The 492,741-nt window shown below is 42.4% G+C and overlaps 2 protein-coding genes across 14 annotated transcripts; both read right to left on the bottom strand.

The window, feature by feature from the left end:
- Nucleotides 1-16,150: 16,150 nt before the first annotated feature.
- On the bottom strand, nt 16,151-45,993 carry MELTF (melanotransferrin). The gene is made up of 16 exons (XM_059687470.1): nt 45,859-45,993; nt 44,220-44,374; nt 42,728-42,827; nt 39,999-40,181; nt 37,581-37,737; nt 36,231-36,298; nt 28,591-28,778; nt 27,762-27,942; nt 26,872-27,023; nt 25,112-25,208; nt 24,003-24,197; nt 23,030-23,186; nt 22,874-22,941; nt 20,401-20,588; nt 18,598-18,796; nt 16,151-18,110 (listed from the first exon to the last, which is right to left on the bottom strand). Exons 1-16 carry the CDS (start codon nt 45,905-45,907, stop codon nt 18,028-18,030), a joined length of 2,220 nt encoding a protein of 739 aa, XP_059543453.1. The 5' UTR covers nt 45,908-45,993; the 3' UTR covers nt 16,151-18,027.
- Nucleotides 45,994-55,817: 9,824 nt separating this feature from the next.
- Nucleotides 55,818-364,619, bottom strand: DLG1 (discs large MAGUK scaffold protein 1). 13 transcript variants are annotated; one of them, XM_059687457.1, is made up of 26 exons: nt 364,480-364,619; nt 362,512-362,561; nt 361,704-361,835; nt 347,163-347,329; nt 255,579-255,743; nt 218,022-218,120; nt 206,757-206,810; nt 193,641-193,691; nt 189,572-189,696; nt 187,545-187,714; nt 186,463-186,599; nt 173,721-173,865; nt 148,327-148,447; nt 139,007-139,163; nt 129,329-129,431; nt 108,221-108,335; nt 104,441-104,617; nt 97,390-97,459; nt 92,721-92,820; nt 85,449-85,490; nt 82,702-82,752; nt 81,499-81,600; nt 81,073-81,245; nt 72,344-72,453; nt 58,589-58,680; nt 55,818-57,641 (listed from the first exon to the last, which is right to left on the bottom strand). In XM_059687457.1, the coding sequence occupies exons 2-26, from the start codon at nt 362,528-362,530 to the stop codon at nt 57,535-57,537; spliced, it is 2,784 nt and encodes a 927-aa protein (XP_059543440.1). In that variant the 5' UTR covers nt 362,531-362,561; nt 364,480-364,619; the 3' UTR covers nt 55,818-57,534. The 13 variants fall into 13 exon arrangements, with proteins under 13 accessions (XP_059543440.1, XP_059543439.1, XP_059543442.1 ...); XM_059687456.1 differs by lacking the exon at nt 364,480-364,619 and adding an exon at nt 363,047-363,470; XM_059687459.1 differs by lacking the exon at nt 364,480-364,619 and adding an exon at nt 363,047-363,470 and having other exon boundaries at nt 92,721-92,817.
- Between the last annotated feature and the right edge of the window lie 128,122 nt (nt 364,620-492,741).

Raw genomic sequence — 492,741 nt, 5'->3', positions numbered from 1 at the left:
GAAGGGGTGTGGGAGATGTGGGAAGAGACTGGACAAAAATCGTGCACCTATGGATGAGGACAGTGGGTGGGGAGTGAGGGCGGAGGGTGGGGCGGGAACTGGGAGGAGGGGAGTTATGGGGGGGAAAAAGAGGAACAAATGTAATAATCTGAACAATAAAGATTTAATTAAAAAAAAAGAAGAAAAAAAATAATCTTAAGAGTGAAGGTGCTTCAAGCAATAAGGCACCTGGTGTCAGTCTCCCAGAGGTGAAAGACGGGATGGGATCCTTTATGAATTAGATACACCGATGGAAAATGGATTTTAAAAATATATAGCATCCAGCGAACGGCAAAGTGAGAAGGAGATTTATTAGCCCAGGACAATGCACATTAGTTAAAGAAACATATGCATGAAAACATGCACGCTATACAAAGATGTGAGGATATACTAGTACTTCAAGCACATTAGAGCAGATGTCAGTGGTGGGTGAGGTGCGGGAGGTGGGGGCAGGAATTGGGCCCAGAGATAAAGGGGGCCGATAAAGAAAAGAACCGGGAGAAGGGCCTTGTGGGCTGATGGTGTTGATAAACTCTGACCCGAGTAGGATGATAAGCTCTGAACCTTCGGCCACAAGCCTGATTGCAATCTCTCCTATCAGCAGAAAGGCCCGTGCATGCGTGTGCTCAATGACTCTAGCTGTCATGTGGCCTGTGGAGAGAAGATCCTCCTGGAAAATGGCAATCAGCTGGGGGCCTGAAGACAGCTCTGGAGGCGGGCACTGCCCATTCCTGGCGCCGGGCACTAGGTCAGCTGCTCTCCCAGCTCAGGCAAAACTCCCTCAAAACTGGCATCTCGCTAACCTGTGGGAGCCGCATGTACCGGAGCCATCCAGAAACTGGCTGCCGCTCAACTCGAGCTTCTGATGTCTCAAGCAAGAGGGTTGAAATCCTGCGAGCTAAGATCTCAGGCCGGGTTTCAAGCTGGGCGAGATTCTCTTTGCGGCTCCCTCTCCACCCACATCTGTTCCCACAGGAATGTCTGAGTTGGGAGCAGGTTCAGCCCTGAAACGGGCCACAAGAAATCTCAGAAAGAAACGATCTCAAGTGACAACTTTCACAGTATCAAGAAGGGAGTATTTTTATAAAAAATGTGAAGTTGCCTAAGGACTTCTCCAGAGAAAGTATACAAATGGCCCGGAAGCACATAAAAAGATGCCTGACAGCACTAATTCTTAGGGAATTGCAAATCAAAATCGCAATGAGATGCCACTTCACACCCCTTAGGATGGCTATTACTAGAAGAAAAAGAAAGTAAGTGTTAGCGAAGATGTGGAGAGATTGGAACTCTTGTTCACTGCTGGTGAGAATGTAAAATGGTGGAAAACAGTATGGAGATTCTTCAAGTAATTAAACAGAATTACCATATGATCCAGCAATTCATTTCTGGGTACAGTGGGGCCTTGACTTAACGAGTTTAATTCGTTCCGAGACCGAGCTCGTTAAGGAGCTCGTTAACTCAAATTACCCTGTCAACTCAATGCAAAAAATCGGTGGAGAGGCAGCTGGTATCTCAAAAAACTCGTTAGTCGGGACACTCGCAAGTCAAGGCCCCACTGTATATAGACAAAGGAATTGAAAGCAGTATCTCAGAGATATCTGTACTCCCATGTTATAGCAGCTTTATCCATCATAGCTACAATGTGGACGCAACCCAAGTGTCCACAGACGACTGAATGGTTGGGGAAAATGTGGTGTATATATACCATGGAATCGTACTCGGCCTTACAATGTAAATAAATTCTGTAATATGCTGCAATATGTATGAATCTCAAAGACATTATGCCAAGTGAAATAACCCAGTCACAGTAAGACAAATACTATATGACTCCAACTATATGAGGTACCTAGAATAGTCAAAAATCATAGAGACAGAAAGTAGAATGGTGCCTGGCTGCTTTTGCTCAGTGATTGAGTGTCGACCTATGAATCAGGGGGTCACGGTTCGATTCCCGGTCAGGGCACATGCCCAGGTTGTGCAGGAGGCAGCCGATCAATGATTCTCTCTCATCATTGGTGTGTCTATCTCTCCCTCTCCCTTCCTCTCTGAAATCAATCGCCATTCTCTAAAACAGTGGTTCTCAACCTTCTGGCCCTTTAAATTCAGTTCCTCATGTTGTGACCCAACCATAAAATTATTTTCGTTGCTACTTCATAACTGTAATGTTGCTACTGTTATGAATCGTAATGTAAATATCTGATATGCAGGATGGTCTTAGGCGACCCCTGTGAAAGGGTCGTTTGACCGCCAAAGGGGTCGTGACCCACAGGTTGAGAACTGCTGCTCTAACAGTAGAATGGTGGTTGCCAGCAGTTGGGGGCAGGGGGGAAGGGAGAGCTAGTGTTTAATGAAGAAAGACTTTCAGTTGGGGAAGTTCTGGAGGTGGATGGTGGTGATGTACTTATTGCCACAGGACATTCCCCTTAAACGTAGTTAAAATGGCCCAGCCGGCGCGGCTCAGTGGTTGAGTGTCCTGTGAACCAGGAGGTCACAGTTCAATTCCTGGTCAGGGCACATGCCTCGGTTGTGGGCTCGATTCCCAGTGTGGGATGTGCAGGAGGCAGCAGATCAATGATTCTCTCTCATGTTTCTATTTCTCTCTCTCTCTCTCTACCCTTTCCTCTCTGAAATCAATAAAAATACATTTTTTAAAAAAGGTTAAAATGGTAAATTTTTATGTTATGTGTATTTTACCAAAAGAAAAGAAATAACGCTGCCTAAGAGGAGACTGTGCAAAGCAGAAGCATTTCAATGTGAACCCTACCCCGGCCCTTGGGGGTCCTCCTCAGTCTCAAAGAAACCCAAGGTTGGGGTAGGAGGAAAGAGGCCTGGCTTTAAAAAGTTCTTTGGCCTCTGATGGAAATGGAAATGGAAGAGGAAAAAAGAACAGAGTCTTCAGAAGTTTGGAGTCCTGCCCTGGCTGGTGTGTGCAGAGGTTAGAGCAGCGGCTGGAACACCGAAGGGTTGTGGGTTCAATTCCCGGTCAAGGGCACGTACCTGAGTTGCAGGTTCCATTCCCTCCCGCCTCCCTGCTCCCACTGGCATGCATGTGGGAGGCAACCAATAGATGTGTCTCTCTCATATGGATGTTTCTCTCTCTCTCCCCTTCCCTTTCTCCTTTCCACTTTCTCTAAAAATCAATGGGAAAAATATCTCTGGGTGAGGATTAATACCAACAACAAAAATGTTTAGAGCCCTGAGCCGCCTCTGGGTGAGGACATGTGTCATCCTCTGCTGAGCAGGAGCCAGCTCCTCTGTCCTTTGCAGGAGGAAAGGCCTGGAACAGCTGTGCACGCTTACACTCGTGTACACACCTCATCATGCACACCGGTACATGCACACGCACTCCCCGGGATTGGTGTCTCTTACAGAAAGAAATAAGTTAATCAAACCATCCCGCTGGCCACCGTAGGTGGGGCAGGTGGCCCTCGTCAGCCTGCATGTCCTCTTCCCTGACCATATCCTCTCTCTGCTGTGGGGCGGAGACCCCCTCAGGGGGACTGACGGCAGAGCAGATGTGCAGGCAGAAACCCCTCTCTGCTCTTGGTGCCCCTGCAAGAGGAGGAAGGTTCTTCATGCCCTGGTAGGGGCGCCTCTGGGCAGCCAGCGGGCTGAAAAAGCCTTGCTGAGGACTTCCTCTCAGAGATGAGCTCAGTTCCCAGGCCGTCTCTAACACTGGCCTCTCAGAGGTAGGCTAATTCCCCGGGCCGTCTCTAACATCAGCAGGGCCAGCACTTCTGTTATCAGCTATGAACCCAAGCTCGACAAAGGCTGACCCAGGCCTCCTCAGCAGTCAGGCCCACCTGACCGGCCCTGAGATGGTTATGGAGATGTGGAGCACAGGAGATAAGGGCAATTGCTCCTGGACTTTGGTTCCCGTGTCCTGGAAGCTGTGGGCAGGCAGCCCAGCCAGCCATGTGGCAGCTTCTGAGTGTGGCCTGGGACAGACTTGCCACCACCATGTCCACATCCCAGCTGTGCCTGTGTTCCCATCCCAGCAGCCCCGTGGTTCTCACAGCCTCACCTACCTGTTCAGTAGAATGGGGGGTATGCGAACAGGCCCCTGCGGGTGTGTTGGGAGAGAGATGAGGTAACAATGACTGTGGGTCATTGACAGCACAAAAAGCAGCTCCTGGGAAATGCCACTGCCCATTTGCTTCCTTTCCAGCTCATGATCGTTTCCAACAACCAGTAGCTGATGCTCTAGGAGCTGAGAAGGAGAGAAGGAGGTGGAGGAGAGAACGGGAGGGTGAGGGAATTGGGGCTGGGGCTTGAGCACGCCCAGGGGCACCAAGTCTGGGGTGTAGAAGGCAGTACTGGGCAGCCAGCTGCTCTCCCTCCCGGATGTGCCAAAGCCACGGAACCAGAGAGAGGTCCTCTGGGGCAGTCTGTACGCAGGTCAGAACCGGCTGTACTTGCTCCTTTGCTCTTTGCCGAGGGAAGGTAAGTGGGGGGTTGAAGCACATCTAGGAGCTGCTGTCCTGATGGTCTGATCTTCTCTCAGGGTTGGTCTCTCACCCAAACATCATCAGCATTGGTGGTGGTGGGGGGCAGGGGGGCAGAGGAACTGTGAGGCGTTCTGTGCCCAACCCTGACCAACAGAACAAGAGCAAACTGTTATGGTTGATCGTGTCCCCCAGACTCATAGGCTGAAGCCCTAACCCCCAGCACCTGAGACTGTGACCGTGTCTGGAGACAGGGTTGTGGCAGGTGCAGTGAGTTGGGATTAAGTCATTAGGGTGGGCCTTCATCCAACTGCCTGGTGTCCTTATAGAAAACGGAACCTTGGGCAGAGACACGTGCCTACTTGGGCATGCCATCTGAAGATACAGGCAGAGATGGGGGTCGCCTACAAGCCAGGAGCCAACTCTGCTGACACCTTGATTTTGGACCTCTGGCCTCCAGAACCGAGACAATAAATTTCTGGTGTTTCAATTCACCATAGCTAAGATTTGGAAACAGCCTAAGTGCCCATCAGCAGATGAGTGGATTAGAAAACTGTGGTACATCTACACAATGGAATACTATGCTGCGGTAAAAAAAAAAGGAACTCTTGCCTTTTGCAACAGCATGGATGGAACTGGAGAGCATTATGCTAAGTGAAATAAGCCAGTCAGAGAAAGATAAATACCACATGATCTCACTCATTTGTGGATTATAGAGAACAACATAGACTGATGAAAAGGGACAGACCCAAAGACTGAGAAACAGCGATCAGGCTATCAATCCCCAGAAGGAAAGTAGGGGAGGGCGGGGGTAAGGGGAAGAGATCAACAGAAGGACTTGTGTACATGTATATAAGCCAAACCAATAGACATGGACAACGGGGGGATGGGAGCATGAGTTTGTGTGTGGGGGGGAGGTTGGGGGTTAATGGGGGGGATGAGGACACATTTGTAATACCTTAACTAATAATAATAAAAAATAAATAAAAAAAAATTTCTGGTGTTTAAGCCCCCCCAGGTTGTGGTACTTGGTTCTGGCAGCCCCAGCAAATGAACACATGTACCCTGGGGAAGGGATCAGCCTTGGCACCAGGGAGAGACACTGGCCAGCCTGGTGCCAACAGGAAGCTTTTTAAAAAATTAGCTCCAGTCTGAAAGTTGCCAGGAAGGACCTGGCCACTCAGCGCTCTTAGAACTCCCCTGGGAGCATCCAACTTCCAGAATGCAAAGCTAACATCTTATTTCTCTCTCTCTCTCCCTCCCTCTCTCTCTCTTTCATTCGTTCATCCATTCAGCAAACACCTTATTGCAGTGGTTCTCAACCTTCTGGCCCTTTAAATACAGTTCCTCATGTTGTGACCCAACCATAACATTATTTTCGTTGCTACTTCATAACTGTAATGTTGCTACTGTTATTAATCGTACTGTAAATATCTGATATGCAGGATGGTCTTAGGCGACCCCTGTGAAAGGGTCGTTCGACCGCCAAAGGGATCGCGACCCACAGGTTGAGAACCGCTGCCTTATTGGGTCCCAGCTGTGTTTCAGGTGGAGGTTGGCCCTGGGCGTGCAGTGGGTGAGGGCAGGCTTAGTCTGCCCTGAGAGTCCTGGTGGGAAAGGCAGACCTTCCCAAATAGAGGCCCCTCATCAAGTGGGACACAGGGGTCCAGTGACAGCCTGGCCAGGGACCTCTGGTCCGTTCCTCGGTGTCAGCCCTCCCCATGCAGCTGCCAGGCTCTGGGGCCTGAGGATCAGGTTGCCGGGACAGCCTGTCACAGGTGGAGAGGGTCCCAGCCCAGGGAGGAAACATGCTACTTCTGAGGAATGTGGGGTAGCTGGCTGTCAAAGGTCAACTTCTGTTGGGGCTGGTGACACTGCAGAACACATCCGGCACCAGTTTTGCAATATGTTTTGTAATCATTTTCACAGCAGTCCTCAAAGAGGCCTGGTGGAGCAATGCGATGGTGATAATGAGGATGACCCCTTGTTTACAGCCCTGTAAACTAAGGCTCCCGGAGTCCCAGCCAGGGCTCTGCAGGGGGTGGGGCGGGGCGGGATGGGGCCAATGCCAGCATCAGCTGCTCCAAGCAGACTTGGCCTTGAGCAGGGGTGAGGCATGGGACTTCCCCAGCCAGGCTGCTCTCCCAGAGCTCGGGGGCTCTAAGGGCTTAGAGCAGGGAGCCTGCAGGCAGCGCACACCCAGGCAGGCTCGGCCTCCGGCAGACCAATGGTCAGCCTGCGGAGGTCAGGGCTCACCACGCTTTCTTCTTACTCCAAAAAAACAGTGTAAAAAATACATGTTATCTACAAGCTACTAGGCAAGGTTCTAATTTGTCAGTGTGGCCTTATCACATAGTGGCTCTAGGATTCAACTGCCTGGCTCAAATCCTAGCTCATTAGTTCAGGGACCTTGGACAAGTTCAGTGGTCGGCAAATTGCGGCTCAGCAAACCAAGGCTCGCAAGCCACATGTGGCTCTTTGGTCCCTCGAGCGTGGCTCTTCCACAAAATGCCAACTTCTGTGCATGGGCCACGAAGTTTCAATCGCACTGTACGTGTGCGCTTGCACGTGGTATTTTGTGGAAGAGCCACACTCAAGGGGCCAAAGAGCCGCATGTGGCTCGCGAGCCGCGGTTTGCCGACCACGGGCCAAGTTACTTATCGGCTCCAAGCCGCAGGTTCTTCATCAGTCAAATGTGGCTACGATACTAATACCTTCTTCTGAGGTAAATGACATATTTTGCAGTTAGTGTGGTACAATGCCCAGGGCATTACTGAGCACACCCTTTAAAGCACTAGACATGCATGTGATTATTGGGATCCAGGTGTGGGCCTTGGTCATTGGATTTGAATTTAGAGCGGTCAGGTACCGGTTGTGTGATCTCGGGCAAGTGGCTGCCTCTCTTTGTGGGGGACGCTGTGGTCCCCGCCCAGATCCCCATCAGGACCGAGGCTCCCACTGCCCCGTTGCTGGGAGTGTTGGCAGTTGATGGGTTCACGCTGGGTTTCTCTCTGGGCCTTGCCTTCCACTGAAGAGAGCCACCTTGCTCAAGGTAAGCCTGCCCTGACCTGCATCTGCTGGGGGCAGTGGTAGGGGTACCAGGCCCTCGTGTCTCAAGGCAGGATAACCCTGGAGGGACAGCAGAGTGTCCGTGGGATCATCCCGAGCCTCCCTGGCTATAGCACTGCATTCAGCTCCCCCTCTGCCCACCCCAGGAGTCCTCATCCCCTTGCAGGGGTTTCTGAGTTCACGTCCCGAGAAACCTGCACACAAATCTCCTTCCCAGGGCGTGCTTTCCAGGGAACCTAACCTGTGCCAGTGGAGCCAGGAGAATCCTAGTGATCGGCTCTAAACTGGAATTTTGGCACCAGTTCATCGGGGGGCCAGCTGGCAACGAGGACCTCAGGCAGAGGCTGTGGTCTAATTGTTAACGTTTCCCGGGCGGTGAACTGGGTCGGGATACTGGTAGACGGGATCTCACCGGTGCGAGCTGGTCACTGTACATTACGTCGTGTGCTTACTGTGCTAGTTTGAGCCGGGAGCTAAGTCGCCCCTTAGGCCTTGGTTTCCTGAAAGATGAGGGGGCGGAGCCAACCAATTGGACAAGCTGATTCGCTGAGGCCCTTCCAGCTCCAGCATCTTGAACTAGTGATGGGGGTTTAGGTGGGATGGGAGTGCCCTGAAGCCAAGACAGTGCAAAAAGGAGGGGGGGAGGCCTGAAGGAGATTTTCCGTGTCCCCACCTTGCCTGAAGCAGAGCTATGATCCTTGGCTCAGTGCTCTGTTATGGGCCCCCCCATCTCCTCCCCTAGCCCTCCCCTGGGCTGCTGGGCTCTGGTGCTAGTGTAACTGTGGACTAGCTCAAACTGGTCCTATTCTGCTTAAGACCTGCAGCCAAAGTTTAAACCTTGCATGCACCACTAGTGAGTAACACTTGTGAACCCTTAACTGCTATCCCTTAAAACCCTGCCCCGAATCCTGGGTCAGGAAGACAGACTAAAAAAAGATACATATTTTTACTTATTTAAGAGAGGAAGGGAGAGAGAGATAGAAACATCAATGATGAGAGAGAATCATTGATCAACTGCCTCTTGCACACCCCCTAGCCTGCAAACCCCGCATTGAATCATGACCTCCTGGTTCATAGGTTGACACTCAATCACTGAGCCACACTGGCTGGGCAGTTTTGAGCCTTGTGTCCTGTCTCCTTGCCAGTCAACTTGCAAATAAAGCTCCTTTCTTATCAAAAATGGGTGTTGAATTTTGTCAAATGCTTTTTCTGCATCAATTGATATGACCATGTGGTTTTTTTCTTTCAATTTGTTTATGTGATGTATCACGTTTATTGATTTGCGGATATTGTACCATCCTTGCATCCCTGGGATAAATCCTACTTGGTCATGGTGTATGATCTTTCTGATGTACTGCTGGATCCGATTTGCTAAGATTTTGTTGAGGATTTTGGCATCTATGTTCATGAGGGATATTGGCCTGTAATTCTCTTTCATTGTGTTGTCTTTACCTGGTTTTGGTATTAGGGTGATGCTGGCTTCATAGAATGAGCTTGGAAGTGTTCCTTCCTCTTGAATTTTTTGTAGTAGTCTGAGGAGGACAGGTTTTAGTTCTTCCTTGAATGTTTGGTAAAACTCCCCTGTGAAGCCGTCTGGTCCTGGGCTTTTGTTTGATGGAAGCTTTTTGATGACTGCTTCAATTTCTTCCATAGTTATTGGCCTGTTGAGATTTTTAGATTCTTCCTGATTGAGTTTTGGAATGTTGTATTTTTCTAGGAATTTGTCCATTTCCTCCAGGTTGTCTAGTTTGTTGGAGTAGAGCTGTCCATAGTAATTTTTAACAATCATTTGTATTTCTGTGGGGTCTGTTGTTATTTCGCCTCTATCGTTTCTGATTTTATTTATTTGGGTCCTCTCTCTCTGCTTCTTGGTGAGTCTGGCTAGAGGTTTGTCAATCTTGTTTATCCTTTCAAAGAACCAGCTCTTGGTTTCATTGATTTTCTGTATTGTTTTTTTGGTCTCTATGTCATTTATTTCTGCTCTAATCTTTATTATCTCCTTCCTTCTGCTCACTCTGGGGTTTTCTTGTTGCTCTCTTTCTAATTCTTTGAGTTGTAGAGTTAGATGATTTACTACCATTTTTTCTTGTTTTTTGAGATAGGCCTGTAGAGCTATAAACTTCCCTCTCAGGACTGCTTTCATTGTGTCCCATAGGTTTTGGATTGTTGTGTTTTCATTGTCATTAGTTTCCAGGATGTTTTTAATTTCTTCTTTGATCTCATTGGTAACCCAATCAATATTTAATAACATGCTATTCAGCTTCCAGGTGTTTGAGTATTTTCGGTTGTTTTTATTGTAGTTTATTTCTAATATTATGCCATCGTGGTCTGCGAAGATGCTTTTTATGATTTCAATCTTCTTGAATTTGGGGATACTTTGCTTGTGACCCAATATGTGGTCTATTTTTGAAGATGTACCATGAAAGCTCCTTTCTTTTCTCAAAAGCTGGTGCCATAGCATCAACTCTAGTGTGCAGTGGGCAGGGAACCTTCATTCAGTAACATTTGGGCTCCTGTAGCTGACCCAGCTGAGCTTGGGTTTTTGTCCACTTTCCTCAGGATAACCTTGGCCTCATAGACTTCCCTCCCTTCCTCCCAGGTCTCCCCGCACCCTGACAGGAAGCTGTGGCTCAGGATCACAGGCTGTTGCAGAAGTTGGAGAAGACAGAGCCCCCTGGGCAAGCAGGGGCCTCCCTCTATCCCCTCAAGATGACGGTGTGGGCACCTGACTCACCTGTAATTCACGCCTCAGCCAGCCCATGAGCAGACACTCAGGGAAGAAATGGAAGCTTTGAAGGGCTGAGTGGCTTCTTGAAGGTCCCACAACTCGGGGCAGAGCCACACCCACATCCGGGCCGGAGTGCTCCAGGCCTGGCTCTGCAGCCCGGCTCTTCCTCCTGGTTGGGGCCCGCTCAGAACTTCTTGACAAGATACGAGGGGACGTGAGACATTGGGGCTGTGATCAGAACACTGGAAGGTTTTATTTTTTGTTTGCTTGTTTATTTATTCATTTCCAAGTGGAAATGATGAATAATTCAGAATACTTTAAAATTCAGAATATGGAATATGAAGAACAAAGTAAAAATTACCCTTAAATTCCACCAACTGGAGATAGTTACTGCTAACAGTTTGGTGAACAGATTTCCAGACAGCTCTGAGTGCGTGTGCGTGTGCGATTTTATGATAATGGGATCATACACTGTCTCATAATCTGTTCTTTTTACTCAACAATATGTCATGGAAATCTTTCCATATCAGTAAATATAGCTCTAAATCCTGCAGACTACCCACTGTATTTCATTGCCAATGATAGTCTGCCCCAGCTTTTATTTATCAAAGCCAATACTGCTGGGCATGTGGATTGTTGCCCGTATTTCACTGCCATAAACACTCCAGAGTGAACATTATGGCCATTGGTCCACCTGCCGTCTTAGGGCACATTTGGGCAGGCTGATCTTAAAGAAATGTCCCCAAGCCCATGGCCTTGCTCGGCCGCCTCACTTGAGTCCCAGATTCCTCCTGGGGCTCAGAGGCCCCGGCCCAGGTGCCCTCGCAGCAGGTCAGCAGACACACACTCAGGGAGGCAGCTTTTCCTCCTTGGGCAGTGCTGGGTAAGGGACAGCAAAGAGCCCTTGCCCCCAAGCTGTGACATTCCTGAGTCTGAAGACCCACCAATGCACAGAATCGGTCCTGCCCCCGTCCGGTGGGGCTTGTAACTGCGAGGGGCTTGGCTTTGCCCTCGGGAGGCCAACGGGCCAGCGGAGACTGAAGCAACTTGGGCTAAGGCTGCCAGTGGGCCAGAGGGCATCCCTGCCAGATGGGCGCCTGCACTTGATGCTCCACTGACTGACTGGTGCTGTATTAATTCTTCTTTTCAGGAAGCCAGGTCTGAGGTAGGGGCTGAGCATGTGAAACTGAAGAAGACAGAGCTCCCAGTTGGTAGGGGAGAGGCCGCTCCACCCCAATGCTCAGCTCTGCCCACCGTGCCCTTTCCTGTGCCGCTGCCTCACATAGCAAGATGCTCCCTTTTCCAGCCATTGTGTCTGCTTTCTGGGCCGGAGAAGGGGAAAGAGCTATGTTAGCGCAGTTTGTCCTTTTAAAATGCCTTGCTGACACCCATGCCCTCTAACTTCCCCATATATTTCATTGGCCAGAACTGGGTTGCGTGCGCACCCATATTTTTAGCTGGGTTCATTGCGATCCCAAACCAAATTGGGGTCTGCTAGAAAGGAAAAAGGGGAGAAGGGTATTGGGTGCCATGAAGTTGACTGGATTGGAATTTTTGGCTAAGAATGTCCTACTTGGTGAGTCACCAGTCCCTTTGCTTCATCCCAAAGTTGGCCACAGTAGAGAATATAGAGTGGAATTCTGCCTAGTTGGGGGTTTCTGCGGATATCAGAAGCTAGGGAGAGGAAGAGGGGTATTCCGGCCACACACCTTCCGCATGCTAATCCTTGAGTCCTCCCCTCTACCTGAAAGCCCTACTCGGAAATGCAGGGTGGGTGCAGGGGCGCAGGACCAGTGGGAGCAGGCAGTTTTGCTAGGCAGGGGAGTGAAGTCCGAAAGCTACCCCAGAACCTCAGCACCTTCCGGGAACCGGGGCTGGGGGCTTAGGTATTGTCCTGCACATCCCATCCTCCCCATGGACAGCATGGTGGCCATGGTCACAGGCCTCTCTCCCTTCCTCCAGGCTCGGCCCAGCTTCCTCCCTGAGGACCACTCACCCTTCCCACCCAAGCCGTCCACCTCGCTGGGGCAGGATCTGTCCTGCTATTGTGGGGCTCACACTTTCTTTCTTTTTTTTTTTAAAAAAAAATATTTTTTATTGATTTCGGAGAGGAAGGGAGAGAGAGAGATCGAAACATCAGTGATGAGAGAGAATCATTGATCGGCTGCCTCCTGCATGCCCCACACTGGGGATCGAGCTCGCAACCCGGGCATGTGCCCTTGACTGGATTTAACCCAGGACGCTTCAGTCCTCAGGCCAACACTCTATCTACTGAGCCAAACCAGTGAGGGCAAGCTCACACTTTCTTAAACGACAGTCTTTGAAGTGCGATAGCCTGATCAGTAGCATCAGCATCACCGGAGGCTTTGTCAGAAATGCACATTCTTGGGCCCACCCGGCCCCTGAGACTCTGGGGGTGGAGCCCAGCCCTCTGTTTCCAGCCCTCCAGGTGATTCTGATGCCCGCTCGCTGGCTGACCACTGACGTAGAGGGCTCAAAGGCTCTGAAACAGCGTCTGGGCTGTGGGTGGCACCCCAAAGGCAGCTGGGAAGGGCAGCACTCTAAAAAGGAGTCCACCTGGCCCTCTACGCTCCAGCACAGGCCAGACCAGGCGATAACGCTGTGAAGACTGAGATTTGGAGTCTAAGAATAACTGTTTAGAGCTAGAAACTGATATAATTTTATAGATTTGGGCACTGAGGCTGAGACAGTAGAAAATATTTGCCTAAACTGAGTAGCAAAAGTGGAACTAGAATTCAAGTTTCCTGAATCCTAAGTGAGAGACCCAATTTTTTTCCAAATGGAAACATCTTTTAAAAAAGGTACTATTTATACCTATTGGGAGAATCTTTTAAAAGAATGTGCTTCTAGCCAAAACCGGTTTGGCTCAGTGGATAGAGCGTCGCCCTGCGGACTGGAGGGTCCCGGGTTCGATCCCGGTCAAGGGCATGTGCCTAGGTTGTGGGCACATCCCCAGTGGGAGATGTGCAGGAGGCAGCTGATCGATGTTTCTAACTATCTCTCTCCCTTCCTCTCTGTAAAAAATCAATAAAATATATTTAAAAAAAAAAAAAAAGAATGTGGTTCTAAGGAGCCATCCTTAAGTGAAGAAAGCCCTGGGGAGGACTCTGAGGTGGGTGAAGCCCTGTCTGCCATGTGCTGTGTGGGCCAGGAGGACCTGCCTGTCCTCACGGTTGTCACTCCCCTTCTCACTGCCCTTCTTCCACCAGCACAGAGGCCTCTCCAGATGAGACCAAGGTCAGGGGCAGTGGGCCTCAAGCTTACTGTGTCTTCAGGGCCCTGAGAACAGGATTGCAGAGCTGGGCAGCTGTGCACACAGCAGGCCAGCCCACCCCAACCACTGGTGGGGCCCAGGGCAAGAGTCCCCACGGAGGCCTACCTACCATGTGGCTACAAATGTAAAAGTTACAAACCAAATAACAAACTTAAATAAAAAGTGTTTTGTCTTCCCCTTTAACAAATGAACCTTTATAAAGACTCGGCAGGCTGGAATATGAGGTGCGGAGAGAACAGGCTCCCACCCCATAGCCCACCCCTCCTCTTCCCGTCCAGGCTGCATCCCAGACTTGGAGGGGCCTGTGCATGTCAAGTGGACACCTCGGCCTGTTCATCTCCTGCAAAGAGCCACCTGTGACCACCGTTGGGAGGCAGGACCTGGAGAAGGGAGAGGCCTGCCCAGACCTGGAGGCTGGCTCAGGACTGCTCAGGAGCATCGACCTATGAACCAGGAGGTCATGGTTCGATTCCCAGTCAGGGCACATGCCCGGGTGCAGCTCGATCTCCAGTGTGGGATCTCTCATCATTGATATTTCTCTCTCTCTCTCTCCCTCTCCCTTCCTCGCTGAAATCAGTAAAAACATTAAAAAAAAAAAAAAGATGGGGTGTGGGCTCTGGGCGAACGCAGCATCCCTTTTCCTGTGACTTCTCCTGCGGCTGGAGGGGTGCTGTCAGAGAAGGACTTGAGCAGACGCCCCTGAGGGCTGCTCCTCCCAGTGTGGGCACCACCTGGGAGCTGTGTAGAGCTCTACTCTCAGCCACGCTCCAGATCAGCCACAATCAGCATCCTAGCAAGGTTTGGGATTTGTGTGCACACCCAAGTTAGGAAAGCACTGCTCTAACGCACACAACCCAGGCCCAGGGTCTCTCTTGTCCAGGTTTGGGGGTACTAGCAGTAGGTATCAATAAGTATTTGCTCAATGAATGCCAAATGTCACCTGGAACAGGCCTGGTAGCCACCAGTTGGGGTGGCTGCCTGGCTCACAGCGCTTTCATTTCCTTTTTCTCTGCGGCCTCAGTGGCTGTTTTCACTGTGCCCCGGCATGAGCTGATTGGTCCCATAGGAGTCACCTGGCCCATAATGGGCCAATCAGATGATTTCGTTCAGAAATTTGAAACTTAAGCCCAAAAAACAAGCTCCCGGAGTAAGCATGGTGCTGAGTTTTATGTGCAGTATAATCCGGTCTTCACAACAACTTCAGCAAGTGGGTGTTGTTGTTCTGCTTATTTTTCAAAGAGGAGACAGGGCTCCCAAAGCTCAAGGGGGCCGGGGCAGCACCGGGAGGGCTGAGGGATGGGCTGACACTGAGCATGTGGTGTGGGGTTGGGTGGGGTGGTGTGGGGTGGTGTGGGGTGGGGTTGGGTGGGGTGGGGTGGTGTGGGGTGGGGTGGTGTGGGGTGGGGTGGTGTGGGGTGGGGTGGGGTGGTGTGGGGTGGGGTGGGGTGGTGTGGGGTGGGGTGGTGTGGGGTGGGGTGGGGTGGGGTGGTGTGGGGTGGGGTGGGGTGGGGTGGGGTGGTGTGGGGTGGGGTTGGGTGGTGTGGGGTGGTGTGGGGTGGGGTGGGGTGGTGTGGGGTGGTGTGGGGTGGGGTGGGGTGGTGTGGGGTGGTGTGGTGTGGGGTGGGGTGGTGTGGGGTGGGGTGGTGTGGGGTGGGGTGGGGTGGTGTGGGGTGGGGTGGGGTGGTGTGGGGTGGGGTGGTGTGGGGTGGGGTGGTGTGGGGTGGGGTGGTGTGGGGTGGTGTGGGGTGGGGTGGTGTGGGGTGGTGTGGGGTGGTGTGGTGTGGTGTGGGGTTGGGTGGGGTGGTGTGGGGTGGGGTGGTGTGGGGTGGTGTGGGGTGGGGTGGTGTGGGGTGGTGTGGGGTGGTCTGGGGTGGGGTGGGGTGGGGTGGTGTAGGATGGGACACCGTCGTCTGCTGCCAGGTCTCCAGCCCCAGGATGACTGGGCCAACCCCCCAGGAATGGCTGTGTGCAGGGGAGTGACCCGGCTCTGGGAGATGGCTGTGGCCGGGGAGGATGGGTGGCCGGGGGACCGAGGAAGGGCAGGAGATGTGGGGGAGGGGAGCATAGAGAACCTCCATTCCCCAAGCAAGAGCAGGGCGCTGGCCAAGACCAGCCGGGCCATCATGCTCCAGGACAGGCCCGCGAGCTCCCACTGTGAGGACTGCCGGAGGTGAGCCCCCCTTCCTCCCTCCAGTGAGTTAGCAGCTAACTTGCCGGAGGAAAGGTGTGGGCGGCAGATTGTGGGGGCACAGGGGAGGGGCAGGGACGTGTGCATCTTCTGTTCACCCCAAGAGGCTGAGGGGCAGAGGCAGCTGGGCTGCACCAGGATGACGGAGGCCCTGTGAGGCCTGAGGACCGGCCCGTAGGGGAGAGGGCAGCGGGGGCCTCACGGGCTGGAGGCCAGGCTGGACCCTGATTCCGGGTCTCGGGGAACAGGGCTCTGAGGGGAAACTGCCACCTGGGCAGGGATGTGGCCTGGATCTGGGCAGGGGTGTGGCCTGGGGCAGGTCGGCCTCCCACCATCTCAGAAGACAAACCAATCGGCAGGACGTTCTATCAGAACCCACGTTTGGCTTTATTGAAAACACACCATCTCCTCTGGGCACTAACACAGTGGGGGCCCTGCCGTCGCCTCACGTCACACCGCACGCACTCAGGCCACACCTCGGGCGCTCTCCACGCAGGGGCCACACGCTGGCGGCTTTCTAACCCAGGGCAGCCATACTGAGGTACACGTCTCACTGCACGGATCTCGCTTTAAAAAATCAAACATCATCAGTCAGAGAAGAATCCTTTGCTGCCCCAGTGCAGAGGCTCCAAAGCCTGAGAGCAGAGGGGGTCCTCCTGGCCCCTCATGGTGGGGGGGGGGGGCTTGCCCAGCATGGTGGCCAGGACCCTCAGGACGGTGTGGCGATGGCCAGGATGCTGCCAGGGGCCTCCTTTGCGGCTGAGGGATGGCAGGGACCCCACGCCCACAGGTGGGGGCGCAGCACTGGGAGCCCTGCTTGCCGTCAGTGTCTCTGAGACCCCGCAGACTGAGCTGGAAATAGCTCCCGGCCCTCGTGGCTCCCGGGCTGCCGCCGCCGAGGGGCCTGCTCCTGTTTCTTCTCTCTCTTTGGTTTCTCAGGGAGCAACATTCAGGATGAGAGCTCACAGTGCTGGAAGGGTCTTCTGCTCTTCAGACAGCTGTGGCAATAATGGGGCAGAGAGAGGACCCTCTCCAGGCACTTCCGCCGACTCACAGGGACAGGAAGAGGGGCCCTTCCTCTGGGAAAGTGGCTTCAGGTCACCCAGGGCCCTGGCTCTTCTGACAAAGAGAACGGCACCTCCCACTCCCAGGGCCTCAGAGGCCCTCGAGGTCCGGCCGCCCCTACTCCAGGCCCCGAGCTCCGAGGGGGGGTGGGAGGGAGTGTCGCTCGGCTGGTGGAGAAGGGGGTGGTATGAGATGGAGCCGAAGAGGAGGAAACGCAGGAGGAGGGACTCCGGCTGACTGGGCTTCACCCCCGGGCAGAGGCTGGTGCAGCCGAATTCACCGAATGGCAGGGCAACAGCCTGTCTAGCTCTGAGCCTCCCTCCTTACAGCAGACAGATGTTCAGGCAGAACGTTAGACCCTGACCCTGCCTCGGGCCCCAGGCCTCTTAAAAAATCTTACTAAGGAGCATTTCCTTGGTCTGAGGAGCCCTGGAGGGTGTCGTCCCAGTGGCCCAGCCCCAGCCACACCAGCCCAGCAGTCGGGGGCCGGTGGTCCCGGCCACACCGAGCCACACAAGACGAGAACATGGGGCTGCCGTTGGCTCCGTGGAGGGCCTGGCTGCAGCTCATCTGGTGGATGCCGTGGTGGACAGACACAGAGTCCTCAGGAGGGAGGCTGGGACCGAGTCTTGAGGACAGATGGGGGGGCGGGGGCTGATGGAGGGCAGGGCCCTTCTCCAGAGGGGAAGTGGGAACCAGCAGGGAGGGCCCGCAGGCCCTGTCATCTCTCAGCCCCTGGGCGGCTCCAGCAGAGGGGCCCTGTGGGAAGCCCGGCTCAGCCTGTTTCCTTGGTAACTGGCCTTTTCCAAGCCCAAGCCTGCGCGGCCCCCGGTGGCGGGAGCTGCAGGTTTGGGGGGCGGCAGTGCCAGAGGCGGGTGGGCCGCGCCTGGGAGGCGCCGGCTGCCTCAGGTGCAGAGGGACAGGTGGTGCGGGGAGGCAGAGGCTGGGTTCCAGCAGGAGAGACCTGCTCGCCCAGCGCGAGGCGGGGGACTTTTCTTGCACATCCATCTTTTCCCACTTGGAAGCCAGCACAGGCTCTTCAGTGTCGGGTCACAGCTCCGTGGTGTCTCACATTTCCTCTCCCATCACACGCTTCTCGCCGAGTGTCCGCTGGGTTGACTGAGGAGAACGGCCTTATTTATAGAGGTTTCTGGGTCGGTTTCCATTCCGAGGGAGGGGGAGGCTGCCCAGGGCCGCTTCAGAGGGAGAGCTGGAGGCGGCCGGCCGCCAGGGCCAGCGGGAGCAGCAGCGGCAGCGGGGAGGCGCTGGAGGCAGCGAGGCCTGGGGATGAAGCACAGGCGTTAGGCCCCAGGCACCTCGGCTGGACCTGATGGCGCACATTTCCTCGCGCTCAGCTCACCGGCCGCCTCTTTCTATGCTGCTACAATTTTTCTTTCCCGTTTTTTGTTTTTTACATATGCATTCCTTTCAAAATTATAGCGCCTGTATATTTATGTAGTCGCCTCATCCTTTCTGAAGGTTATTTTTAGCCTTTCTATTCATTATCCAGGTCTGTCTGGGCGACACAGCCCATTTCTGCTGCAACTCTCTGCAGCTGCCTGTTCAGATCCCCCCCCCCCCACACACACACACACTCACTTCACCTTGATCATCTGTAGCGACCTAGCGCGCCCTTGAGTTCACTTAAGGCTCGGGTGACAGGCTTGGGAAGATGCAGGGCAACATGGCAGGACGCCTGCTCTTCCTCTGTGGGCTGTGCACCTGCCTGTCCAGGGCTTTCCCAGCTGCCCCGCAGCCCCGGCCCTACCTGCACGGGAGCACTGCTGCGCCAGCATCCCTTCCAGAGCCGCCACGTAGTCGGGGCCCAGCCACTCGAGGTAGGTGGTTCTCTCCCCCACAGGCTCCGCCCGGATGGTGGCGTCCTTGAAAAGCAGATCTTGGCCATGATAGTCGGAGGAGTCGAACATTTTGAACCCGTTCTTATTGTGGTCATCTCCAAACAGGCCCTGGAAGCGCCACATGCAGGCCAGCTTTTTATCTGGGCCCACAACGGGCCGCCCAGGGGCCGCTGCTGTCACTGCCCCCCGGGAGGCGAGCCAGGGAGCAGGGCTTGCAGGGCACCAGACCTTGGCCTGGAATCACAGGCTGGCAGCTCCCCCACCACGGTCATCAGAAGGGATTGGAGTGAGGTGTGAGGAAGCTGCCACAGGGAGGAGTGGAGTGGCTATCAATCTTTTTTGGGGGACTCAAGGAGCCTCTTGAGCAGTGGTTCTCGACCTTCCTAATGCCACGACCCTTTAATACAGTTCCTCATGTTGTGGTGACCCCCCATTTCATTGTTACAAATTGAACATAATTAAACATAGTGATTAATCACAAAAACAATATGTAATTATATATGTGTTTTCCCATGGTCTTAGGCGACCCCTGTGAAAGGGTCGTTCGACCCCCAAAGGGGTTGCGACCCACAGGTTGAGAACCGCTGCTTTACCGGATCTGATGAAAGCGCTCAGCCTTGTTCCCAGAATAATGAACATCCAAACAGGGCCGTCCGCCAGGGCATGTCAGAGAGTTTGGGGGGAAGAGGATGAGGGGGGGTGGGAAGGGGTTTAGGACCAGGACCCTGTTGTCAGACAGCCTGGGTGAAATTCTAGATGTGTTCTGAAAGTGCAGCCACCAGGACTTGCTGGTGGGTTGGATGCAGAGCATGACAGGAAGGCTGGAGTCCAAGATGACTCCCGAGGAAACGGAGAGGCTCAGGTGGGAAGACGAGGGAAGGGCGTCCAGCCTCGGACTTGTTGGAAACACCAGTTGAAATGTCAAGTAGGCAGTTGCTAGATGCCAGTCTGAGGCGGAAGGGTGGGCGGCAGCGGACGGAAGATGCACACTGGGGAGCCATCGGTGTATCGACGGAAGTTAACGGCCTAGGACTGGGCAAGGGCCACAGGGGTGCAGGGGCAGCAGAGGGAGGTTTAGGATTGAACCCTGGGGCACTCCTGCAGTCACAGGCCTGGGAGGCGAGGAGGGACCGGAGGCTGGCAGGAGGGGCAGCCAGGCAGGCAGGTGTGGGCCAGGGCCCGGGGGAGGCTCCAGGACGAGGGAGCTGCGCCCAGTGCTGTGGAGAGGTCAGGGAGATGAGGCTGCGAAACGGCCACTGGACGTAGCCACCTGGGTCCCTGTGCCCTCGACCAGGGTGGTTCTGGGCCGGGTGGGGGCTGGTGTGGAGCCGTCTCCAACCTTAAGGGAGCCCAGAAGGGGAGGACTGGTGGCTCCAGAGCAGAGACAACTCTTTGAAGGAGTTTTGCTGTAAAGGGCAGTGGGATTATGGCTACAAAGGGATGTGAGACCAAGAGAGGTTTTTTTGTTTCTTTTTAAAGATGGGAGAAATAGCAGCGTGAGAGTGGTCCAGCTGAGAAGGGCAAATCAATAATGCAGGAGACAGAGGGGAGAGTGGTTGGAGGGAGGTCCTAGGCTGAGTGAAAAATCACTGAACCCCCGCCCCCCGCAGCCTCAGTGCCTCCTGAGGTCTGCTCCAGGCAGACTGAGGAGTGCGGGGGCTTGGCTCCCCTCCCAGCCACCCCCACAATGACGTGGGCCCTGCCTGGCTCACCTGGGCCTTGTCCAGCAGTCCATACACGGCAAAGATGTTGGTGTCTGGCCGCACCATGACGGCGTGGGCCGGCATCTGTGCCAGGTTGCAGTCTTTGAACTGAAACACCTCGGCCCGGGCCCCATTGGGACACAGCAGCTCATAGTCCTCCGACCGGAGCTCAGCAGCCCAGGGCTCCGGATTGTGGCCTGAGGGGAGGGAGGGGAGAGGCTGCTGTCCTCCTGGACCCCCAAATCCCTGAGTGGGAAGAGGTGGCAGTGTCTGCCCCGCTCCCAGAACCCCCCATTCTCCAATTGGTCTCCCTATTGCCAGGATGAGAGAGCCCGCGGGGTGCAGTGTTGGTAGGAGCCACAGGTCGCAGGAAGTAGGGAGTGCCTACTCAGCGACAGGCGTTTCTCAAGCACTGCTCTGTCCTCACGAGAGTAACGAGGCAGGCAGCCCCCCTCCCATTCTGGGGGTGCAGAACGGAGGCTCTGATCACTCTCAGGGAAAGCACCCCATCGGGTCTCCCAGGGTGCAGGCCTGAGGGTGGGATGCGTGTCTAAAGGTGGAGGTTGACCTCCTCCCCTGACAGCTGACGTTCTCAAACCAGATGGGGTAGAGCATCCTGTGTGGACCGATGAGAGGCTGTTCCAAGGGCCCCACCTGCAGAGAGTCTCCCTCGTTTGGTATGTCTGGGGGGCCAGGACCCTGGGCTTTAGAGCAGCCCCCGTGATTCTGAAGCAGGTTGGCCCAAAGGCTTCCGAGAAACAGTGCCCTTGGGGGTCATCACTTCTGTGTCTGCATGTCTTCACTTGGCACCCACCCTCGCCCCACTTCCCGAAGGAACGTCAGGTGGGCCCATGAGAAGAGACAAAAAAGAAAAAGGAAAAAGGGAGCCCTGGCCAGGGTTGCTAAGGGGCTAGAGCACCAGCCTGCACACCGAAGGGTCGCAGGTTCAGTTCCTGATCAAGGGCACGTACCGGGTTGCAGGGTTAATCCCCGGTTAAGGGCGCGTGAGGGAGGCAACCAATGGATGTGTCTCTCTGACATCGATGTTTCTCTCTCTCTCTCTCTCTCTCTCTCTCTCTCTCTCTCAAATGAGAGAAAAACAGTATCTTTGGGGTCATCACTTCTGTAGTGACTGCACCCCTCCTCCTGGGATGAGTCCCAGGCTCAAATGAGAGAGAGAGAGAGAGAGAGAGAGAGAGAGAGAGAGAGAGAGAGAGATTCTTTCCCCTCTATCTAAAATCAATGGAAAAATATCATCTGGTGAAGAGCAACCAACCGAAAAAATACACAAAAACAACAACAGAAAAGGGAAATGAGCAGCCCTGGAAGGCGGGTGTTCACTGCAGGTGGTTCTGGGAAGGCCTCCCTGACCCCAGAGGGCAGGGGCCAGGACCAGGCAGGTTCCCAGGCGCCTGTAGGACACTCCACCCACCCTCCCGGGATGAGCCCCAGGCTCTTGGTGGAGGTTGGCAGGGGAGAGGGGCTGCGGCAACAGGGCCTGGAGCCCTTCTCAGCTCGGTTGGGAAAACTGGTCTGCAGCCGCGGTGACCTTCACAGGCAGGGGGTCTGAGTTCTGAAATATGAACTGCTGTTCTCCCTGCATGTCTTGCTTTCCCTCCACCCACCTCCGCCTCCCCTTCAGGACTCATCATGCCTTTTCTACACTGAGTTTCCGTGCAGAGATGTGTCAGGAGGGAGTGGGAGTGTGTGGGGTCCAAAGCCTGGGTGTAGCAGGGTCTACAGACAGTGCAAACGAGGGGTGTTGGAGGGAAGTGGCCTCCAGTTTTCAGACGAAAAGATTCCCTGCCGGAGGGAGCGCAGGAAGGGGAGGGGCGTGGTGCATGTGAGGGGCCCTGCACCCTGACAGGACCCCGGTGGCCTCAGGGGTCCTAGAGCACAGAGGTCCTGAGCTCTTTTCCCCAGAAGGAACCCAGAAAGGTGACTCTGGAGGAAAAGCCGCCATGAGCCCTGAACGGGGTGTGCCCTGAACGGGGTGTGCCCTGAATGGGGTGTGCCCTGCCTCTCGGGCTGGGGCTGCAGCATGGCTCCCCTGCACCCGGCATTGACCTGCTCGGGACTAAAGACCAGAAGCTGCTGTGAACTGATGCCCCTGGAGAGAGGCCCCTGCCACCCCACCCCACCCCACTCCACCCCTTGGCACCACACAGATACCCCAGTCACTCCACCCTGGGAGATTCCTGGTCCCTGAGTGAGACTGAGTATCTACCATTTTGGTGGAACATGGATTTGGACTCTGGACCCGTAAGGACTGCCGTGTGCCCTGTGTCCCGGATGTGTGGCCAGAGGTCTGTTCTAACCATGAGGCTCTCAGGGCCCCGGGATCCCCAAGGGCCAGAGACTTCTCAACTCCGTCTCTCCTGTTGCTGCTTGGCCCCCAATCCCAGCAACACCTGGTGCCTGGATTGTGCTGGGGATGGGGAACAGCCCCCCAAATCGAGCCTTCCCAGTCCCCAGCATGTACCATCTGTGTTGTCAAAGACGGTTGTGTGCTTGACAAAGGCGACGTCCCCCGCGTCCTCAGCCAGGCACCTGCCACGCAAGAGGCCAAAGCGGGTGTCAGCAGGAGGGTGCCAGCCCTGTGCCCGGCCCCAGGCCCCTGCCAGGCCCCCCAGAGTACCTGAAGGCGCCGCTGTAGCCGAAGTACCTCTCCTGGCTGTTGCCCACACACTTGTGGCGGCCCTGCTCGTCCCCCACGCAGAGCGCACACAGCGAGGACGGGTAGCGCCCGGGGTTGTTCACGGGCACGCAGCTGGCGCTGAAGAACTCGCTCACGGCTGGGGAGCAGGGGAAGGGTGGGGCTCAGGGGCCTGCGCAGAAAAGGCCTCCAGGAGGGAGAGGGGAGGGCTGCTCCCCACAGGTTTGCCCACCCTGCCTGGCCTTATGGCTCAAGCCACCCATCTGCCCACCCAGCTCAGAGTAGCAAGGCCCCTGTGGGGAGAAAGCAGAGGCTGTCTAGATACAGGAATCCCACAGAAAACCTGGTGAGTGGCCACCCAGTCTTCCCTGGAACTCCCTCAGGGATGGGGAACTCACTACCTCATCAGCTAGTCGGTGCCAGTCAGAGCACCTGCCCAGCTGTCTGGGAGTGGAGGCAGCCAACCCCAGCACCCTCTGTGTGCTTGTGGAGGTGACTAGAAACAAGAGCGGTGCCAGCCAGGGCAGAGGTGGGCGCGCATCAGCCCAAGGATCGTGCCAGCTGCCTCCTGCCCTCCTCGAATGTCCATGATTTAACACGTGGGGGCCCACAGATGGCACGTGGGGGTGCGTAGTAAGGTGTCTTCTTTAGCACTTACACAGATGGAAGCCACTAGCCAACCCCCCAGGGCTGCTGGTGGTGGGAGCAGGCCCCCTGCACACCCCGCTCCCCATACTCCTGGAGCCGGTTCCACTCTGGGTGGTAAGTGGGGAGGGACACCATGGCACCCTCCACAGACCCACCAGGCACCCCGACAGTCACCAGAGTATTTCCCACCCTCCCCTGTCACGGAGGAAGAGGAAACCTCTCTGGCTGCCTTCTGTGGGTCCTGGGGGAGAGGGCCCTCGACCCCCGCCAACCCCAAGGAGGCTCTGCGTCCCGCGGAGGGTGGCACCTGTGAGCACGTCGCAGTCCCTGGGCTGGATGAAGCCCCTCCGCACGAGGGCGCCCACGGGGATGTCCCAGCCGGCGGGGCTGCCCAGGGCCGATTGGCAGGAGCGCTTGCCCCGCAGCTCGCTCAGGCTGAAGGCGGCGGAGCTGTTCCTCTTCACCACGGCCACCACGAAGTACGAGTTGCTCCTGTCCTCCGCTGGGCGGGCGAAGGGGACGCCCGTGAGGCCCCTTACCCGTGCCTTCCTGGCCTCAGCTGGGCGAGTGCGGGGGGGCACATCCCGGGACCCTTCTCCCCGCCGCCCTCCTGCCGCTCTGCGCCAGGGGTGCCCTGCCCGGTCACAGGCTCAGCGTGCCCAGGCCTGCGGGCTGGTGGGGGTGCAGGAGCACATCCCAGGGGTCCCCCCTGTCCCCCCGTCATGGAGAAGCAGCTCAGTTCTTTCTCCCACCCCCGCCCCTGCCGACACTCGTCACCAGAGGGATTTCTTTCTTTCCTTACACCCGGGTGGCATTTTCCTCGCCTCCTGGGAGAGAGGTGGAGGCTCAGCCACGGCTGCAGAAGCATTTTTTCTAAGCCCAGAGACTTTTCACAACTGGGTGGAAGGGACCGGAGGTCGTGGCTGAAGAGGACAGAGCACCAAGGCCTCAGCCCAGGCCCTTCCAAGGGGCGAAGGTGCCATGAGCCGGCAGGGAGGGGGGTCGCCTCTGTGAGCCGCATGGTCAGGCTGGACGGGGCCGAGGAGGCCTCTAGTCCAAGGTCGGTAAACTCATCGCCTGTCTTGTACGGCCAGGGTGACAAGCTAAGAATGGCTTTGATATCTCTAAAGGTTTGTTAAAAAACGAAGACGCGTATGCAGCAGGGGAAGAGAGTGTGGGCTGCAAACCTGAAGCGCTGACCCTTCACAGACCTTTGCTGACTCAGCCAGACTTTCAGTAACAAATGGGAACACAGGCCTGGGGCCGGAGAGCTCGCCTGTGACAGCCACAGCCCGCCCAGGCCAGAGGCACTGAGGGAGAGCTGGAGCTTTCGGAACAGCCGAGAGGGGAAGTTTCTACACGTGTCAATATCAACCACCTCCCAGCCAAAGCCAGCAGCCTGGCCCCTGCACTCACGGGCGTACTGCTCGCCAGCCGCCGGAACCAGGCCGTACGCCTTCCCCGCGGTGTAAATGTCCTCACCCCTCAAGGTCACAGCGTCGATCTGCCCAGCCTGCGGGGGGACAGAAGGGGTGGCCAGGATGGGGTGGGCTTCAGGATGGCTCTGGGTGTCGGGATCTGATGGCGGTACCAGGGCCAGGTCTCTTGTGGGCTTTGGCTCAGACTCCCTTCCCCTGTGACCCCATCCTGCCCCATCAGCATGTGAAGATGCGTGGGCAAGGGGGGGGGGCACCTGGAGGACCAGAGGCCTGGGGCCAACCCCCACCAGCACTCCCGTTCATGGGTGTCTTTCATTCTTCCAGCAAATGTTTTCTGAGGGTATTCTGCTGCCAGGAGAGGGTCCCTGGCTGTGAGGGTCTGCTGAGCAGAACCTAGCATGAACCCTGCCCTCTTGCTTGGTATGGGTTCTCCCCACGGAATGCCCGCCCTCAGAGGCCTGGGCGGGACACTGTATCTCTAGCCCCTGGCCAAGGATGGGCACACAGCACGGGTGTAAGACGTATTTGTGGAATGTGAGTGCAAGTGGGCGAATTAGAAGGAAACAGTCTGCGGGCCTGTGAAGGAGGCTACAGGGCTGAGGGCTGAAGCCCTTCCCGACGAGGCAGGTGGACACCCTGAAAAGAGCTCCTCACCATCCGGTCCCACCTACTTGCTCTGAAAAAATAGGAGGGATCTGGCCAGTGTGGCTCAGTGGTTGAGCATCGACCTATGAACCAAGAGGTCACGGTTCGATTCCCAGTCAGGACACATGTCCGGGTTGCAGTCTTGATCCCCAGAGTGGGGTGTACCAGAGGCAGCTGATCAATGGTTCTCTCTCATCATCGATGTTTCTATATCTTTCTCCCTCTCCTCTCCTCTCTGAAATGAATAAAAACTACATGTTTTTAAAAAAAACAAAACAGGAGGGGAGGAGTCCAGGAACCCAGGAGCTGCGGGGACATCTGTGGCCATGGTGGGAATTCATCCCTGACTGCAGGGCCTCACGCCACCACCGAACCCTAGCCTCTGTCTCCAGTCAGAGCAGCAGGACAGGGCGGAATGGGCCTCTGAGACCAGGACCAGTGCTGCTGGCTGTGGGTGGCGGGCATCGTAGTGGATATCACCACGTCACTGTCATGGGCCATGACAAGCGTTAAAGCAACAACAAAAGCCCCTAGAAGGTAATAGAACAGGAACGATCAGCATACAGTGTACTTAGTAAGGGGAATACTGGTTTCTTTCATGTCACGCTATATAAAGAATTTTTAACTTATATATCTGAAAGAGTTTTGTGTACTAGACTGTGACCTATGTAAAAGGTATTTCTGAGTATAGGTCGCTGTCAAAATGTTGAACAAACAATGACCCAAGCCCACCCCCATTATGCACAAGGCGACACTGAGACGCAGAAGGGAGAAGGGCTTGCCCAAGGCTGCAGGGTCAGCGAGGGCCGAGCTGGGCAGGTCTCACACTCCTACTCCCGGCCACCGACCGCTCAGTGAGGAGGAGTCCCTGTGATCCCCGAGGGAAACAGCCCCCCTCTGCCTGCTCCCTGGGGTGGGGTGGCGGGTCCCTGTGGGTCCTTTCTCCTCCCCTTTCCCTGTGGAGTTGTCACAGGAGACCTCCTCCTCCCCAGGCAGCTCTGTGGGGCAGGGGGAGGGCAGGTAAGGACCATCCCAGGCACTGCCACCGCTCTCCCGCAGGTCCCGTTCTGCCCCTCTGGTCACGGCCCCCACCTGGATCCGTTCCATGCAGTGCTGGGGGGACTCGGCCGACACACACTGGATCTCCGGCCTGAGCGTCTGCCGGCTGAAGGCCACAGCCATGTCCCCACACTTCTGGATCTCAGGAGTGGACAGCACACACCAGTGCAGGTAGCGGGGCAGCCCTGTGTGAGTGTGGGCATGTGTCACCGCATACTCGCCTGCCGCAGGGGCCGCCCTGAGCATGGCCTGTGGGGTCGGGGCCGTGGGGGCTAGTACCTCAGCAAGAAGAGCTTGGAGTCAGACCCCAGGGAAATGCTGGCTTTTCCTGGTTAGCAATAAGGGGTAAGGTTTTTAACCGTCTGATCCTGTGTCTACATACAGATCAGGATAATGCCCTCTTTCTTGGGGCTGCGGGGAAGCTTGAGGCAGACCATGGCTGCCAAGGATCTAACACAGTGGCACACCATTTCCCTGGTGGTAGGTGGAGGAGGCCTGGGGATGGGCTGGAGGCAGGAAGCCCGTGTGTAGACTACCGCAGAGTCCAGGCTCTCGAGACAACGCCCGAGCCAGGGCCGTGGCCATGGTGGAGAGGAGGAGGAGTGAGGCATGGAGGGAGAACAGGATTTGATGACTTCAGTGCTGAGGGGTAAGGCACCTTTCCCCAGACAGACCCTGATGGCCTGGATCCCACCCCTGAGAGGCGGGGCTTCCAGGGAGCCCACCACCCATGCAACTCTAGAGATACTTCCTCCCCACACCCCAGAAGCAGGACAGTGGAAGTGACAGGTCCAACCCCCCTCCCCCGCCACCCCCGCCTCCCGGGGTGGTGTCCTCCCTGGCCACCCCTCCAGGAAGCCCTGCCATGCTTGCAGGCAGTCAGGCTGGGCTGGAACCGGAGGGGAAGAGACAGCTGGACTTACGGTTGGAGTCACAGAGGAGACCCTTCATGGTGCGCAGGTACTCAGGGCCCAGCCATGCCTCGTAGGTCTGTGTGGCGATGGGCACCAGCTCAGAGGTGGCGTCTTTGAAGAGCAGGTTCTTCTGGCCATAGGCCTCAGAGCTGAACATCTGGAAACTACTGTTCTCATGGCTGAACAGACGCTGTGTGTCAAGGGGGGCTGGTGAGGTGCTGCAGGGGTGCATCTCTTCCTCCCAGATCAGCCACCACCTCCTTCCTCCTGTGTCCTCGGGTCAGGAGCTCACTCTGAGGACGGGGTGAGGTGCCACCTGCCCCCTTCTGCTGTGTTCCCCAGTGTGTTCTGCCTTGTCACACTCAGCTGACTAGACATAGGACTCAGGGCCCAGCTGAGGGATGGTACCAAGGACCAGCAATGGGTGTGGCCGTGGTGGCATGAACAGGGCAAAATTAAGCTGGTGGGCCCAGCAGTCAGTAACTTGTCGCTCTTGTAAGCAGTGGTTTAGCAAAACATTAGTCACCATATGTAATTACGGGTGTACTCGGACATTTATTGGTTTTGCCATTTTGTTTGTTGGCCCCTATGTTCCGGTTTTGCTTTTCAGAGTTAGCTAGCACAGTCAGTGCCTCCTACACTGACCTGGCCTGAGGTTGGACACCACAGAGGCCTGGGTCCCCAGCTGGGGTGTGTCTCAGGGGAGGGCCTCTGGGGCCTGCCCCTCCAGCTCTGGCCGGCCCAGCTTCAGTGTGGCTCTAGCCTTGAGCTCCCACCCTGGTGAGAAACAAGAAGCCCAGCACCGCTCAGGAAGCGGAGTGGGACGCCTGGAACTCACCTGGCCTTCGTTGAGCAGCCGGAAGATGAGGCCTCCGTCGGTGTCAGCCCGGACGACCACGGCGTGAGCGGGCACCCGGGCCAGGTGACAGCGTCTCCATTCCGTGACGTCGGCCCGGCTGCCATCCAGGCAGAGCAGCTGAAAGTCCTGTGACAGCAGCTCCTGGCCCCAGGAGGGCAGGGTTTTTCCTGGGAAATTGGGAAGCCTCTGGTGAGCGGACGGGGAGGATGGTGGTGTGTGTCTCTTCGGAGGGCCTCAGGGATAGCCCATGAGAGGGAGCCTGGGGAGAAGTTAGGGCAGCGGTTCTCAACCTGTGGGTCGCAACCCCTTTGGCGATCGAACGACCCTTTCACAGGGGTCGCCTAAGACCATCCTGCATATCAGATATTTACATTACAATTCATAACAGTAGCAACATTACAGTTATGAAGTAGCAACGAAAATAATTTTATGGTTGGGTCACAACATGAGGAACTGTATTTAAAGGGCCAGAAGGTTGAGAACCACTGAGTTAGGGTGTCATGGGCCACAGCCCTAAAGTGAAAAGAAACTCTTTCAGGGGGTTAGAACCCAGAACTTCAGCAGGGGGTAAGAACCAGAATCACACCAGGAAGTAAGGAACCTAGAACTTTACCTGAAGCTAAGAACCCAGAACTTGACCAAGAGGTGAGACCAGAACTTGACCAGGAGGTGAGACCAGAACTACACCAGGAGGTGAGACCAAAACTTTATCACAAGGTGAGACTAGAACTTCACCAGGAGGTGAGACCAGAACTCTGAATGGAGAGAAACTTGGTGGCTGTACAAGACCAGGTGTCTTTTTAAAAAATATATATTTTATTGATTTTTTACAGAGAGGAAGAGAGAGGGATAGAGAGTTAGAAACATCGATGAGAGAGAAACATCGATCAGCTGCTTCCTGCACATCTCCTACTGGGGATATGCCCGCAACCAAGGTACATGCCCTTGACCGGAATCGAACCTGGGACCTTTCAGTCTGCAGGCCGACGCTCTATCCACTGAGCCAAACCAGTTGCAGCAGTTCTCAACCTGTGGGTTGCGACCCCTGAAAATACATCCTGCATGTCAGATATTTACATTACGATTCATAACAGTAGCAAAATTACAGTTATGAAGTAGCAACGAAAAAATTGTATGGTTGGGGGTTACCACAACGTGAGGAACTGTATTCAAGGGGCGCGGCGTTAGGAAGGTTGAGAACCGCTGGGGCAAGACCAGGTGTCTTTTTTTTTTTTTTTTTAATTGCTTAAAGTATTACAAAGGGTATTACATATGTATCCATTTTATCCCCCCGCCCTAGACAGTCCCCTAGCCTCCCCTATCACCCAGTGTCTTATGTCCATTGGTTATGCTTATATGCATGCATACAAGTCCTTTAGTTGATGTCTTACCCGCCTACCTCCTGCCCCCCACAGGTGTCTTGATAGACTGTGTCTACTTCCTTAAATTTTCTACCTCACCAATTTCTACAAAGATGGATTTGAGGTTACAATACAACACGTATTAAGAATGCTATTTATTAAGGATAAAAAGAGTAAGAGAAACGTAAGGTGAGAGAGAAGTGCCAGGAGCTCATTGCTGCCATCAGGCATGAAATCGGCTCTGAGCAGAGGGCAGTGGGCAGGACGCCATCTGGAAACAAACTCTGACAGAATCCGTCCAGAACCACGTCCCAGAGAGAAAAGGGTAACTCTTCGAAGCTCCCCCCCACATATTAATCCAATATTAATCCATCTACTTATATTATGGTATATTTCCTTCACCTCCAAATCCTTTTTCTATTCTAGTTTCTAACCATTTTAAATATGATTAAGGGCATACTTGATAGCAAATCTTAGGAAATCTTATATCTTACATTTTTTCACTTGTCATTTTAAAGTAATTTTCCACATTGTTGTAAACTTTCCATAAAACTCATTTATAATAGAAAACAAATTTACTGGAGAGAGTGAATATTGACACCAAATAGGAAAATTAAGAAGACTAATTTTAAAATGAGGATAAGCATCTACTAGTAAATGGAAGGGAAAAGATTATTTGTGGGATCATGAAAATTCTGTTCACCCCAAAGCTATTTAAAAACAAAAATCCACCATCAAGAGGGTAATAGTTTGGAAAACTCCATAAAGGTCATTTTTAATGACTGCATAATAATTTATAGCACTCTCAACAATAATTATTTTGTGTCATTCTCTCCTGCTCCCCAACTTTCCTCTATTTTTAAACTGTTGCAAAACCCTTGTATAAAACTCCGGGGGATCATTGGCCTTCCTGTGAGACAAATGCACCACGCAGGTATTTTGACCTGCCATTCCTGTTTCTATGCTAGGGGCAATTAGAGTCATATTACTCCACTACTTTAGACATTTGTGTCAGTTCCACTCTTTTGCTCTTACAAACTGTTTTGATGAATACCTTTTAAAAAATTACTACCATATGACCCAGCAATCCCTCTTCTGGGTATCTACCGGAAAACTTTGAAAACATCTGTTTGCAAAGATACATGTACCCCTATGCTCACTGCAGCATTATTCACAGTAGTTAAGACATGGAAACAACTGAAGTCCTTCAATAGATGATTGTTTAAAGAAGAGGTGGTATAAATATACTATGGAATACTAACCAGCCATAAGAAAAGATGAAATACTGCCACATGCAACAAGATGGATGAGTCTTAAGCGTATCCTGCTAAGCAAAGTAAGTCAGATGGAAAAGGACAAATCCTTTCTTTAATTCTAGTTTCTAACCATTTTAAATATGATTAAGGGCATACTTGATAGGCAATCTTGACTTCACTAATATGTAAAATATAAAATAGAAAGCAACAAGTAAACACACAAAACAAATAAAAACTCATAGACACAGACAACAGAAAGGTGGTTACCAGAGGAGAAGGGAAGGAGGGGAGAATGAAGAGGGTAAAGGGGTCAAATATATGGTGATGGAAACTAGACTTTGGGTGGTGAGCACCTAATGCAATATACAGGTGATGTACTATAGAATTGTACACTTGAAAGTTATATAATCTTATTAACCAATGTCACCCCAAACTATATATATAAAAGGCTAATATGCAAAGTGTCCCCTCGGGAGTTCGACCAGGAGACCGGGAGTTTGATCGCTCACTATGACATGCACTGACCACCAGGGGGTGGCACAGAATGAAGGAAGGCAGCCAGAAGGCCCTGACTGGCCCTGATCGCTGGCCAGGCCTAGGGACCCTACCCATACATGAATTTCGTGCACTGGCCTTTAATAGATTTCATAAAAAGATGGGCATTATAGGATTTGCCTTGTCTACCTCACAAAGTTGTAGTAAAACTCTAAAGAAATCATTTAAAAAAATGACTTTCTTAGATTTCCTTAGAATACAATCGAAATTCTAGAACAGCCAATTTTAACCAAATACATCCCTATTCTTTCTCCACCTTCCACATTCTCCTTTGCTTGGCTCATGTTGGGGCCCAAATCCCTGCTGCCTGTTTTCCTTGGAACATCCTGCTCTAGAGACAAGCCCACGCGCTTCCTCTTTCTTTCGAGCACTTTTTTCTTTGTCAAATCTGGCTCCTATTGCTCTCCTTCATGAATGTCAGACTACATGATGGACCTTCTGATTTAAAAGGCAAAGATTAACAAAAAAAGGAAATGATTTCAAAAAATGGACAATGCTCTGACATTCTGGAACAGGCAAAACTATAGAGACAAAGATTGGTGGATGCCAAGGGGGCGGGGTGGCGGTGACTAGAAGAAACTTTTGGAGTGAAGGGTCCATCACAATCACCATCTTGATTGTGGTGGTGGTTAAACAACTGTTAGTTCTGGGCAAAACTCATAGAACTATACTTCAAAAAGGATGCATTTTTGCTGTATATAAATTATATACCTCAATTAAAAAATGATCCTTAGGCAAATCCAAATTAAGAGACATTCTAGAGAAACCAAGATGGCGGCATAGGTTAACGCCGGAGATTGCTGCCTCGAACAACCACTTCAAAAAACAACTACACAACGGAATGGACATCATCCAGAACCACAGGAAGGCTGGCTGAGTGGAAATTCTACAAGTAGGAGGAAAGAGAATATCATACCCAGACTCAGAGGAGGGGCAGCGCTGAAGTGAAATACTCAGGTGCGGAGTGCGAGCGGAGCGGGCTGGCGGCGGAGGGCGCGGTTGTTGTTTTCAATCGGGAGGGAGTTTCAGACTCTGAGCTCCAGATCCGGGCGAGTCTCTAGGGACCCAGACTCAAACGGGAGAAGTGGGACTGTCTGGCTTCGGTCGGAACTCGAAGGCAGCGTTCTCTCTGAGGTTTGCAGCGGTTGCTGGGACTCTGTGAGGCAGAGCCCCTAGGGACGGAACTGAGAGCAGCCATAACTGCCCCCTCCGGCCCGCCGTGTAGATCCCCGGGTACCTGCCCCGCCCAAGCCCTGCCCAAGGCCATTTGCCAGATAGCCTCAGGCAAATGCTAGATTAGCACCACCCTAGAGATCCAGCACAGAAGCTCTCCCACTGCAGACACAGCGGACTCTCATAGCCAGTTAGCCTGGAGGTCAAATCACCCCCGGTATTGCCTACAACAATCAAGGCTTAACTACAACAAGACTGCGCACAAAGACCACCAGGGGGTGCACCAAGAAAGCATAAAAAATGCGGAGACAAAGAAACAGGACAAAACTGTCAATGGAGGATATTGAGTTCAGAACCACACTTTTAAGGTTTCTTAAGAACTGTCTAGAATCCGCCGATAAATGTAGTGAGATCCTCAAGAAATCTAATGAGACCCTCGATGTTATGATAAAGAACCAACTAGAAATTAAGCATACATGGACTGAAATAACGAATACTATACAGACTCCCAACAGCAGACCAGAGGAGCGCAAGAATCAAGTCAAAGATTTGAAATGCGAAGAAGCAAAATACACGCAACCAGAAAAGCAAAATGAAAAAAGAATCCGAAAATACGAAGATAGTGTAAGGAGCCTCTGGGACAGCTTCAAGTGTACCAACATCAGAATTATAGGGGTGCCAGGAGATGAGAGAGAGCAAGATATTGAAAACCTATTTGAAGAAATAATGACAGAAAACTTCCCCCACCTGGTGAAAGAAATAGACTTACAGGTCCAGGAAGTGCAGAGAACCCCAAACAAAAGGAATCCAAAGAGGATCACACCAAGACACATCATAATTAAAATGCCAAGAGCAAAAGACAAAGAGAGAATCTTAAGAGCAGCAAGAGAAAGAAACTCAGTTACCTACAAGGGAATACTCATACGACTGTCAGCTGATTTCTCAGCAGAAACTTTGCTGGCCAGAAGGGAATGGCAAGAAATATTCAAAGTGATGAATACCAAGAACCTACAACCAAGATTACTTTATCCAGCAAAGCTATCATTCAGAACTGAAGGTCAGATAAAGAGCTTCACAGATAAGGAAAAGCTAAACGAGTTCATCGCCACCAAACCAGTATTATATGAAATGCTGAAAGGTATCCTTTAAGAAGAGGAAGAAGAAGAAAAAGGTAAAGATACAAATTATGAACAACAAACATGCATCTATCAACAAGTGAATCTAAGAATCAAGTGAAGAGAACTAGCCCGACTCTTCAAAAATACCAGTGTCACACACACACACACACACACACACACACACACACACACCATAAAAAATTCAAGAAACTGTTCAAAGTTAAAGAAAACTGAAAAGACCTAATAACTAAACACCATTTGTGATTTTACATTAGGTCCTGGCCTGAAAACAATTGCTGCAAGGAACAGAATTGGGACAATTAGTGAATCTAAAACATGGATTGTAGATTAGATAACAGTATTGATATTGCTGTAATTAACCTAGTTATGAGTAACTGGAAAGGAACAAAGGGAAGGCCAAATATATATTTTTATTAAATCTTTTGCTTATTTTTATTTCTTAAATTAAATCTTTATTGTTGAAAATATTACATATGCCCCCCACCCCTTTGTCCCCCATTGACCCCGTTTAGCCCACCCGTTCCCCACCCCAGGCCTTCACCACTCTGTTGTCTGTGTCCGTGGGTTGTGCATCTCTGCACACGGTGCTTTGGTTGATCTCTTCCCACCCACTCATCCTCACCAGGAGGCCAAATACTATGGGCACGCCACTTGTGCAGCTTCCCAGGAAGCTGCAGTCTAGACGCATGCGCAGTGAAGTCTGGGTGGAATAGGGGAGGTACTCGTCTGTCAGTCACACCTGGGAACAGGTCACTGGTCAGAGTCAGTGTGGCCCCTGTAAGTGCAGCATGATAAGGCGGGCAAAATCATTTGGTCTGGCCTTGCCAAGCTATTAGGGGTGAGTTAATTAAATGTTTGACCAAATATAGCAGGCTAATTTTTTTAAAATATTTTTTTTTATTATTGATTTCAGAGAGGAAGGGAGGAGAGAGAGAGAGAAGCATCAATGATGAGAATTATGGATCAGCTGCCTCCTGCCTATCTCCTACTGGGGATTGAGCCCACAACCCAGACATGTGCCCTTGACTGGAATTGAACCCGGGACCCTTCAGTCCGCAGGCTGACGCTATATTCACTGAGCCAAACCAGCCAGGTAGCAGGCTAATTTTTAAGTTGATAATTTTGTGTGGCCCTTGAATAATGTTATAGTATCCAGATGGCTATTGGCAGAAAAAAGTTTCCCCACCCCTGTGAAAGGAATCAGCTCTTTCGGTTCATGTGCACACTTGCTCTTAGTTGACTCTTGGCTTGCGGGGCCCTCATGCTTCTGCATTTGCCCACATGGCCCACAGCCATGTGGACCCCACACACAACGGACTAGGGAACTGCACCGCTTAATGCCACACCACACCCAGCTCCACCAGGGAACGGACACTCCGGACACTGGCCTTGCTCCTAGCTCTGCTGAAGGCCCAGCTGCACATCTCCCAGGACTGGGTCAAGGGAAATGGGACTCTGGGAATCCAGAGATGTAATCCCACTCAAATGAAAATCACCCATCCTCCTGTGCAAACCTCAGCAAACTCTTTTACTCAAGATATAGTAAGGACCCCACTCCCACTCGCTACAAAGAAAGACCATCCACGCATTTCTTGGGTAATAGTACTGTGCCGATGTTACATTTCCTGAGTTTGATAACTGTGCCGTGGCGAGGGCCACATCTCCCGGGTCTGAGGAGGCACGATCTGAAGTATGGAGGGGGTATGACAGGCAGACATGCTGTCAAATGGTTCAGAAAGAACACAAACATATGGAAAGAACAATACGTCAGCATGGCAAATGGAGGGGAGTTCTTTGAATTACTCTTGCAATTTTTCTAAAGTTCAGTTATTTCAAATTTTTTTAAAAATTTAAATGGCAACGATGTCTTGGATCAACACACAACCCCTCGTCCAGGGATAAAGGGCTGACTTCTTTAGAGAAGAGGAAGATGCCAGGAAGATGAGAGTGCAGAGGTTTGCAACCCTTTTTTGGAAAAGCAGAACCCAATCTTCAAGTGGAAACAGAACCTAATGCCATCATCAAACCTGGGCGGGTCAGAGCTGCTCGCCCGGCCCCCTCGCCCGCGGAGCAGTTTGAGCTCCATTGCTGAGACCACCTCGGCCCACTCCTGGGCCGGCCGCCCTCCCACTCACCGTCCGTGTTCTCCAGCACCGTGCTGTGCTTCACAAAGGCCACGTCCCCGGCTCCTTCCGCCAGGCACCTGCAAGGAGAACGCTGTGAGCCTGGCTGGCGCCGAGCTCCCCGAGCCCTCCGCCCTGCCCAGCCTCCACCTCTGGAGGCCTGGCCTGGATGTGGGGTGGCCACGGTGGGCCTGGGCTGCCAGCTCTCTGTGTGGGAGCCTTCCTAGCCTCATCACCTGTGAAGTGAGGGTGGAAAGGTGGCTCCTGTGGGGAGAGATCCTGTGTGACCCGTATAGGTCCTGCACATCCGGGGCCTCCAAGGAGCGGAGCTCCTGTGGCAGCCGCCTCCTGCGCAGGTTTGGAGAGGACTCTGCCCTGAGGCCGGGGATGGACTAGCCCAGTGATGGCGAACCTACGACACGCGTGTCAGAGGTGACACGCGAACTCATTTTTTTGGTTGATTTTTCTTTGTTAAATGGCATTTAAATATATAAAATAAATATCAAAAATATAAGTCTTTGTTTTACTATGGTTGCAAATATCAAAAAACTTCTATATGTGACACGGCACCAGAGTTAAGTTAGGGATTTTCAAAATGCTGACACGCCGAGCTCAGAAGGTTCGCCATCCCTGACCTAGACCTCTCGCCATAACAAAAACTCGGAGTGCGAGGGACCAGGACTGTTATGCATCCTCCGTATGTCGCAGCCCAGGCAGGGAGGCGGGGCAGCGGGCTGCCTGGTCCAGGGGGAGCACACAGGAGAGTGGGTGGGCGAGCCTCTGGCTTGGAGGACTGAGGACTGTTTTTCTCTCTGTGCTAAACACCACACTGACCCAGATCCCGGCCTGGAGCGTGCCCCCCGCCCGAGGTTCGAGGGGCTCGATGAGCTTCCATGCCAGTCCCCGCGGAGCACGGCTCCTCTTTTAAGGACAGACAGATGTGCACCACAGCTGTTAGGCTGTCTCCTGGATCCACACAGGCTCCTCTAAAATGCCAGCCTGAACGCGAGATCCCTGGCAAGCTCCCCGCCCCCATCGCCCTCCCTGCAGCTCTGAGACACGGCATGGGCCCAGGGAGTGGCAAAAGGTTGTTTTGTCATTTTCTTCTCTCTGAGCCCTCACCTCTCTAAATATAGCAAACATGTTGATTTATGAGCAATTCCAGCCTGGCGTGTTCCGGTGTGTTGTTTTTAAGTCAGCCAGGGCACATGAACTACATAAAGGGCGCTTTGATGTGATGCAGCGACATGGCCACTCCCCCAGCCCTCCCTGCCTGAGTGTTTTCCCAGCTCTCGCAGCCCCAAGGCCTCACCCCTGACTCAGCTCGCCGCCCCCCTGAGCGCCAGCCCCCCAGGCACTCACCGGAAGGCCCCGCTGTAGTCGTAGTATCTCTCCAGGGGGCTCTTGTCACACACGCCCTCCCCAGCCGCGTTGCCCCGGCAGAGGCGACAGAGGGACTTGGAGTAACTGGTCTCTCCTGCCCCCGGGACGCAGCTGCCCCCAAAATACTCGCTGACAGCTGCGGGAGGAGAAGAGGGCGGTCAGGGTCAGCCAGCTGTGCAGCGGGGCCAGGCCTGTCCCTGTCCCCGAGGGCCCTGTCCCCAGGGCCGGCGCAGGCCACTCAGGCTGGAGGGGAGGGCTGGCTCCCCAGGGACAGGGCTGGACCCTTCAGGCTTCAGTTTGAGCAAAACTGGGGAGCTGGATCCCATCGGTGATTCCCAAACTGGGGCCACAAAAGTGTGGGCATTGGGGAGGGGCCCTTGTTCTTCAAAAAATGGCTCAGGAAAGAAACCACTTACCCCCAAAGGCCGCATGGAACAATTAAGTGTCAACTAGATACTGTTCTCATTGAGGCTTTCACGTCAACATCAGTATGGCTCATCCACGAAAGCAGGGAAAGACAGCAAGTGTGACTTAAGGAGTATCATTAGTTTGATAGACAGGCTTCTCAGAACAGGGAGGGGGGCACGGAGGAGAGGGAGGCGTTGTGGGCAGAGGTCGGACTCGTGGTTCCAGGCCCTGCCAGCCCGGAGGCCCATGCCCACCCTCTTGACAAATATTTGTCCTGTGCTGAGGACAGCGCCGTGCGGGGAGCAGGGAGCCAGTCACAGGGTGCTCATCACCAGACAGACGTACCTTTTCCAGGACGGGCCCTTCTGGGTCTCTTTCTGCATCCCCCCAGGGGAGGGGCAGGTACTAACTGTGCCCAGTGACTGATCAACCACCCACACCAGCGCCGTCTGAGAGGACATGGCTTCCGGGCTTTTGTGGGTCGTGCTGGTTTACCCCGTGGTGGGGGCAGTATGGGGAGCCGTGTACACATGGGTACATGTGTGTGCACTGTGGGTTTGTGCATGTGTGTACATGATGCATGTGTGTGCACAACAGTGAGGTGCCCACGGAGAGGTGTGGAAGTTGAACTCATCATAATGACAGCTCCGTGAGGTGAGCACATACCCCGCCCTGTGCATCCTGCGAAGACAGTGTGTGAATCATCTCAGTCCTCCCAACCCCACGGAGCTCTCCTCGCCTCATCCCTGCTGGTCCCCTGGCAGGGCAGCCTCCCACCAGGAGCTGTCATTAATTTTCCATTTCACACGATGAGGAAACTGCAGTTCAAGGAGCTAGAGTAACCCCCTGAGGGCAGACCATCTGTCTGACAGCAAACTCAGGGCTTTAAAAGACCATTGTTTCTCCTGCAAAATCCTGTATCCTGAACCCCCAAGAAGCACTGGTCAGCGAACCAGGAGGCAGCACACTGTGGACAAGGGGTTTGGGGACACCACAAACTCTACTGAGGTGGGGGTGATCCCAGGAGGACAGTTTGAGAACATGGTGGCCACGTATCAGGGGCCACCTCAGCTCTGTATTGTGTCCACTGTGGAGAGAGTGACAGCCAGGTGGCCAGGAAAAGAAGCCCACAGCATGAGAAGCAGGCTCCCGCTCTTAGCCGGACCCTCAGGCCTTCACGGACACCCCCATGCATTGCATTCTCAGCCACCCCATTCAGCTTACCCTCAGCTCCCTTCTGCAGAACTTCCTGTCTGCACGACAGCCCTATTCCCTGTCAAATGGACCAGTCAGGGAGCAGCAAGTCTCTGACTCGCTACATGTGAACTTTCTGGGTACAAATCAGCAGCTTGTTTGGGTCCTGAAGAAAGAGAGTTTCTAGCCCTGACTGGTTTGGCTCTGTGGGTAGAGTGTCAGCCTGCAGACTCAAGGGCCCCAGGTTCGATTCCGGTCAATGGCATGTACCTTGGTTGCGGGCACATCCCCAGTAGGGGGTGTGCAAGGGGCAGCTGATCGATGTTTCTCTCTCATCGATGTTTCTCTCTCATCGGTGTTTCTGACTCTCTATCCCTCTCCCTTCCTCTCTGTAAAAAAATCAATAAAATATATTTTTTTTAAAAAAGAGAGAGTTTCTAATTCTATGAAGTTGAGGACACGTTTCTGGAAATAGCGACCTACACCAGGTCTATACCAGGTGAGAGCTGCTCTCTGGTGAGTCACCAGGTCCCAGTGGGTGAGTGAGAGCTGAGTGCTCTGGGGGGCCTCCCCAGAAACTAAAACAGCAGCAACAGTGGGCGGCCCAGCATGAAGATAGGAGGGGCCGAAACACCCAGTAGGTGTCTGGAGGCCCCTGGAGAGGGCGGACTGTGCGGCTCCCTAAAGGAGATGCAAGATGAAGGCGAGCCTGGAGGGAGGCTGCCCTGCGAGGGGATCAGCGCGGAGAGGGGAACCCAGAGGCCCAGGAGAAGTGGCTGCCGTGGAAGCCCTCACCTCTGAGCACGTCGCAGCCCATCACCGAGAGGCTGCCGCTCTCCACCAGGTAGCCCACGGGCACGTTCCAGCCCACCGTCCTGTTGATGCCCGTGTGGCAGGACTTCACGCCCTTCAGGGTGTTGATGGTCAGGTTGGAGCTCCTCTTGACCACGGCTACCGCATAGTAGGAGGTACCAACCTCTGGACAGAAGAGAGGGGAGGAGTGAGGGCAGCAAGGGAGAAGCCACGAGAGAGGCCGGGGCCCTGCCCGAGAAGGCTGTGGGGAGCGGGTGTGTGTGTGCCACGCAAACTCGCACATGAATGCGTGTGTGTGTGGATGTACACGCATATGTGTGCTTGGGGTTCTCATTACTGAGAGAGCCAGTGAGTGCAAGCCATGTGTCTTATTACAGACCCCGCCCTCCTCCACCCTCACGTGGTAGATATTAGTTCATTAGTTAATTTTCACCTTTCCTTCCTGAGTCAGCTGGCACATAGCTGGATCTATGTCTATGTCAGGGGAGCTCTGCAGCTGGACCAATAGCAGGAGTGGCCTGCGAGTTTTGTTTTCCAAAAGGGAAGCCCTTCGGAGAACTTAGGAGGATTGAGGGAATGGTATTGTGGTTATGGGAAAAGCGAGGGAATGGTATTGTGGTTATGGGGAAAGTGAGGGAATGGTGTTTTGGTTATGGGAAAAGCGAGGGAATGGTGTTGTGGTTATGGGAAAAGCGAGGGAATGGTGTTGTGGTTATGGGAAAAGCGAGGGAATGGTGTTGTGGTTATGGGAAAAGCGAGGGAATGGTGTTGTGGTTATGGGAAAAGCGAGGGAATGGTGTTGTGGTTATGGGAAAAGCGAGGGAATGGTGTTGTGGTTATGGGAAAAGCATGGTTGAGAGGAGCAGGGCAGTGGCTTCCTCCGGGTTAGAAAAAGTGATTTCCTAGTGCTGAGGGGAAAGGAGAGATAGATAGGTAGATGGATAGATAGATAGATAGATAGATAGATAGGTGATAGACAATAGGTAGGTAGATAGATAGATAGAATAGATAGGTGATAGACAATAGGTAGATAGATAGGTAGGATAGATAGGTAGGTAGGTAGGTAGATAGATAGAACGAACCATGTGGTCTCACATCACTCAAGATCCTGACCAGGGTGCATGTGGGTGGGCAGGAGTCTGTTTGGCAACAGATTCCCCTGGGCCAAATACGGCGGAGAAGGTGCCATTCACACAAGAGAGGAAGAACTCATCTCTGGGGACGGATGACCAGAGGACACCCTATAGGTTAGCACGAGTGTGCACAACTTGACTGCCCCGTGTGGTGGGCCCGCGATCAGAATGAAGCTGAATTCTAGAAAACAAGCCAGTGTTGTTTCTTGCACACCTGCACCTGGCCCCTGGCACCCTAAGTGGCCTTTCGGGCCACCCTCTGACTTGCCCACTGTGCCTTTCTCTTTAGTTCCTTGAGCACACCAGCTCTTTGCCGCCCGGGACTCTGCTCCGGGCTCCACTTACTGTCACTCCCCAGATAAGCCCTCCTGTCCTGTCTGCTCTGTTTCCACAGGCCCCCCCCCACTCCCCCCCCACCCCCCGCTTCCACACGCCTTATTTTCTCCCTCATGGCCTTTACTTTTTCACGCACGCACCACATCTGTAACTACATTTTTTTGGTGTTTATTTGTTTCCTATCTGACTCCTGCCCTCTGGGGGCAGAAACTGGCTCTCTTTTGCTTACTACTCTATGCTCATGACGGGCATGCAGTAGGTGCTTAATAAATGTGTTGAATTAAAGAGGAAGAGCTGTTTCTGGCCGCTGAGTGAAAGGCTGGCTGGTTGCAGGGCTGGACTGTGTCCTGTGTCATCAAGTAGCCAAGTAACCAAGAGGGACCCTGTGCTGGGCACCGAAGACGAGGACCAGGGCCTCCTCAGGGGACCGCTGGGGTGACAAGGAAAACGAGACCGGAGGGGCCACGAGCTGAGCAGAGTGAGTCAGCGCTCTGGGAAGCAGGAGGCAGAGGCCTTTGCAGGGGCGGGAAGACCCAGGGGAGCTCCTTGGAAATGACAACCGAGCTGGGCTGTGACGAGGCTAGGCCTTGGACCAGGGGACGTGGTGGGAGAGGTAAGGGCAGGCTGAGCCCGAGGTGTGTCTGGTCTGAGGTGCAGGGATGGGGGCAAAGGGACTCACATTTCCAACCACACATGCTCCCACATGGGCTCAGTGAGTCTGTGTGACAGGGCAGGGATCACTGTCCCCATTTTACCGTCAAGGAGGTGGAGGTTGCCCGAGGTCACAGGAGGTCACAGGAAGCGGCAGAGCCGGGAGTCATGCTTGGCGTGTGGGCTCTGCAGCTCCCGTCACCACCTCTTGCCTGGCCCCACCCCCACTCCTGCAGCTTCTGACAGATGCCACTCAAATGTGAGGCAGCTGAGCTCTACCACGCCTCGACCACCCCAGGCGATCACGCCCAACACTACGCCAGGCTCGGGCAGCCCCTCCGTAAGAGTTTGTGGGTGCGAGTTAGGGGGCTGCTGGGATCCCTGTGAGGAAGAACAGATGCGGGTCAGCCCTCTGCATCTCTGCATCCCCCTCGCAGAGATTTAGGGGGGCCTCTGAAGGTTTGTGTGGCCAGGACTCCAGGGCTGCTCTGAGGACAGGGCGACTGATCAGCTCCAGGGAGTCAGGGCAGGGCCAGGCCCAGCGAGGACACTTCCGCTCTCCCCCCACCTCCTCCCACTGGGCCCTCTGACCTTGATCATACACTTCACCCACCACGGGCTTCAGGCCGTGCTCCTTCCCCGCCTCATAAATGGCTCCTCCGTCCAGAGTGATGGCATCTGCCTCCCCAGCCTGCTGGGACACATGAGTCAGCACCCTCACCCCTGCTCCCCAGCCTTCCCCACCCCTGCGCCCCAGCCTTCCCCACCCCTGCACCCCAGCCTTCCCCACCCCCCTGCTCCCCAGCCTTCCCCACCCTCCTGCTCCCCAGCCTTCCCCACCCCTCTGCTCCCCAGCCTTCCCCACCCCCCTGCGCCCCAGCCTTCCCCACCCCTGCACCCCAGCCTTCCCCACCCCCCTGCTCCCCAGCCTTCCCCACCCCCCTGCTCCCCAGCCTTCCCCACCCCCCTGCTCCTCAGCCTTCCCCACCCCTGCTCCCCAGCCTTCCACACCCCTGCTCCTCAGCCTTCCCCACCGCACCCACTCAGGGACACCCACTCAGGGCCCCGTGAAAAGCCCCGGAGGTCCACCCTGTCCTGGGTCAGCCTTGCAGGCCCCTCCCCCACCAGGGCCCAGGGGACAGCTCTCCTAGGCTACCCGCTCACCTTGTTTTTCTAATTATGTTATTTGAAAAATATTACTTTTAAAGGACTTATAATGGATGTACATGGAAACAAATCAGATAGTACAAAATGGTGCGGAGTGAAAAGTGAGTCTCCCTCGCTCTCCGGTTTCCCAGCCCCCTGCTAACCTGCTCCTCAGCTTTCCCTCTGCGATGCAGACTGACTCGCATGCGTGCATGCCCGCGCCCATTCCCCCTTTTTCTTTAAACACAAACGGCACCATACTGTCATATGTCATGGCGTCCATGAACAGAATTACAGTTCCACAGAGTTGGTTTGCGCCCTCAGAGTGGACCTGGCCGGGCGCTGGGCCCAGGTGGGACTGGGTGGGGCCTGGGGGCCTGTCAAAGGCTGAGGGGACCGAAAACCCAGCGCCCCCGAGGCTCCCCCCCCCCCCCGCACCTGTCCTGCCCCTCAAGTCCTGCCTCTGAGTTAGCAGGTCTCCTGCCTCTCAGCGCTGCTTTCCCACCCCCCACTCACCACCCAGGACCTCCGTCCCCGGCCCTCCTTCCCCAGAAACCCACAAGCCCCGATCTGGAAAACTCCGCGGCGCAGTGAGGGCCCCTCCACCGAGGAGTCTGCTGGGGGCTCCCCTCAGCGGGGTGGGCAGTCCCCAGTCCCGCAGGGGCCTGGCGGGAGGAAAGCTCTGCCTCGGACACCTTTCCCGCTGTGCGGGCGCCCCTCTGAGCAGGGGCCTCTCCTAGGCCTCCTGGCGCCTGGCTGGGGCCGGGCAGGAAACAGACGGCCCTGGTTACCTGGGAAACTCAGGAGATCCGATCGCCCAGCCCTGGCGGGGGACACCCGTGCCCTTCCCAGTGAATGAGGCTGTTGTGTGCTCCTCCTGAGTCAGACGCCTCTTGTCCGGCGGGCGGGGGTGGCAGAGCGGACGGAGGGCACTCACCGTGATGAGCTGGATGCAGTGGTCGGCGGAGGCGCCCTGGACGCACCGCAGGGCGGGCTGGATCCCAGCTCTCCGGAAGGCGCTGCTCATGTCGCTGCACTTCTGCTGCTCCGGGTCTGAGGTGGAGCACCACCGCGCCTCCATCCCGCTGAGCGCTGGGGGCAGGGGACAGTGAGGCCCTCCGAGGAGGGGGGCTCCAGCCTGCTGAGCACAGCCCCCCCACTCCCCGGGGGACACTGAGGCACAAAGAGGTGCCCCTGACGGGCAGGGCCGTGTGTGGGGCCATGCTGTCCCCGTGCTCAGGGTAGATGGGTGGCTGGAGCCTGGCCTGGCCCATAACAGAGGCAAGGGCGTGCCTCCAGGTATCAGCTGGCTACCCTGGCCCTCGGGCCATCCTGGGAGGCCTGCGGCTCTGTGATAGGCCAGCTCCTGCCCCTCTTGGGGTCTCTGGGCCTCCTCACGACTGAGCAAGGAGGCAGGGAAGTGGTCGTGGCTGCCCTTGAGGAGCCTTGCGCCCTCGTGGAGCATCTGTGATCGTGCTCGGGGGGCGCAGTGCCAGGCCCCTGACAAGGGGAGGCCGGGGAGACAGCAGCCTCGCTCCAGTTCCTGCTGCTCCAGCTGGTGACTTCAGACAACGGGCTTGACCTCTCTGATCCCGTTTCAGACGAGCAGCCCAGCTCTGTGTTGTGAGTAAACCTAAGCTGAGCCAGGACACGGTCCTCAGTGGCCGCCAGCGTAAGCCCCTCCCTCTGGGGGGACCCTGTCGGGGCCCTGATCTGACCAGGCCAGAGTCCGGAGCGCTGCACCTCGGGACCCAGAAGAGCGGTGCCAGGGCTCCCCGGTTCCCGAGGCCGATGCCTGTGCAGACCCAGCTCCCCTGCACCCGCCCTGCCCAGCCAGGCTGCCGGGACCCCTGCGCGCCCCCGGCAGCCAGCGCTTCCCACCCCCACGCCAAGGGTCAAGGCTGCGGGTGTCCTCATCCTCCCTTCCACTACCCTCCGCCTCCCCAGCCAGGGCGGCGCCCCGGAATGTGGAGCCCCCCGCCCCGACCCCCAGTGCTCCAGGACTGCACCCTGGAGGGTGGCGACCGCAGATCCGACAGGGGTGGCCGGTCAGAGCGGTGCCTGAACCCGCCTGGCAGCAGGCTCCGCCCGAGACCCCTGCAAGCAGCTACCGAGGTCCCGCCCCCGTCCCACAGTCCCGGCCCTGACTCCCTTGGGAGGGGGCGGTGCGGGGCCCCGTAGGGGCCCCCTTCTCCACTCCTGCGCCCTGCTGTCTCCCCCTCTCCCCTCCCTCCCCGGACTCTTCTCCTGTCTCCGTCCCGAGGGGCCGCCGGAGAAGTGGAGCCGCTCTGGCCCCCAAACCTCCTCTAGCTTCCGCCCCCTCCACGGCCTCCCGACACCCGGCTCTCTCCTCCCCGCCTCTGCCCGCGCATCCGCAGGTCCGCTTTCTCCAGGCCCAGCTCCATGCCGCTTCCTCCGCGAAGCTCTCCAGACTTCCCAGTCCGCCCGGCTCAGCGCTAGTTCCCCTAACCGTCCTCGTCCGCTAGACGCGGGTTCAGGACACACGTCCCAGCCCCCGGGTCCTGCTCAGGGGCGGTGGAGAGCTCCGGGGCCCCGCCCCGGCTCCTGCTCCTCACCAGTGCGCAGAGCCAGGAAGAGCCACAGGGCCACAGTCAGGCCCCGCATGGCGGGCGCCGTCTAGAGCCGGGTTGGGTCTAGGTCTGGGTCCGAGTGGGTCAGCAGGAGCCGGAGCTCTGTCCCTCCTTCCTCCCCGCCCGGGCTCTCAAGCTAGTTAAGTGTGTCTGGGGCGTGCCTTGGCGGTGTCCACGCCCCTAGGGCGCACCCGCCCACCCAGACTGGACACCTGGGATGACCAGACTGGCCGTGACCTTCTCTCTGGCGCCCCTTGCTGGAGCCTCGGCCGGTGCAGGGGCGCGAGCTTCACCGCTGGGCTGTGTGGATGCCCGTGCTCACCTGGGCACCACACTCAGCTGTCCCTGGGAGCCAGGTATCTGCTCTCCGAGGTCTGATTCCCTCAACTCAAGGGCTCTGTCTCAAGATCGCTGGCCTGCGGGAGCATCTTCACTTCCTCGCCTAGACCCCATGTTCAACTGGAGAGGGAAAAGCTCAGATTTGGAAGGAAGAAGAGGTGAGCGTCTGGGCTGGAAGGACGCTCAAAGGCCATCGAGTTCACTCACCAGCCTCTCTTCAAGCACACATCGCACCAGGGATGTGGGGTTACAGAGACAAACCCTGATGGACACAGTCCTGGCTAGCAAGGAGCTGGGGGGCGGGGTGTGTGTGGGGGATTTCTCATTCTAGGCAACTGCCTCTCCTGGGACCTACTGAGGGAAGTGAGTTGCCCAGGTCACTCATTTGTCAGTGACAGAGCTGGGACTAGAACCCAGGTGGCCAGCAGAGCCTGGCTCACTCCATTAGCTTTGGAAGGTGGGAAGAAGACCCAAGAGGGGGGAGAGGGAGGAAGCAGAAAAGGACCAAGCAGAGGAGAGGAGGAAGCGAGTGAAGAGGCGAGGGAGGAAAGGATGGGTTGCTGTTTCTCTAGGCCACTGGTTTTCAAAGTGTGGTTCCCAGACCAGCAGCAGCATAACCTGGAACTTGTTAGATACACAAATTGTCAGGCCTCTCTGGCCCAATGAGTCAGAAACTCTGGGGGTAGGGCCAACACTCTATGTTTTTTCTTTTTCTTTCTTTTAAGTATATTTTTATTGATTTCAGAGAGGAAGGGAAAGAGACAGAGAGATAGAAACATCAGTGATGAGAGAGAATTACTGATCGGTTGCCTCCTGCACTCTCCCCTCTGGGGACCGAGCCCAAAACCTAGGCATGTGCCCTTGACCAGAACCAAACCCAGGACCCTTCTGTCCACAAGCCAACGCTCTACCCACCGAGCCAAACTGGCTAAGGCAACACTATGTTTTTTACCCTGGTGCACAGCAGTTTGAGAACCACTGTTCTACGTAGACCAGGACTACAGCTCACCATGTGTGGTGGGGACGCAGAAATTGTTACTCAGTCATCCGCCTCCATTTATGTCCTTCTCTTTTATCACCCCCTCATGAGCACCCAGGACTGCGACCCTGCCTGCCTCAGGCAGAGGACGTGTGTAATAAGAATGCTGAGCGAGAGAGAGGACCCCTGGGTCTGAGTTTGTCAGTCCTCCAGCCTGTTCTGCTCCCTGGGAAAGGAGGCCCTGGCTCCTGTGATTGGGCGGTGAAGCTGCTGCGTCTCACACATGGACATGATCATGGGGGCGGGGCTTCAGGAGACCTGAGCTCTACTCTTACCACGGTGTGACCTCCATATGGATGTCAAAGGTAGATCATGTTTGCTCTGATGCACCGTTCTTCTTCCCCTAACACAGCGGTTCTCAACCTTCCTAATGCCGCGACCCTTTAATACAGTTCCTCACGTTGTGGTGACCCCCAACCATAAAATTAGTTTCGTTGCTACTTCATAACTGTAATTTTGCTACTGTTATGAATCGTAATGTAAATATCTGATATGCAGGATGTATTTTCATTGTTACAAATTGGACATAATTAAAGCATAGAGATTAATCACAAAAACAATATGTAATTATATATGTGTTTTCCGATGGTCTTAGGAGACCCCTCTGAAAGGGTTGTTCGACCCCCAAAAGGGTCACGACCCACAGGTTGAGAACCGCTGCCGTAATAGCTGTCTGCTCTGAAGAATTTGAGGGGGCATGTGTGGTGCAAGCTGTGTGTCCATCCCCAGCGGGAGTCACCAAAAGGAGGAGGCACCTCTTTCTAACTCGCACAAGTGGACTGGGAGGTGGCCCTGGCAGAGGGGCTATGGCCTCTCCTATGGGCATGGAATACATAAAGTGTCCTTAGCAAGCCCTATCCTCCTGACTGAGGATGAAAAGGCTCATTTTTGCAACTCTGAGAGCAGCCAGAGGTATTGGCCGGGTTTGTGTTAAGTTGGTCCGTTAGCAAGGTTCCCAGTGACACTGATAAGGTGTCAGACAGCTGCAGCCTAAGAGCTTGCTGAGCTTCACAGCAGGGCCCTTTCCTCAACTCTCAGGCCACTCCCCCACTGTCTCACCAGGGAATTTGCTGTCTCTGGACTCCAGGGGCTTCTCGATCAGGCCCACTGCCTGGCTCTAACATGCACATAGCTTGTGTGTCATGGGGAACCCTGCTTCAGCTTGAGCCTGGATCCTGCCATTTCTGGGATGCAGGCATACCCAGGTGGTCAGAGGATTGGGGGATGCAATGCAGGCATAATGAGCTAGCAATTTTACCAAAGAACAGCCGTATAGAGAAGCAGAAGCACTAAGGTTAACTGGATCCCCATTCCGGACTCATTGAGGTGAGAGTCTAAAAAATACAAGGACTGGTTTCACTGACGCTTCTGTAAGATGCTGGGGCCTAAGCAACACCGCTTTGGGACCCCCGACCCTATTTCATGATATGAAAGACAAAGAGCTCTTCTTCACTCTGCCAAGGCCACAGCTCTGGCATGGAGCTTGCTGGGCAGGGAACTGGAACACAGTAAAGGCCGCCTCTGGGGACTCAGAAAGAAGAGGGAAGGTCCTTGGACAGAGGCAGAGAACCGGTACTGGTGGGGTGAGAGGGCTAATGAGCCAGCAAAGTGTGGATGAACAAGTCTTCTGCCCAGAACATTAGGACAATTAATGGCTTTTCATTTTAACAAGTCATACTTTATATTTTTCTATGTCTAGGGGCTGTAATGTCTTTGACTAAGAACATGTCCAAACAATTTTTTATTCTGGGGACATTTGGATGAGCTGTTGTGCACAGAGAAAATTAGGAATGCAGCAGTAAATATGTTATCAAAGAATATCACCCTCTTACAGTAAGCCTCAATGTCATTGATAGGTTCTCAGAAACTGTAACTTTTAAGGGAAATGATGTATAACAAAACCAGTTTACCATAGGCTAATTGGTAAAACAAGCGTTAAGTTCCTATGGCATATTTCCAGTCACAAAAATGTTTCCAAATCCCTGAATAAAGACCCAAACACTGCTTTTTAAAAATTTTTATTTTCTTTATTCATTAAGGTATTACATATGTCCTTACCCCCCCCATTGCCCCCCACCCCCTGCTCATGCCCTCACCCTCAAACACTTCTAATATTGAACTTTGAAATAAATGTGAACTATACAGACATTTAAGAAAGATCAGTAAAAACAAGTAAGATCATTGTTTTCCAACCTGCTTATTTCAGTTCAGGGTCTCAGTGGCCAGAACCTACCCTGGCACCACCCCCGGACTGGCTGTGCATGTAGGGCACATCCGGACACCCCACTCACTCAGACGGAGGCAACGCAGACACCCCCCTTCCCCAGCCCCCCGCCCCGTTCACCTCATGTGCACATTTTGGGGATGTGGGAGGAAACCAGGCGATCCGAAGAAAACCCACACCGATATGAGGAGGACGTGCAAACTCCACAGACAGTGGCACCAGCAGGGAATAGGTTTTTTCTTCTCAACATTATAATGAAATGATGTTATTTGAGGACATGCTGTACTCCTGACATCATTCACCATGAATTTGCTGACTGGTCAATACATCTGAATTTGTATATTGAGATCAATGGTAGACATATTGAGGGTTTTGGGAACAAAAGTGTGTGCCACTTTACAAGTATTTTCCCTATGAAGCTGGACTTGGGGAAGCCTGCTCAGAGATTTGACTTTGGGTGGTAGGCACATGGTGCTATATACAGATTTTTTAAAAACAGGTATGGAAGCAGGACTTTCATTCTTTCTTTTTTAAAAAATATGTTTTTATTAATTTCAGAGAAGGGAGAGGGATAGAGAGATAGAAACATCAATGATGAGAAAGAATCATATAGATCGGCTGCCTCCTGCATGCCCCATACTGGGGATGAAGCCCACAGCCCGGGCATGTGCCCTGACTGGGAATCGAATTTTGACCCCTGTTTCATAGGTTGGCGCTCAACCACTGAGCAACACTGGCCGGGGCTATATACAGATTTTGTAACTTAGAAATCCCCACATGAAACCCATGTGGTCATGTTGACCAATGTTACCCAATAACACTTAATTTTAAGTATGAAAAAAAGAAGCATTAAGATTAAAATGTGGGTGATGGAGAGGATATCCTATTAAGCACAACTGTTACTAACAAGATGAAGAAAAATAGTTAAAAGCTTTTTCCTAGTGAGACTGAGGAATGTCAGATAAACTAGACCTGAACTAAGTACCGAACTTTCAGAGAAAAGAAAGAAATCTGCCATCAAAAGATATCGTTTCTAGTTTTAAATACCACTAGGAAAGTAGACATTTTTGATCCACTAACTCACAAGATTTAGAAAACTTTTTTATAGAGCTTCATAGTGTGGAACATATGGGACTTTCATCGTCTTTAGCACTCCCATCTGTGAGTTAAATGAAACTAATTTTAGACATTCTAAAGAAAGATTACATCACTCGCTCTAAACTTTTCTTCCAGAAAATTCACTGTATCTTGTTTCACATGCTAATTGCTTTGTACAGACTTCCACATAGTTAAACATCCATTCTACTGTTAAACATTGTCCAGATGAAATGGGTCATTGACACTGGATTAGAGAAAATAGGGATGAATATATGCTCAATTTGAGCAGTTTATTCCCACTTAGGGCAAACACCAGTAACGCCTAAGGTATAGTCTAGAGCCATTTGAAAGGAGTGACCTGATATTTTTGAAAACACACATGTGAGAAATCAAGTCATATTGTGGTAAGAATGAAAAAGACCGACAAGGTCACGTGTGCTCAGCATGCAAAAGGGTTGAGTGTCAAATCAATCAATCAGAGACCAGCTCTGGCTCAAGGATCCCCTAAGTACGCTGCACTAGAATTAGATTTCTGTTAATCACAGAATATTAGTAATATTTAAGATGCAGAGAGGTTACCACCTAAAGAATATTGGTAGTTAATAATTTTAAAAAGACAGACTACTATCCTTTGGGGCTCAACGAAGGTTTTCTTAAGAGAGTAAGGCTGTCTTGGACTATTTTCTAAATTGTTACCTTATTAGACAATCTCACTTTTAACAAATGGCTGGTTTCATTTGTTGCTCAGACCGTTTTCTCCTCATTTACTACTGCCCTAAATAGACGACTTATTTCCCCTAGGACACCAGCAAGGAGAACGTGGTACCAGTCATGGGCACATCTAGCTATTGGATCATCTGAATGTTATTCCTGGGAATTTGAAATTCTAAAAACTTTGCTTATTCTTGCCGTCTCCATCTTTAGGAACAAATTTGTTCTGTATCCAGGCCCCTGGGATCTGTCATTCTTCACTTAGAGTTTGTTTTAGGATGACAGGCTCCTGTGCCACTGCCACAAAGTGTGGATGCGCGCAGTAGAGATAGAGGTGGAGTGGGGGAAGGCCTGTCATGGCTGTGAGATCAGAAACCCATTTCTGGTTCTGCTTCTTGTTCCTGCAGGTCAAGTGTTGCAAAGGAGTACACAAATATAGCAGGATAAACTGGAAACAAGTCAAACATCCACTTAGTGAGGGGCTAAAAAAAATTGGAGTGTATTTATAAGTGGAATACTACCCAGCAACGAAAAGGAACGAACTATTGACGCATGAGCAACATGGATGAGTCTCAGATGCATTTTACTAAGGGAAAGAAGCTACATCCAAAATGCTACATATGATATTCCATTTATATGATACTTTGGGAAAAGCAAAACTATAGGCACTGATAAAAAATCAGTGGTTGTCAGAAGTTGGGGGTGGGAGAAGGTATTGATTACAGAGGGGCAAGCATGAGAGAAATGTTGGGATAATGGAACTGTTTTGTATTCTGGATTGTGGGGGTGGTTACATGACTCTATGCATGTGTCAAAACTCAGAATTGTACACCATAAAGAATTTTACAGTACATAAATTAAAAAATACAGTAAGAAAGTTAGGAGAGTGGCTTCCCTTGGAGTAGGAGTAATGACTTGGAGAAAGCTGATGGGGGAGTGGGGCGGGGGGGGGGGGCATGTCCAGGGTGCTGGTCATGTTCTGTTGTTTGAGCTTCATGCTGGTTGTTACATGGTCACCCATGTGATGTTTGTTCCTTGAGGTATATGTACACTTATGATATTAATACATTTTATCTATGTATACTTCAATAAAAAGTAAGCAAGAGAAGAGTGGGAGAATTCCAGCCTTCACTGTCCTCTGGTCTCCTTCCCCTAATTCTCTCCATGTGTGTTTTACTACTATAGGGAATAGAAACTGCTAGAAAAATTGTAGTGTGATACTTGCCCTGGTCAGGTTTGGTATCTGTTTCTTAAAGCCTCAAATACCAGGTTACCCGGCCACCACGTCTGTTCACAGTGTGGTTTAGCAGACCAGGATTTGTATTGCCAGCTCTCAGGTAACCATATTTGGGGGTGGAAAGGAGAAAGAGCTATCAGTGAAGTCAGTGAGAAAGTAGTAAATTGTGACTCTTCTGGTCCTAGTCAAATTGAAGGAAAAAATGTACCTTATCTGGGTCATTTAAGTAATCTTCTCCAGGCATTTATAGACTCAATAATCAATGCTCTGGAGAATTGCTATGGACTGTTGGGTCTAGCACTACGCAGGGATGTGGGAACAGCTTAGGAAATCATGTCTTCCAGTTCCATGTTGAGTTAGGGCAGTAGGTCTAAGTCACAGGCATCTCTGACAGAGTACGGGTCCTTAAAGGAAGATACGAGTAAACAAGAAGATAGGAACTGAAATGTAAATAATTCCTTAACTAAAAGTCTAAGATTTCTCTACATAGGATGACCATATTGTCCTGTCTTCTGCTACCCACCATAAATAGTACAGAGCAGGAGGAAGAACAGGAAGTATTGAGAGTCAAGTATCAGATGCTGTGATTGGTATTTTGCACACACTAGTTTATTTAACTCTTATAACAGTCCTGCAAGTTACTCATTCAAGTCCCATTTAAAATATGGCAAAATGAAGGCCCAGGTTAATCTCTACAAGGGGAATTGGAACCATGCCAGACTTCTGATGCCAAGGAAAAAGGGCATTAACTCAGAGAGTGTACTATGTGCTAAGATTGATTTGTAATTTTACTGTTTCTCAAAACATGTCCATGTGGCAGATAAGTAATAAGAACGAGGAACTGTACGACTGGCCCAAGCTTAGTTACATAACCAGCAGGAGGCACGCTGGCATTCAGATCAGGCTCTGAGTCCACAGCCCACATTCTTCACAGTACAGCACTCGGCTGCTACAGCTCAGGACAGCTGCGTTATGCAATTCTTCAGGGAGATCAATGGAATCAACATTCAGCTAAAATACCAGGTAATCTAAACTGGGTCAGAAAAGTAACATTCCTGTGTTTCCTAGGTTATCTTTCAAATTCAAACACAGCAATAACAATCTCTTATTTATTGACATTTACTTTCTTTTAATTAGTAATTCAAATCTCGAGGGACACATCACCCATTAAATTCAGCTCACAGCATGGGAGGAAAAGAACTGGTAGAGTAGAGAGACCACTGTCCAGGAGTTAAAGCTTCCGATCTGGCTCTCTTCCTGGTCTGCACTGTAACTTTGGTTAAGACATGGGGACCTCTGAGCTTCTGTTTCACCACATGTAAATTGAAAGTATCCAAAAGAGAGAATCTTGGAAGAGAACTGTTTATGTCTTTAGAAAACAAATTTTCCTTGTAAGTGAGGCCCCCGAATTGTCATCTTTGGAGTGTAAGTACTATATACTGGTTTAGCCTGTATTTGTTAACCAGAGCAGTTCCTCCATGGACACCACAACCCAGGGATGCTCAAGGCCCTTATTGAAAATGGAACGAGCTCTCCAAGTTTGCTTCATTGTTTTTTGAAGAGCCCTGGGCAGATGTGGAAAAGGAAAGCAACTTAAGATGTGTATTCGCATTTAAGAGGCTTTAAAAATTTTCGCCTTAAGGATATTAAGAAGCATTTACAAATAAGAAATAGAAGTCGTTCAAATAGTTTTAGCCTCTGTGAGTTAGAATAGTGGATACTGTTCCATTTTGGTTCTCAGGAGGTTCTTCCTTTGTATGTCACTGTGACAGTGTTAGTGTGGCTTGTTTCCCACAAACAGTTGTTTCAGCTGTAATGGGAATGATTTGTTCTATGTGTCTGTTCCCTACTTATCGTGTGATTCTGGGCAAGTGCCTTCATCTAAGTCAGTGGTTCTCAACCTGTGGGTGACGACCCCTTTGGGGGCCGAACAACCCTTTCACAGGGGTCGCCTAAGATCACTGGAAAACACATAATTACATGTTGTTTTTGTGATTAATCACTATGCTTTAATTATGTTCAATTTGTACCAATGAAAATACATCCTGCATATCAGATATTTACATTACGATTCAAAACAGTAGCAAAATTACAGTTATGAAGTAGCAACGAAACTAACATTATGGTCGGGGGTCACCACAGCATGAGGAACTGTATTAAAGGGTCGCGGCATTAGGAAGGTTGAGAACCACTGATCTAAGTCTTTATCTGTAAAGGGACACCAAAATAACATAATTGAAGTCATAGTGCCTTACATAGTAGGGGCTGAAAAGAAGGCAGCATAGTATATTAGAAAGAACTTGGGACAGAGAGTCTTGGATACAAACATCAAACCCTGCTCCTTACTAGCTAAGTCATCTTGGGCAAGTGATTTCACTTAAGCCTTATAGTGGGCTTACTAACTCTTATCTTCTTTATATTAATTAAATAAGAATATACTAAAGTGGCTGTTGCAGAGTTGTACTAAACAATTAGTACTTTTATTAATAATTCTATACAATCTGGAAAGATGCACAAAAGTTAGTACAGTTGACCCTTGAAGAACATGAGGGCTAGTTAAGAGGGGCCAATCCCTGTGCAGTTGGAAACCTGCATATAACTTTTGACTCCCCCCAAACTTAAGTTGTCGCTCGCTCGGTTTTGGAGGACCACCCACAGAGACCAAAATCCATGGATGCGCAAGTCCCTTATATAAAATGGTGTAAAACAATGCAGTCAGCCCTCTGCGTCCGTGGATTCCCTATCCACGGTTGGCTGACTGCGTAAATGGGAAACCCGGGGATACAGAGGGCCGACTATATATTTATTGGGAAAAAACACACACACCAAAAAAACCACATGTAAGTAAACCCGTGCAGTCGAAACCCATGTTTTTACAGGGTCAAGTGTATTTTCTTACAAAAAAATCAACTTACATAGTAGGGGCTGAATATATATATTTTAATACATAAGTGGCATAATTTATAACCTCTCGATATTTTACAACATTTGACCAGTAAATACTTCAAAAAGTCTTATGCTGGGATCTTGTTGTATGGTAATTTTGGGAGCGCTTGAATGATTTTACAATACTTTTTTTTAGTATATTTGGTTTGGTACCAATCTACAGTATTTAGTATAACAGCTACAGTATTGTTTTAACATACTTAATACCAAACCTACAAAAGAAATTTTGATTAACTTGCCTAATAGCTCTTGAATTGTTTATAAATTATGTGATGCCCAAAACTGTTCTAAGAAAATGTTAGCTTGCAAAATAATATTTTTCTTTCAAAATTCAAGACACATTTGACATATGGATTTCACAATAAAGTTTATTAGCTGTTCTCCTCTTTCTCATAAATGGAATGGATAATGTTGATAATTCTTTACAAACCAGTACTCATTGTTTAAGAAACTGTAAGGTGGAGGTTGTCAAAAACACATATTTAATAAACAACACCAAAAAAAGCAATGGGAAGCTAAACAATATTATTAATATAAAAGACCAGAGAAACTGATTTCTGAAATCATATCTACCTTTCACTACAATTTCTTGAAATTGTTCACCATGAAGATCTGTGCAACCCTAGTGAAAAGCAGCCATGAGGTGAAAGGTGTTCAGTCTGAGGGGAAAACACACACACACACAAGGTTTTTTGCCTGTTTTCCTATTAATGAAAGGAAAACTGGAAGGAGAGGCATACAACCAAATTCAAACCCAATGACAAGAATAACAGTAACAAAAACAAAATCAAACCAACCAGGAACCATTTGAAAACTTTTATAGAAAAGAGGAGAACATGCATACTTTTACATGTAATCTAATTTCCCTAAAGATTTCTTTCCATAACCACCATACCCCTGTTTTCAGTTCACATGATTAAGGAAGATAAAGTCTAATCAATTAATATTTAATTAAAAAACAAACAAAAAGTTAAGAGTAGGTGACAAAAGAAAAAAATATATTTTAAATATATATATGTTTGTGTGTGCAACTATGTAAAGAAAATAATTCCCATAGTTACAGAGTTTAGTTAAAGAAAGTTATATATATATTTATATATATATATATATTTATTATAACAAAATAGGCAGTTATTGTGGGTAAAATATTCATTAAAATCTGACCCCTAAGGATATATTTAAAGTTTAGACTATGAATTGGACTCCTTTTCCATGGTCATGGTTACTATATCACCACTATAATGTTGGTTTTGTCTGTACTTTTGTCTACGAAATTTTCTCAACCTTATCTGTAAAAGGTGAGCTCCCCCTAGCACCTAAACATGGCCTCATTTCAGAAATGTGATGCTTATTACATATGGACAACTTTTGTAAGAATAGTGTTGCACAAGTATGTTAAAAATATTTAAACATTGTTATCCCTAGCAGATGTATTGGAAAGAAAAACACAGAGCCCTTAAACAATAATAGACTTTAAGAACTCTTATGAAAAATGAATATCCCTTGGGAAATTAAGTTAATCCAGACATTAATTTTGAAATTAAAAAACATACATTTTCTTATTTGCCTATAATGAAATATTTGTTGAGATAAGACAGATCAATTGAGAAAAGGATTTGAGAACTAGTATATTGGCCAAACCATGCTATTAAAGTTAAGCGTGCACTGTTGCTCCAAGTTTACTAAATCATTGATTAAAACCACTTTTCTTTCATTTATATTGAAATTTGAAAAAATGTATATAAAGCTTTTCTGAAAATCTTTTAAAGTTACTTTCCCTTAAACATTAAGGAATTTTACCACAATTTCCCCATCTTCCCAAATTCTTAATAGCTGGTCAGGCCATTCCATTTCCAGTTCTGAAAAATGGCCACAAACCAGTAGTGATATAAAATAATACAGATGCTACAACTTGAAGGAGACACTAGGTTGCAAAAACAAGTGCGATTTGCAGACCATGATGAGTGGGATAAGATTCAACATGGAAGGAGTATTAAAGACAGACTCCAGAGGAAAGGGAAAAGAAATGTCAAAGAAAATGAGACTGGAACAGAAAAACATCAGTCCTCATAACTTTTCTTTCGCTGGAATCCAGATGTAAGGACCAGACTGTTCTTCTATGATTTGCTTCACTTGGTTGTAAATGTCTTCCAGCGTATCGCCCTGTACAATTGCTGTAATGAAATCAGAAACTTCCATTAAATTGTCTATCTTCACCATTATAATTATTGGTGAAATAGTAGATGCCAAATCTTAGAAATAGTTATTCATTCAGGAAGGGATACCATTTATGTATTGTTTGTTTAGTTAAATTGCTCATTTAATTAGTTTTCCCATTTGTAAAATATAAAAACTTTTATTTTAAAAACTGATCAAAAAGTGGGATTTGGTAATTTTTACTTTCTTTTATGTATTTGGGAAATACACAATGAAGTATTTAAAGCCAAAAGAGCATCTGTCTGCAACCTACTATTAAATGTTTCAGAAAAAAATTATAAATGTGGTAAATGTTAATTAACATTTGGGGAATAAGGAGTAAGAGTATATACGAATTGCTGGTACTTCTCTTACAATTTTTCTGTAAGTCTGAAATTATTACATATATAAAAAAGCAAATGGGTCACAACATCATGGCACTTAATGGTACTTAGTGTGACTACCAAATATACACTTACCATTATTTCAAACAAACAAATAACAATAATGACAAAAAATTGTTCAAAGATACCTAAGGGGTAATTTAAAGGACAAAATGAATTAGAAAGATTATTTGGAAATTGCTACTCATTCTTTTCTTTTTAAACAAGTAATATCTTAAAATGGATCAAGATTTATAAAGGATGAAAGTCAATTTCATAGAAGAAATAAAATCTGAGTCTATTTTTCTCCAGTCATGTGTGAGTTATTCTTATACATGCTATCCTAATCAATAACCCAAGAAATACTAAATTTCAAGAGTCCTCATCATCACTGCCTAGGTTAGATGTATTATTTTGAAAATGATAATACCAATTACTACTGGTAGATGTGGGCATAGTTCAAAATCCTTTTCAATGGGTCACTTCATATGGCTCCAAAGCAAAATTCTATCATAAAGGGCACTGCCACATATGATGCCAACCTGTGAAATGCTCAGTAAATTCTTGTTCCAGTTTCATAGCTCTCTCAAATGTTTTTCTGGCTTGTTCTTCTGTTAGTCGCTTATTCATTTCCCTATGCAAATAAATTTAGAAATTGGTAATTACTACATTATAATACTTTCTGAAGAAAGATGACAAAGGAAAGAAGACATAAAAACATAAAATCATGAGTATTGTCAAATGCTGTTGAGCTCTGTTGAGACAATGAATGTCATTAAAAACTAGATTCAGTCACTGAATACGTAGCTTTATACTTGGAATGACAGAAGGGTTTAGCACATCTTTGCACTGGCACAAGGCAGCCAAAAAAACTAAGATTCGACAGTTTAGATTTTGATAAAAACTTCATATCTAAATATGACGTACAGATCTCCTACCAATTCATAGATGATAAAGGGGACATAAACATTAAACAACACTATGATAAGGCAATTAGAAAAATATAGTCTGGGGAAAACTACAGAATAATTTAGTTTCTTCAATGAATAAATAGGAAAAAAAGGAGATATGTTTGAATCAAGTTCCAAGTAAGGTCTATTCATGACAATTTGGAACTTGATTCAAACAAACTGAAAAACATACACAAAACTTACAAAACAATCAGGAAAATTTGAACTGATGATATTTAACGAGTTATTAAGTGTGACATAATGACGTTTTTAAATAGGAAATTCCTATCTTTCAAATACATACTGAAATATATGGATGAAATCATATAATGTCTGGTGGGGGGCAGTGAAAAAAGACTCATCATAAATGATAATTACTGTTGCAGCTGAATGATGGGTACATGGGAGTTGGTTTCCTATTTAAGAGTGAAAACTTTCAATATTTCACCATTAAATATGATGTTTGCTTTTGTAGATGGCCTTTATGAGATTAAGAAAATTCCCTTCTATTCAGTTTTTAAAATGATTTTGTCATGAATGGATGATAATTTTATGGAATGTTTTTTATGTTTATTAAAATGATCATATACTTTTATACCTAAAATTGCTAATGTGGTATACGACAGTGATTAAAAAAAGCAAGTAATTAAAAATTGTGGCCTGGCCAGTGTTTCTCAGTGGTTGAGCATCAATCTATGAACCAGGAGGTCAGGGTTGATTCTTGGTCAGTGCACATGCCTGGGTTGCAGGCTCGATCCCTTGTATGGGGCGTGCAGGAAGCAACTGATTGATGTTTCTCTCTCTTCACTGATGATTCTCTCTCCCCCTTTCCCTTCCTCTCTGAAATTAATAAAAAAATATTTTAAAAAATTGTTGTAAAATATACATGACATAAAAGCTACTATTTAAACCATTTTTACACGTATAGCTCAGGAGTATTAATACCTTCCTTCATGTTGTTGGAACCATCACCATCATCCATCCCTAGAATTCTTTTCATCTTGTAAAACCAAAATACAAGACGTATTAAAAATAACTATTCTTTCCTCCTCCTAGCCCCTGGCAACCGCCATTATACTTTCTGTCTCTATGATTTTGACAACTCTAAGTACTTCATATAAGTGGAATTTGTCTTTTTTGTGACTGGCTTATTTTACTTAGCATGTCTGCAAGGTTCATCCATGTTGTACCATATTGCAGAATTTCCTTCCTTTGTATGTATATTCCACATTTGCTTATCCATTCATCCCTCGATGAACACTTGAGCTTCTTCCACATATTAGCTATTGTGAATAATGCTACTGTGAACATGGGTATACAAATATCTTTCAAGACACTGATTTCAATTCTTGTATGTATATATCCACCAGTGGAATTGTTGCATCATATGGCATTTCTGTTTTTCTTTTTTGAAGAACTGCCATACTATTTTTCATAGTGGCTGCACCATTTTACATTCCTACAACAGTGTGCAGGAGCTCCAATTTTTCCACATCCTTGCCAGCACTTGTTTTTTTGTTTTTTTGTGTGTGTGATTTTGATAGTAGCTATCCTAGTACGTGTGAGGTGGTATCTCACTGCAGTTTTGATTTGTATTTCCCTAACAGTGATGCTAAGCATCTTTTCATATGCTATTATTGTTCATTTGTGTATCTTCTTTGGAGAAATGTTTATTCAAGCACTTTACCCATTTTTGAATTGGGTTGTTTTCCTATTAAGTTTTAGTTCTCTATATATTCTGGATATTAAGCCTTTATCAGATATATGATTTGCAAACAGTTTCTCCCATTCTGTGGGTTATCTTTTTACTTTGTATATTGTGCCTTTTGATACAAAAAAACTTTAGATATTTATGAAGTATAATTAAACAAAAAAAAAATCCTCCTCACCCAAGGATATGTTTTCATTGATTATTGGAGAGAGAGAGAGAGAGAGAGACAAGAGAAGAGAAAAGAGGGGGGGAGACACACACACACACACACACACACACACACACACACACACACACACACGTCAGTTGCCTCCTCTATGTGCCCTGACCAGGGATTAAACACGAAACCCAGGTATGTGACCTGGAAGTCGAACCTGTGACCTCCTGGTGTATGGGATGACACTCCAACCAAGTGAGCCACCCGGCCAGGGAAAGCCTATTTTTTTTTTTTTTTAAATATTAAGGGCTCCGATTTCTTTTTTCTTTACTTTTATTTTTTTAATTAAATCTTTATTATTCAGATTACATTTGTTCCTCTTCCCCCCCCCATAACTCCCCTCCTCCCAGTTCCCACCCCACCCTCCGCCCTCACTCCCCACCCACTGTCCTCATCCATAGGTGCACGATTTTTGTCCAGTTCTCTTCCCAGATCTCCCACACCCCTTTCCCCGCCCAAGAATAGTCAGTCCATTCCCTTTCTATGTCCCTGATTCTATTATAATCACCAGTTCATTCTGTTCATCAGATTATTTATTCACTTGATTCTTAGATTCACTTGTTGATAGATGCATATTTGTTGTTCATAATTTGTATCTTTACCTTTTTCTTCTTCTTCCTCTTCTTAAAGGATACCTTTCAGCATTTCATATAATACTGGTTTGGTGGTGATGAACTCCTTTAGCTTTTCCTTATCTGTGAAGCTCTTTATCTGACCTTCAATTCTGAATGGTAGCTTTGCTGGATAAAATAATCTTGGTTGTAGGTTCTTGGTATTCATCACTTTGAATATTTCTTGCCACTCCCTTCTGGCTTGCAAAGTTTCTGTTGAGAATCAGCTGACAGTCGTATGGGTATTCCCTTGTAGGTAACTGAGTTTCTTTCTCTTGCTGCTTTTAAGATTCTCTCTTTGTCTTTTGCTCTTGGCATTTTAATTATGATGTGTCTTGGTGTGGTCCTCTTTGGATTCCTTTTGTTTGGAGTTCTCTGTGCTTCCTGGACTTGTAAGTCTATTTCTTTCACCAGGTAGGGGAAGTTTTCTGTCATTATTTCTTCAAATAGGTTTTCAATATCTTGCTCTCTCTCATCTTCTGGCACCCCTATAATTCTGATGTTGGTACGCCTGAAGCTGTCCCAGAGGCTCCTTACACTATCTTCGTATTTTCAGATTCCTTTTTCATTTTGCTTTTCCAGTTGGGTGTTTTTTGCTTCTTCGCATTTCAAATCTTTGACTTGATTCTTGCGCTCCTCTGGTCTGCTGTTGGGTGTCTATATAATATTCTTTATTTCAGTCAGTGTATGCTTAATTTCTAGTTGGTTCTTTATTCCAACATCGAGGGTCTCATTAGATTTCTTGAGGATCTCACTATATTTATCGGTGGTCTCACCAGTCTTTTCGAAGGCCTTACTAAGTTTATTGGCGGCTTCTAGACAATTCTTGAGAGACCTTAAAAGTGTGGTTTTGAACTCTATATCCTCCATTTCTGTCATTTTTGTCCTGTTTGTCTCCGCATTTTTTATGCTTTCTTGGTGCACCCCCTTGTGGTCTTTGTGTGTAGTCTTGTTGTAGTTAAGCCTTGATTGTTGTAGGTAACACGGGGGGGGGGGGTTTGACCTCTAGGCCAACTGGGTGTGAGAATCAGCTGTGTCTGCAGTGGGAGAACTTCTGTCCTCTAGGGAGGTGCTAATCTAGCCTTTGCCTAAGGCTATCCCGCAAATGCCTCTGTGCAAGGCTTGGGCAGGGCGGGTCCCAGGGGATCAACAGGGCGGGCGGAGCGAGCAGTTATGGCTGCTCTCAGTCCTGTCCCCAGAGGCTCTGCCTCTCAGAGTCCCAGCAACCACTGCAAACCTCGGAGAGAAAGCTGCCCTCGAGTTCCGACCGATGCCAGACAGTCCTACTTCTCCTGTTTGAGTTTGGGTCTTCAGAGACAAGCCTGGAACTGGAGCTCAGAGCCTGAGACTCCCTCCCGATTGAAACAGACAACCGCGCCCTCAGCCGCCAGCCCACTCCGCACGCACCTCTGCACCTTAGTATTTTCCGCACTGCGCCTCCTCTGAGTCTTGGTATGCTTTTCTCTTTCCTTCTAGTTGTAGAATTTCCCCTCAGCCAGCCTTCCTGTGGTTCTGGGTGATGTCCGTTCCATTTTTTAGTTGTATTTTTGAAGTTGTTGTGCGAGGCAGCAACCTCCGGTGTTTACCTATGCTGCCATCTTGGTTTCTCTCCAAGTCTATTTTTTTGATTCTTTCGTTATCTACGCCTTTAGAGTCATAACTAAGAAATCATTGCCAAATCCACTACTGTGAAGCTTTTGTCCTATTTCTTTTTCCCAGGTTTTATTGACTTACATTTAGGTCCTTGATCCATTTTGAGTTTTTGTGGAAGGCGCCTTAGGTAAAGGTCCAACTTCATTCTTTTGCATGTGGGTATTGCTTTTTCAGCACCAGTTGTTGAAAAAGGCTGTTTTTTTCCCCTTCCTCCTTTGAATGATCTTGCATCCTTGTTAAAAAGCAGTTGATTATATACGAGGGTTCATTTCTGAGCTTTCTATTCCATTCCATTGGTCTATATGTCTGTCTTTCGGTCAATACCACACTGTGATGATTACTATAGCTTTGTAGTAAATTTTGATATCAGGAAGTGTGAGTCTCCAAGTTTTTCTGTTCTTCTGAAAGACTGTTTTGGTTATTTGGGTGTCTGTTGAGAATCCGTATGAATTTTATTATGGTTCATCTACTTCTGCAAAAAAGTCATTGGGATTTTGATAGGGATTGCACTGCATTGCACCTGTAGATTGCTTTGAAAAGTTTTGACATTTTAACAATGTCTTCTTCCTAATCCATGCACATGGAATGTGTTTCAATTTACTTATGTCTTCTTTAACTTCTTTAGTGTTTCATGGTTTCATTGTACAGATCTTTCACCTTGGTTAATTTTAGGCATTTTAATCTTCTTGATGCTATTATAAATGAAATTGTTTTTATAATTTTATTCTCAGATTGTTCACTGTGGAGAAATGATTTTGTTGACTTTGAATGCTACTTTGCTGAATTTATTAGTTCTAGTAGCTTTTATGTGGCATCTTTAGAGCTTTCTATAGATAAAATAATATAATCTGAAAACAGAGATAATTTTACTTCTTCCTTTCCAATCTGGATGTCTTTCATTTTTTTTCCTCACTTGGTGCCGGGAGCTGGTCTATGCTTGCTGTTTCAAGGGACCTGGCATATATGGCATACTGTTCTTAATATGTTTGCTCACCTTCTCGGCACTATGTGTTTTAACCAAGGTCTCTGAGAAAGGTTGTTTCCCCAGGTAGGGATTTTCCCCTGAAGTTAGGGAGGGAATAAAACCCCTTAACTAAGTGCCAGGCAGGTGATTAATCACTTTAACTACAAACAATCATGCTTAAGCTGCATAATCTTTACTCCCTGGAATGGAGATAAGAAACGCCCTAACCTTTGTAATAGAGATTGATAGGATTGAATCGGCTGATATAAATACAGATGTAACAAGACAGAGAGAGACAGAACTTAGAAGAGAACCAAGAAGACAGAACCTACACAGAACCTACAGACAGAAGAACTTTGCTGGAGAGAACATGGCAAAAGATCCTGGACTGAACCTGACTACAGAAATTGGCAAGAGAACCTGACTAGAACCTGGTGACTGAACCTGGCTGGAGAACCTGGACAGAACCTGGCTGGAGATCCTAACCAGAACCTGGCTAGAGATCCTGGCTAGGCTGCTGATCAACGGAACGCTGTCTCCGTGTCATTCCCTCTTCGCCAACTCCGTCCACACCTTTGGGGACCCCTGGACCTGCTGGGGATGGACCCCGGCAACCTGGGACAGTTTTTTCTTTGATCTGGCCAGAACTGCCAGTACTATGTTAAATAGAAATGGTGAAAAGCAGGCATCCTTGCTTTGTTCCTAACCTTAGAGAAAAAGCTCTCACTCTTTTACTGTGTGATGTTTAGTGTGGATTTTTTATTCATGGCTTTTATACTAAAGTAGTTTCCTTCTCTTCCTATTTTGAGTGTTTTTATCATGAAAGAATATTGTCAAATGCTGTACCTGCATTAGTTGAGATGATTGTATGGATTTTCCCTTTCATTTTGCTGATGAGGTTTATTATGTTTGATTTTCATGTCAAATCATCCTTATATTCCAGAAATAAATTCTACTTGGTCATGGAGTATAATCCTTTTAATATACTGCTGAATCCGGTTGTTGAGGATCTTTGCATCAATGCAGTTTTTTTCCCCCTTATAGTGTCTTTGTATCAGGGTAATACTGACTTCATAGAATGAGTTAGGATATATTTTCTCTTCAATTTTTTGGAAAAGTTTGAAGACTTGCATTAGACCTTTTAAAAATATTTGGTAAAATTCACCAGTGAAGACATCTGGTTCAGGACGCTCCTTTGTTGGGAGTTTTTAATTACTGACTCAGTTTCCTTACTAGTTATAGGTCGATTTAGATTTTCTATTTCTTTGTGAGTTAGTCTTGGTAGGTTTTATGTTTCTAGAAATTTGTCCATTTCTTTTGGTGCTCAATTGTTCATAGTACTCTACTTATAGTCATTTTATTTCTGTAGAATCAGTAGTAATGTCCCCCATTTCATTTCATATTCTAATAATTTGAGTCTTCTCTTTTCCCCCTTAATCCATCTAGCTAAAGGTTTGTCATTTTTTGCCCATCTTTTTGAAGAATCAACTGTTGGTTTCACTGATTTTTTCTCTACTGTTTTCTATTTTGTTGATCTCTGCTCTAATCTTTATTCACTTCCTTCTGTTAGTTTTGGGTTTAGTTTGTTCTTATTTTTTTAGTTCCTTAAGTTACAGTTAGGTTGTTAATTTGACACCTTTCTTGACTTTTTTTTTTTGAGAATATTTTTTCCATTGCTTTTCAAAGAGACTGGAAGAAAGAGGAGAGTGGGAGGGTAAGAGAGAGAGAAACATTGATATGAGAAGGACACATCGACTGGCTGCCTCCTGTATGTGCCCCAACTGGTAACAGGGAGTGAATCTACAACCTAGGTACATGCCATTGACTGGGAATCAAACCTGAGATCCTTAGGTGTGAGGACTGATGCTCTAACCACTGAAGACCACCGGCTAGTGCTTTCTTGCTTTTTAATGTAAGCATCTATAGCTATAAATTACCCTGTTAGCACTGCTTTTGCTGTGTACCATACATTTTTATGTTGTTACTGTTTTCATTCATCTCTTAAATATTTTCTAATTTATCATGTGATTTCTTCTTTGATCCACTGCTTGTTAATTTCCAGTTTTGTCAAATTTCCAGTCTTACTTTTGATATCTAAATTCAACCTACTGTAATCAGAGAAGATACTTATCTTTTAAAATCTATTTAGGCATTTTGCCACCTATGGTCTTTCCTGGAAAATGTCCCATGTGCAAGTGAGAATGTATATAGGATGGGGCAAAAGTAGGTTATAGTTGTGAGTACACAAAACAGTTATTCTTGTATTATTTTCCATACAAAGAACTATAAACCTACCTTGGCTCCATCCTGTAATGTGTTGTTGTTGGGTGGAGTGTTCTGTATGTGTCTGTTAGTTCTAGCTGATTTATTGTGTGGTTTAAGTCCTCCATTTCTTATTTTCTGTCTGGTTGTTCTATCCATTACTGTGAGTGGGGAATTGAAGTCGCCGACTATTATTGTAAAACTTTCTCCCTTTATAATCTCATGATAAAGTGAATGGATGAGGAGGTGCTTTATATGGGTGGACAAAGAAAGTGATTTATTGAGATGGAATCTACTCCTGAAAACACTGTAAAGATTGTTGAAATGACAACAAAGGATTTAGAATATACATAAACTTAGTTAATAAAGTAGCAGTTTACTCTAATTTTTTAAAAACCTTTTCTTTTTATTTATTAATTTTAAAAAAAGTGCCCTAACCGGTTTGGCTCAGTGGATAGAGCATCAGCTTGTGGACTCAAGGGTCCCAGGTTCGATTCCCGTCAAGGGCATGTACCTTGGTTGCGGGCACATCCCCAGTAGGGAGTGTGCAGGAGGCAGCTGATCAATGTTTTTCTCTCATTGATGTTTCTAACTCTCTATCCCTCTCCCTTCCTCTCTGTAAAAAAATCAATAAAATATATATATTTTAAAAAAGTGTTGTTTTCCACTTAGCAGGATATTCTTTTTTAAAAAAATATATATCTTTATTGATTTCAGAGAGGAAGGGAGAGGGAGAGACAGAAATATCAATGATGAGAGAGAATCATTGATTGGCTGCCTCCTACATGTCCCCTACTGGGGATCGAGCCTGCAAACTAGGCCTATGCCCCTTGACCAGAATCAACCCTGTGACCCTTCAGTCCACAGGCCCACTCTCTATCCACTGAGCCAAGCCAGCTAGGGTAGTTTACTCTTATTTTGAAAGAAGTTCTACTATGGGCAAAATCCTATTAAACAGCATTGCAGGTTACAAGAGAAGCCATTCAGGAAAGAAAGAGTCAATCGATATGGGAGACTTCACTGTTGTTTTAATAAATTGCCACAGCCAACCCAGCCTTCAACAACCAGCACCCTGGTCATTCAGCGTCACATCCAGGCAAGACACTTCACTGTCAAAAAGATTATGACTTGCTGAAGGCTTCAATGATGGTTAGCATTTTTAACAATAAAGTGTTTTTTAATTAAGGTATGTACATTGTTTTATTAGACATAATGCTACTGCACACTTAATAGACTATAGTATAGTGTAAACATTAACTTTTGTATGTACTGGGAGACTAAAAACTTGTGATTTGCTTTATTGTAATACTAGAGGCCTGGTGCATGAAATTCGTGCACTTGGGGGGGGGGTGGTTCCCTAAGCCGGGCCTCTGCCCTCTCACAGTCTGAGAGCCCTCAGGGGATGTCTGACTGACGGCTTAGGCCCGCTCCCCACGGGAAGCAAGCCTAAACCGTCAGTCGGACATCCTTAGTGCTTTTGCGGAGGCAGGAGAGACTCCTGCCACCGCTGCTACGCTCGCCAGCTGTGAGCCAGGCTTCTGAGCGGTGCTCCCCCTGTGGGAGTGCCCTGACCACCAGGGGGCAGCTCCTGCATTGAGCATCTGCCCCCTGGTGGTAAGTGCATGTCATAACAACCAGTCATTTGCTATTTGGTTGATTTGCATATTAGCCTTTTATTATATAGGATTTGCTTTATTGTGTTGGTCTGGAACTGAACCTACAATATCACTGAGGTACGGATATACTTTTGTGTGTAGTGGAGACTGCTCATTATCATTAATGTAGAACAGAAATGTTCAACCTGTATGCCGCAAGGATTTTTAAAACATGCAATACCTGATTATTTAGTCAAGGGTACTGACCTCTTTTCCCTTAGTGTTAAATAAAAAACAGTGACAACAGCCAGCACAATAGTCATTTGGTGTAAATGAATCAAAATTATGCCTATTTTTTTTTTGTCAGATCAGCAAAGATTTATTTTTGGGTGTGCTGCAGAATTTTAGTAATTAGTTTATGTGTTCCATGAGATGAAACAAGTTGAAAATCAGTGCTGCAGAATATTTCATTGTGTGACTATGTCATAATTTATGTATTCACTGATGGGCATTTGGATAGTTTCAATGTTTTGGTTATTTTGAATAGTATTTCTGTCAACAACCCAGTACATACATGTCTTTGGTAAACATCTATAAACATTTCTATTGAGTATATATCTAGGAATGAGACTTCTAGTTCTTAAGTTATGTGTATGTCCAGCTTTAGGAAATACTATGAACAGTTTACAAATGTGGAAGTATCAACTTACACTCTTATCAGTGTTAAGAGTTTCAGTTGCTCTATATCCTTGCCAACATTTGACATTTTCTTTCAGCATGTGGGTGATAGAGTTTGACACTGTGGTTTTAACTTACATTTCCATGATTAATTGATCACCATATCTCATGTTTACTGACTATTTGGATATCCCCTTTTGTGAAGTGTCCAAGTCCTTTGCTCATTGATTGCTTGTGCTAACCTTTTTAATGTCTATTGAATATGTAATGATATTCCCACTTTAATTCCTCGTATTATTTATGCCTTTATTTTCTTTCCTTAATCTTTCTTATTAACATTTTATAGTATTTTCAAAGACAATTATTTTTGGTTTTGTTGATCCTCTCTCCCATAATTTTGTTTTCTATTTCATTAAGTCCTACCTTCTTTGAGTTTAATTGACTGGTGTTTTTCTAATTTCTCAAGATCTTAGATTTTCAACATTTATTCCTAATATTTGACTTCCAGCATTCTTTCCTAATACTTACGGTTGTGGCTTTCCATCAGCAAGGCTGCTAGATCCTCCAAATTTATTTACTTGATAATTTCATTAGCATTTCAAAATACTTATTTAGGCTGATTTCTCATTTAGTTAAAAACATTTATTAATTTAGGCCGATTTCTTTTTTGACCCATTCAGAAGTAACCCCCAAATATATGGGAATTTTCTAGTGATCTTCTCATTATTGATTTGTTTTAATTTCATAATGACCACAGAATATTTGCTTTCAATCATTTGTATTCTGTAGCTTAGCATATTAGTTTTGTTAATTTTATGCACGCTTCAAATAACAAATGTGTAAATTTTGTTGATGTCAAGTGTAGTGTTCTACATATGTAAGGTAAAGTTTGAAATATGTGCTGTTCTATATCCTTACTGATTTTTTGTTTGTTTTCTTATTCTATTACTTTCTGACTGATGTGTTAAGTTCTCCCACTATGATTGTGGGATTTCTCTTTTCCTGTACAGTTGTATATTTGTGCTTTATATATTTTGAAACTGGGCTATTAAGTGCAAAAAAATGTCTAAATAGATCTTCCTGATAGAGTGAAACTTTTACTTTTGTAAAACTGCTCTTTTATATCTCGATTAATACTTCTTGCTTTAAATTATACTTTGATATAGTAATATAAACCAGCTTTCCTATGAATAATTTTTGCATGGTATATCTTTTTTCTATCCTCTTACTTTTGGTCTGTCCATAGCCTAATACTTAAGGTGTGCCTTATGAAAGCAACATATAGTTGAGAGGTTTCATACACACTATCCCAAAATATGGTATCTTGGCATACTGCATATATTAAGATAAAGGAATTTGAAAAATGGCAGGTGCAGGAAAAACTCTGACCTACCCCTGAAGTAGGTCATAAGATCTTCATGTGAGAGATGACCTCCCTATACCTGGGGAAAAGAAGCATTCCTGGAGGGATGCTAAGAGGAATTTGAATGAACAGGCCTTGGTAAGTTTCTTCTAGTTTACTACTCTTAACTCATATCCTATGGTCCTATCACATTTTCCCATGACTTTCTACTCTTTGTCAAACCTATAGTATAAAAGTGCTCAGGTTTAACCATTTCTTTGGATCTTCATTTCCTTATGAAGGCTTCTATGTCATGAAAAAATTAAATCTGTAAGCTTTTCTCTTGTTACTCTGTCTTTTGTTACAGGTTAGACCTAGAAGAGTAGAAGGAAAATATTTGTTCCTCTTCTACAAAAGCAACATACAATTGTTTTTTCTTCATCCATCTGATGATCTTTGTTCTTTAACTGGACTATTTAGTTTATCATTTAATTGATGAAATATTTGAGTTCATTTATACTATATTATTATCTGTATTCTTTTTGCCCCACCTATAATATGTTTTTATTTGCCCTTTTCTTCTTTTAGTTTTTATTTAAATTGTATTTCTTGGCCTCTATTATATAACATTTTATTTCTTAACTAGAGGCCCGGTGCACAAAAATTTGTGCACTGGGGGGGGGGGTGTCCCTCAGCCCGGCGTGTGCCCTCTTGCAGTCTGGGACCCCTTGGTGGATAACCACCTGCTGGCTTAGGCCTGTTCCCGGGTGGCAGAGGGCAGGCCCAATCCCTAGGTGCAGCCCCTGGTCGGGGTCAGAGCAGGGCTGATTGGGGATTTGGGGCACTGCCCCCTGTCATGCACAGAGCAGGGTGGATCGGGAGGTTGCGATGCCACCCTCAGTCATGCTCAGGGTAGGGCCGATTGGGAGGTTGGGGCACCGCCCCTGTCACACTCAAGGCAGGGTCGATGGGGAGGTTGCGGCGCCACCCCCTATCACACACAGAACAGGGCCAATCAGGGGGGTTGGGGCTCCGTACCCTGTCATGCACAGAGCAGGGTCAATCAGGGGGTTGGGGCACCGCCACTCTCACACTCAGGGCAGGGCCGATGGGGAGGTTATGGCTCTACCCTGTCACACACAGAGCAGGGCCCGTGGGGGAGGGGGGGGTGGGGCACCGCACCCTGTCACACACAGAGCCGCAGTCAGATCAGGGGGTTGGGGAGCTCCCCCCATCAGGCACAGAGCAGGGCTGATCAGGGGGATGGGGCGCCTTCCCCTGTCACGAACAGAGCAGGGCGGATAGGGAGATTGTGGCCCCGCCCCCTGTCACACACAGAGCCGCAGGGCGATCAGGGGGTTTGGGCGCTGCCTCCTGTCACACTGATCCCGGTGCCGGGAGGCCTCTCAGCTCCGCTGATCCCGGTGCTGGGAGGCATATTACCCTTTTACTATATAGGATAGAGGCCTGGTGCCTGGGTGAGGTGATGATGGCTGTTTGCAGCTGGTCACACACCCTTCAGGGTGGGGGTCCCCACTGGGGTGCCTGGCCAGTCTGGATGAGGGGCTGAGGGCTGTTTTCAAGCTGGCAGGTGACTGAAGTTCCCAACTGCTCCTTTTTCTCTTTCTTTTTTTTTTATTCTGGGCTGCACACTCCAGCTCTTAGGCCTCGGCTGCTGAAAGCAGGTATCTGGTTTGTTTGGGTTCTAAAATAGAAACACTGTATCAACTCCAGCTCTGAGATCCTGGCTGGCTGAAAGTAGGTGTCTGGGGTTTTATTTAGCGACTATATTTGTAACAATGTTTCAAACTGCAAGCTCAGAGGCTGGCAAGGCAGGCGGGGAACGTTGGTTTCCTCCATCACTGAAGCAAGCAAGCCTCATGTTAGCTTCAAGCTGCCTGGCTGCCGGCCGCCATCTTGGCTGGCAGTTAATTTGCATATCTCGCTGATTAGCCAATGGGAAGGGTAGCGGACGTATGCTAATTACCATGTTTCTCTTTTATTAGATAGGATGGTTACTCAGAGCTATGCTGCTGCTCCATTCAGTAGGTATTAGCCAAATGTGACTGTTTAAATTTAAAATTCTAATATATATTCCCTTATACTTAAGTATATTAAAATTGGTGATGATGATAGTTAATATCACAGAGTGCTTACTTAATCTTCACAACAATCCTAAGAGGTGGGTATACTATTAATTTCTCCATTTTACAGATAAAAGAAACTGAGATACAGGGAGGTTAAGTAAATTACCTAATCTAATGAGTGATAGAGGCTGAATCTCTACTTTGAGCCTGTCTCTTATTTCACTTACATGATATTTTCCACGGATTTGGGCTTAATAAAAATGGAGATTGGGTAAAGTTGTGCAATCTGTAATCTCTTTATGGCATTTCCAGACACATCGAGGATACAGTGTTTGCCCTAAAATAGAGAGAACAAAGAAGAAAAACAAGTGAAAACAAATATTTTCAATTATATTAAAAATATATTTTCTATAGGTACAGAATCAGAATTATGATATGTTTGGATCCTGTTCACTTTAACAAACTTGTTATTTTATTTTATTTTTTTAAAATATATTTTATTGATTTTTCACAGAGAGAAAGGGAGAGGGATAGAGAGTTAGAAACATCATGAGAGAGAAACACTGATCAGCTGCCTCCTGCACACTCCTTACTGGGGATGTGTCCACAACCAAGGTACATGCCCCTGACTGGAATCAAACCCGGGACCCTTGAGTCCGCAGGCTGACGCTCTATCCACTGAGCCAAACTGGTTAGGGCGAAACTTGTTATTTTTGTTAGCAAATTAAATAAAGACAATGAATAATGACTATGAATAATTAATTTTCCATTCTCAAATATTACATTTAAAAAGGAATGAAAATACATTAAGAAACCTGGCTCTCATTATTGTCAATATATTAATTTGCTCAACTCTAGAATATAAATTAGTTTCACAATTGTTAGCTCATACCACTCTGAAAAACAAAAGAAGAGTGCAATATTTGTTCACAGATATTTTTGTATTTAACCTGTGGTTCAGGATTATTGGAATTAAGACTCTCCTCTCTTCCCCTCCCCTCTTTAATGCAGTGATTTGTTTGAAATATAGTTAATTTAGTTCCTTTTTGTATATCATTTTTCATTTCCCTCACCTTTCCTTTTTATTTTTAAAAAATATATAAAATGCTAACATAATTCTAAAGTCAAAATTATATAAAAAGGTATACTTGAAGAAATGTCACACTTTCATCCTTTCTACCTCATTTCCATCTCCCATCCTTTTCCACCCCTTCCTCTGTAGCTAACCAATCTCATTAGTTTCTAATTTATTATTTCTACACCTTACTTTTGTATGAATTTGTGTGAATTCATATCTTTTTGTCTGTTATTTTATTAGGTTTTTGGTCTCTATTTCCTTCATTTTTAAGTTCTTTATATATTTGGAATATCAGCCCCTTGCTTGCAATTTTTTTCTGTCAGTTGCTTTTTGACTTTGGTAACAGTGTTTTCCACCTAGTTTTTGGAAAAGTTTTTTTTTGCCAAGTAAAAACCATTTTTATTTTTAATGTGGTTAAATTTATTAGTCTTTCATTGGATCCGAATTTTAATTCATAGTTAAAAACTTGCACTATGACTAGGTTACATTTTCTTCTGTCAATTGTATTACAGCCAACGTTTGTGTATAGTGTGGTTTTAAATTAATTAGTTAATTAACTTTTTTCTAGTCGCCCCAGCACTATTTACGAAAACTCTTTTATTAAAAGCCCTGGTGACTGGAGATTGCACCTTCATCATCCTATAATAAAACCCTAATATGCAATCTACTGAATGGCAGAACAACCGGTTGCTATGATGTGCACTGACCACCAGGGGGGCAGATGCTCAACGTAGGAGTTGCCCCCTGGTGGCCAGTGCACTCCCATGGGGGAGTGCCGCTCAGCCAGAAGCCTGGCTCACGGCTGGCGAGTGCAGTGGTGGTGGTGGAAGCCTCTCCGCCTCTACGGCAGTGCTAAGGAGCAGCGAGCAGGGGGGTGGTAAGGAGCGAGGGGTCCCGGATTGTGAGAGGGATCCTGGACTGCGAGGGGGATGTTCGCCTGCCAGTGAGAGGGTGCAGGCCAGGCTGAGGGACCCCCCCCTCCGGTGTATGAATTTCATGCACCAGGCCTCTAGTATACTATATTTTCATATATATCTAGGTCTTGCCTGGATTCTCTTTTCTATTCTACTGGTCTGTTTGTCTATTCATGTGACAGTACTATACTAGGTTTTAATTAAGAAGACTTTATAGTACGTTTTAATAAGATAGGGCTGGAATCCCTTGTAGCTTTTTTGTATTGTACTTGCTTCTCATATAAACTTCAATTTGACTTACCAGGTCCCATAATAAAGGTGGTATTTTTTATTGGGATTGTGTTCATATATAAATTAGCTTAGACAGAACTGACAGCTCTGCAATATTGAGTCTTCAATCCATGAACATGGTGTATCTCTCCATTTATTTAGGTCTTTAATTCTCTGAGCAATGCTTTGGAGTTTTCAGTATATTGGTCTCAATATCTTTTGTCAGCTTTATCTCTAAGTATTTAATATTTTTTGATGCCACAGTGAATAATATTGTTTTTAAAATTTCAATTTATAATTGGTCTGGTATATAGAAATACAACTAATTTCTATATCCTTAAATCTTGCTAAACTTATTAGTTCTAGTAGCTTAAAATAATGTTCATTTTTTATTTTTTTTTATTTTGGCCAAATTACTGGGGGGTGGGGGGGAGATAGAGATAGAGAGAGAATGAGAGAAACATTGATCAGTTGCCTCCTGTATGCACCCAACCAGGCATCAAAACCACAACCTTTCAGTGTATGGCAGTGATGGCGAACCTTTTGAGCTCGGCGTGTCAGAATTTTGAAAAACCCTAACTTAACTCTGGTGCCGTGTCACATATAGAAATTTTTTGATATTTGCAACCATAGTAAAACAAAGATTTATATTTTTGATATTTATTTTATACTAGGGGCCCGGTGCACGAAATTCGTGCACTGGGTGTGTGTGTCTGTGTGTGTGTGTGTGTGGGGGGGGAGTGTCCCTCAGCCCAGCCTGCCCCCTCTCACATACTGGGAGCCCTCAGGTGTTGACCCCCATCACCCTCCAATCGCAGGATCGGCCCCTTGCCCAGGCCTGACGCCTCTGACAGAGGTATCAGGCCTGGGCAGGGGACCCTCATTTCCCCCCATCACTGGTTCTGCCCCCAGCCCAGGCCTGATGCCTCTGGCCCAGGCATCAGGCCTGAGCAGGGGACCCCTCTGATTGCTGGCTCTGCGCCTTGCCCAGGCCTGATGCCTCAGCTAGAGGCGTAGACCCCCATCACCCTCTGATCACCTGATTGGCCCCTTGCCCAGGCCTGACGCCTCCGCCAGAGGTGTCAGGCTTGGAAAGGGGACCCCCATCTCCCCCCGATCACTGGCTCTGGCCCCCGCCCAGGCCTGAGGCCTCTGGCCCAGGAATCATGCCTGGGCAGGGGACCCTCATCTCCCTCTGATCGCCTGCTCCACCCCCCGCCCAAGCCTGATGCCTCTGACCCAGGCTTCAGGCCTGGGCAAGGGGACCATCATATCCCCCCAATCCCTGGCTCAGCCCCCCGCCCAGGCCTGATGCCTCGGCCAGAGGAGTTGACCCTCATCACCCTCCGATCACCAATCACCGGATCGGCCCCTTGACCAGGCCTGAGGCCTCCGGCAGAGGTGTCAGGCCTGGGCAGGGGACCCCCAGCTCCCCGCGGTTGCAGGCTCCGCCCCTGCCTAGGCCTAACGCCTCTGGCTGAGGCGTCCGGCCCGGGCAGTGGGGACCCGCAGCTGCAGCGGCCCCGTGATCGTGGGCTCCGCTTTAGGCCCAGGCAAGGGACCCCTAGCTCCCGGGACTGCCAGCTTCGACCGTGTCCAGCTCCCATCGCTGGCTCCACCCCTACTTCCTGCTATCACTGGCCAGGGCGGCAAAGGCACCTGATTCTCCGATCATGGCCGCCTTTGCCCTGCCCCCCAGCTCTTAGCTCCCCCCTGGGTTTCCGATCACTGTCAGTGGCAGGGGGCTTCTTCCTGCTTTCCCTTTTGCCTCCCTGCATTGTGCCTACATATGCAAATTAGCCGCCATCTTGTTGGCAGTTAACTGCCAATCTTAGTTGGCAGTTAATTTGCATATAGCCCTGATTAGCCAATGAAAAGGGTATCGTCGTACGCCAATTACCATTTTTCTCTTTTATTAGTGTACTAGAGGCCCGGTGCACAAAAATTTGTGCACTCGGGGGGGAGGGGGGTCCCTCAGCCTGGCCTGTGCCCTCTCGCAGTCTGGGACCCCTCGGGAGATAAGGACCTGCTGGCTTAGGACTGCTCCCGGGTGGCAGAGGGCAGGCCCAATCCCTAGGTGCAGCCGCTGGTCAGGCTCAGAGCAGGGCCAATTGGGGAGTTGGGGTGCCGCCCCCTGTCATGCACAGAGCAGGGCAGATTGGGAGGTTGCGATGCCACCCTCAGGGTAGGACCAATTGGGGGGTTGGGGCACCGTCCCCTGTCACACTCAAGGCAGGGTCGATGGGGAGGTTGCGGCGCCACCCCGTCACGCACAGAGCAGGGCCAATCAGGGGGTTGGGGCACCGCCCTCTATCACCCACAGAGCAGGGCCGATCAGGGGGTTGGGGCGCCGCCACTCTCACACTCAGGGCAGGGCCGATGGGGAGGTTATGGCTCTACCCCATCACACACAGAGCAGGGCCCATGGGGGGGGGTGTTGGGGAGCTCCCCCCTATCAGGCACAGAGCAGGGCTATTCAGGGGGTTGGGGCCCCGCCCCCTCTCACACACAGAGCTACAGGGCGATCAGGGGGTTTGGGCGCTGCCCCCTGTCATGCTGATCCCGGTGCCGGGAGGCATATTTCCCTTTTAATATAAAGGGTAGAGGCCTGGTGCATGGGTGGGGCCGGCTGGTTTGCCCTGAAGGGTGTCCTGGATCAGGGTGGGGGTCCCCACTGGGGTGCCTGGCCAGTCTGGGTGAGGGGCTGAGGGCTGTTTTCAGGCTGGGAGTGACTGAAGTTCCCAACCGCTCCTTTTTTTATTTTTATTTTTATTTTTATTCCGGGCCAGCTTTACCTTGAGGCTTGGCTCCAGCTCTTAGGCCTCCGTGGCTGAAAGTGGGTTTCTGGCCTTTGCTTACAATGTTGCGAATCTGCTGGATGAAGTCTGATGGTATTTGTTACAACGTTTCTTAAACTGCCCGCTCAGAGGCCTGCAGCCGCAGGCGGGGAACGTTGGTTTCCTCCAATGATCCTCCATCATTGAGGAAATCAAGCCTCATGTTAGTTTCAAGCTGCCTGGCTGCCGGCCACCATCTTGGCTGACAGTTAATTTGCATATCTCGCTGATTAGCCAATGAAAAGGGTAGCGGTCGTACGCCAATTACCATGTTTCTCTTTTATTAGTGTAGATTTAAATGCCATTTAACAAAGAAAAATCAACCAAAAAAAATGAGTTCGCGTGTCACCTCTGACATGTGTGTCATAGGTTCGCCATCACTGGTGTATGGGATAATATGGGATAATGCTCCAACCAACTGAGCCATACCAGCAAAGGCTCTAGTAGCTTTCTTTCTTTTTTTGGTAGATTCTATCAGATTTTTTATATAGACCATCATGTCATTCGCAAATACAGACAATTTTACTTCTTCCTTTACAATCTGCATGAATTTTCTCTCTTTCTTTTGCCTTATTGTATTGGCTAGAACCTCTAGTATAATGTTAAAAATAAGTGGTGCCCTAGCCGGTTTGGCTCAGTGGATAGGGGGTGGCCTGTGGACTGAAGGGTCTTGGGTTCAATTCTAGTCAAGGGTGCATACCTCGGTTGCAGGCTCAATACCCGGCCCCAAGTTGGAGTGCGTAAGGGAGGCAACCAACAGATGTGTCTCTCTGTCTCTCCCCTTCCCTTTCACTCTCTCTAAAAATCAATGGAAAAATATCCTCGTGGAATATTGTTTATCAATTTGAGAAGGTTATCTTCTATTCTTGGTTTGTGGAGAGTTTTAATCAATAATTGATGCTGATTTTGTCAAATGCTCTTCCTGAACTAAGCAAGTGATCACATGGTTTTCCTCTTTTAGTTACATTGACTGATTTTCTAATATTTAAATGTATCTTGCATTCTTTGGATAAACACTACTTGGTCATGACATATTACCTTTTTATATATTGTTAGACTCAATTTGCTAACATTTTGTTTAGAATTTCTGCATTTATATTCATGAGGGATATCAGTCTGCAGTTTTTTGTAATGTGTTGTCAAGTTTTGAAATCTAGGTAATGCTGGATTCTCAGGGTGTGTTGGGAACTGTTCCCACCTTTTAAATTTTATGTAGAAAATGGTATTATTTCTTCCTTAAATGTTTGGTAGAATTTATTAGTGAAGCCATCTGGATCTGGGGTTTTCTTTGTGGGAAGGTTTTTAAGTAAAAATCAATTTTATTAAAGATATAGGGCTATTCAAATGATCTACTTCTACTTGAGTGAGCTTTACTTCTTCCTAGGAATTTATCCATTTCATCTAAATTACTTAGTGGTAAAAAGTTGTTTCTAACAGCCTCTAATTTTTTTTCTTTTAACATTTGTAAATTCTGTCATTTCTCTCATTCCTGATATTGGTAATTTGTATCTGTTTAAAGTTTTATCAATAACACTGATCTTATAGGAAAACCAAATTTTATCTATTGTTTTTCTGTTTTCTTTTTACTAGTTTCTTCTCTGACCTTATTATTTCTCAGCATACCACATAATCTGCACTTTTATTTATACTATGTGACTTGGGATTTAGTTTATTTATTCATTCTTTTCTTGTTTGAAAAACTTTAAGGTAGTAAATTTTCCTTTAATCATGGTTTTAAATGTATCCTATGAATTCTGATATGTACTATTTCATTATTATTTTTAAGAAATTCTGTATTTTCTCTTTCATTTAAGAGATAACAGGTGGTTTTAAAATTTCCAGTTGTCTGGGCCTTTTTGTTTTTAATTTTCTAACAACCTATAGATTTTTCTTGCATTGTGATCTGAGTATTAATTGTAATATTTCTACTTTGTGGAACTTCCAATTATTTTCTTCTCCACAAGGTTTGCACAAGAAATAGCTTGCTGTGATTTGTTGTTTACTTTTCAATTGACTAATTTGAAGTTTGGTTATTATCAGTTTTTCAGTTAGGCTGAGCATATAGTTATTTTAATTAAAAAAATATTTTTTATTGACTTCAGAAAGGAAGGGAGCGTGAGAGATTGAAACATCAACAATGACAGAGTATCACTAATCAACTGCCTCCTGCATGCCCCACATTGGGGATCGAGCCCAGAACTCAGGCATGTGCCCTGACCTAGAACTGAACCATGACCTCCTGGTTCATAGGTCGACACTCAACCTCTGAGCCACTCCGGCTGGGCTGAATTTTTTTTTTTTTTAAATATATTTTATTGATTTTTTACAGAGAGGAAGGGAGAGGGATAGAAAGTTAGAAACATCGATGAGAGAGAAACATCGATCAGCTGCTTTCTGCACATCCCCTACTGGGTATATGCCCGCAACAAAGGTACATGCCCTTGACAGGAATCGAACCTGGGACCCTTGAGTCTGCAGGCTGACGCTCTATCCACTGAGCCAAACCAGTTAGGGCCGGCTGGGCTGAATTTTTAATAAATTTGAAAGAAATACAACATTACAAATAAAATTAAAGCTATAATTTCTTGCCCATTCTTCCCAAAGGAAAACCACTGGATATTGGCTGCATTTACTCCTGAAGCAGATGTATCATTCCCATGCATGTTTTTACGTTTACTAAATATGTATTAACTATACAGGCTGTTTTATGTTATTAAAAGTTTACATACATAGTATCATACTGCATATATCCTTTGCAATTTCACTCATTCATTGTAATTTTGAGATTTATTAATGTGGATACACTTTAGTACTTATATTAGTTTATTCATTCTAGCTGCTATCCCACTGCATGAATAAATAATAGTTAATTATTCATTTCCCTTTGTTGATTCTAATTTTTCACTATTATGAAGCGGTTGGTACTATGAACATTCTTATAAAGGATCTTCATGTGTGAATCTCTACCAAGATACCAAGAAGTAGAATATCTGAGTCATAAGATATGTGTATTTAGTAGATATTGCCAAACTGTTCTTAGAAGTTCTATTAATTTCTATCTCCACTAGATTTCCTATTTTCTCACATTCTTGCCATCACTGACATTTTCATTTTTTCAATTTTTAAAACTAATCAGAATTAACCAAACCTTTTATAGAAAAAGTAGTATTTACAGATGGAAAACTGAGATGCTGAATTACTGCTTTACATTTGTTGGTATATTATGACTGAATTTTAAACAACTAGTTTTGAAGGTATAAAATAACTTGATGGTTATTTTCTAGACCCAAGTAGTGTTTTAAGCATAGTACCACGTCTGGGACACACTTTGGCTTCACTTTAAAACTGTTTTACTACAATGTCAATAAGTCATCATACTATCCTGAAGGATGCTTTCAGATAATCTCTTGCAGTTACAGTATTGTTGAATATTTTTTACATGGTCTTTTATTAATTGACTCTTTAGGAGATATTTCTGTCTAGTTTCAGTACCAGCAGCAACTAAACTTATCTTGAACATCTGGTTCATTTTTACTGATTGACATTGCTGATCTGAGCTCCTTAATTATGCTAGATGTTGGAAACACAAGGTCTATCTCTAGCAAGTGGATAGAACCTTAAAATAATCTCCCTTCTTAGAGAGATTCGAGTTATCGTTTCTATCTCATTTTATCAATCTTCTTTATCTTGTATGTATTTTCCCAAGCCATCTAATATTATTTACTTGAATGAATTAGTAACATTAATCAATTCTTCAACATCTGTATTTTTTCAAAAATATGAATTAAAAATTTCTATCCTACTGTCAAAGGCATATCTAATTAGAAACTATATTCTGGGATCATTTTGATGCTTACCTTTTCTGCTACTTCTCGCACAGACTGAACACTTGTTCCATACAGATGGTTGTTATACTGGCCGGCTTCAATGAATTTATGTTCCTGGATATCTTTTTCCATCTGTTCTCTTGAAGTCACAAAATGATAATCTCTTCCATCTACCTCATAATCTCTTTTTGGTCTAGTTGTATCTTTAATAGAAAGAATTTTAAGTGTTTAGTATTAAAAATACAACAAATCCATTTTATACTTAAATACCTATTTTATAAAGTTCAATGCAACAGAGGTTAATTTAAATTTGAAAAAGGACAATAATATGAGGGATAGAAGAATAACTGATAAAATAATTATATAAACCACTAAAAATGATAATATTTACTTTATCACACACAGTGACAAAATGTTAAGAATGATAATTAAGATTTTTTTATGTGGGTTACTCACGAGGAACACACGATCCAAATTTGTCCGGAAATTCTGAGATCAAGTCATCATTTATCCTGTCTTTCATAGGTCCCAATATAATCACTGGTCGAGTGTAATTAACTATCAAGATAAGTATACTGCATGTTAAAAGGAATAAACACTAAACAAACATCAATGTGTTTTATTTCACCAAAGAACAAAGTATCCTTAATAGATAGCAAGATTTTTTTTTCTTTTTCCACCAATGATGCCTAACTTGCTAGTTTATTAGCATTCACTAAGATCTTAAGCTTAAGTCAACCCCCTGTTGGAAGAATTGATAATTCAACCAAGTTAAATCCAGCATTTTAGCAGATAATGTTTATGTACATTGCTAAGATCATCTCATTACAAATGAGAAAACACAGTACTGTATTTTACTGATCATTTAAAAAATGTTTTTATTAATTTAGAGAGAAAGGAAGGGAGAGGGAGAGATAGAAACACTGATGCACCAACATCTATTGCTGCCTCCTGCATACCCCTTGCTGGGGATTGAGCCCAAAACCCGGGCATGAGCCCTTACTGGGAATCAAACTGGTGATCTCTTGGTGCATGCATGGGTTGACACTCAACCACAAAGCCACATTGGGCTACTGATGATTTTTGAAGTAGAAATTGTAAGAAAGCAGGTCAAAGAAAAACAAAAAGAAACTGAGTATTAAGAAGTGATTTAATCACAGTAGTAATCTAGAAAGATAATCTACTAGAAGTATATACACTGGATTTTAAGGGATCATGCTGGAAAACATCGGTAGTGACAGTCGGAATTAACATTGTGGTAGGAGGCATGACAAGGAGGTGATAAATAAGAAAGATATGATAGAAGAATAATAGTTCCTAGAAACTGATTGGACAAGGTAGATAAGGAACAAAGAAAGATCAAAGATGCTTCCAAGACTTTGAACAAGGGTCAGTGGAAGGAGAGTAATACTTTTATGAACTTTGGAAAGACATTATTACTTAGGAAATAAGACACCAATACAAAACCACTAGATTCTATTATACTCTGGGCTAAAACCCGTATTTCATAAAATACATATAGTAAAGTTCCACATTTATACATATACTAAAAAAATAGTAAGATTCTAAAAACATTTTTTTGAGGTATGATTTAGAGCTATTTCCCAAATTTAAAAGTATATTTTTCTAGATTATAAAACATCAACAGGCTTCACAAACCTTCTTGTTGGTTCACTGGTTCATAAGACAAGACATATTCTTCTTGACCACCTATTAGAAGATTAAAATACAGATAAGAAAATCTGTAAAGATAACTAATGCTAATTTAATTCTTCATACATAACAAAAATTACTAGGACGTTACTAAGGAAATAGCAAAGACGTAGAAAAAGGTACTTTATAAATTATTTCTGGCAAGTTTTAGTAAAAAAGTGGCAAATCACAAAGCTATAAAGATAAGTTTGATAAATGTAAAAACAAAATGTAAATGTGCTATGTATTTCATAAGTATCTTTCTATTATCTGTGCTTACAGATTATCATTAGATTTATTTAAAATTTTCATTTGTGATGTCAAGTATGGCCCATTAATCTAAGAACTATTAAATTTTAGAAAGGTTAATACTTTTATGAGCAGTTCTACATATGTGTATATTAGGTAATTTCCAGCTATTAAGAATATGCAGCTATTTTAGTCCCGTCAGGTATAACATTTAATAGAACACATGCATATTTTTATAATTACAACTATTTTACAATAAAAATTTTAAAAAACATTTCATTGATTTTTTTTACAGAGAGGAAGGGAGAGGGATAGAGAGTGAGAAACATCGATGAGAGAGGAACATCAATCAGCTGCCTCCTGCACACTCCCTACTGGGGATGTGCCTGCAACCAAGGTACATGCCCTTGACCAGAATCAAACCTGGGACCCTTCAGTCCACAGGCTGACGCTCTAATCAGAGCCAAACCGGTTAAGGAACAATAAAAATTTTTTAATGCAGAGGTAAAACTACTGTCACTATTTCACTGATAAAAATTCATTTATTCTAATAATTCATTTATTCAATTTTTTAAAAATTACATGTAAAGTAAGCTAAAAAAAGCTTAACATAAAACTAAATCCATTCCTTCAAACAAAATAAATCACACTGTAAAGGAGATAAAATATATTTTGCTTTTATCTTATAAGTTAAATCCTCTAACATTAATTAAAGGTTTAGAGCTTTAAAAAGCTTAGAAATCAAAGCTCAATGAAAAGAACTAAAAAAAGAGTTAACAATTTCAGGAGTTCTTAACACAGACACACACACGAAAACAAATAGGAAGGGCTGTTAATTCAAGTGGTTCCATGAAAGCAACCAATATTGGATAATGTATTTAAAGATTTTTTCCTGGATTAGCACAATTCTTTAACAACCTTTTCACTAAATTTGTCAATGGTTTATATTATATGTATGCAGCTGTAGATCTTTTAAATTTACATATTGTCATAAATATTCTTTTCTACTTTAAAAGTGTATTTCATAGTTCTAAGTTTATTACCATAATATATAAAATACACATTTACAAGCTGCTTTTTAAAGTACTGTATGCAAAACATGGTTTACATATTAGCAAAAACATGCAATTTTAATATTCCACACCTAATAATTCATGCAAATGATGAGACAGTATATACTTTCATTACCTCTTGTTAGTCTAGAAAGCTACTCAACTACTCTATGGTGAATTATGATTATAATAAAATGCTAAAATATATAAAATCACATTCCCATACCAAAAAAGGAAAATTATTAAGTAATTATTATGCAAAAAAAATAACCAAATGAGTGAGGATTAAAAGTATATATTGTCAATATGAGAAATAGTAGGAACTGATATTAACAGGATGGACCTTTTGAGCAGCCATACTCATCTGTAATCAAGATTACTTTCATATTAGAGAGCAGTAAAAAAAAAAAAAAGTTAGAAAAGCAATTTAATTATTAAGGTGCTAGAACTGACAATATTCATGTATTCTCCCCTCCTCCCATGCCCAAATCTGTTTAAAAACTTCACATGCTTGTAGAGTTCACTTAATAATGTACAGTAAAAAAAAAATGTACAGTAGATCCTTGAACAATTTGGGGGTTAGGGATGCTGAGTACCTACACAGCTGAAAATCTGCAAATAACTTTTGATTCCTAGTAGCCTACTGTTTACTGGAAGCCTTACCGATAACATAAAGTTGATTAGCACATATTTTGTATGTGTATTATATACTGTAAGAATACTTACAGTAAAGTACCTAGAGAAAAGAAAATGTTAAGAAAATCTTTAAAAAATACATTTACGGTATTTATTGAAAAAAATCTACATATAAGTGAACCCGTGCAGTTCAAACCCATGCTGTTCAAGGGTCAACTGTAATACCCAGAATGTAACACAAAACACCAAAAATAAAATCAGTATTATAGTCTGAGCAACTGTTGAAAAGTTTTCCTCCATAATTTCTATATTCACCAAAGGCTGGTGATAAAGAATAATTTGACCCAGACCAATATTGGTGACACGATAAAAAAGGAAATAAAGCCAATTATAATTTAGCATTACTGAAAAATAATTTTAATGCTCATATTAAAACAAAATAAGTACTAAAGAAAATGGCAAAATGTAAGTTTACCCCTCATTTAACTATATATTTACTTCATTTAAAGATATACACACATATATGTACTATGTTCACAAATAGCACTCTTTGTAAAAAAGATTCCAGTATTTTATTAAAATTTTGGAAAGTAACTTCTATACATAATTTTTTTCTGTAATTTTTTCAAATTTTTTGAATTTTAGTTGTCTTTCCCTGATTTTAAAAGATTAAGTATTTAATTTTCAGTTTTTAGAACACATCACTAAAGGGAAAAAAATTCCAAAGAATATATATTACTTGAGATTACAAAAGAACAAGTAACTTAAAACACTTACGGTAACTACTTTCACTATCGCTGGCATTAGAAGTTACATGCTCTGAAATTGCAGGATAATGAAAAAAATAAAGAAAACATAGTGTCATGAGTTTTAAAAAAGTAAATTATAAATATAAACATAAGGTGACATTACAAAATATTGATATACACCACATACTTAATAAAAGTTTAAAAAGCATTTCTGATTTTCTTTGAAAAGTTTTATTTTTTCAAATAAATAAATATGAATTAGCAAGGAAAAGAACTCCTTAAGGACAATGCCCATTTTTGTATAATACAGTTTATGAACAAAGAGGTCAGAGTGATTCTAAATTAGTTCAACTGTAGACATAAAACCCCCAAAGAGAAAATGGCACTAATTAATTTAGTTTATGAAACAGTAATGACTGACAAAGGAGACAAGTTATATTTGAGCAAACAGATGCCCATTTTAATGGAGATGTCTCAAAAAATAAATGATCTTGCTTTTAGTTCAGTTTTCTTGTTCCTGAAAAAAAAAATGTTAAAGTCCATGATCCTGAGATCATACAGATGAAGCATTTTAGATGTCATAGATTCAGATGCTCCAATAAAAGTCAAGTGGAAGGGAATTCTAGAAGATGGGACTGTTTTCGAAAATAGATTAATATTTCTGTGAAACTCTGCTTTGATGAAATTGACAATGCCTGCTTAAAACAAAAAGGATAAAAGCAAATACGCTTTCATCAGTTGCATATTGCCAGGCCTCTCCTGAAAGTGACCCCATTCCATAACTTGATTGTTCAGTAAACACCAGGTACTCTTCTTATGTAAATGTAATCTCAGATGTCCTCTCAATAAATATTTCCCTTGAATAAAAAAGTAATTTTATTTCTAAAAACTAAAACCCAAAATTTCCCCAGGCAAAACAGTAGATAAAGAAAAAATTTCAGGAGAAATTATCTGCTGTACCATACCACCCACAGAGTCTCCTAAAGTCAAGTAGCACTACTGAAAACTTCAGAGAATGACAGAACTTAAAATTTTGGATAAAGATAACAGTTTTTGAATTGTTATAGTAAAAAATAAGTATGTTATTCTAACCTGCAAAGATAAAACTTTCTTAATTGTGATTATGTATATTTTAAATAAAGCAAAAACATTAAAAAATAATTTATAACAAGAACATGTAGAACCGTGGTTTTTAAAAGTTTATACTTAAAAATTTCTTCCCATATTACCACATGAACTTCAAAACAATTATTCTCAATCATCATCATCATATATAATAAAAGGCTAATATGCAAATCGACCAAACAGCAGAATGACCAGTCGCTATGATGTGCACTGACCACCAGGAGGCAGATGCTCAATGCAGGAGCTCAGCCAGAAGCCGGGCTCACGGCTGGTGAGTGCAGTTGCAGGAGCCTCTCCCTCCTCTGTGGCAGCGCTAAGGATGTCCAACTGATATCCACAGGGAGTGGGCCTAAGCAGTCGGACATTCCCCAAGGGCTCCTGGACTGTGAGAGGGCGCAGGCCAGGCTGAGGGACCCCTCTTCTCTAAGTGCATGATTTTTGTGCACTGGGCCTCTGGTTCTTGTATAATATTGTATTGGACTGATCAGTCATGATTTACTTTACTACGTATTACTTAGACATTTTAGTTTGCTTTAAACTGTTTTTCATAAACATCAATAATTATTATAAATGCCTCCATTTATATAGCCTTTTATCTTTTGTCCTATTTCCTTAACATTCATTCCCAGAAGTAGGAATGCAAAAAAAAAAGTTCTCAAATTTATATTAGGATTGATATTACACTCTGCAATCTCTAATATGTAAAGAAACAGTTACTGCAATGGAATAAAAGGAGGGGGAGAGTAAGTAGGAGTATAGAAGAAATAATACTAATCATGAGTTGATAATAACAGAAGCCGGATGAAAAAGAATACTCTGGGTTTATTTTATTATTATTCTACTATTGAATATGTCTGACATGTTAAATAATAAAAAGTTAAAGTTACTACAATCTTCTTTCTATCTTTTCTGGGGATTTCTCCTATTCATCTTGAGTTAGTTTTCTAAGATTACCAATATCCTGTTACTCAAAGTCTGGCCCATGGAAAAGCATAATCATCATTGCTTGAAGTTTATCAAAAATATAAAATGCTTTTTTCCCTGGTAATTAAAACTAATCTTTTTCAAGGCACTTCATCAAAGATGTTCAAATATCCAATAAACATATATAAATTTTTACTTAACAGGGAAATGCAAATTAAACCACAATGAATACCTTTACCATCCACCAGAATGGCTAAAAACAAAAACAAAAACAAAACAGGCCCAGCATGGAGAAGGCTATGCAGCAACTGGGACTCACATACTACGGGTGGGTATATTGGTACAGCCACTTTGGAAAGCTACTTGGCAGTGCCTACTAAAGCTGAACATACATAGCTATGACCTAGCAATTTCTTTCCTAGTTATTTCCCCACCTGAAAAACACACATATATATGCTCACCATGAGACATGTATAAAGCAACAATATTCAAAGTAGCCCTAAAAATGGTTTTTAAGTCTGAGACTATAGTTCTGTATTTTACTTTTTTCACTTACATTGTGAAAAATTTTCCATGTCATTGTTTTTTTTTAAAAAATTAATTCTTGATTGTTGAAAGTACTACATATCCCCCATTTCCCCCCATTGACTCCTTCTAGCCCACCCCCCCTTGCAGGGCTTCACCACCCTATTGTCTGTGTTCATGGGTTACACATATATGCATACAACTCTGGTTGATCTCTTCCCATCCACCCACCTTCCCCCACCTTCCCTCTGTGATCTGACAGTTGGTTCCATGCTTCTGTGTCTCTGGATCTATTTTGCTCATCAGTTTATTTTGTTCATTAGATTCCACATGTGAGTGAGATCATATAATACTTGTCTTTCTCTGACTGGCTTATTTCACTTAGCATAATACTCTCCAGGTCCCTCCATGTTGTCTCAAAGGGTAAGAGATCCCCCCCCCCTTTTTTTTTACTGTTGCATAATATTCCATGGTGTAAATGTACCACAGCTTTTTTATGCACTCATCTACTGATGGGCACTTGAGCTATTTCCAGATCTTAGCTATTCATGTCATTATGTCTTAATATGATTTTCAATGGCTATATAATATCATAAAGTATGGATAACTTCATTAACCACTCCTTAATTGTAAGACATTCTAGGATGATTTCAATTTTTGAGTGCCATAATTTCTAAATAATATTAAGCACCCTGACATATAAACCTTTATCTCCATCTCTGATTACATTCTTAGGATAAATTCCTTGAAGGGGAATTATTAGTAGGTCAAAAGATATGCTTTTCCAGAAAGGTTGTACCAATTTACACTCCCAATAATAATATGTTAAAAGTAGTCATTCTATAGAACCCTCAACAGCACTGAGTTGTCCTTTAAAAGAAAAGTTTACCAAGGTAATCAGTAACATGTCATTTTGTTTATTCCTTACTAGAAACACTAAACATTTTTATATGCTCATTTCATTTATCTTTTGAGCACTCTTCTCATATCTTTTGTCCAGTTTTCTAATGGAGAGTTAGTCTGTTTCTTTTCATGTTAGAAATGTATAGTTAAGGATATTATCCCTTTGACATACATGGTATAAATATATTCTTCAAGTTTTTATTTTTGTTTATGGTATTTGATGAGCATAATAATTTCAAATCTCTTTAACCAAGTCTCACCTTTCTATCAAATATTTCTTCCTAAGAATGTATAATGTGTTTTCTCTTTGTGCTCTTGAAATACTACACAACACCAATCTCAAGGAATTCTAGTACTATTATACTTATTCCAAGCACAAATGAAAATAAGTCTGTTTTTGGCATCTAAGAACTCTGCACAAATCTGCTTAATAAGTCTTTAAAATGAGAAGAAAGGAAAGATATAATCGAAAACTTGTGTGCCTAACAGAGGAAGTCTTTGAGGTGTTCCACAAAATAAAAAGCTATAAAAATTGAGCTGTGTACAAGAGATAGGTACAAACCTTGTCTGAAATGGCATGTCATAACTACACTTCTGAGCACCTTTTATAGTCCCTCCTGAACTACATTTCTTTTGGTCACTGTTAAAGGAAATCTTACCCAGTTTTTTTCCCTCCTGAACTTTTTCAAAATTGCCTTCTTAAAGCATAAAATCTGCACAAGTTTCTATTTCTAGCTCTCCACAAGCTATGATGACTTAGTTGCATTCTCTCAGATTTCCATCATTCTCTAGTTCTGTGAGTCAAAATTAGGTTCTGAAAGACAGTTTCTCTCATTATTTCATATTCTACTGCCAATAGGGCAAATCAATAATTTATTTGATTTTCTTCTTCATAGAATCACTAAATTCATGTGTATGAAAAGTATTCTAGGGTTCACTTTTGTTTCTCTCCCTGCTCTTCAATTAAATACCCTCAAATTTTCCAGAGGCTGTGTGAAGTTACATGCAAATGTACATATTCCTTGATGTTCAGTGCTATTTCACACCTCTTCAATGGGACTGTTTCTTTGGAATAATTTATCCTTCTATTCTTAGTCCCTTTGTGAGTCCTGTTACAACAAGACTTCATGAGTACCTAATATGAGGTCACATTTATTTTCTTATATTAAAATCTCACAGGATTTTTCTTAGTTTATTTCCTGTTATAAATGTCCTTGATACATCCCCTTTCCTAGCATTTTCTACTGCATAATAATAGGCAACTTGCCAACTGCTAGTCATCTGTTTTATGTAATAACCTCCATCATATCCAGTATTAGAATCTTACTGATATGTTTCTATTTCCTTCAACATTTTCCAAATAAAATCTTGATCTGATCATTAAATTACTGGGTGGATAATTTCTTTCAGTTTCTGGGAGATGAAGCACAGAAACCTACCATTCAAAGGATCTTAAGTCATTGTCCAGAAAAATTTAAATTCTTTTCTAAATCACATTGTCTGGTATTCAGTTACCATTTTTTATTTGTTGCCCTTCCCAAGTACCAATCCTCGATTAAAATGAAAGATAAAATTATGATTTGGTTAAGATGTAATTATCATCCACCATAACAATATCAATATGGGAACTAAATTCTTCCTTAAATTCCTTTTTAAATGAATTTTCCTTAGGTCTCCAATGACTCAACAGATAATAAAAATCTGTGGGTACATATCCTGATTCATACCATCTCTAAAACATGTTATCATTCTCAAAATAAATTCTGTACCATTAAAAAACTGTGGAGCCCAGGGCACATACCTAGGTTGCAGGTTTGATCCCTAGCCCTGGTTGGGGCATGTGCAAGAGGCAACCAATTGATATTTCTCTCTCTCTCAAAAAAATTTATGGAAATATTTTCCACTTTTGAAGATTTTCACAGGGTACCATAGTGATAGTAAATTCGTGGGTTCTTGCCAAATCCTAAAGAGGCACATGCAAAAATAATAGAGAAGAAGAGAAGGGGCAAAACAAAGGGATGTCTATTGTCTGTGTGTCTAATAAAAATAATTACATATAAAGCATACTGCCTTCAGTCTAATACAAACTTTTAATTATTAAGGTTGAAATAAAAGTCAAGTTCCTATAGTTTAAAATACCAGTATAGTTAGGGTAAATCAGGAAAAATTATGAAATTTAATGATTATTAATATAGAGCTTAGAAAGTTGAAAGATACTTGTTATATCCTTAATAATCAATGAATTATAAAAAAAGTTTTTAAAATGCTTAGTGACTCAAAGGAAGAGAATTATCTAGAAAAAAACTTTAGCCTAAAAGGTTACTTCTATGAGTCACTGTCACCTAAAATAACTTAGTAATATTTGATAAAATTTCACATTTAATCAATTTGAAAACACCCACATTTAAAATTGATTGCTTAAATGATGTCTTGTTTCATTCATTTATTCCAACATTTACTGAATGACTCCTATATACCATACTCTGTACCAAGCTTTATATGAAGACTAAGTTCTAGCTAGAAAATTAAACAAGAAAAACAAACAGCAGAGACAACATCATGGTTAAATGAAAAAAACAAAAAATAATATTTCTTATAATTCTTTTCATAAATTACAACCTCCTTAAAAAAGATATGTAAATTTCCCTCTACAAAGACTGCTATTTAAACTTGAGGTCCACAATTCTTCTCTAACATTTATCTATTGTGTTTTATAGTTTCACATTATAGCAAAGCTTTTCTAAAATCAAAGTGATTTTAAGTTGTTTTTTTAAAAAAAGGGTGATATAAAACTGTAAAGAAGATTATTTTCTATATTCTAATAATGAGGGCAGATAGTACTATTTTTAAAAACGTTAAAAAGTTTTTATATTTAAAAATGTAAATATTGAGCAGAGTTTTTCAAATGACTGAAAAATGGAGCATTAGAAAAACAAAAGATGTGTGTTATAGAAATAAAAATCCCAAGCATTTTATTAACATGAACGCCTAGAAGCAATCTAAATCATACACCTCCTCATGCCAGAAAGGCACTACCATGATTCTCAAAATGTATCTGAAAAAGGTAGGTCTGTAGATGGAGGTTAAAAAATAACTTGGGAGTATTTTGATCACTTACTCAGGCCTTTTGATCCCATGTCGTCAGGGATCTCCTGTAGAGAGTAGTTCCCAGAGAGCAAGCAATAAAAAGATAATCAAAGAAAATAGTTGTCAGTAATGCATAAAATTGGTGCTACAATAAGAGACAGTTCCAAGACCATTACAGGTGCATATCTAAAGAGCATTTTTGTAGATTTCTGAAAGCTTGAAATAAGCTAGCAGTTAAATGTAATCTACTAAAAGAATGTAAGTTCTATCTTAGAGCAGCAAAGTTTGAGACTATTACTTACTATTTTAAAAGTAAAATCCAGGCTGTCTACATATGAAGAAGAAATAGGATAAAATGGAATAATTTCAGAAGATCTATTTGTCAAAGATTGGCAATACCATACTTAGAAGTCACTAAGTAGCTTCCAGGTATCCATATTTTTCCTCTAAAACATTCTTTGAGAGTATATTATTTATTTTAAGAATCCTTACATCAAATAATACTATGTTAAATGTACAGCTTAAAAATACTGTTTACTTTAAATTAAGAATTCCTAAGGTACCAGAAAAGTTAAGATTGGTATACAAATTAATTTATGCCTGTTAAATTGCCCCTGGTTAAGACAATTAGTAACCTGTTGCAGCTCTTGAAACTGTCTCCATGGTAACAACCAACTGCAGGGCAGTAGGTCCCTCTACATTTATTTTCAGTTGACCACTGGATCCACATACTTACGGTCAGCATCACTTGTTTCCTGCTCACTCTGGTCCTTGTTCTTGTAGAAGGGGAATTTTCGGGAAAAGAGGTTCTTTTTACGCTTGTCATTGAATGACTGCTGAAGAAGAGAAGGAGGGGCAAAACAAAGGGATGTCTACTGTCTGTGTGTACAAAGGCCCAGCCAGCCTAGCAGCTCTGTGGAAGCTGACTCTTGTGACCACAGTGTGCAGTTTATATATGAATTTTACTTAATTCACATATAAAGTGAATTTCTAATTTTGTATTAACTCCTCTAATTCTAATGTTTTATAACAGGAAATATTAAAAAATTTAAAGAGTGTAATTCAGTAATAGCTAAAAATAAGGAATATATGCTACTTGATAAAATTGAAAAGAGTAAATCAGGTTAGGTACTACTATGGTACAGACCAAGCTAACATCTATTCATATCAATAAATATTTTTATAGATTGCCAGGAGCTAGATATTCTATAGTAAAAGTTATTTTAAATGATTCCTCTAGCTGTTCAAATATTTTTTATGCATTAGGTAATAACCTTCATTTTCCTTTTGCTTAAGCACATTTCCCCTCTCCTTCCTTCCTTCCTTCCTTCCTCCCTTCCTTCCTTCCTTCCTTCCTTCCTTCCTTCCTTCCTTCCTTCCTTCCTTCCTTCCTTCCTTCCTTCCTTCCTTCCTTCCTTCCTTCCTTCCTTCCTTCCTTCCTTCCTTCCTTCCTTCCTTCCTTCCTTCCTTCCTTCCGTGTGGCTCCAACAAACTAACAAAGAACTCTATTGGAAAAAAAACCCCAAACAATTGAGAAATTGCCAGTGTGGAATATTTAAAAAATAGTTCGTTCTTTCTATCTATCTATCTATCTATCTATCTATCTATCTATCTATCTATCTATCTATCTATCTATCTATCCATCCATCCATCCTTGAGGAGAAAAAAGATAACCAAATGCTTTTGGCATGAGTCAGAAAATAGGAAGAACACTAAGAGGGCTCTATCAAGGCCAAAGAGTCCAGCAAAAGACTTATCAATGCTATCTAACCAAGGAAGAAGAGTTAGGACTGTTTTAGCCAACATGAGTGCTATCATAACTGATTCCTTTGTCTTTAAGCTTTACTATACATATCTATTTTAAAAAGTATATATAAATAATATAGAACCAGATTCAACTCACCAGCACCATCAGTCCTGAATAGAGAATAAAAAGTTTGGTGCCAGTAAGAGCCAAATAGACAGTTGAGATTTGAATAGTTTATACATAATTGCTATAAGGAAGATGTTCCTTATTGCACAGATATTGAAAATTTTTTTTTCCATTCTTGAATGTCCCATTTGTGCATTCATAAATTAAAAAAATTATTATTTTTATTGATTTCAGAGAGGAAGGGAGAGGGAGAGAGAGAGAGAAAGAAACATCAATGATGATAGAGAATCATCAATCGGTTACTTCCTGTACGCACTCTACTGGGGATTGAGCTAGCAATCCTGGCATGTGCCCTGACCAGGAATCGAACCAGGACCTCCTGTCCTGGTTCATGTGTCAGTGCTCAATCACTGAGTCACACCAGCTGGGCTGTGCATTCATAGATTTAAAAAAAACATTCAGCACAAGGAAAGATGAGCCTATTAAAGAGGAATAGTTTATTTTGTAATTTCTGTCATAGGCACATGTCTTGAAGAAAATGACCTTACATACAATTGACACTCGAAATTATTATTCTACTTTTTGAGGTGGGATCAATATTAAGAAAATTTTGTTCTGATTTTTCTTGAGTTTATTCACATTAAAAGATGCTATCATTATTTCAAAGTGTATTGATACCAGGCAGTATGTTTTCAGCATGCCCATATTTTAAAGCATAAAAAGCCAGGTGATTATGGCTCTGAAATAGATTAAAGTGACTTTTAGCTCAAATTCTATTACTTCAAAGACTTCATTTTGATAAGAATCTTTACAAAAACAAGGTTAAACTTTCATTTTTACCTTTTCATATCAATAATTCAGGATTAAAAGTTCATAGTTCACAGTCAAGCAGATTGTCTTGATTTCAATCTTAAAATTTGAAGGCTCTAATACCTCTAAGTGGAAGTTGAAAATTAAGTTGAATAAAAAATAATTGAAGAACTCTGGGGCTTATAATTATTTTATAAACTGCCAAGTAGCATTATTTGAATAAAAATCTTTGAATCCAAATTTTAGAAAAGAGAACGAGAGAAAAACAAGTTTCAATAGAGAAAGATTTATGGTAATGTAATATCAGGGAAGGACTCAATCTTTTTGTTCATGACAATCATTGCTTTTGAATTTAGTAATCATTTTTATACCTGATAAAACTAATCCTCCTACTGCATCTATAGTGGTCAGAGTCAGTTTCACAGCAAACAACCGAAAGAAACATGAAGTTTAAAATGTTTTGATTTTTGATATCTTTGCTGTTAGCCAGAATGAGATATCATAAAGATATCATAATATGGGACAGAAAGAAATGCATGTTAGTTAAGAAATGGATTAATTGTATTGCATTTAACATCCTCCAGGTGAAAAATATATTAAAGTAAAAATAGCACAAGCAAACAACAGAAAAATGTGAAGGGAAAACACAAAGCTAGAGAAACCATACTACTTCCAGTTTCTCTATATTTCCTATACAAAATACTGTTTAATTACTTACTATTATTATTAGTGCTACATTGCAAGAGAGACAGAGTGTAATAAATATTAGAACTGAAAAATATCACACATTCATGATACATATATTATCTCCATATAGTATTTCAAAATAGTTCAATGAATGTTAAGAATATTAATGAGAAACTGAAATGTTATAAGTCTGTAGTGGAAATAAAAGTCCATAAACCATGTAAGGAAAGCAAAAGAAGAATGGGAAATGGTGTTACGGAAAGAAATGCAGTTCTGTATCAATGGCAAGCGTATTTTTACCCCACTCAGTATCATGCATACTTTTGGTGCTGTGTTAGAACACAGTGACTGCATAAAGTTGGTTACAGTCAACAAACAAGACTAAGATTTAAATATGTCGTTAATTCAGTTAACTTCTTACAGTATAAAAGAAAAGTTACAACATGCAACCTCTTTTTAAATACATTGACAGTGTATTTTACTAAATTATTTTAAAAAACATATATAAAATAAGCACAAAAAACACTGTATAGATTTCAAATCCTGAGTATTTACTTGAAATTTTTTTCCTCCAAAAAATTCTATTTTAAATATTGCGTCAGGTCACACTATATAATTTTGTATTTTCTGAAAACTACAAGTTAATTTTAATGGAATTTATCATTCCTAAAATAATTGAATACATTATGCAACTTACTCAGATTTAATTTCTTTAGTCAAAGATCATTATTTCTTTTAAATTTTAAAGCTTTAGGTTTGAGTGCTTAGTTATATCAGAGATGTACAGAAAATAGGGTTAATTTATTTGCTGAATTTTACATTCCTTTGAAATATGATCACAAGATGTATAAAACTTTAGCTTTAGATTAAAAAACCCTACAAAACAGAAAACATTGCTACAAATAGTATTTTCAACACATTTTGAAATTCAGCTCTTTCATCAGCCTTTTTGCTAAAATATTCTATTGAAGTAATTATAAACATAGTACAGGACAAAGCCTGTAAGATCTTTTTCATCTACTGACAGCCATTTGAAGCAACACTTAAAGTAAATAAAAAAAACACACGTCCAAAACAGGGGTCCCTCTGGGGGGCTGAGGAGGCCAGGGGATTGTCAAGGGTGGGGGAAAAAAAGGAAACATATGTAATACCCTTTGTAATACTTTAAGCAATAAAACTAAAATAAATAAATAAATAAATAAATAAATAAATAAATAAATAAATAAATAAATAAATAAAACAAAAATAAAACAGGGGTCCTCAAACTATGGCCTGTGGGCCACATGCAAATACAAATATTGTATTTGTTCCCATTTTGTTTTCTAACTTCAAAATAAGATATGTGCAGTGTGCATAGGAATTTGTTCATAGTTTTTTTTGAAACTATAGTCTGGCCCTCCAACAGTCTGAGGGACAGTGAACTGGCCCCCTGTTTAAAAAGTTTGAGGACCCCTGGTCTAAAATATGTATAAAAGAATTTTGATATATTTTTTGACCATCTACCAACTCCTCCTCTTGACTGTCTCTTTATTTTTTCAAACTAAAAATTCATATTGACTCAAACATCTAAACATGGATTTTCCTAATAAATATTAGGTATAGAGAGAAGAACAAGAAAATTTCCTTGAATTTACTCAAAATCCCCCCAAAAACAGACATGATGATTTCATTAATAATTTTTTGGAGGCCTATTAATAATTTTTCAGATTTATTAACTATCATGATTAATTTTGGTAACACAAGTTTCTAAGTGAACATGTGAATGAAGACTAAATTAATTTCACTTGTAAAAATAACCTTGACCAAAAGTATGTTAAGAAAAAATCAAATCACAGTTTTAATTTGAAAAGGTCTGTGAAATGGGTGCTTTAATTTAATTAAATATCTACTATTGTGAAGCAACATTGCCAGAGTTGTTGATAGTAATTTTCATGGCAAAATCCACACTTTAATAATGTAGCTCAAATAAGAATGATAAAAAGTTCTATTACCCTCAACTATTAATTTCTAGAAATAAGAGATTGCATATACTCACCCCTTTGTCTCCTCTTGTTTTAGAATTGAATTTCACTGTTTTTAATCGGGCTCGTTCTTTCTTCTCAACCCTGTCGAAGTAGCCAATATTATTTTTTAGGTAGACCAAATACATCTAAGGTTCTAACTACAATTCATCAGAACTGATATCTCAATACAGGGCATCTTTATATTCTAAAACCTTAGGAAGCCATCTAGGTTTGCATCCCAAAATTAATTAGAATTTCTAAAAAATAAAATACAAGACTTATTTTATTATTTAAAAAATATTTGTGAAGTATAAAAATACAGTATATATATATGTGTGTACTTATATATGCACTCAATTCCATTAATTATACTGAAGACAAAACTTCAAAGTTTAGCAATTTTCCAGGTTTTATCCTTTTTTCTTTTTGTTTAAACATTAGCTTAGCATGGAACACATATGCTAAAAATTAAGCATGTGAAGAGGAGGGGAATGAGGTGGACTGGACAAAATTAACCAAAGAACATATTTACATAGCCCATGGACACAGACTATAATGTGATGAAGACCTGAGTAGAGGAAGGGCAAAAGGGAGGAAAATAGGGGACATCTGTAATAGGGTCAACAATAAAAAATATTAAGCATGAAAAAGAGAAAGCAAATGGGGCAAAATGTCAATAATTGATGAAAGTAGGTGAAGGATATGTGGGTGTTCCTTGTACTATTCTTGCATTTCTCTTGTGCTTATTTCTCTGTAGCTCTGAAAATTTTAAAAATAAGGTGAGAAATAGAAAAACTAAGTTTAACTCCAATGACATTTTTGTGTAAATACATAAATTAACCAAGTATAATGTACAAAACAGTTTTGAAGTATCTCTGGAAGGATATATAAGAACTAGTAACCTTAGCTATTCTTATGAAAGTGAAATGGCCGCCTGGGGTTAAGAGGGAGTTGGTATAGCTTTTAGATCTTTTGAATTTTGTACTTTGTTAAAGTGTTACCTATTCAAAAGAAGCAAGCAAACAAAAATATAACAAATGTTTTAAGTAGATTGTAATACCAATATGCATTTTGCAAAATTTCATGTAAATTAACCTTTTATAAATCCTTGATATCAACATAGCAATTATGTTTGTATATAACAGAAAAACTTACCCAAAACAGTCTATGAATAAATGCATTTTCTACATTTTTTCTATATTACGCAATATAGTTTTTACTGTGGGATAGTAAAAGAACCTTAGTAGTCACAGATTTTTTAAAAAATGCTCATCCGAGGATGTTTTTATTAATTTTTAGAGAGAGAGAGGAGGAGGAGGAGGAGAGAGAGATAGATTGGTTGCCTTCTACCAATGCTCCAATCAACTGAACACCTGGCCACAGCAGCAGTCATAGATTTAAAACTTATGTTTTATACTATTCCAGAACAATCCTGAGGATTCGTGACATGAATAATAAATTTATAATTTTTGTCTCGACACTTACTGAGTGCACTGCAAACTAACATTTAGTGAGTGAACATTTACAAGTCAAAATGGCTTTGTCTTCTAATCATTATCTTGTTCACTCAATAGTTGAAGGACTTAAATTTTGTTTATTTGTAAATACTGTTCCTGAAAGAAAGCTATTTGTAGAGATCTCAAGATATGTCTTATATCGCTTTTGGCTTTAAAAATAAACCTTATAGAATTTTTATACAAAATGAAAAAAAATCTCTTTCCAACAGTCAGCTGTGTTACTCACTTCTTTCAGTAAAGCCTTATGAGATATGAAGAGCCAAGGGATAAAACAATTTTTCTGAACTCTGACCTTAATATATAAGATGTGAGGTTTCTTATTGACCTAATAAGGCACAGAGTAAGCATTTCTGAATTTAAAGGAGACTATTATATTTCACGTAAAAAATTATGCTCAGGGCTACACTGCTAAAAGAGGAGTTGCCACCAAATATAAGATCTAACTAAATAGTTGGATCTTGCTAACTATATAGCCAACAACAGTCATAAATCCTGGAACTATAACTATGTATCTCTGTAATATAATATTTCTACTCTTCAATGTCTAAACACACACACACACACACACACCACACACACACATAGAAATCTAAAATAGGTATATGATTTGGCATATTTATCAATTATAGAGACTCAACAAAATAAGTATAAACCCAACTTATTAATAAGAAAAATACAATTTGTTACATCATAAGCCTGACCTGAAGTGAATGAACTATCTTATCTAATAACAGAAAAACATGGTAATTAACTGTAACTTCACTACCCTTCCCACTGGTTAATCAGCGAGATATGCAAATTAATCACCAGCCAAGATGGCGGTTAACCACCAACAAAGATGGTGGCTAATTTGCATACTGCAGGCAGGGTGGGACAGTGCCATCCTGCCTGCCCCACTGCCAGCCGGGCCTACTATTTGCGACCCGGGTGGCAGGCGGCCCATATGGGAACAGACCCAGGGCTGGCGGTGGAACCCCAGCGATCGGCCACCGGCCACGCCCACAAACGGCCCTCCAGCGGGGATCCCTGGACAGGTGCTAATGCACCGATCTGTCACTGGCCACGCCCACAAACAGCCCTCCAGCGGGGATCCCTGGCTGAACGGTACTAATGCACTGATCTGCCACCGGCCACGCCCACAAACGGCCCTCCAGGGGACTCCCTGGCTGAACGGTACTAATGCACTGATTTGCCAAAATGCACACCCGGGCAGCCTTTGCCCTGCACGAACTATGCAGCCGGGAGAGGGGAGTGGGGCCGCTGGGAGCAGGGTGGGAACTTCCTGGGGCTTGTGTCAGGAAGCTCAGAGCAGAGTGCGAACTATCCCCACTGGTAGCTGCTTGCTCATTCACTCACTCGCTCATTCATTCACTCATTCACTCACTCATTCACTCACTCAGCAAACCCTCTCAGGTCCATGGCACCGGGCCAGGCACTGAAGTTGAAGCAGGATAAGACAGAGCTATGTCCTCAAGATGTTAGTAATTCAGTATGCAGCCAGGAGAGGGGCACCAGGACGCTGGGAGCAGGGCGGGAACTTTCCCAGGGTGGACTTCAGGGAGCCGGGAGTGGGGCCGGAACTTCTGCCATGTTGCCATGGCAATGAGTTCCCGCCCCTTAGCTGCTTGCTCATTCCTTACTCGCTCATTCATTCACTCATTCTCCACTCACTCAGCAAACCCTCTCAGGTCCATGGCACCAGGCCAGGCACTGAAGTTGAAGCAGGATAAGACAGAGCTATGTCTTCAAGATGTTAGTAATTCAATAGGGCGAAGCAGGCACATGAACGAGGCAGTTGTATGCACAGATGCAGTGTACTGGGTTCTGTGAGGGCTGTAACTAATGCTGACATTGTTCTCTTGATAAATTGGGGCCTCGGGAGCCAGGCTGCCCAAGCCTGTAGGCCTGTGCCTAGGCCAGGAGTGGCTGAGGTCCTGGAACATGACAGAGGGTGCAGGTCGGGCTGAGGGGTCTGGCCCCACTCCTCACCCCGGAGAGCACAAATTTTTGTGCACCGGGCTACTAGTCCTATCTAATAAAAGAGAAACATGCAAATTGACCATAACCCCGACACCCTTCCCACTGGCTAATCAGCAGGATATGCAAATTAACTGCCAACCAAGACGTCCAGCAGCCACGCAGCTGAAGTGAACAGGAGGCTTGCTTGCTCCAGTGATGGAGGAAGCCAAGGTTCCCTGCCTGCCACAGCCTGGCTCTGAGCTGCACTCAAAGCAACTATGTTGCAATTATAGAAGCTAAACAGGCTCCAGAGACCTGCTTTCAGCCAGCTTTGGCTTCAGAGCTTAGAGCTGCAGTGATGGCAACAAAGTTTCAATTATAGAAGCCAAACAAACCTAGAAACCTGCTTTCAGCCAGCTTTGGCCTCAGAGCTTAGAGCTGCTGTGATGGCAACAGAGTTTCAATTATAGAAGCCAAACAGACCCAGAAACCTGCTTTCAGCCCTCAGAGCTGGAGCTGGCTCTCAGCTCCAGTGACAGCTATAGAAGGTAAATAAACCCCAGAATGAAAAAAAAGAAAAAAAGGAGAGGCTGGGGGCTTAAGTTGCCCTCCAGCCTGAAAATGGCTCTCAGACCCTCACCCAGACTGGCCAGGCACCCCAGTGGGGACCCCCACCTTGAAGGGGGTGTGACCAGCTGCAAACAGCCATCAGCTCATCATCCAGGCTGGCCAGGCACCCAAGCGGGACCCCCACCCTGATCTGGGACACTTTCAGGGCAAACCAGCCGGCCCTCACCCGTGCACCAGGCCTCTATCCTATATAATAAAAGGGTAATATGCAAACTGACCCTAAAGCAGAACAACTGGTCACTTTGACCACACTGACCACCAGGGGGCAGACGCTCAATGCAGGAGCTGCTCCCTGGTGGTCAGTGCGCTCCCACAGGGAGAGCTCTGCTCAGTCACAAGCCAGGCTGATGGCTGCCAGCACAGTGGTGGTGGTGGGAGCCTCTTCCGCCTCCTCAGAAGCACCAGGATGTCCAACTGCAGCTTAGTCCTGCTCCCCGCTGGTAAGTGGACATCGCCCAAGGGCTCCCGGGCTGCCAGAGGGATGTCTGACTGCCATCTTAGGCCCAATCCCCCCGGGGAGCAGGCCTAAGCCAGCAGGTGGACATCCCTCGAGGGGTCCCAGACTGCAAGAGGGCAGAGGCCGAGCTGAGGGACCCCCCTGAGTGCACAAATTTTTGTGCACCGGGCCTCTAATCTATATATATAAAGAGCCAGCGACCATAATGCCGTAACTACCATAACGACTAGTCGCTATGATGCCCACTGTGGCGAGCGAACTGGCCCGATCAGGTACATAGGTCTCCTTTTTTCCACATTGACCCAAGAGCTCTCTATATGGTTTGCTGAGGCTGATCCCTGGCCAGCATTGCAGCTTTACTTATTCCTCTGCTCAAACCTGCTTTTTTTTCATTCTTCCCAGTTACTATTCTCAAAAGTATCCTATATAATAAAGAGGTAATATGCAAATTGACCTTCACTCCCTCACACAAGATGGCCGCCCCCATGGGTCACAAGGTGGCTGCCACAAGATGGCCAGCAGGGGAGGGCAGTTGCGGGTGACCAGGCCGGCTGGGGAGGGCAGTTCGGGGGGACCAGGCCTGCAGGGGACGGCAGTTGGAGTTGACCAGGCCTACAGGGGAGGGCAGTTAGGGGCAACCCGGCCTGCAGGGGAGGGCAGTTAAGGGGGACCAGGCCTGCAGGGGAGGGCAGTTAGGGGTGACCAGACCTGCAAGAAAGGGCAGTTGGGAGTGATCAGGCCTGCAGGGGAGGGCAGTTAGGGGCAACCAGGCCTGCAAGGGAGGGCAGTTGGGGGTGACTGGGCCGGCAGGGAAGGGCAGTTAGGGGTGATCAGGCCTTCAGGGGAGGGAAGTTGGGGGCGACAAGGCCGCAGGGTAGGGCAATTAGGGGCGATCAGGCCAGCAGAGGAGGGCAGTTAGGGGCAATTGGGCTGGCAGGGGAGGGAAGTTGGGGGGTGATCGGGCTGGCAGGGGAGCAGTTTGGTGTCGATCAGGCTGGCAGGCAGAAGTGGTTAGGGGCAATCAGGCAGGCAAGCAGGTGAGCAGTTGGCAGCCAGCAGTACCAGATTGTGAGAGGGATGTCCGACTGCCGGTTTAGGCCTGATCTCACAGGGATTGGGCCTAAACCAGCAGGTGGACATCCCCTGAGGGGTCCCAGATTGGAGAGGGTACAGGCTGGCTGAGGGACACCCCCCCACCCCAGTGTATGAATTTCGTGCACTGGGCCTCTACTCCTTTAATAAGTACTGACCACTACTGATCAAGGGCGAGGCTGGCTGGCCAAATGCCCCAACCACTTTCCCCCGGCCAACTCCATCCCCGATTGGCCCACCCCACCATGATAGGTCCGCAGCCCCTCCCCCCAGCTGTCCCTGTCCCTGATTGCCACCCCCACCCCAATAGGGGGCAGCACTGGCTGGCCAACCACCCATGACTCCACCCCCAGGCCGCTGGCCCCCGATCGGCATCCCCCCCACCCCATTTTGGGGTGGGGCCTGCCAGCCCCCCCCCCCCCCATGGCCGGCCACGCTCCCAATCAGCCCCCCAACCCCAATCGGGGGCGGGGCCCACCGGCCAATTGCCTGCAGCTCCTCCGCCCAGCTGGCCTGGCCCTGATTGGCCCCAATCAGGGTGGGCTGGCCGGCCAACCTCCTGCCATCTCCTCCTCCTGACAGGCCCTGCCCCGATCCGCCTTGATTGGGGCTGGACCAGCTGGACCCCACCCGTGCATGAATTCATGCACTGGGCCTCTAGTCTATAATAAACATTAATGTCACATAATTAATTTTTACTGGCTATCTTAAAACTTAAAAAAGAACTTTTAGGCAAAGATTTGGATGAATTGGATCTCATAAGTAACTACTTTAGGGGAATTATGAACTGCTATTTAATACCTTTCCTACAAAAGGAGAGACATTTCATAGATCTTAGAGGAGGTTGTCTAAGGTGGAAACATTCTTTCCAAGACAATTTGCACTTAACCACTTTTGCCACTAGCTGGTAAGTATCCACTAAAGAAATATTATCATAAATGGTTAAATGCAAAGAGGAAAGGCGTGATTGCACGAATACTTCTAAATTAAGCAAGCAAGAAAAGATGTGAAACATATCACCAGATATTTCTAAACATTTTGCATTTATTTACAAGGATTTCATTTTTTTTACGTCTAAAACAATCAGAAACCCTGAAAATTTAGGTTTAACAGTACCTTAATGGGAAAACTATAGAGGCTTTTAATTCTCTTTCCCTCTACTGGCATAGATACATGGCATAGTGTCTTAAAAAATACTTTCTTTTTTAGCAACTAGTAGGAGCTTTAGAAAAATTCCTGTTTGGGGGCATCATATTCTCTAGTTATGTTATTGGTTACAATATAGGTAAATAAAATGGTTGTAAAACACAATATGGAAAACCAAGAATAAAATCATCACCTCTAAAAAAATAAATTTAAAAGAACAGCATTTATTTGTTTATGTTGCCCAACTTGCAAGTGATAAGACTGTAATGGACTTATATTTACCTGCGTTTACTGGGAATCACTCCAACTTCATCACTCTCACCATCTGGTGTCACCTGTCTGGCTTGCCACCATTCATCATCAGAAGCATTAATAACATGGAGGATATCTCCAAATTTGAAGTTCAATCCTTGACTGGGAAGGCCACTGTCTTTAGTTTTGTCATAATCAAAAAGGGCTCTAGGGTAAGAAGAAAAAGTTCACAATTACTTGTTATAATGATGTTATTAACAGTAAATAAACATAGGATTCTGAAAATGTTTATAATTTGTGTAATAATTAAACAATATATCATTGCAGGCAAAATAATGCCAACCTCAATTTTGTACTATATATATAAGATGAGGCAAAAAAGGGAAAAAAAAGCAAAATTAACTTGTTATGGCAATAGTTTGTTATTGGGTATAACTCTCTTATTTCTTTCAGTGTTGTATAAGAAATTTAAAAAATACCTTTAGTACAATCCAATGGCAATCTATATTTAATTCTAAATTGAAGACAAATCTAGAGAGTTTTTTACAATCAATAAACAAAAGTAAATATTAAGAGATACTCTTTTCTTCTCTTTATTTTGACTGGACATACTTGGGAAAACAAATTCTCTGATAGATTTGACTCATTTATTGTGAACTGTAAGACTATATCAACAGATTAATTATTTTGCCAGTTAATTATTCCTTTCATTTGTTCATAAAACTAGAGTTAACAGGGTTTTCAGAATCAGTAACAATTTTGAAAAATAACTACAGATGGTTAATAGCTACCAAATTATTTTGGAAAAATAATGTATTAATTTAATATAGTAACTGGAAATGTTAATAGTATTTTTAGTTTCATAAAAAGAAAATATTGTGTCCTATGACTTGATTAATTAATGTACAATATTTAACCATTTTCAGTCCAACGTCCAGGCTGACTCGACAGACCAGGCGCTAGGAGCAGGTCCAACGTGGAGCTGAGGTCGACACCGCAAACGGCTGCGATTATATGCATTGTCAGTAAGGTGCTGGGTTGCATGTGGGGAAATGTTTCAAAAGATACCACACTATGAAATGTTTTAAAGAATAAACTCTTTGATTGAACATACTTAATAATATAACCAGTGAATTCTTGGTTTAAACTTTAAAATAAGAACATTAAAAAGTTCAACATTCAATCCCATCAATTAATTTAGACCAGACTGTTTGAATTCCAAAAATAAAACTGACCGCAAAAGGTTAAAATAATGAACTTCTTAGAAAAGGATCCCAGCAATTACAGGCTGGCAGGGGGGGAGGGGCCATGGGTGATTGGCCAGTGAGCACCGCCCCCGATAGGGGTGGAGGGGCTGACTGGGAGTCAGGCTGGCCCCACCCCCAAATAGGGTGGAGGGGCTGATTTGGGGTCAGCGGCTAGGGGAGGGGCCGTGGAAGGTTGGCCAGCTGGCTCCGCCCCAACTGGTATGCAGGGGGGCCGATCAGGGGCAGGGCCAGCTGCGGAAGGGGCTGTGGGCGGTAGCCACCAGCCTTACCCCTGATCGGAGTGGGGGGGCCGATTGGGGGTGGAGCTGGATGGGGGAGGGGCCGCAGGAGGTTGGCCAGATGGCCCCACCCCCTATTTGGGTAGGGGGGCGATTAGAGGCGGGGCCGGCTGGGGTGAGGGGCTGCAGGCCAATCAGGGTTGGATGGGCCAATCGGGGGAGGGGCTGGCTGGGGGGAAGGGCTGCGAGGGGGTTGGACAGACAGCCCCACCCCTGATCAGGCCAGGTTCTCTGGCCGCAATGGGCGTCATAGGGACCGGTGGTTCTGGTCATTATGTTCTGGTTGCTGGCTTTTTATATATATAGATTTGGAGGTAAAGGCAAGGGAGTTTGTTAGGAAAACAGAGAATGACTGTTTTAGGGAATGAAATTCTAGGGATTGCTGGGAGGTTGCAGTTATTTTTCTTTTTCTTTTTTTTTAAAAAAATATATTTTATTGATTTTTTACAGAGAGGAAGGGAGAGGGATAGAGTGTTAGAAACATCAATGAGAGAGAAACATCAACCAGCTGCCTCCTGCACACTTCCTACTGGGGATGTGCCCACAACCAAGGTACATGCCCTTGACTAGAATTGAACCTGGGACCTTTCAGTCCACAGGCCGACGTTCTATCCACTGAGCCAAACCAGTTAGGGCAGTTGCAGTTATTTTTCAATATAAATCTGACATAATTAATAAAAATAAAGTATTCTCTAAAAGTAAAAATTAATAAATAGTGAAGATGACTCATTAATGTACTTAAAACAAATATAACCTAATGTTTTGAATTTTATGTTTTTATTAAATCAGATATTAAAGGTAACACCTGTTAATTACATTAAACTTAGAAAATATAGATAAGCAAGAAAAAGAAAGAAGAATATAAACACAAATCTATATTTTTACATTTTTTGTGGGTATCTACATATAAAATACTTTTAACAATTTTGGATCAGAAAAGTTTAATAAGTACTGCTAGAATTAGTGGAAAGAGAGAACAATTTGATACATTTAGGAATTCCAGATCATTGGCAGGGTAGAAGGAATGAAAGGGGTAGGAATAGAACATGAGAAGAAAGTGAAAAAAGCTTCCTTTTATTATGTATCATAGAATAAAATTCTTTGAGACAGTAAGTCATATCATATATAAACAAGTATAGGGTACCTGCTTGTTTGTATTGATATATTTATACATACCCAAACATATACAGGATACATGTATATTTTATGTTATATATCTCATTTCTCATCAGAAGAATAAAACATATTAGCAATAGGCTCCCCAATATAACCAAAAGAAATGAGAGAATAATTATAAAGAATAATACAGACTACTTGTAGTAATTATCTAAAGTTAAAACAATTCCTATATAATAAAAGGCTAATATGAAAATTGACCGAATGGTAGAACTACTGGTCGCTATGATGCACACTGACCACCAGGGGGAAGACACACAATGCAGGAGCTGCCCCCTGGTGGTCAGTGTGCTACCACAGGGGGAGCACTGCTTAGCTAGAAGCCAGGCTCATGGCTGGCGAGCGCAGCGATGGTGGCAGGAGCCTTTCCTGCCTCTGCGGCAGCACTAAGGATGTCCGACTGCTGGCTTAGGTAGTATAATAAAGTACTAAGTAAAGGCTATACTAAAAAAGGATACAAAATACAAATAAACAGGATATCTGTATTTGTTGTATTAGCCAAAGAAATGCAAAAGAACAATTTATGTACTAATGGTATCAATATAATATTATTAGACTTATGCTGCCACATTAATCTTATGTTATAGAAAAATAATTTTCTCCCAAGTGTTTAAAAAAATGCATGTAGAAATTTCCTGATTCTGTACTCTTTTGCTGGTATTATTCACATTTGAAGCTATTATTTATATATGCTCTCTTTGCTATTATAAAAATTGCCAAGGTAATTATTACTCAAATGGAGAATATTTTATTATAAAAGAATATAAGTAAATATTAGTGTTGGATGATATGACACATCAAGCTACAATACTGATTCAGTAAAATAACCACCTTAAAATTTTTTTGTCCATGTTTATTTTGTTTTTCTTTACTATTTTTATTCAAGGGGTTATATAAATATCACTAATTAAATTATAACAATATTCCAATTCTTGAAAGATCAGGAAATCAACCGTAAAAAAATGTTCCTTGGTTTGCAATTTATTTTTCTATAGCAAAACTAAATCAGTAATAGTGAACATCCTGAAAGAATTTACATGCATAAATAATTAAGACTTGCCATAATTAGAATTAAAAAAAAAAATTACCTGACATAGAGGGATCGCTTTTGGCTTGTTCGAAGAGAACCTGATCCTGAACTAATGCTACTATTCATCATTTGCTCCCGTAAGTCATGTATTTTGGCTTCAAAACGACTGTATTCTGATGAAAGAAAAAGAGAAATAAATTTAAATTTTATATTCTAAAAACTAAGCCACTTAAAGTATTAAATATGTAATCTGACCTATAATTGGTTAAAGGTGGTTAGAACCTTAAGAGAGTAACAATTTGCCCATTATGCATATTTCAAAAATTAATAATCTTCTAAATGTACCATAAATTAGTACTGGCTGAACTTGAATTTTCACATATGTTATTTCAAAGTTCATATCACATTTAATCAATTAAAAGAATTTCCATGCATCAAATACCAGTATGAATCTTACATTATTAACTGTAAATTAAAAAAATTAGAACATATAATTTTTATACTTAAAAAAAAGAAACCTATAATTTATACTACATGCTTTGTTTACTGACTTTTTCTCTGTGAGGAAATCAGTTATTCTTATATTCTTAAATATAGAACTTGTGTAGGGTCAATAATATGGGGAAAATAGGCCTTAAAAACTGATAAATGAAGTTAAATTTACCTCAACTCATTTTATAATTTATAAATCTTCAAAATGCCAAAATAAGACACAAAAAACAATCTGAAGTAGAAAACATTTTTATTTAAGGTATTTTTAATATGATGGAAACCTTTTAATTTTTTTACTTGCAGAATTTCTGCCATCTGGAAAAAAATGAGAAACAGTTTTATTTTTAACTTAAAGGGTCCTATCTCTTTTATAGATTTCTTTCCATGTTATTGTAGTTTTTTTTTTTCTTCTTCTTCTCTGCTCACATTTTGGTATAGTCAGCTAAAAAAGGCCATATGTTGATATTGGCTGTCATCTGGAATTTCATCTGGTGCTACTGGTTGGAACATCTCCATGTAGCTTCATATGACTTGGTTTTCTCAGAGGAAATAAATAGAATCAAGATAACAAAGCATTTTTGTGGAGGTTCTGATTAAGAGGCACAGTAGGTGGGCACTGCACTCACCTCCTCAACATGACCACTTCAAAATTACAACTAAATTACCAAACAAGCAACTTGGATAACCATCTGAAGACTAGTTGAACAGAAGTCCTATAATTAAGAATATAAAGAAGCAGCCATGTAGAGATTGGCAGGAGGGGCGGAGAAATGAAGTGGGCTGGCTCTCACATCCATGTGTGGTGCTTGAGAATCTGGAGGGTTATCTTAGTTACAGAGGTTTCCCCTGAGGAGTGAGGGGACTGGGCCCCATGCTTGGTCCCCCAGCCCAGAACACCAGTGTCAGGGAGTCCACATAACATCTGTCTGTGATAATCAGTGGGAATTCCATCTGTTGGAATGAGACAGAGTGGTGCTGGGAACCCAGGCATCTTCTTAAAGGGCCAGTGCACAAACGCTCGCTCACAGGTACTCACCATGGGCTCGGCTCCAAAGAAGACAGAAAATGAGGAAGTCCACCAAAGACAAACAGGGAGAAACTGAGTTGTGTGGCTTCTGGGCGAGAGCTGGAGGGACTCCTGCCATTGTCCCTGTGTTGAGTCCTCCCACCACACAGCCAAATCTAAATCTACACTGGCTTAGTGAACTCCATTAGCTCCACCCTGATGACTCCCTGAGACCCTCTGCCCTAACCCAACTTGTACATATCGAGGCTCTCTCAGAACCAACCAGCCTAGAATTGCATTGCAGTATTTCTTAAAAAACTTTGGAGAAATTCTGGTCAAGCTCAGGGAGGTGCCAGAGATGTACAGGGAGAAACTGAGTAGTGTGGCTTTAGGACAGTGATGGTGAACCTATGACACATGTGTCAGAGGTGACACGCGAACTCATTGTTTTGGTTGATTTTTCTTTGTTAAATGGCATTTAAATATATAAAATAAATATCCAAAATATAAATCTTTATTTTACTATGGTTGCAAATATCAAAAAATTTCTATATGTGACATGGCACCAGAGTTAAGTTAGGGTTTTTCAAAATGCTGACACGCCTGAGCTCAAAAGGTTCGCCATCACTGCTTTAGGACAAGGCTGGAGGAATGGCTGCCATTGTCTCTGTGCTGAGCCCCAACCCACATGGCCTAAGGGCATCGAATTTCCTGGGCTAAGCCCTCCCCGACATGGCCAAATCTGAATCTGCATTAGCCTGGTGAACTGTACTGACTCTACCCTGAGGACTCCCTGAGACCCTATCTAGCCAATTCAAGATGTGGTTGGAGGCTCTTTCAGCAGCAACAAGCCTGGGTTTGCTTTGCAGTCTCTCTTAAAACCTCTTAAGGAATTCTGTCCAGTTCAGGGGGTGGTGCGGTGCCAGACTCATAGAAAGAAAAACTGTTGCATGGCTTCAGGGTGAATGCTGGAGGGACAGCTGTGTTGAGCCCTCCTTCCATATGGCCAAATCTGAATCTGCATTAGCCTGGTGAATTCCACTAGTTCCAGCTTGATGACAATTGGAGACCTTGACCTACTGCAAAGGTCTGCAGGCCCCAGGTGGGTGGTGGTTGGTCTTGGTGTACCCTGTGTTGCTTCTTGTCCTCAGGCCTCAGGCCTCAGGCTGAGTGGCCTCAGGCCCAGATCTGGGGCTAGCACTGGTGACTCCCTGAGATCCTGCAACAACCCAACTTGCATACCACCGCAGGCTCTCATCAGCTGAGCCTTATGGGAAGTCATGGGGTGCCTGGGGCCTTTTGCAGACCTACCGCAGGCCCGGTACTGGTGGTAGCCAGCCTTGGTTCTCAGTGTGTTCCCTCCCATGAGCATCCGGGCTCAGCACAGGCAGTTACCAATGGCAGATCATTTTGAAGCTCCTAATAAGTAGCGCTGGGCCAGTCACAGGTAGCATTTGACATTGACCAACAATAAAGTCCCTCCCAAGAGGCCCCAGAACCAACATACTTGTTGGCTGGCATCAGACCACAACAGAGCACCACCGGGTTAGCTCCACAAGTAGCACACCTAAAATAAGATCTTGGCAGGCAACAGACCCCACTGGGGCAAATCCTACTCCATGGAGTCAGCCCCTGTACAGTAGCTTGTACGCTATGGCCGTGGCCAATCCTTACAGTCAGTTAGCCCGAGGTTCAATTCTACCCACTGGCATGTCAATAGCAATCAAGGCCCAACTACAACAGAGAGCATACCCAACCCACACAAACACTCCTAAAGCACCTGCTAAGTGATCAGGAAGACTGTGCCACTGGGCTCCACAGGACATCTATAACAGAATGCCACCCTGCCAAGACTGGGAGATGTAGCATACTAGTATACACCTAATACATAGAAACAAAGGTAAAAGGTAGTCAAAATGAGGAGACAAAGAAACATGTCCAGAATACAAGAACAGGAGAAATATCCATCAAAAGAACTTAATGAAATGGAGGAAAGCAATCTACTAGATACAGTGTTCAAAACACTGGTCATAAGGATGCTCAAGGACCTTAGATGAAGAATAAATGAACTCAGTGAGAACTTTAACAAAGTGATAGTAAGCATAAAAAAGAATATAGAAATCATAAAAGAAGAACCAGTCAGAAATGAAGAATACACTAGAAGGAATCAACAACAGATTAGATCAAGCAGCAGATCAAATCAGCAATTTGGAAGATAAGGTAATAGAAAATACCCAATCAGAATAGCAAAAAGAAAAAAGAATAAAGAAAAATGAGGATAGTTTAAGGGACCTTTGGGGTAACATTAAACATAACAACAGAAACACCAATCAGAAAGGATATATGCACCCCTATGTTCATAGCAGCACAATTCACCATAGCTAAGATCTGGAAACAGCCTAAGTGCCCATCAGTAGATGACTGGATTAGAAAACTGTGGTACATCTACACGATGGAATACTATGCTGCTGTAAAAAGGAAGGAACTCTTACCATTTGCAACGTCATGGATGGAACTGGAGAGCATTATGCTAAGTGAAATAAGCCAGTCAATAAAGGAAAAATACCACATGATCTCACTCATTCATGGACAATAGAGACCATTATAAACTTTTGAACAATAATAGATACAGAGGCAGAGCTGCCTCAAACAGATTGTCAAACTGCAGCGGGAAGGCTGGGGAGGGTTGGGGGGCAGGAGGTAGGGGGGTAAGAGATCAACTAAAGGACTTGTATGCATGCATATAAGCATAACCAATGGACATAAGACACTGGATGATAGGGGAGGCTAGGGGACTGTCTAGGGCGGGGGGATAAAATGGATACATATGTAATACCCTTTGTAATACTTTAAGCAATAAAAAAAAAAAAAAGAAAAAAGAAAAAAATTTGTAGCTTTGTATGGTGACCAATGTAAATAGACTTATTGTGGTGATCTAATTGTAGTATATACAAATATCAAATCATTAATTTGTATACCAGAAACTGATATTTCAACTATAACACAATAAAAAAATAAATAAATAGAAAAAACAAAACAAAAACAAAAACAAAAATAACAACATTCACATCAGAGGGGTACCAGAAGAAGAGCACAAAGGATTGAGAACCTATTTAAAGAAATAATGACTGGAACCTTCCCTAACCTGGCAAAGAAAAAAGACATACAAATCCACGAAGGGCAGAGTCCCAAACAAGATGGACCTATAGAAACCTACACTAAGATACATTGTAAATTAAAATACCAAAGGTTAGACAAAGAGAAAATATTACAAACAGCAAGAAAAAGGCAGTTACCTGCAAGGGAGCTCCCTTAAGACCGTCTGATGATTTCTCAATAGAAACTTTTCAGGCCAGAAAGGATTGGCACAAAATAGTTAAAGTGATACAAATGAAAAGCAAGGACCTAAAGACTACTCTACCCAGAAAGGCTTTCACTTAAAATTGAAGGAGAGACAAAGACCTTCCCAGATAAGTAAAAGCTACTCAACCAGTATTACAAGAAATGTTAAAGGGACAAGAAGCAGAAAGAAGAAAGGAGAAGGAGAAGAAGAAGCAAGAAGGAAGAACGAAGAAGAAGGAGAAGAAGAAGAGAGAAGAGGAAAGAAGAAGAAAGAAGAAGAGGAGGAGGAGCAGGAATAGGAAGAAGAAAAAGATTATAAATATAAATAATACAATGATGATAACTGCATACTATCAATAGTTACTTTAAGAGACCCACTTCAGATTGAAAGACTCATAAACTTAAAGTAAGGAAATGGAGACAAATATTCCATGCAAAACAACAAAAAAAGTTGGGGTAGCAATGCTTATATCAGACAAAATAGACTTTAAAACAAAGTCCATTATATCAACCCAACAAGTGGATATAACCCTTGTAAACATATATGTTCCCAACACAGGAGCATCTAAATATATAAAGCAAACATTGATAGACATAAAGAAAGAGATAGACAATAATACAGTTACAACAGGGGACTTAAACACCCCATTGACATCTATGGATGAATCTTCCAGACAGAAACTCAAGAAGGACAAAGTGTTATGGGTTCAATCAGCGAGATAGACCACCGACTCAGAATTTAAATTTAGGAGCCTTTATTAAGCTGGCCAGCTGACTACAGCTGCGTCCCTCCCCCTTCTGGGAGCCTTGCAGCTTATAGTGCCGACGGAGGGTACAGCAAAGCCTTTTATCTGCAACACTACAAAGCATTTCCTGGCACTGGCAGGGTTCACACAAAGTTTACAAGTACGAATGGGGAGGTAAACGGAGTCATACCTGGCTGGGTTGAATCATAATACAGTTTTTCTAAGACAATCTAGCAATTTTTCTCTGCCAGGATCCCGGACCCTAATACAATCGGTAACCTTTCCATGCCTCAGTCCCTCCCCCTAGCACATTCCGTAACCCTTCCATGCTGCAGTCCCTCACCCTAGCACACAAAGCAGCCTTAAATGACATATTAGACCAAATAAATTTAATTTATATATTTTTTAGAGTATTTTACCTGAAAGCAGCAAAATATATATTCTTTTCAAGTGCACAACATTTTCTAGGATAGACTACATGTTAAGCCACAAAACATGTCATCTTCTCTGACCACAATTGTACGAAAACAGAAATCAACTACAAGAAAAAAAAACACAACCCTGAAAACCACACAAACGCATGGATGCTAAGTAACATGTTACAGAACAATGAAAAGGCTAAGAGTGAGATCAAGGAAGGAATCAAAAGATAACTTGAAACAAATGAAAATGAAAACACAACCACCAAAAATCTATATGACACCGAGAAAGCAGTCCTAAAGGGAAATTCATAGCAGTACAGGCCTACCTCAAGAAACAAGAACAATCTCAAATAAACAATCTAACCTTACACCTAAAGGAACTTGAAAAAGAACAATGAACAAAGATAAAATTGAGAAGGAAGAAAATAATAAAGATCAATGAAACCAAGAGCTGGTTCTTGGAAAAGATAAACAAAATTGATAAACCTTTAACCAGACTCAATCAAGAAAAAGAGAGAGGACCCAAATAAATAAAATCAGAAGTGACAACTGATATGACAAAAACAAAAAGAATTATAAGAAAATATTATAAATAATTATATGCCAATAAATTGAACAATCTGGAAAAACTGGATAGTCTTAAAAACCTACAATCGTCCAAAATTAAATCAAGAAGAGACAGAAAATCTGAATGGACAGATTACTACCAATGAAACTAAATCAGCAATAAAAAAAATCTCCCAACAAACAAAGTCCTAGACCAGGTGGCTTCACAGGTTAATTTTTTCAAACATTCAAAGAAGAATTAACACCTATTCCTTGCAAATAATTCCAAAAAATTCAAGAAGAGGGAAGACTCCCAAGCTCATTTTATGATGACAGCATTATCCTACTTACAAAACCAGTTGAAGACATTACAAAAAAGCAAATTACAGGCCAATATCCCTGATGAACATACGTGTAAAAATCCTCAAAGTATTAGTAAACTGAATTCAGCAGTAGATAAAAAAGATCATACACCATGAATAAGTGGGATTTATTCCTGGCTTACAAGGTTGGTTCAATATTCATGAATCAATTACTGTGATACACCACATAGACAAAATGAAGGATTAAAATCATGATCATATTAACAGATGCAGAAAGACATTAGACACTTGACAAAACCCAGCATCCATCTATATATATTAAAGCCAAGTGACTGGAACACCGGAACGACCGGAACGACCGGAACTGGTTGCTTTGCTGAGCACTGCAGCCCCAATCGGCCCCTCCACCCTGATCGGGGGCGGGGAAAGCCAGCCAACCTCCCACGTCCCCTCTCCCGGCTGGCCCAGCCCCGACTGGCCCCAATAGGGGCGGGCCGGCCCGACCCCACCCGTACACGAATTCGTGCATGAGACCTGCAGTTTATAATAAAAACTCTCGCAAAGTGGAAATAGAGAGAACATAATAAAGTCCATATATATTACGAATCCACAGCTAACAACATACTCAATGGGGAAAACCTAAAGTGTTTTCCTTAAGATCAAGCAAGACGGGCTTGTCTACTTTCACTACTTTTATTCAACATAGTATTTGAAGTCCTAGCCACAAAAAAATCAGACAAGAAAAATAAAAGGCATCCAAATTGGAAAGGAAGAAGTAAAACTGTCATTATTTGCAGGTGACATGAAATGATGTATCGAGAATCCTAAAGATTCCACCAAAAAACTATTAGAACTGATAAACAAATTAGTAGGATACAAAAATATAGTATTTGGAAATTGGTTGCATTTTTATACACCAATAATAAACTATAAGAAAGGGAAATCAAGAAAACAATTTCATTTATAATTGCATAAAAATAACATATTGAGAAATAAATTTAACCAAGGATGTAAAAGACCTGTACTTGGAAATTATAAAACACTGAAGAAAGAAACTGAAGAAGATACAAATAAGATATATTTGTAAATAAGAATAAGATATATCTTATTATACTATCTATTTTTTAACACAGTATATGCTTCCATTGATTAAGCTCCTAGGGCAATGGAAACTAAAGAGAAAATAAACAAATTGGACTACATCAAAATAAAAAGCTTCTACACAGCAAAAGAAACCATCAACAAAATAAGAAAGCCCACTGCATGGGAGAACATATTTGCCAATGTATCTCCGATAAGGGTTTAATCTCCAACATTTACAGGGAACTCATACAACTTAACAAAAAGAAGATAAACAACCCAATCGAAAAATGGGTAACGAACCTAAATAGATACTTTTCGAAAGAGAACACAAGGAAGGCCAAGAAACGTATGAAAACATGCTCAAAGTCACTAATCATATGAGAGATGCAAATCAAAACGACAATGAGGTACCATCTCACACCTGTCAGAATGGCTATCTCAACAAACGACAAGTGCTGGCGAGGATGCGGAGAAAAGGAAACCCTCGTGCACTGCTGGTGGGAATGCAGACTGGTGCAGCCACTGTGGAGAACAGTATGGAGCTTCCTCAAAAAACTAAAAATGGAACTACCATTTGACCCAGTGATCCCACTTCTAGGAATATATCCCAAGAAACCAGAAACACCAATCAGAAAGGATATATGCACCCCTATATTCACAGTAGCACAATTTACAATAGCTAAGATTTGGAAACAGCCTAAGTGCCCATCAGTAGATGAGTGGATTAAAAAACTGTGTTACTTCTACACGATGGAATACTATGCTGCTGTAAAAAGGAAGGAACTCCTACCATTTGCAACAGCATGGATGGAACTGGAGAGCATTATGCTAAGCGAAATAAGTCAGTCAGAGAAAGATAAATATCATACGATCTCACTCATTTGTGGAACATAATGAACAACATAAACTAATGAACAAAAACAGATCCAGAGACAGAGAAGCATTGATCAGACCATCAAACCTCAGAGGGAAGGTAGGGGAGGGTGAGGGTAAGAGGGAGAGATCAACCAAAGGACTTGTATGCATGCATATAAGCATAACCAATGGAAGGGGGGGGGGGATAAAGACACATATGTAATACCTTAATCAATAAAGAAAAATTAAAAAATTGATAGTATAAACATCAATAAAATGTCCATACTATCCAAAACAATCAACAGATTCAATGCAATGCCCATCAAAATGCCTATGGCATTTTTCACAGAATCACAATAATCCTAAAATTTATGTAAAACCACAAAAGATCCCAAATAACCACAGCAGTCTTGAGAAAGAAGAAAAAAGTTGGAGGTATCACGATACCTGATATCAAATTATAGCATAAAACTATAGTAATCAAAACAGCATGGTACTGGTAAAAAAACAGATCAATGGAATAGAACAGAGAGCCCAGAAATAAACTCATGCCTATGTGGTCAATTAACACAAGACAAAGGAAGAGAAATAAGCCAGTCAGAGAAAGACAAATATCACATGATCTCACTCATATATGGAATCTAATGAATATATGACAAAGGAGACAAGAACATACAATGGGGTAAAGATAGCCTTTTTAATAAATGAAGTTGGGAAAATTGGACAGATACATGCAAAAGATGAAACTAGACCACCTTCTTACACCATACGCAAGAATAAACTCAAAATGGATTAAAGACTTACATATAAGACTCTAAAACATAAAAAATCCAAGAAGAAAACATAGGCAATAAAGTCTTTGATATTTCTCTTAGTAATATTTTTTTTTCTGATATAACTCCTTGGGCAAGGAAAATAAAAGAAAAATAAACAAATGGGACTACATCAAACTCACAAGTTTTTGCACAGAAAAACAACAACACACAACTATCAACAAAATGAAAAGACAACCCATAGATTGGAAGAAGATATTCACCGATGATACATCAATAAGAAATTAATATCCAAAATATACAAAGAGCTAATATAATTCAACACCAATAAACAAACAATTTAATTTAAAAAAGTGGGCAGAGGACCTGAATAGACACCTCTCCAAAGAGGACATACAGATGGTGAATAGACATGGGAAAAGATGCTCAATGTCACTGATCATCAGAGAAATGAAAATTAAAACCATGAGGTATCACCTCAGACCTATCAGAATGGCTATCATCAATATATCAACAAACAACAAGTGTTGGTGAGGGTGTGAACCCTCGTGCACTATTATTGGTAGGAATGCAGATTGGTGCAGTCACTATGGAAAACAGTAAGGAGGTTCCTCAAAAAATTAAAAAGAACTACATTATAACCGAGCAATTCCACTTCTGTGTATTTATCTAAAGAAATCCAAAACATTAAATTGAGAAGATACATGCATCCCCTTTGTTTACTGCAGCATAATTTACAATAGTCAAGATATGGAAACATAAGTGCCCATTAATAGATGACTGGATACAGAAGATGGAATATTACTTGGCCATAAAAAATGAAATCTTACTGTTTGGGACAACATGGATGGACCTAGAGGGTATTATGCTAAATGAAATAAGTCAGAGTAAGAAAGGCAAATACCATAATAAATGAACAAACAAAACAGAAACCGGCTCATAGATAGAGAACAAACGGAAGGTTGCCAGATGATGGGAGGGTGTGTGTGTGTGTGTGTGTGTGTGTGTTGGAAGGCTAAGTAAAGAAGGTGAAGGGATTAAGAAGTACAAATTGGTAGTTACGAAATAGTCACAGGAATGGAAAGTGCAGCATAGGGAATACAGTCAATAATATTGGAATAATGTGTGGTTCCAGGTAGGTACTAGAATTATCAGGATGATCACTTCATAAATAACATAAATGTCTAAATACCATGCTGTACTAAAGCTAATAAAAAATAAGACTGAATGTCAACTGTAATTGAAAAATAAAATAAAAAAAAACAGAAAAAGGCATTTTAAAAATGTTTTGGGATTTTGGGTCTGATGAAGAATTTTTTAAAAAGTATGTTTTTATTGATTTCAGAGAAAGGGAGGAGAGAGATAGAAATATTGATGAGAGAGAAACATCGATTGACTGACTACAACATGCCCCATATAGGGGATCGAGCCCACAACCTGGGCATGTGCCCAAACCAAGAATTGAACCATGACCTCCTGGTGCATGTGATCACACTCAACCAACTTAGCCAAGAATAAGGTACTCTGGGCAAGAAAAGATACTTTTGTGAATAAATTCTATAAATTAGCACCGAATAAGCTTTCTACCTTTCAATTGTTTTTACGTAATAAAAGCAAAAAAGGTTCTTTACAAAAATGATTTTTTTGGTACAAAAGTGTGATTTTTGAAGATGGACTATTTTAAACCCTGATATTAAAAACTACTAAATCTAGTAATAATAAAAACTTTAAGCACTCTTTCAAAAATGCTGCAATTACATGGTTATACACAGTATCTTTTTCTCTACTTTTACAAACAAGCTATTTTACAAACAGGTTAGATCCCATCAGACTTTCTCATAAAACTAGTCTTACAGCAACAGCAAATAAGTGGTCCGGGAGTTTGTATAGTTTAAAAAGACAGGAGCCCTGATGTTTCCTCCAGCGAGGATTAACAACAAAAAGAGTTAAGCATGATTAGCCCTGGCCAGTGAAGCTCAGTGGTTAAAGCGTTGGCCCCTACACTGAAGGATCTCAGGTTCAATCCCCAGTAAAGGGTACATTTCTGGCTAGGTCGGGGTGTGCAGGAGGCAACCAATAGATGTGTCTCTCTTACAGAGATGTTTCTCATTGCCTCCCCTCCCCGCCCCCGTAAAAATCAATGTAAAAAATATCCTCGGGTAAGGATTAAAAATAAAAAGAGTAAGCATGATTATTGTTAAGTTACTCTTCAAAAGTCAACATTAATATGTAACATTCTTTTATTGTCCTTTAAAATATAATAGGAAATATAAAGTATAAACATTAGTAGGCTGATTAGTATAACAACTGTCAACTCGGAAAAATCTTTTAATCTGTAAAGACACAGCTAAAATACAGATAGATTTATGGATGAAGATATAGGTAAAAATATAAACTGAGTCATGAATTTATACTGGTTCTTCTAATTAAAATTTAGGCCTGGCCGGAGTGGCTCAGTGGTTGAGCGTCGACCTATGAACCAGGAGGTCACGGTTCGATTCCCAGTCAGGGTACATGCCCAGGTTGTGGCTTGATCCCTAGTGTGGAGCATGCAGGAGGCAGCTGATCAATGATTCCCTCTCATCATTGATGTTTCTATCTCTCTCCCCCTCTATGAAATCAATAAAACTATATTAAAAAATAAAAATTAGAACATTAGGTTTTTACTTAATCTATATCATATCTGTATGAATTTCCTTGCATAAGAGTTCTGGTTTTCAAGATACTGGGGAATAACAGAATTAGAGTACTGCATGATGACTTACTTGTTTTATCCAATATTACATTCACAGGTCTTAAAATACCACCACCAACACTACAATTAACAGTATCATTGAGAAGAGTTAGCTATTTTCCCCTAGTTCTTTTTATCCTTAAGTAAGACATTCTAGGGATATATAGGGGTGGGCAAAAGCAGATTTACAGCTGTTCGTATGGAAAATAATAATTGATAAGTAATAACACAAGAATAAGCTCTATTTTGAGTACCCACAACTGTAAACCTACTTTTGCCCACCCCTGTATAAATTTATGAAGGCTTGTTTTTTGTGTATGTGTATACAAATAGGCTTCACAGTGAGACTGTGTTCTAGTTACTATTGCTTTATAAAGATTTGTGGATTAAACAGTAACCATTTTATGGATTCTGTTGGTTAAGAATTCAGGCAGCATTTTGACTGGATGGTTGTTGTGGCATAGACTGAGGTCACTTAATGGGATTCAGCTGGTGGAGGAGCTGATTAGTAGAAGAGTCTAAAATAGCTTCACCCTGCCTTGTCTTGTGTGTTGGTGGTCCTGGATGGAAGTGTTAGGTCAGAGCACCAACATGTGACCTCTGAAGCATGGGGTTTTGAGGGTAGTCAGACTTCTTATATGGTGTCTGGCTTCTCCCAGAACAAGACCCCAAACGAATCAGGCAGGAGTTTCATGGCCTCTTATAATCTAACCTTGCAAGTGACATATGATTATTTCTACCACATTCACTTGTTTACAAATGAGTAATAAGACCGGTCCAAATTCAAGGAGAGACTTAGCCTCTTGATGGGGGAATAGCAAGGTTACACAGCACAAGAACATATGGGATGCAGGCATCTTTGGAAAGTATCTTTCATAAACTATTTATATAAAAGGCTTGACTAAAAAACAGCATGAACAGAATTGAGATCAAATAACTTCAATTATATCACAAGTTTACTCACTTTAATTGTTAAAACAATTCTCAAATTGGTAATAAAGCAAAGGCTATCCCCAACCAGTATTTTGTTGTAAAAAAAGATCTAACAGTTAAAAATAAAAGAACTATATAGCTATAAAAAAAGAATGAGGAACATCTGTATATGCTACTATGGAGTGTTCTTACAATTACTACAGTTAGACTATTAGTACACTCACTATTAAGTAAAACAAGCAACTTGGAGAAATGTGTATGTTATTGTTTATTTAAGAAGGAGAAGCAATATATACATGTTTTGCATATATACACAGTTATTCTATATAATAAAAGCCTAATATGCTGTGTCCAGTTGTCCATTCAACCAATCAAAGCGTAATATGCTAATGATATACTAAGGCTGCTCAACTGCTTGCTATGATGTGCACTGACCACCAGGGGGTAGACAGTCGACCAGTCATTATGACATGCACAGACCACCAGGGGGCAGTCAACCGGTTGACAAGTTGCTATGACGTGCACTGACCACCAGGGGACAGATGCTCCAGTCGGTAGGTGAGCTTGCTGCTGGGGTCTGGCCGATCGGGACTGAGCGAGATGGGTTGGACATGCCCTGGAGCCCTCCCGCAGCCCCTCCCCGGCTGAACAACATCCCGCGTCCCTCTCTGGCCTGGATCGTGCACTGGTGGGGTACCTTGGCCTGGCCGGCACCTTCTTGCAATCCGGGACCCCTTGGGGGGATGTCGGAGAGCCAGTTTCAGCCCGATAGCGGAACGACAGGTTGCTAAGACATACACTGACCACGAGGGGGCAGATGCTCAACACAGGAGCTGCCCCCTAGTAGTCAGTGTGCGCCCACAAGGGGAGCACTGCTTAGCCAGAAGCCCTGAGCCAGGCTCATGGCTGGCGAACACAGCAGTGGTGGCGGGAGCATCTCCCGCCTCCGTGGCAGTCGGACATCCCCTGAGGGCTCCCGGACTGCGAGAGGGCACAGGCCGGGCTGAGGGAACCCGAGTGCATGGATTTCGTGCACCAGGCCTCTAATATATACATAATTATACCAGATGGGGCAAAACTGGGATTACAGTGGTGAGTTTTGAAACTATGTATTATTATTGGAGGCCAGTGCATGAAATTCGTGCATGGACGGGGTCCCTAGGCCTGGCTGGCAATCAAGGCCCATCAGTTTCCTTGCCTTCCCGCCGCCTCCTTCCCTCGCCACCCACACGCTGCCACAGTGCAGTTTCTTGCCTCCTCCTTTCATTGCCGCCCTTGTGCCACCACCACATGGTTCTCCGCCTACCCCCTCCTCCTTCCCTCACTGTCTGTGCACTGCCACCGTGCGGTTCCCCACCTCCCCCCGCCTCCTTCCCTTGCTGCCCATGTCCGTCGCCACCCACCCCTGATTCCCCGTCCCAGCCCAGGGCCCAGTCCCGATCAGGCAATCAGGGCCTGTCAGCTGGGGGGAGGGACTGGCCAGGGGGAGGGGCAAACTGCGACTGAGGCGGGTGGGTGGTGGGCCAATCAGGGCTGAGGAGAGGGACCCAGGAGGTTGGCCACTGGCCCCAAGGAGGGAGCCAGCCCTTGACCCCCCTGGGAGCTACCCCCAGCCCACAGGCCCTGATTGCTGATCGGGGCCTGCCGGCTGGGGGCAGGGACCAGGAGATTGGCCAGTAGGCCCCATCAGCGATCAGGGCCTATGGGCTGGGGGTAGCTCCTGTGTTGAGTGTCTGCCCCCTGGTGGTCAGTGTGCATCATAGTGACTGGTTGTTCCGGTTACTCTGTTTAACAGTCGTTTAAGCTTTTATATATAACCTATATAAATAAAAGCCTAATATGCTAAGTGTCCGACTGTTCGTTCAACCGTTCGACCAGTAATTATAACATGCACTGACCACCAGGGGCAGATGCTCTGACCAGGTTAGCTTGCTGCTGGGGTCCAGCTGATCAGGATTGGGTGAGACGGGCCAGGCACATCCTGGAGCCCTCTTGCGGTCCCTCCCCAGCCGGCCAACCTCCTGCAGTCCTTCCCTGGCTGGCCCCAATCAGGACTGGGCAAGATGGGCCAGACTTACCTTGGAGCCAATCTCCTGCGGTCCCTCCCTGGCCTCTAAAATATTTCTTCTAATTTATTTCCTTTCAATGTGCACGAATCTGTGCACCAGGCCTCTAGTAGATTATATTTTGAAAACTACTGACTGCCATGCAGTTGATCAAGGTTTTTTCTTTTTCTTTTTTTGAAGCAAAGAAAGTAAGGGTTTACTTTTAGAGTGGCCCATGCCCCAAATCACAGGTGAGCTAGTTAATGTTCAAAGACCTGGCTCCCCAACAAAAAGTTGATCAAGGTTTGACTGCTATACAACCTACCTAGGGTGGCTGCAATGAGAAGTCCACCACCTTGCCCCCCACAGTGCAGATACAAACATAGTTATCAGGCACTGCAGCTGTAAAAGGAAGTCACTTAACCCTGAAAGGGAAAATTCACAAGCCCCGTTTCAAAAAGCCTGCCTTTTCACCCGAGCCCACTTAGTCACCAGCTTATAAAAGCAGCCAAGCAGACCAAGCTTCTGAGTCAGTTCTGAGGACCTTCCTTTCCTCTGTGCTACCTCCCATGTGCCCAAGCATAAGCTTAATAAAACATGTCTGGGAATTTCTCTGGAGTTTCCTCTTGATTTCCATCTTGGGAAACCCAAGAACCTCAACGCTGATAACAGGAGAATGAATATTATAACTGGTCTAGAGAAGAAAAGGAAATTTTTTTGAGTAAGAAGGCAGGCTGGTTGGAGAAAAATATGACAAGGAAAGTAAGAGACAAAAAATTTTTAATTAGGAATCTGCTACAGAAAATCACTATTAGACAGCAATTTCCAACCTTTTTCATCTTGTGGCACATAAACTAATTACTAAAATTCTGCAGCACACCAACAAATATATTATACTAGAGGTCCAGTACACAAAATTCGTGCACTGGTAGGGTCCCTAGCAGCTGCTGGCTGGGTACTCCCTCCCTTCTCCTGGCCACCTGCTGCCTGCCACTACCAGCCAGGGCCTCCCTCCCTTCCCCTGGCTGGCCCCGCCCCCTGGTTGAACTTGTGGTTGAGAGGACAATTTGCATACTACTCTTTTATTATATAGGACTTTTTACCAATCTGACATAAAATAGGTATAATTTTGATTTATTCACACTGGACAACTATTGTTGTGTTGGCTGTTGTCTTTAAAATTTTTTTTTAATTTTAGAGGACATTTATTAAAGCTGGGGACAATGAAACAAGAGAGGACTGAGGAAATGGGCCTACAGCCGTGGGCAAATGAATAAAACTAAAAAAAAAAAAAAAAAAAGACCGTACCCTTTTATGTAATGATGTTTACTTTGAATTTGTATTAGTTCACACAAACACTCCATCCATGCTTTTGTTCCGGCCCTCCAGTCCAGTTTAAGAACCCATTGTGGCCCTCGAGTCAAAAAGTTTGCCCACCCCTGGCCTAGGTGGTCTGTTTTGGCTCACTAAAAAGTCAGAGAAAAGGGAGTCTTGGGGACAGGCTCAGGGGGTTTGCTCTGATGAACTGCCACTGCCCATTGCTGCCCTGGTTGCAAGCCTTGTGGGGTCCCTTAGAGTTTAGGAGATGCATGCCTGTGGGGGAAGAAAGGGCGTGGGGGGAGAGAACAAGCATTGGGTCCTTTGTCTTGAGGCTTTTATTTCTCTCTTGCAGATGACCCCCTGCCATGGCAGTGACCAATCAGTGGAGACCATGGACCCTGAAAGAGCAAACCTAGAAAACTGATGAATATTCTGCTGAAACCCTGTTCTGAGACCTCCCCTAAGATTCCCACCTGTTGTCATTTTTTAATTTGACAAGCTAAGGAAAAAGAGGTCCATGCCCCTGACTAAATAGTCAGGTATTGCATGTATTAAAAATTCTTGTGGCACACTGGTTGAAAATCACTGCTATGAGATGACAAATGCTTGTAAAAACAAACAAACAAACAGCCACTAGTTCAATACAACCTCTCCATTGAAACGTAAATGAAAATACTCCTTGATATAAAGATGCCTCCATCAAGATTAGAATAGTTTAAACTTTTAAATGAACTAAAGAAAAAGTATCAATTAGAAAGGCTCATTAATAGAAAATTATGGAAATAAAAAAGAATAAAAGATAGAAAGAAAAACACAGTAAAAGCATAGAAAAAGATAATCTGAAAGGGAGATTCCTGAGCCCATTCAATAACTACTCTAGGAAAAGGGTAGCCCACTATTGCCAACCATCAGTGGCAAGTATGTTTAGTGCATAAGGGTACGTTAAGCTTAGTTAAAAGCCAAAAAATAGAAAAATAGTGAAACTATTCATCTTTGTTCTGGTCTATGCACACCAAGCTTTAGAGCAGTTCTTTCTTCTATTAATCAATTCTTACCCCCTTATTATAACAATATTTTACCCGGGTTCCAAGAAGATTTTTTTTTCTTTTTTAAATATATTTTTATTGATTTCAGGGAGGAAGGGAGAGGGAGAGATAGAAACATCAATGATGAGAGAGAATCATTGATTGACAGCCTCCCACACCCCCCCCCATTGGGGATTGAGCCCGCAACCTAGTCATGTGCCCTTGACCAGAATTGAACCCGGGACCCTTCAGTCTGAAGGTTGATGCTCTATCCACTAAGCCAAACCGGCCATGGTGAAGATTTTTTTCCTTGATAAACATTAATTAGAATATGTCTGAATTTTGATCAATCAATTTTCTATCAATATAAAAATTCATTCCTTCTTAATTCAGGAAAGTTTTCTTGAATGCATTATAATTTCAAATATTTATTCTCCTCTTTAAAAATCTTTTTTCTTTTCCTCAGAAAGTCTAATTATGTATATGTTACATATACGTAATTGCCTGTCTTCCAGTGCTGATATTTTCTCTCATCTATTACATAAAAAGCCTGTGGTTGTCACGCCATCATGCCGTAAGGACCCATCAGCAGGAGGCTGCGTGCATGGGGCTGCGGGTGTGGTGAAGTGTGCACGAGTGGGCGGGGACTTGACTCTGGAGGACTTGCCCGGAGGCGCAGATGGGTTTCTGGGTCCTGCCTCCCGAAGCAGCAGGACTTTTTCTGGGTCACGCCGGGCCACGGGACTCTGGGTCCTGGGTCTTGTACGATTTCGCGCACTGGGCCCCTAGTATCTTATAAAATTCGCTTTATTTTTGTTTCTTTTTATTTACATTGTATTGTATCCTTTATATCCCTTATTGATTTTTCTGCAGCGTCTTTGTGTTCCAATGTAAAATAACTTGTTTGCCTTCTTCTTTCCTGGGTTCTGCGAGCTCAAAATTAATCTCTTAAGCCATCTTTTCCTACATCTATTTTTACATTTCTACTTTGCCAACTTTCGAATAAGTGAACACATAAGTTATTAAAAACATTAAGATCAAGGGGGTGGGGGTGGGGTCGATGGGAAAAACCAACAAAGGGTATCTGTAATACTTTCAACAATAAAGCAAAATTTAAAAACACACACACACACAAACCATTAAGATAAAAATTTCATCTAATTTATGCCAACTTTTTTTTTTTTGGGTGTGTATACATGTCTGTGTGTGACTAACCTTTACCTGTTTCTAAGTTTTGCTGTCTGTTTCCACATTTTCTTATGAATATTTATGTATGAATGCCAGGCCAGTCACTTATTTTTAAATTTTTATTTATTGTTGAAAGTATACAGAAGTCCCCCATCTTTCCCCCATTGGCCCCTCTCCACCCAGAAATGGCCCCCACCCCCAGGCCTTCACCACAATATTGTCAGTGTCCATGGGTTATGCATATATGCATATAAGTTCTTTGGGTAATCTCTCCCCACCCACTCCTGCCTTCCCCTCTGAGATTCATTAGTCTGTTCCATGCTTCTATGTCTCTGGATCTATTTTGTTCATCAGTTTATTTTGTTCATTAGATTCCACATATGAGTGCAGATCATGTGATACTTGTCTTTCTCTGACTGGCTTATTTTCTTTTAAATTACTTATTATTTAATGAGCTGGACAAGATATTTGGCTGGACTAGAAAGTTTTGGGGTGCAGGAGGATGGGAACACAAGTTCTGTACAGCTTTTAAAACCAAAAGACTATCACATTATCTGATGCTATGAAGGCAGATTGCTTTACCCAAATATAGCTCCTCTACTTTTTTAAACCAAACCACATAAAGGATGGCTTGAGCCTGGCCACTCCAGTTACCATGAGGCATGTCATAAACAGGGAAAATGTTTTTATACCAAAAAAACAAGCCTCTCACCTTTAGGAAGTCCAATTTTCTGTCACATTCTAAATTCTGCCATCACTGAGCATTCTCAACATTCCATGTTTTTTCACTCTCCTCCTCTTTCTGTGGGACCTCTATCAGATAGATCTCCAGGTGCTTCAGCAACTGTACCTATTTTTTGTTACCCAGGTAGTCTATCTGTTTTCTTAGTTTTGATTAATGTTAGGTGGAGTTGTATAGGTAGAAGTGTGTGTATATGTTTTATTTTCTTTGTTGCTTTTGTGTGTTTTCTGGGAGGCCAGGGAAAAGATACTGACTTACCCTTAATCATTCCTAAATAGTCTATGTTCCTTATCTATACTAGTAATAATAAAAGCATAATATACAAATCGACCAAACAGCCGAATAGTGGGACGACCTTCAGGACGAAGCCATGACTGGCTGTGAGGGCTGAGGCAGCCGCTGGGGCTGCGAAGACCTACTCTTGCACAAATTTTGTGCATCAGGCCTCTAGTAAACATATAAATGAGAGTGGCTTTATATAATACTAAGCAACCATGATTACAACTTGGCTTCCATAAAGTATACCTACAGGGCAAGAAGTATTGGCCAGAAGATAAAAGCATATGTAGCCCCACTTGCAGCTTTGTTTCTCACAAAAATTAATAAATTGGCACTGATTTCATATGTTAATCCCTATTCATCCGGTTAATGTGAATTTACTTGGAATTTACCACTTATCTAAATGAATTTACCCATGTTCAGTTACTGAACCTAAACTGCTGAGGTTTTACAAGACTGCCCATATTATGAAATAGCAAGGAATGCTCAATATGCTATTTTGATTAGCTAAAAAACACATTAGATGTTGTTACAAAAATATATTCCACTCCAAGAAAAGAATCATAAATATAATTTATGATTGCTAAATTAGAGAATGTTTCACTTGGCTCCTTTAGTCACATCATTCTTTCCTTCTTCACTTTGCTATTTATGTACATTAACCAGGATGATATGTATTCTTTTGGGTGTTTAAGCTTTTTAAATCCCACTGAGATTTTATTAAACATTATATGTTTAATATGGCATGAACTCAAATTTTCCATTACCATCTTCTTCCCCTAGGAACTTAGTTAAGTCATATCCATGAGACTTCACTACCTAGAAACACATTACATCCCAAACTTGTATTATTTCTTTTTATTTTAAATAGCAATAGAGGCTATTAGAAAAAGATCTTAAACATTGGTATCAGTAAATATAATCTTATTCAAAAATTAGAAATAACTGGGGTGACCTAATTTTCTTTGGCAATATCACTATCTTTGATTATGGTTTTTATTATCCTTTTGGATCACTGAGTTATTCACTAAAAGATATGTGTCTGGTTAGAGGACTGATATTTAAAAATAACACATGAAAATTACTCCAAATAATGGTAGAATACTCAAAAGAGTTGGCAAATAGAAATTCCTACATACTATTAAAAACACTTTGACCTGGATAGTGAATTATACATTCAGACTACATATACCAGACTAATAAATCAGACCAAAACATAAAAAAAGGAATTTAAGCTTGGAAAGTAAAACATTATTAAGAGGAAGAATTCTAAAAACTGAAGTAATATAATCATAGATAGCAAGAATTTTACCTTCAGGTCGATATTGTGCAACAATTGTGACAGCTTGGCCAGCATTTTTCAAAGCAGCTGCTGCCTGCTCATGGCTGGCAGTTCTGAGGTCAACACTGTTTACCTGTTAATCAAACCAAATTTTAAATTTGAAAGAAAATGATCATATTCTTTAGAAATCACAATAGCCTATTCTTTAAATAGGCATAGATAAATCTATATGCAATTATTTTATAACTAAAATATATTCTTGTTCCGATTTACTAAAATTTACCGTACAGTGAAACAAAATATTATTTTTAATCAAAGCAATTTTACTCACTGAAAATACTTTAAGTTCAAATGAGCAAAACCAAAACACTTCCCCCCAAGTGTTTTAGAAGGTTGTCTATCAATCACTTGAGAAATGCACCTTCATTTGACAACCTGAAAAATCAGTATGTATCATCATTTTGTACATTTCATCTCACTAGTACTTCAAGCAAGGGGGGGCTGGGTGGGGGGAGAGGGAGATATTAATTTTGTAGCATCCTTTCAACTCTTGTCATATTTTCATTCTTATTTCTCATCTCAGTTCCAATTCTCTTCATTCCTTTCCCAAATTAAAGCTTCATTTTTTTGAATTAATAGAAAAACAATTATTTAAAAGAATTAAAGTAACTCAGATTTCAAGGACTAACTACATTTAAATAGAGTAAATGTTCCTAAATGAGTAAGGAGACATTTTTGAATAAAGGGCCCTTCTGGGTGAAATAATTACTGAGGTGATCAATTCCATTTCAGAATAAGAAGCAACTTATTTCTGAAAGGATGGCAATACCTAATATATACTTCAAGATATCTTAAGAGGCCGAAACCGGTTTGGCTCAGTGGATAGAGCGTCGGCCTGCGGACTGAAAGGTCCCAGGTTCGATTCCGGTCAAGGGCATGTACCTGGGTTGCGGGCACATCCTCAGTGGGGAGTGTGCAGGAGGCAGCTGATCGATGTTTCTAACTCTCTATCTCTCTCCCTTCCTCTCTGTAAAAAATCAATAAAATATATTAAAAAAAAAAGATATCTTAAGAGATTGTATTTTTTCCCTTGTAAGAAAAATTTAACAGGACATTCATGGAGCGTTACATTCGAATGTAACAAACTTTAAATATTCAGGTAGTTTTTCCCCTGTAAAAACCAGCAACTAATAGAATGTCAGGACTGTCACTGAACATTTTTGGAAAGAAAGAAAAACCATCATACAATTTTTACATGAGAACCTGTTTGGTCAACACCTAATCTAAAACCTATTAATGATCACATACCAATTTTGGAAATTGTAGGGACCATAAAATTTACACAAAAGAACATTTTAATCATGTAAGGTGTTTTATATTATATTTAAAGGATATCATAATGCAACTATAGAACACACATATTTCTTAAGTGAAAACCAAGGTCCAAACACCTTAATCTAAACAAATGTAATATAATGTGGTTTTACTAGAGAATAATATCCCATTGTAATGAATATTCCACAAGTACTTTACTCTAGCTGAGGGCTATACAAAATTCATATAATATATAAATAGTTCTACTTTGAGCATAAAGAAAATCCTCCTAATTTCTAGGAGAACAAATTAGGGAAGGAATATAAAGAAAGGTAAAATTTCATTGATTATTGTAGAGAAAAATCACAATTTTGAAATATTACTGAGCATCAAATCCTTTTGCTATAGAAAAGAGTTGAAGACAATCTATATAGATTCAAAAAAAAGAATAGTCTGTTAATAAGAAAACAAGTTAAAGACTTTCTTAAATATCACTGAACATTTTAATGGAAGATCATCAAATATACTTTAGAAAAATGCTTGTACTGAGACATTTGTGTAAATAGTCTCAGGGTCCTTTTTCTATACTAACACTTAAAAAAAGAGATATAATTTACATAAAATTCATACTTTCATTTTTAACTAGAGGCCTGGTGCATGAAATTCATGCACGGGTAGGCCTGGCCAGCGATCAGGGCCAATCAGGGCCTTCTGGCTGCTGGCCGGGGCCTCCCTTTCCTGGCTGCTGGCTGGGACCTTCCTTTGTTCTGTGCCCCCCCCCCCCCCCCACCACAGTGGTCAGCACATGTCATAGCAAGTGGTCGAACTTCCGAGGGGGCAATTTGCATATTAGCCTTTTATTATATAGGATCCTCGTCTGAGGACATGCTGAGAGAAAGAGAAGGGAGGGCAATTAGAGACAGAGAAACAGAAACAAAGAAAGAGGGAGGGAGAGAGGAAGAAAGGGAGGGAGGAAAGCAGGGAAGGAGGGAAGAAGGAAGGGAGGGAGGGAGTGAAAGTGGGAGGGAGGGAGGGAGTGAGAGTGAGAGAGTGAGATGTGAGAAACGTTAATCGGTTGTCTTCCATATTTTCCCCAACTGGGCATCAAACCTGCAAACCAGGTATGTGCCCTGCATGGGAATTGAACTGGCAACCTTTTGGTGCCCAGGACAAAGCTCAACCAACTGAGCCACTCTGACTGAGCTAAAATTCAACTTTTAAAGAGTAAAATTTAATAGTATTTAGTATATTCATAAGAATGTGCAACTATCACCATGATCTAATTCCAAAACATTTTCATCCCTCAAAAAAAAGAAATACCTATTAGCAGTCATTTCTCTCCTCCCTCTCCTCTTAGTTCCTTGCAACCACTAATCTATTTTCTGACTCTATGGATTTGTCTATTATGTACATTTTAAATAAATGGAGTACTATAATGTATGACCACTTGCGCTTGGCTTCTTTCACTTAAAAATGTTTTCATGATTCATCCTTAGAGCATGTATCAATACTTCTTTATTTATTATGGCTGAATAATATCCCATTGTAATGAATATTCCACAAGTATTTTACTCTTTTTAAATAGAATTTAAGTACTCTTTAGATACTACTATAAATAGAATCATTTTATTAATTTCACTTTCAGATTAGCCAATGCTGATATACAGAAATAGAACTGGTTTTTGTATAGTGATTCTCTGTCCTACAAATGGCTAAATTTGTTTATTAGTTCTAATAGTTTTTTGTTGTTGGATTTCCTATGATTTTCTATATATAAGAACATAGCATCTGCAAACAGAGATGGTTTTCCCTTTCAATTCAGAAGCCTTTTATTTCTATTTCTTGCCTACTTGCCCTATCTAGAAACTCTAGTAGTATTTTAGCATTTCGTATGATGTAAGCTATCAGTTTTTCTGAGACTTGTTATAAGGTTGAAGAAGTTCTCTTCTGTTCCTAATTTGTTCTGTGTTTTTTCTGATGTAAAGGTATTGGTGTTCAACAAGGGCTTTTTTGGTGCCTACAGATATTCATGTGGTTTATGTCCTTTATCAAAATGGTGTCTTCTTTGGTTGGATTTTGTATGCTGAACCAACCATGCATTCTTTAAAGTCCCCTTGATTATGATGCATATTCCTCATTTTGATAGTGTATAGTTCTTTTTTATTCTGCTGGATCTTTTGCTATTTTGTTGAGGATTCTAATATCTATATACATAAAGGATTCTGGTTTGTAGTTTTCTCTTGTGCTGTCCTTGTTTGGTTCGACATAAGAATAACACTGGCCTTGTAGAATGAGTTGGGAAGTGATCTTCATGTCTATTCCTTTTGGGGAAGAGTTAATTCTTCTCTAAATTTTTGGTAGACTACAGCAGTGAGGCCATTTGATCCTGGGTTTTTTCCTTTGTGGAAAGTTTTGATTAATTCAATCTCCCTAATTATTTAGGTCTATTTAGATTTTATATTTCTTCTTGAGCTAGTTTCAATAGTTTATGTCTTTCTAGAAATTTACCAACAATTATATAACACATACAACTATATACCATATATAATCTATGTAACACATATTATAAAAGTCCTTTACCTTTAGTAACAATTTTTGAGTTAAAGTTTACTTTGTCTGATATTAGGATAGCCACTTTAGGTGTTTCTTGGTTACTGCTTGCACGGTCTCTTTTCCAACCTTTTCTTTTCAATCTCTGCTGAAAGTAAATAGCTTTTATTTAAAAAAAAAAAAAAAATAGAATATGTCCCTTGTAGAAAACTTAACAGTTGGATCTTGTTTTTCAATCTACCCTGTCAATATCTTGTGTTTTAATCCTCACATGTGGGTATTTTTCCCATTAATTTTTAGAGAGTGAAAAGGAAGAGAGGAGAGAGGGAAGGGGAAGTGAGAGAAAGAAAGAGAGAAAGAGAGAGAAACATCAATATGAGAGAGACATCAATGGTTGCCTCTCCCACATCCAGGGATTGAATTTGCAATGGAGGTAGGAGCCCCTGACCAGGAATTGAACTGAGCCACACTGGCCAGGGCATATTCTGTGTTTAATCCATTTACATTCAGTGTAATTAAAAAAGTAAGATTTATATCTCATCCATTTTGCTATTTGCTTTATGCCTTAATATCTTTTTTGTTCCTATATTCCTTTATTACTACCTTTTATTAAATAGATGTTTTCTAGTGTATCATTTTACTAGTAATTTCCTGGTCATTTTAAAATTATGCATATTTTGAGTTATTTCCTTAGTGATTTCTCTAAAATAACATCTTATAAAATAATCTATTTTGGATTAATACTAAATTAAATTAAATTAAATACTAATTAAATTAACTTAATTTCAATAGTATAGAAAAACTGCTCTAACTGTGCCCTCTATCCCCTTTGTGACACTAGTATCATGTTTATATGAAACCTTTGTACAATGTGTGCCTATCAACACAGATTTAAACTTGTTTTATCCAGTTGTCTTTTCAAAAAACATTCACTGATGCTGTTTTATATTTACTTATGTAGTAACTTTTTAAAAAGTTCTTTATTTCTTCACATGGATTTGGGTTACTCTCTAGTGTCCTTTTATTTTAGTCTGAAGAAATTCTCCATAGTATTTCTTGTAGGGAAAGTTTACTAGAGATTAACTTCCTCAGCTTTTGTTTATCTTGGAATATCTTATTTGTTCTTCGTTTCTGAAGGATAGTTTGGCTGGATATAGAATTCTTGATAAACAGTCTTTACCTTTAAAAACGTGGAATATGTCATCCCATTGCTTGTGGGATTTGGCCATTATTTTCATTGTTTTTTGACAAGAAATCACTTGTTCATCTTATTGAGGCTTCCTTGTATGGGCATCATTTCTCCCTTTCTGCTTTTAAGATTCTTTCTTTTGTTTTCTGACAGTCTGATTTTGATGGGTCTATGGTGTGGATTTCTTTAAGTTTATTCTAACTGGAACTTACCAAGCTTCTCAGATATGTTAAAAAAAAAATAAAAGGAAAAGTTTTTAGCCATTATTTTTACTTATTTATTTATTTATTTTGATAATCCTCACCTGAGGATATTTTTCCCATTGCTTTTTCAGAGAGCCTGGAAGGGAGAGAAAGCGCACGTGAGGGAGTGGAAAGGGGATGGGGGCGGGGGAGAGAGAGAGAGAGAGAGAGAGAGAGAGAGAGAGAGAGAGAGAGAGAGAGAGATTGATTGAGATTGTCTTTTGCATGTACCCCAATCAGAGGTGGGGAATGAACCTGCAAGGCAGGTGTGTGTCCTGTGTGTGTCCGGGAATCAAACCTGTGACCCTCTGTTGTACTGGCTGACACTCAAAACTCCTGTCCGGGGCTTTGGCCATTATTTTCATGTTTTTGGTGTATCTCATAATTTTTTTTGTTAAAAACGGAACATTTAAAATAATATAATGTAGTAACTCTGGAAATCAGATCTGTGGCCTCCTACAGATCCCTTTGATAACATTTCTGAATGCTGTAAAATTTATATTCTTTGTTGTGTGTGCTACTGAGTCTTTGCGTGGTTATTTTAGCAGTCAGTTAATAACTGGACAGAGATTTATTTAAATGGCTGGACTCTTTGCTGAAGGGCTCTGTGTGCATGTTGGGTAATGTCTTCAACACTCAGGTAAGCAACTAATAACTGCCTTAATCTTCACTTCCTGCTTACACAGAGCCTTATGGTCACCCAGAGGTGAGAATTTAGGGAGTTTTCAGTTCTTTCTTGAGCATGCACACAATCCTGGATTTTTTGTGCACCGGGCCTCTAGTTAAAAATAAACAACAGTGAGCCGAAACCGGTTTGGCTCAGTGGATAGAGCGTCGGCCTGTGGACTGAAAGGTCCCAGGTTCGATTCCGGTCAAGGGCATGTACCTGGGTTGCGGGCATATCCCCAGTGGGAGATGTGCAGGAGGCAGCTGATTGATGTTTCTCTCTCATCGATGTTTCTAACTATCTCTCTCCCTTCCTCTCTGTAAAAAATCAATAAAATATATTAAAAAAACACAACTTTGTCAATAAAAATAAACAACAGTGATGTCTTTACAAGAGTGGTTCACAAAGTTTGATTCTAGGGGTAGCAATATCAGTATCTCAGGGAAACTTGTTAAGAATAAAAATTTCAGAACCTATTCAAGTTATACTAAATCAGAAAGTTTAGGGATGGGGTCTAGAAATTGGTCTTTTAACGAGGCCTCAAGGTGATTCTGACACAAGCTCAAAATTGAAAAAAGTTAAATTTGTCTAATGAGGTATTTAAATAAGTTTGTTTCAAGGTTTACTTAATTTTGAATGTATTTTCTCATGTTCATAGGTTTTCCTATTGCTTCCAGGGTATTTCCATAGAGAAGCTTATAAGCATTGAAATTTTAAGGTTACTGATGCATACTGCCAAACAAGGCTATACAGGTACTTAAATTTACACTCACATTAGGATGGGCAAAGGGACTTCCAGACAAAGCTTTCAGTACTAAAACTAGGAAAGTTCTGAGTGAAGCAGGTTGTATTAGTCAGACTAACATCATCTGGCAGTGTGTCAGTGACCCATATAAAGTGGTCCCTCACTGACAATTCAAAATACATCTATTTTCCTTTGAGTTTTTTAGACCAGGGCTGGGGATTGAACCTGCAATCCAGGTATGTGCCCTTGATTGGTATTAGGATCTGTGAGACTTTGGTGTGCAGTTGATGTTCTAACCACTTAAAACACTGACCAGGGCAATAGTGTAACTTACTTTAAAAATTTAAATTACAATATAATTTATAAGAAAGAAAATGTACAAATTTCAACAGTTCAGTTGGAAGAATTTTCAACAACTGTATGCATCTATGCAATCACAACCCCAAACAAGATATACCTCTCCGTTAACCAATCCACATTTCCACTGTGTCTCTTTATTATAGTCAGTACAATTACCAGCATCAACTTTCTGACTTCTATTAGTACAGATTAGTGTTGCATGCTCATGATTAGCATGTAACTGGAATAATACAGCATGCATTTCTGTGATGTTTTGTTTTATTCAACGTGTTGTATTTTAGTGTCAGCCATGTTGTTTTGAGTTTCAGTAGTTAACTTTTATTGCTGTGAAGCATATTGTATAAACATATAACAATTTATTTAGCTACTTTACTGTTGATGAATACAAATTATTTCAAAATCTGGGTTATTATGAATAAGTCTGTTACACACATTATTGTTAAAGTGATTTTTGTAGATATATGATTTTGTGGGTAAAATCTGGGTGATAAGGTTAGATATATGTTTAATTTCTCGAAAACGTCCCAAAAATTTTTGTGGTGATTGTATTATTTTATCTGTCCATCAGTAATGGGTGAAAGTTACAATTACTCCATGCCCTCATCAATGTTTTATTATCATCAATTTTTAAAAAATCATTGAACTGGGTGGATATGATACTTGGTTATGACTTTAAACATCTGTTTTTATTTAGGCATAATTTATATTCAATAAATTAATCTTTTTTTAGTTAACAGTTAAGAGTTTTGGCAATTTTAAATGTTGTGTAGCAACCGCCACGAGAGTTAGAAAAGTTTTATAACTCCCACCTCAATTCCTCCAAGTCTTTTGTCAGATATAGGTTGCAGGAATATGGTGATACATGTTAAGTATGTGCAGGTAAGGATTAGGTGGCAAGAGGGATTGATTGATAGAAAACTGTAAAAAGATACAATGTACATTTTTGAATGCTTTTCTTATTCTGTTCCAGCAACATATACCTTCAGTTTGAGGAGTATTTTCAAATTTTGTTTTCTTTATATTATGTAGTTGAAAAGGTCTCTATTGATTTATAAATTAGTTAAATAGTCATCAATATTGAATATTATTGGCAACACAGGATATAGGTTTGTTTCTATATATCAGATCTTACAATTTTAAAGTGTTGCCTAAACTTTTTAATTAAAAAAAAATAGCATACAGGGTGGGACAAAAATAGGTTTATGGTTGTGAGTGTGTGAAACAGAGTTTATTCTTGTATTACTGTTTATTAATTATTGTATTATTTTCCAAATAGCATGCATAAAGCAGTATCTTCAAAGTACTAGACAACAACTGTCAACCTAGAATTCTAGACTGAATTATATTTACACATCAGGGTAAAATAAAGATATTTTCAGACAAACTCTAAGAGTATTTATCATCAAGAAATCATTGCTGGCCCCTGACCAGGTAACTCAGTTGGTTAGAGCATCATTCCGATATGCCAAGGTTATGGGTTCAATCCCCGGTCAGGACACATAGAAGAATCAAACAATGAAGGCACAAATAAGTGGAACAATAATCGATGTTTCTCTCTCTTCCTCTCTCTCTCTCTCTCTCTCAAATCAATCAATCAATTATATAAAAAAAATCACTACTAAAGAATAATCCAAGGGCTCCCACTAAGGTGCATCTGGATATTTGAGGGACACTTTTGCTTCTTAAAATAACTAAGGAGTTCTACTAGCAAGAGAATGGGAGCTTAAAAGGCTAAATTTTCTACAATGAACAAGACAGTCCTATACAATAAAAACAAATCCCAATGCTGTTAGTGGCCCACTAAAAAACACAGAAGAAAATATAAGAACAAAAAAATGATAGAATGGATTAACTGTTAAAAAAAAAATAAAAATGACTCAGTTTGGGGGATATAAAAGTGAAACAGAAGTAAAATACTAGAAACATATCATTAGAATTAAAGTTTCCCAAAGTCTGTGAGCCATTAGGTAGAACAGTAGAATTATTGATCAGTTTTAGTATAAAACTGTATGGACAACAGCCACATAAATGCACAGACAAATTGAAAGTAAAAAGGGAAGAAAAGATGAGGTGAATGTCAAGCAAAAATGTTAGCAGTCACATTAATATCAGCAATATACCTTCTAGGATTAAAACCTTTATTATAAATAAAGGGGATCAAAAAGTTCAACTCACTAGGAAGAAATGATGATTCTAAATTTCGTGCATTTAATAACATAGTTTCATACATACAATGAAAAAAAATGCTATAAGGACAAAATGCTAAACACATCATCACATTCAGACAGCTTAAAAAAAATCTTTTTAAATAATATATTAAGCAGACAACAGATTAAAACAAAGATCTAAACTAAACAAGTAGCAAGGTTGAGTTACTAGACATATAAAGACATAGGTTGAGTTAACAGATATAGTGTAAAAGACTTTTATAAAGATGACACTTATAAGTAAGCCAAATATCAAAATAAAATCTGTCATATAGATCATGTTCTCTGACATCACTATAATTCTACAATTAAGTTGTAAAATGGTAAGATTAACTAAAATATCTCATAACTTTAGGATGTAAAAACAAAATTTTTTAATAATAGGTCATAGTTAAAATAAAAACACACACATTACTTTGATTAACATATCCTACCGATATAATACGATCTCCTTTTCTGAGCTCTCCACTAAGATCAGCAGGTCCTCCAGCCAAGATAAATGAAATAAATATTCCTTCTCCATCTTCACCTCCTACAATGTTGAAACCAAGGCCTGTTGAGCCACGATGAAGAACAACTTTTCTAGGTTCCCTAAAAATTAAAAAAACAATTTTGTTTATCTTAGAAATTTTATACAGAATTTGACATTGTATCAATGAGAAAGAATTCCCTATTGGTAACTCTTTTCAAACTATAAAGAAAGCTAGATGAAATATAAAAGGGTTTTTGGAATTGCAGAGTAAGGAAGGAATTCTTTCTAACCCTAGAAATTAGGCTTAGAAATTAAAAGTAAAAATCGTAATTTTATATAAAAGCAAAACCCATGTTAAGAAACAAACATGAAACTAAAACAAAAGGAAGAAAACATAAAACTAAAACAGAAAGAAGAAAACAATGTGGAAATTAAAAAAAAAAATGATATAAAGAGCCTTCTCAGGGATATTGTATATATAATACACTTATGAAAAATTGATGTTGTGCACATTTTATTGCCTATTTCCCCTACTTCTTAGATTTTGTAAAAGGAAGATATCACTTTGTCTTAAGAGAAGGTAAGGTCCTTTTTCCAATTCCAAAGGGATGAGTTCATGATTAACTTAAGCCAGTCATTAACCCTTTGCTATGATCCTTTTCTGGCTTCTGAGAAATATTGGGAAATTTCACTGTCACTTCTAAAGAAAGACAGACCCTAACAAGGACAAAGCACATTTGTTTGCCTCCCACCCAACATAACACCCCCCACAAAAAAATAAATGATAAAACGCTATTACTGGTTTGAACACAAAACAGTCATGAAGCTAAGATCAAGCAGAGAAACCATGGACCTAGGGTTGCTACATAAACATTGGAATTGCCCATCTCCAGATTTTTTATATGAAACAATTAAATATCTTTATTTCTGAAGTCACATCCATCTATCTACCTCTGCTTTTTGTCCTTTCTAAGATGTACCCTTTTTTGCCCCACATACCACCTATTTAAAATCTCTGAAATAAAAATATATCTTACCACTAATAATGTTTCATATTTGCTACCACTTATACATAGCTATGTGAAAATCAATCATTTCCTCTGATAAGACCATGAAAATACCAGCAGCAGATTATCCTATCTAATAAAGAGGGAATATGCTTCCTATCTAATAAGGAGGGAATATGCTAATTGACTGCCCCGCCCTCAAAAGATGGTGATGCCCACAGCCAATAAGGAGAGAATATGCTAAGTGACTGCCCTATCCTCAAAGATGGCAGTGCCCACAGCCACAAGATGGCCAGCAGGGGAGGGCAGTTGTGGGTGATCAGGCCGGCACGTGAGGGCAGTTGGGAGTGACCAGGTTGGCAGGGGAGGGCAGTTGGGGGAGACTGGGCCTGCAGGGGAGGGCAGTGAGGGACGACTGGGCCAGCAAGGGCGGGAAGCTGGGGGCGATCAGACTGGCAGGGGAGCAGTTAGGTGTCAATCAGGCAGGCAGGTAGGCGAGTGGTTGGGAACCAGCAGTCCTGGATTGTGAGAGGGTACAGGCTGGGCTGAGGGACACCCCCCGCCCCGCCAGTGCACGAATTTTGTGCACCGGGCCTCGAGTTTTATGTAATAAAATACAGAACATCACTTGAGATTAGACTATATCATATTTGATAAACATTTTTAAAATTTAATGTGATTTTTCTAAAACATCACAGAAATCTATTGATAACAAAAAGCTTAGAAGAAATAAATTTTACAAATGTATTTTAGGAATACTTCCATATAATGTGAAATTAAGCTTCTTAAATGTTTGTCCACTCAAAACTTAAAATGGTATTTTCTAGTCACACAGAGGTATTGAAAGGGCGAGTCCTCGCCGGGCCTACGTGGGCCGGCCGCCGGGCCCCATGAGGCACAGCCTGACCATGCTGCTGGCAGCCTCGGGCACCGACTCCCCAGCCCACGGTGGGAGCCCGGTGCAGCCCGCCGCCCCCGGACCGGACCCACGTGGCAGCAGCGGCGGCGGGGTGGGTGCCCTCGCCCGAGGAGATGGAGGAGGAGGCGATCGCTGGCGCCCCTGGGAACGAGACGGAGGACGTGGACTTCCTGTCTGGGCTGGAACTGGTCGATCTGCTGGACCCCCGGCAACCAGACTGGCCCCTGGAGCCCGGGCTCAGCTCGCCCTGGGGGGGGGGGGGGCTAGGACTGCCCTGGGTCCTCCATTTTTGGGGCGGCCGCCATGTGCTCAGGAGAGTGCCTTCTTCCCGGAAGCCCAGGCCCCTGCTGGCCACGCCCAGGATTTAACAAATGACAATCAAGGGACGTGCGTGCCATAGAGATGACCACATCCTGTGCAACAAGACCCGACTCGTGCCTGGCCAATCGGCGGGGCCCACAGTCCCCTCCCCTGCCCTTATTATAAAACCCACAATCCCATCAGGCCTCGCTCTCTCGGCCACTGCATCGGTGAGTGTGGTCGGAGAGCCGAACTAGTTCGAAATGAGGGACTCTTTGCTTTTGCATCGGACTCGCTGGCTCCCTGTGGGTTCTTGAAATCTGGGCACAACAGTATCAGTTTTTCCAGTTCACTTATAGTGTTAACAAAATAATATATTTTCTTGTCAAAAATTGCGAAACTAAATATATACTGTTTAGGATATATTATATACACAAACATATATGAAAGAAAAAAAGGGAATAAATCCAAAATTCAGAAAAGCAGTTAACTTGGTGGGGCAGTGCAGAAAAGCAGGACACAGGATAGGTTTCACTATATTGGTGATGTTTTATTTTCTTGTTAGATGGTAGACTCATGGTTTAGGGTTCCTATTATGCTTTAAATATGTATGAATTCTATTTCTATAGTAGTAAATGATACTTAATTAAAATTATCCTGCTGAAATCCAATAGTATTTCCAGAGAAAAATAAATTCTAATTTTTCAAAGCCCATGAAAAGATGCTTTAACATCATTAGTAATTAGGAAAATGTGTAAAAATCACAATATGTCCCAACTACTACAATGGCTATAAAATAAAACAAAACATGAAAAACAAGTGTTGGTGAGGATGTGGAAAAACTGAAACCCTAAAATTATTGATGGTGGGAATGTAAAATGATGTGGCTTCTGTAGAAAAAAGGTAGTTCCTCATCAACTTAAACACAGAGTTACCATATGATCCAGCAATTCCACTCACAGATATATATCTAAAGCAGCAATTTTCAACATTTTTCATCTCATAGCACACATAAACTAATTACTAAAATTTGGCGGCATACCCAAAAATATATTTTCTGCCGATCTGACCAGAAAAAAAAAGGTATAATTTTGATTCATTCACACTGGACAGCTATTGTTGTGGTGGCTGTTGTCTTTTTTTTTTTTTTTAAATAATGCAAAAAGAGGTTTATTTGTACACACACCAATGAAGAAAAGTAGTCTTCTGTCAAATGGAGACGATCAGGATTCTTAAGCCCCTGATTGATTTTGGGACCTACTACAATGGGAAGACATGCTGTGTTGTCTTCTGATGCTAGTTCTATTCACCCAACACTCAGCAGGCTTTTACGATGGGTCTTCCTCCTCCTGGGCCTGATTTGCTAATCGCTTATGATTTCCTCCCTCTCGACCAGTGGTTCTCAACCTTCCTAATGCCGCGACCCTTTAATACAATTCCTCATGTTGTGGTGACCCCCAATTTCATTGTTACAAATTGAACATAATTAAAGCATAGTGATTAATCACAAAAACAGTATGTAATTATATATGTGTTTTCCTATGGTCTTAGGCGACCCCTGTGAAAGGGTCGTTCGACCCCTAATGGGGTCGCAACCCACAGGTTGAGAACCGCTGCTCTAGAGCTTTCATGCCAGGTCTCATAGTTATTTATCTCAGGCTTCTTAAACACTGGAAGGCAAATTTTACTCCCACATTTTCTTAGATATTTCAGGAATTCCTTTCCATTTTCCCTCTTCACCTCAGCTTGGTCTTCAAAGAATTTGGCAACAAGAGGTTGTACTGAGTCTTCAATGGAATTATAGGGCATAGATAAATAAGCAATACTGATGTGCAGCTTATAAGATGCCACTTTATTAATAGCAACACTACACTCTTCAGAGAGTGGTTGATTGGCTGTCATCTCAGCTTTAGAGAAAACCCAGCGTAAACAGAGCTGTGCTATTGTCATGTTTTTTGACAATTTAAGGGAAAAGCAGTCAGTGCTCCTGATTAAACAGTTAAGTATTGAATGTTTTAAAAATTCTTGTGGCACACTGATTGAAAATCACTTATCTAAAGGAATTGAAAGGAGGGACAGAAACTGATACTCACATGCCATTGTTTATTATAGCATTATTCACAATATCCCAAAGGTGGGAACAACTCAGGTGTCTGTCAACAAATGAATGGATACACAAAATGGGGTATATACACAAAATGGAATATTATTCAGCCATAAAAAGGAATGAAGTTCTGTACATGCTACAGCCAGACACAAAAGGATAAGTATTTTAAGATTCCACTCATATTAACAATCTGGAGTAGGCAAATTCACAGAGACAAAGAGTAGAATAGGGGTTACCAGGAGGAGCAAGAAGGATAGGGGAATGGAGAGTTATTTCTTAATGGTTATAGTTTGTCTGAGGTAAGGAAAAGTTTTGGAAATAGATAGTGGTGATGGTTGCATAATGTTATGGTTGCACTGAATTGCACATGGCAAATGCTATGATGTGCATATATTACAATATTAAAAAAGTTAATAATGTGATATACCAAAAATCAGAGTTGTACACTTTAAATGGGTGAACTGTATGTGGATCATATCTGTTAAAAAAAACACCTTTAAATCAACTGTTGGGATTTCTTTTATTTTATTTAAGACAAGAGGCCGGCCGAAACCGGTTTGGCTCAGTGGATAGAGCGTCAGCCTGTGGACTGAAGGGGCCCAGGTTCGATTCCGGTCGGGGGCATGTACCTGGGTTGCGGGCACATCCCCAGTGGGAGATGTGCCGGAGGCAGCTGATCGATGTTTCTCTCTCATTGATGTTTCTAACTATCTCTCTCCCTTCCTCTCTGTAAAAAATCAATAAAATATACTTAAAAAAAAAAAAGACTAGAGGCCGGTGCACAAAAATTTGTGCACTTGGGGGGAGAGGGGGGGTACCTATGCCCGGCCTGTGCCCTCTCGCAGTCTGGGACCCCTCGGGAGATAACGACCTGCTGGCTTAGGCCTGCTCCCCGGTGGCAGAGGGCAGGCCCTATCCCTAGGTGCAGCCTCAGAGCAGGGCCAATTGGGGAGTTGGGGCGCCACCGCGAGTCATGCACAGAGCAGGGCGGATCGGGAGGTTGCGATGCCACCCTCAGTCACACTCAGGGTAGGGCCGATTGGGGGGTTGGGGCACTGCCCCCTGTCACACTCAAGGCAGGGTCGATGGGGAGGTTGGGCACCACCCCCTGTCATGCACAGAGCAGGGTGAATCAGGGGGTTGGGGCTCCGTACCCTGTCACGCACAGAGCAGGGCCAATCAGGGGGTTGGGGTACTGCCCCCTGTCACGCACAGAGCAGGGCCCATCAGGGGGGTTGGCGCTCCGTACCCTGTCACGCACAGAGCAGGGCCGATCAGGGGATTGGGGCACCGCCACTCTCACACTCAGGGCAGGGCCGATGGGGAGGTTATGGCTCTACCCCATCACACACAGAGCAGGGCCCGTGGGGGGGGGGGGGGGAGGTTGGGGCGCCGCACCCTGTCACACACAGAGCCGCAGGGTGATCAGGGGGTTGGGGAGCTCCCCCCATCAGGCACAGAGCAGGGCTGATCAGGGGGTTGGGGCGCCTTCCCCTGTCACTAACGGAGCAGGGAGGATAGGGAGGTTGTGGCCCCGCCCCCTTTCACACTGATCCCGGTGCCGGAAGGCCTCTTAGCTCTGCTGATCCCAGTGCTGGGAGGCCTCGCGGGTCTGCTGATCCTGGTGCTGGGAGGCATATAACCCTTTTACTATATAGGATAGAGGCCTGGTGCACTGGTGGGGGCTGGCTGGTTTGCCCTGAAGGGTGTCCTGGATCAGGGTGGGGGTCCCCATTGGGGTGCCTGGCCAGCCTGGGTGAGGGGATGATGGCTGTTTGCAGCTGGTCACACACCCTTCAGGGTGGGGGTCCCCACTGGGGTGCCTAGCCAGTCTGGGTGAGGGGCTGAGGGCTGTTTTCAGGCTGGCGGGTGACTGAAGCTCCCTACTGCTCCTTTTTTTCTTTTTTTTTTATATTATTCTGGGCCAGCTTTAGCTCTGGCTCCAGCTCTTAGGCCTCTGCTGCTGAAAGCAGTTATCTGGTTTGTTTTGGTTCTATAATGGAAACACTGTATCAACTCCAGCTCTGAGATGCCAACGGGCTGAAAGCAGGTTTCTGGGGTTTTGTTTAGCTTCTATATTTGTAACCATGTTTCAAACTGCAAGCTCAGAGGCCGGCAAGGCAGGCGGGGAACGTTGGTTTCCTCCGTCACTGAAGCAAGCAAGCTTCATGTTAGCTTCAAGCTGCCTGGCTGCCAGCCGCCATCTTGGCTGGCAATTAATTTGCATATCGCCCTGATTAGCCAATGGGAAGGGTAGCGGTCGTACGCTAATTACCATGTTTCTCTTTTATTAGATAGGATTGGTAAAGTGAGATAACCTCTGAAAGATTGCTTTAGGATCAAACTGTGGAGAACTGCTGATGGAAAGGTGAAGATTTTATATTTCAATATCTGGGCATAGTAGTGTAATTATCAAAAGGGAGTGATAAAATGCACACCAATTTGGGAAGACATATCTAGTAACCAACCACCTGAATTTTATAGAAAAGTATAGAAATCAGGTACATCCATCATGAGATACTACAAAGTCCAATACGATATTCTAGACAGGAGATATACAAGTGAAAAAGATAGGAAACAGCAATCAAGGTGCTAATATAACATATTTTTTAGTTTGAAAAATAAGCAGAGATTAAAGACTAGATAAGCCATTAATTATTTTCCTCCTTACTCCTATAGGCACTATTAGAAAGCAAAAAAATGATTATGACAGACTAGAGGCCTGGTGCATGAATTCATGCACAGGTGGGATCTGGCCGGCCTGCCCTAATTGGGGCCGATTGGCCAGGGGGGTTGGGGGGGGAGGCGGGCAGTTGGCCAGCAGGCCCCGCCCCCTGGTCGAACTCCAAGTTGAGGGGACAATCTGCATATTAGCCTTTTATTACATAGTACTAGAGGCCCGGTGCACAAAAATTTGTGTACTCGGGGTGGGGGGGAAGGGGGGGGTCCCTCAGCCCAGCCTGTGGCCTCTCGCAGTCTGGGACCCCTCAGGGGATGACCACCGGCTGGCTTAGGTCCGCTCCCCGAGGGATTGGGCCTAACATGGCAATCAGACATCCCTCTGACAGCCCAGCAGCCCTCGGGGGATGTCCACTTGCCAGCGGGGAGCAGGCCTAAGCTGCAGTAGGACATCCTTAGCGCTGCTGAGAAGGCAGGAGAGGCTCCCGCCACCACTGCTGTATTGGCAGCCATCAGCCTGGCTTGTGGCTGAACAGAGCTCCTCCCATGTGAGAGCACCCTGACCACCAGGGGGCAGCTCCTGCATTGAGCGTCTGCCCCCTGGTGGTCAGTGTGTGTCATAGTGACCAGTCATTCCCAGTCCTTCTGCTGTTAGGGTCAGTTTGCATATTACCCTTTTACTACATAGGATAGAAGCCTGGTGCATGGGTGGGGGCCAGCTGGTTTGCCCTGAAGGGTGTCCAGGATCAGGGTGGGCGTCCCCACTGGGGAGCCTGGCCAGCCTGGATGAGGGGATGATGGCTGTTTGCAGCTGGTCACAACCCCTTCAAGGTGGGGGTCCCCACTGGGGTGCCTGGCCAGTCTGGGTGAGGGGCTGAGGGCCGTTTTCAGGCTGGCGGGTGACTGAAGCTCCCAACCTCTCCTTTTTTTTCTTTTTCTTTTTTTATTCTGGGATTTATTTACCTTCTATGGCTGTCACTGGAGCCGAGAGCTGGCTTTAGATCTGAGGCTCGGCTCCAGCTCTGAGACCTCGGCTGCTGAAAGCAGGTATCTGAGTTTGTTTGGGTTCTATAATTTTAACACTGTTGCGGTCCTGCTTGCTCCAGCTCTGACGGCTGAAAGCAGGTTTCTGGGGTTTATTTACCTTCTATAATTGCAACATTGTTTCTTAGACTGCAGCTCAGAGGCTGGCAGCGGCAGGTGGGGAACCTTGGCTTCCTCCTTCACTGGAGCATGCAAGCCTCCTGTTTGCTTCAGCTGCTTGGCTGCCGGCTGCCATCTTGGTTGGCAATTAATTTGCCTATCTTGCTGATTAGCCAATGGGAAGGGTAGCGAAGTTACGGTTAATTACCATGTTTCTCTATTATTAGATATGATAGGAGCATAGCCTAAACACTAGTAGCCTTGAAAATTCATATCATCATCACAAACACTATGCTTTCTGCTGATTTTCATTCCAAACATAATTACTGAGCACCTTTTAAATTAAGTTCTCAACATTGCTAATTCTTATAGAAGCGGACAAAGACAAACATTCCTATATGACCATGAAGAGATCACTACCTAAAGTAAGGAGTCTGACAAGTAAAGAATAATTAGACTTATGAAGGTTCAAAAATAATAATTCTGACAATAATGCAATAAATAAAAACATAAAATTAGGCATTAATTAGTATATGTTTAATGGTAAGTGCTATGAGATACTTGTACAAAGTATAAAGCAAACTGTACAAAAATGTATTACTATATTAAATGTGAAAAAGATCTAAAATACTTTTTCACTTATTTTTTCCCACCTAGTTGAGAGTTCTTTGGGAATAAAAAGACAGTTAATCTACAAACTTGAGTGCAGTTAGTAATGTTAGTTGAAAGTATATTTTAGGTGTTAGAGAAAATACTACTTGTTGAATTCTGAAAAATAAATGCCATAATATTATATGGTATATATTAGATAAAAATATATAAAAAGTTAGTTTTAAGTATCCCTAAATATGTTCTTAACTTTTACCATAGCTACTTTCTAATGATAATTTACCAATCATTAAAAAATAGCAATATTAAAAAAAAGAGCAGTGATTTATTTGGAATATGAAATATTTTTACATTTCAGTCTCTTCAATGAATCATCCAATGGAAAAGTTTAAGGTTTAGGTTCCTCATCTGTCAATAAAAATTTTTAGTCCTGAAAATTATGTCTATCCTACTTGGCTGATTAGAACTCCATCTAATAGTTGGCTTTATGTAAGAAGGATGTATGTTCAGTTCCTTACCGTGTAATTTCATCATCTCCAAGCATTGCTTTAGAAACAGGTGAGTATCTGGCTGGTGATGCTGGTGTCTGGCCCAAGTAGGAAGATGGGCTAACATGGTTATCAATGGGCTGAGAAGCAGCTTCAAAATAAAGAAAGTGAAAAACACTTGAAAACTGAAACAAGCTATTCAGTACCACATTTGTGAATTATCAAATTAAAGATTAATGTATAATTCATATTCACTTATGTCTATAATAGAATTTGTTAAAGAAGATTTATTTATCAGGTAAAAAAAATTAGACAAGGTCCAGTTTCCAGGTAAAAACTAGTTCAAATATTCAGATCAGTAAAGCAAACTTGTAAAAACCAAATGATTAAATAGTATGTTTCTAGTTTAGCATATAACAAGTGTGGAAGTCATCACTCTGTCCTAAAAACAACTAAAAAGCTAAACAAACTGAAAAAAGTCAACAACTATTCTTTAATCCTTAAGATAAGGGAGGTCACAGGGCAAACTGCTGTCCCCCAAATTGGAGAGACTGGCAGCAAACAGAGAATCACAACTTAACCAGAACAGAAATGTCTGTGGAAGAACTGCTGGGGTAGAGAAGCCTTAATCATAATTGACAAGTTTTTGGAGGCTAAGGTGGACAACTCTGAAAGTCAAAAACACCAGGTGGACCTTGTCATTCAGGGACCCCACACTTCTGTAAATTTTACTTCCTGGATCTCTACTGGGTCTCACAGTGAATACTGGGGGGGGGGGGGGGGGGGGGGGGGGGGAGAAATGCCCTTGTGCTTCTTTGCAGGAGGAAAGGAAAAAGAATCATTTTGTTAGACACAAGCATTCCTGTTCTTCTCAACAGTCTGCCCCTAGGAGGAACGGTTAACTAGACCCTAACCTGCTGAGCTTTTATTGGGAAATAACCAACTCCAGCCCACTCTAACCATCCTGTCGCGCCTAACTAAGAGAGGAGGTTGGAAATACTGAGAAGCACCGTGAAGTTCACATTCCAGAGGCACAAACTGACTAAAAGACTGAGATGAGACCTAATCATAGGACTATATATAGAACACCTTCCCTTCCCCAAAACTATATCGCCACATCACTAAAGGCCTATTTACAGCAGCTCCTTTTACCCAGTACATCATGCCTAGTTATCAAGAAAAAAAATTATAAGACATACTAAGAGGCAAAAACACAGTTTGAAGAGAAAGAACAAGCATCAGAACCAGACTCAGACATGAAAGCAACCTTGAAATTATCAGGCTAGGAATTTGAAACAATGAATAGTATACTAATGGCTCTAATAAAGAAGCCGACAGTATGAAAGAACAGATGAGCAATGTAAGTAAAGAGATTGAAATTCTAAGAAACAAACAAAAAGGAAGTACTGGAGATCAAAAAGACTGTAATAGAAATAAATAATGCCTTTGATGGGCTTATTAACAGTTTGAATACAGCTGAGGAAAAAAATCTCTGAGATGGAGGGTATCGCAATACCAACTTCTAAAACTAAAAACTAAAAAGAAAAAGGACCAATTAAAAAACCTAATAAAACCAAAACAAAATATCCAAGAACTGTAGGACTATAAAAGGTAGAACATACACATAATAAAAATACCAAAAGGAGAAGGTGAGAAAGGAATAGAAGAACTATTTGAAATAAAAATGATTGAGAATTTACCCAAATTAATGTCAGACACCAAACCACAGATCTAGGAAGCTCTATGCTGTATAAATGCCAAGATAATTACACCTAGGCAAATCCTTTTTAAATTACACAAAATCAAAAAAAAAGGGGGAGGGGAAGAAAAATATTCCAACAAGAAACCACAGAAACCCTCCGCCCCCCATCTCATTGATGAAGGTGCAAAAATGAGAATTACATCTGATTTCTCCTCAGAAACCATTCAAGCAAGAGTGTGGAAATATTTAGTGTTAAGAGAAAAAATACTTCCTTACCCTGTAAAATTATCCTGCAAAAGTGAAGAAACACTTTCTTATACAAACAAATATTGAGGGAATTTGTTGCTAGTACACTTTCCATTTCAAATGTATGAAGACAATCTTCAGAGAGAAGAAAAGTTAGTAGGTCAGAAACTCAGTTATATGTAAAGAAGGAAAAAGCATTGAAGAAGGGATAAAATAAAATAAAAACTCGTTTTTCTTATTATTGATCTGACAGATAATACTGTTCAAAATAATGACAGCAACACTGTATTCAACTATGTTTGTGTGGGTGTGCACATGTGCACTTATATATAAACTAGAGGCCCGGTGCACAAAAATTTGTGCACTTGGGGGGAGGGGGCGTCCCTCAGCCAGGCCTGTGCCCTCTCTCAGTCTGGGACCCCTCGGGAGATAACGACCTGCTGGCCTAGGCCTGCTCCCAGGTGGCAGAGGGCAGGCCCAATCCCTAGGTGCAGCCCCTGGTCAGGCTCAGAGCAGGCCAATTGGGGAGTGGGGGCGCTGCCCCATCATGCACAGAGCAGGGCGGATTGGGAGGTTGCGATGCCACCCTCAGTCATGCTCAGGGTAGGGCCGATTGGGGGGTTGGGGCACCGCCCCGTCACACTCAAGGCAGGGTTGATGGGGAGGTTGCGGCGCCACCCCCTGTCACGCACAGAGCAGGGCCAATCAGGGGGTTGGGGCACTGCCCCCTGTCACGCACAGAGCAGGGCCCATCAGGGGGGTTGGGGCTCCGTACCCTGTCACCCACAGAGCAGGGCCCATCAGGGGGTTGGGGAACTGCCCCCTGTCATGCACAGAGCAGGGCCCATCAGGGGGTTGGGGAACTGCCCCCTGTCATGCACAGAACAGGGCCGATCAGGGGGTTGAGGAGCTCCCCCTGTCACTCACAGAGTAGGGCCGATAGGGGAGTTGGGGCACCGCCCCTGTCACACACAGAGCAGGGCGGATCAGGGGGTTGGGGTGCCGCCCTCTATCACCCACAGAGCAGGGCCTATCAGGGGGTTGGGGCGCCGCCACTGTCACACTCAGGGCAGGGCCAATGGGAGGTTATGGCTCTACCCCATCACACACAGAGCAGGGCCCCTGGGGTGGGGGTTGGGGCGCCGCCCTCTATCACCCACAGAGCAGGGCCGATCAGGGGGTCGGGGCGCCGCCACTCTCACACTCAGGGCAGGGCCAATGGGGAGGTTATGGCTCTACCCCGTCACACACAGAGCAGGGCCGATCAGGGGGTTGGGGTGTCGCACCCTGTCACACACAGAGCCGCAGGGCGATCAGGGGTTTGGGGAGCTCCCCCCATCAGGCACAGAGCAGGGCTGATCAGGGGGTTGGGGCGCCTTCCCCTGTCACAAACAGAGCAGGGCGGATAGGGAGATTGTGGCCCCGACCCCTGTCACACACAGAGCCGCAGGGCGATCAGGGGGTTTGGGTGCTGCCCCCCGTCACACTGATCCCGGTGCCGGGAGGCCTCTCGGCTCCGCTGATCCCGGTGCTGGGAGGCATATTACCCTTTTACTATATAGGATAGAGGCCTGGTTCATGGGTGGGGCCGGCTGGTTTGCCCTGAAGGGTATCCTGGATCAGGGTGGCGGTCCCCACTGGGGTGTCTGGCCAGTCTGGGTGAGAGGCTGAGGGCTGTTTTCAGGCTGGGGGGTGACTGAAGCTCTCAACCCTCCTTTTTTTCTTTTTTATTCTGGGCCAGCTTTAGCTTTGAGGCTTGGCTCCAGCTCTTAGGCCTCTGCTGCTGAAAGCAGGTTTCTGGCCTTTGTTTACCTTCTGTATTTGAAACAATGTTGCCATCCTGCTGGCTGAATCCCAGCGGACTAAAGCACGTTTCTGGGGTTTTGTTTAGCTTCTATATTTGTAACATAGTTGCTTAGAGTTGCAGCTCAGAGGCTGGCAGCGGCAGGTGGCGAACGATGGAGTCCTCCGTCACTGAAGCAAGGAAGCCTCATGTTCGCTTTAAGCTGCCTGGCTGTCGGCCGCCATCTTGGCTGGCAGTTAATTTGCATATTGCCCTGATTAGCCAATGGGAAGGGTAGCGGTCGTACGCTAATTACCATGTTTCTCATTTATTAGATAGGATGAAATGAATATTAGCAATAATGCAAGTGATGGGAGGAAAAATTTAGGATTATTTTGTTATTATTCGACAAGATCTGACTCATTCAGGGTGGTATGGCCATAGACTATTTTGTTATTATTAGGTACCCAAACTATTTGTGAAGCTCTATAGTGTTATCTGAAAGTGTATTTGGATTACCTGTACATGTATATTGCAAACTCTAGGGTAAGCACTAAGCCAGAGTAAAAAGAAAGTAAGTGACATGCTAAGAAAGGAGAGAAAATGGAATAACATAAAATGCTTAATAAAAACCATAAAAGGCTGAAAAAAAGTGAATGACAAATATAAGAACAAAAAAGGGCAACAAATAGAAAACTAACAAATATAATAGATACTAGAGGCCCAATCTGGGGAGGGTCCCTCAGCCCGGCCTGTGGCCTCTCGCAGTCTGGGACCCCTCAGGGGATGACCACCTGCTGGCTTAGGCCTGCTTCCCGCGGGATTGGGCCTAAGATGGCAATCAGACATCCCTCTGGCAGCCCAGCAGCCCTCGGGGGATGTCCACTTGCCAGCGGGGAGCAGGCCTAAGCTGCAGTCGGACATCCTTAGCGCTGCTGAGAAGGCAGGAGAGGCTCCCACCACCACCGCTGTACTGGCAGCCATCAGCCTGGCTTGTGGCTGAACAGAGCTCCTCCCATGTGAGAGCGCCCTGACCACCAGGGGGCAGCTCCTGCATTGAGCGTCTGCCCCCTGGTGGTCAGTGTGTGTCATAGTGACCAGTCATTCCCAGTCCTTCTGCTGTTAGGGTCAGTTTGCATATTACCCTTTTACTATATAGGATAGAGGCCTGGCGCACGGGTGGAGGCCGGCTGGTTTGCCCTGAAGGGTGTCCCGGATCAGGGTAGGTGCCGGGAGCCGGTCCATCCTTGCTGTTTCAAGGGACCTGGCATATATGGCATACGGTTCTTAGTATGTTTGCTCACCTTCTTGGCGCTGTGTTTTAACCACGGTCACCTCTCTGAGAAAGGTTGAATCCCCAGGTAGGGATTTTCCCCTGAAGTTAGGGAGGGAATAAAACCCCTCAACTAAGTGCCAGGCGGGTAATTAATCACTTTAACTATGAACAATCATGCTTAAGCTACATAATCTTTACTCCCTGGAATGGAGATAAGAAACGCCCTAACCTTTGTAATAGAGATTGATAGGATTGAATCAACTGGTATAAATACAGATGCAACAAGACAGCGAGAGACAGAATTCAGAAGACAGAACCTACACAGAATGTTCTCTAGAGACAGAAGAACTTCGCTGGAGAGAACATGGCAAAAGATCCTGGACAGAAACTGGCCTCAGAACCTAGAGACAGAACCTAGCGAGAGAACATGGCAAAAGATCCTGGACTGAACCTGACTACAGAAATTGGCAAGAGAACCTGACTAGAACCTGGTGACCGAACCTGGCTGGAGATCTCAGACAGAACCTGGCTGGAGAACCTAGCGAGGGAACATGGCTACTGAACCTGGCTGGAAAACCTGGAGAACCTAATGAGAGAACCAAACCAGAACTTGGCTAGAGAACCCAACCATGCTGATCAACTGAACGCTGCCTCTGTGTCATTCCTTCTTCGCCAACTCCGTCCACACCTTTGGGGACCCCTGGACCTGCTGGGGTTGGCCACAGAACCTGGCTGGAGATCCGAGGCAGAACCTCTCTGGAGATCCAGACCAGAACTTGGCTGGAGATCCTGGCTAGGCTGCTGATCAACTGAACGCTGTCTCCGTGTCATTCCTTCTTTGCCAACTCCGTCTACACCTTTGGGGACCCCTGGACCTGCTGGGGTTGGACCCCGGCAGGTAGGGGTCTCATTTGGGTGCCTGGCTAGCCTGGATGAGGGGATGATGGCTGTTTGCAGCTGGTCACACCCCCTTCAGGGTGGGGGTCCACACTGGGGTGCCTGGCCAGTCTGGGTGAGGGGCTGAGGGCCATTTTCAGGCTGGCGAATGACTAAAGCTTCCAACCTCTCCTTTTTTCCTATTCTGGGATTTATTTACCTTCTATGGCTGTCACTGGAGCTGAGAGCTGGCTTTAGCTCTGAGGCTCGGCTCCAGCTCTGAGACCTCGGCTGCTGAAAGCAGGTACTGGGTTTGTTTAGCTTCTATAATTGAAACACTGTTGCAACTCCAGCTATGAGGCCTGGCTGGCTGAAAGCAGGTTTCTTGGGATTGTTTAGCTTCTATAATTGCAACATAGTTGCTTAGAGTGCAGCTCAGAGGCCGGCAGCGGCAGGTGGGGAACCTTGGCTTCCTCCATTACTGGAGCAAGCAAGCCTCCTGTTCGCTTCAGCTGCCTGGCTGCTGGCTGCCATCTTGGTTGGCAGTTAATTTGCATATCTCCCTGAGTAGCCAATGGGAAGCGTGTCGGAGGTATGGTTAATTACCATGTTTGTCTATTATTAGGTACGATTATTACAACTATATAATCACTCTGAACACCAATGGACTACATGCACCAATTATAAAATAATGATGGTCAAAGTGGTTAAGAAAATCAGACTCAACTATATACTGTCTACAAGAAACACACTTAACAATCTTTAACATGTACGTACCTGATAACAATGTCAAACTACATGCGGTCAAAACAGAACTGCATCCACAGCCTCTTATTACAAGTGGACAGACACAGCAGCCAGAAAATTAGTACGGACATAGTTGAACTTAACAACATTATCAATCAACTGGATATAATAGACAAGAATAGACTATTTCAATCACAAGAACAGAACACACATTCTTCTTAAGTTCACATGGAACATTCACCAAGATAGACCACATCCTGGGCCATAAAACACATCTTAATAAATTTAAAAGAGAAAAGATACAATGTCTGCTCTCAGACTACAATAGAATTAAACTAGAAATCTATAACAAAATGCTAGTTTAAAAATCCTAAAATATGAGGATATTAAATAACACACTTCTAAATAGCACATGGGTCAGAGAAGAAATCCCCAGAGAAATTAAGAAAGGTTTTGAATTAAATGAAAATGAAAACACAACTTAAAATTTGCTGTAGTATTGAATGTATATGTTAGAAAAGAAGGTCTAAAATGAATCATCATAACTTCCACCTTATGAAACTAGAAAAAAAAAGAGCAAATTAAATTGAAAGTAAATTAAACTGAATTACAAAATTAACTACCAAGTAAAATAGGCTCAAAATAGAGAGCAGACAGTTGTGGTGGGGAGCAGGGAGGTGTGAAGGGTGGGGTAAAGGGATTGAGCAAAAAAAAGAAATAAAAAGAAAGAAAACTCATGGACATGGACATCAGTGTGGTGATTGTAGGGTGGAGGTGGAAGAGGGCACAGAGGAGGTAAATGGCGATGGAAAAATAAAATAAAAACAAATATTTAAAAAAAGAAATCAATGAAATTGAAAACAGGAAATAAATAGAGAAAAAGCAACAAAACCAAAAACTGGTTATTTGAAATGTCAATAAAATAAAAAGCCTGCAGCTAGGCTAACTACAAAAAAAAAGTAAAAAATTATTAATATCAGAAATGAAAAAGGGGACACCACTACAGATCCCATGGACATTAAAATGATAATAAAGAAATACTAGAACAACCCTGTACCCACAGGTTTTATAACTTACATGAAAAGGACCAATTCCTTGAAAGACACACTTTGCTAATTCACACACAGACTAGACTATCTAAACAGGTCTATACCTATTATAAGAAAGTGAATCAATAACTGATAACCTTCTAAAACAGCAGCAGGTTCAGATGCGTTCACTAGTGAATTCTACCACAAATTTAAGAAATTATACCAATTCTTTATAGTCTCTTTCAGCAGATAGAAGCCAAGGGAATACTTCCTAACTTATTCTATGTACCCAGCATCAGCCGATTAACAAAACCAGACAAAGAAATTACAAAAAACAACAACAAAAAAACCCCCCTAGAGAACAATGTCTGTCATGAACATTGATGAAGAAATATTCAACAAAATATTACCAAAAAATTGAACAATGTATAAATAATTATATACCACAAGCATCTGAGATTTATCCCACCTATGCAAGGCTGGTTCAACCTTAAAAAATCAATTAATATGATCCAACAGATCAATAGGCTAAAGAAAAAGTCACATGATTGAATCAACAGATGCAGAAAAATCATCTAATGAAATCCAATATCAATTTATGATAACAACTTTCAGTAAACTAGAAATAGAGGGAGTGTTTTCAACTTGATAAAAAAGTAATCTACAAAATTCCTATAGCTAATATCATACTTAATGGTAAGATCCTTGAAGCTTTACCATTAAGATTAGGAACAAGTGAAGGATGTCCTAGAAAAAGCAATAAGATAAGAAAAGGAAGTAAAAGGCACATAGATTAAGAAGAAACAAAAATGTCTTTGTATGCAGATGTCATGATTATCTGTGTAGAAAACCTGAAAGAATTTGACCATAAAACCCCTTCTGGAACTAAGCAGCAATCATAGCAAGGTTGAAAGATACAGGTTAATATATAGAAGTTAACTGCTTTCTTATATATCAGTAATAACTAGTTGAATCTGAAATAAAAAACTCAATACCACTTACATTAGCACCCCCTAAAATGATATATGCATGTATAAATAAATCTAAAAATATATATATATGATCTATGTGACAAAAACTATAAAACTCTGGTGAAAGATATGAAAGAATTAAACAAATGGAGAGATACTCCATGTTCATAAATAGGAAGACTCAATATTATGAAGATATTAGTTCTTTCCAACTTGATCTATAGATTCAATGCACACTCAGTCAAAATACCAGCAAATTTTTTGAAGATATTGTCAAAATGATTCTAATGTTTACACAGAGAAGCAAAAGACCCAGAAGAGCTGACATAATACTGAACAAGAACTAAGTTGGAGGACTCACACTGAAGACTTCCTATAAAGCTACAGTAATCAAGACTGTGTGGCATTGGCAAAAGAATAGCAAAACAGATCAATGGAACAAAATAGGGAATCCAGAAACAGACCCATATAAATATAGTCAATTGATCTTTGACAAAGGAGCGAAGGCAATACAATGGAGCAAAGACAGTCTTTTTAACAAATGGTGCTTGGAATATCTGGATATCCACATGCAAATGAATCTAGACATAAACCTTACAAAAATTAACTCAAAATGGATCACAGACCTAACCATAAAAAATTGAAAGTATAAAACTCCCTAGAAGATAACATAGAAGAAAATCACGATGACCCTGGGTTTGGCAATGACTTTTAGATACAATACCAAAAGCATGATCCATGAAAGAAAGAACTGACAAGCACTAGACTTCATTAAAATTAAATGTTTATGCTATGTGAAAGACAATATCTAAAGAATTAAAAGATAAGACAAAGACTGGGAGAGAATATTTGCAAAAGAGATACCTGATAAAGGACTGTTAGGCAAAATATACAAAGAACCTTAACAATAAGACAACAAAAAACCACATTTAAAATGTGCCAATATATGTAAAGTTCAGCGTAGGGAATATAGTCAATAATACTGTAAAAACTATGTATGGTGCCAGATGGGTACTAAATTTATTGAGGTGATCACTTTGTAAGTTATATAAAATGCCTAATTACGTGGTACACCTGAAACTAACATTGCATGTCCACTGTAATTGAAAAAAGTGTCAAAGACCCTTAAGAGACAGCTCCCCAAAGAACATATACAGATGGCAAATAAGCATATGAAAAGACACTCCACATCATATGTCATCAGGGAAATGCTAATTAAAACAATGAGATACTGCCAAATACAGAACACATAACATCAAATGTTAGTGAGGAAATGGAGCAACAGGGATTCTCATACTTTGCTAGTAGGAATGCAAAATTATATCTTCTTTGAAAGACAGTCTGGCTGTTTCTTTTTTAAAAAAAATTAATTTTTTTCTTTTTTAATATTTAAAGAAAGATGATCTTAAATATAATAATGTTACATGCAATAAACCTTAATATTTCTTGTAATGCTGGCTTGGTGATGATGAACTTTTTTTTTTTTTTTTTTTTTTTTTTGTCTGGGAAGCTCTTTATTTGACAGTCTATTTTGAATGATAGCTTTGCTGGATATAGTAATCTTGGTCTCAGATCCTTGCTTTCCATTACCTTGAGTACTTCATGCCATTCCCTTATGGCCTGTAGAGTTTCTGATGAGAAATCAGGTGTCAGCCTTATGGGAACTCCTGTGTAGCTAACAGTTCTCTTTCCTCTTGCTGCCTTTAAGATTCTCTCTGTCTTTAATTTTTGGCATTTTAATTATGATGTGTTTGGGCATGGGTCTGGTTGGGTTCTTCTTGTTTAGGGTTCTCTGTGCTTCCTGAACTTGTGTGATTTTTTCCTTTACCAGGTTTGGGAAGTTTGCTACCATTATTTCTTGAAACACCTTCTCTATTCCTTTCTCCCTTTTTGCCTCTTCTGGCACACCTGCTATTCTAATATTGTTACATTTCACATTGGTCTCCAGGACCCTTAAGCTGTCCTCCTGTTTTTTAATGGTTCTTTTCTCTTTGGTTCTCTGATTATTTTCAACTCTGTCTTTTAATTCACTGATTCGATCTTCAGCTTCCCCTAATCTGCTGTGGATTCCTTTCAATATGTTCTTTATTTGTGTTATATCATTCTTAATCTCACACTCTTTTTTCATAGTTACTACATCTTTTTTCATACTGTTGAGCATTTTTGCCATCATTAATCTGAACTCTGTTTCAGATAAATTTCTTATCTCTGCTTCATTTATCTCTTCTTCTGGAGAATTCTCTAGTTCTTTCATTTGAGGGTTGTTTCTTTGTCTTCTCATTTTGGTTGTCTGTTTGGATTTGTGACTATGTTTTAGATCAGCGGTTCTCAATCTGTGGGTCGCAACCCCTTTGGCGGTTGAACGACCCTTTCACAGGGGTCGCCTAAGACCATCCTGCATATCAGATATTTACATTACGATTCGTAACAGTAGCAACGTTACAGTTATGAAGTAGCAATGAAAATAATTTTATGGTTGGGTCACAACATGAGGAACTGTATTTAAAGGGCCAGAAGGTTGAGAACCACTGTTTTAGATAGTTCCTCTATACCTCTCAATTTCTAGTGCAGGACAGTGTTCAAGGCTGTTTCTGACTAATTGGATCAAAGATTCAAACCCTCCAGAGACTGCACTGCCTCTGTCTACAGACTGATAGGATTCTGACTTGAATAGCCCCAGGCAACTGTCCTCAGGTGTGGTGAGAGTTTTTATCAATGGGGTGAGGCAGTTGCTTCTCCCTGAAGGCTAATTGTTACTTTTAATTTCTTAAGTAGCCTCAGGGCAAGGTATTTTCCAATAGGGTGTGTTGACTGTCTTGCCCCGAGGCAAGGCAAATGTGTATGTGGGAAAGATGTCCTCTGCTGTGTGAGGGAATGACTCAGCGCAGGAAACTTGGGGTGTCTCCTTCTGAGCTCTATGCCCCAAGTCCCCAGTCCTGGGTTCTGCTCTCACCGATCCAGTCCACTTCATCCTCCTTCTGCCAGAGCACAAGGTGGGTGGCTCCACAGGGAATTTTTGTGCATTGACCCTTTAAGAGTGTGCCCAAACTTTCAGCTGTCACTCCCTGGCAGACAGCACCCCGCTGCTTTTCACAGCTGATGTTATGTGGGTATCCTCCTCAGATTTTTGTTTTAATTTTTAAATTACATCTTTATTGTTCAGATTATTACAGTTGTTCCTCTTTTTTCCACCCATAGCTCTCCTCCACCCGGTTCCCCAACCACCCTCCGCCCTCACCCCCTCACCACTGTCCTCATTCATAGGTGCACCATTTTTGTTCAGTCTCTTCCCGCATCCCTCACACCCCTTTCCCCCCCAAGAGTAGTCAGTCCACACCCTTTCTATGCCCCTGATTCTATTATAATCACCAGTTTATTCTGATCATTAGATTATTTATTCACTTGATTTTTAGATTCACTTGTTGATGAATGTGTATTTGTTGTTCATAATTTGTATCTTTACCTTTTTCTTCTTCTTCCTCTTCTTAAAAGATATCTTTCAGCGTTTCATATAATACTGTTTTAGTGGTGATGAACCCCTTTAGCTTTTCCTTATCTGTTAAGCTCTTTATCTGACCTTCAATTCTGAATGATAGCTTTGCTGGGTAAAGTAATTTTGGTTGTAGGTTCTTGCTATTCATCACTTGGAATATTTCTTGCCACTCCCTTCTGGCCTGCAAAGTTTCTGTTGAGAAATCAGCTGACAGTCGTATGGGTACTCCCTTGTAGGTAACTGACTTTCTTTCTCTTGCTGCTTTTAAGATTCTCTCTTTGTCTTTTGCTCTTGGCATTTTAATTATGATGTGTCTTGGTGTGGTCCTCTTTGGATTCCTTTTGTTGGGGGTTCTCTGCACTTCCTGGACTTGTAAGTCTATTTCTTTCAGCAGGTAGGGGAAGTTTTCTGTCATTATTTCTTCAAATAGGTTTTCAATATCTTGCTCTCTCTCTTCTTCTGGCACCCCTATAATTCGAATGTTGGTATGCTTGAAGCTGTCCCAGAGGCTCCTTACACTATCTTCATATTTTTGGATTCTTTTTTCATTTTGCTTTTCTGATTGGGTGTTTTTGTGCTTCTTCCTATTTCAAATATTTGACTTGATTCTTGTGATCCTTTGGTCTGCTGTTGGGAGTCTGTATAATATTCTTTATTTCAGTCAGTGTATGCTTAATTTCTAGTTGGCCCTTTATCACTACATCGAGGGTCTCACTAGATTTCTTGAGGGTCTCTTTAAGTTTATCGGTGGTTTCTAGAAAATTCTTGAAAAACCTTAAAAGTGTGGTTTTGAACTCTATATCCAGTAGTTTACTTTCCTCCATTTCTGTCATTTGTGACTTGTTTCTTTGTCTCCGCATTTTTTATGCTTCACTGTGTAGATAAAGTGGCTTTCTGTGCTAAGAGTCCTATAGGGCCCAGTGGCTCAGCCTCCCCAATTACCTGAGGTACACACTCTTGGTGCACCCCCTTGTGGGCTTTGTGCACAGTCTTGTTGTAGTTAAGCTTTAATTGTTGTAGGTAATACTGGGAGGAATTGACCTCCAGGCCAAATGGCTGTGAGAATCAGCTGTGTCTATGGTTGGAGAACTTCTGTGCTGAAGACACCCTTATGGGGCAAGACTTGCTTCAGTGGGGCTTTGGTGCTCACTGAGTCTTCCCCCTGAGTGTGTCCCTTATGGATCTGAGGAGTAGTAATTGGTTGGTCCCACTCTGACCACTGGGTACACTGGCTCTTGGATCTAAGGAGGTGCTAATCTAGCCTCTGCCTGAGGCTACCCAGAAGAAGCCAGCTGTAAAGCAATGCAAGTTGCCCTGGGGCCTTGGGCCAGCTGCAGTTTGTTAAGTAATTTTCAGATTACAAAGGGCCAGGCCTTTCATATGCAAAAGCCTCTGTGCACGGCTTGGGTGGGGCGGGGCCCCAGGGGATCAACAGGGTGGGCAGAGCGAGCAGTATGGCTGTTCTCAGTCCTGCCCTCAGAAGCCCCGGCAATCGCTGCGAGCGCCTTTGAGAGAAAGCTGCCCTCGAGTTCCGACCGATGCCACACAGTCCTGTTTCTCCCGTATGAGTCTGGGTCCCCAGAGACTCGCCCGGAACTGGAGCTCAGAGTTTGAGACTCCCTCCCGATTGAAAAAGAAAATCGTGTCCTTGGCCGCCAGCCCTCTCTGCATGTACCTCCGCACCTTTGTATTTTACCTCCGCACTGCACCTCCTCTGAGTCTTGGTATGCTTTTCTCTTTCCTTCTAGTTGTAGAATTTCCACTCAGCCAGCCTTCCTGTGGTTCTGGATGATGTCCGTTCCGTCTTTTAGTTGTATTTTTGAAGTGGTTGTGCGAGGCAGCAATCTCCGGTGTTTACCTATGCTGCCATCTTGGTTTCTCCCCCTCCTCAGATTTGGTTCTCTCCTGGAGAGCCCAGCTTTTGGATTAAATCCCAGAGTTCACAGTGGTACCCTTCCACAGCTGAGATAGCTCTCCAGGACTTCAGTTCCTGTCTGTGGGTGCCCGGCCAGCCCTTTCGCGCCACTGCCCCTCCTACCAATCTCTACATAGTCTCCACCTTTAGTCCTTGGGTATCAGGATTCTCTCCTGTGAGTTTTCTGTTGATTATTCAGGAAGCCTTTCCATATTTGTTGTAATACCAGCTTGTTTGTGGGAGCATGTCCACGCAGCAGCTACCTACTCTGCTGCCATTTTTAAACTCTTTGGCTGTTTCTTATAAAACTAAATATACTCTTAGCATTTGAACCAGCAATTGCAGTCATGGGTATTTACTCCAAAGGAGTTGAAAACTTATGTCTAAAGAAAAACCTGTTCATGGATGTTTATAGCATCTTTATTCATAATTGACTAAACTTAGAAGAAACCAAATGTTCTTCCATAAGTGAATGAATAAATAAAATGCAGTACATCTAGACAAAGAGTTATTCAGCACTAAAAAGAAAGAGGCTATCCAGCCATGAAAAGACAGAAACTTAAATGCATATTACTACATGCAAAAAAAAACCAGTCTCAAAGGCTATATCTGTATGATTCCAACCATGTGATATGGTTGGAAAAGGCAAAACTATGGAGGCTGGATTTTTAGGGTAATGAAAATACTCTGTATGATATTATAATGGTAGATATGTCATGCATTTGTCCAAACCTACAGAATGTACACCACCAAAAGTGAACCCTAATGCAAACTATGGGCTTTAGATAATGATGTGGTAATGTAGGGTCATTAATTGGAATGGATGTACCACTCTGGTGGGTGATGTTGATAATAGGGCAGGATATGTGTGTATGCAAGTAGGTGGTATATGGAAATTCTGTACCTTCTGTTTATTTTTACTGTGAACCTAAAATTGCTCAAACATGTATCAAAAAATGTCTATGCCCGGACACTAGCTCAGATCTGTCAATCCAATTTATAATTATCCTTTCAAATGTACCTATAAAGCAAAAGCACCACAGAAGCAAACAACAGCCCTGGCAGTTGTGGCTTAGTTGGTTGAACTTTGTCCCATGCACCAAAGGTCACTGGTTGGATTCCAGGTCAGGGAACAGCCTGGGTTGTAGGCTCCACCCCCAACTGGAGGCATATAGGAGGCAGTTGATCAATGTTTCTCTCTCACATTGATACTTCTCTCTCTAAAATAGATAAAACAGTTTAAATAAAAAGCGAAAATTAAAAACTAACCAAAAAGTAACTATTGGTTTATTTAAATAATAGTAATAAATATTATATATAGGTTGTAATTCTAGCAAGAGCTAAGAACAGAAAATTAAAAATTAATTTATGGAATTAAAAATTAGCCCTAACCAGTTTGGCTCAGTGGATAGAGTGTTGGCCCGCAGACTTAAGGGTCCCAGGTTCGATTCCGGCCAAGGGCACGTACCTTGGTTGCGGGCACATCCCCAGTAGGGAGTGTGCAGTAGGCAGCTGATCGATGTTTCTCTCTCATCGATGTTTCAAACTCTCTATCTCTCTCCCTTCCTCTCTGTAAAAAATGAATAAAAATATATTTAAAAATATTAATAGAGAAATGAAAGCCCCCCAAAAGGATCAGATAACACAATGCTATTTCCAAAACCAAAATCATAGGTTAAGAGATTCCTGAAGAATTATAAAACAAGAAAGCCTAATTTATTGTCCTTAGATATCACGATTAATTCCCAAACACTCCAAGTTTGGGACAGAAGCAAGTAGAACTTGAAGTAAAAGTGGTAAGAGATATATGGCCAAATCAAAAGTTTCACAGGTCTTCTAGTGGAAGAGAATGTAAATTAAAAATGAGAAGACAAGAACATTACAGAGAAACCAAGATGGCGCCATAGGTAAACACCGGAAATTGCTGCCTCGAACAACTACTTCAAAAATACAACTAAAAGACAAAACGGACATCATCCAGAACCACAGGAAGGCTGGCTGAGTGGAAATTCTACAACTAGAAGGAAAGAGAAAAGCACATTGAGACTCAGAGGAGGTGCAGAAGTAGAGAGGTACAGAGGTGCACGTGAAAACGGCTGGCAACTGAGGATGCAGTTCCCTTTTTCAATCAGGAGGGGGTCTCAAGTTCCCAAGTGCTCTGAACTCCAGTTCCAGGCAAGGCTCTGGGGACCCAGACTCATATGGGGAGAAACTGGACTGTCTGGCATCAGTCGGAACTCCAGGGTGGCTTTCTCTCAGAGGTGCTTGCAGTGATTACCGGGACACTGAGACACCGGGCCTCTTAGGGTAAAACTGAGGATCAGCCATAGCTGTTTGCTCCACCCTGTTGATCACCTGAGACCCACCCGACTCAAGCTGTGCACAGAGGCTCTTGCATATGAAAAGTCTGGCCCTTTGCAATATGAAAATTACCTAACAAACTGCAGCCAGGTCAGAGAAATCCAGAACTTCCAAAAGAAGGCCCAAGGCTCCAAAGCTGCTTGCATTGCTTCACAGCTGGGCCTCATTTAGGCACATCCAAACCCCAAACGAAGAAGAGGAATCTATAGATTTCTCCATAGCTCCTGTTGGGTAGCCTCAGGCAGAGGCTAAATTAGCACCTCCTTAGAGATCCAAGAGCCAGTGTACCCAGTGGTCAGAGTGGGACCATCCAGATTACAACTCCTCAGATCCATAAGGGACACACTCAGGGGTAGACTCAATGAGCACCAAAGCCCCACTGAAGCAAATCTTGCCTCAGAAGAGTGTCTCCAGCACAAAAGTTCTCCCACCATAGACACAGCTGATTTTCATAGCCAATTGGCCTGAAAGTCAATTCCTCCTAGTGATACCTACAACAATCAAGTCTTAACTACAACAAGACTGTGCACAAAGCCCACAAAGGGGTGCACCAAGAGTGTCCACCTCAGGTAATTGGGGAGGCTGAGCCACTGGGCCCTATAGGACACTTAGCACAGAAAGCCACTCTATCAACACAGGGGAGCATAAAAAATGAGGAGACAAAGAAACAGGTCACAAATGACAGAAATGGAGGACAGCAAACTACTGGATATAGAGTTCAAAACCACACTTATAAGGTTTTTCAAGAATTTTCTAGAAACCGCCGATAAATTTAGTGAGACCCTCAAGAAATCTAGTGAGACCCTCGAGGATATGAAAAAGGACCAACTAGAAATTAAGCATACACTGACTGAAATAAAGAATATTATGCAGAGTTCCAACAGCAGAGTAGAGGAGCGCAAGAATCAAGTCAAAGATTTGAAATACGAAGAGGCAAAAAACACCCAACCGGAAAAACAAAAAGAAAAAAGAATCCAAAAATATGAAGATAGTGTAAGGAGCCTCTGGGACAGCTTCAAGCATACCAACATTCGAATTATAGGGGTGCCAGAAGAAGAGAGAGAGCAAGATATTGAAAACCTATTTGAAGAAATAATGACAGAAAACTTCCCCTACCTGCTGAAAGAAATAGACTTACAAGTCCAGGAAGTGCAGAGAACCCCAAACAGAAGGAATCCAAAGAGGACCACACCAAGACACATCATAATTAAAATGCCAAGAGCAAAAGACAAAGAGAGAATCTTAAAAGCAGCAAGAGAAAGAAAGTCAGTTACCTACAAGGGAGTACCCATACGACTGTCAGCTGATTTCTCAACAGAAACTTTGCAGGCCAGAAGGGAGTGGCAAGAAATATTCCAAGTGATGAATAGCAAGAACCTACAACCAAGATTACTTTACCCAGCAAAGTTATCATTCAGAATTGAAGGTCAGATAAAGAGCTTCACAGATAAGAAAAAGCTAAAGGAGTTCATCACCACCAAACCAGTATTATATGAAAAGCTGAAAGGTATCCTTTAAGAAGAGGAAGAAGAAGAAAAAGATACAAATTATGAACAACAAATACACATTCATCAACAAGTGAATCTAAAAATCAAGTGAATAAATAATCTGATGAACAGAATAAACTTGTGAATATAATAGAATCAGGGGCACAGAAAGGGAATGGACTGACTGTTCACAGGGGGGAAAGGGGTGTGGGTGGTGCGGGAAGAGACTAGACAAAAATCGTACACCTATGGATGAGGACAGTGGGGAGGAGTGTAAGGGCAGATGGTGAGGTGGGAACCGGGTGGAGGGGGAAAAAAAGGAACAACTGTAATAATCTGAACAATAAAGATTTAATTAAAAAAAATAAAAATGAGAAGACATATACTGGAATTTGCATGAGCATTTTAATGTCAGCAGAGAAACTATGCTCTCTGTCAGATCAATAAACCTTCCCACCCCCCCCTCCACCCCCCCCCCCCCGAAACAAACCCATTTTTATGCCTGGGTACCATATTTTGGTTATTATACATATTTTGATTACAATCACAACAGTGTGGCCCCATCTGGGATTTATGGTCACAACTTTAACTACGATTTTGTGCTTTTCTCCAGTCATGTTCTGCTTTTTAGGAAGCAGGAATGAAGATAGCAGAATGAACCAGAATTAGGATTCTGCCAATGAAAGAGGGGGCAAGAGAGAAATGTGCAAAGAAGTGAATATCATGACAAATTATGGAAGCTAAGCTTGAAAAATGGAGATACAAGGGGGCAACGCCAAGTGATAGCATGAAATGATTAAAGGTCAAAATGAGGACGAATTTTAGGATAGGAGTAAATGAAATAAAAAGTGTAGTAAGAGAATGGGATGACTTTAATCAAGACTGTAGAGGCAGTGAAGGTATTGATGATCAGATCTAAATTATTATCTTTGAAGCAAGTATCTGAGCTGGAATGGAGAGCAGGATAATTAAAAAGAAAAAGAACAGGAAACAAAGTCTCCAGGCTGTTGAATGAATTATCGGTGTGGATTCTGAATGGACATCACTAAGAATGACAACATGAACAGTAGTAGCAAAGAGAACAATGGGCCTGACACTAAAATCTTCAGTGACTAAAGCAGGATTAATGAAGAGGACACTAGATAACTAACATAAGGGACAGGAAATAAATTGAATAATCTGATGGCAACGGCTTTAGGAGAGCTAATAGGTAAAAATCATTTATGTAAACAAGTATTTAAACACAAATATTTAAGAAAAACACAAATTAATTATAGACTGCATATGTTGTATGAACATTAATTGAAAGTATACAACAAAATCCAGAATTGTAGTTTCCTAAGAAGAGAAGGGAATGGAAACAGAACATTATGATAAAGTTAAACTAGGAAGGTAAACTTCAATATTTTTACAATGTTCTATTACAACGATTTTCAAACTGGTGTGCTGCAAGAATTTTTAAAGCATGTAATACCTGACTATGTAGTCAAGGGTAATGACCTCTTTTCCCTTAGATTATCAAATAAAAAACTGACAAAAGCCAACATAACAATAGCTGTTCGGTGTGAATGCTCTGTCTTGAACTGTAAATATATAAGATCATATAAAGAGTTACATCTTATTGGTCACACAGCATAATAAGGCTGCATCTGATTGGTTAATTGTTGGTACCAGAAATCCTCATATACAATACTAGAGGCCCGGTGCACAAATTTGTGCATGGGTGGGTTCCAGATGGCCCACCCCAATGGGGGCCAGGCCAGCAGGGGTGAGGGGACGTGGGAGGTTGGCCACCAGCCCCAATTCCAATCAGTGCCGATTGGGGGCAGGGCTGGCCAAGGGGAAGGGCTATGGATGATTGGGAGGGCCGATCGGGGCTCCCACTGGGACAGTTGGCTGCTGCAGATAGCGAACGATCATTTGGGTTGTTCTGGTTGTTCCACTGTTCCAGTCGCTTGGTTTTTATATACTATAGATAAGCACCTGATTTTTAAAAAGTCACTTTGAAGCAAAAAAGGGTAGGTAATTACTATTTTTTTTGTAAATTGCCGGGAGCCGGTCCATCCTTGCTGTTTCAAGGGACCTGGCATATATGGCATACGGTTCTTAATATGTTTGTTCACCTTCTTGGCGCTGTGTTTTAACCACGGTCACCTCTCCGAGAAAGGTTGAATCCCCAGGTAGGGATTTTCCCCTGAAGTTAGGGAGGGAATAAAACCCCTCAACTAAGTGCCAGGCGGGTAATTAATCACTTTAACTATGAACAATCATGCTTAAGCTACATAATCTTTACTCCCTGGAATGGAGATAAGAAACGCCCTAACCTTTGTAATAGAGATTGATAGGATTGAATCAACTGGTATAAATACAGATGTAACAAGACAGCAACACACACAACTTAGAAGTCAGAACTCAGAAGACAGAACCTACACAGAACCTACAGACAGAAGAACTTCGCTGGAGAGAACATGGCAAAAGATCCTGGACTGAACCTGACTACAGAAATATGGCAAGAGAACCTGACTAGAACCTGGTGACCGAACCTGGCTGGAGATCCCTGGAGAACCTGGAGAACCTGGCTGGAGAACCTAGCGAGGGAACATGGCTACAGAACCTCGCTGGAGATCCGAAGCAGAACCTCTCTGGAGATGGAGACCAGAACTTGGCTGGAGATCCTGGCTAGGCTGCTGATCAACTGAACGCTGTCTCCATGTCATTCCTTCTTCGCCGACTCCATCTATGCCTTTGGGAACCCCTGGACCTGCTGGAGTTGGACCCCAGCAGTAAATCCATAAAAATTATACCTATTTCTTTGGTCAGATCAGCAAAACATATATCTTTCTTAGTAATTAGTTTGTGTGTGCCATGAGATGAAAAAGGTTGAAAATCATTGTTCTATTAGTTCAATAACAGATGCCTCTAGGGAAAACAACAAAACATTATTTAATTACTATTCTTTCGAACTAGCTCTTCCACTTTTAAAATGTCATATTATAAATAAAAAGGACTAATTCAATAAAAAATAATATTTTTCAGTTCAATGTATTTGTAAGAAGCAGCCTGGCTATTTGTATATTTGACCATAAACAGGACACCAATTCTGAACTTGTGGACCAATTGTTCCAAATGTGCACATAAGTGTCCCTTTCCTGGTCCCCACCCCATCAGTTTGTTCTCTGCATCTAGGGGTCTGGTTCTATTTCACTTCATTTATTCATTTGTTTTTCTTAAGATTCTACATATAAGTGAAATCATGTTATTTGTCAGACTTCTTTCACTTAGCACAATACCTTCTAGGTCTATCCATATTATTGTAAATGGCAAGATATCATTCTTTTTATTGCTGAGTAATACACATAGTTGTCTTGAACAGATAAAGCAACATAATAAATAAGATTGATACTCAAATTGGTGATTTGCTTGTTATTGAATTTGCAAGCACAAATAAAAATACATTAAGTCCTTATAGATTTGTGCTAAAAATCAACTGTATGTAAGAATTTTAAACAAGTAGCAAAGTTTTTTCCTGACACAAATGAAATATAAGACATTATTCTTGTCCATTAAAGAGACTGAATACTATTAGTGAAATACTATTAGTTATACTTGAGTAAATAAGAACTCAATGAGCAGATAATAAAGATGTACCACTGGAGGACAGTAGATACATTTCAAAATATAATTTGTATTTTTTAAAAATATACATTTTAATTAATTCCTGAAAGGAAGGGAGAGAGAGAGAGACAGATAGAAACATCAATGATGAGAATCACTGATTGGTTGCCAAGTCTTGCACGCCCCCTACTGGGACTGAGCCTGCAACGCAGGCATGTGCCCTTGACTGGAATCAAACCCGGACCCTTCAGTCCGCAGGGCGACAATCTATTCACTGAGCCAAACCAACTAGGGCTATAATTTGTATTTAACTTACAATAATTACTGGTGATAATGAATTTTGCCAAATTTAAAATTGGAAATATTGCCACTTGCAAAATTCACAGATATCTCTACAACTTAAAATAGAAAAACCTGGAAAAGGATATTAAAAGGAATACATTAAAGATCTTTACTACACATGGTGCTTCTAAAATGAACTCAATGCACCAAACGAAACTTTCATTTTGTAACCAACACTAATACATTAAAATAGATTTAAATCTCATCTCAGCTTGTACATTAAAAAAACTGACAATAAAATAGGAAACATAACATAAATAAGTACTTTCATAACAATTCAATTCCAGGCAACACAACTGTATTGTACACAAATATAGTTAGGGAATACAGTAGGAGCTTGACGTATAGAAATAATGTCTGTGTGCACATAGTTGAGACTATAGAAAAGCCCAAGTGTTTGAAATACTGTATTTTAATTAGTGTTTCTCAATGTGTGGCCATGAATCAGCAGCACTAGAATCATTAGAATTACCATGCTTGTTAAAAGAATCAATTGCTTGTTTAAATAAATTTCTGTACTCCCAAACTATTAAAACAAAACAAGAATCTACATTATTTGCAAATAACCTTTGGCAACTGCTATTTACATAAAAGTTTGAGAATCAATGCTTTAAATGTTAATAATTGCTGCTATAAAACACTAAAGGTGAAAAGCCCCACCCTCATTATGAAGATTCTGACTTAAAATTGATCTTTAAAAACTATTAGGTTAAAATGCTTAGTAGTTCCTTTAAAAATATTTGTATAATGTCTTAACTTTATATTGTAAACTTTTTATAAAAATACACATAACATCTAAGGATATAGGGGAACCAAGATGGTGGCATAAGTCAATGCTGGTACTTGCCACCTCCAACAATCACAACAAAATTACAACTAAAATACATCATTCAGGACCACCTGAAATCTGGCTGAATGGAAGCCCTACAAGTAGAGAAGTAAAGAAGAAAGCACACTGAGACTGGTAGGAGGGGAAAAGGCATGGAAAAGGCTGGTACTATGCCCATGTGTAGCGTGTTTTTAATTGGGAAGGATATTGTGGCTACGAAGGCCTCCTGTGAGGAGAAAGAGGTCCCAGCCCCACACCGGACCCACAGCCAAAGATTCGAGAGCGGGAAGAGAAGTCCCCGTAACTTTAGGCTGTAAAAACCAGTGGTAATTGGGCTGAGTAACACGGAAGCTGCTACAGAGCCAGGCAGTTCTTCTTAACGGGCCAGCACACGGACTTGATCCCTCTGGGCTACAGCACTGGGGCAGTGGCTTGAAAGGAACCTGGGACATTCAGGGAGGAACTGCATTGTCAGGCATCAGGGCAAGAACTCAGGTGCAGCTTTCTCCCAGACAGGAGATCTCACAGGGATCCTTGTTCCCATGCTGGGACCTCCCCTCAACTCCAGAGCTGACCAGCAGCCATATCTGAGTTTTCATCAGCTTGTCTCACACAGCTTGCTCCCCCTGGTGATTCCCTGAGACCCCACCCACCCAATTTTCAGCCCCCTCCCTCCAAGCTGTTTGCAGCAGCTATTGCATATGAATGGCCTGTTCTGGTTCAGGCTACAGACTTCCCTAAAATTTCTCAAACAAGCAGTAGCTGGCATCAGTGTGCCTCATACCTTTCAGTAAGAGGCCCAACACCCGGCACTAGCATCAGCCTGCCTTGCTTCAGAGCTGGGCCTTGCCTGGGCACTTCCAGGCCTAGTACAAGTAGCAGCTTTCTGCAGATTACTCTGCAGCTCCTGCTGGGTGGCCCCAGGCAGTGGCTGACTTTGCACCTCCAGGAAGACCCATGAGCCAGTGCACCTGGTGGACAGCTTCAGACCATAGAAGATTACAACTCTACACATCCACAAGTGACACACTCAAGGGGAAGACTCAGTGAGCACCAAAGCACACTGAAGAAAGTCCTGTGGAGTGTCTACTGCACAGCAGCTCTTCCACTGTAGTCACAGCTGGTCCTCACAGCCAATTGGCCTGAAGGTCAATTCATCCTGCTGATGCCAACAGCAATCAAGGCTCAACTACAACAAAACTGTCCACACAGTCCACACAGGGGTGCACCTAGAGGGCCCAGCTCAGGTGACTGGGGAGGCTGAGTCACTCAACCCAAGAGGACAACTACTACACAAGGCCACTCTACCAATTCCAGGAGACATAGCAGCTCTACAGAATACACAGAAACAAACACCAGGAAGCAGCCAAAATGTGGAGACAAAGAAACAGGTCACAAATGAAAGAACAGAAAAGTCTCCAGAAATAGAACTAAATGAAATGGAAGCAAGCAAACTACTAGATACAGAGTTCAAAACAGTGGTTATAAGGTTGCTCAAGGATCTTAATGAGAGCTTCAAGGGAATTAGTGATATTTTCAAGGATCTTAGTGAGAATTTTAAGAACCTTAGTGAGAACATCAAAGACATGAAAAAGGCCCAGTCAGACATTAAGCATACACTTACTAAAATAAAGAATAATTTACAGGGATTCAACAGTGGAGTAGAGGATTCTGAGAATAAAATGAATGATTTGGAATATGAGGAAGCACAAAACACCCAATCAGAAGAGCTAAAAAAAAAAAAAAATAATCAAAAATATGAAGATAGTGTAAGGAGCTTCTGGGACAACTTCAAGTGTACTAACATTCGCATTATGGGGGTGCTGAAGGAGAAGAGAGAGAGCAAGATCGTGAAAACCTCTTTGAAGAAATAATAACAGAAAACTTCCCCATACCTGGTGAAAGAAATAGACTTACAAGTCCAAGAAACGCAGAGAATCCCAAACAAGAGGAATCCAAAGAGGCCCACACCAAGACACATCATAATAAAAATGCCAAGGGTTAAAGACAAAAAAAGAATGTAAAAAGCAGTCAGAGAAACACAGTTAGTTACCTACAAGGGAGTGCCCATATGACTGTCAGCTGATTTCTCAACAGAAACTTTGCAGGCCAGTAGGGAGTGGCAATAAATATTCAAAGTGATGAACAGCAAGGGGCTACAACCAAGATTACTCTATTCAGCAAAGGTATCATTTAGAATTGAAGATCAGATAAAAAGCTTCACAGATAAGCAAAAGCTAAAGAAGTTAATCACTATCAAACCACTATTACATGAAATGTTGAAGGGTAATCCTTAAGAAGAGGAAGAGGAAAAAGAAGGAGGAGGAGGAGAAGGGATAAAAAATATGAACAATAAAATGGCAGTAAATACATATCTATCAACAATTGAATCTAAAAATCAAAATAAACAAACAAGAAATCTAATGAAAATAAGTGATGAATATAACAGAACCAGAGGCATGGAAGCATGGAACAGACTGACTAATCTCAGAGGACAGGGGGAAGGAGGGGAGCGAGAAGAGATTAACCAAAGATCATATATGCATATATGCATTACCTATGGGCACAGATAATAGGGTAGTGAAGGCCTGAAGTAGGGTTGGAACTGGGTGGAAGGGGACTATAGGGGGAAAGAGGGGGACATCTGTAATACTCACAATAATAAAGATTAAAAAAAAAAAGTTTACTACAAGGAGACTAAAAAAAGTATTTAAGGCAACAATAACATAGATGAAAGCAAAGGGACTTACAGTTAGTGATATCAGGTGGTGCATAGCCATCATTCATATACATACTTGTAGGTTTTGCCACTTTCAAATAAACAAAATCAGATGTGTTTTTTAAAGCAGTCACTGCTTCTTCATGAGTAACTTCTTCTAAACATACACTATTCACCTAAAAGAAAATCACCAAGACATTTATTTTAAAACATGTTCACTTGCTTTCTGCTTTTTGGTGGTAAATATTTACATCAAAGATAAGAAAAATATGGGATTGATATAAGGACTATAAAGGTGTGTGGAAAGAAAATACCCATTTTTATTGTCTATGATATTAGAAAGTTTATGATAAATGAAGTTGAACATCCAGCCTAATCCTTTGATTAGGGCTCCCACACACTCTTAGGCATTGAGGAATGTGTGTAGGTATATTTTAGTTTTTTTTTTTAATTTATTTTATTTTTTTAATTAAATCTTTATTGTTCAGATTATTACATTTGTTCCTCTTCCCCCCACCCCCATAACTCCCCTCCTCCCAGTTCCCACCCCACCCTCCGCCCTCACTCCCCACCCACTGTCCTCATCCATAGGTGCACTATTTTTGTCCAGTCTCTTCCCGCATCTCCCACACCCCTTTCCCCGCTAAGAATAGTCAGTCCATTCCCTTTCTATGTCCCTGATTCTATTATGATCACCAGATTATTTATTCACTTGATTCTTAGATTCACTTGTTGATAGATGCATGTTTGTTGTTCATGATTTGTATCTTTACCTTTTTCTTCTTCTTCCTCTTCTTAAAGGATACCTTTCAGCATTTCATATAATACTGGTTTGGTGGTGATGAACTCCTTTAGCTTTTCCTTATCTGTGAAGCTCTTTATCTGACCTTCAGTTCTAAATGATAGCTTTGCTGGATAAAGTAATCTTGGTTGTAGGTTCTTGGTATTCATCACTTTGAATATTTCTTGCCACTCCCTTCTGGCCTGTAAAGTTTCTGCTGAGAAATCAGCTGACAGTCGTATGGGTACTCCCTTGTAGGTAACTGATTTTCTTTCTCTTGCTGCTCTTAAGATTCTCTCTTTGTCTTTTGCTCTTGGCATTTTAATTATGATGTGTCTTGGTGTGGTCCTCTTTGGATTCCTTTTGTTTGGGGTTCTCCGCGCTTCCTGGAGTTGTAAGTCTATTTCTTTCAGCAGGTAGGGGAAGTTTTCTGTCATTATTTCTTCAAATAGGTTTTCAATACCTTGCTCTCTCTCTTCTTCTGGCACCCCTATAATTCGGATGTTGGTACACTTGAAGCTGTCCCAGAAGCTCCTTACACTATCTTCGTATTTTCGGATTCTTTTTTCATTTTGCTTTTCCAGTTGGGTGTTTATTGCTTCTTCGCATTTCGAATCTTTGACTTGATTCTTGCGCTCCTCTGGTCTGGTGTTGGGTGTCTGTATAATATTCTTTATTTCAGCCAGTGTATGCTTAATTTCTAGTTGGTTCTTTATCACAACATCGAGGGTCTCATTAGATTTCTTGTAGATCTCATTAAGTTTATCGGCAGTTTCTAGAAACTTATTGAAAGACCTTAAAAGTGAGGTTTTGAGCTCTATATCCTCCATTTCTGTCATGTTTCTTTGTCTCTGCATTTTTTATGTTTTCTTGGTGCTCCCCTAGTGGTCTTTGTGCGCAGTTTTGTTGTAGTTAAGCCTTGATTGTTGTAGGTATTACTGGCGGGGATTTGGCCTCCAGGCCAACTGGCTATGAGAATCAGCTGTGTCTGCAGTGGGAGAACTTCTGTGCTGGATCTCTAGGGCGGTGCTAATCTAGCGTTTGCCTGAGGCTATCTGGCAATGCCTCTGTGCAGGGCTTGGGCGGGGCGGGTCCCCGGGGATCTACAGGGCGGGCCGGAGTGAGCAGTTATGGCTGCTCTCAGTTCCGTCCCTAGGGGCTCTGCCTCACAGAGTCCCAGCAACCGCTGCAAACCTCGGAGAGAAAGCTGCCCTCGAGTTCCGACCGAAGCCAGACAGTCCCGCTTCTCCCGTTTGAGTCTGGGTCCCTAGAGACTCACCCGGATCTGGAGCTCAGAGTCTGTGACTCCCTCCTGATTGAAAACAACAACCGCGCCCTCTGCCGCCAGCCCGCTCTGCACCTGAGTATTTCACTTCAGCACTGCGCCTCCTCTGAGGCTGGGTATGATATTCTCTTTCCTCCTAGTTGTAGAATTTCCACTCAGCCAGCCTTCCTGTGGTTCTGGATGATGTCCGTTCCGTCTTTAGGTGTATTTTTGAATTGGTTGTTCGAGGCAGAAATCTCCGGCGTTAACCTATGCCACCATCTTGGTTTTCCTCTGGAGTCTCTTTTCAGTTTTGTTTTTTTAAAGAAACTGAAACCGTAAGGTTTTTGTTCTGCAACTTGATTTTTAATATAAGGTATCTTAGAGGTCATTCCATGTTGGGCCACAAAGAATTATCTCACTTAAAAAACTTTTGTACAGTACCCCATTGTGGAATTCTATTATAATTTTTAAGCCATTCTAATCTTAACAGATTATTTAAACTGTTCTTCTACTCAGCCCTTTGCAAACACTGAATATTATCAATTTACCATATAAACAGAGCCTGCAAAATTGTGCATTTTAATTTGTACATCAATTTTATTTAAATTTTTTAAAAAATATATATTTATTGTTTTCAGAGAGGAAGGGAGAAAGGGAGTGATAGAAACATCAATGATGAGAGAGAATCATTGGTCGGCTGCCTCCTGCACCCCCCCACTGGGGATCAAGCCCGCAACCCAGGCAAGTGCCCCCAATCGAACGTGGGACCCCTCAATCCACTGAGCCAAGCCGGCCAGGGCTATATTTAAATTTGCATTTCTACTGGTAATAGTCAAGTTGAGATTTTTTTTCAATTATTTATTCACCATTCATCTATTTTCTGTGTAAAAGCAGAATTGATTTTTAGGTGGTGATGGTGTATCCTGCAACCTTGGTAAACTTGTTTATTAGTTATGTTAGGTTCCATAGGATTTTCTTTTTTTTTTTTTAATTAAATCTTTATTGTTCAGATTATTACATTTGTTCCTCTTCCCCCCCCCCATAACTCCCCTCCTCCCAGTTCCCGCCCCACCTTCCACCCTCACTCCCCACCCATTGTCCTCATCCATAGGTGCACGATTTTTGTCCAGTCTCTTCCCGCATCTCCCACACCCCTTTGCCCTGCAAGAATAGTCAGTCCATTCCCTTTCTTTGTCCCTGATTCTATTATAATCACCAGTTCATTCTGTTCATCAGATTATTTATTCACTTGATTCTTAGATTCACTTGTTGATAGATGCATATTTGTATCTTTGTTCATAATTTGTATCTTTACCTTTTTCTTCCTCTTCCTCTTCTTAAAGGATACCTTTCAGCATTTCATATAATCCTGGTTTGGTGGTGATGAACTCCTTTAGCTTTTCCTTATCTGTGAAGCTCTTTATCTGACCTTCAATTCTGAATGATAGCTTTGCTGGATAAAGTAATCTTGGTTGTAGGTTCTTGGTATTCATCACTTTGAATATTTCTTGCCATTCCCTTCTGGCCTGTAAAGTTTCTGTTGAGAAATCAGCTGACAGTCGTATGGGTATTCCCTTGTAGGTAACTGAGTTTCTTTCTCTTGCTGTTTTTAAGATTCTCTCTTTATCTTTTGCTCTTGGCATTTTAATTATGATGTGTCTTGGTGTGGTCCTCTTTGGATTCCTTTTGTTTGGGGTTCTCCGCACTTCTTGGACCTGTAAGTCCATTTCTTTCACCAGGTGGGGGAAGTTTTCTGTCATTATTTCTTCAAATAGGTTTTCAGTATCTTGCTCTCTCTCATCTTCTGGCACCCCTATAATTCTGATGTTGGTACGCTTGAAGCTGTCCCAGATGCTCCTTACACTATCCTCGCATTTTCGGATTCTTTTTTCATTTTGCTTTTCCGGTTGGATGTTTTTTGCTTCCTCGCATTTCAAATCTTTGACTTGATTCTTGCGCTCCTCTGGTCTGCTGTCGGGCGTCTGTATAATATTCGTTATTTCAGTCCGTGTGTGCTTAATTTCTAGTTGGTTCCCCAATATAAGATCGAGGGTCTTATTAGTTTTCGTGTAGAGCTCATTAAGTTTATCGGCAGCTTCTAAACAGTTCTTGAGAGACCTTAAAAGTGTGGCTCTGAACTCTATTTCTTCCATTGACAATTTTGTCCTGTTTCTTTGTCTCCGCATTTTGTTATGCTTCCTTGGTGCACCCCCTAGTGGTCTTTGTTCGCAGTCTTATAGTTAAACCTTGATTGTTGTAGCTAATACCAGGGAGGGTTTGACCTCCAGGCCATGTGGCTATCAGGATTTTCTATATACATTATGACATAACCTACAAATACAGTTGTACATTTCCTTCTCAATCTGAATGTCTTTTTCATTCTTTGTTGTCCTATCAGTGCAACAGTGAATAGAAGAGGTAGTTTGTGTCTTTCTTAAGAATTTATCCATTTTATCTAAGTTATCTAATGTGTTGGTTGCCATATAGTTGTTCATAAATAAAAGTGTTCCCTTATGTCTCTTCTTTCATTCCTACTTTTAGAAATGAGTCTTTTTTTTTTCTTTGTCAGTCTAGCTAAATGTTTGTCAATTTTGTTAACTTTTCAAAGAATCCAGTTTTGGTTTTGTTGATCTTCTCTATGGTTTCCCTACTGACTATTTCATTAATTTCTGCTCTAATCTTTATTATTTCCTTTCTTCCTTCTGCTAGCTTTAAGCTTAGATTGCTCTTCTTTTTGGTAAATTTTTTTGGCAAAGAAATACTATAAATTTTTCTAATGTCTTAAATTAGAATGTACTAAATAAACAAATATTTGGTTTAGTATACTTTTTATTGTCCTAATTTGTACCTTTATAATCAACAGCAGGAGAGTTTTCATGTTTTGACAAAAATTTCTAAATTTTTGTCAAACCATAACTTTCCCCACTGATTATTAGTATTGCCTTTCAGGGTTTCAGCTGCATAAATTTTTATGGTCCTAAATTATTGTGTATAGTGAGGACTTCTTGCATTTTGAAATACATAGCTGTGGTATATTGTTCCTTTGGTGGCCTGCAATGGGCCATACATCTTGGTATTCATACCCTTGTAAAATCCCTTCCCACAGTGAATCTTGCTTGGCCTTGTAACTAGCTTTAGCCAATGACATAATAGTAACTGATGTAAAGAGAGGGTTGATAAATGCCATACACTGGAGCTTGTCTTCTTGGAAGGCTCTCTCTTGGTATGTCCCTGTTGGAACCTATCATCCTGTGAGAAGTCCAACTTAGCCATGTGGAGAGGACACTAGAGAATTAAACACTTGGCTAACAGCCCCAGTTGAGCAACCAGCTGACAGCCAACAACAATTTATCCACCATATGTGAGTCAACCAACTTCAAAGTGGATCCCTGGCCCTAGCTGAGCCACCCCAGTTGATACTATGTGGAGTAGAGATAGGCTGTTCTGGCAAGCCCTACCCAAATTGCAGAAGTGTAAGCAAGTAAATGATTGTTATTGTTTTAGTCACTGTTTTTTTATTTTTATTTTTAGGCAGCATTAGCTAGCTAATGAGTTGACAAGATGTGTTAAGGGAGTCAATGTGGAGTGTGAAAGAAAGAGGATTATCCAAAAGTTTTAGACCTGGTCAAATAGAAAGATAAAGTTCCCATGTAATGAGATGTGAAGAATGTGCAAAGAGAAGGAGTTGAGGGTAATGAGTGGGGGAAGTACTTAGAAGTTTATTTTTAGATATATTAAATTTGAGATGACTCTTGGAGACATATAAAAGGAAACTAGATAAAATCTCAGGGCTTTTCAAATGTTTTGACAAAAGCAATGTTAAACATTTATATATTTCATTTATGCACAAAAAGGGTGTGTCTGTGTGTGTGTAAAAATAAAACTTAAGTTCAGAAAACAATACTTAGTATTATCATATGCAAATGAACCCATTAAATCAAAGAGAGAAGAGAAAAAATACAAGGACTGAGCCTGGATCATTTCATGTTTAGAGATTAGGGAGAAGATGCACCCAAAATGAGAATGAGAAGTGACTAGTGAGGTAAGCAAAATACCAAGATAGAAGGTGACTATTCAGCAAAATGAAAAAGTGTTTGAAGAAGGAAGAAGGTATGTAAAATGCTTGATGTGTCAATTAATATGAGAACTAAGAATACAATGACTACCAAAGCCACACTCAATGGTGAATCAACATAAATTGTTGGCTCCCTACCACTAAAATTGATTCTGAGGAAACCATAAAGGAAAACATGGTATCCAAGAAATTAAAAAATAAAAGAAAGAAACCCATTGGAAAAAGACTCTTTTGAACTGGTAAATATAGGTGTAGTGCTGTAGTGTGTGTGTGTGTGTGTGTGTGTGTGTGTGTGTGTGTGTGTGTGTGTGTGTGAGAGAGAGAGAGAGAGAGAGAGAGAGAGAGAGAGAGAGAGAGAGAGAGAGAGAGAGACAATATGTGTGTGTATGCAGGTGATGATGAGAAGGTTTTGGTTGTAGCTTGGGGAAGAGTAACAAGTCATAGCTGTGACAGGATAAGTTAGTGAAAAGCATTTCAAGGTCAGTTCCTCCTCTTCCCCATCATTAACTAAAAAATAATCAGTCCATCTCCTTGCTGTAAAAATAAGCAGTACTGGACAGCATTTATATATTGCTGATGGAAATGTAAAAATTTTTACAAGGAGTTTGGAAAACATTATGATAGTTTTGTAAAATATTACTGATAGACTGTGATCCATTCAATTCCACGTTTAAAGAGTTAAGTGAAAATTTTGTACCCTGTACAATGTAGTAGAACATACAAAAGGTCTTCCTAGCAGAATTATTCATAGTACAAAAAAGAAAGAAAAAGAAAAGAAATAACCCAGTTCACCACTATATATGTGTCTTTTCAGATTCACTTCAGTCTACTTGCCCACTAGGGTTTGGCTGATTGCTTAGTGGACTCCTGGCTACTTCTCCTCTCACCTTGCCTCCTACGATTCATTACCAGCTCTTTCAACCTCTTCTGCAGTAAGGACTGGGCTTGGGCATGGTTGATGTGTTCCACATAGTAGGAGCTGTAACACATCAGAAGCCCATATTTGACTTGCTTAGACTACTAAGGCTCTACCTAGCTTTTCCCACCATTTCTGAGTTCAGGGGAAGTGCTGTGCCACAGAGTGAGTAAGCTGGCTTCCCTAGAATTTGCCCAGAGGATTGGGTAACACAGTCCAAAAATAAACTCCCATGGGCATGGACTAATTAACAGGAGACAGAGGACTAAAAAGGCTAGCAGAGAAATCCTTCCTTTTCCCTCATGGCTGGTTCCACATGACCTGCCTGGAAGACTGTCCTACATGATAAGCCATCAACTACATGTTCTTACGAAATTATAGCCAGCTCAGAAACATAGAATCTGGTATAAGCTTTCCCTCATTCTCTGCCTCACTTTTTATTTTCACTCACTCTTCTAGCTTTGCTGCGATTCCACCACCTCATTACACATACTTAGTATAGGAGCTCTGCTTTAGGTTTTGCTTTTCTAGGGAACGTGCATAGGCTAAGACAGTTACTGATGAAGATTCGATAAATAAACTGTGGTATAGTCCCAGAATAGACTATTATTTAGAGGTAAAATGGACAAATTTCAGCTCTAGGCAACAATATGGATAAGTCTTAGTACAGTGATGGCGAACCTATGTCACGTGTACTCATTTTTTTGGTTGATTTTTCTTTGTTAAATGGCATTTGAAAATATAAAATAAATACCAAAAATATACATCTTTGTTTTACTATGGTTGCAAAAATCAAAAAATTTCTATATGTGACACGGCACCAGAGTTAAGTTAGGATTTTTCAAAATGCCGACACACCGAGCTCAAAAGGTTCACCATCACTGTCTTAGTAAAACAATATTTAGTGAAAAAATGTATTAAAAGACTACATATAGCATAATAGCCTTAAAAAATTTTTCAAAACAAATACTGAATGAAATATTTAAACATATACATATGTGTATCTACACTAATAAAAGAGAAAAATGGTAATTGGCGTACGACGATACCCTTTTCATTGGCTAATCAGGGCTATATGCAAATTAACTGCCAACTAAGATTGACAGTTAACTGCCAACAAGATGGCAGTTAATTTGCATATGTAGGCACAATGCAGGGAGGCGAAAGGGAAAGCAGGAAGAAGCCCCCTGCCACTGACAGTGATCGGAAACCCAGGGGGGAGCTAAGAGCTGGGGGGCAGGGCAAAGGCGGCCCTGGGGCCGCCTTTGCCCTGCCCCCCAGCCATGATCGGAGAATCAGGTGCCTTTTCCGCCCTGGCCAGTGATAGCAGGAAGTAGGGGTGGAGCCAGCGATGGGAGCTGGGCACGGTCGAAGCTGGCAGTCCCGGGAGCTAGGGGTCCCTTGCCTGGGCCTAAAGCGAAGCCCACGATCGCAGGGCCGCTGCAGCTGTGGGTCCCCGCTGCCCGGGCCGGACGCCTAGGCCAGAGGCGTCAGGCCTGGGCAAGGGGCCGGTCCTGCGATTGGAGGGTGATGGGGGTCAATGCCTGAGGTCTCCCAGTATGTGAGAGGGGGCAGGCTGGGCTGAGGGACACTCCCCCCCGCCCCACACCCAGTGCACGAATTTCGTGCACCGGGCCCCTAGTATGTATATATATATATATATATATATACACACACACACACACACACACACACACACACACACACACACACACACACACATCTATTTATATAAAGAGCCAGGGTCCGCAACCAATGAAGGCTTGACCAAGTGGGAGGCGACTAGCGAGCGGCTGAACTCCACGAGGTTCCTGGTGGCCGAGTGTGCAGAGCGGGGTGCGGGCGTGTGGGTGTGTGCATGAGCATGGACCAGAGCGACACACACTCACACACCCACATCCACACAGGGCCCTCGGCTGCGCCACCTGTGCCTCCCTGCACTTCACCCTCCAGCCCGGATCCTCCTGGTCTCGCCTCCCGTCGATGCAGCGGGAGTCAGTCTGGGGAAACTTTCTCAGACTTGTTTGGTGCTGGGACTAAATGCATCCGAGCTCAGGGCAAGCTCCACGGAGGTTCCTGGCGGCGAAGGGTGCAGAGCGGGAGTGAGGGTGTGTGGGTGTGTGCATGAGTGTGGACCCAAGCAACACACACTCACATACCCGCACCCACAGGGCCCTCCACCTCGCCACCCGGCTTCCCTGGACTTCACCCTCCAGCCCGGATCCTCCAAGTCCCGTGCCAGGAGGTCGCTCTAGTTCAGCAAGAGTTTGTGATTTGCCCAAGGCGCATTGAACAGTTTTCTCTTAAACCGTTTGTGGGAGTGTAATCTGATTTAAAACCAATGGACTAAACAAACAGCAGCACTTTATGGAAAGTCAATTTAGAAATGTGGATCAAAACTCAAGTGAATTAGCTTTGGGCCAGGAGTTCATGTCTATGAATGTGTCCTAAGTAAACAGTCAAATAAGCAACTATGTTTACTGTAGTTGTTGATGCCAGGGGAAACCGGAAACAACCAGCCCCACCATAAAGGGTTAGTGAAGTAAACCACAGTAATGTCAAACAGTCAGGGATAACATTGTGGCCACTAAAAATTATGTCTGTACATACAATTTGTTGACATGAAAAGAAGGCCATAGCCTAATATTAAGTGGAGGGCAGGGGAAGCTCAGAAGAGGGCATGTTTACATATATGTATGTATATTTTATATGTCAGGGAAATAATAGTATTAAAAGCACTGATTCTTCCTGAGCTCTGCAATTGTGAGTGTTAGCAAATTGTGTTTCAGGTGTGACTGGTGTCCTTTGGTGTTCCATACACACAGACATCCTTGCCTGTGGGACAGCCTGAACCTTTGCCGCACCTGCGCCTCTCTGCTGCGGCAATGGCCAAATCAGACATTCCCTTTTATTGGGCTGGTTTCCTTTTCTCCTTTGCCCAAACCACACCTTTCAAACAAAAGAATATTAACCAAGCAATCCTAACAACAAGTTTTGTTGCCGACTGCAACTTATGCCCTTTTACACAAATGTTGTTTTCAGGCCTACCAGGTTGTATTTCAAAACTTTTATTTTTCTGCAACTTGACCATTTTTTTATTCGCTTAAAATATTCTGGAGAATTTTAAATACATATAGAAAAATAGAGAATAATATGACAAATACTTATCTACACTAATAACAAGGTAATGTACTAATTAGACTGGACATCATCTGGACATCCTTCCAGAAAAAGCCACGGTGGCAGGGGCCAAGGCAGAGACGGTTAGGGGTGACCAGGCTGACTGGGGAAGGCAGTTAGGGGCGACAAGGTCAGCAGGGAGGGCAGTTAGGAGCGATCAGGCAGGCAGATAGGTGAGCAGTTAGGAGCCAGCGGTCCCAGATTATGAGGATGTCTGATTGCTGGAAGGACACCCCCCCCCACCCGCCCTGCATGAATTTTGTGCACTGGGGGGGAGTGGGGGGGGGTCCCTCAGTCTGGCCTGTGCCCTCTTGCAGTCTGGGAACCCTCGGGAGATAACGAGCTGCTGGCTTAGGCCTGCTCCCGGGTGGCAGAGGGTAGGCCCAATCCCTAGGTGCAGCCCCTGGTCGGGCTCAGAGCAGGGTCGATTGGGGAGATGGGGCGCCGCCCCCTGTCATGCAGAGCAGGGCGGATCGGGAGGTTGCGATGCCACCCTCAGTCACGCTCAGAGTAGGGCCGATTGGGGGGTTGGGGTGCCGCCCCCTGTCACTCTCAAGGCAGGGTCGATGGGGAGGTTGCGGAGCCATCCCCTGTCACGCACAGAGCAGGGCCAATCAGGGGGTTGGGGCGCTGCCCCCTGTCACTCACAGAGCAGGGACCATCAGGGGGGTTGGGGCTCCATACCCTGTCACGCACAGAGCAGGGCCAATCAGGGGGTTGGGGAGCTGCCCCCTGTCACTCACAGAGTAGGGCCGATAGGGAAGTTGGGGCACCGCCCCGTCACACACAGAGCAGGGCCGATCAGGGAGTTGGGGCACCGCCACTGTCACACTCAGGGCAGGGCCGATGGGGAGGTTATGGCTCTACCCTGTCACACACAGAGCAGTGCCCGTGGGGGAGGGGGGAGGGTGGGGCGCCGCACCCTGTCACACACAGAGCCGCAGGGTGATCAGGGGGTTGAGGAGCTCCCCCCTATCAGGCACAGAGCAGGGCTGATCAGGGGGTTGGGGCGCCTTCCCCTGTCACAAACAGAGCAGGGCGGATAGGGAGGTTGTGGCCCCGACCCCTGTCACACACAGAGCCGCAGGGCAATCAAGGGGTTTGGGCGCTGCCCCCTGTCACGCTGATCCCGGTGCCGGGAGCCCTCGTGGCTCTTCTGATCCCAGTGCTGGGAGGCATATTTCCCTTTTGCTATATAGGATAGAGGCCTGGTTCATGGGTAGGGCCGGCTGGTTTGCCCTGAAGGGTGTTCTGGATCATGGTGGGGGTCCCCACTGGGGTGCCTGGCCAGCCTAGTTGAGGGGCTGATGGCTGTTTGCAGCTGGTCACACACCCTTCAGGGTGGGGGTCCCCACTGGTGTGTCTGGCCAGTCTGGGTGAGGGGCTGAGGGCTGTTTTCAGGCTGGCGAGTGACTGAAGCTCCCAACCGCTTTTTTTCTTTTTTTTTAATTTTATTCTGGGCCAGCTTTAGCTCTGAGGCTTGGTTCCAGCTCTTAGGCCTCGGCTGCTGAAAGCAGGTATGTGGTTTGTTTGGGTTCTATAATCGAAACACTGTTTCAACTCCAGCTCTGAGATCCCGGCTGGCTGAAAGCAGGTTTCTGGGGTTTTGTTTAGCTTCTATATTTGTAACAATGTTTCAAACTGCAAGCTCTGAGGCTGGCAGCGGCAGGCGGGGAATGTTGGAGTTCTCCGTCACTGGAGCAAGCAAGCCTCATGTTTGCTTCAAGATGCCTGGCCTCCGGCCGCCATCTTGGCTGGCAATTAATTTGCATATCACCCTGATTAGCCAATGGGGAGGGTAGCAGATGTACAGCTAATTACCATGTTTCTCTTTTATTAGATAGGAGATATATATACACACACACACACACACACATATACACACACACACACACATATATGATTAAACAATTTTTAAAATGCAAAGTGGTGATTGCTGGTGGGGAGGGGTAGTAGAGGGAGGTGGAGCAGGGTATAGAGGGGGATAAATGGTGATGAACAGAGACTTGACTTGGGGTGATGAACACACAATACAGTGTACAGATGTGTTGTAGACTTGTGTATGTGGAATTGGTATAATTTTGTTAACCAGTGTCCCCCCAATAAATTCAATAAAAAGGACAAAAATAAGAAAAAAAAATGCAAAGGAATAACAAATTGTTGGGTTGTTTAAGGACTTAGTAGTTTTCATTATAAATAAAACAATCAATTAACTTAAGTATAAAACTAAATAAATAAGTCACATCTGAACAAAGAATGACATTGTGTTATGAAACTAAGAGCTATGATTAAACAATTCTGTAATTCCAAGCCCCTAACCCATCAACAAAAAATAGAAGGAAAAATAAAAGAAAAAGGCAGGGGAGCTGGTAGAGGAAATTGAAATAAAAAACAAAGATAATACCAAGAATCATTTGCAGGTTTTGATTAAAGTAAGGCTAGTATGCATTCATTTAAATCATTGAAACATTTTTGGCATGCTGAAATTCCAGAGTCTGTCAGAAAAAAAAAAAGACATAATCAAAATAATTTTCAAAACATTTCTTATACTTACTGCTAAAAGTTTATCTCCAATCTGAAGTTTACCATCCTTATGTGCTGCACCTCCTTCAATTATTTTGGTTACATAGATGCTATTATCCCCAGGAATATGTTGATTTCCAACACCTCCAGCAATGCTGAACCCAAGACCTGTTTGGAAAACACTAGTTTTAGAATCTCATCAATAATGTGAACTAAAGTCCAGAAAGAAATGGGTGGAAAACAGAAGGTGTGATAATTTCACACTATGTTTTTAAAATAGAAAATAATTTATTTACCTACTTTTAAATTCCTAAATATTTGTTCTCAATCAGGGGACAACTGTAATTATAAGTGCTCCTGTTACAAATAAGTTCCTCTGTCTCCCCCTCCCAGGTTTTGTCTTAAAGTCTTTTTGTAAATGAATTAGTTGGTTAGTTCAAAGAGACATTGTAAAATTATGTTTCACTTTTGTTTCGAACTTAACTGCTTCTTACTAACACTTTTAATTACTTCAGGAGATTAAAACAATTAAGAAAAAAATAATAAAATTGTCTGCTGCTGATGGGCAGAATAAGCTTCAGAAATGTGAATATTTTCCCAATATTCTACGAATTAATTTTAAATAATGCATTTATGGAACTCATAAATCTCACAGCTTAGTACCAAACAAATTTGTAGCTCTCTATTCCTTATTTTGTTCATTGGAGTACCACCTCTTCTATGAATCACAAATTAGAATCAATATTTCTATTTATCCTTAATTCCATCCATGTTTTCAAAATTCAGAAATCAAATCTTAATAGTCCTCATTGCAGATGAACTGCTAATGATATATTCATATTTTCTTCTTTTAACTTAGTCTTTGTACTTGCATTTAACATACTATGGATTAAAGATTACAAGTTAATATCCACACTATACATTACTTCAAAGTATTTAAGTAGAAGTCTACTTAAGACAAAAATCAGTAGAAATAGTAGAAATTCTAAAAATTCAGGTAAATTCTGTACGTTCCCAGTATTGTTAATCTTAGAATGTGTCATAAATAACTTCGTAGTTATACTTAATTCAAAGATACCTTACTTAATTTGTCTTAGTGTGATTTATGTATACCTTTAGGACCTTTAATGAGCTTTATTTCCATTATTTTTTCTGATACTGGTTTCCGTCTTTTAACATACAAGCGTACGATAGACCCGGCTTCTTTCAAAGCTTCAACTGCTTTGCTATGTGTTACATCACGAACATCTACTTCATTTACTCGCAATATACAGTCATTGACCCTGAGGAAAAATAAAAATTAAGTATTACAAATTTAAATATCAATTTTTCATTTTGCCAATTTTCTGTTGGCCTTTTCATTTTTAAGGTAAAGAGAATTATTTGCTAGAGAAAATATAAGTGAAGAAACTGCATGTTTAATTACAATGTATCAAATACTCATATTAATAAATACAAACATTTCCCAATGGCCAACAAAAGAAACAGTACAAATAATAGATTATACAAAAAAATTGAAAAATAACAACTGCAATTTGTATGCTTATTATGTGTAGGCTTAACACTTTAGAAAAATAGCAAATATTTATTTAGCATTAACCACATGCCAACTACTTCTTTTAGTGCTTAATTTAACCCTTATTAGGTACATATTTATATCATTAATTTACAGAAGATACTAAGGCAAAAAGAGTTTAAATAATTTTCCCAAGGCCACTCAGATAATGACCAACAGGGATGTCATTCGAAGATAAAAAAACTGAGGCTCAGAATAAATATCTAGCTTAAGGTCACAGAGATAGTAAGTGACAAAACAGAGATTTATCCCAAAATATTTTTTGATTGCCTTTTTCAACTTAGATACTAGGTTTTTAAAAAATAAAGTTATTTGTTGAGATTCATAAAAGTTCAAGGTTATATACTATTTAGTATATTAATTAAAAGGTTATAATGTAAATAACTTAATAACAAAGTCTTTTTTTAAAGTCTGATTCATTCCTAGTTCTAATTTTTTGCCCTAGCTCTCGTCTCATTTTGGGGGTTGGGAGAGAAGAGGAAGATGGTCATTTAAAGTTGGGTGGGAAAGGGGAAATAAAACATAATTAAAATATTAATAATTGATCCTGATAAGATTCTATATCCAATTAACTTTAATATTTAGAGAAAAGATAACCAATGGACACGAGACACTGAGGGGGTGGGGTGAGGGCATGTGCTGGGGGGTAGGGAAGGCCGGGGGAAGGTCAATGGGGGGAATAAAAAAAAGGAGACATATGTTCTATTATCTGAATACTTTAAACAATAAAATAAAATTTAAAAATATTTAGAGAAAATAAATGCTAAATCCAAAGACAATGATACCTTAGAGTTAATACTATAGGTATGTTTCCTTAATGAAACAAATGGGACATATTAATTTTCACATATCAGAAACACAAATAAAAGGTCAGTAACATAATCAGGAAATAAATGTCTACATTTATATGAATGGTCAAATTATTTATTTCATATTTAATAGAATTAAGTTAATATACCACCTGTCATGTCCAGTGAGAAGCTTAGGAACTGAAGAATGGCATAAGGTACCAATAACCTTAAAATAAGATTTTTTTACAGACCATATAAATTCCTTACCCTAAAACTGCCACTATATATATATCATAAACAAGTGAATAAAATTCCCATAATCTATGGCCTAAGGAAACAACTAGGTATGCTAAAGATACCTTCTGAAATGGAACACTAAATTTAAACAAGAGTTTAAATAACTGTTATTTTCATCTATTCAATTAATAAAATATATATAAATTTACATAATCTTTATTCTTTGTGGTAGGAAATACAAACTCAGAGATATCTGATCCCTGTATCTTAAATAAGTTTATATATGTTTCATACCCAGAAAATATAAAAAATTTTGTGAATTTATTTGAAAATAGAAAGTAAGACAAAATTAAATTCCTAAATGAGAGAAGAAACAATGCTTAGAGCACAATTATCTCATTCACTCATTATTTGAGCATCTACCTTACATTAATTATTGTGATAGTGTTCCTTTTTGTGTTTATGCCTTGTTCAGTCTGCCTACAGAAAAATACACAAAGTGGATTCAGTATCTTAATATAACGTGCAAAACATACCGCAATCTTCCATCTTGGGCAGCTGCTCCCCCTGCAATAATTTTGGTAATGAAAATACTTGAGTCATCTCCAATGTGTGGGTTGTCTGTACCTCCTGCAATGCTGAAGCCAAGCCCTGAATTTCCCTAGGGATAGAGAGAAAAAAAATCAGTGAATAATAATTATCTTTATTGATAGGTTTCTGTCATTATAGGGCCTAGAAACTGTACTAACACAGGGAACAAACTCATAAAGGTACCTGTACAGGGAATATGAATATTCTAAATTAAAAAATACAAGGAAAGCCTTTTCTCTCTATGAAGAATTCAGAGGCATTATTGCTGAGTAGGTGAGATTGAAGAACAGGTACTGAGTACACTTTTGGAGTCTAGTCTACGTTTTTTTCTTTATAAGTATTTACAATTTGTCCTTGGATTAATCACCTTTCTGCAAAGGTATCACTACTAGATCTTTTCTTTTAGACTGTACCTCGCATATGTTGGGTAAGGCAAATGTCTCTAAGAGAAAAACACTGAGATTGTTCTTTTTGTTGCTATTATTTATGAGTAGGTAAAACTAATATATTATTTTAGTCTTTTAAGAAAGGGGTAGGGGGTGGAGCTTTGCTTCTGCTAACTTTGCCATCAGCTTATTTCATCAATTTGTCAAAGCAGTGCTACTTTTTGCTTGTTTTACATATAGGATTTCTGAATATTTTCTTTGAAAAACGGGTTTTACTGCTATAAGTCCCTAAGGACAATTATTCTAAGCAATGGTATTTTAAAAATGTTTATTTTGCAATTTTCCAACTCTGGCTTTCAGCAATTCAAATAAGCAAACACATCTGGACCTATTATTTAACTGTTAGTATTAAATAGCTTACACAGACATTCTACTATGGTGTGCCCTAAAATTCTATTTAAAAAAAAATTTTTTTTCAGTCTCAACTCCTCAAGAGTTACTAGAATCTCAGCAATAATATCAATAGGTTCTGTGAGTTTATCAAGTTATGCAAGTACTCAAATTCATTTTTTATTTTCTTTTTAATAAGATATAATTTACATATACCTGTGTAAGTTTAAGGTGTACAATGTGTTGATTTGATACATTTATATATTGCAATTAATTACCACTGTAGCTTTAGTTAACACCTCTATCATGTCACATAGTTATTATTTATTTTTTTGTGGTGATAATGTTTAAAAGCTAGTCTCACAGCAATTCTGAAGTACATAATACAGTATTATCCTATCTAATAAAAGAGAAACATGGTAATTGGTGGATGACCGCTACCCTTCCCATTGGCTAATCAGGGCGATATGCAAATTAACTGCCAGCCAAGATGGCGGCCGGCAGCCAGGCAGCTTGAAACTAACATGAGGCTTGCTTGCTTCAGTGATGGAGGACTCCAACGTTCCCCGCCTGCCGCTGCAGGCCTCTGAGCTGCAACTCTAAGCAACTATGTAACAAATATAGAAGCTAAACAAAACCCCAGAAACCTGCTTTAGTCCGTCGGGCTTCAGCCAGCAGGATCGCAACATTGTAAGCAAAGGCCAGAAACCTACTTTCAGCAGCGGAGGCCTAAGAGCTGGAGCCAAGCCTCAAAGCTAAAGCTGGCCCAGAATAAAAAAGAAAAAAAAAAAAAAGGAGCGGTTGGGAGCTTCAGTCACCCCCAGCCTGAAAACAGCCCTCAGCCCCTCACCCAGACTGGCCAGGCGCCCCAGTGGGGACCCCCACCCTGAAGGGTGTGTGACCAGCTGCAAACAGCCATCATCCCCTCACCCAGGCTGGCCAGGCACCCCAGTGGGGACCCTCACCCTGAAGGATGTGTGACCAGCTGCAAACAGCCATCATCCCCTCACCCATGCTGGCCAGGCACCCCAGTGGGAACCCCAACCCTGATCCAGGACACCCTTCAGGGGAAACCAGCCGGCACCCACCTGTGCACCAGGCCTCTATCCTATATAGTAAAAAGGTAATATGCCTCCCAGCACCGGGATCAGCAGAGCCGCGAGGGCTCCCGGCACCGGGATCAGCGTGACAGGGGGCAGCGCCCAACCCCCTGATCAGCCCTGCTCTGTGCCTGATGGGGGGAGCTCCCCAACCCCCTGATTGCCCTGCGGCTCTGTGTGTGACAGGGTGTGGCGCCCCAACCCCCACCCCCCCCTACCGGGCCCTGCTCTGTGTGTGACGGGGTAGAGCCATAACCTCCCCATCGGCCCTGCCCTGAGTGTGAGAGTGGTGGTGCCCCAACCCCCTGATCGGCCCTGCTCTGTGGGTGATAGAGGGCGGCGCCCCAATCCCCTGATGGGCCCTGCTCTGTGAGTGACAGGGGGAAGTGCCCCAACCCCGATTGGCCCTGCTCTGTGTGTGACAGGGGGTGGCGCCACAACCTCCCCATCGACCCTGCCTTCAGTGTGACAGGGGGCGGCGCCCCAACCCCCGAATCGGCCCTACCCTGATCGTGACTGAGGGTGGCATTACAACCTCCCGATCGCCCTGCTCTGTGCATGACAGGGGGCGGCGCCCCCACTCCCCAATCGGCCCTGCTCTGAGCCCGACCAGGGGCTGCACCTAGGGATTGGGTCTGCTCTCTGCCACCCGGGAGCAGGCCTAAGCCAGCAGGGTGTTATCTCCCCAAGGGTCCCAGACTGTGAAAGGGCACAGGCCGGGCTGAGGGACCCCCCTCCCCGCCTAGTGCACAAATTTTGGTGCACCGGGCCTCTAGTTTACTATAATCACTATGCTGTGCATTAGATCTCAGAAACTTATCTTCTAGTTGCAAGTTTGTACCCTTTAATAACATTTTCCCAATTCCCAGTATATTCCAGTTCTTTAATCAGTGAAAATACAATGTACAGTCCTGACTAAATAAAGGAATTTAAAAGGCATTAGGAAAGAATGAAAAATGAATAAGATAAAAAGTTAAAATTTTATGTCAATTATCTCAATAAAGCTGGGAAAAACCCCAACAACAGAACACCACATTGAAATATGTACAATACATTAATACTATGCTTACTTGAAAGTTAATCAGTCATCTACCTCACTTGAATAGGAGATCCATATTCAGATAGTAGGCAATGAATATCTATTATACATGTAAAGGACTCTTTTAAGGTCTTTTTTCACTCAGAGTCTATTCTGGCTTCAAATATAAGTAAATCTAATTATCTAGGATTTTCATCTTATATGGGGTAAAAGTAGGTTTGTAGTTGGGAGTATGCAAAACAGAGTTTATTCTTGTAATTATTCATTAATCGTTGTATTATTTTCCATACAAACAATTGTAAATCTACTTTTGCCCCACCCTGTATACTCAGCTACTCAGGAAATTTACTTGTATGGAACACTTCATTTCTCCAAAATGCTAGTCACACGGGGTGGTTTTACTAAAATAAAGCATCAATTAAATGCTGATATCCTTAAGGGGAAAATATAGCAAGAAAATTTATACACCTGAATTATACCCCAAGTTATTTTCTGACTAGGGGAGTACATAAGTTTTCGATAGGGTCTTGTAAATTAGAAATATGGTTATTATTTTGCTATGAAAGAATATTGATACAATGACCAGGGTACTAAATACTTACTTAAAATAAATAATATTTTATTATATAAAAAATAAATATAAAAAATTAATTTAAAAGTGGAAAAAATCTGAGAAACTGTCAGTCTAAAGGAAACATGATAAATAAATGTAATGTGGTATCCTGGATGAGATCCTGGAAGAGAAAAACATCAAAACTAAGAAAATCCAATAAAGTCTAGACTTTAGTTAATAATGTATCGATACTGGTTCGTTAGTTGAAACAAATGTATTCTAGTAATGTAAGATGTTAACAGCAGGTGAAAATGAGTCCAGGAAAATTTTAAAAAAGGTTATTAAAGAAAAGCAACATGTTCTGAAAATACCAAGGCTAATTTTATGATATGTGAACTTATAAAAGAAATGAATATTACATGGCTCTGTTTTTTGGAAGATCTATTTCCTTGAATTCTATAATGAAAGAGCAGTACTGTATACTTAAAGAGTTCTTTAAAGCAACAGATTTATGCATAAAAACTTAAGATAATTAATAGTTTTTACCCTTTCAAGTGTGATTTCTTCATATTCAAAATCTGCATCCGTGCCATTAACCTAATGGAAGGAAAAAGAAGTAGCACAGAAATTTAGAGTATAAAATTTGAAATGGCAAAACATAATTTTTGCATGACTTATTAATAAAAACCTGTTAAATGTGACAGCAATAAAATAACAGTTTCATTTTAATAATTTTAGGGAAATGTTTTAAGGAATGGAAGAGTACAATGAGTTGACATGGTATTATGATCTTCAAATATGGAATTCAGCTAATTGAATTCTGATTCTTTTCTCTGCACCTTTTTTTAAAAAATATATTTTCATTGATTTCAGAGAGGAAGGAAAAGGGAGAGAGAGACAGAAACATCAATGATGAGAGAGAATCATTGATCGGCTGCCTCCTGCACGCCCCCCACTGGGGATCAAGCCACAACCAGGCATATGCCCTTAACTGGAATCAAACCCAGGAACCTTCAGTCTACAGGCTGTCGCTCTATCCACTGTGCCAAGCTGACCAGGGCTCTCTGCACACCTTAATCAATTGCCAATTCTTACTGATTTGAATACTTGTTTTTCTGAAAACCATCACTTTTTACTCTCATTTTTATTACTTTGGTTCAAGCCTTTGTTAATCTCCTCAGGGCTATTGCCAATGTAATCTACCCAATCTCTTAGATTAGTATGTTCTACTGCTCAAATTATTCTGCTTTATGCAGATAGATATTTTTGGAGCCTGCCTATCTATCTATCTATCTATCTATCTATCTATCTATCTATCTATCTATCTATCTATCTATGCCTAAGCAACTGATTGACCATTCAACCAGCCAGTAGCTATGATGCACACTGACCACCGGGGGCAGACGCTCAATACAGGAGCTGCCCCCTGTTGGTCAGTGCGCTCCCACAGCGAGAGCGCTGCTCAGCTGACCAATGGGCTCCAGATACAGGGCTTATGGCTGGTCACCACAGCCCGGAGACCGCAGCAGTGACAGTGAGCCTACCAAGCAGCAGGTGCAGCGGGGCCAGGATGAGCAGGAGCAGGAACAGGAGTGGCAGGCTGCATTGGACTGCCGGTTTAGGTCCGATCCCCGCAGGCCACGCCAAGGGACCCCACCGGTGCATGGGCACTGGGCCTCTAGTGTCTAATAACACACTTCCTCTAGAACTTTCAGAAACTCATACAAAGGTCATATGAACTGACCCCAATCTATCACACAGTTCATTCTTCACATACATATCTCACCTCTTCATGAGCTTTACATACCATCAAATGTGAATGATTTGCTCTTTCCTTTATATATACTGCAAGTTCCCACCTCTGCATCTGCTACTTTGGTGCTTCCCGTCACACATTTCACGCCCAAATTTGATTTACCATTCAAGTTCTTGCTCACATCTTAGAAACAAAGCACTTTCTCTTATTCCTTCCAATTTATTCCTTATTCCTTCCTGGAAGAAGTAATTCCCACAACAAGAGCCACTAAGTGAAGGGTGAATTGTCCTTGGAATCAAATCATTGCTTTAATATTTCTTATGACACAAGTCTGGGAAAAGTACTAATTCTAATAAGTCAAATAAGGATTGTGATAAACTGCATTTCTCTAGATTCCTACAACCTTCCATCCTACAGGCTCTTTTCCAATGTGACTGACCTATCCTATCATCAGGAGATGCTGTCAATCCGTCAATCCACCCCCCCCCCCCCCCCCCCCCCCGGATCTAGGCAGATCCTAGAAGAGTTTTGTTTAAAAAGACCGTGGCATAAATGATGTTGTGTAGTTTCTGAGGCTAGCTCATGTGATGCTCTGTAGTGTTTGCATTTGTCTTAGAACAATGCTTTAGAACCCAGCACCTATAAAACGAGGATGCCCTAACTGGTTTGGCTCAGTGGATGGAGCATCAGCTTGCGGACTGAAGGGTCCCAGGTTCAATTCCAGTCAAGGGCATGTACTTTGGTTGCGGGCACATCCAAAACGGGGTGTGCAGGAGGCAGCTGATTGATGTTTCTCTCTCATCAATGTTTCTAACTCTATCCCTCTCCCTTCCTCTCTGTAAAAAACCAATAAAATATATTTAAAAAATAAATAAATAAAGCGAGGAAGCTCAGCCTATGAGGAGATTCAGATAAAGGAGAATCAAAGCCCTTGACCAAAAGCACCAAGGTGCACTCCTAATCAGCAACGAGCACCAATTGCCAGCCAAGTGAATAAGGCTATTTTGGATCTTCCAGCCTTTTTAAAAGTCCCAGCCAAAACCATGTGAAACAGAAGCATCCAGTTAACCCAGAAAATCATGAGCAATAATGAATTGTTGTTTTTTAAGCCACTAAGTTTCTGGTTAGTTTGCTATACAGCAACACAATAATGAAATGACAGAATAATTAAATTATGCAAGCTACTTTCCTTTCCTTATAGTATTATAAGAAAGCAACCCTTAATCCAGGTTTAATTCAGGGGCTAGCAGTTTTTTCTTGAGGACTTTTGAAACCCATCTCTACTAATTTTGGGGTTCTTATTTCTTATGGCTGTAAGGGATTAAAACCCATTTGCTACTTTCTCTTCTTCCTCACAAGAGATTTTTTTCTTGTTTTGAGATTATATATTATAAATGCACACATGTGTATGTATAAATTATGATTTCTATGCATCCATACTGCAGTAGGATTACACATAAAGATCTCCGGACAACTTGACTGAAAGTCATTTTTATGAGTAAAAATAAAATCCATAATAGCAGCTATGTCACTTTTCTTATTCTAAAGGTTATTTGTATCACTTTTATTTTTTCTTGCTCAGACTTCCTAAAAGTCTATCAGTCTTTGTCAAAGAAATAGTTTTAACATTACTGATTAATCTATTAAATTTTATGCTATTACTTCCTGCTTTGTCAATTCTTTATTCTTTCTTTAGACTATTTAAAAAGTTGCTTGAATTGAATGCCTATTACTCTCCTCTATTTTTAAAAATGTCCATTAAAGTTAATAAATTTTCCTCAGCATATGGCTTTGGCAAAATCCCAAAATCGTTACAATGGGCTCTATTATTGTTAATTTCTAAATACAGTGGTTTGAAATTTTATTCTGGAAAACATTTCCATGTGAGTGTGCTTATATGGCCTTTTGGGGTTAATATGTAAAGTTTTTGTACTGTGAGTTTATGATTCTACTTTAAGGAATTTGAGATTTTCACTATTAAGCCTTCTGAAAAGGTAGATACGTAGTAAATGTCCTTGGTGCTGCTTTAATACCATATCATGAGAGTGGAACTGCGGTGGGATGGTGGAGCAAGTGAGAGGGTGGCACCAGGCCAAGGTGGGTGTGAGCGGGTGCCCAATCCCCCCACCAATGGCGACCAGTGGTGACAGTGAGGGGTGGGGCCACCACCCGGCTCCTAGGTGCTGAGGGAACCAGGCAGGGGAGGGGGGCGGCCCCGATAGATTACCCTGCAGGTGAATGGTGGAGCAGGTGAGGGGGCGGTGCCAGGCCACAGCGGGGTGCCAGGCGGGGCTGGGGTCATAAACTGGGGCTGCAAGCCTGGGGGCATGAGCTGGGGCCCAATCCCTGCAGGCCACCTTGAGGGACCCCACCAGTGCATGAATTCATGCACCCAGCCTCTAGCTCAGCTATAAAAAGGAAGAAAATTTTACCCTTTGTGACAGCATGGATGTACCTAGAGAACATTATGCTAAGTGAAATAAGCCATTCAGGGAAAGACAAATACAATATGATTTCACTCATAGGTGGAATTTAATGAACTGAATTAACAAGTAATTGTTTAGATCTCCTCCCTCTCTCCTTTCCCTCCCCCCCCTCCTCAAGAAAAAAAATTGTTTAACTTTTAAGTTGTGTAATTTTTTCTTTTTAATATAATTTGCTTTAATTATAGGTATATAAGTGACATAAGGAAGCAGAGGATAATTTATAACACAGATATCCTCAGTCCCCTTGGCCCAAAGATTTTAATTTTCTAATAAGCTATACTAATATATCCAAACAGTACACACAAATCCTATGACATAATTGACACTTGTTCAAAGAAGACTTTTTTTTTAAATCCTCACCCAAGGATATTTTTTCCATTTACTTTTTTGAGAGAGTGGAGGGGAAAGAAGAGGGGAGAAGGGGAGAGGGGGATAGAAAGAGAGAGAGAGATTTATGTGAGAGAGTCATATCGATTGGCTGCCTCCCATACACACCCCAGTCCGGGGCCAGGGATTAAGCCTACAACAAAGGTACATACCCTTGACTGGGAACTGAACCCACAACCCTTCAGTCCAAGGGCTGATGCTTTAACCAATGAGCCAACCATACAGGGCCAAAAGAAGATTTTTTTAAAAACCTAATTGTTTCCTGTTGTTTTGATTCAATTTAGTAACACCTTAACTATAGAGTAATATATTAAAATTCAAGGCTTTATCTATTAATATTCATATGAATCATAATTCATATTACTGCATAATCTTGGGTAATTAAAAACCCTAAAGTCTATACCAACACAAGGTAAAAGTCTAAAAATAAAAATGTACTAGGAAGAAAATGTTCTTCCTAATGAAAAATTAACTAAATACAAAGTATCAACCCCCAAATAATTTACTTACACATTTTTCTTAAATAATGAATAGCCATTTTGATTTTATTATCAATTATGCTACATATGAAGAAACGGAAGCTTTGAGTATGTAAGAAAGCTACCAAAGTCAAACTGAATAAATTTTCCTAATTCATTGTTTGCAGTCTGTCTTAAGGAATATAAAGACAAAGGAACAGAAGGGAATGATTTCAACAAACCATTTCCGTCTCATTACTGTACTGGAACCAACTGTCTTTAATTCTGCTTTTCCTTAACAGTTTTACTATTTAAGGAAAGAACAGGAATGCATGAAGAGAAAATTAACCCAAGGCCAATGAAATTATAATATCAATTAATAGTTAAAACTAAGTATAATACATCATACATAATGGTAAAAAACTAAAAGCTTCCTTCCAAGGATCAGAAACAAAACAAGGATGTTTGCTCTTGCCACTTTTATTAAACACCAGAGGCCAGGTGGGGCCTGCGCCCTCTTGCAATCTGAGACTCCTCAGGGGATGTCGGAGAGCCGGTTTTAGCCCGATCCCCACAGGCCAGACGGAATCCGTGCACCAGGCTTCTAGTATGCATATAAGATCTTTCGTTAATCTCTTCCCCATGTTTCCATGCCTGTATGTTGAGCATCTGCCCCCTGGTGGTCAGTGTGTGTCATAGCTACCGGTGGAATGGTTGGATACTTAGCATATTAGCGTTTTATATATATAGATTAAAATGGAGGTTATAGCCAAAGCAATTAGGCAAGAAAAATAATTAAAAGGCATTTGACTAAAAAGAAGTAAAACCATCTCTATTTGCAGATGACATGACCTGATGTTGAAAATCAAAAGGAATCCACACATAAAAAACTTAGAGCTAATAAATGAGTTCAGTAAGTTAGGACAGATCAATATCTGAAAATCCATTATACTGCCATATCAAGCAATGGAAAAAAAATCCATAAATACAATGAAGAAAACAATCCCATTTATAATAGAATTAAAAGAAGAAAATGCTTAGGAATAAATTTAACAAAAGAAGTGTTAACACTAGTACAATGAAAATTATAAAACATTGTTGAACAAAATGAAAGATGTAAATGAATAAAAAGATATTTTGTGTTAATGGATTGGAAGACATAATATTGATAAGATGGCAAAAGTCCCCAAATTTACCTAGGGATTCTACACAATCCCTATCAGAATTCCAGTTGCCTTTTTGATGTGTGCAGAAATTGATAAGCTAATCTTAAAATTCATATGGAAATGCAAAGAAACCAAAATAGCCAAAACAAACTTTAAAAATTGGAGGACTTACACCTTTTAATCTGAAAACTTACTACAAAGTTACTGTAATCAAGAATACAAGGTACTGACATAAGAATCTATATGAATAAAAGGCTAATATGCTAAGTATCCTTCCAACTGGTTGCTATGACACACACTGACCACCAGGGGGCAGATGCTCAATGCAGGAGATGCCATGATGCACACTGGCTATTTATAAAGCAACTGCACTGCAGACCTGGAGCCGACAAAGCAACACTTGGTTTCCCCCAAGTGGGACACAGGCCCCACCACCACACTGGAGCAACAGCCCACCAAATCACAGCCAATGCTGCCAAGACCCCAGGGCACAAAATGTGGCCCACAGCCCAGCTCAGCCTGGAAACGGTCGCTGTGGGCACTGGGTAATTGACGTAGCAATACCTGGCTTCTTCTCCCTAGCAACTAGCCTCTTTGGAGTTTCTTCAGCCCAGGAACATGACTTGCTTAATAGCCAGGTGCAAACATTTTTTACTTTAACCAAATGTCTGTGAAGTGTTTTCCTGTGCTTCATTTCATTTGATTCTCACAGAAGTCCTGGAGTAGGTAGATAGGAGACTTGGTGGAATCCTATTTTCTTTTCATTAGCTGGAAAATAGAGATTTATAAACTTGACCCGACTGAAAAGAAGTAAGAAATGGTGGGCCTTGAAAGTGACTTCAGGTTTTCTCACTGCACAGAATATAGTCAAACACTGTTGCAGTTAAATATTTCACCCTTCGCTCTCCCTGCATGATCTACAATAATAATCTGCTTTGAGTTGGTATTTATTGCTGTGCTGCTGACAATTACCTAAAAGAGAAGTTGGCGTGCTTCACTGGGCTGGAAAAAGTTTAGCTACATCAGAGCAGGTCTAATTAAGCAAGCTTATTATATATATACTAGAGGCCCGGTGCACAAAAATTTGTGCACTCGCGGGGGAGGGTGGGGGGTCCCTCAGCCCGACCTGTGCCCTCTCGCAGTCTGGGACCCCTCGGGAGATAACGCCCTGCTGGCTTAGGCCTGCTCCCGGGTGGCAGAGGGCAGACCCAATCCCTAGGTGCAGCCCCTGGTCGGGCTCAGAACAGGGCCAATTGGGGAGTTGGGGCACCGCCCCCTGTCATGCACAGAGCAGGGCAGATTGGGAGGTTGTGATGCCACCCTCAGTCACACTCAGGGTAGGGCCGATTGGGGGGTTGGGGCACCGCCCCCTGTCACACTCAAGGCAGGGTAGATGGGGAGGTTGCGGCACCACCCACTGTCACGCACAGAGCAGGGCCAATCAGGGGGTTGGGGCACTGCCCCCTGTCACGCACAGAGCAGGGCCCATCAGGGGGGTTGGGGCTCCGTATCCTGTCATGCACAGAGCAGGGCCCATCAAGGGGTTGGGGAGCTCCCCCCTGTCACGCACAGAGCAAGGCCCATCAGGGGGTTGGGGAGGTCCCCTCTGTCACTCACAGAGTAGGGCCGATAGGGGAGTTGGGGCACCGCCCCCTGTCACACACAGAGCAGGGCGGATCAGGGGGTTGGGGCGCCGCCACTGTCACACTCAGGGCAGGGCTGATGGGGAGGTTATGGCTCTACCCCATCACACACAGAGCAGGGCCCGTCGGGGGGGTGGGGGGGTTGGGGCGCCGCACCCTGTCACACACAGAGCCGCAGGGCCCATCAGGGGGTTTGGGTGCTGCGCCCTGTCACGCTGATCCCAGTGCTGGGAGGCCTCACGGCTCCGCTGATCCCAGTGCTGGGAGGCATATAACCCTTTTACTATATAGCATACAGGCCTGGTGCACCGGTGAGGGCCGGCTGGTTTGCCCTGAAGGGTGTCCTGGATCAGGGTGGGGGTCCCCACTGGGGTGCCTGGCCAGCCTGGGTGAGGGGATGATGGCTGTTTGCAGCTGGTCACACACCCTTCAGGTTGGGGGTCCCCACTGGGGTGCCTGGCCAGTCTGGGTGAGGGGCTGAGGGCTGTTTTCAGGCTGGTGGGTAACTGAAGCTCCCAACTGCTCCTTTTTTTTTAAAATTTTTTATTCTGGGCCAGCTTTAGCTCGGAGGCTCCTGCTCTAAGGCCTCTGCTGCTGAAAGCAGGTATCTGGTTTGTTTCGGTTCTATAATCGAAAAAATGTATAACTCCAGCTCTGAGATCCCGGCTCGCTGAAAGCAGGTTTCTGGGGTTTTGTTTAGCTTCTATATTTGTTACAATGTCTCAAACTGCCAGCTCAGAGGCCTGCAGCGGCAGGCGGGGAACGTTGGAGTCCGCCGTCACTGAAGCAAGCAAGCCTCATTCATGTTCGCTTTAAGCTGCCTGGCTGCCAGCCGCCATCTTGGCTGGCAGTTAATTTGTATATCTCACTGATTAGCCAATGGGAAGGGTAGCGGTCGTACGCCAATTACCATGTTTCTCTTTTATTAGATAGGATACACACACACACACATATATACACACACATACATATACATACACACACATACACATATACATACACACACATATCTTCTATCTAATAAAAGAGTAATATGCAAATTAACTGTCACTCCGCCACGGAGCTGGAGCAAGTAGGAGGCTTGGGTTGCCCCCGGCGATGGAGGAAGCCAAGCTTCCCGCCTGCCCTGACCGGACCTGGGCTCCACTCAAGGCTACAAAGTTTCAATTATAGAAGATAAATAAATCCCAGAAAACAAGAAAAAAAGGAGAGAGGCTGGGAGCTCGGGTTGACAGGGGGCGAGGCCAACCTGAAAACGGCCATCAGTCCCTCACCCAGGCTGGCCACACCCCCATGGGGTGAGGGTCCCCACTGGGGGGCTTGACCAGCCTGAAAACAGCCATCAGCCACTCACCCAGGCACCCCAGTGGGGACCCCCACTGTGAAGGGGGTATGGCCAGCCTGAAAACAGCCATCAGCCCCTCACCCAGGCACCCCAGTAGGGACCCCCACTGTGAAGGGGGTATGGCCAGCCTGAAAACGACCCTCAGCCCCTCACCCAGGTTGGCAAGGCACCTAAGCGGGACCCCCACCCTCACCCGGGACACCCTTCAGGGCAAACCAGCTGACCCCCACCTGTACACCAGGCCTCTATCCTATATAAGGGTAATGTGCACTTTGACCCTAACAGCAGAACGACTGGGAATGACTGATCCCTATGACACACACTGACCACCAGGGGGCGGACGCTCAATGCAGGAGCTGCCCCCTGGTGGTCAGTGCACTCCCACAGGGGGAGCTCTGCTCAGCCACAAGCCAGGCTGATGGCTGCCAGCAGAGTAGTGGTGGCGGGAGCCTCTCCTACCTCCTCAGCAGGGCTAAGGATGTTTGACTGCAGCTTAGGCCTACTCCCCGCTGGCAAGTGGACATCCCCCAAGGCTCCCGGGCTGCCAGAGAGATGTCCGACTGCCAGCTTAGGCCCGATCCCCCCAAGGGATCGGGTCTAAGCCAGCAGGTGGACATCCCCCTAGGGGTCCCAGACTGCAAAAGGGCACAGGCCGGGCTGAGGCACAAATTTTTGTGTGCCGGGCCTCTAATTTTATTTATTTATATATACATATATATACACACACACAGACACACACACAAACACACACACACACACAGGTATATGAATAGGTGAATATATAGATATGAGGTTTGTGCTTCAAAGGATTTATGAAATGTGAAAAGACAATCCACAGGAGAAAATCTGTGCAATTATATATCTGATAAAGGACTTACATTTAGTATACAGAGCTCTTACAACTTACTAATAAAAGACTATAATCCAATTAAAAATGGGTAAAGAATCTGAATAGACATTCCTCCAAAGAAGATATAAAAATATCCAATAAGCACATGAAGAAAAGATGCTCAACGTTGGTCATTAAGTATATGAAAATCAAAGCTACAATGAGGTATCATTTCATACCCACTAGGAGGGCTATAATAAAGTCCAAAACATTGTTGATGAAGAATAGTAAGATTGGTGATATGTGAAGAAACTGAAACCCTCATATAATGCTGGTGGGAATGTAAATGGTGAAACTGGTATGGAAGACAGGTGGTTCCTCAAAACCCTAAATATGTAATTATCATACGATGCAGCAATTCTACCACTGGGAAATGAAAGCAGGGTCTCAAATTCAACACAAGAAAGAATAAACCAAATGTGGTATATACATATAATGGAATATTATTTAGCCACGAAAAGAAACAAAGTTCTGATATATACTGTAAGATGGATGAACCCTGAAAACTCTATTTGAGTCAAAGAAGCCAGGCACAAAGGCCACATACTATATGATTCTACTGATACGAATGGCCCAGAATAGACAAGTCCATAGGGACAGAAAGTAGATTAGTTGTTACCAGGGGCTGAGGGAAGAGCAGAGTGGGGAGTCATTGCTAATGAGTACAGGGTTTCTTTATAGGGTGGTAAAATGTTCTGGAATTAGAAAGTGGTGGTGATGGTACAATATTGGAATAACCTAAAAACCACTGAGTTATACACCCTAAAAAGGTAGATTTTGTGGTATGTGAATATCTCAACATATATTTTTTCAAGGTGAAAAGGTAGAAAAAGGCGATCTTTAGATAGAAATGCAAATTAAACCAATGAGTCAATACATTTTAAACATGTTAACAAAAGCTATAAAAGTTTATTAACACATTGTGCTTGTGACAATATGAAGCAAAAACAGGTACCTTTTGTTGAAGTATAAATGGATAGAACTCTATGAAGTGCAATTTCTCAATAATGATTAAATCTAAAAATTGACATACTCCTTGAGCAATCTATGCATATGAGTATGTTCTGATTTTATACTCACATATATATACAAAATATCTATAAAAAAATTATCAGAAGGGCATTGGTTTTACATGGTAAAAGTATAGAAATAACACATATATGCATGCATTTGCAGATAATGTTTATAGAAGGATATAAATGATACTACTAACACTTTCTGCCTTAGTCCAGGTGAACTGGAAGATTGGAAGCAGGGGTGGAAGAAAGAATTACTTTTCACCAGATATCTTTTGGTATCTTTTGAATTTTGCACAATGTACATGCACTGCCTGTTCAATTAATTACTTAATTTAGGGAAGTTTAGTGACTATAGACAACGAAAAGTTATGGTTCTAAGGTAGCAGCCATAATTTTTCTTATTTTTATTCATCAATATATAGCTAGTATTAAGTGATCAAGGAATTAACAAAGGAATAACAAATAAGTTTAAAACCATTTTGTAATACATTTTAAATTTCAGGATTAAATACTTGTTTCTTAAAAGCTTAAGGTTGTTTTACCCAAACAAACACAAGTTTTCTGACTACATAAGCAAGAGCTATGGAGAACACTGTGTTCTTTAAGAATGATAAAGTAGCACACTCTGGCAAATCCTGCTTGAGGAATTAGAATTTATCTTATTTCTTTATGTCCAGAAAAGGGTTAACATATCAGGCCTACGGCTGCTATCTCTAGAAGGGTCTTAGCAGGTATTTGGGAAATTAATTTTGGGTGTGTTCACACCATTCCATAACTGAAACGGTAATAATTTACTATGGCTAGAGTTTATAGAGACAATACATTTTATGCTGAATACCTGCTTTCCTGTTCTGGGAGCCTGGAAATTTGGTATGTGCTGGACAGAGGGTGCCTAGGTGAGCAACCTGCAATAAAAAACTTCGCACTGAGTCTATAATGAGTTTCCCAGGGAGGAAACGCTTCACACATGGTGCTGTACTTTTATTGCTAGGGAAAAGAGTGTTCTGTGTGACACCTCATGGAGGAAGAAAGTATAAGGAAATCTAAACATGGGATCCTCTAGACCAGCGGTTCTCAACCTGTGGGTCGTGACTCCTTTGGCGGTCGAACGACCCTTTCACAGGGGTCGCCTAAGACCATCCTGTATATCAGATATTTACATTACGATTCATAACAGTAGCAACATTACAGTTATAAAGTAGCAACAAAAATAATTTTATGGTTGGGGTCACAACATGAGGAACTGTATTTAAAGGGCCAGAAGGTTGAGAACCACTGTTCTAGACATACTGTCTTATAACTTGACATGCAGAGCCCAACTTACTACATAGCTGTACTAAATCTTATGCTGAGTCTTGTGAATCAGTGAATCTCCCAAAGTGAGTAGTGAGTGTTCTTGGAGACCCTCAACATACCTTGCTTAGCAAGAATAATATTTTTTTAAATGCTATGTCATACAAACTGGAAATCATATAACTTTTGGCTACTTAGTATGCTTATTTGCTTTTAATTTGTTGACATTTCCCCTAAAATACATACATATTTTCTTTGTTGATATTGTTTTCTCTGTTATTTTATATTAATCTTTCAGTTAAAAGGGTTTTAAAAGTAAAAAATATTTAATCACTGACTTAGCCCATAAGCAAAACATAAGTCAACAAAGAGAACAAGTGAAGAAAGAAATGTGAAGAAGAAAATATTGACAAATGTACAAACAAAATTCTGCTTAAGTACTCTACATCAATGTGAAAGATAATATTGACTAAAAAAAAGTATAGAAGAGCATGTCTGTTTATTTTAAATATTATTTGAGGTTTTTCCAAAATCCCGTTATCTGATACATCCATATTCATATGAATACAAAAAAATAAAGCCAAATAGAATGTTTAATAGTATAGCATGAAATAAACTACAGTTCAAATATAAGAGGAAAGGATTTTTACAGCTTATGAAATTATGTATCATTTAATTTTAAAAATGCACAGGCACTACTTCTACTTAAACATCTCCAAAGACATTTTCCTTTGGGGTGAAAAATGTTAGATCAGATTCTGATGTTCTGGCTAATTATCTTAGGGAAATAGGGCTTTTAACAAAGTAAATTTAGAGAAAAGTAGCAATCAATTTAAAGTCATATAGTTATAACTATTTTAATATATGAATACACACATAAACCTGGTTACTAAATATTTAGTTATTCAATTAAACTTCTAAAATGACTCTGAAAGGCATTGTGGTAGTGACCACTGGTCAGAAATAGCCTTTGGTGAAAGTTAATCATTTTAATTTAAAAATAAAACCATAAATTTCAACATTTCTGCTTTGCATAAGTATAAGGAAAAGAAACAACCAAAAAAGGACAGTGTGGCTTCATTTACTTTCACAACTGTAGGTCAGTGATAGAATATTATAAGTAAAATATGTAAGAGAAAGTAATGCTGTCATCTTCATCTCTAAAGAAAACGGAACAGGGAAAGCAGAATTATTTGATGTTGGGATGAGTTGGAACTTACATAAGTCGACGTTTCCAAACTATCTGTGTTGACCAGTACTGGAGGAGGATTTGCCTTAAAGAAAGAATTGTAATGTGTTAGCTTAACAGGAAAATTGAACACATTAAATATTAACGTTCACAAATGTTAGAAGCGTATGACAGATTTGCTATTTCTTCAATTATAGTTTTATATGAGCTTTGCATATGTTAAACAATGTACCCAGTTTCCAGCAACAAATGAAAATAGGTATAAGCGATAAAAATAGATTTTCTTTTAGGAAATAAATTATTTCTGCTCAAACAGACAATTTCTAAGGTTTGCAAAAAAAAGTTCACCAGCCTCATCAAAAAATCCACAAGTATTCTTCAGTATAATAAACTATTCTTCCTGAAATGCTTAGAAGTCATTAGCTTTTCTGTTCTCAAGGATTCCATGAAGATTTCAATGACTGTATCACCCAGAAAGAAAAAAATTCTTTCCCACAATGAATTGTGTTTGAAAATGAAAAAAAGTCTACCACACAAAGAAATCAATCACATACTTTTAGAAAACTGGAACCAGAATGGTAATGTAAAAGCCCCAATTATTTTCAGCCTCAATTATAGCTTTCCAACTGTTATTCTAGACCACTCACACAACAATTACAAAACTTTTTAATCCAAACAACACACACACACAAAAGCAAACAGACAAAACCACCACAAACACATAAAAAACAAGCAAAAAACAGAAATACATCTAATTAAGTTTGGATTGAAAAAGTTTGATTTTCTGGTTAAGTTCAAAGTAATTATTATACGGGTGAAATGAAATTTAATGAATAAAGTGTAATTTATGCCAAATGAAAAACACATCAGAATATATCAGAAACATACCAGAAAAGTGATGTGATTTCCCTCAAAATTACCATTCTTTTTACACATATGGAAGTATAGAAGTAACAAATCAAATGACATTTTCATAGAAAAAAAAAGATGACTATCCTTTTGTTCCCCAATATTATTTTTTTAATTTTGTTTTATTTCTTAAAGTATTACAAAGAGTATTACATATGTCTCCTTCTTTTTTTTCTCCCCTTAATCTTCCCCTACCCCCCAGTGTTTTGTGTCCATTGGTTATGCTTATATGCATGCATACAAGTCCTTCGGTTGATCTCTTAACCCCCTCCCCGCAACCCTCCCAGGACTTCCCACTGTAGTTTGACAGTCTGTTCGATGTTGCTCTGCCTCTATATCTATTTGGCTCAGTGGATAGAGCGTCAGCCTGCAGACTGAAGGGTCCCAGGTTCGATTCCGGCCAAAGGCACATGCCTGGGTTGCAGTCTTGATCCCCAGTAGAGGGTATGCAGGAGGCAGCTGATCAAGGATTCTCTCTCATCATTGATGTTTCTATCTCTCTCTCCCTCTCCCTTCCTCTCTGAAATCAATAAAGAAATATATATTTTTTAAAAAAGATGACTATCCTTTAAGCAACTGTTAGGAATGTTTATAAGTATTAATAGTTCTAATCCAATTAATAAAGAATTATACATAAAAGCTGTATGAAACAAGCATTATATACAAAATAACCATTTTCTTCCAAGTGTATGGGCTTTTCTAAAAAGTAAATATTCAGACTTCAAATGTTTTACATTATTGCCAGCAAAGTACTAGATATGGACGATCATATGATAAGATGCTTAAAGACAACACAGTCATTGATAAATAATTATAAAGTATGCATTTGGGGTACATGAAGCAACAGGTTTAAAATGTGTAGGGAATACTTTATCTATATATATAAAAGCCTAAGCAACCATTACGACCGAACGACTGAATGACTGGTTGATCAGTTGCCATGACACATACTGACCACCAGGGGGAAGACGCTCAATGCAGGAGCTGCCCCCCTGGTGGTCAGTGTGCTCCCACAGCCAACCTCCCATGGCGGGCCAACCTTCCTTGGTCCCTTCCTCCAGCTAGCCAACCTCCTGCGGTTCCTCCCTCTGGCTGGCTGGTGGGCCTCGATTGCTCCAATAGGGACTGTGTGAGACGGCCCAGACCAGCCCCAATTGCTGGCCAGGCAGAGGGACCCCATCTGGGGATGTTGGAGAGCTGGTTTCAGCCCAATCCCGCAGGTCAGGTCGAAGGACCCCACTGGTGCATGAATTTGTGCACCGGGCCTCTAGTCCTATATAATAAAGAGGCAATATGCAAATTGACCCTCACACCCTTGCGTCACAAGATGGCCACCCCCACGTCATCACAAGATGGCAGACACAAGATGGCCACTCCCATGTTGTCACAAGATGGCCTGCAGGGGAGGGCAGTTGGGGGCAATCAGGCCGGCAGGGGAGCAGTTAGGTGTCAATCAGTCCAGCAAGCAGTTAGGAGCCAGCAATCCCGGATTGTGAGAGGGATGTCCCAGATTGGAGAGGTTGCAGGCTGGGCTGAGGGACACCCCTCAGTGCACAAATTTTGTGCACCGGACCTCTAGCAGTATTATATTACAGTAAACCCTCAATTTTTCAGACCTCAATATAATGAACTTTGGATTTAATGGACAAAATTTCCAATCTGTATGCCAATACCTGTTACTTTTAAAATGCTTTCAACCGTGATTTGCTTATAATTAAATTAACAGGTTATTTTTCTTATTAATTCACTGTTATTTTTAACAAATTTTAGCAAATAGGCCATATGTGGTGCAGGAAGCCACCCACTGCCGATACTGTCATGAAAGTGCACCAAGGAATGTGGAAGGCCGATCGACCTTGGGCGCTAGCAGGGCTGACACTATGCACTGATTGTTCATGTTGAGATAGTGGTGACTCAAGGCACCTGATAATCCTTTTTCTGTTTACCAAACTTTACCTTTGATATACTAGTATGCATTGCTAAAGGGCAAATGTGTATTCAAGTAAATAAAAAGTGGACTAGCCAGAGGTCAGTGTGCTCTTCATGAAAGAGACACCACCTGGCCCCCACCCCTTAAAAATTCATATTTCTTGTCTAGTGTTTTCATTTGTGCGTTGGCCCCTCCTTCAGATCCTGAACCCATCATGCAAGTTGTAGCAATGTGGGGAAAAACGCTGTAGTAATTTCACTGACATAAATAAATATTACTTATCTACAACCACAGTCTACATATTTAAATGCAAGAGTCACCACTCATAAGCAATGTTAGGTGAATGATTAGCACGTGCTCATGCGAGGTAATTGGTTCGGTTGTCAAGTGGCGAGTCTTTCTGCAGCAGTTTTAATGCGTGCTGGGTGATTTTCCAACATATGTGAAGCCACGCCCCCGCCATGTGCACTAGTTTACTCACAGTGACTGGTGAATACACACATTTACTAGACCTATTCAGTGTAAATTTAAAATTACTGTGCTACATATAGGAAACTTTTCTGTAAAATTAAACTTTTCATACACACTTAATTTCAATTACCCAAACATGTCTATGTAAGTAAAAACAGGTTAACTAATTTGTCAATTTTTTAACACATGCATTTGGAAAACCTACTTTATTATATAACAGACTTTTGGCTTTAATGAACATCCCCTCACTCAAATTAGTCCATTATATCGAGGTTTTACTATAATGTCAATCTTCTGATTTAGATCATTGTACTATGGAAATATTATTGTCCTTAGGAAAAAACATTACATATTATAAAATATTTGTTTTTAAGGGTAAAAGGGGTATGATCGAAACTTTCTTTTAAATGTTCCACAAAAAATAGTATCAGTTAATTATATAGGAAGATAAATGATGGAGTAGATGTAGTAAGTAAAAATATAAACTGGGGGATCTGAGTAAAGGTATATGGGACTTCTTTATATTATTCTTGCAACTTTCTGTAAGTTTGAAATGATTTGAAAATAATACAAAAATAAACAAAACCGCAAAACCAAAACAAAACACAAAAATAGAATAAAGGCCCCAGAGTCACATATTAGTGTATGGTTAAAAAAAAACTCATCAAGGTAATCCAGAGTATGCTAGTCTATTTAAGATTACCAGTAAAATGAAAATATATTAAGTCATGCTTTAGATTATATTAATGGTCAAATCATTTAAGACTCAATACACCAGATGTTTTGTGAAACTTGAACAGTCCAGAAGCAATAGGATACTCTGGATTGGATATATTTCTAATGTAACTACTCTCATGTCATGTGGGAATTAACTTGTCTCTTGCAGATAGTAGGCTCCTAGAAGACAAGGACAATGTTATAGTCATCTTAATATACACAACATTAGAGTAACAAAAAAACTGAACTAAAAGCAATCCCTCCAAAGCACATGTCTGAGTATGAACAAAGACTTTGATACACACATAAAAAAAATTGCATGAAAGCATTTTCAACAGTACTTTCATTAAATGACAGCTCTTTACAAAACTAGTAGAAACAGAGGTCTAAAACATCTGGTTCTAAAGCAGAATATTTACTCTGGGGTGTAAATAAGCCTGCATATTTAATAGGCCAGTATCATAGAAATTATATGATTATATCTCCATTAGGAAGAACTAGCATCTGTTATTCACCTACCATGTACTCAGTTTCTATGTGGAAAAACTGAGGCTCTGAGCAGCTGAGTAATTTTCCCCACCATCACACAGCCAGAAAAGGGTGAGGCCAGGAAATAGTGAATGAGGCCAGAAAGTGAGGCGTAGGTGCATTATAAAGCCCTTGCTCTTTCTGCAACTTCAGCAGCCATTGAATATATATTTCTCTGTACCACCCTGTATAATATGCATGATAATTCCTACTTCAAAGGGCTTTGATAAAATTTAAATGACATGGTATCAATAAAAAAATCACTCTGAAAAGTATAAAAAGTTCTACAAATAACAAAAAACAATTATGATCTGTCTAGCTATCTGTCTGTCTAATTTGCTTGATCCTCAAACTCATTTTGAAGTAGTCAGGGAGGTGTTATTCTCCCATTTTAGTAGATGTAGGGAGTATAACACTCAGAAAGGTTAAGTTACTTGTTAATGAGTCACAAAGGCAGGACTAGATTCTGAATCTTACGTCTTCTCCTATGTTTTCCTTAAAAACAATATTTTTATCGATATCAGAGAGGAAGGGAGAAGGCGAAATAGAAACACCAATGATGAGAGCAAATCACTCATTGATCAGCTGCCCTACACTGGGGATTGAGCCCACAACCTGGGCATGAACCCTGATTGGGAATCAAACCACGACTACCAGGTTCGTAGGTCAATGTTCTACCACTAAGCCACACCAGCCAGGCTGCTTCTATTTCTATAACATCATGATGCATCTAAAATGTAAACTCATATGCATTATGCATAACCCATGGATACAGATAGTGTGGTGAAGGCCTGGAGAGGGGGCAGGAACGGGATGAAGGGGGTCAATGGAAAAAGGGGAACATCTGTAATACGTTCAACAATAAAGCTAAAATAAAAAAAAATTACAAAGCCCTATTAATGCAGCAAAAGTTCATGGAAGAAAATGTTAAGGGAAAAAAAGGTCATGTAGATCCTTAGAAGAAAAATTACATGCATTTAAAATGTTAAAACTGGCTTACATATTAAATATAAACTTCCAAATGTATTTGGGGAGAGACATTTTAATCAGTTGTATTAATTTTATAATGTACTTGTTATACTCGATTAATTAGGAAAACACTTATTCTGGAAAATGAGGCATACACATAGGCTTTTAACACAATACAACATAAATTATTAAGTTCCCCTACATGAACTTTTGTAGTGTATTTAAAACCTAAAGTGAGGCTAGGTATAATAAACTAGTGGCCCGGTGCACGAAATTCGTGCACATTAAAAGAAAATTAGAGGAAATATTTTAATATTGCTATTTGCCCTTTCTCTATAATAGACGTTTCAGAGATTAAAGAAAATTAGTAAAATGTATATGAAAATCTTCCTCCTGTCAGAGTCTGGGGCATGCCGCAGGACCCAGAGTCAAGTCCGCCCCCACCTGCATGCACCTCAAAATTGTGCGAGACCCAAACCCACACCTGGCTGACCCCACCCCCATCAAGCCCTGCCGGGTGGGGGGCACAGCCTAAGGTCCCCCGCCCGGTGCTGGGCAGGGAGCAGCCTCAGGTCTCCTGTCAAGCCCCGCTGAGTGGGGATGCAGCCTCAGGTCCCCCGGCCCGGTGCCAGGTATGGGGCTCAGTCTCAGGTCCACCGGCCCAGTGACGGGACGGAGGGCATGGCCTGAGGTCCCCCAGCCTGGGCACCGGGGTGGGGGGCACGGCCTGAGGTCCTCCTTGAATCCCCACCAGGTGGGGGGCATGGCCTGAGGCCTCCCCGTCAAGCCCTGTTGGGCCAGGGGCACGGCTTCAGGTCCCTGCTGATCGCTTGTTATGGCTTGTTATGGGAACCCCGCCTCCGCTGTGGGCGTAGCCATCTTGTGACAGTATGATGGAGTGAGGGTCAACTTGCATATCATCTCTTTATTACATAGGATAAGCCTCTCTCTTGTACAGATATCCTCACTTGTTTTTATAAATTTGTTCCTTGATTTATTATCTCAAAGAAATATGAAATAACTAACAATATGAATAGCCAATATCATAGACCAGCTACCCATCCATACATTATCATTCTTTTAATTACTATAAAACATGTCAAGGTAGTACTATTATCATCTTCAGTATTATAGATGAGTAAATAGAAGCTCAGTATGGTTAAGTAAACTGCTTGGTTACATGATTGTAACTGGAATTCTAAATGAGATCAAATTAACTCTTGAGACCTTTATAACTACACGGCAACGTCTCAACAATTCCCAAGTGTAGTGTGATGCTACGTTAGGGAAACTTAGAGTAAATGAATCAGACAACTCTCAATGGGAAAGGTCAGGTTACCTATTGAATATAATAAAAACAGAAACCACTACAAAATTTTAAAGGATTATAGAAAACTATTTTAACATCAAAAGATGAATTGAAGTGATAAGAGAAAGTAAACTTTTAAATCTCCTACTAAAAAAAAATAATGGTATTACTGAATTCCAGACACATGGAAAGATGCTACATTATTACAATAATCCTTAGGCCGCTTATTTAGAATTATTTATTTTTAAAAATCTTTATTGTTGAGAGTATTACTAATAGATATCCTCCTTTACTCCCTCCTCCAAGGAACACCACCCCCCCCCTTTTACCTGGGTCCCACCCCCTGCCAGGCCTTCACCACTATTGTCTGGGTCCATAGGTAATGCAAATCTCTATAATAAAAGCGTAATATGCTAATTAGACCAGACAGCAGAACAACCTTCTGGATGTCCTTTCAGACGAAGCCAGGGCTGCGAGGGCCGAGCCCCTTGCACGAATTTCGTGCATCGGGCTTCTAGTATGCATATAAGTCCTTTGGTTAATCTCTTCCCCACATCCCCTTTTCCCTCTGAGATTCATCAGTCTGTTTCATGTGTCCATGCCTCTGGTTCTATTTTATTCATGTTTATTTTGTTCATTAGATTCCAGGTTAATTTATTTTGAGTTTTAGATTCAATTGTTGATACATATTTTTTGCCATTTTATTGTTCATGATTTTGAGCTTTTTTCTTCTCCTTCTTCTTTTACCTCCTCGAACAATTTATGTAACAATGATTTGATGGTGATAAATTCCGTTAGCTTTTTCTTGTCTGTGAAGCTCTTTATCTGACCTTCAATGTAAATGATAGCTTTGCTGGGTAAAGTAATCTTGGTTGTAGGTTTTTGCTATTCATCACTTTGAATATTTTCAAAAAAATCGTTATTGTTGAAAAGTATCATATATATCCCCTTTTCCCCACACTGACCCATTCTAGCCTGCCCAGTGCCCCCACCCTAAGCCTTCACCATATTTCTTGCCACTCCCTACTGTTGAGAAATCAGCTCAGTCACATGGGTGCTGCCTTGTAGGTAACTGCTTTTCTCTTGCTGCTTTTAAGATTCTCTATTTGTCTTTAATGCTTGGCATTTTTAATATGATGTGTCTTGGTGTGGGCTTCTTTGGATTCCTCTTGTTTGGGACTCTCTGTGCTTCTTGGACTTGTAAGCCTATTTCACCAGGTAGGGGAAGTTTTCTGTTATTATTTCTTCAAAGAGGTTTTCAATACCTTGCTCTCTCTCTTCTCCTTCGGCACCCCCATAATGCAAATGTTGGTACACTTGAAGTTGTTCCAGAAGCTCCTTACACTATCTTCATATTTTTGATTATTTTTTTTTTTAGCTCTTCTGATTGGGTGTTTTGTGCTTCCTCATATTCCAAATCATTCATTTTATTCTCAGAATCCTCTACTCCACTGTTGAATCCCTGTAAATTATTCTTTATTTTAGTAAGTGTATGCTTAATGTCTGACTGGGCCTTTTTCATGTCTTTGATGTTCTCACTAAGGTTCTTAAAATTCTCACTAAGATCCTTGAAAATATCACTAATTCCCTTGAAGCTCTCATTAAGATCCTTGAGCAACCTTATAACCACTGTTTTGAACTCTGTATCTAGTAGTTTGCTTGCTTCCATTTCATTTAGTTCTATTTCTGGAGACTTTTCTGTTCTTTCATTTGTGACCTGTTTCTTTGTCTCCACATTTTGGCTGCTTCCTGGTGTTTGTTTCTGTGTATTCGGTAGAGCTGCTATGTCTCCTGGAATTGGTAGAGTGGCCTTATGTAGTAGGTGTTCTGTTGCGTCCAGTGTTAGGCCACCCAGCAGGAGCCACAGAGTAATCTGCTGATAGCTGCTACTTGTCCTGGGTTTGGAAGTGCCCAGGCAATGCCCAGCTCTGAAGGAGGGCAGGCTGGTGCTAGTGCCGGGCCACTTACTGAAAGGGGATGCTGATGACAGCAGCTGCTTGTTTGAGAGATTTTAGGGAAGTCTGTAGCCTAAACCAGGACAGGCCATTCATATGCAATACCGCTGCAAACAGCTTGGGTGGGGCTGTAAATTGGGTGGGGTGGGGTCTCAGGGAATCACCAGGGGGCAGCAAACAATATGAGACAAGCCAATGACAACTCAGATATGGCTGCTGGTCAGCTCTGTGAGTTGCTGGGAGGTCCCAGCACAGGAACAATGAACCTTGTGAGATCTCCTGTCTGGAAGAAAGCTGCACTTGAATTCCTGCCCTGATGCCAGACAATCCAGTTCCTCCCCATATGTCCCTGGATCCCTGAAAGCCGCTGCCCCAGTGCTGAAGCCCAGAGGGACTGAGTCTGAGTAAGTCTGTGTGCTGTCCCTTTAAGAGGAACTACATGGGTCTCCAGCAGCCTCCATGTCACTCAGTCACAATCCCCACTGTTTTTCACAGCCCAAAGTTATAAGGACTTCTCTTCCCAGCTCTGGAATCCTGGCTGGGGGTCTGGAAGCCCTTGCTTCTCACCTGAGACCTCTGCAGCAGAGCTATCCCTCCTCCCTATTAAACATGCCACACGTGGGTGTTGAATCAATCTGTTCTGTGTCTCCACCCCTCCTACCAGTCTCGATGTATTTCTCCTTTACTCCTCTAGTTGTATGACTTCCATTCAGCCAGGTTTCAGGTGATTTCGAATGATGGTTGCTCTGTATTTTAGTTGTAATTTTGATGTGGTTGTGGGAGGTGGCAAGCGCCAATGTTTACCCTACACTGCAGTCTTGGTTCTCTCTCTTATTTAGAATTATTAAAGTTTTAGTATAATACCTGTAATTTCTCCTAGAATCATATTTTATATGATATTCCTATTGATTTTCATTTTTTAGGAGGGGTAAAAGTGCATGGAAATGCTCATAATCATAGTTGATATTCCATTTCCCCCCACAATGGGGCTTATTTTTACCTAGATTTTATACTATAGATCATTAATTGTAAAAATACATAAAGATGTACTTATTTACACTTTAAATAAGATTGAGATCTTTCACACCTAACATCATTATTATCTATCCTATATAATAAAAGCCTAATATGCTAAGTGTCTGGTCATCCATTCAACCAATCAAAGCATAATATGCCAATGATATGCTAAGGCCGCTCAATCGCTTGCTATGACATGAACTGACCACCAGGGGGCAGACAGTTGACTGGTCGACCAGTCACTATGACGTGCACTGACCACCAGAGGAAAGACATTCCAACTGGTAGGTTAGCTTGCTGCTGGGGTCTGGCCGATAGGGACTGAGTGAGATGGTTTGGACATGGCTTGGAGCCCTCCCGTGGTCCCTCCACGGCTGGCCCACTGCCCGTATCCCTCCCTTGCCCCGATCATGCACAGCTGGGGTCCCTCAGCCTGGCCTGCACCCTCTCACAATCTGTGACCCGTTAGGGGATGTTGGAGAGCCGGTTTCAGCCTAACAGTGGAACAGCTGGTAGCTATTATGTGCACTGACCACCAGAGAGCAGACGCTCAAAGTAGGAGCTGCCCGCTGGTGTCAGTGCACTTGCACAGGGGGAGCGCCGCTCAGTCAGAAGCCAGGCTCACGGCTGGCGAGCACAGCAGCAGTGACGGGCGCCTCTCCCGCCTCCACGGCAGCACTAAGGATATCTGACTCACCGCTTAGACAGGAGCAGGCCTAAGCGGTCAGTTGGACATTCCCCAAGGGCTCCTTGACTGTGAGTGGGCGCAGGCCAGGCTGAGGGACCCCTCAAGTGCACGAATTTTGTGCACTGGCCCTCTAGTGTATATATATATATATATATATAAAAAGCCAGCGACCATAATGCCGTAACGACTGGTCGTTATGACGCCCACTGTGGCCAGCAAAATGGCCCGATCAGGGGGTGGAGACATCCAGCCAACCTCCTGCAGTCCCTCCCCACCGGTTGGCCCGCCCACCCTTTCCCTCCTTCCCCGGTCAGCAGGCTCCCGATTGGCCGCCCCACCATGATAGGCCTGCAGCCTCTCCCGCTGGCTGGCCCCGCCCCTGATTGCCTCCCCACCCCATTTGATGGTGGGCCAGCAAACCCACCACCCACAGCCCCTCCCCATGGCCATACTTAATTTTGTTAAAAATTAACAAAATTTCCAAAATCAAAAATATTTTTAAAACTGTTTCACATTTACAAGTACAAGAGACATGATAAATCTAAGCAGGTTCAATATTATGACGTTCAGAATGTGTCCTATTTCATAGACAAACTAATAAAAAGGCAAATACTGAACCCACTTTATAGCAAATCCTTACAATTTTATTTATAAGATAATTAATTTATATTAATTCCCTAATAATATCAACTGAAGCCCAAAGTGAATGACCAAATCTAACAAAAAAATAATTAAAACACTTAAAAAAAAGAAACATTAGAAACAAATTAAAATTTATAAATACAAAAGAAACTAATAAAAACCTGTGGTATGGTGGATAGGATGACAGTATTCTCAGCAGGGACTGGCAGGACAGGGATCACAGGGACAGTGGGAGAAGAGAGAGGTACAGCTTCTGTTGGCTAAAAATCATCAATGACAAAAAATCAGGAAAAATATAAAAATAAAAAGGAATCACATAACAGAAAGCTTGTCATAAATTATAGTTTTCAGAATGAACAGAAAAGTAGGTAAAATATTAATATATTACCTCAATTTGAATGAGACAATGATTTCCAGAAAGTATTTTATTAATAATGATATCACAAATATTTTAATTACTCTGTAGTTAAAAAGAGTGCCTACTCCTTAGATCAGTGGTTCTCAACCTTCTGGCCCTTTAACTACAATTCCTCATGTTGTGACCCAACCATAAAATAATTTTCGTTGCTACTTCATAACTGTAATGTTGCTACTGTTATGAATCGTAATGTAAATATCTGATATGCAGGATGGTCTTAGGCGACCCCTGTGAAAGGGTCGTTCGACCGCCAAAGGGGTCATAACCCACAGGTTGAGAACCGCTGCCTTAGATGTTTAAATGAAAATAACAAAAGATAACAATTTATAATGCTCCTCCTCAAAGCGACAAGACACTAGCTTCAGAGACAGACTACACAATATTTTTCTAGCATCCAGAATATATTTGACTACCTTCCTTCTTGTATTTAAAGAATCAAAAGTAATTCCATTTGCCTATCAAGTAGATAATTGGGCCTTACAAATCTACAGACAAAAGATTCAAAAGACTCCAAAATTGAATCTGTATAACTTAAACTAATCTGTGCTATTAACCTCTATTATCAAGAACCTGCCTGTAAAGTCATTAATGCAACTAGCATTCATTGAGTATCTATTATATGCCAGACATATTTTGGAAAGAATGAAAAAAGAAGTGGCAACTCTAGTGACAACTTTAAACTATAAAGCTTTGATATTTGTACTAAACTAGTGGCCTGGAGCACAAAATTCGTGCAGGGGGGGGGGCAGGGTGCGTCCCCCAGCCTGGCCTATGCCCTGTCACAGTGTGGGAGCCCCATGATCCATCGCCCCAAAGAGGTCGGCCTTGCCCAGCCATCTGAGACTCCTCGATGGATTGCCCCAAAGAGGCAGGTCGGGCTGGGCCGTGGCGGAGGCCTGTGGAACCCCAGTACAGGCACGCGGAGGCTTCCGCCACGGCCCTGTCCCCGGCCCCGACACTGCAAGTCCCTGCCCACCTGCGCCTGCTGCACACGCAGCCTCCAGCTGATTGGTCGTTACGCGTGAGGGCGTCCCAACCATTTGCATATTAGCTTTTTATTAGTATAGATTACTCTATCTGACTTGATTCAATTATTTTTATAAAGCTATAACTGGAACACAGAAAGGTGTTTTCTAACGAGTTCCAAAGCTTATAAATGGAATTAATTCGTATTTCCTCTATCAATGACATATTCTATATGTATAAAAACATTAAAATTAAATTAATAAGACGACAATGTACATTAAGAGACTTAAAACAGTAAGAAAACAAATTGCTAAACTTGAAACTATGCTTTTCCTCATTGGTAAAAATACAAAATGAAATTAAAATGTTAACTTTCTTTCTCTATCAGGCAATGAAAATTTATCAAAAATGTATGAAGTTTCTTCAATAAGGTATTGAGACACTGGATATCCACATGCAAAAAAAGTTAAAACATTATACATAAAAACTAATGAAAAATTAATCAACAACCTAAATATAAGTGCTAAAACCATAAAACTCGTAGAAGAAAAAAGGGGTAAATTTTCATGACCTTGGATTTGACAATAGATTCTTAAATATGACCATTAAAAAAGCATAAGTGATGAAAACAAATTAGGATTTAATCAGAATTAAAACTTCTTATACACCAAAAAGCATTATCAAGAAAGTGAAAAGACAACCTACAGAATGGGAGTAAATCTTTACAAATCATACATCTGATGAAAGTTTGATATCCAGAATATACTAAGAACTCCAACTCAACAACAACAAAAAACAATAAAAAAATGGGCAAAGGACCCGAATAGACATTTCTCTAAAAAAGCTATACAAATGGCCAATAAGCACATGAAAAGATATTGAATATCACTATTCATTAGAGATATGCAAATCAAAGTTACAATATCACCTCTCACCTATTGGAAGGCTGTAATAAAAAAGGGAAAACTGAAACAGAAAGTAACAAGTATTGGTGAGAATGTGCAAAACTGGAACCCTCAAAAACTGCTGGTAGGAATGGGAAAGTGTGCATACTCTGTGGAAAACAGTTTGGCAGTTCCTGAAAAAATGAACCATAAGACTACTATTGATCCAGCTAATCTACTCTTAAGTATATGCTCAATAGAACTAACAACAGGAAACTGGATACTTACACCAGTGTTCAATGATGCATTATTCACAACAGTCGAAAGGTGGAAACAGCCCTAACTGGTTTGGCTCAGTGAATAGAGTGTCAGTCTGCAGACTGAAGGGTCCCAGGTTCGATTCTGGTCAAGGGCATGTACCTTGGTTAAAGGCACATCCCCAGTGGGGGGTGTGCAGGAGGCAGCTGATCGATGTTTCTGTCTCACTGATGTTTCTAACTCTCTGTCCCTCTCCCTTCCTCTCTGTGAAAAATGAATAATAATTTTTTAAAAAAGGTGGAAACAACCCACATGTCCACCAACAGATGAATGGATAAACAAAATGTGTTACATGCATTAAATGGATTAGTCAGCCATAAAAAATAAAATTCTGATATATATCCTACAATATGGATTAATCTTGAAAACATTATTGCTAAGTGAAATTAATCAGCCACAAAAGGACAATTTTGTATGATTCCACTTATATGAAATACTTAAAATAGATAAATTCAGAGACAGAAAGGAGAATAGAAGTTATGGGGACACAGGGAATCATTGCCTAATGGTTACATAGTTTGATGTGATAAAAACAATTTTGGAAATAGTGATTACTGCATAACACTGGGAATATAACTAATGCCACATAATTGTTCAATTAAAACTTGTGGAAATTGTAAATTTTGTTACATATATTTTACCACAATAAACAAACTCAAAAAAATTTTAATACATGGGAACAAGTACTCTCTCACACTGCCCTTGGAAATATAAATCCATACAAACTTTATAAAAACCAACTCAGTAGTAATTGTCTATAGCCATAAAAATATTTAACCTCTCTGACATAGTAATTCTGGAAATCTATCCTCAAGGGAATAATTTAAAAAGCAAATGTTTTAATACTCTTAATATATTCCCCTGAGCATTGTTTATACTTGGGGAAACGTGGAATATCCTAAATATCCAAAGGTGTTGAAATGGTTAAGTAAATAATGATAATTATATAAGATTAAATAAATATCAGGCAACAAGGATAAATCATCTGTAAAAATACTTTGTAAGTCATATAGAATACTGCCAATGACATGACATTAAACAAAAAAGGAAAAATGAAAAGTGTAAAATTATGGAAATAAATGTATGAAAAGTTAACCTCTGGGGGCAGGATTACAAGTAGCTTCCCTCCCCATTGCCTCATTTCACATTAAAGGCCAGGTGCATGAATTCGTGCATGGATAGGGTCCAGCTGGCCAGGGGGAGGGGACGCAGGAGGTTGGCCGCCAGCCCTACCCCTGATTAGACTGGTTGGCCGGCCGCAGTGCGCGTCATAGTGACCAGTTGTTCCAGTCACTTGGCACTATATATATATATATATATATATATACATATATATATATATATGTATATATATATATGTATATATATATATATATTCTATTTTCCTAATTGTCAACAATAAATACACAATATTATAATGCAGTGTGAGAAATGGGAGACCCACTGTTCATATCAAGAGAAAAGCAATTATGATCGTTTACCATCCAATTCTCTAAAAGATAAAAGGAAAACCCATTTCACATGAGTTGTTCTAAAAGATGCTAACAAATTTTAGTGATATATAAGACTATTAGAGATGAAGGGTAAGGATCAAGTTCATTTTACAACTGAGGTTCAGCTCACAAAAGGGAAGCTGTAAAGAATTAGGAAAAGAACTGCTGAATTTCTGTTATTGGATTTCTTATTTCCCGTAGAAAGAGATTTTTGGCAACTAGATTTTGTTTCCTTTCTCTGTTTCTAAGTACCCTTTTTAAAAACCCTGAAATCTACACAATCTTAATCCACTCTCTTCTCTAGAGGGCACTAAGCAAATACTTTGAAAAAGAACATATGCCCCTGCCTCTAACTTAAGAAAGGCAAATACTGCTGAGAAAGTCTTCAAAAAAAAACAACTGCCAATAAATGGCTAATTATTTTGTATCTACAACTTGGTAATAAATTTATTTTGTATACTGAAAAAAAACTGCTTTGCCCTAAACCAGATTTCAGAATAAAACGTACATCTTGGGCCACAGCGCCCCCTGGCATACCTAACTGCAACCACAGCATGGTCTTCAGATCGTTAACGCATTTTGATATACTCAAAACGTATTCATATTTCACAATAAACACAAATTAATTATATAAAACAACAACAACAAATTGCCATATCAACACACAGCATTTCCTAGCCACAGCTGATAATCAATTTAGGTAACAAAGATTTATAAAACAACAAAGTAAATTTTCATTTGAAACAAAATTACAGCCTTAAATAATAAATAACCAAATGAAGGTTAAATGATGAGGAACAGTACAGATATTAAATCATTAAAATGAAGAAAAATAAGAGGATATTTTCAATGCAGGATTAACAGTATGGTAAAATTTGGGGGAGTTCTATAAGAAGATTCTAAATTAGAAAATGTCAAAATTTAAGATTCTAATATAAATATTGAGGCCGCAATATACAGTGACCATTATATTTGGGTTATTAGAGAAAAGGAGGCATTTCAGCATAAGCTTTTTAAACTTGAAAAATCTTAGATACATATTTCATTAGACAATAGTGATTATTAGTCATCATTCTCTTCCTGCTCCATCTGTACCACTCAATAAGATCATCTCGAAGATTAAAAAAAAAATCTTGACCAGGTGACTAACAACTGTCTCAGTTGTTTCTATCCATAGCCACACCATGGAATCATTATCCTTCGAGGTTGCCTTCAAAGACTTGTTTCCATGACAACAGAGGCTATATAATATTAACACTGTGTCAAAGAACACTGCAGAAAATTGTAAATTCCTGTAAAATAACTGGATTGTACATATTTTAAAAACACTTTTTTAAACCAGTATTCAAATTGACAGCTTTTTGAAAAATGTTGAAATTATTAGAGATTCTTATTTTCTTCATATCTTTATATTTCATATTTAATGTAAGATCTTAAAATTCTGAAATCAGCTTTTAAAATGTAATAGATTTTCATAAAAGTGGTCTGAGCCTCATTAGGTAAAGCCAGGTACATAATGTTTATTGCACATCTACATTTACGACTATGCAGCACCCTCTTCCACTTTCATTCACTCAATAATAAATAAATAAAAAGGTATATTAAGTGTATCTAACTGGATTAAATCTCTTTCTGCTTAATATAGTTAAAGTGGTTTTTATACAGGGTGGGGCAAAGTGGGTTTACAGTTATTCATTTGGAAAATAATACAATAAATAATCCAAGAATAAACCTACTTTTGCCCCACCCTGTATATGCATAATGAATCCTGACTGATATAGGAAGAGACAGAAGGGACAACTGAGAGGTTGCTGTAATAATCCATCCTAGAGGGGACAGTGGCTTAAACCAAATGGTGGTCATGGTGAAAATGGACATGAATAGGCAAATCAAGATAGATTTTGAATATATAATTTGTGTATCTGGTGACTGATGGGAAGTTGGGAGTGAGGCAAGACTATTAAGAATAATACCCACAATAGCCACTAAAAATTATGTTACACATCATAGTTAGATCCAAGTATAAAAGATCTGCAAGGCTATCTAAAAAACACTTAGTATTTTTTCTCACTAAATTATTTATTAAAATGATTTTCATAGCATAAAATGAAACTCTAAAAGATAACTGAAATGTACTATCAGGTAATTAACAATTGTTTATATCTTATATTAACATGTTACATGAATGGGATAAACTGAGCTTGGGATATACATAAAAATCAGTAAGATCTAAATAAATGTATATTCATGGAAAATGAAATATAGGAATTAGAAAATCTTTTATCAATACATTAGGTAATAAGGAGAGTAATTACCCTTGTGTAACTATTGATCAATAAGAACCTTATTTTGTTTTTGTACAGCATAGTTATTCTTTTTAAAAGTATTTTTATTGGTTTCAGAGAGGAAGGGAGAGGGAGAGAAAGATGAAAACATCGAAGACGAGAGAGAATCATTAATCTGCTGCCTTCTGCACGCTCCACACTGGGGTTTAAGCCTGCAACCCGGGCATGTGCCTGTGACCGGAAATCAAACTGTGACCTCCTGGTTCATAGGTCAATGCTTAACCACTGAGCCAAGCTGGATAGGCTGCATAGTTAATATTCTTAATCCAAATTCCTTCGTTTAAAATATCTATTATGCTGTAGTGAGACATGTTTCTCTGACCTAATGTCAAAGAAGTTATTTAAGAGGGACAGTGAAACCAGGAAAAAAAATAATCCGTGAGCCTTTTGCATGTTTACAGAAGAATAAAATACAGCACAGTAGATATATCAAAACTCTGCTTGAAAGTCACTGTACTCAGCAAGGGTCCAGTACCTTAAAATAAAGGTGTTCTTCATTGTCTAAATCTGTTTCTTATTTGCTTTTAGCACAGTTACTGCAAACAAGTACCATCAATATAAGCTGGTACAGTGGGGGAAAAACAAACAAACATGTGCACCGGGCCTCTAGTCCTATTATAAAAAATGGGTGCAGATTTGTTAGTTCAGACAGACAGATCATCTAGTTCATGAATCTATATCTGCTTGCAAGATTCGTGATATTTAGTTAAGGCTTATCACCCCTTTATCATGAAAAGATGGTATTCTATCAGCATTCAGCTTATCATTTTGTACTGGAAGAAGGATGAGCCAACAATCAATAAAAATTTAAAATAAAGACCTAAAAATTGGACTTAAAGGTTACATAATTAACAAATAGATATTAAACTACCAACTGCAATATGATTTTTTAAAAACTTGATTATATCAGAATGTGGCTAAAGAAACACACACGACCATAGACTAAAGGATTACTAACCTAAAACGGGTTCTTAATGCTACCTAGTAACCACACATTTATACTATTCTATTCATTCTTCTACAAGTCCCTGATTATTCAAGCTCGGTACCTTTCTAAAGTCATCCTCCCACTTAATATTTCAGCCATACTGACCTCCCTCCTGTTCCTCAAGTATCATAAAGATGCTCTGGCCTCAGTCTTTTACTTACTACTAGAGGCCTGGTGCACAAAAATTCATGCACTGGAGGGGGGAGTCCCTCAGCCCGGCCTGTAGCCTCTAACAGTCCCGGAGCCTTCAGAGGATGTCCTACTGATGGCTTAGGCCTGGAGCAGGTCTAAGTTGTAGTCTGGCCTCCCTCTGTGGAGGGGACTGGGCCAATCAGGGGAAGGTGCCGACCCCATCACCCCGCTGCTGCTGCCACTGCCAGCTGCCACAGCTGCCAGCCCTTGGCCCTCACTTCTTAGCACTGGCCCCGCCCCCTGCTCACTGGTGGGTGGGAGGCAATCAGGAGCCAGGCTGGCTGGAGGAAGGACTGTGGGAGGTTGAAGCACAGCAGGTCGCACCCCGTCCAGCCTCTGCGGAGGCGTGGCGCCTGGACTGGGCCCCCACGCTGCCTCTGCAGAAGGGGCAGCACTGGGACCAGGACTGTGCAGCCCCCTCTCCTGCTGCCTCTGCAGAAGGGGCCATGGCACTGGACCGGCCTGCGCTGCAGCCTCTCCCAAGCCACCGGCCCTCGCAGCCACCGCGGCTTTGTCTAGATTCTAGACTCTAGAACAGGGGTGGGCAAACTTTTTGACTCGAGGGCCACAATGGGTTCGTAAACTGGACTCAGAAGAAGGAGCTGCGGCCGTGTTTCCCAACGTTGCCATGTTAACACTGCTGCTGGTGAAGGAGCGGAAGGGAGAGCAAGAGAACCCTCCGCTCTTTCGCTCTTTCGGCTCCGCGGGCTGGATAGAACAGCCGAACGGGCCGGATCCAACAGCCTAACGGGCCGGATCCAGCCCGCAGGCCGTAGTTTGCCCATGGCTGCTCTAGACTCATCACTTAAAAGGCTAGAATATTTTGTGGAACTAATGACAATGGTAGTGGTGATGAAGATGCTAGTGACAATGATAATAAATACTTTTCTGATGTCAGGTACTACAAAAGGGCTTTACATGTATTGTCTTAATTCTCACTAAATCTTGATGCAGATATTTTCAACCCTACTTTCTACAGGTGGAGGAAAGAGACACAGAGAATTTAGGCAATTTGTCCAAGGTAACACAGCCAGTACTAGGTGTATTGGTTAATAATGTGGATATTTTTTCAATAGATGGAGTTACACATATGTTGATATATATGCGATTTGATATGTATGCTACTTTGTTGTATTGACAGCAAGCTTCAAAACGTCATATGTCAAATTTACTGAAGGTGTTAACATCAAAGATATTTTTACACTTTAAAATGTTGAATTTCGTGCCAAAAAAAGAGCATTTGTGGGAAGTTTTAATCCATTACTTGATTTTGAAGAAAAAGGTATCATATACTTCAGGAAGCTTATGGTGAACATGCTCCATATCTCAAGATGCTTGTGAACTCTGGTTTAAACGCTTTAAATGTGATGATTTCGATGTGAAAGACAAAGAATGTCCAGGTCAACCAAAGACGTTTGAAGAACAACAATTACAAGCATTTTTGGATAAAGATACGTGTCAAACTCAAACAACTTGCAGAAAGAGTAAACGTTGCTCAGCAAACAATTTCTGATCGTTTACAAGCAATGGGAAAGATTTTAAAGGAAGGAAAATGGGTGCCACATCAACTGTACGAAAGACAAATGAAAAACCAAAAAGTCATCAGTAAAATGTTGCTTCAACGGCACGAAAGAAAGTCTTTTTTTGCATGAAATTGTGACTGGCGATGAAAAGTGGATTTATTTTGAGAATCCCAAATGCACAAAATCATCGGTTATTCCAGGTCAATCATCAACTTCAACTTCAAGGTCAAATCGCTTCGGAATGAAGACAATGCTCTGCATTTGGTGGGATCAGGAAGGTGTGGTGTATTATGAGCTTCTAAAACCAGATGAAACCATTAATACTGATCGCTACCCACAACAAATAATCAATTTGAAGAACGCTTTGATCATGAAATGACCAGAATGTGCCAGAAGACATGGCAAAGTAATTTTGCTTCATGATGATGCACCATCACACACTTCAAAACCAGTTAAAAACACGTTAAAAGATCTTGCCTGGGAAGTATTAACCCACCCACCTTATTCACCAGAACTTGCTCCTTCAGATTACCAGTTGTTCCAATTGATGGCACATGCACTTTCTGAGCAGCACTTCAAAACATACGAAGAAGTGGAAAATTGGGTCTCTGAATGGTTTGCTTCAAAACAAGGAAAGTTCTTTTGGGACAGTATCAACAAATTACCTGAAAGATGGGGGAAATGTGTAGCTAGTGATGGACATTACTTTGAATAAAGCACTTTTGATGTTTCTCTTGAAATTATCGTGTTTTCTTTGATTAAAAATCCGCCATTATTAACCGGTACACCTAGTATATGGCAGAACAGAGATTTAAACCCAGACCATCATCATCTAAAGACAGCATGCTCAAGTAGTATATTGTCTCTTTAAAATAGTTTAAAAAAAGTTTATTGTCTTTATTGTTACTACTATATTTTAATAGAAAGACAATATACAACAATGCAGAAAAAAAACTTCATTAACTCTTAGGTCAAAGGTTAGCAAACTTTTTCTGAAAGGGCCAGGTAATAAATATTTTAGACTTCAGAGACCATGCACTTTCTGTTGTAATTACCCAACATTACTGTAGTAGCTTGAAAGTAGCCACAGGCAATACCCAAATAGGCATGGCTGTATTCCAATTAAACTTGACTGACAGGCCTGGCCAGTGTGGGTCAATTGGTTGAGCGCCATGCCATGCCTTGAGAGGTCACCAGTTGGATTCCAGTCAGGGCATGCCCATGTTGTACTCTCACATTGATGTCTCTATCTCTCCCTTTTGGCCCCTCTCTCTCTAAAAAGTAAATAAAAATATTAGAAAATAAAAACATTAAAAATAACTCCACATTATTTATAAAAGCAGATGGCAGGCTGGATTTGGCCTACAGGCTGCAGTGTCACTTTAAAAAAGAAAAAAGACTGATTGTCAATGAAGAAAATAGAAAATGACTTCAAGACACCCAGCTTAGTTTTTACTAACCACAACTGGTTTAATTATGTTGCAATGTTTAATCTATGATAATAAAAAAAAGCAACTCCTTCCCCCAAAATGGAAGTGAGAATTAAAAAAACAAAAAAGTACGTATGGAAATTTTAAGTTTACTCTTGAATTCTTTAAAACATTTTTATAAAAAAGGCCTATATAATAAAGCTGTGTTCTTTTAACTGAAAGAATTTAAGCTCTATACTGTATATAGTCTTTCAGTTTGGAAAAAGTGATTAAAATGACTGTTGTTCTGTTCCCCTCCCTCTACCCCCCACCCCCATTCAGCTATGGTACTTAGCTGAAACAAAGAATATCAAAATCTGTATGCTTCTTGTTTGATTTTCCTCTCTTTCAAAATACTTTCAAACTGATTTCTTTTTCAAGTTTATAACACTTTGATATATTTGATGGGTCTATGAAGATTATTCCTTTAAAAACAGAAAAATAACCTGACCTATATGGCTGAACAGTTGAGCATCGATCCAGGAACCAGGAGGTCACTGGTTCGATTCCTGGTCAGGGCACATGCCCGGGTTGCGGGCTCCATCCTGTGAGGGGTGTGTAGGAGGCAGCTGATCGATGCTCTCATTGATGTTTCTCTCTCTCTATCCCTCTCCCTCCCCCTCTCTCTGAAAATCAATAAAAAAGAAAAAAAATTGAAGCATGGGTCTATTTGATTCAAATCTCAGATTATAATCTTATTTTCTCAGGACCAACAAAAATTTTGTAGGGCAATCAATTAGTTCCATCCTGTCATAACAACTTCTTCACACTCCAGTGCTGGCTGAGTCAATGGTCACAGTTTAGATTTCACAATACTGTAAATGCAGTTCAGAAAGAACTAAACTGGGGTTTACTAAAGGATAAAGTATGAATTGGCAGGGCTCCTGTTAAGGGGTGAGGGAGAAAAATCTTTTAAATAAATTTATCTAGGGGCAGAATAAGTAGTGTTCAGGCTTCTCCTAAAATTCCACTGCTTCCAGATGTCATAGCCAGTTGGTTTACACTTGCACAAAACAAGTCCACTCTTTGTTGACTGATTTACATGTGCCTATAAAAGTATCACACCAATTGTTTTTAAGGGTTAAGTATATTAATAGTTATAGGCTACTATTCTCCACAGTTTGAACAACTATTTTTACCTTTATCAAAATTCTAAACTTTGACACAAAAAGGAAGCTGAAATTGTTATCTAAATAACAGTGCCAGGAAGTACAAAGAATAACACAGTAAAAGATCTTTAGGGGAAACAATGCTAAGTCAAATTTTATATATATATATATATATATATATATATATATATATATATATATATATATATATATATATATATATATATATTGATTGATTTCAGAGAGGAAGGGAAAGGGAGAAAGAGAAACATGAATGATGATAGAGAATCATTGATCAGTTGCCTTCTGCACACCCCCTACTGGGGATCGAGCCTGCAACCCGGGCATGTGCTCTTGGCCAGAATCAAACCCAGGACCCTTCAGCCCGCAGGCCGACGCTCTATCCACTGAATCAAACCAGCTAGGGCTCAAATTTTAACAATGAAAATTTAAGTCCTTTATATGTGTAAGAATACATACACCTCAATTTTTCTCAGACGGCTTTGAACTACTTTTTATTTGACAAAATCCTACATAATGTAGAATTGCTAATTTTTAAGCCATAGTTCTATATAAAAATGGCTTGGGAAATCTACAGTGGCCAAACTATATTTGGAAATGCCAAACTTCCTTGCAGCCATAATCAGATTAAATGAAAATAAACAACATATCACATTTGTTTATTCATTCAACAAATATTTCTAGAGTGCTTTTACCATGCTAGGCTATGGTTATACAAGAGAAGAAAACATACATCTTGTGAAGCTTATGTTTTAGCAGCTGACATTAAAAAAATCATTGCCCAATTGGTTACTGAAATACAGTTGTGATGAGAGGTATAAAATAAATTCTCATGAAAACAAACACTACTTGAAAATAAAGGGCAAAAATGTAGCACAAGCTGAATCACCTATCCCGACCCCATGAGCATGTAGGTCAGTCATTTTCCAGCATTTTTTTTTTTAAACCTACTTGTCCTTGACAAAAAAGGGCCATCTAACAATCATGATACTATGTAGAAGCTACAAAGATGAATGCAACACACTTCCTATTTGTAGAGATTATATACAAATTTCACTCATTTAGGTCTTCAAACTAAAGCCAACCTAATCTACATTAAGATATTAATTTTGTTTTTAATAGACTTTACTTTTTAGAGCAGTTTCAGGTTCTCAGCAAAATTGGGCAGAAATTAGTTTGCATAAAACCTCTGCACACATACATGCATAGCTTCCCCGCTTATCAACATTTGCCACCAGAATTGTACATTTGTACAGCTGATGAGCCTACGTTGACAAACTATTATTACCCAAAGTTCACAGTTTATATTAGGGTGCATTTCTGGTGTTGCACAGTGTCTGGTTTTAAACATGCCCACCATATAATATTATACTGAATAGTTTCACTGCCCTAAAAATCCTGTGCTCTACCTATTCATCCCCTCCCACTTTCCTAACCCTTGGCAACTGCTGATCTTTTTACTGTCTCCATAGATTTGCCTTTCCAAGAATGTCATATAGTTGGGAGCATACAGTATGTAGCTTTTTCAGATTGGTGTGTTTCACTTAGTAAAATGCAGTTAAGGTTACTCCATGTCTTTTCATTTTAAAAAATACACGAAATAACATTCTATTGTCTGGATGTACCATAGTTTATTTATCCATTTACCTACTGAAAGGCATCTTGGTTGTTTTCAAGTTTGGGCAATGAAGAATAAAGCTGCTATAAACATCTGTGTGCAGGTTTTTGAGTGGACATAAATTTTCTACTGATTTGGGTAAGTACCAAGGATTATGATTGCTGGATTATATGATTAATTTGGTATTTTTTTAAAGCTTATATTAACTACTAGGGGCCCAGTGCATGAATTCGTGCACCTTGAAAGGAACTGTGGGCCTTGAAGCTGTGGTAGGCACAGGGGCACGTCTCGGCCCATCCTCCACGCCCCCGCCTGGCCCCTCCCGCTGCAGCGCCCAGTCCTGTCTACTGGCAGCCCCACTCCCAAGCGCTGATGGCATGGAGTGATTGGGGCGGGCACCAGCAGCGGGTGCGAGCAGGGCAGATGCTGTCAGTGGGTGTGAGTGGTGGCTGCTGGTCCCGATTGCCCCTCAGAAGCAGGGGGAGGTGGAGATGCCCACAGTGCTCCAGTTCGGTTAATGAGATACAGCCATCCTAATTTAAGGAAACTGAATGGTTTCCTCTCCTCTTTTTTCCTAGAACATAGTTCTCTCCAGAACAGTAAATATAAAGAAAACCACCAGCTAGAAAATCAGTATAACACTAGATAAAGTGTGATATAAGCCTCACAGAAGGTCTCAGGGAGAATTCAGATAAAAAATTTGCATTAACATGTTAAGCACCAAGCCTGTTTTCTCTTCTTTTCCGTTTCGGTCACCAGTGACAGACATGGTGCTTAACGTGTTAATAAAGGATCAGACTGCATTAGCTACTATGAGGCAAAACATTTTTTAACACATTAAGCACCAAGTCTGTTTTGTCTTCCTTTCCGTTTCAGTCACTGGTGACTGACATGGCGCTTAACGTGTTACACATAAAACAGGGTGATGTTTGGAGTGAAGGAATGCCTGCTACCTTAGATAAAAACCTGGGAAGGCCTTCTGAGAAGACAACAAATGAGCAGAAATCTGAAGGAAGTGAGAGAACGACTCATGAGAATATCTGGGGGTTGGGGGGGAGATGCTCCAAGCAGAGGAAACAACAAGATAAGGCTCTGAGATGGCCAAACACTGGGTTTTTTAAGGAACAGGAACAAGTTCAGTAAGCTAAAGTAGATTAAGGGAACAATAGAAAATGGGACTGGAAATATTGCCAGGGGCTAGATTATACAGGGTCTTTTGGGTTACCTACACTAATAAAAGAGAAACATACAAACTGGTGTCACTCTATTACGCCCATCAACCAATCAGAGCGACTATGCAAATTGACTCAACGAAGATGGTGATTAATTTGCATACGCAGACACAGAGCGAAGACTGAAGGCTCTGGCCGGAGTGAAGACTGAAGACTGAAGAGGCTTGGCTTCTCCACTGTGGCTGCAGCAGAGAAGCCAAGCCTCGCTGCAGCTGCAGCGGAGCAGCCAAGCCTCGCTGCGGCTGGACCAAAGGCCTGGGTCCCGAGTGCCAGAGGAAAACCGGTGCCAGCAGCCAGGGGGAGGAAGGCCTATTATGCAAATCTTCATGCAACGGGCTTCTAGTCTATATATAAAAACCCCTAATATGCAAATAGACCGAAAGGCGGAACAACCAAACAATGGGTCACTATGACGTACACTGACCATCAGGGGGAGTGCATGGAACATGGCGGGCATTGGCTGTGGCGGGATGGTGGAGCAGGTGAGCAGGGGCACCAGACCAAGGCAGGGCGCCGGTTGCTGTCATTGGGGCAAGCCTTCTGGTGGTTACTGAAAATTCTTTGCTCCTGTGCACGCGGTTCCGCTGGGTACTTGCACCACTGCCACTGACAGCACCCAGCACCAGCTCTGATCCCTTGGCGCCGTTAGCAAGTGTGAACGGCGGCTGCTGGTCCCGATCGCCCCTGAGAGCTACTCCATCTCCCCTGCTCCTGAGTGGTGATCGAGGCAGCAGCCTCCTCTCACACCCGTTGACGGCACTGGCCCCACTCTGACCCGCTGCTGGCGCTGGCCCCAATCGCTTGGTGCTGTCAGCGTGTAGGAGCAACAGTGGGAGCAGGGCTGCCGGCAGACAGGGGATGGAGGCCATGGCGGAAGGGGCCAGGTTGGGGCGCAGAGGATGGGCCGAGACTTGCCCCTGTGCAAACCACAGCTTTGAAGCCCACAGTTCCTTTCAAGGTGCACTAATTCGTGTACTGGGCCCTTAGTAGTAAATAAGTATTTTATTATCTACTGGATTAGAACCTATGGGAGGGTTAAAATCAAGGTACTGACATGAACTGAGATTCTGTAAGGAAGACTGGCTGCTAGGTGAAGAACAGACTGGTGAGAGGAAAGAACAGACACAGGGAGAGCAGGCAGATGTTTACTGCTGTAGTCAGGCAACAAATCAAATACAGTTGACCCTGGAATAACATGGGTTTGGACTGCATGGGTCCACTTATATGTGAATTTATTTCAATAAACATATTGGAAAAAATTTTGGAGATTGTGACAATTTGAAAAAACTTACAAACCACATAGCATAGAAATATCAAAAGTTAAGAAAAAGTTAGGTATGTTATGAATGCATAAAATATATATAGATATTAGTCTGTTTTATCATTTACTACCATAAAATATGTACAAATCTACTATATATAAAGTTAAAATTTATAAAAACTTACACACTTACCTGGTGCCATTCATGGATGAGAGAAATGTGAAGAAATGTAAAGATACAACATCTATCTATCTATCTATACATATAAAAGTCTAAGCAACCGTTACAACCAAACGACTGGTCGCTATGACATGCACTAACCACCAGGGGGCAGACGCTCAATGCAGGAGCTGCCCCCTAGTGCTTAGCGCACTCCCACAGCGGGAATGCTGCTCAGCCAGAAGCTGGACTCACAGCTGGTGAGCACAGCTGCGGCAGCAGGAGCCTCTCCCACCTTCACAGCAGAACTACTGAGTGGTGGCGGTAGGTGCAGTGGGGCTGGGATGAGTGGCAGCGGAACTGCGCCTGACCCCAGCTGGGGCTTCTCCCCAGCCGCCTGCTGCTTCCGGCAGTCCGATATCCCCCGAGGGGTCCTGGATGGCAAGAGGGCACAGGCCAGTCTGAGGGACTCCACCCATGCACAAATCCGTGCACCCGGCCTCTAGTTAAATTATAACTACATAAACTTAACTGTAATAATTTCGTAGCCACCTTCTGTTGCAATTGCATTGACCTCAAATGTTTCCAGTAGCTGCTTAAAACACCATGTGATACTAATCATTTCCACATGAGCAGTTCTCTCTCCAGAAAAATATGTATTGTAGTAAAAAGTGATCTGTCATTGTTCATGTGCATTTTTCACTGTGTTTAGTGCACCACTGTAAACCTTCAATAACACCACAGTGATCCTGAAAGTGCTCCCAAGAAGTAGATAAAAATCATGACATTACAAGACAAAGTTGAATTGCTAGATATGCATTGTAGACTGGGGTCTGCAGCTGTGGTTGCCCTCCATTTTAAGAGCTGGATTCATTTAAATGAATCCATCATAAGGACCATTGTAAAGAAAGAAAAGAAATTTCGTGAAGCCATCACTACAGTTATGTCAGCAGGTGTGAAAAGCTTATTTTTTTTGGTGAGAAATACCTTCTTATCTCATATTGAAATGCATACCCATAGACTAATATGATTCAAGAAAAAAAAACAGCCCTAGCCGGTTTGGCTCAGTGGATAGAGCGTCGGCCTGCGGACTGAAGGGTCCCAGGTTTGATTCCGGTCAAGGGCATGTACCTTGGTTGCGGGCACATCCCCAGTAGGGAGTGTGCAGGAAGCAGCTGATTGATGTTTCTCTCTCATCTATGTTTCTAACTCTCTATCCCTCTCCCTTCCTCTCTGTAAAAAAATCAATAAAATATATTTAAAAAAAACCAAACAAACAAAAAAACAATACGAAGTCATTATATGACAGCGGTTCTCAAACTGTGGGTCGCAACCCCCTTGGGGGTTGAACGACCCTTTCACAGGGGTCGCCTAAGATCATCGGAAAACACATAATTACATATTGTTTTTGTGATTAATCACTATGCTTTAATTATGTCCAATTTGTAGCAATGAAAATACATCCTGCATATCAGATATTTACATTATGATTCATAACAGTAGCAAAATTACAGTTATGAAGTAGCAAGGAAAATAATTTTATGGTTGGGGGTCACCACAACATGAGGAACTGTATTAAAGGGTCGCGGCATTAGGAAGGTTGAGAACCACTGTTATATGACAACTTAAAGCAAAAGGAACGTTAAGGGTCTAAAGTAGGAGAATTTAATACCAGCAAAGAATGATTTGATAATTTTAGAAAGAGTTTTCGTTTTAAAAATGTCAAGATAACAGGAGAAGCAGCCTCTGCCGACCAAGAGGCAACAGATGAGTTTCCAGAAGCCATTAAGAAAATTGCTGAAGAGAAAAGATTTGCTTGAACAGGTTTTTAATAGAGACAAAAGTGCTCTATTCTGGAAAAAAGAAAAAAATGCCACAAAGCACATTTATTAGTAAGGAAGAAAAAAGCAAACATCAGGATTTAAGGCAGGAGGGGAGACTAATTCTACTTTTTTTTGCAAATGCAGTTGGGTTTATAATCATGATTGCCCTCATCTATAAAGTTACTAGCTCCCAGGCCTTGAAAAAGAAAAAAACACAAAAAAAAACACCAGCTGCCAGTCTTTTGTTTGTACAATAAGAAGGCCTGCACAAGAACCCTCTTGGTTTCACTGATGCTTTGTCCCTGAAGTCAGGAAGTACCTTGCCAGTAAGGGATTGCTTTTTAAAATTATTTTGAAATTAGACAATGAACTTGGCCACCCAGAACAGCATGAGTTTAATACCGAAGGCAGTGAAGTGAAATGCTCCCAAACATTTGTCTCTCTAATTCAGCCTCTGGATCAGGGGGTCATAAGGACCTTTAAGCAGGGGTCCTCAAACTACGGCCCGCGGGCCACATGCAAATACAAATATTGTATTTGTTCCCGTTTTTTGTTTTTACTTCAAAATAAGATATGTGCAGTGTGCATAGGAATTTGTTCATAGTTTTTTTTTAAACTATAGTCCGATCCTCCCAACGGTCTGAGGGACAGTGAACTGGCCCCCTGTTTAAAAAATTTGAGGACCCCTGCCTTTAAGGCTCATTAAACACAGTACTCTATGAAAAGGATCATCAATGCTATGGAAGAGGACCACAAAAGAAAGAATATCCTGAAAGTCTGGAAGGATTGAAGATGCCATCACTGATCAGGAAAAGCTGTGAAATCCACCAAGCCTGAAACAATTCCTGTTGGAGAAAATTGTGTCCAGATATTATGCATGACTTTACAGGTTTTACAACAAAGTCAATCAAGGAAACCAAGGAAGAGATTGTGGATATGACAAAAAAAAAAAAATTAAAAAATGCTGATGCAGATGAGTGCTTCTGAATCAGTACCAGACAATAAGGAAGACAATGAAGAAGCAGTACCAGAAAACAAATTGACATTAGACAATCTAGCAAATGGTTTCAATTGTTCAAGAGTGCTTTAGACTTATTTTTTGACACAGACCTTTCTATGATATGGACACTGAAAATAAAGCAAATAGTAGAGAAAAATTGGTATCATATAGAAACATTTTCAGATAAATGAAAAAGCAAAAAAGTCCAGAAAATTACCATGTATTTCCACAAAGTTATATCATGTGCCTGCCTCTACTGCCTCTCTTTCTACTTCCTCCATCTCTTCTGTTTCTGTCACCTGAGGCAGCAAGACCAACCCCTCCTCTTCCTTCTCCTCAGCCTACTCAAAATGAAGGAGGATGAAGACCTTTATGATGATCTATTCCCACTTAATGAATAATAGGCAATCATCATGCAGTACAATTAAACTTATCTGTTGTGTGTCTTTTCATGTGATAATCTAATAACTATGACAACATTTTTAGACATTGTGTGTAGTCGTCGTCATTGTCATCCCCTAGGTATTCATCATGTAGAACATCATGTGCATGATTTGATGAAAGTGGAGAGCTTATCTTCTCCCTCATCATGGTCATCCTCTGAGTATTCATCATGTGCATGATTTGCATGGAAGTGGATAGCCTATCCTCACAAAGGCATATAGTAAGTGATAATCTACAATAATAAAAGAGAAACATGCAAATTGACCGTCCCCCACTATGCCCACCAGCCAATCAGAGCAATATGCAAACTAACCCAACAAAGATGGCAGTTAATTTGCATACACAGGTGAGGAGCGAAGACTGAAGACAGGGTAGAAGGAAGCCAAGTGCTGCAGAAGGGAGCGAAGCAGCGGAGAAGGGAACGGAGCCGAGGTAGCGGAGATGGGAGAGAGCTAAGTGGCGGAGAAGGGAGGGAGCAAGGCAGCGGACACGGGAGGGAGCGAGGCAGTGGCGAAGTGGTGGACATGGGAGGGAGTGAGGCAGCGGAGACGGAGGGAGCGTAGCGGCAGAGATGGAAGGGAGCGAGGCAGCGGAGAAGGGAGGAAGCAAGGCAGTGGAGAAGGGAGCGAAGCCCCCTTGGCGGGCTTCGCTCTCTTCTCTGCTTCGCTCTAGCCTCAGGAAGCCCTATTCTTGCAGGAATCTTCCTGCAACAGGCCTCTAGTCTATATATCTAAAACCCTAATATGCAAATAGACCAAATGGCGGAACAACCGAACAACCAGTCACTATGACGTGTGCTGACCACCAGGGGGCACGCGCGGAACATGGCGGCGTCGGCTGCAGCAGGATGGTGGAGCAGGTGAGTGGGGGCACCAGAATAAGGTGGGGTGCCGGTCACTGTCATCGGGGTGAGCCTCTGGAAGTTACTAAAATTTCTTTCCTCCTGCGCGCCGCAGTCCTGCACAGTGCTCGCACCTGCTGCCGGCACTGAAGCCGCTGTTTACACCCACTGCCAGCACCGGCCCCGCTTGCACCCGCTGACAGCTCCGGTCCCAATTGCTTGGTGCCATCAGCGGGTGTGAGCAGAGGCTGCTGGCCCCAATTGCCCCTGAGGGCTTCTCCACCTCCCCCTGTTCCTGAGGGGTGATCGGGGCAATAGCTGCCACTCATACCCACTGCTGGCGCCAGCTTCAATGGATCTGCGCCGTCAGTGGGTGCGAGTGGGGCCGGCGCTGTCAGTGAGTGGGAGCAGTGACAGCAGGACTGCCGGCAGACAGGGGACCAGGAGCTGCAGTGGGGGGGCCCAGTGGGGGTGCAAAGGATGAGCTGAGACCTGGCCCTGTGTCCACTGCAGCATCGTGGCCCACAGTTCCTTTCAAGGTGCATGAATTCATGCACTGGGCCCCTAGTTTAATATAAAATAATGTTCGTTTTCTTACTGTTTTATAGCATCGCTTTCAAAGAATTACTTTACTGTACAGTATGCCTCTCTCTCTTGTAACTGGAGAAACCGCATATCAGCCTATTATTACAGACTAGAGGCATGGTGCATGACATTCGTGCACTTAGGGGGGGGTTCCCCTCAGCCCGGTCTGTGCCCTTTAGCAGTCCGGGGGGCCTCGGGGAATATCTGACTGACAGCTTAGGCCTGCTCCACAGCTTGTGGCTAAGTGGCGCTCCTTGGGTGGGAGCGCACTGACTACCAGGGGGCAGCTCCTGCGTTGAGCGTCTGCCCCCTAGTGGTCAGTGTGCATCATAACAACCAGTTGTTCTGCCATTCGGTTGATTTGCATATTACCCTTCTATTATATAGGATAAGTGGTTTCTTCTTTTTAAAAAGTAACAAATTTTATAATACTGTATTATGAATATGATTGTAATACTGTATGTCATAAATATTTTATAACAATTCATTCATTGATGTATAGGCTAGGCTACCATGAAGTAATCATATCTAATACACTAGGCTACAATAAAGCAACCATATTGCTGCTTCTTTGTTATATCTGTAAATAAATATAAATTTTTCTCAAATTATCTTTTTATTTTTGATGTCTAGTGTTAATAATACATATAACATCTACAGCAGTGGTTCTCAACCTTCCTAATGCCGCGACCCTTTAATACAGTTCCTCATGTTGTGGTGACCCCCAATTTCATTGTTACAAATTGAACATAATTAAAGCATAGTGATTAATCACAAAAACAGTATGTAATTATATATGTGTTTTCTGGTGGTCTTAGGCGACCCACAGGTTGAGAACCACTGGTCTACAGTATTTTGTATCATATACTAGACAATACTGATGTAGATACAGATGATTTATGTTGTAAATAGATGATGTAAACTTATAGTATTGATAAATACAGTACAGTGCTGTAAATGAACTTTCTCTTATGATTTTCTTAACATTTTCTCTAGCTTACTTAATTGTAAGAATACAGAATATAATACATATAACATATAAAATATATGCTAACCAACTGTTTATGTTATGTAGGACTTTTGTTCAACAGCAGGCTATTAGTAGTTAAGTGTTCGGGGAGTCAAAATTTATACACGAATATTTAACTGCATAGAGAGCTGGTATCCCTAAGCCCCATGTTGTTCAAGGGTCAACTTTAATTTGTAGTTGTAAAAGTGGTGAAAAGTGGTCAGGTCATAAATATATCCTGAAATAGACTCAATAGGATTTGCTATTAGACTGAATGTAGAGCAAAGGAAAAAGGAATAGAAGATGGTACCAACCATTATTGTCTTCAGCATCTCAATAAATGGTATACTGAAGAAGATGAGAATAAAATTAGAAACTCTGTTTTTGACATGTTAACTTTCCGATACTTATTCCATTGGAGATGAGTAGGAAGCTAGATATACAAATTTAGTGTACAAGCTAAAAATATAAATAATTGTTATTTAAAGGCACAGGATTGAATGAAATCACCTGAAATGTGAGTATAAAAAGAGAGACGTTTAAGGACTGAGCCCTTATTAACATTAGTAGTAGAAAGAGGAGGAATATACTGCAAAGGACACTGAGGTTGGAGGAATATACAAAAAGGGGTGTTCAAGAGTCAAAAGAGTAAAGAATTTAAAGGAGGCAGTAGTCAATTGTGTAAAAACTAGGATTAAGTAAAATGAAGATTAAGAACTGATTATTGGATTTGACAATCTACACTTCAAAAGAGGTTTCTTTTGGTTGGTTATTTTAATGAGAAGTATTATAGCAGTATGTATGATGAGAATGATCCAGTAAATGGGGAAACACAGATAATGCAGAAGAGAGAATTTCAGAAGTCCATGAATAGTCCAAGGGCCCTAAGCTCTAATACAGAAGCAAAGGGGTGAGCTTTGGGAACACAGATGTATAGTTTATTTTAACAGGCCCAAATACAGAGTAAGACCATCAATTGAGAATGAGGGCCAGAAAACAGGTATTTGATGTGCTGCTTTGTCAGTGTGCAAGAGGCGGAGCAGACCTGCAATCAGTCAGGTTGGATCTTATCAATGAAGTGACAGAAGGGCAAGAGAGAGCTGAGATTACAAAAGACAGTGTTTATAGCAGCTGTGGGCAAACTACGGCCCGCAGGCTGGATCCGGCCAGTTTGAAATGAATAAAACTAAAAAAAAAAAAAAGACCATACCCTTTTATGTAATGTCTAGGGGCCCGGTGCACGAAATTAGTGCACTGGGTGTGTGTGGGGGGGGGGGGGGAGGGGGAGTGTCCCTCAGCCCAGCCTGCCCCCTCTCACATACTGGGAGCCCTCAGGCGTTGACCCCCATCACCCTCCAATCGCAGGATCGGCCCTTTGCCCAGGCCTGACGCCTCTGGCCTAGGCGTCCGGCCCGGGCAGCGGGGACTCGCAGCTGCAGCGGCCCCGCGATCGTGGGCTTCGCTTTAGGCCCAGGCAAGGGACCCCTAGCTCCCGGGACTGCCAGCTTCGACCGTGCCCAGCTCCCATCGCTGGCTCCACCCCTACTTCCTGCTATCACTGGCCAGGGCGGCAAAGGCGCCTGATTCTCTGATCATGGCTGGGGGGCAGGGCAAAGGCGGCCCCAGGGCTCTTAGCTCCCCCCTGGGTTTCCGATCACTGTCAGTGTCAGGGGGCTTCTTCCTGCTTTCCCTTTCGCCTCCCTGCATTGTGCCTACATATGCAAATTAACCGCCATCTTGTTGGCAGTTAACTGCCAATCTTAGTTGGCAGTTAATTTGCATATAGCCCTGATTAGCCAATGAAAAGGGTAGCTCGTACGCCAATTACCATTTTTCTCTTTTATTAGTGTTGATGTTTACTTTGAATTTATATTATTTCACACAAACACTCCATCCATGCTTTTGTTCCGGCCCTCCGGTCCAGTTTAAGAACCCATTGTGGCCCTCGAGTCAAAAAGTTTGCCCACCCCTGGTTTATAGTCATGGACCAAGGAATCTGAGCAAGGCAGAAGGCAAGTGGAAGCACAAAAGAAATGATAAACAATAAAAAGCTGAGCTGGAGGTCTTCAGAGGGTATATATAAAAAAATCTTGATAGTAGGGGAAGTGAGCTGAAAAGAAAGAGCTAGTCAGATAGTTTGAAAGCTTGCAACTGAGATTTTGTAAGTGATATATATAGTCCAGCGATTTTCAAACAGTGTGCTGTAAGAATTTTTAAAACATGCAATACCTGACTATTTAGTCAGGGGAACTGACCTCTTTTCCCTTAGATTGTCAATTTTAAAAAATGACAACAGCAAACACAACAATAGCTGTCCAGTGTGAATGTATCAAAATTTTACCTTTTTTGTTAGATTGGCAAAAGCAGTATTTTATGGTATGCCGCAGAATTTAGTAATTAGTTTGTGTGCATAAGATAAAAAGGTTAGAAAATAGCTGATATAGTCAAAGCTAATGGGTTCTTGAAAATAACCATTTAAGTAGGTCATTCTAGTGCAGTGGTTGGCAAACTGCGGCTCGCGAGCCACATGTGGCTCTTTGGCACCTTGAGTGTGGCTCTTCCACAAAATACCGACTTCTGTGCATGGACCATGAAGTTTCAATTGCACTGTACGTGCGTGCCAGCACGTGGTATTTTGTGGAAGAGCCACACTCAAGGGGTCAAAGAGTCGCATGTGGCTCGAGAGCCGCAGTTTGCCGGCCACTGTTCTAATGAAAGAAATAAAAACAAGATCCTGGAAGTTGAAGATATCAAAGAATTAGGAGTGACTGGGAGAAATGCAGATGACTAGAAAAGAAGGGGAAGTAGAAAATACCATCTCATTACATCTGCATTTATTTTTAGAGGAAATACAATGATCCATAAATATCAATACGATAAGCAAGGAAGACAACCCATTGTTGGTCCCAAAGTGCATGGGGTGTGACAGACAATAGTTTCACTTTTTGTGAAGGTTGTAGTCTCAAACGAATGCCAGGTGTGGTGATTAAGGTTAAAAGGAATGTGCAGTATAAAATTAGTCCTGCCCCAGCCCGTTTGGCTCAGTCGATTGTCAGCCTGCGGACTGAAGGGTGCCAGGTTCAATTCTGGCCAAGGGCACATGCCCAGGTTGTGGGCTTGATCAATGATTCTCTCTCATCATTGATGTTTCTATCTCTCTCTCCTTCTCTATTCCTCTCTGAAACCAATAAAAGTATATTTAAAAAATAAAATAATAAAATTAGTCCTGATGGTATGCTTGGGGAACTTGGTAAAAGGTAGATAGTTAAATTTAGCTTCTACTTGTGACTGCTTTAGTAATTTGCAGAAGGGAGTGTTAGGAGGGGAGGCAAGGTCAGGGAATTGGTGGTCTCAAGGAGAATTTGAGGTGCTCTTTGGGGCCCTCCCTTATATCCTGCAATTGAAAGTGCTGGGTGTAGCTCTTAAAAAAGTGTACAGCTTGCACTTAATTAACTTGTTCAGTCAACACTATTTACTGAATGCTTGAACTAACTACACTAACCTAGGTGATGCAGTTCCTAATTATCTATATTTGAATTTGTCCACACACTATCCAAGTTAAGCAATCTATAATAATAGAAGCATAATATGCTAATCAGTCCAATGTCCTTCCTTCGGGAGAAAGCCATGTGGGTGGGGCCAAGGCCCATGCACGAATTTTGTGCATCAGGCCTCTAGTATAAAAATAAAATAATAATAATGTAATAAAATAATAATAGTAGTTGCCAGGCACTGTTCTAAGTAGGTTAGATATATTAAATAATATAATACAATTAACTCAATGAGGTTGATACTATTATAGTCTTTTTTAAGACAATATATCCAATGCACAATTCTAAAATTTAAATCTTTTATAATCCAGAATGCATTTGTTTAGAAGAGTATTCTTTTTATACAAATCAGCCTTTATATTTTCCACATGGGTATCTGGACAGTGTTTTTCTGTATTTTAATTTAGAACAGGGTTTTTTTCTCTGAAAAGATTATTTAACTTATGTGGCTAATATCCACTCGTATTAAAATTTTAGAGAACACACTGACAGTTGTCAGAGGGGAAGATGGTTGTGGGACTGGGTGAAAAAAGATGAGGGGATTAAGCAAACCCCCTCAAGAAACAGAAAAATCAATCCCCTAAAACAAATAAAAAACCACCACCACCACCACCCCTCAGAGACACAGACAACAGTATGGTGATTACCAGAGAGAAAAAGGGGTGTAGGGGGAGGCAGAAGAGGATATGGGGGGATAAATGGTGATGGAAGGAGACTTGACTTGGAGTTGTGACCACACAATACAATATACAAATGATGTATTATAGAATTGTTCAGCTGAAACCTATATAATTTTATTAACCAATGTTACCCCAATTCCATATAGAGAAAAAAATTTATTGTTCTATTTCAATTATAAGTCATCATGTCTATTCCATTCACTCTTAAGGAAGAGAACTTTGCCATCTGAAGCTTAATTTGATATGTCGACTCTGGGGAGATGGGAGAACCCAATTTGAATATTTATAGTGATCCATGTTAGGGATCTTCAAGTAGTCTAAAATATAGGGACAGTTGCTAAACACACATTCAAAGTGACCTACACTACTTCACAGCTGTTCAAAGTTTGTAACTACTATTTTCATTAATAAAAATAATATTGCCAAGTGGTTAAAACTTTTTATCTAGGAGCTAATCAGGCAGGAAAGTCTAGAAGTATTGTGCTGGATTTTTTAAAAACCTTGCTGAATATAAAATTTGGTCTAGATTGGAACAGAGCTTGGATATGCTAAGGGCAGATTGCCATCAATTGATCCTAAATGTAAGAATAGAAGAAATTCTGTGGTGTGAAACTCAGGAGGGCTTAACAATGAATAGGCCACTTTTCCTATATTATAATTATTCCAAATTAAGAACATAAGTAGTGTGAAGCCCCCAAAAGTAAAACTTACACCACAGTAAAACAAGTCACAAGAAATTCATCTTAATTTAACATAAAAAACACATACCCCAAAACAGACAGACAAAAACCCACAATTTAAATCTTTGGGATAGAAGTGAATGACAAAAATTACAGATAGTTTATAAGCTGTATGGTTACATCATTAGGTGGGGACTAAAAACGGTGAAGAGAGAAGGTGCATGGAGGAGTTTTGTGGCTTGAAGAAAATATGAAGAATGCAGGGGAAGAAAAGGGAAATGGAAGAAGAGATGGGCTGCTGTGAAAAACTAAAGGAACTTATGAGGGAAGAGAGTAGATATAAATGTAATTACCCAAGTGGTTTCAGATTAGGTGCCATATTTTGAAAGGCCATGAGCTAATAAGGTTCAAGGTGACTGACATGGAAATCAATCAATTCCATAAACACTTATTGAGCACTAATCATATAACAAGCTCTATCCTAAAAGATGGGGATCTTGTCGAAGTTTATAACCACTTGGCTCCCTTATCATTTAAAAAAAACATTAATGATTTCCCACTAATTTCCAGATATTACAGAAGGACCGGGCAAATAATCTTAGTTATGAAAATGAATACCTCCAACAGACAAACAATTTAAATGAATCTGTAAAGAAAACAAATTCTTTTTTTCATCAGAGTAATGACTTTCAAATTAATAAGACTTGATTCAATAACAATTCTCTAAACTGCTAGAAATAGCATACAGCATAGTTATAAGAAATTAGATTCAAAGTTAATCTTGCTATCAAATCTTAAAAAAATATTTCTGACAACAGTGTAATAGAAGACCTGATCATCATCATTACTGTTGTTATTTATCAATCATATAACAAAACACTATCAATATCTTACTACTATATTCACAGGTATATATAGTATATGCTCACTTAAGAAATTTCATTAATCTACTTTGTTTTTAACTCTATATAAATCCTTTTAGTGCTAAAAAATAAAATTGCCAGCCATGAGTCAGTAGATGAAACAGAAAAATGTATTCTGGCATCAGACAATGGAAAATATAATTTACTATTAATCTACAATGAATAACAATGTCAAGCTTTAGTCTTTGTGACCCTTTTTGGTATACGTAATTATAGTCAAAATTAAGGTAGTTAAATTCTTGGTGCAATATTCAATCTAAGAGTTAAATCAATTGTTGCCTCTGAATAACTTTCATTATAAGTGATCTCAGTACCTCTACATAAAAACAATTAATGACTTTCATGACTCTCCCTAGTCCAGTAACTCTATTTCTCTCAACCATGTAATAAAAATAAGTAGAATTTCTTAAGAAATCTGACATTTTAAAATCAAAACTATTGAAAGATAATTCTAGTTCCAAAATTAAGAAAGAAGCTGTTGATTGCTTCTAATTATTTAAAAAAATAGTTTTAAAGAATTTTTAAATGCCCTAAGGTATGGTCATATATTTTGTTAAGTATTACTGATGTCAAAAAACAGAAACATTCTTACCTTGTTTTAAATTAGATTATCCTTTCATTTTTATGAAAGTTGAATGAATATCTATCAAAAATGTTTTAAAATAAGAATACTGCCCAATTTTCCTTTAATACCAAGTAATAGGTATTTCACTCAACTATTAATTTTATATCTTTCCTATTTTCAATACTCATTTCCTTAAAAAGAAGTGATTTTAAAAAAAATTTGGCAGATTTTTCGTGTTTGCTCACCTCTCTAAACTGTCAATTAAGTATTTGAAAAAATATTCCTATAATTGTGTAATTTCACAAGTTAATCCCAGATAATATATATTTATAGAGACTGAAAGATTCATTAAATTTCCCCAAAAAACAGTAATTTTATATAACTTTAAGATATAAGGATACACCATTCAATTTATTTTTAAAAAATGAGAAAATAAAAATATTTTAACTTATCTTCTTTTACCTTATTACTACAACAATATTCCAAAGGTTATTTAATGGCTTATAAAAGCTAAACAGGTATTTTCTTTGGTTAGACATACTTTATAGCATTTAACAGTCTTAAGATGAGACAAGCATTGTTAATTTACTTTTTAATTTATATATCAATGGCTTTATATTTTTAGAGAAGTTATTAAACAGAACCCAAGACTGTTTTGTTTGGCATTACATAAGATCAAAAGGGAAAATATTTTTTCTTTCCCTTTTCATACTAAAGACCTGAACAGATGGACTGAAAACATACATTTTTGTGTACCCAAGGTTTCAGTGCATAAGATTATATTTTTTAATAATAAGAAATCTATACTATAGTACATTTTTTTCAAAACAAACATGAACCAAAATATATTGAAAATAATTTCAACAAGTGGTATGTTACCTGCGTGGAGCTGGTGGCTACTGAGATGCAATCAATAAAGCTGTGCCTTCGAGTGAAAAATGCAACTATTTGCTGCCAGCGTGAAGGTTCTGGCTCAGCTTGCAGTTCATCTGATGAGTCCTTTTTTGCCCCGTGTTTCTGCTTTGGGCCTACAGAGCCATGGCTAGAGCTAGCATTGCCTCCTCGACTGGCGCGAGAGTACAGAAGTGTGTTGTTCCCAAAAATGTAATTCATCTCTGCAGCCCTGCAGGTGGTTGCCAAGCAGTCTTACTTCTCTACCAGCTGCTGAATGGTGAATGATCGGTAAAAACTGCAGCTAGAATTACAGCAGCATCACTTGTAGATCAGGGAAAATAAAAACCTGGAGAAATGATGCTCATTTTCTCAGTAATTTCTTTCCATGAAAGAGCTTCTATCTTCTTCCCTCTGTACCTGTTAACTGCATGATGGCTGAGTTTACATTTGCAGACAAAAAAAATGGCATAAGGTGGATTTCTTTCTCATGAGTATTTTTTTTTCACCAGCGTCTGCAGGAACCAAAAGCTGTTCCTTTGTTAGATGATAACTAGATGGACTCAAATCCAGGAAGTGAGGTCGATTAGCAGGTAAAGAAGGATGTTCTAAACACTGTACTACCAAGACCCTTTAGAGCTGCCTGATTTAATGCACTGGGTGGAGAAATCCTGGATTACCCAGTTTCAATCACAGCCTGTAGTAAAATACAATGGCATCTTCACCACTCAAATTATAAATACAAACTGAATTTAAAAATACAAGAGGATTCTCTTCCAATAGTCGACTGTTTAAAATAATTTTACTAAGTGAACCTTTGTCATTGACATACAAATTTCTACATCTGGAAGGAGGTTACATTAATTAGCACTAGTTCTAAGTTTTTTAAAAGGTACTCTCTCTATTAAACTATGAGGATTTAATGATAGAGGGAAATTCATTTGTAATGTAACATGATCATTTTATGTAATATTTTGGTTGTTTTTTTAAAAAAATATATTTTATTGATTTTTTTTACAGAGAGGAAGGGAGAGGGATAGAGAGTTAGAAACATCGATGAGAGAGAAACATCGATCAGCTGCCTCCTGCACACTCCCCACTGGGTATGTGCCCGCAACCAAGGTACATGCCCTTGACCGGAATCGAACCTGGGACCCTTGAGTCAGCAGGCTGACGCTCTATCCACTGAGCCAAACCGGTTAGGGCGTATTTTGTTTTTTAATGCTTTGATAATTGGGTCTGGAGGCAGAAACAGATCAATTAGCAAAATAAATATTTGGCTTCTGAAACTTTCATGATTTTCAAAAAACTGCTATTGCCCAACCTGTGTGGTTCAGCAGTTGAGCGCTGACCCAGGAACCAAGAGGTCACTGGTTTGATTCCTGGTCAGGGCACATGCCTGGGTTCCAGGCTCAATCCCCAGTAGGGGGCTTGCAGGAGGCAGCCCATTAATGATGTTTATTATTTCTATTTCTCTATCTTGCTCTTTTCCTCTCTCTCTCTCTCTCTCTCTCTCTCTCTCTCTCTCTCTCTCTCTCTCTCTCTCTCTCCAAAACAAAAAAACTACCCAATAAAGACAAAAACTTAACAACTCTGTAAAAAACTGTTATTATTAGCATCATCTCATATATTATAAACATCAAGATCATCAAGTTATGAATCCGTAAAAATATAAAAGAATTAAAGATAATTTTGTTAATAACCAGTGGAACATGTTTTATCTAACATTATATAAATAATACCCTGGTTCACAAAATAATATTATTTGATTGCTAAATAGACATTATCTAACATCTAATACCTAGGTTTATGTTTCTCAACATTATAGTCCACCTCAGGATAACTTTGGGTAATGGTTAAAAAACAGACTGGTTCCCCCTCCCCACCAGAATTTTCAGGAGTAAAGGGGATCTGGGAATTTTCATCTTTAAAAAGCTCCCTGTGACTCTTAAGCACACTCAAGTTTGAGAACCAGATTCCTAAGTTTGTCCTCTTAACACTATGCTACAAATACTAGTGGTATGAAATACAATATATGGTCATTCAAAAACAACATATGAATAAAAATACTACTGAATAATTTACTAATGGTTGACTAATTCAATTTTAAGTTGATAGAAATACATAGTTAATTCCCAAACTCAGCCATGGATATTTTTTCAGATGTAGATGATAAAATCTTTCTTATTATGTGCTTACCAGCATCAACTAAATGCAGTCTAGTAGAAAGCAGCATTGACAAACTAAAATCTCCAGGTCCGCTGCAAATCCTGATTCAGTAAGAAAAGATGCTAATGTTGTCTTCTGTGATTCATGCCTAATTCACAGACATATGTCTAACAAGAGTTATGTGGGACTCTTTGGAGTAAGATGCTTTGTGACAAAGATTATAGCAGAAAGTCTGGTGGTGCTTCTCAAGGACTGTGCATGCAGTATTTGATAATTTTGTGGCCCTAGACAGATTAGTCCTATCCATTAGGGGGTAGGGGAATACAGCAAAAAATTAAGGGTTAACGGAGAACTAAGAATTACCTCTGAAGGAAAAACTAAAACCTCCTGAAAAAAAATTCAAGTTTTACTATGGACAGGTATTTATAATAAAAAATTGATCAGTGTTGTTTATACAAATGCAGTATTAATTGGTTTGGTCCTCAAATATGTGCTGATCCATGTCTGATGAAAACCTGAGGAAGGCAGATTCTGTTATTTTAGATTGGTATGATGATGATTTTGAACACAAATTTTCCACTCAAGGTGCAAAAGTACCAATACAGACAGAACAGTACACTGTTCATTACACAGGTTTCTTATCTTAGAGAGCCAAAGAACTTGTGAACAATCTAAAGTTGTCATTCCATCCCATATATCCCAAGTACAGAGAAGAAATATTTTTCAGTGTATAAATTCCCTATTCAAATCCACTGGATTCATATGATTTAAGAGGTGTAAGTCATCCAACTCCTCACTGACCTCTGCTTTAGAGTAGCCCTACTCATGTAGCAGAGTTGAAAGATAAACTCTATTCCATTCAAACAAAATTTAAGTTCATTATAAAACTTGGGAAGTTTAATAAAATAAAATACATAATACACCATGTGTAAATCACCAAAAAGAGTTACTATTAACATTTTAATATGATACATAAAGAATTAAAATTCTTTTTTCTGTACAGTCTAATGCTTGTTTTTACAGAATTATATTATTTATAGCAGAACTCTCAACATAGAGGTGAAAGCTTAAGTAACCTAAGTACATCCAATTAATGATTATGGAACCTAAAAGATTATTATAAAAAATTTATGACTGTGAGAATTTTTACCTTAGAATATTTAAATAGAAGTAAAGGCTGTTTGAAAATTTCTACAGGATAGGCCTTAAATTATTTGTACACCTTTCCAAACTCAGAAATAAATCCAGAAGTCTCCAAGTATAGTAACAAAGGCAAGGATTAAATAATCTTAGTGGAATATTTTAAAAGGTTGAAGGATGAGAGGAAAAACAGTATCAAAACTCTAAAATACAAGATAAATAAATTACAAAGTAACTGTACAAAAATAATGCACTGTAAATGCAGCATAATAGGCATCTTCCTTACACTTCTATTTTATAATATGGCCTATTAAATTTCAAAACGTACAACTGTATTAAGATAAGACAAGACTTAACTGAGAAGTTTCATAACAGATTTGTTATTTATCTAGAAAAACTCTGATCACATAGTAGTATGTACAAATCCCTTCTTTATGAGCACCATCTAGTGGTCATTGCATGCAAACTATCCGCTCATCTTAATACACCAAGGTCATCCAAAAAAAGTAAAATAAATTTCAACAATATTTCAATATGTTCCAGTGATGCAAAAACAAAGTTGACTTCAAAAAGTATCCATTATGTACTTAAAATGAGAAATATTATATTCCTGTATCATTTATATTCAATGGACATAAGCAAATACAGAGCCTCCGTTCTCTGCTGTTGCATAAAATGCTTATGTCCATTTCTCTACTACCCCCATTTCTTACAATATTTGAAAAACTACCAACTGTGGTGGTGATTTCATTTGATATTATTCTACTAGTGGATAGAATGTATCCAGTTACTTAAATAACTGCCTGCTCTTGGATTTCAAGTCCTTCTTAACTATATGTACTTTGCCAATATTAGGGTGAACATAATTTTCCTTGTCATTGAAGATAAAAGCAAAATATAAATTCTTTTGTTTCCTCAATGATCACTGCAACATCCCATACTAAGCAATGAACTTAATGCCCTCCGTGTCACTTTATCTAGATTGAAATCTACTGTTTGTTTTAGTGTTCTGACCATTTTAACTAATTCCCAGTACATTTTCAGTTTTAAGAATCTTTATACTGTCCTTATTAGTGTCATACAACAGTTACAACTGTTACATACAACAACAAAAATTCTTGTTGTGTCCTTTCCTCCCACATTAGGATTTTCTATCATAATAGTGCCAGTTTTTTTCTTGAGACTGCGTAGCACATTGGAAATTTTAAAGAAAAATTACCAAAAAAAAAAAAAGAAAAAAAAAAGAAAAATTACCAATAGGCTAAGTTCTGCATAAAGTAACTTTCAACCACTATCTTATTTCATTCATTATTTCAGTAATGACAATCAGCACTAGCACCTACAAAAACCTGATAGATTATTTCACAGCCAATTTCATGATGGCAAACCCTTCTTAATAGGGTTCAGGATCAAGACCCTTCATACTTTGCCATCATTTCCTAACAAGCACCCTAAACATCAGGTATAATATCATGAACTTTCCTGCAGTTTTACAGTTTCCTCTGATAATCATTCTACTGTATTTTCCTCAGTAACTGCCTTATCCTATGAATTGGGATCTTGTACACATCCTTCATTCAACACCTTGTTCGTCAATTTTCTCTTTTCAGAATACTCCAAGAATTTCATTTCTCTATTTTTCATGTTACGTTATACTGTGCTATAACTATCCTATCTAATAAAGAGGGAATATGTTAATTGACCCTCACACCCTTGCAAAGATGACGGTGCCCACAGCCAATAAGGAGGGAATATGCTAATTATGCTCCACCCTCAAAGATGGCAGTGTCCACAGCCACAAGATAGCTGGTAGGGGAGGGCAGTTGGGGGCGAATGGGCCGGCAGGGGAGCAGTTAGGCTTCGATCAGGCTGGCAGGGGAGTGGTTAGGGGGTGATCAGGCTGGCAGGCAGAAGCGGTTAGGGGCAATCAGGCAGGCGAGTGGTTGGGAGCCAGTAGTCCTAGATTGTGAGAGGGATCCCAGACTGGAGAGGGTGCCGACTGGGCTGAGGGACACCCCCCCCCCAGTGCACAAATTTTGTGCACCAGGCCTCTAGTCTAATAATAAAAGCATAATATGCTAATTAGACCCAACGTCCTTCCAGACGAAGCAGGGGCTGCAAGGGAAGCCCGGGTCCCAGAGGGAAGCTGGTGCTGGCAGCGGGGGAGTGGGGAGGAAGGAAGGTCTACTCTTGCACGAATTTTGTGCATCAGGCCTCTAGTCTCATCATAAAAATACAAAGCTACTAGACCAGATGTTTAATAAATGTTTGATGAATGCATTTATTGTTTGATAAACCGAACTACTATTCTAGCAGTTAATTTTTTTAAAAAGTACCTATTAAATTAACCTTATTTTTTAGCTTTCATAAGAACTGTTAAGAATAAAGTAGTGCCTAACTTACATTGCAGTCAGATCATTACTATCCAAAGATAATTTTTCAAATTACAAAAACAATTCATATACTGAATTCCATGTACAGTATAATAGTTACTTGCTTGCTTCATTCCAAACTATAATACTATAAAGTGGAAAAGCTCCCTATATTAGTTTTCTTTTTTTTTAAGAGGCTACTAATCTGATAACTGACAGCATATCTAAAATAAAAGATATTTCATTGTGGAACTTCCTAAAACATTTGTGCTGCTTCTCAAAAAATTAAAAACAACAACATTAAAACTTACCTTATGTCAAAACAAAAGTTTTTTTAAAAAAATATTTGATTTTCTAACAAAGTTAAAAGGACCCTAACCATTTTCCTATTACCCACACACTCCTAATCTATCTCAATCCTTAAATAATTATTTTTTGAGGTACCTGCCACAGTAACGTATGCATGAAATAGGAAAAGCAGGAAGAAATTCCCCAAACAGGGCAGCTTTACTAATTTTTAAATTATAACTGTATCAGTATATAGTCTGTCAAATGTATCAAAAACTTTGAGAAAGTTCATATGCTTCTGACCAAGTAATGTGACTCCTAGAAAATAAACTCTAAGGCAGCGGTTCTCAACCTGTGGGTCGCGACCCCTTTGGCGGTTGAACGACCCTTTCACAGGGGTCACCTAAGACCATCCTGCATATCAGATATATACATTACGATTCAAAACATTAGCAACATTACAGTTATGAAGTAGCAACGAAAATAATGTTATGGTTGGGTCACAACATGAGGAACTGTATTTAAAGGGCCAGAAGGTTGAGAACCACTGCCTAAGGAACTAAACCAAACACTTTTTATGTCCAAAGATTATTTACTGCAGCCTTCTTTACAAAACATAGTAAAATGGAAATAACAAATAGCAAAAACCAGAAATGTTCATCTAATTATGGTACAAATATACCATGTAATATTTCTGAAGTTTTAAAAATTTTAACACAGAAAAATGTGTATAACAAGTTTATAATCGGAAAAAAGGCTTCAGGTTTAATTTCTAAGATGTCTAGAAATTCTGGATAACAAAATCTTGTCTTTGGAATACTGCTTTATTTGCCTAGAGTGAGCATTTTATGCAACAGCAGAGAACTGAGGCTACATCATATATTATTTAAATTTTTATTTATCGATTTGAGAGAGAGATTTTTTGTTGCTCTATTTATTTATGTTTTTGTGTATGTTCCCTGACTGGGGATTGAACCTGTAACCTTGGAGTATGGAGACAACACTCTCAACAACTGTGCAACTTGGCCTGGGCTCATCCATCATATTTTAAGAGGCTATATAAAATACTTCATGCTTGCTGGCTCACTGTCTGCTTGTGCCAGAAGCTGCATACTTATGAAAGTAACTACCAAAATACCAAGAAATTGTGGAGCAGTTGGGTATGTGCAAACTGGCTTTGCATAGTTTGTAACAATCAGAATGACCAGAAATTCAAAACATCAGAAACAAAAGATACATACCTGGCAGGCGTTTTCAAATAAAGTAAGAAATAGTTTATATAATTTCAGTCAAGATAAACAGGCATAGGCTGATAAGAACAGCATATAAAGCAAGCAGGAGTGATCAGAGTTCAATTGTTTTAAGGTTCTTATGTTATTTAGAATGAGGGTAAAAGATATTTATTGATCTTAGATTTTTCTGAAGTTAAAAATGTGTATTAAAACTTCTAGGATAGCTATTAAAGGAAAAGAAGCAGAATGAAAAACTTCTAAGCTAATAAGAAAAAAATGAGATGAGAAAATGTAATCTAAAATAAGACATGAAAGAAGTGTCTCCTATGTTTAAATATTAAAAAGCGTATTTCTGAGTAACTCATAAGACAAACAAAAAAAACCATAAAGAAAATGTTAGATCACAAAAAATATTACATATTAAAATTGGGAGGACACAGCTAAAGTGCTATGTAAACGAAAATTTACAAACTCAAATACTATTAGAAAAGACTGATAATGCAATAAACAACCTATTTAAGAAACTAGAACAAAAAAGCCAAACTGAATAAACTCAAAGAAAGCAGGAAATAAAAAATAACACAATAAAAGAGAAAAGGAGAACTGTGTCCCTCATTTAGTCTCCCAAGAAAAGATCAAGAGTGCTTCAATCAAACACAATCTTCTATTGATATGTAGATTATACACACATTTATATTTATATATCTACATAAACAGGTGTATATATGTATGCATATGTATGTAGGAAAACAAGGGGGTGGGATGGCAGCACAGGAGGAGGGACACAAGAGAACGTTTTCCAAAAAGGGATGGTTCTTTGAAAACAACCACTTGGAAAATAATCTTGGTGTTGCCCACAAAAATGTGTATACACAATCTATGTTTTTAACAGCACTTTTTATACTGGTAATAAACACCTCAATGTTCATCAAAAGTAAGATAATTATAGTATATTTACAAAATAGAAAACTAGAACAATGAAAATAATGAGTCTCAGAATATACATAATGTTAAGCAAAAAATGCAAGCTGAGATTATATACAGTATAATTCTAATTGAATAAAGTTCAAGATAGGCAAAATAAATAATACACTGATCAGAGATCTAAATATGTGATAGACTTTTATAAGAAACCAGGATTATGGTTATTTCTGAGAGAGAAGGCAAGGTAATGGGATCAGGTAAAGCCACATACTGAACTTCAAAGAAACTGTTATGTTTTTCTGTACCTAGTAATACTTAAAATTAGTGTTCAAAAATATTTCTGTGTGTGGTATTTGAATTATAATAGTTATTTCCTTTACAGGAATTTTTAAGCTTAAAGGTAGTATCCCTGATAAAATTCATTTATAAAATATATCTTTAAAAATGTTCTTAGAATGCTAATAAATATTATAAAATTCCCTATAACTACAAAACCAGGAAAATCAAGGGGAAGGAAAACCTACGAAAGAATAGTTCTTTCTGAGTATGAGCTATACTAGGTAACATAAGTAATATATAATTCATAGCAACAAAATGATCTTACCTTTATTGGTGAAATATGAGAATGAGAAACAAATCCATGGACATTCTCAATTTCTGACAGGTTTTTCTCTGAAATATGAACCAATTCTGGACCTATCACCTCATTAGCGATTTGTGGAGAAATGTGCTCTTGAGGAGGTGTATCTTCATCCCGATACCGGTATTTCTGTAAAGTAAAGAAAATTGTTAAATATGAAGAGGTCCTGAGAAGCAAAGTGAATTCAATTAAATCACAGTTTTCATAACTAGCAAATGCTTGATAATATTTAACTGTATGAAATGTATTTTATGGCTTAATACACAGAGTCTGAGAGAAACTGGCCTCCGTTTTAAAGTCATGCCAACATTTAAATGAAATTATTAGATTATTAAAAATAGTTCAGATTCTGAAAAGATGGAGTAGGAAGCCCCAGGAATCTGTCTCTGTACCTACATAACAACTGCACAGGCAGAATATGATATAACTATTTTGGAAATGTGGAGTCTGTTAAAGGCTTATAACTTCCAGGGGAAAACTTGGATGACAAATTGAGGTTAATTTTGGTCAACTTCACCACTTCTATTCAACATACTAATAGAAGTCGCAACCAGAACAATAAGGCAAGAAAAAGAATTGAAAGGCATGAAGTCAACACACAAAAATAAGTTGCATTTCTGTACACAAACAATCTAAAAAGAAAATGACAAAAACAATTCCATTTACAACAGCATTGAAGCAAATAAAATAATTAGAAATGAACTTAAACCAACAATGTGAAAGACTTGTACAATGAAAACTATAAAACTGCTGAGAGAAATTAAAGATGACAGAAATAATGGAAACATCCCACATTCATGGATTAGAAGACTTCATATTGTTAAGATGTCAATAGTACTCAAAGCAATTTACAGGTTCTAATCAATCCCTACCAAAATCTCAATAACATTATTTTCACAAAAACAGAAAAACCCAATTTAAAATTCATTTGGATCTCAAGGGATCTGAATAGTCAAAATAATCATGAAAAAGAACAGAGCTGGAAAACACAAATTTCCTCATCTCAAAACTTGATTACAAAGCTGTAAAGTAAACCCTCACATTTATGCTAAAAAAAAAATAAAAAAAAATTGGCAAGGGTGCCAAGACCATTCACTAAGGAAAAGACAGTCTTCAACAAATATTGCTGGGAAAACTGGATATCCACATGCAAAAGAATGAAGTTGGACTCTTACCTAGCACCATATACAAAGATCAATTCAAAATGGATCAAGGATCTGAATGTAAGACCTAAAACAGTAAGACTCTTAGAAGGAAACATAGTACAAAAACGCTACGATGTTGTGTTTGGCCATGAATTCTTAAATATGACACCAAAGACATAGGTAACAACAAGACAAACTGTCCTATAGAAAAAACTTTTAAAAATTGTACATCAAAAGACACTATCCACAGAGTAAAAAGGCAACCCACAGAATGGGGAAAATTATTTGCAAATCATATACCTGACAAGGTATGAATATCCAGAATATATAGAGAACTCCTGAAATTCAACAACCAAATCAAACACAATTCAAAAATGCCGAAATGCTTGAATAGACATTTCCCCAAATTAGATATACAAATGGCCAATGAGCACAGAAAAAGATGTTCAACATTACTAATCATTAGGAAAATGCAAATCAAAACTACAATGAGATACCATCCATACCCATTAGGAGGGCACCTATCAAATAACAGAAAACAAGTATTGGTGAGGATGTGGAGAAACTAAAACCTTTGTGTACTGTTGGTAGGAATATAAAATAGTATGTTAGTTCCTCAAAAAAGTAAAATACAATTACCATATTACCCAGTAATTTTAAATCTGGGTGTATATATACCCCAAAGAATTGAAAACAGGGTCTTGAAGATTATATATATACTAGAGGCCCAGTGCAAAAAAATTTGTGCACTCGGGGGGAAGGGGGGGTCCCTCAGCCCGGCCTGTGCCCTCTCGCAGTCTGGGACCCCTCGGGAGATAACGACCTGCTGGCTTAGGCCTGCTCCCAGGTGGCAGAGGGCAGTCCCAATCCCTAGGTGCAGCCCCTGGTCGGGCTCAGAGCAGGGCTGATTGGGGAGTTGGGGCGCCTTCCCCTGTCATGCACAGAGCAGGGCAGATTGGAAGGTTGCGATGCCACCCTCAGTCATGCTCAAGGTAGGGCCGATTGGGGGGTTGGGGCACCGCCCCCTGTCACACTCAAGGCAGGGTTGATGGGGAGGTTGCAGCGCCACCCCCTGTCATGCACAGAGCAGGGCCCATCAGGGGGGTTGGGGCTCCGTACCCTGTCATGCACAGAGCAGGGCCAATCAGGGGGTTGGGGCGCTGCCCCCTGTCACGCACAGAGCAGGGCCCATCAGGAAGGCTGGGGCTCCGTACCCTGTCACGCACAGAGCAGGGTCAATCAGGGGGTTGGGGAGCTCCCCCCATCATGCACAGAGCAGAGCCGATCAGGGGGTTGAGGTGCTCCCTCCAGTCACTCACAGAGTAGGGTCGATAGGGAAGTTGGGGCACCGCCCCCTGTCACACTCAGGGCAGGGCAGATCAGGGGGTTGGGGCGCCGCCCTCTATCAACCACAGAGCAGGGCCGATCAGGGGGTTGGGGCGCCGCCACTGTCACACTCAGGGCAGGGCCGATGGGGAGGTTATGGCTCTACCCCGTCACACACAGAGCAGGGCCCGTGGGGGGGTGGGAGGGTTGGGGTGCCGCACCCTGTCACACACAGAGCTGCAGGGAGATCAGGGGGTTGGGGAGCTCCCCCCATCAGGCACAGAGCAGGGCTGATCAGGGGGTTGGGGTGCCTTCCCCTGTCACAAACAGAGCAGGGCAGATAGGGAGGTTGTGGCCCCGCCCCCCGTCACACACACAGCTGCAGGGCGATCAGGGGGTTTGGGCGCTGCCCCCTGTCACGCTGATCCCGGTGCCGGGAGGCCTTGCGGCTCCGCTGATCCTGGTGCTGGGAGGCATATTATCCTTTTACTATATAGGATAGAGGCCTGGTGCATGGGTGGGGGCCGGCTGGTTTGCCCTGAAGGGTGTCCTGGATCAGGGTGGGGGTTCCCAATGGGGTGCCTGGCCAGCCTGGGTGAGGGGATGATGGCTGTCTGTAGCTGGTCACACACCCTTCAGGGTGGGGGTCCCCACTGGGGTGCCTGGCCAGTCTGGGTGAGGGGCTGAGGGCTGTTTTCAGGCTGGCGGGTGACTGAAGCTCCCAACCACTCCTTTTTTTTCTTTTATTCTGGACCAGCTTTAGCTCTGGCTCCAGCTCTGAGGCCTCTGCTGCTGAAAACAGGTATCTGGTTTGTTTGGGTTCTATAATCGAAACACTGTATGAACTCCAGTTCTGAGATCCCGGCTGGCTGAAAGCAGGTTTCTGGGGTTTTGTTTAGCTTCTATATTTGTAACAATGTTTCAAACTGCAAGCTCAGAGGCCGGCAAGGCAGGCGGGGAACGTTGGTTTCCTCCGTCACTGAAGCAAGCAAGCCTCATGTTAGCTTCAAGCTGCCTGGCTGCCGGCCGCCATCTTGGCTGGCAGTTAATTTGCATATAGCCCTGATTAGCCAATGGGAAGGGTAGCGGACGTACGGCTAATTACCATGCTTCTCTTTTATTAGATAGGAGATATATATATATATATATATATATATATATATATAACCTAAAACAGTAAGACTCTTAGAAGAAAACATAGTACAAAAACTCTATGATGTTGTGTTTGGCCATGTTCATAGCAGCATTAGTCACAATAGCTAATACATGGAAGAAACCCAAGTTTCCATCAACAGATGAATGGATAAACAAAATGTGGTATATACATACAATGGAATATTATTCAGCCTTAAGGAAGGAAATTCTGCACTATGTTACAACATGGGTGAACCTTACTGGCATTATTCTAAGAAAAAAAAGCCAGTCATAAAAAGAAATAATCTATGATTCCATTCATATGAGGTACTTAGAGTAGTCAAAATCATAAAGACAGAAAGTATAATGATGGTTGCCAGAAGTTGGAGGAGGGCAAAATTTTGAGTTATTGTTTACAGGTATAGAGTTTCAGTTTTACAAGATGAAAGAGTTTTGGTGATGGATGGTGGTAATGGCTGCACAACAATGTGAATGTATTTAATACCACTGAACTGTAAACTTAAAAATGGTTAAGCTGGTAATTTTATGCTATGTGTATTTTACCACAATTAAAAAAAAAAAATTAAAACCCTGAATATTTATTTGTCTATTTCTTCCCCAATGTTAGCTGAACACTGTATCTCTAAAGATACAGTTGTTTAAGTAAATATGAAAAGCTAAAGTTGTTCTGGTTTTCTTACTCAGTTAATTTGTACACAAATGAAAAAAATTCAGCCTTTTCAAATCTAATTAAAAATTAGTCTATTAGATAACATTATTTATGTTTTATCTACAAAAGAATCCCTTTCTTGCTTTATCTCATACATACATATAATTCTATGCAACCTATTTTCAAACGATTAACTAACTCTATCTCACACCATACATAAAAGTAAAAGATAGCATAAGACCTGGGAAAAAGATTAAAGTGCATGTTTCTCAAATCAGTCAGATGGGGAATATGTATGCATAAACACAAAACCAAACAAGGTAAAATATGCACCCTTCACCAAATAAGCACACTCACAAACTAACAAACAAAAACAGACAAGGCACAATAGTAAAAAGAATTTTTAACAACAAAGAATCATTAACCACTATAAGCTGCTTCTATAAATCATATTTTAAAAAGTCAGCAAACATAATAAAGAAATATTCACAAAAGGCATACAAATGGGTCAGTAAACTTATAGAAAAAACATGCCAGCATTCAGAGAAATGAATATAAATCATCACATTCCTGGTAAAGGTCTTTTTCTGGTGGGTAGTTTGGCAATATGTTTCAAAAGCCCTGAAAATGTTTCTACTTCTTGATCCAGTAATTCCACTTCTAGGAATTAACCACAGAGGTAGCTATCAGTGAGTAGCTTAAATATTTGTTGCATATATATAAACAGGTACATTATAAAATATTTTTTAAAATCTTTACTACGAATTTGACTATGAACTTGGTATAACTTTTTAAATAACTTCTTCGGTAAAATGTAACAATTACATGGAAAACGATGAGGCTCACATCAACATTAGTTTAGCTTAAAGAAATCTGTTTTTATATTATTTTCAAAACCACTGAAAAGAATTCTCTAACTTCATCCTGAGTAAGGCCAAAATTAACATAAACATACTTACAAAACTTAACACAGTTTATACACTCAATTGAGTGGAAGCAAAATCTAAGTACTCTTATTTATACCTTAGTACATGTAAGGAAGGAAACTTGATACCATCTTTTCAAACTTTATAGATACTTACATGCAGAAGGATATTCACTACAGTATAGTCTTAAAGGAGCCCTGGTCAGGTTGTCAGTGGTTAGAGCATCAGCATGTGGAATGCAGGGTCTCGGGTTCAATTCCCAGTGAAGGGCATGTACCTTGGTTGTGGGTTCCCCAGCCCCGTTGGGGGTACATGCAGGAGGCATCCAACTGATGTGTCTCTCTCACATCGATTTTCTTCTCTCTCTCTCTCTCTCTTCCCACTGCTCCCTCCCTTTAATGCTCTTGCGAAATCAATGGAAAATGTATCTTTGAGTGAGGATTAAAAAAAAAAAGGAAACAAGCTGCCTACCAATAAACCACTTCCCCCTCCCAAAGGGCTATATAAATTATGGTACAATCATCCTAGGAAATATGTAGAGGTTAAAGTGGGTAAAATCAACTACTACTAGGAAAAAAATGAAGACCTAGAATACGGAATGAGAAAAGCATCTTTCAAGCCTAACACACACACAGTTTCAACATTTCAAAGCAAAGACATAGTGTATTTATGTAAATGTATACATGTATAAACATTACATGTATATATATATATACACATTATGTGTTTATGTGTATATATATACATGTACATATATTTATCTCCATACAAATGAATGTACATATGTAATTTGGGGGGTTCTGAAAGGACTTACAACAAAAAATGGTTAATTCTGAAAAAGGAAAATCCCTAAAATATTATATATATATATAATTAGACTTTGATCCTTTTTAGTCCTTATAATTATTGAAAACCTGTTGATCTGGTTTCCCAGTAAAATCACTCCATTCTCATGGTGTCATTTAATGTGGTTCTTTGGCTTCTGTATTTCTGCAAACTGGCAGCTGAATGAATTAGCAGTTTGATCAGTCTCATGTTCAATCCTTTTGACAAGACAATAGATGGTACTGTGTTCTTTAATCAAGAAGCACATAATATCTGGTTATTTCTTTTTTTAAAAATAAATCTTTATTGCTGTATTACATGTCCTTTTTTCCCCCACTGACCCCCTCCAGCCGGCCCCTGCCCCCGCTCCCAGACCCTCACTGCCTCATTGTCTGTGTAGATGGGCCATGCGTATATGCATACAAAGTCCTTGATTGATTACTTCCCACCCACCCTCCCCTGCCTTCCCTCGGGGATTCTGCACTCTGTTTCATGCTTCCAGGTCTCTGGATCCATTCTGTTCATCAGTTTATTTTGTTACTTAGATTCCACATGAGTGAGATCATGTGATGCTTGTCTTTCTTTGACTGACTTATTTCACGTAGCATGAAACTCTCCAGGTGCCTTCATGCTATCTCAAAGGGTAAGAGATTCTTCTTTTTTATTGCTGCGTAGTATTCCATGGTATAAATGTACCACAGCTTTTTTATCTACTCATCTACTGATGGGCACTTGGGCTGTTTCCAGGTCTTAGCTATTGTAAATTGTGCTGCTATGAACACAGGGCTGCATACATTCTTTCTGATTGGTGTTTTGTGTTTCTTAGGATATATTCCTAGAAGTAGGATCACTGGGGCAAATGGCAGTTCCATATTTAATTTTTTGAGGAAACTCCATACTGTTTTTCATAATGGCTGCCCCAGTCTGCATTCCCACCAGCAGTGTACTAGGGTTCCCTTTTCTCCACATCCTCACCAGCACTTGTCATTTGCTGATTTGTTGATGGTAGCCATTCTGACAGGTGTGAGGTGATACCTCACTGTCATTTAAATTTGCATTTCTCTGATGATCAGTGATTTTGGGCATTTTCTCATATGTCCCTTGGCCATCTGTATGTCCACTTTGGAGAAGGGTCTATTTAGGCCCTTTGCCCATTTTTTAATTGGACTGTTTGTCTTCCTTCTGTTAAGTTGTATGAGTTCCTTATATATTTTGGATATTAACACTTTATTAGATGTATCATTGCCAAATATGTTCTCCCATACAGTGGGCTCCCTTTTCATTTTGTTGATGGTTTCTTTTGTTATGCAGAAGCTTTTTATTTTGATATAATTCTATGTTTAGGAAACTAAATCCTACTTAGTATCCTTTGCCTTAGGACCATGGTCGGCAAACTCATTAGTCAACAGAGCCAAATATCAACAGTACAGAGATTGAAATTTCTTTTGAGAGCCAAATTTTTTAAACTTAAACTATTTAGGTAGGTACATTGTTAACTTAATTAGGGTACTCCTAAGGCTTAGGAAGAGCCACACTCAAGGGGCCAAAGAGCCGCATGTGGCTCACGAGCCGCATTTTGCCGACCACTGCCTTAGGAGATGCATCTGTAAACATATTGCTAGCAAAGAGAGATGTCTGAGATTTTGCTGCCTATGGTTTCTTCTAGGATTTTCATGGTTTCACAACTTACATTTAAGTCTTTTATCCATTTTGAGTTTATTCTTGTATATGGTGTAAGTTGGTGGTCTAGTTTCATTATTTTGCATGTGTCTGTCCAATTTTTCCCAACACCATTTATTGAAGATGGTTATTTCTTTTTGTGATGCTAGCAGCTCTCGATACTCAATGACTAAATCAATTCATTCACTGGGTATTACAAAATGGTGACAAACTAATTCTATTAGTTTGTTTTAATTTATCAAGTGGGTCCTATACAATAAAGAGGTAATGTGCAAATTAACCCTCATGCCCTCACAAGATGGCTGCCTACAGCCAGGCCGGCAGGGGGGTTAGTGTGGGATGACCAAATGACTGAACAGAAGGCTGCATGGGGCGACCAGGCCAGCACGGGGGTTAGTGAGGGATGACCAAATGACTGAATAGCAGGCTGCATGGGGCAACCAGGCCTGCAGGGGGGGCAGTTGGAGGTGATTAGGCTGGCGCGCGGGGGCGGGGGGGCAGTGAGGGGTGACCAGGTTGGCAGAGGGGGGCAGTTGGGGGCAAGCAGGCCAGCAGAGGGGGGGGCAGTTAGGGGCAATCAGGCCGGTGGGGGGACAGTTTGGGGCAACCAGGCAGGCAGGCAGGTGAGTGATTAGGAGACAGTGGTCCAGGATTGTGAGAGGGACATCTCACAAGGGGTCCCAGATTGGAGAGGGTGCAGGCTGGGCTGAGGCTCCCCCCACTCTCCCCCTCCCGCCCCCGCACGAATTTTGTGCACCGGGGCCTCTAGTACATATATAAAGAGACATTTCTCTTCACCTATAATTTGGTTGCCTAGTGGTATGATTAACACATAAACGAACAGGAAAAGTACTTGATTTTGTCCCCCCTTTTTTAACACCAGTTTTCAAGATAGATAAAAATTGGTTCCTTATCATCTTCCTAAGGTTTTTATATACCTAATCAATGCAATCCTGATAAAAATCCAATCTGGCTACCCGCCCCCCTCCCCCCGCCACCTCCAGAAAATGACAAGCTAATCCTCGTATTCATATGAAGCTGCAAAAGACCCAGAATAGTTAAAAACAACCTTGAACCAGAACAGCGAAGTATAAGACTCATACTTCCCAATTTCAAAACCTTTCACAAAGCTACATTAATCAAAACTGTGATACTATCATAGGATAGACATATATGAATGAAATAGACTTAAGAGCCCAGAATGTAATATATCTTTACATTTATGGTCAACTGACTTTTCAACATGGCTGCTAAAACAATTTAATAAAGAAAGAATAGTCTTTCCAATAACTGATGCTGAGACAATTGGATGCAAAAGAATTAAATTAAATTAGATCCCTTCTGACACTATACAGGATATGGCAAAAGTATGTTCATAGTTGTTCATATGGAAAATAATACAATAAATTAAATAACACAAGAATAAAATCTGTGCTCTGCATACTCACAACTGTAAATCTACCTTCGCCCCATCCTGTATATAAAAATTACTTCAAAATGAATCAAGATCTAAATATAAGAGCTAAATTATAAATCTCTTACAAGAAAACGTAAGTGAAAATCTTTGTGACCTTGCATTAAGCAATGGTTTCTTAAGTAAGACATCTATAGCACATGCAACCAAAGGGGGAAAAAAGATAAATTTGATTTTATATAAATAACTTTTGTTCATCAAAGGACACTATCAAGAAAGAAAAAAGGGCGAAACCGGTTTGGCTCAGTGGATAGAGCGTCGGCCTGCGGACTGAAAGGTCCCGGGTTCGATTCCGGTCAAGGGCATGTACCTGGGTTGTGGGCACTTCCCCAGTGGGGGATGTGCAGGAGGCAGCTGATCGATGTTTCTCTCTCATCGATGTTTCTAACTCTCTCTCTCTCTCTCTCTTCCTCTCTGTAAAAAAATCAATAAAATATATTTAAAAAAAAAAAAGAAAGAAAAAAGGTTACGTACAAGGGAACTCCCATAAGACTGGCAGCTGATTTCCTAACAGAAACTTTGCAGATCAGAAGGGATTGGTATGAAATATTCAGTGATGAAAAGCAGACCTACAACCAAGATCAGTCTACCCAGAAAGGCTATTGCGTAGAATTGAAGAAGAGATAAAGAGCTTACATTTCTCTAAAGAGAATATCAGGTGGCCAATAGATGATATATGAAAAGATGAGAAATGTCACTAATCTTCAAAAGAAATGCATATTAAAACCACAATGAGGTATCACCTGATATCTGACAGAATGGCTATAATAAAAAAAAATCAAGTGTTGGCGAGGATGTGGAGAAAAGGGAACTCTTGTAAACTGTTTGTGGGATTGCAGATTGTGCAGCCACTATGGAAAACAGTATGGAGGTTCCTCCAAAAATTAAAAATAGAACTGCTCTATGACTCAGCAATTCCACTTCTGTTATCTGTAAACATCCAAAACACTAATTCAAAAATATATATATATCCTGAAATAATATATACATTCTGCAGCATTATTAACAATAGCCAAGATATGGAAATAACCTCACTGTCCATCAATAGGCAACTGGATAAAGACGATGTGGTACATATATACAATGGAATATTACTTGGCCATAAAAATGAAATTTTACCATTTGCCACATCATGGATGGACCTAAAAGATATTATGCTAAGTGAAGTAAATCAGACAGATGAAGACAAAAATACCCTATGATTTTATTTGTATATAGAATCTAAAATAAACAAACAAACAGGTGGGAAGGCGGTTGAGGGCTGGGTGAAAAAGGTGAACGGATGAAGAAGCACAAATTGGAAGTTATAAAATAGTCATGGGATAGTAAAGTACAACATAGAGAATATAGTCAATAAATTGTAATAACTATGTATGGTGTCAGGTGGGTACTAGTATAAGTTATATAAATGTCTAACCACTATACTGTATACCTAAAACTAATATAATATTGAATGTCAACTGTAATAGAATTTTTAAATAAATAAAGTCCATACATTTTGTGTATGAACAGTCCTCCTACACACACACACATGCACACACACAATTTAAGAAGAACTCTGAGAACTGGAGGATATACTTAGTAGATATCCTGATGAAAAATGCCCATCAAGTTACCAGCACAACTAATAGATAAAAATCCACATCAGTGTACTTTACCTTCAAATTTCAAATCAACAAGATAAAGTAAAGACTAAAAGCTTTCAAAGAGAAAAAAAGCAGAGTAACTTCAAAGAATGAGGTAAACAGAATGGCTGCCACAGGAACACTGGAAGAAGATGACAATGGAATTAAAGCCTTTAAAATATGATAGATGGTGATTTCCAACTCAGAGTTCTATACCCAAACTCTCAGTCAACTGCAAGAGCAGAATAAAGACATTTTCAGAATGCTAGATCTTAAAAACTTATCTCCCATGCACTCTATTAGTAGATTGGGAATTACAAAATAGTCATGGGGATATAAAATATAGTATAGGAAATGTAGTTAGTACTATTGTAATAACTATGTATGGTGCCAATTGGGAACTGGAAATTTCAGGGGAACACTTTGAAAAGTATATGATTATCTAACCATTATGCGGTACACCTGAAACTAATACAATATTGAATGTAAACTGTAATTGAAAAATTGAAAAAATACATTTATGTCCACATAAAAATTTGTACATAAAGGTTCATAGCATCTTTATTCACAATACTCCAAAACTATTAACAATTCAGGGGGGAGGAGAAAATGGCAGAGGTATAAACGGACGTGTCCTGTGCCTTGTCCTGGAGCAGATAAGGGTGAGCAGCTGAAACGGGTAACATACAGCCCGAATAGGCAGAGGATTTTCAGCTGAGAGACTGTCTGCAGCCCAGAAAGACCGAGAACTCCCAGAAAAAAAAGGACGGTTGGAGACTGCGGCTGAAACCTCTCCCAGTGCACCAGTGTAGCAGCGGAGACCACGCCATTTTAAGTGGCTGTTGCCGACATCAGAGACCAGCTTCTAACCTGGAAACAAGGGATCTCAAGAAGCATTACTGCGTGAACTCAGACGAGCACTGCTTCTTCCCACGGAAAGGTTAGACTTCCCCTAAAGGTGCAGTTTGCAGTTCAGGTTGGAGAGAGGATCGCGATCGCGAGCGCGGGGTGAAATCTGCGCCCCACAGAGTCCGCAGCCCTTGGGACCAGCGTGACCCGCGAGTGGGGAAGGGGCCCCACAGGGCTGCTGGCAGAAGGGAACGCTAAAAATAAGCCCATAGCTGGACTGGATGTAAAAAAGGAGCCTTGGGCTTTGCCAGTGTGCTGGCTGCTTGGTGCCAGGGGCGAGCGGGTGCGGGGAGACTGCGCGGAGACTGTGCGCAGACCTGGAAGGTGGAGGCTTGCGAATTTGCACAACGTATCAGGCTCTTGTTACAGTTCCCCTTAGATCGTGTGTTTGATTATTAAACCCAGTGCATGGGATTCGCCAGTTGGGGTCATCCGCAGAGCCTGTAGGGGAAAGTTCCTTTTGGGGAGCCTGGGAAACAGGGCTGGCAGTAAGGATTAAAGAACCAGCTCTGGGCAGTGGTCTTTCCCCAAATCAGTTTCAAGTACCATAGAGAATAATAACCCTACTGATAGAGAGGACTTATAGCCTCGGAGGTCAATCCAGACACACTGCCACCCAGAGGCAGAGCCACGAACTGTCTCTTCTGTGATCACAAATAAAGGCAGTCTGGTAAACAAATACAACCTGCCTTAAAATCGGGACTGTGGTTTACAGCACGGAGGGACAGTGTATCGCAGGGAAATTCAACACTCTCCTGAATGCCTGGCAGGACTAAGGCGTGCCAAAAAGAAGAGTAGAAGACCTGAAGCACCTTCACTACTGCATATTTTTATTTTTATTTTAATTCTTTTTTCACCATTTCATTAAGAACCTATTTTTTAATTTTTTTCATCACTAGATTTTAAATTTTTAATTACTACATTTTTTAACCAGTATTATTGCTATCATTTTACCATTTTTTCAAGTGTCATTTTACTTTTTTATTTTTCTTTATTTTATTTTCGGATTAGTGTTCTACACTCTATTTATATCGTTCCTTCAGCATCATTTCTCTCTAACTCACCTTTACCCTTAAGCCAAAACTCTCTTCCTCACTTTCCCCCTTTTGTTGTCCTGTTTCTCTTACCCTATTCCTGCTTTAGATTTTCTCTATTCCTTCTTTTTACCCACTGTCTAAATTTCACCCTACTTATATATCTAATTTCCAATCCCTTGCTCTAAATCCATATACACCTCTCTCTTATCTTTCTTCAATATCCATTTTTTTCTCTCTCTCTCTGTCGTTTTGCTAGTGTTTGCTTGATTTTGAGTACATTAGGTTTTTTTATGCTTGTTTGGGAGATTGTTTTGTTTTTCATTTTCATTTTTCTGTTTTGCTTACTTTTTCTTTATCTGGTTATTTTTGTGCTTCTGTTTTCCCTTGCCTTGCTTGATATTAGTGGTTATTTGTAGTTTGCATTAATCTCCAGGGATCTGCTGCTGGAATTCATTGAGATTAGTTGCGGTTCTCTTAGAGTTTTCTCCCCATACAAACAGCCTCTTCCCCACCTCTATTTCATTCTCTTACTTTTTGTCTCTTTGTTTTTCTCTTCTCTCCCTTTTCCCAATCTCATTTCAGCACTCCTTTTGGTTTTTTCTTTTTCTCTTTAATCTTTTTCTCTTTTTTCTTCTTTATCCCCTAATTCTCTTCGCTCAGAGGGTCACCTTTATTTGGGGTTATTAATATCGTGAATACATATTGTTCAGTGCCTTGTACGTTGGGCCTTGTTGTGTGGTATTTTGTGCCTTTAAATCAACGCAGCAGAGAGAGAACTACATAACCAAACACCTTGAGAAGAGAGATCATGGGGAAACAAAGAACCAACCCAAATATGAAAGAAAAACAGGCATCATCAGAAAAGGAAGTAAACGAAATGGAGGTAATGGAGGCCAGCAATCTGTCAGAGAAAGAATTCAGAGGAATGGCCATAAGGTGGATGAAAAGAATGGAAGACCAATTCAACAATATGTGTAGGAACCAAGAGGAAATGAAGAAGAACCAAGAGGAAATGAAGAGAAACCAAGAAGAAATGAAAAATGACATCACTGCTATAAAGAACTCAATAGAGCCGAAACCGGTTTGGCTCAGTGGATAGAGCGTCGGCCTGCGGACTGAAAGGTCCCAGGTTCGATTCCGGTCAAGGGCATGTACCTGGGTTGCGGGCATATCCCCAGTAGGAGATGTGCAGGAGGCAGCTGATGGATGTTTCTCTCTCATCGATGTTTCTAACTCTCTATCTCTCTCCCTTCTTCTCTGTAAAAAATCAATAAAATATATTTAAAAAAAAAAAAAGAACTCAATAGAAAGCATCAACAGTAGACTAGAAGAAGCAGAGGACCGCATCAGTGAGCTAGAAGACAAGGTAGGAAAAAATACCCAAACAGAACAACTTCTAGAAAAAAAAATTAAAAAGCAGGAGGAGTGCCTAAGAGAACTCTGGGACAACGCTAAACGAAACAACATCCGAATAATAGGGGTTCCAGAAGGAGAGGAAACTGAGCAAGGAATAGAAAACCTGTTTGAAAAAATAGTAACAGAAAATTTCCCTGATATAGGGAAGAAAAAAACTCACACAAATCCAAGAAGCTCACAGAGTCCCAAACAAAATGAACCCGAAAAGATCGACGCCAAGGCACATAATAATTAAATTGGCAAACACCAAAGACAAAGCAAGAATCTTAAAAGCAGCCAGAGAGAGACAGAAAGTTACCTACAAAGGATCCCCCATCAGACTAGCAACCGATTTCTCAACAGAAACACATCAGGCAAGAAGGGAATGGAATGAAATATACAAAGTCATGCAAAGGAAGGGTCTGAATCCAAGAATACTGTACCCAGCGAGGCTATCAATCAAAATTGAGGGTCAAATCAGGAGCTTCACAGACAAAAACGGTCTACGGGAGTTTATTACAACCAAGCCAGCAATGCAAGAAATGCTAAAGGGTCTGCTGTAAATAGAAAAAATAGGAAACAAAGAAGGAATGCAGCGGTAAAGAACAAAAATGGTGACTAACAAGTTTCTATCAATAATAACTTTAAATGTAAATGGATTAAATTCCCCAGTCAAAAGGCATAGGGTAAATGAGTGGATAAGAAAACATGACCCATATATCTGCTGTCTACAGGAAACCCACCTCAGAAAAAAGGATGCACACAGACTGATGGTGAAGGGATGGAAAAAGGTTTTTCAGGCCAATGGAAGTGAAAAAAAAGCCAGGGTAGCAATACTTATATCTGACAAATTAGATCTCAAAGTGAAGGACATAAAAAGAGATCAAGAAGGCCACTTCATAATACTAAAGGGAGCAGTCCAACAAGAAGAAATAACTCTGGTAAATATATATGCACCCAATATAGGAGCACCCAAATACGTAAGAAATCTTCTGGAGAAGATCAAGGGAGAGATTGACAGCAATACAATCATAGTAGGGGACCTTAACACCCCATTATCACCACTGGACAAATCCTCTAAACAGAAACTCAGCAAAGAAACATCAATCCTAAATGACTCACTAGATCAGATGGAATTAATTGACCTCTTCAGAACATTTCACCCCAAAGCCACAGAATATACATTCTCCTCAAGCGCACATTTGTCATCTTCAAAGATAGACCATATATTGGGTCACAGACAAAGTCTCTTCAAATTCAAGAAAATTGAAATCATATCAAGCATCTTCTCAGACCACAAAGGCATAAAACTGGAAATCAACTACAACAAAAACAATCCAGAAAAATCAAACACATGGAGACTAAATAGCATGCTATTAAACAATGACTGGGTTACCAGTGAGATCAAAGAAGAAATAAAAAACATCATGGCAACAAATGACAATGAAAACACAACAATCCAAAACCTATGGGACACAGCAAAAGCAGTCTTGAGAGGGAAGTTCATAGCTCTACAAGCCTACGGCAAGAAACAAGAAACAATGGGAATAAATGACCTAACTCTACAACTCGAAGAGTTAGAAAGAGAGCAACAAAAAAAGCCCACTGTAAGCAGAAGGAAGGAAATAACAAAGATCAGAGCGGAGATAAACGATATAGAGACCAAAAAAGTCATACAAAAGATCAACAAAACCAAGAGCTTGTTCTTTGAAAGGATAAACAAGATTGATACACCTCTAGCCAGGCTCACCAAGAAACAAAGAGAGAGGACCCAAATAACCAAAATCAGAAATGAAAGAGGAGAAATAACAACAGACCCCATAGAAATACAAAGGATTGTTAGAAAATACTACGAACAACTCTACTCCAACACACTAGACAACCTGGAGGAAATGGACATATTCCTAGAAAAATACAACCTTCCAAAACTTAACCAGGAAGAATCTAAAGATCTCAATAGGCCAATAACTATGGAGGAAATCGAATCAGTAATCAAAAAGCTTCCAGCAAACAAAAGCCCGGGGCCAGATGGCTTCACAGGGGAGTTTTACCAAACATTCAAGGAAGAACTAAAACCTATCCTCCTCAGACTAGGTCAAAAGATCCAAGAGGAAGGAACACTTCCCAGCTCATTCTATGAAGCCAACATCACCCTAATCCCAAAACCAGATAAAGACAATACAATGAAAGAGAATTATACGCCAATATCCCTCATGAACATAGATGCCAAAATCCTCAACAAAATCCTAGCAAATCGGATCCAGCAGTACATCAAAAAGATCACATACACCATGACCAAGTAGGATTTATCCCAGGGATGCAAGGATAGTACAATATCCGCAAATCAATAAATGTGATACATCACATAAACAAATTGAGAGAAAAAAAACCACATCGTCATATCAATTGATGCGGAAAAAGCATCTGACAAAATCCAACACCCTTTCTTGATAAAAACTCTCAGCAAGATAGGAATTGGGGGATCATACCTCAACATAATAAAAGCCATATATGACAAACCCACAGCCAACATCATAATCAATGGGCAAAAACTAAAACCATTCCCCCTAAAAACAGGAACAAGAGAGGGATGCCCCCTCTCACCACTCCTGTTCAACATAGTACTGGAAGTACTAGCCGTTGCGATCAGACAAGAAGAAGAAATAAAAGGCATCCAGATTGGAAAAGAAGAAGTAAAACTGTCCTTATTTGCAGATGACATGATACTGTACATAGAGAACCCTAAAGACTCCATCAAAAAATTATTAGACTTAATAAATGAATTCGGCAATGTAACAGGATACAAAATCAATGCTAAGAAATTCATGGCATTTCTTTACACCAATAGTGAACTTACAGAAAGTGAAACTACAGAAGCAATCCCATTTACCATTGCACCAAAAAAATTAAAATACCTAGGAATAAACTCAATTAAGGAGGTAAAAGACTTATATGCCAAAAACTACAGGACACTGAAAAAAGAGATAGAGGAAGACATAAACAGATGGAAGAACATACCGTGTTCATGGATTGGTAGAATCAACATCATCAAAATGTCCATACTACCCAAAGCAATTTATAGATTCAATGCAATCCCTATTAAATTACCAATGGCATATTTCACAAATCTAGAACGAACGTTCCAAAAATTCATCTGGAATAAAAAAAAGACCCCGAATAGCTGCAGCAATCCTTAGAAAGAACAAAGTAGGTGGGATCTCAATACCAGATATCAAACTGTATTACAAAGCCACTGTTCTTAAAACACCTTGGTACTGGCACAAGAACAGACATATAGATCAATGGAATAGAATAGAGACCCCAGAAATTGACCCAAACCACTATGCCCAATTAATATTCAACAAAGGAGGCAAGAGCATACAATGGAATCGAGACAGACTCTTCAATAAATGGTGTTGGGAAAATTGGACAGATACATACAAAAAGATGAAACTAGACCACCAACTCACACCATACACAAAACTAAACTCAAAATGGATAAAAGACTTAAACGTAAGACGGGAAACCATAAAAATACTAGAGGAATCCACAGGCAGCGAAATTGCAAACATATGCTGAAGGAATTTCTTCTCTGATAATGCCCCTAGGGCAATGGAAACTAAAGAGAAAATAAACAAATGGGACTACATCAAAATAAAAAGCTTTTGCACAGCAAAGGAAACCATCAACAAAACAACAAGAAGACCCACTACATGGGAGAACATATTTGCCAATGATACCACCGATAAGGGTTTAATATCCAACATTTACAGGGATCTCATGAAACTTAACAAAAGGAAGATAAACAATCCAATAAAAAAATGGGCAACGGACCTAGATAGACAGTTTTCGAAAGAGGACATACAGAAGGCCGAAAGACATATGAAAACATGCTCAAAGTCACTAATTATACGAGAGATGCAAATCAAAACGACAATGCGTTATCATCTCACACCAGTCAGAATGGCTATCATCAACAAATCAACAAACAACAAGTGTTGGAGAGGATGTGGAGAAAAAAGAACACTTGTGCACTGCTGGTGGGAATGCAGACTGGTGCAGTCACTGTGGAGAACAGTATGGAGCTACCTCAAAAAACTACAAATGGAACTCCCATTTGACCCAGTGATCCCACTACTAGGAATATATCCCAAGAAACCAGAAACGCCAATCAGAAAGGATATATGCACCCCTATGTTCATAGCAGCACAATTCACCATAGCTAAGATTTGGAAACAGCCTAAGTGCCCATCAGCAGATGAGTGGATTAGAAAACTGTGGTACATATACACAATGGAATACTATGCTGCGGTAAAAAAAAAAAAAAGGAACTCTTGCCTTTTGCAACAGCATGGATGGAACTGGAGAGCATTATGCTAAGTGAAATAAGCCAGTCAGAGAAAGATAAATACCACATGATCTCACTCATTTGCAGATTATAGAGAACAACATAGACTGATGAAAAGGGACAGACCCAAAGACTGAGAAACAGCGATCAGGCTATCAATCCCCAGAAGGAAAGTAGGGGAGGGCAGGGGTAAGGGGAAGAGATCAACGGAAGGACTTGTGTACATGTATATAAGCCAAACCAATGGACATGGACAACAGGGGGATGGGAGCATGAGTGTGCGGGGCGGGGGGGGGGGGGGGAGGTTGGGGGTTAATGGGGGGGATGAGGACACATTTGTAATACCTTAACTAATAATAAAAAAAAAACAAAAAAACTATTAACAATTCAAATATTCATCAGCAGATATGAATAAACAAAATATAACATATCCTTATAGTGAAATATATCTTTGCAATAAAAATAAAACCACTGATGTAAGCAACCACCTAAATGACTCTGAAAAGAATTATGCTGAGTTAAAAAAAAGTCACATAAATATTACTTACTGTATGAATTCATTCACATAAAGTTTTTGAAAGTATAAAATTATTTATAGTGACAAAAAGCAGATGAGTGGTATCAGGTGGGGATTGGAAGGTTGAATGGGATGCAAAGGAGCACAAAGAACCTATTTGGAATGAGAGAAATATTCTGTAACTTGATTGTGGCAGTGGTTTCATAGGAGTTTACAACTACAAAAACTAATCCGACTGTACACTTTACATGGATGTAGTTTAATGAACAAACATTATACCTCAATAAAAATAAGTAAAATAGTAAATTTCTGTATATCTGTTGGAAAAGATCAGATTCCCAACAGCAACAATAACAAAGAGAGAACTTAAAGGACTCAACTCTCTATGAAGAAAACTTCAAAATTCGACTGAAGGGAATAAAGAAACACTGAATAAATGAAAAACACAGTTGTTCTTAGATAAAGGTCAAATGTTTTAGTAGTTTGAATTTTCAAAATAAATTCAATGTGTTTGCAATCAAAATATCAATATGGATGAGAATGCTTGACAGGGCATTCCTAATCATCATTTGAAAAAACTATTGATTTTTCTCTCTCCCCTTCCTCTCTGAAATCAATAAAAATATATTTTTAAAAGAGAAGTCAATACATATGGAAATTTAATAATCTGATAAGAATAATACTTTATTTTTTATTTCCCCTTTTTATTATTGGGGTGACAATGGTCAACATGAACATAGAGGTTTCAGGTGTGGGTTTCTATGTTACAAGTCCTGTGTACTGTACCATATGCCCAAGAATAATATTTTAAACTAGAGGCCCAGTGCACGAAATTCATGCATGGTGAGGAAGAGGGGCATCCCTCAGCCTGGCGTGCACCCTCTCACAATCCGGGACTGCTGGCTCCTAACTATTCACCTGCCTGCCTGCCTGATTGCCTCTAACCACTCTGCATGCCTGCCTGACTGCCTCTAACCACTCCGCCTGCTTGATTGCCCCAGCCACTCGCCTGCCTGCCTGATCATCCCTAACCACTCTGCCTGCCTGCCTCATCTCCCCTAACCACTCTGCCTGCCTGACTGATTGCCCCTAACCAACTCTGCCTCAGCCCCTGCTGCTGCAGCTTCGTCCAGAAGGATGTCCAGAAGGTCATTTGGCCATCTGGTTTAATTAGCATATTATGCTTTTATTATTATAGATCAGTGGGGGAATGATGAATTACTAAACTATTAAATGGATTATTTGGGAAAAAATCAGTCTTCCTACAGGATAACTTAAAAAAAATTTTTTTTTTTAAATTAGATGTTAAATCATAGACCTAAATATAAAGAATTGAGTCAAAAACCACCAAAACAAAACAGGGGTAAATCTGTTCTCACCCTTAGAATGGTGATGTCTAAGTCCAGAAACAGTATCTAGAAATAAAAAAAAGACTAATAAATTTGAATAAATAAAGTTTAAAACTTCTATATCACCAACTTAAAAAGGAAACTCTAACTGGTTGGGAGGGGAGCCTAATCAGATTATAAAAGAGCCAGTTTTTTCAATATATAGAAGTCTGACAAATCAATTTTTAAAATGAATAAGAGACAAAAACTAACAATTAATGTAAAAAGGAATTTTAAAAAGCCAATAAACAATATGAAAAGATGTTCACCCTCCCACTCATAAAGAAATACACTTAATATCTGGGCAGATCAACAAAAACATAAATGCCTGATAATACCTAGTGTTGATGAGAGAGTGGAAATATAGAAACTTTAACCTGAGTGAAAATATAAATGAGAACAGCTTTTCTTGTCAGCAACTCAACATTATATAAATGTAAAAGTTGTCATTACTTACAAATATTACTGTTTATATAAAGTACAAAATAATATATAAATCAAATTAGAACTGGTATTATTTTAAAGCTATAGTGATTAAGATAATGTATATTGGCATATGGCTAGACAAACTGATATGTGGAATTAAAAAAAAAAAAATCCAGAAACAGGCTTATATATGGGAATTTATGGCACAGTACAGCTCACTGGGAGAATGGAAAGAATGTCAGTAAATGGATAGCGATTAGAAAAAAAATGAGATGCCACCAAAACAAAAATGAATTTCAGACAAATTAAAGACTTAAGTGTAAAAGTCAAAACTATAAAACTCTTAGAACCCAATACAAGAGATTTTTTTTGAGTTCCAGCTATCAAAGAATATTCAAACGAAGACATGAAATGTGTAAAAAACTTAACTGAAAAGCCTGGTAATTTAACATAAAAATTACCTGATCCTAATCATCAAAAGACATCAAAGAAAGAATGGACAAAACCACCACAAATCATAGAACAAGAAAAAGTATTGCTAACCTTTATAACCAAAATATGTATACCAAGAATCTATTTTTAAAACTGCCTACAAATCAGTAAGGAAAAGAAAAACCAACGAAAAAGTGGGCAAAAGAAATTAAGTCACATCATCATTATCTAGTGAATAAAAATGCAAAACCATACCATTTATTATTTAGTAATTTATTTTTAAAATGCCAAGAGAATTCCAAATACAGAATTCAGAGTTATGATTAATGAATAGGAAAAAAATAGGATGGGACCTGATGGGGCAAATGGGACTTCTAAACTGGACTAGGTAGTATTCTTTGATTATTCTGAATGCTATGCAGAGATTCTTTTCTTTTTTTTTCAGCCCTCTCCTGAGGATATGTTTATTGATGAGAGAGAGAGAGAAAGAGAGGAAGAGAGAGAGGGAGACAGGGAGGGAGGCAGAGAGGCAGAGGGAGGGGGGAGGGGAGGAGAGAGGGAGAGAGGGAGAGAGGGAGAGAGAAAGAGAGATGGAATCATCGATCCCAACTGGGCACCGAACCCACCAACCTAGGTATGTGCCTTGACCAGGGATTAAACCTGCAAATTTTGGGGGGCACAGGGCTACAATCCAACCAACTAAGCCAACCAGCTGAGGCTATACACAGATTCTTTACATTTAACATATATTTCTTACATAGTGGTTTATCTTTACTCAATATTTAATGCAAATTTTACACAACATGCAAATGACTAATAAACTATACTTTTAAAACCTTTGATATACCATTAGGGTATAGGGCAGTGGTTCTCAACCTTCTGGCCCTTTAAATACAGTTCCTCATGTTGTGACCCAACCATAAAATAATTTTCGTTGCTACTTCATAACTGTAATGTTGCTACTGTTATGAATCGTAATGTAAATATCTGATATGCAGGATGGTCTTAGGCGACCCCTGTGAAAGGGTCATTTGATCACCATAGGGGTCGTGACCAGAACTGCTGGTATAGGGTGTAGGGGTGTGTGTGTGTGTACGCGCGCGCGCGCGCGCGCGTGTTTAAGCAATTCTAGCTATTGCAAGGGTTACTTCTCCATAATTTTCCCCCCTTAAGGTCCTCCATAAAGCAAAGAGGAAGCTTACTTTTATATACAGAATAAAATTCATTCTATCTTTGAATAAGTAATCATTATTGCATCATCCTTCAGATACCACCTTTGTAGCCTTTTTTTTCTTAAGTTTTCATTTTTCACAATTGGAAATTGAGAATTTTTAACTTTCTGCCTGGGTTGAAAAAGACCCAAGGTCATCCACAGGTCCAATGATTTGCGAGGAGGATTTATGAGACTGATCAGTCATACAACTATCATTTATCACAATGAAATGATACAAATAAAAATCAATAAAGGGAAAATGTACATGCGGTGAAGTCCAGGGGAAATTGGGAGTACACTCCTACAGTTCTCTCCCAGTAGAGTCACACAGGATGCCCTTAGTTTTCCCAGCCACAAGTTGTGGTAACACGTGAAATACTGCCAACCAGGCAAGATCGTGAGAGTCTTCGAACCCAGGGTATTCACTGGCGGCTGGTCACGTTGTTCAGGCCTCTCTCTAGCACTCATTAAAATTCTAGACTCCCAGAAGGAAATGTTCAGCATAAACCATACTGTTTGCACAAACAGTTTAGGCACAGTGAACCACTCTTATCAGTCAGTGGTGGGGATCTTCTTGAAATCTAAGTTCCCAGACACCAGGCAAGGACCAAATTTGCAAGCAGGCCTTTTCAAGGATAGCAATTTAGGTTATGTTAACTCTTTTCTGCATACCACCAATAATGGGAAAGAGAAGAAAACTGCCAAAGACATTTTACAATTACGAGCTGATCAGAAGATGAATGAAAATAAAGTGAACAGCACTATAGATTAATAATGATGGTTAATTTGAATGTGTAAGTGAAATCTGAGACTGTAAGTCTTCAGATGACAATACTCTAAATGAATTTTCTGAAATTCAAGAATAAGATGAGTGAAGCCCTGGCCAGTGTTGCTCAATGATTAGTGTGTTAGCCCATGCACCAAAGGGTCACGGATCCCATTCCTGGTCAAGGGCATGTACCTGGGTTACAGGTTCCATCCCCAGCCCCAGTTGGGGTATGTGTAGGAGGCAACTAATTGATGAATCGATGTATATCTCCCACATCTCTCTTTCTCCCTCCTTCCCTCTTTTCACTGTCTCTAAAACTCAATGGAAAACTATCCTTGGGTGAGGATTAAAAAAAAAAAAGAATAAGCTAACTGAAAAGCTAAGGACAGAAAGGAAATATTAAATTTTCATTCAGAGTTCAGGATTTTATAGTAAAAGTAGAGGCCCGGTGTACGGATTCATGCACTGATGGGGGGCGTGGCCAGCAGGGATGGCCCGCTATGGGAGCACCGCTCATCATGGTCAGCCAAGAGGCTGTGGACCCACCCTCTGAGCAGCTGCTAAATGAGGAAATTAGTCTGAGCTGATATTTTGGGGTTATGTCTTGGGTAAAGGCATGTTCTGTGTCCTGGAAGAACCTGGCGGAGAGCTTTGCACCCTAAAGCCACTCAGTGAATGTCCTTGATGTGTGATACCAGGTCGGTGATACCATCGGGGATGTTCAGGGCAGCGGTGCTCCAGGATCAACACCATCAGGACAGCCTCCCCTGGGGGGACGGGAGGGTCCACAGTCACGTCCCTCTTGCCACCCGCCTATGCCAGCTCCCTGTGTTCTTTCTAGAATACACCTTAGAGAGCCTGCATCAGCTAGTGGGGTCAGGCCAGAGTGTGGATTGTTTCAAGTATTTGATAGGCCAGGACTGGGCAAACTTTTTGACTCGAGGGCCAGAATGGGTTCTTAAACTGGACCGGAGGGCCAGAACAAAAGCATGGATGGAGTGTTTGTGTGAACTAATACAAATTCAAAGTAAACATCATTACATAAAAGGGTACGGTCTTTTTTTTTTTTTTTTTTTTTAATTCATTTCAAAAGGGCCGGATCTGGCCCGCGGGCCGTAGTTTGCACACGGCTGTGATAGGTGCAGAGACTCGGCCTTACCCTGGGCCTGCTAGCGGCTGCTCCTGCTATAGGAGCAACCACTCATCCTGGTCAGCCGAGTGGCGCTCCCACTGTGGGAGTACACTGACCACCAGGGAGCACCTCCTCCATAGAACGTCTAGTCCCTGGTGGTCAGTGCGCATCATAGCGAATGGTCGACGGGTCATTCTGCCATTTGGTCGCTGGGCTTTTATATAGATACTAGAGGCCCGGTGCACAAAAATTGGTGCACTGGTGGGGAGGGGGGGATGTCCCTCAGCCCGGCCTGTGCCCTCTCACAGTCTGGGACCCCTCGGGAGATAACGACCTGCTGGCTTAGGCCTGCTCCTGGGTGGCAGAGGGCAGGCCCAATCCCTAGGTGCAGCCCCTGGTTGGGCTCAGAGCAGGGCTGATTGGGGAGTTGGGGCACCGCCCCTGTCATGCACAGAGCAGGGCGTATTGGGAGGTTGCAATGCCACCCTCAGTCACGCTCAGGGTAGGGCCGATTGGGAGGTTGGGGCACCGCCCCCTGTCACACTCAAGGCAGGGTCGATGGGGAGGTTGCGGTGCCACCCCATCACACACAGAGCAGGGCCAATCAGGGGGTTGGGGCGCTGCCCCGTCATGCACAGAGCAGGGCCCATCATGGGGGTTGGGGCTCCATACCCTGTCACACACAGAGCAGGGCGGATCAGAGGTTTGGGGCACTCCCCCCTGTCACACTCAGGGCAGGGCCGATGGGGAGGTTGCGGCTCCACCCCGTGACACACAGAGCAGGGCCCATGGGGGGGGTTGGGGCGCCGCACCCTGTCACACACAGAGCAGGGCCGATCAGGGGGTTGGGGAGCTCCCCCCATCAGGCACAGAGCAGGGCCGATCCGGGTGTTGGGGCGCCTTCCCCTGTCACGAACAGAGCAGGGCGGATAGGGAGGTTGTGGCCCTGCCCCCTGTCACACACAGAGCCGCAGGGCGATCAGGGGGTTTGGGCGCTGCCCCCTGTCACGCTGCCCCAGGGGCCAGGAGGCCTCATGGCTCCGCTTGAAACCGGCACAGTGAGGCCTCGCTTCTCCGCTGATCCCGGTGCTAGGAGGCTGCTCCACTGATCCCGGTGCTGGGAGGCCTCGCAGCTCCGCTTGACACAGGGGCAGTGAGGCCTCACTGCTCTGCTGATCCCGGTGCTGGGAGGCTCCGCTGATCCCGGTGCCAAGAGGCCTCGCGGCTCCGCTGATCCCAGTGCTGGGAGGCCTCGCGGCTCCGCAGATCCCAGGGTGTGAGGCCTCACAGCTCCACTGATTCTGGTGCTGGAAGGCATATTACCATCCTTTTACTGTAGAGGATAGAGGCCTGGTGCACGGGTGGGGGCCGGCTGGTTTGCCCTGAAGGGTGTCCTGGATCTGGGCGGGGGTCCTGCTTGGGTGCCTGGCCAGCCTGGATGAGGTGATGACTGTTTGCAGCTGGTCACACCCCCTTCAGGGTGGGGGTCCCCACTGGGGTGCCTGGCCAGCCTGAATGAGGGGCTGATGGCTGTTTGCAGCTGGTCACACCCCCTTCAGGGTGGGGGTCCCTACTGGGGTGCCTGGCCAGTCTGGGTGAGGGGCTGAGAGCTGTTTTTAGGCTGGCGGGTGACTGAAGCTCCCAACCTATCCTTTTTTTCTTTTTTTTTTTTTTTTTTTTATTCTGGGATTTATTTACCTTCTATGGCTGTCACTGGAACTTAGAGCCAGCTTTAGCACTGAGGCTCGGCTCCAGCTCTGAAGCCTCGGCTGCTGATCTGGGTTTGTTTGGGTTCTACAATTGAAACACTGTTGCAACTCCAGCTCAGCCCGCTGGCTGAAAGCATGGGGTTTATTTAACTTCTATAATTGCAACATTGTTTCTTAGAGTGCAAGCTCAGAGGCCAGCAGCGGCAGGCGGGGAACCTTGGCTTCCTCCTTCACTGGAGCAAGCAAGCCTCCTGTTCGCTTCAGGTGCCTGGCTGCCGGCCGCCATCTTGGTTGGCAGTTAATTTGCATATCACCCTGATTAGCCAATGGGAAGCGTGTGGGAGCTACGGTTAATTACCATGTTTGTCTATTATTAGATAGGATTCTGTGACAAGAACTTGGACCATCCCTGTATCCTGAAAGTAAGTGTGACAGTACCCTCTTATTTTTCATAATTATGCACCATGATTTGCTCTGTGCAACTTGTAAGTAGATAACTGTTGAAGGTAGCTATATACACAGGGTGAATGAAGGAAACAGATAATGCAAAAATAAAAAAACTCACTAGGTTGATCATTCTAACTGGTGTCAGATCTAGAAATGAAATGCCTTGTGATTAAAGGTCGAAGATAAATTAATGTTGTCCTTTCTATTACAAAATCACAGCCATCAAAATTCATAAAAGATCAAAACCTATCTGACATCTGGAATCAGTACGTACCAAATGGATATATATTTCATGTTCACGTATGTTAGCTAATTAATGGTTAGTTACATTCAAAGGACACTGAACATTTTGGGTATAAATACCAAAAAAAACCACAAATGTGTTATATACATATAATGGAATACTATTCAATTAAAACAAATGTACTACGAATACAGGCAATGATATGGATAAAACTCAAAATAATTAATTTGAAAGAAGCCAGGCCAAAAAAATAGAACATAACTTCATTTAAATAAAACTCTACAAAAATTCATACTAATCTATATGACAGAATCAAACCAGTAGTAGTCTGGAGGAGAGGGGGGAGGAAGTGATTAAAAAAAAAAAAAAAAAAGCTTGAGGAAAGTTTTGAGAATAATGGGTATGTTCACTATTTTGATTGTTGTAGTGATGGTTTCATAGGTGTATACATACATATGTCAAAACTTACAAAATTGTACCCTTTGAATAGATACAATTTATTGTATGTCAATTACATATCAACTAGAGGGCCGGTGCATGAAATTCGTTCATGGGGGGAGGGGTGTGTGTCCCCTAAGCCCAGCCTGCACCCTCTCTAATCTGGAACCCCTTGGGAGATGTCTGACTGCCGGTTGAGGCCCAATCCCCGGGATCAGGCAGGCCTAAACCGGCAGTTGGACATCCCTCTCACAATCCTGCACTGCTGGCTCCTAATCACTTGCCTGCTTGCCTGCCTGGTCACCCCTTACTGCCCCACCCCCTGCTGGCCTTGTTGCCCCAACTGCCCTCCTCTGCTGGCCTGGTTGCCGCCCCCCCCCCCCCGCCTAGTCATCCCTCATTGGCCCCCCATGCCAGCCTAACCGCCAACTGCCCCCCCCCTCCCGCCGGCCTGGTAGCACCACGCAGCCTGCTTGTTCAGTCATTTGGTCGTCCCTCACTAACCCCCCCTGCCGTCCTGGCCATAGGCAGCCATCTTGTTAGGGTGTGAGGGTTAATTTACATATTACCACTTTATTATATAGGATAAAGCTGACTTTTAAAATTAGATTGGTGTGCTAATTTATATTCTAATTTAAAATGTCTAATGAAATTTTTCCTTATTATTTCATTGCTCTGAAAATTATTTATAAAAAGACTTACAATATTTAAAAATGAAAAAGAATGGCAACAAAAAATAAAAGAATGACAAAGAGTGATAAATAATTCTCTAGGTACACTGAAGGTTAAGTGACTGTTTGCTAAGACAAATGACAAAGGCAGTCGATATAAAATTCTGCCAGGAGCTTCCAGTGGTCTGTGTTTCACACCTCTTAATGACTATGAAATTCTAGGGAAGATTTCTTTTACATGTATTTTAAGTGCAGCAAATGCCAAAAGTAGCTTAAGACAGATTAGTTATTTTTTAAAAACACCAGTGTACTATTGAAACAAAACCCACTCCTGGTCCTTAAGTCCAGAAAAAAAAGTAGCCAATTTGTTTCCCTCCTAAAACTTTATGTTAAGCGTCTTCGCAGACCACGATGGCATAATATTAGAAATAAACTACAATAAAAACAACCCAAAATACTCAAACACCTGGAAGCTGAATAGCATGCTATTAAATATTGATTGGGTTACCAATGAGATCAAAGAAGAAATTAAAAACATCCTGGAAACTAATGACAATGAAAACACAACAATCCAAAACCTATGGGACACAATGAAAGCAGTCCTGAGAGGGAAGTTTATAGCTCTACAGGCCTATCTCAAAAAACAAGAAAAAATGGGAGTAAATCATCTAACTCTACAACTCAAAGAATTAGAAAGAGAGCAACAAGAAAACCCCAGAGTGAGCAGAAGGAAGGAGATAATAAAGATTAGAGCAGAAATAAATGACATAGAGACCAAAAAAACAATACAGAAAATCAATGAAACCAAGAGCTGGTTCTTTGCAAGGATAAACAAGATTGACAAACCTCTAGCCAGACTCACCAAGAAGCAGAGAGAGAGGACCCAAATAAATAAAATCAGAAACAATAGAGGCGAAATAACAACAGACCCCACAGAAATACAAATGATTGTTAAAAAATACTATGGACAGCTCTACTCCAACAAACTAGACAACCTGGAGGAAATGGACAAATTCCTAGAAAAATACAACATTCCAAAACTCAATCAGGAAGAATCTAAAAATCTCAACAGGCCAATAACTATGGAAGAAATTGAAGCAGTCATCAAAAAGCTTCCAGCAAACAAAAGCCCAGGACGGGACGGCTTCACAGGGGAGTTTTACCAAACATTCAAGGAAGAACTAAAACCTATCCTCCTCAGACTACTACAAAAAATTCAAGAGGAAGGAACACTTCCAAGCTCATTCTATGAAGCCAGCATCACCCTAATACCAAAACCAGGTAAAGACAACACAATGAAAGAGAATTACAGGCCAATATCCCTCATGAACATAGATGCCAAAATCCTCAACAAAATCTTAGCAAATCGGATCCAGCAGTACATCAGAAAGATCATACACCATGACCAAGTAGGATTTATCCCAGGGATGCAAGGATGGTACAATATCCGCAAATCAATAAACGTGATACATCACATAAACAAATTGAAAGAAAAAAACCACATGGTCATATCAATTGATGCAGAAAAAGCATTTGACAAAATTCAACACCCATTTTTGATAAAAACTCTCAGCAAGGTGGGAGTAGAAGGATCATACCTCAACATAATAAAAGCCATATATGACAGGCCCACAGCCAACATCATACTCAACGGACAAAAACTAACACCATTTCCCCTAAGAACAGGAACAAGACAGGGATGCCCCCTCTCACCACTCCTGTTCAACATAGTACTGGAAGTGTTAGCCATTGCAATTCGGCAAGAAGAAGAAATAAAAGGCATCCAAATTGGAAAAGAGGAAGTAAAACTGTCCTTATTTGCAGACGACATGATATTATACATACAAAACCCTAGAGATTCCATCAAAAAGCTACTAGACTTAATACATGAATTTGGCAATGTAGCAGGATACAAAATTAACCCCAAGAAATCTGAGGCATTTCTATACACCAATAGTGAACTTTCAGAAAGAGAGATTATAAAAACAATCCCGTTTACCACTGCACCAAAAAAATTAAGCTACCTAGGAATAAACTTAACTGAAGAGGTAAAAGACCTCTACTCAGAAAACTACAGGATGTTGAAAAAAGACATAGAGGAAGACATAAACAGATGGAAGAACATACCGTGTTCATGGATTGGTAGAATCAACATCATTAAAATGTCCATACTACCCAAAGCAATCTATAAATTCAACGCACTTCCCATTAAAATACCAACAGCATACTTCAGAGATCTAGAACGAACTTTCCAAAAATTCATCTGGAATAAAAGAAGACCCCGAATAGCTGCAGCAATCCTGAAAAAGAACAAAGTAGGTGGGATCTCAATACCAGATATCAAGTTGTATTACAAAGCCACTGTTCTCAAAACTGCCTGGTACTGGCACAAGAATAGGCATATAGATCAATGGAATAGAATAGAGAGCCCAGAAATCGGCCCGAACCAATATGCTCAATTAATATTTGACAAAGGAGGCAAGAACATACAATGGAGCCAAGATAGTCTCTTCAATAAATGGTGTTGGGAAAATTGGACAGATATATGCAAGAAAATGAAACTAGACCACCAACTTACACCATACACAAAAATAAACTCAAAATGGATAAAGGACTTAAATGTACGACAGGAAACGATAAAAATTCTAGAAGAATCCAAAGGCAACAAAATCTCAGACATATGCCGAAGCAATTTCTTCACTGATACAGCTCCTAGGGCACTTGAAACTAAAGAAAAAATGAACAAATGGGACTACATCAAAATAAAAAGCTTCTGCACAGCAAAAGAAACCATCAACAAAACAACGAGAAAACCCACTGTGTGGGAAAACATATTTGCCAATGACATATCTGATAAGGGCCTAATCTCCAAAATTTATAGGGAACTCATACAACTTAACAAAAGAAAGATAAACAATCCAATCAAAAAATGGGCAAAGGACCTAAATGGACACCTTTCAAAAGAGGACATTCAGAAAGCCAAGAGACATATGAAAACATGCTCAAAGTCACTAATCATCCGAGAGATGCAAATCAAAACAGCAATGAGGTACCATCTCACACCTGTCAGACTGGCTATCATCAACAAATCAACAAACGACAAGTGCTGGAGAGGATGTGGAGAAAAAGGAACACTTGTGCACTGCTGGTGGGAATGCAGACTGGTGCAGCCACTATGGAAGACAGTATGGAGTTTCCTTAAAAAACTGAAAATGGAACTCCCATTTGACCCTGTGATCCCACTTCTAGGAATATATCCCAAGAAACCAGAAACACCAATCAGAAAGGATATATGCACCCCTATGTTCATAGCAGCACAATTCACCATAGCTAAGATCTGGAAACAGCCTAAGTGCCCATCAGTAGATGAATGGATTAGAAAACTGTGGTACATCTACACGATGGAATACTATGCTGCTCTAAAAAGGAAGGAACTCTTACCATTTGCAACGTCATGGATGGAACTGGAGAGCATTATGCTAAGTGAAATAAGCCAGTCAATAAAGGAAAAATACCACATGATCTCACTCATTCATGGACAATAGAGACCATTATAAACTTTTAAACAATAATAGATACAGAGGCAGAGCTGCCTCAAACAGATTGTCAAACTGCAGCGGGAAGGCCGGGGAGGGTTGGGGGGCAGGAGGTAGGGGGCTAAGAGATCAACTAAAGGACTTGTATGCATGCATATAAGCATAACCAATGGACATAAGACACTGGGGGATAGGGGAGGCTAGGGGACTGTCTAGGGTGGGGGGATAAAATGGATATATATGTAATACCCTTTGTAATACTTTAAGCAATAAAAAATAAAAACCTTTATGTTGTCAAATAAAAGTTATTATTATTTTCCACTTCTGTAAAACTAAAAAGTAATCAGGAAGTATATCTTCTGCTGCTAATATGCTTTTATTTATTTATTTTTTAAATATATTTTATTGATTTTTTTAGAGAGGAAGAGAGGGACAGAGAGTTAGAAACATCGATGAGAGAGAAACATCGATCAGCTGCTTCCTGCACACTCCCTACTGGGTATGTGCCTGCAACCAAGGTACATGCCCTTGACCAGAATTGAACCTGGGACCTTTCAGTCTGCAGGCCAACACACTATCCATTGAGCCAAACCGGTTAGGGCTGCTAATATGCTTTTATAGAGATAGTTTCTAATTGATGGGTTGTATTTTATCCAAAAATAAGTATTTTTCATTATTTGAAACAACTTGAAATAATCTAAATTATGATCCAAAAGCCAACCACTAATAAGTTCACTTAATACATTAGTTCAAACATAGGTAGCCATCAAACACACACATATACACACATGCATGTGTATACATGATACTGTTTGAAATTAAAATTCAGATTACCAAAACATTCTGTTTTTCTTCCTGAGCTTCATTACCAAAGACATGCTCAAGATGTACATTCTTCTTTGTAGTAGCAAATAGGCAAAGGGTGGCCAAATAGTGAAACAGAGGGTACCTTTCTTAATATGAAAATGTAAATAACTTTTAAATCCAATGTTCTTAAATCAGAGCACCCTTACTTTTTCTTTTAGTAATCTGCACTGATAGAATATGTTCAAATCAAGGTTATGAATGCTTGGTAAACGTTATAATAAAATGTTTTCCAAGATTATGATATACCATAAAAATTTTACATTCCAAACTTCCCTCATGTGCTCATGGAATTTTGAAGTCCTAAGTCTTCCTTAATAAGGACCTTGTTTAGGGCTGAATTGTGTTCCCCAAAACTCATATGTTAAAACCCTAAGTCCAAGTACGTCAGTATATGACTGTACTATATTTAAAAATAGAGCCATTAAAGATGTGATTAAGTTAAAACTAAAGGACCGGTGCACGAGGGTGCACCAGTGGGGTCCCTCAGTCTGGCCTGTGAGGATCAGGCCGAAAGTGGCTCTCCAACATCCCGGAGGGGTCCCGGATTGCGAGAGACCGGTTCTCAGGTGACGTACCCTGGAATCGGGCTTCCTCTTCCTTGGTCCTGGGCGCATCACCCGAGAACCACAGCTGCCAAGTCACCACAGCTCGGCAGCTCCTGTGTTGAGCGTCTGGCCCCTGGTGGTCAATGCGCAATCATAACTACCGGTCGGCCACTCAGATGGTCAGCCGGTCACTTAGGCTTTTATATATATAGATTAGGCCATTAGAGTATGATAATATAATCTGACAGGTATGCTTATAAGAAGAGGAAATGTGGATACACGGAGACACGCATCAAGGGGTACCTGTGCAGAGGTAATAGCATGAGAAAAAACAACAAGAGGATGCCATTTGAAAGCCAAGGAGAAAGACCCGAGAGAAAAGCAACTCTACCAGCACCTTCCTTCATCTTAGACTTCCAGCTTCTAGACTAGTGAGAAAATAAAATTTTGTTGTTTAAGCCACTCAGTCTATGGCACTTTGCTATGGCAGCCCTGCAAACTAATAGAGGGCTTAAAAAGCAATCACTAATAAATCCTATGCAAGTTTTCATTCCAATATTCTCACTGACAGAATTTCGAAATTTATAGCTATAAAGGAGAAACATTACAGGAAGGAAATATGATTAGAATATAAAATCCATGAGAGCAGGATTTCCTTTGTTCACTAATATATCCCCAATGCACAGATGCTCAATAAATAATTACTTAATGAATAAGTAAATGCATGGATCAGTAAATGAGTGGCTATGATTTTCTTTGTATAAATTACGAAGACATATATACTGTTGTAACTTCTGAAATAATGCCACTGTCTCAATATTATATATTCAAACGAGTATTTGTTTTAAAGTGAAATATTCTTTCAAAACTTACTGTCAAATTTTCCATTTGTAAATCAATTGTGAAAAAGAAAATTTCACAAATACATTCTTCAAGGACATAAGAAAAACTACATTCCAAAACAATAGATTTTCAAATAAATTAAAAGGCTAATTATTAACATACTACAGTATACTAGTACAGTTCTAAATGGATATGAGAGAACAGTAAACAAGCATCTATTTCTAGCTGCAGACTTATTATGGACCCATTGCTATCAGCGAAGTGCTACTAGAAACTATTTGCCAATACATGAAAGAATTATTTATTTTAATCCATTCACTTTAAGGAAGGAGTGTAATAGAGCATGTTGAAAGGCTGCGGAATTGCTGGAGTCCCAGAATCACTGAAGAATACTTTTCACTTTGGAGGAACCATGCAGTCAATAAAAAAGGATTCCAAAATAGAACAATACACTAAAGAGATCTGTTCAATGTCAAAGTTTGGCAATGCAGCACAGCCAAGAGAAAGTACTTTTAATCTTAGAACAAGGAGGAAGTATTAGACAATGTTTGTGCTTAACTTCAATTACTGTTCAAATTTACTTTAATCCAATTAGAATGCATTATTCATTACAGTATATTTTCTCTATTTGAAATCTATTTGGAAACTGTACCCTTAAATAAAAATATTTTGTCACCTATTAATGCTTAGTAATCTGGTTTAAAGAAAGCCTTGGATACTATATACCTTAATCCAAGGCTAAAGGGACATACTCCTTATACTTCAGGGCATAAATAACAAATCCATAGATAGCTTTTTGCAACATCTACTTTTGCTTCTAAAGGTTGGAGCAAAGACGTCCAAGAAGTGAAAAGAGAGCCTAAACTGCCCTACCCATTTTGGCTCAGTGGATAGTGTCTGCCTGCAGACTGAAGGGTCCCAGGTTCAATTCTGGTCAAGGGCACATGCCAGGGTTGTGGGCTAGATCCTCAGTGATGGGCATGCAGGAGGCAGCCAATAAGTGATTATCTCTCATCACTGATGTTTCTCTCTCTCTCCTCCCTTTCCCTTCTTCTCCAAAATCAATAAAAATGTATACACACACACACACGAGCTGAAACTGGACTTTACTGCTTTATTTCAGCTAAACAGATACACTACTTGATTAGCATTCTCTATTAGCATCGCTGAAATTAATCTAACTTCAGTAAAACAATACTGCACTTATGCACTAAGTCAGACACTGTAGGTTGCTCCACCCAAAGCTACAATTTCTTTATCTTGCTTTTCTCTAATTCAGAGGCTATCAAAGCTAAATACTACCTTTCCTACTCTCCCTTTGTACTGAGAGTCCATGTGAAATAATTCTAATGAATGAAATAAAAGCAGATGCTTTCAGGCTGCATAAACCACACCTGTTCCCCCTTTCCACTTCCTCTTCCTGTTTTTAGGGCTGAAGCTCCAACAGTCTCAAAATGAGACAAAGGGCAAGAGAAAAACAGATAAATCAGTAGCCATAGCAGTTTGATTAAATAAAATACATCCACTGATTAAATTAGAAAAAGTAAAAGTCCACTTGTTTAAAGCCATTGTTAGTTTAGTATTTAATTATTTGCAATCACAATCTAAACATAAGTGAACTAAGTAAATGGCCCATACTGTTTAAATCTATGCTGTAAGGCTTTCCCCCACTGGGGGTAGGGGCAGGGTGTTGGTAAAAAGGGGAGGGCAATTATATAACTGTAAGGCAATGTTTTCTCAAACTTTTCTACTAAATGTCTTGTAATAGGCAAAAAAAAAAAAAAAATCATTACTTTAAGATATGAAAGACATAGCAAAGAGTCGTAACTATGCATACAGTATTTCTTAAAAACCTTACCAGTATCTTTAACCTTACACAAATCTCACATATACAATTACATATACAAATTAAATGACATGTCACAAGTTTCTATATGAAAATAAGATTTTAAAGCCTCTTTTTCTTATTTAAAAATTAGAGGCCCGGTACATGAAAGTTGTGCACTGGGAAGCGGGGTAAGGGGGTTCCCTAAGCCCGGCCTGTGGCCTCTCACAGTCCGGGACCCCTCACTCCTTACCGATCAGCTCACTGCTCCTTAGTGCTGCTGTGGAGGTAGGAGAGGATCCCACCAGGGCCACTGTGCTCACCAGCTGTGAGCCAACTTCTGGATGAGCCGCACTCCCCCTGTGGGAGCACAATGACCACCAGGGGGCAGCTTCTGCATTGAGCGTTTGCCCCCTGGTGGTCAGTGTGCATCATAGTGACCAGTCGTTCTGGACGTTCCGCTGTAACGGTCGCTTAGGCTTTTATTATGTAAACTAGGGGCCCAGGGCGCGAATTTGTGCACCCTGAAAGGAACTGTGGACCATGAGGCTGTGGTAGGCACAGGGATGGGTCTCAGCCCATCATCTGTGCCCCCCGCCCAGCCCCTCCCACCATGGCTCCTGGCACCCTGTCTGCTGGCAGCCCTACTCCCACCGCCACTGCTCCCACGCGCTGACAGCCTCGGTGCCACTCGCACCCACTGAGGGCGTGGAGCGATTGGGGCTGGCACCAGCAGCGGGTGCGAGTGAGGTTGGCGCCATCAGTGGGTGCGAACGGCGGCTGCTGCCCTGATTACCCCTCAAGAGCAGGGTGAGGTGGAGAAGACCTCAGGGGCGATCAGGGCCGGCATCTGCCACTCGCACCTGCTGATGGCACTGAGCAATCAGGACTGGCACCAGCACAGGCAGCGGGTGCAAGTGGCGGTTCTGGTGCTGGCTGCAAGTGCGAGTGGGGCCGGCGCTGGCAGCAGGTGCGAGCGCCGGGCGGGACAGCGGTGTGTGGGAGCAAAGAATTTCCAGTAACCAACAGAGGCTTGCCCCGATGACAGTGCCCACCTTGGTCTGGTGCCCCCGTTCACCTGCTCCACCATCCCATCATGGCCGATGCCTGTCATTTTCTGAACACGCCCCCTGGTGGTCAGTGCACTTCATAGTGACCAGTTGTTCTGCCGTTTGGTCTATTTGCATATTAGCCTTTTATTACATAGATATGTTCAAGAAAATTTTATGTTATAAAATGACTTCTTGGTACCACAAAACACATCATATTTGTTCCTGAAGCTACTTGTACCAAGGCCAAAAATCATATCTGTAAAAGGAACTATTATCAAGGTTTAGAACCTTAGAAGGCACTCATAAAAACCTTACTGACTTTTTACTGGGCGTGTTTTCATCTCTCTGGGATTCTCTCACTTTAATAACACTGAAATCAAATATAGTTTAATGCCCTATTACAAAAAACTTTATGATAGCTTCCCTTAGGAGCCATTACTAAAAGCAAGAATTTGTAAGAGTTTTTACTCTTAAAAGCATATTATGGAAGAACAAAAAAAAAATGTAGCTTCCTTTATGAAATACAAGTTTCTGATCTTAACACAGCTAATTTCCTTCTAGATAATCTTAGGCTCTGGTCTTACTGCATCTACTATTTTGAAATAGCTAATCCTAACCTTGGCACTCTCTTAGAATCACCATAAGTTTGTTCATTTTTATTAACATCCATCCCCAAGGACTTGCATTATAGACAGCTTGCAAAACTCTAGATTAAGAATCTGAGTGCTCTCTGCACTCTCCCCACATTTCTAAGGGTCTTTTCTCTGATTTCTAAGCAAGCCTCTTTTTGGAGACTGACACTAAAAATTAACTCATCTTTTGGTGCTATTGCTTCATCTACCCACCTACCCACACACCCACAGGCACATGCCCACAGGACAGCACATACACACAAAGGCTTTAAGATTATAGAGTAAACAGATGATTGCTTCCTCACAATAATGTATTAATGTAACTATCTTAGATGGATGTCTCGTAAGATATTTCTAACAAACAAGATGGTACCTTTTATTACTTTTCAAAAGTTCCCAGCAATAAATAAAGTACTAACTGTATTTTTAAATGTTAAAATTCCTATTTATCTATAAACTAAGGAAGCAAACACTAATAACTGATATTAAAAGTACCAGTGCTATCAGAAAATAAACTTCCTGCATATTGATAGTATGTTTATACATTAGAAAGATCTGTTTACCCTTATTGTTTAAAGCTATCCTCCTATCTAATCTAATAAAAGAGAAAAATGGTAATTGGCGTACGACGATACCCTTTTCATTGGCTAATCAGGGCTATATGCAAATTAACTGCCAACTAAGATTGAAGGTTAACTGCCAACTAAGATTGGCAGTTAACTGCCAACAAGATGGCGGTTAATTTGCATATGTAGGCACAATGCAGGGAGGCAAAAGGGAAAGCAGGAAGAAGCCCCCTGACACTGACAGTGATCGGAAACCCAGGGGGGAGCTAAGAGCTGGGGGGCAGCCATGATTGGAGAATCAGGCACCTTTGCCGCCCTGGCCAGTGATAGCAGGAAGTAGGGGTGGAGCCAGCGATGGGAGCTGGGCACGCTCGAAGCTGGCAGTCCCGGGAGCTAGGGGTCCCTTGCCTGGGCCTAAAGCGGAGCCCACGATCGCGGGGCCACTGCAGCTGCGGGTCCCCGCTGCCCGGGCCGGACGCCTCAGCCAGAGGCCTCAGGCCTGGTCAAGGGGCCGATCCAGTGATTGGTGATCGGAGGGTGATGAGGGTCAACTCCTCTGGCTGAGGCATCAGGCCTGGGTGGGGGGCGGAGCCGGGGATTGGGGGGATATGATGGTCCCCTTGCCCAGGCCTGAAGCCTGGGTCAGAGGCGTCAGGCTTGGGCGGGGGGTGGAGCAAGCGATCAGAGGGAGATGGGGGTCCCCTGCCCAGGCATGATTCCTGGGCCAGAGGCCTCAGGCCTGGGCGGGGGCCAGAGCCAGTGATCGGAGGGAGATAGGGGTCCCCTGTCCAAGCCTGACACCTCTGGCGGAGGCGTCAGGCCTGGACAAGGGGCCGATCAGGCGATCGGAGGGTGATGGGGGTCTACGCCTCTGTCAGAGGCGTCAGGCCTGGGCAAGGGGCCGATCCTGCGATTGGAGGGTGATTGGGGTCAACGCCTGAGGGCTCCCAGTATGTGAGAGGGGGCAGGCTGGGCTGAGGGACACTCCCCCCCCCACACACACACACACAGTGCACGAATTTCGTGCACCGGTGCCGGGAGCCGGTCCATCCTTGCTGTCAAGGGACCTGGCATATATGGCATACTGTTCTTAATATGTTTGCTCACCTTCTTGGCACTATGTGTTTTAACCAAGGTCACCTCTCCGAGAAAGGTTGAATCCCCAGGTAGGGATTTTCCCCTGAAGTTAGGGAGGGAATAAAACCCCTCAACTAAGTGCCAGGCGGGTAATTAATCACTTTAACTATGAACAATCATGCTTAAGCTACATAATCTTTACTTCCTGGAATGGAGATAAGAAACACCCTAACCTTTGTAATAGAGATTGATAGGATTGAATCAACTGGTATAAATACAGTTGTAACAAGACAGAAAGAGACAGAACTCAGAACTTAGAACAGAATCAAGAAGACAGAACCTACACGGAGCCTAGAGACAGAAGAACTTTGCTGGAGAGAGCATGCCGGAGGATCCTGGAGAGGGACTGGCCTCGGAGCCTAGAGACAAAGCCTAGCGGGAGAACATGGCAAGGGATCCTGGACTGAACCTGACTACAGAGATTGGCAGGAGAACCTGACTGGAACCTGGACACTGAACCTGACTGGAGAGCCTGGACAGAACCTGGCTGGAGATCCTAGCGAGGGAACATGGCTACAGAACCTCGCTGGAGATCCGAAGCAGAACCTCTCTGGAGATCCGGGCTAGAGATCCTGGCTAGGTTGCTGATCAACTGAACGCTGTCTCCATGTCATTCCTTCTTCGCCAACTCCGTCCACGCCTTTGGGGACCCCTGGACCCGCTGGGGTTGGACCCCGGCACACCGGGCTCCTAGTTTCTAATATGTACTAATCAAAAGCTGTGGGATAATTTCTATTTTTTGTTGATATTTTCCCTGACCCCAAAATGTGCCCTGCTTTGATTGCATATTTTAAAAAAATTATTTAAAATTTAGTTGTATTTATTGCAAAACTTTAAATTTTGAATATATACAAATACCTTAATGAAAAATGCAACTAGAACCAAGTAGTCTTAGAAGCTCTATTTCTGTATACAGTCTTTTGTCAATACTACCAGCTATAAAATTCAAAGTGTGGGAAAACGCCTTTAAAAACTCTATCCACAGAAGTTTAAGTAAAGAAAAACATTATTTTATTACCCAAATTAAATTACCTAATGATTTTCTTAGATAAGTATAATAACTTAGATGCCCTTCTAACTATAATTACAAAGTATGACCACAGCAAGAAATTTTCAATAAAATATTTTTTCACACCAAGGGGTAACCAAGAACCTCAAGTGGTAGTTTGTAATGAATACCACAGGATGGGTCTAAAGTGGTTTAAATGATTTAAGGGTTTAGGGGTGATAGAGATTAAAAATTCTATGGTATGCTTTGTTAAAACTGATTCTAGGATAAAAACAGCATTCTTAAAACTTCTTATAATACTTCTTCATAAGGTGTTTAATTTGTCTAAATATAAAAAGGGAAATTTCAGCCTTAACCGGTTTGGCTCAGTGGATAGATAATCAGCCTGTGGACTGAAAGGTCCCAGGTTTGATTCTGGTCAAGGGCATGTACCTTGGTTGCAGGCACATCCCCAGTAGGAGGTGTGTAGAAGGCAGCTGATTGATGTTTCGCTCTCATCAATGTTTCTACCTCTCTATCCCTCTCCTTTCCTCTCTGTAAAAAAGTTAATAAAATGTATTTTTTTAAAAAAAGGGCAATTTCAGTATGGTTAACTTTATAAAAATATTGTTTGATAAATTTTAAACCCTTTTCCTAAAATATCCTGTTGTGCATACTACAGGAAAAAAAGCAGGCTTAACACTCGAAAAACAAAACTGTAACTGGAGCTATTAAAACCCATGCATATGAATTTTATACCACCTCACGGTTTAATGACCAATACAAATGTTAAAACAAACTCATAAAAAAGCTATTTCTAGAAGTAGAGTATTTTTTTCTTGCACAACCACTTCCAAGTTATATTTCAGAAAACATCACTTGGAAAATAAGAATTCTCTGGAACTACAAGGAGTTTAAAGTGGGGGTAAGGGGGAAATTTAGGTGACCAGAAAAGCAATCTATTCTTTAATGAAGGTGTAAAGAAACCTGTTTCAGTATAATTTTTTCAGTCAACTAGCAATTTGGAGACCTCTCTACATCATCAATTAGGAAGTTCCAGTCCTACAAAAACTAAGAAAGAGCTTTCATTCAAAATAATAATTCAGAATAAGTAATTATTCCCCCAAATACTATATTCATTAGAAAGCTCTTCTGCTTCCAACTTGGTTTTAAACCATATGTAGTTTCTGATTGCAGAAATCAGGTAAAAACACATCAATTCTTTTTTTGGTATTATTAATCCTCATCTGAGGGTATTTTTTCCATTGATTATTTTTAGAGAGAGTGGAAGGGAGAGGGAGAGACACACAGAGAGAAACACTGATTCAAGAGAGACACATTAATTGGTTGTCTCCTGAACACGCCTCCAACAGGCCAGCGTTGGCCTGGGATTGAGCCTGCAACTAATTTATGTGCCCTTAATAGGAATCGAACCCATGACCCTTCAGTCTGCGAGCCAATGCTCTAAAAGCCAAACCGGCTGGGCAACACATCACTTCTGTATGTCATTTAATATTTTATATGGAGAAACCATTTATCTTTTAGGCAAATGTTACATTTATTTTAGAGATACCACTGCATTAATACAATCACTGTTTCACTTATAGGGGATGGGTAGGCTCATGTTTCTTTTGTTATTTGTTTTGTTTAAAAGCTCCCCCCCGACACACATACAATCTAAATACCAACTCTTGATTTGGTTATGAAATCACAAAGACAATGAAATAATTCTTTCATATCAATGTTGTTTTCTATATACTTAATTCACAGTAGCAAAACATAAAAATAAGGTTAATAATTAATCTTCATAAATGGAGAATGGCATTTTACATGTAACCTTCATAAAAATCAGATCTTTTTTCATTACACTTTCACTGTACACAAATCAATTTTTTACTTGTGTCATACACACAAAAGACAGGTAATTATATGCCACGAAATTAAAGTCAATCAAATAATCTAATCTGAATCATAATTATTTTTTGCTGAAATACTACTGAATTTTAAAGCTAAGTTTTTTCAGAAGTATTATTCAAACCCACCTTAGATCCAAAAATTAAAGACACTGTACTGTTTGTTGTTGGTGCATCCTACTTTACAGTGACATAACACTGGAGAAAAGGCAATCCAAGTGTTTGATGCTAGGAGACATTTTTTCAAACACTTCAATCAATCCAAGACTGAAATTGCAGAAAAATGCCTTGGTAAATGCTGCTTTCTGGCTGTCCTGAACATTTAATCTAGATCCAAAGCATACTTTTAAAAAGATTTATATTAAAATGTTGCATTCTTCAGCTGTTTCCACCCCCACAGCAGAGATCAGGTAAGCGCTTTGTGAATGAAATTAAGATGCTGTTTCTTTTTCCCCATTATAATCAAATTCCCAGAATGGAAGTTCTCATTTGCACCACTATGTCAGAGCCCAAAACCTTGCTAATAATGTCCTTAAAATTTAATGCAATATCAGATTAATCATAGGAGCTCCACCTGCTACAGTGTAAGCACTACTATCCCCTCCATGAGAATAAGATGCAACAAGAGTAGAGCCACTATGCTGAAATATTTTCTGGCTGTCTTCGGAGAGGGGCCGCGAAGGGCTCATTATATAGTGTGATTATAGATGAGCACGAGCTTATCATACATAATGCTTTCCTTACGACAACAGTAAGCATTCTAGGCTAATTTACAATGTAGTTTAAAGGTAAAAAAAGAATACCTCAATCACTTTTTTGTTGTTTGATTCCGCTTTTTGAACCATTCCAGAAAAAAAAAAAATTAATTATCTGGCAAAATTATACTAGAACTAATAAAAAAAAGTTCAGTTAAGTAAAAATATTTTAATACATCAAAGTAACTTAAAATTTGGGGAAATGTTACTGAATCCATTTTGTTGTATATCTGTAACACAGAAAATTTAAAGGCAAAAAGTCAAGCAATTTAATTCACTGAGATATCATTTATCTGCTCTTCCAAAGATTATTTTCTGTGCTTGGCTTTTTAAATCAATCTATTAGCAGAAAAGTATCATTACCTAATTACATCCAAAACAAGGAGAACAATATGAAAATGGCATTCTTAGAGTATTTTATATATAAAATTTTGCACATAAATTATAACATAGCTTTGTTATAATTAAAATGGGTAATATTTATTTAAACTTAAAAGTTAGTTAACCAATAATAGCAAAATCCAGGGTAACAACAGAAAAATACTTCTTTCATCTATGTAATTATCTTTTCTTTCTCCTACTATATATGGGGTTTTCTAAGCAATGTCTACTGAAGTTAGGAAATTATCAGGATAATGAAGACTATTGAATTTTACAAAACTAGAGTTATCAAATCATATATTTGTATTCAAACACCTTACTTCTCTAACTTAATAAATAAAGCTTTTTAACAAATATATATATTTATTGGGTTTAGAAAGAAATGGAGAGGGAGAGAGAGGTAGAAACATCAATGATGAGAGAGAATCGTTGACTGGCTGCCTCTGCATGCCCCACACTGGGACTGAGCCTACAACCCAAGCATGTACCCTGACCGGGAGTTGAATCATGACCTCCTGGTTCATAGGTTGATGCTCAACCACTGAGCCAAGCTGGCTAGGCAATAAAGCTTTTTATGGAAAGATATACTTTGCAATACCCCAAAGACAGTGAGCCAAAAGACAAGAACTTCCTATCACCAATCACTACTCTAATTCCAAATCTACCCAAGGGTACATTTAATTCTAATTTCCTAAACTTTCTCTATTCTGTCCCATTCCTAGTTAAGCAATTTTATAAAACAGGGGTGGGTGTCCTAGCTGGTTTGGCTCACTGGATAGAGCGTTGGCCTGTGGACTGAAAGGTCCCAGGTTCGATTCTGGTCAAGGGCATGTACCTTAGTTGCTGGCACATCCCCAGTAGGGGGTGTGCAGGAGGCAGCTGATCAATGTTTCTCTCTCATCGATGTTTCTGACTCTCTATACTTCTCCCTTCCGCTCTGTAAAAAAAACAACAAAAAAGAAACCAAACCAAAACAAAACAACAACAAAAACAGGGGTGGGGAATGTCCTGCCTGCAGGCCGTATAAGGCCTACAAAATCATTTGGTCTGACCTGCCAAGGCAATTGCAGGCAAGACTCGAAATTCAATAAATCTAGGAGCTCTTTTCATAGCTGCACTATTCTTTATTCTTATTTTCTTTACTTCACCTCTGCCCTTTCATATTCCTTTTTCTTCCCCTCTATTTCCTCCTATATTTTTTTTTTTCCTTTTACCATTCTTATTCTCTTTTCTCTTTCCTAGTTCTCTCTCCTTTTATGGTTGTTTTTGTTACTATACTGGTCTTCTGTATAGTTTTGTTTTGTGTTTTATTTTGTTCTGTCAGCACTTGCACAACAGCTTGCATGATGTGGTAGGGAGTGGGCCTCACAGTAAGCCAGGCTGGGAGGAGATTCCATCCACAAATGGGACCACAACATTCAAGACCCAATTACAACAGGAGAGACCACATAACACAAGGGACATTCCTAAAGCACCCAGCTTAGGCGATTGCACCACTGGGTCACACAAAACACTTATACATAAGGCCAACCCTCAAAGACTGGGAGGCATAGCGGTTTGATCTAACACATAGAAACATATACAAAGGGAGAGCAAAAATGAGGAGACAAAGAAACAAAACCCAAATGAAAGAATCACCAGAAAAGGAACTAAATGAAATGGAGGGAAGCAACTTGTAAGATAATTAACACTAGAAAGTATACTGGTGAAAGTATATACCTATATTGCCCAAAAGCAGTCAAAATGACTGCATTGTGAAAGAATAATATTGGAGCACTCTTCACTTATGTTCCTTAGCTTTTCCAATAACTCACTTCTATTCGACATTTCTTTCATGAATTTAGGGCGCAAAAGAAATAAAATAAACAACTTATTAGAACAAGTATCACTGCATAAAGATTCGAATAACAAGTACTAGTTTAGTTTAGCTTATTGAGCAACTGCAACTTATCAAGTATCGACAATTTATCATGTACTTGTATGTTATCATGTGATGGTAATCGAAAAAAAATGAAAACTGTTATTTCAATACAGAGCCGAACTGGTCATATAAGAAATTTACTCAATTCAATAATAAGAGTCATTTGATTATTTAAAATTTCCCAAGCAGTCAAAATGACTGCTTTTGGGCAATATAGGTATAACACATATATATATACCGGAAATGAATGAGGGGGGAGGTAACTACAATTATTAATAAACGCATTTATATGTTGTACAAAAAGTCACAAAATTCTAAGACATTGTGTCCTTATATACATAATTGTTTTTCTAATTGAAATTAAAAAGCAGTCAAAATGACTTCCTTGGGCAATCTAGTGTTAAAGTATTAGTTATAAGGGTGCTCAAACAACTTCGTAAGATCTACAAGCAACTGATTAAGAACTATTAAGTTCTTAATAAGGATCTTAATGAGAACTACACTAACATGAAAGAAGAGATAGAAACCATGAATCAGAATCAATTAGAAATGTAGAATGACAGAGCTGAAACAAAGAATACCCTGGAAAGAATCAACAGTAGACTAGAAAAAGTGGAGGATCAAATAAGCGAATTAGAAGACAAGGTAGAAAAAAACACCCATTCAGAGCAACAACTGGAAAAAAAAAGAAAGAAAAAGAAAAAGCAGGAGAGTTTAAAGGAGCTGTGGGGCAACATGAAATGTAACAACCTATGAATCATAGGGGTACCAGACTGAGAAGAATCTAAGCAAAGAATAGATAACCTGTTTGAAGAAATAATGACAGAAAACTTCCCTGACCGGGTAAAGGAAAAAGTCACACAAATCCAGGAAACACAGAAACTCCTAATCAAGATGAATCCAAAAAGACCCAAACTAAGACACATAATTAAATGGCAAATGTTAAAGACAAAGAAAGAATCTTAAAGGATACAAGAGAGAGAAAGAAAGTTAGCTAAAGAGAGCTCCCATTAGACTGTCAGCTGATTCTTCAATAGCAACACGTCAGGCCAGAAGGGAGTGGCATGAAGTATACAAAGCAATAAAAAACAAGCACTGAATCCAAGACCACTCTATCCATTAAGGCTATCATTCAAAATAGATGGTGAAATAAAGAGCTTCACAGAAAAAACAAAGGCTAAAGGAGTTTACTACCACCAAACCAGCACTGCAAGATATGCTAAAGGGACTGTTGTAAGAATAAATAGAGCATAGACATAAAGAATAAAAATGGCAACAAATAAGTACCTATCTATAACCTTAAATGTAAATGGCTTAAAATGCTCCAATCAAAAGATATAGGTTGCTGAGTGGTTAAGAAAACATGACCCATATATATGCTATCTACAAGAGATCCATCTCACATCAAAAGACTCACACAGGATGGAAGAGAAAGGACTGAAAAAACTTCCCCATGCAAATGGTAATGAAAAAAAAAAAAAGCTAGGGTAGCAATACTCATTATCTGACAAAATAGACTTCAAAATGAAGGCCATCACAAGAAACAATCAAGGCCATCCTATCTAATAAAAGAGAAACATGGTAATTGGCGTACGACCGCTACCCTTCCCATTGGCTAATCAGGGCAATATGCAAATTAACTGTCAGCCAAGATGGCGGCCGGCAGCCAGGCAGCTTGAAACTAACATGAGGCTTGCTTGCTTCAGTGACGGAGGACTCCAACGTTCCCCGCCTGCCGCTGCAGGCCTCTGAGCTGCAAGCAACTATGTAACAAACATAGAAGCTAAACAAAACCCCAGAAACCTGCTGGGCTTCAGCCAGCCGGATCACAACATTGTAAGCAAAGGCCAGAAACCTACTTTCAGCAGCGGAGGCCTAAGAGCTGGAGCCAAGCCTCAAAGCTAAAGCTGGCCCAGAATAAAAAAAAAGAAAAAAGAAAAAAAGGAGCGGTTGGGAGCTTCAGTCACCCCCAGCCTAAAAACAGCCCTCAGCTCCTCACCCAGACTGGCCAGGCACCCCAGTGGGGACCTCCACCCTGAAGGGTGTGTGACCAGCTGCAAACAGCCATCATCCCCTCACCCAGGCTGGCCAGGCACCCCAGTGGGGACCCCCACCCTGATCCAGGACACCCTTCAGGGCAAACCAGCAGGCACCCACCCATGCACCAGGCCTCTACCCTATATAGTAAAAGGGTAATATGCCTCCCAGAACTGGGATCAGCGGAGCCGCGAGGCCTCCCGGCACTGGGATCAGCGTGACAGTGGGCAGCGCCCAAACCCCCTGATCGCCCTGCAGCTCTGTGTGTGACAGGGTGCGGCGCCCCAACCCCCTGATGGGCCCTGCTCTGTGCGTGACAGTGGGGGGCTGCGCCCCAACCCCCTGATTGGCCCTGCTCTGTGCGTGACAGGGTACAGAGCCCCAACCCCCCTGATGGGCCCTTCTCTGTGAGTGACAGGGGGAAATGCCCCAACCCCCTGATTGGCCCTGCTCTGTGCGTGACAGGGGGTGGTGCCGCAACCCCCCAATCGGCCCTACCCTGAGCGTGACTGAGGGTGGAATCACAACCTCCCGATCGCCCTGCTCTGTGTATGACAGGGGGCGGCGCCCCAACTCCCCAATCAGCCCTGCTCTGAGGCCGACCAGGGGCTGCACCTTGGGATTGGGCCTGCCCTCTGCCACCTGGGAGCAGGCCTAAGCCAGCAGGTCGTTATCTCCCGAGGGGGTCCCAGACTGCGAGAGGGCACAGGCCGGGCTGAGGGGCCCCCCTCCTGCCCGAGTGCACAAATTTTTATGCACCGGGCCTCTAGTTTCATAATCAGAAAGGAATCAATACAACATGAGGATATAAACCTGGTAAACGTATATGCACTCAAAACTGAAGCACCCAAATATATATAAAAAAAACTTCTGGAGAACTTTAACAGAGAGTTAGATATCAATCTTAATATATATAAAAACCCTGGGTCCATCATGACCGCACGGAGGACCAGTCCATCCCCCGGCCCTCAGGCTCCATTGATCAGGGGATGGCTAACAGGGGAACTGGGTCCCTCAGGCTCCAATGAATCCGTGGCAGCAGCGACTGGTGAGTGGGCGGAAGGCAGACCGCTTGGTCCCTTCCCTGGCCTGCAGGCTCCCATTGATCAGGGGATGGCTAACAGGGAACCAGAGTGAGTGAGTGGCGCTCACTCTGGTTCCCTGTTAGCCATCCCCTGATCAATGGAACCAGAGTGAGTGGCCCTGGCCGGAGACTGGCAAGCAGCTGGAAGGCAGGCCTCCTGGTCCCTCCTCCTGGCCCTCAGACTCCAATCAAGGGGTGGCGGAGGTGGGGCGGAACTGGGGACTGGCTTCCTTAGTAGTCTAGCAGGTACAATCTCCAGAGGACAGGCCAGGCACCAATGGACCAGCGCCACAGGCACAATGCTGATAGTGCTCCTGGCCTCCTGGAACTCGGCCTCAGGCACTACAGCTGCTTCCCCTCCCTAGACACTCCACAAGGAAGAAAGGCTACCGCCAGCAGCGCCACCTAGCGCTGTTACTGCTCTACAGTGCCAGAGGTTACTGCTCTCCCTGTGCTTCCTCCAGGTTGACCGCCCTGCTCCAGATGAAGTGTGCGCACTGCACACGGAAGGAGATGTGAGTAGATAGCACACAGGCAATTAATTTGAAAAGATTTTGGACCAATCGTTTCCCTCATTGGTTTGTTGGTTTGTTCCTCTCTAAGTATTTCCTTAACAACCTCAAAAAGGGAGCAGATACTAATAGGAACAGTCCATTAAGGCTAATTAAAGCCATTAAAATTAATTTTGTTTGGAGATTTATTGGGAAATTTGGGACTCCCATTGAGACCATTGATGCACGCCGGGGAGTCACCTGGCAGAGCCCCTGAAATGACTGCTGATGGGGGCTGTGACACAGTGGCTGCCCCCTTGCCCCCCGCCCTGCAGGCCTCGCACCTGCTCTGAGGGGCTCTAGCGCTCTCACTGCTTAGCTCATCATCATAGCTGCACCTCCAACCCCTTCAGGTTATGAGAGGAGAATAAGAGGGTGTGAACCGTGAAGGCCTAACTGGGAGACGTTTTCACAAGAAGGTGGACCCAGCCGTCATTTTATGATGTGGTTTGTGAACTATTAAATGTCCCCCCTTAAAATATATCTTCAGGGTGTGCCCAGTGCCAGGGAGCCCACGGGGAGCAGAGCCCTTAGATGTAAGCATTCTGTGCATTTCGAGGTCTCCTGAGGGTATATGTCCTCCGGAGGGTGAACCCCAGGCTTCAGGGAGGCCTCCGACAATTGTTTGAACTTACGGCTCTCACAATGTGTGAAGGCAGGAAAACCGGCTGTGTAATTTGCATCCTGTCCCCAGGTGTTACAGGGCAACACGCAAAGCTAAATGGGTGGAACTGCGATGGCACCTCAGCTGACTGAGGTGGGAGGGTTCCCTGAATCCCTGGGCATCTGTGATCGCGGGAGTCCTCGCAAAGGGGGCCGAGGGAGGCAGAAGGAGGACCTGAGGAAGTGTGAGGAGCTCGGCTGTTATTGCTGAAGGAAGAGGCTGGAAGCGGAGCCAGTGGTTCTCCCAAGCCCCTGGGCAGAGACGCGCCAACCACACCCATTGCTGCCACTGTGTCCCCACCAACAGAACTGCAAGTCCATCAGCATGCGCTGCTGTCAGCCCATGTATGTGTTCCTTCATTATAGGAGGATGGAAACTGGCCCCCAGGGGGATGGGATCAGAGGCTCTGTGGCCAATGAGCAACCAAGTGGAGAGTAAGTGGTGGGGAGGGTGAGGCCAGCACTTCAGAAAGCGAGGTGTACTCAGGAATACACTGGGGGACACTGAGTGGTGCAGGAACACAGGAGCAGGGCAGGCAGACAGCGGTACTGCATGAGAGGGGAGGTGGTGCCAAAGGGCAGCGGGGGCAGTAAACCCCCGTGGACTCAGCCAGTACCAGGCCTGGGTCTCACAGGTCCTGTGGTCAGACTGGGGCAGCTTAGCGGACCCTCTGCTCCAGCTCTCACACACTGTGCAAGGCTGCAGCGAGCGGGGAGCCTTCTGGCCCACACTCATCAGGACGCTGGCAGAACCCGTCCTGGGGATGTCTGACTAGAGGCCCAGCTGCATGCTGGCTGTGGACAGAGACCTCCTGAGGTCCTAAAGGCCACCCCGGCTCCTTGCCACAGCTTCTCCAGTCCCTAAGGGGCCTTCCGCCACGGCTGCCATGACCAAGCAGGACAGGCCTCAGGGAGCCGCAGGAGCCACATCCCAGCTCCCTGGCTTGGCTGTTAGGAGCAGCCATGGCCTCTCCCACACTTGAGAGGAAATGTTCACATGAGGCAGGACACCAGGGCCACTGGGGTCTGCCCACCACTGACAATAGTCACCCTGGACCCTGTCACAGTGTTGCCTGGATCCTAAATGTGGAGAAATGTGTGACTCCTGCCAACTGTTTGTTTGAAGAGATGATGAGTCCATTCTCCATGGTCCCCACGGGCAGTTGTCAGATCTCCCAGGAGGCCTTGCAGAGGCCATCTTGCTTGGGGGCCTAGAGACTCAGATCTTTTTGTCAATGTGAAACAGTCCAACTCTAGCATGTCAGACACAGATTCCACTGTAAGAAATGTACAAATGAACAAAACAAAACAAATCTGAGAGTCAGATAAGCCAGTGCAGTGTCTGACAGCAGTGTCTCCTTGGAGCGGCCATCGGGGGTCACTGGTAGAAATTCCGTCACCTGGGAACCCAAAGAAAGACTGCTCAGGGCTAGAGAAAGCACTGAAGATGTTTTAGTGCATGACAACATGGTCCCTGATTTCGTTAATAGAGGGGACATTTTAGGCCTTATCACACAGCCTCTGTTATGGTATATTTACATCATCTTATATAATAAAACCCTAATATGCTAAGTGTTCAGTGGTCCTGTCAGCCATTCAACCAATCAAAGCATGATATGCTAAGGTTGCTCAACTGCTTACTATGACATGCACTGACCACCAGGGGGCAGACGCTCCAACCAGTAGGTTAGCTTGCTGCTGAGGTCCGGTCGATAGGGACTTAGCAACACAGGCCGGACACACCCTGCAGCCCTCCCACAGTCCCTCCCCAGCTGGCCAATCTCCTGCATCCCTCCCCGATCTTGATTGTGCACTGGTGGGGTCTTTTGGCCTGGCCTGCGTCCTCTAGCAATCTGGAACTCCTTGGGGACCAGGAAGGAGGGGGCAGTTTCATTCTAGCTTCTTAAAAGGGAAAGAACATTGGTCCAGTCTCAATGGTTCTTTTACAAATTATATAAAGCACGTGACCAAAAAATTTCAACATATGGGAAGAATCAGAAAAATTTGAATAATAAAAGAACAATTAAAAGTAGACTTGACAGAACCACAGAAGAAAATGATGTTAGAACTAGCAGAAATGGACTTTTAAATGGCAATTTTAAATATCCTATATAAAAAAGGCTAATATGCAATTGTCCCCTCGACCGGGAGTTCAACCAGGAGTTTGACCAGGGGGCAGGGCCATCCCGCCAACTGCCTGTGGCTCCTCCCCCCAGGTGGCCCTGCTCCAGAACGCTCCCTCCACCCCGATCAGGGGGCAGGGCCGGCCGACCAACCTCCTGCGGCCTGTCCCCCAAGCTGGCCCTGCCCCCGATTGGCCTCCCAACCCCCACCAGGGTGGGCCAGCCAGACCCCACCAGTGAATGAATTCTAGTCTATATATGTAAAAGGCTAATATGCTAAGTGTCCCACTGACCTACCAGTCGCTACGATGTGCACTGACCACCAAGGGGCAGATGCTCAATGCAGGAGCTGCCATGACAGGCACTGGCACCACAGACCTGGCACCCAGAAAGCAACACTCGGCTTCTCCCAAGTGGAACAAAGGCCCCACCAAATCGCAGCCAATGCTGCCGAGACCCCATGGCATAAAATGCAGCCCACAGCCCAGCTCAGCCCTAAACCGTCACTGTGGGCACCAGGTAATGACGTCATGTAGCAACACATAGCTTCCTCTCCCTAGTGATGACTAGCTTCCTTGCAGTTTCTTCAGCCTAGGAACAAGACTTGCTTTATATCCAGGTGCAAACATTTTTTACTTTAACCAAATGTCTGTGAAGCGTTTTCCTGTGCCTCATCTCATTTGATCCTCACAGAAGTCCTGGAATAGGTAGACAGGAGGCTCAGTGGGATCCTATTTTCTTTTCATTAGCCGGAAAACAGAGATTTAGAAAGTTTAGAAACTTGACCCAATGGAAAAGAAGAAATAGTGGACCTTAAAAATGACTTCAGGTTTTCTCACTGCATAGAATATAGTCAAACACTGCTGCAGTTAAATATTTTACCCTTTGTTCTCCCTGTGAGATCTATAATAATAATCTCCTTCGTGTTGACTGGGTTGGAAAAAGTTTAGCTACATCAGAAAGCAGGTCTAATTAAGAAAATTATTTTATATCTTTAAAAGGCTAAGTTGACTCGCGCATGCGCAATACATATAAAGCTCTCGTTGGGTGCCAATCGCATGCATGTGTTTTGATCTGTCATTGTAAATCATTAATTTGGTTGACACTCTATTATAGATAAAGAACGATAGCAATATTAAAATATTTCTTCTAATTAATTTCCTTTCAATGTGCACGAATCCGTGCACTGGGCCACTATTATATAAAATAACACAGAGGAGAGGAGAAACCAAGATGGCGGCATAGGTAAACATCGGAGATTACTGCCTTGCACAACCACTTCAAAAATACAACTAAAAGACGGAACAGACAGCATCCAGAACCACAGGAGGGCTGGCTGCGTGGAAATTCTACAACTAGAAGGAAAGAGAAAAGCATACCGAGACTCAGAGGAGGTGCGTTGCATAAGTAAAATACAAAGGTGCGGAGGTGCATGCGGAGAGGGCTGGCGGCTGAGGATACGACTGTCTTTTTCAATCAGGAGGGAGTCTCAGACTCAGCTCCAGTTCCGGGCAAGTCTCTGGGGACCCAGACTCATACGGGAGAACCGGGACTGTCTGGCATCGGTCAGAACGCGAGGGCACCTTTCTCTCAGAGGCACTCGCAGCGATTGCCGGGGCCTCTGAGGGCAGGACTGAGAGCAGCCATACTGCTCGCTCTGCCCACCCTGTTGATCCCCTGGGGCCCCGCCCCGCCCAAGCCGTACATGGAAGCTTTTGCATATGAAAGGCCCGGCCCTTTGTAATCTGAAAATTACTTAACAAACTGCAGCTGCCCCAAAGGCCCCAGGGCAACTTGCATTGCTTTACAGCTGGCTTCTTCTGGGTAGCCTCAGGCAGAGGCTAGATTTGCACCTCCTTAGATCCAAGAGCCAGTGTACCCAGTGGTCAGAGTGGGACCATCCAATTAAAACTCAGATCCAGAGAGGAGAACCAAGATGGCGGCATAGGTTAACGCCGGAGTTTGCTGCTTTGAACAACTACTTCAAAAGTGAAACCAAAAAACGGAAGGGACATCACCCAGAACCACAGGAATGCTGGCTGAGTGGAAGTCCTACAACTAGGAGGAAAGAGAAACGCATACGGACACTCAGAGGAGGCGCAGTGCTGAAGTCAAATTCTGAGGTGTGGAGTGCGCGGAGCGGGCTGGTGGCGGAGGGCGCGGTTGTTGTTTTCAATCGGGAGGGAGTCGCAGACTCTGAGCTCCAGATCCGGGCGAGTCTTTAGGGACCCAGACTCAAACGGGAGAAGCGGGACTGTCTGGCTTCGGTCAGAGCGAGTGCAGCTTTCTCTCCCAGCTTTGCAGCGGGTGCTGGGACTCAGAGAGGCAGAGCCCCTTGGGACAGGACTGAGAGCCGCCATAACTGCTCTCTCCGGCCCACCCTGTTGATCCTGTGTGACCCGCCCTGCCCAAGCCCTGCACAGAGGCATTTGCCGGATAGCCTCAGGCAAAGGCTAGATTAGCACCTCCCTAGAGGACAGAAGTTCTCTCACTGCTGACACAGCTGATTCTCATAGCCACTTGGCCTGGAGGTCAAACCCTCCCTGGAATTAGCTACAACAATCAAGATTTATCTATAAGACTGCGAACAAAGACCACTAGGGGGTGCACCAAGGAAGCATAACAAAATGCGGAGACAAAGAAACAGGACAAAATTGTCAATGGAAGAAATAGAGTTCAGAACCACACTTTTAAGGTCTCTCAAGAACTGTTTAGAAGCTGCCGATAAACTTAATGAGATCTACACGAAAACTAATAAGACCCTTGATCTTATATTGGGGAACCAACTAGAAATTAAGCACACACAGACTGAAATAACGAATATTATACAGACGCCCGACAGCAGACCAGAGGAGCGCAAGAATCAAGTCAATGATTTGAAATGCGAGGAAGCAAAAAACATCCAACCGGAAAAGCAAAATGAAAAAAGAATCCAAAAATGCGAGGATAGTGTAAGGAGCCTCTGGGACAGCTTCAAGCGTACCAACATCAGAATTATAGGGGTGCCAGAAGATGAGAGAGAGCAAGATATTGAAAACCTATTTGAAGAAATAATGACAGAAAACTTCCCCCACCTGGTGAAAGAAATGGACTTACAGGTCCAAGAAGCTCGGAGAACCCCAAACAAAAGGAATCCAAAGAGGACCACACCAAGACACATCATAATTAAAATGCCAAGAGCAAAAGATAAAGAGAGAATCTTAAAAACAGCAAGAGAAAGAAACTCAGTTACCTACAAGGGAATACCCATACGACTGTCAGCTGATTTCTCAACAGAAACTTTGCAGGCCAGAAGGGAGTGGCAAGAAATATTCAAAGTGATGAATACCAAGAACCTACAACCAAGATTACTTTATCCAGCAAAGCTATCATTCAGAATTGAAGGTCAGATAAAGAGCTTCACAGATAAGGAAAAGCTAAAGGAGTTCATCACCACCAAACCAGGATTATATGAAATGCTGAAAGGTATCCTTTAAGAAGAGGAAGAGGAAGAAAAAGGTAAAGATACAAATTATGAACAACAAATATGCATCTATCAACAAGTGAATCTAAGAATCAAGTGAATAAATAATCTGATGAACAGAATGAACTGTTGATTATAATAGAATCAGGGACATAGAAAGGGAATGGACTGACTATTCTTGGGGGGAAAAGGGGTGTGGGAGATGTGGGAAGAGACTGGACAAAAATCGTGCACCTATGGATGAGGACAGTGGGTGGGGAGTGAGGGCAGAGGGTGGGGCGGGAACTGGGAGGAGGGGAGTTATGGGGGGAAAAAAAGGGAACAAATGTAATAATCTGAACAATAAAGAGTTAATAAAAAAAAAAAAACAAAACTCAGATCCATAAGGGACACACTCAGGGGCAGACTCAGTGAGCACCAAAGCCAAACTGAAGCAAGTCTTGCCCCAGAAGGGTGTCTTCAGCACAGAAGTTCTCCCACTGTAGATACAGCTGATTCTCACAGCCAATTGGCCTGGAGGTCAAATCCTCCCAGTGTTACCCAAAACAATCAAGGCTTAACTACAATAAGATTGTGCACAAAGCGCACAAGGGGGTGCACCAAGAGTGTCTACCCAGGTAATTGGGGAGGCTGAGCCACTGGGCCCTATAGGACACTTAGCACAGAAAGCCACTCTATTGACACAGTGAAGCATAAAAAATGCCGAGACAAAGAAACAGGACACAAATGACAGAAATGGAGGCAAGCAAACTACTGGATATAGAGTTTAAAACCAAACTTTTAAGGTTTTTCAAGAATTTTCTAGAAACCGCCAATAAACTCAATGAGACCCTCAAGAAATCTAGTGAGACCCTCGATGTTGTGATAAAGGACCAACTAGAAATTAAGCATACACTGACTGAAATAAGAATATTATACAGGCTCCCAATAGCAGACTAGAGGATCGCAAGAATCAAGTCAAAGATTTGAAATATGAAGAAGCAAAAAACACCCAACCGGAAAAGCAAAATGAAAAAAGAATCCAAAAATACGAAAGTAGTGTAAGTAGCCTCTGGGACAGCTTCAAGCGTACCAACATCCGAATTATAGGGGAACCAGAAGAAGAGAGGGAGCAAGATATTGAAAACCTATTTGAAGACATAATGACAGAAAACTTCCCCTACCTGGTGAAAGAAATAGACTTACAAGTCCAGGAAGCGCAGAAAACCCCAAACAAAAGGAATCCAAAGAGGACCACAACAAGACACATCATAATTAAAATGCCAAGAGCAAAAGACAAAGAGAGAATCTTAAGAGCAGCAAGAGAAAGAAAGTCAGTTACCTACAAGGGAGTACCCATACGACTGTCAGCTGATTTCTCAACAGAAACTTTGCAGGCCAAAAGGGAGTGGCAAGAAATATTCAAAGTGATGAATACCAAGAACCTACAACCAAGATTACTTTATCCAGCAAAGCTATCATTCAGAATTGAGGGCCAGATAAAGAGCTTCACAGATAAGAAAAAGCTAAAGGAGTTCATCACCACCAAACCAGTATTATATGAAATGCTGAAAGGTATCCTTTAAGAAGTGGAAGAAGAAGAAAAAGGTAAAGATAAAAATTATGAACAGCAAATACATATCTATCAATAAGTGAATCTAAAAATCAAGTGAATAAAGAATCTGATGAACAGAGTAAACTGGTGAATATAATAGAATCAGGGACATAGAAAGGGAATGGACTGATTATTCTTGGGGAGGAAAGAGATGTGGGGGATGGGGGAAGAGACTAGACAAAAATGGTGCACCTATGGATGAGGACAGTGGGTGAGGAGTGAGGGCGGAGGGTGGGGTGGGAACTGGGTGGAGGGAAGTTATGGGGGGAAAAAGAGTAACAAATGTAATAATCTGAACAATAAAGATTTAATTTTAAAAAAAATAAAGAAAAATAATAAAATAACACAGAGGAAAGGCTATACAATGTGAATGCAATTATGAATTTAAAAAGGAAAATGGAAAATGGAATCTAAAAAGGAGCTAATTGACATTCTGAAAGAGAAAAGTAAAATAAATGAAATTAAGAAGTCTTGTGACACATCCAAACAAACAATGAAATAATTTTAAATACTATAGAACTGTATTGATGATGGGTAAGGATTTTCAAAATATATTAAATACAAATGACCCCATTATTCTGCCAAGTTCTCTACCCTTCTTAAATCCTTCAGCCACTAACTAATGACAACACTCTTTCCTTCAACCTCTTATCAGAATTCTCAGCAATGACTTCTAAACACCCAACATCAACCAAAGGTGGCATCAGAAATAAAACTTATTTGATTTACTCAAAAGGTAGGTTTCCTTAGTCACAGGGTTTATAAAGAAATGTAAAGTTACCACTTTATAATGGAGCAGGTGGCCTACTCAAACTTATAAAGTAGTTGAATATGTCTCTTTGATTGTCCTATTAAACAAAAACTTTCTGGTAAGGACTCTACAAGATGAATTTAAAACTCTACCTCCCAGGAGAAGTCGCATACACCCAGGAGAAGTGCATCTGTCCACAAAAAAAACCCAACCTATATAATAATGCTCAGCCCTGGCTGACGTGGCTCAATTGGTTGAAGCATCATCCTGTACACTAAAAGGTTGCAGATTTTATTCCCAGTCAGGGAACGTACCACGTTTCGGGTTCAATCCCTGATAGGGGGTACATTTGGGAGGCAACCGATCAATGTTTCTCTGTTCAACTGATGTTTCTCTCTCCCTACTTCTTCTAAATTTTTTTTTAATATTCAAAGCAGCTTCATTCATAACAGTTTCAAACTGGAAACAACCCAAATGCCCACAATAGCAGAATAAACAAGCTGTAGTATATTCATACAATGCAATACTACACAACAGAAACAAACTACACACAGTTGCATAGATGCTGAGTAAACGAAGCCATAAAGAATCCATAAATACTGTATGATTAAATTTGTAAGAAGTTCAAAACTAATCTACAGTGATATAAATCAGAAAAATGATTATCTCTGGGGGAGAACATATTATTTTGGAAAGGGCAAAGGAAGTATTCTGGGTTACTGGAAATGTTTTATATCTTTGTAGGTAGTGATCAAAGTTATAAAAAGGCATTCCGCCGCATATTTAAATTTGAGGATTTTTACCCAAGTCATAGCAATGATGATGATGATGATGATAATGACGCTGTGAAGCAGGATAACTGCTAATTCCTAATAAACAGGAATCTCTAGGAATTATTAGAAGATGTTAGTATACTACTGAACTGGGAGAATGGTGCTAATCATGAAAGCATACTTTCCTTTATTTAAACTACTCCTGACATTCTGTCTATGTGTCCTCTTTAAACATCCATTTAAAATTATACTTTTAGATATTTATCTTCCAGAGTTCATCTGGGGCAGGAGTCAGCAAACGTTTTTTTAATGGGCAGGTAGTAAATATTTTCAACTTTGCAGGTCACATTGTCTCTGCTGCAACTACTACTCAACTCTGCCATTGTAGCATTGAACGCAGCCATAACAATAAGCAAATAAATAAGCACAGCCTGATTTATCACACTGGCTGACCCTCGATCTAGAACAAAGACTATGTTAATAATCTTTGTTTTTCCATATCTATCATTTACATATTATAGTACTTTATATACAGTAGGTACTCAGCAAAATAAAGCTAAGGTGAATCTTTAAAATCATCCCTTCTAATGCCTTCATTTTTAAGTAAAAAACATAAAATCCAGTCCTGGCTGGTGTGGCTCAGTTGGTTGGGCATCATCCCATACACTGAGAGGTTGTTGGATTAATTCCCAGTCAGAGCACATGCCCAGGTTTTAGGCTCAATCCCAGTAGTGTGTGTGCAGGAGGCAGCTGATCAATGTTTCCCTCTCCCTCTCCCTTCCTCTCTCTCTAAAAATCAATAAAAATGTTAAGAAAACAAAACAAAGTGTAAAACCCAGAGGTTAATATTTTCTCAATATCATCATTGTTTAGGTAGTGCCTCTTTTTAGTAAATACATAAAGATCTTATATCCATATTTAATACTGATTAAAATTTCAACTACATTAAATATCAGAAGATGAATTAAAACAATGATTATTTTTAAAATATTATCTTTATCTGTAGAATTTACTTTAAGTTAAATAGCTATCAATACAAGCTCTGAATCACATAACCAGGAGGAATCAATCTAATAACTACTTAAAGTTCACCATTTAAAATGAGAAACTAAGACTAAAGTTTGTTCCAGGATCCAAGTTTTTCTGAAAGCCAAAATGATGATAATGAACATAAATTAATGGGAGTCAGTATTAGGTTATAACTATAATTTAACAACTAAGTTATGAGAATAATGTTTTATAAAGTTATACTCCACTCCAATAGTATATATACTTAAACTTATCCTAGTACAGGTTATTGAACATTTTTTACACAGCAGGAAAACAATTAGCCAACAGTAGAGGGCAGCAATTCTATTCACTATTAAAATTTAACTTTCAAAAATCTAAAAACCCTGAAGTCTCTGTACTGGGCCTTTCTTTGAAAAGGTTTAACACCCCTTTCAAAGCTCTGACTAACATACAATAATATAATACAATCTAGCACAAGTAAAAGTGCCCTGACACATAACAATCCTTTTTCTTTATCCATATAAGATGCTTACACTCTAATCATCAAAGGTATAATAGTTATTATAGTCATGAATTTTTTGTAACTAAAGATTCAAGGAGCTGTCTCCAAAGACCAGGCATTAGCATAATTCTAAAATTCAAAATACAAGCATCAAAAGAAAAGGTAAATAATGCAAAAATAGCCATGAATAGAAGTGTATTTCATACTTTTTCATTTTCCTTTTATTCCTACTTCCAACTTGCCTTACTGATAGAGCTATACCTAAACCACCCACCACCTCTAATAAGGAAAGAACAACCAGCAAACTAACCATAAAGGCAAGGAATCCTATATAATAAAACCCTAATATGCAAATCAACCAACCGGCGTATGACACGCACTGATCACTAGGGGGCAGACGCTCAACGCAGGAGGCGACTGGCAGCAGCAGTGGCGGGGGGCGGGGCCAGCCAGTGGGTAGCACCAGGCCGTCAGCCAAGGTGGGTGCCAGCGGGGCTCCCCCTCCCCCATCTCCCCGCTCGTCAGTCGCCCCACAGATGGCCCTGATTGCCATCCAGGACTAGGGACCCTACTCTATATATTGGGAACAGTGTCTTAGATTTAAAAATTAAAACCTGGCAAGGCTTCTCTAACACTGAAAAAACAGGATGATGCAGTAATGACATGCATGGACTCTGCCTTGCACATTTTGTGGTCAGCCCTGATTCTAACACATAACTGTGTGACAAAGCCAATTACTTAACTTCTCTCTGCTCTAGTTTTTCCACCCATAAGATGGGGAAAATGGTACTACTGCCTCAGAAGGATCATGTTATGTATTACTTTTTATAATCAGGGCAAAAAAAAGTAGCTCCCCTTACAACAGCAAGATGCCTTTCACCTGTATAAAAAGTATGGTCACTGGTTCACGCAGCATCCTGGATTGCAAGAGGGATGTCCAACTGCCAGTTTAGGCCTGAATCCCCTGAGGGGTCCCAGATTGTGAGAGGACGCAGGCCAGGCTGAGGGATCTCCCCATGCCCCCAGGGCATGAATTTCATGCACCAGGCCTCTAGTAAGAATTATAAAAGAGGAAAAACCAAGTGTCAAAGACTGAGACAATTAATCAGAAAAGACTGTTCTGTCCCACCAGAAGGATATATATTCTATTACTATTTAATAAAAAATTATGAAAAAGAGCTGTTAACAATAAAGTCTTCCTATGTGGTAGTCATCGTTTCACACACTTGGGAGGTATTAGCTAATTAATCTTTAATAACTCTGTAAAGTAGATGCTATTATTTTCTCCATTTTAGAATAAGGAAACTGAAACATAGAAGTGTAAGTGAGTTGTCCAGGAATTAAGGGTTGGGACTAGAAACTCAATGGTTGTCAAAGCCTGAGCTCTTAACTGTTATCCTTTACTCTTGCCAGACCAGTGGCACAACTTGAGTTGAATGACATTGCAGAATGCAGACTATAAAGAATTTAAAAAGTGAGAGAAAGACAAAATAAAAAAGTGGAAGTCTTAGTTATTCCCATGCATTTGAAAATCCAACTATAAACGGATGAGCAGAAATATTGTAGTATTTAAAAGCAACCTCTATTATTCCAATTTAGTATAGGTTCCAAATAAGGTGAACTGAAGGTGAACATTGATTGGGTATTAAAAATTAACAAAAAGGTGAAATAGTCAAGAAACAAGACCATATATTCTGGAAAGTTCAAAGAAACTCAATCAGTATGAATAATATTATGAGCTATAATGAGCTTTTCCAGATGTAAGTAGGGATGTAACTTGGTGAAAACACATTTAATATAACATAGGGCATTTTAATGGGAAAGTAGCCTGAGGTGGTTTAAGTTTAGAATTGTGGCAATATTTATAAAAAAATTTAAAATGATCGTACCTTTTATACTAGAAATTACTCACCTATTGAATCATGGTTATGTTCAGAAACTAAATATCGAATACATCATTTAAGAGAAAAACAGAAATAACCCAAATGTTGACGGATTAAACAAATTATAAAACATCCAAATAATGGGGTCATTTTAAATGCTATAGATAATCTTCAATAACATGTAAGGAGTTGCGAAATATATTAAGCACAAATGACCCCGTTTTTCTGCCAAGTCCTCCACCCTTCTCCAATCTCTTAGCCATAGCAAAGACTAATAACTGATGATAGCACTCTTTCCTTCAACCTATTATCAGAATTCTCAGCAGACTTCTAAATATCCACTATCAACATAGCCCTCTGAGTATCCAACATCAACCAGTTGGTACCAGAAATAAGCCTAGTTCATTTATTCAAAGGCAGGTAACTTTAGTCAACCTGTAAAGTCATGGAGCAAAGGGCTAGACAAAACTTATGAAACAAGTAAAATGTATCTCCGATTAAGCAAAAATCAACTGGTAAGAACTCTAAAAGAGAGTTTCCAGCTAGGGAGAACCAAGACGGCAGTGTAGGTAAAGGCAGGTATATGCGCAAGTACTCTCCACATCCCACAGCCACATGAAAATTACAAGTCAAATACAGAATACCCATCATTCAGAACCACCTGAAACCTGGCTGAAGGGAAGTCCTACAACTAGAGAAGTAAAGAAAGTACATCAAGACTGGGAAGAGGGGCAGAGGCACTGAACGGATGGTCCAACGCCCACATGTGGCGTGTATTTCAATAGGGAAAGGCCTCCTGAGAGAAGCAAGGGGCCCCAGCCACACACCAGACCCCCAGCCTACAGTTCCTGAGCTGGAAAGAGAAGTCCCCTTAACTTTGGGCTGTAAAAACCAGCAAGGATGTAAAAACCAGCAGAGATTGTAGCTAAGTCCAAGGAGGCTATTGGAGACTCAGTAGTTCCTCTTAAAGGGCCAGCACACGACTTACAAGGGCTCGCTCCTTCTGAGCTCGTGCTGGGGCAGCGGGACTTAGGGGGAGCCAGGGATATATGGGAGGAACTGGATTATCTGGCATTGGGGCAGGAACTAGGAGGCAGCTTTCTCCCACACAGGAGTGGCTCACAGGAGTCATTGTTTTTGTGCTGGGACCTCCCCCCAACTTTGAAGAGTTGACTGGCAGCGATATCTGAGTTTCCATCAGCATGGCTCACACTGTTTGCTCCATCCTGGGGATTCTCTAAGACTTGCCCCATCCAATTTTCAGCCTCACCCAAACTGTTTGCAGAGGTTTCTCTATATGAATGACTTGTCCTGGTTCAGGCTTTAGACTTTCCTAAACTCTCTCAAACAAGCGTCAGCGTGACCCAAACCTACCAATAAGAGGCCCAAGACCCAGCACTACCACCAGCCTAACCTGCTTCACAGCAGGCCTCACCTGGGCACTTCCAAGCCCAATACAAGTAGCAGCTATCTGCAGATTGCTCTGTAACTCCTGCTGGGTGGCTCCAGGCAGTGGCTGATTTTACCCCTACAAGGAGACCCAAGAGCCAGTGCACCCGGTGAACAGCTTCAGACGATACCAGATTAAAACTCTACACATCTACAAGAAACACAGTCAAGGGGCAGACTCAGTGAGCACTGCTCCACAGCAGCTCTTCCACTGTAGTCACAGCTGGTCCTCACAGCCAAATGGCCTGGAAGTTAATTCCTTCCAGTGACGCCAATAGCAATCAAGGCTCAACTACAATAAGACTGCAAACAGCCCACACAGGGGTGCATCTAAAGTGCCCGGCTCAGGCGTCTGGGGAGGCTAAGCTATTGGGCCCTACAGGACACCTACTATACATAAGAACACTCTACCAATTCCAGAGACATAGAAGCTCTACCTAATATGCATAGAAACAAACACCAGGAAGCCGCCAAAATATGGAGACAAAGAAACATGTCACAAATGAAAGAAATGGAAGGAAGCAAACTACTGGACACAGAGTTCAAAACAATGGTTATAAGGTTGCTCAAGGATCTTAATGAGCTTCAAGAGACTTAGTGAGACATACAAGAATCTTAGAATTTCAAAGACATTAAAAATGACCAGTCAGAAATTAAGCATAAACTCACTGACATAATTAACAATTTATAGGGATTCAACAGTATAGTAGAGGATTCTGAGAATCAAATCAACAATTTGGAACATGAGGAAGCAAAACACCACCCAATCAGAACAACAACAAAAATAATCCAAATATATGAAGACAGTGTAAGAAACCTCTGAACCATTTGGCTCTAGCCAGTTTGGCTCAGTGGATAGAGTGTCGACCTGCAGACTGAAGGGTCCCAGGTTTGATTCTGGCCAAGGGCACATGCCAGAGTTGCAGGCTCGATCACCAGTAGGTGGATGTGTAGGAGGCAGCCGATCAATGATTCTCTCTCATCATTGATGTTTCTATCTCTCCCTCTTCCTTCCTCTCTGAAATCAATAAAGAAATATATATATTTTTTTAAAAAAAGAAAAAGAAAACCTATTTGAAGAAATAATGACAGAAAACTTCCCCTACCTGTTTAATGAAATAGACTTGTAAGTCCAGGAAGCAGAGACTCCCAAACAAGTGGAATCCAAAGAGGCCCACGCCAAGACACATAATTAAAATGCCAAAGTTTAAAGACAAGGAGAGAATCTTAAAAGCAGCAAGAGAAACATAGTTAGTTACCTACAAGGGAGCGCCCATGTGACTGTCAGCTGATTTCTCAACAGAAACTTTGTAGGCCAGAAGGAGTGGCAACAAATATTCAATATGATGAATAGCAAGGGCCTACAACCAAAATTGCTCTACCCAGCAAAGCTATCATTTAGAATTCAATGTCAAATAAAGAGCTTTACAGACAAGAAAAAGCTAAAGAAGTTCATCACCACCAAATCAGTATTACATGAAATGTTGAAGGGTATTCTTTAAGAAAAGGAAGGAAAAAAAAAAGATCAAAAGTATGAACAATAAAATGGCAATGAGTGCATATCTATAAACAATTGAATCTAAAAATCTAAATGAACAAGAAATCTAATGAACAAAATAAACTAATGAATAAAATAGAATCAGAGGCATGGAAATATGGAACAGACTGACGAGTTTCAGAGGGAAGAGGGAAGGGGGAGTGGGAAGAGATTAATCAAAGATCTTACTAGTATATGCATATATGCATTATCTATGGACACAGACAATAGGGTGGCGAAGGCCTGGGGTGGGGTGGGGTGGGGTGGGAACCAGGTGGAGGGGGGCAATGGGGTAGGAAGAGGGGCATCTGTAATACTCTCAACAATAAAGATTTTTTTTAAAGGAGAAAAAAAATCTAAAAGATCTATTTAGAATCCTACTCCCCAAGCTAGGGAATCAAGAAAACTTAGTTTAGTCTCTGGTTGATAGTCTATACTAGTAGTATGGAAGGTACCTAAGAGAGAAACTTACCCATCTCTCCTGCCTCTCCCTTCTGAGTAGGAAATATTCCTTAAGGTGTATTACTTTTTTAGAGAATGTTCCCAATACTGAAACATTTTTTTCTCTAACTAGGTAAGTTGATTACAAAGTTTATATGGAAAAACAAACAGGAAGGAATCGGCTTTAAGGAAAAAGCTCAAAAACAGAGAAGCAATGAGAGCAGTTAACTGTATTAGATGTTAAGGCATACTAAAAAGCTTTAATAAGCAATGTCAAGTTGGTTCTTGAATGGACAGACCAATGAAATAGAATTAAATATCCAGAAATAGATCCAAATACATATGGGAATCTGTCAAAAAGTGGCATTTCAATTTAGTGGTTGTAAATATGGACTTTTTAATAAATGACATTGGAACAAATGGGTAGCCATGTGGAAAAATATTACATTAGTTCTACAACTAACACTATATAGCAGGATAATCTTCAAATGGTCCAAAGATTTAAAAATGAAATCCTATATAAATACCAAAAGAACATCTGGTTGAATTCTTTAGAACTCTGGAAGGTAGAAGGTCTTACTACAACTCAAAAATTCAGAAGAGAGAGGAGCAAAGAGGACTGACTGATAATAACACCATGACAAAGTGTGTGTGTGTGGAGGGGGGGGAAGTGCACCTCTTATCATAGTCAAAGTCTAATCTCCCTTTTATATAAAGACCACCGAGAAATTGAGAAATAGACCAAAAACCCAACAGAAAAAAGTACAAAATATAATTAACCTTGCTTAAGTATAAGAAATCCAAATTAAAATTACATTATGCACCACTTCTCACCCAACAAATTGAAACATACAAAAACTGAAAATACATTCTGTCAACAAAGTTACAGGGAAACCGTCACTCTCAATACATTCATTGCTGGTGAGAATGCAAATGGCACAACTCAAAAGGAGGGAAATCTGGCAATAGCTACCAAAATAAAAAATGCATTTACTCTCTAAACCAGCAATTCCATACCATACAGATATTCCTGCACAAATGTTAAATAATATGCATAAGAAGTTACTTACTGAAGCACCGTTTATAGTAAAAGGTTAGAGTATAACAAAAATACATTTATATCTTTTGAAAACTTGGAATATTTCAAGATTGCACTATTAGGTGTAGGTCCAACTTTCTTCTTTCTCCAATTAGAACCAGTTGTTATAGGTCATTTATTAAAAAGGCCATGTTTGGGTTAAAGAAACTATGATATATCCACATAATGAAATATAATTCTGTAAAAATGAATCAGAAAAAGTTCTGTATAGTAAAATGAAGAGGGCTTCAGGATACTATAAGTAAAACCAGTAATACAAATATAAAACATACCACCTACTATATAAGGAAAAAATAAAAACATTTTTAATTCTTATAATGTATAAACACTAAAAGGATAAATAGAAACAAATAAATATAGTTTTCTATGGGACCAGGGGGAAAAGAGATTGAGACAAAGCGATATAAACTTTTTAATAATAGTTTTGTTCTTGAGTTTATTTTTAATATGTGAATATATTACCCACTCAAAATTATTTTTAAAAATTCAGGAGTAAATAAGTGAAGGCCTCGCTGTTGTATGAAAATGGTTGTTATAGATCAATAATCCGAAGTCTATTTAAATTAATTATTAAAATTCAGTTCCTCTGTCAAACTGACCACATTTCATTGCTAGTGGATAGGAAAGCACAGATATACCAGTACAACAATTCCATTATTGCATAAAGTTCTATGAGACAGTGCTAAGTATTTAGTTAACATTTTGCAGACTGGTGATGGAAGTAAGCCCTTTAAAATGAAAAAGGATCTGTCTCTCCTAAATAGAGTCTAAGCCAGAAGAAAAAAAATACACACTTTACATATATAGTCAACAAATCAGCCAAGCATTTAAGTGGCTAGTAACCAATTAAGTGTCAAGACATGATGATGTAATCCATTCACAACGTAAACTAGGAAATAGGTAGATGGAAGTTTCCTCAAAAGTTAAAAATGGAACTCCGATTCAACCCAGAAATCCCACTTCTAGAATATATCCCAAGAAATCAGAGACACCAATTAGAAAAGACATATGCACCCCTATGTTTATAGCAGCATAATTTACAATAGCTAAGATTTGGAAACAGTCTAAGTGTCCATCAGCAGATAAGTGGATTAAAAACCTATGATACATCTACACAATAGAATACTACGCTACTATAAAAAAAGAAGGAACTTTCACCATTCGCAACAGCATGGATGGACCTGGAAAGCATTATGCTAAGCGAAATAAACCAGTCAGAGAAAGGTAATTTGTGGAATATAATGAACAACATAAACTGATGAACAAAAACAGATCCAGCGACAGAGAAACACCCAATGGACTGTCAAACCTCAGAGGGAAGGCAGGGGAGGGCAGGTAAGAGATCAACCAAAGGACTTGTACGCATGCATATTAGCATAACCAATGGACACGGGGCAGTGGAGACCTGTCCTGGGGGGTGGGAGTGGCCGGGGAGGGGTCGATGGGGGAAAAAGGAGACATATGTAATACTTTAAAGAAACAATCAAACAAACAAATAAGAGAAATAGGTAGAAAATACTGGGACGATAAACCACTTTGAGGATCTTTTTGAATTCATCATAAATACAAAAAGATAAATTCTAGTAACAATTTTCCAGGATGTCAAAATATAACCATATTCAAAATGGGACAATATGTATTAAAAGTAAAATATTCATTTTTTTTAATCCACAAGTTTAGAACATCTGTGCAAAAGCTTCATTCATTCAATAATTATTTACTAAGTATCCACTATATGTAGATACTCAGACACTTGGCCAGGTATTTGGGATACCAAGGAGAATCACACAAATACATGATAATACTGAATGTTATAAAGGAAAAGTAAGGTATACTTATACAAACAGAGGAACCTTCCTTAATCTTGGGCATCATGGAAGGCTTCCCTAAGGAAGTAATATGTAAGTTAGAATCTGAAGGGTAAGAATTGGGGGTAAGGACCTGCAAACGGGAGAAATTATGCATGAAGATCTCAAAGAAGAAAAAAACACCCTACAAGATGTTTTTTAAAAAGACCTGTTAACAGAAATAATGAAAAACTTGGTTCCAACTCCTAAAACATGTACTAGCAATTCCTTAAGTGGAAGAGACCCCCAAGACTGTATATCCTTCAAATATTGCCCTAATCACACTTAATATGAACTCTGAGTTTGGACAAATAAGTGAAATAATAAAAATAGTAATAACTGGTATCGGAGAAACCAAGATGGCAGCATAGGTAAACACCGGAAATTGCTGCCTCCCACAACAAATTCAAAAATACAACAAAAAGACAAAACGGACATCATCCAGAACTACAGGAGGGCTGGCTGAGTGGAAATTCTACAACTACAAGGAAAGAGAAAAGCACACTGAGACTCAGAGGAGGTGCGGAAGTAAAGTGCAGAGGTACAGAGGCTCGAGCGCGCGCAGAAAGGGGCTGGCACCTGAGGATGCGGCTGTCTTTTTGAATCAGGAGGAAGTCACAAGCTCGCGACTGCTCTGAACTCCAGTTCCGAGAAGTCTCTGGGGACCCAGGACTCATACGGGGAGAAAGTGGACTGTCTGGCAGCGGGCAGAACTCAGAACTTGAGGGCAGCTTTCCCTCAGAGGTGCTTGCAGCAATTACCGGGACACTGAGACGTGGGGCCCCTTAGGGCAGGGCTGAGGATCAGCCATAGCTGCTTGCTCTGTCCTGTTGATTCCCTGAAACCCCACCCCACCCAGGCTGCTGCAGAAGCTTTTACATATGAATGCCCTGGCCCTTTGCAATCTGAAAATTACCTAACAAATTGCAGCTGGACCAGACAGACCCAGAACTTCCAAGAGAAGGCCCAAGGCCCCACAGCAGCTTGCATTGCTTCACAGCTGGGCCTCATCTGGGCACCTCCAAACTCCAAAAAAGGAAGGAGAATCTGCAGATCTCTTCATAGCTCCTGCTGGGTAGCCTCAGGAAGAGGCGAAATTAGCATCTCCTTAGATCCAAGAGCCAGTGTACCCAGTGGTCAGAGCGGGACCATCCAGATTACAACTCCTCAGATCCATAAGGGACACACTCAGGGAGCAGACTCAGTGAGCACCAAAGCCCCACTGAAGCAAGTCTTGCCCCAGAAGGGTGTCTTCAACACAGAAGTTCTCCCACTGCAGATACAGCTGATTCTCACAGCCAATTGGCCTGGAGGTCAAGTCCTCCCAGTGATAACTACAATAATCAAGGCTTAACTACAACAAGATTGTGCACAAAGCCCACAAAGGGGTGCACCAAGAGTGTCCACCTCAGGTAATTGGGGAGGCTGAGCCACTGGGCCCTATAGGACACCTAGCACACAAAGCCACTCTACCAACACAGGGAAGCATAAAAACTGCGGAGACAAAGAAACAGGTCACAAATGACAGAAACGGAGGAAAGCAAACGACTGGATATAGCGTTCAAAACCACGGTTATAAGGTTTTTCAAGAATTTTCTGGAAACCGCCAATAAATTTAGTGAGACCCTGGAGGATATGAAAAAAGACCAACTAGAAATTAAGCATACACTGACTGAAATAAAGAATAATATACAGAGATCCAACAGCAGACAAGAGGATCCCAAGAATCAAGTCAAAGATTTGAAATACAAAGAAACAAAAAACACCCAACTGGAAAAGCAAAATGAAAAAAGAATCTAAAAATACGAAGATAGTGTAAGGAGCCTCTGGGACAACTTCAAGCGTACCAACATCCGAATTATAGGGGTGCCAGAAGAAGAGAGAGGGCAAAATATTGAAAACCTATTTGAAGAAATAATGACAGAAAACTTCCCCTACCTGGTGAAAGAAATAGACTTACAAGTCCAGGAAGCGCTGAGAACCCCAAACAAAAGGAATCCAAAAAGGACCACAACAAGACACATCATAATTAAAATGCCAAGAGCAAAAGACAAAGAGAGAATCTTAAAAGCAGCAAGAGAAAGAAAGTCAGTTATCTACAAGGGAGTACCCATACGACTGTCAGCTGATTCTCAACAGAAACTATGCAGGCCAGAAGAGAGTGGCAAGAAATATTCAAAGTGATGAATACCAAGAACCTACAACCAAGATTACTTTATCCAGCAAAGCTATCATTCAGAATTGAAGGTCAGATAAAGAGCTTCACAGATAAGAAAAAGCTAAAGGAGTTCATCACCACCAAACCAGTATTATATGAAATGCTGAAAGGTATTCTTTAAGAAGAGGAAGAAGAAAAAGGTAAAGATAAAAATTATGAACAGCAAATACATATCTATCAACAAGTGAATCTAAAAATCAAGTGAATAAAAAATCTGATGAACAGAGTAAACTGGTGAATATAATAGAACCAGGGGCATGGAAAGGGAGTGGACTGACAATTCTTGGGGGGAAAGGAATGTGGGGGTGCAGGAAGAGACTGGACAAAAATCGTACACCTATGGATGAGGACAGTGGGAGGGGTAAGGGCAGAGGATGGGGTGGGAACTGGGTGGAGGAGAGCTATGGGGGGGAAAAAGAGGAACAACTGTAATAATCTGAACAATAAAGATTTCATTATTAAAAAAAAAATAACTGGTGTCAAGTGTAAGAGAATTTCCTGTGATATGAAAACTCCTGTTCTCCCTCCTAAGCTTAATCAAGAATACACAGGAAAAAAAAAATTTTTCTTATTAGGTCTTTGTCCTGCCACTAAACTTCTGCTAAATGACTCTAAAATGAATAGAGACAGAAAACATCCCTTTTCTACTTGATCAACAGCAGTACAACAAAAGATGGAGAAAGACATAATTCTACTGAAAGAAACTCTGATACTAATTTTCTGCAACTTCCTCTTTCCCAGAAGTTAATGGACAGCTGGGAAACCTCTATACCAGCTATTTTCAACCAGTGTTCCACAGCAGGCACATTGGTATGCCACAAAAAAAATTTTAAAATATACAATACCTGACTATTTAGTCAGGACACTGATCTCTTTTCCCTTAGACTGTCAAATAAAAAAGTGACAACAGCCAACACAGCAATAGCTGTCTGTGAGAATTAATAAAAAAGTATGCCATTTTTTGTCCTATTGGCCAAAACTGTATTTTTTGATGTGCTGCAGAATTTTATTAATTAGTAATGTGTGCCATGAGATGAGAAAGGTAGAAAATCACTGCTCTATATTGAAGAATATGAATGCCCTTGGCTGCAGTTTATACCTAGTACTTTACTGCTAATAAAAACACATATCATATATAACAACTAGAGGCCCTATGCACAAAATTCATGCAAGAGTAGGCCTTCCTTCTCCCGGCTGCTGGCACCGGCTTCTCTCTGGCACCTGGGACCCAGGCTTTCCTCTGGCTGCTGGCAGGCATCTGGGACCCGGGCTTCCCTCGCAGCCCCGGCTTCGTCCGGAAGGACATCTGGTCTAATTAGCCTATTTCGTTTTTATTATTATAGATACTCCCAAATCACTCTTGTTGGACCTGGTATGCTCCAAGTTAATTTTCCTATAGTGATAACGAGCCCGACAAAACCACACTTCTCTGCCTGGGCCCCTCACAATATTAACTCCACACCAACAGACATACATTTACAAAGGAGCTAGCTAAGAACACAAGGATTTACAAACACAAAAATAAATACCTTTTAGAAAGGCATTATGTAAAAAAAAGCACCAACTAAATATTGTATCCAAGCCAATTAAACTACACAAAAATCTATTTATGAATAACTAACAATAATCAGAAATACTGCCACAGTAGAAATGCTCACTAGGATATTTTCCCCTGCAAAATACATAAATTCAGAACAATATTTGTAAAATGTATTTCCTTCAAAGAAGAAGTACATTTTTCATTTTCACTAAGAGGCAAAACAAATATTACATTTGTGTTTAAAATGAATTAACCAGAAAAGGAATGTAGAGCTATCTGTGATTATTTTAAATTAGCAAATGGCATTAATACTCTGTAAATGAAGGGCAAAATTTGGCATTTCAGTAGCAGTGATGATTTAGTCATCACATCTCCAGTCTAGTCATTTGCAAACATTTTAAAATAAGAGCTTCATTGTGAAGAACATATAGTTATGGGGAGAAAAACCCAGAAAACTAATCATCATTGCTTTAGCTCAACCCACATGCCTGCTCTTAAGGGTATCCATGGTAGCAGTGATGCAACATGCCTACCTAGCTCACGGTGCCTACACAAGTGGGAGAGAGGGGAGGCGGATGATGAAAAAATTTCACTTGGAAAAATGTTGTAGTATTAACATGATAGAATTATATCAACTATACTGTCAGACTTTTAAAACACATATAAAGCCAAAAAGCTCTCCAAAAATCAAAAAAAGAGAAGAGACCCGTGGGAAGAAAACATTATAGCACTTCAGTTGAAAAGAAAATTAAGAATTTTTTCTTCCTACTGTAGTAAGTGGTTAAATAAATTCAAAGGGTTTTATAACTAGTAACAGAAATAATTTTAATTTAGCTCTTTTAAAAGTAACTACAAATAATGTTTTAATCTTTCTAATTTCCAACCTATATCTTTTCTATTTTTTATAGTTACTTAATGCAAATTGATAAAAACTTTAGGATACTGATTTCATATAATTTTTTAACAATAGTTTTCTTGCTTTAAAAGGGTCAAATGCAATATTTTAAAAAATTTGTCAAGAAGGATATAGGTTGGAGAGAAGAGATAGATGCCTTGATAGAATATCAGAAATAAAAATTCAAATGAATGAAGTGATAAAAAATAAATCACAGGAAGAATCAACCACAGACAACAATGAAAATAACTCAAAGAGAAAAAAAACACCGCCACCCTGGTTTCCAGGCTTATTACCCTTTAAACATTCTTTAAGAATATTTCAATAAGATAGTTTACCTAAAGGCACACAGAAGACATCCCCTTACAAACTGGATGGGATCAGATAATGAACATGTTTGTATTCAAAGCTCCTACTATCTGAACTATGACTCTGTGAATAACAAACAACTAATTTATATCAATTTTCTCACTTTTCCTCTTCTGAGAAACAATTCACTATATAAGAATAGCCTATTTTCACAATTTACAAATGATTTTATTCTTTTATCACTGAATGTAACTTAAAAATCTCAACAATTTCAACTAACAATCACTATGTGTGCTAAGTTAATAGAAATAGACAAAAACAAAAAAAGTAAGTTATTCTGTATTTTGAAAACCAATGTATAAGTTTAAAATGTAAGCATCCTGAATCTTACACAATTACAATATCATCAACTGGTGTTCAGAAATAAGAGAAACCAAACATAGAGGTTAAGTGAAGTATGCTGCACTTTGAGGACAGGCAGCAAAACAGACTTCAACCAAGTACTTTAAGAAGTACTTTAATCATTTGAAGGCCAAATCAACATCTTTCCAAAGGCAGCACAATGAGAACTTATTTTCTTCTTCTTCTTAAAAAAATGATACTTGTGTAGATAGAAGAGTCCAGAAAATTTTCTCAAGATGAGTTATACTTTCAACCAGCATAACATGTTGGGACAGAAAATAAAGTAGAGGGAAAGAACTCTGAAACTATATTTAGAAGATTTAAATATAATCAAGGCTTTATAAACCTTTGCTGTGGGAGAAAAGCTTCCTGTGTAAATCTCAAAGGGAAAAAAATATCCGTTCATTACATTATTTTTAGCTATCTGAAACACATTTCAAAATACTACCTTCCCTAAAGGATATAAACTAAGCATTACATGCATTCAAATATCTGTTTTCAAATATATAACAATGGTTACACTTTATTTTTGAAATACATTATGAACAAAAAGGTCTCTCACATTCTGTCACTAGCAATGAAACATAGAAAGCATACTGTATCTTACCTTTGTGGTTACAATGCACAGGCAATCCATTACTTTACCATTACAATATAAAGCAATTTATTGCAAATTATTTTAAGTTGCCTATATGAATAAAAATTTAGAAATAAAAATTAAAATTAAAATGAGGTTGTGAGATGAAAACCATAGATGAAAGTTACAACTGTGACAAGATCTCTCCAGGATCCATTCTTAGAGGTAGCAATTTTTCTACTATCTGAAATACAAAAAAGCAGAATGTGTCATGTGCCCTACAATCTTCTTTATGTAATCTGTATCTGAAGAAAATGAAGTTATTCCACAAAACACTGTGGAAGATGTCAGGGTTTATTCCACAAGAATTCACTGCTGCTTCAGATGCTATTTCATTAATCTCTTTTTTCAAGATATGAGGTTGACAGTGAGTCATCTGATGAAATGCTCCACAAAGAGGTTTCCCCGATATAAAATTAAATCTGCTTCTTGTTTGCTACAGTTTGGATATTTAAAAGACAATTTTTAAAAAATCACTAAAAAAAAAAATGCAAGCCAACATTTCTTCCACTATACCATTTCAGCAACTGCAGCTTGCAAAGTAATGACTTTCTCAGGCAGTAATGAATGGAATGTTCCATGTGGTATTTTTGAGAAGGGGTGATAGAAGAACAAAATGCAATAATTTAAAATATTATTTCTAAAACTTATCTATTGTCTTTTTTACTAAATAATAATATTTTACCAGTGATGCCAGATTTTAACTTTAGTGCCTTACTAAGTCCATTTTGTCTAAGTCCATACAAAAAAAAAAACAACCCAAAAAACCCATCAATACCACAAGAAGATAATTATAACTATGTACCATTTCAAACTCAAGAAGACTTCGTTTTTAACCCAGAAGTAGCCTAACTTTGTGAATTCATTGTACTGTCCTCAAGATCACTGGAAATAGAGCTAGATAGGCTGATAGGAGATGAGGCATAGGGATGCAACTGGCTTTCAATTTCATAAGCTTGTAGCCACTCTCTTCCATTAAGGAAGAGTATTACATGCAATTTCTTATAGTCCACAAGGTTTTCTCAGAGTCTACAGATACTGTGAATGGCCTCAAATTAAATCAACTGAACTGTTCCTATTAGCTTCTTATACCATATTCCTACCCCTAACGATTCACATATCATGGGCTGCATCAGCAACTTACATACTAAACCAAGTTTCACTGTAAGAGTTATGAAAAAGAGTTAATGCAAGTATATCATTTAGATAGTACCTATCATATAAGTAAGCATCATCATCATTTTATTACTATTATTGATGACTATCAGGTGATAGCCTTTTGTTTCAAGCCTAATAGTTTGCATCTGAGACAGATAAAGTGGGACTTTACCCTGAACAGTCTACTAGGATGGTTGTAATGATTAAATGAACTATACATGCACAGCACTAAATAATGACAACCTTGTTACCTGCACAATAAATGGTAGTTACATCTATCTATCTATCTATCTATCTACCTACCTACCTACCAACCTACCAACCTACCTTCCTATCTATCTATCCATCTGTAGCTATAAGGCTTGGGGGAGTGGGGTGCAGAAGTAAATTTCATCATGAGCTAACACCCTTTCCCTCTTGTGGGACAGATAGCCTGGAAATTACATGCTCAGTTGGAGACAGAGTATCCCCTTCTTCCTAGCCATCCCAACATGAAAGAGTAAAGCCCACTCAAGGCTCATGACTCTTTAAATAATTAAAGTTTATTACTTTTAGGAAGATTACTGAAAACAATGTATGTAACATCCAAGTACTAACTAGGCACTACATTCTGGAAAGAAGCAGGTGAAACAATTACCAGAGCTCACGAAGGGCCAAGAATAATTGAAAAACTCATAATAGCCTTGGCTGGTGTGGCTCAGTTAGTTGGGTGTCATCCTATGCAGCAAAAGGTTGCTGGTGTTATTCCCAGTCAGGGCATATGCCCAGGTTGTGGGCTCAATTCCCAGTAGGGGGTGTGCAGGAGGTAGCTGATCGATGTTTCGCTCTCACATTGATGTTTCTCTCTCCCTCTCCCTTCCTTTCTCTTAAAAAAAAATCAATAAAAAAACTCAGTATATACAGGTCCCTGGGTAGAGTACTCAGAATAGTATTGCCACAGGTCTGGGACAAAATTAACCCTATACTAAAGGCTGTTTGACCCAACTCAAAAAGCTTAAAAGCAAGCTTCAAAAGGATCAAGTTATTTCCAAGTAATTTAACTGCATCTCAAACAAAGCTCAAGAATATTTAAAGGAATACAAAAAGATCGAGGCCCCTGAAAAGGTTAAATCGATAATGCCAATAAAAAATTACCAGGTATATAATAAAGAAACAGGAAAATACAACTTAGAGAGGAGAAAAATCAATCAATGAAAAAAGACCAGAAGGAGAGGACAGAGGACGTCTGAAGAACGGTAGGATTGGGGATCTGGGCTGGAGAAAGAGACATATGACCACTGGGACAAGTGGGTCAGAAGAAACCTGCACTGCACCAAGTCTGCGTCCCTTGGGGACACGTGTAACACTTGACTGTGGAAGGAGGTCCACAGGACTGCTGGCAGCCAGGGAATACTAATATATAAAAGCCCAGGGTCGTAACAACCGATCATAGACGAAGGCTGACCAACCCGGAAATCCTTCAGTCACTGCTGGGTTGCTGTGGCGACCCAGCACTGACTGCCCCGCTGCAGCCTGGCGAACCAGCACTGACTGCCCAGGGGGCTAAGACCAAGAAGAGAGGCAGGGTCTGATCCGCAGCCTCAGTGGCAGCTGTTGATCAGTACTTGCCTCTCTTTCTCTCCCTCTTTCTTTCCGGGCTTCGCCAGTAGCCGGGCCTTTCTTCCTCTCCCGGCCTCCTCGGGGGCTGCTGTTCAGCACTACCTCTCTGATCAGGCCCAGAGATAGGCCTGGAGATGCTGACTCGCATAGGAACTGACCAAAGAACCAAATGTGGGTGTGGTGAAGAAGCAATGGCTGTCTAGGAAGCGGAGCTTTTGACGCTGACTGGCATAGGAACCAACCAATCAGAACCAAATGTGGGTGCTGTGGGGGAGCCAATGGCTGCCTAGGAGGCGGAGCTTTTGATGCTGACTGGAATAGAAACCGACCACTCAGAACCAAATTGGCCAGCAGAGGAGGGCAGTTGGGGGTGATATCAGGCCTGCAGGGGAGGGCAGTTGGGGCAACCAGGTTGGGAGGGGAGGGCAGTTGGTGGCGAGATCAGGCCGGCAGGGGAGGGCAGTTGGGGGCAACCAGGCCGGCAGGGGAGGGCAGTTAGGGGTGATCAGGCTGTCGGGCAGAGGCAGTTAGGGGTAATCAGGCAGGCAGGCAGGTGAGCAGTTAGTAGCCAGCGGTCCCAGATTGCAAGAGGGATGTCCACAGGGGTCGGGCCTAAACTGGCAGTCAGACATCCCCCAAGGGGTCTCCAACTGGAGAGGGTGCAGGCTGGGCTGAGAAAACCGCCCCCCCCCCCCCCATGCACAAATTTCGTGCACCGGGCCTCTAGTCTAGATATAAGTCCACAGCTGTGAGAGGCTGCGCCCAGAAAGGCAGCTTGATGAATTTCCCTAGCCATGTGGTACCAGGGGAGAGAAACACACAGTGGCACAGTTCTTTTGCCTTTATATTTTCCTTGCTTTTATTTCCTAAACCTAGTTCATAGGACCTTTCAATTACAAACACTCACTGAGGCTGCGATGCAGGTGGAGGTGCAGTTTCGTGGAGGCGCAGTTTCGTGGAGGCTAGGGAGAGGCTGTGGAGAGGAGCAGGACAGGGAGATGTGACCAGGAATCCATCACTGGGACGTTCTGGACCCTCCAACCAGAAGCAGCAATTTTTATCCTGAAGAGCCAGCTCCTCTCAGCAGCACCCGCAGGGCATCTATTGCAGCCACACCCAGCCTCGAACTTTGCAGAGGAAACGAAGAAACTGAATAGCCCCAGGGAGCCCTGGGGGAGTGAGTTGAGGGGTCATTTGGTCCCAGAAACCAATAAAGCAACACCCCTTCCTAAAGCCAATGTCAGAAATGGGTGCTTGTGTAAATAAGACTATAAAAGCAGGCAGAAAAACAAAGCGGGTAGATTGGTCCCGCTTGCCTGCAACTAAGGCTGTGGAGACAGACACAGAGCAGTGGTGGATCACTGGGAACTTCAACAAGTGCTGACTAACAGGAAACTGAGAAGTGGCAGATAGAACAGTAGAGAGGAGTCTTAAACCAGCCTCCATGGGACATTAAAACTCAGCTGAACCAAACAACAATTCACTTTCTTATTTTTCTTATGTGAGTGTTCTTTTTTTAACCTTTTACTATTTGTATTATTTTTTTTCATTCTATTTTTATTATTTTATCTTATTTTCATTTTTTTCACTCTTCCTCACGTCTTCCTTTTTCATCCTATTTCTCTTCTCCTGTCCCTGCTTTCATTTTTCTCTCTCCTTTCTTTTTACTCCTGGTTAAAAATTGATATTCTTTATCTGCTCTATTGGTGATGATTATTATTGTAGTCTCTAATGGCTTACTCATATATCTAATTTCCTCTCCCCTGCTACAAGTCCATGAACCCTTCTCTTTTCTCTTTCTTTGCTAGCCAATTTTTTCTTATGCTTTTGTTTTCCTTCTCCTCTCTTCCTCTCTTCTTCTCCTAATTGCTTAATTAGTTTCAATCACTAAACTCAAGCTTATCTGCTTGCTCCTCTATTCTCCTTCTCCAAAAATAGATAAGTATATAAATTGAAAGAAATTTTTTTAACTTTTTATTTTTTCACTATTTTGTTTTTTAGCCTTTCTTCTTACCCACACATTCTCTTTCTAGCTCCTCTATACTGAACTGTGGCCATTCCCCTAATCATTTAATTCCTTTACCTTACTTTCAGGATATAAGCTCTGCCTCTACAGATTCAGTCCCCCCTTTCTACTGGGTGTTTCTTGTTGGCATTTTTTGGTTTGTTTGTTTTGTGGATTTTCTCCCTATATATGTGTATTTTTCCCCTTCTTTTTTCTTCTTTTTCTTTTCTCTCTTACATTTTTTTCTTTTTCTCAATATCATTTTTTGCTTTCTTTTCTCCCTCCTAATTCTCTTTTCTCTGGTGGGTACTTTTATTGGGATTATAGGTGTCATCAATACATTCATGTTCTATTCCCTTTATGTCGTGTCTTATCTAATTGCATTTTGTGCTGTTTGGTCAACATGGTATAGAGTGAGCCACAGAACCATACACCCTGGGAGGAAACTCCATCCAGGAATGGGACAGTAACACTCAAGACCCAACTACACCAAGAGAACCCAAATATCCCAAGTAGGGGGCATCCCTAGAATACCCAACCCAGAAGACCAAAGAGATTGAACCAGTGGGTCCCACAAGACATCTACTATATAAGAAAAACTCAAAAAAACCTGGGTGACATAAAAGTTTGATCTAATACATAGAAACAACCACAAAGGGACAGCAAAAATAGGGAGACAAAGAAACAACCTCAAATGAAAGACAAGGAGGAATCACAAAAACGGCAGTATACGAAATGGAGGCAAGCAATTTATCAGAGAAAGAATTCAGGGCAATGGTTATAAGGATGCTGAAAAGGATGGAAGACACATTCGATAACATGTGTAAGAATCAAGTGGCAATGAAGAAGAACCAGGAGGAAATGAAGGATGACATAGCTGCAATAAAAAAAAAAAACAATGGAAAGAATCAACAGTAGACTAGAAGAAGCTGAGGACCACATCAGCAAGCTAGAAGACAAGGTAGAAAAAAAACACGCAAGCAGAGCAGCAACTGGAAAAAAACAACTTAAAAAGAAGGAGAGCCTAAGGAAGTTTTGGGACACTACCAAACAACATCTGCATAATAGGGGAGCCAGAAGGAGAGGAAACACAGCAAGGAATAGAAAACCTGTTTGAAGAAATAATGACAGAAACTTCCCTGATATTGGGAAGAAAAAACTCACACAAGTCCAAGAAGCACAGAGTCCCAAACACAATGAAACCAAAAAGACTGACACCAAGACACATCATAATTAAATTGGCAAACACCAACGACAAAGTAAGAATCTTAAAGGCTGCCAGAGAGAGAGACAGAAAGTTACCTATAAGGGATCTCCCATTAGATTATCAACTGATTTCTCAACAGAAACATATCAGGCCAAAAGGGAATGGAATGAAATATACAAAGTGATGCAAAGCAAGGAACTGAATCCAAGAATACTATACTCAGCAAGGCTATCATTCAAAATTGAAGGTGAAATCAGGAGCTTTACAGACAAAAAAGGGCTACAGGAGTTTATTACCACTAACCGAGCAATGCAAGAAATGCTAAAGGGAGTGCTGTAAAAAGAAATAGGAAGGGAAGAAGGGGAACACAGGCATAAAGAATAAAATGGCGATATAAAGTACCTATCAATAATTACCTTAAATTTAAATGGATTAGGTGCTTCAATCAAAAGACATAGGGTAGCTGAATGGATAAAAAAAACCCTGACCGATAGATTTGCTGTCTACAAGAGACCCACCTCAGAACAAAGGACTCACACAAACTGATAGTGAAGGGATGGAAAAATTTTTTTCAGGCAAATGGAAATTTTAAAAAAAGCTGGGGTAGCAATATATATATCTGATCAAATAGACCTCAAAGTGAAGGCCATAACAAGAGATAAAGAGGTTCATAATACTAAAGGGAGCAATGCAACAAACGACTATAACTCTGGTAAACATATATGCACCTAATGCAGGAGCACCGAAATACATTAAAAAAAAAAAAAAAAACTTGTGGAAGATATCAAGGGTGAGATTGACAACAATACAATCATAGTAGGGGACCTTAATAACCCATTGACACCACTGAATAAATCCTCTAAAGAAAAAATCAGCAAAGAAACATCAATCCTAAATGACTCAATAGATCAGACGGAATTAATTGACATCTTCAGAACAGTTCACCCCAAAGCTACAGAATATACATTCTTCTCAAGTGCACATGGAACATTCTCAAAGATAAACCACATATTGGGACAAAGGCAAAGTGTCTTTAAATTCAAGAAGATAGAAATCATATCAAGCATCTTCTCAGATCACAATGGCATAAAATTAGAAATCAACTACAGTAAAAACAATGAAATCAAACACTTGGAGGCTACATAACATGCTATTAAACAATGATTGGGTTTTCAAAGAGATCAAAAAAGAAATAAAAAGCATCCTAGAAACAAATGACAATGAAAACAACAATCCAAAATCTATGGGACACTGAAAGCAATCCTGAGAGGGAAGTTCATAGCTGTACAGGCCTACCTCAAAAAACAAGAAAAGATAGTAATAAATTATCTAATTCTACAACTTAAAGAATTAGAAAGAGAGCAACAAGAAAAGCCCAGAGTAAGCAGAAGGAAAGAAATAATAACGATCAGAGCGGAAATAAAGGACATAGAGACCAAAAAAACAATACAAAAGATCAATGAAACTAAGAACTGGTTCTTTGAAAGGATAAGTAAGATTGATGAACCTCTAGCCAGGCTCACCACGAAACAAAGATAGAAGACTAAAAAAAAAAAAAAAAAATCAAAATGAAAAAGTTAAGGTAAAAACAGACCCCAAAGAAATACAAAGGATTGTATAAACAAAACCAACAAACAAAAAAAACAATACTATGAACAACTCTACTCCAACAAACTGGACAACCTAAATGAAATGGACATATTCTTAGAAACATAAAAGCTTCCAAAACTCAATCAGGAAGAATAAAAAAACCTGAATAGGTGGATAACAACCGATGAAATTGAAGCAGTAATCAAAAAGCTTCCAGCAAACAAAAGTCCTGATCTGGATGGCTTTACTGGGGAGTTTCACCAAACATTCAAAGAAGAACTAAAACCTATCCTCCTCAGACTAATCCAAAATATTCAAGAGAAATGCACACTTCCAAGCTCTTTCTATGAAGCCAACATTACCCTAATTCCAAAACCAGGTAAAGACACTACAAAGAAAGAGAATTACAGGCCAATATCCCTGATAAACACAGATGCTAAAACCCTCAACAAAATTCTAGCAAATCGGATTCAGCATTACATCAGAAAGTTCATACCCCATGACCAAGTGGGATTTATTCCAGGGATGCAAGGCTGGTACAATATCTGCAAATCAATAAATGTGATACATCACATAAACAAATTGAGAGACAAAAATCACATAATCATATCGATGCAGAAAAAGCATTTGACAAAATCCTACACCCTTTCTTGATAAAAACTCTCAGCAAGGTGGGAATAGAGGGATCATACGTCAACATAATAAAAGCCTATATGACAAACCTTCAGCCAACAGGAACAAGACAGGGATACCCACTTTCACCACTCCTGTTCGACATAGTACTGGAAGTGCTAGCCATAGCTATCAGACAAGAAGAAATAAAAGGCATCCAAATTGGAAAAGAAGTAGAACTGTCATTATTCACAGATGACATGATATTGTACATAGAAAACCCTAAAGACTCCATCAAAAAACTACTAGACTTAATAAATGAATTCGGCAATGTAGCAGGATACAAAATTAACACCCAGAAATCTATTGCTTTTTTATACACCAATAATGAACTCACAGAAAGAGAAACTAAAACAACAATCCCATTTACCATGCACCAAAAAAATTAAGACACCTAGGAATAAACTTAACTAAGGAGGTAAAAGACCTATACTCAGAAAACTACAGGACACTGAAAAGACAGAGGAAGACATAAACAAATGGAAGATTATACCATGTTCATGAACTGGTAGAATCAACATCATTAAAATGTCCATACTATCCAAAGCAATTTATAGATTCAGTACAATCCCCATATTTCACAGACCTATAACAAATGCTCCAAAAATTCATATGGAATAAAAAAAGACCCCGAACAGCCACAGCAATCCTGAGAAAGAAGGAAGTTGGAGGGATCACAATACCAGATATCAAGCTATATTATAAAGCCACTGTTCTCAAAACTGCCTGGTACTGGCACAAGAACACACATATAGACCACTGGAACAGAACAGAGAACCCAGAGATTGACCCCAGCCATTATGCTCAATTAATATTTGACAAAGGAGGCAAGGGCATACAATGGAGTCAAGACAGTCTCTTCAATAAATGGTGCTGGGAAAATTGGTCAGATAAATGCAAAAAAAAAAAAAATGAAACTAGACCACCAACTTACAGCATATAAAAAATAAACTCAAAATGGATAAAGGACTTAAATGTAATATAGGAAACCATAAAAATCTTAGAAAAATCCACAGGCAGCAAAATATCAGACATATGTTATAGCAATATCTTTTCAGATATAGCTCCTAGGGCAGTGATGGCGAACCTATGACACACGTGTCAGAGGTGACACATGAACTCATTTTTTTGGTTCATTTTTCTTTGTTAAATGGCATTTAAATATATAAAATAAATACCAAAAATGTAAGTCTTTGTTTTACTATGGTTGCAAATATCAAAAAATTTCTGTATGTGACACGGCACCAGAGTTAAATTAGGGTTTTTCAAAATGCTGCCACGCCAAGCCCAAAAGGTTCGCCATCACTGTCCTAGGGCAATGGAGGTTAAGGAGAAAATAAACAAATGTGACTACATCAAAATTAAAAGCTTCTGCACAGCAAAAGAAACCATCAACAAAACAATAAGAAAACCCACTGCATGGGTGAACATATTTGCCAATGTTATCTCCAATAAGGGTTTAATCTCCAAAATTTACAGGGAACTCATACAATTTAACAAAAGAAAAATAAATAATCCAATCAAAAATTGGGCAAAGGACCTAAACAGACACTTCTCGAAAGAGGACATTGGAAGGCCAAGAGACATATGAAAACATGCTCAAAGTCACTAATCATTGAGAGATGCAAATTAAAAACAACGAGGCATCACTTCACACCTGTCAGAATGTTACCATCAACAAATCAGCAAATGACAAGTGCTGGTAAGGATGTGGAGAAAAGGGAACCCTAGCACACTGATGGTGGGAATGCAGACTGGTGTAGCCATTGTGAAAAACAGTATGGAGTTTCCTCAAAAAATTAAATATGGGACTGCCATTTGACTCAGTGATCCCACTTCTAGGAATATATCCTAAGAAACCCGAAATACCAATAAGAAAGAATGTATGCACCCCTATGTTCACAGCAGCACAATTACAATAGCTAAGACCTAGAATCAGACCAAGTGCCCATCAGTAGATGAGTGGATATAAAAGCTGTGGTACATTTATAATATGGAATACTATGCAGCAATAAAAAAGAAGAATATCTTACCCTTTGAGACAACATGGAGATGACCTGGAGAGTAACATGCTAAGTGAAATAAGTCAGTCAGAGAAAGACAAGTATCACACGATCTCACTCATATGCAAAATCTAAGTAACAAAATAAACTGATGAGTGGAACTGATCCAGAGACATGGAAGCATGGAACAGAGTGTGGAATCCCTGAGGGAAGGCAGGGAGGATAGGTGAGTGGGAGGTAATCAACCAAACACTTCGTATGCATAACCCATGGACACAGACAATGGGGCAGTGAGGGTGTGGGGTGGGGGGAGGGGGGGGCTGGAGAGGGTCAATGGGGGGAAAAGGAGGAGATATATAATACTTTCAACAATAATTATTAAAATAAAAAAAAACTGAAAAATTAAGTGAGACAACACTGTAAATTTGTTGGTGGGAGAGGAAGTTCAGACTAGTGTCTCTGATGTACTATCTTTGAGAAACAGAGACATTCTGCTAGAGAAATAAAGCATCAGAAAGCACGATAAGAACCCTAGGGGACTGATAAAGGAAATAGCAAAAGGAGCTGACCACCAAAACATGGGATTGTAAATAATTCTGAAGGCAAGAATTCAAGATTTCAACAATTCATAAGGTTGTACTGTAAAATTTTATCAGATGTAAGATTGGAGCATCATCCTGTTCACCGAAGGATGGCAGGTTCTATCCCCAGTCAGGGTGTATATTGGAGGCAGCTGATAAATGTTTCTCTTTCACATTGATGCTCCTCTCTCTCTTTCTCTCTCCTTCACTAAAATCAGTAAATATATCCTTGGGTGAGGATTAAAAACATAAAAGACTGAGATGGAGTTCTGCTTCAGGAATATAGAATTATTGGATAGACTAGAGGCCGAGTGCACAAAAATTTGTGCACTCGGAGGGGGATGGGAGGGGTGTCCCTCAGCCCGGCCTGTGTCCTCTCACAGTCTGGGACCCCTCGGGAGATAACGACCTGCTGGCTTAGGCCTGCTCCCGGGTGGCAGAGGGCAGGTCCAATCCCTAGGTGCAGCCCCTGGTCGGGCTCAGAGCAGGGCTGATTGGGGAGTTGGGGCACCGCCCCCTGTCATGCACAGAGCAGGGCAGATTGGGAGGTTGCGATGCCACCCTCAGTCACGCTCAGGGTAGGGCCGATTGGGGGGTTGGGGCACCGCCCCCTGTCACACTCAAGGCAGGGTCGATGGGGAGGTTGCGGCGCCACCCCCTGTCACACACAGAGCAGGGCCCATCAGGGGGTTGGGGAGCTCCCCCGTGTCACGCACAGAGCAGGGCCCATCAGGGGGTTGAGGAGCTCCCCCTGTCACTCACAGAGTAGGGCCGACAGGGGAGTTGGGGCACCGCCCCCTGTCACACACAGAGCAGGGCGGATCAGGGGGTTGGGGCACCGCCACTCTCACACTCAGGGCAGGGCCAATGGGAAGGTTATGGCTCTACCCCGTCACACACAGAGCAGAGCCCGTAGGGTAGGGGGGTTGGGGCGCCACACCCTGTCACACACAGAGCCGCAGGGTGGTCAGGGGGTTGGGGAGCTCCCCCCTATCAGGCACAGAGCAGGGCCGATCAGGGGGTTGGGGCGCCTTCCCCTGTCAGGACCAGAGCAGGGCCAATAGGGAAGTTGTGGCCCTGCACCCTGTCACACAGAGCCTCAGGGCGATCAGGGGGTTTGGGTGCTGCCCCCTGTCACGCTGATCCCGGTGCCGGGAGGCCTCGCGGCTCCGCTGATCCTGGTGCTGGGAGGCATATTACCCTTTTACTATATAGAATAGAGGCCTGGTGCATGGGTGGGGGCTGGCTGGTTTGCCCTGAAGGGTGTCCTGGATCAAGGTGGGGGTCCCCACTGGGGTGCCTCGCCAGCCTGGGTGAGGGGATGATGGCTGTTTGCAGCTGGTCACACACCCTTCAGGGTGGGGGTCCCCACTGGGGTGCCTGGCCAGTCTGGGTGAGGGGCTGTGGGCTGTTTTCAGGCTGGCGGGTGACTGAAGCTCCCAACTGCTCCTTTTTTTCTTTTTCTTTTTTTATTCTGGGCCAGCTTTAGCTCTGGCTCCAGCTCTGAGGCCTCAGCTGCTGAAAACAGGTATCTGGTTTGTTTGGGTTCTTCAATCGAAACTCTGTATCAACTCCAGCTCTGAGATCCCAGCTCGCTGAAAGCAGGTTTCTGGGGTTTTGTTTAGCTTCTATATTTGTAACTATGTTTCAAACTGCAAGCTTAGAGGACGGCAAGGCAGGCGGGGAACGTTGCAGTCCTCCGTCACTGAAGCAAGCAAGCCTCATGTTCAGTTTAAGCTGCCTGGCTGCCGGCCGCCATCTTGGCTGGCAGTTAATTTGCATATTGCCCTGATTAGCCGATGGGAAGGGTAGCGGTCGTATGCTAATTACCATGCTTCTCTTTTATTAGATAGGATGGTACCAAAGATAAGAAATATACTAAATTTGAACATAGTCTGATAATAACACTGTATCAATTTTAAATTTCCTTAGTCTGTAATTACATACTAGATTTTTTTTACAAATGTTCATAAAATAGAAAATTTTAAAAAATTTTAGGAAAATGTTCTTCTCTTCAAAGGAGATACATACTGAAGTACTTAAGAGTAAAGCAATTTGCTCTCAAGTGGTTCAGCATAATTTTTTTTAAGTTTATATATACATGTGTGTGCGTGTGCAGAGAGCAAGAAAATGTGACAAAAATGGCAGTTTATTATTTTAATTTTTCTGTAGATGTAATTTGTTTCAAAATAATTTTTAAAAGAGATTGAAAAAGGCCCAAATGACAGTAAAATATAAGTCCCAGAAGAAAAGTACAGAGTACTTATTAAATAAAAATCTCTCCACAGTGATAGTTTTTTAAAAGAGAGAACAAGAAAAAGTGATAAAACTTATTAGCCACCTTTGAAAGGGATTATTGCACAAGCTCTACTCTAAAAGCTAGTCTTTAAAAGAAAATATAAGCTTTACCTTGTTTTTGTAGGAGGAACAAAGGTTCATCCCTAGTTAATGAGGAAAAATGGTATTCTCCTTTTTTCAGGAGAATACCAACTAATAATAATAAATAAGATGAACTGATAAAATTAGGAAAGGAAATCAACATTTTGAAACTTCTAATAAAGTGAGTGATTCAGGCAAGGATCATTAATGAGTAAGGTAAAAATTCACTCAATATAAGGTGTTGAAGTACTACCCCCTAGATACTTAATAACTAAAAAGAGAACAATATACCTATACAATGGAGGATTTGGAGGTCACCACCCTTAAGTAATCAAGCATCAGCACAAGTGCAACAACCTGATATTCTATGCTGCCTAATGTAATACCATGTGAAGTACAATATATAATCATGAAGTCTGCTTCCCAAAAATGAGTCTAATCAACTTTTACATCTACCTTGTTACCAGAAATACGGGACTTAGTGGAATGACTTAAACACAAGGCAACAAACTAAACAAATACAGTGTGTGTGGTATTCTATAAAATAGCTGGCATAGTCTCTTCATAAAGTTAATGCCATTTAAAGGGGGACGCGGAGTTGGGAGGGCTATTCCACTAGAACAGGGGTCCTCAAACTCTTTAAACAGGGGGCCAGTTCACTGTCCCTCAGACCGTTGGAGGGCTGGACCATAGTTTAAAAAAAAACTATGAACAAATTCCTATGCACATTGCACATATCTTATTTTGAAGTAAAAAAACAAAACGGGAACAAATACAATATTTGTATTTGTATGTGGCCCGCGGGCCGTAGTTTGAGGACTCCTGCACTAGAATCTAAGAGAATAGATCATAAGAGAGTAGAGACACTATACCAGATTTAATATGTGCCCTCACAACTCATTCCAATGTTTGCCTCCAAACTGTCACATCTGCCTTCACCTTAGCAACCTTAGCAACATCTTGGCCTCTGGACTCTTATCCACCTCTCATCTCTCACCTCCTCACTTGAAACTTTCCTGTTAATCACAAAACTAAAAACCATATTCCCTGCACCCAACAAATCCACATCCTTAAAGTTCAGGGGAACTGATGCCAGTAGATAAATTCTTTCCCTTTCTTTCCTTCGATATATGGCTTCTCAGGGATGCAAGTTATATATTTATGATTTGTGCACCTTTATGTACAAATAATACAAAGTACTTAAATAATTTTAAGTCAGTGTTTAGAGGACTTCAGATTAAACCTAGTAGACTAAATATATGCTTTTAACTCTACTATCTCCTAAAACTCTACATAAATTAAAGCAGATAGATTGTTTTAAAGCATTAAATCACAAGGTCAAAAGGGAAAGGAGATGCCCTCACTACATTACTCAGTTAATTTCCCTCCCCTGAAGATGAACTCAGAGGGCTGAAATAGGGAGCCTGGAGACAGCAGGGACAACTGAAAACAAGAGAGTATTATACACTGAAAGTGGACTAAGTGTATAATATTCCAGACATATCTAACCTCTCACTTTTTTCAGTTATATTATACTTGCTGCTATGCAACCTGCTTTCAATAATTGAATAACACATAGTGGATAAACAGATATTTTTATGCCTGCTATTTTATACTGCATTAAGTGGCTACACCATAATGTATTTATACAGTTTATTTCTGATATTTGTATTTGTTCCTTGATGGTTTTTACTAATATCAAATATTGCAATGAACATGCACATACATACAAACACACATATATGTCTTTTAATATATATCAATAATTTGTAAGTACATTTGGAACATATGCTAGATCCAAGGATATGAATATGTACTGTCAAGCTATCTTTCCAAAAGGTTTCACCACTGTATTCTCCTATCAACAGCATAAACGTTTCTCTTTCCTTGTTTAATTAATCTTTGATAATCAAATTAGAATATTCCCATTGTCAATTTGCATTTTTTAAAAATGAAGTTGAGCATCTCTTCATAGGCTTATTGGTCCATTTGTGTTTATTTTTCTCTAAACAGCCCATCCACATTCTTTAGTCACTTTCCTACTGAATGTTGGCTTTTTCCTATTTGAAAACAGATAACATTTTGTTTTTAAACTAAACTCTTAAAATCAGAAATATCATTCAACAGACACATACCAGAGTTGAGGAAAATTTTTTGAAAAAAGAAAAAAAAGCACTGAGAAAATTAACTTATTTTCTACAGAATCCTAATAGAATTAAATGTTTAATTAGATAGTAATTTACTTGCTTTCTTATATTTTGTCATCTTCTCTAGTTTACTGGCTTTTTTCTTACTGATTTGTAAGAGGTTTCCTGAGAGGGTTGGAAATTAGTCCTTTTCCATAAATATGACAACTTCCCCCCAGTTTGTTATTTCTCATTTTATTGTATCTTTCAAGATACAGAAGTTCTATAATCAAAGTTCAAACAATCAAACTTTGTGAAGCCCACAAACAAATTCTACAAAGTCAGCATTCTTAACCTTTTTTTTTAATTTTTCTGGGTTTTCTTTGTTGTCATGCTTAGAAAAACTTTCCTTATCCAAAAATCATTTAAAAGTTTATTTTTATAATTTCATTTTTTAAATATATATATTTTTTTATTTCAGAGAGTAAGAGTGAGGGAGAGATAGAAACATCAATGATGAGAGATAATCATTGATCAGCAGCCTCCTGCAGCCCCCCACTGGGGATCAAGCCCGTATGTGCCCTTAACCGGAATTAAACCCAGGACACTTCAGTCGGCAAGACGACACTCTACACTGAGCCAAACTGGCTAGGGCTATTATTTCATTTTTTTAACCTTTGAATCTTTGATCCACTTTAAATGTACTATATTATCAGGAACAGGATTACCATAGATGGAATTTAAATGTCCCCCAAAATTCATGTTGAAATTTTAAGCCCGAATGCAATGGTATTAGGAGGTACTTAGGTCAGGAGGGTGGAGCCTTCATTAATGGAATTAGTATCCTTATAAAACAGACCCCAGAATGCTCCCTCACTCTTTCCTTAATGTGAGGACACAGGGAGAAGATGGCTGGCCACCTATGAACCAGGAAGCGGGCTCTCCCTAGACATGAATCTGCTGGTGAGTTGATCTTGGACTTCCCACACTCCAGAACTGTGAAAAATAAATTTGTGTTGTTTATAAGCTATCCAATCTATAGTATTCTGTTATAGCAGACATGCTGGTGCACCTTTTTCTGTTGGAATTTCTCATTAAATTAGGCAATTTCTCTTACCCCTACTTGCATCTTGCTTCCTTTCAAATACTCTACCTTACAATCTCTAAAAGTAGCACACTTCTTTTAGAATTAGGATTGTTTTTATGAAAATGACACATGCTCATTATTTTTTAAAAAAGTAATAAAGTATAAATAAGAAAAAAAATCATCACCCAGAAACAATCATTCATATTAAACAAATATTATTTCAAACATCTCTCTAGACATATGTACAAAGTAAAGGGCACACATACCAAAAACAAAAAAAGTTATATGAAAAGGGCATATAACCATATCACTTTAAAAATCAAATTGTATTATTAATTAACATTTAAAAATCTATTTGAAATGGACTATTATAAGCACAAATGATATATCAACTAAAGGGAATGGAAACTAAAATTATCCAAGAGAAAGTGATGAAAAATATAGAGGAGGAAAATAAGGACACAGAAAATACTACACTAGAATCTCTAATCAAAGGGAAACACAAGGACATATCAAGATTAGTAAAGAGAACTGTGAATTGCGTTTTAAGAGGTCTGAAATCCAAAGGTAGACTTTCCCAAACTAGCTGAATAAACTAGGTCTCAGTTTTTCTTCTGGATCTCAGTTTCTTCATCTTTAAAATGAAGGAGAGGGATAAAATGTTTTGATTTTTCTTGCTCTAAAATTCCGTTTTGTTATGTAACTTAAACAAGAAACTGAGAAACTGTCTCATTCATTGCCAAAGGGCTGTCTGATTGCTGCCCACCAATACTTGTTCCTAATTTATTACACACCAAACAGAAGCTGATTCAATTTTCCAGGCAATTCTCTAGTACTAACTACAAGGGACCAGAATCATATTCAGTCAGACAACCACCTTCAAATTACTAATGTTTCTCAAACAGAATCTTCACTACAAAATGCTTCATATTTCTGTTATGTCACGTCTAACTCTACCAGCAACAATATTTAACAAAAAAGAACATTATGAAAATAGTTATGAAAACTCAACAGTTTTAATTACAGAAAAATATAGAAACCAATGCTGACCTTTGAATTTATTGATCAGTCTCTAAAATTTTAATAATACAATCTTTCAGGACAATAAACAGAATCCTTAGGATAAATGTAGCAAGTAAACTGCCCAGGACTACAAAACTATATTCAACTTCTAAGAAAGAATACCAGAGCAAAACTATTTTTTCAAAGTACATATAGTTTCTATCTAAGTATCACACAGATAGAGCCTCATTGAAGTCTATCATACAAAGTATTTTTTAATAGTCTAAAGCCAGTATTTCACACCTTCAAACCATTTACACCATTTTAAGACCAGGGCACCAGAGATTCTGAGCTTTTCTTTTCAAAAGTATTTTTAATCCTATCCTCATTATTCCATTATAAATAGTAGTTCCACAAAGTGCCCATTTTAATAAAATGAAAAAAACTTAGTAGCCCTAAACAGCTTAAGGGAAGAAATTTTTATCTTACCTCTATACTAGGGCTAAGGCTGCTTGGCAGTGTTTCTGAAGTCACAGTAGTGCTTGGAAGGCTGGAAATTTCCCAAGTATTCACAGGCTGTATTGGTTCAGACTGCTTTGAACGATCTATACATTTTGGATTATCCAGTAAGGTCACTTCATAAAATTCTTGAATATCTACAGGTGAGGAAAGGAAAAAAAAAAGTATATTTTCTAATTAAACTATGCATTGCTAAAACAACATAATCCAAAGGCAAAAATTTTACTCTAGATTAGCACAGTAAGTCCAACCTTATAGCATGCTTAAACAGTAAATATGTTTCACTTTATTATGTCACAAGCATATCAGAACCTGCAGGGCACAGAGTAAAAGTCATAGGCTTTTTACACTTCAAAGTCAGTACTGAGTTAAATAAAATACCTCCTTTTTCACCAATTAGCTACATATTTAGGCAAGTTACTTAACCTCTGATAACTTGCCTCTTATCATTATGAATTGTTACAAGGACTGAATAATACATGCAAAGTGCACAATGGCACATAATAAGCTTCTAACAGAAAGCAGCTAATATTATTATAAATTCTGCATATATGACTTACTACTGATATTTTATATCTTTGTACCACCAATATCCAGGCTGGGCATGTAAACCTCTTAAGTGGTTTTAATGGCTCTTCTAACCAAACGATAACAAAACAAAAAATAAGTGAAAATAAAATCAATAAACTAGAAGCATTTTTAGACATCTCTAGTCTGGATATTTAGAAATGGCTAAGTTAAACAGTTTATGTTATTTTAGAAATAATCAGTTAAAGGTCTGACAAAACTCTAAAAGAAATCATAAACATACTAATAGCAGCATAGGATAATTTAGAATATCATGTTACTTTGTTATCAGTTGGAATTATATAAGCTTGATACATTAACACTGATTATTCATGCTGCTCAGAAGTTCTGAGTGATAGTTTATTCTATATTAGTTTACAACAGTTAGTTCTTTATTCACCTACTGGTTTAATTTTGAGTTGATTTTTTTAAAGGAGGGAAATTAATATCAGCAAAGGTGGCCATTGTTCTGTACAGAAGAATTATACACAATAACTATAAATAACATAGATGGAATAACTTTTACTTCTTGTTTCTCAGAATGATGAAAAGACTAGTATTTCCTTTAAAAACATGTGAAGATAGTAGAGACAAAGTAACTCCCTTTTCAGTTTTAATAACCAGTGGAATTGTACAACTTTCTAAGTAAAGGGCTAATAAAAACTAACATCTACACAATAAAGAAAATAACCGACTTCAAAGGGTTTCAAGAATATTACTAGAAAAAATTGTATGTGAAAGCATTTATAAATCATAAATCACTATATAAAACTATTCACATAACCATCACGAAAATAAAAAATTCAAATTCAGAGCACTGGCTACAAAGTGTTCTTACCAAAATTTGTTTAACCTGAACCTAAAGCAAGTCTTTAAAATCAACTTCTAGTTCACAGGAAATAAAGGGGATAGAGGAACAAATTATATGACACCAGAAAAGCAAGCAACAAAACAAATCGGGAAGGGGACATTCTACAAAAAAACTGCCCTGGTTTCTGTAAAAAATTAATATCATGATAGAGAAAAACTGTTTGAAAGCAAAAATTTTTCTGTATAAGAGAAATGAAAAAGACATAGCAACCAACTACAACATTGAGCCTTGACTAGTATGTGTGGTGGGAGGAAGAGAGAGGAGCTATAAAATACATTGTAACAAATTCGGAAATTCAAATATGGGCTATTTTCCAGAAAATATTAGGGGATTTTTTTTTTTTGTAGAAGATATATGTGTGAGAGTATGTGTTTATTTATGTAGTAGGGCATATATTTCTATATATGTAAGATATATATTTTATATGTGTAGGAAATATCCTATACTCGAGGCCCAGTGCATGAATTTGTGCACCAGTGAATTTGTGCACCAGTGGGTCACTTGGCCTGGCCTGTGGGATCAGGCCAAAACCAGCTCTCTGATATCCCCCAAGGGGTCCCAGATTGCAAGAAGGCACAGGCCAGGCCAAGGGGACCCCACCAGTGCATGATCAGGGTCAGGGAGGGACACGGGAGGTTGGCCAGCTGGGGAGGAACCATGGGAGGGCTCCAGGGTGTGTCCAGCCCATCTTGTTCAGTCCAGATCGGCTGACCCCAGCAGCAAGCTAACCTACTGGTTGGAGCGTCTACCCCATGCTGGTCAGGGCTTGTCAGAGCGAGCAGTTGAATGGCCTCAGCATATCATTAGCACATTACTCTTTGATTGGTTGAATGGCTGACCAGAAACTTAGTATATTAGGCTTTTATTATCCTATCTAATAATAGACAAACAGGGTAATTGACTATACCTTCACTACGCTTCCCATTGGCTAATCAGCATGATATGCAAATTAACTGCCAACAAAGATGGCGCTTAATTTGCATACGTAGGCTCCAGGCAGCAGAGCGAAGATTGAAGGCGAGCCGGAGCAGCGAAGACGGAAGATGGAAGGTGGCTCCGGCTGGGGCTGCGAAGACGGAGGACGGAAGGCGGCTCTGGCCAGAGCGAAGGCCTGGGTCCCAGGTGCCAGAGGAAAACCAGTGCCCGCAGCCAGGAGAAGGGAAGGCCTATTGCACGAATCTCTTCGTAGAATAATAAATTAATCTCGCCGAAACCGGTTTGGCTCAGTGGATAGAGCGTCGGCCTGCGGACTGAAAGGTCCCAGGTTCGATTCCGGTCAAGGGCATGTACCTGGGTTGCGGGCATATCCCCAGTAGGAGATGTGTAGGAGGCAGCTGATCGATGTTTCTCTCTCATCGATGTTTCTAACTCTCTATCTCTCTCCCTTCCTCTCTGTAAAAAATCAATAAAATATATTTAAAAAATAAATAAATAAATAAATAATATAATAAATTAATCTCTAGTAGAATAATAAAAGCCTAACATGCTAAGTGTCCGACCTAATGGTCGACCACTCGAGCAGTTGCTATAATGAGCACGACCACCAGGGGGCAGGTGCTCCAACCGGTAAGTTAGCTTGCTGCTGGGGTCCAACCAATTGGGACTGGGCAAGAGGACCAGACATGCCCTGGAGACCTCCCACAGTCCCTCCCCAGCCGGTCGGCCCCCACAGGCCCCGGTTGGACCTGATCGCCGGCCAGGCTGAGGGACCCCACCCGTGCACTGGACCTTTAGTATATTTATAACTATCAAGAGAGACGGGAGAGAGAGAGAGAGAGAGACAGACAGACACAGGTATTTCCTACTAAAAAAACAAAAATAACAATTAACAACACAAAGAAAATCCAGAACTCCTAGTATAGTATTTGCCTCAAGAGCACTAAATGAGTATTAATTGGTTAGTTACCAATCTTTAGCCCACATCACTACATAAAATTATTACTGCAAATCAAATTTCAAATCTTAAATTTCTATGTGACCTTTTATTCTATAACTAGAGGCCTGGTGCACGAAATTCGTGCACTCAGGGGTCCCTCAGGCCAGCCTGTGCCCTCTCACAGTCCAGGAGCCCTCGGGGGGTGTCCGGCTGCCATGGAGGCAGGAGAGGCTCCTGCCACCACCACTGCGCTCACCAGCTATGAGCCCGGCTTCTGGCTGAGCAATGCTCTTCCTGTAGGAGCGCAATGACCACCAGGAGGCAGCTCCTGCATTGAGCATCCGCCCCATGGTGGTCAGTGCGCATCATAGCGACTGGTCGTTCCGCCGTTGGGCCGAAAACAGCTCTTAGACATCCCCCTAGGGAGTCCCGGATTGCAAGAGGGCACAGGTCAAGCTGAGGGACCCTACCGATGCACAATCGGGGCCAGGGAGGGACGCGGGAGGTTGGCCAGCCAGGAAGGGACCATGGGAGGGCTCCAGGGTGTGTCCAGCCCGTCTCACTCAGTCCCGATCAGCCGGACCCCAGCAGCAAGCTAACCTACCAGTCGGAGCGTCTGGTCAGTGCACATCATACTGAGCGATTGAGCGGCCTTAGCATATCAATAGCATATTACACTTTGATTAGTTGAATGGCCGACCGGACAACCGGACACTTAGCATATTAGGCTTTTATTATATAGGATTAACTAACAAACACCGCTGTATTCACTCTTCAATAACATCTCTAATGAAAATCTGGACCAATGCTGTCCAGAAGAACTTTCTGCAATGATAAAAATGCTCTATAGTTGCCCTAGTTGTGCTAGATTTTGCTCATAGGTTAGAGCGGCCGGTTTGATTCTGGTCAGGGACACATACTAGTACCTAGGTTGTAGGCTCTAACCCCATCCCTAGTCCGGGCTGTTGCGGGAGGCAACCAATTGATGTGTTTCTCTCACACTGATATTTCTCTCTCTGTCTCTCCCCATTCCTTCCACTCTCTCTAAATATGGTAGCCAGTACCTACATGTGACTATTGAACACTTAAAATGTGACTAGTGTGACTGAGGAACTGAACTTATCATTTCATCTAGGTTTAATTAATTTAAATAGTTATATTTGGCTAATGGTTACCAAATAGGACAACTGAGATCTAGACTAATACAACGCAGAGTAACATTTTACTATCTGGTATGGTTAAGGAACAAAGTGTTCCCTACATAAGTTTTTCAAAAGTTCATTTGCATCTAGCTACTAGCAATTGAAATGCCTTAAATCTAGGTCATATAGTCATCTATCAAACAGACCTTTCTAGTTTGCTATATCTGAGCTCCCATGGACTAGAGCAGCAGTTGCCAACTGGTGGTCCGCAGACCACTGGTGGTCTGTAAGGTCTGAAAGATTGGCAACTGCTGGTTTAAGAAAACCTTTGGAGCAGCAATCGCCCACTGGTGGTCTGGACCACTGGTGGTCTGAGTTCCAAAAGGTTGGCGACCGCTGGACTAGAGAACCAAATATTCATATTATTTAAACAATATCAGGCTTAAGACAAAATAAGCTGAGTAAAATACCCATTAGGATAGCTAGTATCATCAACAAAACAGAAAAATAAAGAGCCTTGATGAGGATGTAGAGAAATTAAACCCTTGTGCATTGTTAACAGGAATATAAAATTATGCAGCTACTGTAGAAAAAAACAGTATAGTGGTCTTTCAAAACATTACACAGAGAATTACCATTTGACCCAGCAATTCAACTTCCAAGTATATAACCAAAAGAACTGAAAGTAGTGACGCAAAACAAATACAGTCCTACTTCAGAAATATTGCAAGTTTGGTTCCCAACCACCACACAAAAGCGATTATCCTAAGACAGTGAATATTGCAATGAAACACTTTGCACAAATATTTCTGTTTCCCAGTGCATTATGTTTACATTACACATAGACAAGCACGTGAAAAAGTGCTGCACATGTCATCAGGGAAATGCACGTTAAAACAATGAGATACCACTCTACATCTATTAGCATGACCAAAATACAGAACACTGATACCACCAATTGCTGGCAAGGATATGGAGCAACAGGAACTCTAATTCATTGCCACCCACTTTGGAAGACAGTTAGGTAGTTTGTTGCAAAGCTAAGCATACTCTTATGGTACAATGCAGCAATTGCACTCCTGGATATTTACCCAAATAAGGTGAAAACTTAAATGTCCACACAAAAATCTATACACGTGTTTGTAGCAGCTTTATCCATAACTTCCAAAACTTGGAAACAACCTAGATATACTTCAATAGGTGAAAAGATAAACTGGTACATCCAGACAATCAATATTATTCAGTATTTAAAAAAAAAAAAAGAGCTATCGAGCCATAAAAGGATGTGGAAGAACTTTAAATGTATATTACTAAATAAAAGAAGCCAATCTGAAAAGGCTACATGCTGTGTGATTCCAACTATGTGCCATCCCTGAAGAAGGCGGAACTATGGAGATAACAAAAAAAGATCAGTGATTATCAGGGGTTAGAGGTAGGAAAGTGATGAAGAGGCAGAGTACAGAGGATTTTTAGGGCAGTGAAATTACTCTGTATACTATAATGGTGGATACATGTCATTATACAGTTGTCCAAACCTATAAAATGTACAACAGAGTGAACACTAAGGTAAACTATGGACTTTGGGTAATAATGGTGTGCCCATGTAGGTTCATCAACTGTCACAAATGTACCATTCAGGTGGGGGATGTTGATAATGGGGAAGGCTATGTTATATGTTGAAGCAGGGAGTATGTGGGGAATCTCTGTACCTTTCTCTCAATTTTGCTATGAACCCAAAACTGTTCTTAAAAATAAAGTCTTTAAAAATATATATATATGAGCTACCAAGCCATGAAAAGACAGAGAAACCTTAAATACATGTTGCTAAGTGAAAGAAGCCAATCTGAAAGGCAAAACTATGGAGATAATAAAAAGATCACTGGTTGCCATGGGTTCTGGGGGAGGGAGGAAAAAATGAACAGGTGGAGCACAAGAGATTTTTAGGGCAGTAAAACTACTTTGTATGATACTAAAATGGTGGATACATGTGCTAAAGCAACAAATGTGAATGTCAATTTTATCAATGTATAACACAAAAAGTGAAACCCAATGTAAATTATGAACTTTAGTCAATAACAATATATCAATGGCTTATCAACTGTTAACAAATATACCACATTAGTGCAAGACGTTAATAATAGGGGAATGGGGTGGGGGGGTGATGATGATATGGGAACTCTGTATTTTCCAATCAGATTTTCTGTAAACCTAAAACTGCTGAAAAAAATTAAAGTCTAATAATTTAAGAAAACATACAAGGGAGCATAATAAGTAACAAATTCTGTTTTAAAAAGCAATCTCATACTTCATTTCAAAATAATTTCCAATCTAGCCCTGGCCAATGTGGCTCAGTTGGTTGGTTGCGGGTTCAATTCCCGAAGTGCCCTGACATACCTAGGTTATGGATTTGATCCCGGTCGGGGCATATGTACAGAAGGCAACTGAATGATGGTTTGTTTCTTTTTTCTCTCCCTCACTCTCAAATCAATTTACACACACACACACACACACACACACACACTCTCAAGTGAGGATTAAAAAATAATAATTTCTAATCTATTAAAGATTTAAATGTTAAAAAGATAAGCCATGAAAGAATTTAAATATAATAATCATCTTGGGGATAGGAAAGCCTTTCTAATCATGGTACTAAAAACAAGAAATGAGCGTGCGCACGCACACACACACACAACTGATAAATCTAACCATATATACACATACCTATGTGTTTTTTAAATAAAAGTTTAAAAACAAATGACAACAAGGGAAGCTAGTTGCAACTTACACGGCATATAGAGTTAACATCTCTAACAGATTTTATACCTCTAAGAAAAAAAGGGGGGGAAAGGTGATGGGAGGGGCAAATGATATGAACAAACAATTCACAAAATAAATTAAAAGAAACAATGTAGGAAAATTCTGACATCATTGGTCATTTCTTTCATCAGAGAAATACACAATAAAACATCAAAATGACTAAATATGTATTTTACATATCAGAATAAAAATATTAAAAAGATTAATAATACTCCATCTTGTTTAAGGTATAGTGAATTAGTCATTCTTCTACATGCTGCCTAAAAATTTGAATCTATAAAATATTTCTAAGGGTAATTTAATGAATTACATCAAATGCCTTTTAAAATCCATATCCCCTTCTATCTAGCAATTCATTTCTAGAAAACTATCCCAAAGATATAATAAAGGATGCAGAAAAAAGAGGCATATACAAACGCAATATTGTCTATAATGCCAAAAAATTATATGCCTAAATGTTCCTAGGACATCATTAATAAAACTACAGTAAATCTATACAATGTAAACACAGTCATTTAAAGTTGCACAAATTGACTAAAATGGAAAGATATCAAATAATAAATTTTGTAGTATAAAAATAGTTAATATGGGTAATACGGAAAAGTCATACTATATGCACTTGCGCAAATTCACCTACAGCACCTCCTTCTACCAAAAAAAGATAACGTTCTACCTATCAGACACCCCCAGTAAGTGAATGTCACTAATAAAAAATTAGAAGGATGAAGATTGTTCCCTCATATAGTGTCCATTTTCATGCATTTCTCATAATGTGAGCACCTCTCTGTATCTTACTGTGCTGAGTGTGATTCTAGAATTATGAGCTTTTAGTATAAGAGGTTACTTAATCACAAGCCAACTACTTCATCTATTGCTCAACTGAAGAAAAAATTATTTCTTTCCACTAGAGGAAAAAAACAATTGTACTGTAGTTAATGACAGACAGTGTTGAATTCCGGAAAAATTTTCAAGGATAATTTTAATCTGATGGGATTTTTCACTTTACACACTGATTTTAAGTATCAATTCCCATGAAAGAAACAATTCTATTTGTGCAGGGAGTTTGCAAAATGAAAGTGCATATGTATACACAAAGAATAACATTCTAAAAGGATATTCACCCTATGGAACAAAGAGGAGAGAAGGCTGAATGAAAATTGAAATATAACCCTGCCATTTAGAGAAAAAACTTGTATCAGTTAATTGACTAAAAGTACGTTTTTATTAACTAAGAGAGACAACTGTCAAATCTACTCGAGCAGATTCACTGTTTTCTTCTAAGCCAATGTACATTTAAATAGCCTTTTTGATCACCAAAGAATCAACACTAATAAAAGAGAAAAATGGTTAATTGGCGTACGAGCTACCCTTTTCATTGGCTAATCAGGGCTATATGCAAATTAACTGCCAACTATGATTGACAGTTAACTGCCAACAAGATGGCGGTTAATTTGCATATGTAGGCACAATGCAGGGAGGCGAAAGGGAAAGCAGGAAGAAGCCCCCTGACACTGACAGTGACCGGAAACCCAGGGGGGAGCTAAGAGCTGGGGGGCAGGGCAAAGGCGGCACTGGGGCCGCCTTTGCCCTGCCCCCCAGCCATGATCGGAGAATCAGGTGCCTTTGCCGCCCTGGACAGTGATAGCAGGAAGTAGGGGTGGAGCCAGCGATGGGAGCTGGGCACGGTCGAAGCTAGCAGTCCCAGGAGCTAGGGGTCCCTTGCCTGGGCCTAAAGCGAAGCCCACGATCGCGGGGCCGCTGCAGCTGCGGGTCCCCGCTGCCCGGGCCGGACGCCTAGGCCAGAGGCGTCAGGCCTGGGCAAGGGGCCGATCCTGCGATTGGAGGGTGATGGGGGTCAAAGCCTGAGGGCTCCCAGTATGTGAGAGGGGGCAGGCTGGGCTGAGGGACACTCCCCCCCACACACACACCCAGTGCACGAATTTCGTGCACCAGGCCCCTAGTATCATATAAAACTTAACTGTATTACAATTTGTGCTTCACACACTAGAAACAGGAAAAATGTCAAGCCAGTATCCAACAATAAATTACTTTACTTTAAATACTATTTGACTAACAGCCATAGGGTATTAACATACATATTCTTTAAAACAAGGGGTGTATCAAAAGGAACTAGAGCTTCTCAGAAATGGTTGATTCCAAGGCTGAAGCAGGATATGTACAAGTGAACCTAGAATATCATGTTATGCCAAAAGTAAGAAAATGCTTTAAAAAATGATAGGGTATGTCATAAGGACAAAAGAACAAGTTTGTGAGGGCTCCCACTAGATAAATCTGAGACAATCTGAGCACCAAAAGTATTAAGGATAGTAATAAATTATCAACTATTGAAAGAAAATAGATAGATACATCAACAGATGGACAGAGAAATAGATGGGGGAGAAGGGCTCTTAATTACAGTAAGATGCCAAGTGTTAATTGGAAAATGCGGAGGAGTGCTACTTTTATAAAACTGTTATTCTGAACATAGTAAAAACTGGTTCAGGCAAGCATCATCAATGAATGCTAAATTGTATGTGACAATTTTGCTGAAAAGCAATCTATACTAATAAAAGGGTAATATGCTAATTAGACCAGATGTCTTCTGGACATCCTTCCGAACAAAGCTGCAGTGACTGCGAGGGCCAAGGAGGGCCGGCAGTGGCAGCAGCAGCGGGGTGATGGGGGGGGAGGGGGGGCACCTTTCCCTGATCGGCGTGGTCACCTCCCGCAGAGGGAGGACAGAGGCAGTGGCGGCGGCAGGGTGATGGGGGTAGCACCTTCCCCTGATCAGCCTGGTTGCCTCCTGCAGAGGGAGGCCAGACTACGGCTTAGGCCTAAGCTGTCAGTTGGACATCACCTGAGGGCTCCCGGACTGTTAGTGGGGGCAGGCCAGGCTGAGGACACCCACCCTCCCGCCAGTGCATGGATTTTCATACACCGGGCCTCTATTCTATATATATATAAAAGCCTAAGAGACCAGATGACCAGACAACCGGCCAGTAGCTATGATGCGGACTGCCCATCAGGGGGCAGACACTCAATGCAGGAGCTGCCCCCTGGGGGTCAGTGCGCTCCCACAGTGGGAGCACGGGAGCGCCGCTCAGCTGACGGGCTGCTGACTGCTGGCGAGCACAGCTGCAGCAGCGCTAGCCTCTCCTGCAGACACTCCCTGCAGGCACAGCAGAGCCGGGAGTAGCGGGGTGCCCAGCCGCCTGCTGCTTCATGCACTACTTTGTGCTGTGTGGGATCAATGTGGACAGCGGGCTGGAGCTTGACAAGCTGACGGGTAAAGCCGGGCTGCGGGAGCACAGAGGTCCACTGATCCCTGCAGGCCAGGCCGAGGGACCCCACCAGTGGATGAATCAGTGCACTGGGCCTGTAGATTGCTTATAAGATGCAAGGGAAAAAAACAGTAACTGTAGAGCAGCGGTTCTCAAACCTGTGGGTCGCGACCCCTTTGGGGGTCAAATGACCCTTTCACTGGGGTCGCCTAAGACCATCGGAAAACACATATATAATTGTATATTGTTTTTGTGATTAATCACTATGCTTTAATTATGTTCAATTTGTAACAATGAAATGGGGGGGTCACCACAACATGAGGAACTGTATTAAAGGGTCGCGGCATCAGGAAGGTTGAGAACCACTGCTGTAGAGTAATGAGATAACACCTTAATTGGGTGATCAAAAGTAACATCAATGCAGGGCAGAAGATGTGTACCTCTGGATGTGCAGAACCCTATGGAACACATAATCTAAATCTAATTAGGAGCAAGCATAAGAAAAATCCAAAATGAGAAACAATGCATAAAAAAATAAGAGGAATGGAAAATTGTGTTCTTCAAAAATGTCAAAGTCATAAAAGATAAAGGAAGACTGTGGAAATGTACCCAGATTAAAGGACACTAAAAAGACATGACAACTAAATGCAATACCTGGTCCTAGACTGGATAGAGTACTGAAAAAAATAATTAGAAAAGGAAAAATTCAGCAGAGAAATTTGACCCTATATAGATGAAATAGCTTAAACTACAAAAAATATTTATAGATGCTTTACAGATGTGATTAAAAGGTTCTAAAGAGAATTCAACCAGATTCAACATAATCAAAGCACTGCTTCAGAGCAGTAGTAAATGAAACTATTAACAAATAATCTAATTCAATCAAAACCACCAACTAAAAATTTTATAAAATTTTCCTCCAATTCCATAAAATTTTAGCTAATAGTTGGTCCACATCCATAAATGTTTTCCATTCTCAAACCTAACCTGCAAAGTTACATACACACACAGCAACAGACTAAAATATAACGTTACTGGAACCAATAAAAAAGTCAAAAAATCTAAGAAATTCTGACATTTACCATTATACCTGGAAGTTCGCCCTTTGATTACTAAGTTAAATACACTTTTCAAAATACATAAATTCCATCATCATGAACATTCACCTTCAAAGTAAAAACTTAAAAAAAAAAAACACAACAGAACCTACAGATCAGTATCTATGTTAAATATTATTGTTGTTAGTGGTCTTTATCACATTAAAATATTCAGCCCTAACCGGTTTGGGTCAGTGGATAGAGCGTCAGCCTACAGACTGAAGGGTCCCAGGTTTGATTCTGTTCAAGGGCATGTACCTTGGTTGCGGGCACATCCCCAATAGGGGGTGTGTAGGGGGCAGCTGATGAGAGAATCTCTCTCATCGATGTTTCTAACTCTCTATCCCTCTCCATTCCTCTGTAAAAAATTCAATAAAATATATATTTTTTTAAAAAAGAGTCCCAGGCAAGTGGGAAAAATACACATTTATAAAAAAAAATATTCAACTTATGGAATAGCCTAGTAGTTGGCAGTGAGGAGAGGCTCTGGATTCAGATTAGCTGAGTTCAATTTCTGGCTCCACAATTTAGCATCCTTGGGCAAAAGATGTCATTTCTCAGTGCCTCAGTTTTCTAATCTATAAAATGGTATAATCATCTCATAGATGAATATACACCTCATAGGATTATGATAACTAAACAGATGCTGTATTAGCACATAAAAAGTGCTTAATGTTAGCCATTATTTCTGTTTACACACACTTAAAAGTGTCATATTCTGATAGCCATTAAGATGGCTTCTATGGAAAACAGTATGATAGTTCCTTAAAAATTAAAAAACATAACTACCATATGATCCTGCAATGTTGATTTACAGGTGTAAAGTACATTATCACACTATTTCAAAAACAATGGTGTAGGTGCAGAAGAAAAAGAAAATCGTATTGACCTAAATATTTTCAAACACTGAAAAAATAAAGGCTAATAAATTAATCTAAATTCAACAAATAGAAAAGAATGCATATATTTGTCAACAATTCAATTACAGAATGTAAACACACAAAAACCTCTACTAAATCTACCTGTTTCAAAATTCCTAAAATCTATTACTTTCCTTAAACCAAAATCTGATACCATATCCCCCCCAAATTAAAATATAATTAAATCTAAATATCAAAGTAAATTCACAACCAATGAAATTATGCAGGACAAAGATTCACAAATATAACCTTAATAATTAGGAAACTAATTCTGTCAGAATTCAATAGGTAAAAACATTCAAATAGGCAAGGCAGAATATGTAAAAAAAAATTTTTCTCCAAACAGAAATTTACCTCCAATCTACAGAGAAATCTAAGCATAGACGGTTTGGTTACTTCACTAAGCAACTAATTTTCTTAAGTTGCAAACTTCACACGGAGGAAGACTGCATCTGTCTCTCTCTGTCTACAACTATATGTAAAAGAGGACTTAATACTCATACTACTTTTTTAAACAGTTACCCCACAAAACAAAACATTCCTAGATTTAATGTTGGTTTAGAAAACCAAATAACAAAAAATTATTTTTCCTTTCCTTTTTTTTGCTGTTTTTACAGAAGAATCCAATTTGATCATCCATTTGGACCTTAAACATCAGTTTAGAAATTCAAATATAGAATATGTTCATCAATTTAAAGGTAAAAAAAAAAAAAAGCAAAATGTTGATTAATTTTTAAGGTAAGTGTCAGATATATAGCAGTTCATTATACTGTTCTCTCTAGTCTTGTATATTTTTTAATGTTTATAATAATGTTAAATTTTAAAAACTTATTCAGGTGTATTGAGTGTTTTTAAAATCTTCTTTAATTCTAAAACAAATTTAGTAGAAAATATCAATTTACCAGCAAGTTATTTCTGAGTACACTAACTTGAAGGTGGACTTCAAATCACATCAAAAGTTTATCTATCAACAGATAGATGAGATGTAAAGCCGTATCTATTTGGAAGTTACTGAGGAAATAACTATAATGCAATGAAGTACAGGTCTTATTTTAATATGTTATATAGTCAGTGACTAATAAAAAAATAAAATTTTATTCTTAGAATTGGAAGAGACAAATTTTTAGTTCAGTGGTTTACACACTTTTCAAGGTAACTGGAGGAGAGGGCCAGAGACCAATCACCTTGTTTTATATACTGGTGATTGCTTACAAAATATAAGATTTTGTTTTAAAAAGGACCTAGCTATTTTTTTAAAAAAGTCTTAAAACCACTATTCCACTGCATCCACATTCTAGGTGACATAGTATCTAGAAAAGGTTATATAATTTATGTACTATCATTCAATTAATGGCAGTGTCAGGAATAGAATGCAGGACTCTTATTTGTTCAGTTCTCATTTAAAACAATGCATCACTTCAAATTTAAGTAACAATTAAGAATACAACTCTGTTTCAATGTTCTTGCCTGTAAAATAAGATTGGACAAGATCATCTCTAAGGCCATTTTCAGATCTAAAATTCTGAATGCCAAGTTTAAACAGAGGTCTGTGTTAAGGTAAATGAATGTTCTGTTACTCTTCAAACATTTTCAAGGACTCCAGAGAAATACAAGTCAAATATGGAAAGCTACCAGTTACTCAGTCGTTACCTTTAGGGTGCTGAAACATTTCTGTAACTACACCCTCTTTTAATAGTTAATACTAGGACAGGAAACACTGTTTTCGAAGACTACTAAAATAATCATAGTGAAAGGCTGTCTTAGATATCTTTGGAAAGAATATTGGCCTATCGAAATATATAACTCACTGGATGTTCAAGTTACTGAATGCCTCAAAGAGAACCAACTACATCACTCTCTTAAGTTTAAAATAAGTTAAATCAAAGGAACATTAAGCCTAGCTGACACATAATGGTCACAAATAAAGTTTTAACTCCCACCTATTAAAGCCTGAAAGAGGTTGCTCTGAAATATGTTAATAACCCGTTCTATGGAACTTCTGAGCTGTCTGTCTTCAGTTTGGCTTAGTTTCGAACGATATTCTTCCAGAAGTTGCAATGCTCTCTGGGTATCTAAGGGAAAAAAGAGTCTGATTAAAATTATTTTACAAGGAAGTGTTTATTACACAGTAGCTGTGCAGCAAATGATTCTGCAAGGCATCTATACAGTTCCCAAATCCTCCTGGTCAACTGATGCACACCTCTATTCCTTAGAATGATTCAAAAAAATTTAAATATATGTCACAGTAGAGAAAGGAGGAAGGTACGTGGTTTTAATAAATGTGTACTGGTAGTCTACCACAATAAAAGATCATTTTAATCAAAGTACTGGTAACAGTTGCAGCTGATCTGATATGCAAAAGCAGATAATCTATACTTTGTCCTTATAACCCAAATAGTAACTGTTTCAAAATAATAGTTTTTTGCCAGTATCCCACACTGCTCAAAATAGTGTTTAGTAAGAATAATATTGCGAAACATGAAAACACCAATTCAGAGTTTTAAAGACGACGTTCCGAGGTAAAATATCCATTGCCCCTCTAGTTTCTAGAGAGAGATCAAGAAAGTTTGACACACATATGGATGTGTCCATCTTCTGAATGATGTGAGGCTTGGATCCCCTAAGCAGGGAGGATAGGACTGTGCTGTCTCGTTAAGAGTTAAACACTAATAAAACACAGCAATTAGAAAACACACATACAGAAAAGCGAGTGCCGTCCACGGGAACAGTGCCATAACCAATCCTCACCTTGCTTCCGGACCGGCATTTTCCCCCAGAGTCAGGAAGAGGGCACACACCTTTAAAACAGAAATCGGAAAAGAAACAGAACTAAAGAAGAGAAGAGAATCGTGGTGAACCTGGCACTCCTCCCCCCCAACCCCCCCCCCCCCCTACATCTCACATCGGAAAAACTCCGGGCCCCACTGCCCAACCCACCTGGGCAAAGTTTTCCCTAGTGAAAGGCAGAGCCTGGAACCCCAGCGGTGCCAGGCAGCCCGGCGAGCTTTCACCTGGGGGGCGACCCCTCTGCCCACGGAGCGCGGACCCACGTCGGCCCCCCAATCCTCCTCGAAAGCTGCCCCCTCTCCGACCCGCACCGAAAGCCTAGACGGGAGGCCACCCCTCCCCCGGCACCGGCGCTCCGACGCCCCGCCGGCGACGGGGATGGGGACCGGGCGCTCCGACCCTCAGCCCCGAAGCCGGCGGCGGCGGTAAATCGCTCCGCGGACGGCACCGGCGGGCGGAGCGCCACGCCGCGCCCGGGCCCCCTCCCCTCGCTTGCCTGTCTCCGGCCGGGCTCGCTTCCTCCGGGCGACTCCAGCGGGGGCCGGGCAGGGCAGCGGCCGCTCTCCGCGACGCCCTCGCGCCCCACATGCACACCTCCGCGGGCCCCCACACCTGCGGCGCCGCCACAAACTTCCCGGGAGCGGCGTGCGCTCGGCGCTGGGGTGCGCCCCGGACCCACTCGGGGCGGCTCCCCCGCCCTGCCCCGCTCCACGTCCCCCCGCCCCGCCCGGGGCCGGAGGAGCTCAGCTGAGGGGGGTGCGAGAACGGGGGAGGAGCTCCCGTCGGCGGCCGCACCCCCGCGGCCTCGTCCTCGTCCCCGGCCGCCGCCTCCTCGCTCGCCGGGGCCCGCTCGCCCGTTCGCCCTCGCCCCTCCTAGCCGTCCCACCCCCGGAACCTCGCCTCTTTCCGCGCCCCCAACCTCTCTCCCCCCAAACTTTCCGCCAAGATGGCGGCCCCGAAGCTGGCTGGCCGCGCCCCCACGTGACCGCCTTCCCGGCGCTCGCAGCCAATGGGAAGTGAGGAGGCGGCTCGCGCGGCGCCCCGAGCTCTCCGCGCTACCTTTGGGTGGGAAGGGGGAGGAGGGCCGGGCGGGCGCTGGGGAGGGGGCGGCGGCCCCCGCGGCGTCTCGAGTGGCCCCGCTCGCGCACAGGGGCGGCCAGCGAAGGGCTCCGAGGACAAAGGCGTTGACACACAGACTCTACAGGTGGCCCGGGTGCCCCGGGAAGGCTCGCCGTTCCCCCGCCCGAGCCCACTGGGGTGGCCCGCGGTTTGGAGCAGGATGCACCCCAGGCTCGAAAGGGTCGGGGTGTCTGCAGACAGATGCGGCTTCACCAACACCGGGGCCGAGACACAGTCCGGGACACGCTTTAAGGTTTAACCTCACTAAGCACGTGCTGTTCCCAACTCCACGTCGGGAGACAGCGCCTGTCGCCCCCGGGGCGGATCTCCGACCGCGAAAAGCGACCCGGCGGAGGAGTCGCCGGCACCAGCCACGTCAGGGGGCGGGGAAGGCGGGGCCTGGGAAGGGGGAGAACGGAGGTGCTGGGGCCGGGGTACCGTCTCTGCACTGTCTTCCACTTTGTGTGGATTTATTTTTTTAAAGTTACTCTTTGCCCCTCAGTAAAAGTTTTGCGGGCGGTCGGGGGGTGCATTAAAGAAGGGCACGTAAACTGGGGAGATGGGTTACTTTGATAAGAGTTTTAGGGTTTTACTAGTGGATTTTAAAATCTCCGTGATTGATTCCAAGCAGGAATGCATTTAAGCGTGGGAAGGGAAAGCCCGTTCCTTCTTTTGCTCATTCATTCATTCATTCATTCATTCATTCATTCATTCATTCATTCATTCATTCATTCCCCCCGGCCGGCATCCCCCGCGCAGTCTTCGGTCTCAGGTGTGACCCAGGCGCCAGCGGCCCCTTTAAGAACTCACCTGTAGCCACCGCCTCGGAAGCCGCGCTGGTTGAAGTTTCGACTGCACCTCGGAGAGGACGGCTGGCGGGACTGGACCCCGCGCAGGGGCTGAGCTACCCAGTTGGTAGGAAAAAAATCTCGCGGAAAGCTCTCCAGGTCGCTTCCCAGGTCTTCGAGCCTCTTCTGGATAACAGGGAGGTCCCGGCTCCGAGGTCCAGAGAGAAGAATTTGCCCAAGGTCACCCAGGGTTGGTAACCAAACTGGAAACACGGAGACCGAGCTTTCAAACCCGGAAGACTCTTCCCAGTCGGTGAACTTGACAGCCTTTCCCCGAGGCCATAGCCTTGGGACAGAAAGGGAAGTCCGGGGGACCTTGTACTGTAAGCGTAACAGCTACTCAGAGGCTTGCTGACCGCTGCTTTCGCTTTCCGATCGCACCTTGGAACCCAGACTTGGGAGGACCCCACTGGACCCCCTTTCTCAGTTTGAGGTAAAGGAGCTGAGATCTAGAGAGAGGGAGCAAACTTGTCCAAGGACATGTACGGGAATCGGTGACAGCAGCCCAGAACCAGGCCTCCTAATTCCATTCCAGGGCTCTTTCCACTGTGAGTTTTGGGCAACTTCGGCAGCGGTCTGTTGGTCTGTGTGCAGCAGATCTCTTTGCTCCCCTAGATCAAGCACCTTGGGAGTTTGAGCAACAGTGAAAGCAACATTTCATAGAAGAAATGAATGGACATGTGAAAGGAAGCTCTTAAAAGCAATGAGCTTAAATAGAGGGGCTTTTTAAACTAGTGAAACAGGGTATTGTTGTTTTTTTAATAGTGAAAATGTCTGATGCCAGGCATGCTATTATTATTGAAACTGCCTTGAGGAACTGTGATTCCTCTCCAAGAATGGACTCTCCAGAACTCAGAAGGAGGAAGGTATTTTGCTCTCTCCCTTAATATCATTCATTGTTCATAAATGTTCACTTGCTGGGCAATGGGGATAGCAACAAGTAAAATCGGAGCCATGCTCTTAAGGACCCACAGCCTACTAGCAGGACAATGCAGCTTTTCCCAGGAGCTGCGGGAAAGCCGAAAACAACATTTGTGTGAGTTCTCAATGTCATCCTAGTCCTCCCCTAGGAGGCAGAGGAGACAAGAGGGCCGGCTTGTCATCCTCTAGCCCTATGTGGCTGTCAGCAGTGTCCTGAAGTAGAAATGAAGCTAGTCCTTGTTCCACCTTTAGGGGCCAGGACAAGTCCAAGCCTAGTATGCGCAGCCTTTACTTTTCATCCCTCCTTTCTATCCTATCTGTGTTAGTTATCTATAGCTGCATAACAAATTCCTCAAACTTTAGCGACTTACAACTTAGTAGCTTAGTAATCTAAACAGCAATAAACATCACCTCACCGTTTCTCTAGGTCAGGGATTGAGGAGGATCTTAGCTGGATAGTTCTGGTTTGGGGTCTCAAAAGATTGCAGTCAAGATATCTATAAGGGCTGCAGTCATCTGAAGGTGTGACTGGGATTAAGGGAGACTCTTCCAACATGGCTCACTCACAAGGCTACTCAGTTGCTGGCTGTTGGCAAGAAGCCCAAGTTTCTTACCATGAAGATCTTTCTATAGGGCTTGAATGTCTTCATGACATGGTGGCTGACATCCTCCAGAGCAAGTGATCCAAGAGAGCAACGCAGCAGCCACATCTTTCATGACCTAATCAGAAGTAACAACTATCATTTCCACAATATCCTATTGGTTACTTAAGCGAGCCTGAAGAGTATGAATAAGGAGATAAGGAGGTAAGAACCATTAGGGGCCATCTTGGAGACTGGCCAGCATACTATGGCAACATACAAAGCAACGACATCTGGATTTTTCCTAACAACTTTTATTTCTTTGAAGTCTTCCTTGCTTTATGCAAGTAGCAGCTGCCATTGAATAGGATCCAAGATAGGATCTGATTACTTTTCCGACCTCCTCATTAAAATATATATTTTCGGCTCCAAATTAACTTTACTATCTCTCAGTTCTAAATCTTCCCTTCCCAACCATCCCAAACAAGCCACTCTATAGCTCCACACCTGTCTTTGTTCTCTCCCCTGTCCAGGTCCCCAGCCTATTCTCTGTAAAGGTGCCTAGATGCGGCCAGACTCGACTGCATCTTTTGCTCTCACTCTGGCAGAGTGGCAGTGTGCTGCTTGTGCCAAGGCAATCACTAAAGAGAAAGAATTTGATGCCGCCAAAACGCTTATGCCTGCTTAGGCCACAAGAAGAGGAATAGTGTTGAGAATGATGGAAGTGATCATGCTGGTCAGATCTTCACAAAATGCTCAGGGGGCATTTCCCAACAGCATGCTTTTTAAACAATATATAATTGATTTCAGAGATGAAAGGAGAGAGAGAGATAGAAACATCAATTATGAGAGAGAATCATTGACTGCCTCCTGCATGCCCCACAAAATCACTGGGCCACACCAGCCTGGCTGGCAGCACACTATAAGAGGGATCTACCAGCATCTAGAAAAAAGAGAATAACCAGAACAATAGGGAATATGAAACTTTGCCTCAAGGGGAACAGTTGTAGAATCTAAGGTCATTTCTTTGAGAAAAGACAGTATTCCAAGAAGCTTGACTTCAATCTTCAAACAGGCTTATTCTGTGTGTCCATGGAACAGGACTAAAACTAATGGATGAAAGTTACAAAGACACAGGACATTTTTTAACATGATTTGTCAAAACTGTCCAAAATTCCAAAGAGCTGCCCCAAGGTGGTGGGCGTTTCCCGTCAAGCAGAGGCTGAAAGAGTCCAGCAAAGCTTCCTTGACAGAGGGAGTAGAGACTCAGGACAGAAACTTGGACTAAGTGACCCCTGAGACCAAAGTTCTAAGCACTTAAAACTTTAGTCCTTTCTTTGCTACTAGTACCATTTTATCTACATCAAGAATCCATCCTACCCAGTTTAACTGGTACAGGGACTAACCTTTTGCATAGATAACTCCTATTAGAGCAAAACCTTCTGCATAGATAACTCCTATTAGAGCAAAAGGTACAAGTTGAAACCAAGTCTTTTTAAAATGTGGACAGTTGCTCATTTCCATGACAATTGCATTGAACTCATGCTTTTTAATGGGTGATCCATTCTCAAATTTTTGTATTATTATGTAGTGGGTTCCAAAGTAGGTGTTGGACTAGTAACTGCCTCCCATTCAAACTGATATACTCTTATACTGGTATAGACCTTCATATATAGTATTCAAGGACATCTGAGATAAACTTATTGGTTATGTTCTCCCACTTTGCAGTGGGAAACACCAAGCAAGAACAAAACAAATAACTTAGTCTAGGCAATGAGCCTGGGACTGAACATTATTAGTTCATTGTTTTTTCCATTAGACTACATTGCCTTTTCTCTACTTGACTACTTTCTAAATTAAACAAACAAACAAACCCTGTGTCTGTGTGTATGTGTGTGTATGCCCACGCACGTGCCAGAAAGACAGATACTAAGAGAAAAAAAGAGGAGACACTGAGAGAGATTCTGAGAAAATAAAGCGTGTGTAAAAAGCTAGTCTGTAACCTAGTTATATATTTGAATGCCTTTAACAGTGGAGACAATTTTGATGGAAATAGAAATGTCACCTCTGATGACAAAGAAATAAATATCCACACCTAGTTATATGTTGTGACTAAATGAAATTTTTAATGCAAAGGTGTTTACTTAAACACTCTGTAGCTTCTTTTTCTCCTTTCTCCATTTACCATTATAAGTATCCCAGAGTATGAATGAGTGCTTTCACAGGTGTATGGGACATCGCACTGGCCCTCAGACACTATTTAGTACAATCGTTTCATTTCATAGACATGTGAAGTAAACTCCAGAATAGCTCCCAAACTGTATCAGCACACAACTATCAAAAGGCCTTTTTTCTTGATAGCATAATGCTACTGGCATTTCAGGAACAATCCATCTTCCTCTTGGTAGGGAGAGGAAGTGGGAATTGGTAATTTTTTCTAAAGCTATATTTCTAAGTTCAACCAAATTTGCCTGTCTGCTTTTGAAGAACCCAAGGTATTGACAGAACCTTAGGATCCCATATTGAAATCCTTAGCACAGTGATGGCGAACCTATGACACGCGTGTCACAGGTGACACGTGAACTCATTTTTTTGGTTGATTTTTCGTTGTTAACTGGCATTTAAATATATAAAATAAATATCAAAAATATAAATCTTTGTTTTACTATGGTTGCAAATATCAAAAAATTTCTATATGTGACACAGCACCAGAGTTAAGTTAGGGTTTTCAAAATGCTGACACGTCGAGCTCAAAAGGTTCGCCATCACTGCCGTAGGATTATACTCAAGTCTTCTTACAGGAGAAAGCCGCCTTACCCCACTCCCTGCCAAGGGGATTACCAGTGGCTATTCAAAGAAGGCCCTGGGTATGGTCCCTTCATCGGATTATCCTTTCAAAGGTGAAGAACACAACTTGGAAACTTAATTGGAATTTGAAGAAAGGCTATTAGAATTTTAGGATGTCATTTGTATTCCATTTTTTAAGATGTGGCTTGGCTAATGAATTCTAATAAGCAAAAGAAGCCAAAGTATTCTTCATAACTGGATGTGGATTAAGTCCTATGACCAAACTCCTATAGCACAAAATACTGCCACAGTCTTCCAAAAGCTTTTTGTGCCAGCCTTTCATTTTTGGGAAATAACACTTGTTAGAGCCTGTAATATCCCTGTTCCTCATGTTGTATGATCCTAAATTCCTTTATTATTTTATTTTATTTTATTTTAAGCTTACAAGGAGAATGATAAAGACAAAAGATTATTTGAAATATCATTTTCTATTTAAATTTCTTTTAAATTATATTAATTTCTTCTAAAAGATAATTTTATCAACTGTGATCAAAACATCTATCTTTTATAAGTAAAGTTGAGGAAACTTGCAAGTATGCTTCTTAAAAACCCTGCAAATTTTTCTCAAGTTGTGTATCATTTCAAATTGCAAATTACCACATGAATAAATAAATCCGAGCCCAAAGCAGATAGGAGATAACAAAATAATAAGCACAAAATAAAAAATAAAGGGGGAGATTATCAGTTGCTAAGGAAAATGAATAAAATAATCTTACCTAATAATAGACAAACATGTAAATTGACCGTCCCTCTGCTACGCTCACCAGCCAATCAGGAGAGTATGCAAAGTAACCCAACAAAGATGGCGGTTAATTTGCATACACAAGCATGAAGCGGCAGAGCGAAGACTGAAGGCTCTGGCCGGAGCAGCGAAGGCCTGGGTCCCAGGTGCCAGAGGAAAACCGGTGCCGGCAGCCAAGGGAAGGGAAGGCCTATTGCATGAATCTCTTCATGCAACGGCCCTCTAGTCCTATATAATAAAAGGCTAAGATGCAAATCGACCGAATGGCAGAATGACTGGTCACTATGATGCACACTGACCACCAGGGGGCAGACGTTCAACGCAGGAGCTGCCCCCTGGTGGTCAGTGCACTCCACCAGTGGGAGTGCCCCTCAGCCAGAAGCTGCAGCCTCTCCTGCCTCTGTCAGTGGTAAGGAGCAGCAAGCCAAGTGGTAAGGAGCAGTGAGCAGGTGGCCGGTAAGGAGTGAGGGGTCCCAGACTGCAAGAGGGTGCAGGCTGGTCTGAGGGCCCCCCCCCCCCAGTGCATGAATTTCATGCACCAGGCCTCTAGTTTAAGAATAAGGGAGGAGCAAATATTTAATAAGAAATGCTACCATAATAGTTTAGAGCTTGGATTCAAGGGAGCAGAATAAAACTATGTCTCTGTTCTTTCTTTCAGGAAATCACTCCCAAAATATTAGAACAAGAAGCTTGTTCTTTCATCTTCAATGAAAACAAAAGTGCTTAGTAACTCCAACAAGACAGGAAGTAGTTATAGAATTTGTCAAATTCAAGTGCCTGGGCTGGGGGTTGGGTGAGTGGAAAATATCCCTCCCCAAACAAAGGTACCAAAAACCACAAAAACAAAAACAGAAAAAAACACACCAAAACAACAAGTAGGATGATACCTCCAACTTTGTTCTTCTTTCTCAAGATTGCTGAGGCTATTTGGAGTCTTTTGTGGTTCCATATAAGTTTTTGGAATATTTGTTCTAGTTCTATGAGCTATGCCATTGGTATTTTAATAGGAATTGTGCTGAATCTATAGAGTGCATTGGGCAGTATGGACATTTTAATGATGTTAACTATTCCTATCCATGAACAAAATATATTCTTCTGCTTATTTGTATCTTCCTCACTTTCTTTCTTCAGTATCTTATAATTGTCAGAGTACAGGTCTTTTACCCCCTTGGTTAAATTTATTTCTAGGTACCTCCTTTTTTTAATTGCAATTGTAAATGGGATTTTCTTAATTTCCCTTTTTGATAGTTCATTATTGGTGTATAAAAATGCCGCTGATTTGTGAATATTAATTTTGTATCCTGATATTTTACTGAATTCGTTTATAGTTCGAGAAGGAGAGGTGTTAATTCTACTTTGAATATTTGGTACAATTTACCTGTGAAGTCATCTGGTCCAAGACTTTTGTTTGCTGGGAGTTTTTTTGATTACTGCTTCCATCATTAGTTGTAATTGGTCTACTCAGATTTTCTGATTCTTCCTGATTCAGTTTGGATAGGATTTCACTTATATGTGGAATCTAACAAACTAACAGACTCATAGATACAGAGAGCAGACTGACAGGTGTCAGAGAGCAGGGGGTTGGGGGCCTGCATGAAAAAGGTAAAGGGATTAAGAAAAAAACACACACAAGACAGACATAGACAACAGTATGGTGATTGACAGAGGGAAAGGGAAGGTGGTAGAAGAGTGCAAAGGGGGGATAAATGGTGACTGAAGGAGACTTGACTTTGGGGGATGAACGCCCCATACAATATACAGATGATGTATTATAGAATCATACACTCGAAACCTGTATAATTTTTATTAACCAATGTCACCCCCAATAAATTTAAAAAAAAAAGTGGGGGGGAAAAGCATGTGTGTGTGTGTGTGTGTGTGTGTGTGTGTGTGTGTGTACAACTGTAACATGTTAATTCTGCACAGTGACTATAAGGTTGTCTGTTCTGTTTAGCCTCTGTACTTTTGTGAATATTTGGAATATTCGCTAATTAAATTTTTAAACCTAACAATAAAAGCAGCTACAATTGTCTTGAAGAACTCTAAAGAGCTAAAGAAATAGAGGTTTCTGATACCACTGAAATGAGGTGCAGCTAGATATGGCAAGTGGGAGCTGAAAAAAAGAGAATGGTTAAATGCCTATACAGCTATAAGGAGAAGTTACATGCTAGATTCCCACACATTCAGATAGGTGGCTACCTTTCCTACTCCTCCAAAAGAGAAGAGTTTTGTTTACTGGAGAAAAAGAAAGGCTGTAGATTTTGGGACCCCAGACACAGAGGAAGATGTGGTGAGTTACAGTACCCAAAACAGGAGAATGAGGGGAAATCTGCACATTGAACACAGAGATTCTCCCTCACCAGCCCCCTTCCTCCTTCTACATCCAGAAAACATAGCTGGGCAGATATCCTCCAGGAGGAAAATTGAATTGCCAGAGAAAAGGATTCATAGAGGCTTATAGTTGGGAGGTTCACAACAAAAATTAAGCTGAGCCATCAAGAAAGTACAATCAAAACCACAATGAGATACAACTTCATACCCACTCTAGGATGGCTATAATAAAAAACACACACACAACATATCTGTGAAGGCATACCTATTACTAAAACAAGAGCTATCTAGAAAGTGGAGCAATCAGAACCCCGCCTCATACATTGCTGATGGGAATGTAAAAATGGTGCAGCCAATTTGAAAACACTCTGGAAGTTTCTCAAAGGGTTAAACATACAGTTATCATATAACACAACAATTCCACTCCTAGGAATACACCAAAAAAAATTGAAAACATATCTCTACACAAAAACTTGTACACAAATGTTAGAGCAGCAGTATCCATAATAGTCAAAAGTGGAAATAACCTAAAAGTCCATGAACTGATGAATAGATTAATAAAATGTGAACTATCCATACAATGAATTATTATTTAGGAAAAAAAGAAATGAGATATTGATATATTCTACAATATGGATGACCTTTGTAAACATTAAGTGAAAGAAGCCTGTTACAAAGAACCACATATTGTAAGTTTCCTATTTTGAAATGTCCAAAATAGGCAAATCTGTAGACAGGAAGTAGATTAGTGGTTACCTAGAGTTGAGGGAAATGGAGAGATGAGGGGTTAGTGGTGGAAAACTAAAGGGTGAAGGTTTTGTTTTGGTTTTTTTGTGTGTGAGGTTAATAAAAATGTTCTAAAATTGATTATGGTAATGATATACAACTCTGTGAATATACTAAAAGCCATTGAATTGTATGCTTTAAATGGGTGAATTGTATGGTATGTAAATAATCCTATATAATAAAAGGCTAATATGCAAATTGTCCCTTTGGGTGGGAGTTCGACCAACCATGAGTTAGACGTGCGCTGACCACCAGGGGGCAGCGCGGAACATGGTGGGCTTCGGTGACAATCGTGGGCGGCAGTGAAGGCACTGTCGGCACCAATGGGCCCTGATGAGAGCCGGACCACGGTGGGATGGTGGAGCAGGTGAGCAGGCAGCACCAGGCCAAGGTGGGTGTGAAGGGAGGCCCTGGCCGGCAGCCGGCAGCCAGCAGCCAGCAGCCGGCAGCCGCTAGGGACCCTGCTTGTGCACGAATTTTGTGCACTGGGCCTATAGTATCTCCATAAAGCTGTTTTTAAAAAGTCAGGTTAGCCAACTTAGTGCCCTTCAAAAATGTTGCCCTGTCAACAAGCCTCTCCCAAACACACAGAACTTCCAATCAACTCAGCTTTCAACAGGAAGAGGCAACCAAGTATCGCCAGACATTTGGGAAATACCTCCATTATGAAAGGTGGAGACTAAAAATGGACAAAATAGGGGGGGAAAAAACTCAAAGAAAACAAGAGTTCAGAGTCAATGCAAAGAATATAGGAAAAATCAAGAAATTATACGCAATATTCTCAGAGAAGACATTGGATCCATAAAGTGAAGACTATAAACAAAGGAAAGGAAGAGAAGAAGAAAGCTAAAAAGACATACAATGAGAAAGAAAATATAGGAAAATGAGAGGTTTGGTAAACAAGGGACATCAAATAATAGATATTACAGAACAGAGATTAGGGGAGGAAATTAACAAGTAAGTAATATAAGAAATTAACAAAAAAGAAGTTAACAAGTAAATATGTGTGTAAGTCCCTAAAATTCTTAGAAATAACTAGAAGATCTTTTGAGAGTGAAAAATTTAAGTTTCTTCCCCCATCACAAAAACTCCAAACAAAATCACTCCATTAGCATTCAGCATTCAAATATTAGCATACCTTAGTTTACATTCTGATGCTTTCTTCAAGGGTATATTTAAAAGTAAACATGCAATTTTTAAAATTATGAAGCTAATATCTATTTGTGATTAAGAAATAAAACTGCAGTTTAGAAACAAGTATGTTTAGAAATAAAATTTGTTCTCCATTCTCATCTCCCCACAACTCACACTCTTTAACAGTGGATTTTAATAACTTGGTAAAATCACTCTGTATGCCACTATATTTTGAGACTTCAAGGGGGATGGAGATAAAAAAGCAATTCAAGAAATTGACTGGTATAGATGTTGAGAGACTGAATATATGCAGAGGTATGGGATAGACAATAGAGCTCCAGCCCAGGGAACCAAACCACAATCTCTGCAACAATTGTTCTACCATGATCAGGACTTTGTCAGTGACTGCCAGTTTACCTATTTTATTTTATTTTTACTCTTGCTTTTAACTCAGGACTAACCAGAGAAAACCAAATGTGCTCCCCAAATCAATCCCACAAAATGCCCTACTTCTACTTATCCAGCCTCCAGCTTTCTCATGTCAACAGTAAAGCTTTCCCATTCTATTGCCTTCCTTTGAGTCCCTACGAAACACAAGTGATGGTAGCTGACTCCTGAGCTATAGCAAGTTCTGAGTAAATAGCCACTGTTCTCATTCAGGTGGTCATCATTTATTCCCACAATGACAAGGAAAAGTTCCTATAAGAACAAAAATAATATTAGAAAGACTGTTTAGTCTGCTACTTTAATAAAAGCTTCATTCATTAGGTTCAGCTAATATGCATTATGCTAGTATGAGTCAGGCACAAAAACAAATTTTATTTATCTGGGACAAAACTTGTCTAAGAAGGAAACTACATAGCTGAATCTTTGGGATTTGGAAATTCAAATCTTGAGTCATTGTTTATGATCTATAGCAAGTAAACTATTTACTTCAAACTTTTCAAAGTTCCTTGGTAAACACAAATGAAGAGAAGGCCTCACCAATTAACGTAAGGGCAGAAAAAGAATTACTAATAATAATGTTTTGTTGCTAGTCTTATTTAAAAAAAAAAATCTCTTAGTACCCCTGAAGGTTTGTAACACTATCGTTAGTCATTTTTTTAATTATATAAATTATTATTTGTGTAAGGATTATTGTCCACATCCCCTCAATTATGTTCAATTTACTATTCCAGACCACAAGGTTTTTCATTAATAAAGTTGGCAAACAAAGCATCTGAAAACATTTTGCTTCAGGGAATTATATTCTGGTAAGTTTTACTGAATACGACATTTTCATTAGCTCTGCTAATGAACTGTGCTTATTCCTTTTGGGAGCCATGATTTATTAAAATAATTAAAAGTTTGAAAAAACACCAAAAGAATTACACTCATTCATTTTGAATATGACCAGGGTATTTGCAATAGAAAAATTACTGAATATTCCCTAACGTCGTGGTGGCTTTTAAACACTGCATAATTCTGGGTATTGCCATCAGGAAAGCATTGTACTGTTGCTCATTAGAAGGATAATGTCATTATAATAGCTTTACTCTGAGGGATAAACCAGTTAAATGAAGCACCATAAAAAGAAAAGCAAAAGTTTGTTTGGTGAATCATTCTTTTTTAAAAATTTATCTTTATTGTTGAAAGTATTACAGATGTCCCCTTTTTTCCCCCCATTGACCCCGCCTCCTCTCCACTCCCATCTTCTCCCCAGGCCTTCACCCCACTATAGTCTGTGTCCATGGCGTATGGATAGATGCATATAATTTCTTTGGTTTCTCTCTTCTTTCTCTCCCCAATCCCCTTTACTCTGAGGATCCTCAGTCTGTTGCATGCTTCCACGTCTCTGGATCTATTTTGTTTGTCAGTTTATTTTGCTCATTAGATCCCACATATAAGTGAGATCATAGGGAATAATCCTTCTTGTTCTATAGTTTGTTGACTCCGCATTGAGCCAGAAGGAAATGTTGTAAGACTATATAGTTGTTATAATGGGTTTCTAGGCTTCATTATCTCTGCTCGTGAAGTTATCTGTTCACACTTAGCTTTAAAAGTTAATTGTGAACAAATCAGAAGAGAATAAAAACTCAAACATAATAGAGCATTTAGGAAGATCTCCTTGGACCAGTGCTTTGGTCCTCTTCTTTGCATTGTGACCTTGTACTGGGAACTTGGGTGTGATGGTGCTGTTCTGGTCCAAAGTGCCAGGAAGTTCAGATCAGGTCAAAGTCAAGCTCAAGCCAGGCTGACTCTGAGGTCAGCTTATTCACATGTCCTTTTTTTAGGCTGGAATCACTTGAGGAACAAAGGCTACTGGAGATCAGTAGAGCTATTCTCCAAAGCCAAACCAGTGGCTTGTCAGCAAAAATGCCCTGTGTGTTAGATCTGGACTCTGAGCACAGAATATCATTGAGTACCTTTTACGTTTGGAGACAAAGAGAAGGCTGGGCGGGGGTGAGCAAGACACTCCTATTCAGAGAAAGCGCTGACCCCCAAATCCTCCATACTCAAGAAGGAGTTTGCTTTAAAACACTTAACCATGGTCTTCTTAATGTAAAAGATAGTTTTCTAGAGAAGTGATTAGGCTGGGGGCTTATATTACAGGATAACAAAGATTTGATCCAATCCAGAAGGAGAACTGCATTAGTCCTTTTGCCCAAAGGGAAGCCCTCCTGTCCAAGGGCTCTGTTGGGGATGGTGCTGATGGATAGAAGGAAGTTGGGTCTCTGAAGGCTCTAGGGCAGTGGTTCTCAACCTTCCTAATGCTGCGACCCTTTAATACAGTTCTCATGTTGTGGTGACCCCCAACCATAAAGTTATTTTTATTGCTACTTCATAACTGTAATTTTTCTACTGTTATGAATCATAATGTAAATATCTGATATGCAGGATGTATTTTCATTGTTACAAATTGAGCATAATTAAAGCATAGTGATTAATCACAAAAACAATATGTAATTATATATGTGTTTTCCGATGGTCTTAGGCGACCGTTGTGAATGGGTCGTTCGACCCCCAAAGAGGTCGTGACCCACAGGTTGAGAACTGCTGCTCTAGAGGTTGGTCAATACACCAAAGTCAATGGGTCATGGAAAAGCTTGGTCAAGTAGGAAATGTGACAGCATTAGCAATAAGGAATCCTTAATGGTCAATTCAGTTCAACCAATATTTAATACCACCTAGTATGTTCTAGGTAGTATGACTACAAAGGTGAATGTGACCCAGTTCTTTCCCTCAAAGAGCTTATATTTAAATGAAGGAAGTCAATACAGATAATCCTATATAATAAAAGCCTAATATGCTAAGTGTCCAACCATTCGTTCGACCGTTCAACCAGTCGCTATGACATCCACTGACCACCAGGAAGCAGACGCCCTGACCAGTAGGTTAGCTTGCTGCTGGGGTCCAGCTAATTGGGACTGAGTGAGATGGACTGGACATGCCCTGGAGCCCTCCCACGGTCCCTCCCCGGCCTGGATCATGCACCAGTGGGGTCCCTCAGCCTGGCCTACACCCTCTCACAATCTGGGACCCCTCGGGGGATGTTGGAGAGCCATTTTCGGCTTGATCCCCACAGGCCAGGCCGAGGGACCCCACCAGTGCACAGGCCTCTAGTTTAAGTATAATGCGATATGTGATTAAAAAAAAAAAGTAAACCCTGGGCTGAGCCCTGAAGGATAAACTAGGAAGGATAAGTAAGGAAGAAAGGTGGAACAAATTTCCAGGCTGGGAAGAGGAGGATGAAAGGGAGCAATGAGTTCTGGGAAAGTCAGAGGCAAGCTAGGCACAGAGAGGATTCTTCCTATTATTATAGATTTAGGACTCTAGATTTCTGTATATTTCTAAGAAGAGGAGTCTGAGTCTTTCTAGTTGCATGCCATCGCATGGTAACCTTCACAATCAGAAGCTGTATTCAGCATCTCACTGAAGTCCCTACTGAAGTGTGTACTATGTCCTGCACAGAGGGCTGGGATTTAGCCATCATCCTTCCTCCCTTCCTCCCTTCCTCCCTTCCTCCCTTCCTCCCTTCCTCCCTTCCTCCCTTCTTTCCTTCTTTCCTTCTTTCCTTCTTTCCTTCTTTCCTTCTTTCCTTCTTTCCTTCTTTCCTTCTTTCCTTCTTTCCTTCTTTCCTTCCTTCCTTCCTTCCTTCCTTCCTTCCTTCTTTCCTTCCTTCCTTCCTTCCTTCCTCTCCCATAAGCTTCTCTAGTCTTCAGATATATCTCTGTTAATCTTCTTTTCCTCCCTCTTCTTTGCTTCCCCATTGAGCTTCTCCAAAATGACCTCATTTCATAAAGCATGTTAATTCTGAGCCGAATTTGGGTCCCTAAAATGACCCCATTTGTAGGAAAGCTTGGAGTTCCCAGCATACTTTGCTCCCAGGGAACTTAAGTATCCTGATATCAGGCTATCTGGGGAGTGATCCCATCGGGCAGGTGTTAGTTCTAGAAAGATAGCTTAATTGAGCAGGAGACTGAAAGGGAGAGATGGCACAGGGAGGAAGGAAAGGAGGGAGAGAAGAATGGGCTCTAAAAACGGGGATCTTCCTGGGTTTGCAGCTGCTCTCTGACATTCCCAGCTCCTAAGGGTCCAACTTGCAGAGGAATTATTAGTTCCTGGGCTCAAAAATTATATTGGCACAGTTACCATAGTTTTTGGAAAATTTGCCATCTGATGAAATGAACCCTAAGATTACTTTTTCTTCACTTACATTTTAGTCTAGTTTATGTGCTCAGTGAAGAAACTTTAGAAAACAGAAAAGTACTAAGAAAACAACAAAAATTGCACAATCCAAAGATGACTTTCAATATTTGCTGTAGATATTTCTAGTATTTTTCATATATATATATTTTCCCTACAAAAATAATATTATACATGTTATTTTGTAGCATCTGTTTTTAAAAGGGAATTTACATTTATTTTTCAGCTTCAAAGAGTTTAACAAGTGATAATGGTAGAAAATTAAGAATCTGCTGAGTGATATTTATTCCTTGGAAATGTGTGCTACAATTCAATTAATGGATTAAACATTACAATATGGGCATTTCATTAAACATACTAGAGGCCTGGTGCACTGGGGGTCGGGGGGAGGGCGGTCCCTCAGCCTGGCCTGTATCCTCTCACAGTCTGAGTCCCGCCACCATAGCTGCGCTCACCAGCCGTGAGCCTGGCTTCTGGTTGAGCAGGGCTCCCCTGTGGGAGCACACTGACCACCCATGGGCAGCTCCTGCATTGATCATCTGCCCCCTGGTGGTCAGTGCATGTCATAGCGAACAGTCTTTCCATTGTTTGGTTGATTTGCATATTAGCCTTTTATTATATAGGATACCATATATCTATACAAATATACATTCTCTAACCTGGGAATCATATCTGAGTGGTCCTATCAATATTTTGCCCTCGACTCGATAAGCAATCTTTTTTTTTTTTGTAATAAAATAGACTTTAGCCCTAACCAGTTTGGCTCAGTGGATAGAGCGTCAGCCTACGGACTCAAGGGTCCCAGGTTCGATTCCATTTCAAGGGCATGTACCTTGGTTACGGGCACATCCCCAGTGGGAAGTGTGCAGGAGGCAGCTGATTGGTGTTTCTCTCTCGTCGATGTTTCTAACTCTCTATCCCCCTCCCTTCCTCTCTGTAAAAAATCAATAAAATATATTTAAAAAATAAAATAAAATAGTAGACTTTATTATTCACATGATTTGTTTCTTTTTTTTCTTTATTGATTAAGACATTACATATGTGTTCTTATCCTCCCATTGCCCTCTCCCCCTCCACTCATGCCCTCACCCTCTTGGTGTCTGTGACCATTTGTTAGGCTTATATGCATGCATACAAGTGCTTTGGTTGATCTCTTCCCCTTACCCCTCCCCTCCCCTACCTTCCCTCTGAGGTTTGATGGTCTCATTGATGCTTCTCTGTCTCTGGATCTGTTTTTGTTCATCTGTTTATGTTGTTCATTATATTCCACAAATGAGTGAGATCATGTGGTATTTATCTTTCTCTGACTGGCTTATTTTACTTAGCATAATGCTCTCCAGTTCCATCCATGCTGTTGCAAATGGTAAGAATTCCTTCTTTTTTTACCGCAGTGTAGTATTCCATTGTGTAGATGTACCACAGTTTTTTAATCCACTCATTTGCTGATGGGCACTTAGGCTGTTTCCAAATCTTAGCTATGGTGAATTGTGCTGTTATTAACATAGGGGTGCATATATCCTTTCTGATTGGTGTTTCTAGTTTCTTGGGATATATTCCTGGAAGTGGGATCACTGGGTCAAATGGGAGTTCCATTTTTAGTTTTTTGAGGAAACTCCATAAGCAATCTTAAGGAAATCAACTCAAATTTCTTTTCTGGATAAAGTCCAAATTCTTAAACATAGTGTATGAGGTCCTATATTGTCAGGTCCATCCAGACATATAAGATTACATGCAGTTCCTAGGATGTACCATGCTCTTCTGTACTTGCATGTGTTATAAATGATTTTTTTTTGCCTGAAATACTGCTTCCTATATGCCTCAATAACTTGTCTATGCCTTTTAAAAATATTTAATTGTGGTAAAATACATATTACAAAGTTTACCATCTTAGTAATTTTTAAGTGTGCAGTTCCGTAGTGTTAAGTACATTCACATTGTTGTGCAACCAATCCCCAGAACCCTTCATCTTGCAAAATTGAAACTCTATACTAATTGGACAACTCCCCGTGCCCTCCCTCTGGCAACCATCACCCTACTTTCTGTTTCTGTGAATTTAACTGTTTGAGGTGTTTCTTGTACATTGAATCATACATTACTTGTCTTTTTCTGACTGCTTTATTTCATTTAACATAATGTTTTCAAGGCTCATTCATATTGTAGCATGTGTCAGGATTTCTTTTCCTTTTCAAGGCTGAATATTCCTCCATTGTATGTATAAACCACATTTGTTAACCTATTCATCTGCTCATGGATGTTTGGGTGGCTTCTACCTTTTGGCTATTGTTAATAATGCTGCTATAAACATGGATATACAAATACTTCTTCAACATCTTGCTTTACATTTTGGAGGTTATGTATCTAGATGTAGAATTGCTGGATTATAGAATAATTCTATTTTTGTAGCCTTCTTTGTAAACTTTACTTTTTTATATTTCAGTGTCCTAGATTAATAATAAGCTACTTTTTTTACAGAATGGCTTTTATTATCCAGAGTATTTTATCAAATGAACGTACTTATTTAATTGGTTGCTTCCAATTTTTCATAATTAAAAACAATGCCAGATAAATAAATATTCATTCATAAGATTAATTCTTGGAAGTAGAATTGCTGGGCTAAGGGATATACATTTTTAAGGTTTTGCTGTATAGTGTCACAGTGCAAGCACAAGCTTCTAAAAGCTTCTTTTAAAGGTATATGAGCCTCTGTTGCCAGTATCCTGTAGCAATAAGACAAGGGTCAGCAGTTTGAGGCTCCCATGGTCTCTTTAATATTTTACCCAAAGAAAGTAAACCTTGTATCAAAATTATTATTCAGAAGTGAAAGGTATTATGTAAGTCATCAGTCACAAGAAATAATGACGATCAGATCTCTTCAAAATTTCAGTTAATATAAGTGATATCAACTCCATCTTAAAAGGGCCCTCCCTAAACTCCTTCTTAAAAGGGCCCTCCCTAAACAAATATGCAAAATCCCCTTAAGTTTGTATATTATGTTTCAGTTTACAAGCCACTTCTACTTACATTTTCTTATATACTCCTTATAGTTAGTTCTTATTTTTTTCTAGTTTACACATGAAAAACTGAGACCCAAAGAAATGGCTTGCCTGTGGTCACAGAGCTGATAATCAGTGTTTTCTGGCTTCAAGTTCGTTGCTTTTCAAATTACAGATGATTCATTTACCAGTCTTATCATAATGAGTAAGCATAGTGCAGACTTTTTTATTTCTTTTCAAGCTGGAAAGAGGCAGGATTGGATTGGGGACAGTAGCTAAAAGTTGTGATTTAATAAGAATCCATTTTGTGGCTGATACATACTATGGAAATAAAAACAGCATTTCTTTTCACCTTTTCCCAAGAACTGTGTGAGGCCCTCCATGGTGCTGGTCCAGTGTGGTGTCAAGCATGATGGGCTCTACAGTCACCCTAGTTGGATTTGAACCTTGGCTTCACAGCGCAAGTTATGTGATTTGAACAAATTGGCCTCTTTATACTTCTGTTTCTTCACCTATAAAGTGAACAAGTTAACCGCTTTATACTTTCGTTTCTTTACCTGGCACCTGCTAACTGCCTGATACATAACAATTCTTTTTTTGTTGTTGTTAATCCTCACCCAAAGATATGTTTCCATTGATATTTTTTAGAGACAGTGGGAGGGAAGGGGTGAGACAGAGAGAGATAAATATGGATGTGAGAGAGACACACATAGATTGCTTGCGCCCTGACCAGGACCGGGAATCAAGCCTGCAACCGAGGTATATGCCTTTGACCGGCATCAAACCCAGGACCCTGAGAGAGAAAGAGAACAAGTAAGGAGAAGTGACACTGTCAGAGAAAGGTCCAGAACAAGAATATTCTGCAGAGCAGAAGTGACAGCAATAGCACCTTTCATTTGTATGGCATGTTGAAGTTCACAGAGTACTTTCACCTTCATTATCCCCCATAACTTACAGGACATCCATTCCTGGTAATTGGTATTACTGTCACCACTTTACAGATGAGAAAACTGATGCTCAGATATATTTAGGTGACTTGGCCAGCGTCTTATACATTCTAGTCTAGGGCCATTGCTAACATTCTCACTGACCGATAACCTCTTCCATTCAGGTATTTAGAAGAAAAAAAAAGGGCTTAGATTCTCTGCTCAAGAATTTTTTAAAAAAGATTTTTTTTTATCCTCATCTGAGGATATTTTTCCAATGATTTTTAGATAAGAGTGGAAGGGAGAGGGAGAAACAGAGAGAGAAACATCTACGTGAGAGAGACACATTGCTTAGTTGCCTCCTGCATGCACCCTGACCAGGGCTGGGGATTGCAGCGCTGGTAATCTAGCCTGCAAACAAGGTACATGCCCTTGACCGGAATGAAACCCGGGACCCTTCAGTCTGAGGGCTGACACTTTATCCACTCAGCCAAACTGACTAGGGCTACTCAAGAATTTTGATGCGCACTGGGACTATGATGGACTTTCATAGTTCTTTAACCTTACCCCACCCCTTTGTTAAATTATTTATGGAAAACTAAAGGAGCTTTGCTACCACTCCCAATTTATTGGTTTCTCTCACAATATAAAAGACATTGTGTAGTGTACTGGGAGGGGTCAGTAGTGTTTTTCTCATAAACATACTGACGTTTATCAGCAGGAAGGCCACGGATGTGTTACGATGACCCTGGGACAATGCGTCACCTTCAGTCATCAATTTGCCCTTGCATTGCTGCCTTGTTGTAGCCTTCTTTTCAATTCGGGGAGTCTAGCCTAAGAACGGCTGAGTGATGCGTACCTGCCGTAGTATAAACTGAACTGGGACTCATTCCTTTTTTTTTATTTTTCAAGAAATTACATCAGCAAATCAGTATTACATCAGTAGTTTTAACACTTTTTATTTAGAGCGGAAGAATACATTTAAAAAATAAAACTCCATGTGCAGCCCAACTATATAACGGATCTGGCTGAAGAGGGCTGGGGATGGGCAGAGTTGGAGCAGCCAGAGTCCTGCCCATTTGGAAAGCTCCTTATATCCCATACTAGAGGCCCGTTGCAGCAAGATTCCTGCAAGAATAGGGCTTCCTCTGGCTGGAGCGAAGCAGAGAAGGGAGCGAAACCCACTGAGGCGGGCTTCGCTCCCGTCTCCGCCGCCCGGCTTGTTTCACCCCCGCCTCCCTCCGCTGCCCGGCTTGTTTTCGGCCGCCTGGCTTGCTTCGCTCCCAGCCGGTATATGCAAATTAACCGCCATCTTTATTGGTGGTTAATTTGCATATCGCACTGACTAGCCAATGGGAGGCGTAGCGAAGGTATGGTCAATTACCATGTTTAAAGGCTATTGTTAGATAGGATGGTAAACTTGAGGTTCTTCTGTTGAACCCAGAGCTCCAAAGAATGTGGAAAAACGCTGACCTTTGTAATAAAATTAAAATATCCATTTACCCTTCCTTCTGTCCACACAGAATTCATTGAGTCCCCCACTATGTGTGAGATACTGTGTTGAATCTTGGGTGATGCTAAAGGATAGTGAGGAGAATATAAAGATGAGAGACACAGATCCATCCGTCAAGGAGTTCACAATCTAGGAGGAGTAATTCCACAAAGGACTATAATACAAGGTAGAAAGGCTAAATTCCACAAGAAGGATTGAGATCAAGGGCCATGGAAGCATTCTCTTGACTGGAGGGCTCTAAAGTTTAGAAAATCCAACAATAATAACAAAAACCATGAACGGAGTTGTTTAACTTTGCCCTGGTGAAACTTAGAGGAAAAATTTCAATGTGTGGAAGTTATCTCTGAGAGGACAGATTATGGTCAGTTTGGGGCTGTCATCGTGCTTTTTAATAATATTTTTCAAGTTTCTACACATTACAAGTTTTACTTTAGCTTTTAGAGAAAACCTTACGAAAAATAAAAGAACATCAGGACAAACTGCATGAAATGATATTATCTCTAATGTTGAAGTAAAACAGCAGATGAAATGCTATTTTAAACTTTACATGTATTATTTTAGTTTGGATGAGCTTGAAAGGGATAAACAGGAAAGATGACTGAAGTGTTAAGCCCCTGTTTAGAGACGCCCAGTTGCTGGGCATTCTAGATACTTCATCATCTCTATCATCAGCCTTCACTTAACTTCCCAGCCATAGCAACCCCCACCCCCACCCCCTTCCTCCTATAAACTCTAAATTCCAGGCACACAAACTGATATTCCCCTAGCAGACTCTGCACTTTCTCATTCCAAACCTTCTCTCATTGTTTCCTCTGCCAGAATACTCTCCTTCTCTTCTCTCCACTTGTTAAAGTCCTCTCCACTTTTCCAAGTGCAGCTCACTTGCCACCTCCTCTGGGAAACCTTCAATATCTCTGCATCCCTCACCACCTCCCTTCTCAACCCAGAGGAATGCTGCTCTCTTTTCTGTTGTCATACACGCTGTTGATTCCTCTGTTACTGGATTTATCACAGTCTGCTGTGCAATGTTTTTTGTGTACCTCCCTGTCACCACCCGAGGGCATGGAATGGTGCCCTTTTCATCCGGTTTCCCTTAGCATAGCTTCTGGCACCTGGTAGGAGCTAGACAAATGTAGAGAATGAAGCAAAAGAAACCCGAGGAGCTGAGGCTGAATAAAACAACAAGAATTCTAAAACAAAAGAAAGGGATCAAGAAAGCAGATGGAGTCAGCAGGAAAAATACCTTCCCGCAGGTATTTCCTCTTCAAGGAAGACAGCTTGTTGAGTTTACCTTTTGCCAAGACCTGTTGCCACCTCATTTCCTGGGTTACCACAACTCTATATCTCTTACCTTCACAAAGTGGGGTCAGAATTAGTTAGGGCTTTTTGTTGTTGTTTGTTAATCCTCACCCGAGGACATTTTTCCCCATTGATTTTTAGGGAATAGAAGGGGGGGGGGGCGGGGAGAGAGAGAAGGAGGGAAAGAGAGATAAACATGAATGTGAGAGAGACTCAGGAATTGGTTGCCTCTGGAACACACCCCAACTGGGGCCAGGGATTCAACCCGCAATGGAGGCGCGTGTCCTTGCCGAGGAAGGGAATCTAACCCAAAACCCTTCAGTGCGGGAGGTGGAGGGTCAGGGGTGGGCAACACCCTAACTGCTGAGCCACACGGCCAGGGCAGTTACGGCTGTTTTGCCTTAAAATAACAGAAATGTAATCCACTAGTAAAGATATAAAATAAAAATGAGGTTGAGGGAAAACTTGTATGGAGGGATACTTGGAAAACTCTTAAAACTTGATGATAAAAAACCAAACTTCCCAATTTAAAAGGGAAAATATTTGAATAGATAATTCACCAGAGAAGACATATAGATGGCAAATAAACAGATGAAAAGATGCTCAACATCAGTAGTCATTAGGGAAATGGAAATTAAAACCACAATGAAACACCATACCTACTAGTATGTCTACAATTAGACCGACTAAACCAAATGTTGGTAATAATATAGAACAAGTAGGACTCTCATACACTCTGGTCAAAAGTAAAAGTGATACCATGACTTTGCAAAAACAGTTTGGCAATTTCTTAAGAAGTTAAATACACATCTACCACATAATCCAATTGTTCCATTCCTAGGCATTTACCCTAGAGAAATAAAAGCAGACATCCAATGCAGACTTTGCACATCAATGTTCACAACAGCTTTAGTTGTAGTAACCAAAAACTGCAAACCACCCACATGTTCACCAACAGAAGGATGGATAAACAAACCAAGGTATATCCATAAATGGAATACTAGTTGGCAATAAAAAGGAATTAATTATTGGTACACACAACATGAGTGAATATCAAAATAATTATGCTGAATGAAAGAAGCCAGACCCCCCCCCCCCACCACACAAAAAAAGAGCATGTTCTCATTTATAGAACATTCTAGAAAATGAACACTAATCTACTTTCCATTTACTGTGAAGGAAAGCAGATCAGAGGTTTCCCTGGGATGGGTTGAAGGGAAGTTGGGGGCAGGAGGAAGGGATTACCAAGGGCCACGAGGAAACTTTGGGTGGTAGAGGATGTATTTATCATCTTTATTGTGGTGATGGTTTCAGGGTATATATTTTCATCAAAACATAAAATTGTACTCATTCAATACATGCAGCTTATTGTTGGCAATTACACCTCAATAAAACTTTTTTTTAAGAAGCTAATAAACAGGTGGTTTCTTTTAAAACGAAACATGCACTTACCATACTCAGCAATTGTACTCTTGGACATTTATCCCAGAAAAATGAAAACTTATGTTTACATAGAAACCTCTACCAGTGGTTCTCAACCTTCCTAATGCCGCAACCCTTTAATACAGTTCCTCATGTTATGGTGACCCCCAATTTCATTGTTACAAATTGAACATAATTAAAGCATGGTGATTAATCACAAAAACAATATGTAATTATATATGTGTTTTCCGATGGTCTTAGGCGACCCCTGTGAAAGGGTCGTGACCCTCAGGTTGAGAACCGCTGCGTCTACACAAATGTTCACAGCAGCTTTATATATCAGAAAAAAACAACAAACAAACAACAAAAACAAACTGGAAACAACACAAATATCCTTCAGTGGGTGAATGACTGAACAAACTCTGCTATATTTATACAATGGCATACCATTCCTCAAGAAAAAGGAACAAATAATTGATATATGCAAAAACTTGGGAAGGTATTATGTTTAGTGATAAAAGACCACCCGAAAAGGTTACACAGGTATTATTCCACTTATAATTGTCCTCGAATGATAAAACTTAAGCAATGCAGAGCAGATTAGTGATTGCCGAGGGCCAGGGATGGGTTAGGGAGGTGTGACCCTGAGAATTCCTTTGTAGTGATGGAACAGTTCCATATCCTGATTGTTGTGGTGATTGCACAATTATATGTGGAATCAAATGACAGAACCACACACACAGGCATACACACAAATGGGTGCATGTAAAAACTGGTAAGAACCTAATGGGATCTGTAGTCTACCTAAGAGTATTGTACTAAAGTCTGTTTCCTTATTTTGATATTGTACCACAGTCAGATAAAACGTCACCATTGGGAGAAGAGTGGTTCAAGGTATTCTATGAGCTATTTTTGCAACGTCCTGTGATCTATAACAATTTGAAAGTAAAAAGTTTACAAACATGTGTAATGGAGACTAAAAACCCCCACTTTTCTAGAGACTTCAGATTAAGCAAGTGAAGTTAAAACTCTATAAGACACACTTTTCCCCACGAGCTCATTTTAAATTCCTTTAATTAAGGTGCCAGCATAGGATAAAGAACACATGAATTCATATTCCTCCCCATATTAAACAAAGGCAAAAGCCCAAAAATGTTGAACAAATTTTCAAACATATTGTTCTGATTGGTTTTATTTCTTCAAGGCAGAGGGCACTAGAATGTGAGTTATAGAGCAGAGACGGCATCATCATAATTCTAGGACCCAGCACAGAGCTTGGTTCATAGGAGCCCAGCAAAGGCTTTTGGTGGGAAAGAAGGTAAGGAGGGACAGGGAAGAGATTAAATAAAGGGAAGAGGCCTTGGACAGTCTTCTCTTTTACGTCAGTGGAAATCGGTTGTGTTTAGTTAATGACGGATCAGTGTAGAGGACCAAAGCCATGTGATGGAGGGAATTTGGGCAAGGAGGGGAAAAGTATGTAAGCCTCTATGTAAGCCTCTGCATCCTTTGAAATTGAATATCGTAACCCCTGAACTCCCCATTCTCCATGGGCAAGGGTTCCCAGCTGAGGCTGCATCCACTCTGGGAATGGGAGGGCCTGAGAGCATCATCAAAGCAGTCAGTAGTGGAAGATTTTAAGGTATGAAGATGAGCTGAGGTCTTGACAGAGGGCCCTGATTCAACCGAAGATGAACAAATACCAAACACAGTTCAGAAATCTGGAGTGGAACCCAAAGGGAACCTAGAATCAGGAGTCAGACGGGGACAGGGTTGGCATGATTAAAGAAAAGTACAAAACACCTGAGTAGTGTTTGTGGGGTGCTGCTCCTTGCTTTCATTTGTTCCGGTGTGCACCTGATGGCAGACATACAGACACAGTTCAAGCTATTTCATTGTGATTTACTTCATAAGGAGGTGCAAGAATATGAAACTTTCTAGAATGTCTTAGACTACAAAATGTTAGGAAAATAGTTAATACTTATTCAGATTTATAGAGCTTCTCTCTTCAACACTATCTTGAAGAGTGCATACTTCAGCTTTGGTAAGTTGTCTGGATTCAAAGTCAATAACATGACCAAATTGCCACCCTTGTTCTAATTCATACCTTCTCCTCCTCCAGGACTTCAAGGCTTTGTGTTTTATTTATTTTTTTAAAAATATATATTTTATTGACTTTTTACAGAGAGGAAAGAAGAGGGATAGAGAGCTAGAAACATCGATGAGAGAGAAACATTGATCAGCTGCCTCCTGCACACCCCATACTGGGGATGTGCCCGCAACCAAGGTACATGCCCTTGACCGGAATCGAACCTGGGACCCTTCAGTCCGCAGGCTGACGCTATCCACTGAGCCAAACTGGTTAGGGCAAGGCTTTGTGTTTTAAACAGTGTCAGATTGTTTGGGGGTATCGTCCCACTTCATTATGTAGTTATATTGCCTCCCCCTATGCTATGTGGCTTCAAGTTCCACATTTGCTCCTATAGTCTTTACACTATGGCATCGACACTCAAATTTATAGGGTTCACAGATATAGATTCAATGGAAATACAGATATCTAGTTTTTCTAAGAAATACATTGAATGTAAAATTGTGAGGCTATGTGTTCCTTCACGACTTACACTTCTCGTTCATCTTCTTAACCTTTCACATCGTTTCCTGAAGCCATTTCGTCTTCCTTCTAAAATGCCAACCTAAAAATAAGCAATCACACTGAAAAGGATCCAGATGGAAACAGAAAAACATGGACACACTCACTCGGTACGTGAAACATTTTCTATATTTGTCAGTACACTTAAGTTTGCTTCTCATCTTCATTTCTGCCTCATCACAGAGGGGTGTTAGAGTTTAACAGAAATGTTTTGGCCACTTGAAACAAAATCCATTGTATATTGCTTCTGACGGGTGGGTAATAGTTGATTTGGGCACTGTGAAAGCTTAAGAAAATTATCTGGAAATAAATATGACTAATTCATATTTTCCACGTAATCAAACTAAGACTTTAGAATATTGTATGTGTTCTTAAGAAGTGTATTTTTGTTTGTTTCAATCAGTTTGGAAAAGAAGGTTGTGTCAAGCTCAGAATGTGGCAAATCCCCTAATTTTTCTTGGTGTAGAAATATAGAAAACTTTCTAAAGCAAACCTTTGGCTTTTTAGACGCAAACAATCAAGAGAGCCCTAATTCAGGGCTTGTTTTTATTTAGAGTCATAAAAACAAGATGAATGCTGTAGATTATAAGGAAAGTCAGAAGTGTAATATCTGATTAGACTGATCAGAATCCATAGTGAGCTAGTATTTTTAAAATTCTCTTGCTTTTATTTTCTTTTTAGACAAAAGAAGAGCAATACATCCACAAACAGGGATCAGAGGGGATTTAGTGAGAAACTGTTGTTTCTAGCTTCTTTTATTTAATGTTGAAGTTTTTTTTAAATGTTCAATATTATTTTGTATTAGTTTCAGGTGTACAGCATGATGGTCAGACAACCATATACTTTACAAAGTGTTCCCCCCAATATTTCCAGTGCCCACCTGGCACCATACGTAGTTATTACAATATTGTTGACTATATTTCCTATGGTTTACATCCCTGTGACTATTCTGTAACTATTAACCTGTATTTATTAATCCCTTCACCCTTTTCACTCAGTTCTCCTATCCCCTTCCCCTCTGGCAACCATCAGATAAATATGACTAATTCATATTTTGTATTTAATCAAGCTAAGACTTCAGAATAGTGTGTGTGTTCTTATGAAGAACGTTTTTATTTGTTTGTTTCAATCAGTTAGGAAAAGAAGGCTGTGTTAAGCCTAGAACTTGGCAAATCCCCTAATTTTTCTGGTGTCAGTACACATTCATCTACATCTTTCTTTTCTTTTCTTTTTTAAAATATATTTTTATTTATTTCAGAGAAGAAGAGAGAGGTAGAGAGAGATAGAAACATCAATGATGAGAGAGAATCATTGATTGGCTGCTTCCTGGACGCCCCCTACTGGGGATCGAGCCTACAACCCGAGCATGTGTCCTTGACTGGAATCGAACCTGGGACCTTTCAGTCCACAGGCCGACACTTTATCCACCGAGCCAAACCAGCTAAAGCCATCTACATCTTTCTTATCTACAGTTTTGCTCAATGGCAACTGGCATTCAGAATGAGAATTGAGACACCACAAGATATTGAATCACCAAAGAAAAAAATGACATTTATTACTAAAGCAAGAAATCTTTTTACACCATATTAGAACAATTATCAAAATAAAGAGTTGAAACAAAAAAATGTTTACTAAATGACTATCTTTTAGTCAGGAGAGGTCTCATTTTCTAGGCAGTGTGAGGAATCTTTATGAAATGATATTAAAGGTTTATAAATTTTAGGACTAAACTAATGATTTAAGCCATCAAGGTCTGTAAATTATTCCCCCACAATTTGAAACAAACAAACAAACAAAACAAAACACTCAAAAACATTAGCCCTTAAATTGTGTGGTTTTAGAAAATGGCCTAAGTGTGAGACTCAGACCTGATACAAGCAGGTTTAATTCTACGTGAATTATGGGCCACAATTTGATTACCTTTTAGGTTCCAAAAGTATTCCTAAATTTCAAATTACAACAAACAAAATGGTTGATGTGTACATCCCCCTGAAGAAGATGTTGAGCCTCAAAACCAAGAAAGCACAACTTTAATTGAAAATCTTGAAGGCAGCAAAAGTACAGCCACTATATCCTCCATATTCACATGACCAAATTCTACCATTTAGGTCCTGCCCAGACAGCCCTGACTCAGGCTGGATGTGGCCTTTCCCACTTTCACGTTCGCCAAACTGAAAGTACTAGAATGTGACTCCAAGACAGCAGTTCATTCCCTGGTCAGGGATTTGTTCTTTTTCTTGTGACATGCACCATACTCTATTCTGAAATACATTAATTTATCTACATGCTTCATCTTTCCTGCTAGATTATAAACATTTGAGTGCAAGGACTATATCTCTTTTATCTTTAAAAAAAAATAACACAGATGAAAGTTCAGTAATTATTAAATACTTTCACAGGTCTAAGTGTCTATTTTTGTGAAATGATTTTCACCTAGTAGTGCCTACCACAGTGTAGATGCCCAATAAAGTTTTGTTGATTAACTGAATGAATGAATGAACACCTTTAATTATTTTCTCTTATGACCAGAATTCCATGCGGTATCTAGTAGAGAGAGGCCCAGCAAACAGAAGGTCAACTCTCTAAAGGGCGTTCATTGGAATGGAGTCTGGCAGGCTGGCCTGCCATCCTTGGTTCACTGCCCATCCAACACCAGTGCCACCAATGATTCTTCCATTTCACACTATAGGATTTGGTTGCACCCTGTGGCAACCTGGCAAGCTGTCCAGGAAAGTGTCCTCAGGAAAATGTGGATGTCTTACCCCACACTAAAAAGGTATTTCAGGGCTAATGAGTGCAGCGGTTGCCCCAAACGACTCCCACCCTTTGGATGTGCAAATAGCAATCACTAGTACAAGACCTTTCCAGGATGCAAGGGGAACCAAAAAAACCAGTAGACCCAAGTGAGTATCCAGTTAAAAGACACCATTCTGTGAACTATGCTTTGTTGCTCTCTCTATGCCAAATGCACAGGACTAAATAAATGGAGAGAAAAGTGTCCTGCTTTCAAAATGCTTCAAAATTTTGCAAGGCTTTCTAAATTGCTCAATCAATTATAATCTGTCCTGGAACAGAGATGTTACCATGAGGGGCAAAAGCACAGTCTTGTGTATGTGGAAAAACTCTAAATAAATCATTCTCATTATGAAGTATTTCTCCTGTTTTTAACTCCAGAAAGGGAAAAAAAATGAGATTTTAGAATGACCATTTTCTATATTGAACTGATAATCTAGTGGCCTACGGGCCACCTGCTCCTAGTTAGTCCTTTATTTTTGGCTAATCACAGGTGAAGTCAAAAGCACTCGGATGCTATGACATGGTTGCAATGCTTCAGTTAGGACATTTACCAACTACTGTGTGTGTTTTTTTCCACAGAGTCTCACTATTTCACTACAAAGACAAGAGAACAGCCCCCTTGTTCTCAGTCAAGAAAAAACAGAAGCTGCATTTGTTTATTATTTTTAGCCACTCTGCATTTTGTGTGCTTTATAGCTTCTTCAGTGATTATCTAATTGTGAGTATATTGGCATGTGATTTGAGGTCAGCTGTTTGTTCCCTGGGTGGTACAGTCAACCCATAATCCTGACAGGGAGAAGTCTCAGTAACATTCAGCTTTAAATCCTAGGCTATCAACATATCTCTTGCTCTTCAAATCCTCTGTCTCTCATAAAAAAAAAAAATTCTGTTTAATTTTCTTTGAATATTATTTAGAATGTAGTTTTTAAAGCATCTTCCCTCTTCTTTTTTTGTTTTAAAAATGCAGATTGGCAAATAGAAAATAAAATTGCCTCCAATTCTCCCATCCAAATATAATCACAATTAATATTTTGGTGTATAGTCTTCTCAACTGGTTGAGAGAGTTTTTTAACAAGCACAGAAACAAACTCAAAGTGAGCTTTACCAGTGTGGCCACATTTTTCAAAAAATATTTAAAGCTAAAATCACGTAAAGTAAGATTTTTTTTAAACTTAATGTTTTCAGTTTGCCAACAGTATATAGCTCAAATGGGCCATCAGTCTTGGAAAAATGGTCATTTTAAAGAAAAATGTGTTTTTTTTTTTGCTGTTTCAAAGCCCATTACAAGACTGCCTTGAATTATTACATTTCACCCATTTTCTGCTCCTTCCAGATTACTTCCACCCAACCCCAGCACTTTCTAAACACCTACTCCGGGATCCCTTCATCTGGTTCTTTTGCTTCTAGCTTTGCCTCTGAGGCATGAGAATAGGATCAAAGAAATAAGATTGGAAATAAATACAACAAAATTTTAAAAGTTATCAACTCTAAGCAATTTGAACACAAGTGCTGATTGTTTTAGTTTATATTCTTACAGATATTTTTAAAGTTCTAAATGTTAACAAAATAAAACAAAAGATGTGGTCCTTGTGTTCAAGGAGCTCAAGGTCTGGTATAATGTGCAAATAATTATAGAACACTCAAGACTTGCAAACAGATCATTGCTCTAGAGAGCTCTCTACCAGAGGTTAGCATAAGGGGCTAGGCTCTAGCAGGAAGAGGACACAGAACAAAGAGTACCCCTGCCCTTTCCTTTCGTGCCTTCATAGAGAATGTAGGAAGGCTTCAGCAAGAAGGCAAAGCTTGACTTAAGGCTGGGAAGATGAGTAGCTTTCTGTGGTTTCAAGTGTAAGAGTGCACTGCAGAAAAAGCCATGACATGTGTGAAATCAGATTCGCAGACCATTCTGTGTGCCTGGAGAAGAGTATATTTTCAGTGTTGCTGGGGTTGCTCTGTGTCAGCAGATGAGCTTGGAGAGGTGAGCATTCACTTAGGTGAAGAGTCTCAGATGACAAGCTCCCCAATGGTTGATGAGGAACCAATGAAGCAAATGAAGGGCCTAGTGCAACTTTTCTGTTGACAACATCCTTCAGCGGACAGTGTGGAAGATAGAGGGGAGGGAGGCCGAAGGGAGGCAAGGATGCTAATTAGGTGACGACCACAATGATCTAGGTCAGTGGTTCTCAACCTTCCTAATGCTGCGACCCTTTAATACAGTTCCTCACGTTGTGGTGACCCCCAACCATAAAATTATTTTCCTTGCTACTTCATAACTGTAATTTTGCTACTGTTATGAATCGTAATGTAAATATCTGATATGCAGGATGTATTTTCATTGTTATAAATTGGACATAATTAAAGCATAGTGATTAATCACAAAAACAATACGTAATTATATATGTGTTTTCTGATGGTCTTAGGCGACCCCTGGGAAAGGGTCATTTGACCCCCAAAGGGGTCGCGACCCACAGGTTGAGAACCGCTGATCTAGGTGAAGATGATGGCTTGTAATAGGGCAATGGCAGAGAGGGAGGAGGGAACAGATGGGAGCACTTTAAAAGATAGAATCCGCCCTAACCAGTTTGGCTCAGTGGATAGAGCGTTGGCCTGAGGACCCAAGGGTCCCAGGTTCGATTCCGGTCAAGGGCGGCATGTACCTTGGTTGCGGGCATATACCCAGTAGGGGGTGGTGCAGGAGGCAGCTGATCGATGTTTCTCTCTCATCGATGTTTCTAACTCTCTATTCCTCTCCCTTTCTCTCTGTAAAAAAATCAATAAAATATATTAAAAAAAAAAAAGATAGAATCCATCCTGAATGGAGACAAATTAGGTGTGGGGGGATGAAGAGGGCAGAGTCAAGAGGGACTTCTGGGTTTCTGACTGGGCACTGGGTTGGATGGTTTAGAAAGCCTTACAAAATGTTGAAGAGCAAAGTTTTAGAGTTGGACATTTGGATTTAATTTCTACACATTTGGTGCAAATTCACTGAGATTGGGAGGAGCAGGAATGCAGAGGGACAGATGAGTAAATTTACAAGCTGAGTTTGGGGAAGCTGTGATATAGCTTGGTGTTGCCCAAGATATCATGAGGTATAGCAATTTGGAGTGAGCACAGCATGGACACTCTCTAGGCTAGAAGTAGACTGATCATGGGATCACCACCGTGGATGAGGTCATGACCGGCTGAAGGCGTCTTGGGACAAGTGAGAGAGAGAGGACAGAAGCTGGAGTTCTTGTTCTTGTTCTTGTTCTTCTTATTCTTCTTTAAAAAACTTGTATTTATTTATTTTTATTTTGTTAGTCTTCACCCGAGGATATTTCCCCATTGATCTTTTAGAGACAGTGGAATAGAGAAGGAAAGACAGAAACATTGATGTGAAAGAAACACATTGATTAGTTGCCTCCTGCAGTGCCCCAACCAGGGCCTGGGCCGGGAAGGAGCCTGCAACCGAGGTACGTGCCCTTGACCAGAATCAAACCTGGGACCCTTTGGTCCACTGGCCGATGCTCTATCCATTGAGCCAAGCCAGCTGGGGCAGAAGCTGGAGTTCTTGGGAAGATCAACGTTTAAGAGACTGAGAGGTGGTCCAAGAGGAAGGAGGGAGACAAGGATGTAGCATCTGCTAAAAGGGCAGATCATTTTAATAACAAAGGTGCAGTTACTAGGTTAGAGCTGGCAGACAGTCACTTAAGATAACTTGTCCTCAGATAAAATACAGAATACTGGGTAATTGTAATGTCAAATAGAAATACAGTTTAGTTTTGTTTTTAGTATAAGTATGTTCCCGATCTTTATTTGCTAAATATGGTAATCCTAGTAAGATAAAGACTAGAGTGTGCATGCAGATGCACATGGTAGTTAAAGAGGGCTCAGAGGACCACAGGGTGCAAACACAGAAGGGAACTGGGAGACAGTGCAGGTGAACCCATCTTGCTAAAAATCAATAGGGTAAATGCTAAGCAATAGGCAGGGAGCAGGGTTAAGGCAGGGAGGATTTTCTTAAGGGAACAGGCATTATATGTTTTACCCGCCCCATCTGCCCCACTCAGCTAGAAGTCATGTGAGATTCAAGGCCATGTCTTCTTTGTCTTTGTAATCAAAGCGCTGACCCACCCAGACCCTTTCTCTCATGCATCAGGAACTCAATAACTGGCTGCAAAATTAAATTCTTCGACTGGGTATCTCCAAGCCTGGAGGAAAGAACTGAGATAATTAAGGAAGTGCATTACCCGTGCCTCTATCTGAAAATTAGAACCCTACATATTTTGGGCTACAACAGTTTATATTTATCAGAATGAGCTGAAATATGGCCTTAGCTCTCCATTTCTATTTAGCTGTGAAGGCACATCTGAGGGGGTCAAATGTCCTCTCCCCCACCCTTGCCCCCCCCCCCACCCCTTGCTCATATACTGTAGCAGCAGGGGTAGCTAGGAACCTCTTACCTACCTTGTGCTTGTCAAAAGTATTCCACTTTCCAGGCGAGTAAAACAGATTCTGAATATCTGGCTGAGGGGAAAACAAAATAAAACAAAGGTTGCACCAAACCTGCAGAGTAAGTTGCTCAAGAGGGATTTTGAGGCCTGTGGGAAACTTCAGCTGCTCCACTTGGCTCACAGGCTGTCTTTCCTCCTTTGCACAGCTAAGTGAAACCTACTCACCCTGTCGGAGGAATAAACCAACCACAAAACAAACCTATTAAAAGGCTGCTCAAGCCAGCTTTGTGGCATTCAAAGCAGGCAGGCAAGCAAATGCGCAGGTGCTTTCAAACATGGGTCTTCTGCCTTTCTGCTCCTAAAGCTCTCTTGTGTCAACACTGGGACACGGTGGACTTTGCTAGGCCAGGAGGGAGGAAAGAGGAGCTGTGCTGAAATGAGGGGCCCAGGGCTGCTATGCTATGGAACAAAGGCTCCTAGATAGGTCTGCAAGGGGCAGTGTCTGAGGACGCTTCCTTTTGGTGGAAGGAGGAAGAGAAAAGTGATTTAATGAAAAAGCTTGGATTTTGAGATTGAATTAGACCCGGGTTCAGGTCCCAGACCTCTGCTAGTCTAGTTTTGTAGTGGTGGGTTCTATAATAAGGTGGTTAACAGCAAAGTTTTAAAGTTAGACATTTGGATTTAATTTCTAGCACTACAAATAGAATGCGGATATTATTTTTCAAAATACTTTCCTTATATATTCTTCTTGTGGCCATTCTGCCATTATGGCTCTAAGAAAGGGAAAAAGGTGAGCAGCACCCAGGACGGAGGAATGTCCCGCGCAAACAGTGGGCTCCGGGAAAGGAAGCCCTTTCAATGGGGACGAAGGGTGAGAGGCAAAGGGAAAAGGAGAGGGGCAACTTGCTGGAAGAGGAGGGTTAGAAGCATTCAGTTCAGTTGAGGGGGATTCCAGAGCAGCCTTCTGTAACCCTCTTCCTGCTTACGTAACTCTGGGAGGACAGCCCTTAGAGCGGTGGTTCTCAACCTTCCTAATGTCGTGACCCTTTAATACAGTTCCTCATGTTGTGGTGACCCCCAATTTCATTGTTACAAATTGAACATAATTAAAGCATAGTGATTAATCACAAAAACAATATGTAATTATATATGTGTTTTCCGACGGTCTTAGGCAACCCCTGTGAAAGGGTCGAACGACCCACAGGTTGAGAACCACTGCCTTAGAGGACTCGCACTGACCTGGGTGGGCTCATGGAGCAAAGAGGGGACCTGAGGTGGGACTTCCCCTCAGCTTGGTGCCCCCCAGCCTCAGTGGGGTGGGCCCTCAGTGGGGAATGCAGAAAGTCACTAAGGGCTGAGGCCAGTGGTTCTGCCATGAGCCTCTCCGGCAAGGGGAGGTGTGAAGCAGAGACTGTGACAAACGTTGACCACACCACCAGGGACAGGCCAAGACCGAGGTCTGCTGTACTAGTGAGAGCTGGGGTGCCGCTGAGCCAGCAGCAGGAAGGAGAGAAGGAGGGAACACCAGACCCTAGCTGAGCCCCAACAGAGCCCAACCAGGCCAAGAGAAGAGACAAGAAGCTTCTGTGGCATGGACTTCACTTAGGCTCAGGCGTGAATAGGACCCATGGGCAGGCACATGAGGAACTCCTCCACTTCGGGCAGTGAGGACCTAGAGAGGAGAAGGAGAGCCAGCATTATTGTCAGGGTGGACGAGAGGCAAAATTTAAGAGGGGGCAAAATCTGGTAAGGAGTTTGAGTCATGAATTATACACATACTTGTTCAAAAGAAACAGATAATTGGAAACAAAACAAAAACAACTTTCACTTCCACCACTTGCCCCCCCCCCACACCCCCGCCCCAATAAAAACACCTCTGAGATCTTTGACTTAGCAAGTTGTTTTGTTTTGGGGGCCCCCGAGGGCAAAGTAATTAGTTATTGAAAATAACTTATTATGCACATTTGAGGTATAGCGTATAAATTTATAAATCCCACCTCCCAGATGAACTTTGTAAATTTGGATTACCTACATAACTCCTTTGAGCCTCAGTTTCTTCATCTATGAGGATAACGCTACTTCACAAGGGTTGCTGAGAGTATTAAATGAAACGGTGCATGTGAAGCACTGGGAACAGAGCCCAGCCCATAGCTGTGCCCGTTAATGATTATACAGCTTTATTACTCAGTTTCCGTGAGCTTCATTTTCCACCTCTGTAAATGGGGGACTTCAATATCCAGCTCACACAATATGCATGCAAATAGTGTCAATTGCCCTTTCCCTTCTGTTTCCTTTTCTGAAGAGCTACAGTTTATCTTATAGCTCAAATAAATACATCTTATTCATTTATTCAATCAAAAATGTTTTCTGAGTTTCTGTTCTCTACAGGCCACTCTCCTGAAGGTTTCCAAGATACCCGTAAAGCATATGTCATGTCATTCACAGCCTCCTGGTGGTGGGGGAAGGGCAACACTCTTACTTCTTTATAATAAAAGGGGAAAGTGATGAGTGAGACTGTCAAAGCACTGTGGTAACTCAGAAGAAGCGGTGTTGATTTCCAGTTAGAAGTCATGGAATGCTTCTCGCATAACATGGCATTTGACTGGACCTTGAAAAACGAGAAATACTTAGGCATGAGGACATTGCAGAGACTTGTGAAAGCAAAGGCACAATGTAGGGTGTGCCTTGAGGATGGGTGAGTGGTTCAGTGTGACCAGAGCAGAGAGAATGAAAGATTGAGGAGTAATGATAGGCTGATATGATGAGCCCATGATGCTACCAAACTTACAGTTGTCAACTTTTCACTTTCTCATAATATTTTGTGAAAGGAAAAAGGAGAACAAGAAACTAAAATGTTTCCTGATACTTGTGAGTCATTGAACTGAGAGTGTTACTGTTGTAATTAGTTATTAATAATAGGAAAGTAGGAGAAGGAAGGCCAGACGTGATAAATAAGGTCATTTGGGCAGCTTCACTAGGAAGCTGCAATGTTACACTCCCCAGGCAACCACCGGTCCATTCCTTGCAGATTACTGGGGGAAGGGACTGAACAAAGGGGAAAAGGGAGCATGCTCAGTAAAGTCAGGGTGATGTAGGGAAGATGCCTGTCAGTCAAACCTGGGAACATAAATCATTGGCTACAAGGGATAGAACCAAAGCAAGCCCAGGAAGATTTGGGAACGCATAATCCCCCAGACAAAGGAGTTCTCTCTCTTGGCTCTTTTGGTGGTTGGCTCTTGTGGCTCTCTTGCATTCACCTGTGTTCCTAGAAGCTGTGTGGCCCATGGCCATGCACACCCCACACACAATGGACTGAGCAGGGAACCCACGCCGGCCTGATGCTGGACTAGACTACGCCCCGAACATGGAATGGAAACTCTGGGCAACGGCTTTAATCCTAGCTCTGCTGAGAGCAAAGTGAGACTTTTTCCTTGGCAGGACAAAGGGAAATGGAACCTTGGAAACTCAGGTATTCAACTTCATGCAAATAAATGCCACCCATTCTCCCATGGGAGTCTCAGTAAAGTCCTTTTCTGTGACATCACAAGAAGCCCACTCCCACCAGCAACTGGAGAGCTCCTCACCGATAAGAAGACCATTGTTTTACGTATAGTATTTCTAAACCTTAGGGCCATTCTAAGAGGTAGGTATTCACAGAGTAGGAAACTGAGGTTTCAGAGAGGTTAAGGAACTTACTGAAGGTCACACAGCTAGAAATTAATCCACTAAGAATTAAATCTGGGTTTGCCTGACCCAAAACTAGTGCCATGAGACAAGGTCTTCAGACCTTACCTGTTCTACCTGTTTCCTTGTGAAATTACAACTTCTTCCCAGCTTCTGTGTTTAAGGAACTTCTGTTACTAATAAATTAGCATAGCAGGAAGGGTAGTCTGGAAGCAGTCTGAGGACTTGAGACCCAATAAGGAGATGTTTTGGTTCCAAGATTCAGGGTCTTAGAAAACTGCCAGGAGATGGGTCTTTTCCTCCAAATGGCCCATGAGTGGTCTGGCAATATTGAGCCACCCAGAGAGAAGAGTATCAGGAACTGAGAACCAGGGTAGGGGGTAATGGAAACTTAAATGTAGGAAACCCCAAGATACTCTCACCTGCTGTGCAGTTATGCTCCATTTAAGTCCCAGGGGATTAGGTTTTGTGGTGGATTTTAAGTCAGGATATATGATAGACTAATGTTTATTTGTGAAAGGACGGCCAGAAGAGAAGGCTCAACCACACCTGTCTCCTCAGCTGGAACTGACACATGAGATCCAAGACCTTTTTGGTTTTGTACCACAAGCTTATGTCTGTGGAATGAGAGATCAGGTCTGACCTTGTGAGCCTTGGGGAAGTGACTGTGTTTCAGAGACACATTCTGACACATGGGAAGAGGCAAAGTCAAGATAAGAGCCCAAGTACCGCGATCCTGTGTGTGGGTGACGTAGGGAAGGTGCCCGTGCTGCTCAAAGGAGAATAAACTGGTCTAATTGGGGGACTGAAAAGCGGTTTATGCCTTCAATGGCTTGTGAATGTTTTATGTGAATCATAGAATATTTTACAACTGAAGGAGACAGTAAAGCTCATCTGTTCCAATTAATTCGTTTGTAGATGAGAACACTGCATTTCAGAATAGGAAACTGACTTGCCTAAAGTCACAACTATATTAGTGGGGGAGCCTGGGCTAAATCACAGATTCACTGCCTGTGGTCAGTGCTCTTTCCACTAATGTTTACTATTATGTTTCACTGACTATTACCTACCCCCACTGCCATGGCCCCTCCCTGCACACTCACATGTGGAAAGTCCAGAGGTAATCAATCACTTTCTTACATCTAGACAGGCATACCTTTCCAGTGTTATGAAGGAGATAAAAATGTATCTGAATTTCAAATCAACCAGTGAAAGCAATTCCCAAGAATCCGGTTCTTTTCTGGTTTGAAAACCTCTGCATTTTTTCCACGTTAAGTCTCAGAAAGTCAAAGCAGAGAGTCGTATTCTTTCATGAAGCTCCTCCAATGCTAAGCAGATTTCCTACACTCTCAGTAATAAGAACACCCTCGTGGGCCAAAATCCTGCCCCATCTTTTTCACCCCAGAAATATCCATGGCCCCACATGCATCTCTGCCTGTCTCCTGCCTGGGCAGCCAGCAAGCCCCCCAGGCTGTTTTGCCCTCTGGAACAAAAGGCCTGGAGTCCCTCTCTTCCCCAGCCTTCTTTTTCCAGTGAGGTGTGAGTGTGTGTGTGTGTGTGTGTGTGTGTGTGTGTGTGTGTCCATGACTTGCTCCCATTTACCAGAGAGGCTATTTCCCATTACCTCCTGAACGAGGTATTTCATGGAGAAGGGGAGAAGAAACCCTGGTGTCTGCTCCCCTTGGGATTCATGCTGTTCCCCCCCCCCCCCCCCCGTTTCCCAGAAGTCCCTTTCTCTAGGTCTGACATGACTTTCTCCTCCTAGACAGAGTCCATTTGTGTTCTCGCCCTGCATTCCTGCAGAGTCCCTGGGGCACTGTGGCTGGAAATGATTTGTGCAGGGAGCTCGGCCAGCCTCCCTTTTAATCACTCACATACTCACAGACACAGGGGATCCCACCCCACTCGCCAGGGAATGGAAGGAACTGCTGTCATTTTGACAGGGTCTCCCTAAGTGGTGGATAAACAGTGAGTCTACCTCCAGGAAAGATGTTGTAAAGAGCCTCCTTCTCTGAGGGTTAATTATGAAATCGATATCTTCAGAAGCCCTCCCTCTTCCCTAGAGCTTCTGAAAGCAGACACTGCTCAAATACTATCCCAGCATCCACTCACCTCACAGGGCTTCCTGAGCACCACTCTGACTGGGGAGGAGGGTGGGATGGCCTGGGCCTGGAAGAATGGTTAGGCTTTGCTTAGGCCGGTCAGGCAGGGAGAGAGTGTCAGCGGAGGCCTGGAGAATGGATGAGCTGGGAGTAGGGTGAGGAAGAGAGAGTCTGGGGGCAGCTGGAGGGGAACAGAAGTGTTTGCTGGAGAGAAGGGAGTGATAACTAGTCAGGGTCCCAACAGGAAACAGTATTATAGAGATTTTCCAGGCAATAAATTAAGAAAATAATATCATTTTCTGCATTTTGTAGTATTTGTGGAATTGGTGAGTTTTTTAAAATTGCTGTTCTTGATGGATCTCTCAGATGCTTTGTCTCCACCCAGAAATGAGGATTCCTAAATCTGCTATCTCCAGCCAGCTGGCCTCCTGAGTTCCTTTGATCCAACAACACACCTCTGCTTGAGTGGCCCCAAATCCTTTCGAGGCAACGTATTGAAAACCAAACTCACTAAATCCTGACAATTCTGCCTTCATAGTATAGCTCAGATCTGTTTCTTCCTCTTCCTTCTCTGAAACTCCCCTTGTAGGCTCTGACTACCTCTGCTCCAGACCATTGCAAGGACCTGTCATAATCCGCCCCACACAGTGCCATGGTGAGATTCCTAAACTGACTGTATCATTCTTCTCCTCAAAAACCTTGGTGGCTCCCCGAATCAAGCATGCATGTGATATTGCAATTATTTTTAAAATAGATTATCATGTATTAGCATTGTTTGCCCCAGACAGCCACACTCCCCATTAGACAGTGAAATTTGTTGACGCTCAGGAAGTGTTAGCTCAATAAATGACCACTTTTGCCTTGGTTTCCTTTTCTAGATTATTCTCCCCTACCCACCCTCCTACCCTTAAGTTACTTAACTCAAGCTCTCTCACCTCTGCCCAAATTCTTCTCTCATCTGCAGTTTATACATAGGTTCCCCACTGAGGGTCTTTCTTGACTAGCCCTCTGGCCATTCCTTCCCAACATCTGTTAACATACGTGTATTTGGGCACTTGTACACACACACACACACACACACACACACACACACACACACACACACACACACACAAGCTGCTTTCTCCATGAAGCTTTTCTTGCTTCTTTCTCCTATCCTCTTCCCTCCCCAGGAAGTAATCTTCCGCTCAGAACTCCCTCAGCATTTGTTTGTATGCCTCCTGTGGCTTAGATCATATTTTGCTGACACATTTCACTTACTGGTTTACAAGTCTTATCTTCCCTGTGGGACAGAGAATGCCTCCAGGACTCAGCTGTTTATGATTCATTTTCTTCTCCTGAATAGCAACTGGTCTACAGTAGGAATTTATGAATGGATTAATGGACACATTTGACCTTCAAAGCATGAAGGTCTTTCTTCTTGTTATGGGTTAAACATATTTTAATTCAACATAGACAATGTATGATTACATTCTTATTGTAAAACACGTAATTCAGATAAAACTAAAATTCCTTTTGCTTATCTCAACCCCAGTCCCTTTCCCATTTACATACCTATACAATCAAAGTAAAACATAGTTTTGCTTTTTACAAAAGTAATATATAAATTATTCTGCAGCCTGCTTCTTTCATTTAACAATGTGTCAAAGATATCTCTTCATTTTTATATCCATTAGCTATATGGTACCTCATTCTTTCTAATCGCTGTAAGATCCCTCAGTTTGGGTGGGCCACAGCTTATATAACCATTCCCTTATTGATGGGCATTTACATTACTCTCAATGTTTTGCTATGAATGTGACTCCTTGCACACATGTGCCTTCTAGAATAAAGATGAAAAAGTAGAATTTTTGAGTCAAAAGAAATGCACTTTAAAAAATTCTAATAGATTCAAGTTACAAAAAATTGTATTAGATATTGTCAAATTGACTTCCAAAGAGACTGTATTCACACTCCCCCAAACCCTTGACATTACTTGATGTTATCAATTTTGAACACTTTGATCAATCTGATGACAGAAAAATGATATTGTGTTATATTAATATGCATTTCCTCATGTTCTCTAAGAAAGATTGAAACCCATTTTATGGGTTTATTGACCATTTGGCTTTCCTCTTTGGTGAAACATACATATCCTCTGCCTGTTGCTGCATTTGGGTAATTTGCCTCTTTGTTACTCATTTGGCAGATATATTTACCAATTCTGGATATTAATTCTTTGTCTATTATGAGTAACATGTTGTAAATATTTTCCCTGAATCTGTTGCTTGCCTTTTGATTTTCTTTTTATTAAATGTTTTTTTTAAATTTTATTTTATTGTTGACCATATCACACATGTCACCCATTCCACTCCCCTGCCCAACCTTTTACCACCCCCCCACCCCCACCCCCAGGTCTTCACCAATCTACTGTTCGCGTCCATGGGCTATGCATGCAAGCTCCTAAGTTCCTTAGTTTATCTCTCCCCATCCCCCACCCCCATATAGACATGTCAGTCTGTTCCATGTCTCCATACCCCGGGTTCTACTTTGTTGGTCAATTCATTTTGTTCATTAGATTCCACAAATAAGTGAGATCATGTGATATCTGTCCCTCTCAGATCGGCTTATTTCACTTAGCCTTTTGATTTTCTTGAGGGTGCCTAGCTTGCTATAGATATTTTCTTTTTTGATCCAAATTCGAATTTTTCCAAATATATATATATAATTGTCCCAATACTCTTTATAAAATATCCATCTATTCCCTGGTGATGTGAAATGTCACTTTTACCAGGTAGTAACATTTCCTACCTGGATCTTTTCCTGGACTTTTAACTTTTCTTTATCACTTTGTTGAAGGTATATTTCTTTAGACAGTATGAAGATAGATTTTTGGGTTTTTTAGCCCGATCTATAGATTCTGTCTTTTAAATAAAGAATTTAGTTCATCACACATAGCGTAACAACTATTGTATTTGATTTGATTTCTTCTGGTCTGCTTTATGTTTGTTATGAACTTTTTTTTCTCTCCTTAATTTTGCTAGCTTGTCAAATGGCTGTTCCTTCACATCCGTGTCAACGTGGGAGTCCCCTGTAGTTTTTCCATCCAATTAATAGTTATCTCCCCCTTATTTCTGGTGCTCATAATCATAACTTCTTTTTTACTATCACAGAAAAATGAGATGTTATTTCTCCCACTTACTCTGTCCCCTTACCATTTCTCCCCTTCAGGAGCTGCTCCCCTCTGCCAATGAGCTATTTAGACTACTTTTACTTTCTCTTGCCTCAAGGGCCTTTGGGAATATTTCACTCTGCATGCCCTAGCCCCAGCTCCTAGGTTTTGCTGAAATTGCATAGTACTTTCATTTCTAGATCTTATTAGAATTTCATTTGCAGTATTTCACTTCTATTTTAAGAATCCTTATTCAGCAAAACATATTTCCAGACAGTCTGTCATTATCCATTTACAGTGAACTATATATGCATATACATATATATACACATGTTATATATGTAAGCATGTATAGATACATGTGTATGTGTATGTAGTGTTAGTTAAACATGATTTATTGCTCACCTCTGATTCCTCTCTTCTCTGTTGATAATTCATTTGACACTTTCTTCAGAGAGTGCTGTCATTTTGAATCCTTGCATATCTGTAAGGATTATAAATTTTGAATCCTTGCATATATGCAAAATAATAATTTTTTAACAACTCCAGTGAGTGAATGACAACCTGGCTAAGTATGGGACAACTGGGCTGTAATTCTTGATCCCAGGAGTCTGTAGATATTATTCCACTGTCTTTTTTTGGCCTTTTTCTCCTCTGGAACTCAATTAGTCCCATATTAGGTCTCCCAGATCTGCCTTCAGAATCTCATATAGTCTTTCGTGATTTCAATTTCTTTGTATTTTTCTCTGTGGTTTGTGGTATTTCTCATACTTAGCTTCCAAGACACTAATCTGAGTCTCATCTCTATCTTTTCCCTGAAACCATCCATTTCATTTTTTGGTTAAAATAGCACGTGTTTTAGTTTCAGGGCATTTATATTGAGCTCTTGTTGTTGTTGTCATGTCTTCTCTGGTGACCCTCTGAAAGCCTGTTCTGGATGTTTGGTACGTTCCTCCCCTTGTGGCTACCAGCCTCTTGGGTGTGTTGTTTCCTTCCTTTGCCTGATCGCAGTCGCTAGGAAACTGACATGGTTGTGGAAGAGGTCGTCAGAGCAGACAGGCAGCTAGGCAGTCTCCTGTTGAGGCAGCAGGAGGAACTCTCTGCTCCCGGGTCTCAGAGCCCCAAAGCTGTAGCATCCTCTGCTCACCTGTTCAGTTCCTTCTTAGCTTTCCAGGGGCCAAGAGACTTGGATGTGCACATGCGGCCAGAGTTGCGTTTCCTTCAGAATCTCATCTGGACTCTCTGAAGGGGAGAAAACCCCATTTTAACTATCCGATCTCTTTCCACCAGGGCCTCAGCAGCTAGTTGGCTTACAATTAGTGGGGAGGTAGAAGCTGGTGTTGTATGTGGAAGGAAAGTAGACACATTAAGTTGCTGTCATCCCAGACTCCACTTCGTCACTCTCCATTCAGTTTTCTGTGTGTGTGTGTGTGTGTGTATTTCTGTGCCACTACCTCAGAGTCTAAATTACCATAGCTTTCAAGTGAAATTTGCTCCCTAGTAAGGCAGATCTTCCCTGTTTGTTTCTTTTTTCCAAATTTGCCTTGGCTCTTCCTATGCATTTCCTTTTCCTGATAAATATTGGAATCAGCCTGTTGTTCCTTAGAATAGCTCCTTGTTGTCGTCTTGGAAAGGATTGAACTAAATTTATAATAAATATAGAGAAGATGGACATCACTCCAGGATTATGCCTTCCCATCCAGGAACAAGATAACCATTTATTCAAGACCCCTTCTTATATCATTTAGTAAAGTTTTATGGTGTTTTAAATCTAGACTTTGCACATTTATTTTTAAGTTTATTATAAAATGATTTTATAGTTTTGTGTGCAGAACATATATTTAGCTTTTTATTATAGAAAATTCCAAATGCATTCAGAAGTAGACAGAATAGTATAGTGAACACTCATGGGCTCATAGCTCTGTGGTAAAATATACATAACATGAAATTTACCGTGTACAGTTGAGTAGTATTGAGGAATTCATATTGTTCTACAACCAATCTCAAGAACTCTTTTCATTTTGCAAAACTGAGACTGTTTACCCATCAAACAACAACTCCCCATCCCCCCCGCCCCCTTTCCCCAGGCCCTGGCTACCACCATTCTACTTTCTATCTCGGTGAATTTGACTACTCTAGGTGGCTCTTGTAAATGGAATCATACAGCATTTGTCTTTTTGTGACTATCTTATTTCACTCAGAATAATGTTCTCAAGGTTCATCCATGTTGTAGCATGTCAGGATTTTCTTTCTAAGGCTAAATAATATTCCATTGCATGTATATACCACATTTTTTTGTCCAGTCATCTGTCGATGGACATTGGGTTGCGTCCACCTTTTAGCTATTGTAAAAATGCCATCACCCAGCTTTAATAATTATAAATTCAGAGGCAGTCCTGTGTCATCTATAACCCCATCATATTCCCTTTCTATACTATTTTGAAGTAAATCTGAATGGGATATTTTATAAATTATATTTTCTATTTGGTTCAAGATCATTCCCAGGGAGAATCAGAGCCTGGAAACCAATTCTATTTCACCCCAAATAGCTTAAATCTCTTTGGCATAAAGATGAAGGGCAGATGAGGTGGGAAGGCTGCCACAGACAGGGTGGATAAGGAAGGAGAAATAGGTCAGAGAGCGGCTAAGGCTTATCACATGTACAGGAGCTTCTGCTCTCCCTTACTGTTGCCTCCTTCTCCCGCAGACCTCTCATCCCCAGGTACCTGAAGCAGGGAGGACTCCAAAGCTCACAGACCACTGCAACCATCCTGGTTTGGGGACTCGGAGAAGGTGCTGCAAATCTCAGTCCACTGCCTACAGCTGGGGTATTTTCCTTTGGCGATATTAGGGCTGGTGTCAAGCTATGCCTTGAACTTGCTGACGCTGCCTTGGGAGCCAAGGTCTATTCCTGGAGAAGAGATTAGTGGAAATTCCTTAGGAAGAAATTGGCTGCCTGTGAATGCCAGGAGACGTCATTAGATAACCTACCCGGAAACAAGGGTTCTGATGTTCATTTCACTTTAAAATTACGCTGGATATGGCACCATTAAAATAAATTACCTTGGCCTCCGTTGAGCCACCCTCCAGAGCAGACAGAGGCTCTCTGCTGGGACTCACCTTGGGGGAGTGGTGTCCCTTTGCCCTTGTTACCTTGAGAAATGGGACCTTGTGCTAAGGGAACGTGGCAGTAGCCATTCTGGAAGTGCCTACCTTTGCCTTCCCAGTGGCCTTGGGGGAAAAAAGCAATCATTCTTGTTTGCCCTGAAAGGTTCCTTTACTTATGGCCCCCAGTTTTCTCTCCCTAAGCCCATCAACATAATAAATAACCCCTTAGCATTCCGCTGTGACAGCTCAAACCTCGACTGGTTTACACCCAAGGGAAATCTTTGTTGCTGCAGAAAATCTCTTGGTCTCTTCCTAACCAGGCCAGTAGCCCTGTCTTCTCTCCTTTCCATTCCACTGGCCTGAGATTTCTCTCCACCCTTGTGAGAGCATCAGTAAGTGTGGGTTAGACCAGGGTTTGATCTTGATCACTCTCCAATAGGAGATGATGCTTCTGGGGCCTACTTCCCCCACAAACAATCAGTAGATGTATATGTTGAGCTGGTGACATGACATTGCTCTTGGATGTCCAAGAGGCAGCATCTGGTATTGCAGATTTGGCTCCACCCCATTCTTCCACCAACTCTCTAATGAACACACACCTATCACTTCTACTCCCTTGGCCTCAGCTTTCCAGTAAAATTAGGGTCCTGAAGTCTCCTTCTATCTCGGAGTCCGTGAAAAAAAATTCACAAAACCTGGAAATTAGAAATGCCAAGTGTTGCTCTAGGCCAGCTGTGGGCAAACTACGGCCCGCGGGCCGGATCCGGCCCGTTTGAAATGAATAAAACTAAAAAAAAAAAAAAAAAAGACCGTACCCTTTTATGTAATGATGTTTACTTTGAATTTATATTAGTTCACACAAACACTCCATCCATGCTTTTGTTCCGGCCCTCCGGTCCAGTTTAAGAACCCATTGTGGCCCTCGAGTCAAAAAGTTTGCCCACCCCTGTTCTAGGCCCTAATTCAGAGACCGTAGAGACCACCTGGGCTAAAGATGGAACTGAAATGAAAATGGGAGCTCCAGGTGTGGCTTCTGAAGGTAGAATCTGGAAGGTGCTTTAGCATGTATGGAAAGAGATTAGAGAGAGTGGAATAGCAAATAAACTGTTCCAGCCTGGGGTAGGGCTGGGCCGGGCTGCCTCAGTTATAAAAACTTGCTCCTGACATTGTACGGATAGGCTCTTGAGACACCACAGAGTTTAGGTGGCTATGGACCTGAGGCCCAAGGTGGACTTGGGGGCATCACAACAAATAATCCTTTCTTCATGCATAAAGACTACCGCAGTAATACACAGGGAGTCGAAGATTTGGAACCCAAGGAGGAGTTTGACAAGACCTGCAACAAGCAATGTCCCGAAGACCACAACGGAGGCTCTATATTTTAAAGCAGTGGTTCTCAGGCCTAACACACATCAGCATCCTCTTTAGGGCTTGTTAAAAAGAGTGCTGGCCTCACTCCTGGAGTTTCTGATTCAGCGGGTCTGAGGTGGGGATTGAGAACTGCATTTCTAACACGTTCCCAGGAGATGCTGATGCTGCAGGTCTGGGGGACACCCTTGAGAATTACTTCCTTAAAGAGATTGGAAGGAGAGGTCATGGGGAGCGGGGTGTGGAAGAGCACAGCCAGCAGCAATGCCCTTTACCAGACGCGTGCAAGCTCCATAGCCTCTCCAAACCTTTCTTCATCTGTAAAATGGGATTGAAGCGGGGAGTAAGGATTTGATAATTGTAAATAACTCAGATAGTGTCTGGCAAAGTAAATGCTCCATGAATGTTAGCTATTGGTGCCTCTCGATATGGTGGCTGATCAATGTAAAGCCTCGGCACCTGGAAAGTGCTCAAAAGTGCTAGTTTTGTACGTATTAAGCTGGTGCTTGGATACAACTTATAGAAGTCCAACTCAAGCAGCTGGAGCTATGAGGGGATCTTTTCCTCCTGTGATAAGACGCCCAGGCGTGAGCAGTCCAGATCTGGTGCGGACCTCTCAGGACTCAGGTTCTTGCTATCTCCCTGCCTGGCTTGCTTGGTGGATGGCTTTCAAACTCATGGTTGCAACATGGCTGCTGCACCTCCAGTCCTCATTCCAGGCAGGAAGGAGGGGCAGCCTGAAGGACAAAACAGCAAAGCTTTCTCCTTGTGATATTTGACTTTATATTTTTGAAGAGAAGTCCTTCCCAGGGACTTCCACCAACCTCCCAGTGGCCCCATCTCATCCAGCTCAGGATGGCCACATGATATGAGGAGGCTGGCAAATTAAGTTTTTAGTTTTCCAGACTCTATGGTGAAGATGACAAGAGAAAGCAGATTGAAGTTGGTATTGAGAGAGCCAAACAAGGTATCTGTCATTGGATGGTTCAAAGCTTAAAAACCAAGGCAAGTTCAGTGAGCCATGGGAGTTTGAAGCCACAATTCATCCTATGTCCTTAATCGACTCTGCGAGTGTTTGGAGGGGGACAGGGGATGGCAGGGAGGAAGTTTGCTATTTCTCTTAGAAAACCTATGTCACTGTGTCTTGCAGGATAATCTGTGAGCATACATTTCATTCCTCATCCTTTCTCCATTTCATGGTCCACCTCCACAGCATCGAAGATTCCCCAGGTTCATGATTGTCTTGACTACTCACTATTGGAGAAACACTGTGCGCAAGGCATATCTGTAGCCCAGCGTGCATGAAGCTTAGAGTCTAGCAGGAAAGACATTAAACATTAAAATGAAAAGGCATTTAAAATCATTTTTAATAATCTCTAAATGATAGGAACTTATCCATGAAATTGAATTGAATCTGGTTTATTTGATGAAAAAAGAAAGTCAAATTTGCCATCAGATTTCCTTCGAAAAGCCCTTCTTAATTTTTTTTTTTTGCATTTACTGGGATGACATTGGTTAATAATATTATACAGGTTTCAGGTATATAATTCTATAATACATCATCTGTGTATTGTATTATGTTTACCACCCAAAGTCAAGTCTCCTTCCCTCCAAAAAGTCTTTTTAGGAATCTCTCATTCTGAATGCCTGGTACTTAGTAGGCCCTCCGAAAATCATGTGCTAACTGTTAATGACCCTCTCTTTTGAGTAACTAGTTGTTCTCCCTTCCTAGAGCTGTACACTATTTTAGATCAGAGGGCATAGCTAATTTGTATCTATACCCTCAATGTCTAACTCAGCATGGGTACACAGTAGGAACTTGGGAAATATGTGCAGAATGGAATGGAATTAACTTTGTCGTCAATAAAGACTGCCAAATTGGCAATTGGGCCAAAATCCATTTGGGGTGTGTTTTCTCTGGGTTGTATAGTCAGAGTATTGACTTCCTTAAACCTCATAACTTTTTTTATGTGAAGCCACAGTCTCATCCTGTGAGGTTTAAATATCCCTGAGCATGTGCAGCACAGCACAGTGCCTGCCTGGCATGCTTCAAGTGACTCTTGCTTCCCTTGAATCTGTAGAAGTAATGACTGTGAATGGGACTCTTCTCTCCACTGAAGGAAGTAATACGAGTCTACAGATAGAATGAATAAATGTCTTAAACGCTGCTGACCAGAGAAGGAGCTACATTTGGAAGAAAGTATCCAGAGAGCCCTTCCTTCACTTCTTAGACCTTGAAGCCTAATCTGGTGGGGAAAAGTCTTCTGCCACAATAATGAGAATGCCAGCTTTATCCCAGTTAAAAGAAAATAAAAATAATTATAGAGTTTTATGAATTGTAAATTTTCTTGCACACATTTTTCTTAAGCTCTCAGTGTGTGTGTGTGTGTGTGTGTGTGTGTGTGTGTGTGTGTGTGTGTGTTGGGGTTTTTTTTGGCCACTGACAAGATGAAGGGAAAGCAAGTGATATATTTTCCCAAACTCTGTAGACATCAACGGGGCCTTTGCTACCTTGACTAATTGAAACAGCACTGGTCCCGGACATGCTCAGGACCCACCTGCTGCCTAGAAGACAGGGAAGGGAGGTCAGCTTGACCTGATACTCAATTATGCCCAAATGTTTCTATGTTCTGATCTACTCACAGAAGGAACACTCAGATATAAAAAGAACCAACTACAGTTGACTAAAAATTTGTCTTTGGTGTGACAATGAGGCAAGCCAGTGGCTTAAAATCCGACAGTCCTATGTTCTACCCTTAGCTCTTCTACTCGCTAGCTGTATAATTTGGGTTAAGTTACTTAACCTCTCTGAGCCTCAGTTTCTCCATCTGTAAAATGGGGAGATGACTACTTACTTAGGATTTTTGGTAGGATTGACTAATATAATATAAAAAGAGTGGCTGATAATATCCCTGATCCAAGAAAAATGGCCCTTATTATTACTCTGATTCATATATTGGTTGCTGGATGATTATTTTGAGGAGAGGGAGTTTAACTTGGCCACAGGTGTATATAGTCAGAAACTCTGGATCTAGCTGTCCTTTCAAAGGCTTTCAGATTTTGTGGCCTTGCATTGCTTTATCTATTATATTCTCATTAATTCTTTATCCATCCCTCAGCTCCAGCTCCACTCCCTCCCATTTACTTAGAGAAAGCAGAAACCTGTGGTTTTCCTGCTGGCATTTTGTTCAGACACTGGCCTCTAAAGGTCTTTCCTGCCACTTGGAAGACCAAAGAATACAAGCAACAAGAATGCTGACTCCTCAGAGGGCTTCATGGATTCTCTGATACAGCATGTCATTGCCTTTATGCTATTCCTTAGGGTGAGAGGAGATGGCCTTGCTCTTGTTTGTGAAGTGAGCATGGATGGAGCCTTGCTTTGTATGCCCAGAACTCGTGCTGCTTCAGGCTTTCTCTCCCTGACACTGGCTTCATGTGGCCAGAAGGGAAGATTCCCAACAAAACTCTTGTTCCAACCTGGCACTTGGACCTAGCCCAGCAGTTCACCTCGCTCTGTTCTGTGAAGCCCCTGAGAGGCTGAGAGAGACCGAGAATCAAAAAGTCTGGTGTGGCTCAGTTGGTTGGGCATCGTCCAAAGGGCTGCTGCTTAGATTCCCGGTTGAGGCACACATGCTGGGTTGCAGGCTTGATTTTTGCTTGGGTTGTGTGTGCAGGAGGCAGCCGATCTATGTTTTGCTCTCACATCGATGTTTCTCCCCCGCCCCGCTCCTCTCTCTCTAAAAAAAAAAAAAAAAAATTAACAAAAAAATCTTTTCTTTTCTTTCTTTCTTTCTTTCTTTTTTTTTTAAGACAAAGACTGAAAGAGCAACACAGAAAGAGACAAAGAGATAGGCGAGGGAAAGAGAGAGAGAGAGCAGATCTAGAGAGACACTGAGAAACAGAAAGACTGAGGGGGGAAAAAAGAGAGACAGAGAAACATACATAAGATAAAGAGAAACAGACATACACAGAGGGAGAGGCAGGAGAGAGGGAGACAGAAATATGGAGTAAGAGGCTTGCAGAGAGATGGAAAGAGACAGAACTATAATGAAGGAGAGGTCTGGACAGAGAGACCAGAGACATTCAGAGGCAGAGAGAAACATGGTGTAGAGCAGTGGTTCTCAACCTTCCTAATGCCGCGACCCTTCAATACAGTTCCTCATGTTGTGGTGACCCCCAACCATAAAATTATTTTCCTTGCTACTTCATAACTGTAATTTTGCTACTGTTATGAATCGTAATATAAATATCTGATATGCAGGATGTATTTTCATTGTTACAAATTGAACATAATTAAAGCATAGTGATTAATCACAAAAACAATATGTAATGATATATGTGTTTTCTGATGGTCTTAGGCAACCCCTGTGAAAGGGTCGTTCGACCCCCAAAGGGGTCGCGACCCACAGGTTGGCGACCCACAGGTTGAGAACCGCTGGTGTCGAGGGAGGTGAGGCTGAGGAAAGAAGCCAGTCTTAGGGGCAGGCAGGATGAGCTCAGTTGGGGACATGCACAGTTTGCACCCAGGAGTCTTCATACTGAAGTGGTTTCTTAGCTCTCAGCAGCCAGCTGAGTGTCATGTTTAGACGATATGCTTCAGAAAGTGGGCTGGACAGACTTCCAGGGACAGCCAGGCTTTAATCCACGGGCTGGAGCTGCAGTCAAGGCCTGGGAGCTCAGAGCAGGCTTTCCCCACAGTTCCCCACAGGACCACAACAAGAGCCTATGGCCCCAGGCAGCCAGGGCCAGGAGTCACCGCAGGCACATGTAAGCATCTCTTTGCCCAGAGCCTGTAGGGGAACTGGGGCTGTACCCTGCAGCTGCCGGTCCAGCCTGCCTGTGGGTACAAGCCTCTGCTGCCATCTTGGGAATGTGGGGAACTGCCAGCCCATTTCCTAAGCAAACCCTCCCCATCAGCATGCATATGCCCACACAGACCAGTATGCTTTCCAGTCTACTGGGGGAATGGCTCCTCTTAAGCAAAGAGAACTTATACTTGAAGTGAACCATTGCAGCATTTCCATATTTTTCAATACAGTGGGGCAAGGTCAGGTGAAAACTGCTCCACCTAGGAAATCCTAGTTAATTTCATCAAGGCACCATCAGACACATAAGATGCTGAGAGATCATTTGGGGGCCCTGTTCCCAGAGCCTCACCCTCGTGCCTGTCCCATCCTCACTCCCTGCCCTGCCCTGTGTTTCCCTGGTTGCTGCCTGTTCCCCTTTCTGTTCCAGGGAAGGCTGAGGCGTCTCTTCCTCTGCCCTTGCTCCCCTTCCCACACTGTGGTTGCCCACTCCTACTGCCCCAGGCTCTTCCGGAGCTGCCTCTGCCCCTGGGACCTCCTGTGGGTGGCTGGCTCTGGTGCGCCACACCCACTCCCTGCTGGGCATGAGACATTGTCCTGAGGCTCCAAGAGAAGTGCTATCATCTCCTTGTTGGAAAGGAAGGTGATACTTAAAAAAATGCTGTCCCTTTGACCCTGGGACCTCAAAGTAGAAGTGGCTATATAAACAAAGCCACCTATGGATTAGGAAACTGGGCCCAGATAACTTGAAAGATACGTGCATTCCTGTGCCTGTCCCCAGCTGCCTGCATGAGTCAACAGAAGTTTGAAGCAACTCAGTATGGTCAGTACACCAAAGCGTGAGGCCTGTGCAGGACCTCAGTGTAGCATTACAGCCCGGTCAAATGCACGCTGGGACCTCAGACTGCTGGCACAGCATGTGGCGTTGTCAGCAGGCTGGCTCAGAGCCCTCATCAATGCCAGCAGTCAGGTTCTCTCCACCTATTGTACTTTACTTCCCAAAGCACTTTCTTACTTACTATCATACTTCATTCTCCCCACAATTCTTAGGAGGTAGGCAATTCCTCCCTTTAGTAAAAGAAGTGGGGATTGGAGAGGTGCAAAGAGAACTTGATACTTGAAGTGAGCCATTGCAGCATTCTTGGGTGCCAGAGCCAGCACCCAAATTCCAGATTTAAAAACCGGGGTGCCTTCCACTCTGTTCAGCTGCTTTATGGTGAGGCACTATTCAACCCCCTCCCCACCAGCATCCTATGTTCCGTCCTTTATTTTCATCTAGAAAGGAAAAGCTAACATGGCAGGAGAGGTCTTGCCTGTCATTCCTCAGGGAGTTAGGCAGTGCTGGAGCCATGCAGAAAACTTGTAGCCTACAAGCTTCCTTTGCAGCAGTCAGCCCTCCCAGTCCTTCCCCTGGATACATTCGGCCGCCCTGCCCTGCACATGGGCCAGAAAAAGGCACAGATGCCTGGTCACAGAATAAGCATTGGTCCCTGGCTCCAGGGCGGCACAAAAGGGCCAGGGGATGAGCGAATTCGTTGTGTCTTGTCTCTAGTTATTGCTGAGCTACAGGAAAGCTACTGCTCTGACGTGTGTATCTTAGATCCAGCCTTTTGCTTATTACTTACTAATACTGCTGTTTCCAGCTGATTCTCTGACATTTCCTAATCATAATTTTCTCTCCTTTCCAATAGTACTACTTCTTATTTCTATTTTATTGTACTTACTAATCAGATGTCCCTGTATTAAAGAAATGTAGTAAATTGCAAAGACTTTTGTTCCTGATTTTAATGAGACTATGTCTAATGTTTTACAGTTAAGTATGATATTTGCTGTTGTTGTGAGTTGCCTTTGATGGCGTTAAGGAAGTACTTTCTATTCCCAGCTCAAAAATATTTTTTTAACAAGTCAGGAATGAATGTTAAGTTTTCTGATGAAGAGGTAGCAGTTGAAAAACGCCTGAGTCAAGAGAATGGACCAGAAGAATGCCTGTTGGAGTGGTGTGGTGTGGTGTGGTGTGGTTGTCAGTGTAACCTTGAAGGCCTGGCAGCCATTGATGGGGAGACCTTGGGAAGTCACTTAACCTCTCTGAGCCTTAATCAGCTCATTTGTCAAAGGGGATAATAATGGCCTCTACCGGCTAGTTTTGTCTGGTTGAGGTGAGATGGTACGTGTAAAGTACTGAGATAGCCCATCTCCAAGATGGCCCTCAATAATCTCTGCCCCCTGATACACCTTATGTAATCTCCTCTCATATGCATTCGGACTGGTCTGTGTGACCAATAGTATATGGCAGATGTGATGGTGTGTCACTTCCAAGGCAGGGTCACAAAAGGACGTTGAGGCTTCCTGCTTGCTCAGTCTCTTTCTGGATCACTTGTTCTTGGGGAAGACAGCTGCCATGTTACCTGTGGAGAGGCCCACATGACAAGAAACTAAGGCCTGCTGCCAACACAGTGGGTGTAAGCCATTTTATTAGTGGGTCCTCCAGCTCCAGTCAAGCCATTAGATACTGCAGCCCTGGCTGACACATTAAATGCAACCTCAGAGACCCTGCTGAGACCAGAACCACCCAGACAAGTCAGTTCTTGCTTCCTGAACCTCAGAGAGTCTGTGACATAATAAATATTTATTGTGTTAAGCTACTGAGTTTTGGGATATTTTGTTACATACCAGTAGATAACTAATATAAGTACCTAGACAGTGGTTCTCAACCTTCTGGCCCTTTTAAATACAGTTCCTCATGTTGTGAGCCAACCATAAAATTATTTTCGTTGCTACTTCATAACTGTAATGTTGCTACTGTTATGAATCGTAATGTAAATATCTGATATGCAGGATGGTCTTAGGCGACCCCTGTGAAAGGGTCGTCGACCGCCAAAGAGGTTGCGACCCACAGGTTGAGAATCGCTGAATATGGTAAGTGCACAATCAAGGTTATCTATTTTATCAGTATTAATATTAATGAGCACCTGAGTAACTAAACAATAACCCAACTGACCTTACATTGAAAACTGATGTAAAAGTTTAACAAAACTCTCCATTCTTCAAAAGATCTTTCTTGTTATTCAGGCTTAAAATTTTAATCAAGTCAGGTTTTCTATTAAGCACACCTGGCCTTAGATACACTTTTAGAGTTACATGAAAATAAAATTTTTGCAATTTAGCTTTTGGGGCAAATAATTTTTTTTGAGAAGGTCACTTTGTTGGTTTCTTCACATATGAATTGAGAGGATTAGAATAGATCTGGCCTGTTCAAAATGGTAGCTACTGGCCATATACACTATTTACATTTATATTAATTACATTTAAATAAAATTAAATATTCTATTTCTTAGTTGTACTAGCCACATTTCAAGTGCTCAATGGCCATATGAGGTTAGTGGCCACAGTATTAGAACAAAGAAAGAGAACATTTTCATCATCACAGAGAATTCTATTGGACAGCACTGGTTTAGATGTCTAGTAAGGATGTCTATGAGGCTGGTGTAGAGCACTTGGCACAATTCCCAGGACATACTAGGTTCTCTTTCTTTCTCCTCTCTCACAACTCTGGGGCAGGGACAGCTGGGCCTTTGCTTCATATAAGCAGCCAAGAGATGCTGAACCTGATCTTAGGAAGAGCTTTCCCACCCTCACTGCTCACCATCATTTCAGATTTCTGTTTCTATCACAATAGTCTTGACAATGATTGGGCCCTGTATCCTCAATAACCAGTTATACAATTCCAACTTGTTGCATTTCAAAAATGCAGAAAACCAAACTGATTCATTATCTGCTTCAATCAGCGTGTCTTCTTGTGTCCACCTTCTCTGGGAGGACTTCTCTTCTATTTCTCTCATGCCTTGCTCTCTCTTTCCATCGTACTTTACTTCCCAAGGCACTTTCTTACTGCCTTAGGTCTCTGCTGATCACTCACCCCAGGTCAAGTTCTCTTCATTCACCCTTAAACTAACTTTTGTTCCTGTTTCCTCCTCTCCGTCTCTACTGCCAACACCCTGTCTTGGGCCCTCATTGTCACTGTCCTGTGAATGGTCTGATGGGTGTCTTGCTTTGTTAAAGATCCAGTGGAAAAGCAGAGCTAGAGCTTGGAAAGGAAGGCAGACTGGTCATGTGGGGGCAGAAATAGGGAATCTGCAAAGAAGCCAGACACAGAAGAGTGATTTGGGAAACCAGTAGGTCAAAATGACATTCATTTCTGATGACAAGTCATCTGAGCAGTTGCCAGGGGAAAAGTGGAGTCCCTAAGGGTCTCTAAAGGGCAGAACAGTGAGGTAATGCACATATTCATCAGTGGTCCTCTCATCTCTTCCTGCTGCTCAACAGCACCCCTTTTACCCGAGCAACCAAATCTTACTCATTCATTCATTCATCCACTCAAGTAATACCTCCTGAGCCTCCACCCTGCTTAGGGCTCTGAGTTGGACTTTGCGATTAGGACTCAGAGATAAATAAGAAGTGTACTCTGCCCTCTGAGAGCTCATAATCCATTTGAGAAAAGTATGTGGATAATTGGAGGACCAAGGGACTCCAAAGAAGTATGCTTCATATTCTTCTTGTCCCCTCAAAGGGGACTCAGTGGACTAAGCCAGGATACTAACTGCCACAGTAGGGACTTGAGGGAATAGAGACAGGGTCTAGAGCAGTGGTTCTCAACCTTCCTAATGCCGCGACCCTTTAATACAGTTCCTCATGTTGTGGTGACCCCCAACCATAAAATTATTTTCGTTGCTATTTCATAACTGTAATTTTGCTACTGTTATGAATCATAATGTAAATATCTGATATGCAAGATGTATTTTAATTGTTCAAAACTGAAAATAATTAAAGCATAGTGATTAATCACAAAAACAATATGTAATGATATATGTGTTTTCCGATGGTCTTAGGCAACCCCTGTGAAAGGGTCGTTCGACCCCCAAAAGGGTTGCGACCTATAGGTTGAGAACCGCTGGTCTAGAGGCTGATGTGCAGGAGAGCAATACACAACCTGTGTGTGCAAACTGTTCATGGAGGCCCTGGTGCTGAGCCACGGCTGAGTTTGCCACAGTGCAGCAGGATAGTCAGAAGTCTGTTTAATAGTTTGGGGACAGGGCCTGACCCAGTAGGTGCTTAAAGTTTGTGTTTGGGTTCTTCTTGGTCTTTGATATATCTGCGCAAAGATTTTCTTCTGCCCTTTCTCAGATCTCCAGCCTAATGAAGCATACAGTGAGCTATGGGTCCAGTGTGCAGAGCTGGGTGGCTGAAAGTCCTCTCCATGCTGGCACCTGGCCCAGGGCATCAGGTTGGAAATGTTTCTCATGTTCCATGATAGGAGGTTGTCGGGGGGTGGAGTGGGTGGGTGGCGGCATGTAAAGCTGAAAAGCATTATCTAGACAAGCTGTTTGGCCATATCCTTTAGATATTATAAGAAGTGCAGTGCAGACCAGCTCTTTCTTCTCAGCTCAGGGACTAAGATTTAGCTTGCTCTGGGTTGTTGCTTAACAGTTCAAGGTCAGCAGGGGGTGGGTACAGCTTGTCTCAGGAGGCTGAAGTGCTGGGTATTGAGTAGTACTGAATGCCATAACTCTCTCTCTCTCTCTCTCTCTCTCTCTCTCTCTCTCTCTCTCTCTTTTCGAAAAGAGGAAAACATCTTGGGAGAACCCCAATTGAGAAACACCAAGTGTAGTGATTTATTGATCCAGTTGCCTTTTCCAGCTGGGAAGGCTTCAATAACTGAAAAAAGCTGGTACTTTCCCCCACAGTCGTTTGCACCGTCCAGGACTCATTGTGGTGCTCTAGGAATCCCAAGGTTTGAATCTACATACATTGTTTCAAGGCCTGCTGTGGATGAGTTACTGGGAGACCTTTCAAGAGGCGGCAGGTACAGTGCCTGCCCTCATGGAGCTCATTGGACTCAAAGACAAGTGGACAAGAGAGGGACACTAAATGCAAGCTTGGTGTCTGACATCCAAGTAGCAGAGGTTGGAACCAGAGAGCCAACAGAATCTGGAAATTGCAGCTTGGCCACCACCACCCTTAGTTACATATCAGAAAACAGTCATATGGCAGACAAAGTTACACTAAGCCAGTATCTAATATTAAGATTGATGTCTTGCCTCTTCTGGGCCTTTCCCAGAGCCACAGAGCACAAGGAAGGCTGAGGAGAGAGGGAGACCTTCCAGGAACAAATCCCCAGATGCCTTCTTCCCTCACTAGTCTGTTAAATGCACTTACTCTTTTCCTTGCACTTAAACACGTATGTGTTAAATAGTTTTGATTTATGTGTATGTTTAATACGTGCTTCAATATCTGTCCATGATTTCATTCTGTCTTGGTTTCCAAGCTCCTTGAAAGTGCAGACTCTGCATTACATGATTAATATTGCTCTGTAAAACGCCTGGCACATTGCCACCTGGTGCTTTTAGATGATAACAAAGACGATAAAGTTCAAATTCCTCACTCTGGAAGATTCCAGACCTTCTATCATCTGACTCCTCAAACTACTCCCCTCCCCACTCTCCAGTATTCTACACAACAGCCAAACTGGCTGACATTCCCTGGGCATCTCATCTCCATGATTCATCTCAAGCTGTTTCCTCATCTTCATATCCCTTTCCCCTTTTTTCGCTCCCTGAGTAACTAAACCCAACCCATCTTTGGAAGGTCGGCTCTATTACTCTTCCCATGATATCTCTCCTGATTGCTTGTGCAAGAAAGATCTTGCATCTTTGCTTTCTCATGATACTTCATTTCAACTGTGTGTGGATCTAATGACATCTACTTTGTATCATTGTTTCCTCTGCTAATTTGGAACTTCTTGGGGCAGAGACTGTGTCCTATCCATCTTCTTTTCTACAAGGGCTCACCCCAGGCTGGTTACCTGGTATTTAGCTCTGCAACATGAGCAAGTTCCATCCAGCTCTGAATCTCAGTTTGGTCATTAGTAAGTGAGGGTTTGGACAAGATGATTGCTAAGAAACATGGTAGCTCTGAGGCCTGTGGTCTATAGTCCATCAGAGGGTCATTAAATGACTAAATGTTTGAAGAGGGTGTCTCCTAGCACAAGAGATTGTGCTTTGGGGACTTGTTGTTAATGGAAGCCTAAACATTCTTGGATTGCCAAAAAGTTGGGAATTCAAACCTTATGCATCAGATTTCTCTCTCCCCATGAATGGGAATGGCATTAAGTGACTCAGAGAATAGTTGGCACAAAGACTTAATCTCTGTTCTCCAAAGTTAGCACTAAGGGCTTCTCCTGCAGTTCTCCTTCCTCCCCTCAAGAAGCAAAGGTGGGATCCATGACACTTCCTCCCTGTGGAGGTTGGCGGTGCCCTACTCACTTTAACCCAGGCTCCCCCTGTGGCGAGGTTTGGACTACACACTGGTGTCCAGGCCCCTCATCAGAGGATCTGCCTGCTACAGCACTCGAGACCCTGAACCAATACCTATTTTTGGCAAAAATTATCAAGCATTTTGTAAGAACCTGGGTACATGAGCAAGTCTTTTAAAAATAAGCCTCTACTGTCTCCCCAGATTCCTGGCGGTGACTCGGCACACTGTACAGTAGCTGTGATTCACAGAGTGTAGGCCCTGAAGGCCTGTGGGTGAGTCTTGGCAACTGTTCCTCTCTCCCTTAGAATCCAGAGGGTCACAGCCAAGGAAAGGTGGTATACACCCCCCCACAGCCCCAGTCTTCTGGAATGCCATTGTCACCACTAAGCCACAGGCTTCTCTCTGCTTGTAGATGTGGCCAACCATCAAGGCCAAGAGCATTCGTCAGGGCAGCACACTGATATCCCAGTTTGGGGACAGATACCTACCTATGGGCTTGGGAACGAGGAGGAGGGGTCCACAAGAGAGAGAGAAGAGGGGAGGATGGGGAATGCCCCAGCTGATAGAAGCCTCGCCAAGAGTCTTGGGCTGCGGGCCCAGCTGAGCTGCTGACTCAATGCGAGCTCTTAATCTCCTGTGGAGAACAGGCCCAGCTCCTGGAAGCCTAGAGGACTTAGTGGTATTTGTGCAGCTACAGAAGCGGGGCCTGTGGGCTGGCACGAAGCCTCGCCTGGCTATGGACGGGAAGGCAGGCCAGCAGGACAGAGTGGGAGGCCGCAGTAAGAGACAGGATGAGGTGAGCCTGCACCAACCTGAGTCATGACTGTTTGCAGAAGGGACTCACAGAGAAACAGAATGTGGGGGTGGTGCGTGGGAGTGCAGGGGAGTCAGGGAAACCTACACCCATGAAGTCAGTCCGGGCTGCCCACCCAGGTTTAGGAAGAGATGGATTATACATTTTCCCGTTTTCATAGCTGAGTCAAAGACTTCAATTTTTTCAAATATCCCGGATCTGCTCAGAGGTTTAAGGAGCCTAATAAGTACATCAGCAGAAACTCAAGACCCACTTCATCGCTCTTGTTCCTCTCCTTCTGGCCCCCTCTACTGTACCTCCTGCCCTTTGAGGGCCCCGATATTCACTTAATCCTCTCCTCTGCCTTATTGTACAAACATGAGATGGGAATAAAAATGCGCCCCCCGCCCCCACCTGCCTCTTCAAATGCTGAGAGAATGATGAGTGAAAATCCAGGAAGAAGCTTGTGCATCCCAAGGCTCTCTGTAAAATGCTGAATCTTGGCACAAAATGTGTAGAGTGGAGCTAATGTTGTTTCGAAATATTTTCAGAAGTATTTCTATCCCCTATAAATCTTTCTGCTCTGGGAGTGTCAGGGGAAGGGCACATGTCTGCCATCGCTGAGATTTCATGGTAAATTAGCTTTTTGTGAGCCCCCAAATGACAATAAGCTTGAAAGTTAAGCACTAAAGAGAGGATTTTCTAAAGGGCTGGCGGATCCCATCACAGAATTGTATCGGGGGGAGGGTGCTACAAGGCAGGAAGAGGAAGGGGAGAAGCCCATCCCTGTATTTCCAACAGGTCTGGGAAAAGAGAGACAGACAGGGCGGTCCAGTACTCTGATAGGCTTATGTCTCCATCTCCTACCCCAGGTTCCAGTCTGGGGGGAGATGTTTTTTACAAGGCTAAGAGACCATACTGTCCTCTTTCAGAGTCTGCAAGGACCACCTCACACATTCCCTGCACCAACTTGGTTGTGTCTGTGGCTACATCCAAGGAAATGCAGCTGGCATGGGTTTCTCTAGGGTTTCTAGAGGCTGATAAGGAACTTAGCTAAAAGTCTCGCTGGGGAGCTGGAAATGGGGCTCTGCCTGGCACTGTAGCCAAGATCAGACCTCCTGGGTAAGTCAGCCTGGAAATCCAGCCAGACTTTAGGCCTTGTGGAACCCAGAGAAAATCCTCGATGGACCAAGTCAGAACAGAGGCAACTGAGCCCTGACCAAATCGCAGCAAACACCGGCAAAACATTCATCTATTACCCGTGGCCAATGTGAGCCCTCAGACCAGCAACTCTCAACCAGGGCTGCACAATAGACTCACCTGGATGAGTGAGCCCAGGCTCTGCACCCAAGGGTTCTGATTTCATTGGGGTGACGCTGTGGGATTGGTATCTTTTTAGAAAGCATCCTGGGATTATGAACCAGGGAAGTTAATTGCTTCCTTTAGGGTTAGAATTATCCTCCACACCAAGGCCAGGACTATAATGAGACAAGTGAGGCACCTAGGGTACAAAATGGAGGGAGATGCTCACTGTCAGGGTCGTGGAAGCACAGGTCATGCCTGAGAGTGCCTCCTTCCATGTATGTCCCAGGTGCTATCCTTGCCTCACCCAGCCCTGCTCCACCTCCTCTCCAGGTAGGCTCATTGCCTGGCCCAATTTGAAGAGTAACCCAGGCCATGAGTCCCTTTTCTCTGGAAGGCACCAGAAGGTTTCAGATAAAAGTGTCATGGGGCCACAAGACCTACTGGGGAAGGGGCTTGGAAAAAGAGTAAGCAGAAAACAAAAGAATGAAACAGACCAAACTATTACCTTAAGTGCTTTGCTGGTTTCCGGGTTGAGAATGACATGATATGACTATTGGCTACAGAATACAGTTTAGTCATTTCTACCAGCCCTCTAAAGCCAGGACATTTTGGTTTAACTCACTGTGGGGGAGGGTGGACTAGGTCCAGGATTCTTCAGAAAGGGATTCAAGTTATACAGACTGATGTGTGTTCATGTTTGTTAGAGTCACAAAGACAAGGAGTGTGTGCCTTTCTCTTAATAGTGTGTGGGCACTAAACTCCGGGATCCCTGCACAGCTCTAGGTTGCTCTCCAATTGTCCCACCAAGAAATCAGTCTCAGTGAATCAGGCCTCAGCACCACAGAAGGCAGATACATATCTGAGGAGCATTTGGAACTGATTACATTGTTAGTGTGAGCTCAGGGCTCCAGTGAATGGCACAGTACTGTGCGAAAGCGCAGAGCTTCACACGCTAGGACAAACGCGTTCTTTGTCAATAATAAGTGACCTTTGTTTCCCTCTGCCCGGCCTTTTTGCCCTCCCAGCTTCATCCCAGCCTCAGCATGGATCATGGTCCTCTAGAAGGAAACCCGATCTGGCCCTACCCAAGGCATTGTGCACCCTGAGCCACGATACAGCTGGGATGGGGGTGTCATTCTGTGTTTTAACCCAAAGTCCTTCTTAAAGGGGTAGGGCAGCCGTGGGCTGCCGTGAAATGAATAAAACTAAAAAAAAAAAAAAAGACCGTACCCTTTTATGTAATGATGTTTACTTTGAATTTATATTAGTCCACACAAACACTCCATCCATGCTTTTGTTCCGGCCCTCCAGTCCAGTTTAAGAACCCATTGTGGCCCTCAAGTCAAAAAGTTTGCCCACACCTGGGGTAGGGAGAAGGGCCCTGGCCTTCAGGAGCAGAGCTGTGTTCTGAACTGTGTCAGGGCACCTTTTAAAGCCTGGTTCTGTTCCTGTCCTCTCTTGTCATCATCTCAGTGTTGACAGCAGTGGGGAGAGCTGTCAGCGCCAAGGCAGAAGAGCAGGAAGGCTGGAGACTTAGCTCCTGATCACAGCGCTAACTTCCAGTCGATGCTCAGGGCCCTGTCGCAGCCTCTGGTCCCAAGTCACAAGCCTCCAAATCCTGAACCAGTTTCCTTTAGAAAAAGAACTTGAGGTTTGACTTCCTTCAGATCTGCTGGCTTGGCCAGATCTGCTGGCAGAAGGGAACTACCTGCTCATGGGGGCTCTGGAGAGGGTTAGCACGTGAGCAGCTGTTTTGGCTCTCTAATGAACTAGGCCACTTCAGCTCAAGTTGTTTCTCATTCTTGATTTCTGCTGAGAAAAGCAGCATCAATGACCCATAAAATTTGAAAACTGTTTCCTTTACCCATTTGCGGGGATCTATTAATCACTTCCGATAGCCAGCAGCTAACCGGTCTGTAAGGCACCTGGTCTTGATTTAATTAATGTGCAAAGCAAAAGAACACCAGGCAGGTAAAAATCTGTAATTAGCAATAGTCTCTCATGATTTTCTTTGTTAGTTCCCCCACCTTCCCCTTTCCAGGCAGTGGGAGGGGAGGAGAATAAGCCAAAGGCAAACATGGTTTAATTCCACCCTGAGTAATTATGCCGGAAAGCCCTCTAAAAAATTGCTGGCTGTTTAACTCAGCAGTTTGAGCTTGCATTTGGGATCATCATCAAACTGTAAATGCTTTGATCTTTTTTATGTTTCTGTACATAAAGAAAACCAAGTACACCTAATTCTTATACCATGTTCTCATACGCATCAGAAACTCTTGGCACATGGCCACAGGCAGGAGGCTCTAGGGGGGCTGGCTTTGTTGGAGAAGGAAACAGCTGGATGCCTTGGAGTGAACATCAGAAGAGGAGCCAAGAGGCTGGAGCTCTGGTCCCTGCTCCCCAGTGACTCATGAAATGACACTGTGCAGGACATGCCCCTTCCTGACCTCCATTTAAACAAAGGGGATAAGCACAGATGATTTTTAAATTTTAAGGTCCTCCCTCCCCAACTCCTCAAACTCTGCCATTCTTTGCTTCCCAGAAACACATGATTTCCCCGAACCACAAACCCAGGGGTGAGGCAGGCTCAGCAGGGACAAAGGTAAGTAGGTACAGAGGCTTGCTCTGCAGGCTTGATTATCAAAATACTAGAGGCCCGGTGCACAAAACTTTGTGCACTGGTGGTGGTGGGGGGGTGTCCCTCAGCCCCACTTGTGCCCTCTCACAGTCTGGGACCCCTCGGGAGATAACGACCTGCTGGCTTAGGCCCACTCCTGGGTAGCAGAGGGCAGGCCCAATCCCTAGGTGCAGCCCCTGGTCGGGCTCAGAGCAGGGCAGATTGGGGAGTTGGGGCGCTGCCCCCTGTCATGCACAGAGCAGGGCGGATCAGGAGGTTGTGATGCCACCCTCAGTCACGCTCAGGGTAGGGCCGATCAGGGGGTTGGGGCGCCTTCCCCTTTCACAAACAGAACAGGGCGGATAGGGAAGTTGTGGCCCCAACCCCTGTCACACACAGAGCTGCAGGGCGATCAGGGGGTTTGGGCGCTGCCCCCTGTCACGCTGCTCCAGGGGCCAGGAAGCCTTGTGGCTCTGCTGATCCCAGTGCTAGGAGGCCTCGCTGCTCTGCTGATCCCGGTGCCGGGAGGCCTCGCGGCTCCACTTGACACAGGGGCAGTGAGGCCTTGCTTCTCCCCTTGACACAGGGGCAGTGAGGCCTCGCTGCTCCGCTGATCCCGATGCCGGGAGGCCTTGTGGCTCCACTGATCCAGGTGCTGGGAGGCATATTACCCTTTTACTATATAGGATAGAGGCCTGGTGCACGGGTGGGGGCCCGCTGGTTTGCCCTGAAGGGTGTCCTGGATCAGGGTGGGGGTCCCCACTGGGGTGCCTGGCCGGCCTGGGTGAGGGGATGATGGCTGTTTGCAGCTGGTCACACCCCCTTCAGGTTGGGGGTCCCCACTGGGGTGCCTGGCCAGCCTGGATGATGGGATGATGGCTGTTTGCAGCTGGTCACACCCCCTTCAGGGTGGGGGTCCCGCTTGGGTGCCTGGCCAGCCTGGATGAGGGGATGATGGCTGTTTGCAGCTAGTCACACCCCCTTCAGGGTGGGGGTCCCCACTGGGGTGCCTGGCCAGTCTGGGTGAGGGGCTGAGGGCCGTTTTCAGGCTGGCGGGCGACTGAAGCTCCCAACCTCTCCTTTTTATCTTTTTTTTTTTTTTTAATTCTAGGATTTATTTACCTTCTATGGCTGTCACTGGAGCTGAGAGCCGGCTTTAGCTGTGAGACCTCGGCTGCTGAAAGCAGGTTTCTGGGCTTTGTTTATCTTTTGTATTTGAAACTTTGTTGCAACTCCAGCTCTGAGATCCCGCCGGCTGAAAGCAGGTTTCTTTGTTTAGCTTCTATATTTGCAACAATGTTTCTTAGAGAGCAGCTCAGAGCCCAGCAGCAGCAGGCAGAGGCAGGCGGGGAACCTGGCTTCCTCTGTCACTGGAGCAAGCAAGCCTCCTGTTCGCGTCAGTTGCCTGGCTGCCGGCCGCCATCTTGGTTGGCAGTTAATTTGCATATCGCCCTGATTAGCCAATGGGAAGGGTAGCAAAGTTACGGCTAATTACCATGTTTCTCTTTTATTAGATAGGATATAAGAAAAAGATGACCAATTATGGCTTATGAGATTCCTTTGAACAGTGGAATACCATGGATGTGGTGGTAAACCTGTAGCCACAAAAGAGAAATATTTAACTGGCCTCTGGGGGTTTTGTGGGACACCTGTGACCTCAGCCTTAATCAGCATCACATACTCTCCTATAACACTAGAAAACCGCATGGATTTTAGGCAGTCACCCAAGTTAAACCATTGCATGCTCTTCTTCTGTTGGAGAAGAAATGCAAAACTGGGGCAACAGGGCAGAGATCCATTCATTCATTTCTTCACTTGGGCACCCATTCAGCAGATGCTAGGTCCCTATAATACATGCGGCCCTGTGGGTGAAGTAGGAATCAAATGAAGCACAGCTGAGAGGCTACCAAAAGTTCTTTGAGCTTCTATGTTAACTTCTTTAGTACTTTATGTACCAGATTTGTAATAATACAAGCTATCCATAAGGAGACATCTTCTAGTTCTTAAGAGCCAGAATGGCCACAGGTCTTTAACCAAGAATGCCACTTCTCTCTGTTGAGTTCCTATTCTTTCTTTAAGGCCCAATTCCATGCCACCTCCTCTGGGAAGCTTCTCCTGATAGCCCGAGGTAGATGTGATTTCTTTGTCTTCTGGTCATCCATGGCATTTGGTTGGTCCCACTCAGTTGGTTATTTTATACCCAAATTTGCACAATTTTTGATTCTGTATGTGTCTTATTCTCCTATAGACTGGTAGCTCCTCAAGGGCAGGGACAACTGAGGTACAGGAAGGACAGACTTTGTTGGAGAGGTCAGTATCCTGGTTGTGCTATAGTTTTGCAAGTCTTAACCAGTTAAAGTCCACCCAGTTTCCCTCAATTATATCTGTATTACGGTATATCTCATAACTGCATATGCATCTACAATTATCTCCAAATAAAGAGTTTAATTAAAAAACAGAACACACAGAATCATAAGACCTTGAAGCTGGAAGAAACCCAAGAGGTCCCCTAGTCCTGCCTTTCCCTAATGTGTGGAGCTCTGCAACCGCATCCCACATACAGATTAAACCAGCCTTTTTCAAACGGCAGCGATAGAGAATTCACTCTCTCATAAGAGAGAACATTTCGTTTCCAGACAATTCTAATTCTATCCTGAAACAAAATTGCCAGGTGATAACTTCTACCTGGAGCCCACACAGAACAAGTCGCTCCTTTATCCCCATGACAACCCTTCAGGTATGTGAAGATGGTCGTTATGTCCATCTGAGTGTCCTCGAGGCTGCAGGATTTCAGTTCTCTTATCTCCAAAGTTTTGAGTCCTCATACTACTCTGGAGCCTTTTCTCTAAATGTACCTCATATGTTACTCTGATCTGAAACAGGATCAGAAACAACCTCCTTTGTTTGGACGCTCCACTGGCTCCAATGTAGTTAAGGACCACATTAGCATTTTTATGCTAACTCCATACCATTGGCTGATAGTAAATGCAGGGCCCACAAAAACCTCTGTCTTTTTGTTACACTAGCTGCAGCCAAGTTCCCATCCCCTATGTTGGCAATTGTTGTTTTATTTTATTTTTTGACTCAAAGGTAGGACTTCACATTTCTCTATACCCAGCTGCAGTTCTAACCTTTCATCAGTTGGAAACTTGAAGGAGGTCTGAATCCGTAGTGAGATGTGGAAGACTGTGAGTAAGAGAGTGTGCCCCTGTGCATGCTGCCATGTGTTGGCCAGCATCCTTAGCAGCGTGCCCAGAGATGTATGAGTATTTCCAGAGCTGGCAACCCTAGGGTATTTCTCATTGTGGTTGAATAGCAAGATAGATTTATATTTATAACAAGCATTTACTGCAGAACAGCCTAGCAGAACCTCCGGGGTTTCACAACTCTTCCAGCTCGATCACATATGCAGAATAATGCCAGCCTGGCTGCCAGCCTTGTTCCCCATTCCCATAGAGACACAACTGGGAACCAGAGCATCAGCTAAAGGTTCAGTGCCAAGCATCTGTGCCCAGGGCTCAGGGAGACAGGGAGGATGTCTCCATGGGACATTAGAGGGCAGAGCCTCTCACCCCCACCTGAAAGAGAAGAGGAGGCAAGGCTTTTGGGCTACTTAGAGCAGAGTGGCACAGAACACCTGCTTATGTAAAACCAGTGAGGTCTAATTCTTCTAGGGAAGTGATAAATTCAGTCTAGCGCCCACTAGCCCAAAGCTTCATCTTAACTTGTGTTCCCTTCCTTTGCCTGTCTTGGCATCAAAGCATTGTTGCATTGGCCCATGAGAGGTCAGGGGAAGCACAGTCCCTTCTCCCCCCAGTTAAACATCTTTATAGGCTCCTGTTAGATGGACTCCATTCCTGCTGGTCTTTTCACATGACTGACATGTCTTTTTGGTGTGCCCTTTCTCCCCGTCTTGTCAAAGTCCTGCCCATTCCTTCGGGACTTGGCTCAAATGCACGTTTACCTGAAGCCTTCCTTAGTTCCTCCAATGATTGCGATCTCGCTCTTCTCTGTGCTTCTGTCTTTTTAGTGTCTTGGGAGACACGGTACAGGCAGGCTTCACAGAGGAACTGTTTGCTTGGTATCTGAACTTGCCTGACATGGGCCCTATTTTGCCTTGCTTCCATCTAGTCCAGCGGTTCTCAACCTGTGGGTCGTGACCCTCTTGGCGGTCGAACGACCCTTTCACAGGGGTCGCCTAAGACCATCCTGCATATCAGATATTTACATTATGATTCATAACAGTAGCAACATTACAGTTATGAAGTAGCAACAAAAATAATTTTATGGTTGGGTCACAACATGAGGAACTGTATTTTAAGGGCCAGAAGGTTGAGAACCACTGAATTCTAGTCTATGCCCATGGCAGAATCTACTTGGTGTCCCCAATATCTATTTTTCCCTTATCATGGCAGTAGAAATTTTAGCAGACTTTTAGCACATGGTCACCCAGAATACACACGACAATCCCCATCCTCCTTTGTAGCTGGGCATTGCCATTTGACCAAGTCCTGGCCAACGGGATGTGAGTGGAAATGGTGAGAGCAAACGCTTCGCCTTTAAAGAGAAGGAGGCTTCCTTCCACGGCTCCTTTCCCGCTTTCTATTGGTTGGAATGTGGATGTGGTGGTGAGCCATGCTGAACCATAGAAATGAGGACAACAACCTCGAGACGATGGAGCAACAAGAGAGAAGAAGCCTGTGGCTCTGATGATTCACTGCACGGAACCATTTTACCAGCTCAGAATTTACTTAAGAAAAACATTTCTTTTTTTTTCTTTTTCACTTCTATTTTTTTAAAACCCGGTTACTCTGGGTCTCTGCCCTATGTAGTTAAACCTGCATCCTAACTAATATAATGTCTCACCACACTTAATTCTTGAATCCCTGTTCTGCTTCTGTCCTCTCCTTGCCTCTCTGACTTTCAGGCCACTGCTTCAACTCCCAGCTTCTTGGCTTATCTCTTCCCACCTGGCCTGACCCAACCTCTCAATCCTTTTTCTGGCGCCGTCCTGATGAGCCAGTGTGGGTCAAAGGGTGGTGGTGGCCAAGCTGCAATTTCCAGATTCTGTTGGCTCTCTGGTTCCAACCTCTGCTACTTGGATGTCAGACACCAAGCTTGCATTTAGTGTCCCTCTCTTGTCCACTTGTCTTTGAGTCCAATGAGCTCCATGAGGGCAGGCACTGTACCTGCCGCCTCTTGAAAGGTCTCCCAGTAACTCATCCACAGCAGGCCCTGAAACAATGTATGTAGATTCAAACCTTGGGATTCCTAGAGCACCACAATGAGTCCTGGACAGTGCAAAAGACTGTGGGGGAAAGTACTAGCTTTTTTCAGTTATTGAAGCCTTCCCAGCTGGAAAAGGCAACTGGATTAATAAATCACTACATTTGATGTTTCTCAATTGGGGTTCTTCCAAGATGTTTTCCTCTTTTCGAAAAAAGAGAGAGAAAGAGAGAGGGTTATGGCATTCAGTACTACTCAATACCCTAGCACTTCAGCCTCCTGAGACAAGCTGTACCCACCCCCTGCTGACCTTGAACTGTTAAGCAACAACCCAGAGCAAGCTAAATCTTAGTCACTGAGCTGAGAAGAAAGAGCTGGTCTTCACTGTACTTCTTCTAATATCCAAAATTAACTTCTCCGCCTGCACCTGAAGGGGGCGGGGGGGGGGGGCTGGGAATGAAATGACTGGGAAATGCAATAGAACACCTGAATTAAGTAGCTGATAAAAGGACAGGTATACCCTCTGTACTCAACTTCTCAGGGCCGAAGGAACTGTAAGACTTGGGCCAGTGTACTGGAAGGCACGGTAGATCAAATCCGGGGGCAAGGAGCACGTTGTGGTGGGGCTTTCCCATCGTCTCTTACAGTGACTAGTGTGGGGAAGGTTCAGTGGGAAATTGGAAGCCATTGGATGCAGAAGACAGCTCCAGCTTAGAAATGAGAAAACCGTGTCCCAAGTACCAGCTCTGCCATTTCCTGCTTCCTCAGGCAGGTGGCCCTGAACAAGTCCCCTGAGGGTTCTGGACTCATTTTCCTCTTCTAAATGAAGAGTGGACGAGATGTTCTCCAAGTCCTCCCAGCCACAGCATTCTTGGGTTGTTTCTCATGGTCATATCTGCCTCATAGCTTCCTTCACCCTCTGTCTGCCTGCTCTCTGCCTCCACCCGGGCCTGGCCACCCACAGGCACGGCTGCCTTTCCTCACTCCTCCCGGCCATCTGCTCCTCCGGACACTGGACTAGAGTTAGGGACAATCAGAGTTTCCCATAAACATAGACTCTCATGAACACCAAACAGAGAGGGAGTAGGAGCGGGAGGCAGTGCATGAGCCAGGCCCTGGGGGTTTCCTTAGTGACTGCCTGCTCTGTGTTTAGCCAGGGGCAGAAAGGGGACAGGAAATGGCTGCTCAGACCCCTCCATACATGTGAATGATTTCTTGAGGGCTCTGACTTGTTTTTGTTTTCTTTTACTTTTCTGGCCAGTTCCAAAGTCTTACCACACATCCTCACCATCTCATTTACTCATCAACATGTACCTTCTTTTACTCCCTTTCTTTCCTGCCCAGATGAATACGCATAAGCTGCAACTGGCTCCCAGAGGAAAGAGTACCAAAACAGTCAATATTTGAACCTTGCCTGCTGTCTCCTAGCAAACTTCCCCCCAAACTATGTTCTACTGCAACAGCTTGGCCTTATTTAATTAAATTTCTGTAAACCTGTGTGGCAGATGGCAAGAATGGCCACAATAGGTTTTTTTGATCCTCACCTGAGGATATGTTTGTTTGTTGTTTAAAATTATTTTAGAGAGGGAGAAGAGGAAAGAGAGAAGGGGAGAGAGAGATACATCGATGTGAGAGAGAAACATCAATCAGTTGTCTCCTATAGGTGCCCCGACTGAGTTTCAAACCCACAACCTAGGTATGTATCCTGAACTGAACCTGCAGTCCTTTGGTGCACGGGATGACAGGAACCAGCTGAGCTCCCCAGCCAGGGCTGGCCACAATAGTTTGTAGCTCCTCTCTGTAAAAGAGAAGTCTATTTCCCCCACTCCATTTTTTATTATAAGATATACATAACATAAAAGTTATAATTTTAACCATTGAAAAATGTACAATTCTGTGGCATTAACTACATTCATATTGTTGTGCAACCATCATCACCATAATTTTTTCATCTTCCCCAACTGAAACTCTGTACCAATTAAACACTAACTCCCTATCAGTCATCCTTTTTAAGGATGAATAATATTCCATTGTATGTATACACCACATTTTATTTACTCATTCATACTCTGGTTACCCATTAAGCACTTGGGTTGCTTTCACCTTTTGTCTACTGTGAATAATGCTGCTATGCACGTGGATATACAAATACCTATTTGAGTCTCGGCTTTCAATTTTTCTAGGCATCTACCCAGAACTGAAATTGCTGGATCATATGGTAATTTTATATTTAATTGTTTTAAGAATCACCATACCATTTTTTCACAGTGGCTGCACCATTCTTATAAGGAAAGCACAAAGATTCCAACTTCTCCACATCCTCACCAACACTTGTTATTCTCCATTTTTGGATAACAGTCATCCTTATGGTGTGAAGTGGTATCTCTCTGTGGTTTTGATTTGCATTTGCCTAATAATTAATGATGTCACACATGTTTTTGTGTGTTTACTGGCCACTTGTAAATCTTCTTTGAATCTGGGCAGGTCATTAGAGTGAACAACTGTCCCAGTTTGTCCAGAACTTTCCAGGTTCCTGTCCTGGGAAACCCTTCAGTCCAGGGCATTCTGGGACAGTCGGTCACTCCAGCCAGCCTTGTGTCTTGCTTTGATCAATAGAGTGATTTGGAAGTGACAATGTACAAGTTTTAACCTGGGCCTCAAGGGGCTTTGCAGCTTCCTATCTTGCTGCTCTTGGATATCTGCTGCCACATAAACACGTGTTGGCCGGCTGGTTGATGAGAGGCATGTGGCCCAGTTGCCTCATAACTCTTGCTAACAGCCTGCTAGCCACCAGACATGTGAATGAGGCCATCCTCAATCATCAACTGCCAGTGGATTCACCAGCTGACCACAGATGCATGAGAGCCCAACAGAATTCAGCCAAGCTGGCCAAGACCAGAACTGCCCAGCCAGCCGGCAGAATCAAGATCTAAACAAACAGTTGTTTTAAGCCATATAACACATGCTGTGGTCATTGTTCCTGTAAGATATTTGTTGTAGACAGGACCCCTGTGCTCCAATGCCCCTATTCTTAGTGAGAAGAGCTTTGCTTACTCCTTTATGGCAGCCTGGCCACTGAAGCAGCCAAGAGGACATCATTCTCTCAGCCAAAAGCAGAGAGAAGTTCTCCCCTCTCCCCACTTCTGAGTCATCCCCTCGTCATCACTTTTCACTGCACAAAGAGAGATGTGCTCGTTAGATTTAGAGACTGAAGTGGCCATAAGGATCCTCTGCATACCATAGACAGCCATGTCTATTTCAGTTTCTATTTTTTCTCCCTCCAGTCTTTTTCTTCTTGATCGCAGCATACATGGAAGAATTCGGACTTGCTCCCAGGGCTCTTTCTCCAGTTGGTTGAAGCTTTTGTGACTCACTTCTGTCCAGCTTGTTTGGTTCTCTGGGGAATGGTTTTTACGCCAGACTCTGATCATCACCACCCTATATCTGTTTCAGAGCTGTTCAGAATGTCTCATTCTGGGAACTCAAGGTCAAGCAGGACACGCCCAGTCTTCTTAAGGAGCTCTGCTTCCTGCTGGAACTTTCTGGCTCTTAACCTTTTCAAGAAATAATGAACTGTTATTAACGGTCTAACGATAAAGGCCCAAAACAAGCAGAATATGTTTTTTTCTTCTAATCCTTGACGAGCCTTTGCACCTCCAGTGAGAGCAATCTACCTAGGCAGCTGGCTGTGGATGGCAGAGCTGATTCTCAGCCTCAAAGTGATGCAAATTCCATGCAGGACCCTTACCCTAGTCCTATAAAGGTAGGACCAGAGAAATGTCAGAACTTCAGAGACTTTAGAAGTTACCTGGTCCAACACTGTCATTTTACAAATGAGGAAACTGTAGCCCACACTTGCCCAAGGCTGCCCAGGGCTAGAGCTGTGACTCTCTAACATTAGTTTGGTGACAATTCAACTAAGCATTGCTGCTGACAGATGTTCTCCAGGTGTTTTCCAACAGGTGATTCACTTTGGTTGATTTCTGAAAAACGAGTTAGGAGAAGTGAAGAGAAGCTAAGGATGTTCTGTAGACCAAACTGTCAGGTGGCAGAAACAGAAGGTGAAAGGCAGTGCCTTTAAGGAGAAAGACTTCTCCTGTCCTCTCCTTGAGCTGAGAACATCCACACGACAGAAACAAAACTTACAGGAAAAGGAGCCAGGCCCCTTACCCATGCCAGCGTAGGAACTCCTACCAGAAGGAGAATGCCTTGTCCTCCCGCCTTTCTATTTTATTTAGGAAACACTTTTCCAGAGGAAAATCCCATTGTATATTAAATATCTATGCTTCTGTCAATTTCCTTCTGATGCTGTCAAGTTTGCATGTTGTGAAATCGGTGTGAGTACACACTTCTGAGTGTTTTCTCTCTGATATTATTTCATATTCAGATAGTTTTTGTCAACAGAGTCCTCATGTTGTTTATTTTCATTGTAATACTATGCCCATTAAGTGGGTATATCATAATTTGCTTTCTAATTTGCCTCAGCTTGAGTATTTGTATCATTTTTAGTTCATTAGTATCAATAATATCAATATAGTTATTTTTGTTCTTTAGCCCTAATAACATCAATATGGTTTATTTATTTGTTCAGGGTTTGCTTTCCTAGGTGAAATGAATGGATCACAGTTATGACTCAGCATTTGCTATTGCCAGATTACTTTCTAGAAAGATGCAACCAATTTGTAGGGCCTCCAACTCCATTTAAATGTGCTATTTCCCAAAGCACAGAACTATGCTGTGCTGTTGTTGAGTGTTGTAATTTATATTCATTTTTGCCATGTCAAATAGGGAATATAGAATATGAATCAAGGGAGAGGATCTATGAGATGAAGCCAAGAGGCAAAACTGTGCAGAAGCTAAGACAAATGCTCCAAATTGGACAAAACTAATTAGGTTCATTTATTTTATTTTTATTTTTTAAAATTCTTACCCAAGGATATGTTTTCATTGATTTTAGAGAGAGAGAGAGGAGGTGGGGGGTGGGGGGTGGGGGAGAGAGAGAAACATCGAAGTGAGAGAGACACATCAATTGGTTGCCTTCTGTATGTGTCCCTACTGGGGATTGAATCCACAACCTAGGTATGTGCCCTGAGTAAGAATTGAACACACAACCTTTTGGTGTATAGGATGTCTCTCCAACCAACTGAGCCACCAGCCAGGGTGAATTAGGTTCATTTTTTATAGCCACTTGTCCCTGAGTAGGTGGTAGGCAGGTGGTGGGCTGGCCTGGGTTGAAAATTCCAAGTCAGGGTGGACACTAATTTACCAAAAGGATAGGGGACCCAACACCTGTTTCTAGCTTTGCATTTTTTCTCCCTTTTTAAGCCAGCCTATGCATCTTTCTGTGGATAGTTTACTATCTGCAACATTTTTGTGCATTACTTTTTATTTCTTATCCTGAGGTCTCTTTTGTTTGCTTTTGCAAGCAAAAATCAGAGTCTCTGAATCATAAAAGTGCATAAGTACCTTTCCTCCTGGCTTCTCCTCACCCTCAGATCCCTGTGACTCACAAGAAGGCATAGCAGAGTGACTTCCAAGTGCCGTTCCCAGAAGAATAGCTCTTCCTGATTGTGTTTGTCTGGCCAAGTTGACAAGAATGGAATTGAGCTTCTTGGGAGCTGCCGAGAGAAAGTGGTAGCTCAGGGAGCAGGCATGGTGGACCAGCGAGAGAACCCTGATATCCATCTATTTGGGCCCAACTCTGCCTTCTCCCGCCTTTTCTCACCCACATGCAACTTTTTTTCAGAGTGGTATAGTATAGCCTAACTTTCAGAAGTTCCCTTAGGGACTGGTAGACCCACATTAAGAAGTCTGTTGGCCACATGGTCTGTGCAGAAACCTGCAACATGTAAAATGTTATATTTGTTCTCCCAGAGAGAAACCAAATATAGGAAGCCAATTTGCACGGTGCAACTGCTATTTTTGTAAGAAGCATCTCTGCCTAAGTGTTTGGTGAACTCTCAACCCCCTGAGACTGGACTATGGATTCCCTAGTCTTAAATAGACATGTGGACAAGCAGAGGCTTTAAGAAGTAGAACATTCTGGGATCCTTGACAGCCCAAAACAAGGTCATTGTCATCTTGTTCAATCTGGATCTGATTGGCATGAGAGCAACTCTCTCAGTTAGCCCAGCATCCTGTCCATGGCCTGGCTTTTAACCTCCATTCCTCCTGGAAGTCTGGAGTTGATGGGGGACAGAGGGTAGAGGTGGAGAATGGATGATCTAATTTGAGAATAAGAGGAGAGAGCAAGGCCTTCTCCCTTACAGTGGTCCTATGTGGCATGTTCACTAGGTGTGAAAAGGCATGGAAATAAGGCCTTTGGACTCCAGCCTTCAGGGATTCAGCAGAGCCACACAGGTGAGATGAGGGCACTGCCACTTTTCCAAAGGGGGCCGATGATATAGGCCATCTCCTACCACCGTGTGGGATTCAGCATGGTTACAGAGAGTGACACTGTGACACTCACTCAGAGAGAGCCACAAGGCCAAGCAATCAGACTTGTGGACTACTCTTGAGCTAAACATGTGAGGCCAACACTAGTATTTGGTGGAGCCACTTGTGGGAAGAAACACCATCCACATAAATCAATGGGAAATGTCTTAGAAGTAAGAGCCAGCAAACAAGAAATGACCTGAGCATCACGCAGCAGCAGGGGATAAGAATGGCATGAGGGAGAAAGGTGAGACACAAATACACAGAAGAGTTTTTTGCAGAACTGGCCAATGCGGGGTGAACCAAGTAGAATTTATTCTCTTGGCCTTACAGTCCTTGGTGATGAGAAAATGGAAGTTAACAGCATAACACATGCCCAGCTGGAGCCTCAGCACCATCAAAGAGCAGACTCTGCGTTTAGAAATCCTTGGCCCTCTCACTGAACTCAGTTTTCAAGGTTTCGATGATGAGTCACTTAATTCCCTCTCACCAGCTTCTGTCTTTAACCATAGCCCTGACATGTCTGAACCTGTAAGCACCTCCAGATCTGAAGCATCCGTCACCTTCACATCAAGATGACTAACCATGGCCTGCTCACAGTCTCCTGATTATCACAGAACAGAAATGCTACATGCCTGAAAGCTGAGCTGTGAACAGTGCATTTGAAGAGCAGAAGAGACAAGAAGCAGCAGAGAGACAAGGTGGCAATGAGATGACCTTTTGACAGGCCCTTGCACTCCTCAGGAGCACAGGACAAGCAACCAAGGATCCAGATAGGGTTTTCTCCTTGGCAGGACTTTACTGTTAATATCATTCATTACTGCCTCTGATTAGGTTCCCAGGCTCATTAAGATCTGTGTGCCTTTGACTGTTTCTCTTGGATCAGATTGGATTCCACTTTGCAGAGAATTGTCAGGGCTTCCTAGTGTGCAATGCAGGCCAGATACCATCTCTTGGCTTGACTGCTCCCTAAAGTTTCTTCCCTTGTGCTTCTGCATGTGCACTGCTGACGACGCAAGTCATCATCAGCCATGCTGGCTTGCAGACTCACTGCTACCAGCTTAACCAAGGGCTTCTCTTAAAGCCAACATATAAAGTCCAAAACAGTTGGACTAAACTTACCCTAAAAATTATGGAGGTACAAGACAAGAAAACACACTCGGGTTAGACACAGAGAACCACAGCCAATACATCTTTTTATAAAAAATATATTTATTGATTTCAGAGAGGAAGGGAGAGAGACATAGAAACATCAATGATGATAGAGAATCATTGATCAGCTGACTCCTATACACCCCACATTGGGGATTGAGCCTGCCCTGACCAGGTATCGAACCGTGACCTTCTGTTTCGTAGGTCAACACTTAACCACTGAGCCACGCCAGCCAGGCCAAGACATCTTTTTAAAAGGAGAGTAAAGAGGGGCTCTTACCCTTTCTGATATTAAGATATATTATATGGCCATTCCCTGGCTAGGTAGCTCAATTGGTTAGAGCACAACGCCGATACACCAAGGTTGAGGGTTGGATTCCCCAGTCAGGGACCATGCATAAATAAAAATGGAACAACAGATTGATATTTCTCTTTCTCTCTCTCCTGCTCTCTCTCTGTCTTTCTCTCTCTCTACCTCTCTCCCTAAAATCAATAAATAAGAAAAAGATATATTATACAACCATAATGATAAAAATGGTAATTAAAAAAACATACAAATAGACCAACAGAACAGAATAAAGAGCTCAGACAGACTCATGCATATCAGAACTTAATATAGGTTGTTTAGTAAATGGCATTTGGGAAACTGGCTAACTATATGGAGAAAAATTAAAATGGATCCCTACTTATTACCACATACAAAAAAGGGCTCTGGGTGGTTTAAAGACCTAAATGTAAAAGGTTAAAGAAAAATAGTAGAATTAAGTACAGGAAAATGTCTTTGTGATTCAGAAAAGCTTCTTTAAAACAAAATTTCAAAAGCATAAACATAAGGTAAAATTTTATGAGTTTGGTTACATCAAACATAAGGATTTCTAATCAACAAAAGATCCCATGGGCAAAATTAATGGATTGTTTGTGAAACAGGAGAAGCTATCTGTAACATCTAAAACCAGTGAAGGATTTCATATATACAATGGAATATGACTCAGCCATGAAAAAAGAATAGAATCTGGCCATTTTGACAACATGGACGGACCTAGAAGGTACTATACTAAGTTAAATAAGTCCTACAGAGAAAGACAAATACTGTATGATTTCACTTAGATGTGGAATCTAAGCAACAATATAAACAACCAAACAAAACAGAAACAAACTCATAGATACAGAGAACAAATTGATGGTGGGAGGGTTTGAAGGATGGGTGAAAAAGGTGAAGGAATTAAGAAGTACAGATTGACAGTTATAAAAAATAGTCACAGGGATGTAAAATACAGCATAGGGAATATAGTCAGTAATGTTGTAAAAGCTATGTATGGTGTCAGGTGGGTATTAGACTTTCCGGGGTGATCACTTGGTAAGCTATATAAATGTCTAATCACCTGAAACTAATATACTATTGTATGTCAACTGTAATTGGCAAATAAATTTAAATAAATAAATAAAACCAATGTGGGATTGATATGAAGAATATGCAAATATCTTAAACATTCATGACTGCAAAAGAAAAAAAAAATAGGGAAAGGATATAAACAGACATTATACAGAAGATAAGCTCCAAAAAGCTTACAAGTTGGTGCAGGTCAGTTTTCCTGGGAAGTAGATTCTGAGATGGAGAATGGTGAGCAGGAGGATTATCTGAGAGTAGTTTTGGCAGCAACACTGTGAGGGACTGAGGGAAGCAGGATTGGGTAGAGCAAGAATCTGAACTGTGATGCAGTTGCAGCATAGGCTGACCCCGTGGAGAAATGTGGAAGCTGGGGTGTCTCTTTAGAGATGTGCTGAATTTAAGCAAAGAGACCAGGCTCTGTTTCCCTGCATTGACTAATCATTGGAGGCTGCTGCCTCCCAGGAGGCCTCATAACTTTGGGTGAAGCAGCTTCCGTGGGCTGAGGGCAAAAGCTAGGGAGGGTCACACCTGTGAACCATCAGCAGCCAGCACTTCTAGCAGCTGGGATAACAAGGGCCTCTGTTTTGGAGCAGGGATCTAAGCCATATGCCATGTATCCACCCTGGCAGATATGAAGGGAGACTCAAAAGCATTGGTAATATGAAAAATGCAAATTAGGACAACAAAGAGATATATCACTCTATGTCTTTTACATTAGCAAAATAGAAAGAGGGTAATGCCAACTATTGGCAGGGACGTGGGACATGACCACTCATGCATTGCTGGTGAGAAGATGCACATCAGAGAAGTGCATTGGCAAATAGCCTTGGGATATTCCAGCATTATGAGTCAAATTTAGTGTAGCACAATAGCAGTTCCTCCGCTAGGGATACATCCCAAGAAATCCTTATACAACTCCATAAGGAGATATATATGTGAATGTTTCCTGCAGTTATTTCTGGTGGGAGTTGGGGGCTACCTGAGATTTCATCACTGAGATTGAGAAATAAAATATAGTGAGTGCACACTAGGGTGTACTATACAGCAAGATTGAAGCAAATGATCAGATGTACACATAACAACATGAAAGGATCTTGAGAATGATGAAAAGAACAGAGGAAGAAACAGTGATAAAGTTAAGAAATCTAATGGGATAGAACATTTACATAAATTGAAAATACTACAAACAAATACTGTTTGTATGAAAACATGCAAACAGACGGACACACACTAAACACATAAAAATCACTGTGGGTAAGAGAGGAGAATGGAATTGTGGGGTGGGGAGAAAAGGAATAAGGAAGTAAATAAATCCAAGAAGAATCTCACAGGGACCAAAAATGCTAATATCCATGAACTAAGGAGTCAGATTAACTCAACTCCGTACACATGACTTCTAAAACAAGCAACATCAGTGACAATCATCACTTACGCCCTGGGAAATTGAGACCATATTCTTCACTTTCTTTATCTCTGAGATCTCTCCTCAAAGGTCACAGGCTTCGTCACAGGAGAATCACAGGGCCCTACTACACACACTCCCTGCTCTTACCTGTGAATGAAATGGCATCCACCTCTGATCTTCAGTGGGATGAAAAGGTTGGCACCTGGATAAAGATTCATGCCTCTCTCAAGCAGAATGACTTTGCTCACAGGGTGCCTTTTCATTTTCTGTCCTGTGAACTTTCCCACCTTTGATTCCAATCAAAGTCATCACCTTAACTGAAATGCAATAGGCATAACCGCCAATGCCCTTCTTTGATCAGGGCTGGTATGAAAGACAGAGAAAACACAACCAACTCAGAGCAATGTCTTAGATCTTGCCCACCTGGGAGAGGGCTCAAATGGTGAGATGCCATCCCACTGGGAAATGGGCATGCTTTGGCCCATTGGTATGGCAAGCCCTTTTTGTTAATGGGGAATGGGTGAGGTGTGAGCTCCTCTTGTGAAATCCATCCTGCATGACCCATCAGTCTCAGAAATAGAGGAGATCCTGAGAAAGCCAGAAGGACAATGAGGCTTATCAGTTGGTCTTGGTTCCCATTCCCCAAGGTGGCTATTCCAACCCTGACTGCTGGCCCTGAAGTACCTAACTCTTTCCTGCGAGCAGTTGAGAAGCAAGGTCAGGTTACCAGTCCAAAGTGAGGAACACAGAGATTGAGATCCAAGGAGGCATAGGAGAGCTGAGCTAGGAAGACTGAGAGAAGTCCTGCCTTAGGCTTATAATGTGGAACAAGAAGGTCACAGTCGCCTACATACTGCTCTTGAACTTCCTGGCTGGTACCAGGCCCTGACTCCCAGGTTAACCCTTACTTGCTCAGACTGGGCCTTTCTCAGTTATCACTATATAAAAATTGCTTCTATATAGTGTTCTACTAACATGTCTCTGTAATAAATAGGATCCCTAGGAAAAATGAGAATTCCAAGGTACATGGAAAGGGAATTTGTGTGGGTATCACTTTTATCATGTTTCCTTATGGGTCCAGAAAATTCTGTGCCTGCTTTAAGGCTTTTAATTCTGGAAAGCTCAAGGTAAGATCAATCTTGCTGTTTAAAGGCTTCCTAAGGCAGAAGTTGGCTGATGAATGTGTAAAATGCCTGTGCATGGTAGGCCTTCTGCAAGTGTGAATGCCCTCTTCACACCCATTTGCTTCTCCCTTGTTGGTGGAGTTGAAGAGTCATGCTGGCACTCAGTACTCTGGCCTTTGTTCACAACTTAGACATCTTTTTACAGAATGATCTCAAGCAAGAGGTTCTCCCTTCCCCCAACCCTCTGCTTCCCTGACTCTAGTTTCTCATGTTTAGAAGTAGAGCCAATAAAATCTGTCTTGGTGGTGGCCAGGTTGGTCCCTGCCTCCTTTTCTCTAGGTCTAGGAAATAAAAAAAATATTATTGGACTAGAGGCTCGGTACACAAAAATTTGTGCACTCGGAAGGGTCCCTCAGCCTGGCCTGTGCCCTCTCGCAGTCTGGGACCCCTCAGGGAATGACCACCTGCTGTCTGAGGCCCTCTCCCTGGGGGATTGGGCCTAAGCTGGCAGTCAGACATCCCTCTGGCAGCCTGGGGGCCCTCAGGGGATGTCCACTTGCAAGCAGGGAGCAGGCCTAGCTGCAGTCGGACATCCTTAGCACTGCTGAGGAGGCAGGAGAGGCTCCCACCACCGCCGCTGTACTGGCAGCCATCAGCCTGGCTTGTGGCTGAGCAAAGCTCCTCCTGTGGGAGCTCACTGACCACCAGGGGGAAGCTCCTGCATTGAGCGTCTGCCCCCTGGTGGTCAGTGTGTGTCATAGTGACCAGTGATACCCAGTCGTTCTGCTGTTAGGGTCAATTTTCATATTACCCTTTTATTATATAGGATAGAGGCCTGGTGCATGGGTGGGGGCTGGCTGGTTTGCCCTGAAGGGTGTCCCGGATCAGGGTGGGGGTCCCGCTGGGGTGCCTGGCCAGCCTGGGTGAGGGGCTGATGGCTGTTTTCAGGCTGGCCAAGCCCCCCAGAGGGGACCCTTACCCCATGAGGGTGTAGCCAGCCTGGGTGAGGGGCTGATGGCTGTTTGCAGGCTGGCCACAGCCCCTTCAGGGTAGGGGTCCCCGCTGGGGTGCCTGGCCAACCTGGGTGAGGGGCTGAGGGCCGGTTTCAGGCTGGCCACACCCCCTGCTGGGGTCCATGTACAGTCTGGGTGAGGGGCTAATGTCTGTTTGCAGGCTGGTCAAGCCCCCCAGCAGGGACCCTCACTCCATGAGGGTGTGGCCATCCTGGGTGAGGGACTGATGGCTGTTTGCAGGCTGGCCATGGCCCCCAGCCACCCAAGCTCCCAGCTTCCCTTTCTGAAGAAATGTTCATTAGTCAATGGCCAATTTGCCACATATGTTGATGGCTGAATGTTTTGGACAAATTTCAGTGTTTTCAAATTAAGAAATTTCAGTTTTGGAAAGGACCTGAAGGTCATTTGGCTGGAAGCAGGTATCTGGGATTCATTTAGCGTCTATAATTGAAACTTTGTTGCCTTTTGCAAAGGCCACAGCTGGCCAGAGCAGGAGGGAAGCTTGGCTTCCTCCATCGCCAGAGTAACCAAGCCTCCTGCTTGTTCCAGCTCCATGGCTGCCGGCCGCCATCTTGGTTGGGTTAATTTGCATATAGTCGCTCTGATTGGCTGGTGGGCATGGCTTGGGCATAGCAAAGGTACTGTCAATTAGCATCTTTGTCTTTTATTAGTGTAGAGTTTAATTTTTTAAACAGAAAACTATAAAGAAGAAGTAACAAAGTTAGCCTAATTTCACAATCCAGGTAAATTTTGTTGGGATTAAAAAGTGCTAGAAAACAGAAGCAATACAGAAACATAGAAAATGAAAATGAATTCCCATTGTCCTTGGTAAATAACTACTCCCCCAAAGTAAATAACTACTATTAATGGTTTCTTATAATTCTATCCAGAAAAATTATGCACATATACTTACATATATCATTTCTAAAAAGTACACAGAAGTGATCATATCTTATATGGTATTATCTAATTTGCTCTCTTTTAATTTAATATACCATCTATATTAATTTACTTTATTCTTTGTAACAGCTAAATACTATTTCATCAAATGAACTTATAACTCAGTCCAAGAGGATTGTGAACACCAGCTTAGCCTCTTGTTCCCTGATTTCCTCCCAAAGTTCAGGGTTGGCCAGGAGCTGTGATTCAGGTGCCAAATGAGATTGAAAAGTCCCCATGTACCCAAATGTTCAGGGTGAAGTCACTGTGAAATTGCCATGGGTGCCATGTTTGCTTATTTCCCTTTCTGAAGAAATGTTCATTAGTCAATGGCCAATTTGCCACATATGTTGATGGCTGAATGTTTTGGACAAATTTCAGTGTTTTCAAATTAAGAAATTTCAGTTTTGGAAAGGACCTGAAGGTCATTTGGCTTACCTTCTTGAACCCACGATAGGAATCCCTTCTACAAACTTTTATGTTATTGTTTATTTCCATGGAACAGCTTAACTAATAAAAAATTTTCCCAAACCAACTCCTGGGCAATGTGCCTGCATTAGTCCTCATCCTGCCCTTGGAAATATCCTTGAATAAGTGTGTTTCTCTTCCCATGGCTGCCCTCCAGAGTCTGACAATTCTCATATTCCCGGTACCTACCTGCCCGCCCCGCCCCCCAATCGTTGAACAAACATTCCTCCAGAGACTACTATGTATGTACCAAGTACTGTGTTAGGCACACGGTAAATTCCATGAGGGCAGAAAGTTTAGCCTGTACTATAGTGTGCCATTTCCATGGCACCTACAAAGGCCTAGCATATTATAGGCATTTAATTAATATTTGCTGAATGAATTAATACAAGATGAATAATAGTTTCTGCCCTCAAGGAGCTGTTAGTCTAGCGGGTGGGAGAACAGAAATATAGGCAATTATAATCCAGGGGTGAGGACAGAATGTGGGTGGGAGAACCTCAAAGGAGAAGGTCTAACCCAGCGTTCATGGCTTCCACCTCCCTTGTGCACTGTAATGTTGATCACATCATTATGTCTGATGTGTCTGCATGTGGATCTTTCCCCTACTGGACTGTTAACTCTTTGAGGACATAAACTATGTGTCACTCAGCTTCATATCCCTGATTCTTAGCACAGGGTCTGGCATAGAGGAGATATTTCATATTTGTTAAATGAAGTGACTGATTAATGGATGGCTGAATGAATTAGTATATTAATATTCCCAGAAGAAAAAAAATTAAGGGAATTTCTTTTATTGGCCTAAATTAGTGTTACCTTAAGTTCTACCACTACAGAAAAATTGGAGAAGTGTAAGTGACAGAAGTCTTGTTGCAACAGACATTTAATGAGCACCTACTCTCTGCTAGGTACACTGACAGATTCTAGGACAAGACAAACCTAGATACAGTTCCTGCCATTTAGGAGCTCCTAGACTACCTGGTGGTGAGCGCTCTGACTGTGTGCAGAAGCTGCTGTGAGGGACCAGGGGGTCAGAAAGGATTCCTGAAAGAGAAGATGTCTGAACTGAGTGCTGAGGAAACTGTCCAGGCAAAGAGATGGAGGAAGGCCATTCTAGGCAGAGGGACAGTGTGGGCAGAAGCCCAGAGGTGTTTGGGAGTATTGTGTCTGTGGAGTGAGGGGGTGGGAGCGGAGAGAGAGTATCAGGGCTAGATCAGGAAGGGCCTCCTTTGGCCCTGCTAAAGAATTTAGATTTTACCTTGAGGGCATGAGGGAGCCACTGAAATAATTCTAAAATCCCATAATGATCAGGGTTGCATTGTAGAAAATTACTCTCGCTAGAGTGCAGAAAATGGATTGGAGGAACAAGAACGCTGTAAGAAAGATCAGTTAGGAGAATACTTGGGGCATACTTGGAAGGCGGTGGTGCGAAGAATAGACATAAAAGGCAGTAGAGGGTATTCTGCCAGAATTCAGTGATCCGATGGTTACACTGACTCTCAGGCTTCAGATGTGGGTGACTGGGTGGGTGGCAATACCATCATCCAAGGAAGAGAAAGTATAAAGAGCAGGTTTGGGAGTGAAGACAATGAGTTCCTCTGGGCATGGAGAGTGTGACGAGCCTGTGGGACATCCCGGCTGACCCCTGAGGAAGATGGACATGTGGGTCAGAAGCTCAAGAGAGGGAACTGGTCGCTGTATAGATCCAGGAGCCCCCAAGGCAAGCATTTCAAGCTCACTCCCAGCAGGGCCGCGTGGCAGTGAGTTTAACATGCTTGCTCCAAGGGATGAAGGTGAAACTATGCTAGTGGGAGACTCACCCAGGGAGAGGGGGTAGAGGTGGGAAGAAGAAAGGGCCATCTGAGAGTCTCAACCACCTTTTGTGAGTATTTCCAAAACATTTTTTTAATCCTCTGGGTGCCTCAGAAGTATTACCATTTAAGAGCAGCCTCCTGTCCCAAAGCAAATATGGCAAATTCATGAGATAAGCAATTAGAGAAAAGCAGCAGTGCTGAGAGAGGAGCCTGGTTTCCAGGTGTCCCTTTGTAGGTAGCAACAAAGGGCCATGAAATGAGTTTCACGAAAGAAAAGAGGAAGGCATCCAGATAAGGCCTGCTTGAGCTATGTGGTTTTTGCTTATTTAAGTCATGCCCGGGGCATGACCTGTATCTTCCCGCCCGCCCCCCCCCCCCCGCCCCCCCCCACACACCAGGCCCAACATTTAAGCTGTAGGCTTCCCAGGGGTGTCCATGCAAGCCTGCATCTTTGCCTCCCTGGCTGCTTCAGTCTCCTGCAGACTGAAGGCCCCATTCAATCTTTCAAGTTACAGGCATCTGAGGTGGCCTGATCTAGACAAATGCTTGTTTAAGCTGTCTCCTGACTGTGAGGAATAAAAATCAATATTTCAAAATCTGAATTATTCAGATGCTATACCCCAGAGGTGATTCATAGCCTGAGAGCGCCTCAGTAGGAGAACGGAGGCTGAGGAGTTGTGTAAACTGGCTTAGCTCACAATTTCCCATGCAATCAGTCAAAGGGCTGACAAAAGATAAAATAACAGAATTGTTCTTACACAGTGTCCTGAGGAGAGCTTGGAGGAGCTGGGCGGCTCCTGCTAAGAAGTTGAGACTGTCATAATAAGAAGAGAAGCTACTTGTCCTAATGAATAACCAGAGGGTCCCCTGGACTCTCTAGCACTGGTGTCGAGAAGTCCTAGGTCAAGCATGTCAAACTCAAAGGCTAATATGGGCCAAATAAATGAGGCATGCAACCCGTGGGCCAAGAGTTTGACATGCTTGTCCTAGGTCCTTTGCCCAAAGGAAGGCAGGTTAAGCTGGGGAGAGAGGATCATTCCAATTACTTCCTTTTAGAATACAATTTAAGAGCTTCCATAAAATAAGAGACTATGCAGGGGTGGGCAAACTTTTTGACTCGAGGGCTACAATGGGTTCGTAAACTGGACTCAGAAGAAGGAGCTGCGGCCGTGTTTCCCGTCGTTGCCATGTTAACACTGCTGCTGGTGAAGGAGCGGAGGGGAGAGCAAGAGAACCCTCCGCGGGCCGGATAGAACAGCCGAATGGGCTGGATCCGGCCCGCGGGCCGTAGTTTGCCCACAGCTGGACTGTAGTCTTAAATCCCTGACCTGAGTCACTACCTCATGTAGGCACTTAAACCTACTGCTGGGGCTGGCATGGGCATGTGTATCAAGATCCTGAGTGGATGGCTGGACAAGGGAGGGGGATGGGATGCAGGGGTGGGCAAACTTTTTGACTCGAGGGCCACAATGGGTTCTTAAACTGGACCGGAGGGCTGGAACAAAAGAATGGATGGAGTGTTTGTGTGAACTAATATAAATTCAAAGTAAACATCATTACATAAAAGGGTACGGTCTTTTTTTTTTTAGTTTTATTCATTTCAAACGGGCCGTAGTTTGCCCACGGCTGAAGAGTGTGGATGGTTTGATGAAAACCCACCCCACAAAAGGAGAAAATACCAAAACCCATGGCGGCGGCGGGGGGGGGGGGGGGGGGGGTGGTGCGGGTAGTACAGGCACAGTGCATGTTCCCTGGACTTGGAGGGATTATGGCTTGAGTTCTGAGTCCCTCCCTGGCTGCACCACTGTGTGACCTTGTACATGACAATTTTCTCTCTCAGCCCGTTTCTGTGACACGAAAATGCTGATAATAATCCCCCACTTACCGGGTCCTTGGGACGATCAAACGGAGTTAAGATATGCAGAGACACTGTGCTGTCTCCTCAGACTGTTGTTAGTGAAGATATTGCTTTGGATGCTAGAACAGAGACCAACATAGACATTTATTTCTCTCTCATTAAAACTCCAAGCAGGCTTGGCAGCTCTGGTCTGAGAAGTCATCAGAAATCCAAGCTCTTTCTGTCTCATTGCAGAGGTGTCATCTTCCTTTGCTCCAAGAAGGCTCCCACCACTGCCGCCTTACAGCTAGTACGAGGGGCAAAGGATGCCAAGCCTCTTTCTCAAATTCCAGAAGTTTATATACCACTTCCTCTCATTTCCCATTGGCCAGAATGTGGTCCCGTGTTCACATTCAACTCTGGGAGAGACTGGGAAGTATCCTGTTCTGCACTCACTTAACTGAAAAATTCTGTGATTATGGAAAAACAGGGGATGAATATTGAGAGACAATAATTCACAGTCCCTGCCAATCCCCTTTTTTTTGTCTAACTTTCGTCCCCAGATCTCAGATTCATGTCACTTCTTTGGGGAGCCCTTCCCTGGCCCTTCTGACTACAGCCTCCATACACCTCTAATTTTTGGCTTGCTGTCTATTTTCCCAACTATAATGTCCATTCCATGAGTGTGGGGCTGCATCGGTCTTCCTCCTCCCAGTGGCCTCCTGGTGTCAGCCCAGAGCTGGTTGCACAATACATCTGTGCTGACTAACAAGGTCACCAAGGGGCCCTGGGTGTTCCTCGGGTGGAACTTTATAGCTCTGAGGCCACTAACCAGTGATCTCTGACCCAGGACTTGTTTGGAACAGAACTGGTAGCTCCTGCTGCTTCCTGGGTGATAGGGGGGCTGTGGTAACCCTGAGGACAGGTAGAACTTGCCTTCCACTCCACAGTCCTGTCTTTGTAGGCCTTTGCAACTGTGTCCATCCTGCTAATTAGACAAAGTCTTTGAGAGGGTACGGTTCCCTTTATTAATAAACACTTGCTCTGCAGCTCTGTGTTTTTAAATCTGGGAATGAGCAGAGTATTAGGGGAAGAGCTTCCACAGCACAGTGGCCAGAACTGAGGACAAAGTAGAGACTGGGTTTTCCATTTCCATTCTCTGCCTCCGGGATGCAACTACCAGGCCTGATGCCTTCCTGGGAGGAGGAAGGAACCTCCTCCGTGGAGGATGTCAGCCTGGCGCGCAGTCAGCCTCCACGCCTGTGGGGTAGGTGTCGGCCCAGAAAGTGGGCCTCTGTGAACCCACTGTCCCTGAGCAGCACCGGGGGGCTCCATGTTAGTGACATCCCCTTATTCTTGATTTGACATAAACCTCATCATTTTCTTAGAGATATCCTTCTCTTTAGCTCATTTTCTTCGTTACCAGGATGCCTTTAGGGAAGCCCGTCAAACATAACTGGTTCCTGGGTGGCGTGGAGGGCATGCCCTGGGACTGACCTCCAGCCCACCAGACGCATTCTTGCCATCCTCAGTTTTTCTCTTTGATTGGAATTTGAGGACAATCAGGCTTGGTCTCTGAGTGGCCAGCCCTTTTTGGCAGTCTCCAGAGTAACTGAAGGGGCAAGTCACCAGAGACCAAGCCCTGGGGGTTGCTAGGTGCTCAGGTTACACTGATATACAAAATGAGCCTATTCAAGAGCCAAGCTGAAATTTCCTTGCTTGTATTTTTCCAGAGAGTGGGGGAGGAGGGAGCAGCCATATCCTGCCAGCAGCCCCTTAGAGCTCTTCCCCCAGTGCCTGGCATCAAGGGACTCTTTCCCATGCATCTGCGCCGTTGGACTGAGCTGGGAATGAACATGACTACAGCTTCATTCCAGCAGTGGGGTGTTTTCCCCATATAATGGCAGTGTCCCTTTAAGCCCCTGCAGGTTTCCTCTCTTGGACTGGCTGTAGGTTAAATGAATCAACTGACCAGACTTTTCTCACTGGGGGTTCTGGGCTGGAAATTCCTCCTACTTGCTTCAGCTTGTGCACAGGAACAAAGCGTAGTTAAGAAGGGATTAACTTTTCCCTCTGTTGGTTTCTCGCTTCTTTCTCAGAATAATTCCATTTCTAATTCAGCAATTTAGGTTCCTCTGGGAGCCCTGCTTCTTTATTGACTGGCTGGAGAGCTACAGAAGGCTCCCTAGTTGTGTTGGTTTTCCCTGCACCCGCTCTGGGGAACAAGTGTCTCTCACGTGGATTTCTCAACCTGGTTTCTTGCATCCCTGATGCTTGGCTTTACCCATTTCTCTCCAGCATAAACCCTGGACTGGCCCTCTGTACTCGCCAAATAACATTCTATTCATAAGGTTACTGCCCGAGGAGCCCCCTTTTCTGGGAAAACAATATATTCCACTTATACACATACTAGTACTCGAGGCCCAGTGCAAGAAATTCATGCCAGAGTAGGCCTTCCTTCCCCTGGCTGCTGGCACCGGCTTCCCTCTGGCACCCTGGACCCAGGCTTCGCTCTGGCCGCCAACGGCACCCAGGACTGGGGCTTCCCTCCAGCTCTGGCTTCGTCCAGAAGGACATCCAGAACCACGTCTGGTCTAATTAGCATATTACCCTTTTATTATTATAGATTCCCATTCTCATTAACAGTTGAAAGCAATCAGTGGTACAAAGAGCACTGGTTAGGAGTGGGATTTCTGGATTATCGTCCTACCTCTGGCATTACCTAATGTGTGACTTTGAGAAAGTCACTTCTCTTGGCTGAGCCCTACAGTCCCTCCATAACTAGCACTAACATTCTAGTGTCTGTATTGGACAGTCATGCAATCCCCGTGACTCTTGATCATCATGATTATGCACAGAGGAAGACCTGACCTGGCAACCAAGGTGATCACAATAATGAGCAGGATTCCAGAGCACCAGGCCTCACAGGCCAGTTACCCAGACTAGATCTTGCTTTATCTGTGCTCTTTACAGAAAAGAATCTAACTGACTAATGGGAACCCATTAACTAGGACCCAACTCAGAATGGACACAGAATCAGACCAGAGTCCTGATATCCCAGGATCTATACCATTTCATTTTTATTCCCAAAAGGGGCACTGGGTGTTTCTGTGGTTCCCTGCTGAGTAAGTTTGAACTAGAATCAACTGGTACCTGGGACAGGGTTGGGTTTGGGGTCGGGGTCGGGGGTCAGGGGTAAAAGGTTCAAGACAGACCACCATTACCTTATTCAGTTCTTCTCTTTGAGGTTCTGCAGACAGAGAAGTACCACTTGCAGCAGCCCTGGGACTGTTCTGCATCAGACTTACCCCTCCCTGTCCCAAGCATGGCCTGAAAGGCAGGTTTGGCTGTGCTAGGAACAAGTGATGTTTGCACTCAGCAACAGTATTACCCTGCAGCCATGTGTCGGTGACTTCAGCTTTCCAAAAACCTGGAAAGAAATCTGCTCTCCAAATAAATGTGAAATATTTGCAAATTTTCAAAAGGGAGTTAAGTCTGTTTCTACAGGAGAGAAATGTGGTAATTAGAAGCAGACATCTCTTTCATTCTTTTAAAGCAATGAAGATGTTGTAGGGCTTGCTGATCAGACCTCTCCGTGGGAAGGACCATTTGAGGACACGTGAATTTGGCAAACAAATTCAGGAAAGCAGGCTTTGCCTCGGCAGGGAAGCAGCAGACCGGCCGCAGTCAGGATGCCTTTCCTGGGGCCTGGTTGTGCCCAGTAAACAAAGTCGCCTGCAGGATCGGCCCCGGGCGTGTGTTTGGAGGCAGGAGAAAGAGGTGGTGTAGTAGGAAAACGTCCTTGAGATGGATGCTTCAGGTTGTTCAATGAAATTCTCAAAAAGATGACTCCACAGTCTTCTGTGGTTCCACTGTCTATGTGAGGAGATTGTGTCCTGAGTCTAATCTTACTTTTCCCCACACCCTGTACCAGTTAGGCCATTGGCTTTCACTCAGGCTCCCCCAAGGAGAGAATGAAGAGTGAATCATGATTGCCTCCCACATTTATTTTTTTAAAATATATTTTACTGATTTTTCACAGAGAGGAGGGAGAAGGATAGAGAGTTAGAAACATCAATGAGAGAGAAACATCGATCAGCTGCCTCCTGCACACTCCCTTACTGGGGATGTGCCTGTAACCAAGGTATATGCCCTTGACCGGAATCGAACCTGGGACCCTTGAATCCGCAGGCTGACTCTCTATCCACTGAGCCAAACCGGTTAGGGCATGCCTCCCACATTTATACAGCCCTGGCTGTACTAGAAACATGGAAACTGGTTACTAAAACTTATTTGGCCAAATTTGTTTGTCCATGTTATTGTTTACTACCTCCAAAGATCTGATTAATCTGGGTAGCATTGGGGCAAGTATCTCTGCTTTTTCACTATATAGATACAGCTTCCTGTTGGTTTTATTTGACTTAAAGTGTGACTATGTTAAGTCTTATACAAATATTAAATTAAGTTAGTATGCAAAACCTATTCATTTTGGTAGTGTTCAAAGCAGTGATTTGCTTCCATGGCTGCACATTGGTATAAGCAGGGAAGCTTTATAAAAATTCCCATGCCTGAGGCCCACCGCCAGAAAATCTATTTTAATTGATTTGGAGTGGGGCCTGGGCATTGATTTTTTTCTTTAAAGCTCCCTAGATGATTCTAATTGCATCCAGGGTGGAGAACCATTGTTCTGAATGATGCCTGAGAAATGTGCTAATTTAGCAGGGGAAAAGCAGTCAAATGAGATCTTAGTTTGAATTGGTTGGCTTGTTTGTCAGTGTGCAGACCAGTATCTGGATAGGAACAAAGCCAAGATTACAGTGCAGTTATATAAGGTTTGGAGGACAAGCCACATTTCCTAAAACTGACTCATTACTATATGTATATTTCTTCTAGAGCAATTGGAAATATTGGGCGGGAACTTGATGTTTTGTGAATACAATTAATATTCAATAATAATTGCTCTATGATCTCAATGGACAGGAGACAAAAAAAGAACTCTCACATTTAAAATAATCTGCACTGGAAATGTCTCTCTCTGTTAATATCGGCTCATAATAAGCCAAATGGCACAGATTTATATGGCCTTGAATTTCAAAGCATCACAGTGGTAGGGATTTAGATGACTGGAGGCTCACATCACCATCTCTTGCCCCTGAGATGACTTTCTGGTTCAGTGTGTCTGCAGGTGGTGTGGGGAAGACAATCAGGTAGCTAAGGAGACCTGAACAAAGGACAATCATTGAACCGGCGAATCTGAGCTGTTGGTGTGCTGGGACTGATCACCTCTCAGCGGGATTTTTCAGAAACTGAAATTGATCGGAACCTTTGTTTTCCCTTCTCTGGGAAAGGCAAGTCCACTGGCCCTCCTGCTGCATTAGAGCTTAATTTGTGTTTTTTGAAACTATGGAGCGGACAGTACATTCCAAAAGTTAGAGGACAGCTAAGGGAGATAGTCCTCTTTATAGGATATCATTAAGCATACGGTGCCTCAGGGGGGTGGGGAGGACCATTAACAGACAGGAGCCAAGAAAGGGATTAGCTCATAGAAGAGAAGGTGGTTGAGAGAAGTTGGATTAGATACAGGAAGACCTGCCAGGAAGAAACCCAAGCTTGGGAATTAAAGCTCAGGTCTAATTGTGTTTTTAAAGAGCTGTCATCTTTTGAATATACACAATAAAGAGTTAGGAACTGCCCCCAGGAAGGAGCTGCAATACATTCACAGAGGACCAAACCCCAAAACTTTCAGTAGCTAGGGCCTCTTCCTGGGGCTAATTCTAGAACAGGGGGTCTGGCTGCCCCCCACTAATGTTGGGGAGCTTAGGCCCCAGTGTAACAGTAGAGGCTGAAGTAATACTCAGAGGGTTACCTGATCCCACATTTGCACAGACAAGAAACTGACATTTAAGGCTTGAATAGTATTCCTTTTACAAGGAAATGACAACCTGCAAAAAGGACTAAGTCAGGTGCTTGACATTTTCAAAGTGACTTCTATTCAAGGAGACACAGGAGATTAACTTTTACTCTCCTCTCATCTAGCCTCTAAATGGAAAGGGAATCCCCGGACCCATTGTGGTTCCTAAATGATGCTCAGTCATGCCCATGGCTTAGCCTACTCTCTTCAGTGGGATGAGAAAGGCTTTGGCAGAGGCTGCTAGGCTAAGAAATAAGCCAAGAGCATCTACTTGGCAGTGCAAACTGAACACCAGAAAGATAAGGTGAGAAAGGGGCTGCATAATTGCAGACTGAAGCAGAACTTTCTGAGACTGAGTCCTGGGGAGGACCTGTTTCTCATGGCCCGCTCTGGATGGTCATGAATTAAATGGAAACACCTGCCTACTCTGGAGGCTGAGTTCAACTCCTTTACCAAATAAGTAAAAAGTCGGTACCTATTATATAGAGGTAGATCGCTATCTGCCAAGCTACCTCTTTGTGCAATCCCTGGCCTGCCCCAGATAGGGAAACCACCTCTCCCTTGTGTTCCTGAAGCAGAGCCTTTCATGGATGTTACTGAGCTTCTTAGACTGTGATTGGCTAAGTAAGTAAATCTCCCAGGCTAAAATGGGCCATGTCTTACTCATCCTGCATCCTCAGCAATAGAAGCCTCTTGGTAAATGAATCTGTGTGTTCATGTCTTTCATCTATTGTCTATAATAACATTGAAAAACAAAGGCCAGGGAACAGAAAAGGAGGTGTTGGGTAAAGTAGAAGTACATACAGGGTTAAAACAAATTATTAGACTATTCACAGCAAGTTAAATTCTCTCTCTCTCTCTCTCTCTCTCTCTCTCTCTCTCTCTCTCTCTCTCTTACCTCACTCCCCACATCTGAAATGGAGGAAGTACAGTGCACAGGTTTTGGTTAAGTGTCCAGGGGACTTGAATCAAGAGTCAGGCAATCTGTCTTCTGTCTGTGTGGCCTGGAGTAAGTCCCCCTCATTCCCTTCTATGGAATGAGAAGATTACACTAGATAATCCTCTCAAGGTCCTTACATCTCTGTTATTTTGTAATTTTATGTATGTAACACCATAATCCCAAGGTATTTTACACACACACACACATACATACACACACACACAAGTGGGCAAAAGTAGTTCTACAGTTGTGAGTACACAAAACAGTTTATTCTTGTATAATTATTTATTTATTTATCGTTGTGTTATTTTTTACTATTAATCTACGTTTGCTCACCCCATGTGTGTATCACAACTTTTTTTCCTCATTTAATTTAATGAATTATTGTTTTTTACCTTCTGACTCCAAGGTACTGAAGAAAAGGCAGTAACTGCGGTTTGTGGGCCAGAGGACACTGCACAGAATGTGCTGGGCCAGCGTTTACCCACCAGCCCTCAGCCCTGGAGAACTCTAGTGAGGCTCAGCTGAAAAACACTCAGTGTCACAAATGCCAGACCACAGCTGCACAAAATAGGAAAAATCTTGTTAGGAAATGACCACTGCCCCCTGGAGCTGTGGAAAACATTGCCTCAAACAAAAAGGATTTTCCAGTGGAAAAAAAATTCAGCAGTATTGTGTCTGCTGAGGCTGTCTGCCCAAACCCTGCCTCCTCAGGTCCTTGGCTCCGGGACAGTGTTTTTCCACCTGATGTTGGTCCGAATGATAAATGCAGGCTCTCTCCTGTCTGGCCCCAGCTGTTCCAAGAATCAGGCTTGGAAGCCATTTTCAAATGTATCTTTGGGCTGCCTGACTTTTAAATGCTTCCCCCAGAGGCAAAAATCACAAAAACACTTTCATTAGAATGAGTCTTAGAGATCATCTTGTGATCCTAATTTCATTCCTTAGGGAAACACCATGTCCCAGACAGGGAAGTGCCTAGCTCAAGGTGACAGAGGTCAGGGGGAAGAAGTTCTGATGCCCACTTCAGGGCTCTTTATTATTTTTTTTTGCATTTTATTTATGACTTAATTTATCTTTATTGTTAAAAGTATTACAGATGTCCCTCTATTTCCCCCACACTGCCTCTAACCACGGAGTAAAATCTCTACTACCTTCTCATGGCAGCTGTTTCCAAACCAAACAACTGACTAACCAGCCTACGAGTCCTTCCTATGAGCCTAAGACTATACAGTCTTTCTTAGCTGCAAATATTTTTTTTTTTTACTGTCCCCAAGTACAACAGCAAACACTCACACTTTGGCCTAGAGACGAGCTGGCCTGCATCATCGAGTCTTCCTCAGATCTCTGGAACTGAAACTTAGTGTCCCACTTATTCCTTACATCTAGAATTAGTTAAAAAGAGTTGCCTCTTTTTGTGTGGGTCATATCTCAGTTCATGGTCTGGGTGGTGCTCAGACCACACAAGGAGCAGCAGCAGGCAGCGAGAGGCCCCCAGCCAGCTCAGGTGCCCGCCCATGCAGCCTCTCTGTCCGCCGCAGCCACACCTCCTCTTTCAGAGCTTGCCAGGCTTGACCAAGCGCAGCCCTTGCCCAGTGGATATTGTCCAGGCTCATTCACTCAAAATGGAAATAGCCCCTTTTTTTCCTCAAGCCATCACTGACAAGACTAGAATTTTTAGAGAAAATTTTACTAAAGTAAAATAGAAAATTAAACCTAGATATAATAATGTTTATAGACTTATAAAATAAAATCTGAAACGCATGTTTGCGGCAGAAAACTTGAAAAACAGTTAAGAATCCACAACCCCATCACCCAGTGGTGTGCTGTCTCATACGGTAGCACTAGCCATATATTGTTACTGAGCACTTGAAGGTGTAAAATACACACTGGATTTTGAAGATTTAGTACCCAAAAGGAGTATAAGATATATCACTCATAACTTTGGAAAAAAAACTTGTATGCTTGAAATTATAATATTTTGAACACCTTGAATTAAATAACGTATATTAAAGTTAATTTCACCTGTTTCTTTTATAATGTAGCTACTAAAAGCTATAAAATTACATATGTGACTCACATTGCATTTCTATTTGACAGTTCTGATCAGAGAAACCACCATTAACATTTTGGTGTACTTCCCCTGTTCTGTGTGTGACTGTATTGGAGGGGCCGGGCTCCTGGTTAGAAGCCGATGTGTGATTTTCCCAGGCCTGGCCCGAGGAGCCTACGAAGCGTTTACCTGGCAGGCCTTCCCGGGCCTGCTGCCCTGTCCACTCCAGACGTGGCAGCCCGCCTGTGCATCGCAGCCTCTGGCCCCCTGGGCGCTCATGCCCTTCACAATTACACTCCTAGCTCCAGTGTCTTCATTCTTAGGTCTCTGTGTTGAAGGCTTCGGGCAGAGCCCTCGGGTGCCTCTGCTGAGATCTCCTCATGCAGGGAGGAGGAAAAACCTTGAAGACACTACCCCCCAGTGAATCAGTACCCAGCACTTTTCCACTCCTGGTCCTCGCCTCCCTCCCCCACCCCAGGGTCCATGGAGCTGCTGAGCCTCTTAGTCAGGGCTCCCACAACAGTGAGATGACCTCGCATCGGTGCCGGTCCACCTGACCCTCTCGCAGTGTGCCATTGGACCTGGAAAATGAAGCAGGGGGAATGGTGTGTTCTCTGGTTTTAGCCTCTTGCTTATACTATCACAGTAAGTGATTAAAGGCTTCACTGTTACTTTCATTTTGGCTCATTGTTGCTTTAATCAGCTATTCTGACACCTGACAGCTCAGCGCTCTCTCCCAGCTTAGCTGAGCTCCTCACAGTATTTTTTAAAACCAAATGGGAGTCCTACTGAAATCCAATTTTCTAGCTGTATCAGTCAGGGTCCCAACAGGAGACACACAGCACTGTCAAATTAGAATAATTCAGGAGGCTATTCATAAAGAAGCAAACTAATAACAAAGATACAGTTGGAGTGTGGGAGAACCACCAAGGAGCATTCAGAAACCCTGGTCCAGCTGCCACAGAGCTATTCTATCCTTGAGCCTCATGGATAGGGATGAGATCCGGGGGAGCAGGGGGGGAGAGGGGGGCGGGAGTGGGGGAGGGCGAGAGAGGATGAGATCCCAGAACCAGGAGGAGAGAACTGTGCAGAGGCCATGTCCCAGGGATGGAACTGGCGGAATAAGTACCTGGCGTCCCTCTCCTCCTTCTTTGCTGAGGCTCTTTCTTGGCAGAAACCAATCAGAAGCCAGAGGACATGCAGCTGTGGCTGCTGTCCTTTTTCAGTGCAGAAGAGGAGTGGAGGAAAGTGAATCGAGAGAGGTAGATAGCATCTGGCACTTTTCTCATGTTATAGTGCCCTAAATTGTAGTTAATAACTTGATTTCCTCCCTAGTGTAACCAGTGTCTAGTCCTTAGTTCTGACAGTCACTGAGTGGGCACAATTTTACAGGACACCCAATCCCAGTACCTCAATGTTGTCTGGACTTCTAGCCAGGGGTAGACTGAGAGGGTACTGTTTGTTATTGTATGTGTGTGTGCGTGCACACGTGTGTGCACAAATGTGTGTGTGTTATACTCTCAGTCCCTCCCAGAACACGCTTCCTCCAATAGTCGTCCTGGGTAGGTGCCCTCAGTGTCTCTGTGCCTCTGGCCTTGCAGAGGTGGCCGACAGTGTGGCTGGAGGCCTCATTCCTTTAAATCCTGCCCTAGTTCCCACCCACCTCTGCTTTTTCTGTCTTTTCCTTGCTCCACACCTCCCACCACTCCATCGTACTCCAGTACTGCTTCTCCCTGCTGGCCAACCACAAGCAACTGGTGCCCTCCTGGATACCAGTAGGCCACTAAAAGGGGGTCTGGGAAGGGTGGGAGGATCTGCTTAGGCTAAGATGTTCAGAACTAAGTGAATCCCTGGGACAGGATGCAAAACTCCCCACTCTCTAATCGCATCTTCAATTGTCCAGTCCAACTTCGCCGGGAAAAGAAGAAACTACCCAGACTAAGTAATCCTGGAGCTGAGGGCCTGGGAAGGTGGCAGGGCAAAGATTGTGCGTGAGGATACAGGGTTGACCTTGTTCTTTTATCACCTATCTACAAAGCCAGGGGATGCTACCTTGAGGCTGAGTCCCACCAGAGGCCCGGCAAGGGGGTCTGAGGTCAGCTGGGGGAGCTGTGCTGAGGCTTAGGGACAAGAAGGCGTATCTGAAAAGAAAGAAGGAGCCCAAGAGAGGACTGTAGGAAACACTGAGAGAAGGTAATGCCATGAGGGGGTTGTGGTGAGCAGACGGGAGTCATTTTATTGAACAGGAAACAATCTGTTGTAGGAATTATTATATCTCCAGAGGAAGAAAAGACAATTTAATTCTGAGGGGAGAAGGCAATGTGAATGTAAACAAATGAGGATGCCATCTGAAGGAACATTCATTCTGTGCTTGTCAAGGCACTAAAAATGCAGGAGGGCCCATATCCTACAGGGGCAAGCTCTGGGGCAAAAAAAGAAGCCTTTCTGGCTGGGAGGAGGGTGAGCCAGCAGCAATGAAGGGAGTTCTTCCAGCACCAGGCCTGGCACACTGATGCCAAACTGGCCTGCGGTATCTGGCCAGTCACCTGATGTCCATATCAGATGTACCTTTATGCTCCTCATCCAGCCCCTCCTTCATTCTCTTCTCCAACAAATAATGGAGCACCTCTACTCTGTGCTGAGCGTAGCGCTAGGCTCTGGGAGATGAAAGGAAGACCAGCCAGGGTCTTCGCCGCCAGGGAGCTGAGAGTGCAGTAGAGCACATCATCAAACAAATTCCCAAGTTCTCAGGGCAACAAGGGCCAGTGACAGGGCGGAGCTGAGTATGATGGGAAGAATTAGAGGAGTCGAGGAAGCCTCACCTAGAAATGGAGAGGTGAGGAAAGGGAGCAGGGGCTGAGAAAAGGAGGAGAACGAGAAAGAGCTTATTAGGCAGGTGTTCAGAAACTATTTCTTGACCTCCTCCCAATAAAAATGAAATGCATACATCATAAAGATTTACTAATCTGTCTTGTGAGTCCTGTCACAGATGGAGGTTTTCTCTTGGATTTACCTAGGAAGGTGGGACTTACACGTTAGGTTTTCCATGGATAAGGCCGAGGGACGCTGAGATCCATTTGGGTTTCCAATTCCTCTAGGGCAGTGGTTCTCAACCTTCTGGCCCTTTAAATACAGTTCCTCATGCTATGACCCAACCATAAAATTATTTTTGTTGCTACTTCATAACTGTAATGTTGCTACTGTTATGAATCATAATGTAAGTATCTGATATGCAGGATGGTCTTAGGCCACCCCTGTGAAAGGGTCGTTCGACCGCCAAAGGGGTCACGACCCAAAGGTTGAGAACCGCTGCTCTAGGGGCTGGTCCGTAGACAGCTGCTAAAAAGTGTACAGACCTGAAGAATCACTAACAGTGGGAAGCTGTGAAAAAATCCCTGGGTGGAGATTCCAATTTTCCAAACCAGGGGGCCAGAGAATCTAACAATGGCAGCTCAGGGCCTTTCACTTGTTCCTGGGTGAGAAGCTGAAAAGCTGCTCCATTGAGCCACCAGGTTTGAGGGGCCTCTTGAACAGGAGGCCTCTGGTTCCACCTCCCTTGCCCAGGCTCACCCTTGGTTTACATTCAGCTCTGCCTCTGCACTTGGAAGTCTGCTTCCCCTGGAATGGGGCTCAGTGCACCTCTCATTCCCAACCCCTCCGTCCTGTCGTGATCCAACTCCCAGATTTTGGCAAAGTACCTTCTGCTTTGGCAGACCTAGCAGGGCTCCAAGTTCCTCTTCTGTTAATCCCAGGGGAGTCTGGACACAACAGAAATAATAGGCTCTGAAAGCACTCACATTTTCTAGCTTACCCTACCATTCTCTGGCCCTTACAGGACTGGACCTTCTGGCCTTCCCACTAAGTCACTTATGGCCCTTTGAGAGCCCACCATTCTGGAACCTGCTCTCCCAGCCACAGGCTTAAGGTCACCAGTAACTTCCAGCAGAAAGAATTTAAAATTACCGTGAGCACATAGATCTTGTCATGATGAGAATGAGTGAAAATGATGCCCCAAACTGCCTGTATCCCAGACATGAGCTGGCAACCTGAGATAGTTCCAACAGAACTGAGGACACCGAAAGAGGCTCTTTAAAGAGCCAGAGAACAGCAAGAATGTGAGTAGTCTGATTGATCCACCGAGGGCATAGCTACGTGTTACCTAACCATTGTGTGTGTCTTGTCCTCTGTGTCCCTGGATGGCTCCCGGTACATGTAAGACACTGAGGATTTGCTTTTTAGGTGAGCGCATGAATATGTGAACACTTAGACTGACTTGTCTCAAATTGCCCGAGGTTTTGACTACTCTGCCTAGGGCAGGGGTGGGCAAACTTTTTGACTCAGGGCCACAATGGGTTCTTAAACTGGACCGGAGGGCTGGAACAAAAGCATGGATGGAGTGTTTGTGTGAACTAATATAAATTCAAAGTAAACATCATTACATAAAAGGGTACGGTCTTTTTTTTTTTTAGTTTTATTCATTTCAAATGGGCCGGATCCGGCCCGCGGGCCGTAGTTTGCCCACGGCTGGCCTAGATATTTTGGGGTCATGATGACCCAAGCACTGAATATTTAAATACATCTGTATTTCAGATGTAAGTATCTGGAGTTCACAAATGTCCTTGTTATTTGCACACTTGGAAACTATGTACTACTGGGCAGAGGCAGGGAGAAAAATTTCTGGTATGTGTTAATAATCGTGAGGGAAAGAGGAAATTGTGAAGTGTGTGCACACATGTGTGTTTGACTGAGGCTAGGGGAAAAGAGAAAATTATTCAACAACTGAAAATTCAAATTTTAAATATTTTTCTTTATGAGGACTCCCCTGATCAGTTCTCTTGAAGAGGACCCCATCCCTTGCAGTTCACATTACCCATCAATCCTGAGGAGTCCGCTCGGAGTTTGTAGTTGGTTGGTGTCTGCTTCCCAGCTCTGGGGCCTTCCACGCAGAGGCCGAGGCCTTGTGCAGGAACAATGAGAGCATTTACTTCCACGGCTCTCTCACTGCAAGGAAGATGTCCTAACTGTCCGCGAGATGCTTGCTGTGCCCTTCCAGGGACAATGATGTGTTGGGTAATTTTATAATGAAAACTGGATCTGCTGCGGGAAAGGTGGAAACCCTGTCTGAGCCCCAGGACTCACTATTGGCCAATGGAGTAGTAGACTCCACTTTACTAAGTGGGGGACCAGAGGTGCTGAGAAGGAGGTAGGCACCTAGAGCGGTATAACAAAGGAAGAGATTGTTTCAGTGACCTCAGCACGGTCTGGGTAGCAGGGAGGTATGGTGAATGCCAGGGCAGCCTGCCAGCCTCACAGGGATCTGACTTCTGCCTCCCAGCTGATGCACAGGCAGGGGAAGCCAGGGCTGCCACAGGAAATGGGACACTCCTGGGGTGCGGCTACCAGTGTGGTTGGGAGGCTCAGAGTCATGCTGCCGGGGAGAGCGGGGATCATGGAGCGAGCAGGAGGGCCGTGCTAAAGGGGTTAGAACAGGCCACCCTTGAAAAGGCTCTTCCTTTCTCAAATCACAGACTTTCCCTAAACATTGACATGAAGCTGTTTATATTTCCCATCAAAAGATGAAATCTTTCACTGACCAGATTTGAAGACAGATTGTAAACTTTCTTTCCCTTCAAATGGTATTGGGGTGGGAGGGGATAGAGACATTCATAGAAACACACAGAGACAGACACGGCCATGATGAATTAGTCTTCCTGTGAAGTATTTGACCACACACATTAAATTAATTGGAAATCAGCAGTCAGCCTTAATATCTGTTTATGCCCAAGTGAAAACAGTCAGACTGCTAAGTTTCTGTTTTCTGACATTTTAATAGCACGAAATAAAAATCCAACAGTGAGAGACAGCAAATGCTTTGTTTCCTTTTGCTGCGGGGTGAGGGAATGGGGAATAAAAAATACATCACATACCCTTGTCAGTTAATAGATTTTAGTGGAATTGCCAGGCCAGAGAGTATCCTATTACATGGAAAGAAACATACAGGGTTTCCAGTTTATTACTAACTCAGGGATCGGCTTCATGGTTTGGGCTGATGTTTTCTTTTTTTTCCCATCTCTTTTTCTTTAAATGAAAATGGAAGTTCTTTCTGTAAAATCTCTCTAAACTTTTAGAATAATCTAATTGTTCTTAAGTCACATGTTTCCTGTGGGGACATACGAAGGGCACTTCTAAACCCATAATCCTAGGCTATAAAAAGGATCTAGGGCGACTGATCAAAGGTGAACTGCCCATTTACAACCTCTTTCAAGGCTGGTCCCATCTCCCTGATGGTTTTATAGAAGTCTTTCTCTTTTGCTTCAACCCAGATCAAAGATTTGGATACAAGGAGTCTCTATACCCCCCACCTGGCACGGAAGGAAGGGATTACCCCAGGAATTAAAAACCTCAGTGAAGTGAGTTTACCTACCTCCCCCGGGGTGGGGGCAAAGCCTGGAGCCTTTTTTTTTTTAAAACCAAGTTTTGAGCAGAACCAAACAAAGGCGAAAAACTCAGGGCCCTCTCTCTGTTGTGGCAGCAGAGGAGATAAACGCTGTCTTCCAGCCTTCAAAGAGAAAGCCTCTGATCTTTTGTGCACAGTTTCAGTTGGTAGAATCATGTTTATTTATTTGTCAATGACCTTCTCTTCCCTCCCACCCATAAAAACCCAAGCAACAGTTCTCCACCAGGGCACTGGAGGCTGTCCCTGAACCTGGGTTTGTGGCCTCAGTGAATAGGGAGGAAAGTGGGAAGAAAGTAGGCATATTGCATTAGTTCAGGCCACCAAGTCATCCATTTGGTCATCTCTTTCCAGTACCTCCCTCTATCCTTTCCTGGGCACACTTGAATCTGCTTTGGATCTTAGTGGGAGACATACATTTCCTGGGAATGCTTATTTGAGGGCTAGAACTGCCTCAGTCCCTCAGTCCCTCAGGCCCTCATCCTGTAAAGAGACACTAAGAGGCGGGAGCAGGAGCGCCAGGAGGCTCCCTCCTATTCGGCCTGGATCCAGCACCCTAGGGTAAGGTTAATGCAGACCTTCACAGCAGCAGTGTTGACAGGGGTGGAACACACAGGTTCCCCAAACTGTGGAATCTTTCTGTTTGAAGGGACTTGAGAGATCATCTAAGATGCCATGTGGTATAAGGGAATCCTACAGAGAGACGGGACAAGCCTGGTTCACCCAGAGTCACCCACCCTACCCAGACCCTGAAGCCAGGTCTTCTAACTCAGCCTCTGCTACCCCACCAAGCTACCCCACCACGCCTTGGAGATCAACACAGGATGCTGCACAAAGAAAAGGTAAACTCCTGAAGAGTTTGGTCCTTCAGGGACTACTGGTTTGACTATCAGTGGTTCTCAACCTTCTGGCCCTTTAAATACAGTTCCTCATGTTGTGACCCAACCATAAAATTATTTTCGTTGCTACTTCATAACTGTAATGTTGCTACTGTTATGAATCGTAATGTAAATATCTGATATGCAGGATGGTCTTAGGCGATTCCTGTGAAAGGGTCGTTCGACGGCCAAAGGGGTCGCGACCCACAGGTTGAGAACCGCAGGACTAGATGATCAGGGTTTAATGACAACGGATATAAAGAATTGTTTTGGGAGATCTGCATCCCCAGCATACTCTGCAAAATTGTCATTTCTGGGGAGACTTTCGAGCCTTCTGGGACCTATGCTTTAAAGCCCATCTCAAGTCTCATCCCTCTTCCTCCTCTATTATTCATCATCTACTCTAGACCCTGGCTACTCAAAGCGTGGCTGCAAACCAGAAGCACCAGCCCCACCCAAAAACTACTTAGCCTGATTCTGCATTCTAACAAGTACCACGATGATTTGTATAAATCGTCAAGTGTGAGATGCACTGCTCTTGACCAATGGTGCTCAAATGCAAACTCTTGAGCTCTTCCTCAGACTTACTGAGTCAGAAGGGGTGGTTCCCAACAATCTGTGCTTTAACGAGCCTTCCGTATGACTCTGATGCACATTCAAGTTAAAGAAACCATACCCAATCCTGATCTTACTCAGGGACTTCATGGGCATTTGACCATGGTGTAATGCCTTGTATTGCTGTCTTGAAGTTCTTGATTTTACCTTTGAACTTGTGTTTTGCAAGTGAAGTCTGATGAGACACTGATGTACTCACATGAACAGAGGAGATAAGCACAACATGTGTCCCCACACATACATCGTCCACAAGGCCCATTCGTACAGAATTCCAGTGGATCCTGCATGGAGGTCAGCCAGGTTCAAAGTGAGTACAAGGTAAGTGTGTCACCTCTATGACTGAGTGACGGGTGAGGACTGATCTGAGAAGCCACAATCTCCCTTAGAATCAGAACCTGCTTTGTACACAGAAGAAGGTAATCATATTTTAACAAACACCAACCAAGGAACGCTATCATACCCTTTCTAACTCATGTTACTTCTCTGTATTTGCTAATTACTTGCGCTGAATAGGAGAAAAGGGAAAGATAAGACAACCCATAGTTTCTTTGCCTTTCAGCCCCCTCTTTCTCACCAGTAAGCTAAAGGTAAAAAAGTGTTGGTAGAATGTGCATGTGTCCAAAGGTTAAGTCAAAACAGTTGAGTCCCTTTGGTGCAGAGTTAAGAATAAAATACTTAAACACATACGAACTACAAAATGTGAATTGTGTAATTTTGGTGATTCCATATACAAGTTAAATGCTCTTGTATTGCATTTAAAACTGGCATGACACAATATAAAGATGAAAGCTAAAATTCATGTTAATAATGAATTTTTTCTTTACTTTAAACTCCATAAAATGGCAAATAAGAACCACCATTATAGGTCAAGAGAAACTGCAGAAGAAAGGAAAAAGTTTTATATTATAGTAACTTTAACAGTACTTTTCTTTTTCCTACTTTTCGAGCAAGGACCTCCACATTTTAATTTCGCACTGGGTCCAGCAAATTATGTAGCCATCTCTGTCCTATCTTGTCCACTATTCAAAGTGGGATATGAACTGAGAATGACCTGGAACACTCTTAATAATTACACGTAGGCCACAGGTATAAACTGGGCCTGTCCTAAGCAGCCTGGGATGTATGCTCATCCTCAATTTCAAAGTCGATAATGGTGAAGAGGAAAGCAAAATAGGAGTAAAGGTATTCTGCTTTCTTTCTATCAAATTGATATTTTACGAGGGTTTTCTTTTTAAGTATGCCTTGTGTTAACTAGTTCTAACAGACTATCTGATGTGCTTGGAAATGGGTTGTGCCTGTTCTTTGTCTGCTCTTCAGAACACAGTCAGAAGAATCTTCTTGGCTATTTATCTTTAACTCCCCCAATCCTTGAAATCTCAGCTTTTTATATGCTTCTAGTTCCTTCTGACATTCTTAAAAATTAGTGACGTTCTTTTATAAACATCCTTGATTTTATGGCCCTCCTTCCATCTTTGTGTGTGTGTCTTCTTACCATCAGAGCTCAATTAGCAGACATGCTGTTTTCTTTAGCTATCTCCTCTTTTAATTCCTCATCAGGATCATTCACAATTTTAGGTTCTGAATTTTATTGTTTGAGCCTTTTTAAGCCATAATCCCTTTCAGAGGTTCTCACCATGAGATCATCTATTTTGAACTTTTTGAAGTCTGCTTTCCTCAAGTCTGTAAGTCCAAAGTTACAAATCAGACTTGTCCTTTAAGAGGATGGACACTCTCTCAAGCTCTCAAGAGTTCCACATCACTAATAGTTATTTGCTGTCAGATTCTAGTCTGGAGTATCAGTTCTCCTTGCTGCAAACTGTTCCTTTCAAGTGATGAAATTTTCAAGCAGTCCACTTAACTTACTAAATGCTCTGCTTTTTTAAAAAGTAGCAGCCTTATAGACTTCCACAAAAAGTCCATTTTAAGAAGTCAACATTTTTCGCTGTATTTTCTCTCTCTGCTGGTTTTCCAATAATGTCTGTAATATCTCCCATTCAATTTAATCTTCTTACTACGTGACTGACATATCTCCCCTCAAGAGGTAGGATCTGTGTTTCCATCTCTTAAATTGTGCAGGTTTGTGATGGTACCAGAAGGGATGTTATGTGAATTTGGAGTTTAGATCATAAAATGGAGTACAGCATCTACTTGGTTCTCTCTGGAGATGCTCACTTTTGGGACCCAATGACCATGCTGTGAGGAAGACCAAACTAGGTCATGTGGAGAGACCACATGGAGAAGTCTCATGTAAGTGTTCTGAGTGACAGGAGCAGTGAGGGCCCAGCCAATAACCAGCAACAACAGCCAGATATGTGATCAAAGAAGCCTCCCAAATCAGATGATATGAGCCCGGTCACACCCAGACTTCATGTCTTCCCAACTGAGGTCCCAGACATCGAGGAGCAAAGGCAAGCCATGTCTGCTCTGTCCTGTCTGAATTCCTGACTCATGGAAACCATGAGAGAGAATACAATAATGGTTTTTAAGCCCCTGAGTTTGAGATGATTTGTAAAGTGGCAATGGAGAACTCATGCAATATTAAAAACACGTTATACTAACAAGGAAACTTCAAGAAAAAGAAATGAAAAAAACAATTCATTTTGCAATTGCAAGAATAAAAAGACTTTAAGGAATAAACTTAACAAAAAATGGGAAAGACCTATATACTGAAAACTACAAAGCATTATTAAAGGAGATTGAAAAAGACACAATGAAATGGAAAGGTATTCTGTGTTCATGGACTGGAAAAATCAACATAGTTAAAATGGCCTTATTATATTAAGCAATATACAGATTTAATGCAATCCCCACCAAAATCCCAATACCATTTTTTGTTGTTGTTTTTTTGTTGTTGTTGTTAATCCTCACCTGAGGATATTTTTCCATTGATTTTTTAGAGAGAGTGGAAGAGAGAGGGAAAGACAGAGAGAAACATTGATGTGAGAGAAACACATCAATTGGTTGCCACCTGCACCTGCCCTGACCAGGGCCCGGACCGAGAGGAGCCTGCAACCAAAGTGCGTGCCCTTGACCGGAATCAAACCCAGGACCCTTTGGTCTGCAGGCCGACGCTCTATCCACTGAGCAAAACCGGCCAGGGCCCAATGCCATTTTTTAAAGAAATGAAACAAAACAAAAAAAATCATCAGATTTGTATGGAACCACAAAAGACCTCAAATAGCCAAAGCTATCCTGAAAAAAAAGGACAAAGCTGGAGGCATTACACTACTTGACTTCAAATTATACTGTGGAGCTAAGATAATCAAAACAGAATGGCATTGGCAGAAAAACAGACACACAGATCAATGGAACAGAATTGAGAGGCCAGAAATAAAACCACATGTATATGGGCAGATAATTTTTGACAAAGGAGCCAGAAACATGCACTATGGAAAAGAAAGCCTCTTCAATCAATGGAGCTGGGAAAATTGGTCAACTGTCCTCCCCCCAGGCAAGGCAAATGTCTATGTGGGAAAGATGTCGTTCGCTGAGTGAGAGAATGACTCAACACAGGAAACTTGGGGTGTCTGCCTTCTGAGCTCTATTCCCCGAGTCCCCAGTCCTGGTTCTGCTCTCACAGCTCCAGTTCACTTCACCCTCCCTCTGCCTGAACACAGGGTGGCTGGCTCCACAGGAAATTTTGTGCATTAGCCCTTTAAGAGGGTGCCTGAATTTTTAGCTGTCACTCCCTGGCAGACAGCACCCTGATGCTTTTCACAGCCAGATGTTATGTGGGTACCCTCCTCCGTTTTGGTGCTCTCTGCTGGGGGGCCTAGCTTGGGGATTAGATCCCAGAGTTCTCAGTGGCAACCCCCCCTCCCCCCCACAGCTGAGATATCTCTCAGGGACTTCAATTGCTGTCTGTGGGCACCTGGCCAGCCCTTTCGTGCCTCCACCCCTCCTACCAGTCTCTATGCGATCTCCACTTTCGGTCCTCAGGTATCAGTTCTCGCCTGTGAGTTTTCTGTTGATTATTCAGGAAGTTTTTCTGTATTTTCTGTAATTCCAGTTTGTTCCTGGGAGCATGTCCGCGCAGAATCCACTTACTCTGCTGCCATTCTCACAGAACTCTTAATCTTTTGACCAACAAGACAAATTCAGGATTCAGATCAGAGAATACTTTTCACAGAAACTCCGCCTCCCTGAGATGTTCCCGGCCAGCGCCGCTGCTGGGAAAATTGGAAACCCACATGTAAAAAAATGAAATTAGATTACAGTTTGTCCCCTTGAACAAAAATTAATCCAAAATGGATCAAAGATATAAATATAAGATCTGAAACAATAAATTACATAGAAGAAAATATAGGTAGTAAACTTATGGACCTTGAGAACCTTGTATGAATTTGACCCCAAAGGCAAGGGAAGCAAAGGTTAAAATAAATGAATGGGACTGTATTAAACTAAAAAGCTTCTGCACAGCAAAAGAAACCAACAACAGAACAAAAAGGCAATCAACTGAATGGGGCTAATATCTAATATATAAAGAACTCATAAAACTCAACACGAAACAAACAATCCAATTAAAAAATGGGCAGAGGACCTGAACAGACACCTCTCCCAAGAAGACATACAAATAGCCAACAGATATATGAAAAGATGTTCAACTTCATGAGCTATTAGGTAAATACAAATCAAAATTACAACGAGATACCACCTTACACCTGTTAGAATGGCTATTATCAACATGACAAATAACAACAAGTGTTGGAGGGATTGTGGAGAAAAGGGAGCCCTCGTTCACTGCTGATTGGAATGTAGACTGATACAGCCACCATGGAAAATAGTATGGAGATTCCTCAAAAAATTAAGGATAAGTTACCATATGACCCTTGCCTGGGTATCTATCTGAAAAACTCAAAAACATGTATTCACAAAGATATATGCACCCCTATGTTCATTGCAGCATTATTCATGGTGATTAAGACATGGAGACAACCAGAGTGTCCTTTGATAGAGGACTGGGTAAAGAAGATGTGGTACATATACACAATGGAATATTACTCAGCCATAAGAAAGGATGAAATACTGCCCTTTGTCGCCACATGGATGGACCTTGAAAATATTAAGCTGAATGAAATGTCATTCAGAAAAAGCTAAGAACCAGATGATTTCATTCATATGTATGATATAAAATTAAAACTCGTGGACACAGACAACAGTGTGGTGGTTACCAGAGGGAAGGGGTTGGGGGTGGGTGTGGGTTGGAGGGAGCCTAATATATGGTGACAGAAGATGGTTTGACTTTGGGTGGTGGGTATGCAGTGCAATATACAGATCTCCTATCATAGAAATGTACACTTCAGATCTATATGATCCTATTAAGCAATGTCACCCCAATAAATTAAAAATATTTTAAAGCACATTAACTAAGAAATAAAAATTAAGACTAATTAATAAAAATTAAGGCTAATTAAGAATGCACCATCTAAAAGAAAAAAGAATGCATCATCTGTACCCTTCTGACTGATCAGTCCTTGGTTTACTCCCATTCTAAAAAGCTATCTTTGTAATTTAAGTCCAGTTTCACCAGGAGGAAATGAAGCCACGATTGCATAGTCCCCAGTTATTGGGCATAGATTAAACTCCCTTTTCTAAACCATACTTTTGTATGAAATTTAATCTTGGTTATTAAAGCCTTTAGATCATTCCTGCTTAGTATCCTGTGTGAATTTAAGAAAGAGCAAAATTAAAAGATCTCTCACACACTTCTCTAGCTGATTAACATAACACAATTCTAACTAACTTCAGACCCCCTGCTGGAAAATGTTCCCTCCTATCCCAGTTTATTGAGTCACAGATCATTTGGTTGCAATGAACAGAACCCATTCAAGCTGGCTTAAGAAAAAAAAGAAAATTTATTAGAAATAGAGGGATCTGGTGGAAACCAAAGGCAGGAAATGAGGCCAGACTTCATAGGGACTGATGCCAGAAACTGCAAAACTGATGAGAGCCAGGCTGGCTTGTCTCTCCAAATCCCTTTCTCTCTAGAACTATATTGTCTGTTATTTCTGACACTATAAGGCACATGCTTTCTCTCTCTCCCGCCCACTCTCCCTCTCGCTCTCTCTCTTCCTCTTGCTCGCTCTCCTTTCTCTCAGCCTTATCCTTCAGAAAGCAGTTTAACATAGTTAAAGGCAATTGCTAGAGTCAAACTGCCTAGATTCAAATGCAAGCTCCATCACTTAGTTGTTCATGACCTTGGGCAAGTTTCTTAAGCTTCTGTTCTCTAGTTTCCTGATTTATAAAATGGGGATGCAGATAAGAATGGCACTTACCTCATATGATTTGTAGATTAAGTGAATCAATATACATAAAGTTCTTTAATCAGTGCCTGGCACTTTGCAAATGTTTGCTTTTATTATTATACTAGAGGCCCGGTGCACAAAAATTTGTGCACTCGGGGGGGGGGGGAGAGGGGGTCCCTTAGCCCGGCCTATGCCCTCTCGCAGCCTGGGACCCCTCGGGAGATAATGACCTGCTGGCTTAGGCCTGCTCCCGGGTGGCAGAGGGCAGGCCCAATCCCTAGGTGCAGCCCCTGGTCGGGCTCAGAGCAGGGCCGATTGGGGATTTGGGGCGCCGCCCCCTGTCATGCACAGAGCAGGGCAGATCGGGAGGTTGCAATGCCACCCTCAGTCACGCTCAGGGTAGGGCCAATTGGGGGGTTGGGGCACCGCCCCCTGTCACAGTCAAGGCAGGTCGATGGGGAGGTTGCGGCACCACCCCCTGTCAAGCACAGAGCAGGGCCAATGAGGGGGTTGGGGCGCTGCCCCCTATCACGCACAGAGCAGGGCCCATCAGGGGGGTTGGGGCTCCGTACCCTGTCACACACAGAGCAGGGCCGATCAGTGGGTTGAGGATCCCCCCGCTTGTCATGCACAGAGCAGGGCCCATCAGGGGGTTGGGGAGCTCCCCCTGGTCATGCACAGAACAGGGCCCATCAGGGGGTTGGGGAGCTCCCCCCTGTCACTCACAGAGCAGGGCCGATAATGGAGTTGGGGCCCTGCCCCCATCACACACAGAGCAGGGCGGATCAGGGGGTTGGGGTGCTGCCACTGTCACACTCAGAGCAGGGCCGATGGGGGGGGGGGGGCGGTTGGGGCGCCGCACCCTGTCACACACAGAGTCGCAGGGTGATCAGGGGGTTGGGGAGCTCCCCCCTGTTGCACACAGAGCAGGGCCGATCATGGGGTTGGGGCACCGCACCCTGTCATACACAGAGCCGCAGGGCGATCAGGGGGTTTGGTCCCTGCCCCCTGTCACGCTGATCCTGGTGCTGGGAGGCCTCGCGGCTGATCCCGGGTTCGGGAGGCCTCGTGGCTCCACTGATCCCGGTGCTGGGGGGCATATTACCCTTTTACTATATAGGATAGAAGCCTGGTGCATGGATGGGGGCCGGCTGGTTTGCCCTGAAGGGTGTCCTGGATCAGGGTGGGGGTCCCGCTTGGGTGCCTGGCCAGCCTGGGTGAGGGGATGATGGCTGTTTGCATCTGGTCACACCCCCTTCAGGGTGGGGGTCCCGCTTGGGTGCCTGGACAGCCTGGGTGAGGGGCTGAGGGCCGTTTTCAGGCTGGCGGGTGACTGAAGCTCCCAACCTGTCCTTTTTTCCTTTTTTTTTAAATTCTGGGCCAGCTTTAGCTCTGAGCCTCGGCTCCAGCTATGAGACCTCGGCTGCTGAAAGCAGGTTTCTGGCCTTTGTTTACCTTCTGTATTTGAAACAATGTTGCGGTCCTGCTGGCTGAAGCCTGGGGTTTTGTTTAGCTTCTATATTTGTTACAATGTTGCTTAGAGTGCAGCTGAGAGGCCGGCAAGGCAGGCGGGGAAGCTTGTCTTCCTCTGTCACTGAAGCAAGCAAGCCTCCCTGTTTGTGTCAGCTGCCTGGCTGCCGGCTGCCATCTTGGCTGGCAGTTAATTTGCATATCGCCCTGATAAGCCAATGGGAAGGGTAGCAGTCGTACGCTAATTACCATGTTTCTCTTTTATTAGATAGGACTAGAGACCCAGTGCATGAATTCATGCACTGGTGGGGTCCCTCGGCCTGGCCCTTGATGGTGTGGGGGGGGGCAGCTAGGGGGTGAGGGGGGGAGGGACCACGAGAGGTTGGTCAGCCGGGGTAAGGGGCTGCAGGAAGTTGGCTGGCCAGACCCCCTGCAGGAGGAGGGACCGCAGAGGGAAGGGCTGTGGGAGGTTGGCCTGCTGGGGGGCGGGGCTGTGGGAGGTTCCAATGGGGGTGGTCAGGGCCAGCCAGCTGGGGGGGGGGGATGGGCTGGGGTAGGGGCCACAGGAGGTTGACTGGCCACAGAAAGTTGGCTGTGGTAGCGCATTGACCACCAGTGGGCAACTCCTGTGTTGAGTGTCTGCCCCCGGTGGTAAGTGCACATCATAGCGACTGATTGACTGGTCGTTCCAGTTGTTTGGTCATACTGGTCGCTTAGGCTTTATATATATAGATTTCTCTGCTCACTTAACCATGGCCATACATGGATGCCCCAATCCCAACTTCATATCCAACTCATAGTTCATGTGCTTAGTAGAAACCTACTATGTTTCCGAGACCCAATTCCACATGCCCAGAAGAGAGCATCTGATTGATCCAGCTGGGGTCACCTGTCTACTCATGGTCAAATCAGCTGAGCAGAAGGTAAGGGAGTAGATGATGAGAGGTCTTAGCAGGCACAAGGGGAGTAGATTCTCTAAGGGGACATGGGTTGGCTCTCAGAAGAGGCCTTGGAATCCAGTACTCCCACATATATAACCACCTACATTTCCAATATGGCAGCTCTTGCCTCTCGTTCTCTGTTCAGCAGGGGCTGCTCATATTATTGACTGATCCAAATGGCGTGAAGATGGCGGCTCCCATCAGCCAAGGGCACTCTCCTCTCTCCCACACAACTAGCTCTCCTCCTTCTGCTAGGTTCTGGTCCTCTGTGACGCCAAAATATCTCTTGGTATTGGAAGATGGCTTTTACAAAGCCTCACCTCACCTAGATGCCCCCTTCTGAAGTCAGAGTGAATTTTCCCTCTCAGAGAGGACAAAAGAGGAAGAACCACTTCAGAGCCTTCCCATCTGGTATTGTGCGTTTAAGCTATTAAACATGTGGTGGCTATTTGCTTGCTGAAAGTCCCACTGGTAATGGAAACTTTGAGAAACAATACTTAACATTTTTGAACTTACCATAAAGAAAAACAAGATTAAACAATGTTGAACAGAAAGCTAATTGGTTTATCAAAAGGATAATGAGATTTAAGGAAATAACTGCTCAAGCCTCCTTTCATCTCTATATATCATTCTAATCTCCATTAGATTTGGTCATTTGGGGTAAAATGCTCTGAAGCTGCATATTTCAAACCCTAATCTTCAGAAATACTTGAATGTCACAGACCAATCGATAGCACTTTAAACCATGGAACAGAGCTCATTAGCGGTCCTCCCTGGGAGAGGCAGTGGCTGCGTCTGCCTACTCAGTGCCAGGCCCGTCTCCAAACTGGCATGCGCTGACCTTTTCCCAGGGTTCTTGTGCTCTTATGGGTATTCTCTCTGTAAAATCTCAGAAACCTGAGGTTGCCATGGCTGATATTGTTTTAGGGTATTACCATTAGACTTCCTTTCTTTCTTTCTTTCTTTCTTTCTTTCTTTCTTTCTTTCTTTCTTTCTTTCTTTCTTCTTTCTTTCTTTCTTTCTTTCTTTCTTTCTTTCTTTCTTTCTTTCTTTCTTTCTTTCTTTCTTAGTTTCTCTCTCTCTCTCTCTCTCTCTCTCTCTCTCTCTCTCTCTCTCTCTCTCTTTCTCTCTTAGCATTGTGCCTCCTTTCAGAGAAAATAAGAGGTTAATGTTGGTGGAAATAACCCATGGCTGATTATTAGCTTTGTTAAGTGACCAACTTGAAAGGAAGTATAATGTTCCCATCAACCATAAATGAGAAGATTGCTCACAACTTATGGTCCATATTCCCTATATACAATGCCCTCATTTCCTCTCTTCTGATTTATCCTTTAATGAATTAATTGCTTCCTCTATATTTTTCTTCATGGAAATTGCTCTCCAGGCAAGATTATCAGATTTATTTGCAGTTTGAGCCCAAGAAGCAACCTCTTTTATTTCATCTACTTCAACTAGAACTATCCTAATTCAATCTGAGGCCTAGAAGAAAACAAGAAAAGTATGGCCTGTTATTAAATTATTGTTAAATACTTAAACTATAACCTTAACTGGTTGCTCAATGGTTAGAGCATTGGCCCACTCACTGAAGGGTTGTGGGTTCGATTACTGGTCAAGGGAACATACTTAGGTTGCAGGTTCAATCCCAGTCATGGTCAGCGCTCATATGGGAGGCAACCAATTGATGTGTCTCTCTCACATCAATGTTTCTCTCTCTCTTTCCCTCCTTTCCTTCCACTCTTTCTAAAAAATCAATGGAAAAAATATCCTCAGGTGAGGATTTAAAAAAGTAAATAAATAAACTGTAGATGTCAAAAATAATACATATAAATGCTTCAGGACATCCTAGCCAGTTTGGCTCAGTGGATAGAGTGTCAACCTGAGGACTGAAAGGTCCTAGGTTCGATTCTGGCCAAGGGCACATGCCTGGGTTGGGGCAGGCTCAATCCCCAGTAGGGGGCATGCAGGAGGCAGCTGATCAATGATTCTCTCATCATTGATGTTTCTATCTCTCTCCCTCTCCCTTCCTCTCTGAAATCAATAAAAGTATATTTTAAAAAAATAAATGCTTCAGGGCATGTGGAGTCAATTAACACAATTTACTCCAATATTAATTATAAGGTCACTTATGCTTAGTTCAGAAGCCTATAAGAAGTATTATATTTTATTGCTGAACTTCCCTGACCAGTTTCTCTAAATAGGCCACCCAACCTCTCTTTAGCCCATCACTTTATTTAATTTTTTGGGTAGCACTTGCCACTCTCTGATATTCTTATAATTCTTGTTTATAGTTTTTTTAAAACTTACTTATTGTTTACATTCCCTACTAGAATGTAGGGAGGGCAGAGCCCTTTTCTATCTTTGTCACCACTCTATTCTCAATGCATAGAAAAAACCCTAGTATATTGTAGGCACTCAATAAATATTTGTCCCATTAATGTACCCACAAGTGCCCAGGGCCTTCCAGCCTTAAAGAATGCATTATCTACTTTCTTGGGTTCTTCTTGGTGTGGAACCCTATTGGCTCTCCATAATTCACTTCTTTGGAGCTATAGCTATAGTTGTAGCTGTAGCTATTGCTGCTGCTGGCAATAATGAGGGTGGCTAGGTGATCAGTTTGCTGGGGAAAAGGAGCAATAACCTCTGGAGGCATTCCATAGGCTAACTCCATCTTCAAAAGCCGTTCCCCACCTCACCCCTCTTTGGGCAAACTAAAAGAGTCCAGTCTTGCTATGGACTTAGTTTCTCATTAGAAATCAGTCAGGCACATAGAGTGCAAACCCATGTAGCAGCCCATGAGGTGCACTGAATTCCAGGAAACATCCAGAAACCAGGCTTAATGGGTGGTGAGCAATTAAAACTGCAATTCTAGCAACAGAGGGTACAAAATGGAACCAGGTTGTCGACCTCCATATTCCTAACGCCCATCTTGAAGTCATATCATCTGTGATTTCATCCCCTCTCTGTTTGCATCTCATCCAGAGCGCACCAAGCCCTCTGTAAAGCCCTCCTGCCTTAGCCATCGCACTGCACCGCTCATGCACTGACACCTTCCTGCTGCCGGTCAGTTGCTTATTTACATTTATCTCCATTTATAGAATAATAGCCCTGTGTGGCCAGAGACCATGTCTGGTCATTTGTCTCCCCCTCCCTCAGCACAGTGACTTTCATGTAGTAGAAATTAAAAACTATATACCATCTGCCTAACTTCATGACTTGCTAAGTAACAAAGCTAATCTAAAGACTACAGATTATACATAAATATAAAATGTAATGGAGATATTTAGGGGATGGTAAAGCAGTGCTTTTTTGTCCTTAGTTTTGGATTGTCTTGCAGCTCCCATATCAAAAGCCAAGTCTGAGAGCCTCAATTATTAATTCCTTCCATAGTGTAGAGAAAATCCCCATTTAATGCATGAGGTAGGCTATGAGGGCACTGCCCTATGGAAGATCAGGGGGACAGAGGTGAGAAATAGGGTCCTCAGAAAGGGCTGAGGGCTACAGAGGCAGAAGAGAATGATGGAGAGTTGAGTTCACAAGGACTATGTCTAGGTATTTGGAAGTTTGGAGTCATAGCTGAGATGGGGAGGAAGAAGGCAAAGGTGCAACACCTTAGAACTTCCAAGGAATACTGACAGACATTAAGAGCCAAAAGGCCCCAACTCTCTAATACCCCGCTTTTTAAAATCAATCAATCAATCAATCAAACAAACAAACAAACGGAGACTTTGAGAGGTCAAGCCAGTAGATCTGGGTCACAAGCAAATAGCCCAGGGATATGGAGGCCAGGCCCGTGGCTCCCTGTGTGGTGCTCCTTCAGTCTTGTGCAGCATCCCTGTACCCCAAGAAGAGACAGTTTGACTCAGAAAGTAGCCAGAGTAAAGAAGAAGGACAAGCAGGATTTTAAAAAAAAGTTAGAAACCCCATAAAACATTGCCTATTAATAATAGATAACATTCAGTGAACAGTATTTTATCCTGTTAAAGTTTTGGGAGGAACTGACAAACCACTGAGCCCTTCTTGATTGGAAGGGAATTACTGATGAAAGAATTTAATTGAGGCCAATGTCTCTCCCCATATGAGCCCAGAGCAGCCATGGAAATCAAGTGCCACCGAAATCTCCTCAAGGTGAGCCCAAGGGCAGGGTAAATGTGTTCCTAGTGAAGGAGATATTCATTATGGGTTTAGACTGTTCTGTTTAAAGGGGAAGATTTGTTTGCTTTTGGGAAACGTGCTTTCTTTAACTGGTCAACCACTGAAGGAAGAACTAGGTCAGATATGAAAATCCACATCAGAGGTTCCTATTGTCTAGGTCTAGGACCACAGGTCTAGAGCCCCCACTGCTGGGGCTGTGAGACAGGGTGGTACAAATATCCATGCTTGTTTCTCTCCCACCTGGCTTTCTCTGTTGCTGGGGTCTTGACAACTCAAGAAGAGTCCAGAGAGAGAGAGAGAGAGTTCTTTATGATTTTTCCCCCTCAAAAATTAGAAACTGCATTGACAGATCTGAGAGCATGTGAATCAGGTTAGGAGAGCGAGGAAGTGCTGCCAGGGAAAGCTCATTGCATCGTTGTCATCTGTGGCAGGGTCCCTAAGAACAAAGTCTTTCCTTGTGAGATCCAAGAATAAGAAGAAATAAACTAGTGCTACATGTTCTGTTCCTACTGTCTAAAGTTGCCCTAATCCTTTGCAGTGGTTCTCAACCTTCTGGCCCTTTAAATACAGTTCCTCATGTTGTGACCCAACCATAAAATTATTTTCGTTGCTACTTCATAACTGTGATGTTGCTACTGTTGTGAATTGTAATGTAAATATCTGATAGGCAGGATGGTCTTAGGCGACCCCTGTGAAAGGGTCGTTCGACGGCCAAAGGGGTCTCGACCCACAGGTTGAGAACCGCTGCACTAGGGGGGAAAAATCTGCATGTGCCTGGTGTGTGCTCTCATGGAGGCTGAAGGGCCAATGGATTAAGAGAAGAGGGGACTGTTATTCAGTTGCTGGTTGGATGCCAGGGGCACTTCAGCTCAGAAATCCAGGTGCTTTGGGGATTACAGCAGGGTGACCCACAATGAGACAGCAGCAACAGAAAGAAGTGCTGCTATGCACAAGAGGGGGTGCATGACAAGACACTGATGGAACCTTCTGATGATCGATCTCTGAAACAAATTTTACGCTCTGAGAAGAGAGGAAGTGGCTCCCAGAAAACTCTTGGGGTGCATGTTACTATCAATTTGCAGATAAGTAAACTGAGGCGTAGAAAGGTTAGGCGGTTTGCCCAAGGTCACACAGCTAGTAAGTGGCAGAGGCAGGATTTAAATCTAGGTGTGTATGCCTCTAAAATTTGAGCTCTTAACCACCATGTTATAATGCATCCAACATAAGTCTTTGTGCCACATGCACACATGTGCATGCACTCACACACACTCTTACATAGGCATGTTACCGAAGTTACATGTCATGAGACAAATTTATGCTCTGGAAGCTTCTTCCAACCTGGGCTCTCAAGGCACTGTGGAGAGGTGTTTCTCAGGGGCAGAAAGGTCATTTGAGATGGTCACAGAGTTCCTCATGTAAAACCAACATGGATGGCAAGGGAAAACAGGGTGGGGCGGGGGGCAGCAGAGGGGACAAAATAGGTAGTTTCCCAGTGAGTAATATAGATTCAGAAATAACCACTGAAGACAGATCAGAGAAAGGCTTTGCAGCAGATGCGTCCTTGTGTGCAATTCCATCTGGGGCCAAAATAATAGATGAGAGAGAAAAACGAACGTCATCCAAGTGGTTCTGATGTGCTATGTTACCTGAAGCTGATGAGTCTGGTGGAAGAGACGGTAGAATTTCAGAGGTATTCCGCAGTTATCTCAGCTAACTCCTCAGTGGATGCTGAAGAGAACAGTGACTTGCACCAGGTCAAACAAGGACAAGAACGTAGGCCTTTGGCTCCCTGACCACTGCTTGCTCACCTATGTCACATCGCTGTCCTCACGTCAGCTTGGAGGGACAGCTCCCTCTGGCCACCCATAGACTCTGCTCCTTCCTCTCTGCTCCTTTTTCTGCCAGCATTTCCCCTATTTCCAGGAGATGATTGCTTCTCAGTAAAAGGGTGAGAGACAGGGAGGCCAAAGGATGCCTTTTGGGATTGGAGGGCAAGTGCTCAGGGCTGAAATTCTGGACAGATGAGCAGTTTGGCCATGGCTGACTTCCCTCCATGCAACTTCTTCTCCAGCCTCTTCTTTATATCCTTGCATTCCTCCCCAGCCTAAGTCCACCACTTTATTTTCAAACCTGGGATGAGAGGCTATGGCCTTAACCTTTAAAATTCTGGTCAGTTTATTTTTCAGAGAAAGACCTGGGCCCTGATGCAAGCACAGCAGGGCCTCCCTCGGCAGGAGCATCAGAGCCTGTCACAACACATTTTCTTTCTTTCCACCAAAGCGAGAGACACTCCCTGAACACAAAAGGCACTGAGAATCCTGTCTCCCTGGGGGATTTAATTATCACCATTAGTTGCTCTTCTCTTCAGTTGTGGCATCTTTACCTCACTGCTTCTAGAGAAGAGAGACAAAGAATTCCAATTCTTATCCAGGCTGGCGGGAGACAGTCCCACCCAGGCGCGCAGTGGGAAGTAAGATAAGTGGCCACCATTTCAGAGGCTCCGAGCCCCCAAAACACAACCACCATTCACTAGCTGACCCCTCGAGTCCACCATCATAGTTGTATTTCCTTAGCTTTGGAGTTCATTGGACAGTCAACATGTATATTTTCCTGGAAGGGATGATACCCATGACCAGCCATTTGCAACTTAGTATAATTTTTTTAGATGACACTCCAAAAGCATTTTTTAGAGCAAGAGCAAAAAACAAAAGATGGCCAAGGAAGGAAAGAAAGTGGGGGGAGAAAAGGGCCCACAAATTAGAAGGAAGGGAAGGGCCCAGGAGGAGGCAGGGGCACTGAGGGCAGACAGCCTGCCTCATAGTTGGCCTAGGGCAGTGGACCTCAGTGTGGGCCCAGGGTCAGCAGCACCAGCTTCCCCTGGATCCAGAATTAGACAAGCAGATTCTAGGGCCCCTTCACAGACCTGCTGAATCAGAAACTCTGGGGTGGGGCAGACAAGTCTGTGGTAACAAACCTGAAGGTGACTGTGATGTATCATCGAGGTTGAGAACCACTGTCTGGCAGTCTCTGTCCTTTGTGGCAAGACCGGCCCCCAAATAAACTCCTTTCTCTGGTTTGCCTTCTCCCCCTCTGCCCTGCAAGAATGAAGCACGAGAAACTATCACTGTGTGTGGCTAAGATAGTGTGTGGCACGTTGTAAAGCTCTGAGGCCATAGGCGGTGGGATGGTGACAGAGAGCAGGGCTGCCTTTGGCCAGGAGGGCCAAGTGGTTGGGGGTGGAGCCTGGGGAATTGCTGATGAAGCCTGGGGAGCGAGAGTGAGTGCTCTGCTGAAGGACGTTCCCCAGAGCAGCCATGGGGCATCTGAGAAAGTCAGGTGGGTATGTTGTTGAGTGAGGAGCTAGAAATGTAGAGACAGAAGCATGCTGAAGAGGGCTCAAGCCCTGACTGGGGCTTCACAGGGTGTGGGTTCTGGGCCACGAGGCACGACAGGATGGGGAAGCTTACCTCCTTCCTTCCCTCAGCATGTCCTCACTTTGGGTCAATATGCGCAAGATGCATCTCTTAGACCAACTCATCTCCTGTTTATCCCCCAACAATTCCAGCTCCCAGTTCCCATCTCTGCACAGGCAACCCTTATGGCAGAGGCGAGGAGGAGCCCCAGAGAATTGGATGGTGAAGCCGGAACAATCCTCTGCAAGCTGGGCATGTCTTTGAAGTCAGCTTCCCTGCTCTATTTTCCTCCACAGCACTTATCAACAACTGAGATACCACATGTGTGTTTCCTTCCACTAGAATGTGATCCCCATGAGGGCAGGGATTTTTTTAAAAAAACTGCATATTTATTTACTGCTCAATCCTCAGGGCCTAGGACAACGCCTGGCCCACAGTACTCATTCAATAAATATTTGTTGGGGGAAAATGAATGAATCTTAAATTTGTTCAAACCTTAAACTTTACTGCGTGATCTCTAAATATTTATTGTTAATATAAATGATTTCTCCTCAAATGCTTGAATAGAAATCAATGTGTCGTGTTTTCCACAAAGTTGGGGCATTGGATGCCTGCACACACCACAGCTCCAGGCTCCACCACAGAGTAAAGTTTCGCTTATGATCAGACAGCAAGGATGAGAGGATAGAGCTGTGAGCGTCAGGGCCTCCTTGTGAAGGGAGAATCAGTGTGTAAAAGGCTTATGTCTCTGTGCCAGATCAGTGTTTCTGGGAGGTGGAAGTACAGGAAAGTTATACCCAAGTGACAAGACAATGTACACAAACTTGTTTATCCGGTACCTGACACACGGTGGGCACCTAATAAGGTTAGAAAAATCTCTATTTACATCTGATCTCCAGTGAAATCTTGATGAACAAGACATTCAGGGAACAGTCTGTACAAAACTCCTTGACCTCAGAAAAAGAGTCTTTAGTCCCTTTGTTTTCCTAGTACTTTGCACAGTGTGTGCTTAAAAGGCCCTTAATGAATACTCGATGAATGAAAAATAAAATATTGATTTTTCTGGATGTTATATTTCAGGCCTTGTGGCTGAAAAACATTCTAAAATATGTGCAGCAACATTTCTACAATAGCAAGAAAAGAGTAATGAATGTCCTTATATCTTCCTATGGAGATACAAATAGTCACCAGCAAGTACCTTGACTATCCTGACCACGTGTCACTGTAGGAGGCTACAAGAGGAATAAGTACAAAAAGGGTAGGAGATTGAATATTTTAGCCCCAAGAAATCATGGAGCATTGAAAGAATTCCCTGATATCTTTTCTTGAATCTCAGGGGTAGTACTTATGAGGCACTAGGATCACCTAGCCCCATAACCTCATTTGACAAATGGGAAAACCAAGGCTGAGAGAGAGGAAGGGGCTTCCTGAGGGCGCTCAGTAAGTGAAGAGCATCGGCGGGACTGGGACCTTGGCTTCTTGACCTCCAGTTCTTTTTTGTTTCGTAGATTTGACTCTCTCCTAAGATTAGAAAACAGAAAAAGAAATTCTGATGAATTCAAGTTTAAAGCCTATATTAAGGGGAAGATATTAATCTGTCTATAAGGACGTTTACTGAGACCTTACTTTATACTTAGTACCGACTTAGCTACTGCAGTATATGAAGCAAACATAAAATCGTGTGCAATGATGTCAACATAAGAACGTCCGAAACTGTAGAAAATGTGCATGAAAGTTTACTAGAGTTTATTTGAGCCAAAACAGAAGATACACCTGGAAGGAAGATCTCAACAGACTGAGAAAAATGCTGCTGAGAATGGCAGCTTGCAGCTTCTTTTAAGCATTTTTGAATAAAGGAAGGAATGTAAGGAAGATTCCAGGAAGGTGGGAGAAAGCAAGGACTGAATTACAGGATGGTTAACAAGATTTGTGCCCTTTTAAGAGTAGTTTGCTTCTGAAAAGAGGCATCTCCAAGGTGTGCTAATTTAGATGCATATAAACAATGGACAGAGCTTGCTTAAAGCAAAGGTAAATCTTGTACCAAAGAAGTTATATGCCTGGGGCATGACTATCCACTGTGACCTGCCTAGTTAGAAATTTATGATTAGATCATCAGTGAGATTACTTTCCTTAGAACCCCTTTTGTCCACGATGTTGATGATGATGATAAGTTTCAATTTTTCACTACCTGTTAGGTACAAGCATTGGGTGCTTTACATATATTACCACAAGTAATTCTTACAACAGCCATATAAAATAGGTGCCTGTTTTTCCCCTCTTTGGGTTGCTCATGATAGAAACCAAACCCAAAACAAGCTTTAAAGGGGTGGTGGTGTTATTATTTGCATACATAAATGAAAATATCAGGAGTTATCTAGCTTCTGGCTAGGCAGCATCCATGTGCTCAAACAATGTCATAATATCTCTCCCCTACCACCTCCTCTATATCAGCTTCAGTTTCTAGTATGTTCTTTCCACATGAGGAAAAAGATGATCTCCAGTAGCCCTGGCTCCCAGGAGCCTTAGAATTAATAATTCCAGAAGGAGAGAGTCCTGTTCTGACTCCACATTCATTATGTCTAGGAAAATGGGATACTTTGGCCAGTCCATATCTCCATAGGGTGGGGGAGGAGCGCTTCTTTAATCAGTGGAATGGAAGAGGGACAATTCATAACCCCATTCAGAGACACAGAGAAATCAAATAATTGCCCAAGGCCACAGACAGCGGTTCTCAACCTGTGGGTCGCAAACAATGAAAATACATTCTGCATATCAGATATTTACATTACGATTCATAAGAATAGCAAAATTACAGTTATGAAGTAGCAACAAAAATAATTTTATGGTTGGGGGTCACCACAACATGAGGAACTGTATTAAAGGGGCGCGGCATTAGGATGGTTGAGAACCACTGCTAGAGGCAGAGCTGGGACATCAACTCAAAATATTTGTCTTCAAAGCCTTCGCTTTTTTTTTAAATTAAATTTATTGGGGTGACAGTAGTTAATATGATCATATAGGTTTCAGGTGTGGGTTTCTATGTTATAAGAGCTGCATATTGCACTGTGTGCCCACTACCCAAAGTCAAATCATCTTCCATCACCATATATTAGGCCCCCTTTACCTCCCACATCTTTGCACCCTTCCCTCTGACAACCACCACACCGCTGTTTTTGTTCACAAGTTTCAGGTTTATATCCCACATATAAATTATATCCCACATGAAATTATATGGTTTTAGCTTTTTCTGAATAACTTACTAGTATTTCACTCAGCATAATATTCTCGAGGCCCATCCATGTTGTTTCAAATGGCAATATTTCACGCTTTCTTATGGCTGAGGAGTATTCCATTGTGTATATGTACCACATCTTCTCTATCTAGTTCTCTATCACAGGACGTGTTGGTTGTCTCCATGTCTTGGCCACCATGAATAATGCTGCAATGAACGTAGGGGTGCATATATCTTTGTGAATGCATGCTTTTCGGGTATATACCCAGGAGAGGGATTGCTGGACCATATAATAGCTCCGTTCTTAATTTTTTTGAGGAATCTCCAGACCATTTCCATGGTGGCTGTACCAATCTACATTCCCACCAGCAGTGAATGAAGGTTCCCTTTTCTCCACAACCTCTCCAACACTTGTTATTGCTTGTCTTGTTGATAATGGCCACTCTAACAGGTGTGAAGTGGTAGCTCATTGTAGTTTTGATTTGCATTTCCCTACTTGCTAGTGAGGTTGAACATTTTTTTCATTTATCTATTGGCTGTATGTCTTCTTGGGAGAGGTGTCTGTTCAAATCCTCTGCCCATTTTTTTTTATTGGGTTTTGTTTAGTGTTGAGTTTTATGAGTTCTTTATATATTTTGATATTAAACCTTTGTCGAAGCGATTGTTTGCAAACATGTTCTCCCATACGGTCAGCTGCCCCTTTGTTTTGCTGTTGGTTTCTTTTGCTGTGCAGAAGCTTTTTAATTTGATCAAAGCCTATGCTTTTTAATGTCTTTCTGGGTTTGAGTTTTTCTTGGGTGGAGGAAAGGGGAGATAATTCACAGACCTTAAAATCCTCCATTTAAAAAGTGTACAATTCAATGAAAAGCCTAATTTTATCATCAGGCCAGATGTTCTCAACTTCGGTGTGATCAGTGCTCAGTTGTGAAGTATGTGTTTAGCAATCTGTTGCTATTAATGGTTGAATTACCAAAATTACTGAACGATTTACTTTTAAAAATATAAATCAGGATAAATTAAAGATTATCCCTCTAATAATGTCCTCATTTCCTTGCACTCTGAGGTACTTTTTTGTGTGTAGCCACCAAAACACCTGCTGAAGAGGGTGCGTCACCTGTTTTGAGTGTTTCCGAGGGAGAGATGGCGGAGACCTGCTACAGCTTGTCATTAACAAAGCTTTCCCCTTGTAAGACACTCCAAGAAAGACATATTGTATCCTAGGAATATTAGTAGAAATGACAAATTTGTTTGGCAACATTGCAGATTATAAAATTAAAATTAAATCAATACCATGTCTAGATTCCAGTGATGAAGACTAGAAAAAAATACAATAAAAAAAGAGAATTCATTCCTTGAGGGATCCAAAATATTAAGAATTTTGGAATTAACCTAAAAGGACACACAAAAACTATTCAAAGAAAGTTGCAAATCTCTAAAAGGAAAAAATATGTAACATTGAATAAATAGAGCTTCTGGCTGGGAAGATGCTACTTGGCAAATGGTACAAAAGCCCATGCAACCTTGGGCCACATTAATACTCTGCTTTAGAAAGAGGGAGGGGATGACCCTGGCAGACCACACCCTTAGGGAAATCCAGATAAACTAGAACGTGTCTTCGGCTGGGGGGTGGAGGGGTGGGGTGGGGGGTGGGGGGCGTTGATGTGTGTGGCCAGGCTGGCAACAGGTCTAGAAACCACGTCATGCAAAGAACTAACTGAGCAGGTTAATCTGGATGCTGGAGAACTGGGGGCATTTCCACTGGGTAAGAGAAGATTTAGGGGCTGGGTTGAAGCTCCGCAGGGCAGGGCGGGGCGGGGCGCGGAGAGGGGGCTACAGTGAGTGAAGATTATTGGAAGAGAGATGTTGGCTAAGACAAGGTAGCAGCTTTTGCAAGTTAAAACTGTCATCGGTAGAAATTAAATAACTTTGTGAAGCTGGCAGGCGGGTGATGTTACCGTCCCTAACAAGGAGACACGGTCCAATGAGCACAAAGGACTTGTCTGTAGTCACCCGGGAGGGGCTCCTAGTGCCCTGCCACTGCTGCAGGCTGCTTTTGAACCCGGCAGTGAGCTTAAACAGATGCAGCAGAGCAGGTGCGAACAGCCAGCGGCAGGGGAGTCACGGAAAGCTACCAGTGTCAGAGCGTGACAAACAGCTCTGCGTGTCCCGTGGAGAGGAGGGTCGGCCTCGAGCAGCGGTTTCCCAGGGGGAAGTAATGACTTCTGACCAGAAACAGGGCTCCCTGTCAGGAGAGCAGGGGCTTTTTGACAGGAGCACGATGGTTTAGGGCAGAAATACAGGGATTTCTGGCAGGAAGTGTTGACTTCTGACAGAATATCAGTGATTTCTGATGAGGGAACAGAAATTTCTGAAGCGTGGTGCTTTTTCTCGGGACAGGGATGTTTGGGAAGAAGAGCGGTGATTTCTGACACAACAGTGATTTCTGACAGGAAAACGGTGATTGCTGACAGGAGAGCGTGGATTTCTGAGCGAACATTAGTGCCCGTTATATGGGGGAGTAGTGCTCGGCGACAGAAGGGTTTGTCCCAGGAATGAGGGTTTGGAAAGACAGAAAGCAATCCCACAGAAGAAACTGGAAAACAACAGAGAGAATCGGGAAATAGCTGCCGTCCCTGGCGTGGAGGAAGTTATCAGGAACAGGAACAAGGTGGATGACGGATCAGGGGAGGCTCATTTGGCAGAGGGGGGCTGAGTGGGCTGGAGGAGGAGTGTCTGGGAGATTTGCACCAGAAAGACTTGGAGGCAGGGGAAGAGAGGGAAATCTGGCGCTTCTTCAATCCCCAAGCCTTGCTTTTGACCCAGGAAACGAATACAAGCTTTTGTCCTCTTCGTTGATTACATATTCTGGGCAAGGGGAGCAGGATGGGAAAGACGTGATCTCTCTAAGGCTGGAGCCGTAACGTCACCCAGGAAGCAGGTCCTGGAGAGAAGTCAGCCTGTGGCAGAGGAGAAACGGAATTAAAGGAGCGGGTATCAGGAAAGAGCTTCTGATAGAAGCCCCGGGCTGGCAAAATCCTGATCCGAAGGGCAAGTGATTCCCGCTGTCCCGGAACCGTAGCCTGGGCCATTTGCAGGGTCCTCTCTCTTCCTGCAGGTGGGTAGGTTCGCTGTGCGCAGAGCCCGGCGGTGCACACCCGCAAGCAGGCTGTGTCTCAGAGGGAAGGAACGCGTCTTCCCTCAGACTGAGCTCCCGTTGACCCCCGCTCAGCACCACGTCCCCCACGTGACTGGATTCCTGCGGGCGCGGAGCGCTAGGGGAATGCTAATTGTGCAGCTCCCAGAACAGCTGCAGCTCCCCCGCCAGGAGCTCCAGGCTCGCACTTCCGACCGGACGCGGGGCTCAGCACCGCTTCGCACAGCCCTGGGGCCGGCGGCAGAGGAACGCACAAGCCGCCGGCCATTGCTCTCCCCGGGAGTCCCTGCCACGGTCTTCCTACCGCCCGGCCCGGCAGCATGGTCTTTTCTTTCCAGCTGCCACCACCTCTGCTCCCCCTTGGGGTTGCTTTGAACCCCAGGCTGGATTCAGAGCAGGACGCAGAATTCCCTGGCTTCCTTCCTCCCACCCCTATGCCCCTGGCTGGCCCTCAAGCCATTTTATTGCTGCAAATGCCAACTGGGGAATAGACAAGGTAGTAATAAAATTACAGAGGAGAAAGCAGATTTGAGATTTGATTTAATCTTCAAAAAATTGCATTTCTGAAGAGAATGGTCATTTTTCTCAGGAGATGCCAAGTGGCTGGTTCTCTCTCAGGTTGAGAACCACCGTCACAGACCTCCCCAGGCAGAGCCCTTCCCCACATGCCTGCCTGAGGAGGCGGCTGAAAAGCTCTCCTGTCCTTGTCCGGGTCACTGCTAAGCCACAGCTTGTCCCGGAGAGCGGCACTGTGTCCCAGTAGGTGATCCGCTCAGAACCTCCAGATCGGTCCCTTCCTGTGGAGACCTGCCAAATCTCCCTCGCCGGGTGGCTTTGAGCAAGTGAGCTCATCTGTAACATGGGGGTAAAAATGCCCATCTCACATGATTGCTGAGGTGATTGAATGAGATTAACAAAGTGTTAATAAAATAATACAGCATCGGGCACCCAGAAGGCGTAGTCAGTTTGGTCTTACTTCTCACTGGGGGAAAGCGGTGCCCTTGAAGGAAGGGCTGCGGCGGGAAAGGCTGCCTTCCAAAGGCACCCAGCTGACAGCTGGGTGGAGGCTGAATCCCATGGGAGCCTCACTGCAGCGTCAGGTGCTCGGGGTGGGGCTTTTCTGCACAACGGCTGTGTCTCCTGCACAGTCACCAGAGGGCAAGCGGCAGCTGCTGGGTGTCTGCGCCAGCACCCAACCCACCCTGCTGGGCCAACCATTGGTGTTACCTCCTTCCCCACAGAGAGACCAGGTTCCTTTGCTCTTCTTGTCATCAGAAGCCTTGGCAGGTGGAGAGCGGCTGCCACTGCCATGGGTTCCCCTGCTCTCATCGGAGGGGCCTCCTTGAGTGGGGACTAACCTGCCTGTTTTGGGAGCCTGGCAACCACTGGCCTCCATTGGGGTGATTTGCAGGATCTCAAACTTAGAACCTCCTACCGTTATATCCCACGGCCCCTAAAGAGGCTCTCTTTAATTAGCTGCAGCAGGAAAATACTAAAAATTGAAGTCCAAGGCCCTAGCCATCCTGAGATGCTGAGTGCCTCGGCACGAGAGGGGCTTCCTGTGCAGGACTATCCTGATCATTACTCCTTTCTGTCTTCATTTCTGTCTCACGTAAGTCAGTAAGACGGAAGACAGGGTTGCATCTCCAAGGGTTAATGTGTGTTTCCCTTTCATTCTGCTCTCTCACTGGTGCCCAAGGGCACCCCAGTCCACATACAAAAACCGCAGCAGGCTTAGACACAAAGGCTCAGAGACTGCTTGCAAAACCAGATTTTCCTCTCCAAAGACTAGACAAAACCAGGCTTGGGGAACAGCAAGAGTCAGACAGCTGGAGCCCAGATAAGAGGAGTGAGGGCACCTGAGTCCTTGAAGTGAGGGGAGTGGGTAGAGTAAGGGAGCAGGTGGGAGGGCACTCAGTGTGAGGCTCAGCGTGGGTCCCCGTCCACCAGCAGCACTGAGTGCGTGTAAGGCCTGGAACAGCAAATGGTGGCTTCGGAAACTAATAGTAGGGATGAGGTCAAGAGGGAAAACCTCGCTCTTGAGCAGAACCAGGTGGAAACTTCTCTAGAAGTAGGAGCATTGATGAACTCTGCACTGCTGAGGGCGTTGACTGTGGTAAGAAGGCTCTTCTCAGATAAAGGAATTTCCAATGGAAGAATTCTTTGCAAAAAGGTGTAACCATTTTAGCCAAAACTCTTAATTTATACACAAAAAACTAATTGAATTTCTCAGGTAACTGGAATACCTTTTTATACTATTTTTAGGAAGAAGAGATAAATAATGAGGAATCAAAAACAAATCAAGGATTTATTTTTTAAAACAACAAAATACCAGAAACTTCCTGGAACTCCCCTGGCCAGAACAACCCATCCTGTTACACTTTCTCAATAAGAATAACTGGTGTTCAGACAGATGACCTTTGAATCACCAGGTCATCAAAGGAAAGTTTCGGTTTACTCAGCTGCCAGAAGTGTCATTTCCTTTGCAATATAGTGAAGTGGAGCCTGACTGTGCTTCTAAATTAACTACAAGCTCCTTGAAATTGATTTTTCAAGAATTCTAACATCCTTTGGAAAAAGGTGACACTGTATATAAATCGAATGTATTGTGCACTCAGGAATGAGTTGGTCTTTGAGAAGGACCGCATATGGTTGCATCCTGTAGCGGTGTAGCCATTTGGCTGGAATGGTTAATACTAGTGGTTCTCAACTGGGGAAAGGGAAATATTTCCCCCCTATGGAGTATATGCACACATTTTTGGTTGTCATAACTGGGGGGTGGGAATAAGGCAGGGTGCTACTGGCATGTAGTAGAGAGAGGCCAGGGGTGTTGTTCAACATACTACAAATGCACAAAACAGCCTTCAACAACAAAAAAGTAACTGACTCAAAATGTCAGTAGCGCTGAAGGTGAGAAATCATGGCTCTCGGTGATGCAAAAAGAAGATACTTCTAGCAAGGGCCAGTAGGGTGGCTGCCCAGAGCTATTTACAGGCCTTGGGGCCAGGATCCAGAGGCCTGCCTATCAGCCATTTGGAGGTCTAGTCTCACCTTACCCCAAGCTCTTAGGGTGGTTATATGATCTAAAGCCAGGACATTCATCTGCAATGAAATACAACCATCGGAATGTCTGGCTGCTCTCTGCTGGCAGCAAGGACTCGGTTGAGTCTGGAGCGGGACATAAGGAGTTGGTTGTTCCAGCAGAACCTGGGATTGAGCCCCTCGGTCAGTGCACATCTTCCTCGGGCAGGACTGGGCCGGGGCCGCCAGTGCTCACCTGCTGCAACGACCTCTTCCGACTTTCATTGGCAACCAGGTCTTTTTGTGACCAAAACCTTGCTTCTTTGGATGTGTTAATGTCATCAGTAAAGTCTAACTTCAACCGGGGCCAGAGGCCACTTAACACATTGCGGGCGTATCACGAGCATTCTCGCGTTTTCATATTACGCAGTGTTCTACATAAATGTTAAAGGCACGCCTTAAAATTAAATACCCATTGCATTTTGAAGTGATTTATTACATGTTCTTACAAGCTAATATCTTTTTAAAGCATGATACTTTGTAAAATGTTTTTTGTACTCGTTCAATGGAAACTTATCTGGCCACTGGGTAAAGCTAGCAATGAAACTACTGGTGCGCAGTGTGTTAAGATGATTGCATTACTTGGC

The sequence above is a fragment of the Myotis daubentonii genome, chromosome 3, assembly GCF_963259705.1.
Source record: "Myotis daubentonii chromosome 3, mMyoDau2.1, whole genome shotgun sequence".
NCBI classification, from domain to species: Eukaryota; Metazoa; Chordata; class Mammalia; order Chiroptera; family Vespertilionidae; genus Myotis; species Myotis daubentonii.
Note: the sequence above shows the minus strand (reverse complement) of the source record. Positions and strands in the feature narration are given on the sequence as shown.

Excerpts from the sequence above, each read along its gene's own strand:
- DLG1 (XM_059687457.1), bottom strand. Across the intron at positions 104,618-108,220 it reads AAGCGATCCCTCTATGTCAG|AGCCCTTTTTGATTATGACA; the intron begins GTAATTTTTTTT and ends TTCTTACCCTAG. Across the intron at positions 81,601-82,701 it reads ACCAGTGAACCAACAAGAAG|TTAATTACACTCGACCAGTG; the intron begins GTTTGTGAAGCC and ends TTATCTTGATAG.
- MELTF (XM_059687470.1), bottom strand. The coding sequence starts at position 45,907 with ATGCGGGGCCTGACTGTGGCCCTGTGGCTCTTCCTGGCTCTGCGCACT. Across the intron at positions 36,299-37,580 it reads GACTACAGCGGGGCCTTCCG|GTGCCTGGCGGAAGGAGCCG; the intron begins GTGAGTGCCTGG and ends TTCTCCTTGCAG. Across the intron at positions 18,111-18,597 it reads GCAGCAGTGCTCCCGTGCAG|GCCTCGCTGCCTCCAGCGCC; the intron begins GTAGGGCCGGGG and ends CTTCATCCCCAG.